Raw genomic sequence first — 576,716 nt, forward strand, 5'->3', positions numbered from 1 at the left:
CCATCTACTAAAATAAAATAGACTGTCAACTTTTCTATCAACTGACAGTTTAAAGATAAAAACTTATTTTCAGATATTACAAAAGTGGTCAAATAAATAGTTATGAAAAAACTTGCTGTGAAAACATCCAAGTAACTGCATCATGATTATAAAAGCATACAATAACCAGAATGACTTTGAAATGATTACATGTGATACACATTTGAGAGAATTTAGTTGGTACTTGTTAAAATGACTTTTTGTTTTGTGTGTGAATAAAAATATCACCGACCCAAGAACAGCCACATGGTGCCATCAGAGAACATAAGTCACCAAGCACATGATAAACAAAACAGTATTAAGTCAATACAAATCAGTTACTTTTGCTAATGACTGTCACGCATGGTAAAAATAGACAGCGAGCTCCCTTCTGGCAGAATTAACAAGCAACTACTTAAAATGGAGCATAGACATTATAGTAAATAGACAAGAACAAGAGTAGTGGCAGAGAGGAGGCAGATGAGGGAAGTCTAGCAGTTGCTCATATGCAAGCCCAGCATTTAGCCCATCAGTAACATGAACTCGGGCATTGTGATGGAAGGAAACCTGCAAAAATAACAACTCAACACGCATGTCCCAGCAATGCCAAACACCTTTCTGGGGAAAACAGGTTGTTAACCTGTTGACAGTGGTCCCAGAAAACTGCTAACCAGGTAGTTCAAGTCAGTTTACATTTTTAGTCTTGCTCTAACAGCCTTTGTTTTACTTCTTTTCATCTGATAAACACTTGGATCTTTTAATACCTTGGGTGTTGTTTTCAAGAAAACAACAACAGCAGTGCTTGTCTGAATGAAGAGTATTTTTGCATCTTTTCCTTTTTCATTTAACATTGGCATTGATATAATTATGCATAATTAAAATACCTAATGCAGTTTACAATTTACTGACTCCAAGATACTTTTCTGGAACCATCAGACGAGGTGGTTCTTCTTGTCCTAAACCTTTAGAGCACCTTACATCAATAAATGAGTGAATGGATGGTTTATGAGTGCCATTTAGCATGTGCCAGACATTAGGTAGTGGGTGGTATCTAGAATACTCTACAAAGCCACTGCCTTCATTGAGTATATCTTCTGTTGTTGGAAGGAGAAAAACATGCAGGTAATATAATCTCAGGTGGTGCTAGTTGTTAAGAAGCAAAATAAACAGAACAAATTGATAGGGAGTGAAAGAATAGGAATTATTGTAGATAGATATATTACAAAAGGCTACTTAAGGAGGTGATATTATTCAGAGACCTAAATAAAGTTGTGTTAGTTTTCTATTGTTGTTAAAACAAATTGACACAAATTTAATGGCTTAAAACAATACATTCTTATTCTCCTACAGTTCGGTAGGTCAGAAGTCTAACATGGGTCATATTAGGCTAAAATTAATGTGTCTAGAGTAGGGTTTGTTTCCTTGCATTTTTTAGATACTAAAGGCCACCCATATTTTTTGACACATACCTCCCTTCTTCCATCTTCAAAGCCAAAAGATCATGTCTTATCATATCACATATCTCTGACCTTTTTCTATTATCATATGTTTCTCTAGTAAATCTCCATCTCAGTTGTTAAATTTTTTTTTCAGTTGTTAATTTTAATAAATGTTCAAAGTCCCTTTTGCCATGTGTGGTGACATAGTCACAGGGCCCAGGGATTAGAACATGGGTACCTTTTGGGGTAGGTGCATTATTATACTCAACCCAGAAGTGAACAAAAGTAACATGTAAAGATCTAGGGAAAGAGCACGCAAGGAAGAGGAATTAGGCAAGTGCATAGTCACTGAAGTGGAAACAAGATTGACTTGCTTGAGTTTGCAAGACTAGTATGTCTAGAGTGGAGGGAATAAGAAAATATTAAGTGATGATGTCAGTGAATTATGCAAGAGCCAGGGAAAGTACTGCCCTAAAGCCATGGTAATATAGCACTTTATTTTGATTATTTTAAAAAGTCCCAAGAGGGTTTTGGAAGGATGGTGATATAATCTGTCCCCTCTGTTTAATGTGTGTGGTCACTACTAGAATAAGAGCAATTTGAAGATAGGTACCAGGTCTGTCTCATACCCCATTTTACCTATAATATTTGAATTAGTTATTGACTCAGAGTAAGCCCACAATGGCCATTGTTTGGCCAATTTATAAATGAATGAAACTTATTGTCCACAGCAAACAATCAATAATTTTTTCCTTGCATCCTTTGCACCTGTCTTCCTTGTTTCCATCCTCCCTTTTCTCCCTCCTTTCCTTCCTTATATCCTTCTTTTCTTCCTTCCATTCTATTAGAAATATGGACACTATGAACACTTAAAATCAACTACCTAGGGAAGTAGAGAATGCCAGTGATGCCTGTGGAATAGAAGCATGCTTATTTGAACACTAGAGGCCCGGTGCATGAAATTAGTGCACTGGGGGGGGGGTCCCCCCAGCCCAGCCTGCGCCCTCTCATAGTCCGGGAGCCTTTGGGGGATGTCCGACTAACGGCTTAGTGCTGCCAGCCATGAGCCTGGCTTCTGGCTGAGCTGTGCGCCCCTTGTGGGAGCACACTGACCACCAGGGTGCAGCTCCTGTATTGCGTGTCTGCCCTCTGGTGGTCAGTGCATGTCATAGCAACTGGTCATTCCACCATTCAGTTGATTTGCATATTAGCCTTTTATTATAAAGAAGGATAAGAAAAGACTCATCTTATTGCCCAGAAATCAGCTTTCATCTGATAACTTTTCATAGGCTTGGTTTCCCAGATTAGAGATGATGATTTGGCCAGAGGGAGTACTGCAGAAACCAGATTTAGAAGATTCTATTCTATCCTATTGATCTGTTTCCTTACAATTCATAAAATCTCCTCTTGGATTAATTGGTTCCCTGATAATCTTTATTTATAAGATGGCACTATACATTGTAACCCTTGTCAGACTTGTCAAGACCACACACCAAATTTGAGGACAAAGTTGGTACTTATCCATTCTACCTTATCATGTCAAATATAGACATAAAGTCTCCCTCTATATTCAAGTTTTATTAACAGTCACTGAATGGCTGCTTTATGCCAATTAATTGGGGCATTATTTGCACATTATTTCATCTGATTCCCACATCAACCTAGTAATAGGAGTTAAAGTCCTGTTTTCTCCATTGAACAAAATAAAATATAGAAAGTTTAACACAACAAGGTGTACAAAGATGTACATAATAAGGTACTATTTATCTAAAAACAGGAAGAATATGTGCCTGTGTGTGGAACAAGCATTAATCTTTTGTTTTGAAGAATTAAAAAAACAAAGCTAAAAATAAGAATGGTTTTCTGCTGGAAAGAAAACAGTTACATATTAGAGGAGAAAGGGGTGGTTGGGCTTGAAGTTTGACTTCTTTGAGTATAACTGACTTTAGATTTGACTCTGGAACTATATAAATATTTTGAATAATTTTATAAAAAAATTAAATGTACACAAAAAATCCATAAAATGAGAGCATAATGAAATAAGTAAGCCTGTCTCTGAAGTTGTGGCATGACCACAGAGAGAAGTTATTTTAAATGTTTTTAAGATACAATAGTCTGCCTGTATATCCTGAGAATAAAAAGAATAGAATAAAAATTCTTTTTTAAAATGTATTTTTTTTTTAGTGATGGAGAGAGAGAGAGAGAGAGAGAGAGAGAGAGAAATTGATTTATTGTTCCACTTATTCCACTTATTTATGTGTATGTGCTCTGACTTGGGATGGGGATTGAACCTGCAATCTTGGCATACTTGGCATTCTAACTGAGCTACCTGGCTAGAGCCTAAAATAAGAATTCTTTGTTTGTTTGTTTGTTTGTTTTGTTTTATTAATTCTCATTGGAGGATATTTTTCCATTGATTTTTAGAGAGAGTGGAAGGGAGGGAAGACACAGAAACATCAATGAGAGAGAGACACATCAATTGCTTGCCTCCTGCATGTGCTCCAATCATGGCCGGGATTGAGCCTAGAATAAGAATTGTTAATCTCTTTTCAGTAATTATATTAAAGGCGGTGGCATTATTATTATTCTAAGACTGTTGTGTGTATAAGGTGGAATAATATAAATGAATATCTTCTTTTGCTGGGTTCTCAGATTTCTCAGTCTCTAAAAGAGGATATACAGGGTTGGTGAGATTAATTGAAAGTCCATGGTCCTAGAATTTTAATTGGAATTTTCAAAATGTGCTTAGGTTTTTTTAAAAAAACAAACAAAAAACATATATTAATTATGGCCCCGAAAAATCAGTGGAACCCAAACTGCTTTTGGCCTACAGTAAAAGTGTTTAATAAATGTAAGACGTACTTATACTCTTGGTTTTGAATTGTAGTACTAAAATATTGTACTGAGAAAAAAGAGCTAAGATTCAACTATAATCAGCTGCTTGAAACATCATTTATGCTTAAACTCTTTGACTGATACTTCTCTAATGTGCAATGCAGTAACAATACCAAACAAACAATAATGGCAATGGAAAGAATAGAGTCTCCTTTACTTGTCACAGCAAAGGCTGGAGGGTCAGTGAAGCTTATCAGAAAAATATGATCATAACCAGTGATTTCCATTTCCAACTACATCTAGTTATTTTGCAAGAGCTCAGCAAATTTTGAATTTTTCTACATATTACTTGACCTTCCACTTTTTATTGTTTCTTGTGGACATGTATATTTCTATCTGCAGCTATTCTGTCAGTTAATCCAAAAATTTTATTGTCTATTTTCCTTGAGACAATTTAAAAGTATCTGCATTACAATTTTCTAACAGTGTATGGGTATGTTAGTACAAATGTGTGCATGTGTGTGTATGCATGTATGTGAATCTGGGCACTGTGTAGGAGAGTGTGTACCACGGACTCCACACTAGAAATATGTAGACATGGATTCTCGTTTTGATGCTATTCATAACCTTTTGTTATATTTCTGAGCAAGTCACTGGTTCTTCATTTTTCTCGCTTTTAAAATGTTTACTGTGTACTAGGAACAGGGCGAGAATGGTTAACAGAATGGCTAAGGCTGGGGCCGACCAGCAGCCCCTGAACGACGGATGAACAGATTACTCCAACACAGTTTCACTGTGAAAGAGAGGGCTAAGGGGCCCCTGGCTTTAGTAGCTAGAGCAGCCTCCATTGCCTGCGTCATTAGCCTCTTATTGCAGTTTTTATCTTCAGAAACAATCAGTAGGGTGAGTAATCTTGGGAGGACACATGTATTTACATTGTCCTCTAGGCAAGGACACTCAGGAATTAAGCATAAGGATTCCAGTAAACACCCCGGGGTCTGCACATGCACAGGCTTGTTTGGAAAGGTCAAGGAATAATTAGGGGCACCACCTTTGACACTCCCCTAAATCTCCCTAAGTCGGAATTCTAATAAACAGGGCAGGTGGCCTTTCACACACTTCCCTTTTATCAGAATGTCCTCCTTACAACTTTCCAACCAGGTGTCTTATGCTCCCCAACAGGCTAACATACAACATTTGCACTTAAAGAACTCACAGTTTACAGTGTCTGGTGGAGCTACAGTCACATAAGTTCAGTCACGATGTGCATGAGAGTTTATTCAATTCCCATTATGTGACATGCACTGTATATACCCTGTATTCATAATCAAATTTACAAATCAACCGAAGGACTTGTATGCATGTAAGTATGCAACCAACAGACTCAAGACACTGGGGGCAGAGGGATGAGGAGGGGGTAGGGGAGGCCCGGGGGAGGTCAGTGGGAGGGGAAAAAAAAGAGACATATGTACTACTATTTGTAATACCTTAAACAATAAAATTTAAAAATTAAAAATAAATAAATGATTCACTTTTAAGTATATATAGAAACTAAAAACTCTAAAAATGCAATGTAACAGGTTTTTTTTAATGAGCAAATAAAATTTCTAGAAATGAAAAAAAATAAAAAAATAAAAATTTACAAATCAACCCAATGAGATTTGTGCTATTATTAGTCACATATTCTAGATTAAAAAGCTAAAACTTACAGAGCTTAATGACTTCCCCAGTCATGACTAAGTGTTGCCATTCAAACTCAAGACTCGCTGACACCAAAGCTCCACTCAAACACCAAGCCATCCTGCCTCCCTCATGCCTGAGCACAATCCTATGGCAATAATAGAGGTACAGGAGTGCCAGAGCCATACAGAAACTGAAGAAAACAGTTCTTTCAGAGTAAGGCGAGGTGACATTTGAGCTTGGCATGTGGTGTAGGAGAATGTCAAATGATAAAGGAGTAAATAATAAGGCAAAAGGACAGTTCCGAGAAATATTGGATTAGTGAGCTGGGCTTTAGAACACTCAGGTTTGGCTAAGAAACATGAAGAAAGTATATTGGATACCAAACAAGAAGTGTCAGATTAGGTAAAGGTTATAAGGAGTTCTATATTACAGTGTTTCTCACATGTTAATGTGTGTGTGAGCTACCTGAGATTCCATGAAGATCATGATTAGAAAATTTGGGGGAAGAGCCTGATATTATGCATTTCTAATAAAACTCATAGATGGCAATGCTGATCTTTCAAAAGAAAGATTACATACCATACAAGAAACATAGATTTTATCTAGCATACCTTATAAGCGCTACAAGGGATACATAGGATTAGGTTTGTATTTAAAAAAATAACTTTTGCCTCACTGTGAAAGGTGGCTTTCCTAACTTCCATAACATAAATGTGTAAGACCCAATAAGATCTATCGGGTTTTGAAAATATCCTACATAATAAAATGGTAATATGTAAATTACCATCACTCGGCTACGCCCACGATTGGGCCAGCAGGAGGCACAGGGGGCGGGACTCAGGGTGGCTGGGGTAGCTGATTGGGCCAGCAGGACGCTGAGCTCGCGGCGCCACTGGTGCCGCGAGCTCAGCGTCTATGTCATGGCTGTGCTGGAGGCTTTCAGAAGGCCTGGTGCACCAGCGGCCAGCCGGCCAGCTCCCCCGCGATCAAAAGCCAAAGCGGGGGAGCTGGCCGGCTGTCTGCTCCGGCACAAGGCCTTTCGAAAGCCTCCGCCGCGCCGGAGGCTTTCGGAAGGCCTGGTGCACCGGCGGACAGCCAGCCCGCTGGTGCACCAGGTGCATGATTAAATCATGCACTGGGCCTCTAGTTCATTATAAAAAGAAACATTAGGTACTATTATCTGGAGTACTCATTATTCCTTGATGTTGAATTGTTTGAAACATATTCTGAAAAACAAATAAGCACTCAATGATTCTAACTGAAATTTCATATACTAAATTGATCCACACACTTCTGTGATTTATTTTTTTAGTTGTCAAGAAGCATGATTAGATGATTTTCTGTATTGATAGAGGTCTACTATTTGTTTTCCATATGGGACAAATTTAGGCTTAGGAAGGAGAAGAAGACTGTGGTGCCTGCCAAATGGGTTAGCCATAGCGAGCAGAGACTAACCACTCAGCAGGGTCTCTGTCCAGTAACTGTATCTGCTGTGTATGTACGTCCTGCACTTCAAAGAAGCCACATTTGAACAAGGGCTCTGGAAATGCATAATCAGCCACTCTTCCAGCCTTTACAAAGACACGCTCCACTTGGTCCAAAAGCATAGCAGTAACACAGTTGTAACAGGACAGGATATTTCTTTTCCCCAAAGGGTGGGGAGTCAAAGAACTATGTATTAATTGCTATTGTCAAGCATGCAAGGCCTCTCATTTAGACCTAAAAGGGACTTTCGAAATACATGACTGCTGCCATTTTCAAATCGGTCACTTGAAGTACACATGGACATATTTGCGCAAATCACAGAGTTTAACATGGGAGGTTAGGTATAAAAGGCTATTCTTTACACGTCTTAGAATCGAACTACCTTGAGGATAGGTAGGACGGTCATGCCATCATCCTTCAGGAATTGAAATAACATTCTCAGATGAAGGACAACTAAGATAATTTGTAGCTATTACACAAAGGAGAAATCTTTAGATAGTAGGGAACTGGTACCGGAAGGACATTTGGGAAATGAGAAATGAAGAACAATAGAATAAAAGCAAAACAAAATAAATTTAATAAACTATTTTCCTTTTGAGTTCTTTAAAATACATTTGACAGTTGAAAGCAAAATATATAGGTTTATCTGAAATGGTTTTCCAGATATGTAGATGTAACATATAAAATAATTACAGCATTATGTAGAGAAATTAAGGAAATTTACTTGGTGCTAAGTATCTACATACCAATTGAAGTGGTACCATTTTGATTCTAAATAGATTGTGAAAGTTAAGTATGCCTTTTGTAATCCCTAGAGAAACCAATAAATAAGGAGGCAAATAGCTGGGGAAAGGAAGTAGGAGGCATCATTTCTATCTGAAAGATTTTATGATAAATAAAACATAAATAAGGTAAAACATTAACATGTATTACAACTTGGAAGTGGGTATATGGTGTTTATTGTCCCCTGTACTTTTTATGTTTAAAATTTCTTCTCATACATGTTAATTAAAAATTAGTACAGAAGGGGGTTATATGATTATATTCCTGTGTGAAATCAAGATAAAATTTTAACTTTATTCACAATATTAAAGGGTCTGGTTCTAGAAATGCTATGTGGACTCTTAGCTTGCAATTGTATAACTTAGCCTATGAAATGTACATTTCTTCTAAAATAATGAACATTAACTCTTTTATGATTATAAATACAATACATATTTATTGTAAATAAAGTTAATAAACCAGAAAAGAACAAAAAGAAAACTCTATTACTACCATCTTGAAAAAGAGCTCATTTTATATTTTAGCTAATTTCCTTACAAGCATATTTTTCAATATTTGTTTATATAATTGAAAACACTGTAATAAGCATTTTTATATTTTGGGTTTTTGCTCGACTTTTAAATAAATTATTACCTTTTCCTCCATTATTTAAAGTCTTTGTAATCAAGAAAGAAAATGAGATCAGATGTTACCAAAAAATATAAATTACAGGTTTTAGGTAACAAATTTTAATTTCCCAAATTATAATTTACATAAAGAAAGTTTGCTTAAAAAGCCACAAAATTTTTAATAATTATTAATCATCTGAAATTTTACCAAGGCCATATTGGAGATTTTTTGCTCTTGGTTGTCAAATTAATCTATGGCTTTCTTCGCATCAAACTTAGGGGCATTTAAATGACAGCCAGTCAACTTTAACAGTGTTTTGTGTACTTGCTGCCTGGGAGGCACTTTTTTAAATGTGAAGCTTGAAAATTTGTTGGAAACCTACCTTTTGCCAAACACGAAGTATGACCTTTAAAATTCAGCAAGATAAATCACACATTGTGTCACAGAGAGTGCTTTTCCATTAACAACGTATACAAGAAGCTGTACAGCTTCTACAAGTTCTTTCCTCCAGGCCTCTGTACCATTAGATTTTTACAATATTTACAAATAAAATCTTCATGACCACTAGACAATAAAAAATGAGGAATTTAGGCGTGAATACATCAGGTGACATTTAAATGGGCTCCATCTCATGAAATGATAACAAGCAAATTTCTGGAAATCAATCACAACAATTGATAAGCAAACTAGAGAAGCAATGACTGCAATAGAGAGAGAATTTAACTTGGTAGATAAGTGCATATCTTCTGATCAGATTGCTTGAGATAGAATATAGGTTGTGTGATTGAATGGTTATAATTTTGCACAAATTAATTAAACTCTCTGAGACCATATTTCCTTTTCTGTAAAGTGGAGATACATCTAAGATTATGTTCAGAATTAAATAAATTAATGTGCATAATGTACATAAATCTTTGAGGACAGTGTCTGGCTAGGTAAGCATGGTGTAATGTTTGGTGGTGGTGGTAGCAATGGTGGTAGCAGTAGTTGTAATGTATTGAATATGGACCTTCTAGTCAGACACATGCAAACAAAATCTTTGCTCTTCTGTGGGTTCCTCAGAGCATTATGTAACCATCGTGTCTATTGATAATTTGGGATTATTAATTGAGAAAATACATGATAAATTATTGGCACATAGGAAACTGTAACTACCATTATTACCATCACCATCACCATTAGTATTAGTATTAATCAGCAAGAACTAGATGGCTAAACTAAGAAAAACATAATTTTCTTATAAAAGATTAGAGATTAACTAATAAATCAGTTAAGTTGCACAAAATCACAAAATAATTTAGTACTTTTCTTTAAGAATATAAACTGTTTTGGTCATATATTTCTTAATGGCAGGTTGAGAAACATAAACCATAAAATCAACTTTGGCCATACTAATTATGGAATAATGTTAACATTCTATGACATGTTATCCGACAACATTTTAAAAAGTAACTAATTCTATGCAGAGAAAGCAGAAACCCATCGACTAGACCTAGTCAAAGTGGTGTTCAGAGGATTTGTGTTAGTGAAAGCATTCAATCTCAGGAGCTGATTTTATCTCTAATTCATGGGAAATTTTATTAGCATCATGATAGAACCAAAAGAGAATTACATTGTAATTAGTAGTCCTGAGTTGTAGTGTTGATTTCTTTAAAAAAACTGATCTGAACTTGAGCAGCCATTGAACTCTTTTAAACTCCATTTTTCTTGTCTAAAGTAATAGTACCTATTTTATAAAACTTGAGGAGAAATAACATAATGACATAAGGTAATACTTTGGCTATAGTACTTACTCAAAACAAATACATTTGTGTTTGTATGTATTCATTCATTTTATAATTTCAAGTTTTGCTTTGTTCTATAGTGAACTTGAACAGCCTATCGGAATTAAAACTAAATATAGGACATCAAATTTGGGGAAACAAAAATATAGATCAGGAAATGTAGGACAACTTGGGGAGAGATGAACAATACACAGTTGAACAGGTCTTAAGGACTTATGTAAGTCATACAGCTGAGTCATATAGTTTGCTCTAACTTTTTTTGAATGTCAGAGTGAAAAAGGGAAGCATATTTAGCTACATGATTCTAATTAGTCATTTAAAGAAATCATATTTTCTTGCAATTAGCTCTAATATAATTTTTCTTTACAGAGCTCATCAAAAAATGGCACTATGCTACACAGGAGATAATTAGCAACATCTGACAACATACAACAGAAAGCATCTTATAGTAATGTTCCAAGAAATCTACCATCTCACTAAAATGCAAAATATTGAAAGGAGTTCTGTAGGCCTCTAAGACTAGCTGGTCCAACTTTTTAGATTTTATAGCTTGATCCAAAAATGAATCATAGACTACCTAGAGGAGTGACCTACATGTTCTTAAAGTAACTTCCCATAATTATCACTTTTCCTATTCAATAAGAATTGAACTAGACACTTTGAGGTTTGTTGCCTGAGACGGAAATTAATATCTGGAGTACATAAAGTCTGATTTGTTATTTAGCAAAACACAGATACTTAAGAGATCCAAGAATACATAGGAGTTTAAAAAATCCTACAGGACTTATTTCTGATTAAATACATGTCTTAAAATAAGTGGCATAAAAGCAAGGACTAATTTTATATGCTACAAGCAAAATAAGCACCAAATGTCTTGGAAGCATCTTCTATTGGAAAACCAGAGTATATAAAATGCAGTAGGTTATTGGAAGACTAAATTTTTTTTTGTGTGTGTGTGTGTGTGTACTATACTACCAACTAATCATTCTTGATGCATACATTACTTCTAGACATACAACTGAGAAAAAAAGAGAATTCCTGGGTCCTTTAGGAAAAAAGCACTAGAGAAGGAAAAATAAAGCCAAGTTAAAGTTGTGCATCATGCATAAGTATCTGCGTGACTTTGGATAGGACAATTACACAAGCCTTAGTTTCTTCATAAAAAAAAATTAGGATTTTGGATTATGTTACATGTGAGATTTTTTTATAGATCCAACATTCAATGAGTTACTAATTCCATGAACACTTAACATATATATGCAGGAACTCATGTTAGGCTAAGCACTAGGAGAGGAAATTAGATGATGCTTTTTTTTAGAAAACAGTATAATTTGAAGGCAGTGTGTTTAAGAATATTCCCAAAGATCCTAGTAAAAAAATCCAGTTTGAGATGTGTTTTTGTTAAATATAGCATGAATGCAATCTTGTTATTGTGAGTACAGATATCAAAATAATAATCAAGAATTATGATAATATACTAATAATTGATAGTTTCAGACAGCTATTTCAATTGTTTTGAGAATAGTGTTTGATAAAGTCCAGGTTGTGCATTCTATATAAACATAGTATTCAGTTTCAAAAAGAATACGTTTTCTTTGCCTGTTGATGGTCCTTGATTTTAGAGCAGCCACTGTCAAGCCGTAGGAGAGACTGAACAAAATGTGAAGCAAGCCATTTGAAGTCAGAACAGATGGTCTGTGGATATCAGTGCCTCCATACTAATGATGTTACTGCCTACATAACCAGGGCTATTAAGGTACTCTCAGGAAACACTGAAAAAATTATCTGAGAGTTTGTAAAAAAGTAATTGCAAATAAATATTTGGGCAAAACATACTCTGTGGTAGAATGCAAAAAAAAAATAAAAAGAAAGAAAGACATTGTCCACAACTTCCTCTCATTTCTGAATGTATGCCCTCTGCAATATGACTTCTTTGTTCTTCCTGTAAAGCTGTGGCATCTTTTTCTCTACCTTTTGAATCTCTGTTTGATCATGTAACTTGACTTGGTTCAATGGGACATTAACAGACCTGACTCAAACAGAAGCTTAAAACCACTTGTGCACAGGGGCTTATTCTCAGGTCCTGTTTGGAGCCCCTGGGCCAGGTGAAGCACAGGGCTGGCCAGCTAAGTCCTGGAGACACGTGCCCAGTTTCTACCATTGTCCCAGGAGACCCCACCTCAAGCCCTTCAGAATAGGACCAAAGGGCACCCAGACAACTCTGTAAAAGTAATATAGGAATCAAAAACAAGCACTTAGGCTGTTTCCAAATTTTAACTGTTGTAAATTGTGCTGCTATGAACATAGGGTGCATATATTCTTTCTGATTGGTGTTTCTGATTTCTTGGTATATACTCCTAATAGTGGGATTACTGGATCAAAGTGCTCATCAGCAGATGAGTGCATTAAAAAACTGTGGTACATCTACACAATGGAATGAATACCAAAAAAGAAAGAACTCTTACCATTTGCAACAGCATGGATGGACCTGGAGAGCATAATGCTAAGCGAAATAAGCCAGTCAGAGAAAGATAAGTATCACATGATTTCACTCATTTGTGGAATATAGTGAACAACATAAACTGATGAACAAAAACAGATCCAGAGACAGAGAAGCATTGAACAGACTGTTGAGCCTCAGAGGGAAGGCAGGGGAGGTTGGTAAGGGGAGTGTAAGAGATCAACCAAAGGACTTCTATGCATGTATATAAGCATAACTAAAGGACACAGACAGTAGGGGGCGGGGTCATGTGCTGGGGGGAGAGTGGGCAGGGAGAGGTCAATGGGGGGAAAAAGGAGACATGTAATACTTTCAACAATAAAAAAGCAAGCACTTAGTATGGTCACTGGTTAGGGGAGTTTGATAATTGGAGAACTGTAAAAATAGATACATACTGCATTAACAAGTATATTAATTATCTTGCTTCAGTTATGATTTCACTAGGGGCATATCCTTTATAAAACAAAGGGAAGCGATACAACAATCAAGTAATTAATCAGCAAATTAATTTTTTAACTTTTTGTTGTAATTTTGGCCACTCAGGCAAGTCATTTAATATTCTAGGCCTGACCTGCTAATTGATTTCCTAGCCATTAGTCTTGGCCCTGAATTCATAATCCACAAGAGCTAACAGAGACATCTACTTAAAAGCTAAATCTGATAATAATAAGCCTCTTGTTTTTAAAAAAAAGGCTCTTTATTTATATATGGCATAAGTTTGAATTTTTATTTTTTTAGTTTCAAAAGGCTTTGGTTAAGTAAAATACTAGGTATCGATGTAAATAAATATCAATAAATAGAAACTGAGCTGGTCTAGTTAAAGAAGACGTGGAGCCAGAATACATCTCACTATTTTGTTAATGTCTTTGGAGAGGTCACCAGAAGACACAATTTGAAAATAATCTGGACAGAGATTATATGTCAAGATATTTAATACAGCCAGTGACGTTTATTAAACTCCTAAGGAGCATCACCTCTAGCAACTCTCTGTTTTGCATTTTATATTTCAGCAATGCGAAACTACTTGTATCTCCTGTAAGGTAGCATGTCTTTCAGACTTTGGTATTTCTGTTTTTGCTGTATTAATTCATCCACTTGGTAATCTTTCTCCTCTTTTTGTTTGCCTTTTAAAATCCACTTTAGGTTGATATTCTCCTAAAAATCTCTCTCTAATTCTAGATGGCGTATCTATGTGTCTTATACCCTATAAACCTGAGCCATATTTCTGTATTTGAGTTACATTTTTACATATATGTACATAAGAGTACAGCTATATGTTATGAATTCTCACCACTTGTCATATTTTAGCTGATCTATAAATATTTGAGAATCCAACTTTGAGTTAGAGCAGGGCAAGCCTTATAAGTAAATAAAGTGGTCTAGTAAGTTTGGGGAATAAAATCTCATCATAAAATATTAGCTCTCTCTGCTCTAACTAGCCAGCCATTCTAAAGTACATTCTACTCTCAGAGATAAATTCTTTAGACAATCAAAGTTTTATTGGTCTATAAGAGGCCATTATACCATGAGAAGGAGGAATGCTTTATTTACCTTCTAATATTTTATGTAAATAAATTTATCATAACTTATTGAAAATATCAAGAACAAACTGGAATGACATAAATTGATGGGAGGAGAAATTAAAAGAAAAAAGATATCTATTCAAAAGACAAAAAATACACTAGTTGATATTAATATTCAATTAAAAATGGAAAAAAATTAGTGCTTACACAGTAGACTGACCATAAAATAGTTTAGTGAGAGTTCGCATATCTGCAGCCACGAGTCACTCAGAATTATGTTACACAGACAGTGTCATGCCAACTATGTTTCATCTGTAGGGACAGAGAAGTAAATTCATTTTCAGCAAAAAATTTGGAAGTTATGATTCTTCCAAAGGGGAGAATTATAGGACCCACCCCTCCCCCACCCACCTTATAAATGGCCAAGGGCACAAATGTGAAATGTAAGTCAATAGTATGCTCAAAGATGCCTCAGTTATATGAAAGTAGGAGATGAACCCTCTCTTTGTTAAAATAAAAACTTGGAATTATTGCAGAAATATAAAATTTTAAATAGAAATGAGGGCCTTGATATACTGAAGTAATTCTCCCACTACAAATCGGTGTGATACTGGAATGTACTGAAACTCAATGAAGAGATGTGGCAGAAGCTGAATAATATAATCATGAGATAAATCTGGGACATATTTAAGCTGAATTAATTCTCCTAGCTACATCTACATAAGAGGTTTTTCCAATTTCTCAAAAGGAAAGGAGAAAATTCATTTTATTTTATCATACTTATAGATTTTTATTAACCAAATATTGAGCTTTATGTAGTATCATTCAATATTTCTAGCCCAATGATTTTCAATCAAATATTTAGGTGTTTTTATAATGTACTAAATTAAAGAACCTTTTTGATATAGAACAGTGTTTCTCCATGCTGCCTGTATATTAGAATACCTGGGGAGTGTTCAGAAATGACCAATGCCAGCACCAGAATGCTCCCAGTGATTCTAATGTGCAGCTGTGGCTGCCTGATACAGGGGGATTCTCAGACAAAATAAGCTTAAATTAATTGCAGTTATAAAATTCAGGTCCTAGAATAAACAGATCATAAACTTACAGTATTAGGCCTGCAATGGTCTTATTTTTTTAATCTATGAGCTTTTTAAAAAAATCTTTACTGTTGAAAGTATTACATACTAGTAGGTCCTCTTTTCCCCCCATTAACCTCTTCCAGCCCACTCCTATCCCCCGCCCTTCCCCCGCCCCCCCCCCCAATCCATACCACCCATTGAAAGTGTCCATGGGTATGCATTTAAAGTTACAATTAGGGCTGGTAACCTTCAAGACATTAAACCTGTGGTCATAGAGCACCTTCAGTTCAACTAGTTTTGTTGCTCCCACAACAGGATTGTGGCAAAAGGTAATTTATGATGAAACAGTTTAGTATTTGTAGGAAAAACAGAGTTAAAATTATATTAGAGGAGATAGAACTGAATAAAGACTTTCAAGAAATCAGTTATTACACGAAAAACGAGAGGCAGAATATTGGAATGGAGAGTTGCTAAGCCTGCAATGTTAGAGTTTATAAAAATAAGTAATCCTATATAATAAGAGGAATATGCTAACTAGCCGGGACACCCTCACGGGTAACATCCCTCGGGAGCGGGTAGGCATGGCTGCGTGCCGCACGAGGCTGGGCACGTGAGGCTGCAGTCAAATAAAATAAAATGCGTTCACATGCCCGAAGACGACTGGGTTCAAGGAGGAAGGCCTCCAGTTTTGTTTTCTCACACCCAGCGAGGAGGACTCCTGGGGCGGCTCTCCCCTCCGAGCCCTGAGCAGGGTGGGCGCTCCGCTCTGGCCCCGGAGCCCCAAGGGGAGGCGGAGGGAAGTGCTTTCCCTCGGGAACCCCGCTCTCCCTGGGAGTCCGACCCTTAGGGCGCTCTCCCTGGGAACCTGGAAATCCGCCTCCCGGGGCGACTGCGCAGCAGCCAGGCCTGGCGAGCCGCGGAGAGGGCAACCTACCCGGAGGCCATGCAGCTGCCATAGTTGAAGTCGCCCTCGATGGAGGAGTGGGGGTAGTGGGGATCAGAGTCGGCCATGTCAGCAATGGAACCCCGGCTCCCCGCCCAATCACTAGAGCATGTGGACCTCAATGGTCATCGGTCACTTCCTGAGCAGCAGTCAGCCCCGATGGGGGATCAAACCCGAAACCTAAGTAGGTGCCTGACAGAATGGAACCCAAACCTTTGTTGTGGCAGAGGAGCTCTGGCCCACAGCAGGGGCCAGGGCACGCCAGAGGGGTTTTGTTGAGGGGCCCTTACAGGCAGCCTGCAGCGCAGCGGGTTAGAACTCCTCCTGATACAGCAAGGTTGCGGGTTGGATCCCTGGTCAGGCACAGACAAGAAGCAACCAAAGAGTGCATGATAAGTGGAACAACACACTGGTGTTTCTCTCGCTCCCTTCCTCTCTCTAAAATAATCAATCAACAAATATTAAAATAAAAAATAAACCCTCTGGCCCTAACCGGTTTGGCCCAGTGGATAGAGCGTCGGCCTGTGGACTGAGGGGTCCCAGGTTCGATTCCGGTCAAGGGCATGTACCTTGGTTGCGGGCACATCCCCAGTGGGGTGTGTGCAGGAGGCAGCTGATCGATGTTTCTCTCTCATCGATATTTCTAACTCTCTATCCCTCTCCCTTCCTCTCTGTAAAAATCATAAAATATACTAAAAATAAAAATAAGCCCTCTGGCTTGCAGAGTTGCTAAAACAACTAGAAAGTGAAGTCCCATCCCTTCCTGTTCATTCCACAAATACTTCTTATGCTCCTTCAATAATCACACTGGGAATGGGTGTTTGTTTGTTTGTTTGTTTGTTTGTTTTGGTTAATCCTCACCTGAGGACATTTTTGCATGGATTTTTAAATTTTATTTATTTATTTATTTATGTATGTATGTATTTATTTATTTATTTATTTTTTTTTTACAGAGTGGAAGGGAGGGAGAAAGACAGAAACTAATGTGAGAGACATCAATTGGTTGCCTCTTGCTGAATCCCCAACCAGGGCCCTGGATTAAGCCTGCAACCCAGGTATGTGCCCTTGATCGGAATCCAACCCGGTACCCTTCAATCTGCCTGCAGAAGCACTATCCACTGAACCAAACCAGCATTGCTTTGCTTTTTAAGTCCTCCTCTAAGGATATGTTTGTTCTTTTCATTGATTCTAGAGAGAGAGGAAGGGAGAGGGAAAGAGAAAGAGAAACATTGATCAGTTGCCCAAGCAATCCGACAGGGATGGAACCCACAGCCTGTGTATGTGCCCTCAACTGGTACTGAACCCATGACCCTTTGGTGCGTGGGAGGACACTCTAACTACTGATCCACACCGACCAGGGCCTGGAGGTACATAAAAAATTTTTTTTCAGATCTGCCCTGGCCAGGTGGCTCAATTGGTTGGAGTCTCAACCTGTACACCAAAGGATTTCCTGTTGGATTCTAGGTTATGGCACATACTTAGGTTTAGATTAGATCCCACTGGGTCAGCAGGTGCAGAGGCAGCCTACTGGTATTTCTCTGTCACATGGATGTTTCTCTCTCTAAAAATCAATTTTAAAAACATCCTCAGGTGAGAATTAAAAATATATATATTAAAAATTTTTCAGATCTAAAATTTTATTTGGTTCTTTTTTAAATTTTATTTTTCATTTACAGTTCACATTCAATATCCTATCCTATATATTAAAACCCTAATATGCAAATCGACCTAACAGTGGAATGACTGGTCGCCCTGAACTGACCACCAGGGGCAGATGCTCAACTTAGGAGCTGCCCCCTGGTGGTCAGTGCGCTCCCACAGGGGGAGTGCCACTCAGCCAGAAGCCAGGCTCACGGCTGGGGAGTGCAGCGGAGGTGGCGGGAACCTCCACGACAGCACTAAGGAGCAGCGAGCCGAGTGGTAGGGAGCAGCGAGCAGGTGGGGGCGATAAGGAGCGAGGGGTCCTGGACTGTGAGAGGGCATAGGCCAGGCTGAGGGACCCCCCACACAGTGCACAAATTCCGTGCACCGGGCCTCTAGTATAAAACAAGAAAACAAGACAATAACAGCCTAACAAATTTAACCTTAAGCATAAATTCGTTTATAACATACTATAATGCAGAATTAGCAATAATCTAGTATATGATCCAATACCATAGATCTAACTCGAAGGCTCACAGATGAACCTTATTGAAAAACCCACTGAATTTTCCCTTATTTCTTTAGAAATTAAAAATGTAGGTCTAAAAGAACCTACCTGTTAGAACATGTTAGATATTCATGCTAAATAAACTTAAAGACTTCCACATGGTGGCAGTAAATAGCTGTTACATTCAAGGGAAAGACCTGGCAAATGCTTGGTATTTCCATGCTCTGAAATCTCTGCTATACCAAGATGAGTGTCTTATAAGAATAAATATGCTAGAAAATTCAGATTTATTGTGAAAAGCCCATCTTTAAGTTGCCCTCTGGGACCCAGGTATAAGAATATGCACAGCACAATTCTGATTATATGGCCAAGCCATGACATCTGGCATCCACAGTCAGGAAAGACAAGACTCTCACTTACTCTCTTGGCTCTGTCTACCTCTCCAGCCATGCCCGTTGCCAATTCCATGAATAGCATTTGTGCTGTAGTCCACTATTTACTGAGCCTTGCTTTACCTTACTTTGTGCTTGTTAAGGCTTTTCTACATTACTAAATACCGCTCTTCATTCAGGATGCCCATAAGTAATCCCATTCCTCTCATCCTCAATTAGGTATTCATCTTATGAGTATCTCCCTGTTCACTTGTATATATAACTCTATCCTAATGTTGGTTACTCAGTATTCTATTTATTTGATTCTCTGTTTAATAGTAGTTCAACTAAGGTCTTTCATTTCTGAGATATTTCAGCACTCATCACATTCTTGACACACAAACTTCCCAATTCAACATCCTTAATACATATTTTGTTTTCCCTATTATGCCATCCAGTGATTATTTATATCATGACACTTATAACAATTATAATGATTTTTTTCACACCATTTCTTTAATGTCTCTCTTCAGCCAGATTCTAATCTTTGTGATAGTGAACACCATGGCTGTTTTATTTGTTGCTTTATTACCAATTCCTGTAACAGTTCCTGAGACACATGAAACATGTTTGCTATATGTCAGATATTTATTTGTGTTAATTAATTAAATGAGTGAATGATTTTAGGGGTGAAGAGGCAATGTAAAAGATAAAGTTGACTAGAAAAGTACCTGATAATTCAAAACAATAATTATCAACTACTTCAAGTAATTGATAATGTTTTATTTCAGAATCAGTAGGTCATTCTTTTCTGCTTCTTACACTTTAATTATCCTTTATTAAGTACATTCATCATGAATTTTCTGGGTCCCTAAAAAATTTACAAATCCCTGGAGATCATGCATGCTTTCATTGGGGTATAAGTGATCAATAGTTGTTTTATTTGTTTTGAGTGGACCTGATATTATCATATCTAAAATTCAATTCATTGCTTTCAACAAATGTTTACTTAGGCATGAAAATAAATAAATTGACATTGAATTTATGCAGGTATTTATATCACCATGTTCATTTGGACAAGCATAATTAGTATATAACATTTCTGGAACAGGAAAAAATTAATAATAGAGTTTACAGAAGCAAATGTTTTCTCAAAAACATGGTTAGCTAGCTAGTAAATACTATAACATTTATTTTAGTTACTATATATAAATGCGTTTGTGTTCAAGATTTCATACTTATTTTATCTTAGGCATTTGTCATGGATAGCTGAAAGTGGGTGGGTAGTTGGTAACACTGCTTTATCAGCATATCCACAGAAAAGGTACTGAGTAAGAGGATGGGTAGTTAGGGGGATTTTTTCAGTAATCCTCCCAGGAGCACACATGGCAATTTCTAGACAGAAGGGTATATGTCTAGAAATTATGGAGTCAGGGGAGATAGAAGGAATAGGTTGTGAATATCAGAATGGCGTTATAATGACCCAGATGACCCCAAGAATAGCCTGGAGAAGACCACTGGGAAAAGGCATTGCCTTTGCACTAGTGTACCAGTATACTACAGGCTTCCACACAGATGTTTGATGAAAAGGACATGGACTTGAAGTTGGAGAACCTTCAAATCTTGCTGCTTTATTATTTGAGTAATTTAAAAAAAATATTTACTCCTATAGGTCCCAATTTCTTCTTTGATAAACTGAGGGTAATAGTATTACCTTGTTGTTTTGTGAATATAGTTGGAACATAGTTGACTCTTGCTAAATATTCTGTTTCCTTTCTCTCCCAGATAAACTAAAAGTCATGACTTTAAGTTTGTTGAATATAAAGATTAATTTTAGTTTCTCACAATTACCAGTGACTGACTTGCATTGAGAAAATAAACTTAATGGACAGTTGAAAAGTAACTAGATCCTTTTGCAGATTTGTGGGGGTCGATACAAATGCTGATAATAATGCCATGTATATTTCTTTCAAAATATATTGATAGTGTCTTAAAATACCAGGGTTTTGTTGTTGTAACATTTATTTCTATAGCTCTGAGTTTTATTCTTTTTCAATAGTAACCCAGGTGATTCTAATATAAAGTTAATATTGGAAATCTTAGATTTAGCTTGTTAATTATTCCCACTCATCATAGAGGAGCCATTTGGGAAAAAATACGAAATACATTGGGAGGAGGAGAAGGTTATGAGCTTAGGTTACTGTTCAGGACCTTGGTAGTACTCTTGAGTATATAGGTGTAACCCAAGGGAAACTAAGTAGGCAGCAAGTCAAAAGGAAATTAGATCATTTGAACATGGAGGAAATATAAAGTCAAACTTTACCCTCTTTAAAATTTTGGCCACAATGTACTCTAAAACAAACAAATAAGTAACAAGAGCAACAATTTTAAAAAGTCAAGATTTATTTAAACTCAAAAAAAAATTCCACTTACATGAACACTTGAATGGTTTGTTTCATGATTCTAAGTCCTGACATATCTATCTCCTTCCACTCTTCCAAGACCCATTGCTATCACCTTAGTTTAGACCTGCAATATGTTTTACCTGTGCTGTTGAAATAGTGAAATTAATTCTCATTGATTCCATTCTCTCATTACCTTCATTCCATTCTCCACATTGAATCCAAAATGACTACTGTCAAACATCTAGTCTGCCCTCTAAATTCCTGAACCCACCATACAACTCCAAGATCTGACCTCTGTTGGCTTTGCCTCTTTTGTTTCTCCTAAAATATATTTATTATGTATGCTGCTATAACAGCTTTTGTTTGTCCTAAAGTATATTTATTATGTATGCTTCTATAACAAACAAAACACCACATTTCAATGGCTTGCTACCATAGAAGTTTGTTTTTCACACTCATATTAATAGCAGAATTGAGTATCCAGCAGGCAGTCTTCAATTTAATGATTTGGATACTCCTTCTTACCTGTGTTTGTAACATCCACTAAGATTTCCAAGTTCTTCACTTCTTAAAAGCATATGAAGGATTATGCAACCACATGCTATTCCAGGAAGTGATATACATAAGCCCTGTTCATTTTCTATTGTCCAGAACTCAGACACATGACTCTTGCTAATATCAGCCAAGTGAACAGAAACACCTTATGTGCTCAAACCTTGTTTTGATGCTCTCTGAGCATTCTATGCCACATCATTCTTTAGACAGATCAGTGTATGTATATAATCCAAGGTTAACAGTGATTTCTCTCAGATGTTGAAGATACTATTCATTGCCTTATTTTCCCATCATTGCTTTGGAGATATCATCTGACAACCTAAATGCCCTTATAAGTGACTTGTAAGTGATCTTTGATATTTTAATCTCTTTATCTGTCATTTATACTTGGATTATTTTTAAGTTCACTAATATATTCTTTCTCTCTCTCTTTCTCCCACAAAATGTGTCCATACACACACAAACATACAAATGTGTTCATTGTATGTATATAAAATATATACACTGAGTGGCCAGATTATTATGATCTCTGAATGCATAATAATCTGGCCACTCAGTGTGTGTGTGTGTGTGTGTGTGTGTGTGTGTGTGTATACACATATATATGTATATATATATATATATGTATATATATATATATTTTTTTGAAGCCTGGTGCATGAATTCGTGCATGGATGGGGTCCGGCCAGCCTGACCAGGGGGAGGGGACATGGGCGGTTGGCCAGCCTGCCTGATGGTCAAACTCCTGGTGGAGGGGACAATTTGCATATTAGCCTTTTATTATATAGGATATACACTGAGTGGCCAGATTATTATGCGTTCAGACATCATAATAATCTGGCCACTCAGTGTATATACAAATATATCTATAAATATACATATATGCACACTCTGCACAAGTGTATGTAAATATAATATTCAATATATTTATAAAGATTCTTAACTGCTTTCTTTACTAATAGCTTTATTGTGATAATAATTTATATATAACTCATTAAAATATACAATTCAATTGCTTTTAGTATATTCATAATGGGTTCTTAACATTTATTTTTGTTATATTTCTTTCCTCTTAATATTTTCTTACTCCTCTTTAATAGAATGAATGCATGTATATATTTAAGGAACAAGTTATTCCAAAATAGTTAGGAAATTTTGAACTGTTAAACTGAATTAATTTTATTTTGATAGAATTCATATACCAACTGTTTATATTGTGGTCTTTTTATTGTAACATATTTCTTCACTTATTTACAATTGAAGGTTAATTTTAATAGAGATCTTTTTTAGTATTATTTTTGAATTCTATTCTCCTCTTTATGCCAAATGAATTAGACCTTGCTTTTACCTTCACCCCATGGGCACTAAAATCTTTCATACCACCTGCTTCCAGACAACAGTGCCAGCAGATCCATGGTTTCAGCCCATTTAACTGCTGTTCATTCTTGCTCTATTTCTGTTCTAAGGAGGGTTACTAGGTAAGGTTGTCCCATGTGATGCTTGGGACATACTTATACCTAAAAATTAATTATTTATTTATATGGAACGCAAAAGTAACTTGGCATCCTATAATTTTACTTGCTAAATCTGGCAATCATAGATCTAAGACTTCCTTTTTCCTGTCTCTCTCTTTCTCTCTTTTTACCAAGCTTTACCTTTTTAAGAAAAAGTTTTAAGAAGGTAGTGTGAGCAAATGCAAGATAATTTTGCCATTCTGAAAAGATTCACATTTTACTTTTATAATCAGACATGTAGAACATATAAAAATATACAACTGCCTAGAAACTAGGGCAAAAATAGCTAAAATCATGTGCCCACAGTCACAGAACCCATAAAAAATACAGAATTTCAACCCATTGGACTACCAAATAATGTTTTTAAGACAATGAATCGTTTGGTGGTTCTGCTATTACAAGACTATAAAAGCAGGTGTGAGCTGGTTCAGGATATTATACAAATATCTGGTTCCATATATTATACAAATGGTTATTGAACCAGGTCCTACTTTGACTTTATTTCCAATGTTCAAATTGAACTATAGGTTGTTCACGAAAATCTGTTCTAAGATTTTATCATTCCCGCTCTGGCTGGTGTGGCAGTGGTTAAAGTATTGGCCATGCCTTGAAGGGTCTCAGGTTGGATGCCCAGTCAAGAGGCAGCCAATGGCTATATCTCGCTCATCTCTCTCTCTTTCTCTCTCTCTCTACCCTCCCTTCTATCCTGGGATGAGGATTAACAACAACAAAACAATTGCATCATTCCTTGAGGAGCTCTTTCTGTGATATGGGGTCTATTGTACATGGGTTTATTTGAAATTTATGTTTTAAATATGTTTTGCTTTAAAAAAATCAGTTGATTTTTTTTGCCATATGTTTAATAGGTTCAAAAAGAGCTCTATCTATTGAAAATAATATTAGTTTTGTTTTGCTTTGTTTTTTGATTAGTTGCTTATTTATTACTTTCTGTATACTTTGAATATGTCAATGTATTCATCATTTGGTTTAGGTACTGTCTTATTGCTTGTTTTTCTCATAATATTTTATATCATTTTTGAAAGCTATGAGTCTTTCTTACTGTCAAATAATCCCTAGGATACAGAAGATATGAAGAGGGCTCTTTATTTGTATAATCCCTCTGACTATAATATTTTGTTATTTTCATTGTTATATCAAAATGGCTTTTTGCAGCTCTTTGAAGTAAATAGGAAGAGAATGAGATGAGATAAACAGATATTGGACAATCAGAATCATAGAGTGTAGTCATGGTTACCATCAAAATAGTATGGCAAATGGGTGACTCAATCTGTAAAGAATAAACACTGAGTGGCCAGATTATTATGATCTCTCAACACATAATAATCTGGCCACTCAGTGTGTGTGTGTGTATATATATTAGAAGCCCAGTGCATGAATTCTTGCATGGATGGGATCCGGCCAGCCTGGCCAGGGGGAGGGGACATGGGCAGTTGGCCGGCCTGCCTGCTAGTCAAACTATGTGTTGGCATTTTTGTTAATGTCTCCCTCAAAAATTTATAGGCTTGACTAGAAAACATATAATTTTTACTATGTACTAAAATATATTTTTATTGATTTTAGAGAGAGAAGAAGGGAGAGGGAGAAAGAGATAAAAACATTGGTGAGAGGGAAACATCAGTTGGCTGCCTCCTGCATGCCCCCCACTGGGGGTTGAGCCTGAAACCTGTGACCTCTTGGTGCATGGGACTACCCTTAACCAACTGAGCCACACTGGCCAGGCACATTTTTGCTACTCATCAAGATTGATTTGGCATGGATGGAAAAATGCAGAAACTCTAATAGGAAGACATAAAAGGAAGGGCTGAGAACTGATACAGATGCTTTTTTTTCTTTTCTCACAAGCATATACTCAAAAACTCCCTAGTAGTTTTAGTCATTTCAGGGTACTATATACGCTATATGTAATATAGATTTTCTAAATGTTCCCTTCCTCCCGTGGCAAAGTAATATTAAATAATCTAGAGAAGTTACCTTCTTTCTTATTAAAGTTTTAAAAATCACTAAATATTACATTTAAATAATCAGCAACACAAGTTATTGACAATTGTATGTTCAACTGCAGACAAATTAAAATAATATTACTAAATTTGATGTGAATAACATTAAAGAAAACAATTTTTTAAACTTAAAAGAATGTGCATTTTGTATCAGTTTAACCAATATTTATAAAACTGTCTACTAGGGAAAGTAAACCAGCTTATCCAACTGAATACTATGTTTTGTATATTATATGATTTATAAGTTGAGTGTCAAAGCCAATTATATTTTAAAAGTTATTGACTTTGTCAGTATAGGTAATTAACAATTGAGTAACTATGGATTATGGCATTTTAATCAGATTTTTATTTAAAGGAACCATGTAGGTCTTACATAGTTCTAGAACTGGGGAAAGGGTTTAGGATAGAGACGTTTCCTGCCTAAGGACACGGGAGCTTCTTTGTTCCCATCCTAACGAAAGCTCAAATGAAATTGCAGTGTGGTCTGCAGCATCAGCCTTCAACTGAAGAGCAACGTGGAAACACCTGGGGGAAATCCTAAAAGTCCAAAGAACACAGGCAAAAGTGAGCTGGGAAGTAATGAACCTATATTCTTGATCCAAATTCCAGGAACAATAGTATCAATTTTATGTTGATTTTTAATTGATGAGTTTGAGGGGAAAAAAGATTATTTTGTTTATGTATAAAATAAATGATATTCAGAGCACAACAAAAGATTTCTGCTATGTCAAGGAAGAATACAGAATAAAACAAAACAAACAGAAAAGTCTAAGCATGATACGTGGTCTTGAGCAATGAGTATAGAAACCCTTTGATGCCCATGCGTCCCAGCCAGCTTGCTTTGCTCTTTAAATAAGGAATTGTTTCATTGACATTTGACCAATTTTTGTTCTTTTCCAAAATTGAGGAGGAATGGTTGAAACATTTCAGAAATAGTATCCTTAAGAAGCTAACAGTGCTCACTTTTTATACAATTGCTTCTTAAATATATTGATTTATTCTATTTCATTATATATAGCCTTTGCTGATATAAGTGAATCTTACAGGCCTGATTGATAATTATCTAGACTAATTTTTAAAAACATAGCTACAGTCAATAAAACACACATATATTTAATATATATTAATTTTATAAACAGTCACTATAAGATGCAATGGTGAAAACTGGCAGGAAAATACAGAACATCCCTGGGGCTTTATCCTTTCTTTTAATTAATTTGTAAATTTAAGTATAGTTGGTATACAATCTATATTGCTTATATTAGTTTCAGGTGTACAATATAGTGATTCAACATTTTTGTTGTTGTTGTTAATCCCCACCTGAGGATATTATTTTCATTGAATGTTTAGAGAAATAATGGGATAAAAGAGGAAGGGGGAGAGAGAAACATCTATGTGAGAGAGACACATTGATTGATTACCTCCTGCAGGTGTCCAAACTGGGTCGTGGATCAAACTTGCAATCCAAGTACATACCCTTGACCCAGAATCGAACCCTTGACCCTGGCCAGAGTTGACTGAACACTTTTATACCTTACAATGTGATCACCCACTAATTCTAATAATCATTTGTCACCACGTAAACTTATCACAATATTATTGACTATATTACCCTTTAGCTCTTAAAGTGAAATAGGAATACAAGTGCAGGAGCAAATACTCTCAGGTGGGGAATGGGAGAAGAAATAGGAAAACTTTGAGGAGGAGAGGATAGTTAAATTGGGCCTGGGCAGATGGTTAAAGGTTTTGCACAGGGACATGTAAGGACACATAAGGAAGGACATTCCAGGAGATACAAAACTAATAAAAAAAAAGTGGCTATGAAGGAAACAAAATATTCCATTGCTTCTGTAGCATGTGAGAAAGCCTGGACAGAAAAGTCATGATCCCATTAGTTTGTAAACAAAACCAAAGAATCTGTAATTTCCTTAGAGCCAATGGGAACTCACTAATATTTCTTTCACCCATGGGCATAACATAATCACAAATGTCTAAGAAATCGGATGTGAGGAGGATGGTGAGATGGATAAATTGTGAAAGGAATAACTTAGAGATAGAGGAATCAGGGAGGTAATAGAGAAGCCTTTCGAATATTACGGAAACAGGCATCCTCTGTCAGTGTGGAATGACTGCGATGCCGTCAGTACCTTATCAGAGCTTCTCTTAAGTGTTTTTGAAGTCAGAAACAAGGTTACCATTTAGTCACTAGTGTGCCAACAAAGTTTAGGGCAGTGTGAGGCACATAGTAGGTTTTCAGGAAATGAATCCTGACTACAATAATAATAAGTGAATAAGCTGTAAATAAAAAGCGCCATGTTGATTATGCCCTTAAGGACCACTGGCTGTCCCATATAAAGCTTTATTGAGCGCTAAATGTTCCAAGTCTTCTGAAATGGTTACATGTCTGGATGCTAGATTTAAGTACGCTTTTAAATGTGTACTGCACAGGCTAGGAGTCTGGAAATGGTAATATTTCATGAACCTTTGCAACAATCATGTGTGATAGTTCAAGGAAAAGTTTGGAGTTTTCTTTTTAAAGAATTTTTGAAAATGTCTAAAGGAAGTTCATGAATAAATACCAACAATCCGTTTTCTCCTCAGTAAGGGGTCAACACCTGCAATCGTAGCCACTGCACAGCCAGGGGTTCTCAGTTAAGGAATAAGGATGCCAGCTCATTGGCAGAAGTCTGCTGCCCACTGGGAGGTTTCAAAAGGAGAAGCAGAAAGCTAATGAGAAGAGCCCTTTGTGTTCCAAGCCATCCTCTGGCTGTGGCCTGGGCGCACAGAGCACTATTAACAGAGCCACTTGCAGCTTCACCTTTTTCCAGCAATTCAGGGCAGGCACTTTGATGTCTTTCTTGATTTGCCCCCTTGTTGCTTTCTCTTCAAAAGCTTGAGGATGATTGAGCTTGTATCTCACAGACACAAGCAAACCTCAGTGCAGCAACATTTCAAATTTGGTCCTTGTCTTTGAAGTGTAGTGACCTTCTACGCATTAAAATTCTTGCCCCCACAAGACTTCTTTTCTTGCAATCTTTCCTTCCAAGTAACCATACATCTCCCATACCCAATTGAATTGAGAGACCTCCAGCTGAGTCAGTACCCTTAACACAATCTTTCCTACTTCTCCTCATTGCAAGAGACACCACTATTCCCCCCACCCCCGCACTCCGTTGGCATCCAAACATAAAAGACATGCAGCATTTGTTGACTCACCTCTCTTTTCATTTCCCATATCCAGTCAAATTCTCCATTTAAATATGCCTTGTGTCCATCCATCCCTTCTCTCTACCCTTCGATGAGTTCAGCTGAGTCGCCTTCTACTCAAAAGTGAAATGACATGATCAAGAAGTTGTGAGCTAAGAGGTGATGCATGGCTATTCCCTACTCAAGAGTGATCAGGATTCCAAGGAATTCCTATACATTGTATTAACAGCTAACAGATGCTTCTATATTAATAGGTAATAGGAGATCTGACAGCATTGATATTCATTTCATGGTGATCTCTTAATGGATTACTGTGCACCTGCTTACCTGGTTTCTTGGGTTAAGAGGGGATAAGAAGTAGAAAACAATACACCGATAAAATGAGCAAGACAGTATGTAAAATGAAAAAGTTATACCAAATAGCCCTGACCGGTGTGGCTCAGTGGATGGAGCGTCGGCCTGCGGACTGAAGGGTCCCAGGTTCGATTCCGGTCAAGGGCATGTGCCTTGGTTGCAGGCACATCCCCAGTAGGGGTTGTGCGGGGGGCAGCTGGTCGATGTTTCTCTCTCATCGATGTTTCTGGCTCTCTGTCCCTCTCCCTTCCTCTCTGTAGGAAATTAATAAAATATATTTTAAAAAAAGTTATACCAAATGATGTTAAGATAGGCATATTGTAGACATCTTATTTTTCAAAATAAGATGAATTTTTATAATATATATATATATATATATATATATATATATATATATATATATATATATCAAAGCTTTAGGATTATTTATAAACGTAAACAGGTCCAAACTATCCTTCCTTCATTTCTTCCTCCCTCCTCCCCTCTCTTCCTTTCCCCTCCCCTCCCCTCTCATCTCTCTATCAATAACTCATGCTGCACGTGGTACAAAATGCAAAAGGAATAAAAGAATATACAGTGATAAGTACATCTTCTTTACATCCTTGTTACTCAGCAACCAATGAATCCTCCACAGAAGCAGCCAATATTGCCAAGTTCTTGAGTACCTTTATAAAACATCTATGTGTACTCAGCTATATGTGAATAAAATAAATTAGTTTCTTAAAAATCATATTATAGAGTTGGGAAAAGAAGGTTTTGAAAGAGTTAAGTGATAAGCTTCAAGGTTATAAAGAAAGTCAGCAATGGAGTTGGGAATGAGCCCAGATTTTCTAATGTTTTTTTTTACTAGGCATTGTGCCAGCTTGCAAATTTGTATTTTCTATATGCCAATATTTCTGCCTTTTGTATGGATGGGCATATCTCCAAGGCTTTAAATTTGATTTTGGTTCAAAAGCTCACCATAAGAATAAATGAAGTCTATGAATCTCCTCTGTATGCAACATTTCAACCTAAGGAAGTAGGGGTGTCAGTTCAGGTCTCTCTCTGTATTTTTGAGGAGGACACTTCTTTAAGAATATCATCCTTAGCTTAAGAGGCATTTTTCAGGGTCATAGAATCCTGCCTGAAAGGGAGAGAGAAAAAGAAAGAAAGAAAGAAAGAAAGAAAGAAAGAAAGAAAGAAAGAAAGAAAGAAAGAAAGAAAGAAAGAAAGAAAGAAGACAAGAAATAAAAAACAAAATGCATTTTAAATAAGAATAGTTTTATCCCAATAGTTTGAAATTCTTAATGAGTTTAATTAAATTTAGTTTAAAACGTATTTCTTTAGGTCCATATTTCAAGTATTTATTTTCAGTAGGTTTTCTCAGTTCTATAGGTTCTAGGTCTTCTAGAGAATTTGCCTTTGCTGGCATATTTCCATTACATGGGACTCCAGAAATGATTGCTATAATGGATGGGTAGTATCCACCCATTGGTATTATCCCCTTGCTAGCACCTATAACACAAGGTCTTCAGAAAGACGTTTAATTACAAAAAAAAAAAAGTATCAAGTGTTAGTTGAGCCAATAAAACAAAGAAACTGAAAATATTTCATGCTCTAGCTTCCAAATATGTAAAAGTTCATCCTTCACCTTAAGAAAAGCTGACAGCCCGGCCAGCATGGCTTAGTGGTTGAGCATTGACCTCTGAACTAGGAGGTCACAGTTCAATTCTGATCAGGGCACATGCCCGGGTTGCAGATTTGATCCCCAGTGTGGGGTGTGTAGGAGGCAGCCGATCAATGATTCTCTCCCATCAATGATGTTTCTATCTCTCACTCTCCCTCTCCCTTCCTCTCTGAAATCTATAAAAATATATTTTTTTAAAAAGAAAGCAAAAATGACCAAGATACATGTTTTCTTTCTGTTATAACTTCTCAACATGTCTCTGTCCAGTTTCCCTAAAATTTCTGGTGTTGTGTGGTTACGTTCTTACTCACAGCTCTGTTCTTCTGGTTGTCTGCATTTGGTGCTTAGCTCTTCAATTTTCTTTAACCCACTGAACAGAATACACACTTTGGTGGGCAAGATTGTAAAGGGGAAATGTATGGTTATTTTTTCCTCAGTGTCACCATAATGTTTTTACTCCTCATTGGACAAAATTAAGTCAGAAAAGATTTTCAACAACAACAAAAAAATCTCTAAATGTGACTTTTACTTTCTCTAGCCAAAAAAAAAAGAATAAGAAAGGAATAAATCTGTCACCACTTTTTCCCTGAGTCTTTTCCTCAGAAGCAGTCTTCTTCACTGATTTTGGAGGGCCTTCTGCTTTAATTGCTTGCTTTGTGTTAATCAGATAATGGAAGGAGATAATAAGGGAATGACAAATTGACATAATATTAAAATTTTAAGAGTTGCATCCAATTGACTACCTTAAAAGGAACAGTACTCATTTAGATGTATTTATTCATCTGTTTGTTAATGTAATGCAATCCATGCATCCTTTTCCCTATTGAATTATGATAGATTATGTGCAGAGACAACCATCAGTGACACTTGACAGCCCGGTTGGTGTGGCTCAGTGGTTGAGCAGTGACCCAGGAACCAAGAGATCCCAGTTCAATTCCTGGTCAGGGCACATGCCCAGGTTGCAGGCTTGATCCCCAGAAGGGGGTGTGCAGGGAGCAGTGGATCAGTGATTCTCCCTCATCACTGATGTTTCTATCTCCCTCTCTTCCTCTCCCTTCCTCCCTCTCTCTCTCTCTCTCTCTCTAGGAAAAAAAAAACAACACAATAAAAATGTGTTTTGTTTTGTTTTGTTTTCTAAAAAGTGATGCATGACATTCCTTCCATCAAGAGGTTGAATCCCCTCTTCCCTTGAATCTATGCTGAACTTGTGACTTGCTTTGAATTGTGGTTATGCCAATTCCGGGTTTAAAACTCATGAAAACCTGTTTTCATACTATTGGCAACTACTGGAGAATCCATGTGGAGACAGAGATCTGGAGGTTAAAAAACCCCTTAAAAAGGTCCCAGAGAATGACAGAACTAGCCCAGTTAAAGAGCCAGACATAGGCATGAGCCATCTGAAATCTTCAGCCCAAATTATGGCCACATGAGTGAGTTCAGCTGACACAACATAGAAAAGAATTAAGCCATCCCAGCTGTGCCCTGTGTAGCTAATCAGTGCACTCATGAACAAGTACAATGATTGTTGTTTTAGACAATCAATATGTATTATATGAGACATGTTAATATTTGGGATAGTTTGTTACGTAAAACCTAATTGATGTTTCCCTTAAAAGATTCATATATTCCAAAGATAAAATTATTCACTATGTTTAATATTTGTTTCCTATGATACAAAATGAATTCACATGCTATTTAAAATTTTCATGCTATTGTTTTTAATAACAAAATAATTGTTTTACATAATACATTTTTAAAGAGGCACAATAGTTTAAATATGAGTCAAAAAGTAAAAATAACATTTACGCCCTAACTGGTTTGGCTCAGTGGATAGAGCATTGGCCTGCAGACTGAAGGGTCCCAGGTTAAATTACTGTCAAGGAGGTTGCGGGCATATCCCCAGTAGGGGTTGTGCAGTAGGCAGCTGTTTGAAGATTCTCTCTCATCGATGTTTCTAGCTCTCTATCCCTCTCCCTTCCTCTCTGTAAAAAATCAATAAGATATATTTAAAAAAAAAAACACATTTACACTATTCATTAAGTTTCTCTGTGATCATTCTTTTTAATGCATGTCCAGAATGTTTAAATTTAGAAGACTTGGGTTTGAGTTCTTATCCTATTATCTTCTAACTCTTTGACTTTTTGCAAGGGGCAGACGATCAATGATTCTCTCTCACATTGATGTTTCTATTGCTCTCTCCCTCTCCCTTCCTCTCTGAAATCAATAAAAATATATTTAAAATAATAATCTCTATAATAAAGAGCCAGGGTGTAATGACCAATCATGACCAAAGGCTGACCATCTGGAAGTCAGCTCTGGGTTGCCATGGGGCCCCAGCACTGACTACTGAGGCTGCAGGCCCAGTGACCCAGAAGTGACTGCTGAGGGGGCTTTGAATCAGGCCCGGAAAGAGACCTGAAGAGAGAAGCAGGGGCTGATCTGTAGCGTCTGTGGCAGCTTTTGACCAGCACTTGCCTCTCTCTTTCCCTCTGAGCCTGGCCAGCAGCCCTGCTTCCATTTCTCTTCACTGGGGCTGCTGATCAGCCCTGCCTTTCTGATCAGTCCCTGTTGATAGGCCCAGAGATGCTGACTGGCATAGAAACTAGCCAATCAGAACCAAATCTGGGTCAACTGTGAGAAGGCAGTGGTTGCCTAGGAGACAGAGCTTTTGACGCTGACAGACATAGAAACTGACCAATCAGAACCAAATCTGGGTCAACTGAGAGGAGCCAATGGCTGCCTAGGGGGCAGAGCTTTTGATGCTGAATGGCATAGAAACTGACCAATTAAAACCAAATCTGGGTCAACTGTGAGGAGCCAATAGCTGCCTAGGAGGTGGAGCTTTTGACACTGACTGGCATAGAAACTGACCAATTAGAACCAAATTGGCCAGCAGAGGAGGGAAGTTGGGGGCGAGATCAGGCTGGCAGGGGAGGGCACTTGGGGGCAACCAGAGCAGCAAGGGGAGGGCAGTTGGGGGCGAGATCAGACCAGCAGGGGAGGGCCATTGGGGGCAACCAGGCTGGCAGGGGAGGGCAGTTGGGGGTGAGATCAGGCAGGCAAGGGAGGGCAGTAGGGGTGATCAGGCAGGCAGAGGCAGTTAGGGGCGATCAGGCAGGCAAGCAGGTGAGTGGTTAGGAGCCAGTGGTCCCAGATTGTGAGAGGGATGTCCAATTGGAGAGGGTGCAGGCTGGGCTGAGGGAACCACCCCCTCTTTGCACAAATTTCATGCACTGGGCCACTAGTAATAATAATAAACACTTACACTTGGGAGTGCTTTGGAAGGCTCGTGCTCCTCTTAGTTGCCAGGTGCTCTACATGAATGAACAATATATATTTGAGCAGTGCCAGAGCAGTTGCCCAAGAATGTGTGTGCCACATAATGCCCCATTTACTTCCATTTTAAATGCCTGTCGGGACAATATGCCAGCAAGGGTAGAATGTTCCACTGTTAATACCAAGAGATATTTTTGCATTTTGGTGACTTTAAATAGAAATTATAAATATTCTGTACCGTCCAATATAAACTGTATAACAAAAATATAGAACTTAATACAGACATTTAAACTAACAATATAATAATGATGAACATCCAAATAACCACTACACACTGTTTGTCATTGTTAATAGTAATTTTGTTGCTTTTCTGTAGTTTTAACATTTGTATGCACTCCTATATAATTTAATTTCAGTTTCCCCTTTTTTTTGTCTTTATAAAAATAAAAATCATTGACATATTCATTTTATGTGTTGGTGCTATCATTCAAATGCATAGGTAAAAATTAACCCACTGTTATTATTGTAGCTCAGTTTCATTGTTTAAAAGTAGTTCCATGTCAAACTATAGCTTTTTATTAATTCTTTATACTGTTGATGAACAGGTGGATTGATTCCAGCATTAAGTTCCACTGTCAATGCTGCTGTGAAATTGTGTTTAAGGATCCTGGTCCACATGCAAACACCTGAGACTCTTTAACTGCTGGGTCTCATGATATGCTCATCAGTAACTTAATTTCATAGTGACAAATTGTTTTCAAATTTACACCTGTTTAACACCACACCATTAGAATAAGCTATATCTTCATCAGTTGGTAAACTATGCTAAACTTGTGGGTGTGTAGAAAACCTTACTGTAGTTATGATAACTTCTCCTATTATTGCTACTGTCGAATACCTTCTCTTATATTTATTGTTTAATTAGATGGCTCTTTTGTAAAGTGCCAGTCTGTTGCAGATTTTTTTTCTATTGGTTTTTATTATTCACAGAAGTTTGTTATTATTTTTTAATTTTTTTGTCTGGATATGAATGTTTCAGGCAGATGTGTCGCAAATATCTTCACTCCTTTTGTGGCTTGCATTTTCATTCTTTGATATTGTGTTTTGGTAAACAGGAGTTCTTAATTTTAGGTGTCTATTTATTGTTTCCCCCTTTACGTTAATATTTGTATGTTGTCTAATAAAAATCCTGTATTACCACAAGGTAATGAAGGTATTTTCTGTGTTACCTCTAAGTGTATTTTTAATTTGCCTTTCACAATTAAGTCCATAATACAACTAGTAATGATTTTTGAATATGATATGTGGGAGGATGTTGGTCTGGCTCAGTGGTTGGCAAACTGTGGCGGTTTGCCGACCACGACCACTGACCTAGACTCTCCATTCCAATAATTACAGGCTGTTGTTGTTCCTTGTGATTAAGCCCCTATCCCAGTGGTCGGCAAACTCATTAGTCAACAGAGCGGCAAACCGCGGCTCGCGAGCCGCATGTGTCTCGGGAGCCGCAGTTTGCCGACCACTGGTCTGGTTTATTTAGTGTCTTTCCACGCTTTTTCATGTAAATTCTGCATTCTTTTTCATGTGTCCACTGAAGTCTGTGTTCTGTTACTTTAGTGGTTGGCTAGTGATTTAATAATTTCCTTAAAATGCTTGTAGCCAAGAAGAGAGAAAATAAAAAAGAGACAAAAAAAGGAAAAACTCCTCTCCCTGTCTTTACAGATGGCTCTATGTTGGTTCACTCCTACCACACTTAGCCAGGCCTTTGAGAGCTCTGCCTGAGCCTTCACTTTCTATTTGCATAGAACCTGGGCAAGGCAGCCAGAGGGAAATGTTTAGGGTCTTCTCAACCTCTTCTGAACATGCATTTAGCCCTATTTATGCAACAAACTCCTCCATTTCCAAGTATATGAGCAAGCCTTAAAAAAGTCCTCATTCCTTTACATATCTTTCCCCCAAACTTGCATTCCCAGCTTCTCTCTGGGAAGACTGTCTTTTCTTGTCCTGGTGATTATTCCTTGCCCCAGTCAGCTGCAGCCAGTACTTTTGCCTTTGTGTGTTTCTGACAAACAGCCACCAAGGAAGTCACCTCAGCCCTGGAAGTACTTCAAGTATTGAAATAAAGGCAAGCCTTTATGTCAGTCCACCAGACAGCTCAAAAACACAACCACAGTGATTTGCAAATAGGAAGGACCACATTGGTCTCTCTGGCACAAGAAATCTGCCACATGTGTGGGTTACCATCTTATGCTGCAACCAAGCTGGTAAGTGGGAGATGACAGGTGGGCAATTGAAAATGCCACTCTTACCACAATGCAGCACATTCTTTCTTCCTTAAGATTTTCCCTGACTGTTGTTTGTTTTGTTTGTTTGTTTTTACTAAATTCCATTATTCTGAAAAGGTTGATGCTGGTTGTTTTGTTTTGTTTTGTTTTTCAGCTTATAAGTTTTCTCTGTGAATAACAGAGCCCTCCTCCATTTTCAGTGATGTCATTCATGGCCAGTTTTTATATGCAATATTTTCATTATCATTCAACTCCAAATATTTTCTAATTGTTAGTATTTCTTATTTGACCAAGGTGCCATTTACTGATATGGGAGAGACTAGAAAGAAACAAGGTTTTTCCAAGAAATCAAAAATTTGCTAGTGGACATGTTAAGGCTGAGATGATTAGTAAGCACCCAAATAAAGATGTCAAAGAAGGGAACGATATTTATATGTCTGGAATTCAGGAAGGACTCAGGAATTAAGATATAAATTGGGAATCATATGCTACATGGCATCTGGAACTCATATAGAGGCCAAGAATAGGTCACTTAGAAATGAATATAGATAAATAAAGGAGACATCAGGACCACGTCCTGGGTAACTCCATCCTTTATTGATAGATAAGAGGAAGAAGAAACCACTAAAACCCTGAAAAGAAGTAGTTTGTGGTATAGAAATAAAAAACAGAAAAATTAAAAACATTTATTTGCAAAGATATGTACATCCGTGTATTCATTTCAGCAGTATTCATGGTGGCAAAGTCATGGAAACAACTGTAATGTCCTTGGATAGGTAACTGGGTAAAGAAGATATAGTACGTGTACTAGTAGACAACGGAATACTATTCAGCCTTAAGAAAAGATGAAATACTGCCATTTGCAACAACATGGGTGGGTCTTGAGAAGATTATGCTAAGTGAAATGTCAGGCAACAAATGCTAAGAACTACATGACTTAACTCATATGTGGGATATAAAACTGAAAGCAGCAAATGAACAAACAAGGAAAACAAAGAAAAACTCAGATACAGATAGCAGTATGGTGGTTACCCGAGGAAAAGGAGTGGTGGGTAATAAAAGGTAAAGTAAAGGGGGTCAAAGGTATGGTGACAGAAGTGTGTGACTTAATAGTAGGCACACAGTGTAACATGAAAATCATGTGTATCATAAAAAGTACAATTGAAAACTATGTTAACGAATGTCACCTGAATAAATTTAATTTAAAAGAAAACCAATAGAGATTGGTCAATATATAATACCAATAGAGATTGGTATTATATTGTCTGTGAGGTCAATATAATAAATTGTTTTTGAAATTATAGTGTTAATAGTATCAAATAGTCTCCGTAGTTCAAAATTAGAACCTATCATTAAATTTGGAAATTTGGAGGACGTTGATAATATTAATAAGTGCAGATTTGGATATATGATATGTAAGAATATCTTATTAGAGTAGGTTTAAATAAGAACATCTGGAGAGCCCTAGCTGGTTTGGCTCAGTGGATAGAGCGTTGACCTGTGGACTAAAGGGTCCCAGGTTTGATTCTGGTCAAAGGCACATGCCCAGGTTGCGGGCTCAATCCCCAGTAGAGGGCATGCAGGAGGCAGCTGATCAATGATTCTCTCTCATCATTGATGTTTCTATCTCTCTTTCCCTCTCCCTTCCTCTCTGAAATCAATAAAGATATATATAAAAAAGGAATTACATTATATTTATTGATTCATTTGAGGAAAATTGACATCTTTACTATGTTATTTCCCTTCAATGACCACATTTAGCCTCTCCATTGATTTAGGTATTTTTTTTTTTCTCTCATTAGAATTTTTATTAGAATTATTACTTTCATTATGACTTTCAATGGTGATGAAAAAATAAAATAGAACAAAAAAAGAAATTGTAATTTTGACAATACAAATTTCATTTGTATTTTGTTGTGTATATATACATTTTATAGATAATTTGTTAACCAATGTACATCATTTTCTTTATAGTAACTTTAATGTTTTATAACTGTTTCTACATGTCAATTGCTAGTATATAGAAATGCAGTAATTTATGTGATATGTGATTTTTGTATCCTCCAATCATGATGAACTTACTTATTAGTTCTAGGAGTATTTTTTAATAGTTTTCTACATATACAAACATGTTGTATGCAAACATAGACTTATTCCCTCCTTTCTGATCTTTGTGCCTCTTATTTCTTATTCTTACCTTGTTTCAGTGACTAAAACTTCCAGTATTGCCCTTTCTGGGTTTGGCTCAGTGGATAGAGTGTTGGCCTGCGTACTGAGGGGTCCCGGGTTCGATTCTGGTCAAGGACACATGCCCGTGTTGTGGGCTCGGTCCCCAGTAGGGGCATGCAAGGGGCAGCACATCAATGATTCTCTCTCATCATTGATGTTTCTATCTCTCTCCCTCTCCCTTCCTCTCTGAAATCAATAAAAATATATTAAAAAAAACAATTTCCAGTATTATGTTGAATAAGAGTGGTTACACTCTTATTGACTTTTTCTCAATCATTGCAGAACAGCATTCGGTTTTTCATCATGAAATAGCTGTAGGCCTTTTGTACATGCCTTTAACTAGTTGAGATAATTTCTCTATTCCTAGTTTGCTAAGAGCTTTTATCCTGAATGGGTGTTGAATTTTATCAAGTGTTTTTCTACACTAAGTGGTTTTTATGTTGATATGGTGGATTACATTGATTTTTTTTAATGCTTTCAGTTGGAAACAAAATGTCATTAAAAGGTTTTATTTTTATAAATCTTACAAATATTCAACAAAGTGAGCACAGTGTTTGGTCCATCTTAAAACCTTGGGAAGGAACTATGCAAGTTAGTAGACAGTATTTGAGAACGTATTTAGCTTCATAATAGACTCTCTTAGCTATCCAAAGTTGAGATTCCTTATGTGGTATTCCATTCTGTAAATCTTCGACAGAATTACTATCATGAGGGACAGAAGATGATGCATTATAGTAACTCTCCAGCTCCCAATGCCACGTCCTCTGTTTTCCAAGTATTACAGATGTTCATAGGATTATGAAAATCACATAGTATTGATAAATAAAGAGTATATTGAGATTGATGAAATCATTGCTGTAATTCTAGTAGGGTCTAAGCAAAGGAACTCAACAGTAGATTTTGCAGTAACTTTTGGCTGTGTTAGTGGGAAGACAAATTGAAGTTGTGAGGGAGTCAGGAGAAGGGGAGAAGTCAATTTTCCCCACAATGATAAATAGAGGAAACAAGAAACAAATGATTCCCATGCTTTTTCAAGGAGGGAAATAAGAAAGAAATAAGAGCAAAAGGCTGGGGGGCGATTTAAGATTCCGAAAACTTGTCCCATGTTACTGCTTTTTGTTATTCCCTGACTGTTCTTCATTGGTGATTAGTGATAAAACCTTTATACTAAAAAGAGCTTCTTGCCTGGCCAGCATGGCTCAGTGGTTGAGTATCCACCTATGAACCAGGAGGCCACGGTTCAATTCCCTGTCAGGGCACATGCTCGGGTTGCAGGCTTGATCCCCGGTGTGGAGTATGCAGGAGGCAGCCGATCAATTATTCTCTCTAATCATTGATGTTTCTCTCTCTTTCTCTCTCCCTTCTTCTCTGAAACCAATATATATATTGCTAATACGCAAAGTGTCCGGAGTTCAACCAGGAGAACTGGAGTTTGATCATTTGCTATGATGTGTACTGACCACCACAGGGCAGCGTGGAACATGGCAGGTGACCAGTGGCAGCGGTGGAGCACTGAGGGAGTGAGGAAAGGAGGAGGCAGGGAGGCGGGGAGGTGGGGGGAACTGCGTGGTGGTGGAACACCGGTGGTGAGGGAAGGAGGAGGCCGAGAGGTGGGGAGGTGGGGAACCTGATTGGCCCTGATTGCCGGCCAGGCCCAGGGACCTTACCCATGCACAAATTTCATGCTCTGGGTCTGTAGTATTTTAATAAAAGAGCTTCTTTTCAGTAGCCTCAAGGAAGAAGCTAGTTATATAAACTAGTGAAATACATTTAAACATCTGTAACCTGCAATTAGAAAATAAAGAATGAATGAGAAGCCAGTCTGGGATCCAGAATGCCACCTAAGAGATTACTTAAATTGTAAGAGGTCCATAGAGGGTTTGTGTAACATTTATAACTTACTAATATAGATATTTTTATGATCTTATATAATAGCATCATTGCAAATGTAGCATTGATATTGCAAATGTTAAAGATTATTTTAAGAATTACCAATTTTTGTTGCAATATACTATAAATGGAACAACAGCTAGTGTAAAAACAATTATATAGCAGATGTATTCTCAATCCAACAGGAAGAAAAATATCACAGTAAAAGTTTATTAAAAGGATCAGAAAAACTTCAAAACATTAATTTAGTTTACATTTATGTTTTAAATGGGTAAATGAATCTCCATACTTAAAATACTAACACTGAAAAATTGGACCTAATCCTTCGATTTATATGCATAAGGTTGTTTCCCAAAGAATTTCACACACACACACACACACACACACACACACACAAAAGAGGAACAGGGTATAATTTAAAATATGTTTAGATAAAATCTATGACTTTAGTAATATGATTTTATCATAGATCATGAAACATTCAGGTAATATAATTTTAAGATTTCCAGAGATATTTGCATTTACTAGTACCAGGATAATCATGTATTTATAATGGAAGTACTACATGTACAATTAATGTCCTCAGACAATACTTGAAGTCTTATAATAAAAAATAAAACTTGTCAGATATATTTAAGATCATAATAATGATAAAATTACAAAGTTTTAGGTAGTAATTTCTGAACATAATAGTTTTTAAAAAATGGAACCAAAAATTTTATTTCAAATGTTTGTTTTTCTATAAATAGAAATATAATTACATTTAAGCATTTAATTACACTTTAAAATTTTAACAAATATTGAATACATATCACCATACTATATATTGACAATATAAATGTATTCTAATATTTAAAACAATATTTGGAGGACTTCAGTTCTGATCAAGATGCAGTAACAACATTCTTCCAGGTCCTCCCTTTTACAACTAAAAAATCCTGGACATAACATCACAAATTAGCAAAGGAAGATTCTTAAAGGTGTAAAAAAGAGGACAGACTGCCTGGGGATATCAGGCCCTTATAACCATTGTTTTGAACTCTGTACCCAGTAGTTTGCTTGCTTCCATTTAATTTAGTTCTTTTTCTGGGGATTTCTTCTGTTCTTTCTTTTGTGACATGTTTCTTTGTCTTCAAATTTTGGCTGCTTCCCTGTGTTTGATTCTATGTGTTAGGTAGAGCTGGAATTGGTAGAGTGGCCTTGTGTAGTAGGTGTCCTATATGGCCCATTGGCTCAGCCTCCCCAATCACCTGAGCTGGGCACTGTAGGTCCGCCCCTGGGCAGGCTGTGTACATGGTCTTGTTGTAGTTGAGCCTTGATTGCTATTGGCTTCACTGGGAGGAATTAACCTTCAGGCCAATTGGCTGTGAGGACCAGCTGCAATGTGAGTGGAAGAGCTGTGGTGCAGGAGACACCTCTATGAAACAGGACTTGCTTCAGTGGGGTTTTGATGCTCACTGAATCTGCCCTTGAGTGTGTCACTTGTGGATGTGTAGAGTTGTATGATCTGAAGCTGTTCACTGGGTGCACTGGCTCTGGGGTCTTCCAAGAGGTGCAAAGTCAGCCACTGCCTGAGGCCACCCAGCAGGATATACAGAGCAATCTGCAGATGGCTGCTAATTGTGTTGGGCTTGTAAACACCCAACATGAGGCTCAGCTGTGAAGCAAGGCAGGCTGCCCTAGTACCAGGTCTTGGGCCTCTTTTTTATAGGTATGGGGAATGCTGATACCAGCTTTTGCTTCTTAGGGAGATTTTAGGAAAGTATGAAACCTGAGACAGGACAGTCCATTGATATGGAAAAGCCACTACAAATAGCTTGGGTAATGCTGCAAATTGGATGGGGCAGGGTCTCCTGGAATTACCAGGGCAGAGTGAGCCAGGCTGTGGAAACTCAGATATGGCTGCCAGTCAGCTCTGCAGTGGGGGCGGTTCCAGCACAGGAACAATGATCCCTGTGAGCACCCCGTGTCTGGGAGAAAGTTGCCTCCAAGTTCCTTCCCTGTTGCCAGACAATCTGGTTCCTGCCCATATGTCTCTGGATCCCCCAAAGCCACCACAAAGCACTAGCTCTTTAAAAGAAACTACTTGGGCCGAAACCGGTTTGGCTCAGTGGATAGAGCATCGGCCTGCGGACTCAAGGGTCCCAGGTTCGATTCCGGTCAAGGGTATGTACCTTGGTTGCGGGCACATCCCCAGTAGAGGGTGTGCAAGAGGCAGCTGATCGATGTTTCTCTCTCATCGAGGTTTCTAACTCTCTATCCCTCTCTCTTCCTCTCTGTAAAAAATCAATAAAATATATTTAAAAAAATAAAAAAATAAAAAAATAAAAGAAACTACTTGGGTCTCCAGCAGCCTCTGTGTTACTCAGCCACAGTCCCTGTTGGTTTTTACAGGCCAAAATTACGGGGACTTTTCTTCCCAGTTCTAGATCCATGGGCTGGGGTTCTGGTGTGGGGCTGGGTCCCCTACCAGTCTCAATGTACTTTCTTCTTTATTTCTCTAGTTGTAGGACTTCCATTCAGCAAGATTTCAGGCTATTCTGAATGATGGTTGTTCTATGTTTTTAAAAAATATGTTTGTATTGATTTCAAAGAGAGGAAATGAAAGAGAGAGAGGGAGAGAGAAACACAGTGATGAAAGAGAATCACGGCCTCCCTGGGAAAGGGGCCGTGTCCATTGCTACCCACCCCAGTTCCCAATCCCAGCCTGCCGGCAGGCGGAGGGACTGGGAAGTTGGCCAGCAGGCCCCATTGGTAATTTGGTTCTGTGGGCTGGGGGAAGCTTCTGCATTGAGCATCTGCCCCCGGTGGTCAGTGCATGTCATAGCAACCAGTCATTCTGGTTGTTCTAGTCCAGTGATGGGCAACCTTTTGAGCTCGGTGTTTCAAACTTCGCCAAAAAACTGAGCATAACTCGGGTAGTGTGTCCCTTTGAGGAAAAAACATTATTTCGTGATGTTTATAGTTTAAATAACTTAAATGTTTCATCCTCGGCATGCGGCTGCCTCAGCGGCCGCGTGTCATCAGAAATGGCACTGACACGCGTGTCAGAGGTTCGCCATCACTGTTCTAGTCATTCCGTCATAATGGTCACTTAGGCTTTTATATATATAGATAGACTAGAGGCCTGGTGCATGAAATTCGTGCACGGGGGTGGGGGGCGTTGTCCCTCAGCCCAGCCTGCACCCTCTCCAATCTGGGACCCCTCAAGGGATGTCCGACTGCCCATTTAGGCCCGATCCCAGTAGGATTGGGTCAAAATGGGCAGTCGGACATCTCTCTCACAATCCAGGACTGCTGGCTCCCAACTGCTTGCCTGCCTGCCTTCCTGATTGCCCCTAACTACTTCTGCCTGCCAGCCTGATCACCCCCTAACCACTCCCCTGGCAGCCTAATTGATGCCTAACTGCTCCCCTGCCAGCCTGTTTGCCCCTAACTGCCCTCCCCTGCAGGCCTGGGTCCCCCCCCAACTGCCCTTCCCTGCAGGCCTGATCGCCCCCAACTTCCCTCCTCTGCCGGCCTGGTCACCCCTAACTACCCTCCCCTACAGGCTTGATTGCCCCCAAGTGCCCTCCCTTGCAGGCCTGGTTCCTCCCAACTGCCCTCCCCTGCTGGCCATCTTGTGGTGGCCATCTTGTGTCCACATGGGGGCAGCCATCTTTGACCACATGGGGGCAGCCATCTTGTGTGTTGGAGTGATGGTCAATTTGCATATTACTCTTTTATTAGATAGGATAGAGACCTGGTGCATGGGTGGGGGCCAGCTGGTTTGCCCTGAAGGGTGTCCTGTATCAGGGTGGGGATTCCCTTGGGGCATGGGGTGGCCTGGGTGAGGGGCCTGTGGTAGTTTGCAGGCCGGCCATGCCCCCCGGCGACCCAAGCAGAGGCCCTGGTATCTGGGATTTATTTATCTTCAATAATTGAAACTTTGTAGCCTTGAATAGAGGCCCAGGCTGGCCAGGGTGTGCGGAAAGCTTGGCTTCCTCCATTACCAGCAAAACCCAAGCCTCCTGCTCGCTCCGTGGCTGCAGCCATCTTGGTTGGGTTAAATTGCATACTCGCTCTTGATTGGCTGGTGGGCATCGCTTGTGGGTGTCGCAGAATGATGATTAATTTGCATATTACTCTTTTATTAGATAGGATATTTCTGGTATTTTGTAAATTGTGTAATTCCCTTTCTCATTCTAATGAATATTTCACTAGTATCTAATTTTTTATTTGTAATTTTATATTCTTTCTCTGAAAAATATTTATATAATCTTCAAATCCTGGAAAATGAATGCAGAGTAAATGCAATATTTTTTCTATAAATATGCTTCTTTCAGACTTTCTCTCCTTCTTTCTTCTTTACTGCATCCAAAGTCACTATTGGGATTTTTCTTTTTTTTTTTTTTTTTTTTTGCTTCATTTCTCTTTGTCCTCAAATTCTACCACTCTCATATACATCTTACTCATCTAATGGAGTCACTTTTATAATACTTTCTTTAATAACCCAGAAAATATATATGTTTCCATATGTTTTTCTTATATTTCCTTTAACATATATCATTATTTACATGGTCATAATTATACATATTAGCCAGTCTATCTCTTCTACTATCCTGTGGATTCTTCAAATACAGGAAACCTCTTTTCATTTTCCTTTGGCACTATCAAATCCCACTTTGACATCTACTTTATCTACTCAAACAACTTCTCCCATTCTTCACAGAGTTGTCTACCATGGACTTGGATACAATGCAAATATCACAAGAAATATCATTGCTTTCATCTTGCTCTCTTCTCTTGCATTCACATGTTCAGAATAATCACCTACATTCCTGGCTTCACAAATAACTAAAATTCACAACTTATGGATTGCTTCATGAATTTACTCATTAAGTGGACACTGAAAGAAAGTATAAATTCAAACAAATAAGTTGGGAAGAAGCATTCACGATAAAGGAAATGGTTTGTGTAAAGGCTGGAAATAAGAAACAGAATGGGGTTAAGAAACTAAATGTAATTTGTGGTTAGAATGCAGGGAGTTTCATTATGTTCAGGACTTTAGTGGCTTCATACACAATGACAAAGAGTTTGGCTGTCATCCTGGGAGTTTTCCTTTTAGTGTATTAATAGCAGTCAGTTAACAAATATTCATTGAATGTATACTAAACAGTTGATTTCTGCCTCCATAAAACACCATTTAGTCAAAAAGACAAAAAAATAATAAAAATCTAATTAGTAAAATTGTTTTAAGCATGTAATTGCTATGAAAAAATATTCCTAACAGTTCATGAGTAACCTAGGCTTATGGGTCCTGAAAACATACCTTGTTTCCTTTGCTCAACATTATATTCCCAGCATTCATAAGTGTGCCTGATTCAACAATTTTTGCATTAATAAGCAAAGGAATAGTTTAATTGAACACTATCAAATGAATATGAGTTAGTTAAATAGATAGAGGGTAAATTATCCCGAAGGGAAAAAACCTACAGATATAAAAGGCTAGGACTTTGAGCGAGAGTCTGGTATGTTCAAGAACCTGAAGAAAACCCAATAGAGCTGAGGTGAAGAAAGAAATATATAGAATATTTTTAAATGAGGCTAGAGAGGAAGATAGAATCTGTATAATACAGAGTATTACAATTCATGTTAAAGATTCTGTAATTTATTCCAAGGCAATGGAAACTTATTGGTTAGTTTGTATCAGGGGAGTTAGAAAATTATTTTGCAACTTTAAAAGATGGTGTTAGCATTACTGCAGAGACTCTATATATGAAGATTGGGAAATAGTCACAAGTAGATGAGTAGATGTGAAAATATAAGTTAGAGTCTCTTTGTACAGTCTAAGAAATAAATTATTAAAATTGGGACTTTGGTGTGACAATGAGGATGGTAAACAGTACATATACTGAAAATCCATTAGGAGGTAGGATCAAAGCAAATGAGCATTGCTGAGTTGAGTAAAGTTTGGCAGGAGCCAAGGATAAATTATGGGATTATATATTGAACAATTAGGCAAATGGAGGTTTAATGAAGAAGATATAGATTTTGAATATGTTCTTTTGAGATTCCCATGAGACTTCCAGGTAGACTGTTTGAATGGACAGTTGAGCAGAAATACACCAAAGATAATGTGAACCACAGTTAATAGATTAGGGAATTTAATAGTGATCCCAATTCTGGAAATGGGTGAGTTGTTTTAGGAAGAGAAAAAGGTATAGATGAAAAGGACTAAGAACAAAACCCCATAAAGCTTCCATATTTAGTGATAATAGCCTTAAAAGCATAATTGTGAAAAATGGAAGACTGAGGGTGTCAGATATGTCAGTTCTTTGAGTTAAAAGTGCTAAAGCTCACTCTCGGTAGGAGATTTCTATTGGCTGACTAGATGGATAAATCAAACCAAGGGGTTTATGCAGACACCTCTAGAAGAAACTCAGGCCTCAGACAATGCCATGTACAATATAATGTGAAATTTGCTACTCTTGGACTTGAATAAAAAGAAGAAAAAAAAAACACCAGCTGGGATTACGATTCTCCCACTTTATATAGTCCCTTATATATGAACAGTATTGAGGCAATCTAAAAATACATGGTTAAATTGAATCTTTAATCTTGCCTCTTTTGGAATTCCTCATTTGTATGAGTTAAATTATGCTTCATAAAATACAATATATAAAATGTATTTTAATATGATAATAAGGGTTAAACATTTTCATTGTTTAAAATTGGCAAATAAAAAATGTCAAGAATAAAAATGCACTCATAATGCAGCACCCAATGAAAACCATTATTAATATTTTTATATATGTATAAAATGTATTCATTATCCATACATTGATATATAAATAAATTATATATACATAAATGTAGTTAATATCATAAAATAGAATATAGTTTACAACCTGTATTTAAGAATCTCTGAATATCTATAGGCTTTATTAATAAATAATGAAACTAAATTTTTAACATTCACAATATGAAAACAGGAATCATGATATTCTCCCTGAATCAACCATTATAGTGAATAATAGTTCCTCAATAAATCTCACTAACTGGTTGACTGCCACCAAAACAAAAATAATAAATAAGAATATTAACAAATTATTTTCCACTGTTCGAATAATCCTCAACAGGAGTCTGAGGAGAGTGTTTCTCAGTTCTCTTTTGATTTCCAATATTAAGCATTTTGCAATGAAAACACACACACACAATAATTGGGTGTTCATGTCTAACTCTGATTCTATATAGAAGGTGATTTATCTGTAGTCGATTCTTAATGTTTATAGTAAATTGCTTTTTATTTTGTATCATGTCTGTTTTGTATACTACTTATAACTTCAATTACAAAGTTCTGTGCTATTTTCCTCAGGAATGAATTTACTAAGAACTTTTAAAATTGTCTACAAATAAATTGTTGTAATTGAAAACTGAAGAGTAATAGAGAATGTAGACAAATGCAAAAAAAAAATTTGGACCCTGATACTTTCATTGCATTTGTATTCTTGAGCAAAACCATTTACTTTGAATAAATATGGCAACTGTAAAGAAACCACAAATAGTGTCCAGACAGAACAGTTATCAGATGGAGATTGCATCTCAGCACTAAGCTTCATCAATGTTAAAATGCCCATTCTCTCTAGTAGGGGATTGTGGAGATTTGTTTGCCATATTAAATGTGAATACTATAGATTCTTACCCTTGTAAAAATAGGTCAGGCTTCAAAAGAGACATTTTCATGCTTAAAGTTACAAACAAACAATTCTCATGGGCATTTTTCTGTTTACTTAGTTTTAGCTGCATTTACTACGCATGAAATTTGAAAGATTTATGGGACTAGCTAAAGGCAAAAGTCATAATGGCTAATGCAACTCCATCCTAGCAAAAGCTATTTCTCAATCGGGCATAAAGTTAAGGTAAAAATAAACAGTACAAAATGTAGTACATATGATATGAGTATTATGGGATTTATACCAAAGTTCTTTACACTATACTGTGTCCTTTTGGCTCTTTGTCATTAAGTAACCATCATTGGTAAATGGTACCTGCACCAATTTGTTTATTGACTTGATAAATGATATGGTGATTCAGACAATTCTTTCTTGACTCATCAAAAGGTGAAATGAATAGACAATCTTGATTTAGTATTGACCTTTCTGGCTTCACCAATAAAACACTGTCTACCCACCTAAAAGAGTGCTTAGAACATAGTAAGCATCCCATACTTATTTATTACATAAAATAATTAATAATTATTCTTATTAAGAATATTCCTTTTTTTTCATAGCTAGTCTATTCTGTAAACACCTGCAAATATGCACACACAAAAATCTGTGAAGCCATAAACTGGTGTAACAGAGAACATCTCACTGTGTAAAATCATAACAGAAAGCATTGGTTTCTTCTCGTTCAACCCAGGTTATTCCCCTATGTGTCACTCAATTCATTTCTGTGTTCTACATATGATATGGCTACAGTCCTTATCTTTTAAATTTCCCAACTAGGGTAAATATCTCCAAAATTAATGCAAATATATAATCATCTGCCTATTCCCTCTTAAAGCAATTGAAGCTAATATATTTTTCTAAGACTTTGAGATAAAGGAAAAAATAGACAAAATGGATGTGATAAAGTAAGGTTAGTTCTATGTCCAGGAAATGCTAACTCTAAACAGACTTGCAGTGGGTGTGGCTCTTCCACTCTCAGACACCTGCCAGTATGTCCACAGTTTTAGTTTACTCATCTGAAAAGTGAGGGTATTGCACTGGATGATTTCTGGAGTCTCTTTGCAACTATAAAAAGTATTTTTGAAATTATTAATGTAAATATGAATTTTAAAAAGTCCTTCTCTGGAGGCCCTTCTAGAAAAGAAGAGGAGCGTTAAAAATATCTGACTCCCAGGGCCCTTTTTAGATCAAAATTCTTATAAATAGTAGTTTTATGAGATAGACACTGATATTAACTTCAGGTTCTGTGGACTAACATTCACACCCAATAACAATTACAGTTCTAATGGGAAAATAAGAGTAAATAATTATTTTTAATAAATGGGGATACTGCCCTGAATAAAATGTGCAATCCATATGACAAGTTACAATTCAGACTTTAACTTTTCAATTCATGGCTTTACAATTCTATAAATATATCTTATAGAAACAACTGTATTTTTAACTCTTCTCTCTCTTGGTTATTTCCTTTTTATGGGACATGGGTTCAAAGCCTTTGGCAAGCAATAACATCAACCTTAAACTTAATAACATTGCTTGTGTTGATTATATTTATTTCAGTTATCTTTAATGGAAAGTGATACTTTCTCTTCATTTGCAGTAGTGATATATGTATATTTCTTCTAAAGTAGACTTAAGCAAAAGTGAAAGTGAATTGATTTTAAAGATATTAAATTGCTATAAGTACAGGTCATATACTATATAAGATAAAAATAATGAAACTTATAATTAGATGTCTTACGATTAGAAAAGCATAGCTTTGGAAGTGGATGTGATAATCCTCTCCCAGTTGGCTTCCAAGACTATTGTTTTGCTTACCGTAGGATGAGTCTCCATTACTGAGAGCCAACTATATGCCTTTTTGTATGTTAGATTTTGGAATTGACTGTTTAATGGTGCTTTTTGTTTATGGCTCAATTAAAAGGCAACGATGTCTGACCTAACCAGGGTTTGTAAATGGGCAAAACACTGCAGGTTCTGTCTTTGATAACCTCCCAAAGTTTCTCTTTTATTGAAAGGCATCTGAGGCAAGCTCGGTATTTCCCTATCGGAATTCCATTCTACAAGGGATAACAATGTAAATGTGTATGATACCTACCAATATTTTAAACCAACATAGCTTTCCCCTCAAAATTCTATTTCTAGAATTTTAGTCTAAAAACAAAACAAAACAAAAGCAAACACAAAAAACTATTACAGGTGAGCTATGATATAGACTTAAGGATGTTTATAGAAGCATTATTTGCATAGTTAATTGGAGATTAGGCAAATTTCCTTCTTCGGGACATATTTTTTACTCTTGTTTTCAATGATATTTCCTTCATTCTGGTTTTCCTACTACCTCTCTAGCAGATCCTTCTAGACTTCCTGCTTCTCTTCATCAACTCAAACCCTTAATTGTAGAGTGCCTCAGGGCAAACTCCTTTCAACTTTTTCTTGAACTACTTATTTATGACTTGGTATTTCTATCAGTCTTTTGAAATAACCTTTATACATTCACGATTCACCTTTTTTCTCTCTTACTTGTTCCTTTCTTCTATAATCAAGGCTTATCTACATAATAGATTACTCTAAGTGTTCACTTTGCCTAGTATACATCTCAAATCCCATAGACTCAAGCTGAGCTCTTGATTTTATACTTTCCTCCAATCTTTCTTGCCTACTAAATGCATTCCACCAAGCTAAAGTAATATTTTTTCCTTTCACCCACTACTACATCAAATATATCAGAAAATCCTGTTTGACCTATGTTCAAATTATTTCACAATAAAACAATAAAAAGCCATTATAGCACCATCATATATAAATTAAATTGCACAAAGAATTTGAGATGAGAAACAAGATGTTTCCAATTATCACCACTTCCATTTTCAGCTCATTAAGGCAAGAATAAGATCTATAGTAATAAAAGGGTAATATGCTAATTAAACCAGGAGACCTTCCGGGAGACATTCCAGATATCCTTCCGGACAAAGCCATGGTGGTGGGGTTGAGGCAGAGGCAGTTAGGGGCAATCAGGACAGCAGTGGGGGCAGTTGGAGGCAAGCAGGCTGGCAGGGGAGGGCACTTGGGGGCGAACTGGCCAGTGGAGGGGGCAGTTGGAGGCAATCAGGCCGGCATGGGGGGGCAGTTGGGGTAAGCAGGCCGGAAGGGGGTGCAGTTAAGTGTGAGCAGGCTGGCAGGGGGGTGCAGTTGGGGGCAAGCAGGCCAGCAGGGGGAGGCAGTTGGGGGCAAGCAGGCTGGCAGGGGAGGGCACTTGGGGGCAAGCTGGCCAGAAGGGGGTGGCAGTTGGTGGTGAACTCTGGCGGGGGGGGCAGTTGGGGGTGAGCTGGCTGGTGGAGGGGGCAGTTGGGGGCGATCAGTCTAGCAGGGTGAAGGACAGTGGGGGGCAATCAGGCCAGCATGGGGGGGCAATTGGGGGTGAGCAGGCCGGCAGGTGGGGGCAGTTGGGGGTGAGCAGGCTGGCAGGCAGAGTGATTAGGCGCAATCAGGCAGGCAGGCAGGTGAGCAGTTAGGAACCAGTAGTCCTGGATTGCGAGAGGGATGTCCGACTGCCGGTTTAGGCCTGATAATGGAGAGGGTGCAGGCCGGGCTGAGGGACACCCCCCCTCCCCCGTGCACAAATTTTGTGCACCATGCCACTAGTATAAGATAAAAAAAGAATTGTAGCCCTAGGAGCATGTAGCACCTTTCTCTTCCCCTTCCACTTCCCTTCAAGTGTGTTACCTTTGCCTTTCTCCTAAGCTCCAAGGTCCCTTCTTCTGCCTCTGTAACTTGTTTCCTAAGTCTATGAAGCCCAGCTGGCTCACCAGTCCTACCTCTGTACCTTTCTCAGTAAATTTCCTCTTCTACTAGTAATTTGAGTTCCTGGCTCTGAATTCTTTCTTTGCCTAATTCAAGAACCGAGGACCAACTTCACAGGTAACAACTGGTGTTTTGCCACCAACATCTACCTGTAATAGTAACACATTCAATATAAAATTCTTAGAAAGAGTAAGTTAAAATTTTCAAGATCATTGTATTAGTTCTCTATTGCCACTGTATAAAATTATCACAAACTTAGTGGCTCAAAACAAGACAAATTTATCATCTTACAGTTTCTGAGGTCAAAAGTCTGAATTCAGTTTCCCTGGTTAAAATGAAGTTGTCAGCATGCCTATTTTCCTTGCCCTTTTTTAGCTTTTGGAGGCCACTAGCATCTTTGGCTCATGACCATTTCCTCCATCTTCAAATATTATGCTAGCAGCATAGCATTTTCCAGTCTCTCTCTACCCATATGTCATGTTGCTATTTGTCTCTCTGATCTCCTGCCAAACTCTTACAAGGTTCTCTATGTTTACAAAGGTCCCACCTGGATAATTTAGGGTAATCTTCCCATCTCAAGATCCTTAACAATCACAGCCACAAAGTCCCTTCTGCTACATAAAGTAACAGGTTTACAGGATTAATTAGGCTGTGGACTTTTGGAGGGGGGGGGGCAAAGGAGGGAGAGCGAAGGGATGTGTTTATTATTTAGCCTACCACAATGATATACTAGGTGATATTGGCTACAAAAGCACTGAAATGTTTTAACTGAAGGAGAAAATTTTTTCCAAAACAGTTGATTAAAGTCTATGTGAAAATAGCAAGAAAGGAAATATTTCTGTTTACGAATTTGCATTTCATCATTACTAATAAATATTAATTAGTATCTCAGCTTTGGAGAATAAAGGAACTAACTATGGGCTCATGTCAGGTACCACCAGTATCTTTAGTGTAAGTGATAATCCCATCAAATAATACTTATAAAATTTGATGTATAAGATCTCTTTCTTATTTATAAAAATTTTAAGGACTTCTGTTCTTCTACTCTCAACTCTGCCCAGTAAATTTCCTACATGATCTCAAAACCTTCTTAGTGCAGAATGTAGCAAAACTTATTTTAAGAATATTTATTTCCAGCCAAGTGTTTTATACAAAGGTCAAAACATATTTATGAGTTGTCTAACTTCCCACATCCATTGATTTGGTCAGACATTTATTTTATCATTTTTTCTATAAACATTTGCTCAATGTCTATTATATACCAGTGACTATGGTAGAATGTAGAAATATCACATGTAAAAGGCAACATACTTATCCTTAATTTTTCATTCAAATAGCATAAGAAGTAAGGGAAGAAGGAACTTTACAAGCAGAGAAAGTCAAATGTATTGTGCTAGGAATTTTGAGATATGAAGCTATTCTATTGAAAAGAGAATAAAAGAAACTCTTATCTCCTCCTACATGATACAACTAAGGATTCAAGGCGGAGGTGATAGTTCAAGATGATTCTGCAATGCATGAACACTAACATGCAGCTGGACAAGGCCAAGGAAAAGTCATTCCTAACACAAAAAACAATATATGCTAAGCCAGTGGTTCTCACCTGGGAGCATTTTTCCCCCCAGGGAGCATTTATTGATATCCGGAGATATTTCTGGCTGTCACAATGAGATGGGATGGGAAATGCTACTTGCATCTAGGGTTTGAGATCAGTGATACTAATAAGCCTCCTGCAATGCACAGAACAGCCACCTATAGTGAACAGTTACCTTAGGATGTCAATATTGCCAAATTTGAGAAACTCTGTCCTAGGCCAGCATGTCATGTTCCAAAACCACAAGATCTGATTGTAGCTGTTATTTATTAAAACCATACTATATATTTTACTGTTTGAGCATAAGGGCAAGTTGACTTGAAGATGAAGAAGTAAATAGTGAGTGGTGAGGAAAGGCTTTACAAAAAGGACTAGTGGAAATAATGATTAGAAATTTTCATAAGGATATGAGGTAAATGATGAGATATTATCAATAAATATTGTCATTAAAGAACCCCCCCCCCAAAAAAAAGTTCAAATTATTTAAACATTAAATCTAATAAGTACAGATATAGGGCACCTTCCCCCAAAAGTCCAATATAGAGATTATATTTAGAAAAATATATTCCAAAAATTAAGCATCTAGGTTCTTCCAGTCTACATATGTATTTTATATCATGACCTACTGTTTTGGAGATAAACTATCATGATTTTTAAGATCTCAGTTTTCTTTTGGCATCATACAAATAGTATACACATATTTTTTTAAACCAGTTCCAGTAAATGATTCTACAGAACAAAAGATAATTTTGTCATTGGATATCATGTTTCAGGAGACCAAAAGACAAAGTGTTCAAGTGTCTAGGAGTGTTCACAAATCATCAGATGCAATACCAAAAACATGCCAAGTATCTCCAATTGTTTTGAGTGCCGTGGAAGAGTTTCAGAAGCCAAATCAAGCTTAAAATAAAATTCAGAGACTTTATTATACAGTCAGCCCCCCAAAACTATCAGAATTGTGTGGGTGTTTGGATATTGTTTTGTTTTGTTTTAAATGCAGAGAAAACTCTATTTTAGTGCATAATCCCTTGGAGAAGTAACTTGTCAATTATGCTGAATAGTGACGTGGTTTTCAACGTGTGGAAAACAGACAGAAGCTGACCTTAGACTCCTTGAAGCAATGAGCTCAGCTGGTCCCAAACCCAGATCCTTAGGGTGTCGAGGCAGCTGTGTTACCCTCTGCATAACCAGCCCGTGTGTTTCCTTCTTTTAATGTCCTAGGTTGTGTTTTCTCAGACAGAACCCAGCAGCCGCAGGTTAGTGTCCTTGGAGTCAGAACTTTTAAAGATGTCATTGCAATTTAAGCAACAGTGATCAAAAGTAACTATCTCATATCACCAGGAGCCAGTTCTAGTTTTTACACTAATCCAAAATAAGTAAAGAACATCATGTTCAAAGGGACTATTTTGTACAAGACTTGACTTTTAAGTCTGATGAATTTATGGGTGAAAAATATTCCTTTTGATCCGAGTTCAGTGGTTGTTACCTCTGTTAGTGGAATAGATAATAAATTAGATTGGAATGTAAAACTAAGAAGGTACAAGGTAATAATTTCTCTATAAGTTTGGTTTCAGAAAATGTCACATTCAGACATGGTCCAGTCTCAAAACCACAGGAACTAGGCTGCAGGAGAGAAGGGAGTAGAAATTTGACCTTGTGAAATCCCTCCTTTGGATATAGCAATTCTGTTCCTTTAGTCATTAGGAGATGTACTCGGGCATCTGAGTTAGCTTAGACTAGTGGTCGGCAAACTCATTAGTCAACAGAGCCAGATATCAACAGGACAACGATTGAAATTTCTTTTGAGAGCCAAATTTTTAAACTTCTTCTAACGCCACTTCTTCAAAATAGACTTGCCCAGGCCGTGGTATTTTGTGGAAGAGCCACACTCAAGGGGCCAAAGAGCCTCATGTGGCTCGTTAGCCGCAGTTTGCTGACCACGGGCTTAGACCATTTAGTTCTTGTTTTCTCCTGGAACTTTTCATAAGTTTCTATAACCCACTTCCCTTTAGACAAACCCTGCAGAGCTGCCAATCTCATGGGCATCCAGGCTGGTCTGATGAGGTGCAGCTGACAGGAGTCTGAACACTTGGTTTCTGTGTGGAGGTATATTATGCAGTTATCGACTTTCTTCTCTTGTGGTCAGTTTCAAAATTTATTCAAACAAGAAATGCTCTTCAAACAAATTCAATTTTGATCAAGAAATGAAAAATCAATACATCATACCAGTATGTGTGTGTATATGTATATGTATATGTATATGTATATGTATATATGATGTCAGGTATAAAAAATAAATGCATTTATGTGATAATTTCACTATTATCCTCAGAATTATTTTATTTTATCATATAAACTGATATCAGTGTGTACTTTTATATCATTTATCTTTTATACTTGAAAAGGAAAGGAGATGATTTGATAATGTTATTTGGAAATATTTTCTGCTCACTTACATCTTTTTAAAATAAATTGTAGTAGTACCAATGTGATCATCTAAAAATTAAAATGATGATCTTCAAAAGTTAATAAGAAAGATTTAATAAACTATTTGTGATATCACTGGTTGGTTTTATTGGACACTCATGACTTTACAATTGATCTTCAAAACATTTACTAATATGTTTTGAAATGGCCAAGGAAAACATCTATTGATTAACAGCATTAAACAGGAAATAGTCTTTAAATATTTAGTATGAGAAGTGCCCAGACATTCCTCTTTCAAATCAAGTGGCTACACTGGCTTGTCACAATGCATTGAAATTTAAAGAGAAATTCTATATTTCTTCTTTTCCATTGACCCCACCAAACAAAACAATACCTAGCTGCAAGTGGGGGCTGGGACATGCAGGTATGGAGATGTTGTAGCTACAGTTCATTTACTATGAAAAAAGGGGAGAAGAGATTTAGTTTAACAGCTAGTAGTTTCTACCACACAATGTGTTTTTAAAAATAACAATTAGCTGATCTCTTTTCTCTAGGATGCTTTATCCTCTCAATAACTTTTATGCAATATGCTCCCTTTGGACCTGCATCACTGTTCCATTAAATTTTCCCAAAAATTATAGCTTAGTCTCCAGCCAGTCTTCATCCTGTAAAAACCAATAAGACGTAATGAAGTTGGGTGCAGGAAAATATGAATTAGGGGACTTGGTTAGCTTAAACTTCCTTACTTGAACACTGAGTTCGCTCATCTACAGTGAGAGTGCTGCCCTGGATGATTGGCCTTGTTTGTTTATTTGTTTTGTTTTTACCTCTAGGATTGTTGACAGAAGATCGGGAAGAATTTACTATGAAGCAAATCAAGGCCATTCATCTTACACACTTGGGATGGGGCGGGGCGGGGGGCGGGGAGCATGTAACCCTGTAGTAATATGATTTGTAAATTTTGCAAGAGTAAGGCATTTTAATTGCAATTAGTAAAATACTTGTTTTTCTATCATATTTTTTCTTGTGTCAGGAGCACTGATGAAACTGATATTTATACTAGTAATTTGGATTTCTTTTCTCTTAAAAGAAATCACAAAAATCTATGAGCCTCGGGCTCCACAAAAACTCCATCCACCCCTCCTTAAGCTGTCTATGCATTCCTGCTTTGGATACCTATAAACATAAGAAGATAGTAGGGTAGTTCAGCCTATCATAATTGTAACAGTACAAATTGGAATGAAATAAACTCCCTAATCTCCTTTCAGTCCAAAGGTTCTTCTTACCATTATACTGTAGGAATATTAGTTTCAGATTCTATGAGGCAGTATTTGTGCCCAAACCGCAATTATAACCCTAAATAAAATTATAAGAATGGAGAATTGTCTTCCTTTGGTTAGTAGTAAGGGTTGTTGTATCTAGGAAAAGACAGTATCCATGGCAACTTGATGTTCATCTGTGAACACTTTGCCTTTTTCTTTACATTGTTATGATTTATAATCACACTAGTGACCTCTCAGTTAGGCATTTTCTGGCCATTAACCACAGGCTCGATTAAAGGTCTCTCGCTTCACCTGGAGACCATGAGTGCCAAGAAAATATCCAGTCTGAAGGTCATTATTGCTTAAACACTAACTTGGAAAGTTATGCAAGGCTAGCAATTAGGCTTGCTTTTAAACTATTCTAGAAAGTCTGTACACACACCACAATCAGATAAAACAACAATAACAATGAAAGCCCAGGCCACCATTAAAACTGGAGAACAGGTGAAAAATGTCTCTTCAGATTGTTGGCCTTTTAAAAATAGCTTTAAGACTGTAATCATATGAGAGCTACATACAGTCTGGAATTATTAACTTGCTTACTCTTTCTCTCTTTCCCATTAAGATTCCACCCACTCTTCCAGGAACTGTCTGCCCCAGAATGCACTTCCTGCTGTGTTAATTACCTTGCAAAGTCAGGGGTATCACTGGCCTGTTTATGTTAACTGTCCTTGGTGGTTTACAGTGGGAAGGAGAAAGGAACCAAAAATTAATGTGGAAAGCTCTCAAGTTCTGCTATGAACATTTTAAAAATCGAAGAGTCATTTAAGACGTTTTGATTTTCATATACAAGCAGCATACAAAAGGGCAAGGGCCCTTTGGCCACAATCTACCTTTGTCCTTCTTGCTCTCATTGTACCTATGTATCCACTTCATTAGCTGACTCCCACATTTTTCTTCCCCAAGTAAAAAATAGTTCTAATGATCCCTTCTTAAAAATGAAAACATTTTATACCATGCTCCCTTCATAGCAATTCCCTCTTATCTCTCTTCAAGCTTATGAAAGCTATGGGCTAGTACCTTTACTCCTTCATTCTTCTGTCTATGGAAATTTGGCCACGATCCTCAACATTCTAAGACATCATTTCAACTAATGCTCCCAGGGATATCCTGATAACCAAGTTAGTTTGACACACTTCACTTCTTATCTTATACTAGAGGCCTGGTGCACGGATTTGTGCACTGGTTGGGGGCGTGGCCTGCGGAGATTGGCCTGCTGTGGGAGCGCCGCTCATCCCAGTCAGGTGAGCAGTAGGAGTGCACTGACCACCATGGGGCAGCTCCTGAATTGAGCGTCTTCCCCCTGGTGGTCAATGCACCTCATAGCAATGGTCAATTGGTTGTTCTGCTGTTTGGTTCCTGGGCTTTTATATATATAGACCTCTTGGATCCACTTTCAACCACTCCATATAATCTCAAAACTTTTTTGTTTTTTTTTAATCACATAGCTATATTAGATATTATATATAATACTAGAGGCCTTGTGCACGAAATTCATGCATGGGGCGGGGGGGTTCCTCAGCCCGCCTGCGCCCTCTTGCAATCAGGGACCCCTCAGGGGATGTCATACTGCCAGTTTAGAGGTTAAAAAAAAACCTTGTGAGAGAAAAAAACACACACAAACAGAGGCCACTCCAGCAAGGGTGGGTTCTGAGGAGCTAGGGTTAACTTTCTGCATGAAGATTTGCCAGGGAGGAAGGAGTGAGTGTGTGTGTGCATGTGTGTATCTGTGAGAGAAAGAGAGAGAGATAGATAGAGACCTCCCGCTAAAGACTCCAGACTCTTTTGCTATAAAGCACAAAACTTTGCTTTCCCCATGTTTATTGCATGTCTAAACACAAACCATCATGTACTTCAAGCAACATGTATTAGGAAGGGGAATGCAGCCATAAAGCCAAGGGTGGGGGTGTCAGAAGTGAGTAATTCCTCTCATCCCCCCAACTGAAGCTCCTCGGGGACCTGCCTCTTTGTGAATCCACATTTATCTCTTGGCACATGGGAGGTTAGGGAGCGCAGCATTGTCCTGGGAGGGGAAAGTCAATGGGACTACGTCGTGGTACTCGCCCCAAATTTCATTTCCTCACCTTCCCAGGTCATTTTCCACCGCACCACTGATTCAGTTAATGGGGTCAGTGGTCTGCAGCTGGATGCCTCCAGGCGGAGAGCATGCTGGGGGCCAGGTAGTCCAACTCTGAGACCCCTGCATCCATGCCCCACCCCTGCCAGCTTCCCACTTGCGAACAGTGGCTTGGGGTCGGGGAGAGATTGGGCGGCTCCATGGCAGTCAGCTCCACGCCTAGTGCCTTTGAATTGTGCACCGCTGGGGGGGGGGGGGAAGAAAAGCCTCCCCAGAAAGAGGGTTTTCAAAAGCCTTCAGGGACTAGGAGGTTGACTGGTCAGGGCCCTCCTTCCCCTAGCTGCTGGCAGCTGGCCCAGCCCCCCCCCCCCCCCCCACCTGCACCCACCTTGGCCTGGTGCCACCTGTGTCAGCCACCACCCACACCCCATTCCCCATTCCCCATCAAGCTATCGGCGCCTGCTGGCTGGGGGAAGGGACTGGAAGGTTGGCTGGCAGGCCCTGATCAGGCGATCAGGGTGGTCAGTTCGTGTCATAGCTTCCTGTCATTCTGGTAATTCAGCCATAATGGTCACTTAGGCTTTTATATATATAGATAACAGGAGTGGAACTCCCATTACAAAATGATCTGGTTAATCCCATTCTGATTATCTTTAAAATTTAAAATTATGCCAACTATAGCAATCTATCCTTTCTTCTCACCGTTCTCTATATGCTTTTCCTGGGTGATTTATGCTAAGTTCATGTTCTAAAATGCCACCTATTACCTAACAATATACAATGAGCCCCAATTGCTTTCTGTGATCTAGATCTATATATTCTTCCATTTCCTGTATATATGTATTTGATTTTTCATTATCAACTTAGTATCCATTTATCCCAAAATTTATTTTAATGTGTATGTCCTTCCTCATTTAATGGTGGGTGCTTCCTTCCACCCACTCACCAAAATTTAAAATACAAAAAGTATCTTCCATTTCTTTTTTCCCACAACTCTCATATCCAATCTCTGCATCCTACAAGTTCTATCTCACTAACATTTCAAAAAATCCATCCACTCTGAGATACCATACCACTGATATGGCCTGGTACTATTTCTCACTAGACATGAAGATTTTGTGTGTGCAGACTAAATCCATTCTCAAATATACTTATCTTTTTAAAATACTAATGTCATCATGTTTGTTTTCAGTGACTTAATCTTTGCCCATACGATAAAGTTTGAATTGCTTATCATTGTTTAAAGGATAAGCCAAATGCTAGAATATAAGCTCCTTGAGAGACAATTCCATTCATCACTTTATTCCCGGACTAGATCTAACTGGACCACATCGCAGGCAGAACTTGAATGAATGGAAGACCTTCAAACAGGCCTATGATTATTTCATCTGTTTAGCTTACTTGTCTGTCTCATCTCTTTACAAGTTGAAAGTAACATAAGAAGATATGTCAAATTTTACATCCATTTTGAACTCAGGATTGAAGCTTCTTGAATATGTCACTTTGGGTAATATTTTTAGATTTTATTTTTACTCTATTGCTTGGACTAGTCTACCCATTGGCTGTGACTGCCAATGTTTATTCACCTTTAAAATTTACCTTAAATAACATGTCTGAATACTTTATTGCATTATTATACATGTCTGTTTATGTAAATACTAGAGGCCCAGTGCATGAAATTCGTGCATAGGGGCGGGGGGGGGGGGTGTCCCTCAGCCCAACCTGCATGCTCTCCAATCTGGGACCCCTAGAGGGATATACGACTGCCCGTTTAGGCCCGATCCCGGCAGGATCGGGCCTAAAAGGGCAGTCAGACATCTCTTTCACAATCCAGGACTGCTGGCTCCCAATTGCTCGCCTGCCTGCCTTCCTGATTGCACCTAACCACTTCTGCCTGCCAGCCTGATCACCCCATAACTGCCCTTCCAAGCAGGCCTGGTCACCCCTAACTGCCCTTCCCTGGAGGCTTGATCACCCACAACTGCCCTCCCTTGCAGGCCAGGTTCCTCCCAACTGCCCTCCCTTGCTGGCCTGATCGCCCACAACTGCCCTCCCTTGCAGACCTGGTCCCTCCCAACTGTCCTCCCCTGCTGGCCACCTTGTGGTGGCCATCTTGTGTCCACATGGGGGCAGCCATCTTGTGTGTTGGAGTGATGGTCAATTTGCATATTACTCTTTTATTAGATAGGATGTAAAATGCCTATAAAATCTGTAGGCATTTTACATATTTAATTACCTGTCTGTTTAATCAATAAAAGCAGAGTGTTGTGATGAACACATTTTTCTTTAAAGAGGATAGAATAGAAAATACTACACTCTTACTAGGCTGAGAATTATATGAAATTTTATTTCAGACACACATATACAGGTTGTGGATGTGAACTGCATTGTACCATAAAGTAGCCTTCATACTTCAATGGGTCACAGTCTAAAAGCTTTAAAAAACGCTGGACTGTTATTTCCTTAAAATCAGGAACTGGATTTATTTTATCTCCATCACAGAGCACTTTGTTAGGCATATATTAGTTGCTGAAAAAATATTTATTATTAAAATGACTGTCTCTCAAAAATAATGACTTCTAGAGCTTCTGAGTAGTGTTGTAGTACAGGACTTAGGCACTTAAACTTTAGACCACTGTGCATGAGTTCAAATCTATGGTTGATCAAAAAATGGACCCCTAAATATGTCTGCATGCTAATCCTGGGAAACTATGAATAGAATACCTCACATGACAAAAGGAAATTTGCAGATATGATTAAGTTAGAATCCTGAGATAGAAATATCATGCTGGATTATCCAGGCAAAACCAAGATAATCCCAGAGATTAAGCGGGAATAAGAGGGCCTAAATCAGAAAGGAGCTATTGTGACACAGCAGAGGTCATAGAGATATGCCTTGACTATGGAGGAAGGGGCTGTGGGCTAAGGAATGTGGGCAGCATCTGAAAGCTGGAAAAGAATAAAATGGACTCTCCCTTAGAGCCTGGAAAACGAACTAGCCCTGACAATCTTGATTTTAGCCCGAAAGACCCATTTTGGACTTTTGATTTCTACAACTGTAAGAGGATGGATTTGTATTATTTTTAAGTTGGTGGTAATTTTTTACAGCAGCAATAAGAAATGAATATGCCATCTCACTCAAAGGAATACACCCCTCACATTGTATATTCCCCTATTGTTTGGAAGTGTTAAGCTAAACATTCTAGAGTCTACGCCTAATTTCCACAATATTTCTTAATTCTTTTTTTTTTTCTTTCTATATTTATTTTTTAAATCCTCACCTAAGGATATTTTTTCATTGATTTTTTAGAGAGAGTAGAAGAGAGAAGGGAAGACAGAGAGAAACATCAATGTGAGAGAAACATAGATTGGTTGCCTCCTACAGGAGCCCAGACCAGGGCCCAGCCAGGGAGGAGCCTGCAATGGAGGTACATGCCCTTGATTGGAATTGAAGCCGGGACCCTTTGGTTCACAGTCCTATTCTTTAGGTTACTGGACAGGAGACCTGGCCCTGAGCAAGTCTATGAAGGGGAGCAGTATTTTCCCCCAACACATGCTTCTTTGGCATAAGGATCATCTTGAGTTGGTTATTTTTAAGAAACAGACATAGGAAAAGCTCAGAAAACCTAGTAAAGTTACCCTTTGGTAAGAGATATTTACAGGAAAAAATCTCCAGTTGTTTAGGGAGTCTCCTTCTTTGTACCCTGAAGGGAAGGATGACAAAATCTCTAGAAACTCTTATCAGTAGAGAAGGCCTAGACCTAAATCTACATAACAACCATACCCTCCTTTACTGTGCTTTGCCTAAAACCTCTCATTGTTTGCTCTCCACCCTCCAACATCTTCTTTTTCATAAACTGAAGATGGTATTTAAGGTGGTGGTTTGCCATTACAGGGATTTAATCAGTTTTCCTGGGTCTCTCCCATTTATACAGGAGACATATAAGTTATTAAAATTAAACTTGTTTGTTTCTCTCCTGTTATGCTGTCTGTTATCTCTGTCCATCCTGTCACTGTAATACCAAGAGCTCTCAGTTTTGATATGTGTACAGAATATTATCTTGAATTTAAAAAAGCATATGCATGAGGTAAGCACCACTCGTGTTTGTTTTTTTCTGTTGTCCAATAATAGCAAGTGCCATACATGTGTCAGAATCCTAGTCTACAGCTTTGAAAGTCATTGACATTTCTTCAGCCCGCACGGGTTACAGGCTAATATGTGAAGAGGGTAACAATTACATTCTTTCTCTTCATTACAAGTTTTATTAACATATGCTTCCATGGACCCCAACTATCATTATTTAAAACATTTATCTTTTTTATCTGATTGTTTTAATTTGTGTATATTTTTTGGTATTTCCCCAATGTCTAAAAGCCCATAATTTTGTCAGTGGTATCCATAATCTATCTTGTTATCCAGGCTGGAGCCAAAGAATGAATCCACAGACAGAAGATGGTATAGCAAAGGTAGAAATTTATTAAAAAACAAGTACAGACTCCCATGTAGGGAGGGGAAAGAGTCCCACAGAAAGGACTCCCACATGGGGAGGGGGAAAGGGTCCCACTGAGTTCCTTTTCCCCATGGCTTATAAAGGCTGCAGATTCTGGTGCCTTGATATCCCCTCTGATTGGTCACTATCCCCTTAGACTGGTTACTATAGTAACTCTGGGGCTCAAAAGGTTGAACCTCACATAAGACCCCTCCTTCCTTATTGTTTTCCTATTCACATTGGGCTTTCTTCTTCTCCTTCTGGATGAAGGGCTTCCTTCCCTTTATTTTGTAAATACAGACCTCTTGCTGTTCCCAGCTCCCTCATTCTATGGAAATGTGCCTGTTGCAGCTTTTCAGCTCCCCTAGTCTATGGAAATATACCTTCTGCTGCTCTGCAGCCCTGTGTTTCTTCCTTGTCCCCTTAATTTCTAAAATTTCCCCAAACCTGTCTTTTTCACCCCTAAAAATTCCTGTTTCACCAGGACTGGAAATCAAAGATAAAAGTGAAACTGTACCCCTTAACCTTGAGAGAAAACTTTTCTTTTTGCCTACAATATTTTCTCTTATAGCTAATGCTGTCTATTCAAGGAACAGATCAGACATTCTGTCATTTTGAAAGTAACTTACAGTTCTTACTTATGTGTATCTTAATGATATAAGTGTTTATATTTAACATGTTCATGTGATTCTTGAAAGCCTAAACAATGCCCATTTACTAGAATTTAAGAATTGAATTTGGAATATCTGATTGATCTTCCTAGTAATAAACTTTTGGATACTTTCTCTAAAAAGAATAAATGCATAAAATAATATTTACTGAAATAGAAGCTTGGTTGGCCTTTTGACTTCATTTTAAAAAGATGTGAGCCCTGTAATTGCTCTGCTAGCATTTCTGGCATGGGTTATATCAATACATTATCCCAATATTGTTGTTATGCTGTCTTTATTTACCACTGTTATTTTTGACATTAATGTACCATGTAGAAAATAAGCAGGAAAGAACAGGTCATTTTTGCAAATGCACTGTAATTTGTTAGCTTCTATGAATTATGTATCAGTCTGCCTGTCGTTTTATTAGGATTTGTGGATATAGAGAACAAATGCCTCATTAATTTAAAAAAAAATGCTTCTCTCTCCTTGTTTTCTACAGTAAATTTTGAAAAGTAAAGCAGTAACACTAACATAAGATTATGGACAATTAAAACAAAACAAAAATCACATTTATTGAGGTCATAGCCTAGTTTCATGTAAGCACTGAACTCTGACTTAGGAACCCTGGGTCCTACTTTAGGCCTATAACTAACTAGACAACATTTCTAGGACTCATGGGTATTCTCCCTTGGAACTAGTTTGCTCATGTGAAAAGTAAAAGACTAGATTAACTCTAAGTGACATCATGTCGTATAGTGGAAAGTGTATATAGGCTTTGAGGATAGATTTGCATTTAAACTTTTTATAATATTTATTAGTTGCATTAATGTGAATGGATTTTTTTTTTTTACTATTTTAGCATGAATTTCCTCATTTGTGAAATGTGGCTAATATACATCTGAAGCATCCATCTTATATAAAAACTGCTGTTTGAAATTTTAACCCTGCTATTTTGGCTTCTATAAATGCTTGCTTGCTTAAATAATAAGGAAATAAGACTACTCCCATTCCAGAGAGGCCATAAACCTTCCCCAGATGAAGTTATCAGTGCTGGCACCAGGCCAGGCCTTTGGTTGAGGTCCCAAAGCCCCCAGCACATAGGGGTCTTTAAGAACTTGCAAAGGGGACCGGAAAACCCCGTATTTGGGAGACAAAGAGGGTAAAAAGGTATAAATACAGGAAACTTCCTGTGTGATTTCAGCCAGAATTTGAGAGAAATTTTTCTCTGGGCCCGCACATAACAATAATAAATGTAACTCCATCTCTCTAAGCATTGCTTGGTTCTCTGGTGTTCTGTAACACATCTATCACTGAGAGAAGTATCTTCTCTAATAAAATGGTAATTTGCAAATTAACCAACACTCCGCTACATAAGCCACGCCCACCAGTCAAGCCACGCCCACCAGCCAATCAGGGCGAGTATGCAAATTAACCCAAACCAAGATGGCTACAGCCACAGAGAGCAAGGTTTCCCAGGTAACAGAGCAAGCCAAGCTTTCCATAGCCGTTGCAGGCCTATGCCTCCACTCAAGCTACAAAGTTTCAATTATAGAAGGTAAACAAATTCAAACAAATGGTGGCAGAATGGAGCTTGAGAGAGCAGGCCAGGGTTGCTGGCAGCAACAGGGGAAGCAAAGCTTTGCGCACACCCTGGCCGGGCTCACCCGCTTAAGGCTACAAAGTTTCAATTGTAGAAGGTGAATTAACTGCCACAGAAATGGCTGCCACCCCGGAGGGAGCCCCAGGCTTGGCTCTGCTCCAGGCTACAAAGTTTCAATTGTAGAAGGAAAATAAATTCCAGATAACAGGGCCTCCCCTTGGGTTGCCAGGGGTGTGGCTGGCCTGCAAACCACCACAGGCCCCTTGCTGAGGCCGCCCCATGCCCCAAGGGAACCCCACCCTGATCCCGGACACCCTTCAGGGCAAACCAGCTGGCCCCCACCCGTGCACCAGGCCTCTATCTTATCTAATAAAAGAGTAATATACAGATTGATCATCATTGCAACACACAATATAGCTGCCCCGATGTGGTCAAAGATCCTGCCCCCATGTGGACACAAGATGGCCAGCAGGGGAGGGCAGTTGGGAGGCACCCGGCCTGCAAGGGAGGGCAGTTGAGAGGGACCAGGCTTGCAAGGGAGGGCAGTTGGAGGTGATCAATCCTGCAGGAGAGGGCAGTTAGGGGTGACCAGGCTGGCAGAGGAGGGAAGTTGGGGGCAAACAGGCTGGCAGGGGAGCAGTTAAGCATCAACCAGGCTGGCAGCAGAGTGGTTAGGGGGTGATCAGGCTGGCAGGCAGAAGCGGTTAGGGGCAATCAGGAAGGCAGGCAGGCAAGCAGTTGGGAGCCAGCAGTCCTGGATTGTGAGAGGGATGTCCGACTGCCCGTTTAGGCCCAATCCCACCAAGATCGGGCCTAAACGGGCAGTCGGACATCCCTCCAGGAGTCCCAGATTGGAGAGGGTACAGGCTGGGTTGAGGGACAACCCCCTGCCGTGCACGAATTTCGTGCACCGGGCTTCTAGTATAAAAATGAAATATAATAATGATTATAGCTCAGATGTAATAGATTTTCATTATTCACCATTAGATTTGCCCTTATAATTCTTTTCAACAAAAACTGAAGTTAATTATCCATGCTTACTTAATTGGTAAGTGGCTAAGGTGGAACTTGCACACTCTGGATCTAGAGTTCACGCTCTTGGTTATTATGTTGACAACCATGAAACAATGCCATCTACCATGTGTTATGATAAACATTTTTCTAATTTTTAATTATGTATGTACATTAGAAACAGGATTTGAATAAAAGTTAAGAGACCTGACTTCTGGATTGAGCTTGTCCATCGCTAGCTGTAACATGTAACCACTTTGACCCACTCTCTATATTAATAAGTCGTAATAGTAGTTACCTTCTCATAATTCCATTTAAATAAAATATGTGATATGTAAAATGAGTTTGTGGGTTCTAAAGCAATATCTAAGTAATCTAATTTATACCTGCAATCATGAAGTCAAAGTTATAGAGTTCATACAAAAAGTAAGTAAATCAATCAATGGCCCTCACTTCCTTGTGGAACTGTATTTGTGTCCTCTCATTTAATACTCATAAGAATGTTGCCAGGCTTGCACTGTTCATCCAGAGGATCACATGCCAAAGTTGATCAAATAAGAAGGGAAAGACTCAGCATTTACATCCAGATACATGCTGTTTACACAAACTGTCTCCCACTCAGGCAGAATCAGAAGACTGTGGTGTTGAACTTAACTTTGAAAAACCTTTTCAAAAAAAGACTTAAAATAAAATTTTGCTCATTAAATTTGGGCTATTTTTTTCTTAAAATACATTTTATCTCTGGCCAGTTTTCTCAGTGGTTAGAGCCCACATATCAAAGGGTCACAGGTTCCATTTCTGGTCAAGGGCATGTTCCTCAGTTGTAGGCTCAATCCCAGCCCCATGTGGGAAGCAACCAATCAATGTGTCTCTCTCACATCGATGTTTCTCTCTCTCTCCCCTGCTCCATTCTCTCTAAAAAAAATCAATTGAAAAAATATCCTCATCCTCAGTCAGGATTAAAAATAGATATATTTTAGAGGAATTGGTTGTTTTTCATTTTACATCATGACCAATAATAAAACAAAACAAAACTATTTCATAAATTGTCAGCATGCTTCTAACTCAAAAATTTTATGGAATTGGTTTCTCACTCCTCCCCAACACTTATTACATTTTGTTTGACACTAACCATTAAAACTAAAGGAAGGAAGACAGAGGGAACACATTAAACAAGAAGAGGTGGAGAGTGTGGAGTAAGAATAAGAAGAAACTTCTAACTTTATTTAAGGAATAAAAGAGAGAAAATATGAAAGTGATCAAAACAATTGAAGTGGGGGTGGGGGAGTGATGTTTCTTTTTCTTTCTTTCATTCTTTTTTCCTCCCCCCCCAGAAGCCTAAAATGCTGTTAAACTCTAAAATGGTGTGACCCTGGAAGTTGTAAGGATAGGGACAAGTTGTAAATAAGACTCATTTTCCCTTTCACTGCTAATAAGTTTTGATAACTTTATGAAAGTTATCCGAATTGACTGGTGGATTTCTTGCTCAGGGATGTATACTTCAAAGATTATGTTAGGACAGTGACTTCATACGAGAAAGAAAATGTGACATTATAGAAATACAGAATCAACTGATTCTTTGAAATGCTTTGAATATAGTCCTTGTTTTAACCTGAATGTTGCTTCTTATTTGATTTTTAATAGAACTTTACAAATTGGAGAAAATTATCAAGCTATATTTCAGATTCAATTTGTAGTTCAAGAGTCTGTCATAAAAATATGACCATCCACTTTATAAAAATTCTTATATTTATTAATTTTTGCAAAAGTGTTCTGGGATGCCTATGGGTCACTGGCAAATGCATGAGGTCTACTATTATGTATAATTTAAAATGTAAGAGATACAATCAAGGAAGTCACTCTAAAGGCGTAAGTGAAGAATTTGAGAATATTGAAATTCAAAATCGCTGGAGAATATGACACCCAGATGAGTAAAGACTGACTCATTAGCATACATCTGCCCATAGCTCATCCCAGAAACTCAAAAATTTTATGGAATTGGTTTCTTAGTCCTCCCCAACACTTATTACATTTTGTTTGACACTGACCATTAAAACTAAAGGAAGGAAGACAGAGGGAACACATTAAACAAGAAGAGGTGGAGAGTGTGGAGTAAGAATGAGAAGAAACTCTAACTTTATTTAAGGAATAAAAGAGAGAAAATATGAAAGTGATCAAAACAATTGAAGTTGCAGGGGTGGGAGGAGTGATGTTTCTTTTTCTTTCTTTCTTTCAAAGATCAGGTCCTGGATCTTTGACACAAAAACTAATTCAAAAGTCTGCTCAGTTATTGTTCAGGAGCAACTGGAATATTAGCAGGTTGAATTGATACCCTTGTGATTTAACCCAGTTATTAACTAACTGGAAAGAAGAAAGGGAAGGCCACATATTATAGTCACTTGTGCAGTGTTGCCAGGAAGCTGCAGTTTAGCCACGTGCCCAGTCAAGTCTGTGTGACGTAGGGAAGGTTCTTGTCTGTCAGTCACAACCGGGAACAGGCCATTGGCTGCACAGAGGAGTTCCATCTGTTGGTTCGCACGGGACGGTTAGGACTCTTGTTGCAGCAGGTGCACTCTCTCGGCTTCCCTGCATTCGCCCCCACAGCCCACAGCCACGTGGACCCCACACACCATGGATTAATGCACTGCAACCAGCCTAATGCTAAACTGGACCCAGCTCCACCAAGGAACGGAAACTCGGGTCAGAGGCTTAGCTTCTAGCTCGGCTGAACCCCACACTGCACCTCTTCCAGGACTGGCTGAAGGGAAATGGGACTTTAGAAACTGAAGGAAGTAATTCCATGAAAATAAAACCTGCTACTACATCTCATTCTCCCGTGGAGGCCTCTGGAAATACTGGATTCCCATGGTGCCCCCAGAACCCGACTCCCACTAGCAACAGAGAAAGATCATCCACGCATTTCTCCAGTAACATAACCACGTAACACTGGTGATAGGAAGTATCTTTGATTCAAACTTGGATGGGGTGGGAAGGCAGAGGCAAAGGCAACTTACACCTATTCAAAATAGAAAAGTGTTGCTTTAACGTGTTAAAAGATGTTTTGTAATCCCGAAAAGGAGAGCCACATTCTCCTATTGTACAAAAAGAGAGAGAGAGAGAGAGAGAGAGAGAGAGAGAGAGAGAGAGAAACAATTCAATTTGGGGATTCTTTATATAACAATGAAACAAACAAACAAAAATCATGACACTTGAAACACCTTTGCTAAGGTTTCACTGCGTCTATGCCAACCACAGCATGTTTTAAGGAAGAAATGATTAGTTATTATGGTCCATTTAAATCAAGTCTGTTCTACTTACAAAAATGTGCACATTCTAACTTAATTTTAGATAGCTGGCCTATAGGAACAGGAAGAGAGAATGTAATTGTTGGTAGCACTACGTGACGAAATGTAACCATCTGCAAAAAAACGCACTCTTGCTTAAGGAGGTGTGCCTGGGGAGATACCGCAGCACATCCAATGCAGCTGCAGGGCGCAGGGCGGAGGGTGTGCCTTCTCTGGGAGGCGTGTCCTCCTTAAAAAGTGTAATCGCAGAGGCCAGCTGCCAAGGTGCAAGGCCTAATAAAACAGTTATACCCCATCAACCAAAATGTGTTTCAGTATTAGGAATGAGTTTTAGTTATAATCCTCCAAAAAGATGCTAAAATGTGGTTTATGGAAAGCGTGGGAAATGGTATACAAGGCTAAACATGCTACTCTGATTATCGCAGACATGATAAACGAGTTAATTTGTACTTTGAAAGCTTCCTGCGGCACATTCTGCATTGTCTACTTTGAATTTCAGCCATCTTTGCATATCGGCTTTGGAAGCTCTCAGGACTGCGGTCGTTTGTGGAGATTAGGTCTGCCTTCCGCAGATAAGTCTCTCAGGTAATTTGCAGCACAAGGGAAATATGTCATGCTTTTGATGGTCTGGAAGTAGGAAATATCTCTTGCCCAATTAATTAATGCCTTTCTTTTAAATTTCCTAATTGAGATTTGTCTTATGTTCTTGTCCATGTGCACTCCAATGGGCAGCTTCAAGATCCCCCCCCCCCCACACACACACACCCAGTTGTGCTTAGAAAGAAACACATCTGTGGAGACAGCTGTATATTTTGCTAAAGAAATATCAGGTAAACATGTATGTCTGAGATAAAAGGGTACTGGTTAATTCCCTGGGTCTTGGGGCAATTAGACTCAGGTTGTGGTACCCCAGCTCTATTTGGTAATTGTCTAACATTTCTAAACCATAATTCATTCCTTTGAGAGATTAGCAGTAGTGACACCTTCATAGAATTTTTATGAAGAATAATTAAAATTTTAAGTGTAAAATGATTAGTGTCGTGCCTGGCCCATAGAAATTTGTGTTTTTGTTACTTAGGTTTATTAGGGCTGTCCTTTTACCTTCCGAAGGACAAAGTAAACTCTCTTTGAGGGGGGAGACAAAGAATTTTCAATGAGTGAGAATTTCTTTCAAATGAGCTGTTTCTTTTTTTTAAAATATATTTTTATTAATTTCAGAGAGGAAAGGAGAGGGAGAGAGAGATAGAAACATCAACGATGAGAGAGCATCATTGATCGGCTGCCTCCTGCACCCCCCACACTGGGGATGGAGCCTGCAACCTTGGCATGTGCCCTGACCTAGAATCAAACCCTGACCTCCTGGTTCATAGGTCAATGCTCAACCACTGAGCCAAGCCGGCTGGGCTCAGATGAGCTGTTTCAAGCAGAAGTGAGAGGTAGAGGAAACGGAGTTTTAACTGGAAAACAAGTTCTCCCCATTTACCCTATGAGGAAGAGTGAAAGAGTGGAAGAGTTCTAAAACATTAATGTTTAGTTTATTCACACATCTAAGCTTGCCCCTCTTAAATCTGTGCCCTCTCCTTTCATGTTAAGGGGACTTCGTGTCTTTATTCAGAAAATATTTACAGACATTTCTGCATGTTTACTTGATAACTTTATATGCAATAAAGAATAGGTTCAAATGTGATCTCAGGGAAGAAGTCATGCACACACTCCACCACCCAAATCAGAGGACAAAACGGCGGCAAGACATTCCTAACTTCAATACAAAAGAAGTGCCAACATCAGACACCAACAGGAAACAAATGTTTCAAAGAACTAAGGTATTCATAAAAGGTAGTAAACACTATGTTTTAATCTTATAAAACAATTTTAATGCAGAAAGGACTGGCTGCATAGTTTGGGGGCCCAGTGCAAAAATAACTAATGTGGCGTACCCTGTTTAAAAATTATTAAGAATTTCAAGATGGCAACAGAAGAGCATTAAACCAAGCACGAACCCTTCTGAGCAAAAAGTCCTAGGCAGCTGTGTTAGCTAGGTAGGTAGCTAGTTATTAATAAAGAAAGGGAGCAAAGGGAATCAGAGATTGAGGATAATAAACCATTAAGCTTAATAAAATGGGAAACTGAATCAGATATTGGGCCTGCTTCGTTAGAAAGTTACAGCATTCCAATAAGCTTGATTTACTAGGAAGCTGTAGCATTCATAGACTTGTTCACACACTCCAGGAGATGGCTGCATCCTCACCCTCAGGACTTTATCCTCCAGGAGAGCAGGAAGAGTCTCCCCTGGGAAGCAACTGGGCAGCTACCAGGATTATTGGGGGGATAAAAGGGGGGTGGAGGTGGAATTCTTCTGTTGGGCTAATACCTAGTTGTAACCAACATGGTGCAGGGGGAGTTGCTTCCACTTTAAGGCATGTACAGTAGAAGCCAAAATGACAACATGAAGGGGCGGAGCCTGGCCTAGGAAAAGGATGTGATTGGATAAGGAGCACAGAACCCCTGAAAATTTAGGAAAAACATTGGTAAGGGGAGGGCCCAACTCAGCACCACTCTCCTCCCAGAATAAAAGAAATAGGAAGTGGATTGGATGTTTGAATGACTGCTTGCTCCTTAGGGAGAACCAAGAAATACATAGAGGATTACCAGCAATCTCCGGGCAGTTGCTACTGGTGCCTGCTGGCCCTCCACATTCCTTCCTCCCAACGCTGCAAACAACCTGTTTTCAGCATCAACTGCACATGCCTCATCCACAGAAAGCAGGCCCCGCGCGGAAAGGAATTCAGAAGTTACAATAAGGCTTGATAAGCTGGAGTGGAAGATGGAATGAGATAGTCAGATAGGGGGAGTGTGTCAGTTTGAGTCCTCCAGGAAGCAGACATCACCCAGGAAAGGTTAGGCGTAGAAAGTTTTTTTTCCCCTTTTTTTCAGGGAGGGGTGGAGGAGATAATGCCTGTGAAGGATAAAGTGAAAGGAAAGGAGGTAGGGGTGAGCAGGGAAACCCTTCAGATTGTGAAGAAAATCTGACACCTTTGGAAAGAAAGAGGATAGAAAGAAAAATTAGGCAAGAAGAGTCTCAGATTCTACTTCCAGTCTTACAAAGTCTCAGCTAAGCCGATGGACTGTTCCAAAGTATAGTGCTTATTAGAGAGGATGCAGTTGGTTGAAATGGCCAAACTTTTAGTAGCTCTGCCATGCTTAGTTATTGGCTGGGAGCTTCCCAGGAAGAATATGCATTGACTCTTTTTTTTTTTAAATATATTTTATTGATTTTTTACAGAGAGGAAGGGAGAGAGATAGAGAGTTAGAAACATCGATGAGAGAGAAACATCGATCAGCTGCCTCCTGCACACCCCATACTGGGATGTGCCTGCAACCAAGGTACATGCCCTTGACCAGAATCAAACCTGGGACCCTTGAATCCGCAGGCTGATGCTCTATCCACTGAGCCAAACCAGTTAGGGCTGCATTGACTCTTGATGCTGTGGTGGATACTGAATGTGCTGTAGTTGGAAGCTGCCAACTGCTCTCCTTGTAATTAAATAACAAGTTCTATCTTGAAAGGAGATCTGAGCAGGACACCTCTAGAGCTACCACTGGGAGCAGCATCAGTATTTTTCTGAATTGGGGAGAATTAAAGAAGGAATTCAAGCTTACAAGCTTCTGTCAACTCTAATTAAAACAAAACAAAAAAAAACCCACCCTTGTACTTACCCATTACTTTAGGATTTTCAAATCATTTTCACAATCATATCTCTAGCTTCATCATAAAACTATTTGTTGTCAAAGTGTTTACAATTAAATGCATCAGCCTGAGGTTACTCTAAGACTGTGTTCTAAATTTCCCAGCAGGGAGAGTAAAAATGCTGGGAGATGACTATCTTATTCAGAGTATTGCTTTGCCATCTCTCTTATCAAATTGGACTTTCCTAAAGATTTGTTTTACACAAATTATATATACAAGCAAATTTCAGCTGCAAGGTAATTTAGAAATTGCTCGATCTATGTATGGTCTTAAAAAAAAAAAAAGTTGCACTTTCACTTTATGGCCAAAGAATGGATCTTGTGGATTAAAACAGTTTTAAAGGTTACCTAACATATTCATTCATTCAGTCATTTAATCCTCCATTTATTGGAGTCTAGTATACATTAGATACTGTGCTAGAAACTCAAGATAAAAAGAAATGTATTTGAATGTTCTGATTTTAATAACTTTCATTGGGTTTCTGAATAAAGTACACATCTCTAACTCTTTTAAATAATTATATCACCAATGTTTAAACAATTTATTTTTAAAGTCCCGTTGGTAAACTTAAGTAAAATTAAGGACATAATTGGATGCCTTTTCTCACCTCATAACTCTGACAAATGTAATGTTAATACCAGTTTTTTTGAAAGCCTAGCAAATAAAAATTCAGCAGTCACAAAAGAATATCTATATATATAAAAGCCTAAGCAACTGAATGACCAGTCGATCGGTAACTATGACACACACTGACCACCAGGGGGCAGACAATGCAGAAGCTGGCATGCTGGCAAGCACAGCTGTAGCGGTGCAAGCCTCTCTTGCCTCCACGGCAGCACTATCGAGCAGCGGCAACAGCAGTTGCAGCACGGCTGGGATGAGCAGGAGCGAGCTGATGGGTGACCGGCCGGGCTTGGGCTCCTCCCCAGCCGCCTGCCACTTTGCACACTATGACATCCCTCAGGGGATGTCAGGTTGCCGGTTTTGGCCTGATCCCCATAAGCTGGCCTGTGGGGATCGGGCCGAAACCTGCAGTCCGACATCCCCCGAGGGGTCCCGGATTGCGAGAGGGCACAGGCCAGGCTGAGGGACCCTACTGGTGCACAAATCCGTGCACCGGGCCTCTAGTTGAATTATAATGAGTCATAAGACAAAAATTTTCATTTTTAAAAATTTTTCATTAGCTCCATAATTGAGAAAAAAGTGTTTTAAATGATTTTAAAAGTTGTTGATTCTGTTTCACAAAAACCATCAAGGCCAAACATTTTTCTGAAAAAAAGGGTTTATTGAGCTATCTGCTAGCCAGGGAAAGGACCAGTTCCTGGGACATGCATGTAAACCATCAATGGTGGAACTAGATGGAGAAGACAAACATGGCTGCCATTCTGGGGTTAACAATGAGTTTGGAGAAGAAAGATGTACTGTATTTTCCGGCGTATAAGATGACTAGGCATATAGAAGATTTTCCTGGGTTAAAAAGTCGTTTTATACGCCAGAAAATACGGTAAGTTGTTTTGAAAGAATTCGCATTGGCTCTAGATAAAAGAAGTGGAAGAAGGTGAAACAGAGGAAGTTCTGGGATAGGTGCATAGTCTGTATGGAAGAAGTAGTTGCTCCTTTTGGATTGGTTGTGGGCAGTAGTCCACCGAGTTCATGCATAAGCAGGATGCAGTGGCATCTGGTGGTTGGCTATTCTCCCCAGGATAAGAACTAAAATAGTCACCTGGAAGTTGATTCAGTTTCAGCATACAAGCAGAAATGTGAGCAGTCTTTTGTTGGTTTGTGCCCTTAGGTCTGATAACTGATTAACCTCCCTTCTCTCTCCCCCTGCCTGTTGTAACTTAATTTAGGATGTCTTAGAATTTTTCTCTTATCAATTCCAAAACTGCCTTATAAAGTCCTTAATTCACCATAAACCACAACTTACCCATACTGTAATCTTACAAGCTATTCTGCAATTTTACAATAATTTTATATTATATATGTATTTATATCTATACATAAACATACTTACCTTTGCTTTTATTAAACAAATAAGTAACATGTTCTACTATGAGAAAATTTTGTTTTAATTAGTCTTAAAAGAAAACAAAATGAAGATGTTTTTAGCAGATTTGTGATGGTGAATTAAAGTAACATTTGATCTTTTTTAACCTTGTCATCATAATGTAAAAACTGAAAATTATTTGAGTCTATGAGAGTGTGATTTATAAATATCCATGTGACAAGTAATTAACAAAAAGCTCAAAAATTTTCAACTTGCTGGATGTGTAATTCAGTCATATTCCACAAACAAAGGCACAGTGCTTTATTTCCATGAGGAAATGTAGCTACATGCATGACCTTGGACCAAGTATCAGTCTCCGTATGTAGACAAAATAAATTGAAAACTTGTATGCTAATATGCTGTAGGTTACATGTAGCCATGCAATGTCCTGTCTTTTTTCTATGCAGTCTATAAGGCCAGTCATTCTATTATGAAGTCATATTTAAGACACCAGAGTTATTTCTAAAGCAAAGAATAAGGACCATCTTAAACAGAGTATTTTTATTGAAGTGATGTCGGCTTTGGATTTAGTTAGAAATTGTAAGTACATTGTGGTTCAGAAACTGTTGGAAAAACAATCAAAATATTCCGTAAATCTTTTTATTCACAAAGAAGAATAAAACACATATCTGACATATGCAGGACCAAAGAGTTTCCTACTATTTTTTTCTTTGCGAATTTACATTACATGCGTTTTTCAGATATAAGAGTGCTAAAAAGTTATAAAAACAATATAATGCATTAATATATAATAGAAGTTTATACACATGCATATAGATAGGTATGTTTGCTTTTATTAAGCAAAAAAGGGAATCATATTCTCCTATGAGGAATACATACACACACACATATATATATGTACACACACACACACACACACACACACATATATATATGTATATATATATATATATATATATATTTATATATATACTTATAAAAATACTGGAAGAATATACAAAAAAGTAAATACAAATTACCTCTAGATAATATAAATGTAGGTACTTCATTTTTCAAAAATTCTAAAAGTGACATGAATTACTTTTACAGTCATTAAAAAGAAATTAAGATAGTCTATAAAAATAAATAACATGTAGGTTGTGCTTGAAAGAGTTTGCAAGCATTATAATTTATATTTTCTAAATGAAGCAGCCGATCCGGTGAAGTAAGTTTTATACTAGACCCACTTTGTGTTTGAGAGGTATCTTGACTAAAAATCCAATAGGAAGAATAATAATTGAAGTTCCTTTAACCACTATGATTATATTAAATTTATATATATATTAAAATCTCAGCATTTTGTAAATTAAATTCATTGACCTACAGTTCTGAATTTTGACTTGAAATACTTCTGCCAAGAGACTATATAAATCAAAATAAAATTAAGAGAAATTAGGAACTGTGTTAACAAAATATGTCTAATCCCCCATTCACCAAATTACAGCTATCTGAATTTGCCACTTGTAGCTACTTTTGAGAATTTTATACATTACAGAGTATTTTTTAAAATAATTTTTTTTCATTGAGCATGCCTTTGTTAAGACCTTGACAGCCTCTGGGGATGACCCTGGAGCCCTGTGGCCACATGGAACATAATTCATACCTTGCATCATATACAAAAAATTAAGTCAAATGGGTCATAGACCTAAATGTAAAACCTAAGTCTACAAAATGTTTAGAAGAAGACTTCAGTCAAGATGGCAGTGTAGGCAAACATGGTACTTGTACTTGCATCCGTCCACAACTACATCAAAATTACAACTAAACTACAGAACAACCATCATTCAGCACTGTCTGAAATCTGGCTGAATGGAAGTCCTACAACAAGGGAATTCAAAAAGGAGCCACACTGAGGCTGGTAGGAGGGGCTGAGATGTGGAATGGGCTGGCCCCACACCCACATGTGGTGAAAAAAAAAAAGGGGAGGGATATCTCAGCTGCAGAGGCCCCCTCTGAGGAGTGAGGGGTCCCAACCTTACCCCCCCCCCTCCACCCTCCAGCCCCATAACTGCTGGCTGTAAGAGAAGTCCCCATAACTGCTCAGTGTAAAAAAGAGTGGAAATTGAGACTGAGTAATACTGAAGTCCCAGGCAGTTCCTCTTAAAGGGTCAGCTCTTGGACTTATTTGGACTCACTCCCTCTGAGCTCCATCCCTGGGGCAGCAGCTTGAAAGGCACTAGAGACACAGAGAAGAAACTGAATTGTCTGGCATCAGGATGAGAACTGGGGGGCAGGTTTCTCCCAGACAGAAGTTCTTTGGAGGCTATTGTTTCTTTGATGAGCTCTCCTCCCACAGAGCCAGGAGGTGGCTCCATATTTGAGACTCCATCAATCTGGCTCACACTGTTTGCCCCACCCTGGTGATTTCCTGAGACCCCTTTTCACCCAACTTTTGGGCCAATGCAAGCTGTTTCAGTGGTTTTTCTATATGAATGACCTGTCTTGTCTCATGCTTTAGATTATGCTAAAATCTCTCAAACAAGTAGCATCTGGCCTCAGCGAGCTTCTTCCTTACCCTAAGTGGCCCTAGCAGCAGCTGGCCATGGTTCACAGCTTGGCCTTGTCTGGGAACCTGTAAGCCAAGCACAATTAGAACCTATCTGCAGATCGCTCATGTCTGGTGGCCCCGGGAAGAATACAGCTGGCAGCTGACCTTTGTTTGCACCTCCTGGGAGGCCACAGCACCGGTGCACCCAGTGGAAAGCTTAAGACCATGTCAAAGCACCACCACCCAACCACCTCCACAAGTGACACACTCAAGTGGCAGACTCAGCATTCACCAGAGCCTCACCGAAGTAAGTCCTGCTCTAGGGGGTCATCGCCTGCATAGCTGACACTCCACAGTGGTCAGAGGTCAATGATTGGTGGTCATAGCCAGTTCTTGTAGCCAATTGGCCTGGGGGTAAATCCCTCCCATTGATGTGCCAATAGGAATCAAGGCTCAACTATAAGAAGAGTGTGTATACTGCCCACATGGGGAGAGGGATGTACCTCGAGTCCCAGGTTGGGTGATCAGTGAGGTTGTGCCACTGGACCCTATAGAATACCTACTACACTAGGCCACTATACCAAGCCTGAAAGACATAGCAGCTCTCTCTAACACATAGAAACAAACACAGGAAGGAGGCCAAACTAAGGAGATAAACAAACATGTTTCAAATGAAGGAACAAAACAAAACTCCGGAAAAAGAACCAAACAAAATGAAGATAAGCAATCTACTAGATGCAAAGTTCAAAACACTTGTACGTGGCTGGAGTTGCTCAGTTGGTTGAGCATCATCCTGTGCACCAAAAGGTAACCAGTTTGATTCCCAGTCAGGGCACATACCTGGGTTGCAGGTTCAATCCCTGGTTTGGGCATGTACAGAAGGCAAATAATCAATGTTTCTCTCTCACATCCTCACATAAATATTTTTCTCTCTCTCCATCTCTCTCTCTAAGCATGTCCTTTTGTGAGGATTTAAAAAAAAAACACAACAGCCCTGGCCGGTTTGGCTCAGTGGATAGAGCGCTGGCCTGGGGACTGAGGGGTCCCGGGTTCAATTCCAGTCAAGGGCATGTGCCTTGGTTGTGGGCACATCCCCAGTAGGAGGTGTGCAGGAGGCAGGCAGCTGATTGATGTTTCTTTCTCATCGGTGTTTCTGGCTCTCCGTCCCTCTCTCTTCCTCTCTGTAAAAAATAAATAAAATATATTTAAAAAAATAAAAAAATAAAAAAACCCCACAAAAAACACAATTGTTATAAGGATGCTCAATGAACTTAGTGAGTGCTTCAAAAGCATTAAAAAAAAGGCCAGTCAGAAATGAAGGGTACATTAACTGGAAAAAAAAATTTATAGGAAATCAACAATAGTATAGATGAAGTTGAGAATCAAATCAGAAATTTGGAATATAAGGAAGCAAAAAACCACCCAATCATAACAGCAGAAAGAAAACAGCATCCAAAAAAAAAAAAAATGAGGATAGTGGAAGGAACTTCTGGTCAACTTTAACCATACTAACACTTCCATCATGTGGGTCCCAGAAGGAGAGGAGATAGAGCAAGAAATTGAAACCCACTTTGAAAAAATAATGACAGAAAACTTCTCTAATGTGGTGAAAGGAAATAGACATATATATCCAGCAAGTGCAGGGAATCCCAAGACAGATGAACTGACAGAGACCCACACCAAGACATATAATTAAAATGCAAAAGATAGAGAGAATATGTTTTTATAATTATTTTTATAGATTGATTTTAGAAAGAGAGAGGAAGGGAGGGTTGATAAGTAGATGATAGATGATAGATAGGTGATAGATAGATAATAGATAGATAGATGATAGATAGATGATAGATACAGAGAGACAAACAGAGAGAGAGAGAGAGAGAGAGAGACATTGATTTGTTCTTCCACTTATTTATGCCTTCAGTGGTTGTTTTCTTATATGTGCTTTGACCTGTGAACAAACCCACAACCTGGCATATCAGGCCAAAACTCTAACCAACTGAGCTACCTCACAGTGCGACAAAGAGAGAATCTTGAAAGCAGCAAGAGAAAAGCAGTTAGTTACCTACAAGGGAGCTCCCATAAGACATTCAGCGGATTTCTCAACAGAAACTTCACAGACCAGAAGGGATTGAAAAGAAATGTTCAGAGTGATGAAAAACAAGGACTTACAACCAAAATTACTCTTCCCAGCAAAACTAACATGTAGAATCAAGGATAGATAAAGAGCTTCCCATACAAGAAAAAGCTACAGGAGTTCATCACCACCAAATCAGTATTATATGTAATGTTAAAGTGTCTTTAAGAAGAAGAAAAAAATAAAAAATATGAACAATAAAATGGCAATAAATATATATATCTATCAACTATTGAATCTAAAAACCAAGATAAATGAACAAGTGGAATAACAGAAACAGATTCATAGATACAGAGAACATTTTGAAGGTTACAGATGGGAGTGGAGTTGAAGGGATTGTTGGAAAAGGTGAAGGGATTAAGGAATACAAATTGGTTGTGCCAGAATAGTCATGGGGGTGTAAAGTACAGCTTAAGTAATATAGTGGATAATATTCTAATAGCTTTGTATGGTGTCACATGGGTACAAGATTTATTGGGATGATCACTTAGTAGGTTATGTAATGTCTAATCAGTGGGGTGTACACATGTAACTAATATAATAATGTATGTCCACTGCAATTGAAAAATAAAAAATGATTTATAAAATATGTAGAAGCAAGCATAGAAACTTTCACATTAGTTTAGACAAAAATTTCTTAGGTGTAACACAAAAAGCAAGAAACATAAAGGGAAAGAATGATCAATTGGACCACAGCAAAATAAAGCTTCTGAGCTTTGAAAGACATGCTATTAAGAAAATAGACAACCCACCGACTGGGAGAGATGTTTGAAAAACACAAAGAATTGATACTCAGTATATGTAAAGAAGTATTATATATCAACTAGAAGCCCAGTGCGTGATTTAATCATGCACGTGTAGCTGTCTGTCTGCTGGTCAGCAGCTCCGAAGTCCCTGGGCCCCTAGGGCGAGGCGGGGCGGGGGCGTGGTCCTCCTGCGGCCAGAGCCCAGGCCAGGGTCTTGCCTTTGCCTCCCGCCCAGGAAGGCTGGGGGCCCAACTGCCGCCAGACTCCTCCCCGGGGAGCCGCGCCGCCCCCCCACCGCCCGCAGCCTCCAAACCTCCAAAACGCCGGCTCGGCTCGCTGCCCCCAGAGGCCTGTCTGTGCCGCAGACGCTGAGCTTGCGTCCCCGCTGGCAACGCGAGCTCAGCGTCCTGCCGGCCCAATCACCACCCCAGCCACCCCGAGTCCCGCCCCCTGTGTCACCCGCTGGCCCAATCATGGGCTTAGCGGAGTGATGGTAATTTCAATATTACCTTTTTATTATGCAAGATAAGAAGACATATTATACAAAATAGATATGGAAAATATTTTGAACAGATGCTTCAAATAAAGCCACAAAAAATAAATAAGTACTGTATTTTCCGGCATATAAGATGACTGGGCGTATAAGACGACCCTCGACTTTTGAGAAGATTTTCCTGGCTTAAAAAGTCATCTTATATGCCGGAAAATACAGTATATAAAAAGAGGTGCATCATCACAATATTTGGGAAATGAAAACTAAAAGCACAATGATACCAAGACCCATGTATTGAATGGCTAAAATAGCGTTAATAGTAATAAAATCTGAAAATGTCAAATGATGACAAAAATGTGGAGCAATTGGAACTTACATACTCTATAATAATGTTTATGTAACACTAGATGCCCAATGCATGGAATTAGTGCAAGAGTAAGCCTTCTTTCCCCTAACTGCTGGCACCGGCTTCCCTCTGGCACCCGGGACCCTGGCTTTTCTTGCAGCCCCAGCTTCTTCCAGAAGGTCGTCTGGAAGGACATCTGGAAGGGCGTCTGGTCTAATTAGCATATTATGCTTTTATTATTATAGATTCTGGAAGATATTGACTTCAAAGGGGTCTTTTTGGGATGATGAGAATGTCCTCTAGCTTGGTTGTAGTACTGTATAACACAACTGCAATTATTTGTCAAAGTTAATCAAAATGAACATGCAAATAATTGAATTTTTCTTCATATATACTATATCTCCATAAAACTATTTGTTCAACATCGACTCTCAGGAAATGGATATTTCACTGATAATAATTAAGTATGGGGAAAACATAAACATAGATATTGAGCTTTGTTATTGTGGCTCTGTCCTACAATTTATTTTTTCCACATTCTTAGAGATCTGTTCACAACACTCCTCCTTTTAAAAAAATGTTTTGCTACATTTGAACCATGATAAACTTTAATTAATAAACTTTCTTCAAGCATCCTTTCATATAAGAAATAATCTAACTTAATTTCTTGGTGCCTTTATAGAAATGATCCTATATAATAAAAGCCTAATATGCTAAGTGTCCAGTCATCCATTCAACCAATCAAGGCATAATATGCTAATGATATGCTAAGGCTGCTCAACCCCTCGCTATGACGTGCACTGACCACCAGGGGGCAGATGCTCTGACTGGTAGGTTAGCTTGCTGCTGGGTTCTGGCGTATCGGGACTGAACGAGATGGGCCACACCTGCCCTAAAACCCTCCCGCTGGCCAACCTCCTGTGTCCCTCCCCGGCCCCGATCATGCACCAGTGAGATCCCTCAGCCTAGCCTGCACCCTCTTGCAATCCAGGATCCCTCAAGGGATGTCAGAGAGCTGGTTACAGCCCTATCCCACAGGTCAGGCTGAGGGACCCCACTGGTTGCATGAATTTGTGCACAGGCCTCTAGTAAATTATAATAAGAGTAAAATAAAGTTCTTCTCTGGATATATTTCAGTTTTCTGTGGTCACACTTTCACCTGAGAGAATATGTCATAACTGCCCACTGGGTCATCATCAACTTTTTCAAGTACAAAGAACTGATCTGCTATCAAAACTTCTGGAAAGCACTGGAAAACTGCTACTATAATAAACTCTACTTACTTTCATTCATGACTGCTTATATTATTTCATGTATAAAGGCAGCTTAGAAAATCCACATTATGCTAATGTGTGGGATGTGGAGGTAATTAAATTTTGTCAGATACAATACTTTATCCTGTAAGCAAAAAATGGATTTAATCAAACATTATTTATTCCACACAGAAAACTCATTCCATCATTGAGCATATTTTAGACACTTAACATTGTAGTCCCTCAAAACCAGGATTTAATATTATAGACAGGCTGTTACAAAATGTATACACACAAAAAACTTTCATTATCTTTAGAGTGAAAATTCACTGCTTCCTGACCCTTAACTAAAAAAAGAACCCAATATACTGTAACCTCAATTAAAAACTTCATTTCTTTTCTCTTGCCATAAACACACACGAAAATTTACTTTCCAAGGGGACGATCATCTCTGATAACTTCAAATCACATAACAAGCCACTTACAACTAAAGCAGAGTTTCTTGAATAGAATATGTAAAATAAGTACATATATATATAGTAACTATAGTGATTTTTTCTCACGTTACTCTACAATGAAAAACAAATACATTTAAGCTTTCCACCCCAAATAAAGTTAACAGATTCCCATTTCTGCTTTCAATTTGTACATTTATTTTATGTGACATTAGGAAAGGGCAATGTCTTAGGATATTATGGAGTTATACTATCAAATATTTCTCATTTTTAAGCTAGGAATACAAAATTAATATTATTATTTAATTCTTTTTTTTTTTTTTTTTTTTTGCCTTTCTGAAATATTTAGACCAGTTAAAAAGGAAAACAGGCCCACTTACTAAGCATAAGGTGAAGTAACACACTATCAGGTGACTTTGTCCAATCTAATTTCGAAATCTTAGTTCTATTCATTAAGGGGCAATATTACCAAGGAACATCCAGGGAAAATCAGAATTTCTCTGTCTTTGAGCTTGGAATGGATGGAGTACCCTTAGGTTATAAATTCAGAAAGGATTGTGGGAGGAGATGATACTCAATTGAAACCTGAATGAAATGAATAAGTAACCTTAGGAAGGCCTGAGGTGAACAGTATTCTAAAGTGCAAGAATTGTAGTGCAAAGGATCTAAAACAAGCACAGGTTTGCTTATTCAGATTTTAAAATGTTTTAATGACTTAGTTAGGAGACCATTGGCAAAATTGGATATTATTTTAAACACTTGACATTCAAGATCACTGTTTATGAACCAGAAATTGGGCTCAAGATTTCCTGCTACCTTGTCATATTTATTTTTCAGTGGTTAAAAGTGTTTACTTCCTACTCTGTAATCCACCAGAAAACCTATTTCTGATCTCATCAAAGTCCTAAGGGCTTGCACCTGAAAAAAAGTATCGATGCAAAGTTAGCATCTGCTTCTGTGGAACTTCCAGTTATTGTAGGTTCTGGAAATCCAGTCTACCTAATAATGCTGTTTTCCCAGAATGTTTCTTCTGCTCTTTGGAAAAATAAAACAGAAGGAAGAAAGGAAGGAAATAAAATATTATTTAATGATTCCTAAGGATTATTCAAGATCTTATTGAAATTGATCAATGCCTTAACTGGCAAATCAGTGACTAACAAGCTTAAAGTTTTATTTTGCTGTCATAAATTTGGTCTTTTAGAAGGGATCTGTAGTTAGTTTGAATTATTATTAAATTAATAGAAAATTAACAGTATTTAGTCTGTGAATTCCCTTTTTAGAAAGGGTATCTCCAGACTCAGTGCAAAGGATCTGAAACAAGCACAGGTTTGCTATGCATATTTTAAATGAATTAGTTAGGAGACAATTGGCAGACTTGGATATTATTTTAAACACTTGATATTTAACATCACTGCTTATGAACCAGAAAATGAGCTTATATTTTTATTTCTAATGTCTGATATCAGTAGATATCACAGCAAATGGTCAGTTGCTTTGACTAGTTATCTTGTTACTTAAAATTATTTCAACTTATTTCCTTCATGAGACACTACAGCTCCTACATACCTGTCCATGCTCTTTTGCTTGAAAAATTAATTTGGTTATGGTTCTTTTACTTCTAGCACTGAATTTTTTTTTTCTATTTCAATACATTTTCATAGCATCTCGCACATACTTTTAAACTGAGTTCATTGAATGCAATATGATCTTTTAAAAAATTATATTGAAAATCAAAAGAAAAAAGATAGCTCTTCCTATTTTTGCTAAAATAAGGTCCTGATTTGGTGTCCTCTAAATTTCTAACTACTTGTAGCACCGAACTTTTAAAAATCCTTTAATAAGTGTACCTAAATAAATAATTTTAAAAATCTGAAATATTTTCTACAAAAATTTAGATTCTTGTATAAACAAATATTACTTACTATCCTTGCTCCTTATCTACACCCAACTAACTTCCCAAAACATTTTGGACACAGATTAACAATATCAAATTTCGGTTTTGATGTATATATGTACATACTAATGCCTTACTTAAAATTGAAATATAAATTTTATATAGGCACAGAAATTTTATCTTTTCCTTTCTAAAAGTAAAATAAACAATATATTTAAAGACTCTAATTCCATTAAAAATATGATTACTATTTATCATGATTTGGAGAAGTAACTAATATTGCAGGTGAAGTTGGCATGGCAAAGAGTTAAATGGAATCATCTCGTTGGCCTAGGACCTTCGTCGGCAAACTGTGGCTTGAGAGCCACATGCGGCTCTTTGGCCCCTTGAGTGTGGCTCTTCCACAAAATACCGCAGCCTGGGCGAGTCTATTTTGAAGAAGTGGCGTTAGAAGAAGTTTAAGTTTAAAAATTTGGTTCTCAAAAGAAATTTCAATCGTTGTACTGTTGATGTTTGGCTCTGTTGACTAATGAGTTTGCCGACCACTGGCCTAGGAAGTCATGGCTCTACCCCAGACTTTCCTTCTTTTCTCTGTCATTGTCTGAAGATTTTGCTTCTTTCATAGACATCAAGATACATCCCAGTAGCAATTTGGAACTGCAGTCTACTAGGTTAATTGAAGAAAAATAAAAACCAACAGGTATATAGTTATTACTGTATCCTAATTTTATAAATTACCACTTAATCCTCCCAACAATCCTTAAGTAGGTACAATTATCATAATTTTTTAATACAAGAAACCTGACACTAATGGAGTTTAAATAATTGTCCCAAGGTTGCACAACTAGTAATGGGTAGTTAGAATTGGAACAAAAAAGTCTGGTTCCAGATTCACACTATTTTTTTTAAATGTATTTGTATTGATCTCAAAAAGGAAGGGAAAGGGAGAGAGAGAGAGAAACATCAATGATAAGAATCATTGATCAGCTGCCTCCTGCAGGTACCCCCCCCCCCGACCCCATCCCCCTGCACTGGGGATGGAGCACTTAACCAGGGCATGTGCCCTTGATTGGAATCAAATATGGGACCCTTCAGTCTTCAGGCCAATGTTTATTCACTGAGCCAAACCAGCTAGGCCCCAAATTCACACTCTTAATCTCTACACTCTGCTGTCCTTAACATCCAGCATTCATGATGTCAACTTACATAAACCACATTGAGGACAGGGTGTAGAGAGAATGTTGGCCACCACGACACCTTGGCAGATCCATGCAGCTATAGGATGGCTTCACAGTTAGTGAGTCACCACGACCAGAACCAGAGAAACATTTGCCTTCTCTTGGTTTCTTAGAAACTTGTTTGAGTGCGTGTATAAATAAGTGCGCACATAAGAAGGAAGCTTTCCTCAAATCAGTGCAGAAAAAGCAGGGAATCTGAGATAGCCCTTGCCAAGGATGATAAGTGGTCCTACTATAACCAATCAAGTCATTCATTGGAACTCCCACTGGACCAGTTTACTATTCTATTTCCTCCCTGCCACTAGAACTGTTTATTTTTATCTCAATAATCTTCTCCCCCCTGGGCTGATTTATTTTTGCTTCTAGCTCATCATATTAGATAGAAATGTTTAAATATAGCCCTCAAAAACACATAATCACAACACGTAATCACTATGTAGTACTTTCAAACATTCAAGTCACTTTTTAGAACGTTAATTTAAAATACCTATGAAGTTTATTGTGAAAGATGGCTTTATCTCCTCTATCAAAGTCTGAAGTGGATTGTGCTATGCTGCCTCTAAAAGCTTGCAAACCTCTTAAATCACTTTGGATGAATAAAGTTTTGAAATGCTTAGAGATACTAAATACATTGTCTGCCATTATATTTAGCACTCTTGTTTTCTGTCATTACAATTTAGCTACTGCAGAAATGATTAATTGAGGCTTAACTTGCTGTTTACAGCCCTCCCAGCTTTCTCTTGGTAACATGTCTAACACCTGCCAGGAAGGAGGGTGGCTCACTTTTAAAGTATTTGGATAACTTTAAACTGGCACAATTCATTCCTTGTGAGCACTGAGCTTTCTTTGCCGATTCCCACAAATTACTATCCACTCTAAAAGGTAATGCAATCTGCCAGCGTTAAAAAGGGGGGTATGTTACTGTGTATACACACTAGAGTCCTGATATTCTCTAGTGCAATCTGAAGTTATGAATGCTTTTCCTTCCAAAACACTCAGTGGTATAAGGGATTAAGATAAGAGCATGACCCAAAAGCCAAAGATAGCCAGAGCTGTCAAGTGTATGTCAAGACATTTCAGATCAGAACAAGGATGCATCAGAAACAAGTTCATTTCCTTCCTTCCCTTATGTAAGAACTGTCTGTGAATGTTGAGCTCATTGCAAAGCAGGGGAGATTTTGCCACGCAGTGTTTTCACAGGTTTGAGGGGTTTTGCCAGCTGCATTTTTAAATTTGAATAAAGTCTCCCTCTCGTCCTATATAATAAATGGCTAATATGCAAATCGACCAAACGGCAGAATGACTGATTGCTATGATACGTACTGACCACCAGGGGCAGATGCTCAATGCAGGATCTGCCCCACAGGGGGAGCGCCGCTCAACCAGAAGCCAGGATCATGGCTGGCAATGTGCTGCCATGGAGGCGGGAGAGGCTCCCACCACCACCACTGGGCTCTCCAGCTGTGAACTTGGCTTCTGGCTGAGCGGCGCTCCCCCTGTGGGGCAGCTCCTGCATTGAGCATCTGCCCCCTGGTGGTCAGTGCGCGTCATAGCGACCGGTCGTGGGCTGTTCGGTCGATTTGCGTATTAGCCTTTTATTATATAGGATTGTCCCCCCTCCCCCCTTGGTGTTTAGCTGCAGTCATTTCAATGTCTTGCCCATTTGCCTGTCATGTTTTATAGGGTGAAGGTGAGAGACCTAAATCCCAAATGTTTTTATTTTGGGTGAATGTAAAGAGTTGTCAGCCTAGTGAGGTATGGCCCCTCTGGTGAGGTGAGTACAGCTGCAGACAGCTAGGCAACTGTAGAGCCAAGGTTAAGAAAAAGAAGATGCAAATCAGTTTTAGTATCCAAAACAGCTCTTACTACACAAAGGGGACTGAGCAGAATATATAAACACGAAGCAGCACTGCTGTGCTATTCTTTCTGTGTGGAGCGAGGTGCCTAATTAAGACCGTGGGCCCCCATCGGGTTGAAAACAGGTAGTTAGGCAGGGAACGCACGCCTGGCGGCCATGTGAATCCTTGTCCTTACTCTGAGTGTTCACCAAGCACTAAAGCTCCCCCTTCCCACAGGTTCCCACGCGTTTATTTGCGTCTTCCTTTTTGAACCACAAGACCACACAGGGCTGCTCGCAGCCAAAGGCTCCCGCTGCTCCTGAGAGGCGGACCACCACCGCCCGGGTCATCAATGTCTTTATAATTAGGTTGATGTCCACAGTGATTTAGGGACACTGCTTCTCTAAGTGACTTACTTTCCAGGATGCTTGGAGGGTTCTGATCACCCTCCCTCCCATTTCTTAAGATTTCCTCTCTAGGGGCACAACCCCAGGTTTCCTCCTAATGAAGAAAGGCATGGCAGTGCCAGCAATTTAGACAGCAGGAGATACGAAGAACAAAGGGAGGGGTGGGTGTGGCAAGGGGTGAATTGCTGACCTTTGGTTGTGGATGTAAAGACATGTGATCCTGGCAGGTAAGGAGTTGAATCTGGAGGAAAAATAGTGCAGGCTCCTTTCCAGTTCAGACAGGCCCAGTTCTTCTGTCTACTAGAGCAGAGGCCTGCAGACACTGACATACAGGCACACGCACAGACACATCCACACACACATGCCACATCACCGCCGCCAGGCAGCCCACGGGCCTTGTCTCTGTATAATCGAAGGAGAATTGTAAGACAGACACTAGGAAATTACTCATCCCTAACACTTCTGTGTCAGGTTCAGGGCTAGAGTTCCAATACTGTCACCTAATCTTCCACATTTAATTATGTTTGCATCTTGTCTTGTAGAAGAATTTTCCAAACATTTATGTTTTCATGATTATGAAACCATTTAAAGATGAAAACCAGTTTGGGTGTCACTTGGAGTTTTGACTGTTTTGACTGGCTAGCAGAATTGGCAGATTCCTCAACATTTCTCAAAGACATTCTTTCCGGGGGAAACGCTAGCATGAGAATGGCTTTAAAGATGAAGTATGTCGTTGGTGTTCTTAGGTGAGTGAGTGTCCTTTACCTGTATTTGCCAGAGTCCCTGCTCTACCAAATTCCCGATTGCCATTTTCACTGGCTTTTTAATGTTACAACCCAGTCCATGAGGTACTGCCTCAGTATTCACTATTTATAACTGGCAAGCATTTGCTGCTTAACCCTGACCCTGCCATACATCATTATTAAGCAGCTCTCTTTTCAGATACCAGTGCACTTAAATCTTCCAAGCTCTTTCAATCCTTTGCACCTCTGCTAAATATGTCAGCCATGATGACAGCAGCTTGCTTGTTGTGGTCATGGCCACTGCAACATATTTCAATTGGCCATTTGACAATATGCATATATCATTGATATTCTGAAACCCTGGGTAATATTGAATTGCAGTATTGAGGTATTAGATTTCTGATCTAGACAATTGTAATACTTGTGTTGCTTTAAGACATGGCTGATATGAAAAAAACAAATAGAAATGTTCAAGATGCTAGTAAATATTTAATCAACATTGAATACATAAACCGTATAGTAACCTCTTTCATGTGGGCAACTGTTTTTTGCCCTGTAAAGTCATCATACTTAAGTTCTCAAAATGTAAAAAAACAAAAAAACTCTCAAATATTTTCTCCTTATTTAAAATACTAATTTTTAAAAATTAAAAATAGTAATAATCTTATCTATATAAAGCACTATTATGCTCTACATACATTTTTATTTAAATTGGGCCACACCCCATTTAGCTAATACAAAAAAAAGTATTTATTTAAAAATGATCAAATTACACATATTTCTTCAAATAAATTATGATTCTCTAGCCAGGAAAAAGGGAAATAAATAAAGCCAGGGTACTGACTTCAATGAACTCAGTCTATTGGGAGAAATGATTATAGCGCAGTGATAATGGTGAGACAGTAGAAAGCAATTTTTAGAACCCTTGCTAAGAAAATATGTCTAAGAGAGACTTTCCAATTTTAACGGCAATTGCAGAGTTAAGGTAGGAGGCAGATACATACTATTCCTCTTTGGTCTTTCTAAAATAACCGGCTTCCTCTTTGATGTGCAGAACTATACCAAGCCTGCTGTTTCCTTAATTTATTCTCCTGACTCTCTCCTTCCATTTAAAATTAAACATCTACCATTGGAGGTTTGTGATCTGTTTTTTTTTCCCTCTCTTCTCATCACCTCCTGCCAATACAATATGCAAAACATAGCTTTTATTTCATTTTATTATTTATTCATTTACCTATTTTTATTGAATTTATTGGGGTGACATTGGTTAATAACATTATATAGGTTTCAAGTGTACAATTCTATAACACATCATCTCTGTATTGTATTTGCAGATGGCATAGTCATTTATCTCCCCTTTGCCATTCCCATTTATCTCCCCTTTATCCTTTTCTACCTCCCTCAACCCCCTTTCCCTCTGGTAATCACCATACTAATGTCTGTGTCTATGAGTTGTTTTGTTTTTCTTTGTTAAACCCCTTCACCTATTTTATTCAGCTCCCTCAAGTTTCCTCTCCTCTGACATCTGTCAGTCTATTCTCTGTATCTATGAGTGTGTTTCCATTTTGTTTGTTTAAGTTGTTTACTAGATTCCACACACACGTGAAATTACATGATATTTTTCTTTCTCTGACTGGCTTATTTCATTTAGCTCAATACTTTACATATCTATCCACGCTGTTGCAAAATGTAAGATTTCCTTTTTTATGACTGACTGGTATTCTATTGTATAAATGTACAGCAGCGTTTTTATCCACTTGTCTACTGATGGACACTTGGGCTGCTTCCAAATCTTGGCTATTGTAAATAGAGCTATAATGAACATAGGGGTGCATATATTTTTTCAAATCAGTGTTTCCGGTTTCTTCGGATACCAGGAGTGGAATTGATAAGTCATAGGCATTCCATTTTTAATTTTTTGAGGAAATTCCACACTGTTTTCCACAGTGGCTGAACCAATCTACATTCCCACCAACTGTGCACCAGGGTTCCCTTTTCTCCACATTCCCACCCATACTTATTTGTTGATTTCTTGATGATAGCCATTCTGACAGGTGTGGGGTGATACTCATTGTGATTTTAATGTGCATTTCTCTGATAATTAGTGACATGGAGCATCTTTCATATGTTTATTGGCCATCTGTATGTCCTCTTTGATGAAATGTCTATTCAGGTCTTTTGCCTATTTTTTACTTGGATTGTTTGGGGGGTTTTGGTGTTGAGTTGTACAAGTTCTTTATAAATTTTGGATAGTAATCCTTTATCAGATGCATCATCGATAAATATGTTCAATCCTTCAGTGGGTTGTCTTTTCATTTGCTTATGGTTTCCTTTGCTGTAAAAAATACTCTATAGTTTGATATAGTTCCATTTGTTTATTTTTTCTTTTATTTCCCTTGCCCAAGGATATATATCAGATAAAATATTGCTATGAGAAATGTATGAGATTTTACTGCCTATGTTTTCTTCTAGGATTTTTGTATCAAGTCTTACATTTAAGTCTTTAATCCATTTTGAGTTTATTCTTGAATATGGTATAAGAAGGTGTTCTTTCATTTTTCTGCATGTATCTGTCCAATTTTCCCAACACCATTTATTGAATAGACTGTCTTTACCCCATTGTATGTTTTTGTCTCTTTTGCCACATATTAATTGACCAGATAGGCCTGGATTTAGTTTTGAGCTCTCTATTTTGTTTCATTGATCTGTTTTGTTTTTATGTCAGTACTATGCTCTTTTGATTACTGTGGCCTTGTAATAGTTTGATATCAAGTAGCATAATTCTGCAAACTTTGTTCTTCTTTCTTAAGATTGCAGTGGCTATTCAGGGTCTTTTGTCATTCCATTTACATTTATCCCCTAGTTCTGTGAAATATGCTATTGGTATTTTGATAGGAATTGCATCCTGGGATGCAAGGATGGTAGAATATCTGTATATCAATTAATATGATACACCACATTAAAAAATGAAGGACAATTATCATATGATCATATCAATAGATGCAGAAAAAATTTTGACAAAATCCAGCATCCATTCATGATAAAACTCAGCAAAGTGGGAACAGAGGGGACATATCTCAACATAATAAAGATCATATATGACAAACCCACAGCTAACATCATAGTCCATGGGAAAAAATTAAAAGCATTTCTCTTAAGATGAGGAGTAAGAGGTATGTCTGCTTTCACCACTCATTTTTTTTAAAATATATAAGTTTTTATTAATTTAAGAGAGAGGAAGGGAGAGGGAGAGATAGAAACATCAATGATAGGAAATAATCATTGATTGGCTACCTCCTGCATGCTCCACACTGGGGATGGAACCCGCAACTTGCGCATGTGCCCTCACCTGGAATCGAACCATGACCTCCTAGTTCATAGGTTGACACTCAACCATTGAGCCATGCCAGCCGGGCGTGCTTTCACCACTCTTATCCAACATGGTACTGGAAGCCTTAGCCACATCAGTCAGACAGGAAGAAGATATAAAAGGCATCCGAATTGGAAAGAAATAAGTAAAACCATCATTATTTGCAGATGGCATAATACTGTATGTAGAGAACCTTTAAAATTCCACCAAAAAAAAAACCAGCTAGAACTGACAAGTGAATTTAATAAAGTATCAGAATACAAAATAAATATTTAGAAATTGGTTGTATTTTTATACACCAATAATGAACTATCAGAAAGGGAAACTAAGAAAACAGTCCCATTTGCAATTACATTTAAAAAATGCCTAGGAATAACTTTAATCAAGGAGGGGGAGCATTTTTCTATCTGTTGAGATTTTGCTTCCAGGCGTATCTCTGTTTGGCTCAAATATATTTTTATAGAAATTCTCAAAAAATTTTAACTAAGGATATGAAGACCTGTACTCAGAAAATTATAAGACACTGAAGAAAGAAATTGAAGAAGATACAAATAAATGGAAGCATATATTGTGCTCATGGATAGAAAGAATTTAAATTGTTAAAATGTCCATATTACCCAAACCAAACTATAGATTCAAAACATTGCTTTTAGCATCTTAAACTCAGAAGCAGCGAAAGAAGGCAATTGGCCCTGATAGCTATTTCCTACCAAAGAGAAGTTATCATGTATTTAAATGACTAAAACTCTGTGAATTATTCATTCAGCACACATCTGCATCATACCTAATATCACCAGGACCAGTAATATCACAAAGAAAAATAAAAAAGCCCTTGCTCTCAAATAGTTCACTGTTTATAAGCAAGAAAGGTAAACAAGTATGTGTACTTTAGCGACAGCATAATGTAGGGGGAAATCTATTCTAACCTGGGTTCAGGGAAGGTCCAAAGAAGTGTTAATATTAGAACTGATTTGGAAGGTTGAATGTAAGTTCCCTATCTGGGGGAGAAAGGGCCAAAAAAAGGGGGACTTTGTCAGGCCATTGTGCAATTTATCAATGTATCAGTGTAATTAAAAAACAAATAAAAATATTAGTAATGATATTACATATTGACATACCAATATTGTCATGCAACCTGAGCACTATGTATTAATCCAATGTAAACATTTTCAAAAATCATTTATCAGCTCATTAAATATCAGTGTCCTGTTCAAAGCCTATTGAATAAATGTGAAAAATGAGCAAATATAAATAAACTGAATACAAGTTACATTTTGATAATAAGAGAAGAGGTAAAAATATCAAGTTTTTTCACTTACGTTTAGAGAGGAGAGATAAGTGCTTGAAAATTGATTGGGGTAGAGCAGAATTCAGAGTGTTATAAAAAAAATAGGAAACATGCAACCGAATGAAATACAATTAGAGTGAAGGGAAACATAAAAGGAAACCTAAATAGAAAATTTAATGAAAAAGAGAATAATGTAACATTTTTCTATCGTTTTTCTTTAACTTAATAGAATTGAATATCTCTGATAACTAAAATGCTAAGGTAGAAAGTGTTTGTACATAGAAACAAAACGTTTAGAAATATTGCAAAAAAAAAATCAGTGGGTGTTACCAACTCCTTCATGGTGATTTTTCATTATTTTCTTTTGTGCCTAAGGGTTGAAAGTAAAAAGTTAATTAAAAAGGACCAATTCCTTCTACAATTATGCTGTTTGCATGAAAGATGCTGGAGGGAAAAAAGTCTTTGTTACTAAGGGCAACGTTTGAGATAAAGCAGCACATCTGTGCCTATGTGATAGTGACCAAGCCATTGTTCTATGTCCCCAAATATGTTAGTAATTGGTTCCTGGCCTTATGTGGATTCAGGATTCTAAACAGGCAAGAAATTCCTTCTCTCTTCCTTAAATCTTTTGGGCGATTGAAAGAAAGTGAAATAGTAAGAGTTCTCTGAAACAGGTACAACTTCATCTGAGGGCCAGTGGTGCTCAGTGGTCCTGAGGATGTGTGAGGTCTCATGCTAGAACAGGTCATGGGAGATGAAGGCTGATACATGCATAGGACTTTTTTTTTTTCAATATCAGTTTAGTGAAACTACCCCTTGCCCCTTCTATGTTAGATTTTTTTTTTAATGCAAAGGCAATTTGACATTCCAGTAGTCACAACTTGGCCCACTAGACAAATAAAGTTCTATAGATTTTATTTATAAGATAAATCAAGTTGTACCTGATGATGCCATAGTATAAACTGCTGTGAAAATAATTCCAGTTCCTAGAGCTACAGACGTTAGCTGATCTAGGGGCACAAATACATGCCAGATTAAAATGGGTGTTTTTCTTTTTTTCTGTTTCTCTGAAAAACAGATAATTGAATGAGAATGCTTGCCTTACATGAAGTATATGATAGTGTGTGTGCTGGTAGGGACAGGGGATTATAGTGGTGGGAAAAAGGAATGCTGTACAAATCCAGAACTAAAACAAACCATCCACTTAATCCTTCCCTTATTCCTATCCCAATCCCACACTCTGCACACTGGCCATCATGACATTTATTAATGCTGTTCACAAATATTAATTCTCATTCACTTGGGGGATATGGATCCCCTAATTTTAGCCAATGAAATGAGTGGAACGATTTGACAGGGTGAAACCTTCCAGAGCTTTCTTTACCTCTAGCACAGCAACCAGGAATATGGCTGCTTCATTAGACCTGGTCCCTGAGTGATTATGGTGAGCAGGTTCTTCTTGACAACCTGTGATAGAAAATAAATGTAATTCAGAAATCAATCTTTGTGGTTTTCAGCACCAAGATTTGAAGGTTGTTTGATATCATAGCATGCATAGCCTATCTGATCAATACAACTGGTCCCTGCCAATCTGTAACAGTATCTCTCATATATTTAGAGAGATCTTCATCAAACTGTCTCTCAGAAAGAAGAATATAGATAAACATTATTCCCCTATTAACCTATGATTTTATAAGTTGTTTAAGATAAATACTTAATTCTTGTTTTCTAGGATATGCACAAATTGTGAAAATGCTAAGCTTTAGTAAATAATATTTAATTATCCTATATAATAAAGAGCTAATATGCTAATTAGACCAGATGGCAGGACGACCTTCCAGAACGACCAGTGGGCGGGGCCGTGGGGCAGCCAGGGCCAAGAGGCAGCCGGGGCTGTGAGGGCCAAGCCCCTTGCACGAATTTTGTGCATCAGGCCTCTAGTTGATTTATAAAACACTCAATATGTTCCAGGCACTATTCTTAGCAAATTATTAGTATTAGCTCACTTTATCCTCATATTTTGTGAATGGGGAAATTTGGATACCCAATGTTTTCCAACCAGCAAAATTTTCTGTTGATACTATTCACTCTCTCTTTTCTACCAAAACCATATCCTCAACACACAAATATTTTTTCTTCTTCTTAATGAATAACACTATGTTTTCTCACATAAACAAATGAGAATTTTTATACATAACAGAAGTATAAAGTGATAGTCATTTTAGTGGCTATTTATTTTCAGAGCTTCTCCTTACAATATACTCTAATTTTTAAAAAATATCTTTCCATTGATTTTAGAGAGAGAGGAAGGGATAGAGAGATGGAAATATCAATGAAAGAGAAACATCAACATCGATTGGGTGCCTCCTGCACATGCCACACTGGGGATGGAGCACACAACCAGAGCATGTGCCCTGACCGGCAATTGAAACAGTGACTTCCTGGTGCATAGGTGGATGCTCAACCACTGAGCCACTCTAGCTGGGCAATATATTCTACTTTTAATTTATTAAACAGTATAGTTTTCCATGAGTCTGGCCTCCATATTTGATATGCTACTGAGAAGAAGAAATTCAGAAGTTGGGAGTGCTCAGATAGTGATGTGATATACAGATCTCTAGTCCTGATATTCTAAAATTCCTATCGTGTCTTTGTTTGGATAAGACTTATATTTTCTGTAAAATTGAGAAGATTTTCTGAAAATAAGACAAGTCAAGTAAAATTAAGATCTGAGGGAAAAAGGGAAACTAAATATAAAGCTAAAGAAAAGAGCAATTATATATTACTTTTATTATTCTTGGAAAACCAAAGTAATTTATTTGTGACTGAAATTTTCCTGAAGTTTAATTTTGAGTAAAAATATCTGCTAATGACAGAGAGAAACTAGATTAAGTCTCTGAACAAACCTATGAGGGAGGGAGGCGAGAGAGAGAGAGAGAGAGAGAGAGAGAGAGAGAGAGAGAATTGCAAAAGACATCAAGAATGAGAGAAGTGAAATCACTAAGGTTCTATATAGTTTTTAATGAGGGTGATATTTCCACCAAGGGGGTAAAATTAGTTTGTGGAAGCCAATTAAGTCATACTGTTTTATGTATAAATCACATATTATATATAATATTTAAACAGATATATTGTATATCTGTGGAATTAAAATTTTATGGGGGGCAATTAGGGAAAATTTTTCTAAAAAGACTATAAAGTTGAGAAATATTGTTTGATAGATGTTAAAAGAATAATAATGGCATATTATAAACAAATTTATAGAAATAAATTCAACAATCGAGATGCAATAGACAAATTTTTCAAACTACCAAAGTTCTCTCAAAAAGAAGAAAACAAGAACAGCCTTATGTCTATTACGTATGTTGTATTTAGTATAAGTATAAACCTTCCTCAAAGGAAAATTCAGGCCTAGATGACTATACTAGAAAATTCTACCAAAATATTTAGAGAAGAAATTATACCAATTCTGTAAAGCTTTTCCAGAATATTGAAGATATGAGAATACATCCAAATTTATCCTTTAGGCCAGCATTATACATTACCAAAACGAGCAAAATAGGAAAATAAAACTATAGAAGTTGCCCCTCATGAACATAGATAACAAAATCCTCATCAAAATATTAGCAAAGTAAATCTAGATAAATATTAAAAGATTGTACCTCTTGAACAAAGGAAGTTTATCCCAAGAGGACAAGACTGGTTCAACATTCAAAAATCAATGTACTTCACCATATTAAAAGACTAAAATATATATTACTAGACACAGAAAAATATTTGACAAAATTAAAATCAATTCCTAATTTAAACAAACAAAATAAAACAAAACCCTCAGCTAATTAGGACAAGAAAGGTATTTCCTCAACCTGAAAAAAATCTATTAAAAAGGTACCTTCCTTTTTTTAGTAGAAGATTAAAACTTTCCCCCCTAAGACAGTAAAAAAAAACACAGGAAATCCAGTCTTATCACTGCTATTAGACATTGTAGTGAATGTTCTAACCAGTGCAAACAAAAAAGAAAAATAAAGGAAGAACTCTGACTATTTTGATTCACTGATAGCATGACCATCTAGGTAGGAAATCATAGATGGACTATACCAAGATGCTACTAGAATTAGTATATGAATTTAGCGAGATTTGCAGAGTGAAAGATCACTGTCACAAACCAATTATATTTATGCACAATCTGAGATTAAAATTTTGAAAATACCATTTAAATTAGCATAAAATTTAAATTACTTAAGAATAAATTTGACAAAATATTTGAATGAGTTAGACACTGAAAAATGCAAAACACTGCTGAGAATAATTTTAAAACTGAATAAATGGAGATATATTTCTTTTTCATTGGTCAGATGGCCCAACACTGTTCTCAATTTTCCACAGTTTGAACTATATTTTCAATGCAATCTTTTTGGGAAAAAAAGATTTATTTTATAAAATAAAGTTGATTCTAAACTCATACCCAACGAAATGAAAAGTACCCAATGAACAACTATAACAAACCCTTGAAGAAGAAGAAAAGATTATAAATCTATAGCAATCAGAAGCGTGTGGTGTTGTAAACCAATGAAACATGACAGAGTCCAAAAGCAGATCCCCACTATATATGAACAAATGAATTTTGGCAAAAAATGCAATCAGTGTTTGCTGAGGGGCATATCTTCAACACTCAACCAGGTATTTATTAACTCTGTGATTACTTTCACTAACTGCTCCATAAATTCACAAGCTCAGCCACAGAGGATAGAGCTCAGGGTCTTCCTAAGATTTTCTGAGAGAGAAAGAACAGCCTGGAGCATGTTCTCTGCACATCTATGTGGCCTTCTAGATTTCAAGTAACATTGCAGAGCTTTCCAAAGTCTTATGCACATCTATTTCCAACTTTTCCTCTTAAGATTTTGTCTATACTATTGTTTGCCCCAACTCTTACCTACTACCTCAAGAAACCAGGAAGTTAAACAATTGCCTTTAATTTTTCATGACAAATGCCCTCCCCAACAAATCCCTCAGGGAAATTGTTTTCACCCTGGGTGAGCTCCAAGTGAAGTCAGTATAGCTTTGCAAGTGCGGTCTTCTAGGGAACTACCAAACAAGTCAAGTACTAGGTGTACCGGTTAATAATGCGGATTTTTTTCAGTAGATGGAGTTACACATATGTTGATAGATATGCGATCTGATATGTATGCTATTTTGTTGTATTGACAACAAGCTTCAAAACTTCATATGTCAAATTTGCTGAAGGTGTTAACATCTTAGATATTTTTACACTTAAAAATGTCAAATTTCATGCCAAAAAAAGAGCATTTGCGGGAAGTTTTAATTTATTACTTTATTTTGAAGAAAAGTGCTGCTGAATACTTTGGGAAGCTTATGGTGAACATGCTCCATCTCAAGATACTTGTGAATGCTGGTTTAAATGCTTTAAAAGTGATGATTTCAATGTGAAAGACAAAGACGTCCAGGTCAACTGAAAGAGTTTGAAGACCAACTATTACAAGCATTATCAGATGAAGATGCGAGTCCAACTCAAAAACAACTTGCAGAAAGATTAAACGTTGCTCAGCAAACAATTTCTTATCATTTACAAGCCATGGGAAAGATTTTAAAGGAAAGAAAATAGGTGCCACATCAACTGAACGAAAGACAAATGGAAAACCGAAAAGTCATCAGTAAAATGTTACTTCAACAGCACAAAAGAAAGTCTTTTTTTGCATCGAATTGTGACTGACGATGAAAAGTGGATTTATTTTGAGAATCCCAAATGCACAAAATCATGGGTTGATCCAGATCAACATCGACTGCAAGTCCAAATCGATTTGGAAAGAAGACAATGCTCTGTGTTTGGTGGGATCAGGAAGGTGTGGTGTGTTATGAGCTTCTAAAACCAGGTGAAACCATTAATACTGATCGCTACCAACAACAAATAATCAATTTGCACCATGCCTTGATCATGAAACGACCAGAATGTTCCAGAAGACACGGCAAAGTAATTTTGCTTCATAATGATGCATCATCACACACTTCAAAACCAGTTAAAGACAAGTTAAAAGATCTTGCCTGGGAAGTATTAACCCATGCGCTGTATTCACCAGACCTTGCTCCTTCAGATTACCACTTGTTCCGATCGATGGCACACACACTTTCTGAGCAGCACTTCAAAACGTACGAAGAAGTGGAAAATTGGGTCTCTGAATGGTTTACCTCAAAACAAGAAAAGTTCTATTGAGACAGTATCCACAAATTACCTGAAAGATGTAGCTAGCGATGGACATTACTTTGAATAAAGCACTTTTGATGTTTCTCTTGAAATTATCGTGTTTTCTTTGATTACAAAATCCTCTTTTATAACTGGTACACGTAGTAAATAAGGGCAGTTCTTTGAGAATGACAGTTAGAAAAGGATCTAGCCCTCTTCAGCTCTCTGTGGTGTCTGACCTGTTGATTTCCACTTGCAAATGTTAGAAGAGCAGAGGATAGGATTAGACAAAGCTAAAATGCCACAAAACAGACAGTCCTTAGCAAGATACAGCTATTTTTCCTAAATAAATGTTCCTCTGGTTACTACAAGCCTTTGGTTAATTTCTAGAGCTTTGAAATAGTGAATTTTGGCTTTTTTTTTGGCCAATTTTTTCATTTCTTTTATGGAGTAGAGAATGTTCAGAGGTCTTCTTTGGACCCTACATTTTCTCCCAATATTTCATATTGTCATCCTTACCTCATTTCCATTACACTTCATCACTATCTCCTTTTTGTCCTCAAGTTATAGTTGATCATTTCAGCCAGATTATATCCAGCCAGATTATATTGATTCCCACATTTATTTATCTGCCTTTACTGCCTGTGCATTCCAGAGAATGGCTATGAAAAACAACTAAAACTTAGATTTTAGTGTCACCATATAGATATAATTGCAGACTTCAATAGGTCCTCAGTGCAGCCAGAAAATGTTTACTTTTCTCTGATTGCATCCTCTCTAATTATCATGATCAGATGTTTTGCTATATTTTTGTCACTCTTCTAAATTTTTACAGTCACTATCCTGTACAATTGAGCACTTTTCTTTTCTTTTTCAGAGAAAATAGACAGCATCTTATGGGAATTTTTACAAAATGCCTGGAGTTTAATACTCTCAAGCCATATCTTTACTAATACAAATTCCATATTGCTTCTTTCCATTCATAAACTACAACTCCTCCCTTTGCCAACCCAAAACTAAATCCTCTCCGTGGGCTTTAAAAATCAGAGTCTTCTGTCAAAGAGTAGATAGGATAAGGACATAAAAATGAGTGTGATAAACTGATTAGGAACAAGTACATTTGTTTAAGAGAATGGGTATAAGAATTATTCTGGCTGATCTCCAAATCTGTATATATTTGTCTGAATATGATAATATAGTAGAGGGGATTCTTCAGCAGTTATGTGAACAGTCCACTTTTGTTGTTGTCTTTGGGGGAATGGTTAGATAATATGTAAATTAGTGTGCTGTCACTCAAGTCATCTTCTTTATCCTCTCTCAAAAAATTTCCTTTTTTTCTATTTAAATTTTTCATTGATTGATTTGAGAGAAAGAGGAGAGAGAGAGAGAGAGAGAGAGAGAGAGAGAGAGAGAGAGAGAGAGAGAGAAACATCAATTTGTTGTTCCACTTACTCATGCATCCATTACCTGATTCTTGTATGTGCCCTTACTGGGGATCCAACCTGCAGCCTTGGTGCAACAAGACAATGCTCCAACCAAAAAACAATTATTTTTTTCTCCAAAATCTTCTAATGACCCTCAGTAACCATTAAGCCAATTTCAAACTTTTCTTTTGGGGGTTTAATTTAGGCAACTCTTAGTCCCTAATATATTTTCCCAATCATGTATATTTTTCTCAGTTGATTGCCTTTTTGATCCTGTGAAAAAGAATTTCTTGGTCAATTTCATTTATTTTTAATATTAGATTTATCTCTCTATGAGATTGAGTCCTTACAATGTACCTTGTGGATACTATTGACTTGGGAATGTATAGTGAGTGAGGAGTCTAAAGCTTCTGAATTAATCCAATTGTTTATCTACAAAAACACCTGCAGCCAGAAAGTAAGATAACAAATTCACTGAAGAAATCAAATCAAATAAAAATCTCATTTTATTTTGATGATTTTCTATTGTAGGTATCTACCTCAGCACATCAATAAGATAATTAAGATAATTTTGTGTAGTAAAACAAAGGAGCTCATTATAAGGATATAAAAACCAATGACATTAAAAGCTGCACTAATGCTCAGCAGAATAAAACCAAGTAATCTAGTATAATGAAATGATTAGGTTGGAGTCTTAATAGACTGTAATTGTTATGAACATAAATTATAGCTAAAATATTTTCCCATCTACAAGGTAGTTATTGAAAACAGTTTTAAAACACACAAGCCTAAACACTAAAGGTAGAATAATATTTTCTTTCTTTTAGAGTATTAAATAAGAGCAAATTAAATATATATTACTAAACTACTTTTTTAAAATTTTAATTGTTTAGTCATCACAAACTCAAAGAAAAATCATTTCAGATTCCTTTGGTGAAAGAGCCAGAAAGAAAGTTACTTTGTAAACATCTTTATTGTTTATTATCTAAAATAGATTGTTCTATATGATAGCTAAAATGGCTCAATTTACAAAAGTAAATTATTTGTTAGAACATTAGCAAATGTTAAGTAGACCAATTAAAATAAAAAAAATAAAATAAAAGCATGTGGATGGGGATAAGCCAGCCAGGCAAACAGCATATACTGGAGGAAATTGTCTAGCCTAGGGCAGGAACTGAACTGGGGGAAAATGAGAGTTTACAAAATACAACTGTTCCTCACAGAGAGTTGGTCATTCTCTGAAAAATATTTCTATTCAAAAAAGCAACTGCAACTCGATAGATAAGCATTAGCTTTCTGGTTTCTCTTTTCTACCATTATACTTGTAGTTCTGTAGTATTTGGAATATGCAAAAATTACTGGCAGAAGTAGCTTAAGAGCCAAGTATAGATTCTGGTGTCAGCAAAACTTGGCTTCCTATCTCAACAGTGTCACTTATTAACAGTGTAACTGAACCCAGGTCTGGCTGCCTGCCACAATGAAATCCAAACTCATGAAACAGGTGCTGATGGGAAGGCAAGTGGTTTATTCAAGTGCTGGCCCCCTGCAAAGATGCGGGGTGCTCCTCCCAAAGCCCACCTTAACATCTCAGTGCATGCAGAGGTATTTATAAGGTGGGAGAGGGAAAGCAGAACACAGAGATCAGGTAGAGGGGCTGTGGACATGCAGGCAGTGTTGCTGGTCCAGTACTGATTTTCACTGTCAGAGTCCTTGAGTTGTCCATCTGTTTTTGTCAGCTGAATTCCTGTGTTTGGGCAGTAGGCAGTAGCCAGGGCCTTGAGCTCAGGCAGCTCCTATTCACACAGGAACTGAAACTGCTGAACTGTAAAGTAAAAACTTTTAATATGCAAGTTTTAGTTTCAAGAGAAAAATCAGGTTAGACTAACAAGCTGGGTTTAACATGTACTAAGATTAATATGGGTAGCTTTATATAAAAATAGCATATTCATTCCCTGTTACCAACAGTGTCATCTTGGGCAGGTCATTTACTTTTTCTGTTCTATAATCTATAATCCAGTTATAACAATAGTTCTTAGCTCATGTGATTATTCTGGGAATTTAAGTGAAATAATGCATGCAAAGTACATAGTACATTGTAACTAACTTTTACATAAATATTAGCTGTTTTTTATTACATATAAATATAGGAAACATAAATTATCAATATTGAAGAAGTACTCAATACTCCTAACAAGTACAATCTATTAAGACTCCAACTTAATTATTTCATCATGCTGGATTACTTGGCTTTAGTCTACTGAGCCTTTTTCACAATTTATTTATTATTTTATGTGTCATTGAAACTATATCAACAATCACAATGAAAGAGACACAGAAGGAGGAGGAGGGTAGAAGTTAAACTTGGGCATAATCAGGCTGGTGAAGGAACCAGATTTTGGCTATGAAGAACCTAAGAGGTCATATTAAATCTGTTTTATATAAAGAAATGGGAAGCCATTGAAAGGATTAAATTCAAGGCAAACCTCAAAGCTAATTTTGGCAGAGCCAGATTTTGAAACCAGTTTTTTCTAATTCTTCTCTACATCTCAGACAGGATTGTTTAAAGGGGTTGGACAATATGATTGGAAAACTTTACAAATGAGCTAACTTATCTAACTTTGCAAAGATAGGCATGCTATATTAAGTTTACCTGGTGGTATCATATCTATATTGGACACTATGCTTTCTGAGAAGTAAAACAGGTCCTTAAAACTTAAATGTATAAGACACAGATTATGTGTCTAAATTATAGATATTATTAATGGTTAATTCATTTATGTAACCGCTCTTCACCTAGGAGGTATATATTTATACAATTTTCCATGTAAAAAATGTCCAAGCCTGTAGAGAATTTGTATGAGTTTATTTGAGCCAAACTGATGATAGTTGCTGGGACATAAAATCTCAATAGATTACGAAAAGGCTCTGAAGAATGTCAGTTTTGCCGTTTATTTACACATTCCAATCAAAGGAGAAGTGATACAGAGGGTTACATGAAATTCATTGGTGGTAGATTAGGGAGGTGGGAGAAAGCAAATCAGGGACATCTCTGTGTCTGGATTACATCGGTGGACATAGGATAGTTAATAATTAACATTTACAGCACAAAGAGATGGTATTTGGGCAACAAGATAACAATGAGGGGTTCCTTGCTATCATAGGAGATTGTACCCTGAGGGGCCTGGGAAAATGGAAACTACTCAGACATTTCAAGGGTATGTTATCATAGATGCAAAAAGGTAGTAGGCTCAGTTAAGGTCTGATAAATACAAACATGATGTTCCTAGTGACAAGAACTTTGAGAATAGTTGGGAAGATTGACAATAAGTAAGTAAATAAGTAAACAAAGTCAAGCAGTAAGAGTGCTGTGAAAAAAACACACAAAACAAACAACAAAAATAAATAAAGAGTAACCAGGGTGCGGACGTGGCTGTAATAATTAGGAAAGTATCTGAAGAGGGGACATGTGAACAGGAATGAAAAGGTACAGGCTATGTGGATATCTGAAAGCAGCACCTTCTAGTTAGAGGCAACAGTAATTCAACGCCCTGAGATTGGAGGGTGTTGGTAATGTTTACAAAAACACGGAGGAGTGGGACTGGAAACTAGCAAGCAAAGGCTACAGTGTTAGAAATTTATGTTGTCAAGGAAACCAGAGATCAGATAATAAAAGATATTTCTTCCCAGAATATGAGCCCTTTGTCTGTAAAATGCATTGCAAATTATTTTTCTAGTTTGTCTTTTGCCTTTGACTTTGTTTTTGGACAACAATTTTGCTACACAGAAGTATTCAGTTTTTACCTAGTCAGGCTTAGCATTTTACTGTTTGTTTATGGCTTCAGGGATTTCATTCCAAGAATATTAAACATTCCTTTCTTTTTCCGTTACCACTTTCATGGTTCCACTATTTTATATTTAAATTTCTGCAACACCTGGGACATATTTTGGCATACAGAGTGAGATAAAGATGCATGTATGTTTTCTCACATGGCTAACTAGTTGTCCCAAGAATATATACATATGCATACACATACATACGTGTTTTCCTTTTGGTAAAACCAATTTTGTCACTAATTGAAAAGCCAACTTTATCATATAATCAACTCCTTTTAAAAAATGTCACTGGATTCCATATTCAGTTCAATTAAGTCTTTTAAGACAGAAAGATCAAAATTTTGAGCTACTGCAATGTTTTATTATTTGTTAATGTATGAATGAACTAGTCACCCCTCATTATTCTTTTTTAGAGTTTTTCTATCGATTTTCACATATTATTTTTAAATGATCTTTACAATTACCATGTTTAGTTTTAAAATGGTTTGCATTTTTTAGTGGTTAGACATTTAACTGTATGCTACTTTAAGAACAGGTTAAGGTTTTAATTATTAAATATACCATGTTTTGGCATTCAAATTTGTGAGTTTAATTTTTATTCTCATTGCTAATTCATTTATTTTGCTTTCCTTGGTCTCACATTGTCATATTTTGTCTATTTTTTTGAATTTAATAATAATATTTTTATTTGGTAATTTAGACATTAAGACTATGAAATAAATTTGAAGGTATAGAAAAGGTAATTTAACTAAACATGCTTTTCTGAACCTTCTCTATCAAGCAAATTCTGGCTCATATATTCAGGAGTGCATTGTTCCACCTAGGTTCTGATTTCCCCCCTTAATTCCTTCTGAGATTCAGACACTTTAACTTACATATTATTTTTCTCATTGTTTTAGGAGTTGTGAAAAGAATTTACTTTCTTTCACAATTTTATTCAAGGCAGACCACTATTAGTAGAGCCTTTTTCATAGTTGTTAAGAAGAACACAGCTTCAAATTATTTAATCGCCATCATTACCAATTTATGTTGTTAGATATATACTGTTTGTTCAATCAATTCCAAAACATTTTATTTTACTCTAAAAAGTACAAACTAAGGAATTTCTTAGAACTTTAATGAGCACAATCCATGATATAGTCCCTGTTATATTTTGACTTTGGGTATCCACAAATGTGACTTTTCAAAAACTTTTTATTCTGAAAAATTATAGATTCACTGAAATTGCATAAATAGTACCTTTCATTCAGTTTACTCTACTGGTTACACTTTATATAAAAACTAGTGGCCCAGTGCAATCTGTGTACCGGTGGGGTCCCTTGGCCTGGCCTGTGGGGATCGGGCTGAAACCAGCTTTCCGACATCCCCCTAGGGGTCCTGGATTGCAAGAGGGCAGTTCTCCGGTGATGCATCCTAGAATTGGGCTCCTTCCTCTCTGATTCCAGGTGCATCATCGAGAACCTCAGCTGCCAAGATACCGCAGCTCCTGCGATGAGCATCTGCCCCCTGGTGGTCACTGCACATCATAGCTACCAGTCAGACAGTCAAACTTTTGGACGGTCGCTTAGGCTTTTATATAGATAGATATATTATTGCCATGTATTGCATAACTGTTTTGGTCAATGATAAATCACATATACCACCTTATAGGTGGTCCTATAAGATTATGATGAAGCTAAAAAATGTCTATTGCCTAGTGACACCATTGCTGTCAGAAATGTTGTGATGCTCATGTAAACAAGCCTACTGAGCTGCCACTTGTGTAAAAGTATAGTGATACAACTATGTACAGTGCAGAATATTTGATAATGATAATAAAAGACTGCTACTAGTTAATGTATTTTACTATGCTTTTCTATATTTAGATATACAGGTATTTACAGTTATGATACAGTTACCTACATTATTCACTACAGTAAAATGCTGTATGGGTTTGTAGCCCAGGAATAATAGGCTATATCATATAGACTAGATATACAGTAGGTTATTCAATCTCGGTTTGTGTAAGTGCACATTATAATGGTCACACAATAAAATCACCTAACAACGTACTTCTGAGACTGTATCCCTGTTGTTAATTGATGCGTGCCTGTATTTAACTAGGAAATTTAATAAAAATAGCAATAGCACAGGCATACCTTGGAGATATTACAGGTTTAGTTCTAGACCACTACAATAAAATAAAAATCATAATAAAGTGAGGTGTATGAATTCTTTTATTTCCCAAATGCATATAAAAGTTATGTTTACACTAAACTTTAGTCTATTAATTGTCTATAGCATTATGTCTAAAAAAACCAATGCACATACCTTAATTAAATAGACTTTATGGCTCAAAAAATGCTATCATCTGAGCCTTCAGGAAGTCACAATCTTTTGAGCTGATGGAGGGTCTTGCTTCAATGTTGATGGCTGCTGATTGATTAGGGTGATGGTTGCTAAAGTTTGGGGTGGCTGTGACAATTTCTTAAAATAAGACAATAATTCAGTTTGTAGCATCAATTGATTGTTCCTTTCACAGACAACATCTCTGTAGAATTTTTATGCTATTTGATAGTATTTTGCTCACAGTAGAACTTTCAAAATTGGAGCCAATCTTCTCAAATTCTGACACTGCTTTATCAACTGAGTTCATGTAATATTCTAAATCTTTTATTGCCATTTCAACATTCTTCACAGCATCTTCACCAAGAATTGATATCATCTTAAGAAAGCACTTTTCTTTGTTCATCCATGAGAAGTAACTGCTCACTGTTAAAGTTTTATTGTGAAGTAGCAACAATTCAATCACATCTTCAGGCTGTACTTCTAATTCTACTTGCTATTTCCTCCACATTTGCAGTTACTCCACTGAAGTCTTGAAACCCTCAGAGTCATCCATGAGAGTTGGAATCAACTTCTCTCAAATTCCTGTTAACGTTAATATTTTGACATTTTCTAATAAATCACAAGTGCTCTTAATGGTATCTAAAGTTGTAAATCCTTTCTAGCAGTTTTTCAATTTACTTTGCTCAGATCCATGGGAGGAATCACTATAGGACTTGAAATTTGAAATTATTTCTTTGAAATATGGGCTGCAGAATGGATGTTGTGTTTGTAGGTATGAAAACAATATTAATCTCATTGTACAACTCCATCAGCGTTGTTGGGTGTTCAGGTGCATTGTCAATGAGCACTAGTATTTCGAAAGGAATCTTTTTTTCTGGGCAATAGGTTTCAACGGTGGGCTTAAAATATTCAGTAAATCCATTCTTCTCTTAGACCAAGATCCATAGGCTTAGTACCTGTATTTTATTTTATGTAATTTATTGTTTTGGGTTTTATATTATGTCTTTAATTAATTTTGAGTTAATTCCTGTATATGGGGACAAGCAGTAGTCTAGTTTATTTATTTATTTATTTTTGCATGTGGCTGTCCAATTTTCCCAACACCATTTATTGAAGAGACTTAATTTTTTCCATTGTATGTTTTGTTTGGCTCCTTTATAAAAAATTATTTGCTGATGAAAATGTCAGTTCATTTCTGGGCTCTCAGTTCTGTTCCATTGTTCTGTGTCTGTTTTTTGCCAATACCATGCTGTTTTATTATTATCACTTTGTAGTAAAATGTGAAGCCAGGAAGTGTGATACCTCTGGCTTTGTTCTTTTTTCTCAAGATTGCTTTGGGTTATTGTGGCCTTTTGTGGTCTCATACGAATCTGATGATTATTTGTTCTATTTCTTTAAAAAATGTCACAAGGATTTTGATGGGGATTGAATTAAAACTGTATATTGCTTTGGGAAATATGGCCATTTTAACTATGTTGATTCTTCCAATTCATGAACACAAAAGATCTTTACATTTTATTGTTTTTTTAATCTCTTTTAATAATGCTTTATAGTTTTCAGTATATAAATCCTTCACATCCCTTGTTAAGTTTAATCCTAGGTATTTTATACTTTTTGTTGCAATTGCTAAAGGAATTGTTTTTTTCAATTTCTTTTCCTGAAATTTCATTGTTAGTGTATAGGAATACAGTGGATTTTTGTACATTGATTTTATATCCTGTAACTTTACTGTATTTGTTTATTGTTTCTAAAATTTTTGGATGCCTTTCATTTCTTTCCTCCTCCCTGATTGTTTTGGCTAGGACTCCCAGTACTATGTTGAGTAAGAGTGGTGAGAGTGAGCATTGACCCAGCAACCCCTCTTCTGGGTACCTACCTGAAAAAATTGAAAACATTTATTTGCAAAAATATATGCACCCCTCTGTTCATTGCAGCCTTATTGACAATGGCCAAGACATGGAAACAATGGAAGTATCCTTCACTAGATGATTGGATAAAGATGTGGTACATATATACAATGAAATACTACTCATCTAAAAGAAAAGATGAAATACTACCATTTGAAACGACTAGGATGGATTTTGAGAATATTAAGCTAAGCAAAATAAGTCAGACATAAAAGTTAAGAATCATATGATTTAACTCATATGTGGGATATAAAACTGATGGCAACAAATAAATAAGAAAAAGATACACTAACTCATAGACACAGAAGCAGTATGGTGGTTACCAGAGGGAAGAGGGGGGTGAGAATAGTAAAGGATAAAGGGAGTCAAATATGTGACGATGGAAGGAGAAGTGACTTGGAGTAGTGGGAACACAACGTAATATACAGATGATGTAGAATTATGCACTGGAATTCTATGTAATATTATTAACCAATGTCCCCCTCAGTAAATTTAATTAAAAATATTCAGTAAACCAGGCTGCAAAGAGGTGGGCTTTCATTCAGACTTTGTTCCATGTATAGAGCACAGGCAGCATAGATTTAGCATAATTCTTAAGGGCTCTACAATTTTTGTTATGGTAAGTGAACATAGGCTTTATTTTAAAGTCATCAGTTGCATTAGCCCTTAAAAGGGAGTCAGCTTACCCTTGAAGCTTTTAAACCAGTTATTAACTTCTCTTCTCTAGCTCTGAAAGTCCTACATGACAGCTTCTTTCAATATGAGGCTGTTTCATTTACATTGAACATCTGTTGTTTAAGTAGCCATATTTATTAATTATCTTAGCTAGATCTTTTGGATAACGTGCTACACCTTCTATATCAGCACCTGCTGCTTCACCTTGTACTTTTATGTTATAGAGATGGCTTCTTTCCCTAAACCTCATCAATCAACCTCTCCCAACTTCAAATCATTCTTCTGCAGCTTTCTCCCCTCTCCCTCAGCCTTCATAGCATGGAACAGAGTTAGAACCTTGCACTAGATTGGATTTGGGCTTACGGGAATGTGGCTGGTTTGATCACTAAAACTTTCTCTGCATCCGCAATAGGCTGCTTCACTTTCTTTCCTTTCATTTGTTCACTGGAATAGCACTTTTAATTTCCTTCAAAAACGTTTCCTTTGAATTCACAACTTGGCTAACTGGCACAAGAGGGATATCTTTCAACATGTCTTCCTCTCTAAGCTGAATCATTTGTAGCTTTTGATTTAAAGTGAGAGACATGTGACTCTTCCTTTCACTTGAACACCTAGAGTCCATTGTAGGGTTATTATTAGGCCTAATTTCAATAGTGCTGTGTCTTGGGTAATAGGGAACCTTAAGGAGAGGGAGAAAGATGGGGGCATGGTTGCTCGGTAGAGCAGTCAGAACACTTACAACATTTATTGATTAAGCTTGATGTCTTATATGGGCATGTTTTGTGGTGCCCCAAAATAATTACAGTTGTAACAAAAAAAGTCACTGACATCATATCACCACAACATATATAATAATAACTAGAGGCCCGGTGCATGAAATTCGTGCACTGGGGGGCAGGGTGTGGGGAGGGAGGTCGCTCAGGCTGGTCTGTGCCCTCTCGCAGTCAGACATCCTCATGGGGAGTGGGCCTAAGCCATCAGTCAGACATCCTTAGTGCTGTCATGTAGGCGGGAGAGGCTTCCGCCACCACCACTGCATTCACCAGCCATGAGCCCGGCTTCTGGCTGAGCAGCACTCCCCCTGTGAGAGCGCACTGACCACCAGGGGGAAGCTCCTGTGTTGAGCGTCTGCCCCCTGATGATAAGTGCACGTCATAGTGACTGGTCGTTCTGCCATTCGGTCGATTTGCATGTTAGCTTTTTATTATATAGGATAATGATAAGAAAGTTTAAAATGTTGCAAGAATGAACAAAATGTAGCACAGAGACATGAAGTTAGCAAACGCTGTTGGAAAACATAGCACTGAGAGATTTGTTCAATGTCAGCCACAGACCTTCAACCTGTAAAATTCGCAATATCTGCAAAGCACAAGAGAGCTAAGTACAATAAAACAAGGTATGCCTGCAATAATAATAATAATACCAAATGCTTTTTATTTAATATTTTATTTCCTTATTTCACATGCACCCAAATAGTTTCATACCATTTTACTGTTTGGATTAAAATAGAAAAACAGGTTGCTCTTCAGGAGTTCATTTTTCACCATGAAATCTTTAGTTACTCTAATTTTCCTTTGCATACCACTTCAACTATAAAATAGTTCTTCTTTGGAGTGCAGACTTTTACACACATGATTTTATTTCATTTTAATTTATAACCCAACATTTCAGGGGAAATAAACATGCCTTACCTCTCCCTCCCTCCCAGGTTGTGTAACTGAAAGGCTTTTTCAAAAATAGCAAACAATTACCAATCTAGTCTTGATTGGATAATATGGCAATGGGATTTAAAAACTGATCTTAGCTCTACTCAGCTGAGCATAAAAGAAAATAGATGACTTGCTAAAGAGATATGGTAAGCCTGCAGCATATAGTACATCACTGCCAAAGCTAGAAAAGCCTCCCGGGGACTTCTTCTAAGGATGTAGTTTGCTATCTGCTATATAATCCCAGCCAGGCTTTCCCTTGACCTTGAAAATACTAAAAAGTATCATCACCGACCATCTAAAAGCAGTTGCCCGGGCACTGTGTATGCTGTATGCTTCCTGCTGAAACACAGATGATGTTTACCTTGTCTGAAGAAGCCAAACTGTCAGACCGTCAGTAAACAAAGATCTGTCTCTCTGGAGATGCCACAGACTGTAAATGCCAAACTGGTCACCTGTGGCTATTTTAGAGTTCATTCATATTAAAAACATCATACTCAAAGTGTAAATTTAATGTAGTTAGGGTTTTGCAAACATTAGTGGGATATGGCTTTGGGGGGAAAAAAAATCTCTTAGGATATGATTTTCCAGTAGAGGCATTTAAGACCATATTCAAAACTGTGGATAGCTGCCAAAAAGGTCACTTGGAAGTGAAAATACCAACTTTTATGATTCAGAAAGGCAGAACCTTTTGAATCAGTATATAGTAATTTTGCATTAAACTGGGCAGAATACATATATATGCGTATTGATAATTAAGTTATGCATGAAATCATGGAATCAGATAAGTAGGGGGGAAAAAACAACTCAAAAAGGTTATTTTTCCCCCAACTATTTTCTTCTGGATTGGTGATTATGAAGCCCAATACATGGGAAGGACAAATTCATTAATGAACTCAAAAAACCTTTGCTGAACCCATATTACTTGCCAGGTACTGCATTAGGTACCAGGTCTATAAAGAAAGAATCTACACCTTGCTCTCAAAGAGGTGAGAATATAGAAAAGAGGTCCTGGCCAGTGTGGCTCAGTTGGTTGAACACCACTCTGTTTGATTTCCCGGTCAGGGCGCGTGCAAGAGGCAACGGATTGATGTTTCTCTCCTCTCCTCTCTTCTCTTCTCTTCTCTTCTCTTCTCTTCTCTTCTCTTCTCTTCTCTTCGCTTCGCTTCGCTTCGCTTCGCTTCGCTTCGCTTCGCTTCTCTTCTCTCTCTCTCTCTCTTTCTCTCGCCTCAATAAAAAACATATAAAATTTAGAATAGAAAAGAAAGCATGGAACAGAGTCAATTATGTCTGGGAGAAGTTTTTCAAGTAGTGCTCATCCAAGTGGTTTTTATTTTACCCTGAGAAAAAGGGATATGTTGGTAAAAATTTACAACTATTGCAGAAAAAAAGTAAAAGATAGTGGAGGTCAGAAAAAAATAAATTTTGAATTGCAAGCAAGTGGCATAATGCAAAACAGCCACTGAAGGATGCCAAGCTTCCATGAGCATTTAAAAGATCTGTCCAATAGAAAAATTACAACAAAATAGCTAAGATTCTAGAGATGAATTTGTCAAAAACTTTGTACATACAATGCAAACTAACTGCTAGATTACAGCCAGAAAGTGAGAAGTCACAAAAATAAGTGCAAATGCTATGATACCTAGAGATGGTTTTTCTAGCACAGATTAGATCACGTTGTGGCTCAGGATGGGTCATAGAAACTGCGGCAACAACATGGAAGAAGATAAATGACCCAAGACAGAAGGTCTCAATGGCTTCCGAACAGGCTTTGCTTCTGGTGAAGGCTTTACCAATGTATTAACTCAGCAATATGGAAAGATTGTTTTACGTAGACGTTCTTCACTCATACATAATGTTTACACCAATTTGTATTAGGGTTCAGCTATAATCCCTAAAGCAGTTTTGTTAGCAATTATAATGTCCTCAGGCAAGGAAATTCAGTGTACGGGGCACGGGAGGGCTCACACTGCCTTAGCAATCATCCCTTCTGCCATGAGGCTGCCAAAATAAAAATGGGAGAGGATGAATTGCTGATGTGGTGGGTCCAGCCAAAACATAGGATACGTTTCTGGTTCACAGGTTAGGCTTTCCAGCTTTTAAACAATGATGTGTGCAGTGCACTACAAATGCACACACCATCTTTGGATGAACTATGGAGTTAGGTTGTAGCTGTTTTTAAAAGCAAAGAGTGCTTTGCCCAAAACTTAAGATAGAAGGCAGGAAATGAAATGGGATACAGAGCTCAAAAAAGAAAGAACTCTTTAGAGCAGTGGTTCTCAACCTTTCTAATGCCGCGACCCTTTAATACAGTTCCTCATGTTGTGGTGACCCCCAACCGATGGTCTTAGGTGACCCACAGGTTGAGAACCGCTAGCAGGGTCGCCTAAGACCATCGGAAAACACAGATATTTACATTACGATTCATTAACAGTAGCAAAATTACAGTTATGAGGTAGCAACAAAAATAATTTTATGGTTGGGGGTCACCACAACATGAGGAACTGTATTAAAGGGTCGCGGCATTAGAAAGGTTGAGAACCACTGCTTTAGAGAATGACTTCAACATAGGCTACAAAATAGGAGAACCCTGGAAATAATTCCTGAGGTTAAGCGATCCTAAAGCCCAAGAGATGGTCAAGGCTTTCCTTTTCCCCTAAAGTTTTCTTCTTTATAGCAACCATGTCAGGAAAAGATTGCAGTGGATGACCACAACTGGAGCTTTTTACAAAGTTCAGGATATATCTGGCTACTTTAAATAATAATATATTGAAATATATAGTTTTATTGAAAAACTCTATAGTCAAAACAGAAATGACTGAAGTCTCTGATAGATAACAGACAGTAGTGAATAAGGTACTAAACCATACCAAAATATACAGCTTGGTTTAATTATGTATAAAATCATAAAATGAATATTTTATAATGCTTTATCAATTGTTTTAATATAGTTAAGTGGATACTTCATCTTTCTTTTTACCCTTGTGGCCATGCCAAGTCAATTTTTCTTGGTCTCATATCTACTATTTCTTCATTATTGTCATAATATCCATAATTGTATATCAGCTCAGTACTACTTTATGGTTTAAATAAAATATCTTTCTACTTTCAGCCTCTTTGTATTCTATGTAAGTTCTACACACTCTTCAGATTAATGTAATTACATTTAGCCTTATATGTATCACTTGTTCTATTCAAAAATTTTTATGGTTTTGTCATATTCTATAACAGCATTCAAAAATCACCCAACCTACCTTTCCAACTTCATTACTTATCATTACCTACATGTTCACTCCATTACTCCTAATTATTCTACTCACTATTCCCAACATGTTCTCTCTCTTTCCCAACTCTATGCGTCTATGTTTTCACTTACCTCTTAGACACAATCTATATTTGTAGTAAATATTAACAAACTCAATTCAAATCCTCACTTTTATTAGTCTATTACTTAAACTATTCAAGTAAGTTTCAAGATTGATCACTTAAATGTAATTTTTGGTATTTTTAACTTTTGATAGTTTCTTAATGGTACACAATCCAAAAACAAAAGTTTTTCCAGTATTCCTGTTTTTGACTCTATTTTTTCTTTAATTGGGAAAGGAAGAAACAATGATTTTTAAAATATACTTTTTAAAATTAATTTCAGAGAGAAAAAGGGAGAGAGATAGAAATATCAGTGATGAGAGAATGATTGATCGGCTGCCCCCTGCACTCCACCTACTGGGGACCAAGGCCACACCCCAGACATATGCCCTGATCAGAAATCGAACCCATGACCTCCTGGTTCATAGGTCAACGCACAACCACTGAGCAACACTGACCAGCTTAGAAACCGTGATTTTTAACTAAACATAGTCCTTATAATTTGGATACAAGGAGACCTGGATACTAATCAGATCACAATATTGGCTCTATTCCATTGGAAAATAGACAACTTAGTGTGATATTTTTAACAAATAGAAAAATTCCTTTTCCATTTATTCATTCAAAATAAATATGTTAATATTTATAATGTATTAAGTTGGTAGTCAAGAACAGTAAGAACAAGAAAGTAATTCCAACAAATGAAAAAGGCATAGTGGGTATGTAGTGTTATAGACATATGACTAGAATACTTTCTACACCAAGAACAAGATAAATAACAATGCCTGGTGGAGAGTATTGTGCTTTTGTTTATACTTCTTTCTCTTACCTACACTGCTATGAACTTACAAGATTTGCAAATAATACTTGCAGATTTGTGGATTACATTATATTTTATTTTATACACTTGTCTTAAAACAAAAGAGGAAACACTCAAATCCTTTTTCTCAGCTGACTAACTTCACCTACAGGAAGTCTAATTGTTTGGGTTACAGAGTATTTTAAAACACTGCGACACGCCTAGGATTTATTATGTCAAACACAAAGGAGAACCAAATCAACTTAGTAAAATGCTTGGCATTTACACTGACTCACTTTCAGCTGGCTTCCTCCAGCTTTCTTCTAGCTAGCAAAGGTAGAAATTTAAAACAATAATAAAGATGGGTTTTCTTGGCTGAATTTAAAATCTGGTTGAAACCTTTAAGCACTCATAAAACTAAAGAACTGAACCATGATATTTCTACCTAAAAGGATTCTCCATGTAATATTGCACTTACCTGATACCATATTATGTACATAGTGTCATTAATCTCTGCACATAATAATTATGACCTTAATAAAATTAGATTACAGTGATAAAGGTACATGGAAGTATATATTATTATTATCTTGACATATCTTCTATGAAATTTGGAATCTTACAATGATGTGCTGTTAATTAAGTTCAGGGGGTGGGAAAATTCTGTGGTGTGCAATTTTACAGTGTGGAAAACTAAGAAACAAAGAAATGAAGTAACTTGCTCAAGGTTAAAATATTGGACACATGGCTTAAATTACTTTATAACTCACTTTAAAAGTTTTTTCCAAGTTAAAAACCCTTAGAACATGGAACTAGATATCTCAAATCCTGACTTACACAGGGTACACATGGCTGAGCCACATGCTGAAAAACAAACATTGCTTTTCTATCTCTATTCAGTTAATTGATTTTCTTTTTATGTTCTTAACATGGTCATTTACATTGGTTGATTTTTAAATATTAAGCCAACCTTCTATTTCTGGAGTAAATCCAATTTAATCATGACATACCTTTTTAGATATAATTGATTTTAATTAGTTAATATGTGTATTTAGTATTTTCGCATGAGATAATTTTTGCTATCTTCATGAGAGTGTTTTGCTATTTTCACCTGTATTTTTCTTTATGGTAATTCCCTAGTCAGATATTTGTATCAGGGTTATGTATGCATTGGATCCCACATACGAGTAAAATTATGTGGCTCTAGTCATTTTCTATCTGACTTACTTCACTTAGCATGATATTTTCAAGATCCATCCATGTGGGATATAGAAAGCAACAAACCAAACCAACCAACCAACCAAACAAACTCATAGACACAGGCAATGCAATGGTGGTTATTGGACAGGAAGGGAAGTTGGAGAAGGATAAAGAGAGTAAAAGGGGTCAAATATGGTAACAGAAGGAGGCTGACGTTTTTGTGGTGAGCACACATGCAATCTACAGGTGATATGTTATAAAACTGTACACCTGAAATGTATATCATGTTAATAACTAGTGTTACCCCAATAAATTTAATTTTTAGAAGATTATACATCAGAAAGGTATTACTTTTGTGTTTTCTAAATACAAAATGTATAATTTAAAAATATATAACATTTATTTCCCTATAGTTTCCTTTGGGGAAAAAGTGTTATTTATGCATTCAATCACTTTAACAGATACAGGACTTTACAGATTATCTATTGTTCCTGTGTTAATTTTAATACATTTATTTTAATAGGAAATTATCCACTTAATTTAAGTTGACAAATTTGCTGTCTCAAAATTTCTCATATTATTGCATTATTATCTTTTTAATGCTTACCAATTTACATAAATATTATCTTTTAAAATTCATGACACTGCTATTTATATTTTCTTCCCTTTTCAACCTATTTTATATTTTCTTCCCTTTTCAAGTCATGCATCAGTTTTAATAATCTTCTTATAGAGCCAATATTTTTTTCTATAACATATTTGTCTTAGTTTTCGATTATCCAAACTTTGATATAAGGTTTCAAGTGATAGTAGTTTATTTAGATGATGAATTAACCACCAGTATAGGAATAGAAAAGTGAAAGGAAGATAGTAAAAATGATCTGTTTATTAACCTGTGTGTTAATAATATCACTGGAAACACTTTGGGAACCAGTGTAAAACACATTCCTTATAGTTGTTCCTATCACCTTAAAAAGGATTCAGGGAGCTGAACCATATGTATATAAACTACATCGGATATTGGTTGAGAGCTTGTGAAAAATTGTTGTATAGAAAAGAATAAAAAGTTGTATAATTTTTTTCATATGTATGCTACATTTAAAAAATCTTTAAAAATATTAATAGCACTTATTTTTCAGTGGTGGATTTTAAAAGATTATAATTTTCTAATTATTATATAAAACCCAAATTTTCTGTAATAAATATATATTTTAGCAAAAATTATTAACAGCATAACATGTATCTCTTAAATCAATGGACATGAGAAAGATAGGTTAGTCTGAACTCATATCTGTCAGTTCATGTAAAAGAAAACCTAATATACATTCCAACTTGTCTTTATCCATTGGTTTTAGATGTCCTTTGGGGACTTCAGGTGCTTTTCTTGTGTCCAGAATCATAAGCCTACTGAATTGAAATGAATGATAAATTATAATAAATACTATAACTTAGTATTTCTTATAGTAGGGCCAGCTATCATCATGCTGTTAGTGTCACCCAAGGAAACGTTAGTGTCCCTTAACTATGCAACCGTGGAACATGGCATGCCGAAACCCAAATCAATTAAGCCATCTAATAACTATTGTTGTCATTTGCCAATGGGCTTTTTATATATTTCCCCAACTGTCAGAATTCTATATGAATTATTTGGTTACTTGGATAGATATTTTTTATTCCAATATACAGTGGGCTAGAATTTCCCCCAAAGTCTCCTTTCTTGGAATCTTTTGCTTGTATTTACCTTTTTGTCCTCTTCTCTTCGTTGAGGGAATTATTGAAATATGCATTGTTTTAAGGCTAGGGAGTTCTTTTTTTCCTCAGTGGATTAGAACTAGGTCTATAGATGAAAGCCATGAGGTTGGTGTAAAATAATTGTCTCCCTGTAATTTAATTACTTAATACATTTTCAGCTCTATTCCATCTGCTTTGCAGTAGTTTTAAATAATATTATTCAACTTGAGTATCTAACACATAAGCACCCTCTTTGATCAGATTATTATATTTTAGAGAGTGGAAATATTTGCAAAATAGTAAGTTGCTAGTAAGTATATTCCTAACATTTTGACCCACAGGAATGATTGGATTGAATATTAGAAAAACAGAGCAATTTTAAGTTGAAATAACATTGCTGCCAGAAAATTTGATTTGAAGCATAAATACCACTTCTGATGTCTATGACCACCTTAAATGAAAAGGCAATTTCACTTGATATGGGGACAGTTGACATAAAAATCCAAATTCCCTAAATTAAAGGAGTCATATTGTAACATTTTTGTGCTTTTTGCTAGCAGATAAGAATACTGTTCTTTTTAAACATGCCTTCATTTTATGTGTTAGAAAACAGTGTAAGGATAGTTCTCCCAGATGCCCCCTTTTTATACTCACTCTTAAATTAAGGCACATTTACTGGTACTTATGTCTTCCATTCAAGGAATCTCCTATGAGATCTAACCACAAGTATTGCTTACCTTAATATGTTTTTACTTAGTTTTTGTAGAAGCTGCACTATTACAATTCAAATGAAAAGTGCTTTACACTTAGATTATCTAGTCTATGTAGACAAACCTAAAAACTATTTAGTCAGTATTTATTGGTGCTCTCTGCCTTGCTATGTTCTACAAAAGGTCTGTTAAGGCTATAAGGAAGAGGCCTTAGAGAGGTGATACATAGTGAAATTAAGAAAGTTGTATACTTCAGATTTATTCATGAGTTTTTTCACTTACATTCATGTTCAGCAACAATTTCAAGAGAGGTAAACCCAGAACAAAGCACTGAGCCTTTAGTCCCTGATTATTCTGAAACAAAGATTTTAGTCATTTAGGGCCTGAGTAAAATAAATAAATTTATCAAGATCACATTAGTGTAATTATCACAAAAGCAAGTTTTACTTTTTTTCATATAGTCAAGATTCTTTGAAGGAGTGGATTTTGTTGAGTCTCTCTCCACAGGCTACCAAAAAAACCTGATAACTCTAGAGTAAAATATTCTAACAAATTATAAAAGTAATTAAGGACTAAAAATGCAGAATATTTAAAAACGACCAAATCTGAGCAGCTGGGAAAGCTAGCACCAAGTTTCATAAAGTATCACATGTGCTGGGGTTAGAGTTGTCAGAATTACTTACTAAGATTGAGCAGAGGAAGGAAATATGAATGGGAAAATGGCAACCATGATAAGTACAATGTGTATATTACAGAAAAAAGGGGAAAATTGGTATGCTTTATAAAATATTTATTCAGTGATGATCATGTTTCAGGCAAATGGAAGATAATGACACAAAGACTAAAGACAAATGGTTTTTGACATCAAGGAAGTCAGAGTTTATACAGGCAAATTTCAATAATAAGTGTTATGATAGAAGGATGCACAGAAAGCTGTTCAAGCTCAGAGCAATAGGATTTGTCTGCCTGAAGGGAGGTTATCAGAGAATGCTTCCTGGAAGAAATGACACACGAATTTACTCTTGACATATGAGTAGAAGATAGTCAAGTGAAGAAGTAGAAGAGAGAGAGAATATTTCAAACAGAGTTTTTAGAGTGAGCACAGATAGGAATGAAATTAGGTCTATAGATGAAGGCCATCACATTGGCATAAAATTATTGTCTCCTTGTAATTTAATTACATAATTCATTTTTAACTCTATTTTACCAGCTCTGCAGTAGTTTTAAATTATATTCAATGATTATCTAACACAGAAGCACCTTTTTTTTTTATCATATTATCAGTTTTAGGAGTGGGAATTCTTGCAAAATACTAAGTTGCTAGTGTATGCAATTTTTCAGTGTTGCAGCTAAAGTGTCATGAAGAAAGGCCAAACATGTAGGCAAGGGTCAGTTTATGGAAGATGTTTTATTTTAAACAGGAGACTTGAAATTTATCTTGTAGACAATAAGGCTCCACTGGAACACTTTAAGCAAATGAAGCCATGGTCAGAGTTTCTTGTGTGAGTCATCCATAGAGTAGGACAGGATGAGGAAAAACTGGTTTAGCTATATCAATGGTTTGGGAGATAAGTAAGGGTCTGACATAGACGGAGTAGAGATGTAAGACATATGGATTTAAGAAAGTGTATTTACCAGGAGGAGAAATGCACATTTAGGGGTAAGAGAGAGTTCTATCACTCTACCTACTAGCCTTGGAGAAGTGTTACTAAGCAAAGTTTGGTAAGCTACGTTGGAAAGTCTAGCCCTGCTCTTGAGAAAGTAGAGCAAGAAATAATACCTGTCGAGAAACATCGATCAGACTGTCAAACCTCAGAGGGAAGGTAGGGGAGGGTGGGGGTAAGGGGGAGAGATCAACCAAAGGACTTGTATGCATGCATATAAGCCTAACCAATGGACACAGACAACAGGGGTGACGGCATGAGTGGGGGGGAAAGGGGGGTAATGGGGGAATAAGGACACATATGTAACACCTTAATCAATAAAGAAATTTTAAAAAAAGATAAATAATACCTGTCTTTGAAGACCATATTGTATTGCTGACACAAGGTGGTTTTTTTATTCTAGGATGTTTGGGGCCTAGTAAAATAATTTCTCACACTGAAAATAAGTAATTGATTCTGGAAGTCAACAGTCTGATTTTTGACACTCAGATATAGAGTTCAAGCCAAGATAAAATTTCTGTACAGAGGAATATTGACTGGTTTTTGAAAAATAATGTAAAGTAGGAGGATATTTTGTCCAGTTTATTAACTCTTCCTTTGCCCTAGCATGACCCACAGTGGCATGTAAAGTTATGTCCCATGAGTCCATGATGAGAAAAAAAATCATGAAATAGGCTTCTAAAACGTGAGGTCTTTGAGGGATTTGGGTATAACTTATGCATCCTTTTTTTTAAATCCTGACGTGAGGATATGCTTTTTTCATTGATTCGAGAGAGAGAGAGAGAAAGAGAGAGGGAGAGGGAGAGGGAGAAAGAGAGATTGATGTGAGGGAGAAACATTGATCAGTCACCTCCTGTACTCCCCCTGACCAGGGATTGAACCAGAAACCTGGGTATGTGCCCTGCCCTGACCAGAAATCAAACCTGAGACCCTTTGATGCATGGGATAATGCTCTAACCACTGAGGAACAGGGGCCAGGGCTCTTGTGTATCCCTTATACACAACATTTCACATAGTGTTTAGTACATAGTAGGAATACAAATGATAAATGATTTAATTGAACGACATTAAAATAAAGCTGTTTTACTAATTATGTTCCTAGATTAAGCTCATCAAAATGTGTTATAAAGCATTTTAGCACAGTATCTTGATGACTGAAATTATTACTTTAGTTGCTCATAACTGGGTTAAAGCAAGAAATATAGGTGTTCTTTTTCAAATAGCCCCATAATATAAAGATAGGAGGATAAGCTCATAATTTTTTTTTAATGTGCCAGCCTAGAAGGACCGAAGGCCCTAATTATCAAGGAGTTGGTTTCTCTGATCATCTCTCTCTCACAAGAGTCCTGAGGCTTAAAGTTGCTAAATTCTATTCTACTGGGTCACAGCTGACTTTACCCTTATTGCAGTTCCTGTCTCCTTTTTCTCTCGTGGTATTTATATATTCCTGCCTACCATGCTGGATCTTGTTTTACTACAAACTTTTTAAAAGCTCTGCAGAGTTGCACACATACTTCACAGCATATTTTTTATAGGAAGGAAAATTAACATTTACTGAGCCCTCAGTATGTACCCCAAAGTGTGCCAGATATTTCACACTCATTTATTTAGTATTTGCAATATTCTATGGGGTAAGTGGTATTATTATTATGTTTTAATATATTTTTATTGATATCAGAGAAGAAGGGAGAGGGAGAGAGAGCGATAGAAACATCAATGATGAGAGAATCATTGCTCGACTGCCTTCTGGAGGCCCCACACTGGGGATCAAGCCTGCAATCCAGGCATATGCCCTGACAGGGAATCAAACTGTGACCTGGTTCATAGGCTCAACCACTGAGCCAAGCTGGCTGGGTGGGTAAGTGGTATTATTATTATTCCTTTTGTACACATGAAAACCATGCTTGAAGAAGTTAAATAACTTCTCCAGGTTTCACGGATATAGCAAATCAACCTGGGTCTCCAGGCATCAAAATCCGTGGCTTTCCACGGAATCTATACCTTAACAAATGCACATACGAGGAACCTTCCCATCTTCTGTGTGTGAGGCTCTAAATCAATAGAGAACCCTGGTGCCATCGTCATGTCTTCAGATTTAATTTCCTAAAATGCCAGACTACCTATTCAGTACTTCACTTTATTTCAATTTATCTTATTCCTGAATACTGACATCGCTATGTATTGTATTGTTATATTATTTGATCGTCTCTTCAACTGGTTCTATTCAAGTCTCTCCTGGATGTGTGTCTACTATTCTTCCAGCTGCATTTTATTCTGCCCTACTGAGCTCTAATTGCTCTCATGGTTCTTCAGTCCCTCTTTTCTGGATGCTGCCCTTACCTGTAGTCACTCCCCACACTCCGCCAATCTAAACTGAGTAATATAATAAGATCATTCTCCTGCTTCTTAGCCTTCTTCCCACCCCTGCCTCCAGCCTACACACCAGACATTCTAAAATGCATGCAATTTCACAAAATCAACACATCATTTCATCCCACTGTGCTTTTGTTCATGCTACTATCTTTGCTTAGAGCTTTCCAATCCTACCCTATAGGAGTATACCTGTCCATCACTCAATATTCATCTCAAGTGAACAGTCCTTTAAAACATATAACACTTCTAAAGGATAAAATACTGTGTTCAAGCCACTGATTGTAGGGCATATAAACGCTTTGTCAAATGTAAGATATATGGTAGTCAAAGCGGAACAGAGATATAATAAGATGATATGGGAAAGGCTATCTGCTTTTTTCAAAACAATGGTTCTGCTTTCTACTGAGTGCAGCCCCCATGCCATAGCCAATTAGGTGAAGGAGCTCGGTGGTGGTTTGTGCTTTCTCAACCCCAAAAAAGGATTTGATGGTTAGGGTGTATGCTCTCAGTGCTACCTCTGCTGACCCAATTTCTAATAAATTAGGGAAGTTTAATTTCAGGATCTTTTCTCCTTGTGTATCTCCCAGTACTCATTTCTCTCTATTTGCTTTTATTTTAATAAAAGCATCATCACATAAAGAAAAATATGTAAAAAAAATAAGCCTAATTTCTTCCTCTTTAAAGAATAATAAAATGAAAATACAGCAAGTGCCCTGGGTATCCATGAAATTGTGCCTTCGGAGGCTCAAGATGCTATGCCAGCAGAGAACAGTGAGCTTGATGCAGGGCTACGGCTTGCTTTGAAGATCAAGCACCCAGCTGCTACACTTGGTATCATTTTAGATGTGACTGGGGTTCCTCTTAGTTTTTAAATTCTGTTAAAAATCCTAGCCAAGGGTGATAAACTGATTCTAATTTAGTTTCTTCTTGAAACAGAATCTAAGCCCAGAAATGAAGCCAGCCACACCTTTGAAGTGTTGCTGAACATGGCAACTAAGTGGGGGGCTGGAAGAAGCAGAGAGAGCTGAGACTGGAGCTGAGTTTAAAAAGAACCACAGGATTTGTGTTGCATTTGCTCAGCCTCTGGGTTGTTCAGCTAAGGAAAAAAATAGAATTAAAAATAGTCGGGGACACACAAAACACTTTAAACAACATGTGCTCTGGGATTTTTTATAGCCAAGCCAAGCACTTTAGATTCATTTCAGGTTCCACATTGAAAATAGAAAGGTCCTGAGAGTATCTGTGTCTGCAACTTATATAAGGCATTAGATTTTGAAACCATGTACCCAGGTTACTTCCAGTTTATCTTCAGAAGTAACTTCCTAGCAACTAGATCTATTTAAATTTCTAAGTGATTTTATGGTGCTGTCCAAAACCTTTTCTCTAATACATTCCCCAGAAATACTTTCTCAACAAAGCAGAAATTCTAATACTGAAAATTATTTTAGGAAATTGAGACATGGCATGTTTTGGATTGCTTTTAAAACGGATATATCTCTGGGAGGGATAATAGTAATCCTGTAACACTTTAGAATGACTTTATCGGAGCTTAGAAAGCAATGACTTGACAAAAGGTTCCAAAGGACTTGGATAGGGGGCAGGTAAGGTTCGATCTGTGAGGTGAGGGAAAGAAGGTTGATGAGCTAAGGGTGATAGAGTACCACAGGCGTTTCATAGGCGGAGCAGGAGAAAGCAGGAGTACCACAGAGGAGTGCACTGTGGGAATTCCTGTGAATATTTTTGTCGTCATAAATACCAGAAAGTGATAGAATGGAAAATGAAACAACAGCTCAAACAAATCACTTGTGACTCATTATGAAAAATTCTTTCTGCTATGTAACCCTTTAGGCTCTCAGTTTTCCCAATCTGGAGAACCAGAACATTGGACTGCTGTCTTAGATGATGTTTAAAGGATCTTTTGGGTTAAATAGGTAATTATGAAGTATAACAATAATAATAAAAAATAATTATATATAATAAATAATTAATATATATATTAATTTATATAATATATTAATTTATACAATAAATCATTATATAACTAAATAAGAATATTGCATGTATTTAATTAAAATGTACTTTAATAATCTAGTCCAATGTATAACTATTAAATACATATATATGTACATATATACATATATATAAGTTTATCCCTTTATGTCTCTTTAAAAAAGCTTTAAACAAAAGCCCAGCAAATGAATACTGAATTGGGAACCAGGAGTACCTTGGTCCATTCCCAGATCTAATAATAACTTGTTGAATGATAATAGAAAAGTATTTACCAGCTCTTGCCCTCAATGTTCTCCTCAGGAAAAGAAAGAATTAGACTCAAGGACCCTTAAAGTCCCTTTCATTTCTGAGCTATCCTGGGTAGGTTTATTACCTCATACTTCCTGTGGTAAGAATTCTAGGTGCAGCTTAGCTTGGCTCCCCGCTTCAGGGTCTTGTCAGGCTGCCATCTGGGTGTCACCTGGGGTTAGAGTCTCATCAGAGGTTCGGCTGGGAAAAGATAAACTTCCAGCCTCCCTTCAGTTGTTCTTGTTGCCAGGATTCATTCATTCCCTTGTGGTTATAGAATTAAAGGTCATGGTCCTCTTTTTGTTGTTGTTGTTTTTTCTTCCCTTTTTAAAATTGAATTCATCGGGGTGACATCCTATGTAATAAAAGGCTAATATGCAAATTGTCCCCTCTACTGGGAGTTTGACCAGAAGTTCGACCAGAGGGCAGGGTCAGCTGGCCAACGGCCCATGGCCCCTCCCCTCAGCCGGCCTGGCCCGAACTGCCCCAATCAGGGTGGGCCAGCTGGACCCCACCCATGCACGAATTCATGCATTGGGATTCTAGTTGGTTAATAAAATTACGTAGGTTTCAGGTGTACAAGTCTATAATACCTCATCTGTACATTGTCCCCTTTCCCTCTGGTAATTACCATAATGTTGTCTGTGACTGTGAGGTGTTTTTGGTTGTTGTGTTGTTTATTTATTTTTATTTTTTGGTTTTGTTTGGTTTTGTTGTTGGCTGTTGACTGGACTGCTCTCTGATCCTAGAATTCTATCCCCAGTTCCCTATCATGAGACACTCTCCTCAGCCCTCTCACACATGGTGGCTTACTTTCTCAAGCCCAGCAATAGACAGACGCTTCTCTGACTTCAGGGAGCTTCCAGTCCCAGTTTTGAGAGCTATCAACTGATTGTTATGCCCACCCAAGATAATCTCCCTTTTGATGTATTCATGATCAACTGATTTAGGACCTAAATATATCTGCAAATTACTTAGTCTTTGCCATAATCTCTTGGTTAGGAGCATGGCACAGCTCCTGTCCATCCTCAAGGGAGGGACTGAGACAAAGGTGCAAACACAAGGAGCTGGGAAATGGATTTATTGGGGGAGCCTTGGGGTTTATCTGACATAGAAGTAGCTCCTTTTCACTTGGTTGTCAGATGAGCATTCATTATTGATCTATTAACAAACAGCTCTGTTGTTTTTTAGGGGAAAATAATTGTAATTGTCTTATTCCACATGACAGTTTTATGTGAGCCTTAGCAGGGAGATGGCAGGTGATCTTTGCTTTCTCCTCCAGTTCATAAGGTATTAGAAGTAAATGAAGTACATGACTGAAGTAACTGGTGTCCTTTAAATATCAGACCTTTTTCCCAGCCTTGGTGGCTCAATGGTTGAGAGTTGACCTGTGAACCAGAAGGTCATAGTTCCATTCCCAGTCAGGGTACATGTCTGGGTTGTGGGCTCCATCCCCAGTGGGGGACATGTAGGAGGCAGCTGATCATTGATGTTTCTGTCATCATTGATGTTCTCTCATCATTGATGTTTCTGTTTCTCCCTCCCTCTCCCTTCCTCTCTGAAATCAATTTTTTAAAAATAAAATAAATAAAGATCATACCTTTTTTGTTCATATTATATTTCATTTTCTATAAAAATTTTATCTTTCAAAGTCTTTTATAAGTATATTCATGTGATTACCATCAATAATTTTTCTATATGATATGTACAAAAGAAACAAATAATATTTTATCATGACTTAATATTTAAATATATATAGAACCAGTGTGTGTCTAAGTATAGTCTATGTATGATTAGGTATCTTCCTGTGTGCCAGGCCCAGTGTTAATTACTTTGTGTATTAACATAGCAAATACACACAATAACCATTTCAGCTAACTAATGCTGAAATGTAAAGGCAAGGAAATTCATGTTTAGATGAGTTAAGTAACTTGCCCATGGTCATACTGAGTCAAGATATGGATATACTCTGGATTCAAGTTCAGGACTATCTGATTCTAGCTCACATCTGCATTCTTCATTGTTACACTACCAGAGGTCCGATGCACGAAATTCGTGCAAGGGGCTCGGCCCACACAGCCACGGTGGCTTGTCTTGGCCCTGGCAGCCCCAGCTTCATCCAGAAGGTCATCCAGAAGGTCATCCGGAAGGTCATTTGGCTGTCCGGTCTAATTAGCATACTACACTTTTATTATTGTAGGTAGTAAGTTGTAAAATATACAGTATACATTATTGTTTTGATATTATGAACAAAAAATTGAGCTATTTTTCTAAGGTTAAAGTGTCTCTTTCATTTGCTTGTGGACTATTTCAAGGCAAAAACTCACTTTTGCATTCTCATCTTAGCACATAATGGTCAACATATGCAGAATGATTGAAGTTGATCAAGGTCAAGACTTCAATCTATCTCTGCTACTTTTGCGGTATTTGTATTTTCCTCTTCCAAACAGTATCTTCCCAAACTTGGCCCTTAATGTAATAAAATACCACCTTGAACAATCAATAATTTATCCTGTGGATCAGGATTCAAATCTTTTTTAATATACTTGCTTTGCAATATTGTTAAAGAAGTTAATGAGTTTTAGGGAGAAAATTTCTGGGGAATAAATTATTTTGTGAGCACTTTTGTAAGCACATTAACTACTTGAGCCCGTGTGGATAGTACTTCAACCAAGCAAATGGTGCCCTAGTGGCCTTTATTTTAATGAATTTCCCAAAGATGGTTGACTTACCTCATCTGGCGAGATCATTTGGTGAAATGATTTGATCCACTCAGAGGGAGAATTGATAAGAATGCAAAGTGATTGAAATGTAATAAAAACATTCTGAACTAAAGGAAGTGACCTTTCATGAAGTTCAAGATCTTCTCCGAGATAATTCAGCTCTTAATCTAAGCTTGTTCTACACATGACTAAGAGCAAGGCACTGAACTGCTGCTTAGCACATGCAATGTGATTACCTTGAATATGAGATAAAGAATGGCCATTTTTGTTAAGTTTTTCACTTTTTATTTTTAAGTATTCTCTTACTAGAGAATAGCTAATCATTCTCAAGCACAGAATAAAGGGTTCAATTTACTAGCACTCAAAAGCAACATCCTAATGTCCAATTTACAAGGATAGACTTTTTAAAAATTAGCTTTCACATCCCAGTTGGCAGAACTAACTAGCAAGATGCTTTTGTTAAACTTTCAGCAAACCAAAAACTTCTCCTCTTTTCAAGATCCTGAAAGCAGTACATATTTCTCTTATTAGAATTATAGCACACATCCCAGCTGTTGCTCATACCTCCTGCTCCAACCCGAATGCTGGTCTTCTCCCCAGTTCCAGTAAACCTAAAATTATTTCAAGCTACTTAGTGCATCTTCCCTGAAAATGATGTTTATTGTGAAATCTTACCAAAATTAGCCAATGTCTTTGTTCTTACTACATATATGAAGCCCTTCAGCATGTAAGTTTTCTTCACGTTATTATTTAGCTACAAATATGTCCACTTTTACCTGCTCCTTAGAACCTTTCTTATTAATTGCTTAAGTGGAATAGTACATTATCAGTTCTAGGGAGTAAACACTTGATGAGAATGCGGTGAGTCAGTGAATCATATGCTGCTTTATTGATGAGTAAGCCACAGAGAAAAAGAAGCAGTGACTTTCCCAATGTCAAACGCATCAGCAAAAAAACAACTTGAAAACCACGAGCCCATGAATTGCCATCCAATTGCTTAAAGTGCTGAGCCAAACTGCTTCTCTTAGTGTCTAAAATGAGTTATTTCCATAACGGTGGCTGAGTTAGAACCTGTTGTTTTCATGGGACAGATTTTTAAGATGATTGTGATGTCAAATAGATTGGTCCAACCTTCTCATTAGAAGAAACTTGCATTCTACTGGTGTGTTCTAACTCTTAGAATCCATAAATTTCCAAGGGTATGCATCAAATGGTGTGAGGGGAGGAAGAAGAAAAAAATGAGATGAGAAAAAAGAAATAAGAGATCACATATCTTCTTATATCCTTTCAATGAGAGAAGCTTTTAAAGCTTTACATAAAGAGTTTCCCATTGGATTTCTTGTGATGAAAAGCTCCTATGCTAAAAAATATTTGAAAACTATGAATGCATATTGAGGAATAAAATCTTTTACATTTTATGCAGACATCTTAAAATGTGTATATCATTTGCATAGATCTAGAGACTATGGGAATCAAAGGAGAATTCAGTCTGTATATTATAATGAGAAAGGAAGATGTTATAAAGGAGAGTTCCTTATGAAAATATACAACCCTTATTTTAAAATTTGCACTAACAGATGTATAGATGGCCTACACAAATTTTTAATCTTAGTCGTCAATAGGAAAAAACTTGCAAAAGCCCTCTGCTGGTCAGTATGCAACTGACTGTGGTTAGACAAAGCAATGTTATTAAAAGGAAACAGCAGTTATAACTATAAATTAGTAATGTCATGTTGAAATATGAGCCTAAGAGAGAGAAGATTGTAGTCATTCATTCAACCAATTCATCAATACCTAAAGGAGTATTTATTGAGTTCAGTTATGAAACCAGGTGCTATTATGTACTCTATAGACAGAACATGAGCAACTATGCAACTCCTGAGTTTAGGTTGTAAGGGAAGAGACTGTAGAATATTGGAAAATGAGCAAGGCAGATATTATGTAGATAATCCTTAAGATAACTGGATGTATCCTCAACATAGCTTCATAATCAAGGAGCATGTATCAAGCAGCCTTTAAGGGGTTTATAAAATAACACAAATTTTGTAAACATGTTCACTGTTGCAACAAAGACCAGCACCGCAGAGACAAAGTGGATGTGGGTTGTAGCCCTGGATTGTCCCCCTTTTTCTACCATAACCCCACCTTCACTTGCAATTGCATTCCCTATTTTTCTCCCCTCGCCTAAGGTACGAGCTTAATTCCTTACAAGCAGTTTATGGTCAATGAACTTTAGTTTGTTAAGTACATGCATGAATAAGTTAATATGAAAAACATTTCAAAATATATGCCAATTTCCTCCTGATAAACTAGTACTTTGCAAGTGGTTAATTAATTAGAATAATGTGTTGCCTTTTTCACACAAGCTATTAGGAAGCTTACACTGGCATTTAGGTTCAACTGCTGCATTTTGCTCAATAAGATTTTCTTTCAAGTTTTTTATTTTCTCAACCCATTTACTTATAGGCTTCTTTCCTTCTGTTCTACATTACATAATTTTAGTCTTACTCTTCCTGCATTTTTTAAAGCAAGCTGAATTAATTTTCAGAAAGCAAACATGTTCTAATTGATAATACTCTTTTGCAAATTCAGAAGAGAAAATAAAAACATTGAATTAGTACATAATGTTTAATCCCCAAGCATATTTTCTTGGTTTTTAGGGGGAGGGAGGGGGTTGGTCAGGAAATGCTATAAATTTTGGTGTTGTCATCAGAGAAGGGGAACAAAAGATATAGGTAATTTGCTTATACATAAACTTTCCTTTCCTAATTTTAATAGAAAAATATTACTGTAGGAAGCAATATTAAAAGGGGAAGAAATTTAATACCATTTCTAATATTTTGGGTATAGTTTCATCTGGTTGTGGAGAGAAAAATCAGGATGCATATTTTGAACTTATTTTGTTAATAACAGTGTGAACCCAGATTACTTTTCACTGATATATGTCACAAGATTTCTCAAAAGTCTGTAAAATGTTTTTAGACATACTTTTAGTGGATGCATCTGATCATAACTTATTGAACACTCTCCTACCATCATCCACTTAAGTTCTTTTATTTTTTAATTGGGTACAGGATGAAAAGTTATGTACAGTGGTCTATCTGAATTTTGTCTGAATCTTGTATTTCCTATGGATGTCTCCTGTAATTGTATGGCCAACATACAGGTGTGTGTTTTAATATAGTATTCCAGATGAAATACCTTTTCATGTATCTTTCATTGTTCTATTGCTCTGCTATCTTAGAAACTGATTCTCATTTGTCAAAGCCTAAAGCACACTGAGTCTCAGATATGATCAATCTAATGAAGAGAAATATGGTGCTACCATTTTTTTTATTCTATGTTTTCATTAGGAGACCCCTAGATTATGCCAGCCTTAGTTTCTACAGCAATGGCATGTTGAGAAATCATATCTAGCATATGGTTAACATCTCCCAACACATACATTGGCCTTTTGCATTCTTGTTACTATGTGAGCTCCATTTATTGCCATCTCTGTTTAGAGAACTGAAGAATTTGAGGTTGTTTTTTTAAATGTTCAGGTTTGTATTGTAACCTCTTTTCTTGTCCTTTATTCACACCCATATTCAAGAATGTCCCAAGGTGTTACCAATTCGTTTATTCACTTATTTAATTTTTAAGTCACTTAACAAATATTTATTTACCTCCTAACTTGTGCTGGGAACTTTTCTATGTGCTGGGGATATAGCTGTGAAAGAAAGCAGTCAATTATATTAAAGTGTCTGGAGGCTTTGTATAAAAAGGTGCTCAAATAAGCGATTTTAAAACTTAATTATAGAACACAACAAACAATATCCTTTGGGTGATAAGAAAAAATAATAGACTAGAATAATAGAATAGTAGAAACAATAATAAAATTGATGATTAAATATTATGTCTCTTTGTGACTAACAAAGCCAGCAATGGTTCTATTTTGAAACAAAAAGGGTTGCCTAGGGTCTATATAAGGTCTAGCCGAAACCCTGCAGTATCGGCAGAACAATGACAAAGTCAGCAATACAATAACAATATATTCACAGAGGCTGCACTCAGACTGTTGGTAAATACACAATATTGAAAAGACCCATAATTAGAATAAGGAAATAGAAGGTGAAACCCTTTCCACAACACTTCACAGAATATAATTGCTGCTCTAATTTTCATGATGGAACACCTGTTTTGAACACCTCATTTCACCATACAATGTTAGTTTTTCAGAATTTAATTATTTGATTGTTTAATCTAGGAAGTTAGCCCCGGAGGTTATTATGATGAATATGTCTGGCAAACATCGGGATGTGCCACCCATATCCCATTTTAAAAACGAACCGGATGTCCTTAAGAACTGGCAGACCACAAGGAGGGCAATCAGGAGACAGCGCTCAGCTCTCCACTCGTGCGAGGTCTGCCTGAGCTGCGAGATCACTTACCTTAAGATCAAGCCTTCTCAAGGCAGCCTGCCTCCAGCGACAGAGTGAGAAGAGGGTGTTCCAACCAGGCAGGAGACCCTCTCTGGGGCTGCCTGCAGGGCTGGCCCAGGCTTTATAAGCCTGCATCAGTTTGATTTCTGCCTCTCTCCAATCATGCTCTGAAGGGACTTGATGGACTAGAATAGCCTTGCTAAGAAAATACCCATTGCAAAGACATTAAAGAGAGCATTACAAGGGACCAAATAGAGCTTTCTGAATTTTACAAAAGCTTACAGTGTGGGAGGAAATAATTCTTATCTGATTCCATAACATAGCACATGTAAAACACACATCTGAGTCCCGAACATGGGAAGGTTCTTTCAACCACTCAGTAAATAATTCCTGCCTGCAGAAAGTATTGAAAATAATCCCTGCCTGCAGAAAGTATTGAAAATATAAAGATAAATTTTAGGCCCAGAAAGGAAGAACTAAACAAACAGTGACAAGACTAAAGAGCTTGCAGGTACCCAGTATGCGTTAGTTAAATCTAAATGGCAAAAAAATTAAAAATTAAATAACATAAAAAATAAAATGAATAATAACTGAATAGCAGAGAATTGTGAAGAAGAATTCCATGTCCCCTAAGGTTCCCAGTTTCTGTGCTCGAGGATATAGCTGGAGAGCACTACCCAGCAGAAATCAGAAAGGATAATAAGAACCATCCATGGTGCCATCTCTGCAGATTACTAAGAACAGACTTCACAATTTCTTCAATTTGCACAATTCTTTTTCCCCTGAGACTTCTCCTCCTCAAACAGAAGCACATTACAAGCTAATCATTTAAATAAGTCACTCTGGAGTCTTGCTGACACAAGAGAGGATTTGTGTATGTTTTCAAACTGTTCTTTTTTATTTCTGATGGGGACAAGATAATGGGCCAGCATTGTGTCAGAACAAAGAGGCCTGGGTCCATTCACAGACATAAAAATGTGAATGCCAGATTCAGATGAGACATGAGAGTGTTTGGGGGAATCTATAGACAGGCAAAGATGTAGAACGTACAGCCCACTATCCAGGACCAGCAACAAGAAATTGTGGGGGAAATGGAAATCCCCCTTGTTCAGATATGGTTAGGATTTCAAGACCAGGAGGACATTAAACCAAGTGCCAGGCCCTTCTGAGCATGGGCCCTGGGTAAGTACACAGATCAGAAGCCTATGAAGTTGACATTGCCACTACCTTCCCATTAAGTGGTGGAGAGACCAACTCTGTCTTGTCTACATGCTGAGACTGACCCAGAATAAGCACTCAACAAATATTTTCTAAATGAGTAAATGAATATGCTCACTATGCTTTCTATTTCATCTGCCACACTCAACCTGGTAGTAAAAGGGGGTCTCATTAACTGGTATCATCAGCCTAATGATGCCTGAATTTCCCATGATGCTTTAGGCAATGCTGGTGATCCTCAAGTTTCTCTAATTCTGGTCTGTTCTGGTTTTGTTTTTTTCTCCTTTCCCCTCCTCAGAAAAAAACTATCTATATATATAAAAACCTAATATGCAAAGTGTCCCCTCGGGAGTTCGACTGACCAGGAGTTCGACCACTCGCTATGATGTGTGCTGACCACCAGGGGGCAGCATGGAACAAAGGAAGGCCCCAGCCAGCAGTTGCTAGGGACCCTACTTGTGCACAAATTTTGTGCACTGGGCCTCTAGTATAAATATATAATAATCAACCCAAAATATTTTAGCCAGCTTAAAAAGTACAGTAACTACATTAAAATAGAAAAATTACCAACCTTTGAATTAAGACAAACTAGATGGAAACATGGGATAAAACCAGAAAAAAAAGTGATGGGAAGGTACACATTCTATAAGAGCTAAATAGTAAATAAACTAATATATATAACTGGCTCTAAAATTATCAAAAGCAAATGAAAGTATGAGTAGTTAAAAAATTCTCATTGTGTATAGGAACAAAGTGGTAAGAAACATATTGAATAAGCAACATGTTGTTTTGTTTTTCTGTATGGCAATTTCTTTCTCTCCCCATGAATGAAATATGGGATAAGTCTCATTCAACTTTAATTACTACCAGCTAATAAAAGTTCCCCTAATCAGTAATCTAAATGTATAATTCAGCAATTTAAATGGGTGAAGGAATCAATAGGTCAAACCTTCTCAAAGTTATAGCTACTCCCCTCACCAGTTTGCACAAGCCATAGGCCAGCCCCATGCAGTGGGGAAGAGGGTATGGTTGGCTTCTGCTCTCTTTCTTCACCTTATGTGGGTATTTTCTTCTTCATCATTCTAATACCCACCATAGTATTACTCTTAGACCCAGGAACTAGGGCTCTTACTCTGGATCCTGTGCTTTAGAGAGTTTATGTTGGCTGTCTTCTAGTCTTGCTCTGGCTGCATGGAACACAGAGATTATCCTTTTCAGAATCAGCATCCTCTAGTCTCACAATGCTTGAAATATCAAGGACCCTGTCATTTTTTGCCCAAATGATGTCAAGCCTGATACCATGGTCTGAGCAGGGTGCTTCCCTAGGGTTCACAGTCTTGAAGGAGGGCTGCTGTGCTAGTGTGAGCACTCCTTGGATGGGGGGGTCAGCAAGGGCCAGTTGTCTGTGGTAGTTTGGTTAAAGCTGGGTTTGGTCTGGGGATTTGTATGTGTATCTATGAGATAGCCTTGGTGCTGTAACGGGCTGGGGTAGGAGGAAAAGGGAGGCAGGCTTCAGGGTCTCCCAATGGGTGAGGAGGCCAATGGTGGGCTCTTCATATGCTGCTATTGTCCTGCAATGGACTAAAAGGATGTCAAGAATTCTAAATTCAACTCTAATCTCTCAGTCATTTAGGAAGTTATATTTGTCAGGTAAGAGGAGAAAAGATTTTATTTAACAATTTTTTACTACTAAGTCATTGCTAACTTTTCAGACAGATGATGTTGCTTGGGCCTCTCAAATATTAGAGGTGAGTCTGTCTCCAGGATCAGTTGAAGTAGGTAGAGATGCTGGAGAAAAGGAGAGGACAAACAATTTCCTACTTCAATAAAAGTGTAATTCTGTGTCAAGCTTTCTGAGTCTGACAGGTGTTTTAAAATAATACATTTTCTTGTGAGACATTCCGTGGGTTCTCAGACACCTTGCCTCACTGGGGAAAGGACAGATATGTTATGGCCAGTATATTTATTCTTCTATTCAAGAAATATTTTGATTACCCTCTAGGCAATCTTATTGATGAGTCTCTAGGAACCCCATACCAACTCTCTCTGTATGTGGTCTATATCTATGTGGTCCACAGGAAACTTTCATACATACTTTGCTCTGATAACATCTGGCCTACCATGACCATCTCTCTGTTTTTCTACTGGAGAATGGTTAGCCCTCCAATCTACTATCCTTGAGACTTCCTAGGCTTGGTAGGACATCAGTTGATTTTTGACTCTACATTTCAGGGGAAACATAATTTCTCCAAGAGTTTTCCTTAAAGTTTTGTTCTTTGAATCAAGAACAAGGGAGAAACCCACTATGGGATTAGTTCTCATACAACCAACTTTCTCTCCAAAGAATTATAATTGGACCTACTTCCTAACCTCTTTATATCCTTGTTGTGATGAGGTGGTTAAGAGTTGCAAAACAGTTTATCTATAAGCTTATTCACAGCGGTCTTGTACTTCAATTTGTATTGCTTTGGGGCTTTATTTGAAACTGAGAATAAAAGAGTTGCACTTTACCATTCTTTTACAAATGCATATGATCCAATTTTCAGGAGAAACAAATATTTATCCTGAGACTTAGATCTAAACAGGGTAGGACTAAGGTCTTTATGTAAGGGATCTTACTTTATAAAAATAATACTAACAATGATAATATAACAACTAACATTTAGCCCAGTACAAATTGCAAAAGTGCAAGTCAGAAGAAATTCTGAGAAGGCAAATATATAACCTAGAGCATTTAAAGGAGCATTATTTTCTCAGGGTCATTCTGGGGAGTCAGTAAAATCCTGGAAATTCTTTCAAATGTTGTATATAACTTTGTGTGTATTTTTCTGAGTAAAAGGTCCTTTGCTTATTGTTATTCTCATAAAGTCAGTCACACCAAAATAATTAACAACATTGACTAAGAGGGTGACAAGATCAGCATTGCTTATACAAATTAGGGAACCACACCATAATTCTCACTAGATGAAATGGTCATCAATAAAAATGGTTGTAAGATCAATAAATGTCAGGATTGGTTGGTGCTATATTTCTATCTCTTTTTCTAAAGTGTATGTGTACTTGAGATTCACTTGTGAAAGTTTATAAAACTTTGAATGCTCTGGTGCTATGCAGACCACTAGTTCAGAATTTGTAGTAGCCTGGGAATATGTTCTCTCTCTTTTTTTCTCCCTCTCTCTCTAAATAAACAGATGATAGATAGATGATAGATAGATAGATAGATAGATAGATAGATAGATAGATAGATAATAGATATATAAACTCATAAATATATTTTAAAGTTTTCTGGTTGATTTAAAATAAACAGGTTTAAGAACCACTTTGTTAGAGTCCTAGCTAGAGTGGGTAAAAGGAAAACAAGAATTCTCAAAATGCTCATCAAAAGGTGAAAATAGTACTTCAAAAAGGTCAGTTAGGAAACAATAATAAGAATTCAAATCAGATTATAGGGAAATAAGACAATACAAAGAAAATGGGGAAGAAAATATATGAATTCAAGATTTTTATCCATAGTGTTATTAACCATAGAGATTAACATCTCATGATCCAAAACATCCCATTATATAACCATAATACCAGAGACAATAGGTTCTAATTACATAGAATGTTTAAAAATATACATTTACCTTAAGACTTCCAATATCTGTGGATTTAGATATTTCAAATGGCATTGAAAATTTGTGAAATTCTGAACTTTTCCATTGTGAAATGTTTACTTAAAGATATACCATATTTTCCGGCGTATAAGACGACTGGGCATATAGAAGATTTTCCTGGGTTAAAAAGTCATCTTATACACCGAAAGATATGGTATTTACCATGTGGATTTCCAGCACAACACAATAATGCAAATATTTGTTATTTTGTGCATTCATCACACCATTCATATTTCAATATTTCTGTAAAGTTTATATATTTCTTAAAAATTCTTCTTTTAATGCATTCAGATACTCCCATGAAGACAGCATGTGGTTTTATTACTAACAATTATCAATGTTTCTACTTAGAGATAATAATAGGTGTAGGTGTGGTATAATTAAGTAACTTGACTATATTTGAAGTCTAAAGTCGTACACTTAGAATAATATTTGAAACTCTTCCTTTCTTGATTTTATGCATCCCTCCCACCTTATGTCAAATGAAAGTCTTTTTCTTGCAATAGTGTTGATTCTACCAGTCATTGGAAGCCTAGTAATGGTCTGAAAGTGGACAAAACTCCCTTTGAAAAAGCTACTTCACATTTTACTCCATATATCATGGCCACCTATGTGATATTTTCAAATCAAGCAGTTTAACTACATATAAAAATCTGATTCATACCGACATATCAACAAATATATGGAAGCATGGTGCTTGCTTTCTTGTTGTCTTATCACACTAGAAAATATACTTAAAATGGTTGGTTGGAGGAATTGTGTAAATTCTCGTTAGGTGAGCAATTCAATTGCCATCTATATATATATAAGGCTAATATGCTAAGTGTCCCCCCAGCCATCCAATCGATCACTATGACACATACTGACCATCAGGGGGCAGATGCTCAACACAGGAGCTACCTTGATGCACACTAGCCATTTACAAAGAAATGGCACAGTGGACCTGGTGCCCACAGAGCAACACTTGACTTCCCCCAAGTGCGACACAGGCCCCACCACCACCCCGGAGTGACACCCCACCAAATAATAGCCAACGCTGCTGAGACCCCATGGCACAAAATGTGGCCCACAGCCCAGCCCAGCCTGGAAACAGTCACTGTGGGTGCCAGGTAATGATATCACATAGCAACACCCGGCTTCCTCTCCCTAGCAACTAGCCTCCGTGGAGTTTCTTCAGCTCAGGAACACAATTTGCTATATAGCCAGGTGCAAACATTTTACACTTTAACCAAAGTCTGTGAAGCGTTTTCCTGTGCCTCATCTCATTTGATCCTCACAGAAGTCCTTGAGTAGGTAGATAGGAGAATCAGTGGAATCCTATTTTCCTTAGCCAGAAAAGAGATTTAGAAAGTTTAGAAACTTGACCCTACTGAAAATAACTAAGAAATAGTGGACCTTGAAAATGACTTCAGGTTTTCTCACTGCGCAGAATATTGTCAAACACTGCTGCAGTTAAGTATTTTACCCTTTGTTCTCCCTGCGTGATCTGCAATAATAATATGCTTTGTATTGATATTTACTGTTGTGTTGCTGACAATTACCTGAAAGAGAAGTTGGGGTGCTTCACTGGGCTGGAAAAAGTTTAGCTAAATCAGAAAGCAGGTCTAATTAAGCAAGTTTATTCTATATCTATAAAAGGCTAAGTTGACTCACGCATGTGCAATACATATAAAGCTCTTGCTGGTGCCAATCACACATGTGTGTTTCCATCTGTCATTATCAATCGTGAATTTTGTTGGCACTTCTATTATAGAGAAAGGGAAAATAGAGATATTAAAATATTTCTTCTAATTAATTTTCTTTCAATGTGCACGAATCTGTGCACCGGGCCACTAGTTAGAAATAAAATACAATGTTAAGCTACATAAGCCAGTCAGAGAAAGACAAGTATCTCACTCATATGTATAAACTAGTGAAAAAAATAAACTGTTGAACAAAATAGACCCAGAAACATAGAAGCATGGAATAGACTGTGGAATCTCAGAGGGAAGGCAGGAGTGAGTGGGTGAGTGGGAAGAGAAAAACCAAAGAACTTGTATACATATATGCATAATCCATGAACACAGACAATAGGGTGGTGGAGGCCTGGGGTGAGAGTGGAAGGGGCAGATTATAAGGAGTCCATGGGGGAAAGAAAGGGACATATGTAATACTTTCAACAATAAAGATTTTAAAAAACAAACAAAAAAAGAAGTAAAAGATGAACCAGGTGGAAATACATCTTGATAAAAGAAAAATTATAGCAGTTCATTAGATGGGCGTTAAGTGCATGTGAATGTTTTGTAATGGTATTGACTCTGATATTCCTCCAGCATTTCTTGCTCTTCCATATTCAGCCATGCTCACTCCCTGGACCTGATTTTGTCCAGCTGGGGAGAAGGATAAATCCCATAATCCAAGATGTGATTCTATCCTCTGATTCCTATAAACTCACACAATTTGGCAGCTGCGGAGACACAAAGTGTGGTCCTGGGCTGTTGTACTTTCCCAGTGGGGCGGGTTGACTTCTCACAGAGAGCAGGCTGTCGGAACACTAACTTTTCCAAATGATAACACTGAAATCTTAGCATCGGGTGGACTGAACCAAGAAATCGTGGTTCTCTCTAATTATATATTTCATGCCTGATCTGTTGTAGCTCATTCTATGGAAAAGGGAATAAAAAACACACAACAAACTTTATTTCTATGTCAAGCTTCTCAAAGCATTTTAGGTACTTACTCCTTGGCTTGCTATATTTGAAATATGAATTTTGAATTCATGGCTTATCAATAAAAACACATTGACTTTCACCGGGGTTGCCTGGCGAATTCTAGTACAGGAGTAGAAACATTTACTTACATTGTGCTCACAGCTGATAAACTTCAGTTGCTAAGAGTTTGTTAATTAAATCTTAGTTAAGCTTTGTCCTTCCTGCTTAGAAAGGGGAACTCTTAACATTAGAGGCCACAATTTGCATGCATCAGTCAACACAAATGCTGAACAAAGTGCTTGTTTAGGTAATAAGATAAGGAGGTGCCCTCTCCACATTTCAGCTCTAACCGCCTCAGAGGCAACATTTCCCAAGATTCCCAGCTGCTGCTTGTTCAGGCAGCTCTGTGGTTTGTGCTGCATATTAATTTCTGTTCGACACGGGAATTCAATTTGTACTGTACATTTCATTTCTTCACAGATTTAGATTTATTTCATGTTCTCTGCTTTTAATTAACTCTCTGGCACAGCTGCTGGACAGGATAGAAAAACTCATTGCTCTCCCTGTGTTATGAGTACACCACCAATCATTTGCCACTTAGATGGTGGTGCAGGAGCTATCAGTTTCTATGGCAACCAGAGCCGTGGTGATTGATTCCTTGCCAGTATGGCATCACCACAGGGAGTGCAGCTTGTGATTTTTCTATGCTCACAACATCCATCTAATTAAAACAGGATTATGGAATCATCCCAGTGTATGTTCGACAACTACACTGCAATCCGTTTATATAAATGTCAACACTATTAAATACGATAGTCAGAGTCTTTACGAATAAATAGATATTTTAGTCTTTGGTTTGTGCATTGGAAAGCGGGTACCCAACCACCTGGTTTTGTCTGTTATAGTCTCTTAAATGGTAGCCTTCCGTCCGGCGCAGTCATTTTGTATTTGAAAATCATATGAAGCAAAGCCACACGCTTACCATTTCGATGGCTGCAAAGCGAGCTAACTCTAGAATGCTATACGAAGCCTGCCTTGAAAATTGGTTAATTACTTAGTGTACATGAATTATTTATTCATCAAAAGCTCTTAATTCGTGTGATTGATTTTTCCTTCCGAGGCCTCCCTTGAGAGCAGACTATCCCTCTGCTCTCAGCATTTGCTTTCCTTCTCACAAAGCATTCCTCAAGTCCCCCAGCAGTTACCTGGGGCTTGGGGACGCCTTACCTGTGAGGGGAGGTGACAGATGCAGTGTTCGGTTGCCCACGGAGGCCCCAGATGAGAGAGGCAGCTTGGGGATTTCGTGCAGGGCTAAATGGGAAGGCAAGCACTTTAGAGAATTGTGAAATGTATATGCAAAGTTAAAAGGAAGGACAGAGGGTGACGGATCTGTTAACGGTGTTGTTTCATATATTACAATTTTTTGCGGGATAAGGCTGACAAAGTACTCTGTTAACATGAAAAAATGGCAGTCTGCGCTACCTAATAGCTTCATGTTCCTATGCGTTTCATTTTCCGGAGTTTTTGTATGTTACGGAAGCTACCACTATGGCATATATAAGTATATGCTATATAGTATGTGTTTTTGCTGTCAAAAATCTATTCATTTTACAGATGTTTTCCCCTTGCTTTCACGTATGTTATATGAAGAAACTGCACATTCAGATGACACTGTCAGAGGTACTCTGGTTAAATTTTAATTATTGGTGCTGTACTTTACAAAAGTTCTGTGACATTTCACAGTTCTCATGAATTGACAGCAAAATTACCCCCAAAGTAGGACATTCATAAAATGACAAAAAAATATAAAACATTTTGACTAGAGAAATAAAATGGCTTCTAATACCAGCACAGCCATCCACAGAACGAAATGATTGGCTGAGATAACACTGAGGAAAGTAGGAGTGCTTCACTGAAGGTAACTTTAAAAATATGTATTTTCTCTGGTTGTGATACTGCTGGGCATGTACATCTATACAGTGGGTCTGTTTTGCAGTATTTTCTTAGGCACACAGTTTATACTGCATGTATGTATCTATAGTAGACAATAGTATGTTCACCGCTATTTACAATATATGTTTGTCATTAATTCATTAGTATGAAGCTCATGGGCATCTGTTTTAACCATCATGGTGACAGCATCATTTATGCTATTATAATGTCTACTATACTTTCAAGTGTTTAGGCTACTACCAATGTTTCCTTTGAGAGAAAAAAATTATTAACACAAAAACCAAAAATATATTTCTGAGGATTTCTTTTTGAAGGAAAAAATTACATATTATAAATGCAACACATTTTAAAATAATCATGAGATTTAATTTTTCAAATAATGTGACCAAAATGTTAAGCTCATTTTTAACTATCTAATTATTTTTTCTTATTTAAACCCAAAGAATATAAAACGCTTTCCTTAAATTTTTCTCCGTTAAAACGAGGCAGTATACTTTGTCTTACAAAAGGTTATATTAGAAATTTGTATTGCTTAATTTGTATATAAATACTGAATATCCTCACTGAATACTTGACTAAAAAAGGTATAATTACACAAGGTATAATTAACTAGTCATTTTTAAAAATTTATCTTTATTATTGAAAATATTATAGATGTTTCCTTTGTTTGTGTGTATTGTTTCCCCATTGACCCCCTCCACCCCTCACCTGTCCCTCCCAAGCCTTCACCACACTATTATCTGTGTCTATGGGCTATGTATATATCCATATAAGTTCCCCCAGTTAATCTCTTTCCACCTACCCCACCCACCTCCACCTTCCCTCTGAGATTCATCAGTCTGTTCCATGCTCCTATGTCTCTGGATCTATTTTGTTTATCAGTTTATTTAGTTCGTTAGACTCCACATATGAGTGAGATCATGTGACACTTAATATTTCTCTGATTGGCTTATTTCATTTAGCATCATACTCTCCAGGTCCCTCCAAGCTGTGTCAAATGGAAAGAGATCCTCCTTTTTTACAGCTGCATGGTATTCCATGGTGTAAATGTACCACAGCTTTTTTTATACACTCATCTACATAAAAAGCTTCTGCACAGCAAAAGAAATCATCAACAAAATGAAAAGGGAGCCACTGGTATAGAAGAAAATATTTGTCAATGTTATATCCAGTAAGGGGTTTAATTTCCAAAATATATAAGGAACTCATACAACTTAACAAAGGGAAGACAAACAATTCAATTAAAAGTAGGCAAAGGACCTAAATAGACACTTTTCCAAAATGGACATACAGATGTCCAAGATACATATGAAAAAATGGTCAAAGTTACGAATCTTTGGAGAGATGCAAATTAAATCAACAATGAGGTATCTCCTCACACCTGTCATCAATAAATCAACAAATGACAAGTGCTGGTGAGGATGTGGAGAAAAGGGAACCCTCGTGCACTGCTGGTGGGAATGAAGACTTGTGCAGCCATTATGGAAAACAGCATGGAGTTTCCTCAAAAACTTGAATATTGTAACTGCCATTTTACCCAGTGATCCCACTTCTAGGATTATATCCCAAGAAACCTGAAACACCAGTCAGAAAGAATATATGTACCTCTATGTTTATAGCAGCACAACTTACAATAGCTAAGATCTGGAAGCAGCCTAAGTGAACATCAGTTGATGAGTGGATAAGCACAGCTAGAACTAGTAAAATGTTAGGCAAATTATCTATCTGTCTCTATAAGTAACCCCTGTCCTCAAGATTATATATTGCAGTTTTAAAATAATCACTATCTACATAGTTCATAGGTAGAAACTGGTATTTTCTTGAGTAGTCACAAAGTTTGTCAGAAGTACAGTTGGGTCCAGCCAGCATGGTTCAGTGGCTGAGTGTTGACCTATGAATCAGTAGGTCATGATTTGATTCCTGGTCAGAGCACATGCCCAGAGTTGTAGGCTCCATCCCCAAGGTGGGGCGAGTAGGAGGCAGCCCATCAATGATTCTCATCATTGATGTTTCTATCTCTCGCTCTCTCTCCCGTTCTCTCTGAAATCTATAAAAATATATTAGATTTTTTTTACAGTACACTTAGACATGTTTCATGAATTAAAAGAAATTGTGCAGAGATAATGAAAACATATTTCAGAGCCTAGAATACCCTTAAAATAGAAAATATTTACTCTCTTTCTGAAAAATATCACAAATATTATTTAGATATCTATTATTTTATACCCTTTTTATGGATCATATCACCTTTGATTGCATCCCATAATTTCCAAAAATAACACTATGTACTACTTCGAAGTAGTAAAGTCTGTTCTGAGAGGTTTTTGTTTAAGCTCCTTACAGAAAATTTGGAGTGGGTAAAATACTGAGTCAGGACTTGGTTACGCTGCATTCCAGATGGCTGGAGACATTTTGACAGGGCAGGTACCATGCTAATCTGACAGCATTTTTTCAGTGTATTTTAGGTTGATGAAACTCAGTGAGTCATTGCCCATCTATCCACATGCAGGGAACAGGTGGCCAATCCAAGATCAATACTTATGAGTCTACAATACTTTATTCAAGCTTTGATGGTCTGGAAAATAGAAGAGACATGGTCCTTCCCCTTTTCTTTCAGGTGTAACAATTGAGTAAAAAGGAACAAAACATTCTTTATTGTTGAAGTGAATGCTCTCAACTCAGACATCGTTCCAAATACACTTCAGTTGAATTGGATCAAAGGAAATGTTTCCAAACTCTACTTTTTCCTTTGTTCTCTGGCCTCCTTTCCTTTCCTTATTTCTACTATGTTGGCACTAAGCTGATAGACCCGGAGATAGGAGCCTGAGAACAGCCAGTGTTACATGTTAGGAATCTGGGAAGGATGGAATGTGATATGTACAGATTTAAACTTGAGTTAGTGAGTTAAGCAACTAAATTGTAAACATGTGGATGGATAAACAATATAACATTACAAATAGAGACAAACACAAAGATGAGAGAAAGATGAACATTTGTGCATGATGTCAAATGTATTTTTAGTATGACATTTTTAAGAATGTTAGACTGGCTCTGATATGGAGAAACAGGAAATAGTGGCTACACAGTCTAGGTATATCAGTCATAACTTGGCTAAACACATAATAGTTATTGCTTATTGACTCCTTATTGTGTTAGGCACTGTGTAAAAACAATTTTATAAAATCAACACATTTAATTATCACAACATCCCTGAGAGATAGGCAATCTTTCTCTGTTTTACAGATGAGAAAACAGACTTAGTGAAGTAAAGTAATATGCGCATGGTCACATAGATAGCCCATGGTAAAGTAGGAATTCAAACTCAGAAGCTCTAAGTGCGAAATTTTGTTATGATATATTGCGTAGCATGTGAATGTCCAGTATGTGGCATAAAAGATGACCTGGAAGCAAAATAGGCTTTGGAAGAGACTAAGAGCAATCAACATGGTTCCAGGAAACTGTGCCATCTGAGGACATTGGAATGTTTCTAGCATATCACCTTAACTTGCTAACTTGTGCTGTACCTTGATGATAATTCATTCTTTTCAGTGTTGTCCCAGCCTCCAGGGCCACAGAAGAATGGTATTGGTCCTTTGGTTAGAATGTTATCACTGAAATAAAACAGTCAAGGCCCAGAGATGAAGATAACTCCTCAGGATATAATAAATAGCATCACAAATATCCACTAAATCCTCTTTCTATTCGCCTCAGTTTAATCTGGGTTCATTTCTTGCCATTTGGCTTTGTAGACTTCAGCTAACAGTTCCTTAAATTTACATACTAAATATATTTGATGATGGTCACAAATCTTATTATTATTATTAGATATGGACATATTACTTTGGAATTTTCTAGTGCTAATAAGAGGGAAAATTATATATATTTGGAGATCTAGTCAAACTTAGTGTGAATACACATTACAAAAATTCTATGAATTATAGGAAATCACTTTTAATTTTCTCTCTCTTAGTTCTCTTGTGTCAGTATGCATTTGCTGCCTCTATTCTAACACAAATCAATCTAGATGTAAATTCCGGCTCTATCATCAATTCTTTCAAGGAAATTAATTTGATAATTTTACTGAAAGATCTTATGTCCTTACACAAAGCGACTTTGACTATGATTGTATCATCCTAATATATAAAAACCCTGGGTCCGTCACATCCACAACGACCAGGTGGCTCAACCAACCAGCCTTGGCAACCCAGCACTGACTGCTAAGGCTGCAGGCATGGTGAACCAGCACTGACTGCTGAGGGGGCTGCCAATCAGGCCCGGAAAGAGGCCTGAAAAGATAAGCAGGGTCTGATCCGTAGCCTCTGTGGCAGTTGTTGATCAGCACTTGCCTCTCTCTTTCTTTCCGGGCCTGGTCAGCAGCCTTGCCTCCATTTCTCTCCAGGCTTCTACCGGGGCTGCTGATCAGCCCTGCATTTCTGATCAGGCCCCATTGATAGGCCCAGAGACTCTGACTGGCATAGAAACTGACCAATCAGAACCAAATCTGGGTCAGCTGTGAGGAGCCAATGGCTGCCTAGGAGGCAGAGCTTTTGACGCTGACTGGCATAGAAACTGACCAATCAGAACCAAATTTGAGTCAACTGTGAGGAGCCAATGGCTGCCTAGGAGGAGGAGCTTTTGACTCTGACTGGCGTAGAAACCGACCAATCAGAACCAAATCTGGGTCAACTGTGAGGATCCAATGGCTTGGACGTGGAGCTTTAGATGCTGACTGGCATAGAAACTGACCAATCAGAACCAAATTGGCCGGCAGAGGAGGGCAGTTGGGGGTGAGATCAGGCCTGCAGGGAAGGGCAGTTGGGGTCGATCGGGCGGCAGGGGAGCAATTAGGTGTTAATCAGGCCAGCAGGGGAGCAGTTAGGGGATGATCAGGCTGGCCAGTAGAAGCAGTTAAAGGCAATCAGGCAGGCAGGCAGGTGAGCAGTTGGGAGCCAGCAGTCCTGGATTGTGAGACTGTGAAGGGTCCCAGATTGGAGAGGGTGCAGGCTGGGCTGAGAGACACCCCCCTGCCCCAGTGCACGAATTCCATGCACCAGGCCTCTAGTATAACTTATAGTCTTTTCCATTTCACTAATTCAGCCCCATTTTCCATATTTTCCTCCTTGAATTGCCAGAGAAACAAGGACATTCTTTGTCTCATACATGTAAAACAATGGGATCACACTTTCTGCCATACATTTTGACTGGTATATCCCTTTCTTAGGCGACCCTGTAGAGCCTAAGACCATCGGAAAACACATATATTTACATTATGATTCATAACAGTAGCAAAATTACAGTTATGAAGTAGCAACAAAAATAATTTTATGGTTGGGGGTCACCACAACATGAGGAACTGTATTAAAGGGTCACAGCATTAGAAAGGTTGAGAACCACTGGTCTAAAGCAAACCATGTTATGAAAAGATCTCCAAATCATTGGGATTTTTTTCTCTCCTCAGATTTAGGCCTCTGACTCCCTTAACTGAAACAATTTAGGGAAACAAGAATTTTCCAAAAGCTTAATTTTAAATAAAAAAAGGTATAGACCTCTCATGCTTATGTTGAGTCTCATTATTATTGTAGATATGCAAATATTGGTGGAAAGTGAAGGGATCCACTTCCTGGGCCAGATTTAGACTTCTATAAAGGTTATTAAATATATACTAACACTCAAAAATAGTGTTACTGAGTGAAATCTGTTTTGAATTTATTCTTCTATAGAATAAATTGAAGTTCATTCAGTTGTGGATTTATTCTACTATAGAAATGAACCTAATAAATGAACTGGATTTAGTAAATAATATATCCATGAAATGTTGTTTGATCTGAAATAATCAGCAAAAGAAAAATAGTTTTTAATTCAGTATTCTGGTTACAATTTTTTTGCAGTTTCTTTTGCTTATTATGCTAATTTAGGGTTAGTCTTTTTAATTCTCAAGTAATGTATTTCCCTTTTAAAAGGTTCCAATAAGATTTAAGTCACTGAGGACAATGGAAACATTTCGCACTCTCCCACTTTTTCAATATTTCCCTCCACAGGTAACAGCTGTTAAAAGTTTAATGTAGATTTTTCTAGTTAATTTTTCTGTTCATGCATAAATAATAAGTATAGGACAATATGTGATTCACATTTTGGAATTTACTATTTAATAATATGCTTTAGATATTGATTTATATAAGCATATTTTTCTTTTATCTACCATAATTTATTTTATTTCATATTGAAGGATATATAATGTATTAAGGATTATCAGTATGCCTACTTCAAAATCAGTCACTATACATGGTGCTTTGCGTACATATGTGAACATTCCTTTATAATAGACTCCTAGTAGCAAGTTTGCTGTGTCAAAAGTAATACACATTTTAAAATTTTATTGATACCACTTCTTTGTCTTTAAAAAGGGAGGGGTGAGATTTACCAACTCATCAATTTAAAGATTTTTCTTTGCCTTAGGCTTCAATATAGCTAGACATGCTACCACATAATCTGATTTTATCTCTATTTAAATTTTTGATACTTTATCATTGATTTTTTTCACACTGATCTTTGAAAATTTTTTATTAAATAATATTTATTATGGTTATTAAAGTTTTTGTCAATATATTCCTTAGTTTTGTTATTTTTGAACTTTATAAAATTAGTACCATACTATGAAGTCTTCTGTATTTAACTTCATTTTTTAAAAATTATGTTAATATATTATTTCATTTACTACTATAGCATTTCATTGTGGAGGTGACTATATCACAAATTCTGTATCCATTTTTAATAACTGACTGTTTTCATGAGGTTTTTCTCAATGGACAGTTCCTATTAATATTCTTGGACACATCTCCTAATTATTCATGTGCAAATAACTTTTGAAGGTAAAGAATTGCTGAGCTGTAGTGTATGTATGCAGAGAAGTTCAGTTATCAAGATAATAACAAATTGTTTTCTAATGTTATTGCACCATGATGAATATTAAAATTTTTAAAATATATTTTTATTGATTTCAGAGAGGAAGGGAGAGGTAGAGATAGATAGAAACACCAATGGTGAGAGAGAATCATTGATCGGCTGCCTCCTGCATGTCCCCTACTGGGGATCGAGCCCACAACCTGGGCATGTGCTCTGACCGGAATCAAACTGCGACCTTTGAGTTCATAGGGGGATGCTCAACCACTGAGCCACACCGGCTGGGCATGAACATAAAAATTTAATTTTAATGTGGTTGTATGTGTTCTTTTATGGTTAGTGCATTTATTTTATCTAAGTTAGCTCCTTCTCTAGTTGTGGCATACTGCCTTTTCCAAAGCTGAGCACGCCCAGCAGTCCCGTCTCACATACTCTCCTGTAATGTAATCTCATCCTGCTCCTATCAAGAGGTGTGGTGTAATTCTGCCCTTTAACCGAGGCTGGTCTCTGTGATGTTCTGCAGCAGAAGTGACATTCTGGGACTTCTGTGGCTATGACACAGAATAAGTTTCGGAATGTGACACTTGGGATACTTACTTACCAGCCAGGAGGTTCTGAGAAGCCCAGCCCACAAGGAGAGGCTGTCTATAGACACTGGGACATAGCTTCCCTGAGCTCTCTGCCAGTTAGAATTGGCTGCTGCTCAGCTCAGCAAGCCAACCTGGGTGTCCAGCCATGCCAAACCCTCAGAAATCTCTAGCCCATCCAAATATGTGCCCATCCACTAGGACTATCCATCTATGAAAGATAATAATAAATGGCTGTTTTAAACCACTGTTTTAGAGTAGTTTCTTATGAATCAATAGATAATTGGACTATTACCCAAAGTACAAAAAATAATTTGTTTTTAAATTCCTCTAATTGTTGAATTTAAAAATAATATTAATATCCAAATCCTTAATCCAATTGCAGTTAATATTTTGTGTGAAGTTATAAACCTAATTTTATACCCTTCGTAAGATTATAAAAATTATTATTTTTAAACTAGAGGTCCAGTGCACAAATTCGTGCACCAGTGGGGTCCCTGAGCCTGGCCTGCGGGATTGGGCTGAAACCAGCTCTCTGACATCCTCCGAGGGGTCCCAGATTGTGAGAGGGTGCAGGCCAGGCTGAGGGACCCCATTAGTGCATGATCGGGGTCAGGAGGGACACAGGAAATTGGCCAGCCAGGGAGAGTCTGCAGGAGGGCTCCAGGGCATGTCCAGCCTGTCTCACTTAGTCCCGATTTGCTAGACCCCAGCAGCAAACTAACCTACCAGTCTCAGCATCTTCCCCATGGTGGTCAGTGCACATCATAGCGAGCAGTTGAGTGGCCTTAGCATATCATTAGCATATTATGCTTTGATTGGATGAATGGCAGACCGGTTAACTGTACACTTAGCATATTAGGCTTTTATTATATAGGATAGTGGTTGTTTCTAGAATCTTTTCTTGATTTTGATTCATTGACTTTTAGGTGGGTGTGTTGTTTTTTAATTAACCCATGGAAAATTCCAAAAATGTAATTTGCTGTACATAAAGTATCTAAGATTAGTCATTATGAGTTAAATAAATAAATTACTAAAGCAGCAGAGAATAATGGTTAAATATAACCTCTTAGGATCAAATAAATTAAATTCAAATCTCATGATCACAAATTTACTTAACTTTTTCATCTCCTTTTAAGAAACAACCACATTCATATTTCAGCATTTTTTGTGATAATGAAATAAAATAATCACATTAAATTACCTAACATTAGAGACTGGCATAAATTAAATTCTCACTAAATGGCATCTCTCTTAGCCCACAAAAGGTAGAAAAGAAAATAAGTAATTTGTGAAAAATGTGTTGGATTTTAATCTATGTTCTTTTACCTGATACTTTTTACAAATACAGCCATTCATTTTCATGAAAGATTTAGGGGCAAAAATGTTTATCTTACTTTATGATATTAAATGTGCTTTTAAATCCTTTTCTATAATGTTTTTAATTCTGTTTTTTCATTTTTTAAATTATGCAACTGTGTTCTTCTGAGAAAATGTTTCTTCATAAGGACTAGTAATAAATTAGCCCAGCCAGCATGGCCCAGTGGTTGAGCATCGACATGTGAACCAGAAGGTCTAGGGCAAGAGTGTCAAACTCAAAGGCTAACACAGGCCAAATAAATGAGGCATGCGGCCCATGGCCCGTGAGTTTGACATGCTTGGTCTAGGGCAGTGGTCGGCAAACTCATTAGTCAACAAAGCCAAATATCAATAGTACAAGGATTGAAATTTCTTTTGAGAGCCATATTTTTTAAACTTAAACTTCTTCTAACGCCACTTCTTCAAAATAGACTCGCCCAGGCCATGGTATTTTGTGGAAGAGCCACACTCAAGGGGCCAAAGAGCCGCATGTGGCTTGCGAGCCACAGTTTGCCAACCACGGGTCTAGGGGGTTAGATTACCGGTCAGGGCACATGTCTTGGTTGTAAGCTTGATCCCCAGTGTGGGATGTTCAGGAGGCAGCTAATCAATGACGCTGTATCATCATTGATATGTCTATCTCTCTCTCCCTCTTCTTTCCTCTCTAAATTGATAAAAATATATCTTTTATGTATTTTGATAAACCATTCACCTTTCTTCTATATCCACGGTAGTGAATATTAAACCTTATGGGGGACAGTGGTTTGATTTAAAGCTGTGCTTAATCTGATTATGTATGTAAAGATGTTACATTAAAAATGATATTTTCCTCATGATCTCATATTTTGTTAAAAAGAGTTCTGGTATGCATAATCAAGTATTTGCTGGGGTATAATTCTATACTTATTAAATAATGTAAAATTTAAGCTAGTATACTTTTAATTTTTTTAGTACTATTTTAGGTTTTGTGGAATAATTGATTAGAAAGTACAGAGAATTCCCAATAACCCCTCCCTGTCCCTCCACATACATAGTTTCCCCTATTATTAACATCCTGTCTTAGTGTGGTACAATTGTTACAATTGACAAGGCATATTAATACATTCTTTTTTTATTTCTTTATTGATTAAGGTATCACATATTTGTCCTCATCCCCCCATTATATATGGTGTTTGTTTGTTTTTATTTCAGAGAGAGAAAGGGAGAAGCAGGAGGGAATAGAAACATCAATGATGGAAATCATTGATTAGCTGCCTCCTGCACGCTCCCTACTGGGGATCCAGCCTGCAACCCCAAGCATGTGCCCTGACCAGAAATGGAACCTCAACCTCCTGGTTCATGGGTCCACAACTCAACCACTGAGCCACATCTGACAGGCAATAGTGATAGTTTAAATTTGAATTCACTTTCTATTGCATATCATGTGTGTTTTGACAAATGTTTAATGACATGTGTTCACCAATACAATATCATACTGAATAGTTTCACAGCCCTAAAAATCCCATGTGGTCCACCTGTTCATCTCTCCTTCCATCCAAACCACAATCAGCCACTGATCTTTTTATTGTTTCCATGGTTTTGCCTTTTCCAGAATGCCATATAGTTGGAATCATATAGTTTATAACCTTTAAAGTATGACTACTTTCAATTAGCACTGGGCATTTAAGATGCCTGCATGTTTTCCAGAGCTTGATAGTATGTTTTTTTATTTTTGTTTCTCTACTCACTAACCAGTAATCCATTGTATGGATATAGCACAGCCTGTCTCTCCATTAACCTATGGAAGAATATCTTGGTTGCTTCCAAGTTTTGGCAGTTCTGAAGAAAGCTTTTATAAACACTCATGTGCAGCAGCTTTTGTGTAATGATATATTTTCAACTCATTTGAGTAAATATCAAGAAGTATAATTTCTGAATCATATAGTGAGAGTACTTTAGCTTTGTGAGAAATTGCTAAACTGCCATCCAAAGTGGCTCTTTCCACTAACAATGGAAACAGTTCCTGTTGCTCCATCCAAATCCTCACCAGCATTTGGGGATGTCAGTGTTTTGGATTTTTTGCCATTCGAATAGGTATATCATTGTTGTTTTAATTTGCAGTTCCCTAAAAACATTGTTTCACATGCTTATTTGCCATCAGTATGTCTTTTTGATGAGGCTCCTTGTCATATCTTTCACTCAATTATTAATTGGGTTTGTTTTCTTATTGCTGAGTTCTAAGTGTTCTTTGTATATGTTGGACAGCAGGCCTTTATCAGTTATGTGTTTGGCAAAGATTTTTCTCACAGTCTGTGAGTTGTGCTTTCATTCTGTTAATAGTGTCTTTCACAGAGCAAAAGTTTTCAATTTTATGAAGTGTTATTTTAATAGTGTTGTGTAACCCCCAGTTATATTGTGTGTTGCTGTTTTTTTGCAGTCTTTCTGGTATTGCTTTCTAGTTAAATCCATAGTGTTCTGAGAGCATACTTCGTATGATTTCTAGTCAATTAAATGTATTAAGTTATATTTTATGGCCTAGAATATGGTTTATCTCAGTAAATGCTGCATGTGAGCTTGAGAAAAATATGCAATTTGCTAATTTTAAATAAAGTATTCTATAAATGTCCATTAGATTCAATAGATCAAAGGTGTAGTTCCACTCACCTATCTTCTCAGTGATTTTTCTGCCTAATAGAGGGGTGTTGACGTCTCCAATTATAGTAGTGAATTTATCTATTTCTCCTTGCAGTTCTATCAGTTTTTCCATTACATGTTTGGACAATTTGTATTTAGGTCTATATACATTAAAAATTGTTATGTCTTTTTGAAAAATTAACTCCTTTATCATTATGTAATGATCCTCCTCTTAATCTCTGATCATTTTCCTTACTCTGAACTCTGCTTTTCCTAAAATTAATATAGCTCTTAGAATTAATACTTGCCATATTTGTTACTGTTTTCTATTCATTGTCCTTTTTTGTTTCTTTTATTTTGTGTATATGTTTTCCACTCTTTTTTGCTTCCTTTTTAAATTATGCATTTTAAAGGTTTATTAATGTAGTGTATCGCTTTGAATGATTTGTGGATGTTTAATCATACTTGCATCCTGGGAATTAATCCCACTTGATTGTAGTTGTATGATGCTTTTAATATGTTGTTGAAGTCAGTTTGCTAATATTTTGTTAAAGACTTTAGCATACATGATGTTCAGAGCTATGATTATGCATTTATAATTATTCCATTTTCTCTCCCATTTCAGCATGTCAACTGTATTTTTAAGTGTTTTAATGTTTTCCCCGAGAAAACATTTAACAACTAGTCCAAATCCACTTTCAAATAGCATAATAGCACTTCATGTGTAGTACAGGTACCATATAATAGAGTATCCTATCTAATAAAGAGGGGATATGCTAATTGACCATCATGCCCTCACAAAATGGTGGCGCCCACAGCCAATAAAGAATGAATATGCTAATTAACTGCCACACCCTCACAAGATGGCAGTGCCTACAGCCACAAGATGGTGGTGCCCACAGCCACAAGGTGGCAGTGCCCAGTCCCCTCAGCCCTGCTTCATCCAGTTGGAGTCTCCCAGTCCTCTCAGCCTTGCCTCATCCAGCCTCTGTCCTCCAGTCTCCTCATTCCCGCCTCATCCAGCCAGAGTCCCCCAGTCCCCTTAGTCTCGCCTCATCCAGCCTCAGTCCCCCAGTCCCCTCAGCCCTGCCTCATCCAGCTGGAGTCCCCCAGTCCCCTCAGCTCTGCCAGGGGGTGGCAGGTGCTGCGCGCTTCATCCATCCGGAGTCCCCCAGTCATCTCAGCCCCACCTCACCCAGTCCCTGCAGCATCCAGCCTCATTCAGCCTCAGTCCCCCAGTCTCCTCAGCCCTGCCTCATCCAGCCTCAGTCCCCCAGTCCCCCTCAGCCCCACAGGGGAAGGCAGTTGAGGGCGATCAGGCCAGCAGGGGAGGGCAGTTGGAGGCAATCAGGTCGGCAGGGGAGGGCAGTTGGGGATGATCATGCCAGCAGGGGAGCAGTTAGGCATCAATCAGGCTGGCAGGAGAATGGTTATGGGGCAATCAGGCAGGCAGGCAGGCAGGCAAATGGTTAGGAGCCAGCAGTCCTGGATCTTGAGAGGGATGTCCGACTGCCAGGATCGGGCCTACACTGGCATTCAGACATCCCTTAAGGGGTTACAGATTGGAGAGGGTGCAGGCTGGGCTGAGGGACACCCCTCCCCAGTGCATGAATTTTGTGCACCAGGCCTCTAGTTTCTAATATATTCCTTTCTTATAAAATTGCTGTCATTCATTTCACTTGTTAATGAGTTATAATCATTGATTATATTGTTACTATTACTATTTGTAGTAAACTGCTATTTATTAGACAAATTAAGGGTAAGAAACATAAAAGAGTAGGTTTTACCTTCATGTATTCCTTTTCTAATATTCTTCCTTTATGCAGATTCTAGTTTCTGATATTGTTTTCCTTCTCTCTGAAGAATTTCTTAACATTTCTTGCAAGGCATGTTTACTACTAATAAAATCCTCAATTTTTCTTTGTCCTAGAAAGTTTTTATTTTCATTTTATTTTTGAAAGGTAATTTCAGTGGACAGAATTCTAGGTGGGTAGTTTTTTCCCCTTTAACACCTTAAACACTTCACTGTACTCTTTTCTTTGCACTAAAGAAAAGTCAAATGTAGTTCTGATCCTTGCTTCTTTATATACATATGTTTTTTCCCTGTTGCTTCTTTCAGAATTTTTTCAGTCTTTGATATTCTTCAGTTTGAATATGATATGTCTAATTATAGATTCGAGGGGGTCGTATTTGCTTAGCCACCTGAATTTTTCATTTGGTGTCTGTCATTAATTTTGGAAAATGTTTTGTCATTGTAACTTTGTCCCTTTCTCTCTATTCTACTTCTGGTATTCCTTTTAACATTTGTTGTACCTTTTGTTGTTGCCTCCTACTTCTTGGATATTGTGTTCCATTTTCTTCCATCCTTTTTTCTCTTTTTATTTGTCATATAAGTTTATATTGACATTTCTTCAAGATGACTGATTCTTTTCTCTAGTCTTGCCCAGTCTATTAATAAGCCCATCAATTTTTTGTTACAGCTTTTTTTATTTCTATCATTTCTTTTAGATTCTTTCTTAGTTTCCATCTCTCTGCTTATTTTACCCATATGTTCTGCATATGTTCTTTTGTGATTTACTTTTTCTTTTTGAGCCTATTGTATATTCTTCATAGTTGTTTTAAATTCCCAATCTGATAATGCCAAAACATCCATCTTAGTCGAATCTTCTTTTGATGATTCATTTGTTTCTTCAGACTGTATTTTTTGTCCTCTCATATGCCTTGTAATCATTGGTTGAAAGCCAGACATGATGTATCAGTGTGAGGTTTATGTTTATCTGACGAGGAGTTAGGCTGTGCTCATTGTTTGCTGTGGCTGTGGTATCAGAAGCTAACATTTCCCCTAGTGTCCTTGTTTTGTATCCCATGTTGTCGTTGGATTTCCCTGGGGTCTTCTTAAATATTGTCTGAGATGTTCCATTTTTTTTTTCAGTTGAATTCCCCTCTTATTACCCACCACCTATATTCAGACGATGGCAGGGTGTGGTAACGGGAGGAAAAATGTTCTATAGTTGTATGGCTAGATCTTATTCCTTTAGGGATTCTGTGTCCTTGATCTGGATATCCATTATTGTATTTTCCCACATTTGGTGAGACAAGAGAGCTGGAGGGGCAGCTGGAGTGTGGTAATTCCTTGCTCCACATGAAAACTGGAAGGTGATAGAATTGTGTATCTTTCTTTACACATGTAGGTTAGGCACTAGTATGATTCCAGTGAGTTAGGTTTTAGAAAAATAATTTCCCATTTGTGTAGGCCTTGTTAAGAAGGACATAACATATTAAACTTATGTGAAAATAGCTACTTTTATCTTCCACCTGTTGGAAGTATAAGGATACTTTTCACTGATCTTCACCGTGAAAACCTGGTAGAGCTCCTGAAAGTAAATTTCAGAAAGGTGTGAGGACTCCTTATTACAGTCTCCCTTCTGGAATTTTAATTCTCAATATTGTGCTCACGGAACCTCCAACAAATCATCAATTGCAGATTACATTTTCTCAACCCTGCACTAGCACAGCAATGGTTTCCGCTCTGGTAAACTGTGAGTCCCTGTATCTTCCTGTCTGTCTCTCCAACTGGGAGGGGGCGGGGAAGGGTAGCAGTTGGCCATGTTATCTCTGTTTCCAGTTTACTCAGGTTTTTCTTGTTGTGAAGATGGAAGTAAAGCTGTCCAAACCCCTACATCCCAAAACAGAAACCAACACTCTTCCACACTATTTTAAAAGTGTTTTGTTTATTTTTAGTTATTGTGCATTCACATGCACTGGTAATAAGTAATGCAGAGATATCCTGTGTACTCTTTCTCTGGTTTCCTACAATAGTAACATCTTGCAAAGCTATAGTAAAAGTTCACTATCAGGATATTGCATTGATACTAGCCACTTATCTTATTTAGGTTTTCTCAGTTTCACTTGTACTGACTTGTCTTTTTGTGTGTATGCATGTTAGGCTCTATGCAATTTTATTGCAAGTGTAGGCTAGTGTAGCCGCACGCCAGTCAAGGTAAAGAACAGTATTTCCAACACAAAAATCCCTCTTATTGTCCTTTAATAACCACATCCATTTTCCTCCCACCATATTCCACTTTAACCCCTGGAAACCACTAATTAGTTTCCGTTTCTATAGCTATTGCTCTATTTTGACACACTGAATTTTTATCTTGTATGCCAGTTAAACAATTTTAGAATATTGGCAAGCAAATGCTCCTTCCATACCATGTTTTATGAACATCGAAATGAAATTTTCTGATCTATATTTTTTCCAGTGGAACATATGAAAAGGAGCATCTACTTCAAACTGGAATGCAATCTCACTGCCCGAGCCTGAGATATGATTCCTGAGATGAAGGTCAGCTGATGCCATTTGTCCTCATGGAATTCCTTCCCCTGTCAGTGAATATAGAATTCTAATGGTCAGAGAAGATAGTACCTAATGTCAAAATGGCCTCTCCCTATGTGGTTAATAGCAGAATGCCCCTATTAGAGGTTTCCCTCAGACAGGGGACCACTTTCTCTCTTTAAAAATGAATCAAGCGGAGGGTGATTTTGGATGAGTGACTCTATAGGGGAAGGATTCAGAGAACATGAGATTAGATATGGGATACGGTGGGAGGCTATAAGGCATTGGTATTTTCTTCACTGGATTTCCATTTTTTTTAAAATATATTTTATTGATTTATCACAGTGAGGAAGAGAGAGGGACAGAGAGTTAGAAACATCGATGAGAGAGAAACATCGACCAGCTGCCTCCTGCACACCCCCCCACCGGGGTTGTGCCCACAACCAAGGTACATGCCCTTGACCGGAATCGAACCTGGGACCTTTCAGTCTGCAGGCCGACGCTCTATCCACTGAGCCAAACCGGTTTCGGCTGGATTTCCATTTTATTAGCATACATACAATTTAATGTAACTCTGTAAAATTATCACTTTTTAATTTCACAGAAGAGTGTGTTATTCTTCCTCTGACTTTCCTTATATTTATACATATTTATATTTTCTTATATATTAAAATATTTTATATATTATCTTAATTGGCTATACTACACTAGTCACATAGAGCATTTTGCAAAAAAAAGAAATCTGAGTGATCTCATGTATGGATGTGGTACTGTATTGATCTTGGTGTTGATGATCCATTCCACTTTTAAATTATGCAAAGTTCCAGTTAAAATATAAAAGTAAATGTAAAAGCAGAAAAGAGTTGGGTCTTTCAAAATATGGGGCTTGGATTAATACACTTTATTTAGGACATCTCTGCTTTTGCATCTGTATTTTGAACATATCTGGTTATATTTTCCGAGAATAGACATAGATATCACAGAAAAATTCTGCTTTTAAAATGTACGCAGTAACTGTTCACTAATTCTTTCCTTAGGGAGCTTAGTTTTCTAAGTATGATACAACATATTCTCTTGCATGCACTAAGTAAATGCCAAAGCAAGATTCCAAAGATACCGTGATTTAAATACCCAAGGATCCTGAAAAAGGAGATGGTTTCACTGATATCTATAGCACAAGGATTTAGCAAAAGGAAAAATATTTGACATTATACAGTAATTGTGGAGGATATAAGTTTGTATCATTATTCTGATTCCAAAACTATTTTATCAACTTGTCTATTTGTTATCTTTCTATAATGTATATATTAGAGAGAGAGATAATTCCCATATACAACAAAATTTGATCAAATCTAATAAGCGTAGGACAATGTCATGGGTAGCTTCTTGTTCTGAGAAAAATATTGTTTCAAAACAGAAATATGACAAACCATGATGGCATGAATACAGCTGCCCTTGATATTCATCACTCAGAAAAAATGTCAGTATCAAAGTTATATGTGTATATTTGCTCTGTGGAAAAGATTGAGTCACTGGTGAGAGTACTTTTCTTATCTGATAATTCTCATCTCAATTGCAAAATTTCTCTTTTACGGACTCAGGTGAATCTACATGGGCCAATTCACATAGGCATTTAAAATGAAAAATAAAGTCTGTGTAAAAGGTAAGCATGTGATGAGTCTCATATCCCCTGCCCTTATGTGGGTGATGGAAATAATTACTTCCAGGCATATCATTGCACTGGGCACAGTTGGCACACGGGAGTCAGCCAGGTGTTAGACGTGATAGGAAATGTGCCGCCTGATTAGACAGACTGGAATCCAAGTGCAACAACATTTTCTTTTAAATGAGATCAGGGGCGGGAATTTAAAGATGCTATTTAATTTTTCATCTGTGGCCAACACATGCCAGTGTTTCAAGATGATTTCGTTAATCACATGGGACTATTCGCTGAATGTGGTAGTGAAAGGATAGAGAAATGTTTTTCTCAAACAAGCCAAACACTGTCCAACTCAGTTCCCATTTCAATCTGTTCAGTGGAGGGTTTTTTATTCTCTTGGTTTAGTTCCTCTGATAACTGCATGAGCACATTTTGCTTTGTTTTGTTTCTACTTGAGGCAAAATCTTCTTTACAGCCATGCTAAGATTTTCATTTCACTGAAGCTTTTTTTTTTATTGTGATAATTCAGTTCAACTCTGGGGCATATGGATGCTCTGGACGCTTGATTCCTCCCAGAGAGCTGGAGCACAGAGTTCTCAGCCAGGAAGCTGGAAACCTTTTGTATAGATCATATAGTATGATTGTTTCACTGGCATGCTTATTCATTTATTTATTTTTGACTCCTGATACATATTAAGAATTTATCAATAGCAATAATAGGTAGCATTTACTGAGAATTTACAACAGACCAATCACTGTGCCAAGCATTTTATATTTATTACCACATCATTTAAATATAATAACTTTTCAAAATTAATATTATTATCATCACTATTTTAGAGTGAGAAAGTCTTGCCTAGAGAAGCTTCAGAAGCCACTCTTGGTCAGGTGGCATAGCAGTGGAGGCCCTAGCACTTTTACTAAAATCACAGTGTAGCCCGGTGTGTGTGGCTCAGAGGTTGAGCTCCCACCCAGGAACCAGGAGGTCACTGTTCAATTCCTGGTCAGGGCCCATGCCCAGGTTGATGGCTAGATCCCTAGTAGGGGGCTTGCAGGAGGCAGCTGATCAATGATTCTCTCTCATCATTGATGTTTCTATCCCTCTCCCTCATTTCCTTCATTTCTCTGAAATCAATAAAAACATTAAAAATAAATAAATAAATAAATAAATAAATAAATAAATAAATAAATTGAAGTCTATAGACTGAATCACTCTGATGGATACATCAGTTCTTTTTAGTGACTCTCAAGTCTGTTTCAGGCAGTTCATCAAGTAAAAATTATTTTCATAATGTTGACATGCTTTGTCTAATAGCTTCTGACTTTCATGCAAGGAGTCCATGGATATGATAGCAGATTTTATATTACCACTACCTTTTAAGAATCTATTAATTATCTAGTTTTAATGCAAAAATAAAGAAGAATCCAATTATCTAAAAAGGCTATTACAATACTCCTCCTTTTTCCTACTACCTATCTGTTTGAGGTCAGATTTTCTCAATATACATAAACCAAAACACCATATCACAACAGATTGAATAGAGAAACAGACATAAGAATTCAGCTGTAGTTTATTAAGACATATATTTAGAAATCTGAATAAAAATGTCACTCTTCGCTTTACTTCTTACTTATTTGGGAAAATATAGTTAATTTTTTAAAAATTGTTATTTATGTTAACATGTAATGGAGTTATTACTAAATGAATTAATAACTAAATATTTTGTTTTATTTTTAAATATTGAGGTAATATTGGTTAATAAATTTATATAGTTTCAAATGTATAATCCTATGATACATCATCTGTATATTGCCTTTTGTGCCCATCGCCAAAAGTCAAATCTTGTTCAAGTAAAGACATTTTAAATGTATCTAGGTTTAGATTTTGAATATTTTAAGTATTAATTGATATAAACAACATAAATCAAAGATCTCAATAACTTCGAAGGGTCTAAAGGGATTCTAACAACAAAACTTTAGAACCACATTCCTACACATTCACCAGAAAAAAATATCATTCTACCCTAGTTCCTACATGTGGTTCAGCAAGTTAAAAATGTTACTTTTTATTCCTTTTATCCATATAACCAACAGATATGATCTGATAATGCTGACAGCATAGTAACTTCTAGGCAGAGTGAATTTTCTTCACCATCCTAATAACATAATTACAGTTAAGCATTAAGACTGCCCTTAACCAAAGAACTTATATGCATATATGCATAGCCCATAGTGAGGGGAAGGCACAGGGAAGGGAGGGGAGGAATGGGAAAGAGGCGGGGGTAGGGAGGGGAGGGGAGGGGAGCGGAAAATGGATACAGGACTTAAACATAAGACGGGAAACCATAAAAATACTAGAGGAATCCACAGGCAACAAAATCTCAGACATATGCCAAAAGAACTTCTTCACTGACACTGCCCCTAGGGCAATGGAAGCTAAAGAGAAAATTAACAAATGGGACTCCATCAAAATAAAAAGCTTTTTCACAGCAAAAGAAACCATCAACAAAACATCAAGAAAGCCCACTGCATGGGAGAACATATTTGCAAATGCCATCACTGATAAAGGTTTAATCTCCAACATCTACAGGCAGCTTATGCAACTTAATAAAAGGAAGATAAATGATCCAATTAAAAAATGGGCAACGGACCTAAACAGAATATTTTCAAAAGAAGACAGAAGGAAGGCTAAGAGACACATGAAAACATGCTCAAAGTCACTTATTATCCGAGAGATGCAAATCAAAACAACAATGAGGTACCATCTCACACCTGTCAGAATGGCTATCATCAACAAATCAAAACGACAAGTGTTGACGAGGATGCGGAGAAAAAGGAACCCTCGTGCACTGCTGGTGGGAATGCAGACTGGTGCAGCCACTGTGGAGAACAGTATGGAGTTTCCTCAAAAAACTGAGAATGGAACTCCCATTTGACCCAGTAATCCCACTCCTGGGAATACATCTGAAGAAACTAGAAACACCAATCAGAAAGGATATATGCACCCCTATGTTCATAGCAGCACAATTTACAATAGCTAAGATTTGGAAACAGCCTAGGTGCCCGTCAGCAGATGACTGGATCAGAAAACTGTGGTACATCTACACAATGGAATACTATGCTGCCATAAAAAAGAAGGAATTCTCATCATTTGCAGCAACCTGGATGGAATTGAAGAATATTATACTAAGTGAAATAAGCCAGTCAATGAAAGAAAAATACCACATGATCTCACTCACTTATGGATAATAAAGAACATTATAAACTGATGAACAAAAAGATAGATACAGAGACAGTAAAGCAACAAACAGACTTTCAAATTACAGGGGGAAAGTTAGGGAGAGGTGGGGGAGATAAGAAATCAAACGAAGGACTCGTATGCATGCATATAAGCATAAACAATGGACGCAACACTCTGGGGGGTGAGGGCATGTATGGGTGGGGGGTGGGGGGGTAATGGTAAGATATGTACACATATAATACCTCAATAAAAAAAATGTCATTGAAAATAAATAAATAAATAAATAAATAAATAAATAAAATAAAATAAAAGAAAAAAGGGGACATCTGTAATAATTTCAACAATAAAGATTTTTCAAAAAAGAATGCTTTTCAAGGTGCATTGAGTAGGATGATCTATCAAGGACACCAATTGGGATGTTATTAGATTAGTAGAGGTCAGAAACAGCAAGAATGGAAAAGAAAAATTGAACCCATAAACAGTGACTGGCACCAGATTGAAGTACTATAACCAGTTTCAGGATTATGAAACACTGCAGTGTTAGGGTGACATAACTTAGGAGCAAGTACAAAATTGATATGTAGGGCAGAGAGAAGGAGAACACACGGAGAGACTTCATGGAGGTTTTGAGACATATGGCTGTATATATCAAATTTTAACATTAGTGGTTACCATGAAAACTATCATTTTAAAAATTAAAGCTGCTTAGCAAATAAAAATGAAAAATAACGTTGTTTTGTATATATGAAACATATTTTTCAAAATGAATATTATCACTATTTTAAAAAGTAGGTAAGATGGTTTTCTCAACTACAATTTATTATCCACTAGAACACAGTATCTATTTTATTTACTGCTGTATCCCTAGACCCTAGAGAGTACTTGGTATATAGTAGATGTTAAATAAATTTTTAATGAATTAATATAATGGTTCTATTGTAGCAAGTAAACAGAGTCTGTTTGATCATGAAGGATCCGACCATCCAAACTGGCCCTTCTTTGTCAGGTTAGATCCTGAAATCCCAAGCAGAATTTGCAATATTTGAAAGCTTGTGATTAACAGAATTCAGGAGCCAGGACACCTGACTGATACCCTAGACAGGGATGAAAAATTCTTCACCCCTAATGACTGCATTTGTAGTAGAGATATAAACAGGACCTCTTCCAAAATACAATAATTTAAATTTCAGCTACAACATATATGTTTCACTTTATATTTTTTATATATCCCCCCATCTCAAAAGGGAAAAAAAGGTAAATGAATATTGAAATCTAGTTAATAATATGCATGTTGAGGAGTTTAAGCATAGTGGTGGAGGAGAGGAAAAATTCTCCTCTATGCTTTTTGGGTCTCTGTCTGGGCTTATGAATTAAGCTGACATAAGTCAGATTAAGAGGACATATTAAGTTCATTTAGTTTTTCCATGTACATGGAGGCCTTCACAAGAGAATGAAGACTCCAAGAAGTGAACAGAGCAAGAGGCTTTCATATTTTTTAGAAAAATAAACAATAAATATGTGAAGAACTGGTGAGACATAGGGGTTTGGGCCATGGGTAGTAAATGGTGGAGAAGTAACAAGGTTTATTTATACATATTATTGGTCCTAAATTTTCCCCATCCTTCTTCAATGAGGAGGATGTCTCTCTTCCTTCTGGTACAGATTTACCTCCTGTTTTCAGGAAAGAAGGGTGACATTCCTGCTTCTGCTGTTTTCTTGGCTTAGGATCGTTCTTTATCTTAGGATAGTTAATATGCCAGCGTGTCATATTTGAGGAAGTATGTTATGAACCCCATGAGTGTATTGATGACTGTGTATCACTTTGATACATTCATCAAAACTATCAGACACATTGACAGAAGTTTGTATAGAGAGATGAATAGATGGAAAGCTATATCATAAAATAAAGGTAAAAATTAATTGTAGAACCTACGTAGTGGGTATATTCATGTTTTATTGTACAATTCTTTCCTACTATTTGTTCCTGAATAGGTCATACAAACTCCATTATGGCGATAAGGCATATTTATTTCTATTATCCTGGGAGAACATAGAATAGCGCTTCCTTCTTGAAAATATGTACTTGCTCTGCAGATCTTTTTATAAGCTGAACACCCATTGTCTTGGTCTATTTTCCACTCATGTTTTATATACCTAGTGCAGTAAATGGTCAGATGTCAATGGTTTCATTCAATAGGACCCAATCCTTGAAGCATCAGTAGGAGGTGGTTATTCTGTAAGAAGAGTCAGGAGGTTGTGGTTGTGCTTTCACATTCGTTGGGCACTCTGGAAGAGTTCATGATAGCCTTGCTTATTTTTCAGTGAAAATCATCGTCTCATATTATTTTGACATCCCTTTCAAATATGCAATTACCTTATTTTCCACAAGGTTACATTTTATTCAGGTAGATGATGATGTTTTCCCAATTTAAATTTGCAAATGAGTCAGCGTAGGAAGATGTATTCTGCAGGACCCTTGGTATTTAGAGGTTCGCATTCAGATTAGTGTGTAGGAAGGCCATGAGCTGGTGCAAAGATTAACTCTGACATAAGAACTGTTTTTAGATCTGCTGGGTAACAGTTTTCATTTTATTTAGGAGCCTCATATTTTAAATTGGCGTTTATGCTGGGCAAAGTGTGAAATTATTTGACTGTGACCAGACTTCTTTACAAATTCAATGTGAAAACTGACACATCTCATATGCTATTTGTATTTTGAATATATTGGAAATGGTACAATTAAAATATCTGAGCTTAAAGAGTAAAAGGGAATGATACAGATCCAGTTGAGAAATAATGTTTGAATGAACACATATTTAAAAAGTTATAAAAGGAAGAAAAGCAATATGAACTGCATATCTCAGTGCCTGAAAATAGGCAGGAAGCAAAAATAAGACCTGCTAAGGCTGGCATCCGAAAAGGACTTCATGAAATGTTAACTTAACGCATTGCAATCATATTACATAATTAGTACCGGGTGAGCCATGAATGTTCCTAAAACCACCTAGAAGTTAATACAGTTTCTTTCTCTCACTCTCTACTCTTGCTGTCATCTTCATACCATCAAGTATGAATTTCTCAATTGAAGATTGTGTTCCTAGAGAGTGTGCATCTTGTCAAATGATAACATATTTCAACCTCAACTGAGTTCTTTTCTGGTATTTAGCTCTGAGTGAACTCCGGAAATGTAAGGGTTTAAGGTCAGGTTTGTGCATGACTGCCTGTCATTTACCCTGATCTCTTCAATTTACCTGGCCAACAGCAGGTAAAGGACTATATATAACCAAGAGGTTAATAAATCTTATTAATTCTCAGGCAGCTAGGAAAAGGAATTATACCATAATCACTAGCAAGAAAAAAAAATCTAACACAGCACACACGATTCGTTCCCTTTTCGTAACTCAAAATTTCTGACTCGCATTTAGCTAATTCGCTTCTTTTTAGTGAATGTGTCAGTATCATCCCTTTCAAAATATTCCTTCTTCAGAATTCCCCTCTGCATTCAGAAATGACATTCAATAGCAATAGCAATAATTATAGTAACAATAATACCTTGTATTTAGTGATTCAGGATAGAGTGATTGACACTGAAGACAATTATTGCTAGCATGTAGTAAAGAAAAACTGGTTTGTTGGTAGGTGGAAGCATAGGACACTTGGCAAGTAGTGAAATGATGAAATCTGTTACCAAACACAACTCATCAGAACCAGGGAGTCTGTCACGCTGAGGGTGGCAGCAGAACACTGTCCACTTTTAATTGTTATGCATGTATCACTTATCTCACTACCGAGCACACAGTAGGCACCTAATCAATGCAGTTCATTTTATCAGTGAGCACTGCAGAGTAAGTTTCTGAGAAAAGAAGACTTGAGAAATCCTTGAAGAATGAGGAAAGATTTCATTTCTGGGGGGGAAAAAAAAGAAAAAAAAATCTGTGACTCAGAAGCAGGTAGGGAAGCCAGGAGCAATACATTTATCATTTATATTTCATTGATTTAATTATTTTGTTTATACATAATTTAGGGATTTATAGAATTGAAGAGTTTCAATTTGGCAATCAAGCAAGTGCACGTTTTACTTGATTTTTGCCACAAAAAAATTATATATCCATTATTAAAGACTTCCACTTTTATTAATAGGATGCATCCTACAATATTGTTTACACTTACAGTCTTATATAAAACATGAAAGAAGCAATCTATAATAATAAAAGTGTAATATGCTAATTAGACTGGGTGAAGCAGGGGCTGTGAGGGAAGCCCGGGTCCAGGGTGCTGGAGGGAAGCCAGTGCCGGCAGCGGCGGGAAGGCCTACTCTTGCACTAATTTCATGCATTGGGCCTCTAGTGAAGATTTAAAGATCTATTTTGGTAAAAAATAAACAAAAGCCACAATTTTCATGAAATGAAAGAACAGACATCAGACCTACAATGTTTATACATAGTAGAGTCTCACCTATTTTAAAATTTTAATGAAAAAGTTATATGTGTTGCCTCTTTTAATTTAGAAAAAGTATAGAGTTAACTTGCCAAACTTGAATGTCTGGTTCCCTCATAACCTCCACAATGCCATATAAAGATCAATGAAGAAAAGAAAAAAAAAGAACAATGAAGAAAATTATGCTATCCTGCATGTAAAAATGATGCTATCCTGCATATGAAAATGATGCTATCCTGCATATGTAGTTTAGTTCCTCCTTTTGGGATTAATCATGGACACCAGCAGTTTAAGTTTTGTTATGAGGGATCATATCAATATTTTCAAGGCTTCATGTGCATTTGTTATGAATATCAGCTAATATTCTAACCATGGGGGGACAAATGGCAAATTTGTGACTTATTCTTCTGCTTATGTGTTTATACAAAAATCTAAATGTTAGTTTATTAGCCTTTATGCTTTGATCACAGGTGTTAACATATGAATGTGGTGAATAATCTTGACACCCTGATGTGAAATGCAACTTGAGTAATTTAAACCTACTTGGGAAACTCAAGAACTGTTTCATAGATTAATGATCACTAATGGCCTATGCATGCACAATCTATTAGTCAAACAACAAAAAAATGTGTCTGTAATTATAAATATAAATAGCACATTTACAAATTTTTATACTATTTGATTATTTTTTTTTCTATTACCATTTATCCCTTCTATTCCCTCTTCCACCTCACCCCTGAAATTACTGGTGCTATTTTATTTATTGCATACTTTAACTGGTCTTGTGGATTCAATTGTAGTTGAATGGTTAACATTTTAGGACATCACCAAACAGATCAGAGATATCTTTAGCTCCATAAAGCATAATGCTAAGCAACACCATATTTAATTTCATGACTTCGTATTGAATTCATTCTCTCAATATTTTTTGCTTTTTGTACATTTGTTTAATGATATTTTGCCTATCTAACCAGAATCAGCAGTCAGAGAATTCTCAAATGCAATTACATTTTGGAGCTATTTATTTTAAGATCATTAATGTTCTGTCCCTATTGAAAGACAGAGTTTACTGCATTTATATTCATAAAAGATAATATGCTAATTAGACTGGACGTCCTTCCGGACATCCGGACAAAGCCAGGGCTGCGAGGGCCGAGGCAAGCCACCGAGGCAAGCCACTGAGGCTGCGAGGGCCAAGCCCCTTACACGAATTTCGTGCATCAGGCCTCTAGTTGCAATATAATCACCTTAAGAGGGCTTCATAAAAAAGCAATATCTTTTGGCAATAATTTAGTCATTCTTTTGATTAATACAATAATTAGGAACAACATGTTATGGGCAAGATTCTGCAATATAAGAGTAACTGTTGCCCTAGCTGGTTTGGCTCAGTGAATAGAGCATAGGCCTGTGGACTGAAGGGTCCTGGTTTGAGTCTGGTCAAGGGCACATGTGCAGATTGTGGGCTTGATCCCCAGTAGGTATATAGGAGACTCGGAGTAGGTAGATAGGAGACTGGAGTAGGTAGATAGGAGACTCGGTAGAATCCTATTTTCTTTTCATTAGCCAGAAAATGGAGATTTAGAAAGTTTAGAGACTTGACCTGACTGAAAAGAAGTAACAAATGGTGGACCTTGAAAATGACTTCAGGTTTTCTCATTGCGCAGAATATAGTTCTCCCTGCCTGATCTGCAATAATAATATGCTTTGTGTTGATATTTATTGCTATGTTGCTGACAATTACCTGAAAGAGAAGTTAGTGTGCTTCACTGGGCTGGAAAAAGTTTAGCTAAATCGGAAAGCAGATCTAATTAAGCAAGTTTATTCTATATCTATAAAAGGCTAAGTTGATTTGTGCATACACAATACATATAAAGCTCTTGCTGGCTCCAATCACATGCGTGTGTTTCAATTTGTCATTGTTGATCATGAATTTGGTTGACACTTCTATTATAGAGAAAGGGTGAATAGCGATATTAAAATATTTCTTCTAATTAATTTTCTTTCAATGTGCACTAATCCTTGCACCAGGTCACTAGTTAATTAATAAAATATTGTTAAACAGGACACATTAAAAAATCCATTAAATTTATTGAAAATTGAAAAGGCAAATCAGAGTTGAGGGAAAATGCTTTTAATACATATACTGATGTACTGCTCTATAGAATATGTAAATATAGTCTATAAGTCAGTGAGAAAAAGATATATAATGTAATGAAAATGCTTGGATTCTGTTTTCCACCAAGATGGAATAGCTGGGAAAGACTTACTTTCTTGCCTTGAGTAATTAGAAATATATGAAACAACTAGAGTATGAAGCACCTAAACAACAAAGCACATGAAACAACTAAAATACACACAAAAACCCTCCCCAGTCATCTGACAATTAAACACTGCAGGACTGTGATCTCTAAGAAAAGTGAAAGAAACAAACTAAGCTTTGGGATTACCTATGATTACATCAGCTCAATGCCTAGAATGGCAGTCTCTGAACTGATGAGTCAGAGATTGCATGTAGGTCAGGAAAATCCAAGGCGGGGCTACCCCACCACTTTTCGTTTTCTTTTTTAAAGCAAGGGGAAAGTGTATTTTACATTCATTGTAATCGTGCGCATATTTAATAATGACCACATACATACAATCCTTCATTATTACCACATGTTACAGTTCAAGCTGACTCTTCCTCCTGGACCTCACACAATGATAGCTTAGTCATTTCTGTCAGGAGCTGCAGACTGACTGAAATCACAAGCACAGACCAATGGGAGAGAGTCATGGCTTAAATAGACAGCACACTTTGTCATTTTCAAAGAGATAATGAAGTTTCCATTTAAATATAGTAAAATTAAGAATTTAACATTTCTTCTTTCACTCAATTTCATAGATCTGTCAGGTGCTCTCTCACACAAAAATACAGTTTACAGTTTAACCTTTTGCACTCGGATGACGAGTGTGACGGTTATTGAATGTATCAATAATTTGAAATATAAAAAAAATCCAAATAAATAAGTTTGTATGAAAAGAAACTCCAGTTTTTTATTCTACTGCCGCGCTTTGTAAAATCTGGGGTATTTAAAAAATTAAATCCCGAGTAGAATAAAGGAATCGAGAAAAAAGCAAGCGAGTGCAAAGGGTTAAAAGCATGGACATAATACCAAAAATTTCAAGATGGTGTTTCTCAAGTGAGTGGGATTGGAACTAGTCAGGTGAGAATGCACAAGGAAGTTTATCAATAACTAGAGGCCAGGTGCATGAAATTCATGCACGGGTAGGGTCCCTAGGCCTGGCCGATGATCAGGGTTGATCTGTGGGGTGACCGGCAGGGTGATCGGGGAGCCCCTGCTGGCACCCGCCTTGGTTGGCAAAACTTTGGTCCCTTTCATCCTCTTCTTTCTTTTCCTTCTCCCCAATCATCATCATTATTATTATTTTCTCCTCCTCCTCCTCCTCCTCCTCCTCCTCCTCCTCCTCCTCCTCCTCCTCCTCCTCCTCCTCCTTCTTCTTCTTCTTCTTCTTCTTCTTCTTCTTCTTCTTCTCCTTCTTCTCCTTCTTCTTCTTCTCTCCCATTCCCCTCTCTCTCCAGTGTCAATAACAAAGGCCTGTGTTGATATTATTTGCATTTTTGAACATAGAACAAAACTACATCATTCTACTAGCCCATTGGAATGGAGAAAAAGAAAAATGAGATAGAAATTATTGTTCTTTTATTTTTAAAATGATAGTTTGGAGGATTTATAGGTCACTTCCATTGTTGTCACTTTACTGCGAACCTAGTCTTATAGCCACATCAATATAGATTTTAAATTCTAGACTTTAACTGTACATTATATGTGGAGATAGAATATCTATTACCATAGAATAAGGGGAAACATGCAGGAGAGGACAAATAGTCTCTGAAAAGGGTAATGTTTTAGATCTTTAGTTGAATATTGGGTTTTTGGTTATTTGTTTACATCAACTTTTTAAAATTACACATTTGATTTACATATTAATTATTACATCCGATTAAAAAATAAAAAGAACATAACTAACTTTATGCAGTCTAAGGTCTATGACTCTAATTGAATAAAATTAGAAATCAGTAATGGAAGCATAGCCTAAGTTCTAAAATCAAAAACTATTTTATTAGATGAAAAATGTGTTGCAGGGCAAATTGTAAGAGCAATTACAAAGTATATAACCTTGAATGAAAATTAAACATTATGGCAAATTTTATAGAACATATATAAATATTTACTTAGGGGTGATTTTATTATCACTTATCAGAAAATAAATATTGAGAAAAGTTACCTAAATATTCAAATTAAAAAGTTAAGAAAATAAAAATGGACAATTTAAAGACACAAAGAAGAAATAACAATAAATGTATTGGCAAAATCAAGGTAATAAGGAACAGAGTAAAAAAATCATTTTGAAAATTAAATCTTGTTCTCTTAAAATTTACTAAAATATTTTGTAGTTTTCTATTTCACTTTGCCTAAGGATTTTTATTTCAAATTTTTGAACCACACCATTACATTCATTTTTAATGTTATTTTTATAATATTCTAAAAATAATAATTAAGAAAATGTATTTTCTTTATCTAGCTCAAAACTAAACTTAATTTTGTCATAGGAGAAGAAATACAAATATTGACCACCAAACAATAAAAGACACAGGTTTTAGATCATTAGCTATCAATGATCACTTTGAGTCTTTAGATAGTTTTTCAGAACTTTCTGATATTCCATTCCTCAGACACCCATTTTTTGTCATTGTATTACTGAACCTTTCTTCTGTTGACTGATTGCCCTGTGTAAACTATAACATTGTATTGTGAAGTCATCTTTATTTTTCTTTTAATACAAGTGGATGTTGTCCTGGAATTGAAAGTGCCTTTACAGAGCACTTCCTTGATTGCCTTGATTCTGAAGGAGTCAGTGACCCTGAATTCACTTATATTTTACTTTTTAACCTTCTGACTGCTGCTACATATTGCTGGTTCTCCTTGATTCCTCTCAGGTTACTTTTGTGGCCTTCAGGCACAGCGTTCCTGTTCAGTCCCAAGAAAGAGAAGGAAGGTTTCTAGCCCTCGTTCACAGGTTCTGTGCTCGATAAGTTTATGTTAGGGCTTCCTTTACAGGTCTCTTGTTTTCCAGGGATCCAGAGCAAAAAACTTCAGTCCCCAGGTACTAAGGTCTATATTATAAATCCCAAACCTTGGAGGGCCACTGGCATTATCAGCTTTTACTTTCTGAACTGGTTTTGGTTTTGCTCTTTGTTCCTAACCCTTGAAATTTCACTTTAATTAAGGAAGTTATTCCTTTTGAAAATAGTTATATTTTTATATATCTGTGTTAGTTGTTCCTCCTTGTCATATCTGCTCAAGTTACCTTAGGTGGAAGGTCAACCTGAAACATTTTTCAGGTGGAGATTTCACCAAACATATCTCTTTTGAAGGGTAGATATATAAACTATGTTACTATCTTTCTTTTTTTTAAATATTTTTAAAAGTTTAAAGAATTTATTTGGTCATGGTTTACTATCATTTTATTTACATATATTTTATATTAGAATATGTTTATAAGGTTAAAAAATCAGAAAATTATTTTATTTGCAAATGTGTCAAATAAGTACCATTTTGCCTAGTTCTAACTTTATAACTTTTGCTAATTTAAGAAATTTTTTCATTTATTATAATCTGGAATAATATCTATTACATAAAAATTATAGGTTTCGTAAAAGTTTTAGAGCTTTAACTGCTAACATCATTTAATTTTATAAGTACTATTTAAATAATAATTTATTAGGTATTATCTTAGAAAACATTCAAAGAACTTTTGTAGGCTAGATAGAGATGTTTATTTGGTTGGAGTATACCTTAACATTTTGAAATTAGAGTTTTGATTTTTAAAATATATTTTGCATACATAAGTATGTTGATATCCAAATCTATCTATCATTACTTTTCCCCAAAATGATAATCTCATGGAATAATGAACAATTCACATGCAGTCATATATCTTTTTGAGTCTTGCTGGAGAATATGTTCTATTAATTTTAAAAATACTAGTCAGCATTTACTTTTCCTGTCAGTCAAGGACACAACTCTTAATGAGCATATTTCATTTTCTCTTTCATTAAATTTAAGGATTTGTTAACATGTCTAAGTATTCATAATGGAATTTTTTCTTAGCAATAATCATGTAGATAACTTTTGAGTTAATGACACTTCCCTAATCTAGAATATTTTATAATATTTAGATTGTTTTTCTTAACAGTAAAGAATTAAAATTAATAAATCCATTGCATATTTTTGGCCATTAACCAATGATTAATCTTCATATGTATTGTGAGACTCACTATGTTGCTACCTCACTAATGGGCAGCATGTCTTTTTTCACTGGATTTTATTGCTACAGCTCTATATTCTTATGTAATGTTAATAATTATTTCATTATAGACAGCATAATTTTGCATTGCTTAAATTTAACCTTTAAAATATTTATATCATTCTGTTACATTAACGGGTATATTGATTTTTAAAGATTGCAGGGGCTGTGTAGATAACTTTTTAATTACTAAATATAGACCTTTGGAAAAACTTGGTCTTTCTCAATTGTAGTTTAAGTTCTGTGCTTTGGAAGTTTTAATTCTTTTTCTTTTACTTATTAGTTTTCCAAAGTAAACTTTTGCCTCTTGCAACAACTCTTCTGTCCTATTTAAAAATAAATGACCCACTATAAGAAAAAAAAAATTGCTAGTTTTATAAGAAAAATCAATATAATACATAACTTTTTCCTGGCTTAGTAGCTAATCCAAGCCATAGACTCCAACTGATGGATGCCCCAGACATTTTTAAGTGCAGGCTTTAAGCACAGATATTTCATCATATAAGTTATTTTATTTTCCATAAGCAGTTTATACTTAAACTTGTACCTCTTATGATTGTCTTATGCAGCACTATGCAAAAGTTGGGAGGCTTTTTAAAATACTGAATTTAGACTGAAATAATTATAGGCACCATGCACAAGTGGGTCAAGCTGGGAAGAGAAAAATTGCACTGCCAGCTTTGAGTAAAACCCAAGAGGCAAGGCTCAGAGCACATGATGTGGATCAGCCTTGTTTGATTATTTTCAATGGAGCTCCTCAGCTATTGTGACCTAAATCTCCATTTAGGTTGCTTGTTTTCCTTGGTACATTGCTTTAAATATGCTGAGTTTTTTAAGATAATCCTTATACAAATATTAAAATATCTGTGAGGGCCTGTCTTACTTGTGGAAACTCCCTGGAGTTGCTTCTTTACAGAGGACAGATGTATAAGCTGTTCTTCTTTATGCCTTGAATAACCAAAATTACTATGATACTCCAATGATTAAAATTACTTATTTTTATAAAGTTAAGCCATACTTGACTAATTAGACACCTTTCCTTGGGTTTTAGAACTTGTTCTTTGAGAAATAATTGTCAGTTGCTGATGGGCAGTAGAGATTGAAGGTCAAGGTTAAAACAGAGTATATCAACCAACCAACAAGATGATTTTTCTTTCTTTTTTCTTTTCCCTTCTCTTTTCTCTCAGACAATTCAATCATGGACTCTGGAAACTTAACTAAAGGCTAAGCCCTAGAGGCGATGAGAAATAAAAAGCAGTAAAAATATATGTTACTATATCTATTTGAAACATTGAATTCATTATAACAACTTTCAATAAAGAATATTTCAAGGCCATATTATTGTACTGGTAAATTCTATCAAACTTTTTAAGAAATAATACCAATTTCACAAAAGTGCTTATATATATATAAAAGGCTATATATATATATAAATGTGCAAATTATCCACTCAGGAGTTCCACAGGGAGAGTGGGAGTTCTATCACTCGCTATGATGTGCGCTAACCACCGAGGGGTAGCATGGAACATGGCGGTTGGTGCTGAGGGAGTGAGGGAAGGAGGAGGTGGAGAGGCGGCGAGGCGGGAGGGGGGGGACCCGTGGTGTGGCAGCATACGGGTGGTGAGGGAAAGAGGAGGCAGGGTGGCAGGGAGGCAGGGAACCTGCATGAATTTCATGCACCAGGCCTCTAGTAAAAATATAAAAGGATAAAGTATTTTTTAAACTGTTTTTATGCAACCAATGCAGCCATGACACCAAAATCTGGCAACAGTATTAAAAGATAAAAGAAAATTGAGACTATCATCCCTCATATAAATTGATACAAAATTTGTAAACAATGTGTTCCCAAATGGAACCCAGAAACACATAAAAATGTAAGACATAATGACCAAGTAAATTTACCCTAGGAATGCAAGGTTGGTTTAACATAAAGAAATCATCATAATAGATGCATCAAAGAGTTATAATAAAGTTAAGAAAATGCCATGATTATTTTCAAATTTAGAAGGAAACTTCCTCCTCAGAAAATTAAGTCAACATCTATTTAATGGTGAAATATTAAACTTTTATCCCTTACAGGAACAAGGCTAGGATACCTATTCTTATTTCTAATCAGCAATTATATTGGAGGTTCTAGCCAGCATAATAGCAACAAGTAAATTAAATAAAAGGTATAAGTATTGAGAAGGAAAAAGTAAAATTGCCTTCATTCTCATTTAATAGCATTGTCTAGGTAGAAAATCCTAACAAATCTTTTAAAAAAACTACTAGTAAGTAAATTTTGCAATGTGGTATGATACCAACATGTACCTCTATGTTTAAAAATGGATTCAGTGTACCACCAAGCCAATGGCATTCCCAATCTCACTTAACATGCTCAGTTTGCCTTAACTTTGCCTCCTTTTGTGAAAATATAAAACTTCACAAGGGCTGAGATCTTTTATCTGTTTGCTTCACTAATATACCATCAATGCCGAGAACAGTACCTCATAAGTGTTCAACACACTCAATAAATACTTATTGAATTTAAATGATTTATATTTATTGTGTTTTTATTTAAAAAAACACATGGTAATAGAAAAGAATTGTTTTATCTTCCCCAAAGTACTTTAACTTGTTAATAAATTACAGCAACTCCAATTATTTTGCACTTCTTTTGCTAGGAAAAGATGTTATGTTCAACCAGACCTAGATAGTTATAGCTTTCTTTTGAATACAGAGTACTTGCATTGTTTCACACGAGTGCTGGACAGTTGTCACAGAGAGAAAACTCTCTAAACAAAACATAGTCATTCATGGCTTCTTCATGAATAAAGCATCTTATATTTTATTGACTATACAGTTTCAATTAGTTTTACCTATATTATCTGTTGATTTCTTTTCACAGTTCAACAAGACTGCTAAAGGGTCACTGAATTCAAAAGCTTTTAAGAGAATTAATACTCAGATGATTTTATCATTTTCTAAGCGGTCATGGATATATTGAATTGTTTGAACAGAAAATCTTACTCATTTTTGCAAATCTATTTAAAGAGAATGTGTGTGCATAGCTATATATAAATATAGTCATATAGATATGTAGAAACAAGTGCATGCACATAGTTAAATTACTTTCAAGTTCTTTAAAAAATCTATTGCTTTGCTATAATGACCTATGTAATCTAAGTCTTGTTGTTAATTTTAAAGATTGCTCATAAATGAATTATTTTTGGAATTTACAGTAAAGAGTCTGAGTGATGCACAATAGTTACAAAACCTGTATTGAGAATGTGAGAAGGAATATTTTTTGAAGATTATAGATCATTGAGAATGACTAGACTTTTCCAGATGCATATGTTGTTTGTGATTGGAAAGACAGTGATAAAGAAAGTTATTTGACTCTTGTCAGAGTGATGAATTTGGACAATATAGGAAAAAATATAAAAAATGACTTGGGAAATATTTGGGAAGTTTCAGCAATACAGTAACAGATGCTTATAGGTGAACTTCACAACACCTATAATTTTACATTCATGTTCACAGAAAAAGTGATTTTTCTATGCTAGGCAAAATTTTCACATTAAAAATAGTTCAACTATATCATATAAAATAAATTTATTTCCAACAGACTTTACACTTCCAAAACCCCTTGTCATTTAGTCCCATTTATACTAAAATGCTTACAAATTAGTTTTTTAAAAATATGTTTTTATAGATTTTTAGAGAGAGAAAGGAGAGGAATAGAGATATAGAAACATAGATGAGAGAGAAACATCATTGATCACCTGCCTCCTGCACACCCCATACTGAGAATCAAGCCTGCAACCCAAGCATGTGCCCAGACTGGAATCAAACCAGTGACTTCTTGGTCCATGGGTTGACACTCAACCACTGAGCTAAACTGCCTAGCAAATGGTTCTTAATTTGAAAGGCACTTACCTAAAATCATGGATCCCATGATTTACTGGTAGATTTATGAAGCTGACTCAAACAATGTTACTTTTCCAAAGTGATATTATTAGAAATATCCCTTTTCATATTGGTATGCTGGCTTATTATATAACCTTTCAGGTCTATTGTTTTTGTCTTCATCCATTTAAAATTTTTGTCATTCTCCCTGGCCTCAGTGGGTTGGGTGTCATCCTGTGCACCTAAACATTGCTGGTTGGATTTGATCCCACACAGGAGGCAGACAATCTTATATTGATGTTTCTTTCCCTCCTTTTCTCTTTCTCTCCCTCTAAAAATCAATAAAAAGTAAAAAATAAAAAGTAAAATCAACTTGTTATTCATAATACTAGAGGCCCGGTACATGAAATTCATGCACGGGTAAGGTCCCTAGACCTGGCCGTTGATCAGGGCCAATCTGTGTGGTGTCCAGCAGGGTGATTGGGGGGCTCCAACTGTCACCTGCCTTGGCTGGCCTGGGGCCTGTGGGCTGGGGGCAGCTCCTGCATTAGGCATCTACTCCCTGGTGGTCAGTGCACATCATAGCGACCAGTCTTGCACAGGTCGTTCCACTGTTCGGTTGATTTGCATATTAGGCTTTTATTATATAGGATTACTTATATAGTAGTCTTTCCCCTACCTCAAGAGGACTATGTATATTCCTTCCAATTACATTGTGCAATTTGTTCAAAGAACAGAAGTTTCAAGTCTATTTCTATTTGAAAATATGTTTATTCAAGGCAAATATTTGCCAAAATTATTACTGGGTTTTCAGTAGGTCTCTTACCTTTACTAAACTGTCAGACTCTACCAGGAGAGCATAAATCATGTAATAATATGATGTAGTTTTTTTTTTAATATATTTTATTGATTTTTTACAGAGAGGAAGAGAGAGGGATAGAGAGTTAGAAACATCGATGAGAGAGAAACATCGATCAGCTGCCTCTTGCACACCCCCTACTGGGGATGTGCCCGCAACCAAGGTACATGCCCTTGACCGGAATCGAACCTGGGACCCTTGAGTCCGCAGGCCGACGCTCTATCCACTGAGCCAAACCGGTTTCGGCAATGATGTAGTTTTATATTAGCATTTCAGGAACCCTAGTCTTGGTGGGATGAGGGACATGGAGCTAGAAAAAACTCTCCTAGAAGCGATGGCATCTCTATATGATTGGTGAACTGGGTTTGTTGAGACTGCTGAGTCAGTGACCAGCAATCCATACTTATATTTTCAATGTGGCCTGGGATCTATGCTGGGCCCCAACATGTCTGAGACTGTCATTCTTCCTCCTGGGATTGCCTCTTTAACTGAAGAATACCTGCTCCAATAGAAGAAGACTATGCTCTATTGGGGAAAAATTAAGATGTGGCCATTCAGAGTGAGAAAGCTGCATTTTAAAGAAAGGACTTTGGGTTTCACATAGTTATTTTTGGTTTTCAATACCATGTATCAATTCCATCAAGTGATGTTAACCCTCCTCCCACTTAAAAGAGGGGGGTCCAAAAGGAAAAACCTTCAACTTAACTTAATCAGAATTCCAGTCCTAGATTCTCCAAATTATAGGATAATTGGTAAAATCTGCTAATGCGTTACCTGTGCTCCACACATTTTTTTCACTATATTTTTAAATTAAATGCATTGGGGTGACATTGGTTAATAAGATTATATAGGTTTCAAGTGCACATTTCTGTGGTACATGACCTGTATATTGCATTGTGTACACATCATCCAAAGTCAACATGTGGGTCTAGCAGCCAACTGGACCGCAGCAGACCATGCAGGCTCCAAAGGACTAAGCATTAATATGAAACAAAACTCTGGACTCTGGCCTTTGTCTTGGTCTTCATGAAGACAAAATTGGACTTTTTCTATGGCAGGACAGTCAGAGATGGGAAATTGGAAACCCAGGTGCAGCCTTGTATTTCCTGAATAAGCTGAATAAATCTTGCCTCATAACAATCTCCCTGCATGGATCTGTAGAATGCTTTCCATGCAATCCTGTGAAAGAACACAATCTCCCCCAGCAACAAAAGAAAAAGAAAGGATAAACAGAAACAAACAGAAAGAAAAACACAATAATGAAAGATCAGTTTCTTATAGGAGGTGATAGAAATAGGTTGAAAATGATGGAGAGATTAAAATGGGAAAGAATGGAAACAAGAAAGTGGCATTCAATATAAATATGTAAGTACAGTAATCTGAGATAAATTTTTAAAGAGTCACTCTAGCTATTTATTAGCAGCTTAGGAGAAAAATTTCTTTAAGGAAAAGATTTAAAGCTAGAGGCTAAAAGGAATTTTTTTTGATTGTCTGTGGCTTTAATACCACCCTTGATAATCAGGAACTTGGATTCTTTTAGGATACAAATCAGAAGTCAGCGTCTGGAAAGCTGGCCTTGCATATTTATTTCACCTTTTCCAGGGGATTTAATTTATCATATATTCTTATATCTATATTATAAGTTGGTTATAATGTGGCTTAATTTAAAATCTCTTTCCTAAAACTACAATATTTAAAAAATAATATGAAAATGTTTGATTTTAAAAGATTGTCATTAAAATGTTTTTCTTCTCACCCAGGCCCCAGAGGCATAGTGTAGTAACATGGAAAGGTAGTTTGAGATAAAGTCCAGAAAATAAATAAAAGAGAGATTTCCTCTAAGTGTCTATTATATGTAAGAGAGATAAAATTCTTGCAAGGAGAATAATGCTATTCAAGAAGACTTTCTGAATAAAGATTGTTAAGCCAATAGTAAAAATTATAGGAATCACTTTGAACCAGTTTTACGCCTCTTGAAATTTAAAAATCAAGCCGTTAAAATTAACAGTTGCAGTGTTAACAGTGAATGCCTGTTAAAACGAAGCAGTTAATCACCAGGAACAGCGTATTAAAACTGTTAATTTGTAGGTTTGAAGCTTCCTTTTAATTGGAGCTGTAGGAAAAGTTTCTTGTTCAGAGCAAAGCTGAGATCTCATGGCTCTGTCATGCTTGTGAAATTTCACAAAGAGAAGTCCTTTTAGAGGGGAGGGTCAGGGTGATGAAGGGGAAATTCAACTGCTTGATTTTGGAGGATTAACCGGTTTGTTTCTCTTGGCCTTTGAAAATAACCTATCCTGAATGGCAACGCTTTTGATTTCTGGGAAGTGACAAACGTTATCCACTGCCGAGTGGATAAGCGTTATGTAGAGTAGTGGTTGCATCTAGATGACACACATATTAAATGAGAAAGCAAGCAGTTAATCACCAGGAACAGCATATTAAAACTGTTAATTTGTAGGTTTGAAGGAAATAAGGTCTAAAAAGCTACCATCATAGAGGCCGCTTTTAGGAATAAAGGAGTTGTTGATTATGTATTTGAGGTCAGTAGGTTTTGGTTCCTGAGGTCAGCGTCTCTAACCAGTACCTCGCTGATTCTAGTATGACCTGGGAGAGGTTTGTAAAATGCGGGATCCTTGGCCATTGCAAACAGAGATTGTGGTTCCATCAGTTTGAGGTTAGCCAAGAATCTGCACTTAGTATGCATGGTAAGAGATGTTTCTGCAGGCGCTTCAGAGATTGACTTTAAGATATGCTTCCTTTGGCACAACCTGGAGAACGTTTTTAGCCTCTGATTTTGATGAGCTCTCTGTATGAATGAGAAGAATTAAAAGAGAGCAGAGGGTACTGTAGAAACTACATTCATAAATAAATGACAATTACAACTATTGTGGAATTTATAATACCAAGATGTGAAAATAACAATAAGCTAAAGAAATGAAACTATTTCTAATATAGGTACATTTATACCAACTAATTAAATAAAAAATGTGCAGTGAAAATGGACAACCTCAAAAAACCCAACAACCAGGAAGTTACATCAAACTACCTCATGCTATTGAGTTCACATATGGACTTCTAATCCTATCCTATATAATAAAAGGCTAATATGCAAATCAACCAAACACGGAGGAACCGGTCACTATGACGCACACTGACCACCAGGGGCAGATGCTCAACACAGGAGCTGCCACCTGGTGGTCAGTGTGCTCCCACAGGGGGAGCACCCCTCAACCAGAAGCCAAGCTCATGGCTGGTGAGCACAGTGCCGACAGTGGCGGGAGCGCTAAGGATGTCCGACTGATGGATGTCCCCAGGGAGCGGGCCTAAGCCGTCAGTCAGACATCCCCTGAGGGCTCTCAGACTGTGAGAGGGCACAGGCCAGGCTGAGGGACCCCCCCTCCAGGCCCCTGAGTGCAAATTTTGTGCACTGGGCCTCTAGTTCACAAATAAAAATAATAACAAATATTTTGTGTATATGTGCATTGAGCATTTATCACTCATTCTGTGCCTAAATTAAATGATAAAAATAGTTATAAAATTAAATGATAAAAATAACTCCTTTAAAGGATGTTTCATAGATTAAACTAGCATTGTGCCATATAAATGCATAATAAATATAACCATTCACCAGAACAGTCATATAGAGTTATGAAAATTCTATTTACTAAAGGAAAACTTAATGTTTTAATCATATATATGTTAGACTATTCACTATGTTGATGATTGTCAAGTCAGAAAACTAAAAATCCAGACTATGCCAGTACATTGTAATATAAAGAAAGATCATTATGAAGAATGCATGTAATCTTGGGAAAAGATAATTCAGAAGTAAATGCTACAAGGAACTCCTAGTAAAACTGTGATGTATATTTATTCACATACACTACACTCCAATACCGATGTGCATGCACATATACATACAAACACTCCACACATGTGTCCAGTTATACTTTTTTATATATAGGAATAACTACAATTGTTAACAGCTTTACTGAGATGTAATTGACATATAATAAAGCTATCCATATTTAAAGTTTATAATTTGATAAGTTTTAGCACATGTATATAGGTGTGAAATACAGTAATCAAAAGAACATATGCATTATGCCATAAAGTTTCCTCATATCCCTTTGTAGCTTCTCCTTACCTAATTCATTTTTTATTTTTTTTGATCTGTGGCATCTTCCTCCACTACTGGTTTTTAAAATTTGTGTGCTTTTTATTTCTTCCAGTTTATTCCATCTAGAGCAAGCATGTCAAACTCAAAGGCTAACACGGGCCAAATAAACAAGGTTTAAGTTTAAGTGAGCCACAAAAAAACCAAAGCTTCAATTTTCATAGAAACGCAGGTTTATTTCAATAGAGACATGCTGAATACAATAGGCTGAAATAAATGAGTAATCATTAACATAAAATCATAGTACATTTTAATAAAAATTAAGATTTTTTTGAACATTAACTTATCAGACACTGAATAACTGCACAAATTAATAAGCATAACACAAATAAACCTATTTTTCTTGTTCTCCGAAAGTGAAATATTTCCTGTTGCACACACTAAACAAGTCAGTCCAAGACTAATGACGTGGCAATCGGCTGCTAAAATATTCGCTGCTAGTATTAGTGGAGAGAAATGGTACAACTGCGCATAAGTCACATAAGGGAAATTAATGCATCGCGATTTTAGTAATCAGTCATTAGAGAACATTGTAGTTTGTTATTAATAATGATGTATAACAGGATATTATAAAAATTAAGTTATGAAATTTTTATTAGGATGTTTCTTACATACTGTTATATTGGCTGGGCTGCAAAAAATACTCATTGTGGGCCACATGCGGCCCACAGGACACGAGTTTGACATGCTTGGTCTAGAGATTTATCAATTTTATTGATATATTCTAAGAATCAACTTTCGATGTCATTGGTTTTCTTCCTATTGAATTATGCTCTCTATTTTATTTTTGTGTTAAAATATCTTACTATATGTGGGAGTTTAGATCAGTGGTTTGTATACTTTTTAAATTAAGCATTAAAAGCTATAAATTTTCCTCTAAACACTTCTTTACCTACATTTCACAAATTTTGAATGTTTTATTTTTGAGGACGTCAAATTTAGTCTTCATCTTAGAGCTAATTCATCTCCTCTTCTCCATGTGAGCTTATGTCATCTCTGCTTAATTCCTTATGTAGTCAGTGAGGTTTCTCCTCTCTGGCTTTGGAGAAACATAAATGATTGCCAGTTCTGTGTTTACTCTGGGAATGTAATTACAGCTAACGTATTAATTGTTCTTTTCTCCTAAGTTAGTCTTATACAACAGAATAGGTTTAACCCTCTGTATACGCATACAGGCAAAGTTTCATGAGGACCCCTATGCAGAATTCTGGACCTCTTTATCTGCCTAGCCTACATCTGGTGAATAAAAAACCCCACAAATACTAATGCTAATGTCTCACTCTACACATTTGGTTGCTTATTATCATATCATTAAAGTGTAAGGAGAAAAATAATATTTTGAATTAATTTGCCTCAGGGAAAAACAACATGATACTTTTTTCTAGATCAAAAATATCTTTTCCACTTTACCATAGCAATAAGAGTAAGGGATCATTGTAATTTGAAAATAATTAAAATTGCCCCATTATGTTAAATATTTATAAACAATGATGTGGTAAATACAGCATTAAATGATTATAAAAAAAGCCTCTAATATAGATCAAACTTTTAGTCCTCATCTTAAGAATTTTATAATTATGTTATTTTTAACAAGTACTCAAAGCACACAAATACATGTTATACTTAAAATGATCCTTTTCCAAACTAGAAATAATATGCCTCCTTGTGTTGAGAATAAGAAAAGATATTTTGTCAATACTATTTTAAAGAGTTTTTTAGATATGGAGTAATTTGCATATGCATGTAAATTATAAAGTTATAATATACTTTAAAACTTATTACTCTGAATATCTCTCAATAACCTGAAAATTATATCTTTTATAACTTAACAAATTCTTCTATTCTTCTAATGAGTAATAGATTATTTTGCTTTATGATACACTAGAGGCCCAGTGCACAAATTCATGTACCAGTAGGGTCCCTCAGTCTGGCCTGTGGGATTGGGCTGAAACTGGCTCTCTGACATCCCCTGAGGGGTCCTGGATTGCGAGAGGGTGCAGGCCAGGTTGAGGGACCCCACCAGTGCATGATCAGGGCCAGGGAGGGATGCAGGAGGTTGGCCAGCCAGGGAAGGACAGTGGGAGGGCTCCAGGGTATGTACAGCCCATCACTCTCAGTCCCGATCAGCCGGACCCCAGCAGCAAGCTAACTACGGGTTGGAGTGTCTGCCCCCTGGTGGTCAGTGCACGTCATAGGGAGCGATTGAGCGGCCTTAGCATATCATTAGCATATTATGCTTTGATTGGTTGAACGGAGGACCAGACGACTGGACACTTAGCATATTAGGCTTTATTAAATAGGATATTTGGTTGCTACCATCTATACATCATAGAAAATATTAATGCAATAAAATATAACAAACTATTTTATTATGAAATTAAATAATTTGATATTTAATTTCATAATAAAATACTACAAGTTATGCTGATTTTTATCATGATGAGCATTGTAATCATGAAAATCCACTCGAATTGCATAATAAGATTGCTGGGCAAATCTTGTGCACTCTTTAGCCACTACAAGTATAAAGTATGGATCATAGTTGAAGTCCATTAGAATGTCTCCAGATGAGAACAAACAGCTCATAAACAACTAAACAAACCATTAATTTTCCTCTCCAGAAATACCTGGTACTGCTGATATCATCAAATATGTAGGGTTTCATTCTCATATACATTTGAATTTGACCCTCATTCCCTAAAATGCCTCCCTTTCTCCATTCCTCACTAGACTCTCTCATTCACTTAAATGCCAGGTAAAACAAGAGTGTGGTTGACCCTAAATATATGCATAAACTCCTACCCAGAGTATTACTCTGTGATATTTACCAATGGTCTCAATTGTAAAACTTCTTAGGAAAGAAGTTTTCCAGTCTTTATGTAGCAAAAAAATTAAATATTATATAACAAAAATTTATAATTGACCTAAAAATATATAACTACCTATAGCACATTTTCCCTTTCTCCTATACCCCAGCCCTCTATTCTACCACAGCTAAGCAAGTTATAACCATGTAAGAGAGAGCAGGTGGTTTAAGTCCACATAAACTGAGATTTAAATCTTGGTGCACATGGTTAGTATTTATATAATATTTGGCAATTATGTAAACGAAATCTTAATTTACTCACTGATAATATTAGTTTCACAATATTATGAGAATTAAGAATAAGCCATAAGTACCTGGAACAATAATTTTATATATTTATTATAATATATAATAAAATAATATATTATAAAATAAGCTTTAAATAAACTAAAAAGCTTTGGAGTTTGTCAAGTCCAAGCAAATGAATATTATAGACAGTTTTCCTGAAGAAGTTAAGATCTCTTAATCCTCAGAGGTTTCGGCATTGGGTGGTCAGTGTCACGGATAACTTCCTGTGAGACATTCCATTACATTCTGACCTTTCATCTCTACTGCCTATCCTTTCTTTGAAAATGGGCTCTCTCTTCTTTTTAGAGAATGTGTTACTATGGCATTGTGGAATTCTACTTATCTCTAGAGCTTTTGGTCTTCCTCGAGATTTTGTCTGTTTGTTCGTTTCTCAGATGGACTGACAAGATTTTTTAGGATGCAGAACCTTCTTATCATGAGAAAACTCATCCCCGAGTTTCCTATCTTCCTTAGATGAGATAGTTCTCATGCCAGTGTATAATCCTGATTCCTTCTTACTACCAATACTTCAAGAGGATGGAACAATACAAAGCCACACTTCTTTCACTGTGCAATACTACCCCTACTTTGGGGTGGGATTGTTCAGTTTTCCATGCAGTCTTCTTCACCAATTCTCACATCTCTATTCCTGCACTCTCCTTTCTAAGAGACAATCTCTGTTTGTGTGTTACTCCCAAGTGAACATCTCTGTCACAAGGCCAAGATATTTTGTCTTTTATTGCAAATTGAAGAAACATAGCATTTGTTCTTAAAAGTTGGTAACCACTTTTATATTTTTGTTATCAATTGAGTAGAGAATGTTTCTTGCCATATACCGTATTCCAACAGAATAAAACAGCAATCATTTAAGTGCGCCATGTGTTATTTTTTAGTTTTGAGCATATTTAAGGGAGAAAAACACCTAATGGAATTTTGTAGATTAGAGCATTTTTATTCACTATAATTTGCTACATGATGAGACTGATGAATAATTTATAATATTAGAACTCGGAGGGAAAATGTTATTTTAAGAGCTCATCCCCAGCATTTTTCTCAAGGAGAAAATTTGTCTGTTTTTGGACATACTTCATTGTGCTTATTTGGTGTGAAGTTGAGGCTAAGTATATCCTGAAGGATTGATATCAGACCCAAAGAATTAACTAGAAACAATATTTCTGCTAATAAACAAATATGATGAATATGATGTGGGATGTGTAGTTGTGATTCAGAAAGCTGGGGGTGATAGAAGAGGAACCAAAAGTGTGCTGGAAGGCCACTATTCTACATGTAGGAATGAGTTGTATAAAGTTTCTGAGGAAACGGATTACAAATAAAGTTTTAAGAAAGTAAATTAATGATATTAGTAACATTAATATGCCACATGTATAGCATTATGATGTCATTTGTCTACTGATATCAAAACATCACTAGATAGTTACCTCAGTCCAAGTCTTATGCTACTATCCTTATATGGAAGGGAAAAATGGGATTTTAATAAAGAAATGTGGGAAAATACAATAGGCACTGTTTCAAAGAAATCACAGAGACTGAGTGAGGGAATTTGGAGCACAGAGGTACCCTGGAGAGAAACTCCCTGCCACTCTAAAAGTAAATGAGTAAATCTTCAGATATTGAAAGAAATACTAAAATTTTCACTTAAGAAGTTTCAGTCAAATTTAATCAAAATTTTCATAGACAGAATGTCTTGGTTAAACTATAATAAATGACTAAGAATACCTTAGTCTGATATTGTGTCTGATAGTTTTAATATATAATTTGTCCTCATTCATTGTATTTCTCAAAGTCTCTCATTAATTTATTTTAATCCATGTGGTTGAAAGTAACTATGCAAATGTGTTATTAGGTCATGCTGAGGACATTTTAATAATATGGACCTTAAGGAAGGTCACATTCTAGGAGTCAGGTGGACATAAAGTCATTGCATTTATAGATTCAGGTGTGTTTGGTACTAAGAAGTAAATATAGGTGGCTTTGCTAACAATAGTGACATCTAAACTCTGTACCCATAATGACTGTCCTTCATTTTATAAACACAACTAGAGGGCCGGTGCACAAAATTTATGCACTCGCGGGGGGGGGGGGTCCCTCAGCCTGGACTGCACCCTCTCACAGTCTGGGAGCCCTTGGGGGTTGTCTGACTGATGGCTTAGGCCCGCACCCTAGGGGAAGCAGGCCTAAGCCATCAGTCGGACATTCTTAACACTGCCATGGAGGTGGGAAAGGCTGCCGCCACTGCCACTGTGCTCAGCAGCCATGAGCCTGGCTTCTGGCTGAGCAGCGCTCCCCCTGTGGGAGCACACTGACCACCAGGGGGCAGCTCCTGCATTGAGCATCTGCCCCCTGGTGGTCAGTGCACGTCATAGCGACCCGTCATTCCGCTGTTCAGTTGATTTGCATATTAGCCTTTTATTATATAAGATTAGAGACCCGGTGCACAAATTTGTGCACGGGTAGGGTCTGGCCGGCCCACCCCGATGGGGGTCAATCAGAGCCCTAGCCAGTTTTGCTCAGTGGATAGAACATCGGCCTATGGACTGAGGGTTCCCGGGTCCCATTCTGGTCAAGAGCACGTACCTTGGTTCAGGCTCCTTCCTGGCCCTGGCCCCAGTCAGGGCGTGTGCAGGAGGCAACCAATCAATGTGTTTCTCTCACATTGTTGTTTCTCTCTGTCTTTCCCTCTCTCTTCCACTCTCTAAAATTATGGAAAAATACCCTCTGGTGTGGATTAAAACACACACACACACACAAAACAGAGTGAAAATGTAGCTACCCCTCTAAGACAAGTTACACATTTCACTAGTACAGTGGTCGGCAAACTTATTAGTCAATAGAGCCAAATATCAACAGTACAACGATTGAAATTTCTTTTGAGAGCCGAAAACCAACTTCTGCACATGGGCCACAAAGTTTCAATCGTACTGTACATGTGCGCCCACACATGGTATTTTGTGGAAGAGCCACACTCAAGGGGCCAAAGAGCCGCATGTGCCTCGCTAGCCGCAGTTTGCCAACCATTGCACTAGTATATAAAAAAATAGATGCTGCTGATTAATACATTAACTTAAAGTTCATTAGAATCTACAAATGGCAAGCTGATTTTCTTAGATTTAAGTGATGTTTCCCAACAATTTATAGCTTGTTGACGAGTGAGATCAGAGGGCAGTAAAATTCCATGTTTGTTACAGGATAGTACCCGACAGCAATAAGGGACCTGAACACTTAGGTCAGATAGTTGGTGTCCTTTAGAGTCTACAAACAAAAGTTGTTGATATAGCCATCTGAGTGGAAAGTTAATGACTTTGCTCTGGAAATGCATATTTAAGGGACAGATTATAAACAGCTTTGCAGGGTCAGCGGTGCATGTAGGCTAAGGATATGCTTGAAGAAGATTGAGGTCATGTAGCTGATTGCACTGGGGAATATTTGCATTTGGCGAAAGACCTACCTTCAATAGACTTAAAGAAACAGCAGAAAACATTCTACATGAAGAAGAATCTGGCAATAAAGGGAGATTTTTATATGCTTCACAAGAAATGAGAGGCTAGAGAGGGATTAATTCTCTATCAAGAAAGTTTAAAAAGCCAGCTGGCTAAAACATTGCTGTAGAGAGACCAGATACATACACAATTGGACACCCATGAAAAAAGAGACGTGAGCCAACTAAAGGGAGAGCGCATTAGATTTAACCAGAAAACAAATGAGATTGTTTGTGGCAAAAGGTATTTAAAAATAGGAAAATAATTTCTTCTGTATGCTGAACTACGTAAAAAGAAATTTTTTCCCCTGAGTTTTATGGGGCACAAAGCTTTGAACAGATGGAGTGGGTGGGGTAGATCATAGCCCAGCAAAAGATTAGAGCAAGAAGAAATGTTATACCTAAGTTAGTCCAACCCCATCATTGTGCAGATGAGAAAACTGAGACCCAAAAGGGAAAGTCTTGCTCTAACTCACACTCCAGTGAAACTGGAACCCCAACCACTTAACACCTAAATAGACAATGTATTTCTGGAATAATTTCCTCCATGACTAGGAGTGGAACTCCTTTTGTATGAATATTGTTATTTTTATTTCTGAAGATATAATTATCTTGATGCAGTATAGATTGGAGGAATCAGCACAAATCTGTATGTGGGGTAAAATTGTCCTCTTTCTTGGTTTTCACTGATGGATCTAGCTAGCTCTCTGAGGAGATTCCTTAGAGATGAGAACCTGAAAGTTCAGTGTTCTGGCAAATTTTCTTTTTTCTTTTCTATGTTATGTCAATAAAGAAAAATTCCATATGCCTCAAAACATGTTATACCTGCAAGCCAAATGATTCATGTATGATTGTTTATCCTTTGCTCCATTAAGCCTTTAGAAAAGTCTCTTTCCTTTTAAAGTGTATCAAATTTTTCTCAGTTTTGTATAAATAAGTAAAAGAGAGTTTAAGTACATAATTGGGCAAATGCTTAAAAAGAGTAGACGCATTTCTATCTTATACAGTATCAGAGAATAAAACAGATGATTAAAATAAAACTCTATAATCTGGAAGGGTTAATGCAATATTCCATTGCTAATTAGATACATTAGGAGTTTAATTCTCTGTCCTTCCTGTTAACAGATTTGCCATTTTTATAAGTGACTCAAAGTAATGTATGAAAGACATGTTTATTAATATAAAAACAAAAATCATGGAGAAATAAAAATTATAATAGTTATAGAGTTAATATCTAAGATGATCTCCCCAGGTTAAACCAAGGGCCAAATGTTTAATAGGATGAAATTGAAAAGCAATGACTATAAAATACTGCATTTAGATTTTTAAAAACTCAGTCAAACAAGTAAAGTTTCAAAGAAATGATGTTATTTCTGAAAGCTCTTAAACTTTGGAAGCATATTTTATTTTTTATACCAATCTTTAAAGTGTTGCTTTCCAGTTTAATTGCTGTATGGTTGAAAATGAGTTTTGTGGGTAATCATTTCTTTAAAATTATAATGAATTTTGTACAAAAATATGTTGAGTTTAAGGATTTCTTTCTTTCTTTCTTTTTAAAAATATCTTTACCTAAGGATTTTTTTTCCATTGATTTTCAGACAAAGTGGAAGGGAAGAGGAGAGGAGGAGGGAGAGAGGGAGAGGGTGGGAGGGAGAGAGAGAGAGAGAGAGAAAGAAAGAGAGAGAGAGAGAGAGAGAGAGAGAGAGAGAGAGAGAGAGAAAGAGAGAGAAATGTTGACATGAAACTCATCATGCCCCAACCAGGCCAGATTGAACCTGCAACCGAGGTACATGCCCTGGATTGGAAATGAAACCCTAGACCAGTGATGGGCAACCTTTTGAGCTTGGTGTGTCAAACTTCGACAAAAAACTGAGCATAACTCGGGTAGTGTGTCACTTTGAGGAAAAAACATTATTTCACAATACTTATAGTTTAAATAACATAAATATATAATTGTTATATATAATTGTATTTAATAAACCTCAGCAGCCGTGTGTCATCAGAAAGGGCTACGCGTGTCAGTGCTGACACGCGTGTCATAGGTTCGCCATCACTGCCCTAGAACCTTCACTCTGAAGACTATTTTAACTGGCCAGGGCAAGGATTTCTTTTTGTATCTGCATTATTTATCAGTGTCTGGTGAAAATGCAATGCTTGCAATTTTTACTTTAATAATTTCTCAACTATGTGGTTATGTACATAAGATTTCCTAATTTTATGTCTTCATGGTAAATTTTTTTGGCTTATTATGCCATATACCTATTAATAATTTTGTCTTAATTTTAATTTTCTATAATATTGTATTGCTTTAATAGCATTTTCTGAACAGTTATTGTTCAATATATCTTTTGTCCATTTCTTTTTTGGAACATGTCAATGTGATATTATTTGTGATATAGCTTTCAAAAGTAAACAATAGCTATAAAACTTTATTTCCATCAAAAAAGTATGTGTGCTTTAGTAGATATTTAATCCATTTACATTTATTGTGATTAGATAGTTTAATTTTTTCCAACTTTCTGGTGTGTATTTATGTTTTCCTTCTTTTTTTCTCTTCTTCTACCATGAAATTAAGACGTTTTTCCCCTTCAATCCATATTCTTCTTTTATCTATTGATTGGTTTGGAAGTTATAATATATAACATGTGTAAGTTATTATACTGTGTATAGTATAGGATATAATTTTAATACAAATTTCTGACATATTTATCTTATAAAGCCAATTGTTATTAAATATTTTTGTCTCCCTTTCTCTTTTTTTGACTTTATTTTTTTAAAATAAATCTTTATTGTTCAGATTATTACAATTGTTTCTCCTTTTTCCCCCCCATATCTCCCCATCACCCGGTTCCCTCCCCCCCCATTGTCCTTATCCATATGTGTATGATTTTTGTCCAGTCTCTTCCCATACCCCCCCACAGACACCCCTTTCCCCCTGAGAATTATCAATCCACTCCCATTCTATGCCTCTGATTCTATTATGTTTACCAGTTTATTCTATTCCTCAGATTTTTAATTCACTTGATTTTTAGAATCACTTGTTGATAGATATGTATTTGTTGTTCATAATTTTTATCTTTACTTTTTTCTTCTTTTACCTCTTTTTAAAGAATACCTTTCAGCATTTCATATAATACTGGTTTGGTGGTGATGAACTCCTTTAACTTTTTCTTATCTGTGAAGCTCTTTATCTGCCCTTCAATTCTGAATGATAACTTTGCTGGGTAGAGTAGTCTTGGTTGTAGGTTCTTGCTATTCATCACTTTGAATATTTCTTGCCATTCCCGTCTGGCCTGCATAGTTTCTGTTGAGAAATCAGCTGACAGTCGTATGGGTGCTCCCTTGTAGGTAACTAACTGTTTTTCTCTTGCTGCTTGTAAGATTCTCTCTTTGTCTTTTGCCCTTGGCATTTTAATTATGATGTGTCTTGGTGTGGTCCTCTTTGGATTCCTCTTGTTTGGGGTTCTGTGCGCTTCCTGAACTTGTAAGTCTATTTCTTTCACCAGGTGGGGGAAGTTTTCTGTCATTATTTCTTCAAATAGGTTTTCAGTATCTTGCTCTCTCTCTTCTGGCACCCCCAAAATTCGGATATTGGTACGCTTAAAGCCATCCTGGAGGCTCCTTATGCTATCCTCACACTTTTGGATTCTTCTTTCTTTCCGCCTCTCTGGTTGGGTGTTTTTTTCTTCCTCATATTCCAGATCTTTGGTTTAACTCTTTGGGTGCGGTGGTCTACTCTGTATATTCTTTATTTCAGACAGTGTATGCATAATTTCTGACTGGTCCTTTTCCATTATTTTGGTATTCTTATTTAGGTCCTTGAAGGTCTCTTCAAGTTTCTCAGCGGTTTTTAGAAGATTCTTTAGTAACCTTATAAATATGGTTCTGAACACTGAGTCGTCCATTAGTTTGCTTTCATCTATCTCTCCTACTTGTGACATACTTCGATGTCTCTACATTTTGGCTGCCTCCCTGTGTTGATGGAGTGGCTTTGTGTGGTCGGTGACCTATAGGGTCCAGTAGCTCAGCTTCCCCAATCACCCTAGGTGGTCGCTCTTGGTACTCCCCTTTGTGGGCTGAGTGGAAAGTCTTGGTGTAGTTAAAAGCCCTGATTGCTGTTGGTACACTGGGAGGAATTGACCTCCGGTTCAATTGGTTGTGAGGGCCTGCTATGTCTATAACGGAAGAATTGCTGTGCTGGAGACACAGTAGAGCTTTGGTGCTCACTGAGTCTGCCTCTTGAATGTGTCCCTTATGAGAGTGGTTGAAATCTGGTGTCGTCCACACTGACAGAAAAGTCACTCTCACTCTCCAACCGATGGCCGAGAGTCCCATAGGCGTCTGGGTCCCCCGCGTGTCCCCAGAAACTGGAGTTCAGAGTGGTTGGGATTGTTGGTATCACTGGCGGGAATTGATCTCCAAGCCAGTTGGCTGTGAGGATCAGCAGTGTCTCCGCTGGGAGAGCTTCTGTGCTCAGCTTGGATGGGGCAGAGTCTCAGGGTGGTGCAGACAAGCTTTGGTTTCCCGTCTGCTCCGCCCTAAGAGGGGCGGTTTCTCCGTGCCCGAATTAATGGCTGCGTGCCTCTGAGAGAAGACAGCTTTTGAGCCTCTCCCGCTGCCTAACAGACCCGTTTCTCCCCAGCTGGGGCTGGATTTCAGTGCAGACCGGAGGTTTTGTTTTTCTCCCGAAGGAGAAATCCAGTCACTGGGAGGGCTGTGCTCAGCTTGGATGGGGCGGAGTCTCAGAATGGCGCAGACAAACTTGGTTTCCGTCCGCGCTGCCCTAAGAGGGTCGGTTTCTCTGTGCCCTAATCAATGGCTTCGCGCCTCTGAGAGAAGGCAGCTTTCGAGCCTCGCCTGCTGCCAAACAGACCAGTTTCTCCCCGACCACAGCTGGATTTCAGTGCAGTCGGGAGGTTTTGTTTTTCTCCCAAACGAGAAAGCTAGCCACGCAGTGTCTGCTGCCCTCCCTCTCCGTGCGCTGCGAGCAAGCCTGCCGCGTATTCAGCAGCCCGCCCTTTCCGCGCTCACGGATCTCTGCACCTCCACAGCTCCTGAGGCTCAGCGTCCCCCTCTCTTTTTTTTTTTCTAGTTGTAGGTTTTCCACTTTTCCAGCTTTCCGGTGGTTCTGGACGGTGTGCGCTCTGTTTTCCAGTTGTAGTTTCAAAATTGTTGTGGTAGGCAACAATTAGGTGTTTATCTTATGCCGCCATCTTGGTTTCTCCCTTTGTCTCCCTTTCAATATGGCAGTAAACCTTGTCATGCTTTACTATCCCAGTCTACACATCATAATATTTTAGTGTTTATTTTACTTTTTTAAAGTCAGAAAATAGTTATTATTTTTACAGTTAATAAAATTTAACTATAAATCAAATTTAAAGTCAATCAAATTTATTCACATCATTTGTCAAGCTCTGTGCTAGATGTTCCTTTTTTTTTTTTTTTCTTAATCCTCACCTCAGGATATTTTTCCATTGATTTTCTGAGAGAGAGAAATTTCAATGTGAGTGAAACACATCCATTGGTTGCCTCCTGCATGCACTTTGACCATGCCTGGGCTGGGGAGGAGCCTGCAACTGAAGTACGTGCCTTTGATTGAAATCGAACCCTGCACCCTAAGGTCCGCAGGCCAATGCTCCATCTATTGAGCCAAACAATTGAGAGCTTGCTCTTCTTTCTTATACCCTGTGCATGCTCTCTGGCTTCACTTACCTTCTTAATCAAGTGCATTCTCCAAGAGTTATTTGGTACCTTAGGGTAAATTCTTTCTTTTATAATATCTTGAGCTATATTGATTTAGCTCTCACTCACAAATATTAATAAACTGGGTATAAAAACATAAGATAAGTAGCTTCATCTTTTAATGGCTATATAAATTTAGGAATGTCCCTTAATTTCCCTGGGCCTCAATTTTCTCATTTTTAAAATGGGAAAATATTGTTGCTAATGATACCCATTTGTTCATATGTATCTGTTTTTGTTTTGTTTTTTCCTTTCCAGCAGATTTTAAGATTGTTTCCTTTGTCTTTATTTTCTATAAATTTACTACAGTATTTCTTGGTATGGATTTACTTTTTATTGTAAAAATGTAGGTTACTATTTGAAATGAACTTTTTAAAACTGGAAATTCACATCTTCCTTTAAGCCTAGAAACCTCTCAGCAATTATTTATTCAAATATATACTGTAATTGTTTATATTTATTATTTCAAAATATACCATTAAATAAATTCTGGTATTTCTCCGTCTAACCCCTATGTTATTAAAATGTTTTTGTATATTTAAAAAAATCCTTCCATGCTTTCTAAAAAAATTTCTTTAGTTTGTTTTTAGAACAGTAATACCTTCCAGTTCATTCATTGGTCTGTTACTATGTACTCTAAATTTCCTTCTTTTTAATTTTTATCTAAAGAAATAAATTTAATTTTCAACTATTTAAAATTAATATATATGTTATTAACCTTTCCTAGTTTAGTTTCTGTGTTTTTGTTTAAAATTTTTGTATTTTTTTTAGAGAAGTCATGTCTTCCTTTTAATTTCACCAGTCATGATAAAATACTTACTTTGTACTTTAAGAAAATGTTTGCATAAAATTAATTTTTACTATGCTTCCATGAATTCATGTCCTGCTTATGCTTTTTGGCAATATACTTCTTCATGTATTTTAGCTGCTCTTTCTGTAAACTCATTTTAAGTGAAGGTTGTTTCCTTTTATTTATTTATTTTTTAAATCATTTTTTTTATTTTTTACTAATTAAGGTATTACATGTGTACATATCTTCCCATTGCCCCCCCGCAGCACCACTCCCATAAGGTTATTTCCTTTTAAAAAATAATGTTTTGCCCTAGCTGGTTTGAGTCAGTGGATAGAGCATCAGCCTGCGGACTGAAGGGTCCCAGGTTTGATTCCAGTCAAGGGCACATGCCTGGGTTGCGGGCTTGATGCCCATTAAGGGACATGCAGGAGGCAGCCAATCAATGATTCTCTCTCATCATTGATGTTTCTATCTCCCTTTCCCTCTCCCTTCCTCTCTGAAATCAATATATATTTAAAAATAAATAAATAATGTTTTTCTTTCTCCTCTCTCTCTTCCCTCTGTGTTTGTTCCACAGGGCCAGGGATTGTGCAATCTATTGTCCCTCCAGGCGTTTTGTCCATAACCAGATTTTATCATTCCAGTTCAGCTTTCCTATTGCCTCGTGGTGTTACTGGGAAGGGTAACAGAGTCATCAATCGTTTTCAGATTCTGATGAACAGGGTCTCCTGTATTTCTTACTGTCTCTCTAGCTCCTGGTGTGTGTGTGTGTGTGTGTGTGTGTGTGTGTGTGTGTGTGTGTGTGTGTGTTAGTTCATTTCCCATGTAGAAAATAGATGCAAATTTTGTATTTGTTCACCTGCTATAGTAGCTAAGGGTGACAGATGTCCAAACTCAGTCCCTAATTTCTAGACATTAGCCTGGCTCGGCCCTCTGTTTTATATAGAATACTTTTTAGTCATGTTTAGCCCATATTAGTCCAACTCTAGATATCCCTCCCTGCTTCTAGTTGTATGGTCATTTCTTCCTTGATAGCTGCATAGTACTTTCTAGTTCTTGTCTGTTTCTTAGTCATAGGCATACACTTTTTTTTCTTATTTTCCTGGGTCATTTTGGTTTATTTACTTATTCATTTTGAAAATTGTGTCTAGTATTGCTGTTTAGAGCAAAGGAGGTTTCAAGGCAAACACTTTAATCACTGGGTCAACTTTTCCAAAAGTCAAGGTATCTATAATAATAAAAGCATAATATGCTAATTAGACCAGACGACCTTCCAGATGAATCCTGGGCTGTGAGGGAAGCTCGGGTACTGGGTGCCAGAGGGAAGCCAGTGCCGGCAGCTGGAGGGGAAGGAAGGCCTACTCTTACACAAATTACGTGCATCGGGCCTCTAGTAGGGATATAATACCTTACAGTGTGTCCACTAGTCCACCACAGCCACTGAAACACAGCATTAGAATAACAGTTAAGAATATAGGCCACAGATCACACACGCTCACATATTAGCTCTATCATATACCTTAGTTGTGATGACTTAAAGTGTTAATTCATTTAAAACATTTGGAACACTTTCTGGCACATAGTAAGTTCTCAATAAGTACCACTGTTGCTGATTATTATGTTGAAATAAGCAATCATCATTTTCACAGAAGAGGTGACCCTATATAGGTAGAGAAGAGGTGACCCTATATATGTAGATGAAGACGTTGACCTAGTGAAATAAGAAGTCACTCATAATGGCTCAAAAACTTGCATAATCCCCTAGAGTGGGAACAAGACCTCTGATTTGTTTCTAACCAATAGCATATGGCAAAGGTGATGGAATGCCACTCCCACGATTGGATTATATTGTGTATTATACTGTATAAGGCACTGTTTAGCAGATTGGGAGAATAGACTCTTTATGTGATGTTCCAAGCCACTGCTTGTTATAATTTCTTATGCGGCAATAGAAACCTAATACAGCAATGTAGGTATGAGATTCTGGGTACACCATGAAGACATTTTCCTTTTTTAGATATGCATTTGCCCTCTATTGGTCCCTGACCATATAAGCTATATAGGGTTTTTTATTGCTTTTGTTATTTTGATTGTTATTGTTACACTATTATTGTCCTAAGATGTTAATAACAATAAGGCATTAAAGAGCATTTTAACAGAGCCTAAAATTGCCAAGTCTCTTCTATAGGAGTATGCTATTCAATGCAAAAAAATATTCTTAGGGAAGGCATTAAAAGAAAGCCAAATACAAATAAATGCACTTCATGCTACTAAAACTTTTCAAGTTTATTTCAAAGCCACTTCAGGGGGAAAAATGTACTTTGAAAATAAGATCTATGACAGTGCTATTTTATACAAGGGTGCCCCAAATCCTTGCACAAATAAGAACGCCCACGGAGAGCTAAACCCATATTATACACAGAAAGGGTCATCTGTCAGCATCAGCAAATTGATGCCTCGTATAAGACATTTCTCAGTGAGAGTGGATGTGGGGGTGGGAGCATGTCACCTCTTTCGGTAATGATATTGCAGCGGTGAACGTATTCAAATGCTTTGGCTGTGAAGCTAGTGCCACTTAATGAGCATAATCACAGCATACAACATATTGCCTCAACTCAGAAATACATATGCAACACACAGCTCCGAGCGCTTAACAGCTTTAAAGATCCCTCATAAACTACGATTGGTCACCTCCTCTCTGATCCACCAGACACATACAGAGTAGTGCTGGGGTTAGGAGTGCGCATACATGCATATGTTATCTCCATTTTCCCCAAAGCATTATATTTGTATAAACTATATGTGTTGCACCCATTTCCAACAACCTTGTATTTCACTCTTAGCCCAAAGGTGGCAGTTTAAAAAACCCCCACAAAACCCTGATATAATATATGGATAAGTTCACACAAATAACTTGTAATGTTTAATTAAAATAAATTGTTATCAACAGACCTCATCTGTCAACAACCATGTATCAGGAGCTTTATCTGTTCAAAATTAGCTGTAAGATTGACTTGACTTTTAAAGGCAGTATGTGAGTTTCTCATTAGCCTTATTATAATTTCGGAATCATAAATATGTAAATGACGAGTTTCACACCGGAGATTTAATGCTGCACTCTTATTTCTGATTAGCTGGAAACACACTCTGGCTCTGTCAGATAATTGGTAACACTGCACACCAATAAGGCATTTCCCTACGCTTCATCAGAAGCGGTTGAAATTAAAGAAGGCAGGGCTGTTACATTTTTGACAGTTTTGTTACACCAACTTGTTAAAGTTTTAACTCAGCCATTAATATGGTCCATGAATTATTAATGCAATTTTTATGTCAAGGTTCTTTTTTAAAGTTGAGATCTAAGACTAATGTAAAATGTTGTGGGAAAGAGAATGCTTTCATTTTTCCATCATGTTTTTAAAAATTCTACAATAAACAATGAGCACCAATGTAATTTGAGTACAAGGGGAGAAAAACATATTGCCCACTTACCACAAACCATCTACTCCTTAGCTCATAGTGCCAAAATATTTGTAAACCTCTAAAAGTTTGACACTAGGTGAACTTTTACTATGTTAATATATGATGTTTCATACTAAATATATACAACTTAGTTTCTTTGTTAATAGGAATTGCACATGAGGAAAACGTATACCAATTTTTCTCAAGTTGCCTACGTTCTAGAAATGAAGGCCTTTCTGTTTACTTCAAACTAGAGAAACCTAAGCAGTTTTCATTCCTAAGGAATCCACATTTTTATACCCAAAAGATAATGAGCTCCTATGGATAAGAAGTAACTCTGTGTTTGTACTTTGTCTTCCACACTCATATACAACAAAGGTATGCATTGAATGTTCACTAAATAAACAAGCTGCCTCAAAGAAATATATTTCAAAGTATGCTAGTCATAACCTTTAGTGGAAATTTATTTTTAAAAATTTGCCCATACTTAAATTTATATAACTTACAAAGTGAGCAACCCGATAGTCTAGGATCCATCTGATACCATACATAGTTATTACAATACTAGAGGCCCTATGCACAGAATTTGTGCAAGAGTAGGCCTTCCTTCCCCCAGCTGCTGGCACTGGCTTCCCTCTGGCACCCAAAACCCGGGCTTCCCTCTGGCCACCAGCAGGCACCCAGGACCCGGGCTTCCCTCGCAGCTCCAGCTTCGTCCGGAAGGTTGTCTGGAAGGACATCCTGTCTAATTAGCATATTACACTTTTATTATTATAGACTAGAGACCCAGTGCATGAAATTCATGCACGGGGGTGTGGGGGGAGTAGGGTCCCTCAGTCCAGCCTGCACCCTCTCGCAATCCAGGACCACTGGTTCCTAACTGCTCACCTGCCTGCCTGCCTGATCACCCCTAACTGCCTCTGCCTGCTGGTCTGATGCCCCTAACTGCCTCTGCCTGCCTGCCTGATCTCCCCTAACCACCTCTGCCTGCCGGCCTAATCTCCTGTAACCGACTCTGCCTGCTGGTCTGATCGCCCCCTAACTGCTCCCCTGCCAGCCTATTCACCCCCTAACTGCTCCCCTGCCAGCCTGATCTCCTCTAAATACTCCACTGCCTTCATGATTACCCCTAACCACCTCTGCCTCGGCCTCCGCCACCACGGCTTTGTCCAGAAGGACATCCAGAATGACATCCGGAAGGTCGTTTGGTCTAATTAGCATACTATGCTTTTATTAGTATAGATTATTTATTATATTCCCTATGCTGTACTTTAGAGTCCCATAACTATTTTTTGTTGTTGTTAATCCTCACCTGAGGATATTTTTCCATTGATTTTTAGAGAGAGTGGAAGGGAGGGGAGGAAGAGAAGAAAGAGGAGAGAGAGAGAGAAACATCAATGTGAGAAAGACACATCAATTAGTTGCTTCCCACATGCACCCTGACTAGGGCCAGGGATCAAACTTGCAACACAGGTACATGCCCTTGACCAGGAATCAAACCCAGGACATTTCAGTGTGCAGGCCAATGCTCTAACCTCTGAACTACACTGGCCAGGGTGCTTATGCTATGTTTATAACTTCCAATTTGTACTTCTTAATCCCTTTGCCTTTTACATCCATCTTCCCAAATCCCCTGACATCTGGTGACTATCAAATTGTCCTCTAAGAGTTAGTTTCTTTTCTGTTTGTTTATTTTGTTGTTTAGCTTCCACATATAAGTGAATCATATATTTGTTTTTATCTGTCTGACTTATTCCACAGCATAATACACCATTTTGTTGCAAATGACAATATTTCACTCTTTTTTTTATAGCTGAGTAATATTTCATTGTATATATGTACTACCTCTTCTTTATCCATTCATCTATCAATGGATACTTATTTTGCTTCCTGATCTTAACTATTATAAATAATACTGCAATTAACATAGGAATACATATATCTTTTTGAATTAATGTTTTGGATTTCTTCTGATAAATACCCAGAAGTGGGATTGCTGGGTCATAAGGTAGTTCTATTTTTAATTTTTTGAGGAACCTCCATGATGTTTTCCATGGTGGCTACATCAATTTACAATCTGAGCAACAGTGCAGGAGGGTTCTCTTTTCTCCACATCCTCATTGACACTTGTTTGTTGTTTTATTGATGGTAGCCTTTCTGGCAGGTGTCAGGTAGTAGCCCATTGTTGTTTTAATTTGCATTTCTTTTATGATTAGTAACCTTGATCATCTTTTTGTATATCTATTGGCTATCTGTATGTCCTCTTTAGAGAAGAGGTTGTCTGCTAATTTTTTAATCAGATTTTTTGTGTTAATTTATATGAGTTCCTTATATATTTTGGGTATTAATCCCTTATCAGATGCATCTTTGCAGAATATGTTCTCTCATTCATGGTTTCCTTTGCTGTGCAGAAACTTTTTAGTTTGATGCAGTCCTATTTGTTTACTTTTTTGTTTGTTGCCCTTACCCAAGAAGACATATCCCCAACATTTTTCCTAAGAGCAATGTCAAAGAGTTTACTGCCCATGATTTCTTCTAGGAGTTTTGTGGTTTGGGGTCTTACATTTAAGTCTTTATTCTATTTTGAGTTTATTCTTGTATATTGTATAAGAAAATGGTTTTATTTTTGCATGTATCTGTCCAGTTTTCCCAGCACCATTTATTGGAGACACTGTCTATACCCCATTGCATATTCTTGCCACCTTTGTCATAGATTAATTGACCTTGTAGTAGTGGATTTATTTTAGGGCTCTCTATTCTGTCCCATTGATCTAAGTGTCTGTTTTTAGCCAGTACCATTCTATTTTAATTACTGAAGCCTTGTAGTTTAGTTTGATATCAGGTAGTGTGATACCTCTAATTTTGTTCTTTTTTTTTCCAAAGTTGCTTTAACTATTCAAAGTTTTATGGTTTTATATAATTTTTAGGATTATTTGTTCTAGTTCTGTGAAAAATGCTATTGGTATTTTTATAGAGATTGCATTGAATTTGTAGATTGTTTTGAGTAGTATGGGCATTTTGACAATGTTAATTCTTCCTATCCATGAGCATGGTGTATCCTTTCACTTGTCTGTTCTTCAATTTCTTTCTTCATAGTTTTATAGATTTTTGAGTAAAAGTCTTTTACCTCCTTTGTTATATTTATTGCTAGGTATGTATTTTATTGATGAATTTGGAAATAAAATTGTTCCATTATTTCTCTTTTATATAGTACATTATTGGTTTATAAAAATGCAACCTATTTCTGAATATTAATTTTGTATCCTACAAATTCACTGAATTCACTTAGTTCTGATAGTTTTTTGGTGGAATCTCCTCTATATATAGTATCATGTAATCTGCAAACAATGCCAGTTTTACTTTCCTTTCCAATTTGGATTCCCTTTATTTCTTTCTCTTGTCTGATTGCTCTGGATAGGACTTTCAGTAATGTTTTGAATAAAACTGAAAGTCAACAGCCATGTCATATTTTACCTTTACACCATTAATATGCTATTAGTTCTAGGTTTGTAATATATTACCTTTATACGTTGAGATAAGTTTTCTCTGTTCCAACTTTGCTAAGAGTTTTTATCATAAATGGATATTGGATTTTGTCAAATGCTTTTTCTGCATCTATTTATATGATAATATGATTTGCATTCCTCATTTTATTAATGTAGTACATCAGATTAATTAATTTGTAAATATTGGACTAATCTTGTATCCATAGAATAAATCCTACTTGATCATGGTGTATGGTCTTTTTAATGTATTGCTGAATTCAGTTTTCTAATATTTTGCATTTATGTTCATTAGGGATACTGGCCTATAATTTTCTTTTTTTTAATGGTGTCTTCTGGTTTTAGTATATGGGTAATACTATCCTCATAGAGTGAGTTTGTGAGCCTTCCTCTCTCTTCAGTTTTTTAGAATAGTGTAAAAAGGATAGGTATTAGTTATTCTTGGAATGGTTGGTAAAATTTACCTGTGAAACCATCTGTTCCAGTACTTTTGTTTATTGGGCATTCTTTGATTTTTGACTCAATTTCATTAGAAGTTACCTGTTCAGATTTGGTTTCTTCTTGATTCAGTCTTGGAAGATTATATGTTTCTGGAAATATATCCATTTCTTCCATGTTTGTTTTTCAATTTGAAGCATGTAATTGTTCACAGTATTTTCTTATGATCCCTTGTATTTCTGTGTTGTTGGCTGTCTCCTCTTTCATTTCTGATTTTATTTATCATGAGTCTATTTTGTTTATTTCCAATCTGATCTTTATTATTTCCTTTCTTCTACTTACTTCGGCTTTTGTAAATTCTTTTTCTGTTTCCTTTAGATGCAGTTAGATTGTTTATTTGAGATTTTGCTTGTTTCTTGAGGTAGGCCTGTGTTGCCATGCATTTCCCTCTTAGAACCGCTTTTCCCCATGTCCCACAGATTTGGGGTCCTTGTGCTTTTATTTTCATTTGTATCAAGGTAACTTTTTATTCCTCACCCCCTTGATCTTGTTGTTAACCCATTCATTGTTTAGTTGTATGTTATTTAGTCTCCATGTGTTCATTTGTTTTTCAGTTTTCATCTTGTAATTGATTTCTAGTTTTATACCACTGTCATTCAAAAAAATGCTTAATGTTATTTCAGTTTTTTTAATTTAATGAGACTTGTTTTGTGGCCTAACAAGTGGTCTATCCTGGAAAATGTTCCATATGCACTTGAAAAGAATTATATTCTGCTGCTTTGGTGTAAAATGTTCTAAAATATCAATTTAAACCATCTGGTCTAATGTGTCATTTAAGGCCACGTTGCCTTGTTAATGTTCTGTCTGAATGACCTATCCATTAATGTCAATGAGATGCTGAAGTCTCCTACTATTATTGTATTAGAATCAACCCCTCTCTTTAAATTTGTCTATATTTGCTTATATATTTAGGTGCTCTTACATTAGGTACATAAATGTTTATAAGAGTTATATCCTCTATTTGGATTAATCCCTTTATAATTTTGAAATGTTCTTGATTGTACATTGTTACAGCCTTTGCTGTAAAGTCTATTTTGTCTGATATAAGGATTGCTACCCAACTTTTTTATTTCCATTTGCATAAAATATATTTTCCCATTCCTTTAGCTTCAGTCTGTGTGTACATTTCATGCTGAAGTATGTTTCTTATAGGCAGCATGTGTACAAGTCTTGTTTTTTAAATTTATTCAGCCACCTTAAGTCTTTTAATTGGAACATATAGTCCATTTACATTTAAAGTAATTATTAATAGGTATGCAGTTATTCCTATTTTAGTAATTGTTTTCTGATTATTCTTATAGTTCTTCGGTTTCTTTCTTATTCTCTTGTTCTCTGATGATCTTTCCATAATGTTGTATTTGGATGTCTTTCTCTTACTTCTTGTATATATCTTGCAGATTTGGGGTTTGTGGTTACCAAATGCTTCATATATATACAAAGTATGCTTGTAGCAGTCTATTGTTTTAGTTGATGGTCTCTTACATTTGAATATGTTCTAAAATCACTACAATCTTTATTCATCCCCTCCAGTTTATGTTTTTATCATTATGTTTTACTTCTCATGTGAATGTGCTTGTGTTTATCCCTTAATTTATTATTACACATGATCTTTCTACCTTTTCCTTTTAACCTTTATACAGTTTTGTAATTGGTTGATCCACTGCTTTTATTAAATGTTTGCCTTTGTCCATGAGAAATTTTTTCCTATATTTCTTTATTCATACTTTTTGATCTATGATTTTATTTTTAAAGAAGTCCCTTTAACATATCTTGTAATACTTGTTTAGTGGTGATGAACTCCTTTAGCTTTATCTTGTCTTGGAAGTTTTTTTTATCTCTCCTTCAATTCTAAATAATAGCCTTGCTGTGTAGAGCAATGTTAGTAATAACTTCTTGCTTTTCATTACTTTAAATATTTTGTGCCAATCCCTTCTGGCAAGCACAACATTAACCTACTCCACCATTTTGACAGGAAGTCTGGTGTACTATTGATGTTGCACTCATTCAAATTTATTGTTCCTACCTGCTTTTATTGATTTTCAAGACTTTTTCCAAAGCTAATCAATACACAGCATCAACTTTCAATATTGAGTCCAAACAAAGAGTATTCCAATGCCAGTTAAAAAATTAATATTTTAAATCAATACACATTTTTCTAGAGTACGTTAAATATTTTAATAAAACTCATAATGTATATTTTTTAAAAGAAGGATATGTTTAGAGTTGAATAAAGGATATCTGTGGTATAGGTAAAAGATCACACAGCCATTTCCACCAGCCTTTATTCTGGCTTCTCTAAAGCTAATTCTTTCACACCTGATTTTTCAGCTTAAGCAAATTTTTCCTTAAAAAATAAATGAGCTATTAAATGGAAATCCAGATTTGGTGCAAATTTTAACACCAATTGTCAGCACACACAATTGAATAAAGCACATTTTCTTCAATCAATTTGTACTTATATTCACTCACACATTTGATGAATCCACAGTAAGTTATAAAACAAAACAAATATATTAGAAAATGTGCTGATTATTGCTAAACGGAGAGATGGCTAAATGTGTAGAATGTTATATATAAGACATATAAATCAGTCATATGAGAACTATGCAGACAGCAGGACATCTAGTGTAAGTGGCAAATTTTCCACTGAGATAGAAATGTAGCTCTTAGATGTAAAGCATCATATCTATGACTATAAAAACATGAGACTACATATTCTTGGTAATTAAGAATGGATGCTCACTACTGATCTGAGAACTGAGCTCAGGTGCACTTCACACATGAACCAGCCATATAACAAAATGAGAAATGAGCTATTAATTCCCAACTCAATTATCAGCCATCATGAGCTGAACAGTAGGGCAGCATAATGCCACAATTAACCACATGTACTGTGGGCCCAAGTAGGCCAAATTTCAAACTCTGGCTTCCCCATTAATTGGGCACCATATCTTTGAGCCTCACATTCATTATTAATAAGCCAGGGGAAGGAAATTCATTTCATATCTTTTAACAACATATACATATGCCTTAACCAATAAACATTTTGTTTGAGAAAGCTGTAAAAGTTTAGTGAGAGGACTTTTATAGTCAAATACCCCAAATAAGAGCAGTCTGCATGGTTTTAGCTTGTCTTCTTTTAAAACTCTCGTTGCCCTTCCCCTACTTCCAAGCATGTAAATGGGTTCTAGTTTTGGTAAAATCTTTACCTTGACAACAGGGCCACCTCTGCCCTCCTTCCCATTCTTTGGCTGAGCCAGTTGCTGGAAAACAGCTTCTGGATCAGGCCCTGATTCTGGCATTTGAAAGTGCAGTAAGCTCGATAAATTCTCTTCACTCACATCAGGACCATCTTTGGCCTCACCCCCAGTCCTTGGGTGAGCCAGTTCTTGGAATTCAGCATCCAGGTCAGACCTTGAACCTCAGGGGCTCCTGCATCTTCTTCCTCTTGATTGGGATAATGTATTGACTCTGACTTGGCAGTTCCTCTTGTTAATTTGTTCATCACAGGACTACTGGGTAACCACAGGTCCAACTGGCTGGGAATATGCCTCATCTTCTAATCACATTTCCCATATGGATCTTAATCATACATGCCACTCACACTTCACCTCACTTAAAATCCTGGCAGGACCGATCTATAGACCTACCAATTGAGTCTCTAATAAATATATTTTACAATTGTATTTGGTACCCTCTTTCATTCTCAAAAGTCTCTTGAGTATGGGACACATAATATATGGCCACTCTAGCTAAATTTATATTGGAGAATGTCACTTAGATATGGGGTAATATTTGACTCCTGAATAATAAATTCCATAATTAAACACACATGTCTAAACAGTCGCAGGCAGTAGGCAATCACCACAGGCATTCTTATGTTGTGAACTAACCCTGACAAACTTCCAAGAAGGAGCAGAGCAGAATGTTTGCAGCTGTCCTCTTGGCTCTTTGGAAAAATGGGTCAGAAGGTCTTTGTGATGCATGCCCAACAATTTCCCCTGATCTACCAATTTGGTAACTTACTCTCCATCTATAGGTGAGAGTTAGAACCAGGGCAAGTGTCCAAGAGTGTTTTACTACTGGATGTTAAGCAATGTACAAACACAAGTTCAGGGAAAGGAGCGACTGTCTCCTAAAAAAATGAATCTGGCTTTCTGTCTTAGAGAGGTCACTCAGTAAAAGCCTGAAGGAGCATAAAAGTTGGCTCCCATTGCATTTTTAAATGTGACCTAAGTTTTTGTTATATTATTATTTAAAAAATGGAAAATTTAGAAACATAATTAAAAAATAAAAACCAACAATCCAATGACTATAATATATATGTATCTAGATAAATAGAAAGTATGAATATAGGTATGTGGTCTTACTTTACTTCAAGACACTTGAGGATTTGTCCTTTGATTAAATCCTCCTTTTAATGGTAATTCAAGAAACTTATTAGAGTATTACAATATCCTAAAAAAAAAAATGTGATTCTGATCAAGGTGGCATGTACAGGATCAATCTGAAGCTTCTTGCCAGATTTTTTATTGAATAACTAGAGGCCTGGTGCATGCAATTTGTGCACAGGGGATGGGGGTTCCCCAGCCCGGCCTGTACCCTCTTGCAATCCGGGACCCCTCGGGGGATGTCCGACTGCCGGTTTAGGCCGATCCCGAGATTGGGCCTAAACTGGCAGTCAGACATCCCTCTCGCAATCTGGGACTGCTGGGTCCTACCTGCTGGCCTGCCTGCCTACCTGATAGCTCCTAACCGCTCTGCCTGCCTTCCTTATTGCCCCTACCACTCGCTTGCCTGCCTCATCACCCCTAACACTTGCCTGCCTGCCTGATGCCCCTAACTGCTCACCTGCCTGCCTGATCACCCCTAACTGCCTCTGCCTCAGCCCCCACCACTGCGGCTTTGTCCGGAAGGACGGCCAGAATGACGTCTGGAAGGTCGTTTAGCTGTCCAGTCTAATTAGCATATTATGCTTTTCTTATTATAGATACTTTATGAGATGTGGTTACTGGAGAATGGAAACTAGTCATGTGTCCCTCAAAAGGCCACAAAACTCTAAGGTATAAAAGCTGAAGCCACCACAGATCTGTTAGCATCCCTGAACTGAAGTGGCCCATACCCAGCCAGTGTAAAATTTTGTGTCCATCGGGACCCCAAGTGCAAAATGGATAAAGTGGATGGGACATTGAAAATTCACACCGAGGAGTATTTTGTATTTCAACACCACTGTGGAGTTGTCATTTGTTTTGGTTTTCTATTGTGATGTAACAAAACTCAGTGATTTAAATGAGCGCCATTTACTTGCTATCTGCACATGGCAGGAGGGAAGCACCTCTCTGCTCCCTGTGGCACCAGCTGGGATGGCTCAACTGGGGCTCAAGGATTAACATCCACATGTTCCTAGGATGCTCAACTGGGGCTGTCATCTAGGCACCTTTATTCACCACATGAACCTTTCTACGTAGCCTATTAGCAATTGGGTCCCAAGAAGGAAGAAGCACAAGCTGCCAGGCTTTCCTCATGCTTAGACTCAAAGCCCAGAGCATCAGTAAGCAGTGAAAGGTCCAGCCCAGATGTGAGGGGAAGAAAATAGCCCTGTCTCTTGTTGGAGAATGATATAGTGCATAGGGGGATGAGGAAGAATAATTGCAGTCTCTAGATACACAGGGTTTATTGGGTTAACTGTTTTCTATCCTTTCTTAACTCAATATAAACTTTTTTTCTGGGAAAAACCAAATCTTACCTCATGAACTTGGTTGAAAATCCAAAACCAAGACCACTGCTTCTGGATGGATAAAGTGAGTGTTGCAGTAGATATATTAACATCTAGAGTCAGAGAAGCATCTATCAGACCATCAAACCTCAGAGCAAAGGCAGGGGAGGGCAGCGGGAAGTGGGAGAGATCAATCAAAGGGCTTGTATGCATGCATATAAGCATAACCAATGGACTCAGACACTAGGGGGCTGAGGGCATGAGTGGGGGGAAGGGGTGGGGGAGCAATAGGGGGATAAGGACACATATGTATTATCTAAATCAATAAAGAAAAAAATATATTGCTTAAAAAATAGATATATTTGCTTTTAATGCATGAATATCATCATGTTATAATGATGTGTATCATTTTATATTCACTTACTATTAGATTTTGGGAAATTTTTTATGTCATCAAATGTTTTCAAAAACATGATATTTATAAGGTAAAGTATTTCATTTGGTGAAGTATTCGAATTTCTTGACTAATGTCATTGTTGAATATTTTGCTTGCTTTTGCTTTTTTATAAAACTAGTAGCCCTGCGTACGAATCTGTGCTCCAGTAGCTCTCTGCCGCCTTCCTGTAGCTCTCCCCGCCCCCCCTCATAGCTTGCTGCCCTGCCCCCTCCTGTAGCTCTCCACGTGTAGTCCGCTGCCCTACCCTCCTGCAGATCCGTGATCCGGTAGTTACACGGTCAGTCGTTATGCCTCATGGTGTAACGGATAATTAGCATATTCCTCTCTTATCATATAGGATTATTTATTGATAATGTTGCTACATAAATATTGGTACATTCATGGGTTATTTTCTTAGGTTAAATTCCTAGAAGTAGACTTGCTAGGTCAAATTGGTTTAAGATTGTAAGGTAGTTTCACAAAATGTCTTCAAGAAAGTTTTTATATTTTATTGCCATTTCCAACCAATTTTAGATTTGTTATTTAAATATTCTTATCAGTACTTACAAATGCCATCTTGTTGGGTTTGGTTTGGTTGGTTTGAGTTTTTCCCACTACTTTGAATGTTGTACTACTTGTTAATGCATTTATTCTTTCTAAACATCTTTCATCTTTTCTCAAAAATGACAGAGCTGTCTTTTTTTCCTTTCATTTCACTCTAGAAGTTAATCTTCTAAATTTTAAAAGTCAGTGATATGTACAACACAAGATGGGTTTTCAGTACAATCATCTTGCATATCACAGCCTGGCATACTCTTTCATTACCTTGTGGATAAACATCTCCACCTCCTGTAAATTGCATCTCCATTATCATGGTACCTAGGCTGCAGCCCCTGACTTCTCCAAGTGAACTATGTTCCTGTGTCCCTACTGTGTTTTCTGCATACTGTTAAAGATTTTTCTTAACATGTTTGTAACTATTTCTGTTCCTTACCAGACTGAGAATTTTTAAAATTAAAATTCAACAAAATTTGTGTGCTTACTTTATGACAAATAGTATGCAAAGTACTTAGGATGCAAATATAATAAAATATTGTTACTTATTTATGGACAAAACAGCACATCTTTTTTTTTTTGTACCTTCCACTAGAATACAGTAATTGTAAAACGTTGTTCAATATTGAATAAATGAATTACTAGAAAAAAAATAAGCTAGTCTCAAGCCATTTTCAGAGCGAGAGATCTGAGAGAAAGTCCTTTTCTAAAAGGATTAATCAAGAAATATAGTCAATTATATTCATTGTGGAATATAATCCTATATAACAAAAGGCTAATATGCAAATCAACCTAATGGCAGAATGACTGGTCACTATGACGTGCACTGACCACTAGGGGGCAGACGCTCAACACAGGAGCTGCTCCCTGGTGGTCATTGCACTCCCACAGAGGGAGCACCGCTCAGGCCGAGTGCAGCAGGGGTGGCGAGAGCCTCTTCTGCCTCCGCAACAGCACTAAGGATGTCCCACTGACGGCTTAGGCCTGCTTCCCATGGGGAGCGGGCCTAAGCCTTCAGTGGGACAACCCTGAGGGCTCCTGGACTGCAAAAGGGTGCAGGCTGGGCTGAGGGGACCCCCTCCCCAATTTCATGCACTGGGCCTCTAGTGAACAACATAAACTGATGAACAAAAACAGATCCAGACACAGAGAAGCATCGATCAGACCATCAGACCTCAGAGGGAAGGTAGGGGAGGGTGGGGGAAAGGGGGAGAGATGAACCAAAGGACTTGTATGCATTCATATAAGCCTAACCAATGGACACAGACACCAGGGGAGTGAGGGCATGAGTGGGGGGGGGGGGCAATCGGGAGATAAGGACACATATGTAATACCTTAATCAATAAAGAAAAAAAAGGAGATATAGTTAAAATTGCATCACCATGGCATAGCCTATGGAGTTTTTAAATGTTTTGTATCTCAATGAGTATTTGTCTCCTCAAGCATAATTATTAGGCATCACAAACAAGACAAAATGAAGATTTGCTTTCATCTCCCATTATTTTCATTTAAAAATCACAAAGCATCTGGGGACCTTTCTTTCTATCTTGCTGGTTAGATGCTTCTATTCCCTGATGTTATTAGTCCCAAGGATAAAAATGTGAAGTTTCTATAAATGACTTTGTCAATTTTATTTAGAAATCCAAGTTTCAAACTGACACCAAGTCAGGCAACTCCAAATGTTATTGAACTTCACCCTCATGTGTGTACCTTCAGGGGAATTTCCCGGCACAAAGAAAAGAAGTGGCAGCAGCGAGCTGTTTGCTAAAGCACAGAATGATTTCCCTTGCTGGCGGTGTCACCGATGTAATGACAGCAATTTCAGAAAAGATATCTGAGTTTTCCATTTTGTTTGGTTAAATCAATTCTCGGAAGAGATAAATAGTTTTTCAGTATGTTAGATACATTTATTTTTCTTTATTGTTGTTTCTGTTGGGTAGTATTACTTAATTTCTGCACAGCCTGCCAGAATACAGTAACACACCTGGGGATAATTAAAATATTAAGGATGAATATGTAGACTATGATTATGTAGAATTAGTAGAAACGGGTTAAGTAATATTTTAACTGGGTTAAATAAATGCATTTCTTTGTCCTATATTGTAAGCAAGAATAACCTGGTCAAGCTCAGCCAGTGTGGCTCAGTTGGTTGAGCATCAGCCCATCCACCAGGAGGTTGCCTGTTTGATTCCGGGTCAGGGCACATGCCCATGTTGTGGGCTCAATCCCCAGTAGGGGACGTGCAGGAGACAGGGTCAATGTTTCTCTCTCATCGATGGTTTTATCTCTCCCTCTTCCTCCTTCTGAAACCAATAAAAACATATTTTAAAAAAATAACATGGTCAACATCTGAAAAACAATAACTTGTAGAATAAGTGGTAGGGATGGGAAGCAATGAAGTAGCAAATAGAAAGACTAAAGGGCTTTGAAATTGAAATTAGATTGGAATTGAAATTAGGATTTGAATTGAAGTCACAATGGAAGTATAGATATGAGGAAGTTACAGGGTTTCTGAAATAATGACACATCTTGGAGTTCTACCAAAGTTATTAGAGAGTCAGAAAAAGTAGTCAAAACAAGCTTGATGACAAGGAGAAGCTTCAAATTGCCTTTGGCAAAAATAAGTGTGTTCATGTCCATTTGTCTGAGTGAGTGTGCTGAGATTTTCTGTATTTTTAGAGGAAGACATAACACGTCATCTCATAATGCCTTACAGTAATATGCCCACACTCCCTCAGCTCATGTTGCTCAACCTCATCTGCCTCTAGGTTTATTCTAGCCCTACTCTCACTTGATCAGAATGAACTTCATAGATCCTTCCCAACCATTTTCAAAATACGCATTCAGATTCTCTTGATTCGGATTGGACTCTGACCTCGTCATCTCGTAACAATGGACTTAAACAGCGTTCCTGAGACACCACCTCCATTTGTGTCTCAGTTTGGATAACGGTGTCTGTTCTTTCCTCTACCTTAGTTCCTATTTTTATCATTGGAGAAAGTCCCTAGCGCAGTGGTCGGCAAACTGCGGCTCGCGAGCCACATGCGGCTCTTTGGCCCCTTGAGTTTTTAGCAAAGGCCAGCTTAGGAGTACCCTAATTAAGTTAATAACAATGTACCTACCTATATAGTTTAAGTTTAAAAATTTTGGCTCTCAAAAGAAATTTCAATCATTGTACTGTTGATATATGGCTCTGTTGACTAATGAGTTTGCCGACCACTGCCCTAGCACCATTAGGACTACACCGGTCCTTTGTTCATGATACTCTCCTAACCAGAGAAGTATCTGAGCATCTGCATCCCACCAAATACTCCAACTCTGGCATTCGCTGATAGACCAGTCTTTGCCTGGTGGCTTATGCTGTGGCTGCCATGTTACACCAGCCTGTTTGTTCGCTATCAGCCTACATTGAAGAGCATTATGGGAACTCGCCAGTTCTGTGAAAGGTATCTCATGTGCACTAGGAGGCTGCTTTGGAGGCTGTTTCTCACCACCTTGCACAGTGCGCTCTTTATTTGGATTCATGGGAAGACTTTCTCTTTGAATCCAGAAGCTGGAATCATTATACTCTATCTCAAACTCACTATTTTTAACTGGCTTGTTTATTTTTGAACACCTGACACTTCTCCACCTGTTGATAGCTACTAGGAAAATTCAGCATTCACCTCTTATCAATTATGCAGGACTATACAGCCAATATTTGTGTGCATTAATCTCACTCCTGACTCTGTCTATCAAGTTTATCTCCCCGAAGTCCAGAAAGGCTCACCTAGTAACTTTTAGTTTGCTTTTAGCTTGCTGAATAGAGTACATTTTTATGAGCTGTTTGTAGGTTGGGGGAGGATAAAAGAGGACTCAAATGAGTCAATACTACAGAAACACTGCTTCCTGTTCCACCTGCAATCATGGAATGCCAGTTACTTCAGGGAGGAAGCTCCCACGTCACACTGTCCTGACACTCTGCTCTGGCTGCTGGGTTCAGAACTGACATGTGATTCTGCATCATCAGTATCTGCCGAAGGAGATGGGGCAGGATAGTTGCAGGATCTAGTCTTCAGTGTGCTCTGTGCTGCTGAAGATGACTTGTAAAAATCAACGTCGAACAGTCTAATCTTTTATCCCTGGGCCTTCAGGTATAATCAGGTTTAATAGCACCATTCTCACCTTTTTAAAGTTCTTTAAAGAAAGAAATCCCACTACCTCATTCAATAATCTATTTTAATGGATAAGGCATTCCAGGTTTAGGAAGTTCTATTTGTAACTAACAAGTCTTATTGCTTCACATTCAGCATATTGTCAAGGCTCAAGGGTAAAAGAGAGCATCTATTCATTCTCACCTCGTTATTTCAAAGATGACCATGAACCATAACCCCAGATCTAAACATTTTAAGAATATTCAACTAATGTATCCTTTAAGTTTTAAATATGTCACCAAACATTTATCAGGCAATGTATATGGGTAAGGTACATATAGGGTTAGCTAGTATTATTATTATTGCCTGTCAATGATCTCACTTCCAACTCTACAAATAAATTTATGTAATCCTCTAAAAAATCTCATGAGATGGAAGCTATTATTATCCCTCTAGTGCAGATGTGGAAATTGAGACACTGAGATATTTGGGAATCTTCTGTTCACCACCAACTTTAAGGGGTGAGCCAGAATCCAGACTTGGGACATCTGTCACTAGAACCTATTTGTATGCTCTACTGCCTCTAAACTCCCAGGCCTATGCCAGTGCCCAGATGTACCCAATCTTTGTAGAAATATATTTTTTGTTGTTGTTTCTTTATTATCACCTAAGTAATCCAAGTTTTACTGGAGCAACATCTAATATAACACTGCAAGTTTTATATGAAATTTGAGTATTTTGATTTAATGAATGCTATTATAACCAGGCAATTTTCTATTGTTTTCAGTGCTCCAGGGACAGTATTTTAGTTAAGGCTTGTGTGAACTTGCCTAGACTCAACTCTTCACAACTGTGATCTTATTTCTATGGACAGAGGGGAAAAAGAATTTCCACTTTCTATATATCTGGACTTAAGGACTACCAACCAATAAAGAAACAATATTCATAATTGAAAAGTTAAGAACCTAACTCCACTTTACATAAAACTGGTCAGAACTATCCTTAGATCTATCAGCTATCATCATACAACTATCATATGACAACTCTCATTTCAACAGTCATTTTTTTCCACATCTTAAGAACCCTCTGACTGAGAATTATTAGCCCAATTTTACAGGTGAGAAAAATCAAGGCTCATTTAGTTCTGAGGTAGGATCAGAATGTCTTTTGCCAGGTGTGTCTAATAGGAAAAAACAAGGTTTTATTATAGGGGTCTTATAATCCAAACCCAAGCATAACTATTTACAAGCATACAACACTCTTCAGACACTCACAGATGATTGCCCCTTTGCATCAAATTGTATTAAAGTTATTTGCAAACTCTCACTGAACCAATTTTGCAAACCAACCAAAAAAAGGATGGTGGATTATAGCCCCTTGGCCACCAGGGGGAGCAAAGTCCAGAATCCATCCTAAGTGATGTCCCAAACTCAGCAGGCCTTTCCTTGTTTGTATTAATTTGGTGGCATATAGAAAGGGAAAACCTCGAAGGAAAAGCATAGAGTAAATCTAAGCGACTTTTGTAAATCAAAGGTCAACATCCTTTGAACTACACTTGGTGGTAAATGTATGTCTTTGAGTTTGAAACTTGATTGAGCAAGGACTGACAGAATGTGATAAAAAGATTAAAGATTTAAAAAGTTTTAAAAATTAAAAACAAAAGAAAAGAAATCAAAGAAATGGAACCTCTACTTCCTCTACACTATTTTAAGCATCATAAAAATTTGAAAGTATCTGGCAGAAGAGTTAGCCAAAGGGTTTGGTTTTTTTTTTTTTTAAGGTATAGATTTCTGGGAGACAATTTTTTCTTGATAGACAGCCTGCATTTTAATGATGACCACTTCTAAAGGTGATCTTGCCTGTCTCCACGTCAAATCATGCAAACTGCATAGAGTTGGGTATATATGCCCAGCAAGACAGAATGTGGATTCAACTTTGTGCATCTTTCTTTCTGGAAGCACAGTTTGTCTATCTAAAATTTATGTGAAAGCTTTTTTCCTTGGAGGTATAATGCAACTATTGTCTTATACCTGGGTCACTTTTGTTTGAGTCTTTCTATTGTCATACAGATTGTCAGCATGGCCCGCAATGATGACAAGTCTCTGATTGTAAAATCAAATAATAAAGAGTAAAATCAGTAGGAGAATGCCTGGGGTGAATTTATAATTCATTTGAAGTGTGAAGCTGTCCATTTAACCCTTAACAATATTCATTTTCTTCACAGTGTGCAAACCTTGTCAGTAGTTTGAAAAGCCATGAATTTAAATAACCTTAAGCAGCCTGAGAAATGAATAATTTGATAGGTATATCTGCCAGATGGTTGAAATGTCTAAGTCCCCCCCACCGCCCCCCACCCTGAGAATATGTTGTGGGATTTCTGCCAAATTTAGGTTGTAAGGAAGGCAAAAATCAAATAATAAACTCTCCATATTTGCAAACTACCAACACTAAGGTAACATTTAAGGACATTAGTTGCCAGCCCCACCTCCCTGGACTCTTACAGGAATGACCTGAAAAGCAAGAGGTCTTTGTTGTTGTTGGTGGTGGTTTTTAAACGATTTTTTTAGTTTGTCAAATGAATATTTAATCTAAGATGAAAATCAATGCCTTGCTGGAGCCTCTCCAACTTGTCTTTATTTTTTTTGTAAAGCTTAATGCTCCTTTCAGTATTAATTCAGTACTGACAACTCAACTAACATACTATGATTGACATCTCATTGAAGAGACCCTACAGAGCATTTTTTTTCCCTTCTGGCCGTTGTTGATGTGTGCAGATACACTCCTTATTGTGCAAATACCTGAAAATAATATTGTAGACCCAGGTGAACACACACCTTTATCAGGATCCATTTATTAAAAACCATAGTCATTACCAGAAGCATGATCTGGATATAAAATAGCCCAATGGCACCGGTGCTGTGACAGAAGACTCTGATACAAGGATGCCTCAGACTGATCTGATTCACATTGACCACTGAGTATGTATGCCATGATCCAACAAAGGAATATATATTCCCAACGTTTCAAAATTAACCTCCCAAGAAACAGTAACATGGTATCATTCTTTGGAAAGTGTCAAATGGGCCCTAGTGGGTTTGGCTCAGTGGATAGAGTGATGGCCTGTGGACTGAAGGGTCCTGGGTTCAATTCCAGTCACGGGCACATGCCCAGGTTGTGGGCTCGATCCCCAGTAGGGGGCAGGCAGAAGGAAGCTGATCAATGATTCTTTCTCATCATTGATGTTTCTATCTCTCTCTCCCTCTCTTTTCCTCTCCAAATCAATAAAAATATATTTGGGGGGGAAAAAGAAAGGGTTAAGATGCGAGAAGACATTTTTAATTAAGAATCAAGAATATACTAAACATAAAAGGCCATTTATTTATTGACCCAAAGTTATATTGGCCTTCAGAGGATATGTACAAATCCAAAAAGTTATTTGAAATTTCTGATAACAAAACTCATTTATAATGATGATTATAATTTCTTAAATATTTCAGAACATTGGGGTAATAATAATAATAACAGCTAAAAATATAAAATATTTTAATATGTCAAAACAACTTATAGACTTGGTTTTATTCAAACCTCACATCCTAACAATGATACAGGTACATCAAAGCAGTAAAGTCATCCAATTAATGATAGAAATTAGAATACACATTTTTTTCATTCTTAATTTAATACACAAAGTTGCAACATGTTTGTAAAAATTTATTGTAAAAGATTTTTGGTTTTATAATTGAAGGTGAAATAAAAAGGCACCTCTATCAATATGCCTTACAATTTTATATGAAAGTTTTAAAAATCTGAGTTTATTAAAGGGAGGGATCCAGATCATTTTTAGGGAGGTAAGAATTTAGCTGAGATCCAAAGAATTAATTACCTTTGTTTTTTTAAAAAAAGTTAGAGTTCAGTCTGGCCAAGGGAACGACATATGCAAAGTCATGAGAATACTTGAGGGACAATTATGTTTAAGGAACCTAAATAGGGCCAGTGAGCTCATATGCCAAAGGGAAGAGTCAGGAGCTCAGCCTTGTGCAGCTGATAGAGACCAGATAGTATGGATCCATGTAAGGACAGGTGAAAGGTTTTGCTGCTCATGCAAAGGTAAGTGTTTTATACGAGAGTGACATGGTTCCATTTACAATGCTGAGTCTCCATTTGCTAGCCTCATCTTCCAACCCTTTGTTGCTTAAACCTTTGTTCTATCCAAACTAATCTACCAATTAACTTTTAAATGTATCATTTAATTTTCTATCTTAGCACCATTATCTCCATCATTTTTCTGGCCTAAAATTATTCATACTTCCTGCCCAATAGCCTCTATTTGGAAATACAGCTAGGCCTTGGAAGGTCTGAGCACACCTATATTTTCACATATTATGAGTATACCACTGAGAGGGACAGAAAAAACATTTTTTCCTCTGTTTTCTTGGGTTCGGTGCCTGGGCCCTACAAATTGAACTGACAAAAGACAACTTATCATGGAAAATAGCTATGTCTTATGCATATGGAGGCGTCACAGAAATTAACTTAAAAACCCCAAAGCGGCAATCAGTCCCTGAGGCTTATATCCTGTTTTAACAAAGGACAGCAAACTTGTGTAGAAGCTACCAGAGAACGGAAAAGGGTTTGGAGCTTTGAGGGCGGTAAATTGTGGGAAGACAATTATATGAAGAAAATATTGGAAAACAAGGGCTATTCAGTGAAGTTTGTACAGGCCCATTTTGGTGCTGGCTTCCTATTTTCTCATGCACTGAAACTCCCCCGGGAAATGGGATTTGTGGCGTACCTCGTTTCTCAGAAGTTTGTACTCTCAGTCAGATAACAGCTCTGACAAGGCATCTTTCTGCATCTGTTGATATCCAATGGCCTTTAAATGGAAATAACCCATATGTGAAAGTAGTGTGGTTGGGGGCGGCATATTATGATTCCCTACACCACTTTGAATAAGTATGATAACATATCCATGCTGCATTTTACCCCGGAGAAGAGTCTTTGTAAATAGGGAAAATTCTCCAGTTCTCATCGAAATAAATGCTACTGGGAAAGACTCAGAAGAAAAAAAACAAAAAGGCCAGGAAATGGTCAAGATGTATGCCTGAGTATATAGACCTATCCTTATAGCTAAAATTTCTAACATTCCAGACATGTGTTTGTTTATTTATTTATTTATTTAGTAATACGTGGCTATTGATTTTTAGAGGGGTGGGGGGTGGGAGAAACCTCGGTGTGAGAGATGAGAGAAGCATCAATGGGTTGCCTCTTGTATGCACCCCAAACTGGGGATCAAACCCACAACCTGGGCATGTGCCCTGATTGGGAATAGAAATGGCAACCTTCTTCTGGTACATGGGACGGTGCTCAAACAACTGAACCACACCGGCCATGGAAGACCATGTATTTCAAAAGAATAAATACTGAGTGCTAAAAAATAAATACTGAGTGCTGAGAAAACAGAGAATGCTATATGTGGGCCTAGAATGTTAGAAATTCTTAAAAGAGAACTATGGATCAAATTTATGAAAGTACCTAGAGCCTGTGTATGTACAAATACAGTTCTGGAGAAGTGGGGAGTTTTTCATAAATATTCTAAACTCAGAAGTAATAGATAAAAAGTATAAACAAATTCCTGGGGAAAAGTGAGGCTGATTCTCTGAGATAAAGCACTTAGAACAGCCTGAAAGCTGGGCCTCTCAAGGAGTGAACAGCAGGCGCATTTCCTAGTAAGTATGGGCAGTTACGCCCGGGAAGCAGGCAGTGGCCTGAGAGGCACTTTAATCTTTATGCAGGCTTTATGGAAAAATTACTAATGAATGTAATTGAGCAAAATAAAAACGAATTTCTTGTAAACTCCCTAGGGTGAGCTATATCACATTCAGTACTATCTACTCAGCAATTACAAATTACTCAATAAGCTAATTCAACCATGAGTTTCAGGTGCTCAGTCAGTGTACAGCATTGATCTTGGATACAACATACTTCTATAGGGTCTTTGACTTAGAATTACAAGTAGAATTCCACCAGCAGCCAAGTCTTCGTGTGTTTCTAATGATAGAGCAAAGGTCACTGGCCACCTTTCATATTTCTCCTTTCAGATCTTGATGATTAGATCATTATAATTGTCAACATTGATATACTTGATAATATAGAACACTGCACATAATTGCAAGGTACATATGATTTTTAAGCACATATGAAACATTTTCAATATTTATAATATAATTCAAAACTTCTGAAAAATTCCAATGACTTGACCAAAATACATTAAGTTAAAATCCATGTAAATAGATAAGCAGAAGATGATCATATATCAGAAATTGGAAACTACATATATATCTAAATAATTTAGGGTAAGATTAATAATTAAAATGAAAGCTAGAAAATATCTTTAATTAAATGTTAACCAAGGTGCACATAAATCTATCTTTATAAGAAAGTTATAATCTTAAATCCATACATTGAAAAAGCAGAAGAAATAAGCTAAGTATCTAATTTAAGAAATTAGAAATATAAAGTAAATTAAATATAAAGAAATTAGAAAGAAGGAAACAACAAAGATAAAAACACTGATAAAAGAAAATAAGGAAAGAATCAACAAATACAAATGTTAGATATTTGAAAAGCCAATAAAATGTTTTCCTCCTGGAATACTAATCAGCAAAAATAAATAAAAGGCACAAATCACTGACATTGAGAATTTAGAAATAATATTACTAAAAATTTTATAGTTATTCAAACTAGTATAATATAATATTAGAAATAAATTAGTGGCAATAAATTTTTAAATGTAGATATCTGCAGGATATATACCTGGGAATAAACAAAACTGACATTAGAAGATATAGTAAATCTCTATAGCCTTACAACTATTAAAGAAATTATTCATTTTACTTAAAATATTTACACATAAACCCAGTTGAGGCACAGATGGTTACTGAAGGTATTTCTGTAGGAGTTTAAATTGCAAGTCTGATAATATTAAAATTTCTGCCATATCTGAGTCTAATTCTAATGCTTGATAACATAGTTGGTAAAATTCAGTATTTTTTATGGGGAAAAAAGAATGCATTCAAAATTAAGAATAGAAAGGAACTTCCTTATTATGGATTTAAAGACCTACAAAACTCTTTATAATACATATTACAAAATACACCCAAAAATCTGTAACATATTTAATTGACAATATTGAATGTTTTCTCTTTCAAGTAGAACAAACCAGGTACCCAAGATCAACATTCCTTTTCCTACAATCCTATTGATTGACTTTTGTAACAGGAACATTCATTGTGTTAGGTTCCCATAAGCTTTGAATTTTTAAATGGCATCTAGAATAGACCAAATGCTTTGTGTCTGCCAGAAAGATTATTTACTGTGTTAATATTTATTTTTCTTACCTCCCCCAAGTAGTCGTTACCAAATTACTCCCAATGAATTATGGGTTACCCATTCTACCTATTCTCTCTATCTGCCTCTCTACAAATTGAAGGAGATTGGTTTGATTTTCCTGGATTTAGTGGCCTCACCTTTCTCCATCTGAATATGTATTTGAAGCATGACGAGTATCCTCACCAAACTATACAAAACGTTTCTGTGGATTTTGGACACTATTTCCTTCTGGTTTGTTTCTTTGCAAGCAAAAGTTTTCAAAGATTTTGGGATTCGTGGTAACCTACCTTTTGTTTAAGTGTTGGTATTCACTACTGGTTCTAATTTAGTTTATATCTTCAGGTCAGAAATAGTAGAAGTTCAGATCTGCTATCTTGATGTAGTTTATATCCAAAAGTGTGCACTCTGAAAGTTTAACATTATTTATTAAATAATGTGTTATTCTTCCAAGCATTGACCTAACAACAGTTGAATGATCAGACCATGTTAAATACTGTTATTCAAAATGTATAACAAAAACAGTTTTATCTTTGAATAATTTCTAATTACCACTGAGACTAATTAAATCTATCTTTCTCTTGTGCTTTATACCACCGTTGAGAGAAGAGGGATCAGAGAGGCAAGGGGAAAAGATGGAAAGATACAGGGTGAGAGAAATACAAGGGGGACAAGCTAAAGAAAGAACAGAGTGGAGAAAACCTAGGGAGGGAGGGAAGTTGGCTGGGGGGAGAGAAGGACACAAACTCATTTAAGCTAAAAATATGTCATTTTAAATATAATTTTATTTTAAAATGAATGTTCCTATAGAATGATAATACCATTAATTTAGATAGGAAGTTCTCTACCTCACTTCACAACTGAGGACCCAAAATTCTACTGTGATTGCTATGATTGAAGAAGTCATTCTGCTGGAACTATGTGGTCGGGAAGTGACAGATGTTTATAGTACTTGCTTGGCTGTTTTACACATGGATCAAACCTATGTTTTAAAAGATAATGATATATATTCTGCATCAGTTAGCAATCAGAAGGACAAGAAAGACCATGAGTAAATCTTTTACATTCCCCTTTCTCCCAACATAATTAGGAAAAAACAATGAAACGCACAAAATTTATTTACACACACACACACACACACACACACACACACACACACACACACACACACCAGGCAAGCTCATCTCTTAAAATCCAGGAGCCAAAGGTGAAGAGAAAAAGGGAAAGCGTGGGTAGTGGTGTATTGTTACAGCAGAAACACGTTTCTTTTCATATTTCAGCTAGACAATTGTTTACAGCAGAGTGTTGGAGACCCTGCATATGTTAAATCGGTTACATTTCCCAGCACCAATGCAAAGTACTCCATTGCTTTAGTTTCATACTTTTACAACTGTATGCATTGTGTTTGAGACCTTGTAAAGCAGAGTGTTACATGTGAAACTTTGATCTCCAAAAAAATTTCAGGATCAAAGTTTTTCCTGATTAGGACATAAATCACAGCTAAAATAACGTGATAATGGTCTAGTCAAGAATAAGCCACCTGGTACAAATGCCTTTGAATTGGTGTTACTATATGTGGTTGGTGCATTACTGAGTTAATTAATCATTTCTTTGAACTTCCATATTCTGCTGTCGCTAGGTGAGGAGTAAATGCCAGTCACTGTTATTCTATTTGACATCCATTTCCAGCACTAATATTTTGTAAATAGAAAGAAAAGGAGAAAAATTACAGCTCTGAGAAACACTGGAGAGAAAGTTCATGATATAAAGAAATTCACAGACACGATTTAACATTTTTACTGTTTCTAATTGGAAAATTCTCGTCCTAAATAAAGGGCTGATTGAATTTGTGGTTGTTATTTTTTTTAAAAGTTAATTTGTGTGCCAACTACTTTAATTAATGCACTTACTTATGTGAAGTTGGGCAGCCTGAGCTTTAATCACAGCTCCTCCAATTACCAATTACTTGAACTTGAGTCAATTGCATGATCTCACTAAGCCACAGTTGTTCCATTTGCAAAATGGGGGTGTTAATAGTACCCCTCATATATGATGGTCTTAAGCACTAATAAGATAACAATCCTAAAGTATTTTATGGTGATTGTTCAATACTTCCTGCTCAAAATTAATTATTGTTGCAGATATTCCAAATTTTTAATGGCAAGAATGTTGATGTCTGTTCTGAGGAATTATAGAGATTCTCTAGAAGCAACTAAGGAGAGGAGTAGACTGGACTGAGAGTCTCCACCCCTGACTCAAGACAGTTCTACTCATAACTGCACTCATGCATGTGTTCTTTTATGGAGAATTTTTAAAATATTTAAAAGGAATGAGAACGTTATATTAAACACCCATGTGCCCATCACCCAGCTTTATACAATTAACATTTCAATATATTTTATTAGTCTGGTTATTCACAAGATTTGCCTTGCAAAATATTTCTGATTCTGAAAAAATGAAATAAATTTGAAAATTACTAACAGGCTAAATGATTTCTAGCAGAAAAAAAAGCACACAAAAAAAACTCTTTAGTCATCAATTTGAGGTAAGGCACCAAAAAGAATGCCTGTATAAAAAGAACTTAAATTCTGATTCAGTCATGTGTTCAACTTTCTTATCGCTGTCCTCTCTCTCTCTCTCACACACACTAATCCAATCCCCATGATTTTAAATGCTCCTGACAAGCCAGTCATTCTAATAAGCATTTTAAACATAAAATGCACCAATCAGAACTCTTCATTTTTTCACCCACAACCATCTCAGTCTTATCCATCTCAGTAAATGACACTGCTAATCACGTAGTTACTCAAACCAAAACTGTAGTGATCATTTTCTCTCTGTCTCTCATCTCTCTCTCTCCTATTCACATCAGAATGTTGGTACTGAAAAAAAATCTCATTTCGATTCACTCCTAACCATAGCCACTACTACGACCCCAACTGGTCTCCGCACCTATTCTCTTGCCCTTTATAATTCATTCTTAAGGCAGCAATAACCTGAGTTGTTTTTGAAAAAGCATAAGTTAGCCTGGCCAGCATTGCTCAGTGGTTGAGCATTGACCCATTAACCAGGAGGTCACAGTTCGGTTCCCAGTCAGGGTACATATCCAGGTTGTGGGTTCTATCCCCAGTAGAGGGCATGATGGAGGCAGCTGATCAATGACTCTCTCTCATCACTGATGTTTCTATTTCTCCCTCTCCCTCCTTCTCTCTCTAAAATCAATAAAAACATATTTTTAAAAAATAAGTGGAACAATTGATGTTTCTTTCTAAAAAAAATAGAAAGAAAAAGCATAAATTAATAGCATCAATTCCCAGCTTAAAGTCCTCCAGAGGAGTTATATTGTTCTCTCAATGCAATCCAAACTCATCCCACACCCTCTGCCCTCCACCTCTTCCTGTGTTACTCTTCCCCAGTTTATTTACTAATCTCCAAACACAGGACTCCTGGGCATTGTCATGCTGTTCTTCACATCACCATATTAGGCATGTTCCTATCTTTCCCTCTGCCTGCAGCACTTTTCTGTTAGATTTTAAGAGGTTGTCCTCTTTACAGCCTCTACATATCCTACAGGTCTCGGCTTAAATAGCATCAGAGAGTCCTTTCCTAGTCACCCAGTCTGAAGAATTCCATCTCCTTTCCCAATCACCATAGTGTACCTGAGAGTACTAAGCAGTTATCATTGTCTGAAATGATCTTTTCCATGCATTTGTTTTATTTTTTCTCTTTTCCTAGAAAGTAATCTCAATTTCAATGATAGCAGGGACTTGGACTTTCCTGTTAAGTGATTTTTTTTCTCCAGTGTGTAGATATTGGCTGACATAATATATATTTGTTGTGACAATAATCAATTAAATAAAAATATTACACAATAATGGAGTGTGTACCACCATCTAGTGGGTCAAAGACTTTAACTGTAGCTCCACCCACTTTAAATGAGCTTTAGTTATTCATTTTATTCTGAGTCATTTCCCTGTCTTTTAAGTGGAGATAATTAACAAGATATATTATTGTTAGGTAGATGGCATGAAATGATATAAAGCTTATTCTCCATTTGCCTCCATTCCAGATTCGTTCTCTACCCTCCCTATCTTGCTTATCACTGTGGCTAGCATCCATGTACCACATAAATTCGTTTCCCCCTAAGTGTTTATTTGAGATCCAATAATGGGAGAAACTTTTTCTTCCCGTTGGGTACCCATCCTCTTGCTGTCGGACTATGGTTTCTCCACCAGCTGATTATGGGGAAGCTTCTGCATGGCAGCTCCTCTTCTCTTCCAAGCCCCAGCTCTAGTCGGGCACTGGCAACACCATCCCTTCCTTTTGCCCTTTCAGAGGTCGTTATGTAATAGTGGGGTAATGTAACCCACCCAACCATTCTTTTGACATTGTTTCTGTAAATGCTGATTGTGACTAATATGTCGCTTATAGATGAACAGCATGTTTGTATAAGAATCCTAGGAACTAACTTCAGAAAATACAGATGACCTTCAGTCATCCAAGTTCCAAGAGATTTGCTGACCTTCAACTGTAGAACCAGAATGAAGTAGGACCAGGATGACACACACCAAACCATTACTTGACCAGTTTCAAGACCCTTATCATATTGGGCTGTGCTAGCCTGCACTTAGAGAACTTTTCAACTCCCCCCACCTTGATTTCTTTGTCTTCTTTCCCTTTCCTTCCTTATATAACCCTCTGCCTGCACTGAGGCGGGGAGATGGGTTTTGCAACAAGAATGCTCCATCTTCTCAGGTGGCTGACACTTGAATAAACCTCTTTCCTTTTTCACTAGCAGCTGTCTCATGAGTTTGGCTTTTGTGGCAGCAGGAAGCCAAGCCTTGGTTTCTGTTATAGGTATGTCTTCCTGCTGTTGTTAGTGTCTGGATGCCTCACTATCCAAAACTTTGTAAATAGTCCTTTCCTTAATTAACATTAGCTAAACCCTTTTAGGTGAGCATTTGTTACCTGCCTGGATCATGATTGACATATATATTATATGTGGGCACTTTCTACGTAGACTACCTAGCACAGTGATGGCGAACCTCTGACACGCATGTCAGCACTAAATATTTAGTTTTTGGTTTATTAAATACAATTATATATAACAATTATACATTTATGTTATTTAAACTATAAATATCGTGAAATAATGTTTTTTCCTCAAATGACACACTACCCGAGTTATGCTCAGTTTTATGGCGAAGTTTGACACACCAAGCTCAAAAGGTTGCCCATCACTGACCTAGCACATACTTTCAAAAATATTTATTGAGTGTCTATTGCATACCAGGCACTAAGCAAGCAATCAATACTACTTTGTATCTGACATACATACATAAGAGTCATGCCAATGCTTTAATTAAATAAGATAGCAAGGCTTTAGGCAAAATTAAAAGTTAAAATAAAACAACACCAAAGTAAAATATGGGTTAAGAAAAAGCAGCAAACAATTTGTGTTCTGTTATGTTGCTGTTATATTATGTAAAGTGGGAATGAAGCCACCTGAGTAAGCTTGCCTCTTTATGAAATCATCAGAGAACATAAGTAGATCTCTTCTCTATGAACTCAGGTTTTCATCCCTCATCTACAAAGCAAAGGAAGTGAACCTGTTATAGTGCTTTTCAAAGAGTTGTACTTGAAACATTTGCTTAGGAATGACCTAGGATCTTGCCTTTAAATAACAGATTGCTGGCCTTGATGCCCACACCTACTGTCTGAAGAAAGAAAGGCTTTTGGAGAAAGGAGAAGAGGCACCAGAACTACCTTACTTTAAACAAGGATCTCATTCTTTAAAGCAAGGAGTTTCATTCACATGTAAGTATTGAAAATTGTTGGGGTAGAAATGGTATATTCCATTGTCAATGCTCAATGAAATATGTCAAATCATTATCATTATATTGGAGTTATATACCTGAAGTGGTGCCTGCCCTCATACATTAATGTGAAAGTTGACAATGGTCTAAAACATGCAGACCTTTCTCTCTATGTTAAATCATTGCCATTTACCTTACCTTTTAACTGGAGTTTTTGCATCACCTCACTTCTAACATCCACAAAAAAAGTGTAGCCTTAATGGACTGTGAAGCAGTGAGCCAATCACAAAAGCAACACAAAATTCAATCACAAACACCTGCAACTCATTACAAATTTAGCAGCACAAATGCCAGAGGCTGTAATGGGTCTCAGATAGTTTGTGCAACTCTGCCAATACTCACCTATAATTTGGACTTGACATTTACAAAAAAGACAACATTTACAAAAAGAAAAGGGCAAAGAGTTTTACCAAACAGTCCCACTCTTTCAATTCCCCCCTCCCTTCCGAGGCACCGCAGAGGGGAAAAAATCAATTCTAAATACAGGTGCTATTTGTATTCCTTCTGGAGTGCTTATGAAACCAATTTAATTGATGAAGAATTAAGCCAATATTCATTAAGGGATTTGTGGGTATTACATTTTTCCCAGAAAGTAACATTCTCTGTAAATGTCTTTAACATAAAAAAAAGAAAGGAAAAAAAAAGGAGAAAAAGAAGGAAAGGAGAGTGGAAATAAAACAAATGCCAGTTTTCTTCTTAGATTTTCTTTCTATTTTGAGTTCAGGATTAGCAATATTCTATACATGTAGACTTGAAATCTTACAAATGAAAGCTGTCACACTTGCAAATGTGGATCATTGTGCTTGTCACTGTGTGGAGTGGAAAGGGAGCCGAACTCAAGAGAGCAGTTCTGATTCTGGATTCACTGCCAGCTGGGTGACCTTGGAAATGTCGTCTAGCAGTCTGGGGTTCTGTTTCCTCCATTTCTGCTTTTGAGGACTGCAGACTCTGCCTTGATATCCCCCTCAATGTTCTCACTTCCAGTGTAAGGACTCCTCATAAGTAAGCCATGACTAATAGACAGTTAATTATTTCCTCCACACTTCCTTCAATCCTCATTCTCCTCCCTGTTTCTCTCAAGATTAGTCTGAGAAACAGAGCAGATCTTTCATGTGTTACTGTTAACACACCTACTATCCTCAGGAGAAATTTCGCTTTGTACCTTCTTCTGGGATGTTTCAAAATCTCAGCATGATTTTCCTCTGCCCATTATCTCAGAACATTTTGGAAATTGCTTTAATGTAATTTGATGTAAAGTTAGGAAAGTAAACTTATTTTAATATTTGAAATACAAACAGAAAAGTAGTCTGTTATTAAGAAAATCACATGTCCTCCTGTGACAGAGAGAAGGAAAAGGAGAGAGAGAGAGAGAGAGAGAGAGAGAGAGAGAGAGAGAGAGAGAGAGAAACACTGATGTGAGAGACATTGATTGGTTGCCTCCCATAAGCACCCTGACTGGGGCCAGGGATCAAGCCCACACCTAGGTATGTGCCCTGACCAGGAATCAAACCCATGACCTTTTGGTGTACTGATATGATGCTCCTACCAACTGAGCCACACTGGCCAGGGCAAAGGCCAGTCTAATCAGAATAGGATCTTGCCCTTATGATCCTAATTTAATGTTAATTACTTCCTAAGGACCCTATCTATCTCCAGATACATTGAGGGTTGGGGCTTCAACAAGAATGAGTTCAATCTCCAATGGCCAGTAATGTAATCAATCATGCCTATATGATTAAGCCTTCATTAAAAAAAAAAAAAAGGACTGGATTTGGAGGCTTCCCAGTTGGTGAACATGTGGGAATTTGGGGAGAGTGACACAGCCAGAAGGATCATTGAAGCTCTGTGCCCTTCCCCCATACCTTGCTTATGCCTCTCTTCCATCTGACTGTTCCTGAGTTATATCCTTTTATAATAAACTAGAAGCCCGGTGCACGAAATTCGTGCACGGCAGGGGGTTGTCCCTCAGCCCAGCCTGTACCCTCTCCAATCTGGGACTGCTGGAGGGATGTCCGACTGCCCGTTTAGGCCCGATCCCAGGATCGGGCCTAAACGGGCAGTCGGACATCCCTCTCACAATCCAGGACTGCTGGCTCCCAACTGCTTACCTGCCTGCCTTCCTGATCACCCCCTAACCACTCTGCTGCCAGCCTGGTTGATGCTTAACTGCTCCCCTGCCAGCCTGTTTGCCCCCAACTTCCCTCCTCTGCCAGCCTGGTCACCCCTAACTGCCCTCTCCTGCAGGGTTGATCACCTCCAACTGCTCTCCATTGCAAGCCTGGTCCCTCTCAACTGCCCTCCCTTGCAGGCCGGGTGCCTCCCAACTGCCCTCCCCTGCTGGCCATCTTGTGGTGGCCATCTTGTGTCCACATGGGGGCAGCTATATTGTGTGTTGCAGTGATGATCAATCTGTATATTACTATTTTATGAGATAGGATAGAGGCCTGGTGCACAGGTGGGGGCCAGCTGGTTTGCCCTGAAGGGGATCACAGATAAGGGTGGGGGTTCCCTTGGGGTGTGGGGCAGCCTGAGCAAGGGGCCTGTGTTGGTTTGCAGGCCGGCCACGCCCCCTGGCAACCCAAGGGGAGGCCCTGGTATTTGGAATTTATTTTCCTTCTACAATTGAAACTTTGTAGCCTGGAGCAGAGCCAAGCCTGGGGCTCCGGCAGCCATTTCTGTGGCAGTCAATTCACCTTCTACAATTGAAAATTTGTAGCCTTAAGCGGGTGAGCCCGGCCAGGGTGTGCGGAAAGTTTTGCTTCCCCTGTTGCCGCCGGCAACCGTGGCCTGCTCTCTCAAGCTCCATTCTGCCGCCATTTGTTTGAATTTGTTTACCTTCTATAATTGAAACTTTGTAGCTTGAGTGGAGGCTTAGGCCTGCAACGGCTATGGAAAGCTTGGCTTCCTCTGTTACCTGGGAAATCTTGCTCACTGTGGCTGTAGCCATCTTGGATTGGGGTTAATTTGCATACTCGCCCTGATTGGCTGGTGGGCGTGGCTTGGCTGGTGGGTGTGGCTTATGTAGCGGAGTGATGGTTAATTTGCATATTACCATTTTATTAGAGAGGACTAGTAATCTAGTAAGCAAAATATTTCTCTGAGTTCTGTGAACAGCTCTAGCACATTAATTAAACCTAAGAAGGGTATAGTCGGAACCTCCGATCGATAGCTGGTGATAAGGTGGGGTTTGCACTAGCATCTGAAGTGGGGGTGTGGGTAGGCAGTCTATAGGACTGAGCCCCTAACCTATAGAATCTATGGTATTTTCAGATATACAGGGTCAGAGGGAAGGGAGTTGAATTGTTGGACACCCAGCTGGCATCAGAGAATTGCTTGGTGGTGTGTAAACTACTCCCCAACCCCCACCAACACACACACATGAGAATTGGTGATGAGAATCTTTGCTTACAAATAATATATCATACCCATTAATAGAAAAATAAATAGAAAGATATGCTCAGTATATTTATAATGGTTGCTTCTGGGTGGTTGGATTATAAGTGATATCTAATTAACTTTAATTTTCTTTATACAATTTCCTGTAATTAGGAAAAATATTAATAAATGTTATCTGAGTGACCTGAAATATTCTGGAAAATAATCTTCTAATGCCTATAGTGATTTATAACCCTTTACCTCAGATCACTATAAGTGAAACTATTTCTCTGTTCCAATGAACTCTCAACCTCAAAATGCTTCTGTGAGTTCTCCTGGAGTGTAAATTATGAGATTATTTCTAACCTTGTCAGGTTCCGGTGACATATTGCCTACTATAGTATAATAGAAGCAATTCACAAAACATTCCTTCACCTGAACCAATTTCAAGTTCCGTGGCTTGCAGCTCCCATTGTTCTTGTTGCTCCCAGAATGTTTAATACAGGAATCCTTTATGGGACAGAATAGATAGTTGAGAGCTATTTTACCTGCTAATTCTTGACGTTGATACTCTGGTTTTAAGATGGTGTTAGAAGGATGCAAAACTGATTTCTAAAAGATGAGGACCCATGCCCATGTTGGTGCTTTGTGGCATGTGATACTGAGCCAGTATATCTTTGGCAGGGTCTTAGGGCAGATGGAAACCCTAGGTTGGTAAAGACCTGTACAGAAAGCCTCATCAAGGAGTACTTGGATAGTTGAACAGTACGTCCCCCTGTAGTTGTCACCGGCAGCAGGCATAGTGTGGGACATTCAGCACTCACCATTCCTCAGGGGAAAACACAACTTGGCCCTGCTTCAGCAGCTCAATGCAGAAGGTGAGCCAGCTTCCATCAAAGGCAGCCAGGACTTTGCTAAAGGAACTGTGCTCCAATCTACGGAGCACCATGCCACCCTCAGGTGTGGGCGATTGGGTCAGGGGTGAGGGACAGAGAGAGTCAGGGAAGGGTTCTTAGCATGCACTGTGCCAAGCACCGATCTTCACATTAAAATATGCACTTCACTGTGCAGCTGATGAATTCTTTCAGTGGCATCCAAACTTGCCTCATGAGTGACAACTGCAACAATGTGTGTTATTTTTAATACTCACTATCTCTGTTGGCTATGACATTAAAATGCTCCTGAAGCAATGGGTTAACCAAATAGCCTTTTGTCATCACCTAAATCCAATTATGGGAATATAATGCAAAGGAAGATTTAAGATATTTGGTAAATAAAAACTATTAAATATGTAGACTCAGTGTCTACCCACTTAACTGCCTCTTTGACTAATGGTCTAATCAGTAGATGGCTTAAAATTAAATTCATTTGGTACTTCCTTTGCTGCTGAGCAAATCCTCCTGCACAGGCTTCTCTGAGATGTGCTGCTTAGTCGCATCTTCAGTCGCACACTGCTTTGGCTGGCAGCTTACCTCATCATAGAGCTAAGAGACCTTGAAGAGTGTTTATTTCACATTCCACTAATTAGGTGTGTGTATTTGACCTTGCTAATCTCTTCAGAGGAACTTGAAGCAAAGTATTGCATTTTTTGACATAATACTCTCTGAGTGCTAGTATGAGAGGCAAACATGTTATTTACTTTCCATCTCCCTCCTCCCCCCACAGCATCCCACCATTTTAAATCTGATAACAGGAAGGAAGCTAACATCAAAGACCCACAGAAGAGTAGGTATAGGGTTATGATTGAGAACCTATGTTCAAGTGTTAACAAAACAGGATTAAAATCCCAGCCTCACTGTGCAATCCTGGATGCAATATCTAATCTCAATTTCTTTGTTTTGAAATAACAACCATCAGAGCATTACTGAACTAAAGGGGTTCATTTGCCTGCACCCATCAAAGCCCAATAAGACTTGAACAGGAGTTTGCAGCACAGAAAGTAAAGGACTTATTTTAGGAAATAAAACAAGCCTGAAGACACAAATGAGCTAGTAAAGCTGGTTTCTGGCTGGCCTCTATCTAGGAGATAGATTATATACGGGGAAAACTCATTAATCGTGGCAACAAAGGGACTTGGGGGGGTGGTATCTACTGATTGGTTGGGACCAGGGTAGGGAGTAGTTGATCACTGTCACAGGTCCTCATGTCAGCCATGGTGTTGGTTCTGTCTAGCTTCATGAGTAAGGGTGTGGACAGTGGGGTCATTCTGCCTTCAAGGAACTGAGGCTGAAATCCAAATGAGGTCAAGATGTTATCTTCAGTTTGACCAAAACTGTGTTCCCTTGACAATAGCCCTGAGGCTTTTTCTTAAGACAGTTTTGATGCTGACCAGAGCCTGAGGTCCTAAGGGAGTGGACATGCAGTGTGTGCAAGGGTGGGAGGATCTGGTTGAAAGGAGGCAAGTGAGCTGGTGCTATTAGGCTGGACAAGACTAGCTTGAATTAAGGAAATAATCATATTAAAGAAATGAAGTTCCATGCGATTATAAGAGTACAGCTTGAGGATGAAGTGGAAAGCAAGTACCAGGCATATAGTGATTACACAAAAGAACTTTACGTTCCTATTATCTACAAAAGTTCACTGACCTAGTAATTATCATTCCCAATTTACTATGGAAAAACATAAAGGCTCAAAGTATCAAATATCATGTCAGAGTTTACATGGTCAGGAAATCACTATTCATGTATTTTTAACTCCAAAATATATTTTCATCAGTATGCAATTATAGATGTACCAGAGGCCCGATGCACAAAATTCGCCCTTGCAGCCCCAGCTTCGTCTGGAAGATTCTCCGGAAGGTTGTCTGGAAGGTCGTCCGGACAGTCATTCCACTGTTTGGCATCCAGTCTAATTAGCATATTACACTTTTATTATTATCAATTGGGTTTTTTTTATTTTTAAGTGTCAATAAGCTGTCATCAAACTCTAGAAAGGAATTAAAAACAAACAAATGTTTTACTCCCTCCCCTAAATATATATTCTTGATAGACATATATTAAAGACTAATGAAATCCCACCAGAATGGCCAGCTTCAACCTTTTCATCTTCAAATCCATCAAGTTATGACTGACGTGCACCAATAGGAAATATGCAGAATGCTTTCTTGCTAATTGAATTTGTTTGTATGTTTGTCTCTTTCTCCCCTGCCAGGTCTGCATAAACATTCTCTTTCTTTTATGAAAAATAAATTCAAATGCCAAGAGGAAGCAAAACATTTAATGCACACTAGTAGGTCTGTGAGACATTCAGCCTGGGAGTAATTTAATCCAGCCACCATGGAATTTGAAAATTGCTTCTTCCGGCCCCTGCAGTACCCAAATCTGAATGTGGAAAGAACAGTTTCAAAAACCAGAGCTCCTGAGTGTAGTTTCTGAGGGGCAAGGCCACAGAGGTGCCCCACAGTGAGGGTTAACTGAATTCAATTTACTCAAATTAAGAGAAATGACTGTAGTTCCACTCTCTTACAGAACTCTTGGATGGAATTAAAAAAGAGAGAGAGAGAATTCAAAGCATCTGACTCATTTAAGGATATATGAGCTAGATTGGACCCAAAAGCAAAGGGATGGAATCTCTGGAGATTCAGATAGCACTCATTGATAAATTCAGATAGCTCCCATTGATAAAATAATCCCTTCTGAGCCCAAACTAACATTGTAATAATGGAGCCTTGTACAAACTACCCTAACACACACACACACACACACACACACACACACACACACACACACACACGTTAAGAGTTGCTGGCTTATAATATTCTAGATTTCTTTAAGAAAAAATAATATAAACTTGTTTGAACCCTATTTTAAAAGGTTCTTGGATATTTTTCTTCAAATGCACATGATTAAAATACTTAATGATGCCTCTTTGCCAAAATATAAAAGGCTCTCCTGTCCTGTAATAGCCCCATTAATTTGCTCCTTTTTACTGCCTACTCTAATTTATTTTATTTTATTATTTTCTCTTTCTTGGCTGGAGCATATCCAAATATGAGCATCATAAGTATATTAAGTTAATCCAGTGGCCAAGAAATGTAATTTTCATAAACTATAAAAGGCATCTCCAAGAAACACAATTTGGTAGATATATTTTCAAAGATTAAAATAATTTCTATTTTCCCCCAGCAAAGAGTCACTATTATATCCCAGAACACAACAACACACACAAAAGAAGGCATAGGAGCCCCTTTGACTGTATGCCATTGCTGAGTTTTGGGTTAGAGAACCTGCTGCCAGAGGTTGGTACTGACTCTTCACCCAGCTATCCATGCAGTCAGTTGATTTAACAAATCATTTTAAATATTTTTATATCCATAGAGCCTGCACAATAGGCAAAGATGGAACAACTAAAGCCCCTGAAGGCTAGTTCAATGGGTTAGTCATCTCATAGTTACTTTCTAAACCGAGCCAAGTCATTAAACTCTCTGAGTTCTAGTTCTAGCACTTACTGAGTAGGGATACCATTACTTTATAGCCTTCTTGAGAGGATTAAATGAGGTTATCTTTGTAAAAATACCTGATACATGCCAAATGTTTTAGGCATACAATGATACCTGATGACTTCACTCCAATGTTAAAAAAAAGGTATACAGTTAACAGGGAATTATTACCTTGTCTCTGTTCATTTTACCATGATCAAGGAGAGCCTTCTCACTGGGAAAACATGCTATAAGGAGCATTCACTACTGGATCAATTGACGAAATGTAAATACAGATAGTAAATTAGATAAAGCTGTTGGATCAATGTTAAGTTTACTAAGGTTCGGAACTAGTATACGGTGAGTGTGTAACAGAATATGCTTATTCTTAGGAAACACACACTGAAGTATTTAAGGTAAAGGACCATAAAGTAAACAATTTACTCTCAAATGGTTCAGGAAAAAACACATATCTATCTATCTATCTATCTATCTATCTATCTATCTATCTATCTATCTATATACATAAACACACACACACACACACACACACACACACACAGACACCCACACACACATATACCAATGAGGAGGGGCATGTGACAAGCAAATGGGGCAAAACATTAATAATAAGTGAATCTGGGCAAAATGCATATGGATCTTTTATACTATTCTTGTAACTTTTCTGTAAGTTTGAAATTAAAACTTATAAATAAAAATTAAAACAATTATAGTCATAAAGACAAACAATGTAAATATAGCTATAGTTCAGCACTGCTGTAACCAAGGGTTGGGATAGGAGGCAGTGGGGGCTTAGCATGTGAGGAAGCATCTACAGAGAATCTGAATTTGTCCTGGGGAAATAAGAGAGCTCTAAGATGACAAAGGTCTCCCTTGTGGATTGTGAAGATAGATATAGAAAAAAAATCAGATACAATTTTATTTCTAACGGGCAGAAAAAAGAAAACTTTAGATACTCCTTAGTCTCTATCAGGTGGTACAGTGAAATGTAATATGTTCACAAATATTTATCTGAGTTCATGGCTGAGAAATCAACCTATGGTGGACCATGGGAATTACTGTACTGATTCTCTACCTTACTTTTCTGCAGAAAAATAAGGTGGTAAATTGCTCTTATGAAGGAAAAAGCTGTCAAGTTTGGGAAACACTGCATAGCCCTGCCTGGTCTCAGATTCATGATGTGTAGTAAGAGCAAGTTATAGGCTCTGAGAAATTCAGAAGTAATAATCTGGATAATGGTACAAATGTTGAATGAGGAGTCATTTTTCTTTTTTGTTTGTTTGTTTTTGTTTTTGTTTTTGGTGTTATGGGTTGTGTTTTCTGATGTAGACATTGAGATGAAGGTCGAGGTGCCAGCGGTAGTGGGGAGGAAGGGCACATATTGCCCATCAAAGTGGCTCTGCTTGGCCCAGGACCTTGAGGCACACCCTACCTCAGTCACAGGTTGAGAAAGAACAGGAAGGCAGTTACCAGCAGCCGAGGCCCGGCCTGAAGGAGCTGAGAGCTGGATGGGGGCTCATGACTTTAGTCTTCTCTCCACACATCCTGTAGCTCAGTAACAGTCCTTCCTTGAAGAACCTGTATCTCCATGTTGATCACACTTGGTTATACCAATTTCCATCTTGTATAATAAACTTTAGGAAATGATGCTTTAATCTTTATATATATATCAATGATGAGAAAGAATCACTGATTGGCTGCCTCCTACATGACCCCCATGGAGGATTAAGCCCACAGCCAGGGCATGTGCCCTGACTGGGAATTGAACTGCCATCTCCTGGTTCATAGGTCAATGCCCAAACACTGAGCCACACCAGGTGGACTAATGCTTTAAACTTTTAAGAGCAAACACATTATCTCTCAAACCAAATATATACTAAACTGCCAAAGACAGAACGCTGCAGAATATGACCATTGTTCTCAAATGCAACTTTTCTTTGATTCTTTCATGTCTGTCCTTGATTGTATGTTGCTGGTAATAGGAGGTAAGGTATGCAAGGAGTGTATTTGCTTGGCATAGTATTCACACAACATCACAGAAGTAGACAGTTAATATTTTTTTATGATGATACCCTCTTTTGTCTTAAAGCCTGCTTTAAATAAAACCCAATATGTTTAACATTATGAGCTCTCCTTGCTCCTAAACATATTACAGTTTAAGATGACCCATTATGGTCACAGTTGGATATAATTAAAGAAGCACTAGAATTGGTGACAAAGAGACATACTAGGATGGGAATTACCAATACTAACCACCAATAAAAACTTAAGTGAATTCAACTCCTCTTTCCTTTCTCTATGAAAATTGGTTGAGTCAATATATGTCAAAATATTTTACAAACTGTAAAGCACCCTAACCCATAGGGGGTTTGCTTTGTTATTATTGTCATCCTCATCAAACCTGGCAATCTTGTTAGGACATAAACAATGGAATATAGTTACACAGAAAGATATAGAAGAATTAGGCCTTCATTTATTTATGCATTTGTTCATTCAACAAATAAATACTCTTTTTGAGGATCTATGATGGATCAGGCCCATGTTCCACGCATTGAGTGCATTATTGCAGCCAATGAGGCGTCAGCAGGAAAAGGTTTAATAAGACGTGGACATAATTTGTTGCTGTTGGGAGGGCTGTAACTTCAGGCACAGCCACCTATTAATTAAAGCTGATTATTAGTATTAGGAATCTGTGCCAGAGGACAGGCAAGGGAAGCATAAGTGCCTGTTGTTAAATGTTTGCCATTTGGGTCCTGCTCTCCCATCTCTGTCAGGGTACAAGCAGTGGCTCCTTTGGAAACTACTTGATATCCAATTCATCAACTGTGCTTCCCCTCAAAGAAATTGAAGATCAAAAACACACCGGTATATTCTGGAATTGTGTTATCAAGGCAATGAAAGTGAACTGCCAGAGAGCCCAGCTTGGTCTCAGTCAGGAAGTGTTTCCCTCAATCTTTGTAGCTTATCAGTAGAAAGGATTGGGGAGCAGATGGCAGAGAAAGGCAGGCGAGTTCTATCCTTTTTTTTTTTTTTAAGTAAGAACACTGCTAAAAACTTCTCAGGGCTCTTAAGCATATGAATCATGTATTTCACTCATCTGAAATGTTCTATCTCTTCTGACACTACTATATGACACAGAATGAATTAATTACATCTCTGGTATATTGCAAACCCCTCCTGTTATCATTCATCTCTTGGAGCAGAGAGAGGTGGGAGAAGAAAAGCTTGGAGGAATGAGAAGATGTAGAGGGAGGAAGATAAAATGAATATGGTGTATTTCATTTTATTAACTTCCAGAAGACTTTATAAGTTATTGGGGAAAGGTATTTAGACAATATTTAAAGTAAGTGAATTATTTAATAAGCAGATGCCAAGTGGGAATGCATAGTTTATTGCTAATATGCATAAGCTAGTTTAAGAATTCCAAGGTTTTTCCTTGTTGGCTAAACTAAAATATTTCCACACATAACCTTGGGTAACAACTGAGGGAAAAGTCATAATCAAGTATTTCTCTATTTAATGCAGCAATTACTTACACAGCGTATATATTTTCTTATGTGTCTTGTGGGGTACAGATGTAATTGAAGTACAGAGACTTAAAGAAGAAAACACATAAACACAGAAAATTTGAGTTTGGAGTCATCTCTTTTACCAAATTTATTATAATGCTCCCCTTGCCCAATTGAACTAATTTTTATCACATCTTCACAAATACAGGGCCTGGAATGCTTCTCTCCACTTCTCAGCCAATAAACATATGTTTCTTTCAACACACAATTCAAAGGCACTTTCCTCACCTCCCCAGCTGGCGAGTTGATTCATCTACTGCATTTCATATATGCATTTGATAAAAATGTATTATAAAACATATCACAATGTGGAAATTATTGGTTTAGATAAAAATGTTAGCCTGTTTACTGTGAGTTCCTTGAGCTCAGGAAAGATGTCTTATTCTGCTCAAGAAATAGATAAGGTATTATTATTGTTATTTATTGAAATGCTAAACATTGTGAGAAAAAGAGTGAAGAAAATTATGAGGTTAGGAATATAAGCAGAAAAAATACAGACTAGAGATTCTTAAACTTTAGCATCTGCCCATCAGTGCCTCAGTTTCCTCATCTCTAAAAAAAGGTACAAACATATTTTATTGATTTTAGAAAGAGAGGGAGAAAGAGATAGAAACATCAATAAGAATCATTGATCATTGTCTCCTGCATGCCCCTACTGGGGATCAAGCCCACAACCTGGGCATGTGTCCTGACCAGGAATCCAACCATGACCTCCTGGTTCATGGATCTCCCCTCAACCACTGATCCACACTAGCTGGGCAAATTATATTTATTTTAAAAAGTGGTCTAGAGCTAGTTGAAGAGTAAAAACTTGAAAGGGACATGGTAAGCTCTCAAAAAGTGTAATTATTGTGATGATGATGATGATGATGATGATGATGATGATGATGATGATGATCTTGGCAAGTTCCTTGGTAGTTTGGAAGTAAAGTATTTGAATGGGTGGTTGTCAAGAGATTTTAGTTGTTGCTTCTTCTCCCATAAGCCAGTGATATAACTCCGGTAAAACGGGACACTCGCTGAGTCAGGATCCCCATCTATAAAGTGAAAGGTTTGGAAAACAGTTTTGCCAAGGTTTAGAGATTTCCCCCATTGAATTTAGTCCTGTTATTTGTGGGTTTAAGGCAGAATATTGATCATAGGAGTTTTAAAATTAGTATTTTTTTTAATTCAGGGAAGTATAAAGAATAGATCTGTTACTTAATATGGAGGCCTGTGATGTCACACATATAAATGATGAGAGATTTTCTCTGTCAAAAATAATTATTTAGTAAGTTTTAAGCAATGACTACATTAAGTGTCATCATACAAGACACTCATAATAAAAATTGGAATGGATATTTCGGTTCATTCAGCCTAAGCCATCATGGATATTCCATCAAGTAAACCACCGGTAGCAAGGAAAATACATAGAGGAAGGTCCTAGAGATCCTAGAAATGGAACTAATCTTGCAGACAGCCCTTTTTACTACCAGCATTTCTGACTCAGAGAATAAAGGTAAAAGAACTTAGGTGGGTTTCATAATTGCTTTATTCCTAAAGCACCCCAGTAGTATTTGGCTTTACTACAAAGCTCCTTCCTATACAATTAAATTGTGAACTTGCCTGGACACTTTTTCCTGCCATAGCAGGAAGCCTTCGGGTTAAGGGGATGGCATATTTCCTCTGTACGAAGACCTGTGTGGCCATTGCTTCATGTGCACTCTGCATGCTGTTTTCTGGATGTTTAGTGTCTGTGAAGGTCCTCCATCCAGATCCTTGCCTACTTTTGTTCTCATCTGCTTGCCTGGCTTTTAACTCACTCTTACCCCAGTGTCTGATCTTTTGGACCTGCTAGTCTATGTCTGTTCAGCTTGCTGCCCCTTCCTAAACTATCTGAATTACTTAAAGGTCTTCCTGAAAAGGCACCAAGCCTACGGCAACACATTTAGAATATTTACATGTCCTGCTGGGCTAAGTTCCCAGTCCTGTTGCTAGACTCTTCCAACATATTATAATACAAACATAATGGGGCTGAGTTCAGGTGTCTGGTTTGCAAATAACTTACTCTAAAACTACAAGTCAAGTGGGTTTTCTCTCTCCTATACATTCTTTGTAGGTTATAATTAAAATGCAGAGACAGGTTGCTGGAGTATATGGGAAAAAGGCAATGTAATCAATGATTTATAAATCTAGATGAGTATATGTAGTAAGAGAGAAAAGAGAATAATATTGTGTTTAATTATCTTGGATGTTCTCTAAGTGTGACTTTGTGATATAGCAAAAGAAAGTATGATTCCTGACTTTTAGAAACTCATGACTTGAAGGCAATAGTCTGACGTACATGGAATTTGGGGAATTAGAATAATTTGCATAGAATATTGAGGTTTATTGAACTTGATGTATTATAGTTACCTCTACTGCTGAAACCTTACTTAAAATCCTATTACCCTGAACTTTTGAAAGATAATTTAAATCCATGGATGAAGTAAATTGGGGAAACAAATAGAACATGGTATGTTTTATTTTGCTAGAATATCAGACATTTTTGCCTTCAATAACAAAGGGGAAGGAGCTAATAATAAAGACTTACTAAGAATCAGTTTTTCTACTAGGCTCTTTACATATATTAGTGCACTTAATCCTAATAGGAATCAAAATATATTAATAAATTTTATATAATGGGGAACATGTGACTCAATATAACTGAACAAATTTATGAAAATAAAATAACTAGTAGATGGAGCATAGTCACAATTTGAATGCATGTCTATTTGCCTTAAAAATTCATACTCTTTCAATTTCATCCTAAGGAAAATATCTTCTTAAAGTAGACAATAAGGAATTAAAGTCCTAGATCATCCTAACATTGCCCTCCATTAATGTAGTAAAATTGAATGGGTGATTTTTCCTTGATATCTACTTACTCCAGTATCCTTACATGAGGATGTTATTTGTTTGTATATTTTATTTTATGAAAAATTTTCACTGAGTGGGTCTAAGAAACAAATCTGCTTAGGCTGTTATTGTGTTTCTATTGACCAATCCCTAAAACATGACAGGAACTCAGTATATATTTATTGAATAGAATAAATATCTGAGAATGATATATATAAAATTTTTGACTCACTCATATACCTTGGTTTTATAGAAATCTAGTGATTATAACCAGATTTAAATTATTTGAATTATATATTATTTTATGTTGATATATATCTTCTTTCTTTTCTTTAAGCCTATTTTTATAAATAGAATAACATCTGTTTTTTTATTATTATGAATTTTATAATTTGACATATTTACCATAAAATAACATTGGGAAATTCCTGCTTTCAGGAATATTATAGTGGAAAAAAATATATTGACTACTTACTTCTGAGTGCTAGGAAATCTCTATCACACTGTGGCTTTGCTGTCACTGTCTTGATAGTACTGGACTTAGTGGTTAAGTATAATGTTTCTCCAACCATAATAATTGTTTACGGTACACTGACAGAGACTCACAAAGCTCACCTGAATTTTAGCTGTCATCCTTTTTATCCTTATGAATTTCTAAGTTGGGAGATAATTTTTCATTTCATTACCACTCTGTGCATTTTCCTTTTTATATACTGTACACTTTTCTTCATTTTATTTTGCTTCCTTTGGTAGCCTAACATTTGGATGTAAAAGAATGTCACATTTATTTACTCTCCTTTTTCTTTCTGCCGAAGGCAAGGAAATTAGCACCTTGATGGAAGGCAAATTGTATAGAGCACATTAACATCATAGGACTCTTGAAAGTATCTCACTGTATTGTTATTATTACAAAACTTACAGGAACAATCACAGTTTTCCAATTGTTTTTGTTTCCACCTCAAATCCCATTATCACACAAAATGGCAGTGATAAAATATGAATATTAAAAAGCAAATCGAACCTCTTTAACATTGTTATCAGCCCAAATGAGGATCAAGGATCAAAATTCTGCCTGTGTGAAAAGATGAACCATATGTGTTTCCATGGACACTCTAAAGACTTTAATTTGGCCTTTGCTCTCAAAGAAGGTCTAGGATATTGAATAAAGAAAATAGAGGTTTGTGATTCACTTCTGAATAAAATTTGAATCACTAATAAAATTTTAATAAAAATATAAATAGTTTTGTGAGGATGATTTTATTATTTAAGGCTTGACTCACAAAATGTTACTTGGCAATTTTTTTTATTTTATAAAGAAATTACCCACACTTTCTTCACCACTATAAGATTAGCAGTTTGCTCTGTATAAATTAAAGTACCACAGGTGACATATAGAATGTACCTTCAAAAGTTTACAGCATTATAGTATACCACTTTAAAATACCATATTTTTTTCTGTCTGACTTATTTCACTTAGCATAATGCCCTGTAGTCCATCCATGTTGTTGCAAATGGCAAGATTCCATTTTTTTATGACTGAATAATATCCCCTTGTACATATGTACCACATCTTTTTTTATCCAATCATCTATTAATAGATACCTAGGTTTTTTCCATATATTGGGTTCTGTAAACAATACTGCAATGAACATAGGAGTATATAAACCTTTTTAAATTATTTTTTCAGGAAAATATGTATAAGTGAAATTGCTGGGTCAAATTGCTGGATCACTGATCATAAGAGAGATGCAAATTAAAACAACAATGAGGTATCACCTCACAGCTGTCAGAATGGCTACCATCAACAAATCAACAAATGACAAATGCTGGTGAGGATGTGGAGAAAAGGGAACCCTCATGCACTGCTGGTGGGAATGCAGACTGGTGCAGCCATTAAGGAAAACAGTTTGGAGTTTCCTCAAAAAATTAAATATGGAACTGCCATTTGATCCAGTGATCCGACTTCTAGGAATATATCCTAAGAAGCCTGAAACACCAGTCAGAAAGAACATATATACCTCTATGTTCATAGCAGTGTAATTTACAATAGCTATGATCTAGAAACAGCCCAAGTGCCTATCAATAGATGAGTGGATAAAAAAGTTCCGGTACATTTACACCATGGAATACTATGCAGCAGTAGAAAAGAAGGATCTCTTTATCTTTGAGACAGCATGGGAGGACCTGGAGAGTATTATGCTAAATGAAATTAGCCAGTCAGAGAAAGACAAGTATCACATGATCTCACTCCTGTGTGAAATCTAATTAACAAAAGAAACTGTTGAACAAAATAGATCCAGAGACATAAAAACATTCAATAGACTGTTGAATCTCGGAGGGAAGGCTAGGGAGGGTGAGTGGGAGGTAAGAGATCAACCAAAGAACTTGTATGCATATATGTATAACCCAGGGACACAGACAATAGGGTAGTGAAGGCATGGGGTGGGGCATGAGGGCAGGCTAGAAGGGGTGAGTGGGGGAGAAAGGAGGATATATGTAATCCTTTCAACACTGAATGTTAAAAAATATAAAATATATATTTTCTAATTGGTTCATCAGGCATATCTCAAAAAACTCTATCCTGATAAGCAACAGATCTAAGGGGGAAAATTACTAAAAGCAAACTTAAAGACATGCACCAAGGAATATTGGGAAAATCCAAGCAAAATAATGCAGAGGTTTCAATGTTGCTATCTGACAATAACAATCAGACAAGAAATATTAAGCAAGAGAAAGAACAATGCTTCATAACACAAAGTCTATAATTCACAATGAATATAGATCAATTCTGAGTATCTATACACAATCATCACAGCAGCAAACTTCAGAAAGTAAATACTGAAGACCATGCAAGAAGAAATGGATAGACTGAGTAATAATAGGAGACTTTGACACAGAACTTCTTTCTTGAAACAGGTCAAGTAGACCTCCCCTTCCCCAATAGTGAGGATACAGAAAACCTGAAAAATTTAATCAATAAGGTATAACTTATGGATATTTATCCAGATTGCCACTCCTGGTTATATTCTAAAAATCCTTCCTTAGCCTGAATTTTATGCTCATCTTCATAACAATAGGACTAGTTTTATTCTTTCAGACACCATTATTCAATGAATTTCAGTTCTCATATACAGTACCATAATTTTCATCACCATCACTATTAACTAACTAGGATCACGAATGTGGGAAGTGAAGTCTGCATTGGTAAAAGATGGAAGAGATTTAATTTTCCCTTAACATAATTACAATTGAACTCTCTGCCTCTTGCTGCCTACTTTCTTTTTTTATTGATTGCAGAGATGGTTTTATATATTCATTTTAAATCAAACATTTTCCCATTGTTTGGACTCTTGATTTTTTTCATCTCTTCAGTCGGCAGCTGGCATGTACATAATCTTTTATTTAGAGTTTGCAATGGTTTTGGAAAATGGCATGGGCAAAATTTCCATCACAGACTCAGACGGCACATTTTACTGACAGTCAATCCTTTAGCTCTGAGAAGTTTGTATTTAAAACTCTAAGAAAAAATGTGCACATTACAAAATCACTTTGAATTTTTAAATAATTCTGCTTTGGTAACAATATTTATGGAAGACCAGTTAGCTCTCACATGTGAATCTCTGAAACTGCTAATTGAATTTTCCTAGTTTGGGAAGCACTTGTGCATTCATAAAGAGAGAAGATGGTCAGCAATTCTTTGGAGATGATGGTAATATTTTTGATTGTTTTATTTGTTATTAAATTACTCCTTCAACCAATATGGGACTGGCAGGTTTTGCCACATTTTGGAAAGAGGATTCTCCTTTTGGAAGTGTGATGTAAATGCCCTACTTGCTATTTCAAGCTGTTCTGCTTTCATGGTTTTATTATAGAAATGTATTCAGTTCCTATACATTCCAAGTTACTTTATACTTACTTCTATAGTGATACAAACTACAGGATCTCAAACTATAGTATCTACTTTTGTTCGTTTGGAGAATAATTATCACGCCTCACCCACCAACTGCATATTCAACACAATGATAAGTTTCTTAGAAAACTTTTCTTTAATTGTGACTTTATTTGTAGAACTCTGTGTTCCCCTCCCACATAGTGAGGATATAGAAAACCTGAACAATTTAATCAATAAGGTATAACATGGATATCTATATAGTTTACCACTCGGGAATATATTCTAAAAATTCTTTCTTAGACTGAATTTTATGCTTATCTTCATTAACAATAGGATTAGATTTATTCTTTCAAGCACCATTATTCATTGAATTTCATTATTTGACAATAAATCTGTTGTGTTCTTAAATAATAAAGTATATAATGTTAATTGATACATATTGCTTACTATAAAATATTAGTATCTGCTACCCTTAATTGTAAAAAAGATAAGATTGAAAGTGGTATATGCATATCTTTGACAGAAGGAGGGCGAAAAGGGGTCCATTGGGGTAGAGAAAAACACAACTTTGACATTTACTTTTTATTGTTATATTCTTTTAAGCTATTTGTATGTCTTATGTTATACATAATATATTTATGTAAATTTATAATAATTTCATTTTCTTGATTCCTACTAAACAGAGTATAGAATCCACTGGATTAGATGGGTTTTGCTCAAACTTCAGTCTCTCATATGATTTTATGAATTTTGCTGTATTTGACTATCACTAAAGGTAATTAATACACTGCTGAAAAGGACATAGTGAAGGGCTTGGAGATTCAGAAAGTGAAAATCCATACTAGATAGACAATAGATACATACATACATATATATATGCAAGGAAGCAAGGAAGAGAAGAAAGAAAGAAAGATAGAAAGAAAGAAAGAAAGAAAGAAAGAAAGAAAGAAAGAAGGAAGGAAGGAAGGAAGGAAGGAAGGAAGGAAGGAAGGAAGGAAGGAAGGAAGGAAGGAAAGAAAGAAAGAAAGAAAGAAAGAAAGAAAGAAAGAAAGAAAGAAAGAAAGAAAGAAAGAAAGAAAGAAAGAAAGAAAAAGAAAAGAAGCAGAAAGATATTTTCTCACCTAAAATATATTTAATAAACACTTGGAACATTCCTGGTCTCCTCAGAAACACAACAGTAATTTGTGTTTTCTTTATAAACTAGATTACAATAACCTACCTTATTTTTACTTTGTCCTAAATAAATAATATAGTTGGATACAAATTATAGCACACTATTGACATGTTTATAATACAAATTAAAATAAATACATAACTATTAAAATAATTTGCAGCCAATGCTATCTAAAATATCTTCCTCATTCACTCCCCGTACACATGTTCCCTTCTGCACTTGGGAGTAATTAACACTAAATGCCCATTTGACTTGGTAATCAGAGGCTAATATATATAATGAACATGAGAAGAATCTGGGATTTTTTTCTTACCTCTGTCACATTCAGATTTAAGTCATTGAGCAAATAATTCACATATTCCGACCCTCAGATTTCACTGCAAAGTGGAGATGTTAATACCCTGCTAGGAGAGTAATGAAAATTTTACACTCTGTAGGGGCCTAGCTCAGTGTTAGGCACATAGTAAGGAACTTAATAAAGTAGAGCTACTAGGCCTCTGTAACTAATAGTGTCTTTGTGTTTGTGTTTCCACTTTGTCAGAGGAACTTCCTGTTAATATCGATGTCATGAATCTAGTCTTAATAAGCCTTCAGATGCTGTCCTATCTCTCTCCTCTGTGTTGAAAGCTTGGATTTATGACTGTGGCAAACCAGGAAATTAATTTCAGATCCAATTTTGCAATCTCCAGTATTCCTTTCTTCAGGTATCTAAATGTTGATTTTTCTACATCGATGTTCATACACCACATATGAGGAAATGATCTGGTATCTACCTCCAAAATCGTGGCTATATCTCAGTGCTCACAGCTAATATTAAGAGTCCTCTCAGACTAATTTCTCCAAGTTTCTGAGTTCCTTGAACTTCATCGAAAGTGGATACACATATCAGCCTTTCTCATTTTCCATTTGAAATGAGAGTTCCTTTCTGCCTTCTTCTCTACCCAAAGCAGGAAACAACTCTCCTTCGCCCAGCAGTTCTCACTATGTTTTTAGAGGCACTGTTTGCAATTTGGAATCATTTTGGCTTATTATAAGGGCTCATACTGTACTTCATTAGCAGGGCTGCTGTGAAACTATGAAACATTTTTGTGAAAATTACAAGATATTTACACTTGTTTCTCACTGAAAATATGCAAAGCCCTTCAGGGAAAATACAGGCAGATGGTGTTTGAGATGTTTATTGTTTTCCTATGTATTAAGAAAGATATTTAGGAAATATAGTAGCATATTAATACACAAACTATTAAATTAAAGGAGCTGTGATACCCATTGCCATCTTACCAGTCTTTCTTTCCCGTCATTAATGTTTTGAAAGGTTTCAGAATTGATTCAAAATTGATTCTTGAAAAGCTAAAAAAAAAAAAAAAAAAAAAGCAAAAGCAGCAGCCTCTTTTTCCCCCAGGTACATTTTTTTGTAACTCATATAAGCTCTATAACTAACACTACCAAAAATATTATTATTTCTCCTCCATTGTATATATAGGAATATTGCTTGTATCTACCTAGAAAACTGTAGGTAGCACAAATTTACAGCCATCTAGAAATGAACTGAATTAATTCCTGACCATTTAAAGGTCTACAAACTTAATTTTTATTTTTTGCAGATTATCTCTGGGGAAGGCTTGTGATTTTAGGAAGCTTACAGTTGCTACCCTGAGGACTTTATTGGAGCAAGTGACAGCATGTGAATAACTGTGTGTGAAGGAAAATATTCTTAGTTCCTATCTACTTTGGCCACATATTATTACAAATATCTAAGGCAAAAAGTTATTTACTAGCTGTAATAGCATTCAAATAGAGCTCAAATCTCAAATAATTGGTTTAAACTTTTCCCTTCTACTTTGCCTAATGTCATTTCCCCCTTCACATTCCATTCTTTTGTTTACCAGTTTTGTTTACAGAAAGACCGACAAAAGGTCCAAATGAGGTATTTGCTCACCAGAAAATGTGTCTAAGGGGTATATAGTGGTAATAAAACACCTTTTAGAGCACGCCTTTGAAGATATGTTATCGATAAGCCAAGCTATTTTAGTGCAAGACATTTTATTGTATTTTGACAGATTAATTTTCTCTGGCTGAAGATGAACACAAACCCAGGGAGAAAACATTCGATGATAGTGAAAAAAGTTAAGCTGGTGGATCATATTATTTTTCTGACTTTTACAAATGGACATAGTCATTTTCCCAAATATTATCATAAGGATTAAAGTTAGATATTGAATTACCTGTTTTGTTTTTCTTTTTCACCTTTGCTGTATTTCCCCATATTCTTGTTATTACACAGAGATTAATAAATGACACACTTCAGAAACTGCTGGAAGTTTATGAAGGGTTATATTGACTATGAAGATGCTTTTGATGCCATGAATAACAGTTAGGTATCCCTCTTAAAATGTGGTGCTGAAGGATGAGCTCTGACTAGTCCAGCTCCACATTCTCTACAGACTGTCCATGTGAGCAGTTTTGTGAAAATCACTCATATTAAGTACTAGACATTTAAATGTGAAGAAGAAATGGTCCCATCTACTGAACAACTCTATCTAGTGGGAGAGATCATTACAATATAGTTATCTAAGTCTTCATTCATAGATTTTAGTACAAAAATAAAGTTAAATAAAATTGGTTTAAGGAATACAATATTGAAGGCCTCCTCCAAGATGACTTTAATCCTTTCTCCACTTGCTTAACCCTGCTTTTGAATTTGAGTGACTTCATTTATTCAAAAACATTCTTTAGATGAATTTTTTAACATCTAGCAGAGCCTTCTAATTACCATAACCCCCAGTCAACTCTTTTTCACTTTGTCTTTAAGAAATAAAAAAAAATGTTTTAAAATACCTGGCAGAAATCATGATGGATCCTCCGATGAATAGAGAAGGTTGAGTACTCTTTCTGCAGACCTGGAAGACTAAGACTCTAAGCCACTGTTCTGTTCTTCACAACAAACATAAAGGCACTTGGCAATATCACAGTTATCATCTTTCTTTGCCTTTCATATGCAGAAAATAATTATAGATGCATTAATATCATGTATAGAATGCAGTTCCCCTATTACCTCCATCCCCTTTTTTGGTCCTTCCCTGAAAATCAAACCCAGGTGTTTAAAGTTTGATCACATAAGTAAACTGAGAGAAGGAATTTCAAGACAGTACCCATAAGGCACTGGGAATTAAAACTTTCTTCAGAGCTTATATTTGTTTAAGAAAGCCTGACATAATTACCTACAATACCTTGAACCCACAATGTACCTACTTTGGTGCCCAGGGCACGTGCTCCAGAAAATAAAGCACCTTCATCATGTGCAATTCATAAAGTTTCCTGTTTTCGGTTTTGACACCTCACCCAGGTACTCAGAGTTAATGGATCTGTCACCTGATAATGATAGTTCTGCTTCAAAAATAATATTATACTCTAGAAACACCACTGTGAATTAATGATGAATATAGTTTACCAAGAGGAGTCATACTACCAGCTTCAAAGAATTGAGCTTGACTGAACTGTGCTGGAAGAAAACCAACCTAGCAACTGTGGCTAAAGACAGCTCTTCTTATTGTGTGAAACCAATTGTAGTGGACCCAGGACCAGCAATAGGTGCACAAATCACATCAGGCATCTTGACATCTGGAGGAGATTGAAATTTAGCCTTTTGGGCTCTCAACATTTACTAAAATAGGATACAACTTCACATTTCTGAAATAAAATAGGATGGGGGCAAAGGAGGTGGAACAATGTAGAATCGTGAATATATTGAAGGAAGGAGCTCTAAAATAACCATGAAGGTCCCCCCTATCTTGTAGATTGTGAAAAGTAGACTCAAAATCAACAGATAATGTGACCTGAGCCACACCATGAAGTCGGGGTGTAAGTAGAATCTGGTTTATTCATTCAATGAATATGTATTAAGTGTCTTCTCTTTGCCAGGTATTATCCTAGGTTCTGTGGATAAAGTGATAAACACAACAGCATCTTTCCCCAATTGGGCTTGCTTTTGAGTGAGGGAAAGAGACAAATATAGAGTATCTATAATAATAAAAGCGTAATATGCTAATTAGACTTGACAGCTGAACGACCTTCCAGACATCCTTCCAGATGAAGCTATAGTGTCGGGGGCTGAGGCAGAGGCGGTTAGGGGTGATCAGACAGGCAGGTGAGTGGTTAGGAGCCAGCGGTCTAGGATTGCGAGAGGGATGTCTGACTGCCAGAATCTGGCCTAAACTGGCAGTCGAACATCCCCCGAGGGGTCCCAGATTGTGAGAGGGTGCAGGCTGGGCTGAGGGATACCCCCCGCCCGTGCACGAATTTCGTGCACTGGGCCTCTAATACTATATAATAAAGATGTAATATACAAATGGTCATTATGCTGTGAAGCATAACAACCAACCGCGTAACAACCGGATAACGGATCAGCAGGAAGGTGGGGCAGCGAGCTACAAGTGGGCGGCAGAAAGCTACAGGAGGGGGCAGGGCAGCAAGCTATGGGGGAGTGGAGGGGAGGGGGTCAGGGGGAACTACAGGAGGGCGGGACAGTGGGCGGAGAGCTACTGGAGGGTGGCAGCGAGCTACTGGCAAGCTACTGGCACATGGATTCCTGCACAGGGCTACTAGTGTATATATAAAAGAGATCAAGGAAATGAAGAACAATAAAGCAGAGGATAGGGAATATGGCAGTAAAGAAGTAGAACAAAGTTGTTATTTTATATGGTGTCTCAAGTAGAAACTGAAAGAAGTGAAGGAGTGGGCCATCGGTTTATCTCCTTACTCCTTTTCAGCGCTTTCCCACCAAACCAGCCATCCTTCATGGCTCACGACCATTAGAACTTTTAATCCTATGAAACTGACACAGACTTTGAATCATTAAAAAGGCCACCTTTCTTCAATCCAGGATGTTCCAGAAGTAGTTCTCCTGCAGAGTTCATACTTTCTAATCACCTGAGCTAATGGTCCTTCATTCTCCTTGATTTCCCCATCACTGTTGTCCTTGCCTTTTATGATATGCTTTTCTGTGTTGGATATTGAAAAACTACACAAAACCGATTTTCCTAAAAGCTCTCCAAGCCATGTCCTCTTCCCCTCTCTTCACAAATTCCCTGACTTCATTTGGCTCGTCAATGTGAATTATCCTATAATGTTCTGAAATTTGGGCTTTGTGAATAGATTGCCTGGGATTGAAACCCTGACTCTGACACTTTTTAGCAGAGTAATTTCGTGGAATTTACTTAATCTTTTGTTCTTCTCTTCCCTTGTCTGTCAAATAGGTACTATCATAATAGTATCTTCAATAATAATATTATCTTGCAGGTTTGTTGTGTGGATTAAGTGAGCTAATTTGTGAAAAGCATTTAAAACAATCTCTGGCATACAAAACATGCTCAATGTGTGTTAGCCGTTACTATTAGTCCTTAAATGTCACCTATTTTAGATTATAGACTTTGAATTAACATCTCACGTTCTCAGTTTTCTTCTGAGACGTATCTTCAGAGTTCCAAATTTATGTTGAGGTCTTCCTAGATCAAAGCTTATGACCTCAAATGACGCATGTCCCAAACTTCACTATTTATCCTCCTCCAATTCACTCATTCCCTGTTTCTGTCTCATCGTGTCATCCCGTTTTTGTTAGACTGTCCTGTAGGTATAGAAAAAAAAAGTCTAAGCCAGCAAGAAAAACTCTCCCAAATGAGTCTTTTTTTTTTCTTCAGGATTGCCTTATTTCTTTTGAAAAGAAAGTTAAAAACAGAATACTTAACCATTTATTGTAACATATTAATTACCAGGAATAACTTAACACTGAATCTAGAAGCAGGACACGACAGGTAACATGTTGGGTCACGGGACAAGTACGGAAAGGGAGTGCACTACGTTTTCTTTGCCTTTCCCCCCGCCCTTTCCCTTTGATGTATATTTCTGTTTTGTTCCATCAGTTGTGGTTGCAAGAGTAAATGAACATCTTTGTTTTTGTGAATAAATATTCATAAATCTATGTATACATATCTATGAAATGACAGAAACGTTTTAATTACTAGAAAATCTCAGGAATTCCTAATCATAACAACCTTCAGAGTAAGAAAAGGGCGCACTTTCTGACACAGGTGCTGAGCAGCTGCTAGGACCCCGCCCGTCACCACGCAGCCTGCATGGGCTCGTGAGTGGCTGTAGGTGTCCTGGAAGCCAGTTACAGTCTGGAAGCACATAGAGATCAAAGGAAACAAAAAGAAGTGAGAAAAAAGAGAAGAAGATTTTTCGTGTTTTCCCTGTGAAAGTTGAGTTCCCATAATGTGTGTTATGCACTGCAAGACCCCTGGGCTGGCCTCTGTACGAATACATACAATAATATTCATATTATTTAGGGTTCTTAGCAAGTAATAATCAACATTATTTGGGTTTCTAAGAAATTTGTGATTTCTTGGAGAGGAACTCCATGAGAAAGCCGATCCATGTATAACATCCATAGACAGAAGGAATTGGAATATAACCCCATAAAGATTTTATTTTATTTTTTTAATATATTTTACAGAGAGGAAGAGAGAGAGAGAGAGAGAGAGAGAGAGAGAGAGAGAGAGAGAGAGAGAGAGAGTTAGAAACATCGATGATAGAGAAACATCGATCAGCTGCCTCTTGCACAACCCCTACTGGGGATGTGCCTGCAACCAAGGTACATGCCCTTGACCAGAATCGAACCTGGGACCTTTCAGTCTGCAGGCCAACGCTCTATCCACTGAGCCAAACCGGTCTCGGCCCCATAAAGATTTTATTGTCTACTCTTATGACTTCTGATGAAACTATCCTAACATGTGATACTAAGTCACCTGTAAATAAGGTTCACTCAAATCCTAGCCAAGACATCAGTATTCAAACACATACATGTAAATACAGAGGTGGGCAAAAGTAGCTTTACAGTTGTGAGCATGTGAAACAGTTTATTCTTATATTATCGTTTTTTTTTCAGTAATTATTGTATTAGCTATTATTATTAACCTACTTTTGCCCACTCCTGTATAAACTATATGACCTATAGGTCTCTTAGGGTCCTGATTCTAATATACTGTGGCCAGACCAACCTTTCAAATCAGTGGCAGTAAATATAGGAAGTGATGTATTTACCTGGTACTATAGGTAAGTTTCAAAAATTCCTGTGCTATTGGAAGATAAGTACTAGTAAATGAAGCAGAGGAAGTGTACATTCAGGGTGAGCACAAAAGACTAACATTAACCTGATTCCCACTTTCTTTCTTTCTTCCTTCCAACTTTTGCTAATATGTCAGCTCCCTATACTGCTGACTGCCTGTTAGAAATAATGCTTCTATGCTCATCATCGATAATGTGACTGCAACAGAGAAAATTCAGGCCAGTTACAATGCCTGGTATAAAGCTTTCTAAAATTTAAGTGTAGCTGTTTCAGCTTGGGTCTTATCTCATTTGAAATTGAAATATGTTTGCAATGCTTGAATGTGGGAAGATTAATTATCACCTGTTACAAAATAAGCAGCAGTAGTAACTCATCACATGCAAATGTGAAAGTGACATTGTCGACAGCTAACAAGAGAGGTTTTCAGCTGGAAAAGAGTGCAAACAGAAACAAAAGCATTTATATTTCTACTCTGCAGGCTGAACAAAAATGGTGTTTGATACTGGCTGAGCTTGCCTGGGAAAGCCAGGCCCCATTAGCGTTAGGACCCTACAGGCATGGAGTTCCACCTCCCAGGTATATTGAGTGAGTTCACATTTCCAAGGTCAGGATAGTTACACTTTTTACCCAGGAAAGAGAGGAAAACACCCACAGTTTCAATGCTGGCTATCAATGTGGCCTTAAGCAAAGAAATTGATCTCTCTAAGCCTCAGTGTCTCCATCTATAAAATGGACATAAGTACATGCCTAAGTCACAGAGTGGATGTGGGTCTGTTGTGTGTTAGTATAAACAATTAGCACAGCATCTGGCATGCAGTAAGAGCTTAATAATTGTTAATTGTTGCTATTGCAAAGTTATCCCTCTCTACTGTACAACAGCTCAAACAAAAATTCTTCCTGTCTAATGGCAGGAATATGAGGTTTGGTTTATCCCTTCTTAAAATTCAGTGATTATAAGAGATTATTTCATTCTGGAAAGATACCTTTTCTTTCTTTTTCTTTTTCTTTTTGTTTTGTTTTGTTTTAAATGCCATGTCTGGACTCCCATAGTTAATATCAGGTCTGTAAGAAAGGTCTCTTGGCCCAACTGAGCACTGGTATTTGGGAGCCCAGGTCTCATTATGAATCTCTTACTCATAGAAAGGTTGGAAGTTAATAAGTCTGCTGTCTGTACCATACATTAAGATAATGAGATGAAAATGGTATCAATTCAAATCACTTAGCCACCCTTACCCCACTCCCCACCCCCCACCCCGTCTCTATTTCTCTCTCAATTTATGCTGCACTATGACATAAAGCACCACCTTGGAGGTGAGCCTGTCTGTCCCCCAGGTTAATCATCCCGATACATGCTGAGATACCTATAATTTAACATGAAGAACGGCGAGGGGTTGTGTTGAAACTGTCGTGACTCACAGGAATCTACTAATTTTGTCCTGTTCACCCCCATTCTATAACTTTGCGAGAATCTGCCAACGTTGGCGGGGGTGGAGAGAGAAGGGAAAGAGAGAACATGAAGCTCTTTGTGAAATGGCACCGGAGTCCATGCCTTTGACAGCGTCTCCCTGATTCCCCCCGCGAGCTCTTTCTGAGCCACTCGAAGCCGAATCTCCAGAGACATTTTCTTTTATGAAAGTCGAGCTTCCTTCTATCAGGCTCTCACATCTTGCGCAAGGGTAATCATTCCTGAAGCTGGAAATGCCTGCTATCTTCATGCTGCTGGTGCTGAAAGAGGCAAACAAAATCAGCCCGATTGTTTTAGGTTTGGATTAGTCTGGAGTGTATAGAGAAATATTTTAAAAGGCTTATTTTGACTATCAAAGTGAGTCGATATGACAGCAGTTGTCAGGGGGAAAATGTGCTCCATGCAAACACACAAACACCCCAGAGCAGCCAGCTCCAGCTACTCTGCAGTAGCACCTCAGAGGGAAAATTGCTTTCCTGAACATCAGGGAGGAAGAGGGCAGCTCTCCAAGTCTCTTATGGAAAGCCACAACCTCAAGAGGCATCCAGGATGACACAGGGGTCAAAGGAGTTTGGAAACAAACTCTTGTTGCACATAATCTCATTGCATTGTTCTGTGGTTTGATACACGTGCGCCTGTGAAAATGTAATTATTTTAAATCATGCTCAGATTGGCAGATAGTGATCAGTTATGCTCAAAGAAACTTAACGAAAAGGAGGATAACTTGGGTTAGGATATTGGGGGAAAACAAACTAACATATAAACAAAATAAAGGTAAAAGCAAAATGAATGAGCAATTATGATAACATTTGCTTGCTGGAAGTACCTTTAGACTTCAGCACAACCACCTAAAAATCTGAGTTTGTGACTGAAAAGCTACTTAGACCATTCCGAATATATTATTCGGTCCCTTTTTAGGTTTGCCATTCAAATGAGAAAACTCCATTAATCTGGCATGAGAACTGCATGTTTCTCACCAAAATGCATAAAATTAAAGCTGCATTCTTGCTAATACTTTAAATGATCAGATTGCTATTTCATCAATTTTAATTGTCATATGATTGCCATTTTCCAAGAGAAATTCAATTTTCCATTGTTTATCCCCGTAAAGTATTGATGTCTACCTTAACACAATTTCCATTTACCAACTCTTTTTGTTAAAAAAGAAAAAGAGCAAGCTATTTACTCACTTTGACACAAACAAGTACTATTTGGAAAAATCATCCTCAATATGTTCCCAAGAAGCAGACACACATTGTTGTGTGATATGTTCCAAATTTACAGACCTGAAAACAAAGCAGGCTAATTTCCTCCTATTACTTAGAAAAGATGATGGCAAAAAGTACTCTGGGGAGAATACAGAAAATCATATTTTAAAATACTTCTAAAAGCAAATATTCAGAATAGTTGTTTTCTATATACTATATTTAGGTTCACATTTCTTGCTTCTTAATAGTTAGATTCCTACACCAAGCAACAAAACAAGTTCCAGATTAATTATAGAGATTGATACTAAAACCACATCATGAAAGGAAAATGGACCTTCATCTTGTTTGAGAAGCATTCTTAGGATTTTTAAGGCACATGCTCAGAAGTTCCTACCCAGGATGTAGACTTCTCATAGGAAATCCTGGGCCTCAGACCCACCTCAGCTGACAGCTGGTTTGGGACTGGTTTCCACCTGACCATTTCCGCAGCACCAGGAGGACCAGTTCAGGCAGGCCTGCAATGAAATTATTGATGTTCATTTCAAAACCAAAGGAAATTTGTGCTGAGATATTTTTGATAGAGTAGGTTTCACCTACTTACATTCTTGACTTATCTTCATTCTATGTCAAATCCATTCAGGCCTTGAGCTTGGAAAGAAGCATTATGATTCATTTTTTCATTATCAAATAACATTTGGCTTCATGGTGAATTCCTAGAATAACCTTCCCCATTCCTTCCCTGTTACTTCACTGAGAGCCTGAACCCCAAGTTTAATTTTCTTCTCCCCAAGAATACTATTTTGGTATAACTGACCTTCCCGTGGTCGGGGCTGTTGGGGTTTGTAGAGGCAGAAATTCAACTTGAATTGGGCCAATAGAAAGGCTCGTGAACATGGTACAGATGGGGCAGAGCTGACACCAGGACCAGCATGCTATTTCTTGCCCCTGCTTTTCTCCACCAGTTGTCTTCCTTGTTCACTATGGTATGTGTCACCAACAGTCTCTAAGCTCACATCTTTCCACTAACCATCCAGAGGAAGAAGGACTTTTTTTTACTCAACCTCACTTCCAGTGATTGGGGTGTGGTGGGAACAGATATGGATTCCAATTGACTTAGTTTGAGCACCAGCTCAACTCTATGCTCAATGAGATGACATAATTGGCACACCCTCCTTCAACCACATGTAAAATTTAAGTATAAAGATTTCCCCCAAAGGATCTTATTGGGGAAAAGGATGATGAGGGCATTAGTTACCAGAAGAAGTGTGTGTGTGTGTGGGGGGGGGGGGGGGGTGGCATGGATGTGACAAAAACTTTTGATCACAGCGCCATCTTCCCTTTGCTATGGTCAGATTGTTGCTGTTAAGGAGACAATTCATCAGATTAAACATTCATACATGTTTGGATTTCTCTAACATTTACCAAATACACCCATTTAATTGAGAAAAATAAAACTACCCTCGGTGTGCTTTCTTTCTCTGGGAAGCCCTAAAGCAAGAACACAGTTCAGAAACCCCACCCAGAGTGTGAGTGCCTCTGTACTGGATAGAGACAGAGCTGAAACCAACTTGAACTTTTCAAGGAAACATTGATGTGATCCAGGAGAAAACAAATCTCCAATTTAGTATATGAATCCTGAAGCCCACTGGGCAATTCTTATCTTTTGCAATTACCATCTAAAATAATCTATAATAATAAAAGCATAATATGCTAATTAGACCAGACATCCTTCTAGACGTCCTTCTTTCCAGACAAAGCCAGGGTGGGGACCGTGGCAGAGGCAGCAGAGCCCCCCACCCCCACCCCCCAGCCATGGAGGCGGGCAGGGGCCGGGGCCAAGGCCCTTGCATGAATTTCGTGCACTGGACCTCTAGTAATATATAAAGCAGAATCTTAAGACAATCAAGGCCTAGGACAAAGAGAGCATCTTATTACATCTCTGCACCTTTCAGGGCTAGCTCTTTTGCCATGGTACCTCACAGAGATTTCATGGAAATTAAATGGAATAATGTATATAAAAATAATCAAATATTGTAACACAGGGGCATTGGATAACATTTAGTTCCCTTTTCCCCCAGAATAGAGTTAACAAAGCAAACCTAAGACTGCTATCCTTAGAAAGGACGTCTTGATTGGCATTTGGGAATTGGGATTTCATGAGGGTTCCCATCTTTTTCTAACTAATAATAATAACTCACTGTGCAAACTATACATTTTATACTATGATAATTTTCTACTGGAGTTAGTTATGTAGATAATTAAAATATAACCATATATTGGTCATATAAAAATTTCAGTCTATAGCTCTAGTTGAGGCAACACAATTATTTTACATATGCAATTGATGCCCAAGCATTTATGTCATAAGCATTGTTACAACACTTTTAGTCTAAAGAAGATTTAAGGCAGGCATGCCAAGATCCATGAAAAAAAAAAATAGAAATCAACAAGAACTCATAGTATGCCTAGCTTTCTAGCAATGCTAATGTATAGTGAAATTTCCAAAATAAAAAACCTGTAAAATCCACATTAAAGTAACTGAATGAGGTGACTGTGAAAAGAATTATTGTTACTTTGGACTTCTTCCTATAGCTCATTATTTCTCCTCAACTGATAACATTAAACCCTTTATTTTCATATTTATATGAAAAAAGTAAAATTAATTTCTTTAATACTGAAAAATTTTTCTACTTATCTTAATCTGTCAGTAAAAAATGCTTCACATCACCAGCGTTTACCATGAGCAGGTAAAATAGGTCTTTTCTTTTTCCAAAATTAATAGGTTTTACTAGTATAAAAAGTAATAGGCCCACAAAACACTCCTAAATAGGAGTTAACATAGTCATGTAGGTGGCTGAAAGGAGTCCTGAGACTTTAGAAGCAGCAGAGTTCAGAGCTGAACCCACACACACACGCCTTCCATTTTCTCTGCCAAGGGCATAAGATGGCATGTGCTGCCCATGTCTCTAAGAGTCCACTCATCCTCCCAAACTTGCAATTGTTGCCACCTTTGTTGAGATATAGTTGACAAATAAAAAGTGCATACATTTATTTGGTAAAGAATAAAGCACAGGAAACCAGCCACAACAGAAGTCACCATACCAAAAACAGATTTAGTAAAATTCTAAATCTGACTCTTGAGACCTGCCATGGCCAATCCATCACCTCTCCCTAACTCAGTTCCTACTGGCAGACAGGCATATTCCCTCCTCCCAGTGAGTCAGGAGAACACAGTTTTATTTCCAAAGAAACTGGCCAGCTTGAGAGAAAAATATCTACAAATTTGTGAACAGCTTAATAAGAAAGCCATGTTCCAACCTGATTATCCAATAACTAGTGGTTCAGTGCACGGATTTGTGCACATTAAAAGGAAAATAATTAGAAGAAATATTTTAATATTGCTATTTGCCCTTTCTCTGTAATGGAAGTGTCAGAGCTGCCACTGGTTCCTGTCTGCGGAGCAATCGGCGGGGCGATTGGGCCCCCACCTGGCTCCCTCAGCATATGGGAGCCAGGCAGCGGCCCTGCCCCCCACTGCCTCTGCTGGTCACTGTCTGCAATAGGCGAGGCTATTGGGCCCCTCACACCAGCCTTGGAATGGCATTGCCCACCCACTTGCTCCACCATCCCACTGTGGTCCTGCTCTCTTCAGGGCCCATCGGGGCCGGCAGCACCTCCACTGCTGCCTGCTGCCAGCACCGTGTTGCCAACGCCCACCATGTTCCGTGCCGCCCCCTGTTGGTCAGTGCACGTCATAGTGAACAGTCGCACTCCCTGTCGAACTCCCAGTCGAACAACCACTCAAGGGGACAATTTGCCTATTAGGCTTTTGTTATAGAGGATGGTCCCATCATCTACCTTGTGCCACTCATCTGCACAGGGTTTTCAATCCATGCTTTATGCCTTTTTGATAAACAGCCTGTTATTTTTTATTATTATACTTTATAAAATTTTATTTATACTTTATAAAATGATTGGTGAGCAGCCAAACATCACTAAACATTTGACAGCTCTCAAAAATAAAAGTTAAGAGCTAAATACCTCCTTCCTCTAAAGCAACTCAATGCAGAGACAAGAAAACAAAAATCAAAGTACAAAAACCTTTAGTACCCTCAGAAATACAGAAAGAACAACATGTTGTGTATAAAAAAAGAAACCTTCAGAGAATTAAAAAATAGCTCGCAAATGTTTAAAATATAATAGACACAAATATCACTTATATAATGGTTGGAAAATGGGGTCAAGGAAATCTCCCAGAAAAACGAACCCAAATTTCAAAGAATAAAAAAATATGAAAAAAAATGTTTTAAATTAAAAGAAAAAGCTAGAAAGTCCACCCCACCCCCACCCCCAACTCACGTGCTCTAAAAAAAAAAAAAAAAAAAGCAAAGAAAATGAATGGGGAAAAATATTAAAGGAAAATAAGATTTCATTTTATAACTGAAAGACATTGATCTCCAAATTTAAAAGGACTCTCAAGTGCCAGCATAATGAATGAAGAAAGTCTCACAGCAAGACACACAGGTGTACATTTTCAGAACATCATGGAGAAAGTAAAGAACCTAAAATTTCCAGCTTCTGGGAAATAACAGATAAAAAAGATACAAAGCTTAGAAAACAAAACAGTTCTCAAAATCAATACTAGATGCTAGAAAATACTGAGGAATAAGACTTCAAGATAAGTTTTAATAATTATTTTCAGCATAATATTCTGTATATAACCAAACACTGAAACAGGAGCTGAATAAAAATATTTTTAGTAATGCAAAGTCTCAAAAATGTTACCTCCTTTTTACCCAATCCTTGTTAACTACGGGAGTGAAAGACTTAATATGGAAAGAGAAAGAAATAGGACCCACAAGAACAGGGAAAGCAGCCATAAAAAAGACAAAAGAAATCCCTGTAACAATGGATGAAGAGAAATTGCAGAATAAATGGACCTGCCGAACCAGCAGTCCAGTGGGAGCAGCAATATGGAAGGCTCTGGAAGGGATGTCTTGCAGAAGAATATGGAGCCTCTAGTTTAATATGTGTTTGACTCCAATGAGAAGTTTGTCTACTCCGACAAAGGGTTTAAGGAACATTTCATGATATATCCATAGAAAAATTTCACAAGAGGAAAAAAGACCATTTTTAACTTATGAGAAAAGAAAGTTTTGCAAGAAATAAATGTATTCATAGTTTACTATATAGTTTAGCATTGAATTATAATTATATAATCTTAATAATAATTACCATAAATATTGATTAAACCAAAATTTCAGTTATTATTTTGAGAGAATTGGAGGAGGGCAGGTGTGTATGTATATAGAAAGAGAGTGGTAGTGTCACAAGTGAGTCCATCTTAATTTTTCATAATAAGATATCAATAAATTATGTCATATAATACTGGAAATCAAAATATAAGTCTAATCACATTACTTAGGATTGAGAAATTAAATACCAAAAGAAATATCTAGCCCTAGCAGGTTTGGCTCAGTGGATAGAGTGTCAGCCTGCAGACTGAAGGGTCCCAGGTTTGATTCCGGTCAAGAGCACATGGCCCAGGTTGCAGGCTTGATCCCCAGTAGGGGGTGTGCAGGAGGCAGCTGATCAATGATTCTCTCTCATCATTGATGTTTCTATTTCTCTTTCCCGCTCCCTTTCTCTCTGAAATCAATAAAAATATATTTTAAAATATATATATCTAAAAGTGATGAGATTGGTGTCAGAGTGATTGAAGACAGGAAGAGGAGGAAAAGAGGACAAGAAAACTCCAATTATTTATGGTCAATCTTGGCCATATATATATATATATATATATACATGTAAATATACATACATACCTATGTGTATATGTGCATATAAACATGTATATATAAATATATATGTATATGTCCTATATATTTTTTAAATAATGAAGATTTAATTTTAAAAGGCAAAAAGAAAAAACAGTAAGTAAATTATGTAACTATTTTCTAGAGAAAGTCGTGAGAAAAAGCCCTAAGGAAAATAGAATTTAATAAGATATTAAGTCATAAGCAAGTTGAAAAGAGGACAAACTATAGAGAAAGAATTTTTGTGAGCACTATAATATTTTAAAAAGCCCTCTGACTATTAATCTAATTTTAGTGTCATATCAGTCATAACAAAGTTGAATGCCTGGAGCAATATGGCATGGAAAAGGAATTCCCATTCCCCCCCACCCCCCGCACCCACCCCATGTCTCTTAAAGCAAATACAAGGACCCAAGTGCACAGCCTTTCCCAACTTTTATTAAAATCTTCCTACATTATGTGTTCACTCTAGAATGTCAGATCACTTGATGCTCACAGCTACCGATTGAATACTCTGGGTAATTTATTTCAAGATCCTTGTCTTTGCCTCAGTATAACTGGCATTAAATGGCTCACCATTATGCTGGAAGCAGAAAACTAATAGATTACAGCTCTTTCTATAGGGTTCATTAAATTTTGGAAACCAAATCATTGGTTTTTAAAAAAGTCAGCTTCCTCACTTGTGTCACTCAAGGCAGCCTGGTGAGTTTCCAGATTAGCCATGATAGGCAGTTTCTTGCAGGTCTTCAGCCCACATGCCCACCACAGTTGTAGCAGACAAACAATTGATTAAGGTGGGGTAGAAGTAAAACAAAACATGATGCATTTTTTAAAAAGGTGATAATTTAGATTAAAGGATGATTATAAACACTGTAAGTCAGGAGTGAAAAGGTAAGAAGCCATATCTCCCTTTAATGAGTGGAGGTGTAAATAGACATAAGAAAATATATGTTAGCACCCAGGGGTGAAATCAGAGTTCATCAGAAGGACCTGAGAGCCAGGTACCTGCATTGTACCAGTATACACTGAGTGGCCAGATTATTATGATCTCTGAACACCTAATAATCTGGCCACTCAGTGTATATACTATATAATAAAAGGCTATATGCAAATTGTCCCCTCGACCAGGAGTTCAACCAGCAGGCAGGCCGGCCAACTGCCCATGTCCCCTCCCCCTGGCCAGGCTGGCCGGACCCCACCCATGCACGAATTCATGCACTGGGCCTCTGATATATATATATATATATATATATATATATATATATATATATATATATACACACACACACACATACACACACACACATACACACATACACACATACACATACACATACACATACACATACACATACACATACACATACTGAGTGACCAGATTATTATGCATTCAGAGATCATAATAATCTGGCCACTCAGTGTACAGACTCCATTGCACCAGTGGGACTGCTTTTCCCAGCCAAGTCTAAGCAAAGGGTGCCCTCTGGAGGGATGGAGAGTACAGATTGAATGGACATAAGTGGCGGCATTATTTACAAACGCCTACATTTCTGCTGTGGAGCCTAACTTTACCTCTGCCTTTGAAGAGGAGGGGGTCTTGTGAACCTGGAAGAACAACTTCTTATTTGAAGTAGTGATCTGGGATCTCCAGCTTCTGTTTCTCTGGTGGGGTCTCCCTCTGTGGCTCTGTTATTGCAGCTGCCATTAGAGATATTGTGTCCAGTGCCCAGTGCAGCTCATTCAAATCTGGAGGATTTTTTTCTTCTGTTTTCTCAAGACTTTGCCTTATTTCTTTTCATTAAAGGCTTTTACACCATGGCTTAATAGTTACCTCTATACTCCCCCAACACACACACAAAACAGACTTTTGCCATTGACTTTTTACCTTGAAAATATTTAACACATACATATCTTAAATTAATTTTACCATGCTTAATAGTAGCTCACATACAACTTTCCTTAACACTGGCTTATAAATAGGTTGCATGTATGGGTTCTTTATGTGATGAAACATGAGATAAATAACTATCTAAGCTTATACAACTTTATCACTGCAAGTTGTAGCTTATACAACTCAGAGCAACCTCAAATGGACAAAAAAAATAAGTAAACTTATTGTCTAGTCATGGAATGCAAAATTATATGTGTTTGTCTTCCTCAGGGGACATGATCTGACTGCCCACCCAGAATGACAGCCTTTTGTGAGAACCTCTCCACTGTACACTCAGACAGCGGGTAGCATTGCCTTGGTGGTGGGTTAAGAGAAGAAATTTATAGTAGAGGGACATACAGAATTCCCCTAACTTCATTCTCAGTCACTAAGTGTCCAAAAGCCCCATGTTGGTCAGGTCCCATCTAATCTTCCAATTATGATATATGCCATTCAGCTGGTGACCAGGCAAATCTGGGTATGGTTGCTTCAAAGTACCAGAGTGACACATTTATTCATTCAGAAAATATTTATGAAGTGCATTCTATGTTCCAAGCAGTAACCTATGTGTTCTGGAGACCCATAAACGAACAGAAATCCCTTCTAACACAGAGCTTGCATTCTAGTGTGGCTGCTGTAGGGACAATGGGGTGTTATCAAACCACAGAAAAAAGCAATAGATATAATAAACAAGTAAAGTATAGAGGATATTAAGATGTAATAACTGTTATGGGGGAAAATGGAACCAGGCAAAGGCGATTAGGAGTGCTAGAGGCTATAGATTGCAACATCTAATAGGGTGATCAGTATAAGCCTCATTCAGACTTGAAAGAGATAAGGGAGTTTAACAGGCAAAGATCTTTGTAGGATGTGCATTTGAGACCGAGGAAACTCAATGTGAAGGACCTAACTTGGGAGCATAGCTGGCATGTTGAGCAAAAGTAAGGAAGACATTTTGCTGGAGACATTTTGCCTTCAAGAGTTTTTCTTGTTCCCTAGCCAGAGTGCCCTCTCTTCAGTGTTCTTTTCTGGCCCACTCTCAGACTCTAGGACATACTTTTCCCTCTGATCCTCTCTAAAAATAACCACCATTTTACCAATAATCCCAAGTATCACCTATGTAATCCTCTTCTGGTTTTGAACCTCTGAGGAAAGGTGGACACGAACGCCTCCACTTCGAAGATGAAGAGGCTGATATTCTGAGGGCTTAATTCTTTACATCGGATGGCCAAAGTCAACCCCACAGCTTTCACTCCAAGCTTAATGGTCTCTTTGTCTCTGACTATGATGTCCCGTTTTTTCTATTCCCGAAGAAAATCTGGTCAAATCTCTGGGAGGATAAAGGAAAAGACAAAAAAAATGCTAGAAATTATGGAAATATGGGAGATAAGCTGACATTACAAAAAATTGTTTGGGTGGAAAACAATTGTGTAACCATTCAGGTGTGGATATTACACCACTGTCACTAAAAAATAAAAATCCAGCTGCACCCACTTCCCATACACACACACACACACACACACACACACACAAAAAAAAAAAACCCTTTATGAAACACTCAAATCCTTCTCCACATTTCTTTACTCTGCTCTCTGCCATGGGAGTGGCAAACAGAAGTTATCCAGCACAATGTATAAGGCAGATACACATCATCATCTTTACTAAAAGTCTCCATGCATTCTCTTGAATACAATTGTATACAGATTGTTTGAATGCTTTGGGTTGTTCTGAGTCTTTACAGTGATAAAGTTGCATAAGTTTACACAGTTGATCTTTCCCTCATGTTTCATCATAAAGGATCCATACATGTGACCTACCCACAAATCAGTGTTAGGGGTAAGGTAAGATGCAAATTGCAAAAACCACCCCAAATGAGCATGTCATAAATTTGTGTGCATGTGTGAAGGAGAGTGGATATCCTTGGATTCCTTTTCTTTGTTCATACAAAGGGCAAATCTTGTCCTGTCTCCATTGACCATTCCCTTTCTTCATGTTTCCAGGTCTTACTCCACACTAGCTCTGGAATATGACAGTATTGATTTTGCTTCCCTACACCCTGACAACATTTTTTCAGTGATCTCTTTTTAAAACTTGTCTTGAATTCTCCTAATTTGAATGTGCCATCTGTTTCCTGCTGAAACCGTGACTGATAAAAAGCATGATCTTCCATTCTTTTAGTCCCATAGAAATGATATAGTATAAAGTAAAAGTTAAATGAAATAGTGGTGTCAAATGGGAAGATAAGTACTTCTATGATCCCATAATGAAAGAGAAACACAAAGAGTAATCTTCTGAAAAGCAGATGCACAGAACCTCAAGGATGGAAGTAGGGAGTTTTATTACCATAGGACGATGGGGGTTACAAGTTCTTATTAGAGGCAGGCAAAGCAAACTAGGCTCTCTACAGGAAATGTGTGGCTGGTGGCCTCTCTTCTTGACCTACTGAAAGAGACAGAGGTGTAATCTCTAGGCCTTACCCTGATTATGGCTGCCCATATAAAGCTGAAAACCATGGCAGGTAAACACTTGAGACAAGCTACTAACTCTCAATGGCTTCAACTTCCCAAATTATCATCTCATCAAGATCTCTGAGCTACCAATGCGTGACTGGATCTGGATTGAGACCCCGAGGAGAACAGATAGAAACATTTACAAAACTGCTAGGCATTGTAGAGTTGGAGAAAAGAGAGAGAAAGGATAAGAAGAGAATGGAAAAAATGGTGAGTTCCTAATTGATAAGCAATTCAAAACATATGACTAAAGCTCATAGTAAGTGAAGCAGTTGAAATCAAACTGATGGATTCTCTCTAGAAAAAATGAAAACAGCATAATCAAAAATGACCTTTTCAATGTGCATATTAAAGTGTTGTATTGATATAATATAAAATAAGGCTGTATTAAAAACAGGAAAACACTGCTAACAGACACAGATTCCTAGATTCAAAAGTAGTCCAACAGGGGTTGCAGAAAAAAAGAAATGTAGAGGAAATAAATAAGGCCTGAGTGTGTGTGGCGGGGAGGGTGGCGGGGGGCGGGGGGAGGTGTAGGGGGAAGAGGGTTAATGGGGAAAAAAGGAGGGACATATGCAATACTTTCAACAATAATGATAATTTAAAAGAACCACATATCAGCTAAGACACCTCTTGAATTGAAGAGAGAAATGCATCCTTATACTGACAGTGCACAGCAGGTGTTGAGAAGGTTACATAGATGTCCCCATCTATTTCTTAGAGATAGAGTGATACTAAAATATTGAACCATCTGGGTGACATAGGCACCAATAAGTCAGAGGGACATTAGCCTTAGCACTAAAGCGATCTCAGGATGCCCCAGTAAAGTCCCTTGGAACTAGTTTTTGGTTCATAGGGAAGCTGGAGATTTCAGATGATGGGCTGAGTACAAGAATTAGGGTCTTGGCCCAGTAGCTATTTCCCCAAGGGTATAGAACAATTTTAGTATTTTTAAACCAGTAGGAGCCTACTGATGTACAGTAATGTCATCTACTGCCTACACTATTTGTGCAAACGTGTCCCCTTCTCTGTCCATAATATGATTGCTGTTTCTTGCTCCTTCTCCTGATTTGCCAGGGCAATTGAATGTCCCACTAATTGTAATTCAGATCTCCCATTCTTTTCTTCATGGCTCTGCTCTAGCTAGTGGCCATCTAAATCCTGCCTGTTAGTGTTTCCACTTGCTATACTTTTGATAATGCTACCATTATTGTAAACAATAGTTAACTCTTGCTTTATTTGTATTTTCTTCTCCTTTGATACTTTGTTGTCTCTTATAGTTATAAGATGGTATAAACCTTTACTCTTTTAGGGAACTTTCAAAAATAAGTAACATTTAAAAATATATATACTTTTATTGATATCAGAGAGGAAGGGAGGGGGAGAGAGATAGAAACATCCATGATAAGAGAGAATCATTGATTGCCTGCCACCTGCATGTCCCCCACCCCGTGCATGTGCCCTGACCGGGGATACTTATGTAATACTTTAAACAATAAAGAATTTAAATTTAAAATAAATAAATAAAAAACAATGACCTCCTGGTTCATAGGTAGACAGTCAATACTGAGCCATATCAGCTGGGCAAGTAACATTTTTAAGTCTTTATTTTTGACGTAGCAGAGATGCACTTTGGGGCTGGGAGTGAGGGGAAGTATTGACAACATTGAAAGTAGCTAAGTTCCTGAACCTACTACACAGAATGAAGAACCCACCTTTAAAAATGCATTTTTTCATTAGCGGTAATTCGGAGAAGAAAGCATCACTTATCTGTCACTGTAAATAATGAATCTGTGGAGTCTAACATATGAGAACAGATCTTAATTGATGACTGCACAGACAGTAGTAAAAGCTCAATAGGTAATATAATTCCATTCTGTCATTTTAGTTTGCGGCTTTGTGTATTTTTCGTAACTGTGGGTCATGTTTAGTCATTTCCAACACTTCTAGGAGGATTTGAAGAGTTTGGGGCTCAAGCATAAATTCAAATTGTATGCTATTAAATCAAATCGTAAAACAAACAAACAGAAAAAGATCTGCTGATTCCTTCATGCTGAGGATCATTTTATATGCTTTCAATGTGCACCTAGCTTCTATCATACAGAGATATCAATTCCCTGCTAATTGATATAGTGTAAAAGTCAGAAGTGAAATGAACCCCTATAACATGCATCTCAATGTAATTCAAGGTGGTCCACTTGTGGGAGTGGCGTGGAAGAAATAAAATATTTTTTTTTGTAAAATTTTAAATTCATATTCTCTTTCCCAGTGCAGGTCTCTTTACAATTATATGGCTTTCTTTAAAAATATATATCTACTATTAACTCATTTAATCCTGAAATGTATTTAGCTAATGCATATTTTTTACTGAATTTTATATTTATATTTAGAGAACACCTGCACAGATGTACAGAAGGTCCCCATTTATTCCCTCTGCTGCCTCCCCCAACACAGTTTCTCCCATTATCAACTATTTGTATTAATGTGATGTTATTGGTTACAATTTATGAGCTAATATTGATGCATTAGTATTAACAGAAGTCCATAGGTTACTTAGCGTTTCCTTTTTGTGCTATACAGTTCAGTGGTGTTTTAAAATTTGTTTTTTTCAATTACAGTCTACATTCAATACCATTCTCATTAGTTTCAGATGTATAGCATACTGGCCAGAAAATCATGTACTTTACAGCATGGTCCTGATGCTTCAAGTACCCACCTGGCCCCATATATAGCTACTAGGATGTCTTGACTATATTTTCTACCCTGTAATCCACATCTTGTGACTATTCTGTAACCACCAATCTGTACTTCTTAATCCCTTCACTTTTGCTACCCAACAACTGTCATTTTGTTCTTTGTATCTGTGAGTCTATTTCTATTTTGTTTGTTTATTTTCTTTTTTAGATTCCACATATAAAACCATTTGTAATTTCCAAAGTCATCCCATAATGATTCCTATATATAAATAATGCTAATATTTAATGACTAAAAATTGTATGCATCATTTTTGGAAATTCTGAATGTAATTTTAATATATATATATATATATATATATATATATATATATATATATATATATTATTGATTTCAGAGAGGGAGAGAGAGATAGAAACATTAATGATGAGAGAATCATTAATCGGCTGCCTCCCGCACCCTTATCCCCCTGCTAGGGATCTAGCCCACAACCTGCCATGTACAGCATATGCCAAGAATCAAACTATGACCTTCTGGTTCATAAGTCAACTCTCGACCACTGAGCAACACCAGCCAGGCAGAAATTCTGATTGTAATTTTAGAAACAATGGAATAGGGTATTAAAATCATGACTAGTCAAGAAAATTCAAGATGCATGCTTGATTGCTTGATATAAAACTACAAATACATTTTTAATTTTGGTTTCTTAAATGTTTAGGCTAGTTAAGCAAAGATTTCTTTACTTCATCATATGTTATAGTTATGCCAGTGTTAACTAACATAATGATATTCATAACACATTAGATATTATTTATAAAATAGAATAATATATGGATATATATGATAATACTAGTAATATGATATTATGTTACCATAACAATTGTGTAAAATTTATATAATAATAGCTAATTTGATCTGTGACTTCAAAATAAGAAGGAATATTTTACTCAAAGGAATGAAATTCTAACACTTGCATTTCAGAAACTAGTTGAAAGCCCTTAAAAATATTAAGGATTCCAAATCACATTCTTTTGTGACTTAGATATAAGCTATTTTGAAATAAAGATAAGAGGCAAACTAACCAAAAAAAAAAATACTTTTATTCTTATTTATTTAAAAATTATATATAATATTGCCTTCTTATACAAGTAGATTTGAAAAAATAAAAGTTTTAGTTTTCCCCTTAGAATTGTATCCCAAAAGGAGCTGTAATTATTTTTATTTTATTCACCTCTGTATCACCAGGAACGAGTAGTAACTCAATAAGAATTTGTTGAGTGGCACAGAATAGGTATTCAATAAGTATTTGTTTATAAATTATCTTCAATAGGAGCATGATTCTTACAAATATAGAATGCTGACTCAATACACAAGACTTCATTTTAAAAACATTTATGAGAGACAAGGGTCCTATCCTTGGTATCTACAAAAACTATACAACAACAAAACTGAGTGCATGAACAGGCAATTCACAAAAGAATTTAAAAAATGATAAACCCTAGCAAGCATTCAATTTTGGTAGGACATAGGTGTTCATAAAAATAATGCAAATACTTTATTTTTTTCCTTATAAAATTGAAATTTTTTAAATGACCATAATCAGTTCGGGTATAAGCAAGGAAGACCAAATTGGTAACAATTCTAACAAACTAAACAAAGAATTATTTTTGAACATTTAAGTAAATATTTACAAAGAACCTTCTCATAGCATCCCTAGTCACAATTATCATCTCTATAAGAGTTTCACCATTTAAAAGAAGCAGGACAACTGATTCCAACTCTAGGGCAGAAAATCTAATGGTACCAGAAAACAAGTAAATTGCTCAGACTAGTGGGATTAAGTCAAAAGAATTTAAGAGCCAACTCAAAGATTACCGCTCACTAAAGATGGGACAATTAGAACAATTAGAATTAAAAAAAAAAAAAAAAAACTTACCCAAAAATTAAGTCAGTTTTCACTTAATATTGCAGGGAATTTTTAAAGAACTACCTCTATTGAGAAAAAATTTTCCTTGATTGATTTCTAATTTCTCTTTTGTCTGTTAAATTATAATATAATTAGTAGTTTTAATGAAAATGTCATTTTTCTTCTTATCCCAATGTGTGTGCCTATATTCATTCCCCTTTCTATATACACGTATTATTTAAGACATTTTTACCTTACATTGCATGAAGTTACATTAACAATGTCGATTCTTTTTAGAATTATATACTTTCCCAAATGGGAAAAGTCAACATTTAAATAATTAATGGCCTACCACTGATTTAACAAAGCACCCATTACTATCTACCTGAATTAAAACCAGCATCTATGGCCTTCCCATACTAGCAGTTAGCAGCTGTGCATCACTGCAGATTGCCTAGGACCAAACCGGACAGAGTCGGACCTGCATTACCACCATTTGTCCACCATCCAGAACTGAAATGTCAGTGCTGACATGTACACATAAGGAACTGTTGGACATTGAAATTGGGTCTCAAAAGAACTGTTGGCCCAGAAAAAAACTCACTACACACTGATTCATTTGCCTGTCACCATAACCATTATTGCTTGTCTCATTTTCGGTTCTTATAAGTGTATTTCTAATAGCACATGATCTCACTCATCTAGGGGAAATAATGAACAACATAGACTGATGAACAAGAACAGACCCAGAAACAAGGAGGCATGGATCAGACTGTCGGGCCTCAGGGGGAGGGTAGGGAAGGGTGGGGGTGAAGAGGGAGACCAACCAAAGGACTTGCGTGCAGGCATATGAGCCTAACCAGCGGTTAAGGACAGCAGGGGGGTGGGGGCATGTGTGGGGAGGGGTGTGGGATGGGAATGGGGGGACGAGGACAAATATGTGATACCTTCATCAATAAAGAAATTAAAAAAAAAAAAGAAAAAAAAAAAAAAAGAAAAAAAAAATAAAACCAGCATCTATGGAAGCCGTGCTAAAATGATTCTATTCTCTGTCCTCTATACATCCCAATACCACGTAGATTGACAAAAATGTTATAGATAAGAGGATGTAGAGCCATTTTAGAGAAATTGACATCCAATTGCTCAGGGCTTCCCATCATGTATAACATTAAATTTGACAGAAATTTATTCCAGTTATTAATTTACTCAACCCTAGAATTCCACATGAAATCCCTGTCTTTTATGTGACCAACTTACTCCCAAAGCAGGTAAACTAAAGGGGTTGCTGAGTTTAATCAAGGAGATTAAACAGCGCATTTCAAATAAAATAAAAAGAAAATGCCAAATTAAGTTCTCTTCTCTCTCTCTCTCTCTCTCTCTCTGATTTTTTTTCTTTTACTTAAACTATTTTAGAGAATATGGGTGACTAAATGTGTATTTCCCAGAGCTTCTCAAACTCCAGCATGGATAAGAATCACTAGGGGAACTTGTTAAAACACAGATTCCTGGGTCCCTCTCACAAAGATTCTAAATATGACTGAGTACACAGGGGAGGGGTCCAGAATTTGCATTTCCAACAAGGCCCCTGGTGACACTAATGGCCAGTTGGAACCGCTACCGGTCTTCTTTCCCAGTTTAAGTTGCCTGGGTCCTTAGATAACCTGGCACTAATCTTTGGCTAATCAGTTTTCTTCCTTCTCATGACTCTGCTTTACTTTTAACAACACCTCCCTTTACTTCGGTTTTTATTTTAAAATGTCCTGGAAGCTACTGCTCACATGCTATACCTTTACCCAAGAGATGGCCTTACATAGTTCTGCTTATCATTTCACTGAAGGAAACACTCCCATATAGAGGCAAGTTTAAATGGCCCGTGGGTCTTGGTCATTGCCCCAAGATTGCTGAAATTATAAACAGCTTCATTTCAGCAGCACAAGAAAAACTTTTTGCCCTGGGTAATAATGTTTATGTGCTGCTGTTTAACAAACTTTTTTTTCTCCTGGTGTTGCCTTTGAACTTGAAAAGCTTTGTTCCTTTTAATAAACATTTTTAGAAAGAGATACATTAACCATTCTCAGATCATAGTAAATCCTATGGGATTATGTTTCACAGATTTAAGATTCTCAATTTCCTAAATTGGTTATCAGTTTATCAGTAAATATCTGATCCTTGCAGTGTTTTAGCATTGATAGAAGAAAATAGCAGACACTCATATTTTACAAATAATTTCTATGCCGAAACCGGTTTGGCTCAGTGGATAGAGCGTTGGTCTGCGGACTGAAAGGTCCCAGGTTTGATTCCGGTCAAGGGCATGTACATTGGTTGCTGGCACATCCCCGGTAGGGGGTGTGCAAGAGGCAGCTGGTCGATGTTTCTCTCTCATCGATGTTTCTAGCTCTCTGTCCCTCTCCTTTCCTCTCTGTAAAAAATCAATAAAATATATTTTTTTACAAATAAAATAAAAATAATTTCTATGATAAAACATTTCTAAAAACATGAAACCAGTGTTCTCAGAACATCTGGCAGCAGAATTCCATTTAGGAAGAAAGAGGTGTTTTGCTGGAAACTATCTTGATCAGTCACTGGAGAGTGAAGATAAGGTGCTGAGGGAATCCAAACAAGAACAAAATGTTTAAATAAACATCTTTGTTGCCTACTCTGTTCCAAGAACTATTCTAAGTACTTATGCATATTAAATTATTCAATCATCATAACTATTCTTATAAAGCATGAGTTCTTTTCTCCTCCATTTTCTAGATGATGAAATGGAGGTATAGAGTTTAAGTGACTTATCCAAGGTCATAATTATAAGTGATAGTGCTGGGATTTGAACCAAAGAAGCCTCAATCCACAGTCCATTCCTCAACCAGCATGTAATGCAGTCTTTATCTGACAAAGAACAATTTCTTAGGTGTTTGTTGTTTTTTTGTTTGCTTGTTGTTTGTTCTAGGAAAAAGAAAGGGGGAAATAGAAAAAAATATAAAGCAGGAAGAGAAAGTAAGCAGAGCGATGGCAAAGAGCTGGAGGATAATGAGGCATGGGCTCTGCTGTTGTTGGCAGCTGGGGTCCTGAAAGGGTTTTTAAGAAGAGTGTTTGCCATGAAATGTTACATTCCTTTGCTGATCACTGCATATTGTGCTCTCTTCTCATGACCTTCAAATCCACAGTGAATCTAAACTCACAAAGTCTTGTAGAAAATAGCAAGAGAGCAGACTTTCACATCTGGGTTAATGCACAGAACAGAGATTTCACAGGGGACAATCCCCTATACTTCTCTCCCTCCTCCCCTCCCCCCCCCCCCTCCACACACACACACACAAAGCAAGAGCCCAGAAATAGAAGTGATCAACAGATTATAATCCCAGGTAGTCTCAGAAATCTTGGATTTGGACTTCCGGGCTGGAATTGTGGTTCAAATAATCTTTTCTAAATCTCAAGTGGAAGGCAGTTCCCAACGGACATTGGCATTTTATTGTAAGTTAAATTGATCGTGTTTTCTCAGCTGTAGATTGAGAAAGGGGGGATTATACTATCCAATTTTAACAATGGAGCAGAGCACTATGTCCAGCTCAAGAAATACTATGGTGCTTACTTCAGTTATAGTAGAAAATTACATGAATACTTTTAAAGTTAAGAGTATTAAACACATGCCCTACCCGGTTTGGCTCAGTGGATAGAGTGTTGGCCTGCGGACTCAAGGGTCCCAGGTTCGATTCCAGTCAAGGGCACGGGCACATACCCGATGGGGAGTGTGCAGGAGGCAGCTGATCTATGTTTCTCTCTCATTGATGTTTCTAACTCTCTATCCCTCTCCCTTCCTCTCTGTAAAAAATCAATAAAATATATTAAAATAATAATAATAAATTATTAAAAAAAGAGTATTAAACACAAATACGTTTAAATATTTTTAAATCTATGAGAAAGTCAGTTTACTTTGGATAGACAATTCCTGTTCCAGTTTACTTGGATTATTATAAAAATATACTTCCATGGGCATAAGTAAATCTTTTCTCTTCCTATCTAAAGCCAAGATTTTTTTTCTCATAAGATGGCACCACAGCCCAAACCAGGACAGGCTGGTTGAATGAGAGCCATCCCCAAGCTGATGACCTGGTTTGCTGTGCGCACTGGCTGTTATTGCACATCTGAGGCCACCTGGGTCCCGGAGGGTTCCCAGACAGAGCTTTAGCAGGTGGGCTTCCTGGTAGAGTCAATGAGAACACTAATAAGCTTGTCTCAGCTGGATAATACTCTTTGCATATCTTTGCATTTCCTTGTTGTTCCAAGAAACTGCCTCGAGGAGGAAATTCACTCAGCTCACCAATTATAGTGCTCCCCAATTGGTTTATGGATGTTTCAGCAGATTTATTTTGTTGGACATAGAACTAACTTTCTTGGTTACTTCCCTTTAGTTCTCACAATTAAAAAAAAAAAGTAAGAAACTCCAATTATTTTACAAAGAAAGCATTTTTGTTCATTCATTCATTAAATAATTAATACATATATTTTGAGGATTCAGTATGAGCTAACCCTATGCTAGGTACTCTGGGATGAAAAAGGTAGTAATAGTATTTATTGTCTGATATGTGCCAGCCACTGTGCTAAGGGTTTTAAATTCATCATCATGTATAACCCTCCCCACAACCATATCAGATATATCCTTGAACTACAAATTAGGAAACAGAGGCTCAGAGAGGGTAAGAATCTTGCTCCAAATAGTTTCTAGGTTAAAAAGACTCGGTATCATCTCTGGTTTATGTGATTCTAGGATTCATTCTCTTAATATTTCTGGTAATAAATGGTTCTGGCTCTCAAGAAGTTTACAGTTAAGCTATATAGAACTTAATTTAAGAAAAACCTGTATGCATTTAGATAATTTCCACATTTTTTCACTCTCCACTGGGGACATTGAAAATTGCTCCAAATCCTTCAGGCAGGGATGGAACTGTCACGTGATTCCAGGTGGAGTGAACATGAACTAATAAGCAAAGATTCAAAAGCAAGCAAGTGCAGGGCAGATTTGAGAGCATACAGTCCACTATAGGAAAAGCATGGCAAGGTGAGTGTGATGCTTGCAAATGTAGGTTGAGGCCAAATCAAGAAGAGTCTTGGATTTTTCAATCACAATAAAATTATCAATGTGAAGTGGTGGTTACTGGACATGAACTCTAAGGACAACTCAGACTTTAACCCAGTTTCTTACACTAGTGTATACGCTATTAACAAGGACTACCAGGTTTGGTGAGTTTCTTCTACTTTGTGTTTTCTTCTTTCCTGTATCCATTTAACATAGACTGGATTTCACTAAATTGCAGACAAACCCACAGAATTCTAGGTCAAGAGGCGTAACAAGCTACAACTACACTCTTGTACTCCCCTCAGGTCCAAAGGCTAGGCTACCTTACTGATGGTTGAGACAATGTCCAATTTTACTTCAGAATTACCTGGAAAACAATTCCTTCTGATACATTGAAAAATAAAAAGACAGCTATATCAGAGAGTCCTCTGGTATGCAAAAATGTGTGTGTGTGTGTGTGTGTGTGTGTGTTTGTGTGTGTGTGTGTGTGTGTATGTGAGATAGAGAGAGAGAGAGAGAGAGAGAGAGAGAGAGAGAGAGAGAGAGCATGTGGATATGGTTTCCCCCTTCACCTGTCTTATGTAAGTATGCTATGTGTGTATGTCCATAATAATATGGTAACCAGTATTTTTATCTTATAGTGAAGGCTTGAGTTAATCCTTTTGTTCAGGGAAACAAGTACATGGTGAGGGAAGAGGCACAAAAATTAGAATTTTAAAACTAAACATTTTATTATGAGTTTTTAAATAACTCATTGAAGTTTTGAGTGTTTATTCTTCAAATATATTCTGTGTTCTAGTCTAAATATGCTATGACTTGGATAGAACTTTTTAATGTGTACCTATACATTACAAAGCTCTGTTTATAAAATGTCTTTCTTTCTTTTTTAATCCTCACCGGAGGATATGTTAACTGGTTTTAGAGAGAAAGAGGAAGAGAGAGAAAGACCTGGGTCAGTTGCCTTCCACAAATGCCCCAACCTGAGGATTCAACCAGCAACCTAGCTTATGTGCCTGACCTAGAATCAAACCTGTAAACTTTTGTGGAAGGGACAACACTCCAACCAACTGAGCTACCCGGCTAGGGCTGTTTATAGAATTTCTTAATACTTTAAATCTCTCCAGGGGAATATGTATTGGAAAGTGGTTTTTACCCTTGCAAATCTATTCATTAGAGAGTTTAAGACTTTGATTTCTAAAATCAATGTCTTTCTGCTTTGCTGAGTACTTTCAGTTAACACAGAGCGATCCATTTTCTTCAGAAGGCCAAGGTAGGGATGAGCAATTGGGGGTCTCCTGTTTGACCCTGTGTGCAAAATGGATACAGAGCAGAATTAAATCTGTAGTTCCTCTGTATGACCTGTCCTTAGCCCTTCCTTAGGGAAAGACACAGCTTCTATCTAGGTAACTATCAATTTCATTTTGCCCCATGAAAGAGAAGTTAGTGCTAGGCAACATGGTGCTGTTTTTGCTATGGCGAGAGTAATGCATTGCCTTCTAAAGCCCTGTATATGCATAACATGGAAGGCTGGGTGACAATAGGACAAGCCACCTCAGGGTGGGGAGTTAAATTGATGTCAGTTCCCTTGTTTTGTTTTAATGTCCTGCTCAAATGTCTCTGCAGTCTCACAAGAGACTTTGCTTTGACCAACATCCTTCAGCCTTCAAGACGTCCTGGAGGTGTTTGTGAGATAGCTGCTCACTGACATAACTGTGGTTGCTTGTTCTAAGAACCTCATTGTATGCCTCAGAGGTTTCTGGAGAGACTCTACCAAAAACCACTGCCAGTGGCACCCACGTTCATCTCTATTCCATGTACTAAGTCTTCCCACTGTTTTTCATGCGTGATACCTCCTCTCACAGTGTGCACAAATGTGCTTAAGTACAAGTCATCCAAGACACTACCATTTCTTATTGTAAATATTCACCTCCTTTTTCTTATACAAAGTAACACAGGCTCAATTATAGAAAACTTGAAAATTTACAAATATGAGAGAAGGAAAAATAGCTTCTCTGAGATCATCAATGAAACATGAGTTCTTCTCGTAATCTGTACTAGAAACAGAGTTCTTTTGAATATCATTTTCTTTTTTATAAATTTAATTTAATTTAAAATTTTTCCATCATCATTCATCCTCACTATGCCCCCTTTCACCTCCACGCCTCTTCCCCACCCGCCACAATCACCACACTGTTGTCCATGTCCATGAATTCTCTCTTTTCTTCCTTTTTTTTGTTAAATATAATTTTAATAAAAATGTATACTGATTAGAGTATACTGGCTTATTTTAAAATATTTACACAATACATGCCTTTTAATAGTAAAAAAATTATCCTGGTGTTACATTGACTTTCTGATTAAAGCTCCCATTAGTCCATTAGCATTCTCGTATTTTCCTGTTTAGTTCTCCAAGCATTACCAATGCTCTCTGTTGTGAAACAATAAAAAAGCCACATTAAATGGATGGACATTTGAAAAAAAATGTTGGTTTGAAACTTATAAAAATCAACTTACCAATTGTAGTTTTGTTTTTTATTATTGGACAAAAAAATACACTGTCTTCAAAAGTATTCTGATTCACAACTGTGTATAGAGAAGGGGAGTATTATGGTTACCATTTAAGTCCTCAGTGGGAAAAGATGGTCAAGGTTCTGGGTGGGAGATAATTAACACGCACCTAAAATGATCTATGGATTAGTAATAGGGAGATGAAAAGCCATATGAGAAATTAAAGGATAAAAAAGCCATAGAGATTTAGAAAATTTTATAAATACAATCATAAAAGGAGATACGAAGAGGAGGAAGATAAGGAACTAATACCTTGATTTGCTACTTGGTCCAGGCACTGTGCTAGGCACCTTCCAAAAATAACCTTATTTAATCTTTACAGTCATCCTATAAAGAAGAGAGATATGTTGAAACACATCAGTCAGTAGTGCCAGAAAGCTATTAGGTAGATTTTCAAAGCAAATCAAATCAGCAAAGTATTTTTTTAGAGATTTTTATGGACCAGTCAGAATTGATTATAGCTAAAACTTTATAATATTTGCTTGAATTTCTTTAAAAATTTGAAGTAAAATATTATCATCAAGAGTCCCTTTACCATCAGCCACTTTCCTATCTTCCTGCTACTGCCATCATGAATATCATCTATCTTTCCACTTTTTAAAAATATATTACATATTTTTGAAAAAATTTTAGTCATATAGTTTTGTACTGAAAATGGATAACCATTTTAAAGAAGGCATCATGAGGAATTCTGGTATTGAAAGCAACCAGTTAGAGAAAAATGTGGGCAAGACAGTCTGCCGGAAATTCATGTCAATGAAATTGCTAGATCCTTAAGTTGAATTCATCTTTGTAAATTTCTACAAGGCACATCAAGAGACTTTAATGTTTTAAAAAGTACACAGCACCATTTCAATTCTCTTGGAGTTTTAATTTATAACCAATAAATACATCTATAGTCTATAATAATAAAAGCATAATATGCTAATTAGAGCGGACAACCTTCCAGACAAAGCCAGGGCTGCGAGGGAAGCCCAAGTCCCGGGTGCCGGTGGCCAGAGGGAAGCCGGTGCCACAGCGGGGGAAGGAAGGCCTACTCTTGCACTAATTTCGTGCATCGAGCCTCTAGTTAGAAATAAAATTTAAAAAATTAGATTTCAAAATTATTCAAATTGACAATGTGTTATGAGAGGAGAAATGCTTACAAAAGTACCTAACCTGGTCTCTCTTATTTCAGTATCTAAGATAACATATGGATATTATATTTTTTAAATTGTTAAGCAATTTCAAACATGATGATATGAAAGTAATTTTTATCTATTTTGATAAAAACTTGTTTAGTCTAGGCACACACACTATAAAATATAGCCTTTACATTTGTTTGTCAGCAAAAGTGCTTTTTCTTACATACTTATTTAATGTAAATTAATAAATAGAAGAGACAATATATGTTTTGAATATGTTGGACATTGTATTAAATTAATTTTGTGTAATTAAATACTATACTGAGTTGAAATAAGATATTTGGCTTCTAAGCTATATCAGCCATACCAACAGTTTAAGTTAATGAGAAATTTTTAATCGTTCACTAGATTTTTATGTTATTATGAAATAGTTTAGCAAGTTCAAAAACAAAAACAAGCAAACAAAGAAAACCCAGCAGGTGAGAAACACTGGATTGGAGTTCCTCCAAGGCCTTTGTGTTCTGAAATGCCATGACTGGGAGATTCTCATCTTTCCTCCGCCCACTAATGGAAGGCCTTGACGGAAAGAAATGGAAAAGGAAGATATATAATAGCTTTGGTGGATCGATTCACCCATGAGGCATAAATCAAAGGCAACAGTCTGCATTGTTTTTAAGAAAATCTCTGTACCCCCAACCCCAGATGAACTTCCTTGTACAAAACAGGACAACACAACAGAATGCTAAGCTCCGTCGTTAACCAGTTCTCAAAACTATCTGGATTAACAAAACTTTAAATTTCCCAGGTGGCAACATTTCTAATATTATAATGTATTTTTAGGTGTATTTTCTGCAGTGTTGGTTAGTTCAATATAAAACAGTTAGCATCTGGTAAACCTAAAATGGCATAAAATGAGTGATGAATGGAGCATGCCTTTTGGACTTTCTCGGGGTTGAACTTTCTGTTGTGTTTTGGGAAAGGTAGTAAGGCCACTAGATAAGTAACTAGTGGGCTTTGGTGTGAGAATTACAGAGAAATATATGAAAGGGTTGAATTCAGCATGATCGCAAATTAGCTAATCTAGTCTTTTGGCACAAAATTAGCAGCCTGCTTTGTACACATTTGGAAGGTTTTTAAAAACAAATCAATATAGCCATACACACAGGACTATGTTAAATAGGGCTGCCCATACGCTCGCACTGCTCCTCCACAGTGGGGCCATTGTGGAGAGCTGCCGCATGCCAACTCCTTCCAGCTGCTGGAGGAACCCACGAGAGGAGCGAGTGCAGACACAGACACCCAGAGTGAGATAATTACCTTGATTAAGATTCTCGGAATTAAACGGAGTTTAATCAAGGACCCCGTGAAATTGTGAAGGTGCCAGTTTTCTGGGCTTGCCCTCCTTTTCTGCAGATGGTGAGATGCCAAACAAAATCAAAGGAGTCTTAATTACCAGCATGAGAGTCAAAGTCAAAAGGGAATGAGAGTGTGTGCTTTGTGATGGAGACGGCCCGGCATCCCTCAGCAGCAAACTGTGCTCTCCCCGGCGAGGCGAGAGCCACATGCATCAAAGCTGAACACTGTCAACATTCCTGACAAGTCGAAGGACTGAATTAATAGCTATGCCAATGTATCAGAGGTAGTGGCTCACACTAAACCCTCCCGTGATTTAGTGATAGATGTGAACCTTTTAAGCAAAATTTGGATCAATATTAGAAAAACACCCATCCCACTCCAGGTGTTACTAAGAAAGCATGACCCAACTTGAATCTAAACTAAACCATTATTTTAAAATTCCCATTTAAATGGAAAGCCTGAAAATCAGTGATGTCGAAAGGTCAATAATTTCTTTCAATTTTCCTGCTTTCTCTTAATTTGAATTTGGATCCCAAATAAAAGTGATTTTAGCCCTGGCCAGTGTATCTCAATGGTTAGAGGGTGGACCTGTGCACCAAAGAGAGTCGGGTTCAATTCCCAGTCAGGGGCATGTGCCTGGGTTGCAGGTTGATCTCCAGCCTGGTAAGGGCACATATGGAAGGCAACCAATATGTCTCTCTCACATCAATGTTTCTCTCTCTCTCTCTCTCTCTCCCTCCCTCCCTCCCTCACTCCCTCCCTCCCTCCCTCCCTCCCTCTTGCTCTCGCTCTCCTTCTCTCTTACTAGTAAAGTCACTCTTTTTCATGTAGGTTGCTCCAAAGCCTTTTTCTATAGTTGATCTTTTGATGTGCAAGACCTTATGTTTATTTCTATTAGTTAGCTGGGTTTTCATAAAGCCTGGCTTATTATTATGAATAACATCAATGAATCATCATCTTTTTGTGCTGATTAATTTGGTACAACCATCATCGGGATAGAATATTATAAAAACTATGTATTTCCTCCAAAAGTCAATACTAGTGATAATATATTTTCTCACATAATGTCAAATATTTTATAATATTTTGTGAATTAAACATGTCCTTCATATTTTCTTATTATCTACTATTATTAGAAGCCCAGGGATGCAAACAGTTCATGGATAACCAAACTCCCTACAGGTTATCCTCTTGTACTCTACAATTCTATTTCTAGAACCTTGGATATTTTTTTATTTAGTAGTTCCTTTTAACTACTCTTCATATATCTCCTATTATTTGGCATCTCAAGTTTTACATTCTTTTCTTTTTCCATCTTCTATACCATCACCCTCGGTATTTCAACATCTAGTGAGTGACAGAATCTTCTACTTTGGGCTTCTTATTCTTATGATTTTGTTCCATTCATGCATCTGGGATGATCTCCGTGGCTCTCATATTTCACCTCTGTGGACTAAAAGCTAATTATCTGACCATATGGCTATAATCGCTTTCCCCCTGCAAGAGCCATCTCTATACAGCATTTTTGCAACGCTTGCTCTTCTCGCTTTGTTTTCCTTCCCCCTCTACTTCCTGTGAAGTTTGCTATCTTATTTCCACAATTCTACCTAAAATGTTCTCTTACAACCTTTCTTTGTCTAATAGATAATGCGACTTTACTCCAATGATACAAATCCAGGTTACAAGCCCAATTACCTTTTAGGCAACAAATCTGTATACTTTCATTATACACTCAAAATTTCTTATCTGCATATTAAATTCAGAACAATTTATGCAATACACCAATACCCAATATATGAGAAGTAGTGTGACAAAAGACTTCTCACTAATGTTTACAGCAGTTTAATTTGTAATAGCCAAAAAACTGGTAGCAATCCAAATGGCCAAGAGGTGAAGAGACAACAGATGAATGGATAAACATACTGGTATGGGTGCCACAAACCTGGCCAAGACCAGGGCCCACAATGCAGTAACAATAGATACACACATCAATACAGTGAGCATCAGGACATCAAAGAAGGGAGAGTGGACACCCCTGTGTGACCAAGGGACCATTGATTGCTATGCCTGGAGAACAGGAGATTGCTTCTTTCCATTATCCCATGTGCCTGGGTGAGTTACCCGGGCTGTGGTGGCCTGAGCAAGCACACGTTAGTAACTGCTCATTCTTTCCCTTCACCAAGCTATTTTTCTGAACGCTACATAAATGATTCTAGTCAGTCATTCTAAACTTGTTCCAGAAATCTTGAGCATCTAGTTTAAAATCAGAATTACTTTCTATAGAGAATACATAGTAGGTTCTGGATTTATATTGCAAAGTTTAACTAGTGTCAGCCACCAGTTAATATTTTCCAAGTTATATTTCTTGATGTATTTTAATGCCAAAATGGCCTATAATTTCACTAGCCTCTGGATATTTAAAAATAATAAAAAATAATATACATAATCAGATATGATCAATGCTCAGAGACATACATAATAAGAAGTAAAAGCCTCCGACACACCATACCTCTGAGTCCTCTTCTCAGAGGGACCCACCATTAACAGTCTATAAATCCAGAAATAGTTTCCATGTATATAGCTGTACATATGTATACAATTTAAAACATCTAAAGAGATCATGCTATACTCAGTGTTCTATACCATACTTTTTATTTAATAATGTATCTTGAAGGTTATTCGAATCAACATATACATAAACTACAACATTTCAGCAGTGTCTATATCATGTGGACATTCTGTAATGCAGTTAACAAGTACCTTGTTTATAATGATTTATTGTGATTGTGTTTGTTCTTACAAAGAGAGCTATAAGCACATTAGTGTACTTGCATCCTGGTGCACTTTACTGTGTATATTTCAAATTTGGTAACTATTGCCAGATTTCATTTGAGAATAGGTTTCATCAGGTTGCAGTGTCACCAACAGTGTAAGGCAGGCCTTCTTTCCTCTCCAGAACTAATATTATTAACCTTGAAAACTCTTGTTTAACTGATTAAGACATGACTATGCGATAATGAATAATATTGGTAATAAATGGCAGAAATTTGAGGCTTTGAACCTAATTAAAATAATAATACCAGATGAGTGCACCAGGTTTGTTCATTAATTTTAAATTATCATTTATGGTTCATGGGTTAATTGTGGTTTTCCCCCAATATGATATTTGAAATTTTAAAATAATGAAAGAAAAAGATTGAGATTCCTTTGAAATTAAATGAAAGAAGATAGGCTTTTCTCCTATTATGAATTGTGTATTTTCTACATCTTCCTTCACAAATCAGCATGTAATTATATAAGAACCCCAAATATTGAACTTTTGGAAAATTGAATATTTCTCTTGGAAAGGAAAAATGACCCAGTCACTAAGGATAGTTAAATGAACTTACAATAAGAAATACATTTTATCATACCAAGGGACGTACTGCACTGAAAAGAACTTTTATTATATTGATTTTAGGGAATACATTTTTATTGTTCATTTGTACTTCTTTGGACAGCATATTCACTGAAGAAAGCAGAGTCAAGGAGAAAGAAGGGTCATGAGAGCGAGAGAAAGAGGGAGAGATGTCAATAGAGTGAGGAAAAGGGAGGGGGAGGGAAACACACTGGTGTGAAATGGCCTACTTTCATTTCCTTGTGGGATTCCCTTCACTTACAGAAAAATGTTTCTTCCTGACATTGAGGATTCATGCTGAATAATCCTAGTGTACAACATTTTCTTCTGAATTTGGGGTTGATTTTGGTGAAGCTGATCCCTGAATACCTGAGTAGACGGGGTTCACATTTGGGGGATTATCAGGTGTAAACCAGCAGAATACAAAATGCTAAGATGAGAATGAATGATGATGGGATATGCTTCAAACAGTTCAGCTTCAAAAAATGCTCACCTGAAGTGATCTCATATGAAATGAACAAAGATTTACCTGACATTACCTTTCTTTTATATATCTATATATATTTTTATTGATTTCAGAGAGGAAAGAGATAGAAACATCAATTATGAGAGAAAATCATTGATCAGCTGCCTCCTGCATGCCCCCTACTGGGGATCAAGCCCGCAACCTGGGCATATGCCCTTGATAGGAATCGAACCTGGGACCCTTTAGTTTGTAGGCCTACGCTCTATCCACTGAGCCAAACTGGCTAGGGCTATTAGCTTTCTTTTAAACAGTACAGGATATTCTAGTGTGCAAAGAGAACATAGACACTTATGCTACCTGTGTAAATCTACCTAATAAAAGAGTAATGTGCTAATTGACCATACCTTCACAACACCCACCAGCCAATCAGGAGTATGCAAATTAACCCAACAAAGATGGCGGGTTAATTTGCATACACAGGCACAGAGCGGCTGGGGGCAGGGCAGGGCGGGGTGCTTGCGTCATCGCCGTGGCAACAACACAGGCGTTCCGCACCACCCCAACCGCTCCGGGCCTCTGGGCAGCGTGGGAAGGCAGAAAGGCGGCTCAGGGCTGGAGCGAAGGAGCTGCCGGCAGCCAGGGGAAGGAAGGCCCATTCTTGCACGAATCTTTGTGCATTGGGCCTCTAGTATTAAATAACTAGTGACCCGGTGCACAAATTCATGCACATTGAAAAGAAATTAATTAGAAGGTGCCCAGTGGGGCGGGACTGGGGGACACAGGCCGGACACGCCCTGGAGCCAACCTCCCACAGTCCCTCCCCGGCGTCTGCAGAGTTAGCAGGGCCTCTCAGGCAGGTGGGGTCCCTGGGTCTGGCCTGCAGGGATCAGGCTGAAACTGGCTCTTCAACATCCCCCGAGGAGTTCCAGAGTGCGAGAGGGCACTCTGCAAAGTTGCTGTTGTACAGGTTGTGGAACACAAACACAAGTGTGCAGTAAACCAGATTTGGGGCCGACAGTGCACCAGCAACAACATAACCCATGGCTGAAGGTGGAATCACGTGGCCCTGCGAGGAATGGGGCTCCCTCCTCTCTGGTTCTGGGGTGCGTCACCCGAGAACTACCACTGCCAAGTCACTGCAGCTTGGCAGCTCCTGCGTTGAGCATCTACCCCCTGGTGGTCAGTGCACATCATAGCAACTGGTCAGACAGTCGAACACTTGGCATATTAGCCTTTTATATATATAGATATTTATTGGGTAAAAATTTATAAACAAAAATATAACAGAGTACACTTGATTCTCCCAACCCCTCACTATTGCACAGAGATATGTGCAAAAATGAGCATAGCTGGGCTGGATGCTTTCGCATTGAGGGGGTCCTGCCTTTTGAAAACTTCACACATTTATAGGAACCAGGGGCCAGGGAGAATCTATGCAACCACAGAGCTCCCAAGTCTAGAACAGAAATGGTAAGGGGGAGGGTGGGGGGGGGGGCGTTTCTGGGGAAGACCTCTGGAGCCAAGCCTCACTTTACAAAGGAACCCAAAACAGCTAAGCCAGGTCTTTACTGAGCTACCATTAAAAATAGAGAATAAGCTAAGTCCTGGGCTTTGTCTCTCGTCTCTTAGTTTGCATTTTCTTACACTGAATGAAGGTCTTAGGGTTACATATTATACCATTTCATAACATAAACTTTTGTCCTACATTTAGATGTAGTACAGGATAAGCATGACCCAACATTTTTGTTTAGCCATTAATTTCACTAAGCATTTATTCAGTATTTTGGAATTCTAACTCTGCTACCTATTTTTGACCTTGTGCAAGTTACTGAATTTCACTGAGCCTCAGCTTGCTCATTTGTAAACGGGATAACAGTTCCTATCTCATGGTATCTGTTTAAGGAAGAAGTTAAATAAGTCATGTAAAGTGCTGATGGAAGGACCTGTTTCTTTTGTAAGAAAGGACAGACATGAGTTTTCTAATTAGGTTATCCTGGATGGTGAAGAACATTTAATACTAACATCATCAGTTAATAAAATTCTTAACTACATAGGACATGTTAAATTGACATCTGTCAAAAGTTTTTACTTACTAGTTTTTATTTCTCCATGTACATCTTCTATTTTAAGAAAAGAATGGACAGGCTTTAAAATTCATCAATCTTATGACAGAAGAATGCTATCCCAACTCTGAGATAATGTGTCACAAATGCTGTAAATAAAGCACACTTCCCAAACACATCAAAATACCTGGGCAATTGTCGAAGGAAAAACTGAGTCTGTACAGAGAAAGCTGCATTTATTGTAGATAGTTCAGTACTAAGTGTCAGAAAGACCAGGATTCTCATCTCTGATGCCTACCATGTTGGAACTGGATTGTTTAATTATTTTAACATGAATAACAAGCTCTAAAAATTCATCTCCAAATAACTTTTTTAAATTCATAAAACTAAATTAAGCTCACACTCAAACCTCCTGAGAATTTTTAATTCCTTTGCTTGTAGTTCTTGGTAATTCTTAAAATAACATGGTTAATGTTCAAGCCAGACCTGGTTTCGGCCCATTTCAACTCACTAAGACATATTCCATGCAGGTTATAATGTCTCCTGGGTATTAGTTTTAGGGGAAAATGACATCAATTACTTCTTATGTTATTCTACAAAGGGCTCTTATTTGAGAGATAGTGTTTCAAGAATGCGTTTGACCTGAGGCATATCTAAAATGAAATGATGGAGACGTGCTTCAAAATAGGCTATTCAGCTACCTAAAACATTTCCCCAAATCTCCCACTGGTAAAATAATGATATTTTGGTTCTGAAAAGTAGGTCTACTCTGGTGGGAAAAGGCAGAGTCATAAGATCATTGCTTCTGTATTTCCTAAAATCTTAAGGTTCCAGAAAAAAAAAAGCCATGTTTTCCCATTTGAGGACTCAAAATGGACATAAAATGTCTTCAAAAATAGAAAATAAGTGAAAACCTTATGGTTTTGTAATTTCAAGCAAACACTTAAAACTTTATTGTGTTTTAGAATTGGGACAAGAACAAAAACTGTGAATGTTTGTCACTGTAGGGCAAAATAGTTATATTGTGGCTCACCTAACATCATGCATCAGCATGATGGGAACCTTGGAATTGTAGATATGAACTTAGAGCACTTGTCATCCTTTGGGAATCTTCTAAACCTCAGTATCTCCATCTTGACTTCACGGACTTAAAATTAGGATTAAAATATGATTTTTAAAGGGACATTTGTAATAGTTTGAACAATAAAGGTAAGTTTTTAAAAAATATCAATCAGCAAAAATAAACTTGTAATTTTTTTAAAAAGTGATTATAAATAGCATGACCATTATGCAGAAAAACCTCCAATGCAAATCCCCTTTTCTTTGTGAAAAATTTTCAAGTACATCATCACACAGAAGATTTAAAAAAACAGCCAATTACTGTGAATCTCAGCCTCAATTATAAAGCAGTGGGTTCCTGAAATGCATTGCAAGATGCAGTAAGTTTAGACGTGGAATTCATCTGTTCCCACAGCTGGTAATTGGCCCCTCTCCTCACTAGCAGGCCTGATTAAAGTAACACAGCATAGTGTTAAGAGATTGGCTTTTAAAGTCCAATAGTCATGATTTCAAATCATGATTTCACAACTTAACTGCTGAGTCATTTACAAATTACCTATACTTTCTGTGGCCTAATTTTCTTAGCTACAAAATGAGTTAAGTGCTAAGGATAATACTTTGTATTGTATGTTGTAGGAACTCAATAAATGTTCTGCTTTTACAATGTTTCTTTTTTCAAAGAAAAAAATATCAGCTAATAGGTAGATTTTGAAATACCTGATTATCAGCCCAGCCAGCATGGTTCAATGGTTCAGCGTTGACCTACGAACCAGAAGGTCACAGTTCTATTCCAGGGCAGGGCACATGCTCAGGTTGTGGGCTTGATCCCCAGGGTGGGGCTTGCAGGTGGCAGCCTGTCAATGATTCTCATCATTGATGTTTGTATATCTCTCTCCCTCTCCCTTCCTCTCTGAAATCAATAAAAATATATATATTTATAAAAAAAAGAAAAAAAAAGAATATTAACAAGAGGGCATTGATTAGAAGAGGTGTTAATTAGGTAGACACGAATTAACAAATAATAAATAACCCCAAAGCCACCTGGTTCAAAATAAATAGTTTTCCTCTACTATCACTCATAGTATAACAAAATGCTATGCCGTCCATATGACACTTCAAAATATCAGAGTGGGGCCCTTGCCCGTTTGGCTCAGTGGATAGAGCGTCGGCCTGCGGACTGAAGGGTCCTGGTTTCAATTCCCGTCAAGGGCACATGCCTGAGTTGTGGGCTCGGTCCCCAGTAGGGGGGCATGCAGAAGGCGGCCAATGAATGATTTCCTCTCATCATTGATGTTTCTCTCTCTCTCTTCCTCTCTGAAATCAATAAAAATATATATTTTTTAAAAATCAGAGTGGGCCACTTTATGTGCCACAATGAGGCTCTTGAGCTTGATTTCCAGCTATCAATCAAAATGCCACCTTTAATCTTAATAGTTCTTGGTCTCTGAATTTTGATATGATCCCCATTAAATTTTATTAAAAAGCAATCTTGATAATGCAGTTGTCATCCAAAGCTAATGAATAATGTAATGTTTTTTATATTAATTCATAAAATCCATAATGAGACATAATATCTAATCAGTACATTTTAGACATAAATGTTTATCTTTAAGGATGATGTGATTGTAATTGTCTTGTTAAAAGATTTACAATTTAACCCTTAATGTCTGTATCCTATATCTTTTAGCTTACTTCCTAGTTAACTAGCTGTTTGCCAGGATAAGTTATGGTAAAATTAAACAGATGTCATTACTTATAGTTTAGGTTTCAAATTTTGCAAAAGTAAGACAACTATCTAAGTCAAAAGCCTTGTAAGCCACTCTTCCCCAAAATAAGTCATGTGCCAAGTAGGATACAATTCTCTCAGAAAATATCAAGGAGATAAGTGGAATGCATTGTTTTCTAGCCTCAATGCCTTGATTCAGCATAAAATAGCTAGAAAAGTAAAAGATTGGTGGCTTTGTGTACGGAAGACACTTTTAAATGGACTCATCTCATTATTATTCATAGAAGGAAAACACCCACAGTCAATAGAAATATCCACATACCCAAAATAATCATTATTGTCAACAAGAAATGTACTACAAGTATTCTTTACATCAAATAACTTTGTATTTTTTTTTAAATTTTGACAGTGTTTCTTTTGATAAAATAAATGGAAATGCAGTCTCCAAATTTAGAAGCTAGAAGCATTACTTTATTGTCTAGAACTTGCCCCACTATCCAAAAGTATGAAATCTTGATCTCCTCAAATATCAAGTGAAAGATGTGAATCCTTATAGTTATACAAATATAAAGTAAAACAATATTACAAAACCCCTTCCATTTATAAGAAGAACAAGGCTTTAACACATAACGGTATTGGCAAGCTTCTGGAGAAACTAGCACTTTTATATGTGATTGGTCAGTATATAAAATGGTACAACTGCTTTGGAGAACATTTTGACAATATCTGTTAAATTACAAATTTACAAACATTTCAAGTTAGAATCTTTCCTGTAAGAATTTACTCTGTGAATATACTTGTACACGTAAGCATGAAAATGCCAGTTGCCACATTTGTTCATAGCAGCAAAACAATGAGGGCTCTACGAAAAGCCGCCACTAGGTGGAAAATGTATGAGTATAAATTTGGTGTCATTAAGCAGAGGATTAAATCTGATTGGGTTAAGCATCCAGTCACCAAAAGAATCTCAACTAAGGATATCCTCCTATTTGGGCTAGGAGACAGTCATCCCCATTCCTAACATCTCCTGAAAGGGAACATTCAAAATGCTAAAAATGAATGAATTAATGAATGAATTAGCACTTCTTTAGTGCTGAACTAGTAACCTTAAAGCTATAAAATTCAAAACAGTTGGCTTACCACATAAGGCTATTTCTATTTCTCTTTCTCATGTTTATATTTTCATAAATGCTGATCCTAAGCACTATGATTCCTATAGATTTGTAGTTTTTCTCCTCAGGACAAATGTCATGGACATTATCTTTACAATTAATTTCAACTACATCTAAGAGCAACTTACCTAGTTCATATTAAAGTGATACACACCGGAATGTAAATTTCTCAATAAAATGTAAATTCCACGAAAGCTAGATTTTGTTTTGTTTAATGCTATACCCCTAAACCCTCGCACCAAGAAAAAAGAACAAGTGATACATAATAGCCAATCAATACATATTTGCTGAAGAATGAGTAGGGTGCCTCTGATGAAGGTCATTAACTGTGAATATTTCTGATGTCAACCACACTGTTCTTCAAAATAATAATACATACTACTAATAATTTTACGCTCATATGCCTTCAAATATTGATCTTAAGAGCCTTAGGTATTTCGATTAGTCCACTGATTTAGAGAAGTCTAAGAACTACTGAAAACTCAAAGTTTGTCCAAGTAACTGCAGTCAGTATTGCGTGAAAATGGTAGGGTCTGTTTCATTCTATAGACTTACTGAGGTTATAATGTTTGTGGAGAAAACCCAGGAATATTTAAAAAGTCGCCTTTGTTGTAGAAATGGCTTCTTGCGGATCAGTTTTGTAAATCGGCCATACTTTTCAATCCTAGGTTTCCCTATTTGTATCTCTAAAATTGCAAGCTTTGCATTGAGGAATTTCTAAGTTTCCTCCCAGCTTTAAAATAGTTGATTCTGTGACTGCATACACAGGTGCCCTCTGTTTTTAAAATGTTCACAATATACCTACAGGCTTCTGCGAAAGACCTACGTTAGCACCAGTTATCTCGAAAACCAGGAGAAAAGCGAAGAGCGGAAATAGCGCTCAGAGTTTTTTGGGTTTTTGTTTTTTTGCAGCAGCAGCCCTTGCGAGGCCGCACGTACCCTGCGCAGCGAGAGGGACTCGGCTTCTACAATATGTAAGTGATATTTGACGTCTTATAAAGGTTATTTGTTACGATTCGGTAGTGTGTTGTTCTTGTTGTTGTTGTTGTTGTTGTTATTGTTATTCCTTGGGGCGGGGGGGGGGGGGGGCGGGTGTGTCTGGGAAAGCACATGAATGTTTCCATATAAATTACGTCTTAGCTTTATGTCATTTCAACTTAGCCACAGTTTTTATAGGAATGTTCTACCTTTTGAGCAGCGAGGAAAGCTGTGCAGCGCTACAAATCTTGCTAACAATGATGGAGTGAGTGATTCCACAGAGCATCTGTGCCAGGCGGAAACTCTCTGATGAGGAACACAGACCCACAAACAGCAATCTGTTGTCATTTCCACTCTTACGCTGTTGTGTGAAGGCTCCCAAAGATAACCACGGGAGGTTTTTTTGAAATGGATGGTCCTCTAAATGCAGTGTTTCTTCCCTCTTTCCCATAAAACCTCTACACTGTTCACATTTCCGCAGCCTTCAGAACTTGCTGATGAATTTAGCAAAGAGAAGAAATCGCTTCTCTACATGGACTATGCATAGATCACTTGCTAGTTGAGCAATGACATAGATATGCACATATTGCTGTACCGCTTATTGCTATGAAGTGACAAAATGAAAAGAAAGCTTTCAAAACATGCATAGTATTTGATTTAATAATTCCACTTAGTCAAATGTACTCTCTTAAGTTATTGTGAGATAATTTCAGAGTTATAGAAGAGTTTCATAGATAGTTTCAAGAATCCCTGTGCATAACTCACCCAAGTTATTCAAATGCTAACACTTTATCACATTGTCATTCTCTCTGACTGTGTCTGTCTGTCTCCATAGATACTAAAGGCTATTCATTAGGGCATAATTTATAATGGAGAAAACTGCAAGAAAGCTAAATAACAAGCATCAGGAAAATAGTTCCTTAAATATGGCACATCCACTATATAGAATATTAAACAGGAATGAAAATGTTTAAGCTGATTATTGTAAGTTTAAAAGGCTTATTAGATTATGCTAAGTCAAAGGGAAATTATAAAAAAATTTAAATGATTATTATAAAGATTATAGTATAATGCTTATTAAATATTGCCAAGTGAAAATTCAGGATACTGATGTGACAAAATGAAAACAGATTCATATTAAAAAAAAAAAAAAACAAGAAGGGAACATTTAAAAATAAATGTAATTATTTATTTTACATGTTCAGTTGATTAGGATTATGGATGAAATTCCTCTATTTCCTAAATAACATATCTCCTTATAGGCTTGTTCTTTAAGATTTTATGGATAACTACTTGAAAGTAAACAGGAAGGAAATACTGAATTTGAAAAATTAATCATAAGATCATCAAGCAGAAGCCGTAAATGCAATCAGATACTATTAAACTCTTATGTTTCATGGAAGAAGAAGAAAGGGGGTCGATTTTCCCAAGGAGAAAATAAATGGAGTTTAAAATGGAGAACAGATCATTTGGGTTGAGATTTTTAAAAAATTTAAGCTCACACAAGTTTGTGATAAATGTTTAACAAACGGAATGTTGAATTCTGCTCCATATCGGTTTAATATTTTACTACATTACATGATGCAATTGAATGGCTTCTAACCAGGTATTTCACTAAGACGTTTTATTCTCTGGGTATTACTAACAGATATGTGCAACCTCGCTGCCAGATTGAGCACAGACCTATAAACCAATGAAACATATTTTAAGCAGTTAGAATTTATGATAATTAACATCTAAAAAAAAAGACGAGAATCTCTTAGCAATGACTGTACCCTGTATATGACTTTTAAATTTTAAACTGCCTATTCAAACACAAAGGGAAACATTTCTGAAAACAAAATATTAAAGGTACACTGAATTCTGCTGCTAATGTAATTTGTGGTATAAAGAAATCTGTGTTGGGAGAATTCAAGTATGAGATGTCTATTAGACATGCAAGAAGAAATCATTAAATATCAAGTGGGCGGTATTACCAATTATAGATGGTGAATTTCTGATAAGAAACCTCTTTGTTTATCAGGAAAATCTAGTCTACATAAGGCAGAGGTAATCAGTCTCTTAGTAAAACAATGTATGTACATACAGGCTGGATTATTTCCCAACATGAGACAGTCCAAGGAGGTTTAAGACTTTAGAAACTGACACTTGAACCCCATATTCTAATAAAGATAATCTCTTAATGGTAGCTAAGATATACTTTATGGTGCATGAATACTTTGCACAAAGAACATATATGCATAGCCCCTGGACATGGACAGCAGTGTGGTGATGGCTGGAGGGGAGGAAGGGTGGAGCTGAGAAGGTGGGCAAGGGTGAGGGGGGGGATGGGGAGTATCTGTAACTGTCAAAAAAAAAGTTAAAAATCTTTGCACAAAGAACATTGAAAATCTAAAGCTGATCATAATTCTAGAGGGAAACTGGCTTTTTTAAAAAAGAAAAGGATGCTTTTATTCTGCTCACAGCTGAGTTTGTCATCTATTGTTACTTCACAGATGACATAATTCACAAGTTATTAAAGGTTTCACTGCAGTCTGAACTTTTTATTCCTACACGTTCCAAAACACTTTCAATTTTCTCTAACTACTCTCTAAAGTAATTTCAGTCCCAAAGAATCGAGAGGGGAAATATAGTTTGAATATATAAAATAGAGGCAGAGCACTGATCTATTATGACATTTATCTTTATGAAAGAAAAGATGGGACGACTTGCTCATGGCTATATTTTTTTGTAGGTTATTTCTTCTCACTCATCTTATGAAGACACTTGTTATAAGAGATGTTAGAAATTCTTTATATTTTAGACCAGCTATCTCTCTTCTGTCTTCACGGTTTTCACAGCTGTCAAGTTTCAAATACTGTAGGACAACTTATTTTTTTCACAGTTATCACAGTGCCCTTCAACATATCTGCTACTGTTTAAGATTTATCCCTCACTTCTAGAAGTATAACTGTAGTTTCATATTTCATATACAAAATTATATATACATGAAAATCAGTGTCTACACATTTTAGAAAATTATCCAGTTCTGATAATAATCTATGTAAAAGGATTCTTCAGTCTCTTCAATGTGATATTTGTTATTTTTTAAATTATATATTACTAAAGTTTCAGTTTTACAAGATGAACAAGTTCCAGAGATCTGCTGTACAACACTGAGCCTGGAGTTAATGCTACTGCATTGTGCACTTCACAATGTTCTCAGAGGGCAAATCTCACGTTAAATGTTCATAATAAATAAATAGCACTCTACATGTCAGGGTACATATATTTATGATAAAATATAAAATATCATTGACAGTATATATTTGTATGTGTCTAGAAGAAAATTATGTAAACTAAATATGTGAACAAAATATACATACTAAGTGATTAACCATTTTCTTTATTGGGTAGGAAAAAGGGAAGCTATTACTTTTTATGTTATGCATTTCTATATTGTTTGCCTTTCACAACAGGCTTGAGTTGTTTTGAAAACAGGAGGAAAAATAAGTTAAAAGAAAAAGAATGAGAAATATGTAGAATAAAATAAATGCACTAAAATATAATTAGTAAACATTAGAGTAAATTCACTCTCTTGATTTTGATTCAGAAGCTTAATGCAATTTCAAAAATTATTACAAAATAGATGATATGTTAAATGAAAAAAAATTATTTAGTATAATCAAGCTTCTGTAAAAATGGAGCCAAAGAGATCACTCTCAAATTCTTCTATTTAATTTAGAATATATTTACACCTATAATGTATAGAAGGACCCACGGGGGGGGGGGGGAATAGTCCTGGTTTTCAAAATTAATTAATAACAAATATCGCATATGTACTCTAACAGCCTAACCAAACTATATAGGGATTAATGCAACAAATTCTACAAATTGTGATTTTTGAAGATACTACAATATAAGAATATTAAAAGTAAAACATCTTTCTACTAAATCAGGCTTTCCATTTCCTTAAAAAAATGTTAACTTGTCTCTTAAGAAATTAAAAGGCCAGCTTTTAAACTGAGCCATGTTCAGTAACGAGTTTCTAAAGCTGCATCTTCCCATCACTCTGCAAACACTTACTGAGAGGCTTTCGTGTGCCAGAGATACAGAAGTGAATAAAGCAGACCAGCCACTGTCTCGGTGAAGCTTGCATTCTAGAGGGAGAACAGAGAATAGACAGATTTAATAAAATGTGCAGAATGTTAGCATGTGATAAGGATGAAGAGTAATAATAAAGAGGGGGAAATGGAGATCGAGGTGGTGCCTATGAGTTTAAAGGACCTGCTGAGGGGATGCTGGAGTCAAGATCAGGGAGAGGTGAGGGAAGGAGGCATGCCACTCCTGGTGGAGGGGTTCCCAGGAAGGGTTTCCAGTCCGAGAGGGAGGCAATTACAAAGGCCTAAGGCATCTGGAGAGTGAGGAGGCCAGGTTTTTTCTGGATCAAAATGGTAAGGGGAGGAGGTGTTAGTGAGGATGTCAGGGAGTTTGGGACAGATCTTGTGAGACCTCCAGTCTCGTGCCAAGGACTCTTCTTTTACCTTGTGTAAAACAGGAAGCCAGCAGAGAGTTTTGAGCAGGGGAAAGACTCATATGCCTTGAGTTTTACCACCATCCCTCTCACTGTTGTGCTGAGGATATTTTGAAGAGAGATAGTAGTGGAAGTTGGAACACCATATAAGAAGCGATTGCAAGAATTCACTAATAGATGATGTCTTAAAGAGCCATGCTAATGTTAAAGGTTATCCTATATAATAAAATTGACCAAACTGCAGAACAATAGTTCTCTATGACAAGCACTGACCACCAGGGGGCAGATGCTCAACGCAGGAGCTACCCCCTGGTGGTCAGTGCACTCCCACAGGGGGAGTGGGAGTGCTGCTCAGCCAGAAGCTGGGCTTATGGCTGGCGAGCCCAGCATGATGGCAGGAGCCTCTCCCACCTCTGCTGCAGGCTGCCCTAAGGAGCAAGAGGTCCTGGACTGTGAGAGCTCCGCACTGCAAGAGGGATGTCTGACTGCTGGCTTAGGCCCGATCCCTGGGGAGGCGTTGGGCCTAAGCCGGCAGGCAGACATCCCCTGAGGGGTCCTGGACTGTGAGAAGGCACAGGCCAGGCTGAGGGATCCCCCACCAGTGCACAAATCTCGTGTACTGGGTCTCTAGTAGCAAATAACACCAGTAACCTGCCCATATTCTCTGGATCTTATATTTCACTCCATGCCATCCAAGTTGTAACTGCCATCATCTACTTCCCTTTGCTTGAGGACTGACTGCAGTTTGAAGCCTTGAGGTGCGGGGAATATGTCTCAAACTCAGGAAACGTATTATGGTGACTCACGGTGCTTCCATGCCTTGGCATAACTTTAAAGAGGCATTTTCAAAAAATAGTTGCCCCAAATAACACAATAACTAAGGTATTTCTCTCTTGGATGAAGGTCTGCTATTAGGCAAACAACTGTGCTGGCTGAAGTAAGGAGAATGTAGAATAATTAAGACTGGGGATACCTCATATAAGTTTGTTTTTTTCTTTTGGTCCTAAGGGACTTTACTGCCAGTCTGTGCCCAGGGGCAAGGTCACAGGATTTTGTCTTGTGGGGCACAGGCTGCCTGCAGAGGACCAAGAGGCCAATGAGGTTGAAGGCAAAGTGCATGTGGCCAAAGATAGGGACACAAAAGCGTATACGTTTATTTTTAAGTATTTTATTCCTTTTGATGCTATTACACGTAGAATTTTTTTAAAATTTCCCTTTCACCCTAGATGGTTTAGTTCAGTAGACAGAGCATCGGCCTGTGGACTGAAGGGTCCAAGGTCCGATTCTGATCAAGGGCACATGCCCAGGTTGCGGGTTTGATCCCCAGTGTGGGGCATGCAGGAGGCAGCCAATCAATGATTCCCTCTCATCATTGATGTGTCTATCTTCTCTCTTCCTCTCCCTTCCTCTCTGAAATCAATCAATATATATATATATATTTAATTTCCCTTTCAAATAATTTACTTAGTGCATAGAAACACAGCTGATTTTTGCATGTTGATTTTATATACTGCAACCTTGCTCAATTTGTTTATTAGCTCCAACAGTTTTTTGGTGAAGTCTTTAGGATTTCATATATATAAGATCATGTCATTTGCAAGCAGTCAATTTTAGTTCTTCCTTTCCTATTTACTAGTACATGTCTTTTATTTCTTTTTCTTGCCTCACTGTTCTGGGTAGGACTTTCAGTACTATATTGAATACAAAGGGCAAGAGTGGACCCTGCCTTGCATAGCAGTATAATGAGAATTGGTTCATTTTGATTTGTGGATTCACCTATTCCTACCCTTAGTCAAATGTGTTTATGAACAGAGCAAAGCCAATCCTGGTCATAGGGGAAAGGAGAGAATTGCAGATATAGTGTGTTACAGGGTTAGGCTTGGGCTCAAGATGTTTAAAGTTGTCATCAGTGACCTTGATACCATAATCTAGTCATGAGGTTTAGAGAAGGTGATCAGAAATGCACAGAATGGAACTCATCAGGGATGAGCATGAGGACAGAAACTTCACTTGGGGGAATAAATCAATTGGGAATCAGTGTTGGGTTTATTTCTGTCAGGATTAATTTTATATAATCCTATCTAGAGGCAGGAACTCTATGTATCTCTTCTAGTTCTTTGATACTAAAATCTAAAAGGAATAGGAAAAAAGTTTGGTGTATGACTTGAAAGACTATACATTCGGATTGATATGAAATTTTACCAACCAATTTCAAATGCACAACTGTTTAAGAATATAGTCTTAATAGGAGTTGTGAATATCTAAATACTCAAATCTTTGCAAATTACTTTTGTAATACAACCTGACTTGTAGGTTAAATTTTCCTATGGGATACAAAGAAACTTTTGAAGGTGAAGGATATGTTTATTACCTTTGTTGTGGTGTTAAAAAAAAAAAAAAGCAAAATTTAACCTAATACATTTGTAGATCTAATTGGCTTTATTAAGGATTCATGAATCAGGCAACTAGAGGGGCACTCTGAAGGGTTGTACAAACTGGAAGCTTTTAGCCCTAGCTGGTTTGACTCAGAGGATACAGTGTCAGCCTGTGAACTGAAGGGTACTGAGTTCGATCCCCAGTAGGGGGCATGCAGGAGGCAGCTGATCAATGATTCTCTCTTATAATTGATTTTTCTATCTCTCTCTCCCTCTCCTTCCCTCTCTGAAATTAGTAAAAATATATTTTTTAAAAAATGGAAGTTTTTTATAGGAAAAAGGGTGGGGATAAAGAGCTATTTTAGCAAAAGAAAATACTGAATTATTTTTAGACCAGGACATCTTTCTTGGGGAAAAGGGAACAGCAAGGGTTTTATCATGTAGATTGACTTTTCTTTCTAAGAGGGTAGGGGATGAAGAGGGCCCATGTGACAGATTATCTTACTGGTGCTTGACCAGAAAATTTCACTGATGCAGCAGTTAGGTCAGGTATTTAACCTAGGTTTAGTATCATAAGCTTTAGCACAATTGAGACCACTTTGAACCTTAACAGTATCAATGGTATCATGAATACTAGTATATACACACATATATATGTATATATGTACAGTATATATGTGTGTGTGTGTGTGTGTGTGTGTGTGTGTATATACACAAATAAAAGAGAAACATGCAAATTGACCATACCTCTGCTACGCCCACAAGCCAATCAGGAGTGAGTATGCAAATTAACCCAACCAAGATGGCTGCAGCCACAGAGCGAGCAGGAGGCTTGGATTTCCCTGGCGATGGAAGAAGCCAAGCTTCCTGCCCGCCCTGGCCTGCCCTGGCCTCCACTCAAGGCTACAAAGTTTCAATTGTAGAAGATAAATAATTCCCAACAAAAATGGCTGTGGCCACAGAGCAAGCAGGAGGCTTGGGTTTCCCTGGTGATGGAGGAAGCCAAGCTTCCTGTCCTTCCCTGGCCACTGCTCAAGGCTACAAAGTTTCAATTATAGAAGATAAATAAATGCCAGATACCAGGGCCTCCACTTGGGTCGTTGGGGGGCATGGCCAGCCTGCAAACCACCTCAGGCCCCTCGCCCAGGCCACCCCATGACCCAAGGAAACCTCAACCCTGATCCGGGACACCCTTCAAGGAAACCAGCTGGCCCCCACCCATGCACCAGGCCTCTGTCCTATCTAATAAAAGAGTAATATGCAAATTGACCATCACTCCAACACACAAGATGGCTGCCCCCATGTGGTCAAAGATGGCTGCCTCCATGTGGACACAAGATGGCCACCACAAGATTGCCAGCAGGGGAGGGCAGTTGAGAGGGACCAGGCCTGCAAGGGAGGACAGTTGGGGACGATCAAGCCTGCAGGGGAGAGCAGTTAGGGGTGACCAGGCCGGCAGAGGAGGGAAGTTGGGGGTGACCAGGCCTGCAGGGGAGAGCTGTTGGGGGAACCAGGCCTGCAGAGGAGGGCAGTTGGCGGGGACCAGGCTTGCAGGGGAGGGCAGTTAGGGGTGACCAGGCCTGCAGGGGAGGGCAGTTAGGGATGACCAGGCCTGCAGTGGAGGGCAGTTAGGGGCAATCAGACTGGCAGGAGAGCAGTTAGGCATCAATCAGGCTGACAGGGGAGTGGTTAGGAGGTGATCAGGCTGGCAGGCAGAAGTGGTTAGGGGCAATCAGGAAGGCAGGCAGGCGAGCAGTTGGGAGCCAGCAGTCCTAGATTGTGAGAGGGATGTCCAACTGCCCGTTTAGGCCCAATTCTACAGGGATCGGGCCTAAACGGACAGTCAGACATCCCTTGAGAAGTTCCATATTGGAGAGGGTGCAGGCTGGGCTGAGCGACACACGCCCCCACCCCCATGTATGAATTTCATGCACCAGGCCTCTAGTGTGTATGTGTGTGTGTGTGTGTGTGTATATATATATATATGCCCAAACTCAGCAAATTGTACATGTTAAACATGTAAAATTTTTGCATATAATTGATATGCAAAAACCTCAATTATACCTCAATAAATCTGCTTAAAAATTTCTATTGGACCCACACAAACTACTTGCTCATAAAATTTTCCTTTATTTTTGTTGTTAATTTCACCCTAGGATATTTTTCCCATTCATTTTTAGAGAGAATGGAAGGGAGGGAGAGAGGAGAGGGGGGAAGAGAGAGGAAAGAAACATTGATGTGAAAGAGACACATCCATTGGTTGCCTCCCCCACGTGTGGCCCGACCAGAGCCAAGGTTCAAACCTGCAACCCAGGTACATGCCCTTGCCCGGGAATCGAACCCTAGACTCTTCCCTGCAGGAGCTGACATTCTAACCATGGAGCCACCCAGACCAGGGCTCCTCTATTCTTAAGGCATTTCCTTCTTCTTCCTTTCCAATGTTAAAGACTTATCAGATACTAGAGGCCTGATGTACAAAATTATGCAAGAGTAGGCCTTCCTTCCCCCGGCTGCCAGCACTGGCTTCCCTCTGGCACCCGGGACCTGGGCTTCTCTCGCAGCCCCGGCTTTGTCTGTCCGGAAGGACGTCTGGTCTAATTAGCATATTATGCTTTTATTATTATAGACCAGTGGCCCAGTGCGCGAAATCGCATGCAGTAGGCCACCCGCCACTTCCGTGGGAGCCGGCGGGAGCCCGGAGCACCAGCAGGAGCCGGCGGGAGCTGTAGTGCACCCACAGGAGCCGGCAAGATCCCTGCCAGTTCCTCAGGAGGGAGGCGGGAGGGAGCTGCGCCGCTTCTATGGGAGGGAGGAGGGAGGGAGACGCCACCACCCGCAGGAGCCTGGAGGGAGCTGCCACCACCCACGGGAGCTTGGGGGGAGGGACTGAGAAGTGCTCCATGTGTCTCCTGGTGACCACTGGTGCACGCAGCCCCGCCCACCCGCATACGCCTCACCATGCACACAGCCCCGCCCATCCATGTGCGCTGGCTGTGCACGCAGTCTCCTGCTGGTCAGTCGTTGTGTGTGAGGGCATGACAACCATTTGCATATTAGCCTTTTATTATATAGGACTAGAGAAGTGAGAAAACCATGGCCTGCCTAACATGATTAGTGTTTCATGGTCTTTTTAAATGTTTGGATAAATATCATAATCTGAAAAAAGAATCATTTATCTTTTAAAATTTATTTTAGACCAGGAAGGCTGTGGTCCAAGAACATACAGTTTAGTCCAGTTCCACATGAGGGTTTTGAGCTCTCTCCCAGGTGATGATTATAAGACTTGGAAGTGTCCTGTGCTCTGGAAGCTTAAAGTTTGGGATAATGTTATTTTTTAAAAACTTTTATTCCTTCTTTATTTAATGCCATACAAGTTATTTCAAATGAATTATAAAATACAAACATAAAAGATAAATTTAATGTCACTTTTAAAATACCTCCATGATCAATTTGATATGTCTTTCTCTTTTTTCTATGCATATTTAGGTATATTTTTTACAAAAAAAAATAGTTTTGTAGACACTGTTTTTAACCTGCTTGTGTCATTAATATTTTAGGAATATTTTTTCATGTCAATAAATATAATTCTACCATATTGATTTTAGCCTCTGCATGCTATTCTATGCTGCATATTATCATGAGCCTTAGTTTATGAACTGTTCTGTATTTCTTTTTATTTTTTTTTATTTTTTTATTTTTAAAATATATTTTATTGATTTTTTACAGAGAGGAAGGGAGAGGGATAGAGAGTTAGAAACATTGATGAGAGAGAAACATCGATTAGCTGCCTCCTGCACACCCCCCACCAGGGATGTGCCCGCAACCAAGGTACATGCCCTTGACCCGAATCGAACCTGGGACCTTTCAGTCCACAGGCCGACGCTCTATCCACTGAGCCACACCAGCTAGGGCTAAATAGAGCTATGGTCAATATGGCCATAAACAAGCATTCTTTGTTAGTTCCACTTTTTAATAAAAGTGAAATCCTGTTTTTTGTTTTTTTTATGAATCATGTTTTCAGGGCTTTTAATACATTTCCCCAAACTTCACTATTTTTCTAGTAATATTTATTGAGTTATCCAATCCAGATATACCTATCATAACGAGGAACAATTGCTCAGAGCAGTATTTTCTGAAGACGATGGACAGATTCCTCTGCCCTCAATCTATGCTGCCCAAGAGAAGAGTTTGGTTCAAAGAAGTTTGGTTCAAAGAAGTTTGGGGAATGACATTTCCCACACTTTGATATTCACAGCTCAGATTAGCAATTCAAAGACTCTGAGAAGTCCAGCACTAAAGACACTTGTTCAGTTTTGTTTAAGTCAACATATAGTAGCCAGAACACACTCTTTGATATAATACTTACTGACATGCTTCAGGACATCCATTGCTGTTTTAGAAAATAATTTGAAAAATGCCCACATTTAAGTGAAAACACCCAGAATTTTACTCAAAACAAGCATAATTTACATGATTTATTTACTGATTAGCATTTGAAATATAATTTAAAATAATTAAAACCATAAGGAAATAGGGTCACCTTGAATAACACTATTATTGGACTGTCTCAGTCTGATATTATTGTTTTCAATTTTAGGACTGCTATTCTTCAGCACAAGAGTTTTATTTTTACTGCATCTGAATCTATATAGTAGCAAAGTTGTATTATAATGGGATTTTATAGTATATCTAAGAATGAGATCAGGATCAAGGTTTGTAGCATATATACTTCAGTGGTTAAGAATAGTTCTCATATATGATGTTGTAAGATGATACTCTAACATAAATCCTAAAGTAAAATTAATTTCATGGCCATTATATATAAACCAGAAAACTAAGATATTAATGCATAATCAAATGCCTGCTAACCATCTTCATTTTGTTTTTGGATAATATCAACTTTTAGATGGAAATATAGGATATATTGGTCTTTTTTATGTCAATCAAATACCTAATTAAACATGAGTATAACATCATATCCATGTGTGAAAAAAACTGCCCTGTCAATCAAATGTCTTGTTATACACAGGTCTAACATCAGATTAAAGTATAATAAGGTGTATGATTGACAAGTAATTAGTCAAATGTGAGAAAAATAAATTGTCCTTTGCTTTTCTTTTATTTTTTAAGTGACACAGTTCTTAATTTTTCATGTATTCATTGCTACTTCAATTTGTAACATTTGACTTTTACTGCGATGCCTGTTTCAGATTTCCATTTAATTTTTGTGCCATTTTTTTTTTTTACTTTTATTGCCATGTAGATATATGTGATCTGCATACATTGATGATTATGTAGTCCCAGTTAAAAGGTCAAATATCAGTGGGTATACAGTTATGTAAGAGTTTTGTTTTTGTTTTTTTGTTAAATGAGATAGTGCTTTACAAAGTATCTGGAAGAATAACAACAAAAATTGAACCCGAGAAGAGCACACCTTTAAACTTTTGACATTTGCTACTGAAACCTATAGCAATCCTGTGTACCACAGAACTCATTGAACTCTCTATATCTCCCAGGATATGCAATATTCCTGGACTTAGCAGGATGGATCTAACACACAGTGGAACTCAGTGCCCTGTTAGGGCTTAAAGCTGCCCCGCAGCGACACCTAGCCCAAGGAGCACCTGAGTGGAACATGATTTAGCAGTTCTGTGCTTGTGAGCCTTTAGGAACTCTCTCCTCGTGCTAAGTGAAAGGAGGTAAAAATCCCAGTTGGCAGGGTCTGACTGCAAACTGTTTACTCCAATAGAGGGTTTGGGCAAGAGATGAAAGAATTATAAGGCAAAGTAAAACCTCACCTATGCCTTCCGAGAGGCACCACAAGTATCATGAGAAATGAAAGAAGGAAGAATCCATATTTATGGCAGATAATTAAAATGTATTACTTAGGGCAGGCCTTCGAAGGAAGAGTATAAATTTGACTCAGAAAAAAACAGACTGTCATGATGTGTGAGTTCAAATATACTTATTTGGGGGAAACAAGAAGTTCAATTAGAGAGAAAAGGAGTAGAAAAACTGAAAGATACATTGTTTGTCTCTTGTAAAGTGGCTGAATGTACTGAAGGGTTATGTACCCAGTTCAATAGGTATTCATTAATCAAGTGAAAGATTTTATTTTATTGATTTTACTTTGTTTGGGCAAAAACAATAAGAGATAGAAAGGCATTCTGAGAAGCTATTGGGTCATTCTCAGCTAATGGTAATGATAATATAAATTAGAACCACCAAAGGGACGTCAGGGAGAGAATAGAGTGGGAGACATTAGAGATAGATTGTACTAGACTTGGCAGATACTTGGATGTGGGAAGTGGGATAGGGAGACACCAAAGATCATCCCAAGCAATTGTGGTGAATAATAGAAAATGAAGGTTGTCCTGAGAGCTGGAGAAAGAATGTAGAGAGTTAAGACTAGAAAAAGATGGACAGTACAGAAATAAGTTAGAGAAGGTGATGGTACAGATGATGAAAGAGAAGTTTAGAAAGGTTAAGAGACAGATTGGAGACAAGAAAAAGGAAGATAAAAGCAAAATACAATATGTGATTGAAAATATGATAGGTGGTGGACATAGTATGGACACAGAAATAGAATGAAAATAAAACTATTCAGGATCTACTAGCATTTTTTGCCCCTCTTGCTAAAGCACCACAAGCCTCAGTCTAGAGTTAAATGGTTGCTTTCCGATAAAGGTGCCTCCCAGCTCCATCAAAGGGAATCATACTCAACCATCCATTTCCTTCCCCCCCTCCCCCCTCTCTTTTTAAGTTCTGAATGCAAGCCCACAGTGAATGAATGGCAGAACCAATCCCTCAATTCAGCCATATTCACTTTCCTCTGGCAAGATTTTTAAACTGAAAATGGAAGTTTTCAATGAAATCATGGAATAAAAAGCTAATCTCTATGGCATCTTGTGAGCATGACACCCAGACAGTATTATGGTCATAAAAGACCTTTTCACACTGAACAAAGATGTGTTTTCTCAGCCCAGCCACACTTCTGTGATGTCCTGAGACTGCGTGTCACAAGAATATTTTTGGTAGACTGTAATTTCCTAGCAGCTGTGTGCTCTAAATACTGTTTTTGAAGGTGAAGACCTAAAAGAGAAATTTTCACTTGAGTCTGGTAAATATTACATTTTAGTAAAGATATCTTTAAATGGACATATCATTTATTCTGATTTATCCCACATTTTTCTTCAAACTAGGTGGCATTCCTTAAAATAAAAAATGTTCATTGTATTTTACATAAAAGCATGATATTGTCAGGTAGGGTTGTTCTGGTGGTATACATATGGAGAAAGAGAACTGAAAGTTGGCAGAAAGCAATAATCTATTCTGACATGAGACCTTAGAGAGTTATAAGTGTCATCATTGTCATTTACATATTTTAGGAGTCTGGTTCTGTTTATTAATTGAAAAACTTTTGATGGAGTAGTAGAATGAGAATTTACAAAAGCAGGGAAGGAACACACAGACACGTGAACACACATGTGGAAGTTTTTCAACAAAACTGCAAATCGAATCTTGAAATCCAAGTGCTTAATTGCCATTTAGTCTACTTGAATACAAATCAAGGGCATGCAACTACTAAATATAATTCTAGCTTCAAGCATCTGTCTATCCAAATGTTAAACATATACTTACTTCTTTATATTTTTTACTTTTTGTTTGAATTAAATAATATGAGTAGAAAGCTGGAAATAAATGATTCCTCTGTTTTCATCAAAAGGAACAATCTTGCTTTCCATGTATTACTATACTTTGAGTAATATTTCATATAGGTTAATAGAAGCTATTTGCCCAAGACTTTACAATATACATTCTGCATGTATTAGAATAAAGTTAATTCAATTTTGTATTCACTCAAAAATACTATTTTTACATGAAATTTCATAATTTTGATAAAATGTATCAAAAATCCACCCACTATATTTTTAGCATTTTTCAACTGAAAGGCACTTCAATGCTATAAAGCAACATTGGTCAGATAAATACTTTGATTTTCTGAAAAATAGAAGTTCAGTTGAGATCCATAAAATAACAGTACATCTCTTCTTTACAAGAAATAAATATTTTAATATGCATCTTATCTAGCAAAGGTATTTGGTTATTGTGGGCTATACATCAAATGATCTGGTTCCAGATTTATACAAGTATTTATGGAATACTTATCTGCCAGACCCTCTTCCAAGCAATGGGGATACATTTGGGAACAAAATAACCTCAAATTCCTACACTCATTTGAAAATGAAAAAGTGACAAGGTGGACACAGAGAATAGAAGAGTTAGGGACTTGGGTGGTCTCAGGGAGGGGCTTATGATATGGTTGTTTTGTTTTGTTTTGCTTTGTTTTATTTTGTTTTAAAGAATGGTTATGTCTTACCACCTTGATGTTAAACAACCAATGCAAAAATTCCTGTATAAGGAACATTCCTGGCTTATTCAAGGGAGAGTAAAGAGTGGCTAAAGGAGAATGAGGGAAGAAGAGGGAATAGGGTACCAGATCCTATAGAATTATTTAGACCATTGTGTTCTTCATGTAATGAGGAACAGGGCACTGTGTTAGAAGAGGATTTGACTTATATTTTAAGTTTCACTCTGGCTGCTATTTGGAGAGTTGTGTAGAAGTAAAAAGGCTAATTAGGAGAGAATTACTCCAATTACTCTAATCTGGATAAATGGAAGCTTAGAAGAAGGTAGAATCAGTGGGGAGGTGATAAGGATGAGTTGGTGGATATATTTGGATGGTAGAACTTTCTGATAGATTGGATGGAAGATGTTGGGGAATGAGGATTTAAGAATGATATCAAGGCTTTTGTCCTTGCACCTTGGAAGGATGTGGCTGCTATTTACTTTATTCTGGAAGATTTGCTTTCAGTATCTACCTGACAAAAACAAGCATAATACTAGGAGAATAGTATGTACTTCTCTGGGGCTATTCATTAAAAATCTATTGATCCAGGCTCAACAAATTCAGAATTTATGATAAACCACGATGATTTGACTGGCCAGAGATTTCTTTTGCATCCTCTATAAAGATTTACAAAGAATACTGACACTGCTTACAAAATTTTAGGAAGGGTAGAGGGGAACATTAAATTAACTTGGAAAAGAGGCTCTTTTTTTTTTGTTTTTAGAAGTAACCTTTCGTACAGGAAGGTTTTTGTCTGAATAGAAATCCTTAAAGAAAGCCTCTGCGAAACCTGAGCTTGGCAACACACATTTTTGTGTAGCTGTGAACAGCTGCTTTGCCTGAATCAGCCATGAAGCTAATCTGTCTCTCCCAAAGTCGGATACATATATGGAAAGACTAAGTTAATAAAAAATGTTCAGCCTTCCTAGTAATCAAAGCCTCATGAATTTAATCCATAATGAGATTCTACTTGACATTCATCAAATTAGTAAAAGTTAGAATTGTTTAAGATTCAAGTTCACGATTGAGTGCATACAATTGCCTATCAGCCAAAATCCCATTGAAATTAGAGTTGAGATGTACAGATACAGATATCCTATATAATAAAAGCCTAACATGCTAAGTGTCCGGTTGACCGTCAGCTGTTCAACCAATCAAAGCATAATATACTAAGGCCACTCAACCACTCGCTATGATGTGCATTGACCACTAGGGGGCGACAGTCAACCAGTTGACCAGTCGCTATGATGCGCACTGACCACTAAGGGGCAGATGCTCCGACTGGTAGGTTAGCTTGCTGCTGGGGTCTGGCCAATCCAGACTGAATGAGATGGGCCGGACATGCCCTAGAGCCCTCCCGCGGTCCCTCCCCAGCTGGCCAACCTCCTGTGTCCCTTCCCGGCCCCAATTGTGCAGCGGTGGGGTCCTTTGGCCTGGCTTGTGCTCTCTCACAATCCGGGACCCCTCGGGGGATGTCAGAGAGCTAGTTTCAGCCCAATCCCGCAGGCCCAGCCGAGGAACCCCACTGGTACACGAATTCGTGCACCAGGCCTCTAGCCTATATAATAAAAGCCTAAGCGACTGTTACAGCAGAACAACCAGCACGACAGGTCACTATGATATGCACTGACCACCAGGGGGCAGACACTAAATGTAGGATCTGCCCCCTGGTGGTCAGTGCACTCCCACAGGGGGAGCGCCGCTCAGCCAGAAGAGGCTCATGGCATGAGCCTCTCCTGACTCTGTGGCAGCAGGCGTAGCGGGCCAGGGTGAGCACAAGTGGCGCCCGGTCCCGATTTGGGTTCCTCCCTGGCCGCCTGCCGCTTGGCACACTGCTACATCCCCCGAGGGGTCCTGGACTGCAAGAGGGCACAGGCCGGGCTGAGGGACACCCCCCTCCCCCAGTGCATGAATTTTGTGCACCGGGCCTCTAGTATAATGATAATAGCAATGGAGATGAGTACCATAGCAGATAAGAGATTAACCAACGTCTAGAAGATAAATTGTGTGATTGCATCATTTTAAAGATATGCCACAATAGAAAAAACAAAAGCTCAGAATATGCACATGAAAAAAATTTCAGTAAAGGTGAAAGTCACCATTTCTATCAGTGCCCTGGACTTATAGAGAGGCCATGAACAACTATGGAGCCAAAATCCATATCGGTAGTAATGAGGCTGTCCACAGAAAAGCTGGGAGACTCCTGCCCAAACACCACCCTGCATACACCCAGATGCTAGCCTGATGGCATTTGCCTTTGAGTAGAAACCAGAGAACTCTTCTCCAAAGATATGTGGCAATGTTGGGAGATAGTGAGAAAGAGGGAGTATGGATATTTTTAAAACAGAGTCATACCATTCGTTGAGAAATGGCATCCATGAATGGTGTAGACATTTTTCAGTATATACTCCCTCTGAAATGTTTAACTTAATGGTCATCACACTTTATATTCATTAAAAAATCATTGGGGAATTGGAAGTTCGCAAAATTAAGTCTGCATACGATTTCTGAAGGAAGGAATTATGAAGTTCAATACAAGCTCCCAAAAGACTGATTCAGTAGATTGGCAGTGGTACCTAGGACTGTGCATTTTGAACAAATACCCCTAGTTGACTCTGATGGGGATAGTGGAGCGTAGGATAAAAGGGAAAGAACTAGCAGTCATACTTTGTGTCTCTCTTGTATTAGCATCTATGTCTTCATCATTCTCTTTAGCGAAGGCCTTCCCTGTTTCTCCATATTAATTCATCAGTTACCCATACATCAGACTCCAACTAGAAGCCATAACCTGTGTCCACTGGAATTTCACTCCTCTGAATACCTATCCTGCTTTCTTTTCTTTCCACTCATATGGCAACTATGCACTGTTTTTGTTACTTGTATTACATCACTGAAATTTTATTGATGCATATCATTGTTATTAATATATTCCCATGTTTTTCTCTAGTCTCATTATATAGCCAAGTGTTTTGAATGCATTAGCATAGATGATGGAGTTATTGTCTCTTTAGTATAAATTAAGTTGATACTTTACCCTTCCCATGATTTCCATCATCTCAACACACACACACACACACACACACACACACACTCACACACACACACAACACACACATAAACACACACATAAGCAGGAAGAAAGAAAAGGAAAGGAAACTTTAGAAGCAAATTTTGGAACCATGTTAAAATTTTAAAATACATAATTTTTAAAAAATTATCTTTATTGTTGAAAGTATTACAGATGTTCCCTTTTCTCCCCTTTGGCCCCCTTCCACTCCACTCCCACCAAGCTCCCTGCCCCCAGACTGTCACTACACTATAGTCTGTGTCCCTGGGTTATGTACATAAGTTATTTGGTTAATCTCCCCCCACCTTTCCTCTTTCCCTCTGCCATTTTTCCATCTGTTCCATGCTTCCACGTTTCTGGGTCTGTTTTGTTCATCATTTTATTTTGTTTATAAGATTCCACATATAAGTGAGATCATTATTTGAGGAACTTCAAATAAAATAGCAGAGATGTTAAAAGATAAATCCTTAGAACCAGTGAGCTAGTATTGGTCCACAGTTTTAACAAAGTATCTATTATGTATAGATATGCATATATTACCTATGCCCAAAAGGAATTTATAATCTACTCTTAGAAATGAACACCAAAAGGTAAATCCAACATTAAGCTCACTAATTAGAATTTAGAGACCTACAGAAAAGCTTCAGTGTGTTTTAACACAAATATAATCTTATGAAACTTAATTTATTATATGTTTAGATCATTATTAACCATAATGTTCTTAAATTTGAAAATAAATGTTTTACATTTATTGTTTAAGCTGCCAAAAACAAAACACTCATGTTACTAAACAGAGACATTACAGAATGATAAATAAAAGTGTTCTTAAAATTCCTCATCCTTTTCTACTTTTATATGCCTCTTCCCAGGGCAAACTACAGCTAATAGTTTATGTGAATCATCTCACAGTAGGTTCCTATGTAGTCACAAGATAATAATAAGACAGTGACAGGGAGTGTTTGCTTCATGCAGAGTGCCTGGCTGTGTGTTTTACTTGGACTAGCTCATTGGCTCTCATAACTCCTCTGTGAAATATAGACTATTAAGATCTCCATTTTGCCAGTGAAGAAAGTTAGACATGGAGAGATTAAATAAACTTGTCCAAAGACATGAAGCAAATAACCAATGAAATCAAGACTCAGACCAAAGTAGAATAGCTCCAATCTCAGAGAACTTCAGACCCTAATATAACTGCTAATATATATATATATATATGTATATATATATATATATATATATATATATATATATATATACACACACACACACATATATGTATATATAATCATATGTAGGAAATACATTAATAAGGTATGCTTAAACATACATATCTTTTATTCATGTTATACATGATATGATTGTGAGGATTAAATGACATGGGTTTAGTAATGCCAAGCATGGTGCAGAATTACTAGGATAGTCTCAATGAGTCTCTCTTATTTTTTAATATATTTTATTGATTTCAAAGAGGAAAGGAGAGGGAAAGATAAAAACATCAATCATGAGAGAGAATTATTGATTGGCTGCCTCCTGCACTCCCCCTATTGAGGATTGAGCATGTATCCTGGGCATATGCCCTGACAGGGAATTGAACCATGACCTCCTGGTTCATAGGTCAATGCTCAACCACTGAGCCCCAGCCGGCTGGGCTCAACTAGTCTCTCTTCTAACTTCCAAATACAATGAGGCATTTAACCTGGTTATTTCTATTCACCATAGCACCTGTCACTTAAAATAAATATTTCCATTTTGTTTCACTTTTTAGATATCTTAAATTTAGGTTTTAAGTGAAATATTTTTTCTTCTCACTTTATTGGCAAACCATTATTAATTTTGTTTGTACACATTTACTTTTAGAAAAAAAATAACTTAATCTAGGATCTCATGTTCCATTTTATGTTTTAGCGTTGAAGCCAATTTACCACACAAAAAAAGATAATATGGCGAGGAACTTAATCATAACATCAAGAAATAAGAACTGATGGCACTATGGTAATATAATAGTACTTTTGACACACACTTTTAGCAACATAACTTATATGTCTATATAAATGAAAGCAGAAAATCAAATGCCATGATTTATTTATTTACTTACTTACTTTCCTTCTTATTTTTTTTACACTTATCTTTAATCTTGAAACTATTACAGATGTCCCTTTTGTTTGTTTCTTTGTTTGCTTTTTCCCATTGCCCCCCTCCACCCTAAACTCCCACCCCACACTAGCCCCTCCCAGGCCTTCGCCACTCTATTGTCTGTGTCCACGGCCTACACATATATGCACATAAGTCCCCTGGTTAATCACTCTCTACCCCCCCTTCCCTCTGAAATCCATCAGTCTGTTCCATGCCTCTATGTCTCTGGCTCTATTTTGTTCATTAGATTCCACTTATAAGTGAGGTCATGTGATAATTATCTTTCTCTGACAGGCTTATTTTGCTTAGCATAATACTCCAGATCCATCCATGTTGTCTCAAAGGATAAGGGACAGATGAAGAAAAGCTGCAAAAATTGGAAATAAATCAAATTATGAAGTAGCCAAATAATTTATAGTTTTGAACAAAATAAAATAAAAATTAGTTGGTGACCATGCTATTACATCTTTTTCAAACAAATTGTGGCTAATAACATTTTTTATATAGGAGAGTTTATTTAAAATAAATTAAGAAAAAATGAATCTGATCAAAGCTACATTAAATGTTTGGTGCAAAGATCAATAATAGGAACCTACTTGCCCATTTGGATTCTTTTCTAATGGAAGTTAAAAAGGTTTCTAGCCGAAACCGGTTTGGCTCAGTGGATAGAGCGTCGGCCTTCGGACTGAAAGGTCCCGGGTTCGATTCCGGTCAAGGGCATGTACCTTGGTTGCGGGCATATCCCCGGTAGGGGTTGTGCAAGAGGCAGCTGATCGACGTTTCTCTATCATCGATGTTTCTAACTCTCTATCCCTCTCTCTTCCTCTCTGTAAAAAAGTCAATAAAATATAAAATAAAATAAAATAAAGGTTTCTAGAAAACTACATTTCTATTCCATTTTCAGGAGGTCACTTTAACTAGAAGCCACTACAATAACTGAGGAGAGATCAGATATTTAATAAAGGATTATTACTTTTCATTAAATCCAGTGGCCTTAAATTTACACGCAGGTATTATAGAGTTAGCCTGCCTCTTGGTTCCTGGACAACCTGCAGCTGAATCACCTGCAGTGATTATTTAAAGAGTGTCATTTCCTGGGCAGATGTGGAATATTTCAAGTGTAATCTGGAAACTTGCATTTTTAATAAGCATTCCACTTGAAGTTTTTGTTCCTGAAATTTTCAGAACCCCTGATTCAGATTTTACAGTAGAATTATGTTGCTAGAAGCATCAAAATGCAAATTAAAAAAAAGTGTTTCAATTAAGCCAAAAATTTCCTAATTTTTAATGCAAAAATAATAGAAATATATGACTTCTGCCATGAATCTTCCTTTTCAATGAATGACTTCATTTAAATGCTTTTGTGTATGAATATAAAAGGGCGTTAATATACATTTTGATGCAACATGTCACAACTCCTCATGTCTGGATAATTTTGCCAGCAATGGCAAGTATAGCCTTCCTTTAAGAAATTAAATGTTAGATTTTTCACACTTTGGTTTGGTTTCCATAACAGGCATCTTCTTTGCGCAGGGCAAATTATCAAGTCTTCACTGGTTTGTGTTTTCCTCTGTGATGAGAAATTGCAGTTTTTTCCTCTCTTACTTTAGAATGTGTTAAATCAAGTCCAATTTTTTTTTAGGAAATGGTATACAGAATGAATTTTAACTGAGTCTATAAGCAGAGAGGAAGCCCAAATTGAATCAGAACTGAAATTTTACTTTGATTTAGTTATCTCACTTCCCCATAACAAGTTCCACAAATGGTGGGAGACAATGTTTCTGACTTAGCCAGAAAGTAAAATGTAGTTTGGGCTTTGTGGCAGATGGGTCCACTGGAGGTTCGATAGAGGGGCAGGTGAACTACATTAAATATCAGTGTTAACTGCATTCATACAAACACTGTGCTGGATGATAGCCAGGAGATAAGGCATGGTCTCTGCTGTCCGTGAATCAGCAATCTGTGAGTGTAAGAAAAGCAGGATACAATATAGAAAGGGAGAAATGATATAGAGGCGTCCTGGGTAAAATGGGAGGGGATTTCATAGAAAAGCAAGATTACTTTTGAGTGCAAAAGGATTATAAAACTCTGCATGTAAAGTTGACATTTGAAACTTATTTTGAACAATTAGAAAGGGAATGAAAATTCAATGTGTAGTGCTTTGACAACGCTTTCTACTTCCCCTAACATTTTTGGTTGTGCCATAGCCTTTTTGATGGAAGAAAGGGGCTAAGGAAATAGAAAATATCTACAATAGTTTGCAACGCAAACCAGTTAAAAAATCTTTATACCAGGAGATTCTGTTATACTATTGCTCAATCTTGGGGCCTCTTTCCATGCACCAATTGGCAGTAAGTAAAGAGATGAGGCAATATCAGTACAGCAGTTCTGTATGGATACTCTAGCAGTGGGAGACGCTATAAGGTCTACATAAAATCTCCAAACTCATGGACTTATAGACACACTACAACCCTTCTCCTGTGCGTGCATCCTTTGCCTAATGCAGAATCCTCTCCTGAAGTCCCTCAGACTTTACCTGAAGGCAGAGCTTGTCAGATCATGTGCTTCTCCTCTCTGATTACTGTTTTCTTTGTAAATATATTATTTAGGTCATTATTTTTTTTAAAAAAAACTATAAAGGGGTCCTATCACCGCACAGTTTGTGAACTCAGTTTAAATTGTATTATAAGCACAATTTGATCAAACTCTAACTGGATTCTTGGTCTATCAAACTCCCTTGGTAATATGCATGTAAACTCCCAATCTTGTCTTCATTTCTACAGTCTCTTTCTGACCTATACATGATTTCCTTAATTCACTGATTGTATCAACCAACTATTCACAATGTAGTACAAGGATCTTATAACCTGCTGTTTTCCCCAAAAACAGGATGATCTTCTTTAGGGCAAGTACCCTGACTATTCAGCATCACAGTACCTCCTGAACCTTGAATAAAGTCTGACGTGTAGACACTAACATTTCCACATAGACAGTTGGCAGAGAGATAGTCATGGAGGGAGGAAGCTAGACTATCTCCAGTACCAGATAGAATTACTATAAACAACTACTCTAGATTCTATTTGCCAACTTTTTTAGATCTGGTACCACTTTTTATTGTTGTTTTTACTTCCTTAAGAATATCTGAAAATAAGTTCTTTTTTAAATAAATATGTTTTCATTGATTTTAGAGAGAGGAAGGGAGAGAGAGAAGCATAGATGTGAGCCTGGAACATCAATCAGCTGCCTTCTGCACCTTGGAGTATAGGGACGATGCTCTAACCAACTGGCTATCCAGCCCACAACCCAGGCATGTGCCCCGACCTGGAATCAAAAGGTGACTTTTTTGGTGCATGGGACTGTGCTCAACCAACTGAGCCAGACTGATCAGGGCTGAAAACAAGTGCTTAATAATAACTGAAATGATCAAAGATGAACAGAACATACACTTAATTTTTTTGCCCTTAATTCCTTCATGGAAACGTGGAATAAAATACTTCTTCACTCTGCAAGTCTTTTCCAGGTCTTGGAAGGAGTAATATTGATGGATAGTCATTTCCAATGTTATGGGATATGTTGTATGGCAAAGAAAGGCAGTGATAAGAGATTACATGTATTTTAAAGGCCACTAATATAATTCAGTTTGTTGTATTCAAAGGTCAAGATTTGTTAAGAGACTAGGACATTTAGGACTAAAAAATGTGGATATCTTCACCAGTCTATTTGAGTAAGCTTCTTAAAATTAAACCTGCTTAAGGCTCCTCCAAGCTTCAGTTGATTCCATATGAGCAGATTTTATTACTAACGATGGTCAGTTCTCTGTAGGGCTCTTTTTTTTTTTTTTTTTTTTTTTTACCTCAGAGAGTGCAATTACTTGTCCTCACCTGGCAGCTCAGTTGGTTGGAGCATTGTCCCGTTCACCAAAAGTTGTGGGCTTGTTTCCCAATCGGAGAGTACACCTAGGTTGTGGGTTCCATCCCTGGCCGAGGCAACCGATCTGTTTCTCTCTGTCTCTCTTTCGCTCCCTCTCTCTCTAAAAACCAACAAAAATATGTCCTATAGTGAGAATTAAAAAAAAAAAAAAAAGAATCCAATTGCTTAATAGCAGTAATGATCACCAGATAATTAATACTACTACTAACTAAATTTAAACTGTTTATAGTGTGCTTAGCAAAGTTCTAGGTTATTCACATATGTTACTTTTAATCCTTAAAGTAACCCATTGAGGAAATATCTTTTGTCCTTTACAGAAAAGGGAACTGAGGCTTAGAGAATTTGTGACATGTTCAAACCTACACAAGGAGTTACCAGAGCCAGAACTTATACATGGATTAGTATGATTTTAAAGTGTATGAATTTTCTTTATAATACCTGTCTATATTTTGCATTTTAAAGCACCATTACTTATTTAAAATAACTTCAGGTCATACTGAAGTTTCCAGTGTACTTCCTGCCCGACAACCCTGCTAAGCTCACATGTAGTTGTTGATACTCCAACGAAGTGATAACTGCTTCCATGCCCCGTTTTGAAGTGAGGCACACTAGAAAGGAAATTACACTGACAATGCAAGAGCATTGTACTGTATTGTCAATACTTTTGACAAGTATACAAAAGTATTCAGACACTCTGAAAACTGCATATTAAACTACATATACTTTAGACGCTATCTCAGGATTTCAGGTCACATGCTTTTTTATAAAATTTTAAAAGATTATTATTATTATTATTTATGCATTCATTGGTTGATTCTTGTATGTACCCTGACTAGAGACTGAACCCACCCCCTTGGAGTATAGGGACGATGCTCTAACCAACTGAGCTATCCGGGTACAGGACTATATATTTATTTTTAAAGCTTTAGTTATGTTTATTAGGAAAATAAGGGAAGGCATAAAGGAATGAAATGAATCTGGAGTATATGATTTTATTTTAAATCGGAAAAGAAATCAAATGGATCATGACTCTTATTTATATCCCAATTCCTAAAGTTCCCAGGGGCCAAAAGAAAAACTTCCTTTTCTTTTTCTCTCATTCTTTATCCTTGTCCTTCATTCTGTTTCTATTTTTCCTTTTTAAGAGAGGAAGAGCAATCATTTGATTTTTTTAAGTTTCTTTATTAGTCAGACAGCATTTTAACAATATTCATGAGGTTTTAAATAAATGCTGAATTTTTTTCTTTCTACCAACCCCTAGTAAAGGTAAAGAGAAAATGAGATGATGTAGGTAGGCTAGAATAAACACCAAATAATTATCTCTGCAATGAATTGTTAAAGTTCACAGAAAGGACAGTGCAAGTCAATGAATATGTCTTATCGACACATTAAAAAGGCATTTAAAAGTGAACTGTGATCTTTAGCCACTATTGCTTCGGAATTGCAAATAGTAAGATCAAAAACCTAGGGCCAGGAATGGCATTAAAGTGGAATAAAGAGCAAGATTGGCACTGACTATGGTTTTGTTTGTGTTTACTTGAATCAGGGCTGCCCTGGTAAGCATTTGATTTGTGCAAATATACACATTGGATTTGAAATAGGATTAATTAACATGTAATCAATGGCATTACAAATGCCTTAGCCCATACATAAAATCGGGAACCCGCACATCAAATGCGAGGAGGAAAGGATCCAGATGGGAAGCCCGGTGGCCGAGCAGTGGTGATGAGACAAAGGCCCTTTGCTGCGTAGCGTCCTCATTAGACACTGTGAAGACTAAGAAGTAATCTCAGAAGCAGCAAATAAGCACATGCTTTCCCATGTGTCACTTAATTGTAAATACAACTCTCATCGACACATATCACTAAGCAACAAAGTTTGTGTTTTTCCAAAGAGACAGTGAGGGTGAGGATGCAGCGGAGATGGGGTTCCTGTTGGGTCTGTCTGACTGACCTCCATGCCCCTTCAACATCCTCATTCTTTTGCAACTTCATTCTCATCTTCAATGTATTAGGAACTCGGCATCAGTGGATACTTTCTGCAGAAGTGATGGTTGAAGTCTAAATTCCTTTATCCAGATGCTATTGTGAATATTGCATAAGGTGGAATTTAGACCTCAGTATGTAGGGTCATGGCTGGTTAAACTATTGCTGCAGGCTGCCTGGTGTGTTTTTTCCTATAATTGCTACCCTTATGCTAGTTATAAAGGAGGAGTATAGTCAGCACTATACTTCTTGAATGTAAGATGAGAAAACAGAATGGAACCTGAGACACAGAAAAGATTCTAAAATGGGTGTGTTAAATGATGAGAACAATAAGAGAAGAAGAACTAAACCTGAACATAGAACATGAACAATGTAGGTATCACTCACCTGAAATTCAAAGGATAACTCTTCCCTTCACACCTAGAAAGTAAAGCTATGTTAAGAATGTCCCCGAATATGAAAACACTCTGCTAGGAGAGTCATCTGTACCACGTAGCTCTTTGTAGAAGGTGACCTTATTCCCAGTTAACATGTGAGGAAAATGAGGGTGAGAGAGGTTAGTTAAGTTGCCAAGGTCACAGAGCTAATAAGATAGTGAGGATTCCTGAAATTAAAGTATGTGCTCTCCATAACACCAACTGCTTTTCAACCAACCACATCTGTTGCCCACGCACAGGTTTCTTTGGACCACATATGCTGTATTCCCATATAAACATTTAAATTCAGTATAGCCATACCAAATTTAGAAGGTAGATTCTTACACCAAAATTAAAAAGTCACAGAAACAAAATGGAAGACAATCATAACCTTTAGAATGTCTTTCTGTAATCGCCAAGTTGGATTGAGCACCCCTCCTCCATTATTCCTTCATCATAGTACTCACCCCTGTACACCAAGATTACCTGGTATTTTGTCTTTCTCACTTACCAAACTGGAGAAAGCTAGAAACCCCTGACTGTAGACTCTTACTCACCTAAAATGGTTTCTAGCATATGGACATCACGGCATAAATGCTTGTTGACTGAACTAGTTGAATTACCACCATTGGGATCTGCAATTTAGCCAGCATTTTAGGAAGTTTTAACAGTGTTAGTCCAAGACAAGCTGGAGAACTTGTCATATGTCATCTAGCAGCATGGTGACCATTTATCCAGTGGCAGCAGTGGCCATCTACCCATTGACACACTAAAAAAAAAAAATCAGCTCCTTCTCTCTTTTCCATGGTCATCCTCTCACCACCACTAACACCCGCTCCCTGCAAAGAAGAAGGCAAGAGAAACTAGGGAACAGAAATCGTCATGCATGCATACTAAGGCCCCTTCACCACACACAGAAGGGTCTTTCTGCACTACTTGGACAGTGGAGAATGGGTACCCTGTGCCTGCCATCATCAAAGCATATCTCACATGATCTCTGCAAAGGCTCTTCTTAAACCAAAGAAGATACAGAGCCTCAAGGCTCACCGTCACATCACAGACAGATGTTAAATTTAACTACCAGCCTCCTGAAATAAGTTCATCAGCTCAGAAAAGAATAAAGGAGACTGGACAACATTCTTGTCAAGAGAATTGATAGGAAAGGCCAGGGCTTTGCCACATGAGTACACACTGATTGTTGCTCGGGGCTTAGAGAATGATGAGCAAGCAGAGGCTCTTTGCTGGGAATGTTAGCCATGAACATTCAGAGAAAGAAAAGGGTGATTAGAGGAGAAAAGTTGTGCACTCTTGGATGCCATTGTATCTAAGAACATCCAACTTTTTTCTCTCTGATTTATTTTTTGAAGCAGATCTAAAAAAAGAAGAAGAAAAGAAAGGGGAAACATGCACTTTTTTTTTTCTTTCATTTGTGATAATGTTTCGATGCCAAAGAGAAAATGTGATGAAAATGCCAAAGAAAAGAGCTGTGGCATCTATAGCATTTGCTGTGTTTATAGAGAGATTATGCTTCTGGTTGTTAACAGGCTCCAGAAGGTAAGCTCGCGCTATGCCCGTGCATTTCACATAGAGGAGACCAAGCACAGTCCCCACGTTTTCTAGGGCAGAATGATTCAGGGGCTGACTAGCATTTCCTTTTCCACAACAATAAAGACTTTACCAGTAGTTACTCTATAATTCAGAGTTTCTCTGCTTTTTCCCTCTTGCCTTTCTAAAAAGTCTGCATGACAAAAAGCCATAGCCAAGCAGTTTTGATATTTCACAGCAAGATTTCAACCTGAAACTGTGATCCAATTAGAATATTGGAAAGGATTAAAATTAAAATAATCCTGAGCTTATTCTTATCAGCTCTGATTATGGTCAGACGAAGCTCCCAACCTTTACTCTACCATACCCTATACTTGTGTACATATTAGAGTGCACACACATATACACACACACACATTATTTCAGGTTGGAGTATAAGTTTAAGCTCGACACACTCAGAGCAAGGCATAATGTGTTCCATTTCTCAGGACTGCAAATAAATCAAATTGAGAAACATAGAGGAAATTCAGATATGAATGAATTATCCCAAATGACTCCATTTACTATATCCTCAATATTATTGCATCAAGAATGTACCAACTGTGCCGAAACCGGTTTGGCTCAGTGGATAGAGCGTCGGTCTGCGGACTGGAGGGTCCCGGGTTCGATTCCGGTCAAGGGCATGTACATTGGTTGCGGGCACATCCCCCGGTGGGGGGTGTGCAGGAGGCAGCTGGTCGATGTCTCTCTCTCATCGATGTTTCTGGCTCTCTATCCCTCTCCCTTCCTCTCTGTGAAAAATCAATAAAATATATTAAAAAAAAAAAAAAAGAATGTACCAACTGTATTGGTTAAATGAATTATGACATAGTCATGCAATAGGCTACTATCAAGGCCATTAATAATGGTGTCTGAGGAGAATATAAGTATAATGACTTTCAAGATGTTCATGATATATCATTGGCTGAATAACGCAGACTACAAAACAACACCTACAGTTTATTCACAATTCTGAAACTACAAAATAGTATTATTTCACTTCTAGTCTTATCTGCATCCAATAGCCAATAAATAAATAAATAAATAAATAAATAAATAAATAAATTTTATTCTAACTTGACACTCTAGTTTACATTTTGAAAAAAAAAGATTGAAAGAAGGGATATTCACACAAAATTTTTAATGTTTTTTAATTGTGTGGTAGAATTTTCTTCTTTTTGCTTATGAAACTGAGAAGTAACAAATGACAAGCAGATGACTGACAGTAAGATTGCCTATATTTTTCCAAAATCAGAGAGTTTAAAGATCCTTGAAAAATAACCTAAAGAAAAAACAACCCTTGTAACAAATAAGCTATCATTGGACATTTTCTAGTGGAGCTATCTTCTAATTATTCAATAAAAATTCCTTACTGATCTTATTAGCCTTAAATAGTAAAATTATAACATACCTAACCTAGTCAAAATCTTATTTATCTCTATCAATAAAATTGTTAAAATAAACAACTAAAAATATAGAGCTTCATGTAATTGGGAGCAGTGGGAAAAAGGGAAAGTTGGAAGCAAATGAAAATCAATAAAAAATTAATCCCCCTACAACCCAGTTTCCATAATTCTGCTTCTCTGTGGATGTTTTAATGAAATTATTTCAAAATTACATGAAATACAACATGTAAAGGTAAATTATTTATGGCTCCTAACGTTTCTACTTTCATATCATATTCTTCTAGCCAAGATGAATTTTCATCTACTATGCTTTTCCATGAAGACCATTGTTCACACTATAATAACTAAAAATTATTGATATAGTGGAAGGCGAGTATTATCTGATACTAATTTCTCTAATTTTTTTCCCTTCAATAAACTTGGGTCTGGATTTCAGTTAGGTGCTCATGCTTATTTAGTATTTAGTGGACACTAAAAGCCAACTATATATAATAATGATAAACCATTAAAACAACAAAAATAATCAAAGCTGCCCCATATTGAAACTTTACCTACATGTATATATGTATCTATATATGTATATGTGTATGTATAGGTATATAAACATATAGATGTCTATATACCTATAGCACAGTATTCATAAAACTTCTGAGGTATTTTTATCTCTATAGTAAAGATTTAAAGAAATAAATAAAAACCCGAAGCTCAGACTCATACCAATTAACCAAAGTTCAACCAGCAACCCAGCAGTGGAACCTAAATCAAGCACAGGCCTATCAAACTCAGAATTTGTGTACTAAACACTGATTTTACATCTCATTTCTGGCTAGCTCTTTGAAAACAGAGACCTGCTCAGTCACTAATGCTCCGCAATGTCCTTTAAGTTTACTTAACCATTTTCCATTGGTGGGAAGATGATATTACACAGAAGATGTGATTGGATGTACACTCAAATTACAGTAAACAGGCCTAAAACTACAGCTACACTTGAGGAGGTCACAGTGATCACAGACCTAATTTTGCTGGTCCTATCCATCATAACTAGGCTCAAAGAAAGCACACGATCCTGTCCTGGAAATGGAACTCTTGCCACAGTGGATATTAATTGAAGACATAGAATTAGCTATTTTAAATCATTTACTTTTGTGAGCATTTGCATTTAAGGTGGTTGGAATATAGACACAGCTGTTTATGCTTTGTGAGGAAGGGAGGAAGAAAAAAGACTAGGTCAGAAAAGAAAAGAAAATGGGGAGACTCATCTATTATTGTTTTCTTCTGCTTACAGCATCTGATTCATTAATTCAAAGTTTCTGAGATGTGATCAGTTTTTTTAAAAATTCAGATTGTCAAAAGTGCAAAATAAATCAACGCTGATGTAACAAAACAAGTCAGAAAATGAGGAAAAAAATGACATCTTTCAAGATCAACTGTTCCACAGAGTACAGAACAAGCTGGCAGTCTGCAGAACATCATACATTAACTAAAATAAGCACTAAAAAAACCTGACAGCCAATGCATATCAGAGTTAGGAGGCAAAAGAATCTGTTCTCCCTGGGGACTGATGTGTTGTGTTATCTCTGACGGTAGGAATTTTTTAACCACATCCAAAGATCTTATTTCATTGTATCTACCACAGCACACATTCTGTGTGTCTCTCTTAGAATAGAATACAGAGCTATTACCAAAATTGAAAAAAGTCACATAGAATAGTATAAGTAGTGAGAGATAACCAGAAGGCCTGAAAGTGCAGATCATTTTCATCAATTTATGGATATGTGACAGAATGATTCAACAGTGGTGTTATGGATGGGAGAAAAATACTTAGAAACTAGATGAAACAAGGAAAATGATCACGTATATGAAGTTTATTCGAAAGGTCTTCATTTCTTTTTTTTTGCATTAATTGATTCTTTTGTTTTCCAGGAAGTCTGTATGAGTCATATACTAAATCTAAAGCATTTTGATAGGCATTAAAGAAGTAGAGATGAAATGATAAACTAAATTTTGATTTTACCTCTAAAGGGACTCCTCAGCCAAGTAAAATGTTGATGCAAAACATTGATTAATATTGTAAAAAAAAAAGAAAAAAGGTAGGTTAGAGATTAGGGGTCAATAACTACTGGATGAAAGCCAAGAAGAAAGAGCAAAGAATGAAATGGGAACCAAAGAATTTTGGTACAGGAGGAAAAGAAACAAATAAGAAATGAGAACTAGAACTAAAGAGGAGCAGCAGGATCCTAGCACATATGGAACTGATTAATACAAAGATCACATTTTGGAAACTAAGACAGGAGAAAATAGGCTTACAAACCTAAAGGCTTAGACTTTTGAAGGAACAATTATTTTGAAATAAAAAACATAAACTGGATTAGAGATTCATGAAAGTCTAAAATTAGAACAGGTGTACCAGAATATAAAACAAGTTTAATAAGCATGCTAAAAATGATAAAAATGGATATTAAAGTTATGAACAACAATAATATATAGAAGTGGACAAAAGTAGGTTTACAGTTGTGAGTACATGCAGCAGAGTTTATTGTATTGTTATTTATTATTGTATTATTTATTTTTATTATTTGTCTTATTATTATTTCATATGCTTACTTATGCTTTGTCTTTTAGGTAATGAAGGCTGGTACTTTAACCTACTTTTGTCCACCCCTGTATTTTAACGGAATCAGGTAGAAATATTGGGTATGAAAACAATGCTATTGAAATAACACAGAGGATAAATAGTAAAATGTTACAAATGAGGAGCAAATTAGCAATTGGAAGATAGAACTGTAGAAGTCTTCAAAAAGAAAACATGAAGGAAAGAGAAAAAGAGCATATTTAAGGAAAAAAAAAGGTTAAGATATGAGGAAGAAAGAACAAAAGTGCTAGTGTCCAGAAATTAGAGTTACAGAAAGAAAGAATATAAAAGTAGAGAGAAAGAAATATTTGAAAAAAATGATAGAGAAAAAATTTTATAGTAAGTAAAAGATGAAAACCAGATTTAATAGGCCCACAGAGTGCCAGAGCATAAATAACTTTTTAAAAAAAAACTCACATGTAAAGTATAGAAACTTTAAGGCTATTAATGACAAAATTTAGGATTATCTTAATTTCAAGAATGAAAGAGCAAGCACACACAAAGGAATCAGAAGACTAGATGTAAGAAGATGAAAGGGTAATGATTTCAAAATATTGAAAATAAAAAATTTGAAGCAAGAATTTTATAAATGGCCAAACTGTCATTCAACTAGAGGGAATGATAAAAAATATTCTCAGCCAAACAAGCCTTCAAATTCTACCACATAAATACCCACTTGTAAAATAGTCTTGAATAAAGTATTTAAGAAAGAGGGAAAATACTAATGCTGCAGGAGTTATATGAAGCTAAAATGAATCAACATCCAGGTAATATCTGTTGTGGGCTTTTAAAGGTAGCATAAAAAGGAAGAAAAATCTTACCTTTTGTGACACCAGGAATGGACCGGAAATTGTTAAGCTAAGTGAAATAAGCCAGTCAGAAGAAGACACATACCATATTATTTCACATGTGGAGTCTAATCAACAACATTATTTAACAAACAAAATAGAAACAGAAGCATAGATGCATAGAACAGACTGACAGTTGTCCGATGGCAGGGGTGGGGCGGGGGGGCATTGGGAGACTGGGTGAAAAAAGGTGAAGGGATGATACATAGACACAGGCAACAGTGTGGTGATAGCCAGAGGGAAAGAGGATGGGAGGAGGTGGAAGTGGGCAAAGGGTGGATAAATGGGGACAGAAAGAGACTTGACTTTGGGTGGTGAGCCCATGAGGTGGTAGACAGATGATGTTTTATTGAGTTGTACACTTGAAACCTGTATGGTTTTATTAATCAACTAGTGGCCCAGTGCACAAATTCGTGCACATTGAAAGGAAATTAATTAGAATAAATATTTTAATATCACTGTTCACCCTTTCTCTACAATAGAAGTGTCAACCAAATTCATGATCGACAATGACAGGTGGAAACATACGCCTGCAATTGGCTCCAGCAAGAGCTTTATATATACCATGCATACGTGAGTCAACTTAGCATTTTATAGATATGGAATAAACTTGCCTAATTAGAACTGCCTTCTGATTTAGCTAAATTTTTTTCAGCCCAGTGAAGCACCCCAACTTCTCTTTTAGGTAATTGTCAGCAACACAGCAGTAAATATCAACATGAAGCAGATTATTATTGTAGATCAGGCAGGGAGAACAAAGGGTAAAATATTTAACTGCAGCAGTATTTGACTATATTCTGCGCAGTGAGAAAGCCTGAAGTCATTTTCAAGGTCCACCATTTCCTACTTCTTTTCAGTCCGGTCAAGTTTCTAAGTTTTCTAAATCTCTATTTTCCAGCTAATGAAAGGAAAATAGGATTCCACCAAGTCTCCTACCTACCTACTCCAGGTCTTCTATGAGGATCAAATGAGATGAGGCACGGGAAAACACTTCACAGACATTTGGTTAAAGTGTGAAATGTTTCCACCTGGCTATAAAGCAAGTTGTGTTTCTGGGCTTAAGATACTGCAAGGAGGCTAGTTGCTAGGGAGAAGAAGCCGGGTGTTGCTATGTGACATCATTACCTGGTGCCCACAGCGACCTGACTGTTACCAGGCTGGCCACGGGGTCTCCGCAGTGTTGACTGATTTGGTGGGCTGTCGCTCCAGGATGGTGGCGGGGCCTGTGTTCCACTTGGGGGAAGCCGAGTTTGCTTTGTCGGCGCCCGGTCTGTGCGGCCATTTCTCTGTAAATGGCCAGTGCGTGTCACAGCAGCTCCTGCATGGGGCGTCTGCCCCCTGATGGTCAGTGCACGTCATAGCAACTGGTCAGACGGGTGGAGGGACAGTTAGCATGTTAGTCTTTTATATATATAGATGCCCCCCCCAATAAATTCAATAAAAATAAATAGTAAATAAATAAACATAAAAATAGCTGAGATAATTGAATGTCACTAGTAATTGAAAAAGAAATAAAACTTAACTAGTTAAGACCAAAGGAAATAAAATATAGTCATAAAAGTCTCAAATTAAATATAGAATCATCAGTACAATAAATGGGAAAGAAGACCAAGAAATATGAGTTTTCTATAATATAAAGCTTTAGGTGTTTATAAATGTATACATATTTTAGTTTCTGAAAAATATCACTTATCAACTTAAGTTTGATTTGATTAGTTTGCTAAGAGATTTTTAATGGCAGCATTATTTAATAGTACCAACAGGAGTCAGCAAAAATAGGTTTATAATTGTTCATATGGAAAATACAATAATTAATAAACAATAATATAAGTATGAACTCCGGTTTCATGTACTCACAACTGCAAGCCTACTTTTGCCTTACCTTTTATATACATAATATTTTTTTCACCATTAATCTATTGACGATGTTAACAGGTTGCTTAATGCTGACCATTACTTGTATTCCCTTGATAAACATGAAATGTTCAGGATGTAATCATTTTTAATGTAACATTATATCTGATTTGTTTTATTTAAAATTTCTCATAAATGAGAGTAGCCTCCAATATTGTTTTCCCTTGTGCATATTCTGGTATTTACTGTAAACTTCCTTTCAGCAGTTTGTGATTAAGATGGTAACGCTCGCGCAGAATGACGGGAGATTTCTGTTTTTTCTCTGTCCAGGAATAGCTCCGGAGCCTTTCAGTCTTTTCTTTGAAAGATTGTTATGCCTTTCACGGTGGCTGCTTTGGTGACTGACAGTGGAGGGTCGGGGAAGGTTGTCATATACCAAGTGTCAGGGATCTCAGTCTGCTTCTGGACCCTACATTGTTCTTGTGGTCTATTTATATATTCTTGTCTATTTCATTGTCTTAAGTATTCTAACAGAAACCAAATGTTTACCGCAAAGCCCTTTTCCTCGTGGCACTAGGAATGATGCCTATGTAAGGGAGCCCATTTATCAGAACTATAGCAGGCAGAGCTGAGATGTGCGGGAGATTGGATTACATTCCCAGCTCATTAGAGAGTGAGAGGCAAGTACAGGGTCATAAGAAGAAATCCTGTTCAAAAGAAAGTATCAATCTTTTCATTCTATGGAGGAATCAGAACACTAGTCAAGGAATTAACATATTGTAGTTAAAACATCGAAATGTAAAATAATCATACAATCATTTCCCCTTAAAAATTCAAGCTCTATAGTAGATGCCAAGGTACATATTCTGTCTCTTGGAAGTAAAGCCACATCCGAAGGTAATTTATTGTCACGTTTATTTACTCCTTTCTTGAAATAAATCTTAGAAATACCCACATTACCCAAAATTGACACCATAGCTTTAGTCCTCTCATAGCCTCTGCACCTGGCCTGACAGTTCTCCCACTTCTAAATCTGCAGAATCCGCACTTCAAAATGGTAGACAAATAGAGCCACCAGTGACACTCTGTGACACGCCCATCCGTCCCCCAGAACGTAGCCAATGGAAAGAAGCGTCATTGTCACATGTCCCAAAGCTTATGCATGCCAGTCTGGACATGCCGAAACATGCTTTTCTCACACACTAGTTTTAAGAAAACAAGGATCTGTTTAATATTTTTTAAAAGTAAGAAATGAACAACCATCCAAATAAGCTCAGCAAAAAGCTATTTGGGGGTAATTTGTTCAGTTTAGGCCTGCGTTTCCTTCAGCCGGCGTTTTCCAGATGGCCGTTTCATTCAGTGACCTATCATAACCATAGTGCTAGGTCCAAGCCCAGCTTAGAAAGGACCCCGTAGTCTAGGATAAACAGACACATCAGTGGGTGATAATTAAAATACGGACATGTATAAAATACAAATGGCATGAATCAGTTTGGAAATCACATATTACCTAAACAATGAGGAAGAGACAGTTGGATAACTATTTGGAATAAAATAAACTTGAATTCCTGCATTACAAAATGTAAAAAAAATGAATTCCAGATGGATAAAAAACTTAATTGTGAAACACATAAGTGTTAAAACAAAATGTATTTTGAAGTGAAGGAGGCCTATCTAATAATGACAACAAACATTTAATGATAGAAGATTGATAGGTTTGACTATACAAAAATTATAATATTCTGTAGGACAAAATTCCCTTCATAAATAAATCAATCTAGTTAGTAAGTTAGCTAGGTAACTCTCAGTTAGAAATGTCTTTGTACCAAATATCCAAAGAGGTGACTAAAAAATATGTATACATCTATTAATATTAATATTTTACTGTGTTAAAAAAAAAATACAGCCCTGGGCACTGTGGCTCCGTGTGTTGGAGCATTGTCCTCTGCACTGTCAAGTTTCAGGTTCGATTCCTGGTGAGGGCACATACTTAGGTTGTGTGCATACAGTGACAAACAATTGATGTCTCTCTCACACATCACTGTTTCTCTCTCTCTCTCTCTCTCTCTCTCTCTCTCTCTCTCTCCCCCCTCTCTCCATCTTCTTCTCTCTCTGAAATAAATGAAAAACGTCCTCTGGTGAGAATTAGAAACAAAAAACATACAAAAATATATAGAAATTTTAAAACGAGAGTTGAAAACGTGGTTACTTAATAAAGTCACAAAACCACACATAAGCTCTCCATTACTTAAACAACATCCACTCCTGTATTGAATTTCACATTTTGAAACTTCCCAAATCTATGACTTATAACTCACACTTTTAAGAGATCCAAGATGACACATACTTAAAACACTTAACGTCTACATCTTTACAATGAGCTAAATTTTGGCTAAGGTGGTAGCACCCTTTTAAAACATGTTTCATGTGGATTTGGAGCTGTACCAAGTTCCTCTAAAACTAATATCCATTGGGAGAAAAGATTGTGTTTATCTTTTTTTTTTTAGAAAAAAAAATAATATTTTCAACCATATGAAGTAGAGTAAGAAAAAAATGCTGTAATCAGAATAATTCTCAGTGCTTATTTCAGTTGTTTGCAAATAACTGGACAGTTCTAAGATGCATAAAGGTGCCCAGAAAATTCTGAGTATTTTGTTTTCCTAAAGGTGTGTTTTCATCATAAAGTAATATAAGCTCATTCTATAAAAATAGGGAAGCCCTAGCTGGTTTGGCTCGGTGGATAGAGCATCAGCATGCGGACTTAAGGGTCCCAGGTTCGATTCCAGTCAAGGGCACATGCCCGGGTTGCAGACTCAATCCCCAGTAGGGGGTGTGCAGGAGGCAGCCAATCAATGATTCTCTCTCATCATTGATGTTTCTATCTCTCTCTCCCTCTTCCTTCCTCTCTGAAATCAATAAAAAAAAAATATTAAAAAAAAATAGGGAAAATAAGAGGAAAGTACAAGTAATTCCACCACATAAACACAACCAATGTCAGACATTGCACTTCTCCCCTTCCAATAGCTTTGTCCTTTGTATCTGCGTGGATTTCAGAATTTTAATCATCCACTTTACAATCTTATTGATAGTTTCCTCTAAGATAAAAAGGATTTACTAAGCTAGCACCAGCCCTATTAATCACCAATTCTAAATCAGGAAAAGTCCATATTACAACATCATACAAAAAAATATTTGGCCCCCAAAGTGTAATACTTTTGTATAGGAAATGCCTACAAGGATATGCTGAAAGTATGACATAGGGATTAAAATAATCAACAACAGATGTAATTAAGGTTTTCTATTACATGGCTCTTTTTTTCTTCTTCTGCATTTTAGCTCTGCTGTGACTATTTTTTAAGAGGCTTATTTTTTTATCAGGAAGCTGCACAGATTAGCCACTTATCCAGGGCCAAACCAAAAAATAATTCTTATGTTTTAACTTTAGTTTATTTTTCCTATTTGCATAGTTTTGGGTGATGTGATGTGTGAAAAAAAGTTAACCTTTGAAAAATTGGTATAGGCAAGAAAATCAAAGATACTTATCTAGAAGGCTTCTGAACCTGTGGGCAGTTAAGGAGAATGCAGTAATCTGCGTGCGAGATCTGCATATAACTAGGAGTGACATTTTACAAATGTAGCATGGTCCAAATGTTACAAAAATTGATTGTGAGGCTGTGATAGTAAAATATGCAACTTGGTGTGAGGGAAATAACATGCATTTTCCCCACATAAAAAGATAGTTTTCTAATACGTGAGAAATCATATGCAGTTTGTGACTTTGAATAGGAAAATGTATATTTCCTTTTTTAATATATTTTATTGATTTTTTACAGAGGGGAAGGGAAAGGGATAGAGAGTTAGAAACATCGATGAGAGAGAAACATCGATCAGCTGCCTCCTGCACAGCCCCCACTGGGGATGTGCCCACAACCAAGGTATATGCCCTTGACCCGAATTGAACCTGGGACCCTTCAGTCCGCAGGCCGACGCTATATCCACTGAGCCAAACCGGTCATGCCTGTATATTTCCTTTTTTAAGTCTTTATTGTTGAAAGTATTATATATGTCCCCCTCCTTCCCCCTTTAACTTCTTCTAGCCCGCCCCTGCCCCCTACCCCAGGCCTCCACCACCCTATCATCTGTGTCCATGGGTTATGCATATACGCATACAAGTTCTTTGGTTGATCTCTTCCCACCCACCCAACCACCCCTGCCTTCCCTCGGAGATTGGACAGTCTGTTCCATGTTTCTATGTCTCTGGGTCTATTTTGTTCATCAGTTTATTTTGTTCATTAGATTCCAAAAATGGGTGAGATCATGTGATATTTATCTTTCTATGAGTGGCTTATTTTGCTTAGCCTATGTTTCTTATAAAACTTCTCTCTTCTGTCCTTCCATCATGATTTCACATGCACATACACATGAACATTGTATAAATTGAATTACTTTGCATTGGCATTTCTTAGGAATTTAACACCCACAAATCTCCTATTATTAATTTCTAGTGTTACCAACAAATTAGCTGAAACTTTTGTTTTTCTATTAATAATAAAACAACTCATCCTAAAAGTTCCTGTCATAGCTTAGAGACATCAACTCTGATTTGAAAACTCTACCAATTGAAGACCAAAAGACTGAATTAGAACCCCAAGCCATGTGTGAGTAGCAAATGCAGAGCTGTCTGGCTGACATCTCCTCATCATTTCTTATTCATAATCACTGGGCACCTGGCACCAGAGGATATGGAGAAGCCCTGATACAGGCTCTAACCACATGGGGAACAAACATCAGTACCTTGTAGTAATGTCCTCTCACAGGTGTTAGGAGCCCAGGTTCCTCCAGTGACCATCGGTACCTCTGATCTTGGAATAGTCCTTTCACTCTCTGACTTGTGATTCTGTGAAAAAGTGCTCATGCCAGACAGACCAGAAACTACTCAAGTAAAAGAAAACGAAACAAATATTAATTGCTCCAAAAGTCCTGAAAAATGAAAAGTTTATGGTTTCTAATGCTTTCAGGGTAAGCTCCTTCTCGAGTAAGATGCAGCTGGCTATTTTTCTGACTTGTGAACAGCTCTTGAAAAGGCTTGCCAATATTTTCCGTGGTGGGGAGGATGGTGATGATGGTGATGGTGGTAATCGTCTTCCAGTCCCAAGAAGGTGAAAATTTTCCCAGCCGTTACTCCCACGGCTTTTCTTATCTTGACCCAGTTTCTTTTTTCTATTTTTCCTTTTATTCCCTCTCTCTCTCTTTTTTTTTGAAAATCACTTTTACTTCAACCTTTTCTCACTAATTCTTCCTAGGAAAAAGCATCCTACTAAACCTCTGTTCTTCTCTCCAGCCTGATCTCGCACCCACACCCCCATCTCACCTTTCCAGCCAGATGAGGGGCTCACATACCAATTCCACCCATCTGGAGTAACAAAGGAGGCGGAGAGTGAGTGGGAGTAAGAGAGGCTGAGTCCTTCTCTGAGGATCCCTACCTCAAGTACCATCTTGATATTTTCCTGATATTTCTGCTAATCTACTTGGCAAGCAACTTCATTGCCTCCTCCTCCTCCTCTCCCACCACAGAAAGTAAAAATCCAGCTGCATGAAGGAGTCAGTTTGTCAGAGCTTGAAGAATTATTAGTGACAAAAATGGAAAAGCCAACCAACCCGCTTTCTAGTCTCCATTCACTGAGATTCTGCGGCCAGAGAGCAGTGTTTCTCAGAATGCACTTCAGACAGTATACAAGTCATTTCTTCACCTTGCATACCATCAAGTAGCGCCCATTTCAAATGGATTTCCCTGCCTGCCAACACAGCCAGTGCCCAGTTACTTTGATCTCTTTCTAGTTGTCCTTCCTCTTTGGCTGGAAAGTATTTTCTTGATGTTAAGCATCTGCCAACTTGGAAAGCTCAAGTACCCGAAACTGGCAGCCATACATTATTGTCATCCCTATGTCTCGTTTCCCCAGCACCCAGCATGGGGGTGGGGGCGGGGGTGAGGGGGATGAAAAAATAAAAACCTATTTTCACATGCAACTGACACGAGCTCAGTTGCTGAGATTAGCTCCTGAGGGCGGAGGAAACGTGCACCAGTTCCCTTTCATGTATGTGTCCTTTTTATCCTCTTCCATCTGCAACTCAATGGGTAGAAAATGTGACGGGGTGGAGAAATCTGTTCATTCTGGTAAACTGTATGGAGGTGTCAAGGCTAAGAATAGTCATGGGCTGACATTAAATAGTAGGGACACATGCTGAGCTGGCTCACCCAAAGCTGGTGTCTACAGCAGCACACTAAACGAGAATTTAGATGGAGACCTTTTTGAGAATATTCTTGGGTCTGATCACTCAAAGGCATTTCAATTTAGAGATGCCATGTGGCCTTTGGGAGCATGAATTCCCATGAACAAGACTCATTCAGGTGCTCTTAAAAACTATCTTTTAAGCCAGAACACAGAGGAGAAAACGATTACAACACCGCCACTCTATCATTTGGGAGGAGAATTTTCCCTGCACACAGAGGCAGAACTCATTTTGGGCAAGAGGTTAAGCAGTAAAGGCAACCTAGAAGAAATTATAATGCTTTCTGAAATTATAGAACCATCCTGTCCTTTGAAGTTTTCCAGCTTGCCGATTTGTCTGAGAGCTTAGCTGATTCACATCTTGGCAACATTCATGTTCAGCCTAGGTTAAATATATGCCGAAATCTGTGTCACTATAAATGTCTCAATTATGACAAAAATATCCATTTCCTTTGGAAGCCATGTTTCACTTCCAGTCATTGCTCCTTTAAATCACTTGCACATGTTTAGGCTTAAATGCCCAATAAACTGGTCGATTTAGAAAAGAACAGGCCACTCTTTTAGATCAGATGTGGGAAACAATTTGTCTGTGGATATATCTGTTCTGCTCTAGAGATTTTCCTGAGTTCTCTATTAAAGGCAGATCTTTCCCATATCTTCAGATTTTTACCAAACTACTCTTTAATTCTGTTTTCTTTCACAAACTATCAAACAAGTTTGTTCAAAGAGATGTGTTAATTCACAGACTCTCGGGGCAAGGAGCCTTAGGCTTGAGAGCTCATGTGGCGTTCAAGTACAAAACCCTGCCTCCAGGCAGGACCTTGCCAAAACCCATCAAGAGAACTGAAATTATAACTCTTCTAGAACTGGAGAAAAGACATTTTCAGTGATTCCAATGTTTAGACTCCTCATGTTGCCCTTCTATGTGCCTAAAAGGACGCCCCCCGCCCCATCTTGTTATTTAAAACTCTTTCTTCACATTTTACACCACAGAGTTCAAACACCTGTGCTAAGAAACCTCTGCTAATCATGCTGTTTCACAGACAATAGGTCGTTTCCTTTTCCTCCTAGCTTCTTGTGTTAATATTTTAATCAACATCTCTGTTTTGTGCCCTTACATTGCTATGGCAATAATTTTTAAAAAAATACATTTTTTAAGCAAATAAATGACATTCTGCTTTCATCTATTAATTCAACAAACATTCATTGAAAGCTCCTATGAGTTGGACTACTTCTGGAGACTTGGTTTTACAGAGGTTAACAAGACCGAGACAATCCTGTCCTCTTGAAATGTAGAGCCAATCTAGTGAAGGGAGATAGACAATCAACAAACTATGCAAGTGAAAGAAAAGAATTATTGTTATAAATTATTGCTTTTTTGATGAGAAGGGAAAACCCATGGCAAATACAGGTTTAGGAGACAAAATCAGGAGTCGGAGTTTGGACATACTGTTCAAGATTTCCATTAAATTTGTCAAGGAAACAGTCGGATTCCAGAGTTGAGAGGAGATATCTAGGAGATATAAATTTTAGAATCACCTTTTGACTCAGATTTCCTTTGAATTAATTAACCCATATAATTTATTTTGTAATGAGGAGCCTTTCATTTCCATTTCAACCAACTTTCCCATGCCATACTTCTTTATTTTTAATTCAGAACAGCTGCTTTCTGTCATCAAGTTTTATTTTAATTTTCTAATACAATTTGATAAGTCTCTACCTGACTAGATTTAATTTTTAAGTTTAATGAGAAATTATATCTTCTTCTCCCAGACTATATAATTACCAAAAGGAATTAAGTTTTGATTTTGTACCTTGTATTTTGTGAAGTGTTTCCTATGTAACATGCCATTTAATTCTCCAAACCATGTATAAAATAGATGTTACTAGGGTCTATGTTTTGTTAATGAGAAATTGAAAACAGAGACATTAAGCAAGTTGCCTCAGGTGACACAGCCATTGTATTAATGTTATACTAGCTATACAGCATCTCAAGGAGTGGAAATGTTACCTGACACCAGGTTGTTCCACTCCTTAGAGGTATGTATTTCAAGTCTACAAATACTGTTAGGGGCTCTTGGAATGTTAGATAACATCCATAGACCTGAGCTCAAAATAAGCAGGCATCCAAAAAGGCCTTTGTTGAAGTTCACTAAAATGAAGAGAGGTGAAAACTTGTGCATTGCTAAGTGTCTTATTTTCCTAAAATAAATATACATAGTATGCAATTTCCCTAAATTATTATAATGTTTAAAAGTGCTCTATTGCTATACTTCCTACTGTGAGGACAACTTCCAGGGACATTTATGTATAAGGAGGTTATTTCAAAATTTCAGTAGCTAATCCCCGTGGATGGGCTTCAAGAAATATCTACCTTATGATGAATTTTTCTCTGTCATGAATAGAATCCAGAATATAGCAAGCTTGGGTCTACTACAACCCTATTTCAAGGTATGGAAACAGATGAATTGAGATTGAACTTTTCATATGATAGCTAGGACCAAAAAAAATTTCCCCAGGCTATGAGAAAGCCAGAAAGAAATTGATTGGAGGAACAAAGTCTCTTCTAGAGAAAAGAAGTATGACGGTAATCTACAATTTATAACTTCAAGTCATTTTATTACACATTCTACTGTTTGGTCCTGACAATAACCTGGTGAGGTAAGCAGGTGAGGTACCATTATTGTTCAAACTAAAAATGAGGAAACTGAAGCCAAAAGAGATGAGGTGGTTCACAGAGAAGCAGACTTCAAGAGAGGATTAGAACTTCAAGAGATTCATTAACAGGGGGGTCGGGGAAAGTGAGGAGAGCCTTCAGACTGCAATGCAGGTCTGACACTGATGGAAAGAGAGAATAAAAGAGAAAGGATTGGGTGGAAAGGCTCTCAGACTACAGCACAGTTGCAGGAAAGTTTCAGCCAACAGCTCTCACTGGAAGACAACGCCCATTGTCTTGCCCAGATGCAAGCCTGGCCTCAAAGTCAACACAGTTGGGGGTCCAGAGGGGTAGGAGTTGGGAATGTTAATCAATTATCCTCCTCACAGTTGAGGTCTAACCAGAACGTTTTCATGACTGCCCAAACCCCCCTCTAAACCCCCAAATAACAAGTAGAAATGATGGCCCAGAAGTCTCCTGACATCCAGAGAGTATTTTATACAGTCTTTAATGTGAATAATACATTTATATATATATATATATATATATATATATATATATATATATATATATATACATATATATATATATATATATATATATATATATATATTGCAACTAGAACCATGTGATCATTAAATACAGTTACAAGAATTGTCAGAATCTGTTATTTTTTAAAAAGCTAAATCTGTAATAGTTATTCATACAAGCAATAGATTGTAGAGTGAATCTACTGAAATGTTTCAGGTGCACAAAAACTATCCTGAATACAAGTAAAGGGGGAAAATAATCTCCTGCAATTTTTGAAAGAAACTACCATAGATTAGTTTTGCCACTAGTCGCCTCCCAGTCTAAATTGTGATACAAATATATTTAAGGCTCAGTGGATGAAATTTGATGGGTACGTAACATTCCAAAGCCTATTTACTTTCTCACTCATATATCTCTTTAAATCAATGTACATATATTAGTTTTATACAATAATCATTCCTCAAAAGAAATAATTGATGTCTTTATCAAGTACCAACTGTTTAATGCGTTGCAAGGAACTCCTCATTTTGTCCTGAAAGCAAGTCTCTAGATATGCATCATTCCTTCCCAGTGCATGTGAAGAAATTGAGGCTCAGAAACTTTAACAGTTTAAGACTTAACAGGGCATGGCAAAGTCCATTCAATCAAAAAAAGGTGCAACATAGTCAATAAAAGTACAGATTAAAATACTATGGCTTTAGACACAGTCATTTGATTGCTTAAACCAGTGGTAGGCAAACTCATTAGTCAACAGAGCCAAATATCAACAGTACAATGATTGAAATTTCTTTTGACAGCCAAATTTTTTAAACTTAAACTATATAGGTAGGTATATTGTTATTAACTTAATAAGCTGGCCTTTGCTAAAAACTCAAGGGGCCAAAGAGCTGCAAGTGGCTCGCAAGCCGCAGTTTGCCAACCACTGGCTTAAACAATATTTTTATGACTTGACTGATACACAGGTTTTTTTAAGTGGACCATCAAGAAATGGGAAAGTTTTAGAAGAAAACTTTTTTAGAAGTAAACTGATTGTTTTTATAACACAGAAGAATGGTTCTCTCTATTCCCCATCTATCCCCACTTCTAATAAAATGGCCAGGTAGGAATTCTCAGTATTATGGATAATAAAAATCCTATTGAATCATATTTTTCATGGACCGTGTTTTTGGAGATTCCATATGAAATCAGGTAATTTTTTAATCAAATGGAATAAAATTTTTCTCTTTCCACCAACATGTAGAAAGTTGATTGAAAGAAATAAAATGTAATTTTCAGTTTTTCTTCCATGTCACAATATCCATATCATTGTATGTGCTTGTTTTTGTGCCTAAAATACTCTCCTCCATATTTCTGCCAATGAAATCAGTCTTTAAATCAATTTAAATTTCCCTTTTATTCTTACTGTGAAGCATCTGCACCATTCCTCAGAATGCCCTTTCTTATCACACCTGGATGATTGACATTTTCTCTGTACAGACCCCAACTCCTTGTGCAATACCTCCTTTAGAGCTGCCAGAAAGCCTCTGGGTACTTATTCATTTGCCTGCCTTCAGTAACAGCCAAAGAATTGAGGACTAAAACTCGCTTTTTTTCAGTTTTGTGTCTTTAGTGCCTGAAACTTAAATGCTTACTGAATGGAGATAAGACTACATAATAGAAAGCAAACAGCATGGAGAAATTAACTATAGATCTTATGAATCGCAATAAAGTGATGCCCATTTATACATAATCTAATTTTCTTTTGCAAATGTAATCGTATAATTTTTGCAAAAAAAATTGATGTTACATTTTCATTTACTAGTATTTTTATATCATTATAACCATCAAAAACAAACTATTGAGACCAATCTATAATTATATTCTCAAGTTAACATTCAAAATAATACAAAGATGGTAGGATGATAAATAATAAGGATATAGTATGCAAAAAGTAAAATAAGGAAATAAATATTGTAATATATTTCTAACACCTCCAAAATAACAAAAATTTTTTAAAATATTGACTCATGTTTCATGTGAATAGAAACACAACAGAAATGGCATAGTCAGCATGGTTTTAGTATTAAGTAAACTTTCCTCTTTGCACTAACCTTGACTTTGTGTTGTCTTAATGTGTCCAAATATAGTATACTATTAAAATTTCATCTATGGAACAAAATTTACTAACTGCATCATAAGTCGTCTGTAAATTATAATACAGTGGTTTTAATTTTGTAGAATCTGCAATAGAACAGTGTAAATAATCTTGTTTCATTTGGCTTACCATGAGTTCATTCATCAGTATCTTTTAATAGACTTGATCTTAGACCTCCCTATAAAGTTTCCAAAGTGTAGCCCAATATCTTTCACAAAGCAGACACTAATACATGTCCATCAAATTTAATTATAACAAAAACAAAATTGAAAGAGAAAATAAATGTCTTGAAAACACATGAAAAAAATCTATTTGTGGATTCCTTTCTGCCAAATGCAAAGTGACCATTATGTGTTAATATAGTCCTGCGATGGTTTCATCATTTCTGTCCACCACCAAAAAGCATTCATGTATCCAGCATTAAGCATATAATGTCTGAAAATTATTATGTCATCAATCTAAAAACATAGTGTAGAAAATTGCTGTGTCCTATAGTCCTATACTATTCTTACAGAAGAACAAAGCACTCTGGTCATCAGGAAAAATCAAATCACAAATCTTTCTAGGAATAAAAAGAATGAAAATGCTTTATATTAATTCTTGAGAAAACATGACTCAGTGCAGTTATGTTTATGTATTCCAAATATGTTTGTAAGGAGAACAGATTGTTATATGGTAGAAACAGATTGTTATATAGTAGAAAAGCAACACAGAGTTGGATAAGAGAAATCTGTCCGTTATTATTTGCCTACATGACCTTGCACATGCCCCTTGATCTCTCAGGTTCAGTTTCCTTTTCCATGGATATGTGGCTCACAGTGATTTTTTATGGAATAAATGAGATAATGCATATTAAACTCATGTTACCTCTAAGCTAGAATACTCAGAAGCTGTTATTATACCATATTTATAAGTCCCACATAAACAGATAGAGACACAATATTCATAGAGAATTAAAATATATCCATTGCATGAGCATATGTGCATTCCACAAGTAGCATCGTGTCCTAACAGATTGCTGTCACATTGCATTTGTATCTGTAAGCATTAGTGCCATTTTTGCATACCTGTTAAGCAATCTTCTGTTATTACTTTGCAACACATCATTTATGTCTCTCTCTTTACTAACATAAGACCATTATCTTGCCATTCAGCAATGACAGGTGATTCATCCAAGTTTCCAAATGACATCTTCTTGATATAAGGGGAGGGGGGACCTCAATAACTTTGCTCTATTTTTTCTTTTTTTTTACTGATATATTCTACATGTACTGTTTCAAAGGGTAGACTATGAAAGAGATATTTTCTGCACTAATTACATGTAAATTTTAATTCTACATAGAGAATTCAAAATGGTGGGAGTTTGGCATAGGGGTGAGAGCAGGAAAGAGGAGTGAAATTGATTAATCTAGTAACACAAAATAAATCCATGGCCTGTTTTTTCAGTTTTTCACCAGGGCAGAATTGGAGTCCAAAGAGGCAAATGGGTTTTCCTGCAGTTTTTGATATGGTGGTCTTATTTTTGGTACCAAATCAGGACTTGTCGATGTAAGTGACTTTTTTTATTTGTGAATTTATATATGAATGTTGCATACTATAGTATAATTTATTACCACATAACTAATTGTTTTGAGTGTTTACTATATACTAAGCATCATATCATTTTATTTAAACATTACAACAACTTTGCACAGCAAGTTGGTACAACTACACAAGTCTTAGGTCATGTGGGGAATTAGTGAAAGAGCATGAATTTGACTATAAGTGTATTTGAATCTAAAACCTCTGCTCATAACAACTACTTTATTTGGCCTGTCAGGGCAAAATGAAAAGATTAAGTCATAGAAAGGCATGAAATTAATTTACACTGAATGACACAATCATCAAATCCCCTTTATTGGAGAATTTCTTTAAAAAAGAAAAGGGAGTGTTTCTTATTGCTATTCCTTCGTGACATAGACCTAGTGAATACTCTGAAACTCTGTGGATATGAAGATAATAATGGCATGGGTGAGGAGAGGGTTTACTGCTTGGGTCCCTTCACAGCTGTCTTCATGAAGCTTCAAAGTTAATGGTTTTCCTCTCAACTCTATTCAGAGGCCAAATGTACTAATGGATGCTTAGGAAGTAGTTCCTTATTCCTCCACTAGGGGATATCTGTCTCCCTCTAAATCACCTTATTGGTGACTCAACTGCCCGCAGGAACTTTGCTACAGGAAAGACATTTGAAATTTCTAACTACTGATCAGGGATTGGCTTACTCACCCTAAAGATGCAATCTATTCATGCTGACATAGGCTCTCTAATGCAAACATTATGAAGTATTCATAAGCCTTCCCGGTTGCCTCAAAATAGAACCCATGTCTCCATTTAGATAAGGTATTAAGGCTTTAAATGCTTCCGCAATGAGTCGGCTCACTTCTCGGTTCTAATTGTTTCCCTTCCTTGGATGGTGACTCTGAGATGCTCTGCTTTTCTCAGCCCATCTGTCCTTCTGCATTTGCTCTTGCCTCATCTCAGGGTCACTTGTCCCTTCAGCCTTGTTGACAGTTCTTTTTCTGGAGGGGTGGGCTGCAGAGTTGACTTCCCCGGGGGAAAATTAAGTATTCATGAGAAAGATAGTGTGGGCGAATGTGATCTGGAAGAAGGCATAGTGAATTTGTAGTAAATGAAAAACTTTAAAACATGTTAATTTTAATGCTTTAACAAGCACTGACATGTCTGTAGCCCCTCACAAAATGTAGTCTTCTTGAAGTTGGATATAGTAGTTATTTTAGTCATGCATGATTTTTCCCCTCTGTCATTAAATTAGAATATGATTACCTCCCACAGCCAAAATAGCTCCCTTGTATACTAAGTGATATAATTTATTTCATAAATGTGATCAAAACACCTTTAGTAGATGGTGGTGACTGAGGGAGAAAGCAGCATTTTATTAACATTTCAGTATTGACTCTGTTTTATTACATTTAATCAGAATGGGATTTTGACAGCAACCCAGAGACATACTCTAAACTTTTATCCATGCTTCAGTTACCTTGCTTGAAAGGTACTTGTTTTGTTTCTCTTTTAATGTAAAAACCAAACTGTTTCATAGATTCTTTTGAAACCTATAAGGGCTACAGGTTTAGTTGTCTGATATATAGGCTCCTGCTGGTTCCTTTGCCTTGCTGGGTCCATGAATAGGACCACAAAGAACCTAATGCCCAGGAGTAAGATCCATGAGTGTACGGACTTTCTTAGTCCTTCCCTCTTTTCCATTTTTAACACATATTTATTGAACACCTGAGGATACGGCAGTCAGCAAAAAAAAAAAAAAAAAAAAATCTCCTTCCTTGTAGGTCTAGAGCCGGGTTGGGGAACGTCTGGCTCGAGGGCCATGTAAGGCCCACGAAATCAATTAGGAATGAGTTAATTAATTTTTAAGTTGATAATTTTGTATGACCTGAGAATGATGTTGCAAGTATCCAAATGGCCCTTGGCAGGAAAAAGGTTCCCCACCCCTGGTCTAGAGTATAGACAATAAAAGTAAATAACTATGAGCTACAACCCAGACAGGGTCCCTCGTTCAGCACAGGTTTCCGGGATGTTTGTTCTATGTACATACTGTTATGTATCACCTCCAGTCTTAACCTTGGTGGTGTCAGGCAGTCACACTTGAATATTCGGTAATGCTTTTCCCGGAGGATGATAAAAACAGGATATCAACTCATTTCTAGTTGAGACACAAAAAGAATTACTATGAAACTTTAAAAGAGGCATTAAATATAAAATTTTTAAAAGCTGGCTCCACTACGTACTAGCAGGGGACCTTGGCCAAGTTTTCTGACTTCTGGGTCTTAGTTTGTTGCTCTATAAAACGATGATACTAGCACCTGTCTCCTCGGGTTGATGTAAGGATTAAGTGAGTTAATATTTGTCATGTACCTCAAACAGTGCTTCTGGCATGCAGGTAGCCAACACACAAATGTTAGTTATTTGTTCTGCTCTCCTGCCTGCGGCTTGACCTTTTCATCTCTGTTGTCTGGCTTCTGCTTAAGCACTTCACTGATGGAACCCTGAACCTTCTAAAGGACCCTTTTGAACTTTGACTGTTGCTTTGCCTCTTACTGCCCATCCTCAAGTGGATCTGAAATCTCTCTCTCTCTCTCATGTGGCTTCTAGCCTATGGTTTTTCCTCTTGGGAGTCAGTTCAAACTAATTCCAGTCCTTCTCCCACATGATGCCATCCAGAGATTTGAAAAGAGTACCCACTATTCAAAAAGTACCGTTCACTGGGCTAAATATCCTAGGTCCTATAATCTTGTCTCTGAAGAACTGGTCTCCAAGTTAGTTCTAGTCTCTTGCTGGGTTACTAAAAGGACACACCCCCGTTCCGTCTTCGTGGAATGTGGCCTGGAGTCTCCTAAGCATCCCAAGTGCTCTCCTCTGATCTGTTCTCTCCTTGTCCGTTTTAGAATGGCCATGCCCAGGTGTGAGTGAATAGCCTCTTGGGTACTAGCACTGCAACATACAAGCAACAAGATGGGAGAGGTCCTGCACTCCTGGAAATTACATTCTAGTGGTAAAAACAGATAATAAGAAGAAGTAGGAATAAGGAAGTTCCAGATAATGCTATTTTAGATTGGATGGACAGGGAAGGCCTGTTTGAGGAGGTGATACTGCGATGAGATCTCAAGGTTGAGGAGGAACCAACTGTATTGACTATCTGCAGACACAGTGAAGAGCATGTGCAAATAGCCCAAACCGTGGGGTCAGCAGTAGAATGAAAGCCCAAGTGCAGTAAGATGAGGGTTTTGGTCTCAGCACATCACATAGTATCCTGGTAATGACTCCCCCAAAAGTGTCAAAGATTCTCAGGGTTGGAAGGGACATTTCTCAAACTCCCCCATCTATTTTCTTGACGGTACCTATGCTCAACCTTCACTCAAGTTCTGCTTAAGTTCTTAAAGCGCCCTCTGTGGAGAAGTGTTTAAAAAATATAGCAGATGCCCAAACATAACAATTGCAAATAACACTTTTTAATAGATCACTTTTTCGGGCTTCTAGTGCCATGTTCTCTCACACTTCTGTTCCTTTGCACATACTGTTTTCTCCACCTGGAGTTCCTTCCTCCAACTTGTGAACTCCCATGCATGTTCTACAGACCCCAGCCTAAAGGTACTAACACCTCTGAGAGGTCTTCTCCACCCTTTGAATGACCCCATACTCCAATAATGTAGGGACCCTCTGTTCTTTCAGTACCCATTCAGATTTTTAGATTAGCCACATGTCATTCTTGAAACTGATTACTTACTTTAACCTACAGCAAGAATAAACTTCATCTTGTGCAACTAACCCTAGAATTTAGCAAGGGGCTTAAAACTTAGTCACTTAACAAACACTTGCTGCTTGATTGATTATTATCTCAATGATTATATCTCAGTGGGAGCACAATTTGCATTTGGGACAGTAGTGACCCCAGATAGGAACCATTGTTGGACCATTCACTTATTTATTCTTGTAAAAGCTTTGGGCTGATACTGTGTGCCAAGCCCCATGACCAATCCATGTGTTTGAGTAAGGCTGGAGCAGAAATTCACTACTTCTCATTCCATCCATCTTGAGTCATCTCTGTAGGGCCATTCTTCCTCATTATATCAAAATGTGCCCCTGTATCCTCTAAACATTGATTCTGGTGTTATTGTCTAGTGCTATATAGAACATATCTCATATTTTTCTCTTTTGATAACCTTTCAACTATTTGGAGACATTTTTTATTGCCCTCTGTGCACCTACATTTTTTTTCCTTTTTCAAAATGAAACATTACTGATTTTTTTACCATTCCTTATGACATGAATTTGAGTGATCTCAGCTCTTTGTTACAGGAAAGGGATGTGTCAATATGCATTCACTTTGACTGTCATACTGTAATATTTTTATGCTACCTTTATGTATAGCATTTTCCCCATTGTTTACAACTCAAGCAGTGGTAGACCTGCAAGGTTTTTGTGTGAAGGAGTATTTTTAAATACACCAGGTCACATACGTGTGGCAAAGGCAATCTTTGTGAAATGATTGCCTTTTTCTAGGCTTCTAGCAAAAGGCAGAATGTTCGGCACCTACTGCGTGTGTAATGCTATGTTGAACAACACAGAGGACAGAGAGGAATGTGCAGTATCCTTATTGTCAAATGTGCAGAATCCCTATTGTCAAAGAGCTAATGAACTCATTACAGCTGTTTGCAAACGTGAACAGTAAGACATTTACCGGCCTACCAGTAAGTGTCTAACAACCAGCTCTGTGGCTTGGGAGTGGAGGGTGAGCCCTGGTTTGCATTTGCTGATTTCTGTGGTGTAAATTCTTCCACCATGACAGACTGCAAGCTACCAAACCAAAATGATGTTGCTGCGGAAAGAGATGTGTAGTAACCCTCCATTTTATACATTTCCTCTCTACACATATAACACACATAAATAAACTCAAGAGCATAAGTGATAGTAAAATGCAATGCAAATATCTAAGAAGTGTTATGTTTTGAGTGTTTATTACCTTTGGCCTTTTTTTTCTTTTAAATCCTCACCCAAGAATATTTTTCCATTGATTTTTAGAGAGAGTGGAAGAGAGAGGGAAAGATAGAGAAAAACATCAATGTGGGAGAAACACATCGATTGGTTGCCTCCTAAATGTGCCCCAACCATGGACCAGGGAGGAGCCTGTAAACGAGGTACACACCCTTGAGACCAGAATTGAACCCAGGACCCTTTGGTCCACAGTTCGATGCTCTATCCTCTGAGCCAAACCGGCTAGGGCACCTTTGGCTTTAATATAATTTATTTCATTATTATTTTATGCAATTTAATTTCTAATAACAGCTCTGTTTAATAACCACCTCTCAAAATTCCTAAAAATTTAACAATTGGCGCTCACAAGCTGATGTGAGCTGGCTCTAGCCCACTCCTGGGAATCTATATAATAAAAGCCCAAGCAACCGTTATGGTGGAACAACCAGAATGACCAGTCGCTATGATGTGCACTGACCACCGGGGGGCGGGGGAGGGCACTCACTCAACACAGGAGCTGTCCCCTGGTGGTCAGTGCACTCTCACAGGGGGAGCACCACTCAGCCAGAAGCCGGGCTCATGGCTGGCGAGTGCAGTGGTGGTGGCGGGAGCCTTTCCCACCTCCAAGGCAGTGCTGAGGAGCGGCGAGCCAAGCAGTAAGGAGCAGTGAGCATGCAGGCAGTAAGGAGCGAGGGCTCCTGGACTGCAAGAGGGATGTCTGACTGCCGGCTTAGGCCTGATCCCCACAGGGAGCGGGCCTAAGCTGGCAGGCAGACATTCCCCAAGGGGTCCCGGACTGCAAGAGGGCACAGGCCAGGCTGAGGGACCCCGCCCCTTCCCCCCCCCCCCCCGTGCATGAATTTTGTGCACCAGGCCTCTAGTTAAAATTATAATACAATATGAAGAAGCATCAGATGCATATACAGCATAATAATATGGAGATTCAGATAAGAAAATAATCACTACATTATGTGTTAAACTAATCAAGGAAGATTTTCCTGGAGGAGATGGTGGGATTTGAACAATGCCCAAGATTTATATTAAAGAAGAGAAGGGAAAAAGCATTTTGGATTTGTAGTGTAGATGAATATTAATAGCATCTTATTAACAATAATACATCTAAGTAGCAAGCATTGCACTAAGGACAATAGTGTATAGTTTAATGTACCTGTCTTAAAACCCCAAGAAACAGAGACTGTTATTAGCCTCCTTTTAAAATGAAGGCAACTGAGACTTAAGTCAAGAAACTTGGCAAAAGTCACACAGCTAGATAGAGTTATTTTGCTTCTTGTGTTCATCTTATCTGAGATTAATTTCAGACATAATTAGTAGGGGGGACCACACCTATGAGCATCCTTTGGCTTGTCAAATCGTCTATTCATACATTAACATTAATAATTATAGAAGTCAGCTAGTGGTTTCAAATACTCTTAAATGTTTCCGTCTACCTTTCACTGACACTCAACCAAATAACACTTTCCCATGGATGTCAGCAGGTATTTTGGGGGGAGGGGTGTGGGAGGAAGATAGGGAGATGGCAGGTGCTTAACCACTGAGATGACGTTGGCTTAATGAAAAGTGAAATTGGCCACAAAACTGAAAAGCAGAGTGATAGGTCCAAATGCAGGCACACCTGGACTCAGGGAGCCCCAGAGATCTCTCCTCTCACTGGCTTCATTGTAGATAGGCTTTCCCTGGCGGGGCCAGGTATCGGCCCACAGCTCCTGCTCACATGCTCCCTGGAAGGCAGGCAGAAAAGGGAAGCAACTCCTTCTCCACAGGCTGAAGACAAGTTTTAGCCTAGGCCTCCTACGCCGTATTCTCAGTGGCCCAGGTTGGGCTGTACCGTCATCAACCACTCATTCTGGCTAGGAGGATAATCTCTAAGCGTGAATCCCATGCTCTTCCTCCTCTCACAAAGTAGGCGCTGATAGAAGGGAATTTGTCAGAGGGAAGTGAAGATGCTGTTCACATAAGTTCGAAATACATATCTAAGGCAGAGAAATATAGGACAGAGGCAGAGAGAGTCACAGAAGAGATGAGGACACCATGAACACAGAAATCAGAGAAACACTATTATGAAGACAAGGTAGAGCATGTATCATCCAAATCCTTTAGAATCATAACACATACAGAACACAGCTATGTATACAAATTAGAACGCGTATAACACTCAGAGAGCAAGAGCTCCAATGTGGGTAGGCAGCCGTTCCCATGAGAATACGTATCTTCAGCATTTTTGGAGCACCTACCCTCTGCTGGGCACTGTGACAGCTCACATTCCCATTCCCGTCTTTGGTCTTTGTACTTAATGTATATTTGAAGAACAACAGGATGCACATATTTAGATTTGACATACGTATACCTGTGAAACTATCAGCAAACTGGAAAACCAATGTTCCCATCACCCCCAAAAGTGCCCTGGTGCCCCCTCATCATGGTGCTCAGTGCCCTCCCTTCACTCCTCCCCAGGCCACCCTCTGATCTGCTTTCTGTCACTACAGATTAGAGATACACATTTTCTAAAATTTTCTGTAACTGGGAGCATATAGTATGTACTCTTTTTTCTGTAACTTCTTTCCCCAGCATAATGATTTAGCAATTCATCCATGTTGCATAAGTCAATCATTTGTCCCTTTTTGTGGCCGAGTAGCGTTCCAGTTGTGTGGATATACTGTCATTTGTTTATCCATTCACTTGTTGATGGATATTTGGGCTGTTCCTACTTTGGGACACTTACGAAGAAAGCTGCATGAACATGCATGCATATGCCTTTGTGTGAACATAGTTTTGGTTTCCCTTCAGGAAATACAGAGGAGTGGAATGCCTGGGTCATAAGGCAGCTACGTATATGTCTAACTTTGTAAGAAACCGCCCAGTGGTTGTCCAGAAAGGCTGTACAGGTCCCCATCCCCACTGGCAGCAGCGCGGGGGAGTTCCGGTTCCTCCCCTTCTTGGGCAATTGTATGGTCATTTAAAAAAGATTCTTCTATTCCAGTGTGTGTGTAGTGGAATCACAGTGAGGTTTTAGTTTGCATTTTCCTGATCATGAATGACCCAGTCTCTTTTTGATGTTATTTCTTACCTAGAGACGAGGGGGGGGGGGGGGGGGGGGCGCGGTTCTAGCAGGTAAAATTTCTCTGTTTAAATAAAGCCTAAAATCCTTTGAAACTCTTAATTCTATGGAATAATGACAATTCATTCACACGGCATCTCTTTTGACTTACTATATACATGAAACTTTCTCTAAAGAAACTAGTTGAGCCCTAGCTGGTTTGGCTCAGTGGGTAGAGCATCAGCCTGCAGACTGAAGGGTCCTGTGTTCAATTCTTGCCAAGGGCACATGCCTGGGTTGTGGGCTCAGTCCTCAGTGGGGGGCATGCAGGCAGCAGCCGATCAATGATTCTCTCTCATCATTGATCTCTCTCTCCTTCTCCCTTCCTCTCTGAAATCAATAAAAATATATATATATTTTTTAAAATAAACTAGTTGAGAACCCTCTCAATGTTCTTTGACTCTTGAAGCCATTGCTGGACACCAGTGTAGTTTAAACTAATGTAATTTTAGCAGACTGTAGCTGGCCCTACTTTTTTATCACGTGGTTCAAATACTGCATTTAGAAATTTATTAGGAAGTCTATCTTTAGCAGTAGCCCAGGCAAAATCATTCTCAAGTTTCTTCTCTCTGGAAAATTCTGGACTCACACCAGAGATAAAGTGACATAGGAAGGGAGAGAAATTTGCATTACTGTCAAATGGTGCAATTATCTTTCTTTCTGGAATTGCCTGGATATGCATTTCATCATTATTGAACATTGTCACGGGGTTGGATTTTTTAGAAATAACCACTTGATTGCTGTGCTTGCCTCAGTTCTGATGCTACAGTTTACTTTCCTCATCTTAATTGAATGCTTCTGATTAAGCCGGCATTTTCTGATGCACATGCATGCACACAAAGCTTTAAACTGAAGGAGGAAATCGGATTATTTATCTTTGTTTTCTGGTTTCTAACTTTCTGGCATTCGAGTCAAAGACCTGCCCTTGAATGGGGTCCCTGGGTTTTTGAGGAAATTATCACCCAGGGTTCTACCCAGAAATCTATCTGCTAATCTCAAAAAATCACAGTAGTTCTATGTGGCTATTGAATTGGTGGAATGAAAGAGGAAGATAAAGGATGAGTTAAGTTAGGGTTTTTAAAAAGACTTCAGGGCTATGCAGGCAGCACATTTTAAAGAACTCTAAGTATTAATGATCACTTTTAACGCATATTAAGCATTTGGCATGTAGCCAATATTGTGCTGGCATTTGCTGGCATCCTCTGATTTAATGAACATAAGCAGTGTCATTATCCCCACATTTGTAGATGTGGAAACAGTTTCAAAGAATTTAAATAATTTGCTAAAGGTCCTTATGTATGTCTTGGTAGAGCTTGGGTTTGAACCGGGGCCTGTGTGATCCAGAACACATTTTTTTTCAAATATATTTTTATTGATTTCAGAGAGGAAGGGAGAGGGAGAGAGAAACAGAAATATCAATGATGAGAATCATTGGTTGACTGCCTCCTGCATGTCCCCTATTGCTGATCAAGCCCACAACCCAGGCACGTGCCCTGACTGGGAATCCTGATGGCCTGGTTCATAGGTTGATGCTCAACCATTGAGCCACACCAGCTGAGCTAGAATACATTTTAATCGCTACATTGTACTGACTTGACTGGGATCAAAAGCTTATTGGCTTATCAGAAAACATGGAGAACAATTTTTATAGCCTTGGAAATTTTTGTTATTCGTGTCCCTGTGAAGATTGTTTTATGCTGGATGAATGATGAGAATTTAATACAAAAATGTGCTAAATATGCTGTACCTGAAGGCTCCACTAAAAATAAACAGACTGGCTACGCCAAAAATCTTGAAAAGAAACATAAACTGATCTTAGCAAGATTAGGCAAACATAAGCCTTAAGATTGCCCAGGTAGCTCAGTTGGTTAGAGCATCATCCTGCTACACCAAGGCTGTGGTTTTGTTTCCTGGTCATGGCACATACAAGAAGCAACCAATGAATGCATAAATAAGTAGGACAACTTATTTATGCATTCATTGTTTCTCTCTTTATCTCTATTTCTTTCCCCTACCCCCCTTAACACACACACACACACACACACACACACACACACACACCACACACACACACACTCCTTAACAAATTCCCTCACTACGTGTTTTTCCTTTTCAAGTTCTGGATGCCTATATGTCCACCAGTTGAAACACCCCTGGCATCGAGGTTTTGGAAATGGCTTTAAGGGTGAACTCATGGAGACCCAGCGTTGGTTCATTTTATCTGTCAACTTGACTTGGTGATGGGGTGATCGTTGTCAACGTTTATTCTGGGTGTACATGTAAGGGTATTTGTGGATGAGATTAACATTTAAATAGATAGTAAAGTAGAATATTCTCCCCTGTATAGGTGGGCCTCAACCAAGCAGTTGAAGACCTGAATAGAACAAAAGAGCTGACCCTTCTGAAACAGGAATTTTTAGGGGTGAAAAAGACAGGTTTTAGGAAATTTTAGAAATTAAGGGGACCATGGAAGAAACAGGGCTGCAGAGCAGCAGAAGGTATATTTCCACAGAAGAGGGAAGCTGAAAAGCTGCAACTGGTACATTTCCATAGAATGAGGGAGCTGGGAACAGCAAAAGGTCTATATTTACAAAATAAAGGGAAGGAAGCCCTTCATCCTGAAGGAGAGGAAGAAAGCCCAAAGAGTATAGGGAAACAATAAGGAAGGAGGGGGAGAAACTGACAGGTCCCATGTGAGTTTCAACCTTTGAGCCCAGGAGTTACTATAGTAACCAGTCTGAGGGAATAGTGACCAATCAGAGGGGATATCAAGGCACCAGGATCTGCAGCCTTTATAAGCCATGGGGGAAAGGAACTCAGTGGGACTCTTCCGCCTCCCCACCTGGGAGTCTGTACGTGTTCTTTAATAAGTTTCCACCTTTGCTATACCAACTTCTGTCCATGGATTCATTCTTTGACTCCGGCGGACAAAGAATCCGGGTTCCAGTTAGAGGAACACTGCATGTTCCAGTCCAAAACTTCCGCATCACTTCCTTGAGTAAAAGAGAATTCTTCCTGCGTGACTACCTTTGAGCTGGGACATCAGCTTTTTCCTGCCTTTGGAATCAAAGTGACACCTTGGATCTCCTGAGCCTCTCACTTCCCAGCTTACCCTGCAGATACTGGGACATGTCAGCTCCCATAGGATCATGGGCCGTTTCCTTATAATAAGGCTCGAATCCATCGATTCTGTGTTGTGAGCAAGGGGGCATCCCTGAAAGGAGTCACTCATACACGTTTGTGTCTTTCCACAATGCCTGGTTTATTAGGGGAGACCTCCCCAGTAAGCCCGTAGTCACACCCAGGTTACACACAGAGCGGTACACACAGGGAGCTTGCGCAGGAGAAGCCAACAGAGGGAGCCGAAGTCACTGGTGGCATCCGAGATGGAGAGGGGACAGTCGGGCTGAAGCCAGGCTGCTACAGTGGTGACACATGTCCAGTGGAGAGGAAGTCCCGCAGGGCTCTGAGTGTGACCTGTGGTACAAGCCAAGCTCAAGCGTTGGGTGTCAAGATTGCTGAGATCTTATAGCCCACAAGGTGCAGAGGTCCCACTCCTGTCTGTGTCCAGATGGAGTCCTTATCCAAGCGTCCCAATTATGCCCCAATTAATTAATTATCTGTCTAGACTTAGTGGGACAAACGCAGGTGACCAGGAGTCAGCAATAATGGCCTATCTCCTGGTACTTCAATGTCTAGACAGCTGAGCCGAACCGGAACACATGACACACAAGACAGAATTAGTATGCAATCACACAGGGTTTATTTTCCTATTCCTATTGGGTCCTAGGCTCCGGCAAAGGCCACCCGGCGATGCACATCGAAAGATGGACAAGGAAGACGGAGACAGACAGGTGGCTGCAGTTGGTTCAGGCTCGCACTGCAGAGCAGTCAGGAGCTCATCTCACGGAGCGACCTGGAGTCCTCCTCTATCAGGCAGGAGACGTCGACTGAAGAAGGGTCTGATGCTTATATAGCCGGTAGTAAACAACTTGTGTCCTTATCAGTGTGGGCCACACGGTGTGCCTTATGCTAGGAGCAGGGCGTTTACACTTTAAGGGCTTAGGGCATCCACATCAAGATAGTGGGGTGTTCACCAATTTGGAAGTTACAGAGTATTGGGGTCTCCACACAGCAAACATTTCACACAATAATTATTTCATATATTAGAGGGGTTTCCTTATGACCGTAACATTATTATAACACCAAGTGTCCAGACTTGTGGTGTGGGTGTTCCTGCCCCTCCGAAGGGCGTTTCCCATTATACCCCATTACTTCTGTCTTGACAGAGCACTTGACATGCCTGTCGTGGCTGATGGTGGCTCCATTTTGCAATGTCCAAGGCAGGGGTCCTCAAACTTCTTAAACAGGGGGCCAGTTCACTGTCCCTCAGACCGTTGGAGGGCCCGACTATAGTTTAAAAAAAAACTATGAACAAATTCCTATGCACACCGCACATATCTTATTTTGAAGTAAAAAAACAAAACGGCAAAAACACCCGCATGTGGCCCGCGGGCTGTAGTTTGAGGACGCCTGGTCCAAAGTGTCCAAAAAGTCAGCTCTGGCCTGGCCAGTGTGGCTCAGTGGTTGAGCGTTGACCTTTGAACCAGGAGGTCAGGATTCAGTTCCCGGTCAGGGCACATATTCGGGTTGTGAGCTCGATCCCTAGTGTGGGCCATGCAGGAAGCAGCCAGTGATTCTTTCTCATCATTAATGTTTCTGTCTCTCTCTCTCTCTCCCTCCCTCTATGAAATCAATTTTTTAAAAAAGTCAGCTCTTCTCTTGCTCTATATATCCTGTTTCTCTGGAAAACCCTTATTGATACAGACTCCTTATTGATTCCCTTTTTTAACTCCATCCCAAATGGTCATTTCATCTGTGTATAATCCACTCTCCTGGCTCAGAGGGATGTGGGTTTGTTCCGGTTCATCTGTATCCAAGTATAATGGTTAGACCTTTCTTTTTGGCACCAACCGACTTACTAGGTATTTCAGATTGCACCCTCTACCTTTTAATCTCTGGAGTTGAAACCACATGGGACATGGTGAGGTAGCAGTGGGAGTGAGTTTTCTCATGCGCTTCCTCCGCCAGGGGCCAAGCGAAGCCTCTGGGCATGCGCAGGCGCCTTCCCACCTGGTGATCAGTGTGCTGGCAATTCTAGTGCGAAGGAGTCGCTGACTCTGACTCCGCAGGCAGCACCCTCAGGCACAGGCAGGATGTGCACCTTGTTCCCCCGGAAACTTGGATCATCTGCAAAAGTGGACCTGGGTTTTGCCTGCAGGATCTCTTCAGGTAAGGACTGTCACCCTGGACTGTGCGAACTCTGCTCCACAGACGTTTATTTCTGTCTCCAAAGTGCCTCAGAGCGGGTTTTGTTTTCTAGTGCTGGTGATGTTTTTTTTTTTAGTTTTTTTTTTTAATTCTTTCTCATTCCCTGAGGGTTCTAGGCTTTTGGAATGCAAATGAAAAGTCTCATTTTTTCTCCTTCTGTGTTCTACTCATGCCTTCCCTGAGGCAAGGAGCATAGGCAACTTGGCTAAGAGGAAAGCACAGAAGGAAAGGGTGGGAGTGGGGGCGGGGATAAATCTCTTGGAGGTGAGCAGAGGGCGTCAATTAACATTTCAAAAAGTGTATCATTACATTTGTTTTCAGGGTTCCTGGGACAGAAAGGTAACTCACCCTTTTCCTCTTCCCAGCCGGGGAAGACCCATCCAATTCTTGGCCTGTGGGGTGAGCTCAAACTTGCTTTCTCCAAGTTTAACATCCCCAATTTCTTCTTTATATTTCAACTATTCATCTCACTGTGATACTCATGAAGTCTCGTGCCCTGCTTGCGTTCTTGCATTGCACTCCTTGTCTCTTTTAAGGTTTGCAGCTGACTCTAAGCGCCACCTGTGGTCTGAGCCGAAGTTTGCATGATCCTTTCAGGTGGAGGGCAAGTGTGCTTGCTTGTGCACAGGTAGACTCATGCTCACACTCGCACAGACAGGATTGCTTTAAGTGAAAGCAAATGCATATCTTCATGTGGCTTCACTGGGCCCCACTTGGCTCTTGGAGTTCCTAACGGGTGGAGAGAGGACACAACAGCTACCAGCAACATCCCCTTAAAGTAAGGCCTTGCAAGATCCAAGAAGCTTAATTTCATGGTGGGTCAGAGTCACTTTGTATTGTGTCTTTCATCACCATTCAGAAAGAATTTGCCTACTCAATACAATCTCTGTGTTAATTGTTCCATTTAAGGGATTATTGGGAAATTTTAGGCTCTGCCAGGTGTTGAACTAAAGCTGTGTCTGAGGGTTCTATCCTCATCTAGGGAAAAAGCAGCCAGAGCATAGGCCTTTCTGAGCTCTGCCTTGGCCCTCAACTCCCCAGCCCTCAGGAGCTCATTATTGCACGTTTATAGTGGCTACACCTGGCTGCGCAGTGTGGGTCGATCCAGCTTTGCTAGACAGCACAGAATTTAAAGCTGGTTTTTCGCTGTTGTTGTTTTTTTTTTTTTTTTGCGTGTGTGTGTGTGTGTGTGTGTGTGTGTGTGTGTGTTTAAGTTTCCCCACCCCCTATTCCTTAATGCCCAGGGTTTAAGAACATTAAAAATTCTGATTAATGTTTTTCCAGAAGAGGATAGGCCAGGCAGCAGATAATCTCTGTCCGTGTGAAAGAGTAGAGGCCCCATCCACTTTGGAATAATAATAGCGACAGAGGGACAGTGACCAGTCCATATAAGACATAAAAGTCCTGACCCACAGCCTCCACAGCAATTGGCCCACGAAGGTCAGGTCTTGGTCAATGACGGCGGCTTCCTGTTTTTTGCCCCTGCTTCCCATCCAAGATCAACCAGAGGAAGTCAGATATGGATCTCAAACTAATCCATTAAGATGCTCTGCTTCCAGTTAGCCCATGCCCCCTGCCCCCTCATGCCAACAGCTTTCCATCAAAGCATGCCTAAAACCTTCTCTTTTTCCATTGTAAAGCTTTCTCACCCTTGCCTGCCTTTGAGTCACTCCCAGATGTGACAGTGATGATGTCTGACTCCTTGCTATAGCAAGCCTGTCTTTGTTTTCATTCCGATAATGTTTATTTATCTAAATTATTTCTTTAGATTTCCATCATTTAATCCTCACAATAACCCTCTGGGTAAAATATTGCTATTGTCTCCGTTGTTCTGATGAGGCAGAGAGGGGATAAGTCATCTGCCTGAGGTCACATGATGGCTGAGTGATGGGTCAGGATTTGACTCTACATGTCTTTAAACTCCAGCAGGTACCTCCTGCTGTCTCCCTGAGCCCTTAGGAGCCACGTGTGATACCAGCTGTAGGACTGGCAGGAGTTGAGATTTGGTAGGAGATCCGGAGGGATTTTGTGTCAACCTGAGGGCCTCAGGCCAGAGATAGCTAGCTGCTCACCACCAGGCTGGTGCTCCCTTCCTTGATGTAGTCTTGGGAAGTGCCTTCAGCTGGGTCTGCATTTCCCAAGGCTCTTGTACCTAGCTGAGGCCATGTGGCTACTTCTGGCTCCTGGGATGTGGCCTAAATGATGCGTGTTCCTTTGGAAGAGGTAGTTAAGTTTCTGATAGGCCCACGCTCTCTTACCCATCCATGGAAATTGTGGAGGGTCATGTTGCAGATGAAAGCAACAGAAGTTGGAAGGAACCTAAATCCCGGAGTTTGTACTTAGAGGAGAACCACCAGGAGAGTTGCCAGACCAGAAATATTCCCATTGAACTTGGCATAAATGAGACATACATATTTATTATGTTGTCATTGAGGTATGGGGAGGTTCTTAAGACAGTCATCCTACCCTAATTTATACATGCTTCTTTAAAAATACTTTTAGGGGGAGGAGGAGGCCCTCAGATCATTTTCTAGTTACAATTAGATTTCACCTGGATAACTGAAGTGTGCATGCTGGTGTTTCCTTAAAAGCATTTATAGACCTTTTAGCTCATAGAACAAGAAATGCAGGCGCAGTAGACTGCTGTACGAGGAGTTGACATTTAATGCAATTGATTGCAGCCACACCGGGAGCAGGACAGACAAGGTAAATAAATTATGAATTCCGGTGGAAAGGAGCTGGCAATAGCTGCTGTTTCATTTCCCTCTTAACCCCCTGTGACTGTAAACATGCTTATAGATATATTTTATTAATCATTGTTTTGATGTATTTGGATTTTGCAAGTGGCTATTGTAGCTAAGGGATTTCTGGACACCCCTCTAGCTAATCAGATTAGGGACATGAATGCTGTGGTGACAAACTGGTGTATGTGTGCAAAGACAAATGGAAAGCTCTCCCTTACCAGCACTTGCAACCAGCTCTTTGTTTAAAATGACAGCTTTAGACCTCTCTCCAGCTGGGCCGTCCTCACTTCTGTCTACAAATGATGGGCTTTAGGCTGAACATTACATGAGAGATACTTAACAGATGGATATCTTTCAAGGGACATTATCAGAATAAAACACTTCAAAATTCACTTCATGCTACTCGAAGATAGATAGCATTGATATGATATATTGAAAGAGCCATCACTACCAGAACTTTCAAAGAACTTTCATTTTATGAGAAAGGCGAGGCAAAGCAAGTACATTATAAATGGGATAGCAGGCTAAATCTTGAGAGGACAAGATAGGCTTTGCATGAGCTCCAAATGTACCCATACAAAGTATGCACACGTGTGTGTGTGTGTGTGTGTGTGTGAACTCTGGGTTTATTTCTATCTTACTTCATTTAGTAGCAGTAACTACTAGTCTCAAACTTTGCATCTTTTCAGAAACATTTCCCAGTGAAATCTGATTCAATTCTGTGTCACCCCAGATCCCAGGAAACCTGGTGAAATCCCTTTTCACTGTGATGAAAAGTCCTTAGACAGTGATCTAGCAATAGCAGCTTTTACTCTAGGAAAATCTTCTTTATTTTTATATGCGTTTTGCCACTTTCGTTTTGTTCACTCTTACATTACCAGTGCCTAGCACCCTGCCAGGCACATAGAGGACAGTCTATATTTTTGTCATATATACAAGGGCAAGCAAGGTGGCTGGCGATGACAGAAATTGGAGAAGTTTCAGCATTTAAACATAAGATGGAACTTGGCATAAAATGTGAAGGTTGGGCAAGTTGTGTGTCTGTAAAGAAAAGAAGTATTCCAGGTGGCGAATGGAACACATCGTGGGCTAAACCTAGGCACAAGGATGAGTTCAGTATGTTTTCATAATAGGAAGTAGAGAATTGAGGAGACAGGGTGGCAAAATGGAAGATGAGTTTCATGGCTGAGTGCTGTTTAGAATGCCAAGCATGAATAAAGTTGGGAAATTCCTCTTTTGAAAGTTTTAGGAGAGCCTTGTTTAAACTCAAAATTAGTTGTACAAATATATTTTATGGGCTAGCTTTACATGTTAAAACCATGCACACTTTAGTTCCTGTTAGCCTGTGTGGTTCGTCTTGCATTAAACAGTCCTTAATAATACACATGCAAAGCCAGAGTGTAAGGGCATTTGTTGGTTTCTTGTTCTCAAAGGAAAGCATACAAATTCATTTGTCACTCAGCCATTTGTACTTTCCCATTCCTAGCCTCAGAATGGAATATTCTTATTTCCTGGGATAGCTGTGGTCACGTCAGACACAATGGTAGTATTTCCTGCAGGACCATAGCTCAGCAGGTGGCTTCCTGTGTGTCCTCCTGGGGGCAGCTGGAGCAGGGCTGGATCCCAGGCAGCGTTCTGGTCCAAGTAAACCAGCTGCAGCAGTTTCAAAGTGTTTGGGGACTCAGATGTTTCATGCACCTGCCTGCCTCCTGCCTACCAACTGGTGATGGCCAGAGAAAAACAAGCTTGTATCGGTCATCCTACCATAAAGCTCTTACATGGGAAGCAGGGGTCTTGTCTTTCTGACTCATTTCCTTCATGTACAGAAGCAGGGGTTAGGATTTCCTTAACTGCCAGCAGCTAGGCTCTCCTGGCTCACTACGGAGTCTAATTTAATAAATCAGACATTCTTCTGACTCAGACCTGTTTCCCAGCAACAATAACAATAAACCTATATAACAAAAGGCTAATATGCAAATAGACTGAACTGTGGAACAACCAGTCGCTATGACATGCACTAACCACCAGGGGGCGCACGCAGAACATAGCAGGCGTCGGCAGCATATGGCAGAGTGTGGAACATGGAGGGCGTCGGCTGCGGCAGGATGGTGGAGCAGGTGAGCAGAGGCACCAGATGAAGGTGGGGCACCGGTCGCTGTCATCAGGGAGAGCCTCTGGTGGTTACTGAAAATTCTTTGCTCCCATGCACTGCAGTCCCGCCCAGTGCTTGCACCTGCTGCCAGCCCCACCAGCACCCAGTGGCGGTACCGGAGCTGGCCCCGATCGCTCAGCACCGTCAGCGGGTGCAAGCCATGTCTGCCAGCCCCGATCACCCCTGAGGGCTTCTCCACCTCCCCCTGCTCCTGAGGGGAGATCAGGGCAGTAGCCGTGCTCACACCCACTGATAGCGCCAACCCCACTCGCACTGCTGCTGGTGCCGGCCCCAATTGCTCTGCACCATCAGCAGGTGTGAGCGGGGCCGGCACCGTCAGCACGTGGGAGCAGCGGCGGGAGTGGGGCTGCTGGCAGACAGGAGACCAGGGGCCATGGTGGGAAGGGCCAGGCAGGGGCACGGAGGATGGGCCGAGACCTGCCCCTGTGCCCACCACAGCCTCTCAGCCCACAGTTCTTTTCAAGGAGCATGAATTTGTGCACTGGGGCCCTAGTTATTAATATGTATTTAGTCATTACTAAATGTTTAAAGCCACACTAAATATTTTACCTATGTTATTTGTCCTCCAACAACCAAGTATTTTTTATGTTCCCATTTCTCAGATCAAGAGACTGTATCCTGGAGGTTTAAGGAATATCCCCAGTGTTACACATATAGCCAGTGAGTGACACAGATTTCTGTGGATTCTTGGTAGGATTTGATCCAAAATATAGTCACTATCGAATGTTAGCCTTTGCCTCTATTTTTAAAGGGAATTATTCTCATCCTGAGGCTGAAGTCATCTTCACAGTTTTCTGTTGGACCCCACGTTTGGGCAACCACAAGCATGACTTCCAGAGAGGTCCCTTGCAGGTATTATTCAGGTAGAACTAGGAACACTATAAGAATGCAGCAATTTCAGTGACTAGCCATTGTGCCTCAGTGGTTGCACATCAACCCATGCACAAGAGGTTGCAGGTTTGATTCCCGGTCAGGGCACATGCCTGGGTTATGGGCTAGATCCCCAGTAGGGGACATGCAGGAGTCAGCTGATCTATGTTGATCTTTCTCTCTCATCAATGTTTCTATCTTTTCCTCTCCCTCTTCCTCTCCTCTCTCTCTAAAAATCAATAAAAAATTTTAAAAAAAGAAAGAATGCAGTGATCTCAGTACCCACTTACCCAATGGCCTGGGCTCAAATCCCAGCGTACCTTTTCCCAGCTGTGTGACCGAAGCCTCATCTGTAAAACCTGGGGTCATACTTCTCAAGGGGTGTGAGGCTCATTAAGCTATTACGTATCTGTAAACTTCTCAGTACTGTACTGGGCATAGTAAGAGCTCTGTAGATGCTACTAATACTGTCTCCCAAAGTGTACACAGTTTGAGTTGGTAATGGTAGAACTGTTTTTCCCGGTACGAGGATGTGCAGTGGCTTACCTTTTATTCTTTCAGAGAGCACCTGTCAAAGTGCCTGGCGCTCTAAGTAATAAAGAAATGTAGACAGGCGCTTCAACCTGAAGAAGAGACTGCAAAACTGACCAAACGAGTGTATGGTCATACGTTTGTATGGGGAAATTTTAAAATAAAGTATATTTGGCAACTGAGATTAGAAGAGGGATCTTGCAAAGAAAAATGTGACGCAGGGAAACGATGGGCTCCAGTCCGTGTTTGAAGAGATGATGATGGCCACGAACCTCAGCCAGATGCCTCCGGATCTGCGCGAAGAGAACTGCCTGCAATGAGGCAGATGTTTTATATCATCGTTGTTCAATCAAACAACCACGTGTAACATAATTTAATTTTAATGAGTATAAATTTAAATTTTATAAATTTACATATATTTGGCTCCCATATGGGACAGTACAACTTTAGACCTGTGGTCTGCTACCTCCTGCAAGGAATGCAGCCCCGCCCACACGTGGATGCTAACACAGTAAGATCCTGTCAGAATTCGGAACGGTGGAGCTGTAAGATAATACATTACCATTGTTTTATTGTTGTAAGCCACTGACTTCGTGGTAATTTGTTATGGCAGCAGCAGAAGAGTAATAGTTATAAACCTTGAATGGCATCTTCCAAGGAGCTTTTGGACAAACATTATTTGAGGCTAAGAGTCACCAGCTGAGACAGTAATTTTTTTTTTTCTTTTTGAAAGCTTATTCTTTTTCTGATTATCTAAGTAGTCTATGGTTGTGACACTATATTTGGAGACAGCCCAGGACATTATAAAGAAAAAGAGAACAGGTAGTCAGAGCTTTCTTTATGAAGGCAGATACTAATAATATTTGGATATATTCTTTCCAATTTTTATTCCTATTTTTATGTAGAGGTGATAATTAGCTTAGAGTTTTTGAATGATTCTTATGTGCCATTATTAACTCATTTATTCTTCATTATTTATGAGCTAGGCAGTCTTCCCATTGCATAGATAAACTGCGGCAAGATACACCACTTTGTATGTCTCTATCAGATGTGGCAGAGAAGTGCATCTATTTTAGGCACTAAAGTTAAGAGCACAACTTAATCCTATGCTATACTGTATATATTCTGAATATACCATTTTTAATCTTGATTTTTTTAACCCTTTAAAGATTTTTTCACGTTACTAACAACTCCTAAGTGCAAAATGGGTGGCACAAGTATGACCCTTTCACAGCCACCTTTACTCCAAAATAATCACAGTGATCTCCTTTGTTATTGAATAGAAGCACCTGGAAATAGAAGTTCTTTTGCTTAAAGGTGAAATTAGCACGATGCTGTCTTATAAATGGAGGCAAGGGGTGAGGACAATGTTCAATAAGTTTGTGAAGTTATTTACTTGGAACTTGAAGATAGTTTTCCTTTAAAAGAATGCGACGCATCATTGAATTTTCCACCAGCACCCCACTTCCCACATACCTAGTTTTGTATAACATAATGGAATTACTAAATATTGGGAAAGAAAATTCCCCCAGGGAGTACAACTGTAAAATTAGTATAAAATGGATTGGAGCAGAGATATGCAAAGTTATCATTAAAAAGCAATATAGAGTCCAGGCTTATGAGATGCTACCTAAAAAGAAGATGTAATTCAGAACGTTGTTAGCGCAGGAGTACCTCAGGCCTCTATCCACAGGCTCCAAGGTGGGACTCTGGGCCATGGAGGGAGCTTAGCCAATGACCGCTGAAGGGCCTGGCCCCTTTGGCACACAGATACATGTTATTTTAGGTGATATAGTGAACATCAGCTAACTCTCTTGTTTAATTGCATATCCACCCAACCATTTCTGGTTAAAATTTAGTTTCTTAAGGAGGTCTATTCACAGGAAGAGATTTCTCTGGTCATACTGCCACAAGTATGATAGCCCCGCCACAGTGATAGTATTTATCTTCGTAAGTGAAAAGATAGTTGTTGCAGTTCTATAAATGATCCCTGAGTTTGGTTAATTCACATATAGCCTCGGATACAGATCCATTCTTGGTGATGACAACATAAGATCTCTGAAGGGGCCCGTGAGGCCGATGGTCAGTTTTTGAAAGAGGGCCTCACCAGGTGGCCTGGCTCTTCCTCTTGTTTCACCTCCTTGGACATGATCATTGGCCATGCATAGGCTCCTGTTGTTATTTAAGCAATGACAGTGTATCTTTGAAATAAAACAATAGGACAAATATAGTTCTGATCATAGTAGTTCCACAAAAGAATAGTGAGGATATAGATGCTGCTACTGCTAATAATAATAATCCTATCTAATAAAGAGGGAATATGCTAATTGACCCTCACGCTGTCACAAAGATGGTGGCACCCAGAGCCAATAAGGAGGGAATATGCTAATTGACTGCCCCACCCTCAAAGATGGGGGTGCCCACAGCCAGTAAGGAGGGAATATCCTAATTGCCTGCCCTCAAAGATGGCAGCACTACAGCCACAAGATGGTGGCGCCCAGTCCCCTCAGCCCTGCCGGGGTGGCAGGCACACAGCAAGCCCGGGCCCGCCCTTAGGCCCGAAGTGCAGGCAAGCCTCAGATGGCGGCTGCCCAGCCACCCAGGGCCGCCCAAGGCTCAGGTAACCAGGGCCGGCTGAGGCTTGTGCTGCTGGCAGTGGCAGCAGCAGAGGTGTGATGGGGTGTCACCTTCCCCTGATCGCCAGGTAGCCTCCCACCCCTGAGGGCTCCTGGACTGTGAGAGGAGGCAGGCCAGGCTGAGGGACCCCCCAACACCACTCCAGTGCATGAATTTTCATGCACTGGGCCTCTAGTTAATATAATAATAATTATAAATAATATTAATTGGGGGCTTAAAGTGTGTTGGGCATTGTGTTCTGTACTATAAATGAGTTATTTCATGTAATCCTCACAACCCCACGAGGAAGGGACGTGATTACACATAATTTATCATTGAGAAGCTAGAGGGATCTAGAGGTCAAATGACTCACCCAAGCGAGGCCAGGCATCTGAGAAGCATAGGCCCAAGGTTATAGTCCAAGCAGCACCCGACTTTGCCGACTCTTCACCATAATGCTACAGGAAGGAGCAGACGGGGAGGCTGTGGGGGAGAAACTGAGGGAGACTCACATTTCAGCCTCAGGAGTTGATGTCCCTGATTTGCAGTTGAATTTTCTTGTTTTTGATCCAGATCTATCATTAACTTTTCATATTGGCCACTCGGGGTTCAGTTCCATTCCTGATGCACCACTTAAATGGGAGGAGAGAATCAGAGAGAACTGGGAGCTGCATTGGAAGGGGTTGAGGTCGGGAGACAAGGAAGCCAAGATGCAGGCCTACAGAAAACTTTCCGGATTAAAAAGTAAATAAGCTGTGACCACTGGCAGAAGGGAAGGGGAGAAGGCAGGTCTGATGCCTCAATCATTTTGAGGGAGAAAAACAGTGGCTCAGACACCAGTTACTGGAAGAATCTCTGCTTGTGTCTGGAGAGGAGGTAAGGGAAGCGTGTTCCGCTGATGTCAGTCTGCGTGTCCCCTGGTTTGTAACTGGAAGTCCTCGCTGTTGCCTCGAGCACTGGAACTGTTTTATTGCTTTTATAAACTACTAGCTATTTTCTTTTAGGGGGAAATAACAGATGGCCATGCTGCAGCTGAGCTTTTTATCTGAATCTTCAAAACCTTTTTGTGCACAATTTATGAGGTTCACTTCTTTGCAAATTCAGTGCTTTCTTGTAGTTTTCCTTTTGAGATGAGCCACAAGAGCCTCATTTTCGTTGGGCATTGCCTATTAGTGGCAAAACTCCTTTCTTATTTAATCAGCTTCTCCAAAGGAATAAGGCTGAGCCCAGATAGATTCTCTTTATGAGGGTGAAAAGATTTTGGCGGTCCGCCTAAAAATACCACGTGGAATCTGCCACCTGGGTCTCCCTTCCATATTCATTTGTATTTTTCTGCGTTTTGCCCGTGGAGTTCAAGCTAATAGGTCAGCCCCTGTGAGCATGGAAGGCGTTTGACTGGGTCAAGTGTTTGTGGCTGAGGAATGGACTGCTGGGGCGCTGTGGGGTTGGGGTGGGGGGTCTGAGCCTGACAGGCCGCATGGTCCCAAGGTAGGGCTGATGTAGCTCCAAATCCTGGCCCTCTTGGATTCAGAATGTATACAGCACCGCTGCACACAATTTCTGTTGGGTGAAAAAAAAAAAGTAAAATCGTATTGCCTATGAAAAAACCATAGGAAATGATTTTTTTTCCATAATTACTAAAAATCTGCAAGATAGCTAGATACACACTAGGCTCAGAAAGCAAACACCAAACCAAACCAAACCAAACCAAAATCAACTTTGCAGAGCAAAGCCCATTCATAGCTCATTTTGTTCTACAAGCTTATTTCCCAAATCACTCGGAATTAATCGTATTCTGATTTCTTATCCAAACCCCTGAGTCCACCAGAGATACTCTTAGCCAGCTTCCGTGCAGTCTCCGCCTGCTGCCTGGACTGCGGGACGGCAGGACAGTGGAGGGGCTGAACATCAGCTCTGCAGGCAGAGTCTGGGTATAGTCTGGGATCTGCCCCTTACAAGCTGCATGGCTTTGGGCTAATTATTCCAGTTCTTTATGCCCTTCAGTTTCCTCAACTGTAAAATAGACATAAGTATTTTCCAGGGTTTTTATATGGATGAGAGCATATAATTATGTGTGTATACACCCACACATATTGTATAACCTGTACTATATATGTACGTATACAGTGCTGGCCTATATTACGTGCACAATAAATGACAGCTGTATTATTGTTCAGTTGCAAACTTTGCTCATGTGTTTTTGTGAAGGAAGAAATCCTAGTCTCAGTGGCGGGTATTGCTTGCTTTAATTATATTGGCTTAAGGAGAGGGCTAAGTCTGTGGTTAAAATAATCACTTTTGGGGAAAAAAGATGGCGGCGGAGGTGAACGGCTGATCTGTTGCCTCGCATGGCAGTTCCGAAAAAAAACCTAAAAGATGGACTGGCAAGCGCGGCGACTCCTGCTCGCGTCTCCCCAGACCGGGCGGCGGCTCCTCTCAGCCAGCACTGCAGCCGGGGCCATGGGCTCGTGGGCGCCGTGGCAACTGCTGTGGCGGCAGCCGCGGACTCGGCGCAGCGGCTCTCGGTGAAGGAAGAGACCATCTTTCTGCGAGACGGGCCCACCCGCGTCACCGACCCGACCAAGCTCCCCACTGAGATCCTCGGGGCCCCGGAGACCGCCAACACCGACTTGGAGGATTCTTAGGACTTCCTGTCTTACACTCGGGTCCTCTGGCCATTTTAGGAGAGGAGAACCGGGAGGGCAGCAGAGTCGAGCAAGGGAACTTCGCGCACAACAATTTCAAGGTTAAACAAAGGAACTTCGCGCGCACAGAGCGTCTGCCACCCAGAACCACAGGAGAGCAGGCTGAATGGTGGATTTACAGCTAAGAGAGAAGAAGAAAGAGCGAACTCTGGAGGAGCTGAGGTGCGGAGGTGCGTGGGTCGGGGGAAGGGAATTGTGGCTTTTGTTCCAAACCTAGGGGAGATTAGCGCCCCAGACGCCTGCGGGGAGAGGCGCGACTCTCGGCCTTCGGATCGGAGAGTGGGAGTGACTTCCTTGCGGAGGCGCGCCCAGCAATCAGTGTTTGCTGCATTGGAGTGCGGAGCGAGGGGGCTTGGAAGCGTGGAGGGCAGAAGGAGCAGACTTGCAACCAGTGCGGTTCGCCACGCCATGGTCTGGTGGCGCCCTGAGGCCCCGCCCCGCCCTGAGACTCGCCCCGCCCTGGGACCCGCCCAGCTAGTTTTGCAGCTCCGCCCCGCACGTCTTGCAGGCACACCTGGGCTCCAAGCAACGGCTTTTGCATGTGGGTGGCCTGCCCTGTGGCAGCTTGACCAGATAAACTGCGGTTCTAGTCGGACTGCTCTAGGGACGCTCAGACAGGAGGAGGAAACTGCAGTTTTTGCCGCAAATCCTGCTGAGTGGTCTCAGGTAGTAGATGACCTACACACCATTGGAGACCCAGAAACGAGGGCATCTAGTGGTCGGTATGAGATGACACCAGATTTCAACCACTCACATAAAGGACACATTCTAGAGGCAGACTCAGTGAGCGCCAAAGCCTTGCTGCACCAAGCCCCGGCCCATAAATCTGTCTCCTACACAGCAACTCTTCCTTTATAGTCACAGAGGATCCGCACAGCCAATCGGCCTGGAGGACAATTCCTCCCAGCGACACCAACAACAATCAAGACTTAACTATACAAAGGAAGACCAAGATGGAGGCATAGGGCGGAAGCCTGATTGTTGCCTACCACAACAATTTTGAGTCTACGACGGGAGAGCAGAGCAGACACCATCCAGAACCACCGGAGGGCTGACTGAGCAGATGCTCTAATACTAGAATAAAAGAGAGGGGTACTCGGGACGATGCTGATGCCGGTGACCCAAAGATCACACTTTAAGAACTACGGCTCAGGCGACACAGTGGCGGCCTGGAACGTGCTCGGCGCAGTCCCTCCGGCGGTCTCCGGCTGAGGGGAAGGCCCCACTCGCTGCCGAGCGCGGACAGACGAGCCACTGGGAAACAAGGGGTGGGAGACTCCGCACTTGCTGACCTCCGAGTCCTTCAAGAATCTCAACGCCCTGGAAGCGGCCAGGTGCGCACGCTCGGTGACTGACCACCGCTGCAGACCCAAGGGGCGACGCAGCCACCCTGGACCAGCCCGCCGCCGCGCACCGGGCACACCGGAGCTTCGCCGAGCCCGCCGCCCAACGAGTTCTGCGGCGGCTGCCCTGGAGCTCTGAGAAAATGGCCGAAGGAATTACTGAGAATGAATGGACCAACAGGAAATGGGATCAAGAAGACGAAACCCCGCTGGGTCCCGGATCCGGGTGAAGCTGCGCACCTCTGGGTCCGGGTGAGGCTGGGAACTGGGTCAGGGTGAGTCTGGGTCCAGGGTCCGGGTGAGGCCGTGGGCCCCTGGAGCCGGGTGAGCCTGGCCCTGGGTCCGGGTGAGGCCGTGGGCCCCTGGATCCGGGTGAGCCTGGCCCCGGGTCCGGGTGAGGCCGTGGGCCCCTGGATCCGGGAGAGCCTGGCCCTGGGTCCGGGTGAGGCCGTTGCCCCCTGGATCCGGGTGAGCCTGGCCCCGGGTCCGGGTGAGGCCCTGGGCCCCTGGATCCGGGTGAGCCTGGCCCTGGGTCCGGGTGAGGCCGTGGGCCCCTGGATCCGGGTGAGCCTGGCCCCGGGTCCGGGTGAGGCCCTGGGCCCCTGGATCCGGGTGAGCCTGCCCCGGGTCCGGGTGAGGCCGTGGGCCCCAGGATCCGGGTGAGCCTGGCCCCGGGTCCAGGTGAGGCCCTGGGCCCCTGGATCCGGGTGAGCCTGGCCCCGGGTCCGGGTGAGGCCGTGGGCCCCTGGATCCGGGAGAGCCTGGCCCCGGGTCCGGGTGAGGCCGTGGGCCCCTGGATACGGGTGAGCCTGACCCCGGGTCCGGGTGAGGCTGTGGGCCCGTGGATCCGGGTGAGCCTGGCCCCGGGTCCAGGTGAGGCCCTGGGCCCCTGGATCCGGGTGAGCCTGGCCCCGGGTCCGGGTGAGGCCGCAGGCCCCTGGATCCGGGTGAGCCTGGGCCCGGGTCCGGGTGAGGCCGTGGGCCCCCGGATACGGGTGAGCCTGACCCCGGGTCCGGGTGAGGCTGTGGGCCCGTGGATCCGGGTGAGCCTGGCCCCGGGTTGTGGACCCCTGGATCCGGGTGAGCCTGGCCCCGGGTCCGGGTGAGGCCGCGGGCCCCTGGATCCGGGAGAGCCTGGCCCCGGATCCGGGTGAGGCAGTGGGCCCCTGGATCCGGGTGAGCCTGGCCCCGGGTCCGGCCGAGACCAAACCAGAGGGAGTCGAACCTGCAATACCACCATTTGTCCACCATCCAGACCTGAGGGGTCAGTGCCAACATATACTCATAAGGAACTGGTGGACATTGATATTGGGTCTCAAAAGAACTGTTGGTCCAGAAAGAAACTCACTACTGACTGATTCATTTGCCTGTCAGCATAACTATTATTGCTCGTCACACATTCAATTCTTATAAGTACATCTCTAGTGACACATGATTTTGCTCATCTAGGGGAAATGATGAACAACATGGACTGATGAACAAGAACAGAACCAGAAACAAGGAGACATCGATCGGACTATCGGGCCTCAGAGGGAGGATAGGGGAGGGTGGGGGGAGGGGGGAGAGATCAACCAAAGGTCTTGTGTGCATGCATAAGAGCCCAACCAATGGTTAAGTCCAACAGGGGGTTGGGGCATCCGTGGGGAGGGATGTGGGATGGGAATGGGGGGATGAGGACAAATATGTGACACCTTAATCAATAAAGAAATTAAAAAAAAATAATCACTTTTGGAAATTCTGTATACTAGCCTTATGATTTAGAGAGTCATGAAGGCTCTAAAATTCCTTCAGTAAAGAAACCAATTAAAATCATTAAATGCTGAATATTGCCAAAATTCATTTGATTACTAAAACCATTTTTCCAGTTATGCCCTGTTGAAATCCTGTGGGTTTACTTCTCTTCAAAGGTGAGGAACACAGTTTAGGGCATTCTGACGAGGTAGACAGCCATAGCCATGGTCTTCAATATAGAAATGTGTATTTGAATGCTTGTCCTGCCCTTGCTGGCTCTGTGGCTCTAGCAAAGTTCTGAATGTGCCGCCTCCTGTTATTAGTTAAGTCTCAGTTCAGATGTTATGAGCTCCAGGACCATCGGTCCCCATAAAGCTGGTTCAGAAACATTTTCTATCTGTGCTCATAAGCGGTGCCATGCAGAGCAGCACTGGGACCTGAGGCAAAAGGAAAAACCGATTATAGTGATATTGTCTTCATTTAAAATGAAATTATCTCCTTCCTCACCCCATTCCTGGCCCTGCTCATAATGCCCTGAACATGTATCTATCATACCATTACATTTATTATAATAATTCATATGTCTTCACACAGAGAACCACAGCTCCTGGTTGTTCAAGATCATGCCATATGAATCCTCCCACCTATGGTACCCAGCTCAGTACTGGCACAAAGTCGTTGTCAATAAATGTGACGGGACTGCTCTCCCCTGAGATGCACTCCTTCACTTCCTTGATGTTTCTAATTAAATTGTATCATCAGAGGTCTTTCCTATAAAATGGTGTCCCTCTCACCCCCACCTCAGTGTGTATCCTTGTGTTTCTGATCTGACATCTCTTTGTTTATTTTTTATTGTGCATCTTCCTTGACTTAAACCTTAGTTGAGCAGACTCTTGGTCTGCATTTTTATTTTTATTTCGGTAAATTTTTATTTAGTGCTTTGTATGGTGCCGGGCACATAGTAGATACTCAATAAATATTGGCTGAGTAAGAACATTATTGGATGGCTGAAAGAATGGGTGAATATTTTCTTTTTTTCTTCATTGACTCTTCCTGCAAATGGGAAGAATGCAACCTACATCATCTGCTAATAGGATTAAATGCAAATATACACTGAGTGGCCAGATTATTATGATCTCTGAACGCATAATAATCTGGCCACTCAGTGTATATCCTTTATAATAAAAGGCTAATATGCAAATTGTCCCTTAACCAGGAGTTCGACCAGCAGGCAGGCCGGCCAACCGCCCATGTCTCCTCCCCCTGGCCAGGCTGGCCGGACCACCCATGCACGAATTCATGCACCGGGCCTCTAATATATATATATATATATATATATATATATATATATATATATATATACACACACACACACACACACACACACACACACACACACACACTAGTGGCCAGATTATTATGCATTCAGAGATCATAATAATCTGGCCACTCAGTGTATAAGTGGTAGCATTTATTACTAGGCTTTGCCCATTGGCAGTGTTCAACAAATGTTTTTTTTTCATCTGAATCTAGCTGAATATGAATGGAAAATAGTATCAGAGATGAGATTTTCTGGGACCAATGATAATTTCTGGGACCAATGATAACCTCTGTGCCAGAGTTTACTAATACCACAGAGAGAATGTTGGATACCATGATGTCATGTATTGAGTGGTATTATTATAAGCAGAATATTAATGAAGCAACAATCACATTTATTTTTAATAGAGTGTATATTCCATCAGAGACTGAGATGATGGCGTTTTATCTTATGGTACTACATATTTTAGAACAGAATCAAAGGAGACCTTGGGTATTAGAGTCTTAGCATCTGGACTTGAATTCTGGCTCTGCCCTTTACAGATTATGGGTGATTTCAGATAGTCACTTACTTTCCTTTTGAGCCTTAGCTTCTTTACTTGTAGAAGAGTATAGTAAATAGCTGTATCTCAGATTTGATGTAAGAACCTTCCGTGCTCATTTTATAAAACAGTAAATGTCAGTTACAGCTCTTCTTTTTATTACTATTATTACCATCACCACCACTGCCACCAACCCCACCACTACTACCAAGTAGTGGGAATTTCTCCTGGGAATTTCTAAGCTAAGACAGAAGGAAAAATGCTACCCACAATTTATTTTTCTCATAAACCGTTAGCAGATCTCAAAGTCCAAAGGGAAGCTGGAACCAGTACAAATTGCATTAACTGATAGTATCCGCTGATAGAACCCATAAGCTGTTATTGCTGCCAGTAAGCTATCTTTTCGGTGCTGTTACTCCGATCTCCACTTCACCTTGGACTTCTGCTACCTCAGGGAGGTTCCACTATAGCCTGACAAATCTTTAGAACGGCAACCCTTAGCCAACAGGAAGGTTGTTGACTTGTATATGAAGAAATGCAAATGATGCCGATTACTGGTCTGTTAATGCTCCATCTCTCTGTTTCCTGTCTGTGTATTTCTCAGGAAGTAAGCAATTTGGCATAAGTCAGTCTTTCCTACTGAGCCGAGATTGTGTCAGGAAAACGTCCAGAGGTGGGCCCTCAGTGCTCCTCAGAGCGGGAAGTCAGCGAGAGGATCGGGCCCTGGCTACAAAGCAGTCCAGGAGCTGTTCTTGAAAGTGAATTGTGATTTTTAAAGGTTATTTAAAGATTACTGTGCTGAAAAGGTGTATCTGTTTCTGCTCTGCTTTCCTGGGGACTTGAAAAGAGCTGGCAGGAGACTTGGGTGCTATTCCTTGCCTACCCCACTCCCTTTCTTTTTGGAGAGATCACAGCACACTGTGTGTGTGTGTGTGTGTGTGTGTGTGTGTGTGTGTGTGTGTGTTTACTCAGTAAGCACAAGAAAGAGACGATAGTAAAATAGAATTAGTGGGAACATATCTCCTAAAAAGAAGCTGAGATAACAGCTTTAATGGAATTGAAGGGGACTCTATCATTAAGTTGTGTTTGCAGAAGGCAGGTAGAAAGGGATTTTAATTACTGAATGGTTCTAAATATACCCATCCACTCGTCCCCAACCAAGTAAGTAAGACCTGTAGTTCCAGGAGAAGCTATATAATACCCTTGAAGGGTGACTAGAGATCACCAAACTGACCAAGATTTGGCAAGCTCTCTTAATTAACGAAAGAAGAGACAAGAGGACAAACAGTCCAGAGATGGAAAGTGCTGACGACGCCTTGCCATGCTAGCAGTCAGCAGCTAAGCATCGCTGCAGGTTGCCCAGGACCAAACCAGAGAGGGTCGTTCCTGCATTGCCACCATGTGCCCACCATCCAGATATCATTGCTGACATGTACACATAAGGAACTGTTTGACATTGAAACGGGGACTCAGAACTGTTGGACATTGAAATGGGGACTCAAACATTTTTTGTTATTATATGTTTATTTCTAGTCTGCAGAGGCAAGATGTTTTAAAGGGAAGAAATGGGGAAAAATAGATACAGAGGCAAAGAAGCATTGAACAGACTGTCAAACTACAGCGGGAAGGCAGGGGAGGTTGGGGCGCGGGGGGGCTGTAAGACATCAACCGAAGGACTTGTACGCATGCATATAAGCATAACCAATGGATACAAGACACTCGGGGGGGGGGGGGGGGCGCAGGTGAGGGCATGTACTGGGGGTTAGGGGAGGCCAGGGGGAGGTCAATGGGGGGAAAAAAGGAGACATATGTACTACTATTTGTAATACTTCAAACAATAAAAAAAGAGAGAGACATGCCTAGAATGTTCTACTTGTAGAGTGGAACAATATTTTGCTGAGTTTACCGTGTTCCCTTTCAGGCAAGAGTGAAGTATTTATGTTCCCTCTCCAATAAGTAGATTTGCCACGCCCTGTGTGCAGAACCGTAAGAAGAGGCAATGCTGAGATTTGGGGTTTCATAATTAGATGTTGAAACTTGAGTCACAAATATACCTTCAAACAGCTTGGGGGATTTTGCTTTCTGAGAATCCTGCTTTGCATGGAATCAGACCCAGGAGACAGGACACCTTACAGAGAAGCTGCTGTGGTGGGTTAGAGTAGCTGCAGGAGGTGCCCAGTGGCTGTGGGCAGCTTCCACCCCTCATGGTCTACAGTGCAGGGTTCGAGTGTTCATGGTGAGGCCCAAGGGAGCAGACCTGACCCAGAGCTCCGAGCTGGAAAAGCTCACAGTTGGAACAGTTGGTGCTCAGTAAATGCTTGTTGATGAGGGGAAAAAAGAATCATTCTATTTCTTTTGTGTTCTCATTGAAATCCAGATGGATTCCAGCAGTTGAGGGTAGATACAAGGAAGGCTTTTTCTGGCAGGAAATTATTACCCTGTGAAAGAGAAGCTGAGGGAAAATGTGCTACATCTTAAGAGATGTTTGTGGTTTAGACATGTTCTAGCCTAAATGTCAGGGGTCACCTTGCTGACTTTTCAACACTGAGATGTGTATGACTTAGTCCACTCTATTCTACAGATGAAGAGTGCTGAAAAAACAATTATCCATGAAAAGATAGAGGAAAGTTAAATGCCTGTTACTAAGTGGAAGGAACCACCTAATTACGCTCTATAATTCCAACTCTATGACATGATGGAAAAGGCAAATCTATAGTGATAGCAAAAAAACATCTGTGGTTGGGGAGAGGGAAAGAGGGCTAAATATGTGGAGCACAGAGGATTTTTAGGGCAGTGGAATTATTCCGTACGTTACTGCAATGGTGGATTCATGATACTATACATTTGTCAAAACCTAGAGAACTGTACAACACAAAGAGTGAACTCTAACGTAACTATGGACTTCCTTTCATGGTGTGTCCTTTGGTTTATCAATTGTAATAAATGTATTGCACTAATGTAAGGTATTACTATTAAGGTAAATGTGGGGGTAAAGGGGAAATATGGGGGGTATAGGAAAGTAGAGGAGAGCTCTCTGTACTTTTCACTCCATTTTTTCATAAACCTAAAACTGCTCTAAAAATAGCCTATTGTTTATTTTTTAAAACCGTAAATACTCAAGACATAGAGGGCTGAGTATTCTCTTACTTTGGGAGAACATTGTTCTTTACTAAAATGTTAGTGAGAACCCGTGCACCTCTCTTTCTTTACTTGTTAGGAAGGACTAGTGGGAATTGAGTAAAGAGCCATTATTCTCCTCTTTCCGACAAAAATACAAGTAAATTATAGTAATCAGTTCCTTTCTGCATACTCCAAGCTGGAAGATACAGGAGAAAAAAGATGCTTCTTTGACTTTTCTCCCTGGCAATCGATGGCTTATGTTCTTGGCAGTTAGAAGCAGCAGACGTGTGAGGAGGCATATGGAAATGAGAGGGCAGCATGCGGTGGAGTCCAGTCCTCGTTCAACATCTGCAGGGTCTAGTAGAGTCAGAAGGAAATGCCAATCCCTTCCCAGCACCTCTGACTGCCTCCTACTCCAACATTTCCCCCGGGATGTGTCCCAGGTTACCCGCCTCTGGGGCACACATTGGCTCACTGGGTGTTGCCCAGCCCGCATTATGATGCCAAATGGTATTCCCAGTTTGCTTTTCATTCTTATCCAGCTATTAGAGCCGACCTAGCCTTCTGTTGAATTTTCTTTAACTTTGTCAGAAATTGAGCAGATGGAGTTGAATTTCTAATTTTCTTCAAAAATGTGCCAAGCACTTGTTCCTTTGTTCTTTATTTCCCACTTGACCAATTCTTTGTGGTGGTGCATTTTTCCTCTTTAAAGGCATCTCACTGATTAGTCCTGTCTCTGTTCTAGGCTAAGCTCTCTAGAATCCACTCTCCTTCTGTTTTGATACATTATCTTTGTAGTTTCATGCACCTGGTGTATATAGGTGCACACACAAATATTTCCACTGGAATAACTGGAAATCATGTTAAAACTCTGAAATATAATTCATACTTCTTGTGATTACTTAAGACAAGACATCAGTTTATTTTGTTACTTAGATTCCACATATGAGTGCGATCATGTGATACTTGTCTTTCTCTGACTGACCTATTTCACTTAGCATGATACTCTAAGTAACAAAAATAAACGGATGAATGGAGTGGATCCAGAGACTTGAAGCATGGAACAGAGTGCGGAATCTCGGAGGGAAGGTGGGGAGGGTGGGTAGGTGGGAGGTAATCAACCAAAGACCTTGTATGCATATAGCATAACCCATGGACACAGACAATAGGGTGCTGAAGGCTTGCGGGGGTTCAGGCTGGAGGGAGTCAATGGGGGGAACAGAGGGACATATGTAATATTTTCAATAATAAAGAATTATCCTACATAATAAAAGGGTAATATGTAAATTACCATCACTTCGCTACACCCACGATTGGGCCAGCGGGAGGCGCAGGGGGCGGGACTCGCGGTGGCCGGGGTGGCCGATTGGGCTGGCGGGACGCTGAGCTCGCGTTGCTAGTGGCTGCGTGAGCTCAGCGTCTGCACCATGGCTGTGCTGTGGCACAGAAGGGGCCTCTGGGGCAGCGAGCCCACGTCCTGCTGCAGACCATCAAAAGCGGGGAGCGAAAGCGGGGGAGCTGGCTGTCTGTCCACTCCGGCACCAGGCCTTTCGAAAGCCTCCGCCACACCGAAAGGCCTGGTGCACCAGCGGACAGATAGCCAGCTCCCCCGCGATCGAAAGCGGGGAGCTGTGTGTCCGCTCCAGCACCAGCGGACCCCCTGCCATCAAAAGCGGGGAGCAGGCCGCTAGCAGTGTCCGCGGAGCGTGCTAGGCTTTGCGGGGCAGTGGATATGGCCTGGATGGCAGGTTAGGCCTAGGGGACCCTACACGTGCATGATTTAATCATGCACTGGGCCTCTAGTTAAAAAGAAAAAAAGAAAAGACATATTTTTCTAGTGTTTTACTGAGTACTATGAACCCGTTAATTTGCCAAGTGTTTAGGATACATTCTCTTAATTTAATCTCATGGAATGCTCCGAAGAAGGAAGCTAATAGTCCCATTTTACAGAAAAGGGTAATGTGACTACAGAAATGCACTTGCCCAAGGCAGCTGAGTGGTAAAGCCAGGAAGCAAATTCAAATATATTATTCTATAGTCTTCTCTTAATTAAAAGAGCATTGACTTTGGTCTTGGTGGGTAGCTCAGTTGGTTAGAGCCGAGGTCGGCAAACCACGGCTCGCGAGCCACATGCGGCTCTTTGGCCCCTTGAGTGTGGCTCTTCCACAAAATACCATGGCCTGGGCAATTCTATTTTGAAGAAGTGGCATTAGAAGAAGTTTAAGGTTAAAAAATTTGGCTCTCAAAGGAAATTTCAATCGTTGTACTGTTGATATTTGGCTCTGTTGACTAATGAGTTTGCCAGCCACTGGGTTAGAGCATTGTCCCATGCCCCAAAAGGTCAAGGGTTCAGTTCCAGGTCGAGGCACATACCTAAGTTTCGGGTTTGATTCCAGGTCGGGGGCACAGAGGAAAAGCAACCTATTGATATTTCTCTCTCCCCCACACATTCTCTCCCCCTCTCCTTTCCTCTCTAAAAGTCAATAAACAAATCGTTGGGTGAGGATTAAAGAAAATAAGTAAATGAATGAGTAAACACTGACTTGATAATCTGAAGGGTTTAGGTTTGAGTTCTGACTTTTGGGGAGTGGGGATATACTAGTACAGGATGGTAACTTAAGTTGCTTAGAACATTTCTATATCTGTCCAGTGGGGATGATACTAACGTACTTTTAGTGTTGCCCTGAGGATTAAGAAATAATGAAGGTAAATTCCTTGCGTGAGGGCTGGTATGCACTAATCTGTGGCACACATCAATTATTTTTATATTAAAGCTGTTATTTTTATTGATGATGACGCAGTTCATCTCGGGGCAGAAAAGTAAACTGTACTCCGGTGAGAGGTTTGTGACCAGGTCACTAGACCCGTGCCCTTTCCTAAGCCACGGGAGCCCTGGGACTGCAGCCGGCTCTTAAACTGTTGCCGGTGTATTCCTCTGCTGACATCCGCGGCCCCATTTCCCGGCCCTGCCGCCCAGAGGTGACTGCGAGGCCTGAGTGTTCTGCTCCCTTTTCTTAGAGGCCATGTTTCTGTGGTCAGCAGCTTCACATACAATTTAATGCCAGGCTTTCTTCTTCCAGCAGCTCACCTGTCTGAAACCTTCCTACTGCACCGAAGTGATCTATTTTCCATCCTTAGTGTGACTCTTGTCGGATTAAAGGTCAGCCATCCACATCCGCAGCTTCGCTTTCCTCCCGCCGCTGCCTGTGCAAATAACAGAATTCCATTTGTTTTGCTGGCTTCCTCCTGCCTCTCAGCACAGGGCAGACCGTAAAGACAGGGAAGCCTTACCTTGGCTGGGTGCTTACTTGCCTTCGCCACCGGTTTTAGGAGTTGAAGAGCACTAATTAATGAACAGCACAGACCTTTCACTCTGTAACAAATAACATATGTGGTATTTAAAGTAGATTTTTTTTTCAGAGAGGAAGGGAGAGGGAGAGAGAGAGAGAGAAACAACAATGATGAGAGAGAATCATTGATTGGTTGCCTCCTGCACGCCCCACACTGGGGATCAAACCTGCAACCTAGGCATGTGCCCTGACCTGGAATTGAACCGTGACTTCCTGGTTCATATGTCAATGCTCAACCACTGACCCACACTGGCTGGGCATATTTGGTGTTTTAAATTAAACACATTTTGAAATTTATTTTTCTTGCTCTCCTGTTGAATTGTTTCTCTTTTTTGTTTGTTTTTTATTTGTTTAATCATCCATTTTTCAATCTTGGAAAGTCTGCCTTGTTTCTAGAAATCAGGATCCAAATCAGGCTGTAATAAATCAATAGTGGGAGGGGTGGTTGGGGATGCTGGAAGTTCCCTATATGATGGCACTTTATTTATGTCAGGTTAATATAAATGGAATAAATATCTCAATGTCTATGATGTGCCGAATGAAATTTGCGTGGCACTGGGCGTAAATTAACCAAACAGAAAAAGTCCCGGAAGCCGCCAATAGGAGGGCGGTTTTGATATTAAAAATGAAACATGAAGGTGCTACACGTGAGCCAGGTAGGAGGACAACTTCTAGTCCCGATGCAACCAGAAAGCTCTACTTCTTACTGAAGAGCCAGCTAGTGAAGGCCCCTCCTGAGCGACCGCCGTGGCTGGAAGCACTCAGGGTAGCTGGGTAGAGAAGGCCTAGAGAAGGGGATGAGACAGAAAGGCACTTTGCAAATGGTGTTGATGGAAAGCAAAGTCTGCTTGGTGGTATAATTGGCCTGTGTTGTTGACTTAAAACCTGAACTTGGATCACTTACAAACACAGACAGTGAAGTAGTTTTGTGATTAGAAATCTAAACTGGGATGCAATAAAACGGTGTGCCTGTTGGTGGGAAGAGGACAGAGAGGGAGTGCAAACGACCATCCAAACTGGACCAGGCAGATGTCATTCGTCAGGACATTGGGCTCAGGGTCCCATGACCTCCTACGGAGAAGGAGTTAGAAGTTGCTACCAGAATTTTAGGTGTGAAAGTTGAGTTTTGCTATCTATTAACTCTGCGTAAGCTAACTGACTATCATGAACTGCAGAGAAAAATCCCCACGTGGACGCACGCCTGTGTTTTATGATAGATGGAGGTTGGAGCAGGTGGCCAAGCCTGACCATTGCCGTCGAGGGCCCTCTGGCGGCAATGCCAGACACATGGAAATGACACGGAAGGAGGTTCATCAAAGTGAGCTTCCATTTCCTCTGCCAACTCTCACAGCAGCGTTGTGAAGAACATGAAACACAAAACCCTTTCCCTGAGAAGGCTTACAATCTCGGGGAAAGGCAGGGTACATTAAAGTGTTACAAATACACAGAGCTATTTTTATTTTTTTCCATTTTTTTTTTATCGCGGTGTGCATGTGCATGGCAAAAGCAAGACAAAAATGACAACAACAGAGCAGACTCTAATTTAAAAGCACAGCGCCCTGCCCTGCCACGCCCCTCTTCCAGTCTCAGCACCAGCAGTCTTTTCGCTGCTTCTGATGTTCCATCTTCTGGAGTCAGGGTCACAGCACTAAAACCTAGGTGGGAGCTACTTTGTTGATAAACATTATGTATTACCTATTGTTCCCCGTGGTGGTAGGATTGAGCTCCTCTACCCTTTCCTGTCTAAATTCATAATTGCACTATTGTGTTTATTTTTCTACTAATTACTTTTATAACTAATTAAATCTGTATCTGTTCCTTCCAGTGTGGATGGAATCTCTCTTTTTTTCTTTCATTCTTTCCTACTAGCCTCCTTTCCACCTTTGCCCACCTCCACTGTCAGAGCCTGAGCTTTTACAAATTAAAGGCTGATAAGATTTTACTCTTGGTTCTGAAAGGTGACTTAAGTCTCCCAGGCTTTCTATTCCAGTTATTTAAATAGCAATCTAAAGTTCTTAACAATGAAGTGCGCTATGCCTAGTCCAGGTTATTCTAGTTCCTTTACCCGGTCTGAGATCTGAGACATCAGTAAAGATAAACTAGAAGGAGAACAATTCATGGAGGCCGCAGGACAATGAGCTGAGCATTGAAAAGTACAGAAGACTCAGATGGGCATAGAGGGGTCGAAGGTGTGGAGGGGACAAGAAAACAGGATATTCAACACGAGTCTGGTGTAGTCAGGTGATAGACAGGTGACAAGGCTCTAGGGAGAAAATTATTTCTTGGAGCAAAATGGTGGATAAAGTGGGAAAGGTACTTGAGAGCCAGATGGCTGGCTATGAGCCGCAGGCTGTCTGCTTCCCCAAGTTGTAGCCTACATTTTTCCCGCCTCCACTTCCTGCTCTCTCTCCCTCTCCCCACAGCCTTCTACAATCTGGTGTGAGCCCACACGGCTCTATTAAAATTGCTCACAGAGACCACCAGAAACTTATCTGATAGTTTTGTCCTAACCCACACCCTCCTGCATGTTTTTGTGGGTAACGTACCATTGGCCATCATGTGCTTCTTGATGCTTCTCATCCCCCTTAACCTGTGGCGTTGAATTTTTCATGTTCTTCCCCTACCCCTCGAATATCACTCTGTTGTCTCTTTTGGTGGGTTTTCTTTGCGGGTCTGTTGGGTTTCTGCACCTGACTCGTCTCTCTCCATCGGCCATTCTGTTCCCTTCTGTCTACCCTATGCCCTGACTCCTGAGTCCCCAGCTTTGACTTCCTGCCGTGTTCCAGATCCACATCTCATCTCAGTCTGCAGGGTCAATCAGAACTTTCCGTCAGCAGGTGCAAAACGTGCCATATTCCCGTCTACACCAGCTCCTCTTCCTGTTTTGTATTCCCAGTTCTGTCATTATCCTTTAAGTCGGCTGGATTCAGACCCTCAGGAGAGCTCTTGATGTCAACCCCGACTAGCCTTCAAATCCTGTCAGTCACTGGCTCTATGAATTTTCTACCTATCTCACTTCCTAGCATTGCACCCTACCTTTACATTCCTGGTGTTGCAACCCCATAAGGCCCCCTTTTTGTTTTATCTATATTTGGGAAAATGTCTCTTAAGTATCTTCTAATCTCTCCCCATTTAAATCACTCCTTCAAAACAATAGCAGACTAGGATATGGTGGGGTGGAGGGTCATTTTATCCTTGCTCAGAACCTTCAGTGGTTCCCCATCATTGGCAGAATACAGACCCAGTGCTGTCATCTGGCTTGGCCATTCACGGTCACCCTCAGCAATGTTTCCAGCACTGTCTTCCACTATTTCCTCTCCTGCAACCTGCGGTTGGCCAATATTAGGTTCCTCGGTTTTTCCCCAGCTGATTTTCTTCACTCCTCTGCCAGATTCCTGATTTGAACCTTTGACATCCTTCACACAAAACTCAGCTCAATGGCAACCTATGTCGACAAAGCATTTCCTGCCTATGACAACTTCCCTCCCTGCCACCCCACTTTCCCTCCACTGGGGTAGTAACATGATTGGTTTCTTTTTCCTCCATAGTATAGACAGCATTTGGCCTTATGCTACTGAAATCTCATTCAGGGATAAGACAGTGGCTTAGTTTTTTATATCATCTTCCCCCTTCTCTTACTGCTGGAAGAAGTTTGTTGCTTCACATAATTAAAGAGGTAGTATTTTAGTGACAAAGACATGCCTTTTAAGGTCAGAATATTGAGTCAAAGCACGGCTGCTGTTAACCACTTTATCTTAAGCAAGTCACTAAACCTCTTGAGCTTCTGTAAAATGGGGATAATATTTTGTATCTCAGCTTCTCTGAGAACCAGTGAGTCAACACCTGTGGTAAAATTGCAAGGTTCTATGTTTCTCTTTCTTTTCAAAGAGTTAATAGTTATATTCTTTTGAAACACTTTCCACCAGCCTGTAGTACTATAAGATGGGTGTTACTAATTCTGTTTTACAGAGAGGACGACTATGAGAAAGAGAAGAACTAAGACATAGATATCACAATATATATCCTCTCTCTTGAACGAATTCATACCACCAAAGAAGGAGATCTGTTTGCCCTGAAACTTTTTGCCAACACACTAAAGTACTTTGAATCACTAAAGCAGACCCAGAAATCCCATTGCCTCAGTGTCCCTATCAAACCCAGGCAGACCCTTGGCCCATTTAACCTGAAAGCGAGATGGGTCCTTTCAGGTTAAAGGGTCAGACCTTCAGGCTAGAGAAGATGATTCTCTGCCCACCAGAGGGCGCTCTACACAGACAGTGAACCATAGAATGGAAAGACAAGGGAATAATAGACTTTGGAGCCTTAGGTTTGAATTTCTCCTTAATTTTTTACTTTAGCCAATTTACCTATCATTTTAGAACATGAAAATGGGTCATACCTGTTTTGCATAGTCGTTAAGATGAAATGAGATCATGTAAGTGAGAGCAACCAGCTCTAGTACCAGCACAGTGTTCTTACCGGAAGTTTCCTCTTTCTCTTCCTTTTTCCATCTTCCTACCATTTTACCTCAACACTGAGTTTACTCTCTTGGCCTAGGTCAAAAGAGGGCTCCTACAAGGTGACTGTTGATCAGGGCAGGACCATAGCCCTTGACCTGTCTCAGGGTCTCCCAGATCCCCAGGGATTGTCACTCTAAATATAGCTTTTGGATGATCAAGGAAATGCAACCAGTCAGCATCTCCTCGTAGCTTCACAAAAGCGGCTACTGGCAGGGAGCCTGCAGTTAGAGAGCGTGGAGACAGGAATAGTACTCAAGGCTAGTTCAGGGCTCTTTCTGCCAGTTTCTGCTGCCGCTGCACATGTGGGCACGGCTGGGGATTAACTCTTCCTTTCTTTCTACCGTGGAGCCACAGTCGTTATTAAATATGAGCTGAAATTCAGTTCCTTCTAGAAAAATTATTTGTCTACACTTAATAAAGTGGCACATTAAATCCATCATATGCACAACACCTTTGTTTACCATTCCTGAACTAGAAATATCGATCACAGGCTTTTCCGGTTGATCACCAGGCTGACCCTGTGTGTTCAGTCCAGTAGGTTTTGTATAAATCAGCACCAAATGGAGACGTAGGCCTCTTGAAAAAGCGCAGACTCTATTTGAGCAGACGCTTGCTCAGTTATTCTTCAAGTTACCTTGTAGGCATGATTACTCCCTTGCCATGCTTTCCCCAACCACTTAGTTTTATTGTAGCTGATTGCACAGACCTAAGCTATCAGATTTATTTGGTCTGTTTCGATGCCTGATTCATTCGTCTGCCCTTGACATAAAAGGGGAAGTATCTGTTCCCTCACCCTGATGGCTAATGGCAGTTGGTATAGGTCATTGGCTTTCTGTATCCTTGTCTAGCCTGGGTGTCTCAGAATAATACTTGCTCTTAGAAGGCCAACAAGAATAGAACCGGAGTATTATGAAAGATAAATTCCTCCCTGAGTCTTATAGAGAAATATGAAACAGAAGCACACATGCAAAAGATCCTTGAGTGTTCCTTCATTGGGCAAAGTAGAAGTTTGGTCCAGATTTTAGCTGGTTCCTTTTTTAAGAAGGCTAAGGAACATGGAATAGCACGGAGATTGAGCTAGCCTGGAGGACAGGCAGCTTCCATGTGACAGAAATGAGGACAAGAAGAGGGATTCTCCAAGGACTGTGGTGGCATCCACACTTGGAAATGTTAAATAGCATTAATTTTCTGAGTACTTTATTTCAGTTTATTTTGTTCATTAGATTCCACATATGAGTGAGAACAGCATTAATAATTAACAACTTGAACCATTTAATGAGCAGTTACTGTGTTCCCGGCACTGTGTGAAATGCTTTATGTGCATCATTCCAAACTGACCCTCCAAACAACCATGTGAGGTAGGTGTTATCTCTGTTACACAGGAGAGAACATTGCAGCTTAGAGAGACTGTTACCTGACAAAGGTCATCCAGCAATAAATTCAAGGCTTCATTAAAGCCATTGTATATAAGTCATTTTTATCCAGTAAAAATAGAAGAAAGTATATTTTACTGAATTGTAACTTCTTAGAAGTAAAATTAGTCAGTGGTGTTGATTCAATGCACACTACTCAAAAAAGTGCCCTAGTCCCTGCCTGAGCTCAGTTCTGGATTTACCTCAAGAAAGGCTGGTTTTATCCCTTAAAAGCTAGTCTGCTGGCAACCCCCTCCATCTCCCACTATATATGCCACCTCACCTTGTTCTTTAGCCTCTCCACACTGCATTGTGATCGCTTGACAGTCCCTTTAGACTGTGAGCGGCCTATAGGAGGGGTGGGAACTGGGTCCTGTTCATCTGCCTATCCCAACATTGGGCTCAAGGCCTGTACTATGGTAGCTGCTCAGTAAATGTTTGGTGGATGAAAGCAAATTACTTAGAGAGCCAGCCAGCTAAGTCTTTTGATGAATGGATTCCAGATTATTTAAGTACTCATGGGGGGGTGGGGAGCAACAGGAATTTAGCACAGAATATTAAAAAACAGAAATTTATCCTTGACTTTATGGAACAGTATGGACCTACAGATGCCCATACAGAAAAGATCATTGAGTTTTTCAGTGGATTTTTTTGAAATACGTGATCATCAGGTTTATACTGTGACACTCATTATCTGATACTTTCTCTCAGGGATTGTTGGTATACAGCACCCATCAGTAAGCATTGCATGCTAGACTTGTGGGGAAATACTAGAAAGTATAAGGGATTGTGCTAGAATGTTGTCTTAGTCCATTCAGGCTGCTGTAACCAAATACCATAGGTCAGATGGCTTATAAACAACAAAAAGTTATTGCTCACAATTCTAGAGGCTGGAAATCCAAGATCAGACTGCCAGCATGGTTGGTTTCTGGTGAGAGCCCACTTCTGGGTTGCAGACTGCCAACCTCTCCTTATATCCTCACATGGCAGCAGAGGCAAGGGATCCCACTGAGGCCTCTTTATGAGGGCACTAATTCCATTTATGAGGGCTCCACCTTTATAACCTACTCATCCACCAAAGGCCCACTTCTTAATACCACCACTTTGGGAATTAGTAATTCAACCTGTGAACTATGTGACAGAAACACTGAGACCATCGCAGATGTATTTTTCAAAGCAAGGTCTCAAAGTGACTGAAATCATTCGTCAGAAAGGGACATGAACAACAACAACAACAAAAAGTCCTTCTACGGGTTTATATAACAGTTCTGGGATTGAGATTTTAAATCTCAGCATAAACCTGGCCGGATCCTGAAGATCAGAGGGACTCATGTGAAGGTTTCAGTTCAGTGATTTGTCATTTGAGTGTCTGCATCCTGTCTGCCACCTTGGTTTAGAAATAGACATGGAAGTCTCAGGACATGGAATATCAAGAAACGGTTTACGGTAATGGAGTGTGTGGAAACAAGTAGACACTATTCCACCATTTGGCACAGGATCTTGACATACATCTGTTTTCAAAGGATTGAGCTTAGCATGTTTTATTATCACGAAGGGGCTTAGGGTTTGAAGTGTTTTGTTCGGGTAAAGTGCTTAGGACTAAGATCAATTCCCAGGCTCAGAAGCTATAGGAAGGACTTCTCATTTCTCTGATGGTCTTGAAGTAGAGTCTACCACAGTCTGTGCATGGGCAATAAAGAACCTTCAGTGTTATCCCTGTTGCTGGCAGCGTCAAGTTCTGTCTTTTTGTTCTCTTTACACCTACGGATTGATGAGAGAAGACAACTCTGGCTTATAGAGGAGTCTGCCCAACTCATGCACTTCTACTTTCTGGTTCCATAGCTGGGGCTGAAGACAGCTTAAGGGATTTCTGTGCAAGTCTCCACTATTCCATGCATTTATACTCTTGACCCAACTAGATTCTGAGTTCAATACGGTGGCAGTTTATCTTAGGCTGCGTATATATTTTCCCCACAGCACCTTCTGAGTAAAGAGAGGTGCTAAGTAAATATGGGGATGAAATAACCAAGATATTTGGAAACACATTTTTGAGTGGAGACACAATGTCAACATAACCTTTTTTTTGCAGTGTGAAAAAGACAGAAATTTAGCTATTGCTTCTCCCACCCCTCTGGTTTAAAGTAGATTATTTTGCCCTGCCCTGACATCCATTCCCTTCACTTCCTATACTTTCCCTTCCCCTCCCCTTCCTTTCCCTTGACTTTTTTTGTCTTCCCTTTTCTTATCCTATCCTTTCCTCGCCTTTTTAAGGAAACATATTTGAATCGATCCCAAAGACTTGGTTCTTAGTAGAGCAAGCTGCCGTAAAAAGACACAGGTTCCACATGGTTTGCCTCTCAACCTTTGAGTCTGTTTCATTTGTAAAATAAGGAGATGATATCCATCTTGTAGAGTTGGATACAAAGATTAGAGATTTGAAAAGTGCTTGCAATTATTAGCAATTGTCATCAAAGGAACTCAGTACAATGGTATCAATTATGGGGGGGGGGGAAATGGAATGAAAATTTACAACACATTTTTGTTACTGAGTACTGTGTTAGTCATTCTACCAAACTCTTAGCTACTAGAGTACCACAGAAGCTCCAGATCCTATCCAAGGATGTCTGCCATACAGTTTTGCAGCGAAGAGGAACAGATGTATACAGAGCATGCTATGCTTTTTTCCATGCAAGTAACTCAGACTATAGTCATCTATTTTCCCACAACATTACTTGTTGCTGTTGTTGTTTTTTAATTTGTGTGTGATAAACCTATTTCTTTATGCTTTTAAGAGAGTGTTTGGACAGCACAATATTTAATCCCCAATATTGAGTACATGTAGGCGGATCTGGCGACTGTGAAATATTAGCTGGATCCTTAACTTGCAGTTAGTAACAAACAAGTTGATGGAGAACAAAGGCCTTACCTGTGTGACACCCTTTGCCTGTGAAGGGTAAATATGTCAATGAAAGTGCTGAGCATGATAACGGAGTAGAAGAAAAACAAATCTCTCAAGTCTCATTTTCTTGATTACCAGTTTTCAGATTGATGTGACTTTGACACAAGATATTTCTACTTGGTGCACATCTCAAAATATCTTGTCTTAATATAGACTTTCATTCAAATTTCTTAAAAATGCATTCATCAGAAGGAAGTGTGTTGTGAGAGAAGGATATGGAATTCGGAGATGTGGCTATACCAATGTGATCTTATGTATAATAAAAAATAAACGTTTGGCTTTTGTTCACTGTTTCTGACCCAGAACTCCTAAAACCCCTGAAATGTACTGTATTTTCTATGCTAATGCGATGACTCATTGGAGGGAGGGAAAGACCCTAGTCATGTGATTAAAGCTTATATCCCCACCTCTTGACTTTCTGAGAGGGGAGAGGGGCTGGAGCTGGAGTTCAGTTACCACTGGCCAGTGATTTAATCAATTATGCCCACAAAATAAGGCCTCCATAAAGCCCCCTTACAGATGGGTCCAGGACCCTCTGGGTAGTGAGCACACTGATGCACTAAGAAGGTGGTGTGCCTGGAGAGGGCCTGGAAGCTCTCCCTTCCCCCATACCTCGTCCTAGGCACCTCTTCCGTCTGGCTGTCTCTGAATGGTGTCCTTTAAGTAGAAGTGTTTTCCTGAGTTCTGTGAATCATCTAGGGAGTTATCAAACTCCATACGGAGGTAAAGAGGACCCCTGAATTTATAATTGGCTGGGCAGAAGTGTGAGTTGCCTGGACACCCCAATTGCAGCTGGTGTTTCAAGTGGGGGCAGTCTTGTGGTCCCGAGTCCGTAACCTGTGGTGTCTGCACTAAATCTGAGCTGTTGGGCACCCAGTTGATGTTGGAGAATTGGGTGATTGGTGTGGAAAAAAAACATGTCTTTCATGTCAGAAAAGAAGCAGCACAGATCTTAAGGAAGTTTTTCTTAACTACAGTAAACTTTGTTTTTTTAACCTGTGAAAAAGGAAGGGGGTGCATTCTAAAACTTGAAAGGGTGGTTAGGAGAAATGAAGGGAATGGTGTACATGAATCTCCTAGCACAGTGTTTGTTATTTAGTAACTGTACGTAAATATGAACTTTTCACCCTCATTTTTCCACCTGAATTTTAAAGGATTGTCAGACATGTGTACTGTACTTTTGGAATGTGTTGGAGGACGTGGCAAATAAACGAGTGATGATGGCTCTAGATTACCCAGAGAAGGTAGGGAAAGGAAAATCCCAGGAACTCTGCAGGAAATGGAGAAACGTGGAGTATCTTTTGCAGTAGATTGGTAGACCATTGAACAACAGATGCACCCAAATATTAATAGCTTGATAATCTGAAGGCAAAGCTCTCAAAACATATTATATTGTTGAATTCTTTTTTTTTCTTTTTCTAATGACTTGGATGAAATTTTGGAAGGCTTGCCTAGCAGATACATCGGGAGAGAGAACTTGTGTGTTCGATCAATGAGGATCTCAAATTATGCTTGTTAGGCCCAGAGCTATGGACCAAAACCAAAAAAGGTGAAATTTCCCAACAAAAATGTCAATGCCTAGTGTTAACACCAAGAGCCTGTTCACAGTTTTGTCTCATTGCAGGGGCTGTAACGTGAGAGATGTTCACTAGACAGAGCGCCCAGAGCAGGGCAGCTAAGAAGGGGTGGGGAGAGGGTGTGGAACCTGTGCCAACCAGGGAAGACTTCAAGGACCTGAACCATTGCACTGAGAGAACAGGTGTTTTAACTTTATTGATTTATTTAACGGGCTGCCATGTGCCAGGAAAGACAAGCTAATTCTGGTCACGCTAGAAAACAGTATTAGAACCAATGGGTTTATAATATTGAGAGGTAAAATCCAGTCCCAATGAGGAAAGACTTTTCTGATAAGCAGAGGAATTGAAAAGTCCAGTGAGCCACCTCACAGCATGGAGAGCTCCTCATTCCCGAACACTTCAAGCAGAGGCAGCATGATACAATGAAAAGGAGGCTTAATTAACAAAGTCTCCTCCAGTTCCCACTCCATAAGTCCTCTAAGTTAATTTTAAAATATCGAACCACATTAAAGCCCAAGAAAGGCATCCATGATTCAGCTAACTTTGACAAATCAAATCTACTTACATTTCTCTGCTATATTAGATCCCCTTCCAAAGAGAGGAGATCCTGACACATCTTAGGGTGGAGTGCCCACTCAAGATGTGCATCTTCAGGTTTCTTCAACGACCTCTGTGTTTTTTTAATTGCTGAGAGTATTACATATATCCCCCATTTCCCCTCTTTGCCCCCCTCCACCTAGCCTTCATCCCACCCCAGGCCTTCACCATACTATTGTCTGTGCCCATGGGCTATGCTTATATGCATATAAGTTCTTTGGTTAATTTCTTCCTGCCTACCCCCTTCCCTCTGAGATTTGTTAGTCTGTTCCATGTTTCTGTACCTATTTTGTTCATCACTTTATTCTGTTCATTAGATTCCACATATGAGTGAGATCGTGTGATATTTGTCTTTCTCTGGCTTATATCACTTAGCACAGTGGTCGGCAAACTCATTAGTCAACAGAGCCAAATATCAACAGTACAACGATTGAAATTTCTTTTGAAAGCCAAATGTTTTAAACTTAAACTTCTTCTAACGCCACTTCTTCAAAATAGACTCACCCAGGCCATGGTATTTTGTGGAAGAGCCACACTCAAGGGGCCAAAGAGCCACATGTGGCTCGCGAGCCGCGGTTTGCCGACCACTGACTTAGCATAATAATCTCCATGCTATCTCAAAAAGTCAGAGATCCTTTTTTTTTTTTTTTTTTTTTTTACAGATGCATAGTATTTACCACAGCTTTTTAACCCACTCATCTATTGATGGGCACTTGGGCTGTTTTCAAATCTTAGCTATTGTAAATAATGCTGCTATGAATATAGGGGTGCATATATTCTTTCTGCTTGATGTTTTGAGATTCTTAGGGTATATTCCCAGAAGTGGGATCACTGGGTCAAATGACATTTCCATTTTTAATTTTTCAGTCTTAAGGTCTAAAAGAAATCAGACAGCAGCCTAAGAAGAAAAGGCAAATGCTCTGTGCTGGGGTTCTTGTTCTGGCATTAAGAAAGGTCCAGCAATCTGGAGAAAGGCTGTGTGTAACTGAAGTAAGAGTCCAGAGACTAAAGATAATTTGGAAAGGCATTGGGGGTCAGAGGATCCTAGCTAAAAGAGCTAAGTTCTCTTTGTCTCAGGACCCCTTGCTTTTTATTAACACAAATTGTCCTAGGCAAGGTGGAGATACAACTTCAAAGGGTAGGGTTTCTCTACAGAGTCCATTGTCAGATTGGGGAATAGCCTACACTGTTCAGGTGTTTGGCCAGTAGGAGGCAATAACATGTAGATTATGATGCCCTGAGCCAGTGGTCGGCAAACTCATTAGTCAACAGAGCCAAATATCAACAGTACAACGATTGGAATTTCTTTTGAGAGCCAAATGTTTTAAACTTAAACTTCTTCTAATGCCACTTCTTCAAAATAGACTTGCCCAGGCCGTGGTATTTTGTGGAAGATCCACACTTAAGGGGCCAAAGAGCCGCAGTTTGCAGACCATGGCCCTGAGCTGTCTGGGAGCAAACAATCAATTTAATGCATCCTTTTCAGGTTTGGGGAAATGCCTTTAGCCATTCCAACAGGTAATAACATATGTGACTCAGCCCTTGTTGAGTCCCCAAGCTCCATCAAACTTTTGATGAAACTCTTGCAATTATGACATGCTAGAACTGGCTTCTGGCAGGTCTTTTTCTTTCCACCCACTTTCCTGGGGGCTAGAACTGTGAGGTGGACGCAGCAGGATGATTGGAGGACAGCTGTGTCAGCAAGCGCGACCCCTGAACTCTGCTCTCATCCTGTGCTTCTCCGAGGACTGTGGTGCTAAGTTTTGGTGGCATCCACACTTGGTGATTGAGCTGTTGAGAGAGAAGAGGTGTGGATAGTGTTTACATCGATTTGATGGAAATGTTAAATAGCATTAATTTTCTGAGTACTTTATTTAGCTTTATTTATTTAAAAGGTAAATTACCACTGTCAACTGTGAATAAGGTGTTTAGAGATTTCTATTTAAAAATAATGTGAATGCTCTTGGTAATATATGTTTTTGAAATGACAATTTATTCCCAAATACCTTTATGATCATGTGTTAATATTTTCAGAGGTGATAGTACATATATTCTTTTCAAAAATCATATAGAACCTATGTATTATATATAATTTTGTTGGGATTTTGTGTGATCAACATCTTCTTTTACTTTTTTTTTTAATTATTCTAATTTTATTGTAATTAGGAAGTATTATTTATATACTCTAAAAAGAATGAGTGTAAGGAATTATGTACCGAGTCATGACAAATGAATTGACATAGAAACAACAGAACCATTTTAATGTGCTTATATAAATAGATCTGTATAATTATCATTAAGCTTCATAAGCAGATACTGCTAAAAAGAACAGTTCAATTTATCAAGTTGAAGTTGAAGTTTATTGAAATATACAACACAGGAAGTTAGATCGTATTCCAAAGAGAATGAGATAATGGTGACATGAAAGCCTTTATATTTAGTATGCTTATGTATTAGGTATCTGTGCATTAATTCCTATCTATTAAGCAGAATATGTTACATATCCAAAGCTTTGGTCTCAGTAACCTTAAAAGTGCTGATGCCTCACTTCTGGGACCTTAAAAAGGGAAAGACTGAAAACTCACTTATCCTTTTTATGTGCTAGATTCCAGAATCTTCTATGGAGTGATTCTTTCCCCTGAATGAGGATACGTGAATCCATAAAGACTCTAGAAGGAGATCATGTGATCATATACTTTCCAGTTTGAAGTTCAATCTTTGAATTTGAAAAGATGAGGAAGAAATAGAGGCTCAGTGATGAGTGTTTTATGCAATTATTTTTTCAACAGTCACTCTAAGAGCTGGTTAGTGATGGGTCCTGCATTACAGGGGTTTAGTGCTGGGGAGTCCAGAGCAGGGGAAGCAGGCAAGCCTGGTTCACGGGAAACAAAGGAGGAAAAGTGTGCCATGTTCAGAGGAAAGCACCGTTGGCAGCAGTTGTAGAACAAAGGAGTCATTGGTGGCCATCACGGGCGTAGATTTATCAGAGGGGAGCAGAAACCAGCTCGTGGAGGAGTGGAGAGGTGAGGAGGGGCGAACACCGAATATAGGCAGTCTCCTTCAAAGGAGGTTGGAGGTGCTGGACCAGATTGCAAGTCTCCTGACCCTCCGATTGTTACTAAGGCATGACAACAGGTCAATGAAAGCCCAATTCCAGGTTTTAAAACCAATGAGAATATTTCAGCTAATCTGGGGATAGCTTGTTAGCAAGGGAAAAAAAATTTCAATAACAATGATAGTAATAAAGAAAAGTCGGAGAGTTCTAGGAGGCCGGATAACAAAGCACAAATATGTTACAGTTTTTGGTGAAAGGAACTCAAAATAGTTTCCTTTCTAGTTTCAACTCTTTTGAGTCTGCCTCTTCTCTCTCGGCGTAGCTTTGTCTGTGTTGTGGCAGTTAGATTTGACCTGCCAGGGAAGATCTTCGCTTTTCTTTTCTGCCAGCTGCATCAGTTTCTTGCTGGGCAAGGCTTTTTTTGCTTCATCTTTTTTAATGGTTGACCAAAGAGATAAGTGTGAGGGTTTGAAGGAGGGAATCACCGATTCAGAAACCAGAATACTTCTGAGAGCCCATTGAATGGAGTGGCAGGTCTAAGAATCTGCTTTGGACCTTCCCTATCTTAGCTTTTATAATTTCAACAACCAGACTGAGGTGTGTGTGTGTGTGTGTGTGTGTGTGTGTGTGTGTGTGTGTGTGTGTGGAGAGGGAGGAGGGGAAGGGGAAAAGGCGGGGAAGTTGTACAAAGGAGACAGAGTGTTTTCTCTGCTGAATATTGAGTTTATCTTGCAGGCACACACAGCAGTCTAAAGAGAAAAAGGCTATTTAAAATGTGTTAAGCAGACAACTAAAAATCTTGAACTCTGAGTTCTAATTTCAGCTCTAATTTCGTTCATAAATGTTATCGACAGAAAGAGACTTAAGGATACTCACAATTGAAACCCTCCATTTTACCGATCAGCAAGTTGAGGCCCAAGAGAATACAGCAACTTGCTCAAGGCAATGTAGTTATGCTCTTTTCCATTCAGTCTCTTCTTTGCAGCATCCCCCTCCCAAAGGAAACTCAAATCCCCTAAGGTCCCTCCCACTTAAATGGTAATATTCTATTTTTAAATTGTTGACTCTATTACAGATGTCCCCCTTTGCTTCCCTCCACCCTGCTCACAGCTTCCCAGGTCTTACATCATACTCTTTGTCTGTGTCCATGGGTTATATATATATTCTTTGGTAGATCTTATTTATACTTACTAAAACCCTTAAAATATTTATAGACTAATTTTTCTAAGACATAGAGGTACCTTATAGTCCTTATCTCTCATTTCACATTGCTTTTATTAAGTCAGTGGTCAGCAAACTGCGGCTCGCGAGCCACATGCGGCTCTCGAGCCGCTGTTTGCCGCTCTGTTGACTAATGAGTTTGCCAACCACTGTCACATACTACCCTTTACCTCTTTGCACACAATATGCCACAATTGCCTAATCCTCACAGCTTCCAACTACACGGTAACATTCAGTCTAGTCCAGTGGTTGGCAAACTCATTAGTCAACAGAGCAGCAAACCGCGGCTCTTGAGCCGCAATTTTCCAACCACTGTAAAGGACACAGGTTCCTGGGGACAGTTAATACTCAGAAGGTATGGTATGACTTGTTCAAGATAAAAAGGAATTGAGAACAAGAGCTGGAAGTGACTTAGAAACCAAATCTATATTTAACGGAAGAGGGGCTTTCCAGAGTATACCCAGCGAGGATGAGGCTTAGAGGCTAGAAATGACTATTATTAATCACAGTCTACATAGGTTTTCAAAAGTGATGACCAATTTGACTCTATGGAATCTTAAGACAGTTTATTTCCTTACCCTAATCCTCCTGCCTCCAGGTCAAGTCAAGACTTAATGCCATACATAGTTTTGCTCTGACTTAATATATCTATTTGCCATCTTGTATTACATAAACACACAAACAGATAAATAAAAGGCTGAGCTCTAATCCCCATCTCTTTTGCTATGATATAAATCCCCCTTTCTGTTCTGTCTTAAATGGAACAGGAAACAGGGTCTCCATAAATCACCGAGTCTTCCCCTGGGCTCGGCCTTGACAGAGTGCAGGCTCCTTCTCAGAGACAGAGCTTCAGTTCCTTTGTACTTCCCTTCACTGTTCCTTGATGAACTATAGGTCTTAAATCTTCCTACTTTTTCTGTGATATCTTAACATTTGGCCCTAAAAGCCAATATTTTGTTGTCTTTGTTTTATGATTCCTCTTAACAACTCCCCCTTGGTCTGCATGGAGAATGTTGTAGGATTGAAACCACTGGCAGTTGGGATGAGGGCGTCGTTTGTGGGACCTGGAAGAATTCCTAATCTCCAGATAGAAAGTAATAGGATTAATAGGGGAAACTTTCTGTGGAATAAAAAGTAAACAAAAAATAATAATAATTCCACAAAATTCATGCAATGATTTGAGAATTTTAAAACTGTAGTAATGTGAGTGGACATTCTGCTTGAAGAGGTTATTGACCAGAAGGTGTGAGTGGCAGACAATTCTATATATATATAATTTATTTATTTATTTCAGAGAGGAAGGGAGAGAGGGAGAGAGAAACATCAATGTTGAGAGAGAATTGTCCATCGGCTGCCTCCTGCATGCCCCCACTGGGGATCGAGCCCGCAATCTGGGCATGTGCCTTGACTGGGACTCAAAACATGACATCCTGGTTCATAGGTCGACACTCAACCACCGAGCCACACCAGCTGAGCAACAGTTCTTCATTTTTAACTTAAATTGCAATTTCCTCCAGCATACAAGTCATAGTAGTAATATACCAGTGGCGTTTTCCGTTGAGAGAGCAGTTTTGGTTTTTCTCTTAACTCATTCTTATTAAAAGGTCATATCCTACCACTAGAGGAGAAATATTTAAATGGCATTTTCTTATTTATTTTCAGTAGTATATCTATGATCTTTCCAAATTATTCATGGAAAGTAAAACATTAACCTCATGAGGTGGGGAGTTTTTTCTTTCCTTTTTTAAAGAGTTTTTAAGAAGCAGTGGCTCCCAATACTATAGTGTGACTTTGGGTGGATAATTACTATCGAATACTGCAGACTTCTTTTTCTTCTTTTTTTTTCCCTGTAGGGTGATTGATTTTAACCTTTCTCCTCTGCCAAACCTTTGTTCTGTGCATGACATTTCAACCCCCACCACTTCCTGTGTTCTATTTTGCTAAAGAAAATTGCATTTTCTATTTCTGGATAAAGCATGGTTGTTTGTGTCAATCAATTTAACACAATACACCCGTTCTTATTTGTGCAGAGGAAGCACTAATGCGATTCCAGCAGGAGATGGGTCCTGAGCCCATGACCAGGCCTCGCATTGGGCCCGGAAGACAGAAGCCACAATAATCCATTACCGACAAGGCTACTTAATAGTGATGTAGCACCTTTTTGTCTCAGAGACCTCCAGGTAGTCTGAAGTCCCATTTCCTGCCCTATACACACTCACCCTGCAAATGATACATGGGCGTGAAAGAAAGCGGTTTGCGGCACCATGAAAAGGGGAGGCGTTTTGGAGAGTCTAACCCAACTTTTGATCCCTGCTCTGCTGTTTGCCAGCCCTGAACCATTAACCATATTTCATATCCTTTCCGAGCCTCTGATTCCTCATCAAATATTGTTTCTAACCTGTAGGGCCCGTGGGAGAATGAAATAAGAAAATGAACACTAATCTCTTAGCCAGTGAATCTTCCATGGGAGGCACTCAGTGAGTAGCTATTATAATGAAACTAGAGGCCCGGCGCATGAAAATTCATGCACTGGAGGGGGGCTCCCTCAGGCGGGCCTACCCCCTCTCACAGTCTAGGAGCCCTCAGGGGCAGGAGGTGACCCGGCAATCAGGGGAAGGCAATGCCCCCATCACACCTCTGCTGCTGCCACTGCTGGCAGTGTAAGCTTTGGTTGGCCCTGGTTACCTGAGCCTCAGGCGGCCCTGGGTGGCTGGGGGGCTGAGGGAACTAGGCACCGCCATCTTGTGGCTGTGGGCACCGCCATCTTTGAGGGCATGGCAGTCAATTAGCATATTCCCTCCTTATTGGCTGTGGGCACTGCCAGCTTTGTGAGGGTATGACAGTCAATTAGCATATTCCCTCTTTATTTGATAGGCTAGCGCCTGTAGATAAGAACATACTGCATTTTGCTGAAGTAAGCAGTTCTTATGAGATGTCTTTTGGTAAAAAACATGGTTGTGGACCTCCTCTTTTTTTGTTCCATGTGAGACAGGCCAGTAAGTCAGGACAAGGGAAACTGAGGTAGATAAACAAAGGGCAGAGCAATTTACAGCAGATACAGAAGATCACCTCCCTAGAGATAACATCTAGGCCTCAGTTGTATTTCAGCTCTAGACCCAGAAAAGCACCAAACCAGATGGGTGACATCAGGACCAGTGGCAATGATGAATGACCCCCTGCCCTGACACTGACCAATCAGTGAAGACCAGGACTCTGAAGGAGCACAGCTAGAAAACTGATGAATATTCTGTTGAAACTCCCCAGTCTGAGACCTCCCCTAAGACCTCCTGCAAGAAAGAAATGAAAGGCTCAAGTCAGAGGACCCAGCACACGCTTGCTCTCCTTCCCAGGAGCACGCCCCTGCACCTCCCCCTTATCTTCCCTTACAGGCACGCATCTCCTAAGCTCTAAGGGATCCCAGGAGGCTTGTAACCAGGGAAGCAATGGGCCGCAGTAGTTCATCTCAGGCAAACCCCCTGAACCTGTCCCTAAGGCCTAGGTTCATTTTCCAGCCCTTCCTTGCTTCACTGTCCCCAGCTTTAATACACACCCTCTAAAATTCACCTGGACTTGTGTTGTGCAAATTTCCCTGCACCAAGTCAAGAACGCACACATTCCCAACTGACCCTGGCTCAGAGCCAGGTCCCCTTTCTGGTAACACATAGAGCAGATCAGCTGTGGGAAAAGTTTAAAATAAGTTGATGCCGCTGCTATTCATGCCTTAATCCATTATGCAGTCATTGAATGGATGCCTACTGGGGGCTGTGCACTGTGCTGCATGCCTGGGTCTAGAAGAGACAGCAAAGAGCACAGAGCATGGGAGCACAGGCAGATGTAGTTCCTCATTCTGGCTCTGCTGTTTACTAACTGTGACTGGGGCAGGTTACTTATCCCCTCTGAGCCTAGTTTCTAGATTCTAAAATGTGGATAATAAAACATGCCTTATAAGATTGTGACAATAGATATAAACCAGTCATCATCTGGGATGATATTAAAAATATTTACTAATCTTCATGGTAAGGAAATTGACTAATCAGGAAGAACAGGCTGTAGAAATCTAGTAAACTGGTACATACCAGCATGAGTAGAGGAGAATATGGTGGAGAAGAGCCAAAGTTTTAGTTTCGGGGGGGGGGGGATTATTATTTATATTTTTTATATAGTATGATGTTGTGGCATCTTAAAAACCTTTCTGGCTGGGGAGAGACTGGCCCTTTAAGGGCTAGCCAGTTCGCCTTGTCTCTCCGGAGGAAACCCCAATAACGACTCTGACCTAGACTTTCCCTTGCTCCTGCCTTCTGCCTCCTGACCAAAACCTGGCACTTCCCCTGTGACCCATGTGGTATGTAGTGCCTCCTGTTTCTAGAATCTGTGAGGATAAGAAACTTCCTTTTTCTGAACCTCTCTTGTGCCTCCTCTTGTGGCCGAACTTGATTGACCATCACATTAAGGAACATAAAACAGGAATGTCCAGACAGAGAAACATATGAAATGCACTATGATAAAGTGCACTGAAGGTCCTGGCTGGTGTCCTCAGTAGTTAGAGCATCGACCTGTGGACTGAAGGGTTGCAGGATTGATTAGAGGTCAAGGGCATGTACCTGGGTTGCAGGTTCCATCCCCAGCCCCAGTTTCTGGAGGCAGCCAAATCAATCTCTCTCTCTCTCTCTCTCTCTCTCTCTCTCTCTCTCTCTCTCTTCTTCCCTCCCTCCCTCCCTCCTTCCCTCCTTCCTTCCCTCTTTTTCACTCTCCCTAAAAATCAATGGAAAAAATATCCTTGGGTGAGGATTAACAAACAAACAAAAAAGAAAGTACATTAAAGGACAGAGAGAGCAATGTTAGGAGCAAGTAAGTCTAAATGAGGGTGGGGTGGGGGTGACGGGAGAAATCCAGGAACAGTAAAGAAAAGAAGAGAGAACATTTGAGCCAAGTGTTAAAGGAGGGGTGTGAGGGTTTGTCAGGGTTGAGAGAATTCCATGCAGAGGGAAAGCCATGTTCCGCAGCATGAAAGCACACACATGTATGACATGTTTCAGAAGGTATAGGGAATGGTCCACTGAGAGGGGGTTTGGGGGCTGAGCAAAGGATAAAACTGGAAACGTAGATAAGGGCTTGAAGGACCTTCCAAGCCATGCTGTTGTTGGGTGAGAAGTAGTTGGAGAGGGGGCGATGCGGGATGGAGGGAAACCAGTGAGCAATGTGGCCTGTTGGTTAGTGAGAGATGTGAGGACCTGAACTATGGAGGGGCATCTTCATCGGAAGACACAGATCCGGAGATCCGTGAGTCACGGAATAGATGGAATTATGTCAGTGGTTGGCTAGAGGGGTGAGGGAAGGGAACAGCTCGAGACTCCCACGTCTTCAACTTGATTGACAGGTGCATATAGGACAGTGGTCGGCAAACTCATTAGTCAACAGAGCCAAATATCAACAGTACAACGATTGAAATTTCTTTTGAGAGCCAAATTTTTTTAAACTTAAACTATATAGGTAGGTACATTGTTATTAACTTAATTAGGGTACTCCTAAGCTGGCCTTTGCTAAAAACTCAAGGGGCCAAAGAGCCGCATGTGGCTCGCGAGCCGCAGTTTGCCGACCACTGATATAGGATATCAGAAGAGAGAAGAGTTTTAGGATGAACCATTTCTTCATTGTTTGCGTAACTGCTTCATTCCCCTGCCTGCCAGGTCAAGGAGGCTTTTATTTTTTTCTTGGTCTCACAGCTGTAAATATTTCATGCCAGTGGCCATGTTTCCGTTTTATTTTGGGAATGGCACTTTAACTGTTTTTTCAGTTGAAACGATTCTAGAACGGAAGGGCCATTTTTGTCTTCAGGGATCTGTGTGGCGCTAAAGATGGTAGACAGTTGGGTGCGGGTGAGGACAGATAGTGCCTGAGGCCATGCCGTGTGGAAGTAACCGCTTGTCGTCTGAGGCTAACGCTGCCAAAGGTGTGTGGGTGTTATCTTTGAAGAAACAAAACAAAAGCATGACCAGCAATCGGATCTATGCTAGCTGACTATAAAAATCATTGTTTTATGTATTGCTTTCACTTGGTGGAACTGCCTTCCTGACCTCACAGTAAACTGCCCCGGTGCTCTCAGCGGCATTGGCCAGCCTCTCAGTTGAATTTTGAGTGTATGTGGGGTTGGGGGTGGGGGTGGGGATGGTGGGGAGAGGGGCACTGTCCTGTTGTACCGATTCATTTGAAATTTTGCTTTTGTGTTTCCTCTCCCATCATCCTTGGCAGTAGCTGATAATCACCCACTCCCAGGGCTGAGGAATCCAATAAGCTTCTGGTCCGTCTGCTCCCGTAGGCATCGTTTCCGAACCAGGGAGGCTGCACACAGCCAGGCTTCTATCCCCCTGTGCTCTGCTAGCATGAAACCATTTCAGTGGGAGGGTAGCTTTATAGGAGGATTCCTTTCTCACCCAAACAGGCGCCCATCCAGCTTTCTGGTTCTAAAGAGGTTGGTAATGGTGTCTGGAGCTTTCTTGACAACACGCTTTTCAGTTGTTTCAAGCTCCCTTTAAAAAAAAAAAAACCTATTAAGACCCAGGCTCTTTATAGCCATCATATGTTTATTACTATCATGATGACTATAGGCTACATATATTGAGCTCTTAACATGTGTCAGGCCTCTTGTTAAGCACTTTACATAGGTCATCTGAATTCATCGTCACCACAGCCCCGTGAGGTAGGACCACGACTACCTCCAGTTCTCAGAGGAGGAGACGGGGGTAGAGAAATCAAGTCACTTGCTCACGTTCACGCCGCTGTAGGTGGTCAGGCCAGTGTAGAGTTTGCACTCCTTGCCATCACACTCTACAACCCTCCAAGGCAAATAAATGCAAATATGAATCAATGTTGAAGAAGATGAAACGGAGGCTTGGAAGGCTTGGCATCCAGAACCCAGGTCTCTCTGGCCCGAGAGCCAGGTTGTTCTGCCAGGTGGCCAGGAGGCTCCGGTTAGGCCTTGCGAGCGAAGCATTGCTGCGGACGAATTGCTGTCTCACACGCGGACCTGAATCCTGGGGTCTGCAGAGCGAGCTGATGGAAGCGATATTGGTTTGTGGTGTGATAGTGCTTCTGGTCTTACATCTGATTGCACCATTATCTCTCGCCCTTGATGGTAAAACGTACATAAAATGAGAACATTTACATCATAAATTATTAACTACTAAATCCCAGAGTCAGTTTGGGCTTGTAACATTGCTGACTCTTCACTGTATGCCAAGCAATCTGCCCGCAGGTCGATATGTGAGAAGATTTCTACCTTTCTTTGAATTAGAAACTTCGGAGAAATATAGGACAGCTATTTGTTTTTGTATTTATGCAAATTATATATACATACAGATGTGATAAAACATAAAAGCAGCATATGGCTTAGAAGAATTTCCGTGAGCGCTCCAGGCGCCTCCGGGTTGGAAATTGCATGGCTGCTAATGACCTGGGTTTCTGGGCGAACAGAGATCACAGACTCAGCACGCTCAGCACATGGGAGGGAGGGCTCCTTAGGGAGGGGTGCCATTTTTGTACTCACACTGGCTTCCCAGCTTTATTCATGATAAACAATTGTATTTTAAGGAAGGTTGATTGGGGGGAGCGGAGGGGGGAAGACCCTGACAGAACAGGACAGAATTTGGGGCTCAAGCTCCTAAATAAAAAATACTTAGAACACTGAGCCAATGTTCAGTGGATAGAGTGTCGGCCTGCGGACCGAAGGGTCCCAGGTTCGATTCCAGTCAAGGGCACATGCCCAGATTGCAGGCTCAATCCCTAGTAGGGGGCATGCAGGAGGCAGCTGATCAACGAGTCTCTCTCATTATTGATGCTTCTATCTCTCTCTCCCTCTCCCTTCCTCTCTGAAATCAATAAAAATATATTTTTTAAAAAAATACTTAGAACACAGCTTAGAATCAGCTCTGAAGGCACCCAACTGCCGCTCTTGTTAATCAGGTGGAAAGGATAAAAAAAGTAAAGAAAACTTAACACATTGCGGACCAGTACTTTTATTGCTAGCTTTACCCAGTGGCCAGGTAAGTTTCTATTGAACGAGTACAAAAAACATTTTACATAAATGTTACAGGCACGCTTTAAAATTAAATACCCATTGCCTTTTGAAGTTATTACATGTTCTTACGAGCTAATATCTTTTTAAAGTATGATACTTCATAAAACACTGTATAATATGAAGCGAGAATTCTCGTGATCCGTCTGCAATGTGTTAAGAGGGAGGAGAAGGAAGACTGGAACTGAGAGGACTCAGACTCCACGTCCATGCCAGGGTTGTGGTTTCACACCATCTCACACCCAGAGGAGCAGATACTGTTCTTAATTCCATGATGGAGGTGGGAAAATGAGGCTTTAGAGTTTAAGGGATTTGGCCAAGATCGTCCAACTAGGAGGTGGTCTACTCAGAATCTGGTCTAGCTCTGCAAGGGAAGGCGTGTCCTTCTCCTGCCCTGGTGTAAAGCTTTCCTGAAAGGCTCCGGATCACTGCCAAGCGGCATTTGCAGTCGCTGGGTACATCCTGCCTTGCTATTTGGCAGAAACCCTGGAAACCAAAGGTGAGCGGTGTGGCCAGAGCTCGGCTGAGGGCTCTCCAGTTCTCCCTCCTCGCTTGACACCCCAGACCTTGTCCTTTGCACCACAATGCAGCCCCGGTGCCTATAGTGCAGAAGGCAGTTAATTCCCCCAGTATTCTCTCATGCTGGGCATGGACTGCATGCAGCCAGGGAGGCTGAGCCAGGATCGCATCAAGGACTTGTGCCCGTGTCTGCGCGGAGGGATGTGCAGTTGCCATAGCAGCAATCAATCTGCTAAATAAGTGGTAACATAAACTGATTCAAAGGCAAAGGCTGATTTGGGCCAGGGACTCACACTCGATAAAAAACAACCTCTCTGTGACTTCTGGGGGTTCTGCAGCTTTTATGGGTGGCCCTAGAAATGCACAGCGAGTGACTCCTCAGAGGCCGGAGGGGTGTGAGTGAAGAGGTGAGCAGGGTGCTGTTTCCGGGCAGGTCGAATGGGGAAGTCTACGGAGCATGTCGTAAAACGGCTCTTCTGCTGCGTATCAGTGCTCAGAGGCTTAGGGCCAGTAACAGAAAAAACTGAGTCCAGGTATTGAGTCCCCCCCCCCCCCCCCCGCCCCACTCCACCCCCCATATCCTGGGATGCCTGTCGGGGCTTTCCATGCATTTGGTCAAGAGCCTTGCCAAGAGGGATTTATCACCCTGCCACAGATGTGGGCACCCATTCATATGCCCGGAGTTGTGTTCCCACGCGGGGCTGATTCAGGATTCACATTGGGATCTGCTTGAGGCAGATGCTGTGTCCCCTCCGCCTGCCCTCCAGCTTCTCTGCCTTGGATTTTCTCAAAAGGAAAGGGCATTTCTTCCTGGCCACTCACATGACAAGGACAGCAGTGTTTGGCTTCTGCTTTGCATTTTGTGAAATGCTGCTAACTAGCTTTAACCCAACATGAAATCTAAGCCCTGGGGTGAGAGGACTTGGCATGTCCAGAGGCAGCACTGACCAGTTTTTGGGTGATTCAGGTTGTCATGCTGAAAGGGGGGGGGGGGGTTCTTTTCCTCTGGTGTTTAGAACAGTACAGATTGTCTATTGTCTCCATTTTTTTCTAGCCTAGCTCTCGAGTAAACTTAGAAAGCATTTCTGAACTGTAATAAGAGGTGGCACGCTGTAGAGCAGGAATCTGACTTGAATCGTCTGTTGAGGTATGGGCTCTGCCACTTGTCAGCTGTGCGATCTTGAGCATTTTACTTCTGTTATTTTGGCCTCAGTTCTCAACTCTATAAAATGGGATGAAGATGCTGGTGGTGGTGGTGGTGGTGGTACCACCTAACTCTCAGTTGCCTAGAATACATTTTGGAGTGAGAGGTAAAAATGGTCTCACTTAAGCCCTGGCCCTGGTTGGTTGAGCATCCTCCTGTGCACCAAAAGGTTGCTGCTGCGATTCCTGGCCAGGGCACATGGCGGCGATCCCCAGTAGGGGGCGTGCAAGAGGCAGCTGATAGATGTTCTGCTCTCACATCCATATTTCTCTCTCCCTCTTCTTTCCTCTCTCTCTAAAAAGCAATTAAAAATAAATTGTCTCACTTAAGCTTAAGGAGTGCAGATGCCTGCAGCGTCCTTTGCATCATGAAGTGTATTCCCTCAGCCACGTACCCCGATTTTTAATTTTTGTCATTTTGGTTAGTGGTGCCGACTTCCATGGTTGTGGCATGAACGAAGTCTAGCAGAGCACTTGGCAGCGTGCCTGGCATCTGGCTATGGTTGAATAAACGCTGGTTTCCTGTTTAAAGGAAGCCTCGGCATTATTACAACTTTAGAGCTAGTTTTTAGTCGCTAGACTCAGTGCTGCAGGAGAGCTGGAGCCCCAGAAGCCGGGAGGAGGATTCAGACTGGCCTTCTGTCTTCTCTTCCTTATTTTTGACTCCGACTGAAGTCAGAGGTAAGGCAAGCGCTGTGGACTGAACTACCATCTGGAGGCCTCACCTTTCCGGGGCCCTTGGCCTCAGCGCTGGGTCAAGGCTGCTGGACGTGAACTTTATGCCGTGTGCGGTGTGACTCAGCTGTGCCAGCTGGAACACGCCTCCAGGAGCTGAGCAGGTGAGTTCATTTGGGGGATCCTACTGTTCTTTGGCCTCTGAGCTGAAGGCAGGGCGATTTCTGGCGAAACTGCCGTCTTCGAGCCAGCTCTCTTCACACGGACCGTCAGGGGGTTATACACATCACACAGGCAGGGCTGGGCTGCATTTTGAGCCAGTGACCTGGAGGTGCCAGTTCTGCCCATCCTTTCTCATCATTCTTCCCCGCCAAGTGGGGTTTCTGCACTGACCTCTGGCCCTGCTGCCGGTGTTCTGTGCATGCACCGCTGTGATCTTGGCTTCAGAACAACTGCTCCGTTTTTTCCTGTGTGTGGACATCGATTTTCTTTTACAAACCTAATGCAAACAGAACCTGCGCCTGCTATCTGAATATCTCTAAATGAGACTACTTGATCAAATCTACCAATTGACTTTAATAGATTGAATCCAAGTCTGCCACGGTGTTGGAGGGAAATGAGATTTTTTCTTGCCTCCCAAGTTATCTTCAGCACTTTGAATGCAGACAGATTTCCCGAATTCAAGATACAAAGGTAGGCAAGAGTTGCTGAGAGCCTGGAGGCAGGATGTAATCATCACACAGGTGAATTATCTCTGCCACGAGAAAATTGGAGCAGTAAATGAAACATTAGTCTACTTCACTAGGAGGTCTGTACGTTGGGGCGCCACACCGGCCTGCTTCTCTGATTATAGTTATAGAGCCGACGCTGCCATTCAGGCCTTCCTTTCCTTTTGTTCTCTTTCTCTTTATAGTCTAGCGAGCTTTGGTTTACTTAGGCTTCTCTGCCTTCTACGGGTTAAGCCCCAATCGGCAGTTAATACAAAATACAAAAGAAAGGGAGGCGGCGGTGATAAAGTGGACAAAGACAATGCCGAATAAAGTTGGAAATTGCTCTTTTCTTCTTCCCCATGTCGTTCCTCTCCCGGCAGCTGTGTTGAGCAAAGGAGAGACCAAGTGTTGCTTGGTTGACAGGGAACCGCTAACTTACCAGGTTCGAATCCCTGGGTGAAACTGTGTAGGGGCAAAGTGTATTATGTGAGCCTGTCCCAATCTCACCTCGCTGCTCAAGTTCCAGATCACACCTGGGCTCCCCCCTCTGCACCTGTGTTGAGTAACCTTTATCAAGGTTTGCTATTTGCCAGCCACTATTCTAGTGCGCTCTATGGATTACCGCATGATTATCTTGCGAATACTCTGAAAGGATACTAATATCTCCATTGACAGATGAGTGAGATAAAGCAAGAGAGAAATAGTCCTTATCAGAGGCCACACAATCACAAAGGAGTGGGCATAGGATTCCAACCCAGGAAGTCTGACTTGAGAACATCCTAACATTATTTTCTAATTATAAAATTACGCCGTGTTCATTGTAAAACATCTGGAAGATAATAAAACACATACAGAGAAAGTAAAACCATCCACTCTCTCTACAACTCTGATAAAGCCACAATTACAACATTTTGTTGCATTTCATTCCATTGTTTTATCTAAATATATACAGATGTACATTAAATATATATATTGTTGAGTTGATACTTTAGATATAGTAACTTCCTCTTTTTCAGTCGACATTTTAAGTGAACATTTCCCCATGCTATTGTTATAAGTTTTTTCCCTTGCATAGTCCCTGATGTAATTAAACCCCCTATTGTTAGGCATATAGTATATTACTAATATTTACATTTTAACAGTGGAATAAAGGCCTGCTTTGTTTCGCCGGGGGCGGGGGGGGAAGGGGGGCGCGGGGGGGGGGGGGCGGGGGATGAACGTTTTCAAGGAGTAAAGGCAAGAAGGAGTGGCATTCTGGGGAATCAAAAAATCCTCTGACACATATTTTGTTTCCTTTTTCTGATTGTCATTTTTACTTTTTACTTATGTACGTTTTCTAAAGCTTCTGCTTCCCAGTCCTGCTTTCCCTGCACATCTGGACTTACAGATGAGTGCACCTCGGCGTTAAGACTGGCTGACTGGCTGACAATCTATAAAGCAAGTCTTATTTAAGGGCTGCAGTGGGCTTTTTTTCATATTCCTTGGGTTTTCTGAAAAATCTTTTATAGTGTTCCATTTTCTCTAATTACCTGTGCACTGGGCACCCCAGGAAGCTCCTAGTTTTCAACTCAATCATCCACCTATTGTTCGCTAGCTTTGTGTGTGCGCGTGTGCGCACAGGTGCACCAGGTACTCACCTGGCCGAGGGCAGTGAAGGGCAGTCACACACGGTTCCCATCATAAAGGGCCTATCAGTCTAGCAAGGAATGAAGAGCAATGATGTGACTTTAATGATAAGTGCGGTGATACATATGGTTAATGGTGATTCGCATATAACGCGTTATGAGAGCCCAGCTTAAGAAGCATGTTTCCTAGGGAGACCAGGTATCAGGAAAGGCGGTGGGGTAAACAGGGTGTTTTTAAGCTTAACCAGGAAGGATGGTTATGAGTTTTGAAGGCAGATAAGGTGGGGAAAGGGGCAATTATGTATCAAGGCGTAGAGGTAGGGATTGTTCAGGATACACCCATAATCAGTGTGGGATGGGTCAAGCAGAGGATACATAGTGGTTGAAGATCACATTAAGCAGGCAGGCAGGAATGACATCATGGAGAGTGAGCTGCCCACTTTAGAGGTTTTGGACTTTATTCTCTTGACAGCGGTACATAAATGAGGCATTTCAGCACAAAGGGGATGTGATCGCCACTCTCCGGAGCTCACAAGCTTGGAAGGAGCATCGTAGTACTAGTTGAGTAGTACTAGTTGAGCTACCCTTACCTTTCCTTCTGTCCTCCTCCTATTGGTAACTGGCTCCTCCTAAATGCCCTGGCCTTTGGGAAGTCATTCAAACTTTACAACACCTGAGTGTGAAGTTTACCAACTATCAATGCCAATGGCCCCATTTAGGATGCCTGCCGCATCCTGCTCATGGCCTGCAGCATGGTCATCTGCTCTGAGGGGCCCTGCCTTATTTCTGCCTTTCCTATGTACTACTATGGTTTGAACTGCACCCAAAGCTCAGCCACTTAATGCATTTGCTCCCCCCACTTTAGTGCAGAGCAGATCAGGGCAAATGTCTAGGGGGGGAGGGAGTTGATTGTACTCCCTGTAGTTATTCCTGGTCCCAGGTGTCCCTGGGATTTCCCTCAGATTTCATTGGGCAGAACTCAGCCTCAAGGCCACCCTTGATCTGGAGGGGCTGGGAATATGGGGGGGAAAGGTGGCACCCAGAAGGAAAGGAAATGGGGTTAGTGAACACCCAGCTAAACTGTGCATGCATAAGACTATAGTTATAAAAGACTATCACTTTTAAGGGAGGTGACACCAAAACCACAGTCAGGCTTTCTGTTTTGGGGATATCCCATTCATATGACTATTTTATCATTTATGAAATTCAGATGATGCAGTTTGGGTTTATGGTCTGGCTTACTGGCCTAGATTTTCTATGTCTGCTCCTGAGCCAGAATTTATTTTTCATGTTTGTCCCTACTTGGTAGAGTTTTTCTATAGAGTAAAAGTGTCTATACATTCCACTTTCAACCTATTTTAGAAGTGATGATTGAATCAACTTTCAAATTGTAAATGCAAAATTGAATAGTCTATCAAAATATTTTCTCTTTTAATTTAATGAAATCTTAAATAGAAGGTAAATCGGAAGCCTGGGAAAGCCTGAAAAATAGTAAGACAGCCTATTCAGATTACATTTGTGATGGAAGAAACTCCAAAACTTATTTTTAGTTTTATTTTATTTATCTTTATAAACATGTGACTCTACTGTGGCCTTTGTCCTAATCTCCATGTATAACATTGGCTGTTTTTACCCTGTTTTCCACCAAACCGATGAATCTGTCATATAAGTCATTAGTATTTTTTTGTTCTGTCACCACCATACCTGCCTTATTTCATTCTGTGCATTCAGGAATGTGTGATGGAGAACATAACTAGCACTGCCAACAGACCAGCAATCACATTGCATGGGTGTGTGTGTGTGTGTGTGTGTGTGTGCGCGCGCGCGCGCGCGCGCGTGCGCGCGTGCGTGCTCGCCTGCTCATGTGTGTAAGAAGAAAGGGATGCTGCTAGGGAAGGAAATGGATTTTAGTTTCAAATTACAGAGAAACTGTTGTAAACCCCAGGAACAGGAGCTGTTAACATACAAAACACATTTTGGTTCTATCACTTGACAAAAGTCGGGGTTTTTTTGTTTGGCCCTTCATCCCTTCTACCCTGCCTCTCCCCTCTTCCCAAGCAGCCCATCAGTCTGGGAGAGCCAGAGGGAGAGACAAGACATAACCAGGATAACTTCCCCACTAGAAAAACAGGTTGCTACTTTCTATTCACCCTTCAGTTCTCAACTCAAAGAGACAATGTCTCGAAGGAGGTTTTCCTGACCAATGAGGCTAGGCTTGGAGCTCTGGCAGCCCACTTCCTTAGCATTCTCATCCCCCATCCAGGACTTAACACACTTCATTGTATCACAGCACTGGTAAAATTACCTTCTGGTAACTCATTCACTGTTTCCTGGTACCTAGCACAATTCCCGGTGGATGGTTGGCACTCAACATGAATGAATGAATGAATGAATGAATGAATGAATGAATGAATGAGTGAATGAATAGAGTAAATAGGAGAGGCTTTAAAAACAGGTACATCTGGGGTTCTTTGACTCTTCTGGTTCCTAGCTTCAGGCTTATGGGTAACTTATTTAATATTTTCATGACCCAACACCATCACTGCGAAATAAAGAGTGTACGTCCTCATTGCATGCTTGTTCTAAGGAATGAGACAACATACATGTAGCCCCTAGGAGGATTCCTATTACATGCATGCAAGTGAAATGTCCGTTTTATAGTCCTGGGGAATCAGTGGAGGATTTGGAGCAGGGAGTGACAGGATGAAAGCTGTGCGTTATGAAAGATGAATCCAGTGGCATGGTGCAAAAGCTCTGGAAAGAGAGTGGAGAAACTGCTGCAAATATTCTTAGTAGGAGGTGATGAAGTCTGAACTTGTTTGGAGTGTAGTGGTATTTCCAGATGCCATCTCCGGGTGGGGTGGTTCACTTTGTCAAGCTCTGTAAGTGGCATATAAATGTGGCCACCATCCATTGAGCCCCCTTACTAAGCTGTTGGCTATTTTGCCAACAGGTGCTGGCTTGGGTTAGTCAGGCTCATGACCACATGAGGAGCAGTGACTCATTAGATCCTCTTTTAAAATGGGTTTATTTTAAGGGTGTCTTGCAAATGAAACAGGAAGGCTGAGAGGATCCAAGACGGTTATTTTCCCCTTCTTGACTCTTACCATTCATGGTCACTGTGTATTTACTCTTCTATTTCCTGCAGATGACTTTCCAGACTCCTCTAGTACAAAATCCACAGGGTAGCTCTCTGTGTGTCACCCCATCACCCCATTTAGAGTGTGCTTTGTGCTAGGGCAGCTCATGGGTTTTCAGCCTATCTGGGAATGGCCATCCTTTCTTCTCCCTCACAAAGAAGGCTACCGGTGTAAACTAGATAGGGCCTTCGGGGCTGGGAGATAGCATGGCTGGCATGCCCAGGACAGCAGTTGAGAGGGAAACACAGCTTCTCTAGTACTATTAATAAAAAACTGATGCTATCTATTGGCATAAACCTAGGCCTGTATAATGGGAGAGACACGGTGATATAAGCAAGAAAAGGAGCATGGCTTCAGGAACATCTGACAAGAAGTAAAAAGGAAATCACCAGAGTGCCCCATGCATTTCTTAACTCAAGAAATAATTATTGGTGCTTTCTCTGTGCCAGGCACAGTGCTAGGTGTTAGTGAAACAGCAGTTGACAAGATAGAGTCCCTGTGCTTGTGAAGCTTACACTGTAGTGTGGGTAGGCAATGAAAAGGTAAGCAAATAAATATCTACACTAGTAAAAGAGAAAGATGCAAATTGACTGTAACGTCACGATTCCCACCAGCCAATCAGGAGTGAGTATGCAAATTAACCCAACAAAGATGGTGGATTGATTTGCATATGCAGGCGCTGAGCGGCCGGGGGCGGGACGCTTGTGTCGTCGCCATGGTGACGACGCAGGTGTTCCGCACCGCCCCAGCCACTCTGGGCCTCTGGGAAGTGTGGGAAGGCAGAAGGCGGCTCTGGGCCGGAGCTAAGGCAATGCCGGAAGCCAGGGGAAGGAAGGCCCATTTTTGCACGAACCTTTGTGCATCGGGCCCCTTAGTGTAATATAAGCCTGTGAAGACCAATATAGTAGCATAAGGTGCCACTGTGTATGGTGGATCAACAGTCCCTTCTACTCTTCCCATGGACACAGAGGTAGTCTGTATTTTCCAACCTCCTTCGTAGTTCAGCTGTGACCATGTGAGTGAATCCTGGCCATTGGAATATGGGAAGAAGTGATGTGCCCCACTTCCAAGCCTGGCTCATAAAAACTTCACACCTGTGGTCCCCCATTCTCTTTTCCATTTGGGCTGGTATGGAGGGAGAGACCTGCTGGGGCAACCTGGGCATCCTTTGTCAAAAATAGTGGAGCCAGAGGACGGGACCCCTGAATCACTGCATAGAGGAAAGTGCACTGCTCGGAATGCCTACATTTTATGGTTTCCTGAGTGAATAAATACACTTTAGTTTTGTTAGACTAGAGGTTCGCAAAGTGAGTTCCTTCAGTGAGCATCATCAGCACTACTTAGGATCTTGTTATAAGTCTTGGATCCACCCCAGACACAGAAATGTAGAAGGCTGGACCCAGCTAATTAGGTTTTAGCAAGCCTCCCTGATGATTCTAAAGTTTAGGGCTGTTCTAAATCACAGAGATTCTGGGGTTTATCTGTTCTATCAGCAAGCATGATCTTAATAAATACAGAGCTAGCAATTTGAAATGGAATGGTTATGGAAAGCCATTCTGAGGACATGACATTTTAATTAAGGGAGGGAGGGATATAAGGACGATCATTTTTAAGCACTGGAAAAAATTTCAATGAACTTGAGTAGGGAACAAGTCTGGTTTATTTATAAAGAAAGAGACCAGTATGGCCAGAGCGGAATGATTATGGGAAAATGTCAGGAGATGAGATCAGAGAGGAAAGTTGGGGCCAGATCACATAGGATCTAAGTATACAATTAAGGAGCATTAAGTACATTCACAATGTGCAACCATCACCACTATCCACTTCCGGAACTTTTCATCATCCCAAACAAACTCTTACCCATCCATATATATAAAAGCCTAAGTGACTGTTTGACCATTCAACTGGTAGCTATGATGCGCACTGACCACCAGGGGGCAGAAGCTCAATGCTCAGGAATGGAAACATGGAACAGACTGATGAATCTCAGAGAGAATGGGGGAGGGGAGAGTGCAAGAAGATTAATCAAAGATCTTATATGCATACTAGAGGCCCGGTGCACGGCACCGGTGGGGTCCCACTGCCTGGCTTGCAGGGATCGGGCTGAGACCAACCCAGTGCACGGATTCGTGGACTGGTGGGGTCCCTCAGCCTGGCCTGTGGGGATCAGGCCGAAACCGGCTCTCTGACACCCACAGAGGGGTCCCGGATTGCGAGAGGGTGCAGGATAGCCCAAGGGACCCCACTGGTGCATACATTCATGCACCGGGCCTCTAGTTAAACAATAACTCCCCATTTCCCCTTCCCTCCAAATTCCTGGTAACCTCTATTCTACTTTCTGTCTCTGTGAATTTGCTAATTCTAGGTACTTCATGTAAGTAGAATCATATATATTTGCTCTTTTGTGTCCTACTTATGTCATTTAGCATTAATGTTTTCAGAGTTCATCCATGTTGCAACATGTGTCAGAATTTCCTCCCTCAAGGCTAATTAATATTCCCTTGCATGGATATACCACATCGTATTTATCCATTCATCGGTTGATGGACTCTTGGACTGTTTCACCCTTTTGGCTATTGTGGATAGTGCTGATTTGAATATGGGTTCACAGGTATCTGTGTGAGTCTCTGCTTTCAGTTCTTCGGGGCCAGTCAATTATGTGAGTGCTCTGGGGCTGTGTACTAAGAATGAGGGGGTACACAGGGTCTGACTTGGTCAAGGCGCACACTCCAGTGAGGGAGGAGTCAAGTAAGGACCAGCTGTGCCTTACTGGAGTGATAGGGCATGCTCCTGCAAAGCACCGGGGAGAACCACCAGTGGGGTCAGGGAAGGCTTCCTTCCTTCTTGGAGAGGCAGTGCTGAGCTCAATCTGAAAGAGAAACTAGAAAGCAGTCAGGTGGAGAAGAGAGGGAGGGGCGTTCTCGGTAGAAGGTGGCACACCAAAGCAAAGAAGCGTGAGTGTGGAGTGTGTAATCCCACGGAGAAACCCCAGCTGGCCCAGAATGAGGCACTGAGGGTGAAATGGGAGGAGGCTAAAGTGATAAGCAAGGGCCAGGCTGCAAGAAGACCTGGCAGGAGATGCTAAGGAGCCTGACACTAATCCCTTAGGGCAGTGGTTCTTAATGTTGCCCGCACACACGTGAGAATCACTCCACAGCTTTCCAAAAACTCTAAAGCAGAGCTGAAATTCCACCCCCTCCATTCTGGCTTAATTGGTCTGGTTCGGGGCCAGGACATTGCATTTCTGACATTTCCCCCGGTCTGTCCGGGGTGCAGCCCAGGGTGAGAAGTACGGCCGCAGGCAATGGGGAAGCTTTCGGAAGGTTTTAAGCTAGGGAGTAACAAGATCAGATTCGGCCTTAGCCACTTGCACGGATTTCAACGCGAAGTGAATTTTCTGGCTGAGGAGGTCTTTGGGGAAAGAGACCCTTCTCTATTCTCCGAGCCTCCGTTTGTTCCACTGTAAAAGGAAGACACTGCTTACAAACCTCGAGTGCTGTCGTAAGGATTGCTTGCATTTCATCGCTGCCCGGAGTAGATGGGGAGCACACTCTTCCTGGTCAAAGGTGACAGTAACTGAGGAACCAGGGCCTGAAGCCCTTTATACAACATCACCTTTCCCTGAGAAAGACAAAAGCAGCCTTCCATCTGTGTGGCCAGGACCCCCCTCAGGAGGGAGCTGGCTGGGGAGGGTGGGGTCTCTGCTGGGATCAGTGTGTCTCATTCTCTTAACCAGTGACTTCCTAGTGAGCAGGAAGAATTTTCAGTTTGTTTGAGGGAATAAAAAGTAAAAGCTGATGCAGCTGTGTGTGATAAGGATGAGGGAGAGCGAGGCGACACCTGCCTGCTGACTTCATCACAGGCTCCATGCTGTGGCAGCAGTTGTGTGGTGTTTGCTGGTTTCCGTCTCTATTCAGGGTAAAAATCCTATAGCAGAGCCGTTCACCTGCTCCCTTTCCCTTCCCAGAAGGGAGGTGTGTGCCTGGGTTCAAATAGCACAGAGTAAGAAACCTGATTCTACTGGTAAATCGCATCTTTTATTAGGAAACAATAGCCCTTCATTTTTTTTCGGGAGGGGGGCATTGTTTTTCTTCACCTTTATCACTTCTTTTTTTCCCCCCATTGATTTTTAGAGAGTGTGGAAAGAAGGGGGAGAGACAGAGAGAAACATCAATGTGAGAGAGACACATCGATTGGTTGCCTCCCACATGGGCCCTGAACAGGGCCAGGGGTCAAGCTGCAACCAGAACAAGCCGTTGACTGGACTCAGACCCAGAGATCCTTCAGTCCTTTGACTGACGCTCTACCCACTGAGCCAAACCGGCTACTACTTCTTCAAGGCCTGAACCATGCCTTTGGTCATTCTGTGCTTTGAGAACATTAATTTAGACCAAAAAAAAAAAAAAAAGTGTGTTCAGAATCAGTTGGAATTGATTGTATTAGCAAGTTGGGGAATGGAAATGACTTGATGTCCTTGAGCCCCAGAGGGAGAGGGGGTGGGGTCTCCGTGCATCCCTGACCTTTGAATGAAGGTTAACATGAAGATCTGGCCACTGTCCTATGTTTGTGATCATTATATGTTAAAGTGCTCCCACAGGAGTGAAATGCCAAGCCTCCCCTACCCCACCCCCACCTGGGTGGGGCACCCAGATACACCAGCACCTTCAGAAGAATACTCCAAAGTCTCACATATTCCTGATGCTCTTTACATACTGAGTTCACACATAAAATCCAAATCACAGCACACCTCCTCTCACTTCCATTCATGGACGTAATTGAGTAGCTGGTGGGAAATGTTCAGGATCCAGATCCAGTGAAAGGGTGAAGTGTTTCCATTCTCCCAGATCAGGAACCCCCCTTGTTAGCCGGGTTTATTTGTAGGTGTTGTACCATCCTTTCCTAATAAGCTGGTTCTCCATTGTGTTAGTATAGCATCCTGGGGTGAATAGTGCACCAGGGCAAGGGTTGAGCCTGCGGCTTCCTGTGGGCTGTCCTGGAGCCCAGCCCAGCAGGGGGCTCTGTGATTCCTAACGTCAGTAACAGGGCCTGGCCATGCGTGCGTGCTCAGATGATGGGCCATCTGTGCCGTGCTTGGTGCCAACTCGTAAAGTACCTCTCTTGACAAATTGAAGGTGAGGAAGCCCAAGGCTTCCCAGGTCCTTATGAATGTGGAAATCAGCCCCTTTTAAGTCGGGCCAGCATGAGGCAATGAGAGAAAGGACCCTCCTGAAAATGTACCAGGCATGTTTTCGATATTGCTTCATGAAACCCTCACTAACCTTGTGAGGCAGGTATTTCTATCTTCCTTTTACAGATGGAGACACTGAAACTCCAAAAGGCTGAGCCGCCTACCTGAGACCACAGAGCTAGACTGGTGGCACCCAGAATTCGAAGGCAGGCATGATGCGCTGGGCTCTGCGCCTGAGTTTCTCAAAATGTCAGCTATTGACATTTGGGGATGATAATGCTTTATTGGGGGGCCTCCCTGTGCCTTGTAGGATGTCTAGCAGTATCCCTGGATTCTATTTAGATGATAGCAATACCTTCTCCGGGGCCCCAAATTTTGACAATCAGAAATGTGTCCAGACATGGATGATTGTCCCCCTGGTGAGAAATATCACCCCAACCCCAGTTGAGAACCATTGCCCTCTACATATGTTTCTTCCATTGTCACAACAACCTTACACTCTAGGTACCATTTTGCAGATAAATATACAGAACCCAGAGAAATTGTGAGTTGACCGAGGTCATCCATCTTATTTCTATGAGTGTCTTTGAGTGTCTTGTTTTGCCCCAGGTATAAAGCGGTAGAGCCTGTTTTAAGACCAAGCAAGGGCAACATCAGAGGTCTTTTTCTTTGCCACTTTACTAGGCATTTGAAAAGTTTAGTGTTTGCAAGAATAACCGGGGCAGGGGGAGAGGGGGAGGGGGCACTTATTAAAATTCAGATTCCTGGTAGATTCAAATCCCGCAGACCTGTGGTGGGCACAGGAATGTGCGTTATTAAGCACACAGCGATTGGGGATGCTCTGATTCAGGGAACCTAATTTAGAAACACTGAAGTGACCCTTCCCGAAAAATTCAGGAAAAGGAATGGAGAAGATGAATGGAAAGGAAGGGGCTTGGGATGAGACCTGACATGCAACTACTTGTGGAATTCTGTGTAATTGCGAGACCAAGAGGACGCCAAAGTGTGCTGCACCATGTGACCTGCATGCTGGGATGCAGGGGCTCCTCCAGACCTTGGGATGCTGGGTCCAGTGTGTTCACATCACCCCCCCTTCACCGCGCCCCCCTCCCCTCCCCGTTAATGTTTAATCCCAAGCTTGAATGGACTGCCTAGTTTAGTGCATCCTGAAATTCTAAAAATGGTTACAGTTAAACAGAAACAGCTGTGTCAATTTCCAATTTCCGCTCTATTCAGATTCACGCTCTATAGCCTGTCTTCTCTTAGTGGTGCTGGGAGGGACACAGGCATGCACGCACACACACTCACACACATACACACTCACGCGCACACACACACACACACACACGCATACACACACACACACACACACACACACACTCTGCTGCCTCTCGCTTTCACTTACTAGTACTTGAGTTCATTTCTCCATGGAGAGGGAATGTTTCTAGTTTTCCAAAAAGGAATCACAAACAAGAGAAGCCACAAGAGCCCAGACTACAATAAAATGCTACAATATGCTTTCAAGCTGGTGCGACTAAAAAGCTGGGAAGAGAAAGCGCGGTATAATGCCTATTTTTATCTTCAGCTATAATCTACCCACTTGTCGTTTCATAGCTGTCAGGAGGCAGAAAAGGACACGAATCAGCCTACGGCTCTCTGCTCTCCCCCACCTGTGTGACATGCATGTGGGTGTGTGTGCACATACACAGATATTTTAAAACAACTGTCAGAGGGTTCGATTGAACGTACAGGTCCTTTGGTTTTTAGAGTCTGTCCTTTTATTCCTCATTTCTTAGCAGCCAGGCACAGAAGGTGAAAAGCAGGCAATTAAACCTGTTTTCTGAATGCCTAAGAAGAGGGACTACCATTGGATGACCACAGGAACAGCTGTGCACCTATTAGTCTTTTGGGGCCTTGGCCACACCGGGTATATGCATGTGCTGACACCCTGAACACCACTCACTAATCTGGGAATTGCCTATCTCCTTACGGGGGCGGGGGTGGCAAACACGGACCAGTGGAAATAGCACCCACTCAGGATACCTGGAGTCTGGCCTCTTTCTGCCATGTACAAGCTCTGCAACCTCCAGCAAGTTACTCAACCTCTCTGGACCTCAGAATCCCCATCTGTAGAAAGAGGATAAAAACACCTGTCTGAGGGGTTGTTGAGAGAAGTCAAGAATGAATGTAAACTCCAGGTGTTACCTCATGGCAAAGGCTAAGGAAATGCTGCCTACTCGTCTTATTGCTGTGTTGGCTGTATTATTATTTCAGTAGCAGTAGCAGCAGTTTGGGGTCTGATTTTTCTATCTAGTCTATATTCTTTTTGTCTTCAATGGTTCCAGTCCTGTATTGGCCGCATAGGGCATTTCATGACATCCCACGGTGTTCCTACAGCGTCGTCACGGGCAGGTCAGAGGAGGGACCTCCGTCATGGTGGGACGGGTAAGGTTCTGAAAGAAGCCTGTGCCGCTCTAGCATTGCCCCTCCACGTGCTGGCAGACAAGGGACTTCAAAAATAATGGAGAAGCTCGGTCCCTTGAAAGCTCCTTCTCTCAGAGGCATCCTCCAGCTGCTGCGGTGGCATCTCCGTGTGCATGGAGGGGCTGAGAGTCAGTGCGGTGACCATTCTTCAGAAAGTCCTGGCACTCAGAGGCACACACAGCTTGAGTCAGGGGCCAGCCTGACTGCTATTAGCGCATGAACTTGTATCGGGTGTTGAACCCTTCCAGGGCTCAATTTCCTCATCTGTAAAATAATGCCTTTCTAGGGTCATAGTCAAGTTCAAGGTGTGGAAACATGTAAATTCTACAGTGCCAGATAACCTGCAAGCTATGGTGATTGTTAAAGACGGCTGGGGGCCCATCTCACCTCCCCGGGTCTGAAGTCTCCAGGAACACGTTAGCTCATTTGGGCCCCAAGCCAGTTTTTGTAAACAAAGTAGTACTGTAATTTTCGCGTGTAGCTCTCGCTCTGTGCTTGACCTCCAGCCTGTGCGAGGACCCGGAGCCACACCGCACAGTCAGTTCTTTGTCTGCAAGCCCATTAATGCGACACAGACTGGACAGAAGAGCAGCTGTTTGGTGGTGCCTGGCTGGCTCTCAGCGAGGGACACGCAGGTACTGCTGCCGCTATTAAGCATTTGCAAGATGACAGATTGCCTCGATGAAGTGTCCATGTGCCACTCCATTATAATGCCTCAGGTCGAGAAAAAAAGCCTGGACCCGCCGAAAAGCTTTCACAGATTGGAAAGTGCACAGTTTGGGTGTGTTTAGCACTTTAGCACATGCTCTGTGACTGTGCATTCAAGGCAACGTGTCGGAAGAAATTAGTCTGCAGCAGGCCACATATGTCAGCCAGCCGGTGGAAGCCAGTGCCTGCAGCCAGGCCCGGCGCTCAGAAGAAAAGGCTGCTTGCCTTAAACGCCCTTGAGCTGAGCGCACCTGCGTGATTGCCCAGCCTCTCGTGCTCCGGTCGGTTTTCCCCGGGAGAAGCATGAGTGTGCATAAGGAGGGAGGAACCAGGCAGTGCTGAGAAAACATCGAATCTGTGTCATTTACGCTGAGAGGGGCAGAGAGACGGCCATTGCACACACAGACACCCTACACAGCAGCTCTCCCAAGTGGACAGCATCGATATCTGAATGTACAGATGGGGAGGTCAAAGCTCAGGGAGGTCATGTGGCTTGGAAGTCGCCTAGCCAGAGAACCCCAAAATGCCGCTCAGAACCCACATTGTTCCGACACCCCTTTCCTTCTACTCGGCGTGGGCCTGTAAGGTGATGAGGTGGATTTTCTCTCTGAACAAACACCCCAAACACTTATATTCTTAGCTGTCATCTTCGAAGAGGGAACGCTGGCCGGCCCTATTCCATGGTGGTGTTTATGTCCAATCCTTGGATTCCTGTTTGGGAATTTCCTTTACTCTTTTGATGTGTGTGTGTAGTGGGGGGGTGGGGGGGGAAGGGAGGGGGGAAGTTGACAAGTGGTCAGGAGAATGATAAGGATTCTGCTGTTAACGTCCTGGCAGGAGATGAGCCAAGGTCAAGGCAGCAGTGGTGCAGGAGGGGCAGACATGAGAGGGAATTGCAAAGACAAAAGACGGGTGACCAGTTTGGTAAGAGGGGTCAGGGGAGGAGCGCTTCCAGCCTGGGAGATTGTGGGGACTGAAGTGCAGCTTCCTAACTGAATAGAGGGGGAAGGGGAAGGATTCTCCTAAGGGAGTGGGGAGGTGGGCCTGGGCAGGGAATGGCCAGAATCTCTCTGAGGCTCAGAGCGTGCTGTCCAGCATCTAGAAGTTAGCAGGGAGTTCAGAGCTGCTGATACAGAGCTGGGAGCTGGTGGTGATGAGTGATCAGAGACCCACGTGGGGTGGTTAATTTTATGTCAGCCTCACTGGGCGGAGGGATACCCCAATAGCTGGTAAACCATTATTTCTGAGCTCATCTGTGAAAGAATTTCCGGTACAGGTTAACTTTTGGGTCAGTACACAGAGTAAAGAAGATCTGTTCTCCCCAGTGTGAGTGGGCATCATCCAATCCATTGAGGGACAAATCGAGCAAAAAGGGTAGAGGAAAGGCAAATTCTCTTTCCTGAGTGGGGACCCCCATCTTTTCCCGTCCTTGGACATTGGAGCTCCTGGTTGTCTGGCCTTCGGAATCCTGGACTTACATCAGCTGCCTGTCCCCACCCCCATGTATCCCCACCCAGATTCTCAGGCCTGTGGCCTCAGACTGGGAGTTTTATCATTATCAGCCCTGGTTCTCAGACCTTAGGAATTGGATGGAATTATACCACTGTCTTTCCTGGGTCTCCAGCTTGCAGGTGGTCGAATGTGGGACTTCTCCGTTTCCATAATTACATGAGCCAACTCCTCTGCTAAATGTCCTCTTATATATTTCTGTATGTCACATTAGTTCTGTTTCTCTGGAATACCCTGACTAACACACCATGAAAAGAGAGAAATGTGAAGAGAAAAAATGAAGAGGAGAGAACACTGAAGTTTAATGATGTTTGCGGGGGGCGGGGGGGCATTGTGAAGGAGAGGAACATCGGTACTCCTTAAGTAGCATCACCTCTGCTTCCAGTATATCCTTGAGAAGTAGCCAGACTTACATTGACTAAACATTTGTGATAATAGGGAGAACGTGATCATATTGTTTAGGCCAATCCCATCCTGGTTTGGCCTTACTAAGATCGTCAAGGAAGGCAGGCTCATGCTAAGTGAGCAATCAGATGCCAGTGGCCCCTGTACAGGTACAAACACACGCACCATGCACCCTTAAGCCAGCCACACAGTCAGGTGATGTGGGCTAAATTGGCAGAACTCTGCTTTGAAGGGGAATTATGGGAGAAAAAAAATCAAGCAAATATTAAACTTTGCTTTGTCTGCTAATGGGATCTCTGTTCTCTGGAATTCTGTGTTGTCAGCAAGTTCCTGAATAGCCTCAAAGTGTGGAAGGAAGTAGCAGTGTGGTACAGAGCAGGAATAAAATGCTCACCGCTGCAGTCGGTCCTCCTGTTGGATTCGGCAGCACCAAGACAGCGGTTCAAAGAGTTCTTCCTTCTGCTTCATTGGCTCTCTTCCCTGGGTGGGTATGTCCTATGCAGAAACCATGTGGACTGAATGCGTTTATCAGAAGCCGGAACTGTGCCCTGGGGCAGCTCAGCTAGGGGAAGACACAGACAGAGCTGGGTCTCAGCTCTTGAACAGCTGTGCACATTTAGGCAAGTGACTTCAGTTCTCTGGGCCTTAGCTTCCTCCATGTAAAATGAAAGACGTGGTATGGACTCCAGGTTTATCCCCACTGAGACATCAGATATCCATGAGGTTTAATACCATGTATTCACACACACACACACACACACACACACACACACACTAATGAACATGCAGACCTATTGATACAGATATTTCACAAATAACCAGTTCTCAGTGATCTATCTGAGACTACCCAAACCAGGTCCAATCGTTAATGGTTTCCTTAACAGTTGAATCCCAAAGGGTCTTACCTCCACCTGTTTTCTTCCCCAGATTTCCCTGTGGTCCCCGGGGTGTAACACTTGTGCAGAGGAACCCTCCTTCTTGCTTACTTGCTGTCTCTTCCCAGGAGAATAAAAAGTCTGACGCAGCCCTGTAGGCTGCCTGCCATGAATGTGGACATCTGGTCAAGTAATGCGATTCATGCTGAAACCCTAGAAGTCCCAAAGAGATGGAGATGGGCCAGGCCTTATGCTCCTGCTTTCCCGGGGCTTTCTTTGATTCCCCTAAGAGCTAAATGTAAGCCTCCACAGCTTCTCTCTGTGGGTCTGGCCCTGCTAACCAGTCAACATCATTAACTACCTCTGTCCCCTTCATACTCTCTCAGCCACCTGGGCCTCCTTGCTACTCCCACCCCAGGGCCTTTGCATTTCCTAGTTATTCTGCATGGACTTATATTTACTCCTGTCTGGTATTTCATAATAGCTTCCTCATTTCTTTTGGGTCTCTGCTTAAATGTCACTTCCTTAGAGAAGCCTTCGATGAACACCCCATATACTAGTAAAATACCAACTTAAGCATCTTTGTTTCATACCCAGTTTAACTTTTTTCATAGTATACCTGATATCATATTTATTTATTGGCTATTTCTGCATGCTAGAATATAAGCTCCAGGAGGACAGGGATTTGGGTCATTACTGCATCCCTGGTGTCTGGCACAGGGCAGGTGATTAATAAATGCTGTGGTTGTTTTTTTTAATGAATGAAAGAATAAATGAACTAGTTAAGGGTGTATATGTGGCTCTAAGAGTTCTCTCTCTTGGTGGTACACTTTTTCAACTCATTAATGTCATGATCTAGGAAGATCAGATCTTCATTTTCATGGGTTTATGTTCTAGAGGCAAATTTTCAAAAGTATATACACACTTTAATTTCAGGTGTAGGTAAGTGTTCTGAAGGAATTAAAGGAGAGAAATTGAAAAGAGATTGGCTGGCTTGGGGTGACGCAAGTCCTTTTACATGGGGTGGCTAGGAAAAGTGTGATAGTTTCAAAGGTGCTGGGAAAGGGGAGAATTGAGGAAATAGCACATGGAAAGCCCCTGAGGTTGGAATAAGTTTCGTTTATTTGAGCAACACTAAGAAAGCCAGTGTGGCTGGAGCTTGGTGGAAAAGGAGGGAAGCACCAGGAGCCTGGACTGGCGGCGGAGGCCCAACCATTTAGGACCTTGTAGTCCATGGTAAGGAGCTTAGGGCTTATCCTAAGAGTAATGAGAAGTCATCATGGAACAAGGCTGCCAGGGTCAGAGGTGGTTCAAGTTTCAGTATTCACAGTGTATGACTTGCCTGTAACTCCACTGAATTCGGCTCCTTTGTTGCGTCTGGTTCACCCAATCCAGAGCCCTGTCCTCAGGAGAGTTTCCTTTCTGAGGCGCATGATGTCCTTTTCCATCATCTGGTTTTAGTTGTGGCAAGACAATCCATCACACCGTTTTAAATAAATATATTGGACATTCATTTCGAAAGAGTTGGGGTCCCATCCCCATGAGGCCTACCCTACCCCTGGGCAAGTTTTATGATTCCTAGGAGATGGACTATCTCATTTCTCCCTCAGTACCAATAGGTAAGTCATGGAAGGAGAAGATACCTCAATGTCTAAACTCCACGGCATGCCCTTGATCTGCTAAAAATGTAAGTGCATTTTCTCTCTCTCTCTCTCTCTCTCTCTCTCTCTCTCTCTCTCTCTCTCTCTCCCTCCCTCCCTCCCTCCCTCCCTCCCTCCCTCTCTCCCTCTCCCCCCCCTGCCTTTCTCAGCTGTAAATGTCTATTCTTTTTCTGTTTTCCTCTTAGAAGACCCTTTTTACTTCTTGCATTGGGTTTCTAGGATAGGTTGCTTGCATTTGTACTAGTTTAGCAAATTTCCATGATTTTGAGCCATTGATCAGAACATTCTGGCACAGAACGTCTACAGATGTGCAGGCATAGAATCCCAGGTTTGAAAATCCTCAAAGAAAATGTTGTTTCTAGTAGCAGCAGGTTATTAGGAGGTAATTGGTTGGCAAGTTGTTACCATTTCTTCACCTTCTAAAATTTGTTAGGCCAATACTTTAATACTGTTTCAAGTGGTTGACCCAAATCCATGGCATTATAATAAACTTCTCAGTGGCACATTGGGCTGAGGTGGCCTGGTGTTAGTCTATAACAGTGGGAATCCTTTTAAAGTTTTTAGGGGGAATAAAACCTATCTTTTAGAGAAAATAATCTTCTCAAATTTTCTCCCAAAATTCATCCTTAAACTTTGATGCCTGCTACCACTTGTTTGGTAGCATGTCCTAGCAGATGACCAAAGCAATGAACAAGCCACACGTGAATATTAATGAAACGGTTGATCATGCTTAGGTTGACAGGTTGTTTCTTTGGGAACATGTGGGCTCCCAGTTCGACATACAGAATTTTTCTCCTGGTAAAACTGTTCGTGTTTCATCTGAAGCAGTTCTCTATGGTACTATTTTAAGGTGTTTGGCAGAGCATGGCAAGCTGCAAAAAGCATCATTTCTTCCAATTCTTCTTTTTTCTTAAGTTTGAGAACCACCGAGTTTTAGGAATCAGCTAGGGTCCCTCTCTTAGAAAGTCCCCAAATAAGATTCTGTCCCTGAACTCCCAGAACACTAGAATATTCCTGACTAGTTTGTAAAAGGCTATATGAAGATGTGGCTATTTCAGTATATTGCAAGTTCATATTCATGTATTCAGCAGCATGGCCTCTACCGTGTTGTGCTGTTTTCTGTTGTCAGCTTGAAACCACCTCCATTGTATAAGGGGAGAAGTTTGGAACCACATTTCCCAGGATCCTATTCTCCATGTAGTTCCAAGTTAGAGCCGGCCAATGAGAGGTGGCCTATGTGATTCAGGAGGTGGATGGAAAAAGAGGCCATTATACTCCAGAGGTAGTTTAGGGAGATGTGTGAACCGATGGCAGACTGGAGGCCTGCAGGAGCTTCCGGCAGGCTCCTGTGAATTACCTACTTTGTGTTCTAGGGACTGATGAAGAGACAGTGTGGCTATTTCTGAGTCCTCAACTGAGTGTTGCCAGCTGGGGGAGAGTCTTAGAAACCGCCTGTCATCATGCTACAGGCAGAGATCTTCAGCAATGGCCTATTTGTTCTTTACTGCCCCAGCCCTTCCAATGATTGTGCAAGCCTCCATATCCCTGTATTCAAGCCCATCATATTTGGTACACTTAGAGGTTGGGGGACTAGAAACTAGGGTGTGGGGTTAGTCCTAGCAGACACTTAGACTGTAGCTGACCTCCACAGTCCCATGGGATACCATCAGGTGGGTCAGATTGATTTTTCAACCAGCCTAATGTAGCAGTCCCCCCTTATCTGCCAGTTTACAATCAACTACAGTCAAACAATATTAAATGGAAAATCCCAGAAATAATTCATAAGTTTTAAATTGCATATCATTCAGAGTAGCGCGATGAAATCTTACACCATCCCACTCTGTCTAGCCGAGGCTATGAATTATCCCTTTGTCCTGTGTATCCATGCTGTAGACCCTACCTACCCTTAGTCACTTCATAGCTGTCTAGGTTATCAGATAGACTGTTCTGGTATCGCAGTTTGTGTTCAGTAAAGGCCCGAAAGTGCAAGAGTAGTGATGCTGGCAATTTGGATAAGCCATAGAGAAGCTGTAGAAGTGCTTTCTTTTAAGTGAAAAGGTGAAAGTTCTGAACTTATTAAGGAAAGAAAAAATATCGTATGCTGAGTTTGCTAACATCTACAGTAAGAACAAATTTTCTATGATATTGTGAAGAAGAAAAAATAAATGTGTGCTACTTTTGTTGTCATACCTCAAAATGCAAAAGTTATGACCACAGTGTGTGATAAGTGCTTAGTTAAAATGCAAAAGGCATTAAATTTGTGGATGAACTAGGTAAGACATGAACAGAAAACATGTTCTGATTGATGACAATGTGTAAAGCCAGAATACATTGAGCCTATACAAAGACTTTACCAAAGGATCCCCTGAAATGAGTAATACTGCAAGTAAGGGATGGTTACACAGATTCAGGAATAGATTTGGGCTGGAAGATATAGAGTTTATGAGAGGAAAGGAGGGAGGGAGGGAGAGAGGTCACATTCACACAACTTTTGTTATGGTATAGTAGTAGTATTGTTCTATTTTATTATTAGTTATTGTTATTAATTTACTGTGTCTAATTTATAAATTAAACTTTATCATAGGTATGGATAGGGTAAAATACAGTATACATAGAGTTTGGTACTATCCTGGGTTTCAGGCATCCACTGGGGATCTTGAAATGTATCCCCCATGGGTAAGGGGGACTACTGTAATCACAGTTGATGGCACCATCTGTAAAAGACAATATCTAGCACATAAACCTCAAAGGAACTGAGAAGACACCAACCTGCTCAGATTTAACATCCATGGATTTATTCGCCCATCTTTGAACTTGTTTACACTTTGGCCTTCCCAACACTTGAGAAATAATTGGACTTGTCTTCTTTTCTTTTTCCTTATAGCCGTCATGTTTAATGTGAAACTTGGCCGGCATCTCTCTAACAGTTCTTTTGAGACTCTCCCAGTTAAACATCTGAGGCATGGTGAGATCAATCTTTTCCCTAAAAGATGTAGGAATGTAGTCTTGCCCAATATCTTTGTTAATTATTGGACTTAAAGCTGATCAGGGAAGGTTGCTGAGAACAGTGTTAGAACAGACATCTACTACTTCCTCCAAGTTAGCTCAACATGCGCTTGGTTGTGTAAAAATGTTTTCATCTTAGCTGTTTCACAGAGAAAAGGCAGCATGGAAGTTCAAACAAGATACATTTTTAAAAATAGATATGGCAGCACAGTGAGGGGATTAGTGATGTAGCTCGACTGTTGAAACAGATGTAGACTCCAAGAGCCATTGAGTCCCTCTCCACCATCATAGTCCTGCACAGTAGACCAAAGTGTCTGCTGGATCAGCATTAGGACAGAATCTGCCTCCACTTCCATGCTCTGTGGCTAACAGTACCCCTCTTCTGAGCAACATCCGGTTCTTGGCACGTTAAAATATTCAATCAGGTTGTCCTTAAGTCACATTTTAAGAAGCATAACCAGGGCCGATGTTCCACTGTTGTACCACCTTTTTGGCCCCACCAATTTTTAAAATATTGAGAAACATTCTTATTAGTGTATAAATTGTCAGTGCTCTGAGTCCTCTCATTGCACCCCACATCCTACTACATTTCCCCAGGATTCATGATGTCTGGAACAGCAGGTGAGCTCCCAGGACCTGCCTATTCTCCTTGGTTGATACTGTTTCATACCTGCTGTTAAATGTTGTTAATTTCACCCCAAAGCACATGTGTTGATGGAAGAGTTGAAATCTCAGAGAATTATTTTACTTCCACCTTATTGTCTCCTAGTCCTACCAATGAACAAAACTATCGAGAATATTTATATTTTTAATATAATCCTGTCTGTTTCTGGTTTAAAACAACCAAAGATAGACTCCACAACTGAGGTTCTTAATAGACTGGTTATGCACTCCCTGGACCACGGAGTGAAACCTCAGAGAAGAGTGCCTTGAATTCCCTTCTGTTGTAGAGAGCGAGGCCTTCTCTGTTCTATTACAGACCCAGCCTTGACATACAGAATAGCCAGGGTTGACCAGGGATAAGGATACCCTCCAAAACACAGGACAGAGAGCAAGAATGAAAGGGCATACCCGGTCCTCAACGTCTTCTAGTGGGTTTACAGTGTGTGGGGAGAAAACATTGGCTCTGTTGTGAAGGACCTGGTCTGAATCCTGATTTAGCCACTTCGGGTTCTGTGACTGTGGGTGCTTTAACCTCAGTGGGTCTTAGTGTATTTATTTTAAAATGGGTATAATTCGTAGGGTGATTATGAGGATCAAAGGAGGAAATTCCTACATGAAAACACACAACACTCAAATGATAGTGATACAAACCCACAGAACAAGCAATTCACTCTTCAAGTGTCTTATTCTGGGCCGTGTGAAGAAAGGCTGGGGAGATGCCCCTGACCAGGGCACACTGTGCTAGTATTGTTCTGCTAGTTTCTGTGATGCACTTAGCATTCTGACTGAAGGCCCTCACTCTCTGTGAAGGTCATGCTCCAGGAGAAAGGAAACACACTCCAATGCTTTCCCTTATCACTTCCAGGAAGATGGCCGCGGAAAATGTCATCCAATTCTTATCCTATAACCTGCCAATCCTGAGAAACCACCTCCTTAGAAATTATCCTAGGCCTCCTCAGTTTCCCCAATGCTGTGTAATACTCGCCAGCACAGTGGGGATACATACTGAGGCAAGTATACACTGAGTGGCCCGATTATTATGATCTCTGAACGCATAATAATCTGGCCACTCAGTGTATATATTAGAGGCCTGGTGCATGAATTCGTGCATGGGTGGGGACCAGCCAGGGGGAGGGGACATGGGCGGTTGGCAGGCCTGCCTGCTGGTCGAACTCCTGGTCGAGGGGACAATTTGCATATTAGCCTTTTATTATATAGGATATACACTGAGTGGCCAGATTATTATGCGTTCAGAGATCATAATAATCTGGCCAATCAGTGTAAGTTTACCAAGTTGCACCTGAGCAAGTTCTTCCTCCCATGATGATCCCTTATCCCCAAACCGCAGGCTGTATCCCATGGTTCCTTGTGAAAACCAGCCACAGTTCCTGGTAATAGTTGCATAGCAAAGCTCATTTCCTGTGCTCTAATGCTTGGACTGCATCATTAATATCTTTAAAGTGAAGGTGGCAAATAGGAGTAACCTCAAATACCAGCACAGATCCATTGATAGAAGCTGCTAGTATACTGTGCTTTATCTGGATTCTAAGGGTGCAGTCAAGGTCTTGACTCGTTAGGTGTGTAATGGGTATAGGAAGGGATGATGTCAGTTTGTTCATGATGCATTTGCCAATCCTGGTTTACAGTCTCTGATTCTTTCTCAAACAATATATATATTTTTTTGAGGTACAAAATATCAGACTGAATGGATTAGAGGAGATTTTCTTAGGAAAATGATAGAACACAGATTAAGAGATACCCGTCTCTAAGCAGAGTATTTTATGATTTCAAATTGGAGGGCGCCTTGTTACTTGTGCACGTTTCTGGTGCTTCTGTTTATATGCAGTGAAAAAGAAAATGTGTGTTTAAGTGTGCATAAGCAATGTGTCCTAGCTTTGATTCTGTCTTCCAAAGGGGGATGTATAGGCTCCACATTTTTAACCCGTATTTACTTTCTTTGGGGTGTTTGCCCTTCTCTCCCACATGAGATGCATCCTTTTCTTCCTATCTTCTCTCTTCAGCCCTCCACCTACACGGATATGCTGGCAAGCCACTTGCTGGGCTCTTGCTTCCACAGGTACCACAGGAGAAGTTTGACATTAGTGCCAGGGATGCCATCTCCTGATGCTCTGAAAGCTATACATCCTCAGGGCCCATGACCTTGCTGTTCAGGGGTGTGGGGCTGGTTCCTACCCCTGTCTGCATCACACCTTGTATCCTGGGCACTAAGGCAGCACTAACACATCATGAACCCACACGTCGGCTCCTGCATTGCAACCCCTGTCTGCAAAGGGCTCACACAGGGTGTGGGGTGGGGTCCAGAGGCCAGGCTAAGCTCCTGCCCCAGCCCCTGCAAGTGTGTCCGCTATACTTCTTGCAAAACGTCTGGTGCACATTGCCAGTTGGTGGGCCTGTCTCCATGGGACATTAGCACTTGGATGGTTCCAGTTCTTGGATGTTTTAGAACCATGACGATTTAATGATTTCCCGTTTTCTTTTTTAATTTCTCACAGCCATTTTACTTCCAAGTAAAATGTGGTTTTTACTGTAGCCTACAGGAATATCATCTGGAATATTTTGGGTATAGAGGAAATGTTTGACTATCAGATTATTCTTTCTTCTTTCAAATGTCAGTATATTTCCTTTTAGTATTTCTACTATATTAAAATTTTATTCATTTAGTCAAAATTTATTGAGCTGCTTTGGTGTAGGAAACAATATTGAATCCTAACCCGATAAATATGAATACTACAATCTCTGAATTCACAGCTTTCACAATTTGGGTAGAAGAGGAGATAAACATGATGAGTAAAAAATGAAACATTAAAGCGTTTATGCCCAGAGAATAGCCCTGGGAGGAAAAAATTAATCCCAGGCATATGAAGGGCAATAAATGATATTTCTGACTGACCTTTGCCACCCAGCGATGGACACCAGTGTCTCTGGGCTGATGTTGACCCACTCCCAGAGGCATCATTAGCAAGCACTGGACTGCTGAACTGTTGGTATGGTTTTAAAACTAAAACAAATTTAACAAAACCCTGAGCTAGAAGAAATCTGAACTGAGAACTTCAAGGAATAGCTGCTTAGCATAAGCTGTGTATAATCTCAAAAGGGAGCAGGTGTTGAGGCCAAAATATATGTACAACAGCTAATGCTTTACAGACAGAGATGAATGTAAAAAAGCTGACTCTGTTTGTCCCTTAGGAATACAAATCAGAGTTGTGCCTGGCCCTTGCTGGGTGGCTCCCTTGGTTAAGTGTTGTCCCATAACCAAAGGTTGAGGGTTGATTCAGGGTGGGAGCATGTACAGGAGGCAGCCAATTAATGATTTTTTTCTCTTTGTGACTCTCTCTCTCTCTCTCTCTCTCTCTCTCTCTCTCTCTCTCTCTCTCCTCTCAAATCAATCAAAACATTTTTTTAAAATGTGCTTTAATCTCAGTGGGTCTTAGTGTATTTAAAAAAGGTGTGCCTGGCCTGAGTTGCTCAGTGGTTTGAGCGTTGACCTATGAATCATGAGGTCACGTTTCGATTCCTGGTCAGGGTGCATGCCCGGGTTGCAGGCTGGATCTCCAGTGTGGGGCATATAGGAGGCAGCTGGTCAGTGATTTTCACTCATCATTAATATTTCTATCTCTCTCTCCCTCTCCCTTCCTTTCTAAAAATCAATAAAAATAGATTTAAAATAAATAAATAAAAATAAAAAAGAGTTGTGTCTGTAACCCATGTCCATTTATTTATTTTTTAGACCCTCACATATTATGAAAGGTGAGCACAAATCCAAACCAAAGACCAGAAGGCCTATGGTACAGGTGCACCCCGTTGCAGGACTGAACTAAAAGGAAGAAGGAAGACTAGGAAAGTCAGCTACCACACACCCCTAACTGTAGGGGTTGGTTAGCTGTAAATGTCAGTAGTCCTAAGGCGGACTGTGGAGTAATTTGTTAAATAACAGAGTGAACGTGCCAGTCAGAAGCTGCTGGGAGAGAGCGCAGCATCAATTAGAGACAAAGGAAATCACTCGCTTTTCTCTGCATCGTGTGGGCCCGTGGAGGCTCAGAAGTAGCTGATCCAGAAAGAGCAGAAGCAGCAGAAGGAACGTGTGGGGGGAAGGACCAGGCATCTCAGCCTCCTGGAAGCCTGAGGGGCGGGGAAGAAAGGGAGCCCTCACTCACGCGGAGAAAACACAGGGGACCCAAGCCCAGACTGGAGAGAAAGCCCCTCAGTCCCTAGGGAACCTGACAGAGAGCGTCTGACAGCCAGACTGAGTGACCAGCCTCGCCATCTGCTCCGCACGCCTCTCCCCAACAATGGGGGCTCCGGCAGACCTTCTGCCCCTTCCCTTCCCCCACCTTTGGCATGCATTTAAATGAGGCCCCTCACTTAGTGGGGGGTAGGGGGGTGTCCACTCCTGTTGTGGTCTCTTCCACTGAGGCAGCCAGCCCAGACAACCCCTCCCCGCACCCCACCCCCCACCCAACAGGAGGCCTGAGGGGAGAGGTTAAAATCTCAGCTGCCCAGAGAGATGATCACAGAGCTGCTCCCAAATTAAGCGGCCTCACTGCTGATACTTGGGCATGTGTTGGGATAATTGTGCTTGAATAGTTAATGCCTGATTGACTTGGCTGTTTTGTGTTTGACCATATTTTGAAATGCGATCTCACTGTTGGGGTAGGCAATTAGCATTGAGCCCACGGGGTTGGAAACAGCGAGACCGAGTTGCTTCTGTGGTGATTTCTTGCTTCTTTCCTGGACTCAGCACAGAAAGCTGAGTGTTCTACTGGGGCTCATTTGCCTATATTTGGATCATCTGGAATTTTGATCTTAAAGAGGAAGTCTCTTAATCCTGAACCTCAGGGTAGCTGCCAACTTTGATCTTTGTGCCTTTGGTTACAGCTGGGATTTGCTTTTATTTCCAGTCACCTTTGTTCCAGTTCAGCAGTGGAAGAAGGAAATAGGAGAAGGGAGGTCAGGGCTCGGAAAGGCCGGGACAGAACGTGAGTGATAGGTTATAACACAGAATCCAGGATTTTGAATGGCAGGCCCCTGAGTGGCTTTGGTGCCCTGTCTTATTCAGTTCTTTGTGGATTTGTCCTAAACATCTTTATATCTCCAGAGCCTAGAGCACTGCCTGGCTTTTAGTAAGCACTTAGTATTTATATTTGTGGAACATGTATATGAAAACTAGCCCAATTTCTATGTGAAACAGAAGGGAAATTTGCTAATTTTTAAAAAAATCTGTTTTATTTCATTTGCAAATGGTGAACTTGAGCATCAATCGGGCTATGTCCCATATTATTGAACTAAAGCATTCCAGTTAAGAATTACAAAAGGCAGGCAGTGGATTTCACAGATTCAAGATCACTTGGGGGATATTTGAAACTACTATTTACAACCAAAAGAAAAAAAAAAAAAAAAAAGGCCCTGTTCTCTTCAGTTAATCTTATTAAAAACAACAGAAGCAGGTACTGAATTATTTAAAAAGGAAAGAGGAGGTTAACTATGAATAGCCAGATGACTTCATGCACATCACCAATTCCATAAATGATGGCATGACAACCCATTTGATGAGTTTTATATGGAAACTAAGAACCAAGAACTAATGAAATATATTATGAAACCTAGGTGATGTGTCTGAGACAATTCCAGGATTACAGAAAAGTGTAGAGGAGGTCTAAGACCAAATAATGGTAAGATGCAAGCCTTTGCAATTTCTGTAATGCCTGGGACCTCTGAGGACTAAATCTTAGCAAAATGAAGGAGTTGGATGACTTTGGCTTAATGGTGTGAATTTTAACATATCTGGGACATACAAACTTGATTTATTTGTAAATTGGTCATCAATATCCCTCAGTCAAGACACAATTTTTATGTTGTTCTTGTTATTGTTTTGAACTAAAAATGAAGACTGATTCTTGTACTTTCATGTGTTCTGTGTTCTTATTAAAGGCTTTTTCCTGTCCTTGATGTTTAATTAATCTTTCAAAATTAGTTATTTATACTTCTTTTGTTTCCTTGTCTATATATATATTTCAGTGATAATATTTGGAATTTTACTTAACTCCAGCACCTTCTTATTTATTGAGGATATAGCTCATTTGTATTTCTTTTCTGTTTAAATATGTGTGGCTCTGCTTAAGAATACTGCAGACTTCTCCAAAAGGTAGTGCAGACAATTTATTATAGTAAATACCTCTGTAAGGTCACATAATGAATGATAATAATTCTCAGTCACTGCCCCAAATTTGAAATTCTAATTATACAATGATCATAAATTCCTAGCAGCTGGGGCGTCTGGGTTAAGTATTAACAAGGCTAAGTATTTTAGTGCATCACGTAAGGCAGAATAGAGTAGTGAATAAGCCTTGAGGTTTTTATCTTTTAATGGAGTAATAATGCCTATCTCACAAAATTGAAGAAAAAGTTAAATAAGATAATGTACGTAAAGGACTTAGTACAGTGCTTGGCCTATAGAGAAAGGACCCAATAAATAAATACGTGGTGGTGGTTTTCGTGGTTGTTACTAGCTATGACTGTCATCCTGGGTCCCAGAAATTGGAATATGGGCCTTTTGTTATTCCTCATGAGAAACAGCATTCAAGAGAAGCTAATGGGGACAATTCAGCCTCTTACAGGGCATCTGTGGTCTATTGCAAAGAAGCCAGTCTCCTCCTTCTATGCTCCCTCTTTGCCCCCTGCCCCACTCCCACCCCCACCCCCATCACAGCCATCGTCAAGATAAAGGCACCATCTTTTACTTCCTCGTGTGTGCAAGGACTGTCTTTGCATTATTTTTAATCATCTTAGGTAATCTGATCTCAGGCTAGATGTTACCCAATTTACAGTTGTGTAAAAGCCACCTAACTAGTGGGTAACCAAGGATTCGCCTTGGGCTTTCTTTATTTTTAAAAAATATATTTTTATTGATTTCAGAGAGGAAGGGAGAGGGAGAGATAGAAACATCAATGATGAGAGGGAAACATTGATGGCTGCCTCCTGCACGCCCCCTACTGGGGATCAAGCCCGCAACCCAGGCATGTGCCCTTGACTAAAATCGAACTCAGGACCCTTCAGTCTGCAGGCCGACGCTCTATCCACTGAGCCAAACCAGCCAGGGCAACTTGGGCTCTCTGACTGCTAAACCAGAGCTTTTCCATTGTCCTCTGGCCTGGTTTACCACCTCAGCACTATCTCAAACTCTACTCTAACAAAGGTCTCAAACACGGCTATAAAGAAACATTTTTGAGGATAATTTTTTTCTCAACTTGAGTTGTGTGTTTCTTCCTCCCCTACAGAGTACAAAATTATCAGAATCCGCACATATACAACTTGCGAAACTAGCGCGAGTCACTACTCTGAGTGCTGTTACATAGAGTTTGGCTGCAAGAAAATTAAACTCAGAATCAGGAAATAGTTCCCAAGACCAATTTTTTTTTTTTTTTTTTTTTTTTTTTTGTATAAAAGCAGCTGCCAACAAAAGAGTGAAGCAAATTAGAAAGAAGTCTCCTAACCACAGATATACAGTCGTATAGTATTCAGCTCGGCGCTCTAAGGAGGCTGAGACCTGCTCCATCTCTGTCACACAGTGAATAGTGGAATCAGGTTTGAATCGGGCCTCTGAATATTCTTTCTAGTACTTTTTCCTGACACCTCTGCAGCCTTTCAGGTTTGGGGGCTTTAGAACAGAGAACAACTTTTTAACAAAAGGGAGTTGGTGGAGGGAGGTTCCGGCACACTCCAGGAGTAGCGTTAGCAGAGGAAGGTCTCCAATTTTTGAATACTTTTGGAGGTTTTCCATATCCGTGTATCATGTGCACAAATAGCATATTTTGCTCCAGGCCTCCTCTCAGTCCTGAGCGTACACTTCACTGAACATGTTGCAAGAACCATTCATTTCAACCCAACACCTCTGCAGGGGTAACTTGAAATGTAGCAAAATGCTTCAGTAACTCCTTTTGATATGCCTGCTAGCCTTCGGTAGCCCCTAAAATCATCCTATCTGTATGCTGTTATTACTAAGAAGTTTGTTCTGATATGAGAATTCAGTTTTGGGAAACTCTACCAAAAAATTATCTAATAGTAATCACTTGTATTTGCATAGTTCATTGCATTGTATCAAGTATCCACATACGTTTTATTTTTCTTCTTAGCGCTGCCACGTGGATCAGTAAGTGCATTATCCATTCTTTGCAAATAGCTATACAGTCAATCCCCCGGTCAGGGCACATACAAGAATCAACCCATGAGTGCATAAATAAGTGAAACAATAAATCTATGTTTTCCTCTCTCTTTCCCTCCTCTCTCTCTCCCTTCCTCTCTCTCTAAAATCAATAAAAATATTTTAATCACAAAAAAAGGGCTTGCCCAAAGTTACGTGGAGCAGTCAGGTCCGATGGCGCTCATGGGTTCTGAGATCTACGCAGGCAGCCTTCACTGAGATGCAGCTCCTCGTAGAGTATTTTCATTTCGAGAGAAGAGCCTGCAGATTGCAAAGTGCTTCATGCACAAAGGTTCTGATTGTGGAATTTCAGGCTTTATGTCAGGAATTAGGGAAAGGTAGGCTTTGGGGGCATCTCGAGCCTTAGTATGGAAGCCTGCAGCCTAAAGGAAGGACGGTTACCAAAAGCAGTTTTTCTCTGACCCACAGTAAAAAAGTTGACAATTTTTTTTTTCTTCAGAAAAAAGGAAGTGCATTTTTGTCAGTGTCAAGGGTAAATAAAAGTCAACGTCCAATAACAAACACTCTGTATTTCTTCTATTTACCATATTGTAGGGCGTTTTTATTAGAGGATTTTTAGTTTTGAGATAGGAGTTAAGCAAGTGAATACATAGGATGAAATTGAAGGGAAATTGGTAAGCAACTAACATTAAAAAAAAAAGTAAATGTTGTGCATCTGTTTGTCTGCAGCCTGGAAAATTTCCCTGGTGGAATCTGAATCTGGCCCTCCTACATGGAGAACAAGGAGAGATGAAAGAAAGAGGCCGAGGGTTCCAGACTGGGAGGCGGTGTCAGGAAGCAGGGAAACTTACATAGGAGGCTCCTCGTGGTCGCTGCAAGGTGAGTCCCTCCCTACACCTGCCTGCCAGAATCCTACAAGTCTATATAAAGGCATTAAATGGACCCAGTCATGTATTCCGTCCAGATGGTCTCAACAACACCTTGCTCTCTCAAGGCTATGTCCTTGAAACAGCTCCTGGTGCGGGAATACTTGGAAGAACATACATTCCAAGGACAGGGGCGGGGAAGGAGCCTCAGCTTGCCTGGGTCCAGCTCATGGGTCAACTGGCGGCCACATCTTCTCGATGCCCTCCTCCAGCAGCATCGTGGTGGCTGTGGGTTCTGTGGAAGATTCCATTGCATAATAATTTCTTAGGTTCCTTGGAAAATGAGAGCCATCATATACATATTTTCAGGTGCATACAACATTTGTATTGCTATGGAGCAAACGTGTGTACCTTGAGGGAGAAAAGGTGACACACACCTTTTCTAGTTGCTAGTTGCTAGTTATATGAACTTAGCCTAAGAGATAATGTTGATAATTGTTTTTATGTTTTCATTTGTCTCAAGGCAATTTATAATTGCTTAGAAGCAGTTTTCTGAGAGTTGCTTTAAAATCCTTGTCAGATAATTCCAATATCTGTTTAATTTCAGTGTTGTAGCTGTGGATTGTCTTTACTTATTAAGTTGTGATTTGCCTGGTTCTTGGTATGATGAGTGATTTTTAATTATATCCTGGACATTTTAGATATTATTTTATGGGACTCTGGATTCTATTTAATCTTTTTTAACAGAAGATAGTACCCTTGTTGAGGTCTAGCTTGCGAGCTGAGTGGGTGTATATATCTGGCTTCCTGATGGCCTCAGCCAATGCCAGAGTGGAGAGCTGGCTCTCACTGCTTCCTTGCAAGTGGGTGGGTTGGAAGTTCAGCTCCCCACTTCGTCCTAACACCTTCTCAGAGAAAGTGAGGCCATCAACTCCCACTGCCTTATTGCCTCCCAGTGGTGGGGTAAGACCATGCTCTGCTGAGGCCAGAAAGTGGCAAAGCAGAGGACTGACTCACCTGCAGGGCAGAAGGAGGGTAGGAGTGCCAACTAGCCTTGCCTCATACTTACCTCATCCTTCCTCTTACCACCTTGTCGGTAGCAAGTGGGCGTGGAGGTTCATGGCTTTCGTAGAAAGTGAAGTACTGACTAGATGTGACTCACAGGTTGTTTGGTTTTATCACTACCCAGTGGGGTGGGGCAGAAGGCTCTGCTTGCTGCTGGACATCACTAACTCTATCCTGGGAGGGATCTAAGCATTAAGGATTGCTTCTGTGGGGAGGGATAACTCACTCACACAAATGGCAAGTTGGTGCTGGCTCTTGGCTGGGAGCTCAGCCAAGACTGTCGGCCCAGGGTCTTGATTATTCTCCACATGAGCCTCTTCACATGGTTGCTTGGGCTTCCTTACAACATGGTGGCTAGACTTCAAGATGTAGAAGCTTCTAGGCCTTCTTAATACCTGGCTTAGAATACTTAAAATATTTGTTTCTAACATTCTATTAGTCTTAACACGCAGCACAGATTCAAGAGTAGGGAATGTGAGCACCACCTTTTGGGGGGAGGGGCAGCTTGTACATAGTATAGGGAGGGGCAGAATATTTGGAGCCATCTTTGGTGAGTAACTTAACTCTCTGCCGTAAGATGTCTTTATCTGTAAAATATGAAATGGGAAGCGGGAACAATAGTACGTACATTATAGAATTGCTATGAAAATTTAGGAGATAATATAGGTATCAAGTTTAGAACGACTCATGGCACTTAGTAAGTAGTCAATACATTTTAGCTAATTTAGCAATTTTTTTTTGTTGCTATGAGAGTGGAAAATTGCTGCAAAACATTAAGTTAGAGAAGAGCATACTTTTTTTTTTCCCAAGAAGTTCGTATATCTTTTTAAAAGTCCAGTTAGACAATTGTACTGGTTAGTATTTCCTTGGACAGCTTCAATTAATGCATTCTCTTTGATGTGCTTCCTCTTAAATGACTGATAGAGATTTTTAAAAAGAGACCTCAAATCAGTAGCCATCAAATGAATGGAATAACCCATAGCTTCATTGTGTAATGGCTTTTGGTGTCTCTGTTGGAATCCTTTTTCTTTTGATACTTCCTTGTGGGCATTTTTCTTCTTAATATCACTTTTTAGTCCCTCCACATTCTGCTTTTCAAAAGCAGTCCTCTATAGAGCTGGAATGACTGACACTGGGATGACAAGCCCTTGGAAGCTACTGCTGGTCCTCTGGAAGTGCTGATGGGCAGGGTGAGCCCTTTAGAAAAGTCACAGGTCAGCAGAGGTCAGCAGCCAGATAAACCCAAGGTGTAACCAGTGGGGCCAGAGAAATTTCAAGGAAAGTAATTTCCAGATTTTAGCAATTCTGACAAGGTAATTTCTTGTTTCTACACCAGAGATAAGGGTCAATGCAAAGCAAAGTGCTACTAAGATTGTATAAATTCATTGTTTTTATCAGTTGAAATGTTAGCCAGGTCACACTTTTCAATAACCAGCACATGGTGTCTTTGTAACTAACTTGATTTTATATGAAAAGAGCATTAAGATTCCTGCCATGTGTTCATAACACTGCTAATTTTCATTCTTTTCCTTTGATTCTGTGTTCACACCTGTGATTTCCCCATGTGATTAAGACCCCAAGTTATTTATTTTATAGCTGACATTTCCTTCCATGATTACCCATTTTTTAAGTTTCTTGTAATAGCCACCTTTTATTAATGATCATTTACCATACAATAATAAACTCTGTGTCATTTAGTCCTTCCGGAATTTTCTGATCCTTGATTACAGTGTAACATATTGCCTGATTAATTGCTCATCATTGCTGTTTTCAGTTTCTGCATGCATCAGTTAAGGTAATTCCTTTTTGTCTTTACTAACTGAAGATTTTCATTTTCAACGACCTCGTTAGTTGTTTCTACCTCTCTCACGGCCTTCTTCCATTCCCTGAGAGCACAGAGCACACACTAAATCCTTGTAACTGGTCACCATCTAGCGCAGCGATTCTCAGATTTTAGGGTGTCTTAAAAGCAGCTACAAGGCTTACTAAAGTAGAGATTGCTGGGCTTCACTCCCAGGGTAGGTCAAGTGTGGCCAGAGAATTCACATTTTTAGAAATTCCCTGGAATGCTGATGCTGTGTGCCCCAGGAGCAAGCTTTGAGAACAACTGTCAGAGCAAATCAGTATGGTGGTTAGAGCCTAGGTTTCGGCTGATGCGGGTTCAGACCACAGCTCTGCTACTTAACTTTCCCAGCCATGTGTTGGGAAAGTAAGACCTTACAGTTTCATCTCTGTAGGCTACAGTTCCCATAAAATGGGAAGAGGACTAACCGTCTAGACTTATAAGGATTAGATTACATGATCCATGTAAAGTGTTTAGTACAGTAGTAAGATGTAAATAATCGATGTCAGCTACTGGTATTTTTTATGAGATGTGAGGAATTAATATTTAAGCTCAATTACCAAAATTAAGAAATTGTACCTCTTCCAGAAAATGTAATATTTTCCTCTGGATCTTGGTTTTTCTATACCGTTGAAGCAGAAATGCAACTTTTTTTTTTTTTCTTAAAGATTGGTCCTCTGGACAGGAAGATGCAGTGGAAAGATCATGCGATTTGGAATCAGGACAATGCCTGGTTCTAATCCACCCTGCTATTCCTAGCTTTGTGACTCATAGCAATTTTCTTCATCTCTCTGATCCAAGTTTCCTTTAAATATCTTCTAAAGTGGTGATATAAGTGGTAAGGATTGTTATATGGATCAAATGAGCTAGATCATTTGAAATTTTTTTTTTACTTTAATGTTCTGTACAAGAATAGTTATTATTGTTAGTTTTATTGGAAATAAGGGCCTAGAGCAATTTCAATTATACATATTTATTATCATCATGAAAAGTTGTGCTTCTGTGGAGTAATAATTATGGAATGGAAACTTTTCCATTAGACATATTTTGAGGTGGTAGTGACTCTAACTGGGAATTGCTAAACACTTGCTTAGCTATGTGAATGTGCTATTTTCTCTTAGTAATTTAGCTCGTTCTCTTTCTCATTGACAAAAATGCTGGTTCATCTTTCAGACTTTTTTTAAAAATATATTTTATTGACTTTTTACAGAGAGGAAGAGAGAGAGATAGAGAGTTAGAAACATCGATGAGAGAGAAACACCGATCAGCTGCCTCCTGCACACCCCCTACTGGGGATGTGCCCGCAACCAAGGTACATGCCCTTGACCGGAATCGAACCCGGGACCCTTCAGTCCGCAGGCTGACGCTCTATCCACTGAGCCAAACTGGTTTTGGCTCTTTCAGACTTTTTACCAGGAAGAAATTAACATCTGAGTGGCCATATTTCAAAATGATGCTGAGCGAGAGAGAAAAATTGTTCTATCTGATAATGATTGATCCAAAAGCACACTTAAGGAAACGTTGTTCTCATAGTTTGGGTTTATCATTTTTGATAATAAATTTTAGACAAAAGTCAGGGACTTATTTTCAGTTTGTATTGCAGGATTCTCTCAAAATAGGAAAGCGGTTCCATTTAATCACATTTTGAAAGATGTAGCAGTAAACATTCTGTTAGGCACCGTGGGAGATGCTTCCTGCTTTAGATACATTTTTCTCTCACATCAAGCAGGACAACATAAAAAGTCACTACGTATGTCACAAAGAAGATAAAGTCAGAGGGCTGAGAGCTTGAAGGGGAAGAGGTTATTTCTGGCCAGGAGATCAGCACCTTCCCATCTTCAGGCCACGTGCTGAGCCACATTAAGCCTATGTATCTGAGTGTCACAAGGAGGCTGGAAAGAACTGGGTGAGCCCAATTTGTTGACCTTCACGAAGGATTATATTTAAACCATCTCAGACGGATGAAAATCTATCCTCCATTGGGGAGGAAATCCTTCCCTTGAAGGAGATTCTCTTACCTTCTTTCTTAACTCATTTCAGTACTTAACAGCCTTTGCTTGCTGCCGAGAAAGCTTGCTGATGTGTCCTCTCTGGACTTGTCTCATGTTAGGCAACCACCATCATATTTCTGGGGGCCCGCATGTCATTGCTTCATCAGTTGATTAACCAATTAAATAAATGCATGTCATTGCTTCATCAGTTGATTAACCAGTGAAACAAATAATTCTGAGACTCAGGATATAGTACTGGGTAAGAGCATTGAGAGTTGGGATGAGAGTCTTGGATCCTTCACTTGCTTGTCCTGTGACCGTGGGCAAAGTTTCTGCAAACTTCTGAGCCTCAGTTTTCTTATCCAGAGAGTGGGGATAATAGCATCTGTTAGGATTGTTGTAAAGATTAAATTTTTGAAATGCCTTTAGGTTGAACTACATGAACTCTCCAATATGAGACCATTTTGAACAATAAAAATAGCAATTTTATGTGGTTCAAACTAATAAATGGCTTAGCAAAGTGCCTTAGAATCTACCCCAAACTCAACATTCCTGGCAATTTTTAGAAACAAAGGAAAGACTGTTGTTGTTACCATGGTCTGCAATATCCAGGCTCAGTGCTGGAGGATAATCCTGTAAACCATTAGAAAGTGGTGAGAACATTGATTTCGGAGCTGATGGGTGGATGATGCAGCAGCATCTGGCTTGACCTGCAAAAGGTAGGGAGACTCCGGAGAGGTGGCGGCATTTGAACTGGAGGTTACGTTGGAGATTTCTGGGTAGACAAACCAACGGAGGAAGTCTCAGCAGAGGAAAGAGCATGTCCTCAGGGCACAGAAGTGGGAGGGGGTGTGGGAGATTTGGGGCCTGTGCTGATTCCCTCTGAGAAGAGTGTAAAAGTAGGCTGTGGGAGTGGGAGGACTTGAAAGTACAGAGAGCAGACATGGCTTGACCAGCATGTGGGTTTTAGGGGGGTAGTGTCATGGTAGGTTCTGCAAGTCTGAAGGATCCTCTGGAAATTGTGAAGAGAATGATCGGCCTGGAGCAAGTGTAGACATGTAAGGAGGGTTCACAGTGGTCCAGCTCAGCAGTAATGTGTGCTCAAACCCAGGGCCTTTCATGCAGTTTTAAAGGTCCTAGTGATGCCCTGGCTGGTTTTGCTCAGTGGTAAAAGCGTTGGCCCCTCAGACTGAAGGGTCATGGTTTCGATTCCTAGTCAAGGGCACATACCTCAGTTGCAGGTTCAATCCCCAGCCACATTCAGGGAGCATGTAGAAGCAACCAATCAATGTGTCTCTCCCAGGTGTTATTTCTCTCTCTCTCTCTGTCTCTGTCTCTTTCCCTCCCTCCCTCCCTCCCTCCCTCCCTCCCTCCCTCCCTCCCTCTCTCCCCCCTCACTCCCTTCCACTCTCTCTAAAAATCAATGGAAAAATATCCTCAGTGAGAATTTTTTTTAAAAAATGGTCCCAATGATGGGTGGGTTCAGAGAAGAGGGTGAAATGTAAGTTGACTCCTGGGTTTGTACAGAAAATAGAGCAAGAGAAGGAAGACTGGGATCAGGGAAATGGATAGGAGAGGCCTGAGACCAAAACGAGTTGAGTTTGGGGGATGCTACATGCACTTAGCAGGAGAGGTTTACCTTCCTCTGACTTTCCCAGGGCCTGTGGTTTCTGAGCAGACTGCAGAAAGAGGTGGTGTGCCCTAGGGGGTGCCATGGAGATTCATGAGACCCTTACCCTGGCATTTCGCAGGGGCGAATTACACTTTGATTTTCTGATTTCACCACGGTGCTTCCTTCCCAAGGATTTTGGTCATGTACCTGTACTGAAGTCATGGTTAATATGTAAGTAAATAAATAAAGACTGCTTACTATGTTTTAGGCACCGTTTCGAGTGCTTTCTGTCTACATTCTATTTAATTTTAGTAACAACTCTATGAGGTAGGTAGTGCTACTAATCCCATTTTATAAACAACAAATATGAAGCTCATAGAGGTTAACTACCATGTCCAAGATTGCATAACTAGCGAGCACTGAAGCCAGGAGGCACACTGAGGTGGAGGGCTCCAGGCACTGTGTTGCTAAGTATTATGCTTGGATATATATTTGGCCTAGGCAATAGTCCCCTTACTACTGGGGTGCTTTATAGTAGGATTTTATTGTTGTTTTTAAATAATCCTTTATTTGGCCCAAATTATTTCACATAGTGTTCTGAGGTTTGTAGATTCAAAAAAGACAATCCATGGATTAAAAGTTATTCTGTCCAGCCCTGGCTGGTGTGGCTGAGTTGGTTGAGCATCGTCCCGTGCACCATAAGATCGCCAGTGACTCCCAGTCAGGGCACATGGCCAGTAGGGAGTGTGTGGGAGGCAGCCAGTCAACGTTTCTCTCTCACATCCATGTATTTCTCTCTCCCTTTCCTTTGCTCTCTCTCTGAAATCAATAGACACATATTTTTAAAAAACATTCTTATGTCTAATGCACATTCTCCAATGAGAGAGATTCTGGATTTTGGTTCTAGATAATCTTATTGTATTTGGTTTTTTATTTTATTACACTTTCTAGTTTGGGGCAGCTCTTTGGGAGGAGTCAAAGAGGAATTACAATTACAGATGATATATATATATATATATATATATATATATATATATATATATATAGTCTCTGGGTAAATTAAATTTATTGTTTGTTTTTGTTTTGTTTTTTTGACTGAAAAAAGAGCTTTTTATTTTCTGTGTGTTATTTTGTTTTATTTTGTTTTGTTAAGTCACCTGTCTATATCATATGCTGGTGTCTGGCATTCCTATAATGATTCTGTTCATCCTTGCTATGGACTGTGTTTGTGTCCCCAAAAATTTACATATTGAAGGTCTAATCCCCAGTGGGCTGGGATTTGAAAGTGGGGCCGTTAGGAGACTCTGTTTAGATGAGGTCTATGATGATGATGGGATTAGTACCCTTATAAAAAGAGGGACACTGGAGCGCTCTCTCTCTCTACCATGTGAGGACAGGACATGGCAAGAAGTCATTGTCTGCAAGAGGACCCTCACCAATCTCCAGAGTTGTGAGAAACAAGCATGTGTTAGTTCAGCCACCCAGTCTGTGGTATATTGTTATACAGCCCAAGCCGACTAAGACAGGTCTCCCTGGACTCTTCAGTGAGTCCCATCACACCTCTGCTGTGGACTCCGACAATGGCATGACAGTCCTCTGTGTAAGGGATTCCCTTACCTTGGGAGCAGCCTAGTCATTGACTGATGGGAAAACCAAGTTACAATTCTCCTTCCATAGCTGTGCTTTCATGAATAATTTAACTGGGCTTTGTCCCTCCCTATATTTAATTGCACTCAGAGAGTGTTGGCATTGAGAATCCTATAAAAGACAGAGCAGTTGATTATTCTTATCACCAAAGTAAGCACTCACGTTGGTGCAGTAAGAAGCACTGCACAGAGACAGCTCGTTGGCAGAATTGCACTCTCAAGGGCAGATATCTCAAGCCATCCTCGACTCTCTAGAGCAGAAAGGCAACCAAGTACAATGCCGAGGAGTGGGGTAAATATTGAGCTGACAAGAAAGTATCTCGAAGAAAAGAAAACATTAACAAAAATCCACTCTCCTACCCAATGATGGAACTGTTATCCTCAGGAAAGGCCAATGCTCTTCTTGGCTTGGGTATTAACGAAAGGTTTGAATGAACACGCTCTTTTTACCTACTTGCCTTTGCGTGTGGTATTTCCTCTGTCAGGAAGACCACCCTTTCTGGCCCACCCTTGTTCTTCTGGAGAATTCCTACTTGGTCTTCCATACCTACATAGCAACAATGATAGTGGCAAACACTGACATAGAACTTACTATGCATCTGGTAGTGTATAGGGCGGGGGTGGGGGCAGTGGGAGTATCTACTTTCAATGTAGGCAATAAGGGCTTGCATTGTCTATAGAGAATTTTTTAAAGCTATAAAACAAAACAATAAAATGCGTCTGCTTTTTCTGACCACCATATGTTGGCAGTTTTAAACAATGTCAGCAATAAAATGGTCCTCCCCTCTGAGGCCAAAATTTCCCACTGAGCCTCTCTTCACCCTTGTTACCCACTATACTGCCCTGCACCGTCCTAAGCATTATCATATATTAACTTCCATAATTTGTCCCACTTTACAGCTGAGGGAACTGAAGCGTAGAGATTGTGTGACTTACACAAGGTTATGCAACTTGATCATACTGCCTGGCAGGTAAATGATGTGGCCAAGTAGTATTGCACCAGTTTCCTCACCTAACTACTGAGCATATGCCTCTCTGAATAGCTAGTACACATATAAATATACCTCTGTGAAGGTGCCCCTGATCCACCAGGATAGAATGGCTCCCTACATGTGTTCCTCAGCACAGCTTTTCTGATTCAGCATTCTCTGCACTACAGGGCAGTAGACTGGGAGCATCCTAATAGGTGCCCAATGGATGAATGAATGAATGAAGCCTTCGGTCCCAGAGTTGGAAAGATGTATGTGTTTTTATATATATTATGTATATATTATGGCAGAGAGGTGGAAAGCTCTGTATTTCAGTTTGGGACTCAAGAACAGCCTTCAGTCCTGAATCTGTTACTAATTATATCTGAGACCTAGAATCAGACATTCAGTACATCTGGACCTTTGTTTCCTAGCCTGTGAAATAGAGCTAAGCTCAAGTAGATATCTCTTCCCCACTCCCATTGCTAACAAGCATTTTTTTGGTAGAAAAAAAACAAACCTTTTTTTTTATTGTAATTATAACACACTCCAGAAAGCACACAAATTAGCTTAATGATTTAGCTAATTATCATAAGGTGAACACACCCATGTGACACCATTCAGATTAAAAAGAATATTACTAGATCCTTGGTACCATCCCTCCCAGTCATTGTTAAGCTCCTCTGACTTCCAACATCCTACACTAACTTTCTAATAAATGGAAACATTTAGTATATATTATTTTATGGCATAAAATTTGATATATGTTATTTTACTCAACATATGTTTGTGAGCTTCATCCACGCTGTTGTGTTTCACTATAGTTCATTCATTTTCCTTGCTGTATAATATTCCACGGTGTCAACAGACTACCATTTACTTATCCATTCTACTAATTATGATTTTTTTGGATAAATACAAACAAAGCCAAACCTAGTGAATCATGCTAAACCTGCCAAAAGGGTCATAACAAAGGTATCTATTTAAAATGATTCACATATTTATTTTTCCTAAGAATGCTAACTCCCTCCCCCCTTTCTGGGAACTCTTCATTCTTTCTTACTCCAGCAGATAATTTTTAACATATCCTGAGCCTACATGTCTAAATCATCATTGATTGCCCAGGACTGGACACCAGAACAATGCAGGCCAATCGTGGTTTCTGTGCTCCTGCCCACAATTCTTAAGTCCAGAATAATTCCACTTGGAGTCCTTTTTCAAGATGTTTGGAAATTCTATCACACGGAAGAACCAAGATGACAGCATAGGTAAACACCAGTACTTGCCACCTCCAACAACCACATCAAAAGTACAACTAAAATACAGAAACACCATCATTCAGAACCACCTGCCATCTGGCTGAATGGAATTCCTACAACTAGAGAAGTAAAGAAAAAAGAACATGGGGACTGGTAGGATGGGCGGAGGTGCAGAAGAAAAGGGGGCCATCTGTAAAACTCTCAACAATAAAGATTTTTTTTAAGTTTTAAGGATTTTTTTTACCAGGGGATCAGAGAGAATGTTACCATAAGAGACTTTGCAACTGACGGGGGCCATGTTCACTGTGAGGAGGAGTCATTGTGCCGTAGGAGATAGTCAGGCTTATACTTGGCAATGTGGAGAGATAGAGAGAACACCTTCCTGGTAACCCTGGCTCCATTTATCCTGGAGGCCCCGCTACATCTTACTTTTCCTGTTGTTATTTATGTGACCCATTAAATTATTCCTTGGCTTAAGTTAGTTCAGGTTGGTAATCCATTACAACCAGAAGAAATCGTGCTCATATAGACATGCTACACAGATCAAAATGTATAAAACCAATAGCTGTGGAGCTTCTCTGCCTCATTGCCTCACTTCACATCAGTCCGTTAAAAAAAACACACACTGAACTGAATTATATTTAAGATCCAGATGCAATTTTTGAGGAATGTTGAGGGTTGTAAATTTTGCCAGTATAAGAAAAAGTATTAGAATCTGGAATAGTATTTTATGAGCAGCACAGTACTCTGGATGCCTGCCCAGTGCTTTCTTCATGCTATTCTCACTTCACTTACAATAATCCTCTCTCTTGACTCTTAGTCCCCCTGAGCCTAGGTCACAGAGCCACAGTGAAAGATGTAATCCCTGTATTCTGGCTTCAAGTACTCATGCCTGGCATATAGAAGGAGCTCAACAAATACTTGTTTTGTGATTGCTACCCAAATTCAGTACTCCCTGCTTAGCTGCATGTTCTTTCCTCATTTGTGGATGATTGCATAACATATGTCTACCAATAGCTACTCTATAATCTCTTTTATGCTTCTGAAATCTATATTCTTACTTGGTAAATGACTCCCTACCCTAATGCGCAACTTTAGAGTTTACTTCTTCATTCGAACGCATTTCAACCTTCATGGTTAGCCCTCTTTTTCTTCTCTCCAACTCAAAGGAAACTGTGTCCTTATTTTTCTTTAAATCTCGATCCCATCTGAGAGACAGTGTTCCTACCATATATTTAGTCCCTCTCTCTGGCATCTTCAAACTCTTCATTTGTATAGACTTCCTACCCAACCTGTGTGTTTCTCCTTCACTTGGAAAGAACATCATAGTATGATTTTGGTGCCTGCTCTAGCTACCATCTTATTACTTTTCCTTTATTGGCACATTTCTTTAAAAAGAAGCTCAAGGATATATTGATGACCTGTCTTAAAACCTTGAAATACCTTCTACCCATTTCCAAGGTACCACATTCTATCTTCTTGCTCAATCTCTGTCCCCACCCTGGGCTTTCCTTCTTCCTTTCTCTGAGCTCTGAACACTGAGCATTTGTGAAAGTTCAGCCTGGGTCCTGGGCTCTTTCTCTTGCTACAAATGTTCTGTCTGCTTCCTGGTTAATGCCTGCACAATTTACACCCAATTATGTAACTTCCACCTTGTTCTCTCACTCAAGTTCCAGCCCTGTTGTCTTTAATTCTTGCCGAACATTCCCACTCCACTGTTCCATTTTCTCCCTTCAAATAAACACTTGCCAAAGTGAGCTCATCCTTCTCCTTCCATCTAAACTGGCTCAGCATGCTCAATTTCTTTCCTTCATCAATAACACCAACATTTCCCCACTTGGGCAGGCTTGAAAACTCCATCAGCATCGATGTTCCCTATCTTTCATTGCACATGGTAATCAGTCACTGTGACTCTCGGAGATTATTCTTTGGAAAGACTCTAGCAGCTATGCCTTTTCCCCCACTCCCGCACCAAACTCTGATTTATATCAGCCGATGCCATTACAAAGCTCATAGAAGAATGTTGCATCTTTCTTTTCCCGTGTTTTCCTTTCTTGATGGACCTATAAATTCTTCTCTCTCTGAAAGATATTTTCACCTCTAAGCTATTTTCAGAACCAAGGTTACTGATCAACATGAATTCCAGGAATGAGCAAGTCTTCCCCTGGCTAATTCTCCTCTATCAGCTCATGTCCTCTAAGCTTTTTATAACTTCTCACTTTGAAGACACTCCCAAAGGGCTGGCCTATCTTAAATCTGAAATTTATAATCAAAATACCCTAACGCATTTTACAACAGCCATCATTCTCACCTAGAAAAGTGAGATGGTTCCCATACATCCTTATTTTGATAGAAAAGTTGCTACTTATTTCTACATATTATAAGGAGTGCAGAGGCTGTGTTTACCATTCTGTAAACCCTGCACTATCTAGCTCAGGGTTTTGCATGTAGTAAGAATTTAAAATATTTTGATGAATGTATGGATGTGAGAGATCTGTAACCACCTCAGTAATGCATATTCTTTATAAAAACTTCATAATATTTAAATTTTAGGACCCCAAGAGTCAGCCATTGGGGTAGATAGAATATGTGTTATTTTGCCATTTTCTGCTGAGGACTCTGAAGTAAAGAGAGGTTGTGAATTGCCCAAAGTCATACAGCAATATGATTAGGCCCAGAAACTGATCTGTTTTCTACAACCCTGTCACTAAGCACTAAATCATGCTTTCTCTGGAGATCAGAAGACCAGGCTTTGGAACAAATTATATTTAGAATTGAAATCTCTAAATGAGAATTTCCTCCCTTAGAATATTTGAGAGGTTCATAAATATTAGCAAAACATTTTAAAAAATATTTTAGCCCAGCCAGTGTAGCTCAGAGATTGAGCATCAACCTATGAACCAGGAGGAGGTCATGGTTTGATTCCGGTCAGGTCACATGCCCGGATTGCGGGCTCGATCCCTGGTGGAGGGCGTGCAAGAGGCTGCTAATCAATGATTCTCTCTCATCGTTGATGTTTCTATCTCTCTCTCCCTCTCCCTTCCTTTCTGAAATCAATACAAATATACTTAAAATATTTTAAAGTTAGCTTATTCCCATAAGAAATTTGATTGTTCCTCTGTTAATGACAGGTAAACAATGACCTAAATTTAGATATTTTAGTTGCTATTATTTTATAATATTCCGTCAGGAAATTGAAGATATAGAAAGAATGTTAGATGCTGTCTGGATTAATCTGTCATTATAGGACTCCCTTTCACTCAAAGAGACATATGGAAAGGGCTTGAGGTGCTTAAATGAAATGAGTTGAATTGTACGAGGACACTGCACTTCCTGGGCTGCTGTTCTCTTCACCCCTGCCCTTTGTTTTTTCTGTGTCCTTTGCCTAGCATCCCCTGTTCCCCTGGGAATTACCTGAATAATGATGGCTGTCACAGGAAAACTTGTACTTGTCTGCCTAGCAATCTAAACCCTTCAGCTTTCTCTATTCTAGACATTCTCTTAAATCCCTGGTCTATGGATGTCACTTTGCTCTTATGGAAGGGATTTCTGTTTCTCAAATGGGCCAAACTCAGATCTATCCCGGCCTCTGAACTTGATAGACATTTGGGAACATTCTATCCCAAAGACTTTGCAAGTCTGGATCTTTGGATAATTCAGGTCTCAGCTATATATTACTTCCTTTAAAAGGATTTTACTGACTGCTACAAATGAAATAGTCTAATTAATTTTGTTGTATGCATTATTATCTATCATTATCTTGCATATTTATTTGTTTGCTTGTTATAGGAGGCGATATATATTTGTCAGATGAATGAAGGGTTCTTATAAAAAAGTTTTTTCTGTCTCTTCAAGGAATTTTGGATATGGGCAGGTGAACCTATATTCTCAGTTTATCCAATTGATTCATTCTCTGCTTAATATTTAGGATTTTGAATCTCAACAAATAGAGAGAATGTATCTCAACATAATAAAACTCATAATGCAAGCCCACACCTAGCATCATACTCAATGGTGAAAGGTTGAAAGCTTTCCCTTAAGATCAGAAACCCTCACCACTTTTATTCAACCTAATCATGGAAGTCCTAGCCAGAGCAATTCGACAAGAAAATGAAATAAAAGGCATCCAAATCAGAAAGGAAAAGAGTAAAACTGTCTCTGTTTGCAGATGACATGCTATATAAAGAAAATCCTAAAGACTCTACCAAAAAACTGTTAGAACTAATAAAAAATTACAGTAAATTTGCAGGATACAGAATCAATATATAAGTTATTTCTATACACTAACAATGAAGTATCAGAAAGAGAAACTAAGAAAACAATTTCATTTACAATAGCATCAAAAAGAATAAAATGCTTAGGAATAAATTTAACCAAGAAAGTGAAAGACTATAAACTGAAAACTATAAAATATTGATGAAAGAAATTGAAGAAAAATCAATTTGGAAAGATATGCCATGCTCATTGGGTGGAAGAATTAATATAATTTAAATGTCCATGCTAGTTATAGTGATCTACAAATTCAATGCAATTCCTATGGTATTTTTCACTGAAATAGGAAAAACATTCCTAAAATTTGTAGGAAGCCACAAAAGACTATGAATATCAGAAACAATCTTGAGAAAGAAGAACAAAGCTGGAGACATCACCCTTCCTGATTTCACGCTACAGTACAAAGCTATAGTATAATCAAAGCAGTGTGATATTGATATAAAAAAAAAAAACAGATACATAGATCAATGGAACAGAATAGAAAGGCCAGAAATAAACTCATGCTTATATGGTCAATTAATTTACAACAAAGGAATCTAGAATATACAATAGGTAAAGGATAGTGCTGGAAAAATTGGATATCCACATGCAAAAGGATGAAACTGGACCACTATCTTACATTTTACACAAAAATAAACTCAAAATGGATTAAAGACTTGAACTTATGTTCGGAAACTGTAAAACTCCTAGAATAAAACACAGTGAGTAAGCTGCTTGACATTGGTTTAGGCAGTGATTTTTAGATTTGACATAAAAAACAAAGGCAACACAAGCAAAATAAACAAATGGGTTGAATTAAAAATGTCTGCACAGCAAACTATCAACTAAATAAAAAGACTACATATGGAATGGAAGAAAATATTTACAAATCATATTACTGATAAAGGGTTAATATCTAAAATGTATAAAGAACTTATATAATTCAATAACAAAAATTAATGATTAAAAGGAAATGAATAGACATTTAAGACATACAGGTGGCCATCAGGTAGATGAAAAAGTGCTCAAAATTACTAATAATCAGGGAAATGAAAATCAAAACCACAATAAAATATCACCTCACAGCTGTTAGGATGGCTATAATAAAAAATAAACAAATTGCTGAGGGTACGGAGAAAAGGGAACCCTTTTGCACTGTTAAATTGGTGCAGTCTCTATGGAAAACACTGTGGATGTTCCTCAAAAATTATAAATAGAATTACAATATAATCCAGCAATCCCACTTCTGGGTATATATCCAAAGGAATTCAAAGAGATATCTACACTCCTATGTTCACTGCAACATTATTCACAATAGCTAAAATATGGAAACAACCTAAATGGCCAGTAACGAATGAATGGATAAAGAATATGTGAGATGCACACACACTCATACACATACACACACACACACACACACACACACACACACACTCACACACAGTGGAATATTATTCAGCCATAAGAAAGAAGGCCATTTGGGACAACATGGATGGATTTTAGGCGATGTAAATCAGAGAAAGACCAAGATTGATATCATTTATATGTGGAATCCAAAAATACTGAACTTATACAGTGGTTACCAGTAGTTAAGGTTGAGATGAAAGTAGAAATATTGATCAAATAGCACAAACTCTAATTATAAGATGAATAAGTTCTGGGATCTAGTGTACCAGAACAGTGATTACAGTTAATAGTACTGTATTATATGGTAATACTGTATTAAATGTTCTCACCACAAAAAAATGCTAATTAGGTGACATGATTCAGGAATAAGCTAACACTATAGTGGTAATTACATACTTTGCAAGTTAGAAGGGTACCAAATCAACACAGTTTAAGTTGAACATCTTAAACTCACACCATGTTATATACCAATTATCTATATATATAAAAGGCTAATATGCAAAGTGTCCCCTCTCAAATTTGGAAGACCGGGAGTTCGATCACTATGACGTGCGCTGACCACCAGGGGGAGACACAGGGAAGGAAGGCCTTGGTGGGCAGCTGGAAGGCCCTGATCAGCCCTGATCGCTGGCCAGAACTAGGGACCCTACCTGTGCATGAATTTTGTACACCAGGCCTCTAGTATTTCAGTAAAGTTGGAAAACTATGTAGGATGTTGGTAATATTGGTAGTCATTTTGACATATTGATAACAGAAGTTGCAGAGAATACTATTGTTCCAAGTAATTGGTACACAGTACCTGAGTCTACCCAGATATTTTTATAACATCTAAAGGATTATGCTACATGAAAAGATGCTAAAGCTCAGAAGAATAAAAGGCAAACCCTTCTGGAAAGAAAGCAAAATGCCATGTGCATACTGCCTTCTAATGTCATCTGCAAAGTGCCTCTGCTCTCCAGGCATTGGATGTGGGATATGATGGTAGTGAGAGCATGAAAGTGTTGCAAGTATGAGAAGGGTGGGGTTGCTTTTCTTCAAAAGCCTGCATCAAAATACCTTCCTCTGAGTTGGGATTTGGCTATTGCCTTACCAGCTTCTGTGACCCTGGCAGGCATTGTGACATCCCTATATTTTTCTCAAGTTTTATGAGCCCAACATAAATGGACTTTTAGATCCTTTGGGCTTTGTCTTAACTAAAATAACAGTTCTCTGTCATTATATGTTACCTTGGTGCCCAGGGAGGCTGAGGCAATGTTTGTTTTGTTTTGTTGGTGGCATTCGGGAGTAGTTTCTTATAACATTATTCTTCAGAATAACCCTGAGCTGGTAGGTGTTATTATGACTGATTTTCACATTAAGGGAACAGATTCAGAGAGGTTACACAACTTGGCCCAGGTCTTACCACTAGTAAGTGGGCAGAACCAGGAATTGAACCTCCATCTATCAGAAACCAAAGCTATTCATGCTGCTATGGATTAGCTTAAATTGTTGGAAAGCAATTTCAGATATTCAACCCAAATCTGCTTCTTTTTATTTTTATATAAAATTGCTCTGTGGGAGCTATACAGAATGTCCACCTTTTCTCTTTTGTGACAATCATGTACAAATTCTATATCATAAAAGGCTAATATGCAAATAGACCAAATGGCGGAACGACCGGTCGCTATAATGCACACTGACTACCGGGGGAAGACGCTCAACACAGAGTGTCCACTCAGCCAGAAGCCGGGCTCATGGCTGGCAAGCACAGCAGCAGTGGCGGGAGCCTCTCCAGCCTCCATGGGAGCACTAAGGATGTCCAACTGCAGGCTTAGGCCTGCTCCCTGCGTGGATCGTGCCTAAGCCTCAGTCAGACATCCCCCGAGGGCTCCCAGACTGTGAGAGGGCTCAGGCTGGGCTGAGGCCTGGCCCGCCCCCCCCCCCCCCCCAGTGCATGAATGTCATGCACCGGGCCTCTAGTACTTACTAGTAAATAAAAGTCTCAGACATGATAGTTAGGGATTGGTTCATAAAGAGGTGGAACCTGGGGAAGAATCATAGGATGTGGATTGGTGGAAATGAGAGAAACAGACAGTATAAGTAATCGAATGTGAAAATAACAGAATGATTTGTTAAATGCTCCTTGTGTCCAGTATTGTGCTGGTCACTTGCCATGCATTATCACAAGTAATTCTTTGGTGATTGTGCAGTGGATGGATGATGTTCTCCTGTTATAGATGTGAAATCAGACTCAAGAGATGTGAAATCGTCCAGTTCACCCAAGTATTAAGTGAAGAGATTTGAAACTACACCTTCATGACACCAAAAGATATGTTTCGGTACTAGCCTAGGCTTGCACCTTTTACATAAATTAAATTACAAAAACAGTGTCACCTGGATATCAGTCTGAATTCAGTGGAGTACAGTCCCCATCTTACACATGCTCTGCCAACATACTCCCATTTTGTCCTCTATTAACATTGGAGAAGATTCCATTGCCATTTAGGCCTTTTTAGTTCTAAGACAAAGCCCAAGGGACCTAAAAGTCCAGTTTCATTTATTTCCTTCTCTATGGCTTATGCCCTACAACCTTAGCCCGAGTGACCTGCAGTGAAGAAGTGCATGTGCTACTCGTTGTTTTCGCTACCTTTCTTCCCACAGGCGTTTGAGGCGGAGAGCAGGGAAATAGTGAAGGTCAAGGGAGGCTTAACTGATGCTGCCGTAATCCTTTCTGACTTTCGCTGCTTCTCTGGGTAGCTCAGATCAGCGGCTGATGCTGCCTGTTAGGCTGGCATCCACCTCCGGGCTCGATTTGGGAAAAGGAAGGACAAAGGGGAGGCAACGTTGAGGTGTAGGTGCCAGGAAAGATGACAGTCATGGAAATGGGCAAACTGGAAGGAGGTGAGCTGGATGGGGATAGGCGGAATCCAATGGGCATCATAGAAGGTTCTGAGGATGATGTCATAGAAAGATACCATTCGCTCTATGGAAATGGTATGCCTGAACTGAATTTTCCTTCTCAGCTGCTATTATGAAATCAAGAATGCATCCCCACCGGGATAAAAAAAATCCTCAAAAGACTCACTGAGAGAACCTTTGGGTGAACATGTAGTTGAAATGGTGGCCCGCTTCCTAGACCCTGTAGGACTGTTGTCCCACTTAGTGGTTCACGGCTCCTTTGCTGTGATTTTTGAACTCCTCACCCTCTGCTCCCCCCTAGGCTGGCAGGCTCACCCCTGCTCCCTTTGGGATGGGATGTGTGTTGCTGGAGAAATAACTGCACAATCAATCCTAAAACACTGGGAGTTTTCTGGCTGGATGTACATGTCACATTTGTATTCAGGTTTGACACGCTTACTCTACTGCCATATCTTATCTTTGGAATGTTTCTAAAAATAATACAACCTAGTCAGAGTGTCCATGAGGGGCAACTGTGTCCTGTATCTATCTTTTCATGAACAAAAATGCTCCCCAAAATTGCCTGTCAACATAGCATCTTATATGTCACCATACTCTGTTATCGTTCTCTGTGCCTGTATAGCATCTCTTGGTCTGTCTATTATGAGAGCTCTTCCCAGTTATCAGAAAACCCAATTTCATAAATGGTAAGTTATGTCCCTAACTCTGCCCCCTGGATGATTTGATCTTGGGCACCAGGGAGAGTTGCTGAGCTTTAGAAGGGCAGCATGCACAGAAGACACCAGGAGATTGAAGAATTTTGGATCACCTGCAGGCATAAGGAGGGAGGAAAGGGCTACTGGCAAAGATATAATTGCTTTAGAAACATCCCTGCACTGGTTTCTATGCAGGAAACCTGTAATACCAATCCCGTTTAAAAGCCTGGGTCAACAGAGTCATGTCCTGTCCTCTCAATTTATAACACCAACACTTTCTTGAACTTTGTTACAGCTGAGGGAAGGAGTCCTGTTGAGACAAACCCTATTACAGCTCTTCTTGAAAAGAGGAAAACGATTTCACAAATGCTTCCCTCTCATTGATTGTTGCTGCCATTTTTCCCCAGACTACTTTCATTCTCAGCCCATGTGGAAAATCAGAAGGTAATTTAAAATTAAATTATGGTGGTTCAGAGCTTAAAGAACTTAAAGAAAAAAGAGCGGGAAGAAAAGCATCACATCTTGACGGGGCTGGGAGTGAGGTTGGGAGCGTTCCAAGGAGGCCCAGAAGAGCTGTTGGCATGTGGCCCTTAGGACTTAGTGTGACACGAGGACCCGGGACATGCATCCTTCCTCCCTAGACAGTGACTGGGGTTGTGGAAACCTAGCAGAGTTTAGAAAGGATGGAGAGAACATACAAAGAGAAAGTTAGTGAGTTAGGAAAACCACGTTGAGTTCTTGATTTGTAATTACTATTTTGTAATACATCGTTCTAAGCATTTCTTTCTATACCTATAAAAATATCTTCATAGAATATCTATGAGAAATAAATCAAAATATCTTCATAGACTGTCTATGAGCGCCCAGCCAGCATGGCTCAGTGGTTGAGCATCAACCTGTGAACCAAAATTTCATGATTCAATTCCCCCCGTCAGGGCACATGCCTGGGTTGCAACCTTGACCCACTGGGGCAGTCATGCAGGAGGAGGCCAATCAATGATTCTCCTTCATCATTGATGTTTCGATCTCTCTCTCTCACCCTTCCTCTCTGAAATCAATAAAAATATATTTAGAATGTCTGTGAGAAATAAATAACATATATATAAATATATATATATGTATACACACACACACACACAATGCACACATGTAGGTGTATATATATACACATGTGTGTATATAGGTATGTGTATATGCATAGAGTGTCCCAAAAATATATACACACACTGAATAATTATAAAGGCAGTGTTTATTGAAATACATTTCATTTTTAAAATTGAGGTATCAGCTGAAAGTGTGTATACAGTTTTGGGGCACCACACATATATAAATCTTAATCAGGACAGGGTTCAACACATAAAAAGTTCCTTTTAATAGTAACGGTATAAACTATTCTTATTGTAGGGTCTGAAGTCACCTCTTCAGCTAACTTTTGCTTTAGTTTCACTTGCTTGTATGTGATGATGTTCAAATCACTAAAAGGGGCCTTCCATGTCTTCTCAAGGTTGTCTGACTGCTAGGAGTAAGAAGAGCATAGGTGCCACGGTGACAAATCAGAATGCAAATCTGTGATCTGCCACTTAGGAGCCTTCGAGCCTGGGACAAGCTACCTCTCTGGGTCTCAGAGCTCACATCCTGATAATGGCATTATTTATTGCCTCACATTGTGGCTGTGAAATTTTATGAGGGGAAAAGTATGTAACAGCACTGAATATATTGCCTGGTATATAACATATACTAAATCAGGAGGTTGGCAAACTTCTGTCAAGGGCCAGATAGTAAATATCTTGGGCTTGGCAGGCCTAACTTAATAGCTTGAAGCAGCCAGAAATGATATATAAAGGAATGAGTATGGCTGTGTTCCAATAAAACTTTATTTTTAAAAGCAAGTGAGTACAACAACATGGATGGACCACAGGGTATTCTGCTAAAAGAAGTCAGACAGAGAAAGACAACTACCATATGATTTCACTTACATGTGGAATCCAAAGGACAGAACAAACAAGCAGGCTCATGGACACAGAAAACAAACTGATGGTTGGTTGTCAAAAGGAAGTGGAGGTGAGGGGGTAGGACAAAAGGTGGAGGGGCTTAAGAGGTACAAATTTCAAGTCTTTAAAGTAAATAAGTCACAGGGATGTGTTATACAGCATAGGAAATATACTCAAATAATATAACTTTGCACAGTGATAGTTACTAGACTTGTTGTGGTGATCACTTTGTAAGGTATATAGAAGTTGAATCACTGTTTTGTACACCTGAAACTAATATAATAGTGTATGTCAAATATAATTCAATAAAATAAAAAAAGATAAGTGGGCCAGTTTTGGTCTGTGATCTTTAATTTGCAAATCTCAGCACTTAACCAATATTAGTGTTGTCCCTTTCCCCCAATTGTCTTCCCTGAGATTTAGCTTTTTATGTGTATAACTAGAGGCCCGATGCACGAAGATTCATGCAAGAATGGGCCTTCCTTCCCCTGACTGCCTGCACTGCCTTCGCTCTGGCAGGAGCCGCCTTTTCACTCAGGCCCGGAGCCGCCTTTCCGCCTTCCCACACTATCCAGAGGAGGGGCCAGGGGCGGGGCGGAATGCCTGCATTCCACCCCGCCCCGCCCCCAGCCGCTCGGTGCCTGTGTATGCAAATTAACCCACCATCTTTGTTGGGTTGGTTTGCATAATCACTCCTGATTGGCTGGTGGGCGTCATGAAAGTATGGTCAATTTACATCTTACTCTTTTATTAGTGTAGATATTGAAAATAGCACCTACCAAAATAGTAATTTATTGAGTATCTGCTGTGTACAAAGTACTGAACAACAAATAAAAGCAATGAACAACAGAATGAATAGAATTTGTTTCCACTCTTGAGGAGTTTACAAGGTAACATAAAGTGTTGAACTTACCTAAGCTTCGTCTTCTTAGCCAGATAATGGTTTAAGAGTATTTATTTCATGAAGTTATTGTGAAGATAAAATAATGCATCATATTTAAGTGTAGCTACAGTACAAGCCTTTATGGAGAAATGGCTGTAGGCTTTAACCTTTTTGCTCTGAGGAACTATAAAACTGGACACAATGTATGAAGCAACTGTCTTCAGACATTGGACAATAGATAGCATAGGGCTACGATTCCTGAGCTAAGGAAAACATGTTTCACTACAGCCCTTCTCCTGGGGCCGCTGTCCAAATTTCAGCACAGGAAAGTGGGCCTAATTCAAAACAAGGAGCCCAGGTTTGTTTGTTTTTGCTTCTTTTTTAAGTGTTTGTTTATTTGTTTGCTTGTTTGTTTAAGAAGTGGTCTCACTGGGTAGAGGCAGGAGAGATTAGAGTTGGGGCTGAAAGATGTAGTGAGAGAAGGCAGATGCCCAGATAAGACAGTTTCAGAAAGCTGCATCAAGGACCACTTGAGCTTTGGGGTGAATAGGAAGCTGTGCATGCACAGATCAGGATTCAGTGAGATTAGGCAGAGAATAGCTATTGGTTGGCTAACTATGAGCCAAGCAGAATCATGGGGGTTGCATAGTGCAGGGAAACGGAGTTATAATCATCTAAAGTGGAGGGACCTTATAAACACCCTGGGAATTTGAGACCCCAGAAAAGATACAACATACAGGTAGGGCTACTCTAGACACATTATTTTAAAGCTTAAAATTAAGCCTTGGGACAGTAAAGCTGACCTGTCAATAAGTTGCTTGTCAGAACAAAACACAACAGTCTTTAAAGAAAGGCAACAAAATGTAGACCTATAAAACAATGTCCTCAGTCAAATGTATACTAATATGAAGACAATGAGGAAATAGGACAATGGAGCACTTGATGAGGAGAAAGATGAGTCAGGAGCAACAGAACCAGAAATAGCACAGATCTTAGAATTAGCAGACATATTACTCTTTTCACCCCATCCCCCTTCAATCCCCCATCCCTGACCTCTGGGAACCACTAATGTGTGTGTTTTTCTATAATTTTGTCAGTGCAAGAATGTAGTAAATGGAGTCATGTGGTAGTCAACCCTTTGGTATTGGCTTTTTTCTTTCAACATAATTCCGCCAAGATGCATCCAAGTTGTTGAATGTATAGATAAGTTGTTCTTTTTTATTACTGAGTCGCATTCTGTGATATGGATGTATCAGTTTGTTTAACCAGTCATCCATTGAAGGACCTCTAGGTTGTCTCCACTTTTTGACAGTTACGAATCAACCAGCTATGAACATGTGTTTACAGGTTTTTGTGTGTGGACATACGTTTTCATTTTCCTGCATAAATTCCCAACAGTGCAACTGTCGGGTTCCATGGCAGTTGCATGTTTCATTTTCTAAGAAACTGCCAAACTGTTTTTCTTCATGGCTTTCTCATTTTACAGTCCCAACAGCAATGTCTGAGTGACCCAGTTTTTCTGGACCCTTGCTAATATTTAGTCCTGTCACTATTTTTTATTAGGTTTAGTCATTCCAATAGGTTCCATTTTAAATTAACATAGTTTAAAAGAAAAACATCATTGATCATAATAAAGATGTAATAAGTATATTAATGACACACAAAGTAGAGTTCAGAGTTTAAAGAAAGGCGTATTTCCAGAGATAAAGAGGACCATTTCATAATGATATGAACTCTGAATTATTAATTAATTATTCATTAAAACAACATTGTAATACTAAATTTGAGTTTTATCTAGAACAGAATCAAATCCTGATAGGACTAAAAGTAAAAATAGACACATCCACAATCAGAGTTAGACATTTTAACACTTCTTTCTCTTCAGTTTGTCTTCCAGTATGACAAACTAAAATATGTAGTTATATAGATTTAAACACAATCAGTCAAATTTAGCTATGAATAATTATGGAATATTATATCAAATAATTGCAGAATAATCTTTCTTATTAAGATTGCATGGGATATTTATCAAGAGAGACTATATGCTGAACCATTAAAAAGTATTTATGAATTCAAAATTATTGAAAACCTATACAGTATAGTCTCTGTCCAAAGTTTGTGAGGTGCAGATAAAACATTGTTTAAATGGAAATTTATAGTGGTAAATGCTTACATTAAAAAGAAGAATGGTTTTAAATCAACCATCTGTGCCTGTATCTTAGAAAGATAGAAAAGGAAGATCAAATTACACCATATAAGTAGAAGGACGGAAATAATAAAGTGGAAATTGATGAACCAGAAAATGAAAAAGAGAAAAATAGAAACAAATCGGTGAATCAAAAAAAATTATTACCAGAGAAGATAAATAAAGTTGAGAATTGGTCTTTCTTTACTGGGGTTCTGCAAGAGAATTAGACTTAAAGAATATGACTGGATTGTCTTTTCTCTATTCTTCCAAGGAAGCTACATAGGGAATACTATTTCAAATCCTTAAGAAAAAAATCATGTCATTTCATATAATAGATGCCTATAAAGCATTAGAGCTTAATTCTGTCATGGAACCCTAGTTGAAAAGATTTGTCCCAGCCAAGCTGGAAAAAAGAAAAGAAAAAGAAAATAGAAATTAGAAGTTACTAATATCAGAAATTTATAAGAGGCTATCACAATAGATTTTATGGGCATTAAAATTTAGAAAATACTATAAATAATTTATATGCCATAAATTTTAAAACTTAATCCTGATGTCACAGTCAAATATCATTCATGAACATATATGCAGATATCTTGATAAAGTATTAGGAATGGAATCTGGAAATTTATAATTGAACTAATTTATAATTGAGAGGGGTGTTCCTCAGCCCGGCCTGCAACCTCTCCAATCTGGGACCCCTCGAAGGATCCTATTGCCGGTTTACAGGGACCAGGCCTAAATCGGCAGTCAGACATCTCTCTCACAATCCTGGACTGCTGGCTCCAGCCGCTCACCTGCCTGCCTGCCTGCCTGGTTGCCCCCAAACCACTCTGCCTGCTGGCCTGCTCTCCCCCAAATGCCCCCCCGCCAGCCTTCTCACCCCCAACTGCCCCCACTGCTGGCCTGCTCATCCCTACCTTCCCTCCCCACTGGCCTGCTCACCCCCAACTGCCCCCCTGCTGGCCTGCTCACTCCAAACTGCACCCCCCACTGTCCTGATCACCTCCAACTGACCCCCACTGATGGCCTGCTCACCCCTAACTGGCCTTCCTGCTGGTCTGCTTACCCACAACGGCCCTTGCCATCCCATCCTGGCCTGATCACCCCCCTGCGACCCAAGGTCCCAGCCCCTCCTTTTTTTCTTTTTCTTTTTCTTTTTTCAACGCCTCCTTGAGCAGAGGCCAGGGCTGGCTGGAAGCAGATATCTGGGATTTATTTTTCTTCTATAATTGAAACTTTGTAGCCTTGAGCGGAGGCCAGGGCCGGCCAGGGCGGGCAGGAAGCTTGGCTTCCTCCATCACTGGGGCAACCCAAGCCTCCTGCTTGCTCCAGCTCCGTGGGCGGCTGCCATCTTGGTTGGGTTAATTTGAATACTTGCTCCTGATTGGCTGGTGGGCGTGGCTTGTGGGTGTAGCCGAGTGGTGGTTAATTTGCGTGTTTCTCTTTTATTAGTATAGATAGTATACTAGTATATGACAAAGTGGGATTTATCTCAGAAATGAATGCACAGTTGTTTTAACATTTGAAAATCAATTAATGTAATATATCACATTAGCAAAATAAAGGAGAAAATTGATGATTAGCTAAAATAAGTACAGGAAAAAGATAAAATTCAACACACATTTATGGTAAAATATTTCAGCAAAGCAGGAATGGTAGGGGGCTTTCTCAGTATGATATAACCTAGTGAATTGTGAAGGGACTGATTGTTTTCCCTTTGATACTGGGAACAAGGCAAGGAAGACTGCTCAAACCATTCCTACCACTGCTGTTCAACACTGTGCTGAAGGCCATGGCTAGGGCAATAAGGCAAAAACAATATAATGGTAAAATAATAAATATGTATATATAGAAAATTCATTGGGCTTTGTTTGCTGTTCTTTTTCTAGTTCCTTTGAGTGTGAAGTTAGATTGTTTAATTGAGCTTTTACTTGTTTCTTGAGGTAGGCCTGTAACGCAACTTTTTTAAAGCATTGCTTTATTTATTTATTTGTTTATTTATTTTTAATATATTTTTATTGATTTCAGAGAGGAAGTGAGAGGGGGAGAGAGAGTTAAGAAACATCAATGATAAAAGAGTATGATTGGCTGCCTCCTGCGTGCCCCACCCTGGGGATCGAGCCCGCAAACAGGGCATGTGCCCTGAACAAGAATCAAACCGTGACCTCATGGTTCATAGGTCAACACTCAAGCACTGAGCCACGCTGGCTGGGCAGCCTATAATGCTATTAATTGCTTTCTTACGATGGCTTTTGCTGTGTCCCATAGATTTGGGGTTTAGGTGTTCAGATTTATATTTGTTTCATGGTGTCTTTTGATTTCTTCCTTGATCTCAGTGTTAATCTGTTGTTTAGTCAGATATTGAAAGTGTTTGTGTGTCCCCATCGGGGAGATGGGGCATCTCTGACATGTAGTGGCGTGTGCACTGCCTCTCGGAGGTGCCTGTGTTTGCCCTCTGTCCCCTTAGTAAACACTGACTTGGGGGAGTTTTCTGTACCACAGGGATGTGGCATGTCTCCCTCGCCTTGGGTTGTGGGGGTTGCTTTCCAGCTTCTGGTTTATCTCTCCAGCTTTTAGCATTTTCCTCCTTTTTGGTTTGGGCACAGGAAGAGCCAGCCATTGCCTCACTGGCTTCTGGCCCTGGGGTCACTCTTAGCACAGTGGTCTTTACCCCGGGAAGATGCACACACTTACTAAAATGACTCCTTTTTTACATCTGATCTCTAATCCATCTGGGATTTCCCTTTCCAATAATAAATGCTATTTCAGATAAAAAACAAACAAAAGTAGGTGAGCAGACACAGAAAAGATTCCATTTATAAGAAACTTCCAGAACAGGTAAAGGAACAGAGACAGAAAGCAGACCGGGGGTTGCCAGGGGCAGGAGAATTGGGGAGTGAGTACCCTTCGTGCACGGTTTCCTTTTGGGGTGATGGAACTTTCTGCAACTCGATAGTGGTGATGCTTGCATAGCATCGGGAATGTACTTCATGGTCAGGAATGGCACCACTTAAAATACAAATGATAACTTTTCTTTATTACTTAAAAAGAATTACACCATGGGAAAATGAAGGCTAAGAACAGAAAAAAAGAAAATGATAGAAGTAAACCCACCCTCCCCCGCAAAAAAAAAAAAAACCCAAATCATAAAAATATTTTAAAAAAATCATTTCATGGAAAAAAAGAAAAACATAAAAATGAAAGAAAATAAAAGTGAAAGGTCAAAGGGGGTTAAAGCAAATTCTTCTGATGGGAGAGGGCGAGCACGTCCACACGCGGATCTGGGGCTGGCCCTGAGGCGTTCCCAGAGGCAGCTCCTCCTCTGGGGCAGGCTCTGGGGGGGGATCTCCAGGCAGCGGTGGTGGGGCTTCAGTTACAGCTTGAGATGCTGCACGGGCGGCCCCAGCTCCAGAGCTGCGTGGATTGGCTGCTGGAGATGGCCCCAGCTCCAGAGCTGCGTGGATTGGCTGCTGGAGATGGCCCCAGCTCCAGAGCTGAGTGGATTGGCTGCTGGAGATGGCCCCAGCTCCAGAGCTGAGTGGATTGGCTGCTGGAGATGGCCCCAGCTCCAGAGCTGAGTGGATTGGCTGCTGGAGATGGCCCCAGCTCCAGAGCTGAGTGGATTGGCTGCTGGAGATGGCAGGACTTCCGGAAGTGGACAGCCCTCCAGGTCTGCCCCTGCATCAGGCTCCTCAGGATGGACGATGGGTGGTAAAGCAGGAACCAGCGCTGCCTCCTGCACGAGTGATGGAGTTGCAATAGAAGAAAAGATCACCCACGTGCCTGCATTTCCACGTGCCCCCAAAGACAGAGCACAGCTGCAGCCCAGGACCCAGGACATCCTCCTGCAGGCAGGCCAGCAGGTGGGTGGGCTGAGGCCTGTCCTTGCTCCCGGTCAGCCTCTGGGGGTACTCCCTGTGTGCCTGGTGTCAACCCCTCCCCATAAGCTCACATGCACCTCCACCCTCTATCCCACCATCACGTTCTCACCCACGGGCTCTAGGTCCCCAGGCCCAGTGGTTTGGACTTGCACATGGTGATCAGGTTGGCATGAGAAAGCAAGAGTTTCCTGTGGAGCCTGGACAGCTTCGGGGGAGAAACCCTCCTCTGGCCAACCATGGGCCCTGGTTCCCCAGAGTCCCTGCTGGCCACACGCTCTTCAGGCCTGCTCTGGCCCTTGGGGGTGTGGGGCACCTAGCCCTCACTCGTGCACATGGGGCGGGGGTCTCCGTCCAGCAGCTGCTGCTCCTCCATGTCCTGGGTTGGGCGCTGCAAGGACAGTGACCAGCAGCCAGTGCGGAGGCCTCACGCCCTGCCAGGCCCTGGTCACTGCTGCTCCTGCTCCCAGATCAGGCCCAGCACTGTGTCTGCACAGACCTCCACCCAGAGCAACTGAGATGCACCTCCAGGGCTCAGGATAAACCTGGGGCAGAGGGAGCTGCCCATACTCCACCTCCACCCCCCAGCCTTGACCTGGGGTGTGAACATGACGGGCCCACCAGGCTTCTGACTCCTCCTCAGCCTGTTCTTGCTCAGGGCAGGCCCTCCCCACGTGAATCCCTCACACACACACACACACACAGTGGGGAGATGGGACTAGTGAGAGGGGATCAGAATGGTGGCCTGGCTGGAACAAAACTGCCCTTGGCCTCACCTTTGGACCGCCCCCGCCCCCCCCACGGTAACTCCCTTTCCCCCAATGAAAAGGGCCACAGGTATCTGGGTAGAGTCCAGACACCGTGGCGGCCATGGCAGAACACGCTCTCACCACTGCCTCTGCTGAGGCCACGGCCTCGGCACACTGGCACACAACAGGAGAACTTACGTCCTTTCCAATGTCTCCACTAGGGGCTGTTTCAGAACACGGCTGCCTGTTACCAGGTTCCAAGTTCTGTTGGGCTCCATCGTCAGGAAGTGAGGTCACTGCCTGGCCCCCTACTCCGAGGTCTCCTCAGACAAGGGCAGTGACCTCACTTCCTGACGATGGAGCCCAACAGAACTTGGAACCTGGTAACCAGGCAGCCGTGTTCTGAAACAGCCCCTCCCAGCTCATTGATAGAGACATTCACACGGAAGGGATGGTCCATGTTCTGTGCCCGTGTCCCGAGGCCGAGGCCTTAAAAGAGCAACAGTGACAGCCTCTTCCCCCACTGTCGCCGCTGGTTCTGAACTCAGTCCCGATGCCTGTGGCCCTTTTCACGACGGGACCCAGAGGTGACACAGGGAGCCCAGGGAGGTTTTGTTTGGGCCCGGCCACCACTCTGATCCCACCTGAGCAGCTCCATGTCCCCTCCCCGTGTGTGTGTGTGTGTGTGTGTGTGTGTGTGTGTGTGTGTGTGTGTGTGATTCACATGGGGAGGGCCTGCCCTGAGCAGGAACAGGCTGAGGAGGAGTCAGAAGCCTGGCGGGCCGGTCATGTTCACACCCAGGTCAAGGCTGGCTGGGTGGACCTGGAGTATGGGTAGCGCCCTCTGCCCCAGGTCTATCCCGGACCCTGAAGGAGAATCACATTGCCCCATGAGTGGAGGTCTGTGCAGACACAGGGCTCGCCTGATCCTGGAGCAGAAGGTCCAGTGGGCCGAAGCAGCCCACTAGGGCTGGACAGGGCTTGAGGTCTCCGGACTGGCTGCTGGTCACTGTCATTGCAGAGCTTAACCCAGGACCTGGAGGAGCAGCAGCTGGTCGATGGAGACCCCCATCCCATGACCACCAGTGAGGAGCCGGTGAGCCACACCACTGAGGGCCAGAGCAGGCCCAGAGTGAGTGTGGCTACCAGGGGGGTGTTGAGATCCGGGGCCTGGGGCGGCAGAAGAAGGACTCCTCCCCCGAAGCTGCCCAGGCTCCAGGGTCCTCCCCACCCAGAGCCACTCAGTCCCCACAGGCCTGCTCCACCCAGTGTGCCCAGGATTACCAGGCAACTCCCACTTTCCAAGTCCAAACTAAACTGGGATGGTATCCACGGGTCGAAAGATCTGGAGCCCATGGGAGCAGAGCCCAAGGGTGAGAAGGTGGGGGAGGTGGGGGGGTGGAGGTGATAGAGAGGGGTCGGTGCCAGACACACATGGGCACCACCCCGCAAGAGGCTGTCCAGGAGCAAAGATGGGCCTCAGACCACCCATCTGCTGGACAGCCGGCAGGGAGGACATCTGTGGTGGGTCCTGGGCTGTGGATGGGTTCTGCCTTTGGGGGGCACATGGAAATGCGAGCATGTGGGCGATCTTTTCCCCTCTCACAACTCCAGCACCAGCCCAGGAGGCAGAGCAGACCCCTGTTTCAAGGCCTCTCGAACATCTGGAAGAGCCAGATGCAGGGGCAGGCGTGGAGGCCCCTCCAGGCCTGGGGGGATGTCCTCCCTGGCGGCCGAGCTACCTTCAGCTGCAGTTCTGGAGCCCGGGCACCCTGACCCGTCTCAGACCCTCCCTCCTCTGCCCTGGGAACCTGCTTTCCCCTCCCCGCCAGAATTCGTCCCACCCCTCCTCTTCCTAGACATTCTATTCCTTTCCATTTTTATGGCTTCCGTTTTTGTGGTGTATGGTGTGACTTATTTTACTTTTTAAATAAAAGTAAATGTTCCTATTTTAAATGGTGCCATTCCTGAGCATGAGGTATATTCCCGATGCTGTGCAAGCATCACCACTCTCTAGTTGCAGGATGTTCCATCTTCCCCAAAGGAAACTCTGCACCCGAGTCCTCACTCCCACTTCTCCTGCCCCTGGACACCCCTGCTCTGCTTTCTGTCTCTGCTCTGTAACCTGTTCGGGACGTTTCCTGTAAATGGAATCTTACCATAGGTGCTTTTCTGCATCTGCTCGTATACTTTTGCTTATTTTTATCTAAAATAGCATTTTTGTTATTTGAAAGGGAAATCCAAGATGGATTAGAGATTAGATATAAACAAAAACAGAAGCCCTTTTAGTTTCATCATCTCGGGGTAGAGACCACTGTGCTAAGTGTGACCCCAGGGCCAGAAGCCAGTGAGGCAATGGCTGGCTCTTCCTGTGCCCGAAACAAAAATGAGAGAAAAGCTAAAAGCTGGAGAGACAAACCAGAAGCTGGAAAGCAATCCTCACAACCCAAGGCCAGAGAGAGGTGTGACATCCCTGTGGTGCAGAAAACGCTCCAAAGTCGGTGTTTTCTAAGGGGACAGAGGCAAACACAAGGCACCTCCAAGGAGAGGCAGTGCACAAGCCAGTACATGTCAGAGATGCATGACCTCCCTGATGCGGACACACACACGTTCAACAACATCTTACTAAACAATGAATAGGTTACACTGAGATCAAGGAAGAAATGAAAAGATACTTTAAAAGAAATACACATGTGAACACAACACCCTAAATCTATGGGACACAGCATAAGCTGTCCTAACAGGGAAATTAATAGCATTACAGGCCTGCCTCAAGAAACAAGCTCAATTAAATAATCTAACTTTACACTCAAAGGAGCTAGAAAAGGAACAACAAAGCCCAAACTGAGTATAAAAAAAGGAAAATAATAAAAATCAGAACAGAAATTTAAAATATAGAGTCTAAAAATCAATAGAAATGATCAATGAAAGCAAGAGTTGGTTCTTTGAAAAAAAATTATTTCAAGATGGGCCATGGACCTGAAATAAAAGTTTAATGTATAAAGTTTCTAGAATAATGTTTGGGAAAATATATTTATAACCCTGTAATAGGTAAAGTGTTCTCTGAAATCACTGACCATAAAAGGAAAAAAATGATATATTGTTACTCAAAATTGTAAACTTCAGCTCATTGGTAACATAATATATAAGCATGGGAAGAAATACAATATAAATAAATGACAAAGGACTCATATGCAGGGTGTATTAAAAAATCCTTCTATTCAATAATAAGAAAACTTCTCAATAACAAATAGGCAAATTACACACTTGGCAAAGGAAGATATATATACTAGTAAATGGCCAATAAGCACTTGAAAGTTGCACATTATTGGTCAATAGGGAAATGCAAATTAATATTGAAATATGACTATACTTCTAGAGTGCCCTAAATGTAAAACCTGACAACACCAACTTCTGGCCAACATGTAAGCAATTAGAATTCTCATACATTGCTGGTAGGAGTACAAAATGGTACAACCTATTTGAAACTGGCAGTTTCTTGTAAAGTAAAATATACTAATACCTTATGACCAAATAATTTCATTCCTTGGCATTTGCCTAAGATAAGTGAAATCATATGTCTACAAAAAGTATTTTTATGCATATTCATAGCAGCTCTATTAATAATAGTCCAAAACTAAAACAATTCAAATGGCCACCAACAAAACAATGTGTTATAGCCCTGTAATGAAACTGTATTCAGCAATTAAAAGGAGGGGATAGATTTGGACCATAGTAAGGACGAATCAGCATTAGTGAGTGACTGATTGAAATAGGATAAGATAAAGAGAGAAACTATAGTAGTAGATGGCCTTAAGGTGATTACTTACTTGCCCAGGAGAAAGATTGAAGAAAAAAATGCCTGGAGGGAGAAGATTTAGGGATGTGTGTAAGAGTATAGATGATTGTCTGAAAACTACTTCAAAATGATTTTTTCTTTTGTGAAGTAGAGAAAGTTTCTCTACTAATTGAAGGTTCCAGGTGGTCAAAATTCACTTGTTTCAATATTTCAAATTTTGTGTGTCTCTTTCCTGGACGGAATGTCCAATCGCTTCAAAGGGTCCTTTGGCTTTGTGAGAGTACTGAGAAGGGTCTTGAGAGGAGATTACTTAGCATGCTTTAGAATTTCCTGTTTTCATTTCTCACGAAGTGTTTGAAGTCCAGGTATCTGTGGGCTGCTGAAGGGAGAGATGACTCCTGGTTTACCCTTCTCTTAGGTGGTATCTCAGCTGAGGGAATTTGGGCCGAGGTACATTATTTTTAGTGTTTCAGAATGGCGGTAAGAAAGGAGAGGAAAAGCATCATGCCGTGCTACACAGGTCCTTCAGAATTCAGTGAGCACATTCACTTCTTTATTTTCTATGGGAGAGTTGTTTTGTTATGTACCAGTTTCTTAAGGGTAAGGACTGCCTTCTTTATCTTTTTACCGATCCTCCTCTACCATGAAGTAGATAGAGTAGGTGTTCAATGACTCCATGCTGAAGAAGTGAATTTGCCTCTAGAAGTTTTATTATCATCACTTCCTCTGAGATATAAAGTTTTGTTGTTAAAAGCAACAACAAACGTAAACAACAGCACCAAAGTGGATTTTTAAAGAGCTTTTCAATAAAAAAGGAAAATAAGGCAAGCCCAATATAAAAATGGAAAGACCCTTGACTGAAACTGACATTAAAGACCAAATGGGAAGGATAAGAGCGAAACGGGGAGGAAAATCAGATTCTCAAAATGTCTGAACTCAGAAACCAAAAAAGCAGAAGAGGTGGATCAAAGAATCAAAATGCCATGAAGGGGAACAAATAAAAAATAAAGGGACTAGTAGGGTGTGCCTGCAAGATATAGAAGCACTGGCTTTAGCTATAGAAACAAAGGAAGGTCACGTGGAAACATGGGGTGGTGATAGGAAAACTGCCCACTGTTACTCAGGAGGAAAGCTGGGATGGACGTTAGTCTGATCTCACTCTCCACTCAGTGATCTCCTCTCTAGATCATGCACCCCTTGTTTTTAACCCATAAACTTGACGGCCAGCTTAGAATAATGCCCCCCCATGGAGGACCCATGCACTGACAACTCAGCCACCTTGCATTCTTCGCGCCACTTTCATGACCTGTTAAACTCTCTAACCCTGACCTTGAAACCACTTCTGCTTCACTGTTTAATGTGTTCCATTCAAAACATAGAATACATTTTGGTATCCTCCACTTCTAAGGGACTAGTCTGAGGTGTATACAAGAATGATGACAAAGAAGAAAAGTCAAATAATTATTCTTTTAACGAAGAGAATGCATGGCTATCTTGCTCAAATATTATTTGGTGTTGGAGCGGAAGTCTTCCAAGTTGATACTGTGGTCTGAGAAGGAAATATCCTCTGTTCCAGTGTCACCTTCTACAAAATCCGAACAGGTTAGATTTTATTTTTAAATGTCAATATTCAAAGAGAGTTGATATTTGAGCATGAAGGATGTTACATTCCCAGAAAATGCTTTCAGAATGAGCTTGTGATGCATTGTATATGAAACAGAAAGTATTTCCACAAAAGTAACCATCAGCTATCCCTGGACAAATCATTGAGGGTTTGCCTCCTCAGTAAATAACATTTGGGGTGAAGAAAATCTGGAACATAAGAAGCAGTGGTTTCACGCTTTGGGAATTTGGATGGTCATTCGTTTCCTATTCGCTGCTATAACCAGTGATCACGTCTGAAATCAAGGTGTCTGCAGGGCAGTGTGCCTTTCTGGGGACTGGAGGAGGGAGCCCAAACCCTTGCCTTTTCAGCTAGACGCTATCCGTGCTTCTTTGGTCATAGCCCCTCCCTTCTCCTTCAAAGCCAGCAATGATGGTCAGTTGACTCCTTCTCACATCTCATTGCTTTGACTTCCCCTTTTGATTCCTTTGTCTAGTTTTAAGAACCCTTGTGCTTACATTGGGCCCACCTGGGTAATCGTTCTATTTTAAAGTCAGTAGATTAGCAACCTTGATTCCAGTTGCAAAGGTCGTTTCTCCTCTGCCATGCACCGTAGTATTCACAGGTTCTGAGGAGAGGGTGGGGCATCTTTGGGGGACTGTCATTCTGCCTGCCACAGCTGGCTTTGGATTTCTGCCTGGGATATAGAGCATGCAACATGATGGCAGCTCCTCTTGAACTTGGACATTCCCAGCCACATTTGCTTTAAAAAAAACACAGATGTTCCATTCATGTGCAGAATTGAACCTGGCACCTTATGGGAAACCATTTGAGGTCATTAAAGATATGGAAAGGGTTTGGGAGTTGCCTTTATTGGATCTTTTACCCACCCAAACAAATGTATGAAAACTTGATTACCGGACCAACATGCTTCTAATAAATGATTTTGTAATTATGTTTAGAGTTAGTGCAAGTAAGGGCCAAGTTAGCTTTTATTAAGCATTCCCTGTCATACTTGACTGACGTTTTGGTTGCTTTTAAATCACGTGTAATGCTTCCCTGGACTTTGGCTGGAGTCTCCCCTTCTATGAGCAGGTAAATGTGTCAGAGGTGTTTGCCGTTTGTTTGCTTGTTTGTCTGTTTCAAATGCTGTGTTGATCCACTTCTGAGGCTCTGGCTAGAGGCAAGGCATTTCCCTTTCTCGGGCAGCTGATTAAGCCAAACCCCAATTACTTTCCTTATGAAGTTCTCACACCCTGGAGCCACTGGGCCACCAGGAACCTGCCTTCATTACCCGGGGCCAGGTACTGGACAGCTAGCTCCCATGCCCTGGAGTCACAGGGTTATTCAAAGCAGCCGATCCGCAGGGAGTCTGAGAATCAAAGGCAGCTGACCCCGCTCCATTTTGCCATGCTGCCCCCTCCAGCTCCAGCCCGAACCCTACCCCTGTGCCTGGGTGCAACCCATGTGGGACCCAGACGGACAGCCTTTTCTCACTTGAAAACGTACGTTAAAGCAGCTCTTCTTTCCTCTGTCTGAGTGTCAGTGTGTTCTGTCTCACCATCAAAGAATCTTTAAATCTTATAAAATAGTGAGCCCTTTCATCCGTCCACCTGTTCCTTCACACCTCAAACATATCCTGCATGCTCGGTGTGGGCCAGCCCGGGCCGGGCCACAGAGGTGATCTCTGCCGTCCCTGTACCTGAAAGCCATTAAAGATGCCAATTTCTTTCCCACCTGAGGCCTAGCATATTGTCTAGTATTTCCTCCCTCACCCCGCTGTTGTTGTTGTTGTCTCCTTTGCTGCTAAAACTAATAGCTCTGCATCGCTTTTGCACCACCCTATCAAGGCAGCTGGAAATCTGTGCCCATATGAATTTTAGGAACGAGACATTTCGTTTGAGTTTATTTGGATTTAGTTTGCCACCATACTGCTCACATTACACTCTTTTAAACAGTGATGGCCACTCGAAGACACTGGCTATTGCCAACAGTTTTCTTCAAGATGCCTTTGGTACATGAACTACTAGGGAGAAGAAGAAAACGAAAAACCTATTAGAGTTAACATCGCCAACCAGCTGTGTAGTAATAAAAAAACATAATCAAGCCATGTTTTACCAAATGGTGCCATCTGTAAAATAAACGCTTTTCACTACCAGAGGCAGCATTTGCCGGAATGGCCAGTGCCTTGTCTTGCGCCTCTAGGCCAGCCAAAGCCACGTTAGGATGCTGAGAGACGCGTGGCAAGCTCATCTGAAACGCGTCTCTGGTGGACAGCGTACCGTATGATTCACGCTTCAGGTTCTCTGTTGTTAGAAAGGGATGAAACCGCTTTGGCTTCGGGAGTACTGGAGGTTTTAGGAGCCGCCTGGCATTTTGACTGTTTTTTTGAGACAAATATGTATGTGTGACTGCCTGGGGGGGAAAAAAACCCGCACACAACAGAACCCAACGTGAATAGCATCGGGTGATAGATTGCCCCTCACCATCAGTCAGATCAGATGCAATGTAAACAGAGTGAAGCCATTTGCTCCTTTCCTGGGTTCCATTATGTATATGTGTTTATTTAATCAGAACTAAATGCTGTTACATGAGGTTCCCCTCGCCCTCCTGAGGAATCCAGACTCAACACGCGCCGTGCAGCTCAGTGCTGGAGCGGGAAGGGAGTGTAACCATAGTGATGGAATGGAAATGATTTTCTTTGTTCAGAGCCTTCAATATCCAACAGACATTACAGTTTCCAAGGTCAAAAATATATTAGGATGAGATAAAAATTAAAGAAAAATATGCTGGCTTAGCTACAAAAGCTAATTTAGTTTATGCATTATAAATTATGTTAGAATGACTAAAATGAGATTTCTCAGCAAGAACTAAATGTGTGGTTTCACAAAACTAATTTCCAAAGATGAACATGATTACAGAATTTAGCTTTAAAAGCTTTTCAGGCCATGAGAGAAAACAGCAAAGCTATCAATTATCAGACTTTAGTGGTGCCTCCGTCAGAAATATAATGGTATTTTTAGCATTCTGCTCAGCGTTTACTAAATTAGGAATGTCTACAAACAAATCAATTAATTGGGGCATTATTTAATTAAGTAAAACATGTGATCTGGGGAAGAACCTTAAGCAGACGATTATAACACCCCAGTAGCCTATTGAGGGAGGTAGCCGGCCCAGCACTGAAAGGAAGGCGGAAGCTACAGAAAATGAAATGTTGATCAAACAAGCAGACACAGCCTCCCGCTTTTCTGATTCATGCTGCATACTTATGTAATTTTAAAAAGTGCTTGCTTTGAAAATCTGTCATTTCCTGGGAGAAGGTCAATGCTATCTGTCAGTCATTCCCGTCCTGTTAGGTGGATATGTGACATTTGGGATTTCTGGGGGAGGTGTTTGTTTGTAACAATGTACACATAAAATAATCTGTATGCCCAGGTGTGATATGCTTAAGTTTCTGGATGATAGGAATTACTGGGTTCCTGTTATTTGTTTTCATATCACTCGAAAGCTGAACAGTTCCGATTCAATGAAGGTCTATTTTGGACCCACTATAAGTTAGGCACTTTCAAATAAACCATCTTATTAATGGTCCCGTGGGTTAGATCCCAGTTTTGTAAATGGGAGACTGGGGTTCAAGGAGGCTAAGTATGTCCCTGCATCGATGCACCTGGTAAATTGAAGAGCTAGGATTTAAACTCGTGGCATATGATATCAAGTCCCAAACACCTTATTTCTTTCCATTATTCCGGAAAAATCTCTTCTTAGAAAAGCCAGTGCAGACTAGCCTGGATGTAAGCAGGGCTCCACCCATGAAATGAGTACCCTGTTAGCTAGCCACCAGCGTCATTGAAAACACATTATCTCAAAAGAGAGTTAGCAAGGATGCAGTTAGGGAGGGAGCAGAGGCCATCATCAAACACTGCTTAGACAAGTCACAGTATCTAATCGCCTAATCCCACTGCGCCTCATGGAAAAGATAAGGCTGCCTTTTCACCTACAAACACCCCAGAATAGAGTTCTATCCATATTTGAAATAATTTCAAGTATGGACCAGGAATAGCAATGTTGTGACCTGTTACAAATTTTAAAATTGAATTCCTTTTCCTTTTTGTTAACGAAGGTCATCTTTTCACACATATCAGAATGGTGAGCTTGTGTATTGGGGAACACCCCATGAGCTATATCAGACGTTCTTGAAATCATTTTCAGAAATCACTTGATCTGAGCAATTATTGTTGGTCCTACCCAGGTGACTCTCACCCAGGCCACGTACATCGTCTAGGCCGCTTTGTTCTTTTGTTCCCTTTCCTCCTCTCAGATCTGGGTGCATCCCTGATCCCATCATGCACCTGGCTTTTCTCATCCTGCTGGGTTTACCTCCCAGAAAATTTCTCAAACAAGACTTGGATATAAATCTGTAAATCACTGAGAATGATAAAAAGCAAACAAACAAACATGAGGATCCTTTTAAATACTTATATTGCTAAATATTAATTTTGCAGTCAAAATTTTGTTACTATTCTCGGTAATAGGTTATACTTTTAGTGAAATGCCCTGCAGAAAAAATTGTAATGTTTCCACTCATTTCTAAAAATAGAAGAACTTCTTGCCCTAACCAGTTTGGCTCAGTGGATAGAGTGTCCACCTGCAGACTCAACGGTCCCAGGTTCGATTCCGGTCAAGGGCATGTACCTTGATTGCGGGCACATACCCAGTAGGAAGTGTGCAGGAGGCAGCTGATCGATGTTTCTTTCTCATCAATATTTCTAACTCTCTCTCCCTCTCCCTTCCTCTCTGTAAAAAAAAAAATCAATAAAATATATTTAAAAAAAAGAACTTCCTGTTTCACCATCAAGCTGGAGAGAAAACATCTCATGGCTTAACTTGTCCCTGATGACTGAGGTGGGGTGCTGGGTGCACCGGCTGGAGCTACAGAGAGGGACACACATGGACTTCGCTCTTTGCCCAGGAGTGACAGCATGTGAGCAAAATGCTTTGCTATAATTAGGGTAATTTTGTATGCAAAAGAGAAAAACAGCCTCTTAAATATCAGTGTGGGATTCAATAGCAAAATATGTCTAGACATGTGAAACCTTCCACACTGAAAGAAGTTATTGAAAAATGATTCATTTTTATATCCTCCACCTGCTGCCTGGTTCTTCATAATATTGATTTGTGAAAGAAAGGACTTTTTCCAAGTGATAATGTGGAGATGTGTTACTAATAAGATACATGTTTTTTAGCACTCAGCCTTATGAGCATCAACTGTGTGTTAGATGCTGTTTAGAAAAAACAAGAGTAACTGTCTTTGTTTAATAATGCAACGTTCATAAAAAATTTCTTTTGCCATTCATATTTATCAGAGTTTAGAACCAAGTAAACATGGATAATATTTTATTTTTTTAGAGCAGGAAGTTATTATTTTGGAAATACGCTTTTTATGTCAGGATAGATGTTTATTATAAAAAAAATTAGTTGTTTTTCTCTGTTATCTTACTAATCTGGATACTTAGCTGACAGTGTTTTAGACATTCTCTTTATCAGGTTTTTTTCCACCTGTAATTATAAGACTACTGACTAGCAGCGCCTTAAATAAATCGTTTGTTTTACTCTCATAGCAAGGAGCCGGGATGTAGGTGTCTCCTCTTATTGTTTGAGCAACTCCATGTCCTGGGCAGCATACCTGCAATTTTCTTCACTTTTCCTGATAGTCACAAAGTGGTTGCTGCAGCGGTAGCCATCATGCCTTTATTCCTGCAGGATATAGAGGGGCAGGTGTAATACTAGAGATGCAGGCTTTATTTAATCATTAAGCAAAGTTTTCCAGATCCTTCAACAAACTTCCATTTACAAACCATTGGACAGAACTCGGGTATCTGAGCATTGCAGGCTTCAAGGACTCTGAGACAGAGCATATTTAGGTGTTTGGGAATGGGTCTTAGGTTAGCTATTCAACAGTGCCTGACACCTCTTGCAACCAAATTTGAATTTTAATGACTAGGGTTGATGCTGTAACTGAGTGAAATTAGCTATATGTTGAAGCTTTATTATAAAGAAAAAGGAAATTGACTTAAAATCAAATCATCCGGGTTTAAATCTCAACTTTGTAGTTCCAATGGTATGATTCTAAGCAAACCACTTGCCTTTATAAGCTTCTGTTTCCTCATCTCTGAATGAAGATAAGAATTTCTTTTGATAGGTGTGATGAGGATTAAATGAGTAAGATGTCTTAGAGTATCATATCAAGTACAGATTTGAATATACGGTATAGAAATTCACTAAATTGTTCATATATTTATTTTCTTTCACTCATGTATTCAGTTGGCCAATATAAACTTTATTTAGGAGAAGCAGTTGAGAAGAGGTCACCACTGGAGAGAGAAAGGAAATTTACTTTTGTTGACCACCTCCTGCATGCTTCTATTATCTTCATATCACTTTTTTACCTGATGAAGCCGATGCAGACGTTTATTTTCTTTTGATTAACTAGACTATTAAACTCAAACCAGAATGGATTTGATCTCTCATTATTTCTGAGTTGCATATATTATACAGTTTTTCCATCTCACTCACCTTTTTATTTCCCTGGGAACTCATCACAAGGCAGAAAGATCGTTTTGTGAACTACTGCTCAGGGTCACACACCAAATCTTTCCTGCCTTTCAACCTCTAACTAGTATTCCACAAATAGATTGGGACCCAATTAGCTCTCTCCTGAAAGTATATTTCCTTCCTATCTAGAAGTCCTCCATTCAGTTCCATCCAGAGATAAAGGATAGCCATCACTCAATACTTATTTGGAATCTGAAATTTAGAACTACTGTCCACTTCTTCAAGTGTGGTCTCCTCTGAAGTTCATTGTGCTTCCTACTGGCCAGATACGGCCACTGTAGTATACCCTCATTTGCCTTGGGTTTGTTCATAGGCCCGTGATCTGGGAACCTTGACACAGATTAACACCGTGTCATGGGCAATAATTTCTAAATATGAACACATGAACACAAGAACATAAATATTCCTACTGAGCAAGGAAACAATCTCTTTTTATTCTTTGTTTCTCCCTCTGCCCATCTATCTATCCTTCCCTCCTTCCATCCTTGTTTGTGTCTGTTTCTCTCCCTCTCTCCTTTTCTCTTTCTCTCGCCTATCTGACCTATCTGCAGAAGTTGGGGGCGGGGGGCGGGGCGGGGAAGGGAGGCACTCTGAGAGATGACTAGTAATCTGTGTGTAATACACTGACATGCTACAGAGTAAGAATTGAGCACTCTTGAAGGATGGTACATGGACTCAAACCAGTCATTGAATGGTTCCCAGAGTTGCTTGATCAGCCTCTGTAAATAGATGAAACTAGGCTTGATAAAGATGACGAGGGCTAAATACTAATACCAGACTTTCCTCTAGAGCAGTGGTTCTCAACCTTTCTAATGCTGCGACCCTATAATACAGTTCTCCTCATGTTGTGGTGACCCCCAACCATAAAATTATTTTCGTTGCTACTTCATAACTGTAATTTTGCTACTGTTATGAATCGTAATGTAAATATCTGTGTTTTACGATGGTCTTAGGTGACCCTGCTAGCGGTTCTCAACCTGTGGGTTGCGACCCACAGGTTGAGAACCGCTGCTGTAGTTATATATATTAGAATATAACTCAGCCACAGAAAGAGTAAAATCTTACCATTTGTGACAGCATGGATGGACCTGGAAGGTATTATGCTAAGTGAAATAAGTCAGAGAAAGACAAATACCATAGGATCTCACTTACATGTGGAATCTAATGAACAAAATAAATGAACAAACAAAATAGAAACAGAGTCATAGATGCAGAGAAAAGACTGATGGTTGCCAGAGGGGAGGGGACTTGGGGGGCTGGGTGGAAATGGTAAAGGGATTAAAAAGTTCAAATTGGTAGTTACAAAATAGTCATATGGATGTGAAATACAGCATAGGGAATAAAGTCAATAATATTGTAATAACTATGTTTGGTGCCAGGTGGGTACTTGAAATATTAGGGGGATCACTTTGTAAAATATAATGATTAGCAACTATCTGTACACTTGAAATTAATAAAAAATAACATTGAAACTTAAAAAATAAAATAAAAATATTTTAAAATGTAGGCAGTATTGCAAGGCTGGGTGGGCTGAGCAATTAATTCTAAGCATGTGGACTTATAAAACATCAGAAACTCTCAGTATAATGTTAGAGAGACAACTGTTATGGACCTCACCTTAATGCTTTTTACTCATGCTGTAATACTAATATGGTGACTTTAGCCCTGGAAACTAATTCAAGGATCTTATAAATTTTCAGCCACCTATTTGGTCATGTATCCACCTCCCATTGGATATTTGCTGAGCTGATATGTGCCTAATGCTGTGCCAGATATTGGGGACTCAGAATTAAATAGTCCACGTCTCAAACCCCAAGGAACTCACAATCTAATAGAGAAAATAAATACTAAAGCAGATAGTTACAATTCAGTCAGTGCAAAAGTGCTAATTTAAAGATATATATGTAACATGATGTCGGAAAGAAAGCATATAGGGGATTAAATAAGGAATTGAAATGCATATATGATCGACCTACCTGTAGCCAACTCTTGAAACTAGGGAACAGTCTGACAAGGCAAGGAAGAGGGCCATCAAAAAAGCCATTGAGTCAGGGACTCCCCATCCTCTCCCATGTAACACCTTTGCCTGATATGGAATCTTACCATTCCATTGTTGGATCTCAGCTCCCATTGGTGGTTTACAGAACCATCTTATTTTTTATTTTCATTTCATTGTGTATGCTGTTTCCCCCACTTGGTGTCCTCCTCCTTTTTATTCTGCCCTCTTTTGCTCAAATGCTATATGGAACAAATTACCCTACCATTTTAGGTTGACGAATTCTTCATTGGGTGTCAGCTCAATTATCACTATTCAGAGATATCTTCCCTTCTTTGCCAGTCTAAAGTGGCAGTTTCCTCCACATTCACCGTCACATCACTCTTTCTTATTTTCCTCGTGGCATTTTTTCTATATGAATTTCTAGTTCATTTATGTGTTTATTGTCTGTAAATTCCATGAGAGAGGAGCTTTGACAGTCTATCATTGCTATATCTTCAGAATCTAGAATCAAGCCTGGTAAGTAATAAGAGCTGAAGAAATATTTGTTGAATTGGTAAAATAATTAATAGAACATTTTTTCCATTGGAGTGTCATGCCTCTTTGGAGAAGGATGAGTAATTAACTAATAGACTAAATTTTTCTGTGAGTGCATGCCCTTGGGAGAAGGGATCACCTCGTCTTAATCTGTGTATTCTACTTACTTGCTACTCTCTGACACAGAGTAAATTCTCAATAAATATTTATTGAATGAATAAATGGGGGCTGACAGAGTTTTTGCTGATGACTCCAGGACTGAAGCTGAAATGTTAATACTGAAGTTCTTTTGGGAACATGAACTAGCTGCTGAGTTAGGATGCTTTCAGAGTGATTGCTGCTCCAATTGGTGCATGACTACTGACCTGAGACTGCAACCGTGTTGCCTTAGCTGACAAATTAAGCTTGCTAGCCCCAAGCACAAGAATAGGCTTTGCAAACTCGAATGGCCAGGGGATGAGAGGACAGCCACACACAGTCCTCTTATTCCCCATACTCATGGTTGCTGCAGTGATTATGGAATTTATTTTTTAAAATATACCTGTGGGAGATTCCAAAAGTCTAGCTTTGAAGATTTTATATCATTATCTTGAGAAATTGTGCTCACACATTTAGAAGTTAGGACCTATGTTAAAGTTCAGATGTGTGCTATCAAATGCCAAAATAATTGCCAAAAGTTGTTCACTTAGTTAGCGTCCCCAATCTGCCTGTGCCTTTCGTCTGTATGTAAAACATTCATTCCCACCTTGCTGAGGAGTGTGTGTGGCTACCTGGAAATTTTAAGGAGCAAATGCTTGAGCAAAAAGTTCCAATACTTAAGAGTATATGTTTGAAAGATGAAAGATATTTTTAAAGTATTTTTATTGATTTCAGAGAGGAAGGGAGAGGGAGAGAGAGATAGAAACATCAATGATGAGAGAGAATCATTAATTGGCTGCCTCTTGCATGCCCCCTACTGGGAATCGAGCCTGCAACCTGGACATGTGCTATGACCTGGAATAGAATTGGGACCACCTGGTTCATAGGTCGACGCTCAACTACTGAGACATGCCAGCCAGGCATGAAACCAGCCAGTGTCCAGAGTGAGTTTCTATGCTGCTTAGTAATAATCTTGGAAGATTTTCATCTTCATTGTATGTATGAATTACTCTGACCAAAGTTTATAGGAAAACAAAAATCATCCTTGGGCTCAGATTTTTTCCAAAATCTTAAGCCATGAGGGTAAAATTAGTTAATAAAATTATTAACAATAAAAATGTCTCCTCAAAATAGTTTTATCCAAAAAGATTTTCTGAGTATGGATTTGATTTTTCAGAGGAATTATATAATCTATACCAAGAGTTGTAGAAGAATTTAATTGTACTGGCATGAAACTTCAAATTCACTGGTGATGGAGCGAAAGGTGAATTAGTGTCATTCTTCCTGGTACAGGAAGCTTCACTTTTTACCTTTCATTTCTCCAAAGGCCCAGGGGGAGAGTGGGTGGTGAGGACACTTTCTGTCTAAAACTCAGCCAGGATCAGGAATCTGCACCTGAAAAGAAGGTGGTGAAAATTCTTTCAAGTGAATCACACATTTTGACTGATAACCATGGAGATAGTTAAAAATATTCTATAAATCTGACCCTTGATTTATTCAAAATAATGTTTTGAGTCATTTAGAAGATAAGAATACCGAATCCTTGCTCTCGATAAGCTTATGATCTGTTGATGCAGACAAGATAATTTGCACATAAAATGTAAACTCCCCAAGGAATGGGCCAATCATGAAATGATAAAGGAATTAAAAAAGAATGGCTGCCACCTGAAACTCATACAATATTGTTTGTCAACTGCCATTATAAAAATTTAAAAATATATTTTAAAAAGGAATGGCTGGCATTTCTAGGTTTTATGCTGAGCCTTTCCTTTAACTTTCTTACACATATTCCCACTTGGAGTGGAAATATTGGAAGTGAGGAGCATATATTTCAACCTTTTGGATGCTTGGAAATATCTAATGTTTTAAAGATATTTATTTAAGGTTATGTAGCTGCTTTTTCCCCCCACAATAAAATTGTATATTATGAGAATACAATGATGTTAAAAGAAATATTCTGATAAGCACCTCCCCCAACTTCCTGCATGTTCCAAAGGCTTCTGGAACTTTTTACATATCAACTTATGATGGCACATCATGAATGCTTGTCTCCCTCATTGAACATAAGCTGTTGGCTTGTTTGTGTTGTCTAATAGAGTATTTGATGGAGTAGGTGGTAACTGAGTGTTCACTGAATCAAGGACCAAAAGAATAAACCCTTTGATCCTCTGCTGTGATACACTTGGCTTATAATGTTGTGTATGAGTAACCACATGGATTGCTTTTTGTTTTGGGAGGGGGATTATTTTGTTGAACATGTCATCTCTTTCCTGCCTTGGGCTTTTACAAATATATTTTATCTTATGAGAAAATTCTCCTGGTTCTCATTCTCCAGCCATGTCCTCAGGTACCATTACCTCCTCAGAGAGAACTTTTCTGACCACTGTGTCTAAAGTGGGTGCCTTCTGCTACTACCTAAGCTACTTGGTCCCCCCCCCAATATCATATATATATTCTTATTATTTATTTTCTTATTATTTATTTTCTTCTTCCCTCCCACCTGTATTATAATCTGAATGTTGGCAGGTATATGTCTGATTGTCTGCTCCTGCAACTCTAGTGCCTAGCACAGGGCTGGGTACATAGAAGTCAAAAAAATATTGGCTACTGGAATGAATGATGTCCATGTACAGGGTACTTTCATTAGTAACATTTGCCCTCAGGCTGCAGTATAATGTATATTCATTTGTGACTTTAGCAAAATGCATGAGATAGAACCCCACATCTTTCTTTTCACTGATCTAGCAATTTGGTGTATTGAGAAAACATGGTAGAAAACCACTTGGATGTAGTATATGGATTATAAAGGAACAGAGGGGAAGGAATTATTGTCCTATAGGACAGAATACCCCATTTGGGACAGAGAAGTATTTGATGGGCTCTGGAAAGCACCTATGCTGATAACTTCTCATGGCTTACTGTCTTGGTTTTCTTGATCATCTAAACTTCTTCCCACATTCTTTCCCTCTTCCTCTTCATCTCCCTCTGCCTCTCCTGCTCTCATAACTTTTTTTTTTTTTTTTTTGCTATGAGAATGCTGAAATTCTATATCAGGCTTATCTCTCTGAATATTGAACTTGCCATACATTGCTTTCCTATCTTTGCAAGTTTGTTATGCATTAAAAATTGCGCTTCTCTTGACTCTCCGTTTCCCCATGTACTAAGGAAGTGCCAAGTGAGTGCACCTGCCCACAGGAGTGTAGTGGCGTGGGGAATGCTTTATTTCCAATAACACATCAGGGATATCCTCCTCTTACAATGAGGATGTTGATACTAATGATGATTGTAATAACAATCAAATGTAGATGATTATAAATCCCACTCCCCGCTAAATGACATTCGCCTGGGACCACCAGGCTCACAATAATAGCAAGAAATGTCCTGACTTAATGCTTTTCATCAACATCGTGGGAACTTCAGCCTAAGCCTCTTTATGATGGTCATCAGGGTGTCACTGGACAGTCTCATTTGCTCTTGATTTCCTGACAGTCGCCTGCTTCAACTCACAGTGATGGTCATATTTCCCCATGCCAATTCAGGAAATTCTACCTGCTGTCACCTGTCTTGACGTCGCCTATCCTGGATTTAACCATGTCAATCATTTTTTCTCCAGAATCCCCTGTGCTTATGCTAAGGTGGAGAATGCCCCAACAGCTCAACTATGTTACAGAAATGTAGCCCTAGATTGTGCTCTCACGTTCTCAAAAGGACTCTAGTGTTTTAGTCCTCAAAATTCACACCTAAGGACCCTGGCGCAAATTCCATTTAGGGCTGGCTGGTCTAGAATAGATCTTTGTCCCTCAAAATGCAGTTCGTGGGCAATCCTCTAAGCATCATCTGAGCCTTTATTAGAAATGCAGACTCTCGGGCCTTGCCTGGGCCCTGCCGAGTCGGACCTGTACTTTCATGTGATTCTCAGATCGTGTGCAGCCCACTGAGGCTGAGAAGCACTGCTTGGTGGTGGGATCAACTTTTCCTACTTTCTTCCTGGTCACTGCCACCAAATTAACCTTTTCTTTACCAACCACTCTGTCTTGCCTCCGTGGTTATGGGATAACTGAGTTTCTTAGTGACTTAAAGGTCTTAGTCCTCTGGACAGCCATAGGTTCCAAGTGGCGCCTGCCTCCGAGGCTTCTCAGGGACACAAACACTTGCCTGAATGTGCGGTAGAGCTTTTATGAGCCCTTGCTTGGAGCGTCAGTCACATAAGTTTTACCTAAGAGAAATCATAGCAACACCAATAAGAAGAATACATGCCTTACATTGTCACTACGCTTTTCTCTTTTCAAAGCATTTGAAGTTGCTCTATGCATTGTGTCCTCTGCACAGCTGAGTGGAGGGGAGGGGATGGAAGTGGTAGTGCTGTAATACTGCTTTTGCCGATGAAGGTCTGAGGCTGGTCGTGATGCATCTCAGGCCCAGGTAGCATACTTGGCACATCTGACTTCAGTTCTCCTTTCACTACACGAACTAAATCAAGTTAAAAAAGAACACGGAGCAGGTGAGAAGGCAGTTATGACAAAACATGGCTGCTGTTTTGAAACTCACTAAGTCCTTGGGTGGGGTTTAATATGAGATTTAGGGCTCTAAGAAAATGTCCTCATGTCTTGAAGCCTTTTGATACTAAAATATTTTATTAAACAGAAAAAATTTAGCTGAAAAATGTATTTCAAATGAGAGATTGTGCTAGAAAACAGCTGAAAGCAATATTGTCTGCATTTTAACAGGCTTACTTGGGTTAAAACAGTCACTAGCTACTTCCCTTCCCTTTGAAAAACTTAAAGGAATGCCACTTTTGTGTTTACGTCTCTTCAACTTATACACCCAAGTTAAGTTCAATGGTACTGGCTTGGAAAGAAATCTTTTGTGCCAGCTGTGGAACGAATCCTCCGGTGTAGGCCTAAGACTGCTTCTCTTGACTGCTGAGGCAAACGGTCCATCGGAAAGCAAGACGTTCCAAGTTCCTCCCTGGAAGAAGCATAGTTGACTTGTTTTCATTTTTAAATTTTTACCCTCTTTTGCATTTACTCAAGGAGAGATTGACTCGGCACCTTTGGAAAGGACTAAACGTTCTTTCTTGGGTTTTCTTCAGAACACTTGGTTGACTTTTTGTGTCCAATAAGATAAACCTCTCCCCGTCTGTGGGACTGACTGCTCAGGGGCACCCAGAGATTCTCTTGGCTGTGAAAAAGTGGGAGCAAAGAGAAATCGGGCACTGGCTCAGCTGGGAGATATTTCTTCCTGAGCTTTCTCTGCTCTGGATACCCTGATGCGACTGCCTACAGTCATCCTATTCCCAGGCCAGATCTTACCGCCTGCGTCACCAGAAACCCGCTCTCTCTTAGGCTTCCAGTCGCCTCAGCCCCTATCTGGGTCCTTTCCCTGGGCTCTCTCAGCAGCATCCCTATTTTGGTCCTTACACTTCCCAGAACTAATGAGGCTTTTCTTGTCTCTCATTTATTTGTTTAAACACTCAGTTCTTTTCCTCTTCCATCTCCCTTTCGTTCTCCCTCTCCTGTTCCCTCTCTACTTCCTCCTCTGTTTCCCATTCTTCCTTGTAACAATCCTCTATTTCTCCTTTCAGGTTGTTTTTTATTCTGATCCCTTAAAGGAGACAACCTCAAGTCCATCCAATGAAGCACAAAGTCCAGAATCTCTGGCAGTCTTGTATCAGGAACAATGCAAGCTATTTGCATCAGGTCCAGATATGGCTCCTGATGATCCAGAGCCCAATAGCTAAAAGTGAAGTTATTGACCTGCTTGACCCACACCCACACCCACACCCATTGACAGTGATAAAGCAGGGCCTCGATCATTTCAATAAACACTCTTGTCTGGGAAATGTACGAGTGGGAGGCACACCAGGGTCACTGGGTTGTAGCAGCTCAGAAGTCCCACGGGGCTGACGGCATCAAGGGCTCCTCTGCTGGAGTAGGAGGCCTCCTGCTTCCTTGTGTCCTTGGTCCTTGGCTCGATCCTCTGTGACAGGCTCCCTCCCCCTGGTCTTTCTTGCCACATTTGAAGTGGGTGTCAGAGATTACACCTCCCGGGAGATGTAGGCTGACTTCTTAGCTTACATTCTATCCTATCCAGTGATGTAGAAGCCCCGGTATTATTTTAAGTCATGAACTGTCACATCCCTCAGCTCAGGCTGACTCTTTTATCTGTATAATTCTCTCAAAAACTTCCCTGAATTTCTATCTCTTTGATATCAGTCAGCTTCATGGACCGAATATATATGAGAATTCCTTTCTACATGTAATACTCATATTTCCTGTCTGCTTCCTCATTCCCACGCCTCTCTCCAGTTCAGTGTGGATATCGTGTCCCTATCAGCTGTTCAGAACCACACATTTTCCCTAAACAATTTTGCCCATTTTAAAGGGGTTTCTAAGTCCCACTGTGTGGTAGGCATAATAATGGCCCCCCAAAGATGTTCACGTCCCAATCCTCAGACTTGTGAATATGCTGTGTGATATGGTAAAGGGGAATTACGTTTATTAATCAGGTGACCTGAAGCGTCTTAAATGATCCAGGTGAGTATAACATAATCTCGGGGTCTTTAAATGCAGAGTGGGCGGCAGAAGGAGAGTCAGCATCTGAGTCAGAGACATACAATATGCCTGGCTTTGAAAATGGAAGGAAGCCGAAACCGGTTTGGCTCAGTGGATAGAGCGTCGGCCTGCGGACTCAAGGGTCCCAGGTTCGATTCCGGTCAAGGGCATGTACCTTGGTTGCAGGCACATCCCAGGTAGGGGGTGTGCAGGAGGCAGCTGATTGATGTTTCTCTCTCATCGATGTTTCTAACTCTCTATCCCTCTCTCTTACTCTCTGTAAAAAATCAATAAAATATATATATATATATAAAAAGAAAATGGAAGGAAGCCATCAGCCAAGGAATGTGGGCAGCCTTTAGGAGCTGGAAAAGGCAAGAAAACGGATCATCCGTCAGAGCCTCCAGAATGGAACACAGTCTTGTTAACATCTGCATTTAGCTCAGAAAGACCCATTTAACACTATCAGAATTATTAGAGTACATTTTCATTATTTTAAGCCACCACGTTTTTAATAATCTGTTACAGAAGCAACAGGAAACTAATACACATTTACATTTTCTCAGAGCTTTTAACACTGTTGTCATATTCCTAATTTAGTGTTAGTTGGAAGACAGTTTTCATCAGCTCAAAAACCATTTCTCAATTACATAATTTACTGTTCCAGTAAGAGTGGCCATTTCTTCTAACTACAAGCCCCTGAATTTGTGATCTTTCTATGTTCTTTTTATTCCATCTTGTAAACCAACTAGTTCTTTCTTCGGCTCATCTCTACTGACTTCCTTGTCACATAAAGCCAACAGAAGCTAACACACCAACGTCTTGTTTCCCAACTTCCTCGCCCAGCTCTCCAAGTTTATTAGGTGTACAGTATTCCTTCCGAGCGATTGCCTGTCAGATTTACCAAGTGCTCTGCCGCTGCACAACATGGATCACCATCCTTTCAGCGCCATCGACAGCTTTCAAACCAGTTTCTAATCAATACTACATTTTTGTGATGGTAGGAGCCCACTTCTGTGAGCTAATTACTGATGGATAGGAGCTGTATCCAATTTACTCAAGATGGGAGAGAGAATGCTATGTAACAAATGATCCTAAAATCTTAGTGGCTTAAAGAAGAAAGATTTATTTCTCACGCCCACCGTGTCTGTCCTGGGAGCTCTGCTCTGCCTTGTCCTCCCTCCAGAACCTGAGCTATTAGAGTAGCCACAGCCTGGAACACTGAGCTGGGCGCAGGGAAAGAGTGTCTAGCTAATCATATACCAGCTCACAGGTTCACACAAACATTCACTTACAACACCTTGGCCAAATCAAACAACACGGCTACATCAAACACTGAGGGAGCAGAGCAGTGTGATCCTACGATACGCCTGTAAAGAGAACAGGAATAGTTGGTGAACAGCAATAGCGACTACCACACCCTTTACAGATTTGTCTAAATTGACGTTTATTATAGTAGGGAACAAGTATATTCAGAAGTGGGTGCCATACTATGAGAAAAGATGATTGCAGAAATATTTTTTTGCATATTTGCAATGAATTTGTAAATGATAGACACATGTAGTCAGAATCAGCTGCTTATTCTGATTTCAGGTTTTAAAAGTCAGTTACTTTGCAAGTACATTTTAGAGTGTAAGTAATACTTAAAAAAAAAAGAAAGAAAGACTGGCATAATACCTACCTCAATATCTAGGTATATATATCCAGAAAGTAATCCAAAATTCCCCAAAATGCTAATATGTGTAATTCAATGTTATTTATAATGAAAAAATTTGCAACATCCCATGTAGCTCTAAATAGGGTAAATCATAACACATTCATTTACTATAATGTGGCAAATTCTGTAAATATTAAATGCCACAAATTGCTCCCAACCTGACATTAACTTAAGAAGTAGTCCATACTATTGTTTTTAAACTTCAGCTTTTACAAATATGTGCAGAGAAAAAATGACTGCAAGAAGAAAATATAAATACCAATAGTGGCTATATACAAGTGATCGGGTTAAGACTGATCCTAAATATTTTTCCTATTTTTATTTTCCATATTTTCTACAGTGACAGTGTATCTTTCTTTTATGTCCAAAAGAGTAAAGATAATAAAGAAAAATGCATTTTTCCTAAGAAGGACTTATGGTGACTTTTCTTAAGGCCTCTCAACAAAACTGTTAAAATTAAAATAGAAAATTAAAACCATGTTTGGTTTGCAAAATTCTAATGATGTCCCCCCCTCCCCTCCCCGAGATTCCCATCACCTGGTCATTCAATTAAACAACTAATATCAGAATGCTCTGAGGAGACTTTGGCGATGATTAAGCTTCCTGGTCTCCTGGCTACCCAGGTGGGCCCAATGTAATCACATGAGGCCTTAAAAACAGAAGAGGCGCGTGGAAGAGTCAGTTCGAGAAATGCGGCGGAAGAGGAGGCCGGTACTCAGAGCACAGGAAGGACCCGGCCGCTGTCGGTGGCTGTGAAGACAAAGGAAAGGACCCCGGTCGAGGAATGCAGGTGGGTTCTGGGTGGGGAGAGTGACCCCGGGCACACAGTCAGAAAGGAACTGAGACCTAAGTTCTACAACTGCACAGAACTGAATTCTGTCAACAGCCTGAATGAGCTGGGAAGTAGGTTATTCCCCAAGCCCTAGCGAGGAAGATAGCCCTGAAACCCCTTGGTTTTAGCACAGTGGGACCTGTGTTGGACTTCTGACACATGAAAACTGTGAGATAATAAATGTATGTTGTTTTAAGGTTCTAAATAGGTCATAATTTATTACAACAGCAATCGAAAACTAGTACACCATGAAATGAAAATGAACAAAAAGATGCTGACTCAAAGGGCTAATGCAGTTATTGTGAATGAGGATTAAATACGGCTTTGAACTTCTTGGCAGTTAAGGCAGGAAAGAAAACAAACAATGGGTGAAAATCTTATTTTCTAGTATTTTAGAGCGCTCCCAACGTTTCCCTGACAAGTGCTTCAGTGGAGACCTGTGTGCCATACCTACCTCCTCATAGACCTCTTTGCCTTTAGTTATAGGCCATCCAAGTCCAGTCTTTATACTCATTGCACAGAATGATCTTCCAACAAATCAAATCATGTCATTTTGCTGCTTATCCTCAGGAGCTCCTTATCACTCACAGGGTGAGTTTCAGGCTCCTTAACATAACACAGAAGTTTCCTTCAAAATCTGACTCCACTTCTCCTTCCAGATTCACCTTCTGGCATTGCACAGAAGCACCCACGATCCACCTACATCCTCACAGGTCTCTCCAATCAACACCCATTTTACACTCTTCCCTTTTGCAGACACTTTTCTGGGCCTAGAATGGCTTTTCCTCCTTTTCCTCATGCGGAAGACTTCATAGACCGTGAGTCAGCTCCAACGTCTTCTCTTTGGTGAAGCCTTCCTTCTCACTCCCCTTGCCTGTTCCCTGTAGAAAGAGTAAGGCACTTGCTTCTCTTTCCTCCTATGCTGCCCTGTTCCTTGTTCAATTGCAGTACTTGGATATTGCAACAAAATCACTGGCTTACATGGCAGTCATTCCCATGGTGAACGCACTGAAAATCAGCCCTATATTGCCCTCAAATGTGTGTCTTCAGAATGTAGCACTGTAACTGGCACAGTGTATACCCAGTAAATATCTGTAGAGCAAATGCCTGTACTAGAGCCTCATTCAGGGTGGACTAAATGGAGACAGAATAATGTAGTGGAAGATGCCAGATTTCAGTTTGAACTGTACCCAGTTGCAAAGTACTTTCTTACCTTGTGGCTTTGGCAGTTATCTGAGCTTCACTTTCCTCATCTACAAAACAGAAGAATAGAATCTAATAAGGTTATTGTAAGGATTATAATGGCCATAAAATGAATAGTACAGTGCCTGGCACATTATAGATATTTGGATGTGTGTAACATGAAAATATATATGTGTGTGTGTGTATATATATATATATATATGTGTGTGTGTATATATATATATACACACACACACATATATATGGTTATTATTTAAAACAAAGTGTTTTTGTTCAAAAACAAATGAAAATATCAAAGTAACTTTGGAAAAGAAGTTAACAATATAGGAATAATAATTCAATAGAAACAAATTAGCTCTAAGTTCTCACATTATAGTAACAAAGATTGGGGAAGGATATGAGTAGTGGTTAGAGGAACTTAAAGCTTACAAAATCCCTTCTCGTAACTAGAGAGGAGTTAAAAGAAAGCATTTCAGTCTTGAATTTGATTACTCTAAAGTAATATAGGGTAATAATGACTTTAATCTTTAGTAGAATTAACAAATTGATTCATATATTTTACATTTCCTTTTTTGCAACTGGAGAAAAAAATAATGGACTTAGCAACAAGGGGAAAGTGAATAAAATATAATGCAGTAATGCCAAATATATTTGTTATAACGAGTGGCAAAAAATAAACAAAACCCTACTACAAAAGCAATTACATGATTTTAATAAATCTAAGATAAATGAATTTGGAAAAGTAGTAAATAATATTTTGGGCAAGGACTCAACCTGTCAAATAAAACCAAAATGAGGTAGCAAAGTTGACATACTAAGTCAAAGCAGAAATCAAGTAAAAAGCACTTAATAAGAAAAGATAATTTAACACTGATCAAAGATACAATCAGTGGTAAAATGTATCAAAATGTGTTGAAAAGCACTGGAAGAAATGATGAATAATGCAAATGTTGTACAAAATGTCATTAAATCTATTAGATCCATTTGGCCTTTAACATATCAATAGGAAGAAAGATTCAATCTATATGGATATAGATAATTTGATCACTATCCTTTGTATCAAATATTTTTATGTATTATAGAAAATTTACAAAAATTAATTTCAAATGTAAAAATGCACTGACCACAACAGTTTAAAGAAAACAATTCCTTTGGAAATTAGAGCTTCTTTACATATAACTATTGGATTAAAAGGAAGATCAAAACTATCATGATCAATTATTAAAAATAATATATCAAAACTTGAGGGAATAAGCACATCTATACTTATAAATATGTCTCTTTAACACTATCATAATGAAGTAAGAAAAATGTAAAGTGAATGCATAAGCATTAAATGAAATTAGAAAAACCAAAAAAATAAGCCCACAGAAAATGAAATAATTATAAAAGTAAAATCAGAAATCAATAAAATCAGGGAATACAAAACAAAACTTATTGATGATTTCAAAATCTGGGCCTTTGAGGGGGAAATCCAACTATTAAATGGCTTAATGGGTAAATTGGAATTTTCAGTAAAAGCAAAGGAGACAAAACACAAATACTGTGCATAAAATTAGGACAAAGTATGTACATAAAAGCACATTTATCAACCATATTCAGAGTGTCAATTATCAAAAGGCTGTTTGAAGAGGCTGAAAATTTAAGTTTAAAAAAGTATGAAGAAATGGGGGGAAATGTTTGACTAGTTTTATGAATAAGTATTCTAACTTTTAAGGACCATATAATTTCCATGTTTTTTAACTATTTTAGAAGATAGAAAAGATTTTATGTTTGTTTAATCTTTGTCAACAATAATTCATCTTGGTAAAAAGGTACTCTCTTCCCACACAAACAACTATATGTAATTTCACTAAAAAATAAACACAAGATGGAAGACCTAACAAAAACACTAGTAAATCATATACAGTTATATATTTAAAAAATAATAGATTATAACCAAATGAAATTTATTATAAGAATATACTAATAATTCAATGTTGGTACTAATGTAAAAATAACACAAAAACAATGACCTCAAAACAAATCTAAAGATAGAAAAGAATTGGTACACATTAATGGTGGTAAAATTTATTAATGTGGGGCTTGTAGGAATTATTCAAGGAATAATGCATGCTGTTGCTTAACTGGCAAAATATAAGTTTTGGCTCTTATTTCATGATTTATGTCAAAACCAGAGTGATGAATGGATGGAGAGAGGGAGAAAAGGTAACTGGAGGAAGGGGCAGGGAAGGAAAGATATATATAGAGAGAAAATGTGGAAATAACTAAAAATAGTGTGGGAAGATTATCTTTCTAAACAATAGGAAGTACTTTCTAAGCATAAAAGCAGTGATGTAAAGCACAAATAAAAATATCAACTGATTTAACTCCATAAACACTAAATTTTTTACATACAAAACTATTGCATAAGAATTCAATATCAAGCAACACACTACTTTTTTTTTAAAGGTGCCACAGTTAAATAATAAACTGGGTTAATATCCTTGATGTATAAAATGTATTCAAATAAAAATGGACACACCGAAAAAGAAATACAAGATATGAGTATTATGAGAATACCCTTTTGACAGCTTTTGAACTAAGCAGAAATAACTACCCTTTTAGGTAGGAATGTCCTGTAACTATGATATTAAACCCAAAATAAGAAAGAATTAGTAATCAAAGCTTTACAAAAAGTTTACAAACAAAACAAAAGCAATCAATACAAAATGTTTTTTGGAGTGAAATTATATTTATTTTTAATTTAACACTGATCAAAGACCCAGTCAGTGGTAAAATGTATCAAAATGTATAATGCAAAATGTGTTGAAAGCAATGGAATAAATGTGGAGAATTCTCAGGTAAAAAAAATAAAAATAAAAATGTGAGTATGGGGAAGACGAATGTGGTTAAGCTCATAGAGTTTAAGCTATAAAGCATAATTTATATATATTTCTAAATTATTACATAGTTTTTGTGTCAAATATACCTGATGTAGGGAAAGTTCAAATTATCCTCTGGGGCAGGGATTTTCAACCAGTTGTGCTGCAAGAATTTTGAAAGCATACAATACCTAACTATTTAGTCAGGGGCACTGATCTCTTTTCCCTTAGGTTGTCAAATAAAAAAATGACAACAGCCAACACAACAATAGCTGTTTGGTGTGAATGAATCAAAATTATACCTTTTTTTTTTTTTTTGGTCAGATCAGCACAAAATATATTTTTTGGTGTGCCGCAGAATTTGAGTAGTTTATGTATGCCATGAGATGAAAAAGGCTGAAAATCGCTGCTCCAGGGTGATCTCAGGTTACTGGCCTGCGGTTCAGCCATTAGCAGAGAATCCAGTAAGCAGGAGGCCGGAGGGGATGTGGTCGAGAGCATGGAGCCGGCAGCTCAGCAGCCGTTCCCTGTTCCCTTGATATAAATGAGTTACCCTGGCGGGTGATTTAATATCTGCAAATCTCATGATTCTTCATTTGAAAAATGGGAAACTATAGCTGTTGAGACAATCAAGTTATATAATCCATGTAGAATGTGTAGCTTAGTTCTTAACACTTAGAAACTATTCAGTAAGTGTTGATCATTACGGTTCTGATCACACCAGGCACAATTCATTAGGAAATGTAGTGTGGCCCTACTTTCTGAATAGTTATTGAAAAGAGACAATGTGGAACGAGCCGAGAGGCTTTGGGACCCAGTTTTCACTGTCTAATGAAGTCTTACCCTGCCTGTGTCATGTTACCTGTCATTCACCTTTAGATTCTTTCCTCTAAAATGGGGCTATTGCCTGCCTTGTCCCCCTCCTAGAGCTTGGGAAAGTGCTTTGGAAAGAGTAAAACACGGTGTTGGTGGGATTTACCACTACTCATATGCCACCACCAGTACTATTGCCAGTGTCCCTCTTTTTCTTGTGGTACTGGCACCATTTCCCACCCTCGGAAGGAAACTCGCACGGTGCTCTTAGAAAACATTCACTCAGCATCTCCATACTGAGGGCTCTACTCAGACTGTATCAGGGCTTAGGAAGGCATGGAGGATAGAATCTCTGACCTCAGGCAGAAAGATTGATCAGGCAGCAACATCAATGACTGATTAGCCCTTTGCACTCGCTTGCTTTTTTCTCGATTCCTTTATTCTAATGCTAACCGTGTCGAGTCACACGCGACATCAGAGTGCAAAGGTTAGAGATGGAAGAGATTGGGCTTGGGGGACCAGTCTGGAGGATTTTGCAGTGGCCTAGGCAGGAAGAAATGACAGCCTCCTGTACATGGTGACGGAGGAAAAGAAGTGGTCGAGTCCCTGTGGCATGGGCTTTTGTCGGTGACAGTGTTGCTTAGATGGCTATTCAAGGTCATCCTTGATGCTGGAGCTCAGCATATCCCCACCCCGTGAATTCCCACCACTTCCAAATCCTGGGACAGAGATGATGGTTGACAGTGATGATGATCACAATGGTAATAGTATTTATGAAGCGCCTTCTGTGTTCCAGGCACAAGTATTAGTTTACTGATATTAGCACTTCAGAGCAATCTGATAAAATTGGTGCTGTGCATTAGCTGTGTTTTTAGATAATTAGATGGAGGCAGAAAAATATTAAATAATTTGCCCAAGAAAACACTCTAGTAAGCAATAACTGTATTTACACCCCGGGCTCCAGTGTCCACGCTCTTAACCACTGTCCCATAGTGATGATAATGGTGATAGTAACAAAGAACAAACGCGGGCTTCCTCTGTTGTTCCCTATGCTGAAGGCCATGCATGAACGCTCCACTGGACTGACCAAGTAATGGCAGCTCCACCCCATGGGCTCCTTCAGCGAGGCCTCCACTCTCACACGAAAGCGTCAAACCAGGTCAGAGCTGCCGACCGAGGCTGCAATTCCTCTGAGTGTACGGTCCACATCCAGGGCATGGAGCACTCAGGGGTGGAAATGGGTCTTGCAGAAAAGCACATTTCAATTCTCTGAAGTTCTGCCTGCTGCCAGAGCCCTTCAGGTGTCATTCATTTACTTCAAACAGAAGGAAGACTGCCAGTGCCTGGACCCAGTGCCGTGACATCCTGAAGTCAAGGGAATGCCTGTGTCTACACAGAGAGGCTTCTAGGCCGCCAGTTCACTCACATGAGGCTCCGGAGCATGGTATGTAATTCCTCATTGTTAGCAGTAATACCTTTTCCCACGCATTGTTGTTGGTTTTTTAATTTATCTTTATTGTTGAAAGTTATACAGACGCCCCCTTTTTCCCCCTATTGACCCCTTCTAGCCCGCCCCCACCTCCTGCCCCAGGCCTTCACCACACTATTGTCTGTGTCCATGGGTTATGCATATATGCATACAAGTTCTTTGGTTGATCTCTTCCCACCCATCCAACCACCACCACCTTAACCTCTGAGGTTCCACAGTCTGTTCCATGTTACTATATTGTCTCTGGGTCTATTTTGTTCATCAGTTTATTTTTGTTCTTTAGATTCCACATGAGTGATTATGTGATGCTCGTCTTGCACGGACTGGCTTATTTCACTTAGCATATTACATTCCAGCATTGTATTTTAATTTTTTTCCTTAATTTTGTTTGCTAATTTTGGTTCCCTCACTCTCTTGAGCAGGTTAACTTATTTCTGTGAGCCTTAGTCTCCTCATGTATAAAATAAGGTAATAGTTGTTGTGGGGCTTAAATGAGGTAGTCCATGTAATACAGTATTTACCCAGTGTCTGACCCATATAGTAAGTACCAAATTGATGTTAGCTCTTATAGCATCTTCTTTACTTTCAATAACCCCACGCCATGTAGAAGATATCTACAGCACTCTGTCATAACTGAAAAAAATTAGTAAGTATACAGATTTTACCAAAGAGCTGCCTAATATAGAACAAATATTTAAAAAGATTCTGTTTCCAAATAATTTTATACACTTTATGAAAGTAAAGTAACTTCATACACTTTAAGGTTAGGAATAATTTAGGAACACAGGCTGGTAGGAAATTAACTCGCCTTCTGAAACAGAACCTAAATTGTTCGAAAGAACTGCTGCATATTTCCATCCAAAAGGCTCAAGGGGGAGCTATAATTATTGAGATATAAATCATTTCAATATCTCATCCCCATTATTAGCACTTGCGTTTTACTTTTGCAGGAGAAAGGAGGTTGAATCTTGTGTGGTTAGGGACTTGGAGGAGGAAGGAAGAGTGGAGTGAGGGTTATAGAAGACGGAATAGATGTTCAACCAACATAGTCTATTAGAATGCCAACGGAAAGGAAAATTCCAGGGCAAGGGAACAAAATCAGAGAAAGAATTTAAAATGCAGTAACCTAAGGACATCAGCATGCAACCGGCTGATGAGGAGTGGAAGTTAGAGTTGTGGATTGGAACCTTCAAGTATTGGTTCCAAAGTATGTGGAAGGGGTTCTTTTGTGGGGCAAGATGGGAGCAGAGACCGTGAGCCACAACCCCGGCACTGCTTCACCCTTTGGAGCTAAGCTGCCCCCGAGGGGTTCCCCTGCCCGACAGGACCAAGGAGAAGTTCAGGGGAGGGTGGTGGCTGATCCTGCTTAGCCCCTTTACATCCTCACGTCCCCCCTGAGGACAGACAGCCAGCACCAGGTACCAATACAGGTGTCACCTCATTTTTTTCATGGCCTCTAAGCTAATCTGCTCATTCTGACCCATTTTGCACTCAGACCCTGAACACCTTCCATTCATCTCAGGTTTCTGCTACATTATTCTGATATGTATGACCTTCCTTTGACCTTGGATCTATAATTCTTTCAGCTACAGACTGGCACACCCTCAGTTCACACATGCCTCTTTCCACCCCGGTTCCCACAGGACCTGGTAACTTGGTGTAAATGACTGGTTGATGCACCTTTGGGTTGTTCTGGTCCTATGAAAAGGACCAGGACACACAGAACTATTCATCTGTCTCTGCCAAGAGTGCTTGGAGACTGGTAGGAAGGGCATCAGAAGGGTGTGCTATCACGCTGCTTGTCTTGACCCATCTACCCCAAATGAATCACCCTGTCTCTGTTGTCTAGAGATAGTTGCTTCACTTCCTTTCAAGTCGATATGGTTGGTCATCAGCATATTTAAATTACCTTGATTTTAAAAATTCAAATGAACAAATCCAATAAAGACTTTGTAAACTGGGTTGAAAGTTTTTTGAAAATGAATTCACTACATATCTTTAATACAAAATACACTCAGCCCAGAATAAATTTTAGCTTCCCAGGAAACACAGTGTTTGATTAAAGAAAAATATATGCTTTTATGACTCCATCGGGAATACAATTTGGTAAATGCAGACAATGTCTATGAAAGAGAAACAAAGAAAACAATTCAAATGGGGGCGGGGGCGAAGGAGGCCTCTCTGCTTCCAACTTTTCATAACACGTTTTGGAGTTAAGCGCAAATAAAAAAAATCCTTAGGTCATTGATGTGACTTGATTACCTTTTTAAATGTAAAACCAAATCCTTGAGAGTAGAGAAGATACTGGGAAATGGGAAATTTCCCATGCAGCATTTTCTATGTTAAAGAGAAACCTCTTAGTCTTGAAAAGAAATATATAAGCCTGGGTCAATAGCTCTGCTATTTACCTTCCCTTGTGGAAAAGATGACAGCAATCTGCATCATCCGATTAGTTGTCTGCATAGCACCCTTCGCGTTGCCGATGCTGAGACGGCAGCATGTGACCCTGTGCAGGAGTGACTTTTTAAAGGTAGAAAAGGCAAAGAACTTCCTACACTTTAGAGAAGAGTCCCCAGCCTTGTCCGCCTGGAAACAGGACGTGAAGATTATTGCATGGTAGCAAAAATGCCCCTGGATTTTCCTCACATATAATAAATGTAGAAATTGGGCTGAAAGATTAGATTGCCAGCTAAAACAATTAATAAACACAAACCAATAGATATCTCTACAAAGGAGAATGGGCTATGACGACCCTAGAAGATTGTTTAATATAATGTCAAAAGCTACCAATATCAAAAGACTGCAATTTACTCCTGTCTCCAGATGCTGGAAAAGCTTTTGATGGTTAATTGGAAGCTGTTATTTTTGACATTGAAAAGCAGGACTTGCCACAAGAATTTATTTAATGGGCAGAAACATTATCTGATCATCCAAAGGCCAAAATTATGGCTAATGTGTATAATTGGAGACCATTTCTTTCTGTTTTTTTTTTTCCTTTTTTTTTTTTTTTTAAATAAGGAAGCAGCCGTAGGCCATCCACATTTACCTCTATTATTTGGTTCTTCAATAGACTCTCTGGCAGGCAAGATGAAGAAATAAAAATGGGGTACTTAAAGCCCACAATTTTATTGTGATTAGACAATGTGGCTCAATTCTGGGTTGCATGGAAACGTGCAAAATCCACTTCTGGAGAGTCAAGTGGGAGGCTGAGTCCCCCCTTCTATCGGAGGGGCCTATTAGACTCAGCTCAAGAGGTGTTTTCCTCTAAAAGCAGTCTTTATTGCTAAGTAAAGGTGGGTGTTACAGATGGTGCCTGCTTTGTCCTTGAAAACAGTGGCATATCCCAACTTCAACTTGTTTCTTCTGTTCTGCCCATTTTTTCCCAGAGTAATCTCCATGGCGCAGAGGAGCCAAGCTCCCAGTAACGGCCATGTGCTGCTACTTACTCTTTTTTTATTTTCTAATTAAATACATAAAAACTCAGATTATCTGGTGAGTTGATGGTAAATGAGAACTGTAGGATCTTACATATAGACAACATATACACATGTTCAACAAATCAGAGAGGAACTACGTCAAGAATTGCTTTAAAGCTAGTGGCACCTAATATGAAAATAGTGAGAGATGTGGTGCATTGCACAGTTCTCATCCTTTTCTCTCTTTCTCAACAGGTTTATTAATAATTAATATATAATGCAGTTCACTCAGAGTACAATCCAATCCAATGGTTTCTGACATATTGAGTTGTAAAACCATCACTTTAATCAATTTTGGAATATTTTATCATCTCAAAGAGAAATCCCATATCCATTATAGTCACTCTCTATATCTTCTCAACTCAGAAAGCCTTAGGCAATCATTAATACACTTTCTGTTACTGTAGGTTTGCCTGTTCTGAACATTTCACATAAATGTAGTCATTCAATATGTGGCTTTTTGGGTCAGGCTTCTTTTACTTAGTATAGTGTTTTAGAGATTATTCCGTGTCTTAACATAAACATAACTTCATTCCTTTTTATGGATGAATGATACTTGATTGTATGGATATTCCATGTTTTGCTTATCCGTTCATCAGTTAATGGACATTTGGGTTGTTTCCACCTTTTGTCTATTAGGAATAATGCTGCTATCAACCTTCTTATACAAGTTTTTATGTGAACATGTTTCCATTTCCCTTGGATATATACCTAAGAGTGGAATTCCTAGGTTATATGGTAACTCTTCATTTACCTTTTGAGGAAGTGCCAGACTGTTCCCAAAGAGTGTACCATTTTACATTCCTACGTTATCAATTCACAATAAAATTGTGGGCATTAGGTACCCCATTTTTATTCCTTCATCTTGCCTGACAGAGGGTATATGAGGGTTACAATTTCTTCAAGTCCTCACCAATATTAGCTGTCATTTTAATTATAGCCATCCTGGTGAGTGTGAAGTGGTATCCATTGTGGTTTTGGTTTGTGTTATATCGTAGTTAATGAAGCTAGACATCTTTTTAGGTGCTTATTGGTAAATTATATATCTTTGTTTATTTTTTTAATTTGATTGTCTCTTTACTAATGAGTTTTCTGCTTATTTTATTTTATTTTCCCCATCACCATTTATCCTCTCTATGTCCTCTTTCCCTCCACCTCCCCTCCCCACACACAATGAGTTTTAAGAGTTCTTTATATATTCTAGATACATGTACCTTATCATATATATATGATTTGTGAGTATTTCCCATTTTGTGGGTTGTTGGTTATTTTTTCACTTTCTTATAATGTTCTTTGATACACAAAAGTTTTCAATTTTGATCTGTGTTTGATTGCTTGTGCATTTAGTGGCATATTTAAGAAACCATTGCCTGATCCAAAGTCATGAAGGTCAACACTTACGGTTTATTTAAGAGTTTTGTAATTTTAGCTCTTATATTTAGACTTTTGATCCATTTTTAGTTAAGTTTTGAATATGGTGTGAGGTAGACTTTTGACCCATTTTTAGTTAAGTTTTGCATATGGTGTGAACTGCAGCTATCCAGTTCTCCCAGCGTCATTGATTGAAAAGAGTGTTTCCCCATTGTATGGTCCTGGCACACTTGTAAAATTCAATTGGGCAAAGGAGGGGAAAATTGGGGACATTTGTAATAGTGTCAACAATTTAAAAAATTCAATTGTTTATAGAGACATGGGTTTATTTATGAACTCTTAATTCTATTCCATTGGTCTATGTCTATTCTTATGCTAGTACCACACTGTCTTTTTTTTTTTTCACACTGTCTTGAATATTGTAGCTTTATAGGTGCATTTTGAAATTAGGAATATGAGTTTTCCAATTTTGTTTTCTTTCTTCAATATTACTCTAGATGATTCATCCATATGAATTTTAGGATCAGCTTACCCATTTCTGCAAAGAAGTAAGTTGGAATTTTTGGTAGGGATTGTGTTAACTCTATAGATCAAAAGATCTGGGGAATATGCCTTCTCAACAATATTGTCTTCTAACTCATGACATTGGGATGTCTTTAATCTTCCTATAGACTTTTAATTTCTTTCAAGAATGTTTTGAGTTTGTTACCTAGCATTGATGGGATTAGTGCCATTAGTCATTATTTGTAATTCTCTCTCTCTAAATAGATACAGAATTTTAAACTGAATATAGGTAGATATGTTTATTAAATTATATATATATATATTCTAGTATTTTGTTAAAGATTTTTGCATCTAATTCTAAGAGACATTGATCTACAGTTACCTTATCTTCTAGTGTCTTTGTCTGATTTTAGAATTGGGATAATATTAACCTCAAAGAATAAGTTGGTATGTATTCTCTCATTTTCTATGTTTTTGAAGTATTTGTGAAGAGTTGGCATTAATTCTTCTTTCAACATTTGATAGATTACACCAGAGAAGCCATCTGGGCCTGGGATTTACCTTTGATAGACTTATTCAAATTTTTTTCTTAAGTCAGTTTTCATAGTGTCTGTCTTTCTAGGAGTTTTTTTGTTTAATTAATCTAAGTAATTAATTTTTTGCATCAGTTATTCATAGTATTCTTTTATAGACCCTTTCCTTTCTGTAAGGTCAGTAGTAATGTTCCCTCTTTCACTCTCAATTTTAGTAATTTAGTATCTTTTGCTGTTGGTCAGTTTAACTGCATATTTGTCAATTTTATATTTTCACTCTTTTCAAAGTATATACTTTTAGTGTAATAGTATCTATGATAACAGGGAATGTTTTATGCCTGATTTTAAAGAGAATATTTCAATAGTTTTGCCTTATATATAGTACTAGTGGCCCGGTGTGTGAAATTCGTGCACGGGGATGGGGGTCCCTCAGCCCGGCCTGCACCCTCTCCAATCTGGGACCCCATCTGGGACTGCCATCTCTCTTGCAATCTGGGACTGCTGGCTCCTAACCACTCACCTGTCTGTCTGCTTGATTGCCCCTAACCACTCTGCCTGCTGGCCTGCTCACCCACAATTGCCCCCCCCCGCCAGCCTGATCGCCCCCAACTGCCTCCCCCACCAGCCTGCTCGCCCCCAACTGCCCCCCTGCCAGCCTGATCACCCCTAACTGCCCTCCCCTCCTGGTCTGATCACCCCTAACTACCTCTGCCTTGGCCCCGCCACCATGGCTTTATCCGGAAGGACATCCGGTAGGTCTCCCAGAAGGTCTCCGGTCTAATTAGCATATTACCCTTTTATTAGTATAGATAGGATATGACATACCACTATAACTATAACATATATAACCAGTATTACTCTATGAGAATACTGAGGCTTGGGAGGGGCTGGGAGCTGAGGGTCCCCGTACTTCATGCGATAGGAAGGCATCTAATACATTACATTGTATATGTTGTAAGTAGTAGGAAATACTGTATTCGTAGCAATAGCATACACCCTGTGACTTCCCTTCCTGATTTGGGAATGGTTCCCCAGTTTTTTGAATGTTTCCTGGTCCCTGATGTATTTGGAAAGAAAATAGCTCTGAGTTTGTTGAAATTAAATTACAATCACGATTCTAAGTCAACTGCCATCTACTTCCAGCTAGATAACAGGAAAAACATCCCGAGGCCGGTGCCTCCCATGGCTGAGCTCCGGAGTGAGGGCCCATGGCCCAGCACTGGGTGGGTGATGGCGACTGGAGGCACCTCGGGTCCGTCCTGCTGTCAGCCCAGCAACCGGGGCCCTCAGCTCCCAGCCCCTCCCGAGCCCCGGTGCCTCCTAACGGGGTCCCGAGGCTACGCCCCTGATCCCGCTGCCCTCTCCTCGCCAGGGACCAGGGCGCGGCAGCACGGGCCACAGGCGTCCCATTTTCATTAAAATATTCAACCCACGCCCGCTCCACCAGTGTCCGCAGGTGGCCCGGGGGCAGACAGTGATCCTGGAGACGCTTGCTGCCCCCACCAGGGCTCAGCCACGATGGATGGTCCGGGGTGAGACAGCCCCGCCAGGTCCCGTGGCTGCAACTTGGACCCACTTCCTTAACCAGGGACCTGGTGCTGGGCAGGCGGCAGCACCGCTCCCTCCCCAGCCCATGCTGGAGCGGGCACCTGCGGTTTCAGAACCGAACTCCGAGGGCCTCCCAGGGTGGCAGCGGCCCTGAGCCCACCGGCTCTCCCTCGATCTCGCCAAGGCTTGCTTCTTACCCTCTCTTCTCACTCTTGCTTCTCACACTTGCTGAAAACCTTCTCGGTCCACTTGCCATAGTAATCTCCAGCAGGGCTGAGGGGACTGGGCGCTGCCATCTTTGTGGCAGTGTGACGGTCAATTTGCATATTCCATCTTTATTAGATAGGATAGGATTTGCTAATAGATTTATGATGGTTAATCTATCATTTGTTGGAATAAAAAAATTTATATACACACATCTCTGGATATACTAACAGGATATTGACCAAACACTAAATATGATATTTTTTTCCTAAGGAGTGGGCTTTTGATGATTTTTAGGGATTTTTTCCTTATTTGCAATTGAAAGGGTTTTTTAAATTATTTTTGCAAAATAAAAATTCTCTTTTGTGGAAAATAAAAGTAACATGTAAAATATGAATTCCTCATTTTAAACTACCAGAAAAGGTCCAGATTCTCAATGTTCAATCTGTATCTCTTTTATAATAAGGTTTCCCAAAGTTTGTTCTTTAGGATGTTATTTATTATTCCTTGTAGAAAAGCTTTTGTGGTCCGATAAATTTGGAAAATGCAGGGTATAACAAAGTTAAGCATGACTTTTTTAAAGCAAGATTTCTCAGGATCTCTCATAAACAAATGTAAAGACCAGAAGGACATCCGGAATCCGGCACATTTCCTGAGCAGCTCTGAACTGTGTGTCAGTCTTCTCTATTGCTCAGTGGACTTCTAATGCTGTTGTCTGCAAACTAGACAGTAGCCAGGGTTATATGTGCCTAACTGAGCAGTGTACTCCGGAAGCACTGTGTGAGAGTGGGTGGTATCACTAGCTCTCTCCAGGCCTTAGAAAGCACACCAAGGAAGCCAAAATAATTTAATCACCACTGTTCTGCCCTTGAGAGTGTTGGATCAGGTGGTGTGAATGGGAAGGATAACAAACTAGTAATGTTCATGGTATTGAAGGATGAGTGTGACCTTCAAGGAGTTTCCAGTCTAATAAAACTTGTATCAAGTATCTTCCTTTTGAGTCAAGGGAATAATATGACCTCTAATACCAGTCTTTCTTTTTATCAAATGAGGGCACAGACACACGGATTGGTGATAAGTCCAAGTTCATGTAGTTGGGAACAAAACAGATTCATTTGACTACACTCCCAGCACTTTATTTAATTGTCTTAACTTTCTCTCCTTCATAGTAGATAGAAATAGGAGATTCACTTTGGAATGGGAAAAGTGACGAGTGGGAGCTAAGCATTTTAGAATATCAAAATAATTTAATTGGATCCCAAATGAATTAAGATGTGTGGGAGTCCCAATTATACCCCAAATATCTAGTCTGCCAATTTTAAAATAATTTAAATGAACTAAATAAAATGACTTTCTCATGCTAATAGAAAGAATGCAAAAAATTGCAATGAATATGCTGAAAAGAATGTTATTCCTAAGAAATCATAATTATTAAACTTGTGTTCCAACCAGAAACCTTGCTGAAGTTGAAATCAAACCTGAAGAAAAAAAATGATAGTTACCTATACCTAATTTGAAATATACTATAGGTATTCCTGGACAGAGAGTAAATGTTAGGTTTATTTATTTTAATAACCAACGTATTTCTGAAGATGACACTAGTTTCCAAGCAAGGAGTGTACACACATAAAATGGTCCCTACGAATTTTAACTACAAAATTGTAAGTTGGCGCTTTCTGTTTATTAAACTTAAACGCAGAAGAAAAATGTCCAGTTTTCTTTCTGCTTTCTTCCTCCCTTTTTCGGCCTCTCTCCCAACTTTTAAGGTTCTCTCTTGTGCCCTTCAGGAGCTCAGCAAGCCATTCTTTAGCTTGACTCTATGAAACCCTAACTTCCATCCTCTTTTTCTCTTTTGATCCAATTGGATCTCTGTGATCCAATATGACTTGTTATTCCTTCCGTGGGAGGCAGCTGGTACTAGGTCTATAACCTTGAGCACATTGCTATGCATCCTGCACTGCAGTTCTCCACAGAACTGACTAACTTGGAAGGTTGTAGTAAATTAATGACTCATAGAGTCATAGCCAGTATATAATTAGGATCTTTATCTGAGAGGAAAAGAGGGAGAATCAGGACAGATCAAAATGGTGCTTTGGTTTCTCTCATATGTTGGGGTTTCTTGCCAAGGCAGTCAGATGTTAGCCCTTCTTTGAGTACAGGATTTCTATGGCTTAATTGCTCTAGAATTCGCTAGTTGAGAGGTTAACCTACTTCTGTGTAATCAAATCAGCCAGGTACCTGTCTAATTCTTGATGCTGGAATGGACTCTTCTGTCCCTTTTTGAACTATTGAATGCCACACAAGCACTCTCTAGCTGGGGAGAAAGACTTAAAGCAATGACTAACTTCTTCCATTCTTCTTTTAGGTCAGTGTCAGGGTTAATGGGTGAATCAGCAAATGGACAAGAATGACTTTTGTGGCTCTTAGCTCTTGAAAATGCAGGATATTGGCTGCTCCTGCCCCAGAAACCACTTCACCTCCTGTTTCGGGAATCAGACAGAGCAGCCGCCTCCTCTGCTCAGTCCCTTTTCTTTTCTCCCTCGGTGGGTTCTAGAAACTATGTGCTTGGCTTACACACAGGCTACATTACTTAAATCCATTTATGTTAACTGTCTGACTTTTATGCCCAATGAATTTACAGCACTATAATGATTATTCATATCATTAAGTATGAGTTGGATTAACTTTGTTATAAATTACATGTGATAATAGTGCTGAGTTTTATTTAAATGAAGTTAATGGTGTTTCTCATCAAATGTAATCATTTGACTTTATGTTCTTAAATTTTGAGGAAATTTCAGAAGTTGGTAATTAAAATAGTTGCAATGAAGTGCTGAATACAATTATGACTAAATTATGAATTCATTTATTCATTTATTCTTGTACTCAGTTAACATTTATTCAATGCTTGATACTGTATTAGGAGTATTAGGGGTGTAAATGCTATGGTTCTACCTTCTAGGAACTAAGTCTAGGCTGGGAGACATATTGGTAAGCAAACAATGGTAACAACAGGGTGGCAGGTTACTAGATAAGGATGGGGGCCCTCGCCCACACTGCGAGGCAGGACAGGGGGACATCAGGGAGGCGTTCTGAGATAGATTCCGCTGGAGCTGAATCCTAGGCAGCATGTAAGATTGAGGTAGGGCAGTGGTCGGCAAACTCATTAGTCAACAGAGCCAAATATCAACAGTACAACGATTGAAATTTCTTTTGAGAGCCAAATTTTTTAAACTTAAACTTCTTCTAACGTCACTTCTTCAAAATAGACTCGCCCAGGCCATGGTATTTTGTGGAAGAGCCACACTCAAGGGCCCAAAGAGCCGCACGTGGATCGCGAGCCACAGTTTGCCGACCACGGAGGTAGGGGAATGGGAAAAGGGGAGATACAGGCAAGGGAGTAGCGTCATCGGGCATAGAAGCAAGAAAGACATGGAATATTTGGAAAACTCTGAACATTAGTGTGAATATAGACCAATGTGTGGTAGGAAAACTGTTTAATGTGAGTGTAGGCTAGTGCGTGGTGGAGAGCATGGAATAGATCATGTTAGTATATTTGCAAGGTTGTGTAATTATTACCATTATCTAATTTGAGAACATTCTTATCATCCTAAAATAAACTTTGTACCCATTAGTCATTCTCAATTCCTCCCATCCTCCAGCCTTCGGCTGCACTACTTTGCTTCCTGGGTCTATGGATTTTCCTATTACCACCTTTTATATAAATTGAATAATACAATATGTGGCCTTTTGTATCTGGCCTCTTTTATTTAGCATAATGTTTTCAGTGTTCATCCATGTTGTAGCCTGTAGCAATACTCCATTCCTTTTCATGGCTGAATAATATTCCTTTGTATGGATATACCACGTCCTTATGGTGGATGTTTGGGTTGTTTCCACTTTTCCTCTGGTTTGTATAATGCTGCTCTGGCTTTGTTTTTAGAGGCTTCACTAGGAACCTATTATCACAAGATATATCTTATTATTATTATTATTATTATTATTATTTTGTAATTTTACTGTATTATAATTATTGTATTGCCCCTTTTTCCTGATAGTCTGTAAACTCTGTAAGTGTACAAATCATAGTATCTAACAAGATACTGGCCACGAGTTTGACATGCTTGCTCTTACATCACGCATAGTACATCCATCTGAGAAACAAGGGAATGAGTCAATTAAAGAAGGCAGTTCTCTAGCTGTAGGTGAGACCTTTGAGCTGCTCATCTAGCTTGCCTTGTGTCATTTAACCGAGGGGCCCTGTCCCTCACACTGTTTAGAGTGTGTGTTTGAGGTTGAGGATTCTGCTGTAGATATTTCCTGACATTTTTTTGATTGTTCGGAGCTTCAGAATTTGTTTGGTTGAGTTGAGAGTTACCACCTATCAACAGAAGTCAGAGGAAAGCTAGATTTGTTCTGACAGCGTGTGCTGGGGGCATTTGGGACATTTATTAGTCAGGGAAGTAGACCATGATCCCAAGTTGGTCCGTTGTCTTGCCAATTAAAACTGCCTGCCTGGGCATGTGTCACTGCCCCAGCATAGGATTCTTCCCATCGGGGACACTGAAGAAGTCCGCCAGTGTCAAATGTATTTTCCCCTTTGCTTTTCTCACCCCCTCTTTGCCGAACTCTTCCTCGATCACCTCTGACCTTGTTCAGGGAGACTTTCTGTGCTTAGTGCAAAATGTTGCCTAACTCCTCATTCTCTCTTTCAAAGATCAGAAGGTTTAATCAGGGCAAGATCGTCTCATTTATTTGTTGCTTCTAATCCAGCCCTGGTTGCCGGGGCCTGCCTTTCCCCTGGGACACCTTGCTTAGGCGCTAAATCCTATTTCTCAACCTTCAACCCCGCGAGAGCCCCAGGGGAACGCTGGGCACTGGGGGTGGGGGCTGCAAGGGCAAGACTGGCTGTGGCTTGTGCTCTGGCAGCCCGTGCTTCCCCCTCGCTCCCGCACCTGCCTACTCCTTGCCTTGGGAGAATGGCAGGAAGGGAGAAGGCAGCTGCCAGCGTTCCTGTGTGCGTGTCTGTGGGAGGCAGACGAAGAGGGCTGGCAGCCATGCACTAAGTGGGCTCCGTTCCATCTCTCTGTGCTGATTGAAGGGAAGTAGATTCACATGCTGCCTGGGAGCTGTGATAGGAGCCATAGCTCAGACGCAATTCCTGGAATGACTGTTCTAGACTTCGCACCCATTTCTACCCAAAGCAGCGTGCAGGCTGAGGGGGCTAAGACAAGAGCTATCTCGACATTCTTGGTATTTGGATAATAATCTCCATGTACTAGTATGTAAACGTCAAAGAAAATACTGTGAAAATATAAATAAAGATGTCCCTAAAAGTATAATGTGTTCTTAGTGGGGTATGCCATGGCTTTACTTTTTATGCTATTTTACTGCTGTTCAGCTCTCCCATGTGGAGGAAGATGAGTTTGGCTTCCAAGTAATTACCATTAAAGCGCTGATTTAAAGACCCAATGCATCCATTGTTTCATTAAGATCCAATGAATGCATTGTTTTATTTAAACTTTTATGCCTGGTTATTACAACAGATTCCAGATTCTTCTTGATGGTTCTATAAACATGCATCTTTTTTTTTTTTTACGTGAATTCTTAATTTCCCAGGCCAGTCTAGGGTAAGACTGTCAGTAATCAGGGTAGCAATCATTATGACAATAAAATCTTATTTTGGGTCTGAGCCTCCATGGTGGAATTTTTGGGACACAACGCCCCTCCCTCCACCCCCACCCCAATGCAGTATCCTGGCATAGCTCATCAGCTGTTCCTGGAGCAAATAGAATTCTGCTGTAGGCTCTGGGATTAATCACTGCTCAGCCATAGAAGGTGCTAACAGCAGACGTCCTTCCTGCAGCTCATTTCATGAGGATGCGGCTGCCTCAAACGGGAGCACCATTGCTCATCCTGCCCTTGTGGGTCAGTCATGGCCACTGCTTCCAAGATCACCTTAAGACCTGCTGACGTGGCCCAAGTGCACCAGGAAACTTTTCTGTTTTCCTTTGCTCCTCTATTACTCCAAGGCAGGGGTCCTCAAACTTTTTAAACAGGGGGCCAGCTCACTGTCCCTCAGACCGTGGAGGGCCGGACTATAGTTTAAAAAAAAAAAAAAAACTATGAACAAATTCCTATGCACACTGCACATATCTTATTTTAAAGTAAAAAAACAGAACTGCAAAAACACCCGCATGTGGCCCGTGGGCCGTAGTTTGAGGACGCCTGCTCCAAGGGCTTCTATTGTTGTAACTATTTTAAAAAATATGTTGTTATTGATTTCAGAGAGCGCAAGGGAGAGGGAGGAAGAGAGAGAGAGAGAGAGAGAGAGAGAGAGAGAGAGAGAGAGAGAAAGTATTGAGGTGAGAAACATCAAGCAGCTGCCTCTTGCACGCCCCCTACTGGAGATCGAGCCCGCAATCCGCACATGCCCTGACTACGAGTCGAACCAGCGACCTCTTGGTACATGGGACAATGCTCAACTCCTGAGCCACACCAGCCAGGGGGCACCTATTTTTTAAATTAAACCTTTTTGTTAGCCTCCCGCTTTCTTGGGAAACTTGAAATAAATTATGTTGGGATGTATCAGCATGTTTCAGAAGCCTTCGATATTGTTTTCAGGTAACTCTCTCTCATAGTCAGGGTCCCAGGATAGACACCAGGCACTTCAACTCTTTCATACATCAGTGCAAATTCCCTCATCTTTAAAATTGTCTTAACCTGCCATCCTTAGACACCAAGTTCCTTAGCACTGTTCGTCCTAAGGGGCTGGGGGTGGGGGGAGGCTGCAGGTGCTCACAGTCGGGTTTGATGGGGCTTTCCTCGGGATAAACTATGTCATGCTCTCATACAAACAGCCCTCAAATCTCAGTGCCTGAGAACAAAAGAAGGGGTTTGTGTGTGCTTTTTGTTTCCTCATACATGTCCAGAGGCAGTGGCATTGTAGTTACTTGGAGGATCACACTAACAGGGACTTGTCACCTTCTGGCCCCTCCGTCTCTCCTGATGTTCAGGGTTTGTGTCGGAGACACCAGGTCAACAGGCTCTCGGACGCTTCCACTGGGAAGCCATGCATCTCATTTCTGTCCACTGTCACTGGCCAAACCAAGTCTCTGAATAGGCATTTTTGGTGAATTCTGGGGGCTTAGCCAGCAAGGAGCTTGGGAGAGGTTTGAGTGGGTTGGAAGGCATAATGAAAAGCCCAGAACTGCCACGATCGGTTTTCTGCTTGGAGCATTTATCATTCTTGCAAGGGAGCCTGCGGAAGCTGAAATCAGTCGGCACGAGTTGGGGAGCTAGATGATGCTCTTGCAGGGGCCAGGCTATTTGTGGCCTCAGTCCTGACTAAGAGCGTGAAATGCCACAGGAACGGCAGAAGTCAGCGTGCGGGGCCCCTCGGTGTGCCCGCGTCCTGCCACCGTCAGCGATGACGGGAGAGCGTGGGAATCGCTGCCAGCACGCGAGGTCCCAACGCGGCACCCGCGGGTGGGCACGCACCATCTGCCCGTGGGAAGACGCGCTCCGTGGGTTTGAAACCGGAGTCTAGTGAGCGGGAAGCCAGGCCTCCACCACTTCGTGGGTTCGTGAGAGGCTCATCACACATCTAAAACTTGCTTGGCGTGGGACCAACACATAGGGAAATGCAATTTTTTAAATGATGTAGAATTTTCAGCCATTGCCTTATACATTTCCAAGCACATTTATTATTAGATACTATGTCATATTGTTCTTAAAAAGTATAATCAGTTTTAGCCTCTTTGGCTGCTTTATTATCTCCTTAGCACTTACCATAATGTAACATTCTAAAATTTTTCCTTTTTATTGTAATTATCTGTCTTGCCCACTAAAAACAATTCCCCCAACTGTTACAGTACCTGGCGCAGCGAAGGCCCTCATCAAACTCTTATTTCATATGTGAGTGAGCAGTGCTAATTCTAATTAAAGCTAGTTTCATAGCACAATGATGCATGGTGTGTCCTCAAAACATGGCCTTATTACATTCTCCTATGTTAAGAATTTACTAATGAAAAATAGTTTCCTGATTTGCCTTCATTTACTGTTAAATATCCCATACTTTGGAGCAGCCACTACATGCCAGGCATTCTTTACATCGAGGCGTAAAACACAGATCCCTGACCTCACGGAGGATTGCGTTCTCAGGGTGGGAGTGGAGGGAAATAGTCAATAAACACAGTAGATACTTTGTAGTAATATGTTTTGAAGCCATAAATGCTATAAAATAAAGAAAAATAAAGTAGGTGAAGAGGATGGAATGGGTAGGGGAAAGGGAGGAGCAGAAGCATCAATTTGGGTGGTCAGGGGGAGCCTCGTGGACCAGGCGAGATTTAGACATAGAACTCCAGGACCCTAAGGCGGGAAGTCATCAGGCCTCTATGAGGCTGCAGCTGAGTCCTGGCTAGAGGTCTCAGTCCCAGATGGAGGTTTGGACAGGGACAGTGATAGCAGAGATGGTAAGAAGGGGTCAGATGCACAGATATTTTCCAAATTTCTGTCTGATGGCTGCTCCTGGCCTTGCCCGTGGTAGGTAGGGGTAAGTGTACGCACACTGTGAAGGCCCTGCAGCCTGCCTTCCGTGCCCAGACTCCTCTCCTGAAACTCCGTGCCTGAGGCTGTGCCCCTGCCACCTCCTGCCCATATCAAACAGCTGCACTTACTCACTGACATTGCTTGCATTTTCAGCCTTTCCTACCTGAACTGTTTCATAGAAAATGTGCGCTCTTCCTTTTTCAAGGAACCTCGGCCCTCACTGGGAGGAACGGAGGTGCTTGGCCTCAGAGCCCAACTGCCCTGGTTTTCCAGCTGTTTCTTACTCTTAAGTTGGGCCCCTCAACTCTCCGGAGCTGCTGTGCTGATGAACCAGGAAACAATCCTGTTTCACCTTTTTAGGGTGATGGGAGAAGGGTCAGGAAATAAGCCTGGGGGTGCCCTGTCTTCGTGGGCAGGTGACCTGGACCAGGGCAGTTTGAGGCTCTTGGAGAAACAGGGACTGAGTCGTTGGCCAGTGGATCCCTTCCCTCCAGCCTGCTCACATCTTCACGTCCCTTTCAATCTGTCTTCCTCTCCTCTCTTTCCCCCACATCTCACTCATCAGATCAAAAATAAAACCCAAAGCTTTTCCAGTTGTCTTATGCAGAGCACTTTATCTCTGATTCCTTCAGACTCTTCTTTTCTTTCACAGTGAGGCGTTTTTCCTCAAGCAAAGGTAATTTCCTCACTAAAGAATTCCAATGCCAGGTATTAGCATAAATGATGGTTTTAATAATCTCATGACACATATGGATGAAATAACCACTCGCTTGCCTGCTTGCTTGCTTGCGACTTTTGGGGGGGGTGGGGCAGGTGATGACCCAGAAATTAAGAGCCTTAACTAAGTTCATCAAATAGTTTAGTGGCAGTTGAGATCATTCAGGGACTCCTTTCTGCGTCCCTGTGCCTTCTTTAGTTGAGAATAGATGCTCTGCAGAGCCTGTGATTTGCAAATCATGTTTGTGAGGCACAGTCGGGTTTGTGTAAAATTAAGAGGGGAGAGTGACAGAGATCTGGAGAGGTGCCGCTGAGCTTTGAAGAGGCATGGTAGCCCTGGGAAATGGACTCATTCCTAAGTGCTGTTTTTTAATGCAGCAGTTGCTCATGTATTTGGCAAAACTGAATGGGACGAAATACAAACTTCTAGGAACTTCATGTACTCTGATGAAATTACATCTCACCCCCAACTTCTTTGTCTATGCACAGATGGGCCCAATTTTTTTTCTTCAGGACTCGATTAGTTTCCTGGGGTTTCTGTAAGAAATTACCATCAATCTGGTGGCAAAAAAATAAAAATAAAAATAAAAATAAATAAATAAATTAAATTTTCCCATCAAACTTTGGAGGCCAGAATTCCAAAATCAAGGTGGCATCATGGAGGAACTCACTCTGGGGGGTCCTGGGGGACAGTCTGTAACTTGCCTCTACCAGCCTCTGGTGGCTGCGGGCAATCCTTGGGGTTCCTTGGTTGGTGACTGAACCACTCCAGCCCCTGCTCCTGCCTTACATCCGTGTGTGTGTGTGTGTGTGTGTGTGTGTGTGTATTCTCCAGATCCTCTAGGATAATCTCCTCATTTAAAAACCCCTAATTTACTCACTTCTTCAAAGACCCCTTTTCCAAATAGGGTAGCATTTAGAGGTCCCAGGGCTTCGGACCCAGTTATCTTGGGGCCATCTCTCAGCCACCACAAGCCTTAACCTAAATGCCGGCCTTAGCTTCCCTTCCCTTCTCATCTCATTTCACACATTTTTAAAACACAATATATTATTTTCTGTCACTCTTTCTGTTATTACATAAATATATACCTTCTAAAAAATTACATCGGTCTTTTTCCTGACTCCCTAAGGCAGATGTTGGTAAGCTTTTCCTTTTTCTGTGAAAGGCCGACGGAAGTGTTTTAGGCTCCTGTGCCCTACGGTCCCTGCTGCAGCTCTGCCCCTCTGCCCTTGCAGCACGAAGGCAGGCACAGCCAAGAGGAAAAGAATGCTATGCTGTGCTCCATGAAATCAAAGCGGATCTGCCGTGCTGGCCTCCGTTTGCTGACCCCTGATCTCAAGCCTTTCCTATGTCTCTTTCATGATTTCTACTTAGGAATATGAAGTTTTGATGTTATAGTTCAGTCTTCTTTGTTATTAAAGACTAGAGGCCTGATGCACGAAATTTGTGCAAGAGTAGGCCTTCCTTTCCCCGGCTGCCAGCACCGGCTTCCCTATGGCATCCAGGACCCGGGCTTCCCTCACAGCCCAGGCTTCGTCAGGAAGGTCGTCTGGTCTAATTAGCATATTACACTTTTATTATTATAGATATTACCATCTACTTTGTAAGTGTTTTGCTAACAACAAACCAAAAATAATTACACAAAAATTCAGTGAATTGCAGTTCAATACTTTGGAGTAAAAAAGAAAAAAGTCAAAGAACTGTACAATCTTTTTTTTTTTTTTTTTGCTATGCCTTCTTGCATATCCCATTTAATTATGTATTCATTAATTTAAAAAGTGTTCATTTTAAGTGTCCTGGTTACCAAACATTGTGTCCAGCACTGAGACCCACATGACCAGGTGCACACTGTGAAGAGAGGGTTTAAGCGGCAGGGGTGGGGGGAGATATGTAGGAGAACAAGTCATCAAGACAGTGGTGGGTGTGATATGGGCATGAGCGAAAAGCAGATCTCAAGGATGACTCCTGTGTCTGATGGGACAATGGCAGGCAGTGTTGTCACGCGCTGACATAAAGAATGCTGGAAGAGGAAGTTTTGGTGGAGCTTATAATTTGATATTAGATGGGCTAACTTTGAGGTCTGCTTTCTCACTACATACCTCAACATTTCTTCTTTATTTTTAAAAATTTCAGGTATATGTAAATATATGTATGTGTATGTATGTATATATACATACATATATTATGAGATATTATTCCTTCAAGGACTGTAACAGTAATCTACCATAATTTTGATGACTTTCTTCACATAGAAATTCAGTTAAGAGATAGATAAGTATAGCTATTCTTACACAACTTTATGCAAAAGGAAAGAAGGAAAACAGTGTTTGTTAAGCACCAGCTAGAGATACACTTTTATTTCGTTCTTACAATTAATCTATGCTGTACATACAAAGGTGGTTTTTTTTTTCTATTATGCTGATATGTAAAGGGAGGCATGGAAAAGTTAATTTGCTCAACCTCCAAGCTAGGATTTGAACCCAGCCAAATTTTTCTTTTTCTTGAGTGAGCTGATAGACTTGTAACAATTTGCTTATAATTTCTCACGTTAAATGACACTTTACCTGGGAGAGCTTCCCAGAACACTCTCCCCCCAATCCTAGAAATATAGTCTAGATGTGCCCTCCGATGAGCTCCCCAAATTCCATGTGTTTCCTTTGTCCATAGCACTTATTCATCACCTTTTCACAGACTGTACGTTTTTTGAGGGAAAAGACTTTTATTTTTTACTTTATCTCCATTTCTTATAATACTGAGCAGAAAGTCATAAGGCAGTACATGTTTTCTGAATTGAGAGTTAACCTCTCTGCTTGAGGGCTGTTAAACTGCTATCATGTTTTACCTTTTACAGGGTCAATCATATTTTACCTGTTACAGGGTTGTGAGTACATATTCATGTGGGACACCCTGTTCCAGGGCTACAGTATTCTTGTCCTTGAGAATTCTTGACTAAAAAGAAGGGAAAGCAAGCAGAGCCAAACAAAATAAACCAGGCAGCAAAATAGCAAAAACACTTCATGAATCTCAAATTAGTGGACGTCTGATAGGAGGGATGTTTGGAAATAGTTGGTGGTTTATCTAAAAGAAAGTGAGTTCTTGAGTAAAGGAATGAAAATGAGACAATTGCATTCATCAGCTTCAAGTATTGGCTGAAGCTTAACTCACTGGGCATTTAACCCCCAAAAAGCAGCTTTCCAAGCCTCTTGAGAAGCATTGAGGTTAGAGAGTGCCCAAGAATAAATGGGAAGAAGGCAAAACTCATTTTGGCATCTCCATCTCCTTGACCAGTGATCTCATGCTGCCCCGAGAAACTTCCAGATTCCCCTCATGTGCCACATATTCTGGACTTTTCAAAAGGCTTCTCTTGACTATCAAAACCTCCCTGCCAATTATCTTATTTCATCCGAATCCTGTCCTGTGTCCGCTGTTCTCTGCAGTGTCCTTGGGCTAATGTTTTTCCCATTTCGGATTGCCCATTTGAAAGAAATGTACAAGCAAAATAAGAGGCCTCTTGTGCTTGCTCATGCCCCTGTTCTAATTGTATGCCATCCCTGTCTCTTCTGTTAAAAGTCTAGCTTAAGCTTGTTTGCACATACTTTCTTTTTCACAAAGATTTTCCCGATTGGATTGCATCTCTTCCAGCTTTGATTCTCCCTAGTATATTGCTGGCTCTCTCCTTTTGGCGTGTACTGTATTATACAGAGTTATTTGCCTACTCATCCTTTTCCTCGGTGGGTTATATACGCTATAAAATGGAGATTGTGGTTAATTAATTTTTTCACTTTCTCAATACAATTAGTCAGTGTATTTCCCTCATATAATGAGTGCTCAGTGGTTGTTTAATTAAATAATTTGAGTGACAATAAAGGTTGGTTGAAATTTTAGGCACTAAGAGGCTGAAGCAAAAGGAGGTATTTTTTGCCTCATGTGTTAGTTAATGATGGCTCCTCCCAAGCATGGCTTTCAGGAAGGGCAAACATTGGTGAAGTAAGGCAGTTCCTCAAAGAAAGCGCAAGTCAAGGTTTGGCTGGTTTGGTTACACTCATAACACCATTCTTAAAATTCAAATTTATACCTGGGTTTTGTAAGAGACAATTTGCTTGTCAAAATAAGGAGGATAGAATGAATAACTTACCCAACCAGTAGGATGTCTTTGTTCAGAAATCTCTTGAGTAAAATGTTGCATTCTGGCCCCCGATTTGTCTTTACGGCACTTGGTTTTACCTGGGCAGGCAGGAGACTAGCAGAGGAGTTTGGGGTTGCTCTTTGGCGCTTGGCTGTCATGAAGAGCTGCCCAGCTAAAGCTCCAGCGTTGGCTCTTGGGGGAATACCTACCCAACAATACTAGTGCATGGAGGTATAGCTGTGTGAGAAACTTGATTTCTGGAAGTGAAACGTTCACCCAGAATTTCTAATATGCGAATGTGTCTTGATTTTTCAGTACAATAAGTCATGACTGTTTCACAACCCATCCAGGCAGTCTTGTTGTTGTTGTTTTGTTGTTTATTAATAAAAGATTAAACATTAAGCATTTGAACTTCCTGTTTTAATATATTTCAAAGAAACTTTCTAGCTGCACCCTTTCCCTGTACTGTTACACAGAGCACACTGTCAACAACTCCATTATTTTCTACATAATTTGTCAAACAGTATTTTTTCAATAAATGTAGATGAGTAGCTATTAGCTTTATTTCAAACACTTGGAAGTGCTTTAAAGATGAAGAAGGTCTATCCCTATTTAAGTTTAGGGAATATTTTTCATCGTTCAAGTCCGTCTGTGAGAAGCCACGTAATAGAGGTCACAGTGCCTTGAGGTTCGTTACCAGGTGAAGACATGCAGAGGTCCTGCCTGCAGTCACTGGGCCGGTGGCATTTACTTTCCAGAGAAAGCTTCAGGTTTCAGTTCACTCTCTAATCACTGGAATCCACTTAAAGGTGGATTTGACATTTTGCACAGTGGACATGGCTGACTTTCTTCACTCTGGATCAATGAAACAAAGGCTTAAGGGATATTTTTCTGGCTTCCTCAACTTCCAGAAAAATATCCTCTTCCTTGTGATGGGTGCTTTTGACTTCTGAGCACTATAACGTATCACTTTCAGCTCTTGCATGACCAACACTGGACCGTGGGCAACCTCCTGCAAGTTTGTACCCACCACCTCCTCATTTGATTTTTGTGGTCAAAGACACCCACCTGCTTCTGAGTTTCGAGTTATGGTGAAAGGTTGGTGGGTATGGGAAACTAGCAATCATGCAATACAACCCTTTGGACTCTGCTATTTGCCTTGCCATCTACTTAATTCCACTTTTTCTTCTCTTCTTTTCCATATACTGAAATTGCTACAGCTCAAACTATGACAAAGCCTTTAGTAGAAGGAAGGATAGGATTACTGAATTTAAACCAAAGTACAAGACCAAATTGGCATTGAAGTTCCATTGGGTTAATACATAAACATTCTCAGTTTTGTTTTGAAGTACTGTCCTCTCCTAAGTTACTGGAAGGTACTGTGAGTGGTCTAAGCCAGGCATAATTTACAACAAGCATGTCAAAATCAAAGGCTAATGCGGGCCAAATAAACAAGGTTTAAGTTTATGTGGGCCGCCAAAAAAACACAAGCTTCAATTTTCATAGAAACGTAGGTTTATTTCGAAAAGTATAGTATAAAATAGAACAAGAGCAATGATAAAATTAATGTTTTCTTATATACCGTTATATTGGCTGGGCTGCAAAAAAATATTTGTTGTGGGCCGCCCCACAGGCCGCCTGTTTGACATGCTGGATTCACAACATTGCCCGTGACCACTACAGGGTTAGGAAGAAGCACATGAACTTCTCCTGGCCAGTGATGTGTGAGAAGATTGCTGGTGAGCAAGTATGAGATGTTTTCTCTCTGGTAGTCATATATAGGACAAGATATTTGCTTTTCCTCTGGACGTGGCTGTGTCTTTGTTGGATGCCTGAAACTAGGGTGGGCATCTTGGGACAAGCTGAGGGACATGACATGCTGACTTGGGTAGAACAGAGACATGGACAGCCTGGCATCTGTTTCATGCTTGGGGCTTCTTATGTGCAATAATAAATTTCCCTATTATTTTGGCCATTCAGATCTGAGATTTCATTGCAGCCAAGTCCATCCTAATAAAGTGATTTGCTGGAGTAGGCTCGGAGACACTACTTTAAAGAGTTTTCCTTCCATACTATCATATTTCCTGAAATTCTACCAATAGACTCTTCTATGAGTTAAAAAATCGAGGCCTCTATTAACTATAAATTGGCTTTCTGTAGGGGGTGACACATTAACATTTTAACGCAGTATTTAATAAAAACTCATTGTCATCAAGTCCTGAGAAAGTAGCAAATGAAACAGCGAAGTTTGATGGGAGAAAGGAGCAGGAGCGACTGGAGTGTGGGCTAATGCCAGGCAGAGCAGTTTGAGAAGATGGACTTGAACATGGGTGGGCTGTGGGCAGCATGGGGACACACTGAGCCCAGGCAGGGACCAGGGGCAAAGATGGTTCATCCCAAATGGAAGTTTTATAACCCGGGGCTGCTTTCACTGGCATAGCTCTGAGCCGGGGCATAGCAAGCTGCAAGGCTTCTCATTTAAACTTGCAGATTCGGCGGCTCCCGCATTCCGTTCCCACTCTTTAGATGTTATCAGGCTTTGCCTGTCAAGGTTTTTCGGGTTGGCTGGAGAAACGCAGCCTCTGTGACATAATGGGATTTAATCTGAGGGCAAAATATGTATTCTTAACGAGGAAGCTTCGGGTCTGATGACTTGGGCATACACAATTTGATTTGGGTTGGATAAGGTATATTGATTTCAAGCCTGGGAAAGAACATTTTCTTCTCTCCTCTTTTTCCTCCCTCCAACTAGTTACCATCCACTTAAAAAGCTAGATTCTTTCCTCCTTTGTGTTTCAGAGTAACAGAAAGTTGTATTTTTCCCCTTCTCTTGGTAGACATAGAGTGGAAACAGCCCAACTTGAATGGACTCTGCATGAAGAAATATGTGGCTCCTGCAGCCACACTAGGTCTCATTTTCTAAACAGAACCGTCCCAGCTCTCCACTGGCGTCTGAGGCTGACGCACCCCCGCAGGTGCTGCCCACACGAGCGGAGCATATGGCTGTGCTAATGTGTAATAAGACGTGAGCGAAGCCATTGAAGCCTGCTCTCTTCTGGGAACAGAGAATCTTTCCAATCAGTTCTCTGATGATCCTCCCAGGCCCTCCTGGCACCTCCCTCCCGGATGCTTCCAAGCACCAGCTCCTGGCTGCATTTCATCTCTGCCTATTTGCTCCTACGAGGCTAATTCCATGAATTCCATTTGCCACTTTTAGAAAGGGGAGGAGGAGGTAAATCAAGAGATGAAGTTGTTTTGGAGATCACCTTAAGGCAATTTCAATAATAAATGACTCCAGGGCTGAGTTTCACATCCTAATTATAGACGACTACTTGCGTAGTCGAGCTCTTCTACAAAGTGCTTGAAATTATGGTTGGTTCTAAGCTTGGTACTATTTCAAAAATACTCCTTAGCTTTATTATGCAGCCCATGAAATGACCAGTATAATTAAGTTGCCACAGCTTTTCCTCTTTCTTTATCACCCTCTCTCTTCAATTACTGCAAAGTTTCTGAAAAATTCAGCTTAGTGCCTTCAATTTCCTACTTGATCCAGGCAAACGAGGCCAGAGTAAACAGATGGTGCTGCCACTGCACTCCTGCAGGCAAGAGCCTCAGATGCTGCTGGACTAGAAGAGAGAAATGAATGAGTGCTTTGGGGTAGTGCTTTGGGGTCCACGCTGCAGACATCTTTACTCCACAATTCAGAATCACAAGTCTTTGGGTCTGAACAATGGGATCATCTGAATTCTAGGGGAAAATGCCCAGGGAAAGAAGTAATGTATATGGGTGTCAGCAGTGGGATTCAATATTATCTATATATATAAAAGCCTAAGCAACCATTGCAACCGAATGAACGAACAAACAGGCTGCGTGGGGCAACCAGGCCGGCAGGGGGGGTCAGTGAGGGGCGACCAAACGACCAAACAGCAGGCTGCATGGGGCAATCAGGCCAGAAGGGGGGTCAGTGAAGGGTGACCAAACGACCCAGCAGCAGGCTGCATGGGGTGACCAGGCCTGCAGGGGGGGCAGTTGGGGGCAATCAGGCCGGCGGGGGTAGGGGCAGTTGGGGGTGATCAGGCCAGCATGGGGGGGGGCAGTAAGGGGTGACCAGGCCAGCTGGGGGCACAGTTTGGGGCAACCAGGCCAACAGGGTGGGACAGTTTGGGGCGACCAGTCTTGCAGGGGAGCAGTTGGGGGTGACCAGTCCAGCAGGGGGGGAAGTTAGGGGTGATTAGGCAGGCAGGCAGGTTAGCAGTTAGGAGCCAGTGGTTCCGGATTGTGAGAGGGATGTCCGAGGGGTCCCGGATTGGAGAGGGTGCAGGCTGGGCTGAGGGCCCCCCTCCCCCATGCACGAATTTCGTGTACCAGGCCTCTAGTCATAAATAACTACACATTTATTAGAGTGCCGATTAACTAATTTTCACTTTATCAACTTGAGCTCTCAATTAAGTAGCATTTTTGCCCTTTTATAGTAAAATTAAATTAGTGCCTCTAATGAGGGTCCTTGAGTTCCTGCAATTATTGGAATACCTTCTGAATCATCCAAGAGAGAGACCACTGTGGTCAGCACAGTTAATGTTACATTTAATGTGTGTTCCATTTTTTAACATATGGGGCTCTCTCCTTGACTTAAATAGTAATTTGTGATCTTAAGAAATTTACCATTGTATTTTCTATTGGTATGCTGTTGAAAATATTGTGTGTACATGACATCTGTGTGTGAGGATTACAGGATAAATTAGTTTAGATCTGAAAATCAGGAAGATCTGCCTGGCTGATTATCTAATTTGATTGATTGGTTTCACCTGTGACATTTCCTGCTTTGCTCTGGCTGCTAGGAAGCTTAGTTTCTATAGGCTATTAATGCAGCAGATGGGATGCTAATCTTATTCCTTAATTTATTCTCTCACCTGTCTTTTCTCTTATTCTCTCAACCATTTATTTTATTCTTTTTTGTATGTGTTTTGGTAAATTTTCTCACTTGTGGATGTGAGAGGGGATCATTCAGAAAACATGACTACTAATTGACCCAAGAGCGGAACCCAGGCAATCCAAAGTTTCTCACCCCACCCCTGTCCTTGTAGTGTACATTTTACCCACTATTTCCATACTAGGAGTCATCTCAAGGGTCTGGCTTTTAAAAAGTAAGATGATGTTGAGACCATCTGGACTGTACATGTGATTGAACCCCGTTAATGCCTCTATAGAAATTTTTAAGATTCTGGTATGCAGGTGTGGAGGTCTATTCATCTTGTGGCTACCCAAGACAAATCTTGAAATTCCCCTTGCTTATTAAAACTGTCACCTACAAATCTGGAGCAGCCTACCACTTTCTTCAATCTCTCCCGGTCCCCTGTGTATGGGGGCTATTTTCAGATTTCACCCAGTAAGTGTCTAAGGTGCTAAACCAACAGTGGAAAGACTGGAAATGGAAATGTTGTGTTTCCTTGCCTAGGCCATGTTTAATTATTTTGTGAATGAAGCTTGCCTAATTTCAAAGGGTAAATGTGGGCCAAGAGTCCAATTTTAGGAGAACCCAAGATGGCAGCATAGGTAAACATCTAAACTGTGGCCGTGCACAACAATTTCAAAACTACAACTAAAAGACAAAGCCTCTATCACCCAAAGCCACGGGAGGGCTGGCTGAGTGGAAGATCTACAACTAGACCGAGAGAGGAGTGTTCAGGGCACAAACGCTGAAAAGCTGAGGTACGACACACGCGCGCTATACGGGCTGGCGGCGGTTCCCAGCTGGCGGTGGGCGTTGCTTTCTTCAACCTGAAGGAGAAACGTACGGGACCCAAACTCCTACGGGGAGAAGCATCCTCGATGCTTCTCTGTCTCTGGACTGTTTGCCATCTTGTCGGAAAGTGATGGTGGCTTGCTTGCAGAGCTGCACGGAGGAATAATTGTTTGCTGCACTGGGGCGCAAGACACGGGCACGCGGTCGGAAACATGGGAAGTCTGGCTGCCAGCCATTGCTGTTTGCCATGCCCTAGCCTAGTGACGCCCTGAGACCCCGCCCCACACAACCTACAAACCCACCCAAGCTCCAAGCAGTGGCTTTTGCATATGAATGGATTGCCGCTTAACCTAGCAACCAGTTCAGACAGCTCCAAAATCTCCAAATCCCAAGCAGGGAGGAGAGGACTGGAATTCTCCAGTAGCCCCGGCAGGATGGCCTCAGACAGTAGCTGACCTGCATCCCATTGGCGATCTACAAGCCAGTGTACCTAGTGGTCAGTGTGAGACACAGATTTCAACTCCTCACATCCATAAGTGACACATTCAGGAGGCGGACTCAGAGAGCACCAAAGCCCCACTGAAACAACTCCTGCACCAGAAGTGTGTCTCCAGCACAGGAGTTATAAACACAGCGGGACCCACAGCCAATTGGCCTGGAGGACAATTCTTCCCAGTGTATCAACAGCAATCAAGGCTTAACTACACCAAGACTTTGCACTCAGCTCATAAAGGGGTGCACCAAGATCAACCACCTCAGGTGATTGAGGAGGCTGAGCTACTGGCCCTATAGGTCACCTACCACACAAAGCCACTCCATCAACACAGGGAAGCAGCCAAAATGCAGAGGCACAGAAACATGTCACCAATGAAAGAAATGGAGGAAAGTAAACTATGGGACTATATAGAGTTCAAAACCACATTTATAAGGTTACTCAAGAATCTTCTAAAAACTATAGAGAAACTTGATGAGAACTTCAAGGACCTCAATGAGAATGTCAAAAAAAATGGAAAAGGACCAGTCAGAAATTAAGCATACACTGTCTGAAATAAAGAATATGCAGAAACCCAACTGTAGATCAACATACCCCAAGAATCAAACCAAAGATATGAAATATGATGAAACAGAAAACACCCAACCAAAGAAAACAAAAAATATGAGGAAACAAAAAACACCCAACCAAAAAGAAAACAGGATCCAAAAACATGAAGATAATGTAATGAGCCTCTGGGACAACTTTAAGCGTACCAACATCTGAATTTTTGGGGTGCCAGAAGAAGAGAGAGAGCAAAATATTGATAACCTATTAGAAGAAATAATGACAGAAAACTTTCCCCACCTGGTGAAAGAAATAGACTTCAAGTTCAGGAAGTGCACAGAACCCCAAACAAGAGGAATCCAAAGAGGACCACACCAAGACACATCATAATCAAAATGCCAAGGGCAAAAGACAAAGAGAGAATCTTGAAGGCAGCAAGAGAAAAACAGTTAGTTACCTACAAGGGAGTACCCATACAACTGTCAGCTGATTTCTCAACAGAAACTATGCAGGCCAGAAGGGAGTGGCAAGAAATATTCAAAGTGATGAACAGCAAGAACCTACAACCAAGACTACTCTACCCAGCAAAGCTATCATTCGGAATTGAAGGTCAGATAAAGAACTTCACAGATAAGAAAAAACTAAAGGAGTTCATCACCACCAAGCCAGAATTATATGAAATGCTGAAAGGTATTCTTTAAGAAGAGGAAGAAGAAGAAAAGGGTAAAGATAAAAATTATGAACAACAAAAAGACATCAAATACATACCTACCAATGAGTGAATCTAAAAATCAAGTGAATAAAAAGTCTTAAGAACAGAAGGGACTGGTGAATATAATGGAATCAGGGATATAGAAAGGGAGTGGACTGACAATTCTCAGGGGGAAGGGGATCTGAAGGATGTGGGAAGAGATTGGACAAAGGTCTTACACCTATGGATAAAGCCAATAGCGGGGGGTAAGGGCATGGGGTGGGGTGGGGAACCAGGTGGAGGGGAACTATGGGGGAAAAAAAGAGGAACATCTGTAATAATCTGAACAATAAAGATTTATTTAAAAAATAATAAAAAATAAAATTATACAACTTTTTGGGGAAAAAAAAGGGATCAAGAAATATTGGTGAACACAGTAATATCTACCACCTATATCATTGAATAAATATAGTATAATTTATTTAAGTAATCCCTTATTGGTGGACATTTAGATTGCCCCTGGGTTTTTTCAAAAATCTTTCTACATTTATTTTTGCAAAGTTGTGTGAGTATATCTGGAGTGTAAATTCCAAGAAATGGATTTGCAAAAAAAAAAAAAAGTCCAATTTTATTGGAAACTATAAAGTGAAACATTTAGGTCCTACATGCAATTGTAGGGTAGATGTGCATCCAGTTGTTCTCCATTTATATCTCTAAAACATGAAAATGACTTAAAGCTCATTAATGGATACACACCACCACAAAGCTGGGAGAGTCAAACTCGGCTTTTCTATAACTTTTCTATTACCAAGAGAGTAAATCCCCCTGTAGTCTTGGAATAAGACCCCCAGTGGATGCCTAAAACTATTCATAGCCTGTCCAGCATGGCTCAGTGGTTGAGTGTTGACCTATGAACCAGGAGGTCACGGTTTGATTCCCAGTCAGGGTACATGACTGGGTTGTAGGCTTGATCTCTGGTGTGGGGCATGAGGAAGGCAGTTGGTCAATGATTCTCTCTCATCATTGATGTTTCTCTCTCCCTCTCCCTTCCTCTCTGAAAGCAATAAAAATACTTTTAAAAAACTATGGATAGTGTATATGTTCTATGTGGGGTTTTTTCTATACATATATACCTACAGTAAATTTTATAAATTAGGCACAGTAAGAGATTAGCAATAATAACTATAATAAAATAGAACAATTATAATAATACTAGTGGCCTGGTGCAAGGATTAGTGCACATTGAAAGGAAATTAGCGGGAAAAAGAGGAACAACTGTAATAATCTGAACAATAATATTTATTAAAAAAAGAAAGGAAATTAATTAGAAGAAAGATTTGTGTGGTAATTATGTTACTGCAAAAAATTAATGTCAAAATAGTATATATAATATAGTATTATAAAATTAAAACACACGTGTGAATTGTGCCAGCAAGAGCTTTATATGTATCGTGCATGCACGAGTCAACATTTATTTTAAAATTGCCAGTGTGTGTCATATGTACCAGCCGGTCTCATGGACAGTCAGTCACTAACCTTTAATATATATAGACTAGATGCCAGGTGCACGAAATTCGTGCACGGAGGGGGGGTGTGTCCCTCAGCCCAGCCTGCACCCTCTCCAATCTGGGACCCCTCGAGGGATGTCCAACTGCCCGTTTAGGCCCTGGCCTAAATGGGCAGTCGGACATCCCTCTCACAATCCAGGACTGCTGGCTCCCAACTGCTCGCCTGCCTGCCTTCCTGATTGCCCCTAACCTCTTCTGCCTGCCAGCCTGATCACCTCCTAACCACTCCCATGCCAGCCTGATTGATTCCTAACTGCTCCCCTGCCAGCCTGTTTGCCCCCATCTTTCCTCCTCTGCCAGCCTGGTCACCCCTAACTGCCCTCCCCTGCAGGGTTGATCGCCTCCAACTGCCCTCCCTTGCAGGCCTGGTCCCTCCCAACTTCCCTCCCCTGCTGGCCATCTTGTGGTGGCCATCTTGTGTCCACATGGGGGTAGGATCTTTGACCACATGGGGGCAGCCATATTGTGTGTTGGAGTGATGGTCAATCTGCATATTACTCTTTTATTAGATAGGATAGAGGCCTGGTGCACGGGTGGGGGCCAGCTGGTTTGCCCAGAAGGGTGTCCCGGATCAGGGTGGGGGTTCCCTTGGGATATGGGGTGGCCTGGGTAAAGGGCCTGTGGTGGTTTGCAGGCCGGCCACGCCCCCTGGCAACCCAAGCAGAGGCCCTGGTAACTGGGATTTATGTATCTTCTACAATTGAAACTTTGTAGCCTGGAGCGGAGCCAAGCCTCCTGCTCGCTCCGTGGCTGGAAGCCATTTCTCTTGGGATTGATGTATCTTCTATAATTGAAACTTTGTAGCCTGGAGCAGAGGCCTAGGCCAGCCAGGGCCGCAGAAGCTTTGCTTCCTCCATTGCCAGGGGGCAACCCTTGCCTCCTGCTCTTTCCAGCTCCATAGCTGCCGCCATTTCTGTTTGGATTTGTTTACCTTCTATAATTGAAACTTTGTAGCCTTGAGTAGAGGCTTAGGCCGTTAAGGGCAGGTGGAAAGCTTAGCTTCCTCTGTTGCCAGGGAAACCCAAGCCTCCCTCCTGCTCTCTGTGGCTGTAGCCATCTTGGTTGGGTTTATTTGCATATTTGCTCCTGATTGGCTGGTGGACATGGCTTGTGGGCGTGGCTTGTGGGCGTAGCAGAGTTAGGGTCAATTTGCATATTACTATTTTATTAGGTAGGATACTGTAATAAAATTTATGTGAATGGCTTTGGGGCCATTCTTAAAGATTATTTGAAGACAAGCCCTATTATACCGAGACAGTAGATCTGGTAAGACACTGAAAAATGGAGCAGTGTGGCTCGAGACTTCATTATACCACTCCAAATGGTGCACAATTTCAAACTGATGATTTATTTCTGGAATTTTACATTTAATATTTTTAGACCAGTGTTGGCCATGGATAACTGAAATCACAGAAAGTGAAAACTTGGATAAGGGGGACTACTGTACAGACTATTAGGTGGCTTAACCTCCCAGCAATCTGACTTCAGTACATGGAGTATGATTTTTTGTAAGGCATTATAAGATACTACATAAGGAAAAGAATAAATTATGTAGCTGCTAAAGCCTTGAATGCCCCATCTTGGTCACAGTCTCATTATCCACTTTTAATGGAGCAATATACAGTATTAATACTCATTTTTCAAGCCTGTAGCCTTTCTGCAAAATGTGTTCACATAAAAGGCTGAGGAAGAATTTCTTTCCCTACTTAAATTGATGATGAATAAGTGGGTCATATGCTTTCACTGGTGTGTTTGAGGGTGAGGGAGAGTGTGAGAATTGCTGGGGTGTTAGGGTGAAAGCCGGAGCCATCCTCCTTTCCCACGTGTCCCAGGAACGGTAATCCCAACTCCATTAGTGCAGAATGAGAGGCCATTTGGGTAAATATAGTCACATAAATATATCATTAGGCAGTTTTGTAAAATTCACATTATTTACTCAAGCAAATATGTAATTAGAACATTTTTTAAAACACAGATTATCTACCAAAGAGACTCAAACTGTTCCTTTGGAGCATTTAAGCCTATTGGGTAAAACTGTAATTAGGCCATTAATTAAACCCAAATCATATTATTTATTAAAAGGTGCTTTGCTGATCTGATAAGCATTTTCTTTGCTCTTTTAAGGCATTTTAATAATAGATTATTGTAAACCCCTGGGCTATCCCTCGCCCGTCATTCATCCCTTTCTGACTTGCTTCTCGTCTCACTTTATGATGATGGTTATAGATTTAGACTTCCCTGTGGACACAGTGTGCACAAACGCCTGATCAGGCATCGCCGTCCTCCTCCCCCACACAGCCCTTCAAAGCCAGGAGGATGAAAAGCAAGCTCTCTATAGTTTTAATCTATATCACACTCTTTGAATTCATTTTTTAGGGGAAGTAATTAGTAGTAAATTGTCCCCTTATTTTTTGTTCATTGTTACATATGGACTTGATAAAAGTTCTTTTCAAATTTTAAAACACTGAGGTTGTGTGAGCTTTCTGGAAATGGATTTATTCTGAACCAAGTCAGATTCCCTCTTGGGGTCATTTTTGTGACCAATGCATGTATATTTGAACATGTCTAATTCCATGCCATCTTCTCTTTGTGATCTTGAGGAGGGATGACCCAGAGAGGAATCAAAACTTAAACCACCATCTCTGGTTTGTGGAGAGCTGTCTTCCAAGGAACGCACGTCCCAAAAGATCCCGACAGATAATGTGAAAAGAGGAACCTTCTGGGGCTTGCCTTGCTCCAGTCCAATAATTGCATATCGCTCGTGTTTTGTTTTGTCTTGTTGTTTTTTTTTCTTTCTAAAAAAATGCAAACTAATCAATCGGTTTCTCAAAAGATTATAATCCTTTTTCGCCTCAGAGTCTTTGCGGTGGCTCTCCCCTTTGTTTGGAACCCTGCCTGTCTCTTGAGTCTCTTTTGCCGAGGCAACTCAGAAACTCGGTGCAGCGTGGCGTTAAGAACACAGAAGTGGGAGCCAGACTGTCTAGGTTTGAATCCAGCCCCCCTTCTAATTAGCTGAGCAAACTTGGCAAGTCACATACCTTCCTTGCTCCTTAGTTTCCTTATTTACCTCCCTCCCAGATGAAGGTCATTGGGAATTACTTTGCATGAAGTGCTTACAAGGCAATCGTTCTTCTTTAGGTCTTTGGTTTCTGGGAAGCCTTTCTTAACCCTCCGCATCTTGATTTTCCTGGAACCTCTTCTGTTTTAATCCCCATTGCACCGTGCATTGTGCTTGCTTATTGATTACCTTTCTCTAACACTGGACTAAAAATTCCGTGAGCAAAGAGATGAAGTCTGTTTTCTCTAATGTTCTCCATGCCGCGCCTCGCGCAATGCGGGTAAAACAGTGCCTGGCTCCAGGAGCACCCACGTTGTTTGCGGCAGTGTGTTAGGTGCTGAAGATAGAATAGTGAACAAAAAGAACACGGCTTACCTTCATGTAGTGTACAGTCTAGTTAGGAACAATAGACATGGAGCCAGTAAGTATGTAGATATTATAAAACTGCAGGTAAGACAAATGCTATAAAGCATATGTGTGTGGTTTCCAGAGACTACAGTAGGGGCATCTGGTCTCATCTGGGAGTTAGGTAGACATCTCCAGAACAGTGGTGCTTGGATAAAATCTGAAGGCTGAGTGGTCACTAGATAGAAGAGGAAGAGAGAGATCCACATTCCAGGTACTGCAAACCGCCTGTGCCAAAGTCCTAGGTATGAGCCCAACAGGTGTGATGGATTGCAAAAGGCCCACATGTTCCAAGTGGAGACATTGAGGAAAAGAGGAATGCTAAATGAACTTAGAGCGAGAGATAAGAACCACTGATAGAAGGTATTGAAGGCTATCAGGAAAAATGTTTTGTCTATCATGAGTTAAATGAGAAGCCACTGACATATTTTAAGGAGAAAGAAGACATGATTATATTGGCATTTTTTAAATGTTACTCATTTGGATGTGTGTCTGTAAGGTGAGGGATAGATTGGATGAGCATGATGCAGAGTAGATGTACATTCAACAAAGTTATGTTATAAAATCTCTAAGAAATGGATTATGATAACATGAACTAAGCTTGTAGTTGTTAAAATAGAAAAAAATAGATGGTTCTGAGGGAAATTTAGCTACAAAGTAAATAGGATTTGATGATTAGATATGGGGTGGTAAGAGAGATGGAGTCACAAAATGAAGCCCTGATTTTGGTAAGCAAATGAGTGATTATTTTCATTACTATCTGTGAGCAAACTATAGGAAGAAGACAAAGTATGGGAGGGAAATAATGAGGTTTATTGTGGTCATGTTGAACCTGAGATGTTATTGGGATATCATAATATGATTTCAAATAGGAAGTTGAAAAATGATTCTGGAGCTTAGAGATGAAGTAATATATATGTGACTGATGTGCGTGCGTGTGTGCCTGCGTTGGTGATACCAACTATACAATCTATTAATATAAATCTGGGCATCATCTGCAAATGGTGGATATTAAAACTATGGATGTGGATGGTATAACTTAGAGATCCTCAACTAAGAGGAGGAAAGGGCCTAGGACTGGGCCTAAGTCCTGAGGACTCCACATACTGTTGGCTGGCAAATGGTAAACTGACAAAGAAGTAACCATAAGCAAACAGAAAACAAGACAATTATATTGCAGAAGCCATGTGAAGAGCATGTTCCCAAAGAGGGGCAAGGTCTAGCATGTCTACAGCTGCTAACTATGCCTTTGCATCTTGTGACACCGAAGTCATTGCTGACTTTGGTAAGAATGATACAATGAATGAATTCATGGATGGAATAAATTAAGTAGAATCTGGATAAACAGAAAAAGAAGGATTCCTTTAATGACTACTTTCTCAGAGCCTGTAATAAGATATGTGCCATGGCTCTCAGTGTTTTCCGACCTCATAGTCCTTGGGATTCTTTTCCTGGTACATTTTATAGGACAAGATGTCCTGTTTAATCCCAGTTTGGGAAGTTTTGAGCCAGCAGTATTCCTTGGGCAAAAAAAGTCTTGGTTCTGTCAAGTTTCTCATTTCATACAATGGCTTTGCACCTACTTTTCCTTGTCTAATGCTAGACAAGTGTATTAGAATGCTGTGTTGGTAAAGAGAGAGGTCTCTGAAGCCAGATTTCTAAGATTTAAATCCTCTTGTATATTGGATGACCTGGAGTAATGTTAACTTCATGTCAATTTGACTGAGTTAAGGGATGCCCCCATAGCTGATAGAACATTATATCTGTTTGTTTCCAGTAGAGATTAATATTTGAATCAGGAGACTGAGTAAAGGATTCCTGTCCTCAACAATGTGGGCAGGCATGATCCAATCTGTTGAGAGACAAATAGAACAAAAAAAATCAAAGAAATGGAGAATATTGTCTCTCTCTTTGAGCTCAGATCCCCCATCTTCTCCTGTCCTTGGACATTGGAACTTTTCAGCTTGACAATGGTAGATGGTAGGACATCTTGCCTCCATAATGGAGTGAGCCAATTCCTATAATACATCTCATCTTGTATATCTCTCTATATATCTTGTAGTTCTTGTTCTCTGGAGAACCCTGACTAATACAAATGAGTTATTTAAGGTCTCAGTGTCTGGGTTTCCTCACCTGTAAGTTGCAAATGGTGATAATTGTGTAATACTTAAGTGAGTTAATGCATTTCAAGTACTTAGTAGACTAACATTTAGTAAGCAATTAAAAACTGTATTGATAATTATTATATAAACATCAGAAGGGACATTAGCTCTTTTTACTGTGGCAAGAAATGAAATAAGTAATTTATATACTAAGGAGAAAATGCTTTTTTTTGTGGAAGGTCTACTTGGTTTCAAAGGTGGAGAAAGCAGCCCTAGCTGGTTTGGCTCAATGGATAGAGTGTCAGCCTGTGGACTGAAAGGTCCCAGGTTCGATTCTGGCCAAGGGCACATGCCTGGGTTGTGGGCTCGATCCCCAGTAGGGGGCGTGCAAGAGGCAGCCAATCAATGATTCTCTCACATCATTGATGTTTCTATCTCTCTCCCTCTCCCTTCCTCTCTGAAATCAATAAAATATATATATTTTTTTAAAAAAAAAGGTGGAGAAAGCACAAACTGGAAGTATACCCCATTCTCTGCACATTTCAATTTCTGATTTTTTAAAACATGTCTATTGAGTCTTTCAGAGAGTCTAAAACCAGCCTGATGCTGTGCATGCATGTGTGCCTGCGTGTGTGCGTGCATATGTGTGTGGGTGTTGGGCATCTCTTCAGATGCATATCAGGTTAGGTACCTTAAATTTCACAAAAGAATCTCACCTTATGTTTCATTCATTTGATGAATGAAGCCTGCAGCTTTATCATTCATATATAATCCTTGTTTTTGCCAGAGAATATTAATTGTCTGTTGCTCAACTTTTAAAATCTTTGTTAAAAAGAAAATGACTGATATTCTTGGAGAATAGCATAAAAGATAATCAATTTGACATTTCTCCCAAATTCTCTAAAATTTACCCCTAGACCATCAGGCTATGAGACTGGTATGTTTATAAACCATTATTGTGACCTCGCAGAATTATTTCTCAACTGGGCCCTGGGCATGCTTCGAGGCATGCTATAAAATGGAACCCTATGAAAATCACTCTTAGGAATTGCCATAGGAGATTTTTTTTCTTAGGCCTCAGTGCCTTTTCACAAACCATTAATAATGCTATTAAAGATAAAAACTATGATTTTTGGAGCCAATTATCTTTCTTGTTCTGTTCTGGCTGGTTGCAAATATGTCTGTGATTAAATTTGCCAACTTATACTATGTGTTGATGTCTTCTCTTTACCCCTCTTTTCTGCACACTGCACTGCTCCCATATGGACCACACAAATAAAAGGTGTCCTGTTATTTGTACTACATATGGCTACTTATTATCTGTCACATATGTTTTTAAAAAATATTAAGTGATCAAAATCTCTGAATTGTTTAGTATCAAGGGGATTCTTTGCCCTCTGGCTTCTATTAAGATTTGGTCCATGAGAGGTATGAGAAAGATCTGAAGGCAAGAAGAGAATGAGACTACAAATTTATTCTCTGAGCTCTCTGCAGGTTAGAACACTGCAGGTTAGCTCGTGCCCTTTCTAAGTCCACAGCTCCTATCCTGTGGACCTTCTCCACAGAGTTCTTTCTCTGGGTACCACTGACCTCTCACCTTGCCCTGCCCTTCAGGTATAGAGTACTAAAAACTCCTGAAGGCACTACACTGCCCACTTTCATTTTTTAAACTTTTCTCAACACTTTTGCAAGTAGTCCCCTTGTTAAACTCTCTTTAATGGATTCCATTTGAGTGTGCCCTCAGATCCTGCTGAGACCCTGACTGATATATTCTAGCAACTATGCTGAGCATCAACTAATTGCCTCTTATTTCTGCTTTTCTCTGTTTTATTTATGGATTATCTTTTAGCCCTTTGAATTATAAATACCTCTGTTCTACAAAGCACCTCAAAACATTCTTCTGTAAAAAGGCAATGTAAATAAACAAATGTGTATGCAAATAAGTATGCCAAGTATTCTGTTATATGCTGGGAGTGAAAAGGCAATTAAGTCTTAGTCCTTGGGGAGATCACAGTCTGTGAGGAAGATATTCAAGGAAGCAAATAATCACAATGCATTGTGGTGATTTATAATGAAGGTATAGAATATGTCCTATGGGGGGATATGAGGGATGAAGTTCCTTATGAAGCATGGGGGGCGGGCGATGTCAGAGAGACCAACATGGTATAGTGGGAGGGAAGAGAAGATAACTGAGGTGGTCACAAAAGGTGGAGCTATTAAAGTCAGGTGAACAGGATGGTCTCAGGCACTTTATGTAGAGGGCCAATCATGGATTTCCCTGAAACACCCATGATCTTGCTTGGCATATTGGGAGCTCCCATTCATCTCCTGCAGGATTGATTGCTTGTTACTTAAAAAGTCTTTACATTTTCAAGTCTTGATTTAGGGAAAAAAAAACAAAACTTGGAAAATGCAAAATAGTTTGTTATTCTCCAAAGATTTAAGTTTAATTCAAATGTGACTAATGAGCCTTGCGATAAATGTATGCCCAATTATTTCCCCTTACATGTACACACTACAAGGCTTCCATGAATCACATACCCACTTCATCAAACATGTTTTTAAATTCAAGGTAGATTATACTGGGAATATGAGCAGCAGGGAAGTAATGTCCAAGTGGTAGAATACACACACGCTGGTTTCAATAATACGTAGATAAAACTTGCAACGGTGCTTTAAAGGGAAATTGTGACTTACTACATGGTCTTAGAATAAGCCTAATAACGGTCCACCAAGAGCCTACGGGCAAACACAAGGTGCCCTGTTATTTGTACTAGATCTGGCTACTTCTTATCTGTCACGTGTGTTTCTAAAAGAGACTAAGCGATCAAAATCTCTGAATTGTTTAGTTTGGGATTAATCAGAAGATGAAACATGGGCTCTCAGTCTTTTATCAGCCTTCAAAATGAGTCCTGACCTAGTCTGCAAACTTAAAAATAAAACCAATGCAAACCTTCCCTGCTGTGTGAAAGGTTTGGCTAGCAGGTCTCCTAGACTTTTTTGTCTGTTGAGTTTTTAATGAGGACCAAAGTCGGGGTTCTGGAACATTGTGGATTTTGATTACAGTGGGGTTCCATCCTGGTTGGAACGGGGGAAATGTCAGAAACCTCATGAGCTCACCAGCCAGCTTCGCGATGAAAGGCTTTGGAGAAGCTTCTCAAAATGCTGCTCAACTCTTGGTTTCTATCCAAACCCGCACCCTGCACCCCCAGAGGTCCCGTAAGCACAAAATCCCCGTGAATCGTTGACTTTGTAAAATGCCAATCTCTCTTTTAGCAAACAATGATAAGGCATACTTGTTAAGAGAGAAAATCAACCGACCGTCATAGATTTTCTAATTGCCCATTTTATTTTGCTTCTCTATAAATATCAAAAAGATGACATTGGGTTTAGTCCAACATTGTGTTTTTGTTGAAATCCTGACATTTCCAAAGTGAGCAGGAGCCGCGATGGTCTCCCATGATCCAAGCGCCCTCTAACAGCTCCAGTCTCCAGGGACAGCACCCTCAGGGGTGTGCTGAAGCTAGAGAGGGCTCAGTTTCTTAGCTTCTCTCCAGAGACTTCTGCAGAGCCTGCCGGTTAGTGACTTGATGGGTGGTGGTGGTGGGTGTGGTGGTGGTGGTGTGTGTGTGTTTTAATGTACTAAAATCCATACTTCATTTAAATGCCATTATTTTTTACATAAAGGCCTTTTCTGTTCCAGTGTCTCCTCCAGGAAACTGTAATACATGTGGTTGTCATGTATCAGACTCATGTCTATTGTGACAATTTTTTTTTTTTTTTTGGCTTTTCTGTTTCTGATGACTTTGATAGTTTTGAGGAGTATTAGTTAGGTTTTTTGTCGACTTGTTTTTCAGTTTGGGACTTGTCTGATTTTTTCTCTCATGATTAGATGGGGTACAAAGACCACAAAGGGAAAGCATTATTTCATCACATCATATCAAGGGAACATACTATCGACATGACTTATCACTGATGATAACAAGCTTGATCCCAAGGTGAAGGCAGTATTTATCAGGTTTATGCACTATAAAGATACTTTTTTTTCTCTCTTTTTCCATACTGTATCTTTTTTAAAGAAAGGCACTGTTACATTACTTAGAATTTTTCTGTATAGGAGACCAGCTGTCTCCTCAACTTATTTATTCAGTCACTTTATATCAACATGGACTCATGGCTATTTTACTTATTTCAGTACTTTGGTTTATAATCCAAAAGTGCATCGCTTACTTTCTTGCCCAAATTGTTCTAGTTTTGGCTATTGAGGACTCTTTCAGTTAGCCTCTGTGTCCCTTTGAAATATATCCCATTTCTTCGTGCGTGTCTGTGTGCGTGTGCGTGTGCGTGTGCGTGTGTGTGTGTGTGTGTGTGTGTGTGTGTGTTTAAGCACTTCTTTACTTGCTGGCACTATAAGATATTTCAGGTTTATTTTGTATACTTTGCCCAAACTAGAACCAGCCATTTCTCCAAGGAGTCCTGATTCCTTTTATTGAAGAAGAATGTTAAAAACCAAGATCTGGAAATGAACATATTTGTTGCTACTGAGGTGTCATTGCTTCTACACCTTCTTAGAACACAAAAATATGTGTATTTATTTCTACATATATTTTTATTTATATACATGTTGAACTTGTCAACCAATGGTCGGCACCAATTCAAGACCAACAGGAACCCTCAGTATGGAATGCGGCGAAGGCAACTTTATTAAGTGCAAACAGCTCAACAGTGATGCAGCACAGCTGTGGAAACAGCACTAGCTCACCAGTGCTACAGGGTGGCTGAGGAACAGATCAGTAGTGCTACAGACTCCATGGCTGGGAAAACAGCATGGCTGAGAGGCTGCCCTGGGGCCAGTCAGCCCTGGGGCCAGGCCCCTCTTCAACCAGGCAGCTCTCCTTTGCTCAGCCATGGTCTGTTCCACTCTGCTCCAACTATGCATCTCGGTGCTTTAGCTCTAGCTGGGGAAACGTCCTCAGTCCTCAGTGGAAAGGGAAAACACGCACTTGATGGGTGGTTTCTGTGTGTTGATAGCCATCAAGACATAAGGATCATTTCAAGCAGTGATCACTGAGCCACTAAGCTCTAAGGTTTCTGTAATTAAGTTTAACTCTTATCCAATTTAGAGTAAATAACCCTTGATCACAATAAACTGCTAGATATTATTGATGCATTCATGCTACTGTGATAAGGCAAAAGATTCCAAACTCTTCAATTTTCCAACCCATGTTGTGAAGCAGAGGTTCTATGGGCCACCCAGCAGTAGTTTGGTTCTGTTTGCACCTGATAAAGTGAGGAGATGGGGTATGTTACGGGTGTATGTGTGTGTGTGTGTGTGTAGGTGGGGTGCAGAAAGACATCCTTCATTAGAAGGTGAATAATATGGCATTAAATGGGATAAGCTTTTCTTAAATATAGTTATTGTTCTTTCATTCTTTGAATATTTATTGAACCCTTAAGCCCTGTGCCAGGATTCTGTAAAAAGATTAGCTCTAATCCTGACAGGTAAGCGCGCAGTGCTAGGGAGCTCACATGAGGAGCATCTAACTAAGATCAAAGGAAGGGAAGTTTCTCTTGAGGAGGTGATACTTGAGACAAAGCTTAAGGGACAAGTGGAGCATCAAAAAATAGAAATAAGTGTATTCTAGGTAGAGAAAACAACATTACAAATGGCAAGAGACAAGTGAGAATCTGGCATATTTTGGGAGCAAATATTCTAAAGCAGACACCATCAATCTTAAAGCTTCACATGGGATATGTAGACATACGTAGTGTATAAATTCAGTACATAAGTCTCACTATGAGAGTAATGTTAGGTGAAGAAAGAAATCACTATCTTCTTCTGGGTAATAATATCCCCTATTTTTGTTTGAAAAATGGTCGATCCTTTCTCTACTCTCATCAGTGTGGTTGAGTTAGCATTGACTCGTTGCTATAAGTCGACCCACAGGAACCTGGTATCCCCTGGCCAACAGTACTTCTAGTAGTTCAGAGGGACCACGGCATAGAGGGTTAGCGGGGCAGACTGGGGAGTAATGAGGCTGAAGTGGTGAGTTGAGACCAGACCATGAATGATCTTGTAGACTGTGGTCACAAATTTTGATGTTAGGTGACGTCAGTTGGTAACTGTTAGATTTTAAATAAAGGAGTGACATACTTCATCTGACCTCTTAGATAAAACTTTAAGGGTAGGTGATAGAAATGTAAGCAAGTAGTTCTCCCATTAAGACTGATGAAAATGTAAAAGGCCTGAACTGAAACAGTGGCAGTGGAGGAATAGAAGACAAAAAAAGGCAGGGGTGTAGGGACAGATGAAGATTTGGAAGACATCAAGGTAGTGGAAGCCACAAAACTCATTATTGGATTATTAAATTTGAAAATTATGTTGAATATTTGAGTGGAGATAGCTAGTCAACCTTTGTATATAAATATGTAGAATTAAGCTAAGAGAAATTTCAAAGTTGTCAGGAAAGTTAATGTAACTGATGGCAGTGTTGGGGATGGAGGGTGATTTGTTTATAATAGCTGGCATCTTATAAAGTCTCTGTCCTGCTAATAGAGTGCCCACAGGAGCAGTGTGTCAGTGATTTGATTAAATTAGATGCCACAGAGGTGCCATCAAAAGAGCCGTTGGCCAAGATTCTAGCTTTTGGGGTTTAGTAACAATTAAAAGGAAAATTAAACTTTTCTTTTTTACTTTTGCAAAGCTATTTACCTTCTGAGATTTGGTTTCCTCAACTCAGAAATGTAGAAAGTGGTAAGCATTTTGCCTGCCAATCAAATAAGAGTAATCTTCATTAATTTTATACCTTTTTATTATTGTAATAAATCAAATACCTGCCAATATAGAAATTTGTGTGAAGAATGCACATGGTTAAATATTTTCAGTAGAAATGGGGGGTTAGGGAAGGAAGAGGTACATTAAGCTGTCCATAAATCCTCTTCAACTTCCATTTTGCCTCTTTATTCCAAACTCCTCAAATGTCCCTAAATGTTGGTGGTCACACATGGGTCTGAGAGTGAATTTGGCTCACATGTATGTTTTATTTAGCCTGCAGAGTTGTTTTGTTTTGTTTTGGTGTTTTTTTTTTAATTAAAATGGTTGCATCACTGAAAAATCAGGTTTACATAAATTCTAGTTTTCTAGTTTATTGAAGAATTGGAACTCCTGAGCCAGTGGTTCATGTCTTTTCTGTGATAGTGACCATTTGGAACTGAGTAAAGATTCCCCTTTAAAAGAGCACCTGCTCTTTGGTTCACCACGTTCCTACCGTTCCCTACTTCCTTACACATGGCTGGATACGCTCAATCATTTTCCTGGCTTAGCTATGGAGTTTTGGTTATGATCCTGGATTGCCCAACTTCCAAACAATGACTGAAAAAAATGGAAGTAAAATATAGATTCAGAACTAGGAAGAACATATAAACTGAGTTGTATTTTCACAATTCCTTGTATCCTGCTTTCTTCAAAGCACTGATTTTTTTTACTTGCCTTAAAATGCATTTAAACATGGATAAAGGCACTTGCTATAAAACGTGGCACAGTTCAGTTTCATCTCTAGCCTCTGAAAACTTGAGTCTGCTTTTCAGAAAAATACTACACATGCTGTTACTATGAAACTTTGTGTTTCAAACTGGCATTTATGGTGACATCTTTTCAGGGTGTCCACAAAGGCTTTGAAGACTGGAAAGTTTCATATTTTAATTTGCAAAATGATTTTAATAATTAGTGTAAACATGTCCTCAACTATTTGGATGCCCGGTTTTTAAAACTTTCACTTGATTTGTGACCAAATTTGCAATTATTTTGCAATTACATCATTGCAAGTGATTGCCAAGGGGCAGCACTTGACCTCTAGTACTTTTTTTTTTAACTTAACTGCTCAGGTGACCACAGTTGCATTTTAGTTCATACATGGCGTTTCCTACCACCCTTTTAATGGATGAGTATTTATTTTTTAGTTTTGAGAACTGCTGCAAAACACTGAGTTGCCCCAATGGGATTTGTTTGAAAAGTAGACTGTGAGAACAATTTTCAAGAGTGCTGTGAGGATTGAACAAGAGGACACATTTAAAGTCATAAGCTAATAAGACATGCACATTTTCTACTTTCCTACAATGAAGGGTGGAGATGGTAAGATGGTTACTGAGCACTGAATACGTGCCAGGCTTTAATGCCAAGAACTTTGTATGCCTTACCTTGCCTAATCCACAATATCATGAGGCGGCGACTAACCCTAGTTTTATGAAGAGGAGTTAAGATTCCAGGAATTGAAGCATCTTGCCCAATATCACGCTGTCAGGATTAAAATCTAAACTCTTTGACCTGAAGAGCAGGGCTGTTTGCCATGTGGAAGTGACAGACATAGAGGACAGGAGGGAAGGGAAAGCATAAACCTCTTAGACAAGTAAGCAGTAAATTAGCTTGACAATGTTGTCTAAGTCTTTGTTACATGAATACTACCTCTAGTTCAAAGAGCTATATTTGCCAGTCACTATAGTCAGCAGTGAATGCCTGTACCTGTCCCGTATCAGCAGGGTCTACAGCTGACCTCTCGGGGCGCTTTCTTTGTCATGGTTAGCAGTGAACGTTGTTACCTGGCCACTCACACACTGTTCATTCTTAGAGAGCTATATGTGGAAAGGTTACCAAAACCTAAAAGTTTTTATGCTTCTGAGAAAGCTGAAACATTTCAAGGTTCAGCTTCATCTCAGTAAATTTGGTCTATTATCCTGACATCTTCAAATTCTGCTGTTTAGGTAACTAGCTTTTTGCCATTAAAAGACTGCTGCTGTTCTCTAGATAGCATTTCTATCATTTCTTATGTTTTTCCCGACTTTAAACTAATTTAATTTTGCTTTGGACTAAATAGGAAAATAAATTTATTTGGAGAAAACTCTAAATGTGGGTGCATACCCTTATTCATTATTATAGTAAAATGATTTTAAAATATAGGGCTTTATCATTTAATTGCAGAGCTCAGAGTTTTAGAATGACAATGACCTTGAACACGAGAGGCCCTTGGATTTGGTCACAACTCTTCCCTTAGGTATGAGTTTTACCAGTTGGGGATTTTTCTGAGTAGAGGATTCCCAATAGAGAAGGGCAAACCAGTGTGCCTGTCTTGGGTTTGGTGTTTGGGAAAAATATCCACTGCTAGAAGACACAGCTAGTGAAAAGGAAAACTCAGCTGCTGTGGAGAGGTGGGGGAAGGGAAAGGAGGAAATCTAAATGCCAAAGAAGACAAGATGTAACAGTAAAGTTAAGAATGTTATCGTTGGGAGCTACCCACAAACTCTTTGGCTCTTACTTACAAGTCATTGCTCACCCAGCCTCAACCACCAAAGCAAATCTGGCAGGCATTGTCACCTGACATTCTATACATTATGCTGTGCCCTGTCTTTACACTTTGTTTAATATAATACCTCAGGAATATATTTGAATCAGTAATTCTAGGATTTCACACATAGTTCCAAAGTGGATGAGAATAATGGAGTAAGGAAAGAAAAAATGAAGAGACCGCAGGTATTCACTCCCAATGTAAAGGGTGCAGCAACATGAAAACTATGGGGGAAATTACAGTGTTTGTGACATTTACCATTAATGTATTGCAGGGACAGATAGGAGTTAACATTTATTGAGCATCTTCTAGGTGTCAGGCAATATATTGAGCAGCATACACATAGCACAAAACAGACTTGAACTCTGTCTTCATGTAAGTGTATTAAGAAAGACAGAGAATGACCATGTAATTAAGTGTTTTGAGAGTTGCTGAAGGAAAGTACCAGGTGAATATATACAGACTGGATTAAACTGCCTAGGCAGTCTGGGTAGTGTCACTAAGAAAGGGTGTCACTAATTAGTCAAAGCAATGGAGTTGTGAGGAAAGAACTGGCCAGTCAGACTTACCCTCCACCGCCATGAAGGAAAAAGGTAATAAGAAACATAAATGCATAAAGGCACACTGTGAAACAAGCTATAAAGAAACCGACAGATACCATGACAGGAGGACGTACCTGATAAAGTGGTCTGAGTAGGCTTTGCGGAAGTCATGTTTAAGGGGTATCTGAAGGATGAGAAGGAACTAGCTATGAAAGAGCAAGGAGTAAGGTGAATCGGGTAGGAAAGACAGGACGTGAGAAGGCCTTGAGCAGGCACGCTCCCTGGTATATTTAAGGAACTGAAAGTAGGCCAGAGTCCCTCAACACAGTGTGTCAGCAGAAGAGCATCATGAGATAGAGCTGAAAAGGAAGGCAGGGGCCAGATTTAGCAGGTCTGGTGGACTCTATACAGTTCATAGCGGGGAGTCATCGGGGAGGTATTAACACATGGCTCAACAGCATGCATAGAGACCTCGACATAGCTCTGGAAGAGGAGGAAATTGAGGCTATGAAAAATTAAATAGGTTTCTAAATTTTTGCACACAGTGAATGACAGAGCCAGCTTTTCAACCTAGATCTATTCAACTCCAAAGCTCGTGTTCATTGGGAAGGTCTCTGTGAGTGAATCACTTAGACTAGTGATTGACAAGGAAGAGCCTTGAGAGAAACATATTCAAAAAGAACTTTTGGATTTTTCAAACTCCCCACTCCATAGACAAAAGCCCTGTGAATGGACACTCATCGTGTTTTGGAATTGATTGTACCCAGATCAAATGCTAAAGAGGGAACAAACTCCACCAAACAAAAAAATCAAAACAAACACCACCTTCCCCTAAAAGCCACCACACAGATGGTCTTTTTAACTTCTCTTTATTTACTTAAATACGTGAAGGCAAAAAAGACATTTTGGGACTTAGCAATCTTCTCGTATTTTATAAATGCAAATGAAATAGATTTTTTTCCCCTCCTTTCTTCTTTATAGTTCATTTGTGACTTGTTTCCTGTTCTATTTAAATGTGTCTTGGCTTATGGAGTTCTGAAATTATGTTGTGTCCTTTATTGATGGTGACAGTCAGTCACCTAGTGAGCTGGCATCTGCTTCCCAATTCCCCATCTTTATTGGCACAAAAGGGTGTCCTCCACTGAGCATCTTGGAAGAACGGTCAGGCATGGAGTGGGGTCATGGCCAATGAACAGCTCATAGAGGGACACTTTTTATCCTTACTCGTTTGGACAATACTCTTAGTTGTCTTCTTGAAGGATCCTTCTGGCTATGACATTTCCAATGACCATTTTTTTTTTCAGAGTCTTTGAAGAAGAATGGATTAAATCCATCGATAGGAGAAAAGGGTTTGAACTGAAAACACTGCCTAATCATTGTGGTGAACACCGTCTGTTCACTGGTGATCTGGGCAAGTAAGGGAGTCCTGGAGACCAGACAGCTGGCTGGCAGATTTCTGAATGAGTGAGGAAATTTTCCAGTTCATCTGTGGAGAATTTAGTCCAACATTACAGCATTAGGCTACCCATCTGCAGCCCGCAATTGGTACAGACAAGAGAGTCACTATTACTTTGTGGAGACAAGCCACAAATCTGGAATGAGGCAGACTGGCCTTGCATATTTGGGGGTTGGCAGGGCTCAGGTTTAGTCTATTGTTGCAAGATGGCATTACCAAAGGAGAGTGAGAGTGTGATTGCATTAGCCATTCATCACACACAAAGTGTCTTAGGATGGATAGACTATGTGGAATGAACTGAGAAACCCTGATTTTGTAAAGGCTATTGTTCATGCTCCCTTGCTTGTGGTCTGTGCCCTTCCTAATGGGCTAGTGTCTTTTTGCCTCCAAAGGCCATCTATTCCTCCAGATGGATGGCTCTGTTTTGATGCCGATATCAGTTTATAGGTTGTTTTATCTATTTGCAAATGATGACTCAAATGAGAAAACTCGGAATAGAAAACACTCTGTATGCCCATATATCACAAACTGAATAGAAGTTGGCAAAATGAAAGTGATTGTATTGGAAGTTTGAAAGCCTCAGTCAGCCAACTTTGATTGAACCTCTGATATTGTATGCTACATTACTTGGGGGACTGCAAAGGAAATAAAGAAAATGGAAGCAAATGTACAGAAAGTAACTTAGAGTTCATGCAGTGCAAATGGCCATCTCAAACAGAGGACTGGTTCCTTGCCATTGGACTTGTATTTTAAAGGGAAGGGAAACTTTTTTAAAAATGTCTTTGTTTTGGCACAAATAGAGCAAGTAGAATGTAAACTTTACTTTTTTTCTTTTTGCATTTGTATGAAGCTGGTTGATTTTAAAATAGTTACACTATTAGTAATATTAGTAAAAACAATAATAAAAATGGTTGCAATTTATTGAGCTCTTACCGAGTGTCAGTTATTTTATAAGCATTGTATCATTAATCTCTACAAAACTATGAGGTAAATACTATCATTAACTTCCATTAAAATATAAGGGTTTTTGAAATGCACCTAGATTTCTTGACCAAGATCAGAGAGAGAGCAGTGAACAGAGCCAGGATTTAAACCCAGATAAAGAACCTGAGGTTGTCTCTACATTGGAGGAAAAGTAGATCCTCCATCATTAGAACTGAGACAAATGCCTTTTCCAGCACTTACAAGTTTTGTAAACTAGGACAAGTCTTTTCCACGCTCTGAGTGTCAATTTACTCATTTTAAATGCAAAAATAGTGGCCTTAAACACAAAAGGTGGTTGGGGTGATCATAAAACATAATGCATGTGAACTTGCTTTAAAAATTCAAAAACATTACTAACGTGATCTTTCATTTGGACAACAAACATTAGTTGAGTGCCTCCATTGTGTTCAGCCTTTTGTTAGCATAGTATTAGAATACCAAGACATGAGGGGGCCACAGAGAGCTCAACTTATTGTGGGAAGAGGTAAGCAAATGATTACAATGTAATGAGATAACTGTCATGATATCAGAGAAGGAGAAACAAGAAACACTGAGTGGAGAGGTTGAAGACGACTTTTTAGAAGAAGCAGTGTCTTAGTTTTTGCCTAATAGAGAAGCAGGCTTCTGCCTGGCCAAGAAAACATCTTAAGATGTTTATGGTGTTGAGGAGAGATGAGGAAAGCATGGTATGTTAGGATAAAGGTGACAATTTAAAAAATATTTCAAAATAAGCTTTTTATTTTAGATTTACAGAAAAATTGTGAAAAATAGTACAGAATTTTCCTATATACACCACACCCAGATTCCCTTACTATTAATGTCTTACATTAGTATGGTAAAATTGCCAAGATTAATGAAACAATATTGATATATCATTAACTAACGTCAATACTTGATCCCGATTTCCGTAATTTCTACCTAATGTCTTTATTCTGTCCTGGAATCCAATCCAGGATACCACATTGCCCTTAGTCAGAATGGCTCCTTAGGCTCCCTTTGGCTGTGATGGCATGCTTCCTTGTTTTTGATTACCTTGAAAGTTTTGAGGAGTACTAGTCAGATAATTTGTTGGATGTTCCTCATTTGGAATTTGTCTTTCATATTTCTTTTGACAGATATATTACCAGTATGTCTAATACTGTTGCGATTAACCTGATTTACCTGGCTTAGGCAATATTTGTCAGGTTTCTCCACAGTAATTTTTCTCTTTTCCTTCCTTTTAGACTATTCTTTGGAAGAAAGTTCTCAGCCCTACTCAAGTAGTGGGGAGTTAATACTCCACTTCCTTGAGGATTCAGTAGCTACACAAATAATTTAAAATTCTTTTGAATGAGTGATTTGTCTATTATTCCCATTTATTTATTAATTAATTATATATAGAGAAATGTGTGTGTGTGTATATATATATATATATATATATATATATATATATTTATATATACACTAGAAGCCCTGTGCATGAATTCGTGCACCAGCGGGGTCCCTCGGCCTGGCCTGCGGGATCAGGCCAAAACAAGCTCTCCGACATCCCCCGAGGGGTCCCAGATTGCAAGAGGGTGCAGGCCAGGCCAAGGGACCACACTGGTATACGATTGGGGCTAGGGAGGGACGCAGGAGGTTGGCCAGCCAGGGAAGGCTCCAGGGAGTATCTGGCCCATCTCGCTCAGTCCCAATTGGCCAGACCCCAGCAGCAGCTAACCTACCAGTTGGAGCATCTGCCCCCTGATGGTGAGTGCACATCATAATGAGCAGTTGAGAAGCCTTAGCATATCATTAGCATGTTATGCTTTGATTGGTTGAATGGCTGACCAGATGACCAGACACTTAGCATATTAGGCTTTGATTATATAGGATATAGAATTATATATATATTTTTTTCATTCAACAATTATATATATATATATATATATATATATATATATATATATATATATACACACACACACATCTATACTAATAAAAGGGTAATATGCTAATTAGACCGGATGTCTTCCGGACATCCTTCCGGACAAAGCCACAGTGGTGGGGGCCGAGGCAGAGGTGGTTAGGGGCGATTAGGCCATCAGGGGAGAGCAGTTAGGGGTGATCAGGCAGGCAGGCGGGTGAGCGGTTAGGAGCCAGCAGTCCCAGATTGCAAGAGAGATGTCCGACTGCCAGTTTAGGTGGGATCGGGCCTAAACTGGCAGTTGGACATTCCCTGAGGGGTCCTGGATTGGCGAGGGTGCAGGCCAGGCTGAGGGACACCCCCCCCCCATGCACAAATTTTATGCACCGGGCCTCTAATCTTACCTAATAATAGACAAACATGTAAATTGACCATACCTCCACTATGCCCATAGCCAATCAAGAGTGAGTATGCAAATTAAACCGACAAAGATAGCAGATTAATTTGCATATGCAGGCACGGAGCAACCCGCTGGGGCGGGACGCCTGCTATGAGGGGGAGGGAGGGGGTCTGAGGGAGCTACAGGAGTGGTGCTCCGGCTGGGAGAGAGGACTTGGCGGCTCCCGGGTGGCCAGGGAGCAGGGACTTGGCGGCTCCCAGGTGGCCTGAGAGCGGGGACTTGCCGGCTCCCAGGCGGCCGGGAGTGAAACCAGGGGAAGGAAGGCCTATTCTTGCACGAATATCGTGCAATGGGCCTCTAGTGTGTGTGTGTGTGTGTGTGTGTGTGTGTGTGTGTGTGTGTGTGTGTGTGTGTATGGCTAACATGCAAAGTGTCCCCCTTGGGAGTTTAACCAGGAGACCAGGAGTTCGATCATTCACTATGATGTGCAGTGGTCACCAGGGCACAGCAAGGAACAAAGGGAGGCGCCAGCCAGCAGCTGGAAGGTCCCGATCAGCCCTCATCGCTGGCCAGGCCTAAGGTCCCTACCTACATATGAATTTCATGCACCAGGCCTCTAATATATATATAACTTAGAAGAAATATATATTTGCATATCCTTGGATATTTATTTTATACTTTGGGCTATAATCCAATACTTCTTTATTTTGTTGATTAAGTTGATTCATCTATGGCCATTGGGAGCTTGTTCAGGTATCTCCTTGTCCCTTTGATTTATTCCTTTCGTTACGTTTTTGGGGATTTTTTTCTCTACTTCCTTTCTTTCTGGCACTAGAAAATGCTCCAGACTCATCTTGTATATGCTAAAGAGTTTCTGAGCTGACAGAGAAAGGAAATATATATGTGTAAACTAATCAGTATAGATGTACATATTTTTATTTAATCATTTTTATTTTTCAATTACAGTTGACATACATTATTATATTAGTTTCAGGTGTATACCCCAGTGATTAGATATTATATAACTTATTAAGTGATCATCCTGATAAATCTCATACTCATCTTACACCATTCATAGTTATTAGAATAGTATTGACTGTATTCCCTATGCAGTACTTTACATCCCTGTGACTATTCTGTAGCAACCAATTTGTACTTCTTAATCCCTTCACATTTTTCAAACCCCTACCTCCTTCCCATCTGGCAAACATCAAAATGTTCTCTGTATCTGAGTCTGCTTCTGTTCTACTTGTTGGTTTATTTTTCAATTGTTGATAGATATGTATTTATTGTCATTCTATTGTTCAGCTTTGTGATCTTTTTCTTCTTTTTCTTCTTCTTCTGAACTGTTAACGTTTCATATATCGCTGGTTTGGTGGATATATTACCAATATATATCCTTTAGCTTTTTCTCTTGATCTGTCCTTTGATTATAAATTAAAGCTTTGCTGGTTAGAATAATCCTGGTTATATGTCTTTGATTTTAATTACTTTGAATATTTCTTGTCAATGCCTTCTGGCCTGCAAAGTTTCTGTTGAGAAATCAGCTGATAGTCTTATGGGAGCTCTCTTTTAGGTAACTACTGCTTTTTTATTGCTGCTTTTAAGATTTTCTCATCATCTTTAACCTTTTGCATTTTAATTATGATGTGTCTTGTCTCTGTCAGCTCAGAAACCCTTTAAGCAATGACTTCCTAGTAGCAACCAGCACATCCAGCACCCAGTTCTTGATTTGGGTTCATCTTGTGTGGGACTCTCTGTGCTTCTTGGACTCATGTGTCTGTTCCCTTCACCAGGTTAGTGAAGTTTTCTGTCATTATTTTATCAAATAGGTTTTCAATGTTTTGTTCTTTCTCGTCTCCTTCTGGCACCCCGACGATGCAAAGGTTGATACCCTTGAAGTTTTCCCAGAGGTTCCTTACACTGTCCTCATTTTTTTTAATTCTTTTATCTTTTTATTGTTCTGATTGGGTGTTTTTTTCTTCTTTGTCTTCCAAATCATTGATTTTATTCTCAGCTTCATCTATCCTACTGTTATTCACTGTAAATTATTCTTCATTTCAGTTAGTGTATCCTTCATTTCTGACTGGTCCTTTTTTTATGCTTTTGAAGTTCTCACTTGGTTCATTGATCATCCTTAACCAGTGTTTTGAACTCTGTAGCTAGTGGATTGTCTTCATTTTGTTTAGCTCTTTTTCTTGAGTTTTGTTCGGTTCTTTCATTTGGGACATGTTTCTTTGTCTCCTCATTTTGGCAGCCTCCCTGTGTTTGTTTCTATGAATTAGTTAGAGCTTGTACATCTCCCAGGCTTAGTAGAGTGGCCTAATATAGTAGGTGTATTGTAGGGTCCAGTAGCACAACCTCCCCATTCATTCAAGTCTCACTCTGTGTGGGCTGTGTACACCCTCCTATTAGAGTTGAGCCTTGATTACTATTGGCACATTAATGGGAGGGATTTACCCTAGGCCCATCAACTGCAAGGACTGGCTGTGACCACCAACCTCTAAATACCATGGAGGATCAGCTGCACAGGGGCCCACACCACAGAACAGGACTTACTTTAGGGGGGCTCTGGTGCCTGTTCAGTCCACCCCTTGAGTGTGTCGCTTGTGGAGATTGTTGGGTGATGGTGCTTCAGTGTGATCTAAAGCTCTCCACTGGGTGCACTGGTTCTGGGGGCCTCCTGGAGGAGCAGGCCAAAGTCAGCCACTGCCTATGTTCTGCTCGGAGCCACCTGGCACAAGCTATAAAGTGGTCTGCAGAGAGCTGCTATTTGTGATGTGCTTAGAAATGCCCAGGCAAGGCCAAAATGAGAACCAAGGCCATCTGCTGCAAGTGCCAAGCCTGGGGCCACCTAGTGAAAGGTACAGGGCACACTGAGGATAGATGCTACTTGTTTGAGAGATTTTTGGAAAGTCTGAAGCATGTGCCTAAACAGGCCATTCCTAGGGGAAAAGCAACTGAAAACAGCTTGGTTGGGCCAGAAAGTTTGGTGGAGTGGGGTGGGGTCTCAGGGAATCACTAGAGCAAGGAAAATAGTGTGAGCCAAGTTGATGGAGTCTCAGATTAGCACCTACCTGCCAGCTCTGTGAGGGCAGAGCTCATCAAAGGACCTCTACCAGCACTTCTATCTGAGAGAAAGCAACCCTCCCACCCCCCCACCCCCCCCCCCACACACACACACACTAGTTCTCATCCTGATACTGGAAAATTCCGTTTCTTTTAATATGTCTCTGGTGCTTTTAATGCTGCTGTCCCAGTGCCAGAGCTCATATTGAGTGAGTCTGAGTAAATCTATATGCATGGGCCCTTTAAGAGGAACTGTCTGGGACTCCAACAGTCCTCTTGTCTCCCTCAGCCTCAATCCTCCCACCCCCACTGGTTTTTACAGCCAGAAGTTATGGGGACTTCTCTTCCTGGCTCTGAAAGCCTGGGACTGTGGCCTATTGTGGGACTGGGACCCCTCATTCCTCAGGGGGCACCTCTCCAGCCAATATATTCCTCCCAGGTTTTATCTTCCACATGTGGGTATAGGACCAGCCAGTTCCACATTTCCACCCCTCCTGCCAATTTTGATGTGGCTTTTTCTTTAACTCCTTAGTCATAGGACTTCCATTCAGCCAGATTTTGGGCAGTTCTGAATGATGGTTATTCTGTAGTTTAGTTGTAATTTTGATGTTATTTGTAAGTATTTTTATATGAAACCATCTGTATCAATATTGAGCTAAGCATGAGCTCATACTAATGTGCCAACTCTTATCCATTTCAACATGGATCATTCTAACCCTCTACTTTTGTAGATTCTTTGGGATTTTCAACATAGACAATTATTTGAAATAGCAGTTTCATTTCTTGGCTGTGTTTCTCTGGATGAGCCTATTTACTCCCACTTTGAGCATTACAGCTTGCCCTGCCACCTCAGTTCTCTGATGGGTCCAAGAAAAGTAATTTTCAGTCTTTCCAGTTTCTAATTCTTATAAGGGCAGGAATGGTGACTTCTAAGCTTTTGAAATGTTGGGAGTTGATGCCAGAAGTCCAAGGAGAACATTTTTCATGTGGCTGGGAGGTGCGAACAAGGTAAGGGAGACAAGGCTGGAAAAATAGGAGTGTTCCCTCCACTCCCAAGTTCTTTTGTGCCAGGCTAAAGTTTAGACTGTACACTACAGGCCAGAAATGTGCCACCATGGAAGAGTTGTAGCCAGGTAGTCACAATAGCATGATGACACTGGTGGCAGAGTAGGAGAACTTCCCCTGGGGACTGGAGGCCAGACTTACACAATTGCATTACACACACTCCTCCGATTCAGATATCTTAGGTGCAGTTCATGCTTTTGTTTAGTTGTTATTTCAACAGGGCGCATGCCATTGTTTATTTAATTGAACTAGGAAGAAAGCTCTTTGTGTTGTCTTGTTCTGCCCTGCTTTCCCAACGCAGGTACTTACATAGCAATTGAACTGAGTGAATACAATCATCCAGGAGTTTCAATGCAATTTCACCCCAAGCTATCTTCAGTAGCCATGTTGTTAGAAATATAGGTTAGAGGTGAATTTATATATTATTTTCATACTTTTGGGTGAAAGGGATATTTCCTCTCCTGCTGCTTTTTCGGAGATTATTATGTGCAAAGCTAAAAAGACGATCATTTTAGTACCATGTATATTTATATTGTTAAAGTATAATGTGATTTAAAGTATATACATGATTTTATACATGACTCAACAGTTATAATATAGTGGTATATTCTACCAGCAAAGCCCAGGAAATCATTGTATCAAGTGCAAATGGACTTGACTCAACAAGCAGTAAGCAGGCACCATCTATGAGTCAAGTACTGTGCCTAGGCACCGTGGGTAAAAATATGAACATTGTAGACCTGCCTTTAATGACTCAAAATCTAGTGGTTAGGCAGGCATGCAGTTATCTATAATACCAATCAGTTTATAATAAATGGGGAGATAATAATAAAATTCCGTCCTTTCCGTGTTTACTGTGTAGCCAAGACCTATTCTAAGCATTTTGTACGCATGATTACAATCATTACAACAATGCTGCTATATTGACATTGTACCCACTTTAGAGATGAGAAATATGAGGCTCAAAGACAGTAAGTCAGTGGTTCAAAACCTTTCTAATGCCGCGACCCTTTAATACAGTTCCTCATGTTGTGGTGACCCCCAATCGTAAAATTATTTTCGTTACTACTTCATAACTGTAATTTTGCTACTGTTATGAATCGTAATGTAAATATCTGTGTTTTCCGATGGTTGTGACCCACAGTTTGAGAACCGCTAGCAGGGTCACCTAAGACCATTGGGAAACACAGATATTTACATTATGATTCATTAACAGTAGCAAAATTACAGTTATGAAGTAGCAACGAAAATAATTTTATGGTTGGGGTTCACCACAACATGAGGAACTGTATTAAAGGGTCACGGCATTAGAAAGGTTGAGAACCACTGCATTAAGTGCTTTGCCCAAGGTCACAGTGAGCAGAGGAACCAGGATAGAAATGAGATCGTTCTTGCTCCAATACATTTACTTCCATCTGTTCACTCTACATTAAGGTATAGGGACACAAAATTTTGATTAATTCTATCTGGATGAGTAAACAACAAAGACTTTACAGAGAAGGTGGATTTTGACAGAGGAGTTGGAGACTGCCAGGAAAAAAAATAAAGAAAGGAGCATAGAAGACAGAAAACAGAGTGAGAGGAAAGGTATGGAAGGATCAGGATTGGTGAGACCTGCAGTACGACAGGAGCATGGCTAATGAATGAGATTTGTAGGTACAGAGGCCTGACCTGGATGGGGCTGGGATAAAAGAAGATGAAGAACATTTGCTGCCATGCGAAAGCATAAAGTATGAACCAGGGGGATTTTAGAACACAAGAATTAGTGGCCTGCCCTAATCAGTTTGGCTCTATGAATAGAGAATTAGCCTGCGACTGTAGGGTCCCAGGTTCGATTCTGGTCAAGGGCATGTACCTTGGTTGTGGGCACATCCCCAGTAGGAGATGTGCAGGAGGCAGCTGATCGATGTTTCTCCCCCATCGATGTTTCTAACTCTCTATCCCTCTCCCTTCCTATCAGTAAAAAATCAATAAAATATATATATTTTAAAAAGAATTAGTGACCTGATCAAATCTAAGTTTTATCCAGGTTACAATGGAGGCGTGTGGAGAATGCAGTGCAAGGAAGCAAGCCTGGAGGCAGGAGGATCATTTTGAAAGCTGTTTTGAAATACAGGAGAAAGAAAGTTAACGACCTAATTCTTTTTTTTAAAATATATTTTATTGATTTTTTTTTTACAGAGAGGAAGGGAGAGGGATAGAGAGCTAGAAACATCGATGAGAGAGAAACATCGACCAGCTGCCTCCTGCACATATCCCCCACTGGGGATATGCCCGCAACCAATGTACATGCCCTTGACCAGAATCAAACCTGGGACCATTCAGTCCGCAGACCGACGCTCTATCCACTGAGCCAAACTGGTTTCGGCTAATGACCTAATTCTTAATACAAAGTCAAAAAAATTTATATGCAGAATCAGAAGATTTTCATTTCCTTTATAAGAAAAAAATCTTTGATTCCCCTGAAATTTCTAACAATTCAAGCGCTCAACTATAAGTTGAAATGATTTCCATGCCTGGGTTACAATGTTCTGAATTCTAAAGAGAAGACCTCCTGTTTCTTCTGAATTCAACACAGAAAGCACAACGACAAAAACCACCAAACTGTGTTCCAACTGAGTCATCATACCTGGCATATTGGTCAACATTCATTTACCAAGTGAAAAATAATTATTTAATTCCTACAATGTGCCAGGCATTCTTTTAAGGAAATTCATTGAGTACCTACTAGAGATAAAGCACTGTGATAGGCATTAGAGATAGACTGGTGAACAACACTGACATGGAATCTGTTTCCAGAGGGTTTATTATCTAACAACTTTGGGGTGTGCTAGGAATGTGCCCAAACTTTAACTGAGAAAAAGCATACCTAAGTTTAAAAGAAACACTGGGCCAAAACTTCCTTTTGGTGAGATTCTTTCTAGAGCGGATGAATTCTGAAGGCATTTCCTCACTCGTTTCCTGCTTTGTGTTCATGCCTGTGCTGTCTTCTGGTTTGCTATTTCCTTCAGGCCTTTCTCTCAGTGTGGCAAATTTGGGGCCCATTGCTTTGCTATGTAGCTCAAAACTTGCTTCGCTGCTCAGGCTGATTATTAACTATCCTGAGCTGACTAACCTGGTCAGAGGTTCCTCTTATGAACAGGAAACTTCCTTCTCCTTCAGTGTAGCCAAGCATGTCAAACTCGTGGCCGGCAGGCCTCATGCTTGGTTGGTTCTTGGTACTAGACATTTGATCTTAATGGTCTTCAAACTCATAATTGTTTTCATTAAACAACACTAGACCTCAGGAACCTGAACTTTGCAAGTTAAAATATGCCTGCTAATTATATCTTTTATGGCTTTTTTTTTTTTTTTTTGGTGAAAACTTAAATAGATTTTATTGACGCCCTGGCTGAGTGGCTCAGGTGGTTGGAGCATCATCCCACACACCAAAAGGTTGTGGGTTTGATTCCCCATCAGGGCACAAACCTGAGTTGTGTTTTCAATCCCCAGTCGGGGCTCATATGGGAAGAACCGATTGATGTTTCTCTGTCACATCAATGTTTCTTTCTCTCTCCTTTCTCTCTCTCTAAAATCAATAAAAACATATCCTAGGGTGATGATTTTTAAAAAATCTCAGTTCTATCACTTAATATTAAAAAATTATTTTATTCAGCTAAAATGTCAAAATCCAAAAAGGTATTTAGAAAGAGTGGTTAATAAAGTCCATTTTGTGGCAGAAGGAAGTCCCAACAACTTTTACAAAACCTGGAAACACTTCCTTGTTAGTGATTAAGCTAGAAAGGGTAGGAGAACAAAATGTAGCCTGGAACTGGGGTGCGAAGTTCAGGTGTAAGTATTAGTGGAATAGCTCGCAGACCTGGTCATAAGGGGCTTCTTCATTTCTGGAGAAGTGGTCAGTGATGGAACTGGATAGTGGGCAGAGTCTGAGAAAGTGGATAAGCTGAATCGGTGTCACAGGCCAGTGCGGATCCCTCCACCAAGACCTCTGTTCATTGGCAATTGGTCTGCTCGGGACTGGAACAGGCTCTCATCAAGGGAAGGCAGACCATCCGAGATGGGCCATCTGCTCCGTTTCCTCCACTCCGCAGTGGCACTCGTTCAGTTCTTACCTTAGAACCTGCTCCTCTTGATGAGATAAACAATATGTCTGAAGCACCAGAGATGCTGTGCGGCTTAGCAGAGAAATGATGCTTTATGCAGTGTCACCCTGTGCAGCCATCTGGAGAGAATCACATTTGACCATCCTTGGGGACTGTTCCATTGATCCCAGAGTTCTGATCCCATCCATTGAAAATGGTCTATTTTTATTGGTTTAAAGATGGCATACTCCTCTGCCCCTTTGCTTAGGTGGAGGAAGGTTTCACCATTATACAGTGATTCACGGATAAAAGTCAGAGTTATTGGAGATGAATTGTTTAATGGGAATATGACATATAAAATGATGATGCCTCACATCTTAACAAGAGTTCCTTGGAAACCTGTTTCCTGCCTCCTGTAAACTAATTAAAACTATGAAACCCCCCCCCCCTGAAGATTAGTTAGAAATTGAGTCAGTATAGATAAAAAAAGTCATAAAATATTTTACATATAACAGTCAATGACACATAATTTGAAACATTTTAAACTTCCAATTTATTAAAAATGGTGTCATGAGACAAAGACAATATTTAACACTGACAATAAATGCATCATGTAATTTTAATTCACTTCTGTATATATTTACTTTTAAAACATTTTCTCACATAACCAAAATACCATTAATAGACCTAACAAAATTAGCAGTAATTCCCTAATCCTATGTAATAAAAGCCTAATATGATAAGTGTCCGACCATTTGTTCGACCGTTCGCTATGACGTGCACTGACCACAAGGGGGGTAGACGCTCTGACCTGTAGGTTTAGCTTGCAGCTAGGGTCCAGCCGATTGGGACTGAGCGAGATGGGCCGGACACGCCCTGGAGCCCTTCTGTAGTCCCTCCCTGGCCGGCCAACTTCCCATGGTCCCTCCCCCGGCCAGCCGGCCCTGATCAGCCCCAATCGGGACTCCTGATCAGCCCAATGGGGACTGGGCATGCCCCAGAGCCCTCCTGCGGTCCCTACCCAGCCCGAATTGTGCACTGGTGGGGTCCCTGGCCTGTCCTGCACTCTCTCACAATCCAAGACCCCTCAGGGGATGTTGGAGAGCCAGTTTTGGCCCAATCCCTGCAAGCCAGGCCGAGGCACCCCACAAGCACACCAATCCATGCACCAGGCCTCTAGTAACTTATAATATCCCATGCATATTAGAATTTCTTTCCATCATATCAAAAATAGTTTTTAGAGTTGATTTTCTCATGTAAAGTCTCCTCATTGCACATGGTTGCTATGTTTCTTAAGCATCTTCCTGAATATTAGTCTAGAATAGTCTTTCCTTTCATTTTCCTCATGCGCCATTGACTTGTTGACAAAATTGGCCAGTTGTCTTGTATATGATGGATTTTCTTTTTATGGCATAATTTTACTTGCTCCTAAATGCTCTACATTATTGCAGAATTGACTTAGATACTGTATAAAGGCATGATTAGATCACATTAATTTTTTTAAACCTCATAGATGAGACTCTGTACTTCAAATACATCTGGAGGCATATAATATCCACTTTCTAATGTTTGGTAATGCTGAATGATTACTGATCACTTCAGCTTTTCTTCTTATAGTTTTTGTGTACTTTTATGGCAATAGTCAGAAAATGTTTTTCATTATAACTTACAAATCCATGAGTGTCTAATTCTTCATTCCTCGTGCAATTGTTAGAATAATTATTGTGTAAAGAAAAATTGCCACTTATCCACTAGGTCAAATGGGTATGATCTATGGTGGACTTGGGTTGGTTTCAACGTTTTCCCAAAGAACTCCTTCCTTTTAGTGGGGAATGGGAATTGGAGATCACAATTTGGGTTCAAAGGTTGCTCATTGCTCCTGACTTGCCACTGCTTCCAGGTTGTTGTAGTAGACAGAACTAGTCAATATGCAGTTTTAAAACAAAAGAGAGTAAATCACTTTGCATTAATATTTCTTATTCAATTTGAAGATAGAGGGCTTTTTACTTAAATTCTTGGACTTCTTTCAAACTGAAAATTTTTGTTCTCACTGACATTGACGCAATCCTTTATTCACTTTGTCCTACAACATCCTGTAGTTGTTTTAAAATATAAATACTAATTTTAGTACTGACATCCAGTCTACAGAGTATAGTGTAATATCTCCATTTCCCTAATTATGAATGAGAAGTGATTATTTACACACACACACACACACACACACACACACACACACGCGCGCGCGCGCAAGCATAAGCATCCTTATTTCTTTTTCTGTGATCTCCAGATCTCTTGCCAATTTTTGTACTGGATACTTGATCACTTCTTCTCAGTTATGAGTGCTTTAAATATCAGGAATTTCAAAACTCTGTAAGTTATATAAACATATTCTCAACTTATTTATTTAAATTTTAAGTGGACATACCCTCACTATCTTATTTCTTTGTATTAAAACAAAAGACGAAGCTTAGCACTGGATCACTTGGCCCTTTCTCTCCTTCTCCCAGTTCACTCTGTCTGCATCTCTTAATAACCAGACTTCTTTTAGATTTTTTTAGTTGGGCTCAGCAGATTCAAGCCTCAGCACAATCTTCTTGGTAGTTTTAGCCTTTTCCCGGGAAACTGGCTTAGTCTGTGCACCATACCCACTCTGCTTCCTGTCACAATGCCACTCGCTGTCCCTGCACATAGAGAGAGCCCTTGCCTTGCTTCTGCAGTGTCACCTGTGGGCTTGGTGCTTGCTATACTCGTTGTAGCAAGTCCAGCAGGTTTTGGGAACATTCACCATGTTTGTGGGAGCACTAGCAGCATGGAGAGAAAGCTCATTTATTATTTTTTTAGTTATCATTAATTTGTACATGCTTATTAACTGATATCCTCTGAATATGTTTTATAATGCAAAATTTTTGCTTTTAATTTTTATGTAGTCAGATTTATCAGGTTGACCCTGTATTACTTCTAGATTTTAAATCAGAGGAAACTTTTATCTACCCCAGGCTTATCAAGGAGTCCATCCATGTTTTTCCTACTACGCAGTTTCTTATTCTGAGGCCCTTGATACTCGTACAGGTGTATGGTGTGCAGGGCAGATTTCGTTTTCCCTTTTTCCATATGGCTCCACAGTTGGCACAACTGTTTCTTAAAAATCTATTTTAGACCTCCATTTCTGGGTGGAGTGGGCTAGCTTGTATCTTGATAATACAAAAATAGAAGCAGTAAAATAAACCTGATAAAAAGTAGTACAAAATGAATTGTTGGAAGTTACTGCTAAGCTATCATGTCCTTCAGGACTTGAGGGGTCCAGTTACTGTAGAGCAGGGAAGTGCTCTGGGATGAAGCAGAGATTCACTGTTGTCCTGACCTGTGAGGACTTTGCTGATGTATAAGTGGCCGTGGCTGAGGTGCTGAGAAGCCACGCATAGAGGAGTTAAAAGCCTGGGAAGATCTTGAGTTCACAAGTTAATGAGTTTTGAAAAACGCATCCTGTCTCGTAACCAACACTCAAACCAGATGTAGAATATTTCATCACCCTAGAAAAGTCCTCTGTGCTTCCTTCCAGTCAGTGCTCTGAAGAAGCAACTGCTGCTCTGATTTCTTTCACCAGAGCTTAGTTTTGCCTGGTTTTGAACTTTTTATAATGGAATTATTTAACATTAATTTATGTCTTTCTATTCGATTAAACATAATGTCTTAGACATCCACCCATAGGGTTTTAGATTGTTTGCTTTCGGGGAATCGAACTGTTCCCTAATCTATAGCCCAGTCACTTGGTCATTGGACACCTTGCATCCCTGCCTTACTTACTGAGCTTCCCTCGGGGGCTAGACGTCTCTATTCTTTGTGCGCCCACTTGGCATTATGTAGACTCCTGTGACAATACGCCCTTCAAAGCAGAGCCTATGACTTAACCATCCTTTATCTCCAGGTTTAGCACAATTTCTATTACACGGTGGGTGGCCAGTGTATAAAAGACGACAGAATTCTGCTTTTCATGGATTGATCACCTATAACTGTGGCACGGCCTCTCCGAAATTGGTCACCTTTGGACCACCCCTCCTCTCGCCCCTTGAACAAACCCGCAAATCCGTTGCCTTGGTTTGATCTGTTGCATCATTGCCCAGCATTGCAAGTAGCAACCAAAGCACTGTGTCTGTTAGATAAAAATGCACATTACTTGGCATGCATCGGTTGCTCAGTAAAGTGGGGAGAAAGAGATGAGGAACTCACGCTCTGACCTCTTGGACCAGTTATGGAAGCCAAGGAAGTTCCGCTGACTCCCGCAGTCAAGCCTGGTCAAGCGATGAAACTATTCTTACTGTTTCAAAATTGCAGTACATTTGTTTTCCTTTACTGGTGTTTGCCATTTTTTTTCAGTCCATGCTGTTTTATATATACGGTTTCTCCATCAGAAAGTAAGTACCTAGCAGCAAGGAACTATGTCTTCCAGTACGTGTTTCACTTGCCATGCACCGACCTACTGAGTTATGCACACTGGACACTCAAACATGTAGAGAAAGGGTGGTGATGAGCACAGAACAGAGTAATGAGCAGATCTAATCCCTGAGGTGCTGGATAACATACAATGCCATTTCAAAGCTTGTGATAACTGTCACTCTTGATAGCACAGAAAAAGAACAAAACGATAAAAATCAAAGAGAACATCTGGATAAAAAGTGAGAGGAAGCAACGGAAGAGAAACTTATCCGTAAGAATGTTCTGTGGCTGTGAATTGCCAAACTCAAGGGAAAGGTTTAGAAAAACGTGATAGGCTCCCCTTACAGGGAACTTAGTTTTCTTAGCAAATGGATTCAGTAATTGGGAGTTGTGTTCCTTATTTTCCTCTGGGAGTGTATGGATGAGAGTTAATTAATGTGGTAAAATTTTGCAGTATCTTTGAAAACTGTAACTTGTTAAAGACCCAGATGGCACCGTGTCTGTGTAATTTGGGTGATGACATACGGGAATGGGTAAAGAAGACGGCGCCCTACCAGATCGGTTCTCTGAGGTTCCAGGCCCCAGGTTTAAGATTATATAACTGGAAAAGAAATACATGGAGGATGACGAATACTACAGATTATGACAGGTGATCGTCAGCCTAATTGCATAGCTTTGTGTATAAACCTTGCCTTTTAAGCTGTTGGGGCAACTTTCAAATTTGCGTGCTCAAGTTGAATTCCATAGTTTCTAAATCTCCATCCACTTCATTATTGTCTCCTATCTCTCATGTTTTCAGAAATTATTCAAGTAACCTTGCCCAAACTTAATAATGTAACTCGACTATTTTATAATGCTTACAAATGCTGTGGGTCAGAAATGCAGAAATCCTACAACTACAGGGATGGCTTGTCTCTGCTCCTATATCTCTGGCTTCCTATTCACTGAGGGTGAGTGCTGTAATGGGGACAAATGTCTGGAGGTTTCTTGCTTACCTGCATTTCTAATGTCTAGGCTGGGGTGACTGCAAATTGGTCTCGGTTGGGAATGTCTCTTCAGCTTCACTCAAGGTTATGGCTGGGTTCTGGGAGGGAGAGTCTTGAGACGAAGCATTCCCAGAAAGCCAGGCAGACGTACCATGGTCTTTGTGTCCAAACGCCACAAGTCTCAGGTCTTCACTTCAGCCATACTCTGTCATCAGAGCAGCCAAAAGAACCTTAAGATTTAGGGGGAAGAGAGGACATGCAACCCACCTCGACGGCAGAAGTGTCAAAAAATCTGCAGCGATAAAAAGAAAAAATAACCGCCACATCTGTACATTAAAAACAAAAGTAAAAGATGGTATTTTATTAAGCAACACTTTCCAAACTTGCTCAGAGGAAAGTTTATGCATGTGTTTCTGGCCCTTTGGCTATTAAGAGTAATAAGCCCTGGCTATTAGGGTTCTGGGTTAGATTCTGCTAGTGAGGCATTTGCCTGATATTTGGAAATTGGAAGAGAGGCCATTTTTTATTTCCTGGCAACTGTGGGTAGACCACACATCTTCGTTTCACATCTTCGTTTCAGAGCTACAGTCAGCTGAGTTCATCAGTGGCCATTTCCTTGAATGTCCACAGCTTCTGATTTTCCTAAAACCCAACAGTCTTTTCCCTGCCTCTTTCCCCCAACCCTTCCATTATTAGCTTCTTTCTGTGAGCACTAATTCCCTGTATTAAGCTCCTTTTATTTGAAATGCCTACAGAAATGTCTATTTCCACAACTGACACTTTACACTATATAATGTATTTTATTTACATATTTATGCTTATATTGAATCAGGGAATTCTTTCACAGATAGTTTCTAATAGAGAGGCATATTCATTTTGGGGACTGGCAAAAATTACCTTTAAAATATGGGAATAGCTAACTTTATTTACTCAATTAATTTATATTGAGAGTAAATTTAAAATTTTTAAGTAATTAGAAAATTTATTTTTGCAATCAAGTAATTAATTTGCACCTGAGATAAAATTTAATAAGAATCAAAATAAGGAAAAGAAAAAAGAATATTCTGACATTACCCCATTTGGGGGTAAAATGCCACGAATAGAAGGAAAGCCTAAATAATTTAATAAGCCGCTAAGGGATATGATTTATACTGAATAAACAATAATACTTGTGGAATCCTGCTATTTTAAAATACATTTGAAATAGCAAAGAAAAACATATGTTCTTATTTAGCTTATTTTGTCCCTTTTTCGAATTATCTTCCAGTTAAGTTTTTATCACAGTGTCTGCCTACATTACACTTATGGACATAAGTATCTATGATACTGTTCATCTATATGTATGGAACAGAAAGTGGTCATGAGATAGTTCGCATATTTAGTCATTAAATAAATATTGATATAATATAATATATGCAAGAACACTACCAAATCTATAAAACAACACTGTCTTTGCTCCTGAATATCACATTATTATTCCAATAATGTCTAAGAAAATAAGAACAGGTTTAAAAAGGATTACAGTCAAGCTTGAATGTAACTGAGATTGGAGCAATACAAAAGATTATTTTGGGCAAATTTCCATGATTTCTGACTACTGGAAGGAAGTTCCAAGAAAAACATATTATTTTTGGTCCTTTATATATCTAGACACATACCCCCAAATAGACTCAGACTATTTAAAACTTTTTAATTTGGAGTTTGCTAGGCAAATATCCCTATGCCAGTTGACACAACTAAATTTAGGAATTCTGCTTTGATAAATATTATGCCTTGAATGCACTCTGATATGAGCTTATAGATAAATCTGAACACAGAGGCTAGAAAGCACGTGTGTGTGTGTGTGTGTGTGTGTGTGTGTGTGTGTACATGAATGATATATGTTAGTGTGTTGAGTGTACTATATCACCTTCTTCATGGTGAGAACACAAGGTTATTATTGGGTTCTGGGTCACCTAGACCACTTGGACCCACTTTGCTGTCTGACCATATCCATAATCTTTGCTAATTATCATACTAATGAATGCTTTGATCACTGAGGGGATTGAACAAAGACTGTTGAAGAATGGGAAAATTCTATATTGCTCAAAAACAAAGTCCAAATTCATGCATGTGGATTGGTGGAGTGATATTTGTCTTATAGGATGACATTAACAAATTCCTGGAACAAAATGTCTATCTTCAATGATATTCTGTCATGCATTCTGGATAAAATATCATTTGTGTACATGTTCAAGGAGCTCAGGGACTTATAAAGAAGACATAGAATGTAAGCAAATGAACATAATGAAGAGTTATGGGGGTTCTGATAAGTCTCTAAAGAGCTGATTGGGGGCAAAAAGCAAGGACTATGGTGGCTATAGATTCAGAAAAGCATTAAGCAGAGGAAGTGACACAAAACAATGCTTTAAAAATTTAATAAATTTTCCGGGGGGAAGGGAATTGTACTCAGAAGGGACAGGTGCAAGGACACAGGGCCACTGGGAAACATGGGTAACTTGTTAGAGATTGAATATATTGAGTGAGCCGGCCCTGAGAGAAGCTCCATTGAACAGAGGACCCAGAGAAAGGAAAAGGCCAGATGTGGAAAAGCGTGTCTGCTGTCTCAGTTTCATTTTGGGTAAAAAGAAGAGTCAGAAAGGATTTGAATCTTCATCGTACTACAGGCCAGTGTTGCGTTTTAGAAAAGACCACTCTGGCTGCACAATGGAGACTGCAGTAGAAGTCTACTGAGGGACAACTCGAGAGAACTTAATGTAGTTTATACAAAAGTGGAGTCTTCCTAACAGCTGAATGTGGGTGAGGCTACCCTCAGGGACTTCCCCATACTTTCCACCTTTCGGGGTGGGGTGGGGTGGGGTGGGGAGAGACGATGCGTATCCACAGAGAAAATGAATCAGGCATTGTGCAAAATCTGTAGCTATTTCTCTCTACACATAAATTCACAGTTCAGACCCCTATCCCTGCCTCTTTCTACAAACTAGACTAGTGTGATGAGAACAGGGAGGAGGGAGGAGAAGGAAGTATTTAAAAATAAAGCCAAGACTGAAATAGTCAGGCATGAATTATACTAGAAGCACAACAATCCCCAATTTCACAGTTCTTAAAAGACAACAAAGGGATAGAATGTTTAGGACTAAAGGTTACCAAATGACTCTATGTGGAAAGAAATCAACAAATGAAGTAGGATCAGGAAAAAAATCTACAGCTAAGAGAGAAAAGTCAATATAAGGATGCCTGCTGAGGTAGGTCAATCTAACTTAATTGGTGATGCCTTAAAGAAAGACCGTTTTTAAGCAATAATCTGGAAAGACAGGAGATTTAAGAAAAAAGAAGAGAGAATTGGAAATATATTATGCTTGCTGGCAGGAAACACTGCATTGATTTCTCCTTAATACATTTTTAATGGGTTCCTCAGTAGAATTCTTACCTTAAAATTTGGGGGACATATTAGGCTTTGTGAAGAAACCAAGACCTTTGAAAATTCACCGAACTACTGGCAAAGTAAAGCAACTCAGGACTTACCTTTAAAGGTGCCAATACTAATCAACAAATAATTCAAAATGGATGAATTCGAAGACAATTTCATTCACAAGTGCCAGTGAAATTAATAGAAAAATCATTGTGTGTATCATTTTTATGGTAATTGAAGTTGAAAATAAGACTTAAAGAAGCCAGATGCCCAGCTATAAGTTAAGGAAGTCCCAGGAATATAGCTGAATTGAGCATTTAACCCTGATTACTATACACTTTTATGAGTCTCTAAAAGTCTGAGGTTAGGGCCAAAAAAATGTATGTCCAGAAACTTAAATGTTTATATTTTTTAGAAGTGATTTGTTCCAGGAGATAAACTACATTCACCAGACTCTTATGAGAGTGATGAATAAAACAGGGTAACGCATACATTTATAATGAGAACTTTTAGCTTTAAAGCAAATTGGAATATTTGTGTCAGCTCAGTGTGGGAGCAGCTATGTATGAAGGCAGCCCATCATCAGAAGACTTCTTGGTAAGTTGAAATAGGAAGAACCAGAATAAGTGATATAATCCAAATAGCTAGAGACCTAAGGGTACAATATTTTAGGGTTCTCAAGCAATACAAATGGATCCAAAGCACCAAACTAGGCTTGCTGGCCCTTGAGTATATGCTCTTCCCTGAGTGATGCGGTTTTGGTAAAAGCTGCTTTTAATTGCTTTTTATTTATAAATGTTCCTCCCTGTGTTCTCTTTCTGGGCACTGCCCAAATTCTATTCCTTTCTAGTTCTGGCAAATGTTAGAAGGATAGGAAATCCAAGATCTTTTTAATGAGTTTAGTGCTAGAGAGATGCGAGAGGTATGAGTTTCCTGGGGCTAGAGCTAAGCCTTAGGATGTGACAACTTTAGCGGTTTTGACCTGAAGCAAGAATGATGAATTGAGTCTCTAGGGATAAGCATCAGGGATGCTGGAATTGCTTAGAGCTGAAGGCAACTCAGCTTGTGTAGGCTAGGCAGCTATGACGTCAGTGGTTTTCCCCTGAAGCCATAGAGATAGATGTGGGGGGTAAGTCTTTTTCTGCCGGACAGCAAATGGGAAGATTGAGGTTTAGGGGAAGGTGAGAAGATGGTATGACATCCTGGATCAGAAAGAAAGATAAAGAAATCTTGGAAAAAAAGAAAAGAAAAGAAGTCTTGAGTAGGTAAGCATCTGTGAGGTTTTGGTAAAAGCTGCTTTTAATTGTGAGCAATCTGGACTCTCTTATGAAGTCCTTATTCCCATGCATTGAACTCCCTCAAGGAAGGAACAAACTCAAGCAGGAACTGGAATGTCAAAGGCTGAAGGACTTCTTGGGAATGATCAGCAGTCTAACATGCCCAAGTGTGAAGTTCACAGAAAATTCACAGGTGCTGTTAACTAGTGGCTGCCCCTTTGTGCTGAGCCAAGGGGAGATCCTGCATGCAGTGCTTGTGCACCCCTGTTGTTCACTGTGCTCCTATGGACTGGAAATCCTGAGCCTCCGTGGCGATCAGAGCTCGGTGCTTTGAGGGCCTGTCCCTCGGATGGCAGCCACAAAAGTTCGGGTCCAGGGAGAAGCTGGGGAATTGGTTTTATTGCTGGGCTAGCCCAGTGGTCGGCAAACTGCGGCTCGCGAGCCACATGCGGCTCTTTGGCCCCTTGCGTGTGGCTCTTCCACAAAATGCCACGTGTGGGCGCGCACGTACAGTGCGATTGAAACTTCGTGGCCCATGCGCAGAAGTCGGTTTTCAGCCTGGGCGAGTCTATTTTGAAGAAGGGGCGTTAGAAGAAGTTTAAGTTTAAAAAATTTGGCTCTCAAAAGAAATTTCAATCGTTGTACTGTTGATATTTGGCTCTGTTGACTAATGAGTTTGCCGACCACTGGGCTAGCCAGAAGGAGATTGGAATGGATATCAATGCTGTTGTAGAGATGAAATCATGCTGCCCATATTTCCACAAAGTGGGTGAGTACATTTTTGCTTTAAAGCAAATTCCAGAAGCTATTTTCTCTATGAAAGGGGTCATATTTGATCATGGCTCCCATCACAGCAACATGCAGAATCCATGCCCAGCCCAAGCATGTGGGGCACTCAGATGCAGGCGATGAACTACAGCATCAGGAGGCACTGCAAGGACCAATCGATGGCAGATATTCTTCAGCGTGTTGAAGGATGCAAAGGCTTCCTAGAAATACAATTCTTAAAGCTAGTACTTAAATGTAATTCTGAGCAGGCTTCATAGACTATGAATAATTATTTTAATAAAAGAAAACACTTTTTCAGCCTACACTGGTCTGAATAAACACAGTATAGAGCCCACAGAAGAGGTTTAGCAGGGCCTGTGTGTTGCTGGATTAGAACTAAAGCTACTTTTTAACACCCTGGCAAAGGGTTTTCGGTAAGCTTTTAGTAGAGAGGATATGAATGTGTATTTCAGACATCCCACTATAATAATTGCATGTGAGTATGGCTCAGGTTAGCTATACAATAAATTGTATATAGTGTCCATTCAATTGTATAAATAAGACTTTTTAAACAAATTCCTTCATCATCTTCATAAATCTTAGTTATGACCCACAACAGCATCAACCCACCTCTGGTATGGCTATAGGTGGATCTGGATGGAGCAAACTTGACTGATGATTGAATGGGATAAACTGGATCTGAGTGGGATAAACTGGGTAGGCCATAACATCTGCAGAATGTTATGCACTCGGCCTGTTTCTTTCTCACAATGATACCCAGTAAATAAGTAGAATTGTCCCAGCACCCAAGTCGTGTAGATAGATGGAAGGACTGACAGAGATTAGGATTTAGGTCAGGAAAGGGAGTGGGTTGAAAGGCGCGCCTGCTATAATGGGCATACATGATGAAAACTGCAGAGGGTGGGCCAACAGTAGGTTTACAGTTGTTCATGTGGCAAATAATACAATGATTAATAAGTAATAATACAAGAATAAAGTATTTCGTGTCCTCACAACTGTAAAATATAAACATACTTTGCCCCACCCTGCATTGGCTTTCCAATGTGTTTCCAGAGCTTGCCCAGTACCTTACCGGGTAAGTCATGCCTCGGCCCTGAAACATTATGTAGCTTTGGCACTGTCTTCAGATCTCACTTGGTGTGAGTAGGGGTTTCCTATCAGCTGCCGAGTCTGGCTCCAGTTGGCACAGGATCTGTTGTTCATGGAAACGAGAAAGCAGTCACTGCCAGCAGCTCTAAAAACAAGTTAATTCCAGGCCTTACTGGCTTGGTGAGCTTGGGATATAGACTGAGGTGCTAATTTTAAAATCCTCAGATATTGCAACTGCACAGGGCTGGGAGCTTGGTCTGACAGCGGAGGTGGGCATTTTGTAAAACTGTCAGATGATTGCTGGTGACAGAGTAGGATGTGCTTGGGAACTGACTCACTTGTGCTATCAAGGCTTAACGCCCTGCTGCTTATTAACTGTACTCTCTAAAACCTTTTGTTTACAAATCATTTAAATGAGCTTTTGCTCCAAAGGGCCCGGTGGATTAGCTCACACATTAGGGAGGAAAGTGCAGCTGAAACAGGTGAAAAGAGTGCACAGGGTTACGTGGGAAGGCTGTGAGGGCAGACAGGGCTCCTATGAAAACAGAAATCCCTCGAGTCCTCTCCTGACCCATCCAGCCACTGTGCTATGAGCCACCACACCCCTCCCTCCATGAGGTTTGTGGTTCTGGAAGCTACTTTTGCCACAGGCAATTCACAGATTATCTATTTGGTGCTCACAGCTATAAATAATCTCTTGGCAAAATGCATTTGAGCTGCAGAGTGAGTAATAGAGTTAAAATGTCTTCATTTGACTCTTGAATCTGCTAAAATCTGGTTTTGCTCAGCCTCCCAATACTCAGTGTACAACCTCTCTGGAGGCCTGCCAGACCCCTAGAATATTCAAGGAAAGATGGATTGTATTTTGAGTGAAAATATGTTCATTTCTGGCCTTGGCTGACTAGAACGATGCTCTGGGAAATGTAAGTTGGAGACAGTTATTAAGACAATGCCCCACATCTGACTCCCACATCTGACAGCCCACGTCCATAAACTATATGCCTTTTGACTCACAAAAAAAGTGAGTAAATCAAAGCTACTGAATAATATCAGGAGCTTTTTTTTTTTATTCCTTTTAGGTGTTATCAAAATATGGACTATAAAGATATAGGGAGATTTCTTAATCACATAATTAATGACTTTGAGATGATGTGTCTGTTTCTATGAAGTGTGAAGAGATTATGGCTTTTGACTTTTTATCTTTTGGTGTAGATGGTTATGTTTTCATATCTGAATAGTCAGGAAGCAATATTACACTGAAAACGGAGCATGCCTAGTCATGGACAGATTTTTGAAGTTATTTATCCTTTGTTTTACGGCCTTCATACTTTTCTTGACTCCTCCTATCTCTGGTTGGTCCAACCCTCCATTTTTTAGTCTGACTCAAGCATGTCTTTACCTAAAGCCCTTCTCCTAAAATTCCAAAATTGCTTTGCTGTTTTCCAAGTCTCTGCTATAAAAATACTCATTTCTCTGGGGATCTCGACTGAAGTTTAGGAGGGAAGTCATTTAAGGCAGCCAGTGGCTCTTCGTAAAGGACTTAATTGTTAAACTAATTCTTTCAGAGTTATTTACCTTTCAAGATGGGCTTGTTAACCCAAATGGATCTTGATTTTGTAGAATTTCACACCTGAGAAGAGGGAAAGCCACATTTAAAGAGTGAGGAGGAGGGATTTTTAAGGCAGCTGACTACCCGCACTCCTGGTTTAGCATATGGACTTATATGTGAGGTTAGATCGCTATAAATATTGACCAAATTGTTTATAACTTGATTATTAATTCCCTGTAGAATATTGATTGATTCAAACAGGTAATTTTGAGATGATATAGATGAATATTTGATAAGAGGTTTCTGGCTTGTTGATCTGATTCCCAACTCAGAAATAAGGCACATTACTTGTTTGGACTCTCAGGTGCTCATAAGCCTTCTGCCTACTTGACATAGTACCTTTCTCACCTTGCTTGAAAGTCACACTCTAGGTCACTAGCGGGTTATAAAACTAGTAGAAGTAATCTCTGTTGTTTAGTAGTGGTTTTCTCTCCCTCTTCTACTGGTATGGGGCTGAGTTGATGACCTTCACCACAAGGTGACTTGATCTAAGATCAATATAATGAGAGATAAAATAATTCTAGGCCAGGGTTCGCTCACAGCTGCGATAGAATGACAACATATATTCAAAGGAGCTGGAGAGAGCTGTCAATTATGGGGAGATGGAACAGAGGAAGACTGATGGCAAACTTCACTCCTCTCATATTTCCCCCACAGGGACATGCAGATTTGGTCGTAAGTGAAATGGAAAACTTTCGGTTTCTAGTACTGGGATTTCCATTCATCATTTACAGTCTTTCTGTTTCTGAGATAACTTAATAAAGAAAAAGACGGATTTGGTTTTCTGGAACTGGAGAAAAATTAGGATGATCGTGAAGCCAACAGGCCTCATGGGAGACAGGCAATTGGATAACTTAAGATTCTTTTAAAGCTATGTGTGTTAGATCGAAGACATATGTAGGTCACAGAAATCACCTCTTAAATTAGCCCTACTTAAATATTTCAGCCTCCAGCCAACATTGTTACTGGAGAGGATATAAAGATGGAGGAGAATGTTTACAAGAGAGACCAGAGGAGTCAATGACCTTCACTGAGCATGCTCATCCTAGCAAGTCCCTATTCTGGTTCTCCTTGGGAGCTCCTAGCATATCTCAGGGTTCTGTTCGTGCCTAGGAGCACTGGGTGCTACTTAACATCTGGGCAGCAATTATATAGTCTGTATTCTACCTTACAGGCACTAACAATAGACCCGGTGAACACTTAAACCTTAGTTGTCTCCTCGGGAAGGTAAAAACCATCTGAGGTTATAAGGCAGTATAGGTTATCACTAGTTAACTCTGTTTAGTAAAGAAAATAAAGACCCAGAATTGCTTGAGGCTACATGGCAGATAAATGTATAATTGTCCGAGTGTGAAGAAAATAGGGGAAATTATTTGAATTGGTACAGATTTGAATTCAGACCCCCAACAGCTATCAGGTAGTAGTCTAGGGCAGGCTTCCTGAAATAGCTCTGCTGTCCTTCACCTCGCCATAGTCCAGACGGCCCCAGGAAGATGAGCTTAGTCCCACAGGGGGAGCCCCTGCAGAGCCCAAGTTTTCTGGAAAACACTCACCTCTGGTGGTCACCAGGAAAGTTTTACAAACTTCACTGTCACCTCTCCCTCCCCTGATCTCCAGGTTCTTCTGGGAGCTGGATGGCCTTTTTTGGAGCAGGGACAGAAACAGCTAATTGGGGAGCAGGGGGAGGGGAGTAGTCAGAGTATAGAACAAATGACATTTTCTTTCTTGCATTGCCTGGCAGATTGCCTTCTTGGAACACATGCATCTAGACAGTTGTCACACGACTTAATTATATGGAGCCCAACTATAGATGACACAGAAAATAGACTTGCTTCTCTTGGGAAATATTTGATAGAAAACATGTGAACTTCAGTCTGAAAAAGCCCACAGTTCTTGTGCTGTGGTGGGAAGGTCCCGCGGAGTTAGCAGGATTCAGAGAGCTTCGCTGTATGCTTTGCGCCGCCCTCCAAACCTGCCTTTCTTTTCCTCCCGAGTGAGCCCAGCGCTAGGATCCTTGCAAGTGTTGCCTCTCCTTCTAGGTAATGAAAGTACCTCCCACTGTTGTCTCTGCTCACACTTTTTTTTTTGAAGTTTTAAACCAAATGACATTTGCTATCATCCAACTCAAGGAGAAACAGATTTTGTTGATAATTACATGCTACGGGGCATTTTTTATGTCCCTCGTCTATTACTAAACCTAAGTCAGTTGGCCTAATAATACTCTGTAACATTTGCCTTTCTTCACGGCACTTGCACTCCCTGAAATGATCCTGTTTATTCGCCTACTTGTTTATTGCCTGTATGCCCCAACGGAATGTAAGCTTCAAGGAGGCAGAAACCATGGCTGTCTCATCTGCCACCGTATTCTGAGGACTGAGAACTGGTTTGGGTCCACAGTAGGCACAGAATAAACATTGCTCAGATGAAAGAATGAAACAGAACTGTTCTGCACTGAATGGATAAATGAATGAATAAACTCAATGCTATTGTTTCTTTTCCCAATTTATTTATTTTTTATTTTTATTGATTTCAGAGAGGAAGGGAGAGGGAGAGAGAGAGAGAAACATCAATGGTGAGAGAAAATCATTGATTGGCTACCTCCTGCATACCCCATACTGGGGATCAAGCTGGCAACCCCAGCATGTGTCCTGACCAGGAATCAAATCGTGACCTCCTGGTTCATAGGTCAACGCTCAACCACTGAGCCACACCGGCTGGGCTGTTTCTGTCCTAATTTGATTAGAATTCCCAGGAGCATCTGATACAGTTTATCCTTCCTTCCACAATGAAGTCCTCTCTGCCCTGGGAGTCTATGTCAAGACATTGTTTTGCCCTGGCCACTCCTCAGAGCCTCTGGCAGCTCTTCCTGTGCTAGATATTGGCGCTCTCCAGGACTCTGGCCTGAGCCCTCTCCTCTTTCTTAAATTCATTCTCTCTGAGATATCTCTGTTTCCTTGGCTTTAATTATCCCATATATGCTGACAACTCCCAAATGTATGCAAGGGGGCAGAATGCCTCCTATGTAAACCAGACTTGAATATGCAGCTCCTTGTTTGATCTGCACTTGAAGGTCTCATGGGTTTCTTAAAATTAACTTTAAGCCCTAGCCAGTTTGGCTCAGTAGATAGAGCATCTGCCTGCAGACTGAAGGGTCCCGGGTTCGATTCCAGTCAAGGGCTCATGCCCAGGTTGAGGGCTCGATCCCCAGCAGTAGGGGGCATGCAGGAGGCAGCCAGTCAATGATTCTCTCTCATCATTGATGTTTTATCTCTCTCTCCCTCTCCCTTCCTCTCTAAAATCAATAAAAAAATATATTAAAAAAAAAGATTGGTATGCTTGGTTAAAAAACAACTTTTAAATCAAACTCTCAAACTTTCATGCAGCCACTCTCACTAACAGCCAGCCAACCGAAAATATGAGCAAGCAAAATAGTAAACAAATAAAACCCATGCTTGCCCCATCTTAATCAGCTTTGTTGACTGATGACACCTCCCACACTAGAGCTCAGATGAGAAACCCGGGAGTCATTCTTGAGTCATGCATTTCCTTAAATCCCACAGCTGCTCTATCTGAATGTCTTATTGTTCCTAGCACCAAAATATATCTGGACACTTTTTTTTTACCTTTTCTGTCTTTACTGCTCGTGGCTGTTCTTCCTTTTAATAATGCTGCACCATCATAGTTCCCACTCAGGACCGGCACTATTACGTTCCACTCGGCAACCATAAAGCAGACGATGCCACTCCCTGACCGGAAGCCCTCCTTGGCTTCCTTTCATGACTCTGGCACATGAAACCCTGAAGGATCTCATGCCAGCCCTTCTTCCTAGCCCCTTCCTCATCCACCATGCTTCATGCATGTTGACTCCTTTTCTGTTCCTTGTCATCGTCTAGCTCTTGCCAGCCCCAGAATTTTTACCCATGTTTATTGTGACAGGATTCTTTCTTCTGCTCATAATTGGGTTAAATTCTCCTTATCTATTCATGGTTCAAGAGAACTTTCAGACATCCCATGTAAGACTTCTTACCCTATACTACCACTCTAGTCTCTTTCTCTAGACCTTGTTTATTTGAAATTTTATATCATGGTAATCATTATTTTTTACTTCCTTCCATCTGAGCACATGGTAGGGCTGTACTCTCTTTGAATTTAAGTATGGCCATGTGACTTTCTTTGCACAATGAAACATTAAATAGGAGGAATATGAGTAACTTATGAGCAGAAACTTTAAGACCACTGTGGGATTTGCTACACTCATTTCCCATTGCTGTGGAGAGTGTCGGAAGCACATGTTAAGATAAAGCCTTTGTCACCCTGAGTCCCTGCATGACAACAATGTGCAGAGCCTTCCTATAGACTTGCAGTGAGCAAATCGCATGAGTGGAGGAAACGCTTTGCTGGTATGAAGTCATTGAGATTTGGGGGTTGCTCATTATCCCAACATAATCTGATCCATCCTGAGCAATGCATACAGTAACTTGCTTGCTTCATTTCTTTATTATCTTTCCCCCACAAGACCACAAAATCTGTGAGGGCAGAAAGCATGCTTTGTTTAAGTCATCAATGTCCATTTAGTAAGTAACTAAATATGTAACACAACAGGTACTTCAAACGTAATTTTGAGTGAAAGAAGGAGAATGAATGTTCCCCCACCCTTGGTTGCTAAATATGATTTCAAACCATCTTATAGACATTTTGTTGAAGTTATTATGCATAGTAATGTTAGTATGCATTGAGACGGTACTTTACAGAATCCAATAAAATATATTCACCCATTTATAAATCTCCTGTGCTTCAACATTTGTTATATGTCATAAATGCCAAAAGTGCACGAGAGTATAGATAAAAGCATAATGGTCATCTGAATGAATGTTAAGAATTCAGTACAGCGTGTGGGAAATAATTAATTCAACGTAAATCCTTTAATATACATGCTGTCCCTGTTCTTCTCTGGTGACCTTGTAGTGTAGTTGGACTTCTGTCCTTGATATCATGGGGACAGTACACCTCCTCTCTAAAATGATACCAAGGGCTTAACAAATTCTTATAATTCCATAGTTTTAAATATTTTATTATCAATAAAGTTCGTTGGCCAGCATTATCTCAGTTGCTTCTCCAAATAAAATAATCTGATATCTCAGGGACATAGACATGACTAGCTCCACTTTTCATATGAGAAAATTGAGATTCATACAAATCACAAAATGGCAAGTAGGTGGCATAGCTGAAGCTCAAACCTAGACCTTTGCCTTCTAGTCATTCCTGTCATTTTTGGGGTGAGTTTTCATATACCAAATATTTTAAATAAATTTAGTAGAGAGCAATAGTGTTCCTATTTTACAGATTAGGAAATGGTGACTAGTCCGACCTCACAGTCATTTAGTAGCAGAGCGGTTTATTTACTGCCTTCCTAATTTTCTTCTTTGGACAATGGGTTCTTGTGGATCTTGTAGATCTACAAGATATCATTTTTGACCAAACATATCATGCTTATCAGATTGTTCGCTTCTATTTTTTATTTTTTTGCTGTTCTTTTAAGTTAAAATAATTGCCTAAACTACTAATATTCCAACAAATACTTAAAATCCTCAATCTAGCACTATGTTATAATGTAACCGCAGTGCTAGGGTGCTTAGTGTAAAATCCAGCAACATGAAGAGGGAGCTGACTCATATTGCTGGACATGCTAGTTACTAGTGGCTAGTTCAACCTGCTTTTTCCAGTGTGATTCTGTAGCATCTATTCATATCTGCCACCAGGAGGCACGGTGAATATGACAGTTGCCTTCTGACTTCTTAATCGCAAGTATGAAGATTGTTTTAGCTACCTAGAGGGGGGAAGAGAGAGTTTTGGAACGCTTGAAGACTATAAACCTTACTATATGGGTCCTAAAATCAATGACTATTTGAGACAACATTGCTTTTATACTCGTACTCTTTTTTCTACTCTAGAATATGTGTCAAGAATTAAACATATAGATTCAAATTTTGATGGGAAGACCCAGGAGCAAAGGCAGTAATAGCAAAACGAATTTTGGACCTTGACTGCATTGCAGCTGATTAATAACAAAAGAGAAATAACCCAATGAAAAGATACATATCTGAATGACTAACAAGCTCTTCTCATTTTTATGAGCTTGAATACAACACTCCTCAATGGTCTCTTCCTCTTCAAACTCTTATGGTATATTTATTTTCCATATCATTCTTTTGGCACTTACTATCTATCATGTGTTGTTGTTAGCTTGCCCTCACTACTCAACTGGTCTATAAATTTGGAAAGTTTTGGTCCCTAGAGGTTCCCTTTCTGCCCTTTACTTCCACATTTATTTTAATACCAAGCCAGGTACTCCAATTTTTTGCCAAAATAAGGTGATCTGGGCACCTCCTCAGAGGTAAAGATTGGCCTTTGTTAACATTTATGATTACAAAGATCTTCAGAAGTTTTCTCATTTGAAAAATTGGATCATAATAGTATCTTTTCACAAAAGGGCAAGTGGAATGATAAATGTAAATGTGTTTTGTAAAATAGAAAGGAGTCTGTGGTTTTTATTAACAGAAATGTGTTAAATATAGAGATAATAATGACTACCTCTCAAGCTTGTGGAAAATTTGAGAAAACTAATGAGATTATATTTATAACACTCTCCAGCTTCTTCACAAATAATTGGTATATAATGTCATGCATAATTAATGATTAGTTATTTACTTTGTACTTGGTTCAGAGAAGCTGTATCTTTTATGTTTGATTTAAAAATAGCAATGGATTTGAAAATGATCACAGTGAAAAATAATTATTAATTTGGCCCTGGTTCAGTTGGTGAGAGGATTATCCCATACACCAAAAGGTTGAGGTTCAATCCCCGGTCGTGGCATGTATGGGAGGCAACCAATCATGTTTCTCTCTCACATTGATGTTTTTCTCTTTCTCTCTCTCTTCCTCCCTCTCTCTCTAAAATCAATGAAAACATATCCTTGGGTGAGGATTAAAAAATAACTATTATTATTAATTTGGTAGATGACACACCTAGGCATATCAAAATGTAGGATACCCAGGATGTCCTATTATCTTTGAGATATCAGATTTAAAAACTATCTAGCTTTATCTACTACTTCTCGAGGCTCTGTGAATTTAATGAAGGTAGTCTCATCTGATTCAGGATGGTAGAATTGAATTTGAAGTTGATTGTTAACCCTGTTTGAATGATCAAATTAAACTTCTATATTTTTAAAACATATTTTTATTGATTTCAGAGAGGAATGAGAGGGAGAAAGAGATAGAAACATTAATGATGAGAAAGAATCATTCATCAGCTGACTCCTGCATGCCCCCTACTGGGGTTCCAGCCTATAACCCAGGCATATGCCCTTGACTGGAATCGAACCGGGGACCTATCAGTCTGCAGGCTGACGCTGTATCCACTGAGCCAAACTGGCTAGGGCTAAACTGTTATTTTTTAAAAAGGGAACCTACATTAACTGGAATAAAACGGAAAAGTACTACACCAACTGCATATATTGCTGGTTGAAAGTGAGAGTTCTTAACATAGAAGAGTTGGCAAAAGAAACTCTGAAAACTTCCTCTTTGTAGGTATGAAGGGGAAAATATAGATACGAGTTTAAGAGGCTTTTACATTCAATTTTTCATAGAAGAAGCTGTAATAAAGGTCTCTTGCAGTCTTCAGATTCCCTAATCATCACTATTTAATAGCTACTCTATACAATGTAGTAGCCAGACTCTGCTTTCTCAAAGAATTATCACACTGCTTTGTGATCTTTCCAAATTTATAGACTACTTGAGTAGTGAGGGCAAACTAACAACACATGATAGATAGCAAGTGCCAAATGAATGATATGGAAAATAAATATACCATAAGAGTTTGAAGAGGAAAAGACCCTTGAGGAGTTTTATATTCAAGCATATAAACGTGAGAAGAGCTTGTTAGGCATTTGTATATATTTTTATTGGGTTATTTATCTTTCTGTTATTGAGTTAAAGGGGTTCCTTACATGTTATAGACACAAGGTATTTATCAAGTATATTATTAGCAAAATTTTTCTCCCAGTCTGTGGCTTATTTTTTTATTTCCTAAATAGTATCTGTTGAAATTCAAGAGCTTCAATTTGATGATGTCCAATGTTTTCTTTATGGACCATATTCTGGGTATTATATGTAAGAACTGGTTGACTAACCCAAGGTCATGAGGATATCTTTCCTATGTATTTAGTTTCAGCTCTTACATTTGCTATATTACCAACTTTGAGTTAATTTTTGTGTATGATATGAGACAAGGGTCTAATTCATTTTTTTACATGTGGATATCCAATTGTGTCAGCACTCTTTGTTGGAAAGACTATTTTCCCCCTCATTGGGTTGCCTTCGCACCTTTGTAAATGTAAGAACTTACTTCTGCACTCCCAATCATTTATGTTTGATTTATATATCTTTTCTTTTGTCAGTACTACACTGTTTTGATTTCTGTATAATTATAAGTTTTGAAATTGAAAAAATAAGTCCTCTGAGTGTGTTTTTTAAATGGTTTGAGTTATTTTCAGTCCTTAGCATTTCAATATAAATTATAGAAATAGCTTGTCAATTTCTATAAAAAAAAAACAAACCACCAACAACAACCTGCTGATATTTTGATAGATATTACTTTGAATCTGTAGATGACTTTGAGGAAAATTGTTCATCTTGACAATATTGAACATGAAGATAGAATACTTCTCCATTTAGTTGTATCTTCTTTCATTTCTCTCGGCAACATCTTGTAGTTTTCAGTGTATAGGACTTATAGTTCTTTCTTTTTTAAAAATATATTTTATTGGGCTTTTTACCGAGAGAAAGGGAAAGGGATAGAGAGCTAGAAACATCAATGAGAGAGAAACATCGATCAGCTGCCTCCTGCACATCCACTACTGGGGATGTGCCCGCAACCAAGGTACATGCCCTTGACTGGAATCGAACCCGGGACCATTCAGTCTGCAGGCTGACGCTCTATCCATTAAGCCAAACTAGTCAGTACAGAACTTATATTTCTTTTATTAAATTTGATCATAAGTATTTTTTTTCACTTTTTGAGTTGTTATAAATGTAACTAGAGGCCCGGTGCACGAAATTCGTGCACGGAGGGGGGTTGTCCCTCAGCCCAGCCTGTACCCTCGCCAATATGGGACCCCTCAAGGGATGTCCAACTGCCCGTTTAGGCCCACCCGGTGGGATCGGGCCTAAACGGGGGACATCCCTCTCACAATCCAGGACTGCTGGCTCCCAAATGCTTGCCTGCCTGCCTTCCTGATTGCCCCTAACCACTTCTGCCTGCCAGCCTGATCACCCCCTAACCACTCTGCTGCCAACCTGTTTGCCCCCAACTTCCCTCCTCTGCCGGCCTGGTCACCCCTAACTGCCCTCTCCTGCAGGGTTGATCACCTCCAACTGCCCTCCCTGCAGGCCTGGTCC

Source organism: Cnephaeus nilssonii, assembly GCF_951640355.1.
Source record: "Cnephaeus nilssonii genome assembly, chromosome: 14".
In the NCBI taxonomy this organism is placed as follows: domain Eukaryota; kingdom Metazoa; phylum Chordata; class Mammalia; order Chiroptera; family Vespertilionidae; genus Cnephaeus; species Cnephaeus nilssonii.